At 41.0% G+C, this 564,387-nt stretch overlaps 27 protein-coding genes and 2 long non-coding RNA genes across 116 annotated transcripts; 14 read left to right on the top strand and 15 right to left on the bottom strand.

Moving 5' to 3' along the window:
* Positions 1–20,390: 20,390 nt before the first annotated feature.
* On the bottom strand, positions 20,391–108,124 carry Gprk2 (G protein-coupled receptor kinase 2). 8 transcript variants are annotated; one of them, XM_031969898.2, is made up of 9 exons: positions 107,983–108,124; positions 59,178–59,827; positions 55,511–56,305; positions 38,989–39,084; positions 31,337–31,694; positions 27,810–28,716; positions 24,723–24,860; positions 23,622–23,750; positions 20,391–21,002 (listed from the first exon to the last, which is right to left on the bottom strand). In XM_031969898.2, exons 3-9 carry the CDS (start codon positions 55,560–55,562, stop codon positions 20,907–20,909), a joined length of 1,776 nt encoding a protein of 591 aa, XP_031825758.1. In that variant the 5' UTR covers positions 55,563–56,305; positions 59,178–59,827; positions 107,983–108,124; the 3' UTR covers positions 20,391–20,906. The 8 variants fall into 8 exon arrangements, with proteins under 8 accessions (XP_031825758.1, XP_031825756.1, XP_031825759.1 ...); XM_031969896.2 differs by lacking the exon at positions 107,983–108,124 and adding an exon at positions 70,588–70,996; XM_031969899.2 differs by lacking the exon at positions 107,983–108,124 and adding an exon at positions 70,720–70,996.
* On the top strand, positions 77,879–92,862 carry LOC116424020 (lysyl oxidase homolog 2B). Its single transcript, XM_031969903.2, has 8 exons — positions 77,879–78,481; positions 80,574–80,720; positions 81,367–81,654; positions 82,975–83,181; positions 85,923–86,220; positions 89,158–89,286; positions 90,056–90,179; positions 92,564–92,862. The coding sequence occupies exons 1-8, from the start codon at positions 78,244–78,246 to the stop codon at positions 92,684–92,686; spliced, it is 1,554 nt and encodes a 517-aa protein (XP_031825763.1). The 5' UTR covers positions 77,879–78,243; the 3' UTR covers positions 92,687–92,862.
* Positions 90,244–115,042, top strand: boss (G protein coupled receptor bride of sevenless). Of its 11 annotated transcripts, XM_076373327.1 has the most exons (13): positions 90,277–90,476; positions 93,695–93,807; positions 100,279–101,015; positions 101,779–102,316; positions 103,049–103,425; positions 104,117–104,245; positions 105,002–105,490; positions 108,049–108,415; positions 108,756–108,901; positions 109,876–110,364; positions 111,137–111,477; positions 112,484–112,720; positions 113,425–115,042. In XM_076373327.1, the coding sequence occupies exons 5-13, from the start codon at positions 103,278–103,280 to the stop codon at positions 113,671–113,673; spliced, it is 2,595 nt and encodes an 864-aa protein (XP_076229442.1). In that variant the 5' UTR covers positions 90,277–90,476; positions 93,695–93,807; positions 100,279–101,015; positions 101,779–102,316; positions 103,049–103,277; the 3' UTR covers positions 113,674–115,042. The 11 variants fall into 11 exon arrangements, with proteins under 11 accessions (XP_076229443.1, XP_076229442.1, XP_076229444.1 ...); XM_076373328.1 differs by lacking the exons at positions 90,277–90,476; positions 93,695–93,807 and adding an exon at positions 90,244–90,268; XM_076373329.1 differs by lacking the exon at positions 100,279–101,015.
* A 2,239-nt stretch (positions 115,043–117,281) lies between these two features.
* Positions 117,282–124,202, top strand: LOC116424021 (synaptic vesicular amine transporter). Of its 4 annotated transcripts, none has more exons than XM_031969905.1 (8): positions 117,282–117,401; positions 118,371–118,633; positions 120,229–120,438; positions 121,168–121,434; positions 121,656–121,696; positions 121,764–121,910; positions 122,677–122,998; positions 123,628–124,202. In XM_031969905.1, the coding sequence occupies exons 2-8, from the start codon at positions 118,543–118,545 to the stop codon at positions 123,843–123,845; spliced, it is 1,296 nt and encodes a 431-aa protein (XP_031825765.1). In that variant the 5' UTR covers positions 117,282–117,401; positions 118,371–118,542; the 3' UTR covers positions 123,846–124,202. The 4 variants fall into 4 exon arrangements, with proteins under 4 accessions (XP_031825765.1, XP_031825768.1, XP_031825767.1 ...); XM_031969907.1 differs by having other exon boundaries at positions 117,285–117,401; positions 118,386–118,633; XM_031969906.1 differs by having other exon boundaries at positions 117,289–117,385.
* A 17,943-nt stretch (positions 124,203–142,145) lies between these two features.
* On the top strand, positions 142,146–166,339 carry Pde6 (phosphodiesterase 6). Its single transcript, XM_031969911.2, has 13 exons — positions 142,146–143,168; positions 151,536–151,754; positions 153,561–153,898; positions 155,152–155,394; positions 156,137–156,494; positions 156,559–156,728; positions 156,805–157,027; positions 157,604–157,678; positions 157,752–157,790; positions 157,899–158,180; positions 159,502–159,878; positions 160,808–161,244; positions 161,730–166,339. Exons 2-13 carry the CDS (start codon positions 151,701–151,703, stop codon positions 162,362–162,364), a joined length of 3,231 nt encoding a protein of 1,076 aa, XP_031825771.2. The 5' UTR covers positions 142,146–143,168; positions 151,536–151,700; the 3' UTR covers positions 162,365–166,339.
* LOC116424022 (golgin subfamily A member 7) lies at positions 166,074–170,272 on the bottom strand. Of its 2 annotated transcripts, none has more exons than XM_031969909.2 (3): positions 170,051–170,272; positions 169,542–169,706; positions 166,074–169,200 (listed from the first exon to the last, which is right to left on the bottom strand). In XM_031969909.2, exons 1-3 carry the CDS (start codon positions 170,057–170,059, stop codon positions 168,910–168,912), a joined length of 465 nt encoding a protein of 154 aa, XP_031825769.1. In that variant the 5' UTR covers positions 170,060–170,272; the 3' UTR covers positions 166,074–168,909. The 2 variants fall into 2 exon arrangements, with proteins under 2 accessions (XP_031825769.1, XP_031825770.1); XM_031969910.2 differs by lacking the exon at positions 170,051–170,272 and adding an exon at positions 169,816–170,032.
* A 769-nt stretch (positions 170,273–171,041) lies between these two features.
* Positions 171,042–176,561, top strand: Golgin104 (coiled-coil domain-containing protein 186). 3 transcript variants are annotated; one of them, XM_031969883.2, is made up of 9 exons: positions 171,043–171,507; positions 171,640–173,203; positions 173,303–173,573; positions 173,802–174,205; positions 174,269–174,807; positions 174,885–175,150; positions 175,251–175,274; positions 175,384–175,533; positions 175,613–176,561. In XM_031969883.2, the coding sequence occupies exons 1-9, from the start codon at positions 171,405–171,407 to the stop codon at positions 175,685–175,687; spliced, it is 3,396 nt and encodes a 1,131-aa protein (XP_031825743.1). In that variant the 5' UTR covers positions 171,043–171,404; the 3' UTR covers positions 175,688–176,561. The 3 variants fall into 3 exon arrangements, with proteins under 3 accessions (XP_031825745.1, XP_031825743.1, XP_031825744.1); XM_031969885.2 differs by lacking the exon at positions 175,613–176,561 and having other exon boundaries at positions 171,042–171,507; positions 175,388–175,533; XM_031969884.2 differs by lacking the exon at positions 175,251–175,274 and having other exon boundaries at positions 171,046–171,507; positions 175,613–176,555.
* An 8,804-nt stretch (positions 176,562–185,365) lies between these two features.
* On the bottom strand, positions 185,366–245,445 carry mura (ring finger protein murashka). 9 transcript variants are annotated; one of them, XM_076373325.1, is made up of 11 exons: positions 244,152–245,445; positions 239,725–239,867; positions 205,391–205,740; positions 198,712–198,913; positions 198,554–198,635; positions 197,936–198,021; positions 197,212–197,844; positions 196,730–196,930; positions 196,220–196,500; positions 195,832–196,135; positions 185,366–195,554 (listed from the first exon to the last, which is right to left on the bottom strand). In XM_076373325.1, exons 3-11 carry the CDS (start codon positions 205,624–205,626, stop codon positions 195,480–195,482), a joined length of 2,100 nt encoding a protein of 699 aa, XP_076229440.1. In that variant the 5' UTR covers positions 205,627–205,740; positions 239,725–239,867; positions 244,152–245,445; the 3' UTR covers positions 185,366–195,479. The 9 variants fall into 9 exon arrangements, with proteins under 9 accessions (XP_076229440.1, XP_076229437.1, XP_076229439.1 ...); XM_076373322.1 differs by lacking the exon at positions 239,725–239,867 and adding an exon at positions 209,394–209,537; XM_076373324.1 differs by lacking the exon at positions 239,725–239,867 and adding an exon at positions 209,401–209,537.
* A 292-nt stretch (positions 245,446–245,737) lies between these two features.
* Positions 245,738–265,653, top strand: LOC116434192 (uncharacterized). Of its 2 annotated transcripts, XR_012999952.1 has the most exons (3): positions 245,738–246,564; positions 247,628–248,148; positions 248,216–265,653. XR_012999952.1 is itself a non-coding variant. In XM_076373176.1 (2 exons), exon 2 carries the CDS (start codon positions 247,683–247,685, stop codon positions 248,085–248,087), a length of 405 nt encoding a protein of 134 aa, XP_076229291.1. In that variant the 5' UTR covers positions 245,739–246,564; positions 247,628–247,682; the 3' UTR covers positions 248,088–265,653. The 2 variants fall into 2 exon arrangements, 1 of the variants encoding a protein (XP_076229291.1); XM_076373176.1 differs by having other exon boundaries at positions 245,739–246,564; positions 247,628–265,653.
* Positions 265,654–265,716: 63 nt separating this feature from the next.
* Positions 265,717–268,523, bottom strand: LOC116431632 (cytoplasmic dynein 2 intermediate chain 2). The gene is made up of 9 exons (XM_031987366.2): positions 268,227–268,523; positions 268,075–268,159; positions 267,719–267,934; positions 267,355–267,589; positions 267,004–267,205; positions 266,738–266,937; positions 266,536–266,678; positions 266,244–266,446; positions 265,717–266,181 (listed from the first exon to the last, which is right to left on the bottom strand). The coding sequence occupies exons 1-9, from the start codon at positions 268,283–268,285 to the stop codon at positions 266,112–266,114; spliced, it is 1,413 nt and encodes a 470-aa protein (XP_031843226.1). The 5' UTR covers positions 268,286–268,523; the 3' UTR covers positions 265,717–266,111.
* An 8-nt stretch (positions 268,524–268,531) lies between these two features.
* ProRS-m (prolyl-tRNA synthetase 2-like protein, mitochondrial) lies at positions 268,532–272,379 on the top strand. Of its 2 annotated transcripts, none has more exons than XM_076373174.1 (6): positions 268,532–268,675; positions 270,670–270,921; positions 271,048–271,306; positions 271,394–271,575; positions 271,673–271,885; positions 271,994–272,278. In XM_076373174.1, the coding sequence occupies exons 2-6, from the start codon at positions 270,691–270,693 to the stop codon at positions 272,276–272,278; spliced, it is 1,170 nt and encodes a 389-aa protein (XP_076229289.1). In that variant the 5' UTR covers positions 268,532–268,675; positions 270,670–270,690. The 2 variants fall into 2 exon arrangements, with proteins under 2 accessions (XP_076229289.1, XP_031843227.1); XM_031987367.2 differs by lacking the exon at positions 268,532–268,675 and adding an exon at positions 270,428–270,577 and having other exon boundaries at positions 271,994–272,379.
* Positions 272,380–272,393: 14 nt separating this feature from the next.
* On the bottom strand, positions 272,394–274,683 carry shop (sulfite oxidase). Its single transcript, XM_031987365.2, has 7 exons — positions 274,533–274,683; positions 273,846–274,469; positions 273,580–273,766; positions 273,322–273,447; positions 273,047–273,239; positions 272,772–272,972; positions 272,394–272,698 (listed from the first exon to the last, which is right to left on the bottom strand). The coding sequence occupies exons 1-7, from the start codon at positions 274,571–274,573 to the stop codon at positions 272,394–272,396; spliced, it is 1,677 nt and encodes a 558-aa protein (XP_031843225.2). The 5' UTR covers positions 274,574–274,683.
* On the top strand, positions 274,609–279,565 carry LOC116431630 (armadillo-like helical domain-containing protein 3). Of its 2 annotated transcripts, none has more exons than XM_076373173.1 (11): positions 274,609–274,750; positions 275,390–275,571; positions 276,623–276,908; positions 277,040–277,173; positions 277,269–277,479; positions 277,552–277,846; positions 277,926–278,143; positions 278,293–278,525; positions 278,585–278,711; positions 278,793–279,067; positions 279,139–279,565. In XM_076373173.1, the coding sequence occupies exons 2-11, from the start codon at positions 275,425–275,427 to the stop codon at positions 279,229–279,231; spliced, it is 2,019 nt and encodes a 672-aa protein (XP_076229288.1). In that variant the 5' UTR covers positions 274,609–274,750; positions 275,390–275,424; the 3' UTR covers positions 279,232–279,565. The 2 variants fall into 2 exon arrangements, with proteins under 2 accessions (XP_076229288.1, XP_031843224.1); XM_031987364.2 differs by lacking the exon at positions 274,609–274,750 and adding an exon at positions 274,916–275,062.
* Positions 279,566–279,589: 24 nt separating this feature from the next.
* Positions 279,590–280,821, bottom strand: Hmgcl (hydroxymethylglutaryl-CoA lyase). The gene is made up of 2 exons (XM_031987368.2): positions 280,674–280,821; positions 279,590–280,592 (listed from the first exon to the last, which is right to left on the bottom strand). The coding sequence occupies exon 2, from the start codon at positions 280,562–280,564 to the stop codon at positions 279,590–279,592; it is 975 nt and encodes a 324-aa protein (XP_031843228.1). The 5' UTR covers positions 280,565–280,592; positions 280,674–280,821.
* LOC116431635 (uncharacterized) lies at positions 280,685–282,887 on the top strand. Of its 11 annotated transcripts, none has more exons than XM_031987379.2 (5): positions 280,685–280,826; positions 281,732–282,062; positions 282,133–282,246; positions 282,316–282,472; positions 282,545–282,887. In XM_031987379.2, the coding sequence occupies exons 2-5, from the start codon at positions 281,733–281,735 to the stop codon at positions 282,718–282,720; spliced, it is 777 nt and encodes a 258-aa protein (XP_031843239.1). In that variant the 5' UTR covers positions 280,685–280,826; position 281,732; the 3' UTR covers positions 282,721–282,887. The 11 variants fall into 11 exon arrangements, with proteins under 11 accessions (XP_031843239.1, XP_031843234.1, XP_031843235.1 ...); XM_031987374.2 differs by having other exon boundaries at positions 281,719–282,062; XM_031987375.2 differs by lacking the exon at positions 280,685–280,826 and adding an exon at positions 280,947–281,094 and having other exon boundaries at positions 281,719–282,062.
* A 468-nt stretch (positions 282,888–283,355) lies between these two features.
* Positions 283,356–296,386, top strand: Cnot4 (CCR4-NOT transcription complex subunit 4). Of its 12 annotated transcripts, none has more exons than XM_031987348.2 (17): positions 283,356–283,502; positions 285,028–285,105; positions 285,344–285,627; positions 285,717–285,858; positions 285,966–286,085; positions 286,174–286,439; positions 286,773–286,882; positions 286,957–287,667; positions 288,644–288,832; positions 288,979–289,316; positions 289,483–289,776; positions 289,860–290,127; positions 290,312–290,374; positions 290,607–290,869; positions 290,979–291,126; positions 291,211–296,149; positions 296,254–296,386. In XM_031987348.2, the coding sequence occupies exons 3-16, from the start codon at positions 285,398–285,400 to the stop codon at positions 291,216–291,218; spliced, it is 3,150 nt and encodes a 1,049-aa protein (XP_031843208.1). In that variant the 5' UTR covers positions 283,356–283,502; positions 285,028–285,105; positions 285,344–285,397; the 3' UTR covers positions 291,219–296,149; positions 296,254–296,386. The 12 variants fall into 12 exon arrangements, with proteins under 12 accessions (XP_031843208.1, XP_031843218.1, XP_031843217.1 ...); XM_031987358.2 differs by having other exon boundaries at positions 283,479–283,629; XM_031987357.2 differs by having other exon boundaries at positions 283,488–283,635.
* Positions 294,087–296,072, bottom strand: ohgt (E3 ubiquitin ligase component cereblon). Its single transcript, XM_031987177.2, has 7 exons — positions 295,922–296,072; positions 295,589–295,710; positions 295,157–295,483; positions 294,834–295,083; positions 294,601–294,746; positions 294,325–294,521; positions 294,087–294,246 (listed from the first exon to the last, which is right to left on the bottom strand). Exons 1-7 carry the CDS (start codon positions 295,992–295,994, stop codon positions 294,117–294,119), a joined length of 1,245 nt encoding a protein of 414 aa, XP_031843037.1. The 5' UTR covers positions 295,995–296,072; the 3' UTR covers positions 294,087–294,116.
* Positions 296,387–296,472: 86 nt separating the features above from the next.
* LOC116431570 (inactive CLIP domain-containing serine protease A3) lies at positions 296,473–298,860 on the bottom strand. Of its 2 annotated transcripts, none has more exons than XM_031987200.2 (6): positions 298,311–298,860; positions 297,971–298,059; positions 297,646–297,887; positions 297,291–297,521; positions 296,933–297,134; positions 296,473–296,797 (listed from the first exon to the last, which is right to left on the bottom strand). In XM_031987200.2, the coding sequence occupies exons 1-6, from the start codon at positions 298,417–298,419 to the stop codon at positions 296,633–296,635; spliced, it is 1,038 nt and encodes a 345-aa protein (XP_031843060.1). In that variant the 5' UTR covers positions 298,420–298,860; the 3' UTR covers positions 296,473–296,632. The 2 variants fall into 2 exon arrangements, with proteins under 2 accessions (XP_031843060.1, XP_031843061.1); XM_031987201.2 differs by having other exon boundaries at positions 298,737–298,833.
* Positions 298,861–299,075: 215 nt separating this feature from the next.
* On the bottom strand, positions 299,076–302,166 carry Ing3 (inhibitor of growth family, member 3). Of its 3 annotated transcripts, none has more exons than XM_076373335.1 (6): positions 301,653–302,166; positions 301,248–301,319; positions 300,783–301,145; positions 300,289–300,703; positions 300,002–300,200; positions 299,076–299,925 (listed from the first exon to the last, which is right to left on the bottom strand). In XM_076373335.1, the coding sequence occupies exons 2-6, from the start codon at positions 301,273–301,275 to the stop codon at positions 299,809–299,811; spliced, it is 1,122 nt and encodes a 373-aa protein (XP_076229450.1). In that variant the 5' UTR covers positions 301,276–301,319; positions 301,653–302,166; the 3' UTR covers positions 299,076–299,808. The 3 variants fall into 3 exon arrangements, with proteins under 3 accessions (XP_076229450.1, XP_031843144.1, XP_031843146.1); XM_031987284.2 differs by having other exon boundaries at positions 301,755–302,166; XM_031987286.2 differs by lacking the exon at positions 301,653–302,166 and adding an exon at positions 301,395–301,592.
* Positions 302,167–302,267: 101 nt separating this feature from the next.
* LOC116431612 (anaphase-promoting complex subunit CDC26) lies at positions 302,268–303,429 on the top strand. The gene is made up of 2 exons (XM_031987309.2): positions 302,268–302,475; positions 302,566–303,429. Exons 1-2 carry the CDS (start codon positions 302,429–302,431, stop codon positions 302,786–302,788), a joined length of 270 nt encoding a protein of 89 aa, XP_031843169.1. The 5' UTR covers positions 302,268–302,428; the 3' UTR covers positions 302,789–303,429.
* Positions 303,430–303,488: 59 nt separating this feature from the next.
* Positions 303,489–309,688, bottom strand: Sfxn2 (sideroflexin 2). 13 transcript variants are annotated; one of them, XM_031987287.2, is made up of 9 exons: positions 309,554–309,688; positions 307,669–307,916; positions 306,161–306,331; positions 305,546–305,744; positions 304,753–304,878; positions 304,596–304,662; positions 304,421–304,520; positions 304,292–304,339; positions 303,489–304,205 (listed from the first exon to the last, which is right to left on the bottom strand). In XM_031987287.2, the coding sequence occupies exons 2-9, from the start codon at positions 307,821–307,823 to the stop codon at positions 304,091–304,093; spliced, it is 981 nt and encodes a 326-aa protein (XP_031843147.1). In that variant the 5' UTR covers positions 307,824–307,916; positions 309,554–309,688; the 3' UTR covers positions 303,489–304,090. The 13 variants fall into 13 exon arrangements, with proteins under 13 accessions (XP_031843147.1, XP_031843152.1, XP_031843153.1 ...); XM_031987292.2 differs by having other exon boundaries at positions 307,669–307,852; positions 309,554–309,683; XM_031987293.2 differs by having other exon boundaries at positions 307,669–307,856; positions 309,554–309,652.
* A 3,949-nt stretch (positions 309,689–313,637) lies between these two features.
* Positions 313,638–358,859, top strand: LOC116431608 (uncharacterized). Of its 2 annotated transcripts, XM_031987282.2 has the most exons (8): positions 313,638–313,828; positions 314,122–314,649; positions 353,860–354,175; positions 355,304–355,583; positions 356,244–356,928; positions 357,430–357,940; positions 358,237–358,371; positions 358,713–358,859. In XM_031987282.2, the coding sequence occupies exons 2-8, from the start codon at positions 314,495–314,497 to the stop codon at positions 358,857–358,859; spliced, it is 2,229 nt and encodes a 742-aa protein (XP_031843142.1). In that variant the 5' UTR covers positions 313,638–313,828; positions 314,122–314,494. The 2 variants fall into 2 exon arrangements, with proteins under 2 accessions (XP_031843142.1, XP_031843143.1); XM_031987283.2 differs by lacking the exons at positions 313,638–313,828; positions 314,122–314,649 and adding an exon at positions 346,731–346,803.
* Positions 358,860–359,139: 280 nt separating this feature from the next.
* On the top strand, positions 359,140–400,630 carry LOC116431611 (uncharacterized). 8 transcript variants are annotated; one of them, XM_076373337.1, is made up of 7 exons: positions 372,068–373,079; positions 373,949–374,639; positions 381,833–381,999; positions 384,168–384,385; positions 385,271–385,345; positions 387,370–387,601; positions 395,103–400,630. In XM_076373337.1, the coding sequence occupies exons 3-7, from the start codon at positions 381,837–381,839 to the stop codon at positions 395,216–395,218; spliced, it is 804 nt and encodes a 267-aa protein (XP_076229452.1). In that variant the 5' UTR covers positions 372,068–373,079; positions 373,949–374,639; positions 381,833–381,836; the 3' UTR covers positions 395,219–400,630. The 8 variants fall into 8 exon arrangements, with proteins under 8 accessions (XP_031843163.1, XP_076229452.1, XP_031843164.1 ...); XM_031987304.2 differs by having other exon boundaries at positions 372,075–372,673; positions 373,949–374,652; XM_076373336.1 differs by having other exon boundaries at positions 372,075–372,907; positions 373,949–374,652.
* Positions 400,631–403,422: 2,792 nt separating this feature from the next.
* LOC143175243 (uncharacterized) lies at positions 403,423–407,634 on the bottom strand. The gene is made up of 2 exons (XR_012999990.1): positions 407,545–407,634; positions 403,423–404,885 (listed from the first exon to the last, which is right to left on the bottom strand). It is a non-coding gene; the product is annotated as an uncharacterized LOC143175243 (long non-coding RNA).
* On the top strand, positions 404,484–409,690 carry LOC116431646 (retinol-binding protein pinta). 2 transcript variants are annotated; one of them, XM_031987406.2, is made up of 6 exons: positions 404,484–404,673; positions 405,561–405,720; positions 406,755–406,860; positions 407,629–407,793; positions 407,862–407,998; positions 409,345–409,690. In XM_031987406.2, exons 1-5 carry the CDS (start codon positions 404,484–404,486, stop codon positions 407,964–407,966), a joined length of 726 nt encoding a protein of 241 aa, XP_031843266.1. In that variant the 3' UTR covers positions 407,967–407,998; positions 409,345–409,690. The 2 variants fall into 2 exon arrangements, with proteins under 2 accessions (XP_031843266.1, XP_031843265.1); XM_031987405.2 differs by having other exon boundaries at positions 407,629–407,998.
* A 147-nt stretch (positions 409,691–409,837) lies between these two features.
* On the bottom strand, positions 409,838–472,512 carry snu (ABC-type transporter snustorr). 3 transcript variants are annotated; one of them, XM_031987402.2, is made up of 15 exons: positions 472,370–472,512; positions 464,218–464,458; positions 425,986–426,240; positions 422,287–422,601; positions 421,722–421,829; positions 417,216–417,309; positions 416,223–416,390; positions 416,003–416,140; positions 415,664–415,815; positions 415,067–415,274; positions 414,807–414,984; positions 414,008–414,194; positions 413,240–413,505; positions 412,317–412,403; positions 409,838–411,482 (listed from the first exon to the last, which is right to left on the bottom strand). In XM_031987402.2, exons 2-15 carry the CDS (start codon positions 464,289–464,291, stop codon positions 411,268–411,270), a joined length of 2,445 nt encoding a protein of 814 aa, XP_031843262.1. In that variant the 5' UTR covers positions 464,292–464,458; positions 472,370–472,512; the 3' UTR covers positions 409,838–411,267. The 3 variants fall into 3 exon arrangements, with proteins under 3 accessions (XP_031843262.1, XP_031843263.1, XP_031843264.1); XM_031987403.2 differs by having other exon boundaries at positions 416,003–416,137; XM_031987404.2 differs by lacking the exons at positions 464,218–464,458; positions 472,370–472,512 and adding an exon at positions 449,227–449,721.
* A 2,281-nt stretch (positions 472,513–474,793) lies between these two features.
* On the bottom strand, positions 474,794–478,723 carry LOC116431557 (copper homeostasis protein cutC homolog). Its single transcript, XM_031987180.2, has 2 exons — positions 478,057–478,723; positions 474,794–477,983 (listed from the first exon to the last, which is right to left on the bottom strand). Exon 2 carries the CDS (start codon positions 477,981–477,983, stop codon positions 477,273–477,275), a length of 711 nt encoding a protein of 236 aa, XP_031843040.1. The 5' UTR covers positions 478,057–478,723; the 3' UTR covers positions 474,794–477,272.
* A 242-nt stretch (positions 478,724–478,965) lies between these two features.
* On the bottom strand, positions 478,966–523,514 carry LOC116431550 (uncharacterized). 7 transcript variants are annotated; one of them, XM_076373401.1, is made up of 18 exons: positions 521,796–523,514; positions 510,370–510,558; positions 508,946–509,056; positions 507,210–507,299; positions 506,646–506,732; positions 501,195–501,293; positions 499,867–500,101; positions 498,819–498,890; positions 497,512–497,674; positions 495,608–495,717; positions 494,558–494,733; positions 492,756–492,972; positions 492,181–492,302; positions 491,332–491,508; positions 487,176–487,490; positions 485,638–485,901; positions 480,067–480,200; positions 478,966–479,639 (listed from the first exon to the last, which is right to left on the bottom strand). In XM_076373401.1, the coding sequence occupies exons 1-18, from the start codon at positions 522,825–522,827 to the stop codon at positions 479,456–479,458; spliced, it is 3,777 nt and encodes a 1,258-aa protein (XP_076229516.1). In that variant the 5' UTR covers positions 522,828–523,514; the 3' UTR covers positions 478,966–479,455. The 7 variants fall into 7 exon arrangements, with proteins under 7 accessions (XP_076229516.1, XP_076229517.1, XP_076229518.1 ...); XM_076373402.1 differs by lacking the exons at positions 507,210–507,299; positions 508,946–509,056 and adding exons at positions 502,287–502,355; positions 504,729–504,827; XM_076373403.1 differs by lacking the exon at positions 506,646–506,732 and having other exon boundaries at positions 478,967–479,639.
* Positions 523,515–531,663: 8,149 nt separating this feature from the next.
* LOC143175240 (uncharacterized) lies at positions 531,664–552,750 on the bottom strand. The gene is made up of 4 exons (XR_012999988.1): positions 552,630–552,750; positions 552,530–552,547; positions 531,846–531,878; positions 531,664–531,695 (listed from the first exon to the last, which is right to left on the bottom strand). It is a non-coding gene; the product is annotated as an uncharacterized LOC143175240 (long non-coding RNA).
* Between the last annotated feature and the right edge of the window lie 11,637 nt (positions 552,751–564,387).

Here is a 564,387-nt window from a genome sequence, read left to right as displayed (position 1 = left end):
CTTTATCAGAGCCGAGGTGGACTTTGTGTATAACAAGTTTGTTGAACTCTAGACAAAAATGGTAATGACCTGTAGATGGTTTGTAATGATACCACAGCTCGTAAGATTGTCCTGTCTAATTTATAAACCATTTTCATTGAATCGCGTACACTTCTCATCGTCCAAGACTTTAACTCTGCTGCTTTCTTCCAGTTTATATCGTATTAAACATATTTTCATTTTTCCAATGTCACTGCACTTATTCAGTCGTTTACAATCTTTAATTTAAACAGGGTATAAGAAAATCGTTACAAAGATATCCATATGTATCGCTATTTTTTCAATAATATTTCAAATGAACAAGTACATTGAAGATCGCAGCAGGATTGAACATTTCCCTGATCGTTTACAGCTCCACCATCTACAACTTTTATCATCGATTCACAGATCTTATATAACGAACCTTTTAGAAAATCGCGTTTACGAAGACACATTGAATTTTAAAATAACTGAACTCTCTTTTATTTTGAAAAAAGTGACGTAAATGAAGTGTATAGCTTCTCTGTTCGAAAATTTAGCATATCGGTAGAGAAACTTCCCTTTTTGGACCAACTATTTTTTATAAAATGTTTCTGAAATTAAAACATTACTATGATCATAACAGAGAGAATCTATCATGGTTGCTAAGCACACTGCTTCGATAAATCATTGACTTTAATCAAAGCTTTAATCAAATTTCCAAATGGTCAACGTTAAATAGTTTACACTTTACTTTCAACCCATTTGCATTATTCGGAAAAGTGGAAAATTAGTCCCTATCACCAAACTATATTTTTATTGTATAAACACAGAAATATTTCGAAATGCACAAGAGACAAAAGATAAAATGGCGTACACAAAGAATTCATAATTCCATTTAGTTGAATAAAGTTGTATACATTGGAGATAATTTGAGAAATTAAATCTAATAGTTTCGCACAGTATGATACTTGAAATGGTCAATGTATGTTTCCTCTTTCTTTGTGATAAACAAATTACACACACGTTTGCGAGTTTCGTTGATAATGGCCAGAAAAATTCCGCGCATATACGAGCTTATGATGCGAACGGATTAATTTCTTTTGCTTACAGATTTTCTAAAAACAATTTATGTGAGAATTAACTTGTCGGTGGTGGGGATGTGATCCTAACATCTCGATTTCTTCTGTCTCGCAAATAATGTAAGAAACGTCCTGTTGCGTCCCTGCATGTGGTTCTAAAAGTTTTTAATGGTATGCTTTAAATTAATCTCGGCGATTCGTCCATATCAGAATCATTCATAGCACACTCAATGAGAGATTATCCGTAGAAATTACGTCATAGTTAATTTATGGAAATGGACTTAACACGTTCGCTACCAGCGTCACGTATTTGTGACGGACGAAATCTTATGCTTTACATAAAGCAAATTAAATGAGTCTTATAGATATTGTAATTTAAAATTATATAACTTGTTCCAGTTTCATTTCTTCGATATTTTGTTTAGATTTATTAGATTGAAGAAGAGATTACAATCGAGGAGATCCTCATCGAAATAAACCGATCGAAGAAATGAAGAATGGGTCATTTTAACCCATCTGGTAGTTCTAGTGTTATTAAAATATTGTAATCAGCGATTGTTATTGAAAGGACCGCTGGTAGCTAATGAGTTAATGTAATTAGTAGACGCATCGCCGATACTGTCGGTTGCAATCGTTTCCGTTTCTGTATTCTTTACGTTTCTACTGTAAATCCATCAAGCATACATCAGGGTGTCTATCGGAATCGAATTGATCTTTTATAGTTCAGTATTTTATCCATGAAACGTGACTAACGTAAATCATCACGTGATCGAGCTCTCATTGACCTCGAAATTCCCAATTTCATTGAATGTAAAACATGTAAGGAACAAATATTTTCAATCTTACACGATTTCTCCAACCTTCATTAATGCCTGCTCTAGAATTTTTGCAACGATTAAGTAAAAAGAAGTAATAACATTGATTTCATATTTTCTAGATATAGTCTCATCCGTACCCTGGTCACGTGATATTTACAAACGCCATCTTTGATTTGAAAGGGTTCCAAATTGAATCTCTTTCAAATATCCAATCTCTTATGGCACATTTTTCTAATTGTTTTACGAAACTGACAAAAATATGTCTTTTATTCACATTCCTCGACCGAAGCGTTGATCAGTCGAACATCGGGTATGAATCGATTAGTTTTAAGCCGACAAGAATTAAAGAAACGGAATTGAGAAAGGGAAAAGGTTTGGGATATCCACGCCAGGACTGACAGTAGAGCTAGATGTCCTTTATAATAAATTAATCGTAGAACGAAGATCGTATATTTTTACATTAAACGTGGACAGTATCGATAGACACTCTGACACGCGTGACAATAAGTATGTATTAGTTAATTAGTCGGAAAATTAAGCGACGGACGAGAAAAGAGTGAAACGTTTACCAAATTTCGAACGCATTTTAGTGTTAACGTTTTTTTTTCGTGTGTCTGCGAAACATCAGCCTCCAAATTGAAAATTAATTACGGAAGGCAATCGTCGAACAATTATTTGCTTTCTGTGTCACCGTGACTCGTGGTTGCGTAGTTTATTCTGGGATGCGGACGAAACATATTTTTCCGTGAGGGTGAGTCACTTAACTCTACTATCTCAACACTTAGTCAATCGAATGAGAGATCTCCCACTTTTTATTTAGCAACAAATTTCCTTTCGCTCTGTTCATCTTTTCTTTTGTCGCTTAGTATGTCTTGAAGCGGGATTATTTGTAATTCATCGAATACGGTTCTTGTTTCTACAAAACAATTTTCAACCCGAACCACGATGTGACTTTGAGTCACATTGATTTTACTTAAATCTTTTGATCGTTTCGTATTGCATTTCCAAAAGTTTTTTGAGCCTTTAAAATTTGGACGCTATAAACAAAAATAATATTTTAACACGTTGAATGCCATGGGGGTCACCGGTGACCCAAATCGAATTACTATAGTTCACTGAATTAAACCATGATTATTTGAAAACATTTCTATATTATAAATAATGCTAACTAATATGGTGAGATTCAGCTAGATGAACCTGCAATAACAATGCAATTCGATCAAATGATTTAATATTCTATTTTTTCCATTTCAAGTATTTTGCACCATGAAATCGTGCGGCATTCGACGTGTTAATCGTTATTATTATTCTTGTAAGTGACTGAGAGTCACCAAAGAGTTAACCAAATTAATTAATTAAGATAATGGAGGTTGTGGTTATAATTCTTCTTAGGTGGTTGCCCATTGGTTTTCCAATATTGTGCTTTCTTGTCGAAATACGAATATCATATTGAGTTTCGTAAATGTAACTCGCATCGTTGGACACTGAATTTTGAAGAATTATAATTGACAGAGTTAGGTAACTTACCTGCTATATATTAAGAATAAATTCTCAGTGATCGGGTGAATGGATCGAATCCATCGAAAGAAACATTACATTATTTTTATATTGTATCTACGCCAATAACACGACAATGTAACGTTCTTTGAGGAAAAATAATGAATATGAAATCGGACCACAATGGAAACAAAGGTAACTCGTTTGCATCATTAAACGGAATAATCCGCATGCAATAACTTTTAGTTGTCTATGTCTTGCTTGATTAATCCTTTGCACTCGAGAATATTTCTCTCAAATATTCATTACTTTCTGATGAAATATTAATGATATTTATTACAACTAACGTAAAGAAATATCTTTTGTAAATTGGGGGACAGAACTATTTTATTTTGATGTTCCATGTATCGATACATTATATAAAATTGAATATTAAATTTTATCATTTTTGGGAGTCAAATCAAGTGGCGAGTGAAAGCTTTTCGCTAGAAATATTCATTTTCCGACGAGATGTACACATTGTTTGAAACTAATTTAACGATAATTCACAGATAAATTAAGCGACAAAGCTTTTATTTAAATATTCCACATAGCAACACAGACTTCAATTTAAAATATTAAATATTCAATTTTGCTGTATCAAATCAAGTGGCGACTGAGTCACCTCTCAAATGCAAAGGGTTAATTTCAATCAAAAGCTTGAAACTCAGATGAGCATCTGATTTATAAAGTAAGCTCCACGTTTAGAGCGAAGATGCAAATGGGTTAAGAAATCCAAACAGGATAGGGCACTGAGAAAAAATACGTTAGATGTCGTAAACGAAGAACCAGGTAGAGAAAGGGGCAGTAATCCCCGGAGGGTCATAAAACCGATCCGTTGATCGGTAATTAGTTTGAGGTACGTCACGACCAGGTATTCCCATGAACAGGCGAGAGAGCGAAAAGGTCAGTGTCGACTCACCACTCGGAGCGAACGGATATTGACACTAGAACTACCGTACCAGTCGAAATTTTGTTTCGCAATTATCAACCAGTTAACTGTGTTTGACGAGTATACACGTCTTCGTAAAGCTTGACACGACACTAATTCTTTCAGCGATGAATTCTCTATTTTCTCACATATACATGTAATTCTTCTTTGTTTCGCGTTGATCTTTCATTAAAATATACTCAACATTTTTCGATTTTATTGCAGAACGAGAGGTTTTTCCAACTAAATTCCACAGTTAACTGGTTAACATCTTAAAACCATTGAATATTCGAAGTGATCTTGAAAATCAATAGTTTTACTCGAATACTACGATGAATATCTGAAGAAACTGGGAATAATTTGTTGTTACATTCATAGAGACTACATATTAATCGCATTAATTATTCATACTAATCAATATTCTAACCACAGCGACTTCCAACTTTTCATAAAAGTTACACGTTTCTCAAGATTCAGTCTCCTAGTCTTTCTGTGAAAATACGCGAGTCTCATTGAAAATCTTCAGCGAAATCGCGGTTGTCATTGAAATACCTGCAGAATGAACATTCTGAAGTGGGTCAATTTGACCAGTACGGTAGTTTCAGTGTTGAAACTGAGAGACCAACGAAAGTTTCTCGCCAGTGTGAATTCGAGCGTCGCGTGCGAACGATAAAACAACGCAACCATCGCCACGCGTGCAACGAACGACAAACCCGCGAATTCTTTTCGACCATGTATGTACACGGTGCCTAAGTAAGCCGACGCGAGTGAAACAGTAGCTTAGGATCTAAGTAATTCCGAGGAACGGAGACGAGGAGGTCTAAGGGACAAGCGAACTGTGACAATATATTCTATTGTATAAACGTTGTGTACCACTTCCGGGCGATCCCCTTTTTCTCGTCCCGCGAGGTGCGTTTCTCGAGTAAACCAGCTTACCGTTAATAAGGAGCACGCGAGCAAGTGACAACAATGGAACCGTCGCGCCACCGGAAGTGCAGCCACTTCGAAAACCGAGGGACGAAATGCGAACGACGGATTACCCGAGAAAAAAACGCGAGTCAACTGTAAATAATAAGGGACACGAGAACGCCGAGAAAAATTGTTGTTTCAGAAATATTTTCGATCCAATAAAATCAACTATTGGCGGAACAGACGAACCGTTTTATATATTTCCTCGTCAGGAACCACTGAGAAATAAATGACGACTGGCTTGGTTATATACGCATCTATATTTGTATGTATAAACATATAAGTTACAAATACATTAACCATCGCGTATTTATAACTTATACACAATATATACATATATATACTTATAATATTTATAACTTTGTTCACAGTAGTTGTACAACATACAGAGATTACAAAAGAAAAGAAGTTTCATTTGGCTTCGTCGGCGCATCAGGAACAAAAGGGTTTCTGCGTTTCCTTCGTCGATTACAAAGAACAAAAGAGATAAGGAAGAAAGGAAACGTTTATACATTTGTGTTTCGTGTGTGTGTGTGTGTGTTTGAGTGTGTATAATGTATATTATATATATATATATTTATTTATAAACAAATTTTCTGAGGACGATCTCGGTAAATATAATACTTTTACTGTTCGAGTTTGAAAAGAGAGTCGCGGGCCTTTCAAACAATATCATTGGCAGTTTAAAAAAGTTTTGTAAATTCGGTATAAAAAGAAATTTCTAGGGAACACCGTGTTCGCCGACCCCGTTGAAAATGGCGGTCGGCCGTCGCACGGTTCTCCTATGATTATCAATAAATTAATTCCCTTAAACTAAATTTACTTAGGCGACAGTGTGTTTCGATCGCGAAGCTTCGAGGCTTAACCGTTGCGCTTAGTACCGTTGTTCTCTCTTCGATTTTATTTGTTTCTTTCCTCTTTACATCGTACAGATAGAAAATATCGAACTTAGTTCTTGAGATTCACAGTGTGCTCTGCTTACCAACCGACGATCTCTCTTTCCACGTTCGATCGGCTGAATTTTCGAGTCGCGATCACAATCGACCTACGAAACTTAACTGTTTGAACTGGCCTCGATCTGATCGGATTGAAACAATCCCAAATAGCATTTGCAATAAAAAAGGAAATGTATCTTTGATTCGGTTCAGTCGAACGTATCGAGTGAACCCAAGTCTCGATCGATTGGAAGAATCCGTGTTTTGGACGAACATTTCGCAGAGTTCGGGGAAACACTTAAAAATTTCGATAGGTTAGAGAATCTGAATCAATTCTGTGTGGATTGACCCTTTGCACTCGAGAGTGACTGTTATCACTTGATTTGATGCAACTATGAAGTTGAATATTTAGTATTTTAAATGAAATTTGATTTGATGCAACTATGAAGTTGAATATTTAGTATTTTAAATGAAATTTGATTTGATGCAACTATGAAGTTGAATATTTAGTATTTTAAATGAAATTTGATTTGATGCAATTATGAAGTTGAATGTTTAGTATTTTAAATGGAATTTGATTTGATGCAACTATGAAGTTGAATGTTTAGTATTTTAAATGGAATTTGATTTGATGCAATATGAAGTTGAATATTTAGCATTTTAAATGAAACTTGATTTGATACAGCAGCTATGAAGTTGAATATTTAGCATTTTAAATGAAACTTCGCATTGCTACAGGAAATAAACCAATAATAGCCTTGTCGCTTAATTGATCTGTGAATTATCGTTAAATTAGTTTCAAACAATGTATATATTTTGTTGGAAAATGTTGAATATTCCCAGTGAAAAACTTTCGAGTGCAAAGGGTTAAAAGAACAGGTTTGTTCGGTGATTCTTAAAATGGGAGCTCGAACCTTTTCTTTCAAATACTATTTGACTCCCATCTTCGTTTGACAAGTCAAGTCCTTGTATTAAATAATCGAAAAAGTTCGTGTGGTCTTTGCAACTTGTTAACACTGGAATTACCGATCATTTAAATTGTCTTTTTGAAATTGCGAAACCTCAACAGTGCAATTAGAGACTTCAACTTGCAATTTAGTTTGTATATTGCTAAACCAATTTCTCTTGAACTTTTTCAGAGAAGCATCTGTTATCTGTTGAACAACTGGCAAAAATGAAATTAGTTCTAGTGTTAACGTGTGAGAATGTTTAGTAGAAAAAACGGTTTATTCATGAAAATAATCACTTCCACGAACGAGCTACAAATTCGCATGTTTTCTCTTTTTATAAAAGTTTGTCTTCCTCGAAACCTGCTGTGGACTGTACGAACTTTTGTGGTTAAATAATATCATCGACCTGGCGTTGAAATAGTCTTTCACGATTAACAACCCCTTGCCATACAATCACGAGCGAGACTCGCGATGAAGATTTCTGGATCAACACTTCGACTGCTACGTAAACACTCGTCAATTTTACAAATTAACCAGAAACTGAGAAGTCAAGATTCTTAAATTTTGTCACGTTTCTTCCAAATCGTCGACAGTCAAATGCTACACGAGCTCATCGGCGAAAGTAAATAATACGCCAAGGGGTTAAAAAGAATTGCGGAAGAAGGTATGTAATATAAATACATTGATAATCTCACGTTGGTCACGTGCGTCCGGTTATCGAGTAGTCCTCGAGCCGGGCCACGTGACCGCGCATTTCCCTCCTTGCACCTATACAAACACGCATTCTACGCTTAACTTCGCTTCATGTTTTCTTCTTCGCGTTACTAGTTTATATAATATTGTTACTAATATGTATGTATGTACAAAAACGGAACTCATACGTGCTTACAAAGCTTCCACGTTTACAATTCTCGTCGGCTAACCGGGCAATCGGCATTCCAAATAATTGCACAGGAATAATCGCGATCGTTTCCCCAAGAAATAAATTATTCATAAAAATAAAATAGAAATCCGTCTAGAGTTTCTTGGCATATTAACACATTGAGTAATCAATAGCATTGAAAAAAATATAAAATTTCATTCGAATTGACTATCCATTTAACCCTTTGCACTCGACAATATTTTTCATTATAAACGTCCATTATTCTCCTGGCGAAATATTAACAATATTATTTGGAACTTACACGAAGAAACATCTTATAATTTAAGGGACAGAATTGTTTTATTTCTACGCTTCATGTGTCGATACCTTATTCAACATTTAATATTGAGTTTCTGAGTTCATAATTTTGCTGTGTTTAATCAAATAGCGACTCGCCTCTCGAGTGCAAAGGTTAAAATATATTACATAACAATATGATATCTGATTTTTTCCATGTATAGCGATATGAGTTGACCTCAGTGAAAATTGCCATCGCAATTCAGTTTTCTGAAAATTAACCGGTACGCGATGTGTTAATGCGCTCCAGAGGCTCCTCTGAGTCACCAAATGATTTGACACAGCAAAACTGTAAACTTTGATATTTAATATTAAACTTTATATAATGCATTAATCTATGAAATATTAGAAGAAAATAGTTCTTTTCCTCAATGTATGTGAAATTTCTTTATTCAGTATGAGAAAATGTCATCTGTATCTCATTAGAAAATATTGAATATTTCCGGTGAAAAACTTCTGGAGTGCAAAGGGTTGACACTAGATTTACAGAACCAGTCGATTCGACGGATATCGAATTTGTTCGTCATTATTTCGTAACGGTTCAACCCTCTATGGGCCGAATTTTATTTCGTGATTATAACAAAATTTACGCGGCATGAATAACAGCATATATTTTGTAGCTTTGAAGTTACAATGACGTTGACCGTAAACGCCTGCGTGTATGAAAGTTGATTAATCATTTAACGTCATTCGTCATTTTGCAATAAAAAGTTAAATAAATCAATTTAACCCAGTCTATTGATGTGACTTCAAAGTTACCAGCGTCACCTATTCATCGATATTTCAGATTTCGCGCGAAAAAGAGTTAATTACATTTACGTATGTTTTCATATAATATTGCGACTCATACTATAGTGTGCGAAATCGCGGAGATTTCTTGTTTCGAAGATTATTCGTACTTTGTAAAGACGATTTTATATCATAAAATATTATAACTATGAAGTCTGTTGCTGGCAGAAATGCTGGTAGCGAATGGGTTGAATCGATTTTGATTGGTGCAATTATGATGCATAATTTCTCGTTCTTGAAACGCGAATTTCCGCGAGCTATACGAACAAACATAATTTTCAAGGAGAGTTAGAATAAAGTGTATAACTGTCTGTAAATCTAGTGTCGAATCAGATCTTTTTGAATTAAATTCCTAAAATGTAGAATTTTAAAGATAAATACTAAACATAAAAGTAACTAACCCCTCGGAGTACAATGGCGAGCGAAACTCGCGATGAAGATTTAATTTAACAGCAATCAATGTTCATTACTCACGGATCAGAGCAATCAACTATTTTGCTATTACCAATGAATCATCTTCAAATGAGATTCCCACTAGAAGTGGAATGGAGAATTTTGTCGCGTTTCTTCCAAATTGTCGATAGTAAAATATATATTATTTATATAATTAGAAAATATATAATTATTATATAACTATATAACACGAGATTACCAGCGAAAGTAAATAGTACGCCAAGGGGTTAAATCAGATCTTTTCAAACTAAATCCCTAAATTCCACACCTGACCCTCCATTTACGCGGACTTCTTTCACGCGATCCGAATTTAAACGACAGCGAATGAAATATACTTTTGTTTTCCAAAATGTCATTATTATTTCTTTTGTTAACACTTTTGTTAACACTCTCTTCAACGCTTTGTCTCCTCTTGTACCGACAGGCTCTGTTTACGCGGTTTTCGTTCGTGCAAAACGGATTTTCGCGTGAATCGAGGGTCAGGTGTAATTCGTTTCGAATTTATCGGAGTTCCCCGATAAAAGCGAAGTATCCAGCAGAGAAGCTGTCACTTCCGGTGAAGATACACATTAACACTTTGACTGCCACGGTGGTCACCGACGACCGGAGCTTCCAAATTGCCGAAGAACAATTACAATAAAAAACTTGACTTTAACCAGTTAGCTGTCGCGATCTCTTTAACACTAGAACTACCGTACCAATTAAAATGACTGGTTTTGATTCTTTTGTTTAGCAATTATTGGTATCTTCGAAATGATTTTGAAAATAGTTTCATTTGAGTACTATAATAAATACCTAAAGAAACTGACAATAATCTATTGTTACAGTTTTTATAGGAATTGCACATTAATCGTATCAAATGCTCGGTAGTTCCAGTGTTAAAAAGTGTGTATAAATATAAAATTGGTCGTTTCGAAAACTAATATTCCCTTAACCAGTCAACTGTTTTTCGACGAGTATATTAATTATAACACAAAACCTTGTCATTTCTTCATGACGGGTACACTCGTGAAAAACAGCTAACTGGTTAAATAAAAATATTTAGCAACATAAGTAGCTAGATCATAGCGTGATATTATTGTAATACTAAATCATTAATAATTATTTTCAATATCATTCTCCTTTGTCATTAAAGAATGAGTATTACCATTCAAAGCGAAAATCTCGTGGCAGGCAACGTGTTAAACGTAAAACTAATTAACACCTTAACGTAAAAGAATATCCGGTTCCCAAAATTCTGGTTGACCTCGCAGAGAACGATCCTCCGGTTATTCCAGTGCGATCATTTTACGAACACCTCCCAAGATGGCCACCCGCAAGCACTCCCTCAACATTGCACTTAAAAGAGGACAAAAACAGTTACACAGTCTGATGCTTGCACGAGACAAAAAAAAACAAACAAACAAAAACTGGAATGATTTCTTTCCTTTTTCTTTTCTACTGTTACTCTCGCGGTCGTCGCTTCATCCCCGCCCGGAAACAAAACGCTCGTCCGAGACAACGTCGTCGAATCCTTAAGCGTGCGATTTACAGTGTAGAAAAAGAGCGGGACAAACTCGACAGGGAACGTAAAATGTGATTGGACGAAGACGCGTTTCCTCCTTGACACGTTGAACACCGCATGATTTCATGGAGCAAAATACACAAAATGAAAAAATATATTAAATAATTTGATTGAACTGCATTGTTGTTATTGCACGTTCTAGCTAAATGTCAGAAAATTAAGTAGCATTATTTGTAATATAGAAATGTTTCCAAATAATCGTTTAATCGAGTGAACTATAGTAATTCAATTTGGCCATGGCATTCAACGTGTTAACACTAGGTTTACGGAACCCGTCGATTTGACGAATATTGAATTTTTTCAACATTCAGTGACAGTTTAATCTCGATTCGTGCAATTATGCGAATACGCATTGCATTACTCTGGTTTCGAAGCTAATTTTCGCGATTTATATAAACACGTAGTTCCCTAGGAACAATAGAACAAAATATAGAATAAAGGTCCGTAAATCTAGCGTTAACACGTTGATCGCCGCACGATTTCATGGTACAAAATACTTGAAATAGAAAAAATGTAACCCTTTGCACTCGAGAGGTCACTCAGTCAGTTTGATTTGATACAACAAAATTACGTGTCATATATAATATTAAGTTTCGTATAATGCATCGATATATGAAATATTTATATAAATTAGCTTTGTTTCTTAAATCTTCTGAAAATGTCGAAAGTTTCTAGTGAAAAGCTTTCGAGTGCAAAGGGTCAAACCATTCGATTGAACTGCATTGTTACTGCAGGTTCATCTAGCCGAATGTCACGACATTAGCATTATTTATAATATAGAAATATTTTCAAATCATGGTTTAATTCAGTGAACTATAATTCGTCTTGCTTGTGGGTCACCGGTGACCCCCGCGGCATTCAACGTGTTAAGAGAGAAAAGGAACGACGCGAGGTGAAGCTATAAGTCTGCCCGCAAGAATTCGAGGTACTTTATATAGGTTATACAAAACGAGTCCCCTTATCTTCCGTTTCCTCTGACTCTTCTCCCCGTGCTTCTCTTTCGTCGCTTTCGTTTCTTTGAGCAAAAGACACGCGCGAGCATCGTCGTCTTTCCTCGAGAGTTCGGCCACGATCGCCGCCAGGCGGATCGGCGGGCAATAAATTAAATACACGGTACTGGAGGACATCGGAAATAATCACAGTTGAAAGCACTGACAAGCTTGTCGCAGAGCATTCATGGTTCCTTCGCGTCTCGAGGCTACGAACTTTCCGAGCAGTTTCAAGAGACGTCGACTACGCTCGGTTCGGCGTTGGGTATTTCCGGTGGAACACTCTCGGAGCGCGCGGGGTTAACAATATGGCGGCGTGGCGCAAAGAAAGATGAAACTACCCTCGGTCCCCGTCGCACATTCTTCTTTTCTCCACCCCCCCCCAGTTAATGATTCGTCGCCACAACGCTGATTCATCGGCGCTGGAACTTTAATTCTAAACCTTACGATAATACGGAGTAATGAAAAATTACGTCTCTAAGTTTCGAAACCATCTCGACAGTTTGAGAGACCGCGCGAGGTAATATGACACCTTGCGTTTCCGGCTCTCGGTTGCTGCGCGGAATACTTCCGGTTAACACCAGGCTTACGGCCGTTTGTTGCGGTTCGTTTGATTGTTCATGGAACAATGCTCGTGTATTTAACACGTTCGCGGACATTTTAATGAACAAATTAACCGTTTGAGTGCTGACCATTTTCTTACAAAGCAAATTTATTTGGATGAATGTTATTTCTTGATATTTCTTTGTAACAATATTCGTGATCTCATTAGATAAGTACTCTTATTCATTTTTTTGCATGCACAATCACTTCCGCAGTTTCGGTAAATATCCACGAAAGTTGTTTAGCATCCAAACGGTTAAACTTAACAGTTTTTAATTTGTAAAAGTTAAGGCTATGTAGAATGAAATTCATGACTGTTATAAATTTCAATGTTATGGCGTTCATGTTTTGCGTCGCAATGAAAATGAACGCGTAGCATTCACGTTCGCGAACGTGTTAAATCTCGGAAATCAGGCGTCTGAAAATAGACAATCAGGTATTTGTACAATTAATAAAAATTGACGTAAAGATTTAAAAAATAATGTTTGTAACATTCAGTGTGCGTCAAATTGACGTGTTCCGTAAATCTAGCGTTGAGAAACATTTGGCAGATAAGAATTTGCTTCGGAGATAACCGTGTTTTGCTTTTGCAATCGAGTGACACTCGGACGTTCCGTGTAACAATGTTCTTTCGTAACAAAGTGAAATTGCATTAGAAATAATTGTTAATGACTTGGTATCACAGTACACGTGTTACACTATCGTCTAACTGTTTGGGTATTTTTATTCGACATCAGTTTTCTTATTGTAATTGTATGTAAGCAATTTTGAAGTTCTCCGGTGACCAGTCAACGTGTTAATAAAATATTCGTCCCTATTTTGTTGATATTTTGTTATTAACACGTTGGTTATCAAAACTACATATTCGCGAGAACTATCTCATAATTTCTCGAGGGAAATGAATTTAATATTCTACAGGTGTTTAAATATTTCACAAATGGCATATTTTGGATCTAACAATTCTCATTACAAAGACTGTTATCGAAACAAATAGTAAACTTGTTAAAAATCCCAAAATTCAATTTTGAAGTTAAAATATTTTCCTCTATTTTGCTGAAATTTTGCTATTAACACGTTGGTCATCGAAGCTACATGTTCGCGAGAACTATGACATTTAAGTATCTCACAATTAGCATATTTCGGATCTGACAACAATTCTCATTACAAAGACTGTTATCGAAACAAACAGTAAACGTGTTAGAAATCCCAAAATTCAATTTTGATGTTCGTCGTCGTAACTGTTGATGATCGTTCTGAAAGATTCTAGTAACCGGAAGTATCCCGCCGTTAGGCCAATATGGTTACATTTTAGCGATTTGTACGAGCGACACGGTGTGAGCGATCGAAAGGTATTTCCGGATTCGACGTTCGCGGAGGTTCGAACCATGGCGAATGATAATAGATATGATACCGCGATGAAATCGATAGGAGGTCGCACCGCGATTCGTGGATTGATTAATCAATGAATTCATTAATAATACGTTTAAATTACTAGATCGTTAACCGCTTATCTACTTATCGTGTACGCCTTTTTTCGTTTCCTCCATTTTCACGTTTAAATACGCAATGGTACATAAATATTACTCATCGAACGGACTGGCAAACGAACCTCTACGAAACTCAGTACACGCTGACAGTAAAAAAGAAAAACTCTGTAGACGAGGCTCGTCGCTGTTTCAACACTAGAACCACCGAGCACTGAAACTGACTTTTTCAAATACGTCTGTTGCATCTATCGAGACTTTAATTGATTCATCATTCAGTTCGCGTATCTCCAAATTAATTTCTTTAACTCTAACCGGACCACGATAGACTTTGAGTCACATTTGAACTTTTTACTGAAATTCCTTGATCATTTCATATTACATTTACAAAAGTATTTTTGGGCTTTCAAAATTTGAGTCCTATAAACAAATACAACATTTTAATCGTTCCTTTTACTCTCATAAGTGACTGAGTCACATCGTGGTATGATTCGTTATAAAAACACGTGGTACGAGTTAATAGCTTCCCAAGAAAGCATCCGCTGTTTCCAATAATCGCGAAGAGAAATCAGGAGTAGGTCATTGTGACCTGTTTTTGAAAATTGTCTTTTGAAAATTGGTTTTTGTCTCGCAATTATTGATATCTTGACAGCGAACGCTCGGAATGATCTTGAGAATAAATAGTTTCCTGAATACTATAACGAACGTCTGAAGAGACCGAAGATAATCAATTGTTACAATTCTTACACGCATCGCGTGTCAATTATATTAAATGCTCGGTAGTTCCACTGTTAAGAAACCGAAACGGGGCGTCGATACAAAAAGGACTATACACTAAGGCTGACAAATAAGTTTGTACAAAAATGCATTTCAATTCTCCCGTTCGTTTGTCAGTCTACTCGCGACATACGGTGAGACTTGCCTCGGTAATGACGTATAATACAATTCCCTCCCTTTTTCTTTCCTCCTCGATTCGCGAGGATCGAGAGGCTTCGACAGCGCGGTTTCCACGTGACTCGGAAATCGAACAATCTTAGGTTCCGTCAATCCTCGATCCTCTTTCGCACGTTGCCGTCGTCTTTTGTCGACGACTCTCGACGGACCGTAAAAGAGTTCCGTCTCGCGTTTCTCGCTTGACATTCAGTATAAATATATTTCTCCGAGCGTGTGTCTTTGTGTCTGTGTGCGCGTGTTCTTGTACACTTCGTCGTCCGTGCGATTCATCCTTTCTCCGGAAAGGCCGTGCGAACGATCGTGACCCCTGATCGGTACCGATCACGACGTCGAACCGCGATCGAATCATTCCAAGTGTGAACGAGAGAGAACCAGAGACAAAAGAATCGCTAATCTTTTTGTGCGTATCTCGGGACGGGTTGTCGCGTCGTTTAAACTTAGTCGTACTAAAAAAAGAAAAAGAAAAAGGGAATAGTTATGTACACCAGGCGCGAATCGAATCGTCGGGAAGCGAACGTGTCGGTGAAATGCAGAATTCCCTAGGCCGAATTACGCTTGACCTGCTCCGTTGGTAATTTAAACGGACTAATTAGGCGGGCGGTTTAACGAGCACTCGAAACAATTGAAGAATACGGGGAAGTGAGACATTATTTATAGAATTTGTAAATTTTTGGGACCTTAGCTTAGTGTCCTTTATAGAATTTGCAAATTACTGGGCCTGTAGTTTAGTGTTCTTATTTATAAAATTTGCAAATTTTTGGGACCTTAGTTTAGTGCCCTTATTCATAGAATTTGCAAATTTCTGGGCCTTTAGTTTAATGTCCTTTTGGGCCTTTATTTTAGTGTCCTTTTTTCAAGGGACACACTATATATTAACACGTTGACTGCCACGATGGTCACCTGTGACCAGAGTTCCCAAATTTCTTGAAAACAATTATAAGAAGATTGACACTGAACCAAAATATTTAGTAACAAGAAGCTAGAGAATAGTCTTATATGTGTACTGTAATACTAAAGCATTAATAATTATTCCTCATACTATTTTCCTCTTTATAAAGGAATTAACCCTTCGCACTCGATAGGTGACTCTCAGTCACCACTTGATTTGACGCAGTAAAACTACAAAATTTGATATTCAACATTGAATACATCAGTGTCTGAAATATTGGAATAAAAAAGCTTTCTCAATTTACTTGTGCTTTCTCTTTAAGTTCATTTAAAAAAACATCGTCTCTGTCCAGTTAGAAAATGTTAAATATTTCTAGCAAAATACCTCCGAGTATTATTATTTCAATGAAACAATATTATAGTACTATTTTAACCAAATTGCACTATAACAAAACGCTCGAAATTCTCGTGGCAGTCATCGTGTTAAGGAATACGCATACATGTGTTCCGATTAGATATATGAGTATCATTTGGAGATGCAATTATTCCAAATAGTATCCTTCAATTGTTTCGAGTGACTTTACCCCAAGCTCAGCTTGGAATGTAATTACAAATGTTCGAGTAGTTGCGTCGTTGGTTTAAACATAATTTCCTTGATACTGCAACCTTCACGCATACAGTGGTTCGTTAATAATGTTAATGTGTGCACTGACCGCGCTGAGTACATATGCTTCGACACATGCGGCAACGTGGAATAAGTAGCGAAATGTGTTGGATGTCTTTAGGCCAGAAGATACCCCCACCGCACACCGTTAGGCAATATTTATTCTCCCGCTGTCTATTCCTTCACTCCATTCCTTCGCGACCGCGCAGCCTGTGCCATTGTCTCTCTTATTAGGATACACTCTCCATCCTCAATAGTCGCGAGACTCTCCGGTACCAAGCGCCGATTTATATTCATAGCATAAAAGTGTAACAGAACTGAAGAATGGAGCGACTTGGACTAGTTAGGAACTTTATCGGGCACTATCAACCTTCGGCTCACCGTGCGAGCATCGATGCTCACAAACGCACTGAACTGAGCATCACACTTGAAACAATACGCGATCCATACCCAAGCCACGATCCAACAATTTCATCGTTAGCCGACCAGCATCCTTCACAGATGTACTTGTATGAACACGTCGATACAATTAAACAAAGTACGCATATACCGCTGAAAAGTAGCGTCAGCGAAAAGAGAGATTACCAGAAATATGTCACTCGTATCAAAGTGAATCATTCGGAGACATCGCGTCTGTCAAGGCCAGTTAACGGAGCAGTCGAGCAAGCCTCAAGAAGGAACGAAACCAAGCTGGCCGGAACTTTCGCCTTCCTCGCCGGAAACGAAATACTTGCGGGCAATTTGGGATTCCCTGGAAATCAAGGAAGGTCTCTTGCGCAGGAAATGGGAATCTGCCGATGGGAAGCAAGTTCCTTGGCTTCTGGTTGTGCCGAGGAGCAAGATTGAAGAGGTTTCGAAGCAATGCCACGACGCACCATCGGGTGGCCATTTTGGAATCAAGAAGACGCTGGTCGAAGTTCGTCGGAGATTCTTCTGGTTGGATCACCGGAAAGCCGTCGACGAGTGGTGTCGACGATGTTATACTTGTTCGGCGAAGGAGGGCCTCAAAGAGAGGGGAATAGGGGCCATGAAGGTTTACAATGTCGGGGCACCATTTTGTCGCGCTCGACATTGTGGGTCCCTTGCCCAGGTCTTCGGTCGGAAACAGGTACGCGCTGGTTGTAGTAGATTATTTTTCGAAGTGGCCGGAGGTGATCGCGCTACCAAACCAGCAGGCGACAACGATTGCAAGAGCGTTGGAACAGGTGATCAGCCGGTACGGAGTGCCGCTAGAGTTGCACTCTGATCAGGGTCGGAGTTTCGAATCTTCCATCTTCAAGGAACTGATGAAGATGCTGGGGATAGAAGACAAGGACAACTCCCTTACACCCTCGGTATCTGTCCCAGTTTGTTTCGGAACATCAGAAAGATTGGGACGAATGGACTCCAACGTTTCTTCTCGCACTGTTGGAGTTTCATACAAAGTATAGTGGAACAAAAGATTGTGGCATTCGACGCGGACAGCCACGAGCCTAGCGCAGCAGCGCGGACCGTGGAGAGAGTCCGTCGTCTGTTCGATCGTCAATTGTCTCCAGCGTGGATCCCAAAAAATGTATAAAAGGACGGATCCACGCTGGACGAAATTAGAGTTGTGTAAACCTACAAGCACAGCATTACGGCCCCATTCCGTATAAAATTGGGTGGTCCTTCGACAATAAATTTAGTAGACGGCACGAAGTGCAATAATTAGGGTCTAGTTCGTACCCTGACACGCACACCGGACCTCCAGACATGAAACCACAGGATTGACTCCATCTATGGTTTTCATGGGCAGAGAGCTGCGTCTTCCGTTGGACCTGTTGAGAGGGACTTCGCCAAGTGCTTTAACGGATGAAAAGACCGAATACCGAGCAAGACTCGCTGAAACTCACAACTTTGTACGAGAGAGGTTGCGGATGTGTAGCAACAAAGCAAAATCATGGTACGATTCCCGTGCACGGCCGATCTCATTTGCCCAAGGAGAGAAGGTCTGGTTGTACAATCCGAAAAGAACGAAAGGGGAATGTCCCAAGTTGCAATTTGACTGGGAAGGACCATACGAGGTTGTTCAACGATTGAATGACCTAATCTATAGGACTGTACGTTCCCCTAAAAAGAAACTGCGGATTGTACATGTTAATTTGAAGAAATCAAAGGACAATGATCGACATTCTTCGCCCAAGAAGAGGACTTGTCGTCGCTGAAGACTAGGGTAAGAATTTTCCTTCTGGCAGCGGAGGTTTTCCTTCAGAAAAAATGCTGCCAGCAACAGCCACAAACTTGCCTCGACCAGAGAAGAGTTTAGCCCCTGATGTCATTGAAGCACTGCGATTATGGGATATTGAAGTCCCTGGTGACTGGGCGAACCCAATACAGCCATACGCTGCAATTGATGATGAAGGTCCATTTGCAGAAGAAACTACTTATATCACCCCACGTAAGACAGTGAACGTTCGTTTGGCTCCTGAGCAGCCACCGCACCGGCCTGGTCAAGACTTACCGGACCCCCGTGAGTAATCCGGCAGAAGTAAGTATACCTCTGAACGGGACATCGTTCTACTTCTTAGCTTATGATTAACACAACTTTTATTCTATTTCGTTCATTGTTGGTGATAATATGTAACCTCCATATATGCATTAACATTTACTAACCATCGTTGCTTTGTTATTCTAATCAGATTAATGTGTGCTACATATTATATTGTAGCCTTGATAGCACACTGTTTCAAAATAATATCTACAATAGACCTACAATCCAAAATCAGGAAATAAAATGTGAAGAAAGATCATAAAAGCTGACCTCATCGTGTCCAACCGTGCTAGGAGAAACACGACGCACAGAAATACAAGGAGGGCCTCTGGGTTTGATAGTGTAACACCTAGTGAATTGGAGGGATTGTGTGACAACAAAGACCAGGCGCCTATATTTGTGGAATGGAAAACATGGTGGCTGGATATGTACCATAAAGCTAAGTGCCATTGGATAACTCGTACCTTGGCTTCACTCCTGAACACATATAACAACCAAATTAGACCAATAATTGCTCCTGTACTAGATACACTGATAGTGTATCTATGTTATATGTCAACTCACTACTTAACATCCTCAGACTTACAACGATGAAGTTGATGTCTTATGATTGATCGTGTGCGTTTGGTAATGGCTTTTATATGTATTAATCAAATACAGCTCATTAATTACCAGTAAAGTCATATTCACAAAATTACGACGTGTATGCCCATGTGCACATCATAACTATTAACAATATCTATATTATTCATAATAAACAACACCCTCTGAGTTAATAGATACAACCCATGATGGTTCTTGTCGTGGCACTACCAAGATGAGAGCCATTGAATGACTAGGGACAGTAAAATAACAGGGAAAGAAAAATCAGCGAGCTTTGAATTGAAAACAGACAATTAAAAAGACTGTGAGGCTTTATGCGAACAGATCTTCGTGAAATAAAAATCGTTACTATACGTGTACATATACTTCTCTCGCCGTACTCTGCGTACTCGTGAGTACATGGAGACAAGCTCAAAATACAAAGTACTCTTTAGAATGTGTCCATACATTCAGCGCGCAGTGCACACACGCGAGTATACACCCATATATTCCGCTGTCCACGTTCAGTGCGTGAAAAACTCGACGCTGAGATGCACGCTCGCACGCGTGTCCGTTGCGGAACAGGGGCGACACGACCGGGAACCCATTCTTTCCAAAGTGCCAGTTTAAAGAAAGAAGAAAATCGAAGTGTCGCGTCGTCCCTGTTGCGAGCGAGGCGACGCGCGCCGACTGACAAATCCTCGTGAACTCACGAACCGCGTGTCCGCTTCGTGAAACCTGAGAAAAATCTGTCCGGATGTGTATTCAATGCTGGTGACGGTCGTGTTACGATCGTCGTGTTTTCATGGACGAGTAGAAAGACGCAGCGTGCGCGTTGGAAAACTGACAACACCACGGTCGTAGGGGGCTGTGTTCCTCCATTTAAAGCAGCTTCGGGCAGCATTTCAGCGCCCGTCGGCGTCGTCCACAGCGACGGCGTCGCAAGGACGACGGCGTCGGTTGATTCAGACTACTCGCGTTCATCTTGGATCAGCTGGCTGGCATCTCCGAGTTCTGACTCTGCGACAGCTCCAGTAAATGGCACTCTGATAGAGGGATCTGTCTTGTACGGGCGCTTTGCTTTTTCTGGAAGCGAGACGAACAGAGTTTACGTCAATGAGATCCGTTAACGTTCACCTAACACGTTCGCGGACAGTGGAAATTTCAATGAGCCGCGAAAATAGGGAAAATGCGAATTCAGTTCTCCGAGAGTTAGAGTGTTACATGTAATTTTTATAGTACTGTTAGTTGTCTTTGTATTTTCTTAGTATTAAGAGTATTATTGCTACTTGGGACTCTGTGTTCAAAGAGTACAATTTGAGAAATAAATCGGCAGATCAGTTTGTTTGCTGTTGTTGATTTAAATTCTATGACCAATTTATTCGATAAGACCCGATCCTTAAATTGTTGACTCCGGGATAAGCTAATGGACATGTGCTCAAGTTTCGCTACAGGTGGGGGAAAGAGGAGAGACTTATAAATACAGGTAAGACAGCAGAGTTTCCTCAGACTACTCCGAATTTTCAGAGACGACGGAACGTTGAGTAATATAGATCTTTCCTGCATCATCAGTGTATTGAGATATTAATTGCCCTCACTTTCCTGTCGTGTCAGCAACAATTAACTTCACTTAATGTTAACTGATACTCTTTCCTCAAAATTCTATTCAGTCTTCATTCTTTATTCGCTGCATAAGTTCGCCGCGAGGAGCCCAATTTTTTGGCTCATAATACATATTTCCAAGGACAACATTCTACAGCAGTCCCATTCCTAATTATTTATATTTGTTTATTTATTTTTAAATCTTTATCTAATTTTTACATTTTCGTACAAATTCTCGGATAAATTTAAAAACTTCAACACCTTTAATTATTGGGCTTTAGAGAACATTGGTTTCTATGCATGAAAAATCGCATATTAAGGCGTTTAAACTAAAAGAAAACCTGTAACATCGAATATGGAGATTTTAAAGGTTGCTAAGTGGCTCAAATATTCACACACCTAAGTGCGCAAAGTAAGGAAAGCTTCCGATTTTGGAATTCTTAGAGCCTCACGAGCTGTAAACTTGGCTCAATACCTCGAAAACTGACACACCTATGTGCACAACCGAAAAGAGCTATCGATTCTGAAATTTTGGCGCCCTAAGATCTGAAAAATTGACTCAAAAGCTCGCAAGCTCATATAACTATGCGCTCAAACTAAAAAAGCTCTCGATTGTGGAATTTTGGAGCCACACAAGCTGCGAAATTGGCTCAAAAGCTCCCAAAACTCACACAACTACGCGCTCAAACTAAAAAGCTCTGTATTTTAGAATTTCTGGCGCCCTAAGATCTGTAAAAATTTGCTCAAAAGCTCGCAATCTCAGATACCTAGCCGCTCAAACTAAAAAAGCTCTGTTTTGGGAATTTCTGGCGCACTAAGAGCTGAAAAATTGGCTCAAAAGCTCTAAAAAACACAATTTGGTACTCAAACTAAGGAATCTTTCGATTTCGGAACTTATCGAGCGCTACGAGCAGTAAAATTAGCTCAAAAGCTCGAAAACTCGCCCGCCTATGTGCTCAAACTAAAAAAGCTCTGTATTTTAGAATTTCTGGCGTCCTAGGAGCAGTAAAATTGGCTCAAAAGCTCCAAAAACACACATCTATGTGCTCAGACTAAAAGAGGTCTCGATTTCGGAATTTTTTGAGCGCTACGAGCAGTAAAATTAGCTCAAAAGCTCGAAAACTAGCACGCCTATGTGCTCAAACTAAAAAAGCTCTGTATTTTAGAATTTCTAGCGTCCTAGGAGCAGTAAAATTGGCTCAAAAGCTCCAAAAACACACATCTATGTCCTCAGACTAAAAGAGGTCTCGATTTCGGAATTTTTTGAGCGCTACGAGCAGTAAAATTAGCTCAAAAGCTCGAAAACTAGCACGCCTATGTGCTCAAACTAAAAAAGCTCTGTATTTTAGAATTTCTAGCGTCCTAGGAGCAGTAAAATTGGCTCAAAAGCTCCAAAAACACACATCTATGCGCTCAGACTAAAAGAGGTCTCAATTTCGGAATTTTTAGAGCGCTACGAGCCAGAAAACTGGCTCAAAAGCACGCAAGCTCACCCGTCGAAGTGCTCAAAAGCTCAAAAGGTCATTCGGGAAATTGTTTAGAATCGTATTAATCTAAAATCTTAACTTAGAAGTTAAGAATCGTATTAATCTTATATTTTTGGAGTATAAGGAGTTCCAGCTGATGTTCCCAAAGACTTGAGTTCAGATGCTCAAAGTAGTACAGCTCAAAAGTTGTCGGATGTTTCGAGACGTGTATCCTGACTTTTCCCACCAACACTCAAACTGTCAACTCAATTACGTACCGAATAGATTGAGTGTTAGTAGGAAAATCGAGTCTAAACCCTCCAACGATCCAAACGTTTTGAGCTCTACTAGTCTGAGCATATGGAGCCAAGGATATGAGAAGGATCAATTTGGGAACAATACAAACTCTAAATAGTACATAGGGGTCTTAAGGGTTTGAGGCTTAACACGAAGCAGCTGGCACTTACTTAATTGGAGATTTCTTTTCAGTCCGAGGATCCTCAAGGGACTGAGCAAATTCTACCCTGCCACCTGTATTTATAACCCCCCACCCTTTCCCTGTACCATGGGCGCATGCTCAAATTGACGCGCCGATTTCACACAGAAACTCAAAACAAGATTGTAAACCGAAGCTCACCTGTCTTCTGAACGGGAAGCAGCCCCTGTTCTCGTTATTAGGCGGCGGATGATTAATCAGCAAGTCAGGAGTCGGCGTATTGTTCGGGCCCAACACGTTCAGCTCCTTAAAACACTCAGTCTCGATCATCTGAAACAGACAAGCGTATTCCGAGCTGCATGAAACGCATCTCGAGCGTCTCTGATCGAAGACAGAGCACCTTTAATCGCGCTGTCCCGCGATAAGCTTAAAACTACGATTGATAGGATGGGCTTCCGCTTTGAGCTCTGCCCCGGACGGGTCCCGGGATTTAAATAAAAGCGATCGAGGTCCACTCGTCGAGCCTCTGACGTAAAGGAACACTCCACTCGGACCATATTTTTCGGTGCAAGTGGACGGAGGAACCGTTTTGGGTATACCCATGACGCGGCCCGTCCGATGCGCTCTTTGAAGCTCGATATACGTATACAGAGTGCCCCATGAATCGTAGTACAACCGAGAAGGAAGTGAATCTATAAAATGACGAGCCAAAAATAGAATAAAATTGTCTCATGACATGAATCTTGACATTGGACTGGTACTCGGGAGAAATGGAGTTTGCTAGTCACAGGCAGACATGTTGGTTGCGGGGAAGTTACATGAAATATGCCTGAAATGCGCTGTTCTTCGATTAACCCCATGGCTTGTGATTTCTTAACACCTTGAATGCCATGGGGGTCACCGACGACCCCCAAGCAAGTCGAATTACTATAATTCACTCAAACGATGATTATTCGCAAACATTTCTATGTTATTAATAATGCTATCCATCGCGGTGGCATTCAGTTTGCTGAACGTGCAATGATAATAATCCAATTCAATCAAATGATTTTGCGGACGAAGATACTTTGAAATGTACACAGTCTTCAACAGATGAAGTTAAATTAAATATCAATTACTTAATTAATAGGAAAACAGGAAACTACGTGCTGCTCTCTTGCTGTTTCACTAATTATCATTTGTTCGCGACAATGTTCGAATAATTATTCCACAATTTCTATTTCTTTTGTACAAAATTTCCTTCGTGGTTGTACCATGATTTCGCGACTACCCTGTACGGATGGTATTCGTTAAAAGGCTCACCTCGTTCTGCCACGGGATGGACACGCTGCCGGTATTGAATTTACTGTAGAAGGTGTCATCGGTCGCGTCCAAATTGACACCTTTCACCGTCGAGAACTGCTCGATGTCCAGGACGTCCTTAGCGTAGACCGCGTGCGGCTGTAAGCGAAAATTCAGCAACGATAACGACCACCGTTCAACGGACGTGTCTCGATTCGCAAAAACTGAAACGAAGGCAAAGGAGACTCGCTACCGTTTTCAACCCTTTGCACTCGGAAGTTTTATACTAGAAATATTTCAGCAATTTCTGATGGGTTAAACACATGTGAAACTCGACGAGAAATCGTACATTGAGGAACAAAGCTATTTTATTTCAATATTTAAAGTTGATGCATTGTAGTAAGTATAATATTAACCCCTTCTATAATATCCAGTCAGACTCGCCATGGAAATTTTCAAACGAATTTAGCAAACGTAATTTATTTATTTTTTATACGAATAAAATATTATTTCTATTATCAATCTTTAAGTTTTAGAGTAAACGTAGATAGAGAATAATTATAAAATTCTTTTGTTTCTCTAAATTATTAACGATATATCATCAGTTGAAAGAAATCATAGAACCTGTAGTTAATTATCAAATTTTATAATTTTACTTATGAAATGAAATATTATTTCTATTATCAATCTTTAAGTTTTAGAGTAAACATAGTGAACAATCATGAAATTCTTTTGTTTCCCTAAGTTATTAACGATATAGTTTCATCAGTTGAAAGAAGTCATTGGACAAGTGATTAATTATCAAATTTTATAATTTTACTGCATTAAATCGAATGTTATTTCTATTATCAATCTTTAAGTTTTAGGGTAAACATACTTACAGAACAATCATAAAATTTTCTTCCGCTAAATTATTAACGATATAGTTTCATCGGTTGAAAGAAATCATAGAACAAATGGTTAAATATCAAATTTTTCAGTTTTACTGTACGAAATCCAATATTATTTCTATTATCAATCAAGTATTAGAGTAAACATGGATACAGAACAATCATGAAATTCTTTATTTTCATGTGAAATCAGGTGGCGAGTGAGAGGCCACCTCTCGAGTGCAAAGGGTTAATTAAATCAACTATTCCCCGTTCTGAGCAACCGTCAGCGTAATACGCTGATGCGATCCCGCCGGCAAGAAACAATTTAGGGTACCCTCGTCAGGAGAACGTTACTAGAATTCTTGGTCGTGCAATCAATGCCAAGCGCTGTGCCATTATTAAAATTCTTGGGACGCGGTGATCTTGGTAGCAAAACGATCTCCCAAGCGAAAGTTATTTTAACACGTTGAATACCATGGGGCTCACTGGCGACTCCCGACCAAATCGAACCACTGTAGTTGACGAAATTAAACCATGATTGTTTGGAAACATTTCTATATTATAAATAACGCTGGCTGGTTAATGCAATTCAATCAATATTATCGATATTATATTTTTTTCGAGTATTTTCTACTATGAAATCGTGCGGTGTTCAACGTGTCAATAGTTCATTCGCCAGGGCGCATAATTTGGGTATTAAAGGAACTAGGCAGTCGATAGTTTCATTATTCTGATGTTTTTTTGAACGAGCTACTGCTTTTAAGGAAAATTTTATGTATCTTAGAAGACCGGAATCTAGTATTAACCGTTTGCACTCGAAAGTTTCTTACTGTATAGACGTATTCGACATTTAGAGAGATATTCTTTGAAATTAACATGTCCAGTGCCACGTGTACCACATGTGGTACACGTTAATGTTTGTAACAAAATATTTTTAAGGGATACATGGTCGAGAATAGCTGTATACGTTACAAAGCACCGGAAACATCAAGAAACGATATCAAAATATATAAAATTAAAGAAAAACTTGAATATAACTTAATATTTTATTTAAAAAATCAATACAGTTCATAAGCAAAATATGACCGAAATTTCCGTGGCATGGAACGTGTTGAATAATGATAAAACAGTTAAATTAATAAGAAAGTTACTTTGTTTCAACATGTCACGTATCCATTATACAAAATTTAATTTATGATTCTGTAATATCAAGTGGCGAGCGAGAGTCACCTTTCGAGTGCAAAGGTTTAACCCCAAAATTACAAAATGAAAAACTCAAGATAAAATATTGAATAAATTATCAACACACGAAACATAGAAAACAATTCTGCCCCATAACGTATGCAAGATGTTCCTTTCATAAGTTGCAAATATTAATATTTCATCAAAAAATAATCGATGTCTGTAACAAAAAATATCATCGAGCGCAAAAGGTTGACAGACTGAAGCGCGGAAAAAATTATTTTACAAAGGCGTAGCATGAAGGTTGGAAACGGCCGCCCTAACACGTCGACTGCCACGGTGGTCACCGGTGACCGGCGCTTCGATGCTCGAAAATGATTACAATAAGAAAATTGCTATTGAATGAAAATATTCGAAACATTAACCCTTTGCACTCGAAGCTTTTTCTCATTGATATTACCAACAATTCGAACTGCTTCTAATAGAAAAAGCATATAAAAATATAAATAAATGATACGCGCATGAAAATAAAAATCATAGATGTACTTTACCGTTTTTCATCGATTATAGATATAAATGTTATAATATATTTAATGACAAAATTGTAGTTTGTAGTGACAAACTTTTAATTTCCCCGCCTAACAGTCGCCACCTGATTCTACGTAGCAAACTTATAAAATTTTCAATTCAATATCAAACCTTGAGTAATGTATCATAAAACGAAGTAAAATAGTTCTGTCTCTTAATTTATAGAAGATAATTGTGTTGCGAAATCGTTAATATTTAGTCAGAAAGCAATGAATACTTGTAATGATAAATATTGTCGAGTGCAAAGGGTTAATTATTTCTAATACTATTTTCCTGTATTACAAAGGAATAAATCTTGCCATAACGAAACGCTCGAAATTATGGCAATCAACGTGCCAAAGTCACCTCCGAAACACCGTAAAGGCAACCCGAAGGAACCACGCGTCCAACCACGCGATAATAAGCCCTAACCTGAACACCCCTAAACAACGACAATGTGGAATCGATTTGAACGACACCTACTCACATCCGGCACAAACGGCGGTTCCCACATACCGGCCTCGACTCTCTTCCAGTTCAGGCACTGGAAGAAACTGTGGAGCTTCACCTCCTTCGCCCCGTGCCTGCCGCACTTGCACCCCAGCCTGTTCTTCGGGCTCTTCTTGAGGAGCTGCTGGCACAGGCTCTTCGCCTCCTCGGTGAATTTCGGCGAGTACCTTTCCTGGTCCTCCTTCACCCGCCTGTTGACCTCCTCCCTCTTCACCTTCTCCTTCCTCGCGCGAAACGGCGCCTGGCCTTCAATCATCTCGTACAAAAGACAACCGAAGCTGAACCAATCTGGCGAAAACGTGTACTTCTCATTGTCGATCACTTCCGGCGCCATGTAGCCCACCGTGCCCACCCGACCCCTCACCATGTCTCCCTCGGTGATCTCGACCGCCAGCCCGAGATCGGAGATCCTCACGTGGCCGTGATCGTCCAGCAGTATGTTCTCCGGCTTGCAGTCCCTGTACACGATCCCCTGCAGGTGCAGGTGTTCCAGGCCGCACACCACTTCCGCCGCGTAAAACCTCGCGCGGTTTATATCGAAACCCGGCTCGCCGCCCATGTTGTAGATGTGGAACTTTAGGTCGCCGCCGTTCATGATAGTCAGCACCAGGCAGAGGGCGTCCTTTGTCTCATAAGCGTACGCCAGCGAGACGACGAACTTCGAGTTGATCTTCTGGAGGATGTTCTTCTCGATTAAAACCATCGCTTCGCCCTTTCGCTTCTTGATCCGCTTCTTCTCGAGCTTCTTGCACGCGTACATCTTCCCCGTAGCGCGCACCTGGCACGCGCACACCTCGCCGAAACCACCCTTGCCGAGCACCCTGTACATGCGGAACGTCTTGTACGTGACCGGCTGCGCCTCCAGCCATTTCCATTGGAGGTACCTGGAAAAGTTCTGATGAGCCTCTGACGTTGGGAATCGTCGTCCTGGCTGGCTGGGGTTTGCGGAGGGCGGTGTCGTTTCGCTGGATTATTGCGAAGAAGGTGCCTGGAGACTTTTCGATGCTGCGAAGTGTGACGCTGCTGGAGTGTGTTGTTGAGGAGTGTGATACTAGTGGATTGTGTTGTTGAGAAATGTGACACTAGTGGATTGTATCGTTGAGAAATGTGACACTAGTGGATTATACTGTTGAGAAATGTGATACTAGTGGATTGTGTTGTTGAGAAATGTGATACTATTGGATTGGCTGTTGAGAATGTGACGCTGTTGAATTGTGTTGTTGAGAATGTGATGCTGTTGGAGTGGTTGTTGAGAAATTGATGCTGTTGGAGTGTGTTGTTGAGAAATTTGATGTTATTTGATTGTATTGTTGAGAAATGCGATGTTGTTTGATTGTGCTGTTGAGAAATGTGATGTTATTTGATTGTGTTGTTGAGAAATGTGATGTTCTCTGATTGTGTTGTTGAGAAATGTGATGCTGTTGAATTGTGTTGTTGAGAATGTGATGCTGTTTGATTGTGTTGTTGAGAAATTGATGCTGTTGGAGTGTGTTGTTGAGAAATGTGATGTTACTTGATTGTGTTGTTGAGAATGTGATGCTGTTGGATTGTATTGTTGAGAAATGTGATGCTGCTGAATTGTGTTCATGAGAAATGTGATACTGTTGGATTGTGTAGTTGTAATGTTTAAGGTTTTTGGGAAGACTGATGTTTAGAGTCAACGCAAATTGTCTTCCTTTGGTTGTTAAGTATTTGCTACATTGGACGTTACCTTGTTAGATATCAGAATATAATATGAGTAAGTTTGTGTAAGGTAGGAAATGTATTTTGCTCATAAGAGTCTATTTATGAAGGTACTTAGGATTCTTAAACCCTAGTTGAGAACAATCATTAAAAAACAATGAACTGTGAAGTTTGATAGAATCTACCAAGCTTTCAGCACTGGTATTTCCTACGTTCTGAAGCTAACAATACGAAAATATTGAACGCGATCTAATGCTGATCATTTTCCTCGAGGAGTTTCCTTTGTATTATAAATAAAAGATGTTACACAGCAATGACATTCATATTTCACGAACATTCGCATTTTATAAATTCCCCGGCGAAACAACGCAAGTCTCTCCGCGCGAAACAAAGTAAATAAACTCCATTCGCGGAGGATGAAAAGCACTTCAACGGCCCGTCGTTAAAGATTCCGACCGTACGAGCAGAATGGTAATAAACATGTTTCCGTTAGACGTCCAGAATCGACGAGGAAAAATATGAACCAGCGTGCAATATCGTATTTCAAGGAAACATCCGGCAGGAATAACGAGTCGAAAGTACCGAGGAAAACCGGCGGGGAAAATGATGCCGAGATAAACTCGTAGGAATGTCGCCGGCGGAAAAATGGCACTTTTAATAATGCCGCGGCGGCGGCGAACGGGCCGCGCGTATTCTTCGGATCCGCCGAGCGCGCGGCGCGACATTCAGGGAAATCCGAAGCAGGAAAACGTTTCGAAAGATTTCCTGCGCAACGGTAATGAATAAATGATGCTCGTAACGCGTCGAACGCCGCGTGGGTTACCGGTGACCTCCAAACGAACTCGATTACCGCAATTCCTTCGATTAAATGATTGCAACAAATAAATGAAATATATTGAATAATCGAAGGAGGTCGCGTTACACATAATTTAAGACTTCACGGGGAATGTAACCCCCGGAATCACCCCTTGCCTTGCGACAGTGAATTAGCCCCGTGATTCCGAAATAAATCTAATGAAAATGGAACCTTTTCCCTCGATTCGAAAGTCAGTACCGTACTTCTGTCTCTAAACATTCGATTCTAATACAAAATTTCAAAACTGAAAGACTCAATTCACCCTTTAACCCCTTGCCCTATTTCTCAATTGTGATTGATACAACTTTCATTAACGTTTATTCTACACTTTATTCTATTGTTCCTAGAAAGTTACGCGTTCATATAAATCGCGAAAGTAGTAGTTTCGAAACCGAAGTATTACAACGTGTATTTATTGCACGAACCGAAATCGACTTAACTGTTACTAAATAATATTAAAAGAATTCGGTATCAAATTTCGGGTTCCGTAAATCTAGCGTTAATATAGGAAAAAGAGAAAAACTGAACGCATATTCTGTCCACCCCCGCTCTAAAATACAATCGATATTTTACTGAAACCTCCACGAGTCTCACATTGTCGCAAGGCAAAGATTCAACACACCAAAAACCGAACTTCCCAAATCAATTACCAGAGCACTCGATTCAACCCGCGATTCACTAGCAATCAAGATCTAAGACTTCGCGCGCGGCGTCCTCCGTTTTCCCAAAACTAATCACTTCGGCGAGCGAGCGCCTCGAACAATACCGATCGCCCACAAAACGAATGCCAAAGGCGAGAGGTCAAACGGCGCGACGTTCTCCCCGTAATGAACGCTCAGCGAGAACCGCGACGCCTCGCGCATTGTCCGGCATTCAACGCGCTAATGACCGTCGAGGATGAAAGTGGCGGAGGGTTGTCGCGAAGAAGAGCGCGTTCGCCGCGAGGATCCGCGCGGGACTTTTACCTATAGAAATAGAAGCTAGTTTGGAAAGCTGAAAAAGGCTCCCCGGCCAGGAAGTTCTTCACGGTCTGCGCGATCTCGACAAAGAGCTCCTTCCCGCCGGTGCTGAGCCTCTCCTCGCACTGCGCTATCAGCGAGTCGTTCAGGATGTCGACGACCTCGGAGCCCTCCCTCTTCAGGTACTGCTCGAACAGGTCCTTCGCCAGCTCGGTGCGATTCTCGTCCATCTCGATCTCGTACTTCTCGATCGCGTCCAGAAAGAGATTGTAACGATGGTAGGCCGGCTTCTTGTCCTGGCAGAACTGCCTGAACAACAGCCGGCCGATCGGCTGCTGGTCCACCACATAGCTGTACCTGATGTCTTTCGGAGGGGGACAGGTACAGGGAGAGAGAGACAGAGAGAGAGAAAAAAAGAAAGAATCCGGGTCATGAATCTGGTAATACGGTTTTACGAGCGGCCGTTCGGGGAGTCCGGTAAATTTTCATGAGGTGGCGCCTAAATTCATGGCGACCCGGCGGGACTGTGCGAGTATGCCTTCTGTTTACTTCTAGACGGCCTTCTTTTTACATTGCTCCCTTTCTTTGGTGATATTGCGTCGGCTGGATTTTCGTCGCGAATGTACAGATTTTAACCGTTTGAGTACTATAGCGCTCTTGTGTTGTGCCAAAATTGCGGAGAGAGCGGAGGCGCTTCTATCAGTATCAATTATAATTTTCTTACGTTCTTCAAGAAATAAATCGAAGTGAATTTATTTGAGTAAATGTTATTTTTTGATATTTTTTTGTAATAGCACAATATTTGTGATTTCATTGGATAAGTACTCTTATTAATTTTGTTGCGTACACACCGAATCACTTCCGCAATTTTGGTAAATATCCACAAAAGTTGTTATTATTTATTTACTTCTTTTCCTTCTAATTATTCATTTCTATTTTTCTTATTACTCTGAGATTGGAAAAATTGAACGATCGCACTGTTTCACCTTTTGAACTCTGTAGGCTACAATATTGCACCAGTTCTAATATTAACCCTTGGCACTCCAGGTTGTTTTGTAATCTATCAGCAACTGCGACTAATTTTTATAGTATTCTTAGGGAAAACGAGAAATGCTATAACATTTCTTCGATCTATTTTCCTTCTTAGTACAAAATTCGGTTGTGTGGAGAATCGAATAATTTTAGGGTAGTTTCTTTAAGATTCATTAAAATATTTAATATTATAACTACTGCAATATTGGAGCCTACACAGTTCAAAGGGTTAATAATTTCAATGAATCTTAAAGAAACCACCGTAAAATCATTCGATTTTCCGCACATCCAAACATTCTACCAAGGAAAATAAAATATCGAAGAAATGTTACAGCATTTCTCATTTTCGCTGGGAATACTATAAAAATTAGTCAAAGTTGGTGATAGATTACAAAACAATCTGGAGTGCTAAGAGTTAATATTAGAACTGGTGCAATATTGGGGCCTACAGAGTTCAAAGGGTGAAATATTTCAATGAATCTTAAAGAAACCACCGTAAAATCATTCGATTTTCCGCACATCCAAAGTTCTACCAAGAAGGAAAATAAAATACCGAAGAAATGTTATATCATTTCTCATTTTCGCTAGGAATACTACAAAAATCAGTCACAGTTGCTGACATATCACAAAACCTGGAGTAGTAAAAATTTGTTTTCGTAAAAATAGAAAAGCGTAATTCAATTTCTAAATCGAAACGAAAGAAACGCGATCGCGCCGCTTGCCGTTTTTCGACCGGGTTCTCGCAAAAACCCGTGGGACTCGAACGGTTAAAAAAACCAGCCCGAATTCCGTTAATTCGACGTTCGAGCACAATGCAAGCGTGTTCGGCGGCCGGTTTACAATCGAGAAGCGGGCGAGTCGCGAGACGCTGACACAATTCGTGCCCGACCGTGAAACGGCCGGGCGCACCGCGAGGAATCCCGGGAATTAATTTCAATCGGGCCGGCGAACAGCGAAATTTCGATCGTGGATTCACGCCGTAGAAGTTGGCCGCGCCGCGATCCAAGCAACACGAATATTTCCCGGCGATTCAATTAATCCGCCATCGCCGAATCCCACGGTTCCCGCCGTCGAGCGTTTCGCAACCGAGTAAGTAGCTATGGGAATCGCGAAGACATTAACGCGACGCGTAATTATAGGGGCGAATGGATCCCGAGGAGCAGCGTAATTGCAGTTTTGCTCCAAGCCGGCGGATTCGGTGTCGTGCGTCGTGTACAACGGGTGTCCAGAAAATCACCCGCTTTCGATTAACGCTATTCATACCGCGAGCAGGCGAATGACTGTTTTTGAAATTTCGATTAGAATTTCCTATAGACAACGTAATTGAATCTGTTAGATGAGTTTAATTAAGATTAATGAAGAAGATTGTGGTTATAGTTGTTTTTAGACGGTTGCCTGAGTGTTGACACGTTTTCATTATTGAAATAAATGCTGATAGCGAACGTGTTGAATTAATAATGTCCCATTAAGACTTACTTTTTATTTGCTAGGTTGGTCGGTAAACACACACGAAATTGTAAAAGGTACCGGAATAAGTGTGTCTGCGATGAGTAATGAATTTTATATTAGATTATTTAGTTATATATTCAGTTCCGTCTTATTCTGGCTTAATACTTTCGCAGACGGTCATTTTCTCGCTCGTCTGAAACTGTAAGCTGCTTAGGAAGAAATAAGTCTGAAGTTATTTGCCGCGGACTTATGTCATTGACAGCATTATATGAAGTGTGAAATTTGTTTCGAAATGTCCAAAGGATCGTAAATATATATACATATATACATTCAAAGATTTTGAAAAAAATCAATAAATTTAACAGTAGAACCACAGTACCAGTAAAAATTAGTTTCAATGCTCTTATTCTATAATTACTGACACCATAAACGCCAAATACATAAAACTACTGGGAAAATAAATATTTCTAAAATAGAAAATAAACATTCTTTTACATAATATAATAAATATCAATAGAAAAAATTGTATTTTTATAATATTTACAAGAATGCAATATAATTGTTATAAGAATCACGTATTAATCATATCAACCCTCTGCACTCGAAGATTTTGTAGGACTAACAATTAAACGATAAAATAATATTTTACGTAAGACTATAATTTTTCTGTATCGAATCGAGTGTCGACTGACAGTCACTTGATTGAAAAGGATTACTTGCAATTAGTGGTTAAAAGGAGCTTTCAATCGTAAGCCTAAAATCGCTTTGAAAAATTCTGTTGACCAGTCGCGAGCGTAAAACGATCGGTTACATACTTCGATTTCGACTAATTCCCTTATGAATGCTTGGTAGCGTTGTTTAGGTTCCGACTGTAAATACGGTCGCGTTTCCGTTTGTAAATGCGGTCACAATTTGGACGGTGTGTGTGGTCCGGTATTCAGTTGCGACTGTGGTCGATGTTTCGGTTGTAAACACTGCTGCGGTTCGATTATGAGACTAGCTGAGGTCCCGCTCGTAAACACAATTATGCATTCGGTAGGTATTAACAGACATTAACTCCAATTTTCCGAAGAACCAATCAACACGGAGGTAAAAACTTCAATAGTCGAGTAACTTATCTTCAGACTGTTTTTGAAACTTGAATCGATGCTTTATAGAAATTTTTCAATTTTTACTATATTCTTCGAGAAATAAATCAAAGTAAATTCATTTGAATAAATGTTATTTTTTGATATTTTCTTGTAATAACACAATATCTGTGATCTCATTAGATAATTACTCTTATTAACTTTTTTCCATTTTTGGTAAATATCCACAAAAGTTCAGCATCCAAACGGTTAAGAAAAAACCCGGAGTGCCAAGAGTTGAACAAAACAACATTCGCTACACCTCGATTTACAAAACGAACGATCGACCCAACACGATACCCACAAAACGTCCAATTACCGTTTTGTCCGCTCCCGTCTCGACTCCCCGAATCATTCCTCACTCGCTGCTCGCCCCGGCGAGGCTCTCTCGGCTCTCCGAACGCCCGAAGTTCACGCACAGCGATACCCCGGATCGCAACAGGCGAGAAGAACGGTCCGTAATTGATCGGCCGAAACGGTCGATTGAATCGGCAGGTATTAATCGCGGGACGTGCGTCGGTCCGTGAAGCGAATTCGATCGGAGGAGGTCGGAGACGGTTGGCCCCCGTCCCCTCGACGACGACAGAGCGATCGGTCATTACTGTTTAATTAACCGAGACAACAGAGCCCGATAGCTTCTTATCTGACTGGGTGAACGGGATAAGGCAAGGACGACGCCGCCGCTCCCCGCTCGTCCGTTCCCCGCCGTGAGATTCGCGGCGACGTGATTCAATAATCCGCGGCGAGGTCAACGGAGGGGTCGCGCGTTGATTAACCGCGGGATCCGAGGACGAGGGGGGAGCGGCGCGGAAAGAAACCGAGTTCCATCCCGAGCGGGCGGACGAGATATCGTGCCCCAGTTTCGGGAGCTGGTCGACGGCTCGGAAAAATCGAGGACGCCGCTACTTTTCCGCGTTTTCGAGTTTCAGACGATTCGTCGGGGCTCTCTTTCCGCCGGAGACCGGGTTAGCTTGCGTAAACACGGTTGCTAGGGACGTTATCGGAGGCGGGAGTTCGCAGAGATGACAGTTTGCGTGAGTGGAGTCTCGCTTGGCTCCACGCGATTTTGAAGAAAGGTGAAGAGTAATGAGATGAATGGAAATGTATAGTTAGAAGGGGAAGATTGTAGTGTTTGTATACGTTGTCTTCGGGTTATCACAATCGTAGATTTTATTTGACAACGGCGTCGACTTATGTTATCGAAGTCGAAAGGGAAGGCGAAGTCAGAGACGAATGAAGTTAATTTGATTCTAGGAAGCTATATGCTGGCACTTTTGGGGGGTTAACGGGAGCTTCAATTCATCCCTCTGACCGCTTTAAGCTGGGTTAACACTGGGTTTAGTGAGATTTTTATATACCTGCTCTAGGGACAAGGGTAAAATTGACCTGCGACGAAATCGGAAGTTTTCTTGGAAAAGATACATTGATCTTATTAAATTCTGGGATGTATGGATAAAAGTGATTGCAAGTGGCAGAAAGAATGTGAACGGTTTCTGTAATTTCTCTAACGAAGTTCGAAATGGAAATTACTTAGGTGAACGTGTTAACCCTTTGCGTTCCGAATTTCTTTTAAATTTTTTCCTTGGTATCTTTGTCTTATTGTGATATTTTATTTGAAATGCATTTGAAAAATAGAGTTTGTAGAGAGCAGTGTGAAGGATTCTTTTTATTAATAATATTGAAAATAACATAATAATATAGTCTATTTGAAAAATACTTTGGCAAAGAAGCACAGCTGTGAATAAAACCACTTGATTTAACACAGCAAAACTATGAAGTTGAATATTTAGTATTTCAAACGAAACTTTGTATTGCTATATGAAATAAATAAATAATAGCCTTGTCGCCTAATTTATCTGTGAACTACCGTTAAATTAGTTTCAAACAATAGCGTCTATATCTCGTTGGAAATGTAGAACATTTCTAGTGAAAACCTTCCGAGTGCAAAGGGTTAATAACGAATTTCTAAGGGAAAGATTCAAGTACTTCGATCCGATCAGTACCGAGATGACAGCAAGAATCTCAGGAACCGAGAAGGAAGAGTTGTATTCGCGATCGGTAGCGACGCATAGGATTTATCGTCGTTTGAGCTAGACGAACTAATAGTTGCCTCGGTAAACAGTAGATGTCTCGGATGGAATTCATGTTTTCAGTGTTTGCGCGGCCTCCGCAGAGAATTTGCGGAGAGATTCCCCCGGATTAGGTTTGATCGTTCAGCGGCCCCTTTGAATTAACTAATGCTCGCAGTTTATACCGTCGAAACGAAATTCCGCCATATTGGAGGCGGTGGATCAAATCGGTTCCGAGCAATCGATCAGGAACACTTATGCAACGTTCAATATCAATATACCATCGCTACGTCCAATATTAACTCTTTGAACTCGAGGGCTCCGGAGCAGAGCCGTTTAAAATTGATCATTACAAACTGTGAAACTTTATTATTAAATATGTTACAACGTTTATATCCATAATCGATAGAAAAGGCAATGAAATATATCTATGACTTTTCTTTTCATACACATATCGTCTATTTATATGTTAATATGCTTTTTCTATTAAAATTGCTTGGAATTGCCGGTAATACCGATGAGAAAAAATTTCGAGTGCAAAGGGTTAAAACGTCCCTACAACATTAACATATTCGTTTAAAACAAACTAACAATAATTTTCATATGAATCTTAAATAATCTTTTAACATATTCAAATATACTTGAAGCTACATTAACGAGACAATACTCCTTAACATACATAAAATAACTAAATAATCTGTTCAACGAGTAAAATATAAATATACTCTAAAACAATCGAATTACCTCGAGTAAAAAAGAATAATTAAGTTCACATTACTCCGAATAAAAGTAACAAAAGAAATAATTGAGTAAAGAAATGAAAATTCTACGGGTCAGCATAGACCCAGCCGTCGCTGGACGACAATAGTTGAACTAGATTCTTCGAATGCACAGAACGATAGTAAAATTCAGAATAGAAATCAAACTGTTCTTCTAAACGTTCAACGCGATACTGAACAGTTAATCCGAGACATCTTTAACTACCTATAGATTCTCGGAGAACCAATCGAACCCGTCCGACCGCAATACGCTCGATATTTTAATCGATGTATCTACGCGGGATGTAGCCCCCCGCTTTATCCCTCTTATCGGTGTCTACTTATTATCGTTATCACCGGCGGATTAGAATAGGCGGATTAAATAACGTAATACCGGGATCGTCTCGTTAACGAACACGCTCGGCGTTTAGCGTAGGAATACACGTTTAGGTGATGCGCGTGTGGGTACGGTGTGCACATAGCAGCAAGGGTGAACATTTGCAGCCGAGTGGGCGTACACACTTTTCAAAATGACTGGAGCGGGTTCTAAACGAGAGAAACTGGATCGTTGGAGTTGTCCGCCGGTTATGTCACCGAGGAATATGCTTTACACGCGTGGACACGCCCTTTGACGTTCGTTGCGTTCTCCGACAACGATTTCAGCGAGGATGTAGGTACATATTAATTTTAAATAACAATCAGAATTCATTAGAAACGAAAAATATTTGTCCTTTAAGGTAGTTAATCCGCTGCGTCTATGTAACAAGGTTTTAGCAACGCCCACAGTCCCGCCTCCTCGCGTTCGGCACGCCCACTAGCGTTACGTTTTAATAAACACACCCACGTTCATCGTGAAGAACGATAGGAACGCGTTAGAAACAAGGATAGGAATGTTTCTGACATTACTCGATGATTGAATCGACGAACTATGTTTCATAAACGTACACAGTCCCGCCTACTGCCTCTTGACTCCGCCCGTTACATGGAAAATAACAAGATAGTAGCGGAGAAAGTAGAAAAACTCGAGTGGACAACGTTATTCGTTATAAGTAGAATGAAAGTTAGCGTACTCTCTCAATTAAACATTCTTTTAAAACATGTAACAGTTAGAATCAATCCGTTTGCTCCGCCCACGATGTAAAAGGGCGTAGGAGAATAGCAAATAACGTGTCGCTCGTTCGAATACGATCAGAATGAAAAGTCTTGTGCGTGTAATAACTCACCGAGCTTATCTTTTAGGCCGATGCACTGGGAGATGTGGGGGAACTGAAGTATCTTCCGCCATTTTTTGCTCTTACCCTTGTTGCTGTCACCACCCCCTGGAACCAAACGAAAAGAAGAACAATTAACAACGAACGAAAAGCTGCGCGACCCCGTCAACCGTAATTAATCTTTTATTGATCGGGTGATTTACTCAAGGACACCCCGAACCACGTGACCACCGTTTTCGACGTCTGAGACCATTCCTACGGTTCCACCCTTCAATGTCACACGCACTCCTCGACATACGACGCGTTTTTTCGCTACACGCGGTCTACTTCTCCATGGGCTGTAACAAAATCCTCCTACGGCGAGACAACGTTCCCATTCTACAGAGACACGGCCAACGGGAGCAGCGTTACGTATGATCTGACAGAGATCGAAGATAAAAATACTTTTTCCATCAAATCCCTTTCCACGCTGTAAATCATTTTCCCTTGTAACGAGAGAATGTTATCTTCGATCTCCGGTTCGTTAACTGGAATACGATGGTTCACAGAGCTTTCCTATCTCGACCGTCATTCGATATTTATTGAAATATTATTTTTATGAACCATGCTGGACGGCACGGTTAAATTGAAAGGAAAATGGAAAATATATTCATCGAACGCATGGAAAATATTTCACGTTGCAAGAGTTATTTTATATGGATAAATGATATATCTCTTGCACAATTTTTACTCGTATTTGTATAAGAAATGAAATTCTATTATTTTATTAAATTGAGCAACGCAATCGTACGTTCGAATGAAAGATTGATTGTTAAACGTTTATTATGTAATAGTCTTCGCTAATTTGAATTTTCTAAGATATAGTATTTGCCATGTATTTTTATGTTTAATGAAAATTTTTCAAGGAAAAATGTCGAGAAAAGTGTAAAACGAAATCGTGGAGTACTATGCGTGACGGTTTTGTCTAGACGCGCGAAGGGAAACGGTTCCGTAGTTAATCGATACGCGAGCGAGCAGTTCGAAATAGTTTTAGAGTTCGACTAACCACAGGTGAAGTGGCACGGTTCCGTTTTGTGAGCCCGCAATTATTAGTTTTCGGAGTTTCGACGGTGTCGAAGTTTAAAGACCGTGTATTACCGCTTTCGCTGTTCGAGAAGACACTCGAGTACAATTAAAATTCGCGGAAGCGTTTAATCATTCGTGACTAATTAGTAACGCAAAATGTTGGCGTTTTAATAACGAAGTTCGGAGACGTAACTTCTCGGGGATCAAAGTTTTATACAATTCCACTTTCTACTGAATAGATGATACATATATTTTTTACTTAAGTTTACTTGTAAATATAACGTCTGTGCGAAGAAAGAACTAAGAAGATGTTATTCTTTGTCTTTTTCGTGTTTCTAAAGAGATTTCCATATTTTAAAAATATAATAAATTTGTTTAATGATAAGAAACGAAGGATTATGATGTACTTCGAAATTGATTGATAAAATTGATGAGTATTAAAAGTAAATTGTAATATTATAACAGTGACATGTAATTCACATTAACTTTGTTAGAACTAATAAAAAAAGAAAGAAAAATCAGAAATAAGATCCCATGTAATGTTTAAAATAGAAGTGTGAAACATTTAATAGGAAAACAAGCGAATGAAGTTTCTCTCAGCCCTGAGAACATTAAAACAAAATTTAGAATACATAAAAATGCAATCCTACAGAATTCCAAAGAAAACTCCGTAAAAGCTGGAATTCTATATAACATTTAAAACAGAAATGCGGAAATTTCAACAAATAAAATATATCTCGCCCCTAGAAACATTGCAAACCAACGTAAAAATATATAAATAAGAAATCCTACAGAATTCCGAAAAAAACACAAAAGCTGGAATTCTATTGTACATAACATTTAAAACAGAAACGAGGAAACTTCGATCAGAAAAGAGAGCAGCGAATAAAATATATCTCACCCCTAAAAACGTTAAAAACCAAAGTAAAAATATACAAATAAGAAATCCTACAGAATTCCAAAGAAAACTCCGTAAAAGTTGGAATTCTATATAACATTTAAAACAGAAATGCGAAAACTTTGATCAGAAAAGAGAGGAGCGAATAAAATACATCTCACCCCAAAGACATTTAAAAAAAAGTAAAAGTTTCTAAGTAAGAAATCCGATAGAATTCCAGAGAAAACTCCGTAAAAGCTGGAATTCTACGTAACACTTAAAACGGAAATCTGCAACAATTCGAAATAATGAAGTTCTCTCGACACGCGAAGTTCAAGCGTCACGAACGACAAACTCGAGACACGCTCGGACTCCATTCCGGTTTAGCGAATCCGAATTCCGCGTCGAATGGACGGGTTCGAGCCGCGGCGAAAATTCCCGCAGTCTATTTCATCGGGAACGGCTTCAACAAAAGAATCTCATCTTCGATTTATTCCGTCGGGCGGTGTTACCAGCCCCCTCGCGCCGCGAATTACGGCGCAGCCTGCGTGAAACTCGATTGTATAAGTGGGTTAACGTCGTCTTTCGTTCGTCGCGATTCAAGCGCACACGCTCCAATCAGCTTCCAGCTGCCGAAGGATGCCGTTCTCCCCCGTGAACATCCACGTAGACGGGGGCGAAAGGGGCGGGCTCCGCGAGGGATGAAAATTTCGACGGACGTCGATCAAAAATTTACTTCCTCCGTTGGGGAACTTTATTGCACGAAAAATATACTATAAACTTCATCCGCTTCTTTTTCATTTTAATGCGAGAACTTTCCACGTACTCCGTCGGTTTTATATGAATTACTCGTTTTACGGGCGACTCTTTTAATAAAATAGGTTTACGCGTGTATTGTCCGCGGAATAATTAATCTTGAGGAATTTACCGAATTGGTTTGGACTTGGTTAGTGGAGGTAAAGAATGTTTTTTTTTAATATGATGGATAAGGGATGTTTTTAATTTTGAGAGGGGTTTGCTCGGCCAATTGGAAAATTGAACTTGAATTTAATGGACGTGGGTACTCTTCGGTTCGTGTTGAGTGGAGGGTAATATTATTTTGTGCTTATAAATGTTATAATTGTTATATCATAAATATTATAATTACTATAAATATTACGAATGCTGTAAATCTTATAATTATAAAAATTGTAAATACTATAACTATTACAAATCTTATGAATATTGAAAATTACAACTCTCGAGAAACGATATCCAACTTCCCCCTCTTCAATCTAATTAACTCCCATTCCCCGATACTCCTCTTACCCATCCTTAATTCCGAAAACCCCGATAAACCGCTAGCCAAACAATAAACGAGGAAAATAAAAGTGCCTCGGTCCACTGCGAGCGGTATCAGAATACCCGCCGTCAAAGGATTAACATCGTTCCGCGCTCGTAAATACCGAAAGACACTAAACACGCGCGCCCAAAGCAAATACACAGCTCCGTTCCCCGTCGGCAACTGATTAACAATAAAGCCCGCGTGTGCCGGGCACGCGAAATAAATCGCGGGGACAATCGTAATAAAGACATGGCCGAGCGACTTTTAATCAGAGCCGGCATAAACGCGGCCGCGGAGCGAAACGGAATTGCCCGGCGATGATTTACAACGCCTCCATTAGATTTTTAATTGCCGGCGCATGACTGTGTGCGCGACGGTGCTCGCGCGGAACTAGATTGTGCAAGTGGGTTAACGTCGTCTTTCGTTCGCCGGCGAGCCGCCTGCCTCTCGCTCTCCAATCGGCTTTCGACTTTCGAAGGATGCTCGTCACCGTCAAGAGCCCGCCGCTACGCTTCGTCGGGGGATGCACGACGGGCAGAAGGGGCACGAAAATTTCCTCGAAACGCGCTCGTCATCGATCGACGCCGAAAGGGCAAGGAACCGGGAAAACGGGGAACGCCACCGCGGTTTTCGCGGATTCGCGAGCAACCGATTGCTGTCGGCTCTTGACGCGAGCGACGTCGTTTCCTTATGGTAGTTTATATATTTTGGGTATTTTCTCGAATAGATACGTACTTCTTTTCTACTGTTAGGTCTTGCCATAAGCAATGTCGTTTGTTTATGGTAGTTTCCATATTTTGGGTATTTTTAGAATGAAAAATGGCACTTTTCTCGAATAGATATATACTTTTTTTCTATTGTTAGGTCTTGCCATAAGCAGTGTCGTTTGTTTATGGTAGTTTCCATATTTTGGGTATTTTTAGAATGAAAAATGGCACTTTTCTCGAATAGATATGTACTTCTTTTCTACTGTTAGGCCTTGCCATAAGCAATGTCGTTTGTTTATGGTTTTTTCTAGTGTGAAAACTTTAACTGTTAATTGTGTTTGATGAGTATATTTTGGATACTTTCAAACTGAAGGTAATGGCACTTCTTTTGATAATTAATTACTTAATTTTTCGAATAGATATGTAATACTTTTTCTACTGTTAAGTCTTGCCACAAGCAATGTCGTTTGTTCATGGTAGTTTCTAGTATGAAAAATTTAACTGTTAATTGTGTTTGACGAGCATATTTTAGTTATTTTGAACCCGAAAATAATGGTACTTTTTTTGATAATTAATGACTTCGTTTTTCGAATAAATATTCAATGCGTTTACCATTAGCTCTTTCTGGAAGTAATCTCGTTATCATATGGTAACTTGTAGCTCAAAAAATTTATGAAAATACACAAGATAATGCTACTGTCTTCAACAATCAATTACTTGGTTCTTGTTTCATGCACTCATATTTCTAATAAACGTAGAAAATCAGTTGTCTACTGAGACATTTCCACGATCGTGTGCACAGCAGCAGTTCGATCCGCCGGTGGATAGCCGAAGGGTCGGTTCTCCCTTTCTTCGATTAGGGTTCGAAACGGAGGGTTTGATACAATTGGTCGGTGGAATTAAATACAGGATGATTCAGAACTGACGGGGAATTAGCGAAATTCGGTAGAGATCGTTTGATAGCGTGAGATTGGCTACGTGATACGTGAGAAGCGAAGATTCAACCCTCCACGAAGCAAGCTGGATATCTTATCCAATTCGAATCGCTGCGAACTTTACTGATTTTCCTTGCATTTAATTGTATTCACTCGTAAAATATAATTCTAACGATCACGCGAAGAATAAACGAGTTTCAATAAATACTTCCATAAAACGAATGGGCTCTCCCGTGAGCGATTCTTGAAATATTACGTTCCTTATTATTAAAATAATATTCAAAGTAATAAAAGAATTAGTTAGCTCGTTAACCGAATGATATCACCGTTACATAAATTCCCGTGGACTCAATTAAAGCTGAAAAATAACAAGCTGAGTTGAATTGAAGTTGTAATAAATGCAAGCTTGATGCAATTAACGCTGCAACAGGCAATACGGAACAATTAAATTCAACGGCCTCAAGATAAATAAATAAGGTAACGATAACTATGTCAAAAATACTGTGGAATATCATTAACTCGTCACTCGTTACCCTTAATTGACGAGATGTATATACAAGACACAATAAAATCAAATGTTTCAAGCTACGATTTTAATTCATTACTCTTTACGACGAACAAAATCAATTCCTTGATAATAGGAATGTCCCCACAAATCAAAGTGTTCGTGTAATTAGGTCATCTCGCAAGTAATTCTTTATATTACTTTATATCCCAGTACCTTCTTATATTACTTTAGAACGTATTCTTTAATACCATCTTCGGAAGTAGATTAAAAGATTGATGAGAAAATTAATCGAGACATGGGAGAGATCGTGTTCAACGACAGAAAACACGAGTATTACTTTTTTACGCTAGAAGAACGCATTAAAAAAAAGGATATTACTTATGGAATGACCTAACACATGAATAAATGTATAATCTGTTCGACAAACGCGGACATCCCGAGATTTTTGCTCGAACCCCGGCATAATTTGCATAAAATTTGGGCAGGCGAGCGTGTCCGGAGTGCACGGCGAAAGTATTCGAGAAAATAATCGCGCGAGGTCCGCGGAGTGCACGGTTCATTCATCTTTGAAGCGTCATAAGCGTATTACGGCATCGCAGCCAATGGCTGTGACGCTTCCAGCCCGAATACATTTGCAAATTAATGAACGAAGTTAATTCTGGGACCACTCGGCTCCTCCATGGCCTTTGTCGGGCACAAAGCTCGCGACTCGCTGTCGACGATGGAATGACAGTGGCAACGATCGATTCCCAATTTTCTCATCGTCGAAAATTACGGACAACCGAGCCGGACACGAAGAAAATTGAAAAATGAATACATCTCCCAATTAGTCAATCGAATCACCGTCCCAATTAGGAAACTAATATCGTTGGGAAATTATTCGTTTGACATCCGCCAGTATCGCACGGTGACAAATGTCCATTTCTGTCGTCACGGTCGTTTCTTTGAGATACTCGAAATATTGAAATTAATGAAATTCTCATTGAAACAACGAAATCACCGTTAACGATAACGTAGGTTATTACGACAATTAAATTTAATTCCCATCGATCGGAGAATACAAAATTCCAGATTTAGGTGATATCAATCCGCCATTTTAGTACAAGAAAAATGCTCTGCGTTTAAACCTGTTATCGATTCGTTAAACAAAATCGTCGGATGAAACGTCCACAAACGCAACAATCTTCGTTCGCATAATTATTAAATATTCCACTTCTGTTCCACCTATGTTCTTCGGCGCGCCACGGACACAACACGACCGCCATCTTGAATACGCTTAGCCCACAGAATATTCCTTTCAATCTTCCTCCAACCGCAATAAATATTTCCTTAATTTCCCTTCGACCGTCGACTTCATCGTAAATAACCTTCGGACCGATCCCCCGAAGAAATTAAACAACGGATAAAAAAACAAATGGACGCTTCGCGGTGCCAATAATAGCGTATGATACAATAACGGCGCCAATAATGGTCGCCGAGACCATAAAGATACCAATAATAATAATAAGAGATACACAACGACAGTTTCCGAGAAGCGCGCGCGCGTTACGTACGTTCCGCTTCGGATTTAATATTTCTCGTGCGATCCGAAGTGCGTCAAGTGGGACGTGATCCTTCAAAATAATCGTCCGCGGCATTTTCGAGCCCCCGAATGCAACCAGGTCACGTTTGCACCTAACGGTACAGCAAAGTGTATCATCGATCTCTTATTATTGTCACGCGAGCCTCGCTTTTTCAAGCGGTTGCACGAGGATTGCGCTCGGCGCGGCTCTCGGTGCAATAATTCTCGCGATGTGAGTCTGTTCGAGGGCTAATTCGGTATTCTTAACGCTTTTCATTCTAATGGCCACTCTCGATGGTCACTTAACACATCGTCGACCGGCAATTTTACGCAGAAGCTATTTAATGTCACCGGTTATTCATTAAGTAACACTTGGTTTGGTATTCATCGTGCAGTTTATTCTATTGTTCCTAGAAACGTTGATATTCGTTTATTTAGATTTTGAAAATTATTGATTTAAAAATGGATAAGTGGAATACACATTCGAACCCGTCGAGACATTTACTAAATAATGTTTATAAAATTCAGTGTGCGTCAAATTGACGCGTTCCGTGAACCGGGCGTTAAATACGAAAGTGAAACGATCTAAATGAAACTTCAATATACTTTATTTATCTTATGTATAGTGAATTGAAATGAAACTTTGGACGTACCTGTTACGTAACTTTGAATATTTTGTTTCTCCGATATCTTGTATTGTCCTATGTTTCGAAAATTGAAATGCGAGTGGAGATACGAGTTAACTCGTGACCGGCCAGCAATGTGTTAATTTAATACATACAGGATTACAAAATGTCATATTCAACCCCTTGCACTCGGAAGTCTTCGACTAGATATTTTTAACCCTTTGAACTCTGTAGGCCCCAATATTGCACCAGTTGTAATATTGAATATTTTAATGAATCTAAGAAACTACCCTAAAATTATTAGATTTTCCACACATCCAAATTTTGCACTGAGTAGGGAAATAAAAGATTGAAGGAATATTATAGCATTTTTCATTTTCGTTAGAGACACTATAAAAATTAGTTGCAGTTGCTGATAGATTAGAAAACCATCTGGAGTGCAAAGGGTTAACATTTTCCAATGAGTTATGACATCTTTCGAGACGAACTGAACGATAGAACATATTAGTAAAGAAACAAAGTTATTTAAAGTTATTATTATAAACTGGTGCAACATTGGAGCCTACAGAGTTCAAAGGGTTGATATATCTACCGAAACGCTGTTGAAGTGCAAAGGGTTAATTACCGTGTCGTATGGTATTCGAATCTCGTGCCGAAACGCGATTCGCGGTGCAATACAAATCCGTGGTTCGACGAAACTGAAAGTACATTGACGGATTGACTGTCGATGAGTTTCGTCGGACCGTTTGGAATTGGCAAGAATCGTTTGTAATCGATACTGACCGTTGCGACTCGAGTAGATACAATGTTCGAAGAATCAAACAATCATTCGCCTTTAGCCATTTTAAATGTAATTTAACGTCATCACGAGCTCAAATTAGTTTGTTCGTACATACAGTATTTTTAACTTAAAAAATCATTCACCATTCAGATCTAATCTATTCTACATACGATATTTCAAAAAGAGATCCTTTCATTCCACTTGTTTGATTTATATCGCTACAAACTGCTAAGAAAATATGTATCATTTTATTCGAAAAAAATTCTAGTTTCGTATATTTCGCAGTCAACAATTTCAGAAACCGAAGATTCTAAAAGAAAATTTCACGAAAATCAAAGGGAGTGAAGCGACCGTGAATTTCTTCAGGAAACATGGAGACTTTCCAAGAATCATTCAACGAAGGCTGCAACTCCGAATTCGTATTGGACAGTTTAGAATGTCGATTGAAGCGGAGAAAAAAGAAATCCGCTTCAATAACCATACTTTCCGCAACAATAATAAACGCGGATCTCCTCGCGTCCATTGCCAACGCGTCAGTACCGTCGATTCCGCCGTCGTCGACGAACAGTCGAAAACGGAGCACGTGCGTCGTTCGATTTAAAACGAACAGCGCGAGTCCGTGCTTAACGATTCCCATTCACGAAAATATAATCGGCCGTCAATCATCGAAATTGATCGTTCCCAGCGACTCGACGGTTCCTTGAAATATTCCGCGCGAAATATTTGAACGAGCGTCGCTCAACGAACCAAAGAAGCAAATACAATATGTGTGTTACACGTAAATAAAATATATGTGTTATTCACTCTTCAAAATGAGGAGTAGAAGATGAAATGTTATGCGCGAGGAAGTAATTCAGCGTTTCAGCAATAAAATTGGAGAACTTTTAACCCTTTGTTATTAATTTTTTAGTATCATTTACTTCATTCGTAAGAGAAATACTATCTAAATATATGAAGAAAACATTGATAGAGTGAAAGAAAATTTATTTCACCTAATAAAGTGTGGAAACATTTTCTTGCGACACTCTGTAGGTGAGAAGTAAATCACGGGGCAAAGGGTTAATCGTTTCGACCCGCGAACGATTCATATGTGAGAAAATATGAAAATATAAGAAACTAAGGAAATTTAGAAATGAAAGCCAAGCATATGAAAGTTGAAGAAGGATGTATAAAAATATAAGAATCCAAACAGAGAATATAAAAATATAAAAATCCAAGAAGAAAGCATGAAAGTATACACATCCAAGAAAATATAAAAATCCAAGATGAAAACATGAAAATATAAACATCTGGGAAAACATAAAAATATAAAAATCCAAGATGAAAATATAAACATCCAAGAAAATATAAAAATATAAAAATCCAAGAAGAAAACATGAAAGTATACACATCCAAGAAAATATAAAAATCCAAGATGAAAACATGAAAATATAAACATTTAGGAAAACATAAAAATATAAAAATCCAAGAAGAAAACATGAAAGTCTAAACATACAAGAAAATATAAAAATCCAAGATGAAAACATGAAAATATAAACATTTAGGAAAACATAAAAATATAAAAATCCAAGAAGAAAACATGAAAGTCTAAACATACAAGAAAATATAAAAATATAAAAATCCATAAAGAAAATATAAAAGTATAAAAATCCAAGAGGAGAAAATAAAAATATAAAAATCCAAGAGAATATAAAAATATAAAAATATAAAGAACCAAGGAGAAGACACGAAAATCCATGAAAAAACAATTAGGAGCACGGAGGAGAGTAACGAGCTCTAAATTTCCCATTCTTCCGCATTATCTCCCCGGTCGTCCCGCGATGTTTACTCTCTCCGCCTCTCGTACCGATCGTTTATCCTCGTCACGTTTACGATTACGATGGAAACGGCGCCCCGGCAATTAACCCGAACGGGTTCGCGGTTCTTACGTAATTTACGGGCGGCGCGTAAACGCCGCTTGTCCGCGCGCTCTTATATATATATTTATAAAGTTCAACCGTGCCGATGCGATTACAGGCCCATTGACGTCGTCGGCGCATCACGCGAACGCCCATTTACCTACTTTTCAGCTCGCCACGCAACAGGCTTCGCGGCTACTTCGACACGCGGGGATGCGCCTCGGGCACTATGCTAATTAAAATTCGCTTTTTCTTCGACCCTTTCTCGCTGCCACTCCCCTTGCTCCAACCTTTCCCGCCCTCTATCGCGCTAATTTCGCGCGCACGAGCCTCCTAGTACTTCGCGCCGACAATCTTTCATCTGTTCAATTGATCTTTTGAAATTTCTCTGTAGAAACTGCGAGAGTGCGTCTATGGAGACTTTGTTGTATATGCGTATAGATATTGGTGATGAAGTTTTTATGAGAAAGTAGAGATGTCAATTGTTTCTGTCGAGATAACGTGGTTATAACATCAAAACTACCAAGTAGTTGAATTGACTTTTTGAAATTTCTCTATAGAAACTGCGAGAGTGCGTCTATGGAGACTTTGTTGTATATGTGTGTAGATATTGGTGATAACAAAGGTTTTATGAGAAAGTAGAGATGTCAATCGTTTCTGTCGAGGTAACGTGGTTATAACATCAAAACTACCAAGTAGTTGAATTGACTTTTTGAACTTTGCAGTCGGTTTTTCATTAGAAATATTTGAATTCGTTCGATGTATCACACTTAGATTGAGGGACAAAGCTATTTTATTTCAATATTTCTCAAATTGATGCATTACACGAGGTTTGATATTACTGTATCAAATGGTGAGAGTCACATCTCGAGTGTAAAGGGTTAATCGATTTAGAGGGTTAAACGATGAACGCCACTAAACCCCACAAAAATCTCCAACGAATCCTACGCGAACAATCGAAACGAAACTCGGGGAATCACGTCCAATTACGATGCAACCGCAATCATCGAACGGAAGAACGCGGCGCCATTTTAATCAGCGACCGCGCGGTATCCGTTTCCGCGAGCGTTCGCTTAATAAGTAGCCGTAGTTCTAAGAAAATAACCGAAGGAGAGAGCCACGCCGCGCCGTACGGGTGTGCTCGCAGGATAATCGCGTTAAAGACCAGTATTTTCACGAATTTATTCTCGCCCCGGCTCGAAATTACGTCGGCCATTAGAGTCTCGGCACGGTCCAGGCCCGAGAGAGCCCGCCGCCGCCGCTGCCGTAACCCGGCTTATATGCAAATGGTTTAATGGGAACGCGCACCGGCACAGAAGCCCAATTAAACCGCATACTTTACGTTGTTACGTTCCTTGCTCTTTGTATCGCGCAATAAAGCGAGCGGACCGTAGGATTGACACGCGTCCGCGCGCGTGCACACTGCCACCCGGTAATTGCGGGCCTGTCCGAGCCGATATTATAGGAGAAGGGGTTGAGACTCGAGCTACCAGGCCGGTCAATGTGATCTGTTCCTGATTTTGTCCTTTAGAATTATTGAAGATTAGAGAAATTACTGAATAACCTGATTTGGTAGGAACTAGAATAAAAGGCAATGAGAATTTGAATGAATACAGTCTTAGGTCTTCGGGTGAATCAGAGGGAGTTAATTGAGACTGTAGGTAGTTCTAGGGTGAATCCCTTGTTTTATGATTTATTTCTCGTCTGTGATCGATAGAACTAGTTTGCTGTTAATAATTTATTGGGAAAATACAAGTGTTTTTTTAGAGGAATGATTGAATAACCTGATTTGGTAGGAACTAGAATAAAAGGCAATGAGAATTTGAATAGTCTTATAATATCTTCAGAAGAGACAAAGGAAGTCAATTTGACTGTAGATAGTTCTAGTGTTACTTTGCTCGATGATTTATTTCTCGACTATGATCGATACTTTACTATTAACAATATATTGAAAAAGAGAGGCAAATTTTAAAGACATTGTATTTCTATGTTTGATCTGAAGTATAATTACTGATAACAAGACTAATATTCAATTCTGAATTCAAAAGGATTGAAAAGTATTTACCCTCGGTAAATTCTCTTTAAAGTTATCACGAATCTGACATGTTATTACAGGGCAACGGGTTAAAGAAAAGAAAAAACAATTATCGATCAACGACCAAGTGTTCTCCAAGTTGCAACCAAGCGCAGCAACAGCAACGCGTTCAGGAAGCCGGGCTCTTCTTTGCCTAAAGCGCCTCGGTCGCTCCAACGTCGCGGCGAATACTAATTAACCTAACTTATAATTGCAAACCGATCGGAGAAGTTGCCGCCGCCTCTGAGTGGCACTAGGCTCCCCGCGACGCGCAAACGCGACGAAAATAATGCCGATGGGCGCTCGATATTGGTTCCTTCTCAGCTGTTCAATCGTTGATCAATTTTGAATTAATTTTTCGCTGATATTTACTGTCTGGAGTAAATTTATTAAGAATATTACTAATATTCTTCCTCTCTTCCTGACAGACTATTCACGATTTTAAACAGAATTTAACAAGCATAAATATTCCCTCGAATTTAAATTAAACATTACTCTTCTATCATTAATTACTATACTTTAGAGCAGACACGAGCATGGAATATGCCTCGAATTTTCATCTACCCAATAAATCATTAATGACAAAGGTGTATCATAGTCGAGAAATAAATCGTAACCAGGAACGTCGAACAAATCCATATGAATCGATACTCCGTAAATCTCGAGTACAGTACCGTCCGTTGCAGTGAACTTGGCACTCACGTCACAAAGGCGGAGACAGCTCCTAGAAATCCAATGGCGAGTCCGTGGACACCTTCGCCTCTCGTCTCGCCCCGGCCAATCAAGCGTACGCCTTCGAATCTGACCACTCTGTCGAAAGTGCCAAGTTCGCTGCAACAGAGCGTACACGCCGCGATTCCGCGTTGCGAGACTCGTCGCCGACGTTTTGAAAGAAAGCGTGCAGCAGGATCGCCGGGCGGACCCGGTCCGCCAAGGACACGTGTTCCCGGTCGTCGGTCGTAAAACTGGTCCAGCATATTCGTAATCCGAGCGGCAGCTAATTGCGAAGAAATAGTCGGACGATAAACGTCACGGGAGGAAAAGCGAGCGTATCCGGGAACGATCGCAACGGTGGAGGCTTTGAGGCGCCGCTGGAAATGCCGGTATTTCAATCCGGCCGTCCAATATATCAATTAGGATACGAGCGGCGGACGGCGATACGACCGGTAGTCTCTTTTTACGCGACGTCTTTACTCCGGTCGCGTCGTCGCCGCGCGAATGATTCACGCCGCGCTACCCGTAACTCGCCGCCGCTGAAAGCGGCAAGAATTATCCGCGCATTGTGCGTACCCGTGCACGCCGTGTGTTACGTGTCCTGAGTCCTGCCGCGCCGGCCATTACTCGCGCCGCCGTAAACGGCAAGAATCATTAGGGCCGCGGTGCAACGCGGAGATTTAATATTCCGATCCCTTTCCTGGTCGTTGGCTCTATGTTTATTGTAATCCGCGGATCGCGGAAGTGCCTTCGGGCGATAAATTCTTGCCGGGATGCTTCAGCAGCCGTCGACGTTACGCGAAAGTCTGATTTCCTCGGGGATTGGCTTCGAGATGACGGCGAGGAGTTCGAATGGCTGGGAAATGAGTAGAAACGGTTTTCAACCCCTTACGATTTCATTTCGTTCGTGCATTTGTTAGAATTGTTTATCGTTAATAATGTAGCGAAAGAAAACTTCCATGCTCTTTCTATATTTAGATTTAGTATACATACAAATTGCTAAGAAGAGCGATAATGTTTCACTTAAGCTTAACGCAATGACGTTGCGATTTAATTTCGTTGGTGCATTTGTTAGAATTGTTTATCGTTAATAATGTAGCGAAAGAAAACATTTCACGCTCTTTCTATGTTTAGATTTAGTATAAATACAAATTGCTAAGAGCAATAATGTTTCATTTAAGTTTAACACAAGTCGATGATATTTTGTTTGTTAAACCATATTAGAAATATTCGTCTCGTGACTGACACGATGTTTTCAGGCAAAGGGTTAAAGGAATGAAATTTAAAGAAGATGATTTTTGTGGTGAGAGTAGAGAGTTGGGAATAATTATAAAAATGTAATGATGTTGTAAATGAAAATTGGTATTGGAGATACTAGATAGTTGTGTTATAAATGGTTTCAGAGAAATTATAAAGCTGTGTTGAAGTTTTGAGAAATTTTGAAACTTCGTTTGTTTTATTTGAGAAATTGGAACTCTAATCAAACTGGATCAAAGTTGAAGTCACGTGAGAAACGTGCAACTTCCGAGGAGTAATTTAATTTTTCTTGGTGAGAAGTGTTCTATTTTTGGTCAATGGAGCGATCGATTCCCATTGACTAGAAGAAATGGCTAAGTTTAGACACTTTCCAGGGAGCTCGTGTTCCCAACTGAAAGTTAAATGCTCTTGACCCTGGAGAACGCGTTAAAAGTGCTCCCGCTGAATAGTCTACGTATTGAAAAGTGTCGTGTGTCATCTCGCGAAGAAAATTGTCAGATCTCAATTGGATTATTTTAAATGTTCATCAATTTAGAATTACAGAAAGTCATTGTAACGATACATAAGACCACAGATAATTCATAGTTAATTATTTCAGTAAAAAATTAAACAGAAACTTCTTTACAATGTATGTTCAACAAATTTTAACTTGTTCAATAAGAAAAGAAATGATTAATTTTCTCGTCGAAGAGGAATTATTCAATTTTTACAGAAACTATATACGATCAGTACATGTTTCTCAGCAAAAAGGTAGTATTACCCTTTAATCAACGTAAACCGGCAGATCTCCATTTTTATTATACTAAATTCAATGTCTCTGTTGCGTGTCCGAGGCGAAATTATAAGGCGAGGGGTTAATGAGTAATTTTTAAGCCGCGCGCGTCATGAAATTCAGAATTATACGGGCAGGATGTTTCGTGTTTGAAAATGGAAAACATTTCATGGAATTCGTCACGACCGAATGTTTCAACACGGAACGAGACATCGTTTATGTAATTACTGTGCACAGTTTCAGTGAGATTCCCACGATTCACGTGCGACCGGGAGCCGTGAATGGTGGTCTGCGAATAGTTAGTTATGAGTAGTCACGAGAACTTTGTGCCAAATTAATTCAATAATTTTCCGAGAACACCTAACCCTATCGCTGAATTACAATCCTAATCCTAAGATCATTTACATATTTGAAACGTTATTCAAAGAATATTCATTATTTGCAATATTATTATTAAATATAAGCACAATCGCTTTGATACTAAGGAACAAAAATTGAAGAACGAGAAAGATAAACGTTAACTGTAGTCTAATTGAGTTCTACAACGTCGTCTCTAATTAAACTGGCAACAATCGATAATTCGATTGCCAAAAACACTTCCAATAGTTCACATAAAGCTCACAGTAAACTAAACGAAGTCAACATTCAAACCACCACGAAATTAGTACTAAACTAAATTCACCTTACTCACCGAAAGCATCCTTCCTCTCCAACGAACCAGAACGGACTACCAATTTCCCAAACTCAATACAGTATAAACATACCAAAGCCTCGACCTTCAATAAATACGCACACCATCAAACTATCGATTCAAAGTATCAATAAACCCCGATCCAACCCAAAAATTCCAACTTCAAAAAAGAAACAACACTCGAAGAGAAACAATGCATTCAAAGTATCAATCGACCTAAAAATTGCAATCCCATAAAAGAAACAACCCTAGAAAGAGCCTTGACCCAAAGGTTTTTATGTACTGAAATAAATACGTATTCATTATTTGAAATATTACCGATTCTTGATTATTGAAATAAATACGTCCATGAAACAATGCATTCAAAGTATCAATCAACCCAAAAATTCCAATCCCAAAAAAGAAACAACGCTAGAAAGAGCCTCGACCTAAAGGTTTCTACGTATTGAACTAAATACATATTTGAAATATTACTGATTGTTGATTATTGAAATAAATACGTCCATCAAACAATGCATTCAAAGTAGCAATCAACCCAGACCCAAAAATTCCAACCCCAAAAGAGAAACAACGCTCGAAGAGCCTCGACCTAAAGGTTCCTATTTATCGAACTAAATACGTATTGATTATTGAAACAATATAGTATCTATTAATACAAACACCTCCACCGAACAATGCATTCAACGTATCGATCAACCCATCTCCACCCGAACAAAAACCAATCAAACACGCGTGGACACCTACCTTCCCTCGCTTTCAGGTACACAGTGTTCGCCACAATGTTCTCCAACTCCATCAATTCCAGCTTGATCGGGTTTGCGCGGCCGAAACGGGAGGGAGAAGCCTGGCGGCGTGCGTACGGGACGGAGGGGGGGAGCAGCAAGCGCCTCGAGCGGATGTCCGTACGGCTGGTGGCGTTTTCCGGGGTTGACCACCCTGTCGGGCTCCGGCAGACCAGCTCCCATCTGCGGCCCCAAGACACCACTAGGGCCGATCGGTCCCCTTCACCGAGGACCAAGGACAATAGGAAGGACGCCGGCGCAGTGCACGATCGGTCTATCGGTGCCGGGTCGGGTCGGCTAGCCGTTCAAGATTCGAGGACGTCCGGTCGTGGCTCGCCAGGCGTCGAATCGTCTTGCACGCCGAAAAACAGGGACACGCTACTGTGTCGAAAGTTGAGCCGAAACGGGTTCGTTCAACCTTTCTATTCCGGGCCAAAAGCCTGATTCTTTCTAGCTACGCGCGATTGGTCGCTGTGTACCGCTGGCTGATTCCACCTCGGAATCTAAGATGTACGGTAGCCTTTCGCTGAGATGTATTCCACTTTTCGACCACGGTCCCCCGGGTGCTTCAGGCGATGAGCGAGATTGCGGAAGATGGTTTACTTGGGAATCCTTCTGGTTGCTGGCTTTCTTCTGGGCTCTTGCTCTGTTCACAGCGATGGAGCTCGTAGTCTTCTCTTTGTGGGGTACATGGGGTTGAGGTGTGGAGCGTTCAGCTGCCTTCCGGAGTCGGAGTCCACGTTTGCTGATTGTTTTCCTGCGATGAGATTTTTGGGTTAGTGTGTGCTTTCAGCGTGGTTATTGTTGCGCAGATATTGGAGAAAGTTTGTTGAAAGGATGTAGACGGGGAGAGATTTAAGTTTTAGATTCGTATTTTGACTGCTGAATTATTTGAATTTTGTTTCTTTTCAATATTGTGTTGTAGGGTTTTGTAATGAACTAGTGTTTAACCCTTTGCACTCGGAAGTTTTTTACTAGAAATATTTTAACATTTTCTGATGAGATGAAGACGATTTTGTGAAACTAACTCGAGAAATTATACGTACATTGAGGAACAAAGTAATTTTATTTCAATATTTTTTAAATTGACGAGTTATTCGAGGTATAATATTAAATATCAAATTTTATAGTTTTATTGCGTGAAATCAGGTGAGTGAGAGTCACCTCTCGAGTGCGAAAGGTTAATATTATTGGAAATCTAGAAAAGTGTATTTACAATGGTAGAAAGAAACGAATTTCACAGTGATTCTTTTGTTCGCGATAAAAATGTGATAACATTGAAACTGAAAGTCGGGAATTGATACGGACAGTTTAAATTGTATTTTTACGAGGGAACGTATCGTTCAATGTCGTTCCATTTTCCGATGATACATATCTTGTCACCAGATGAGATTCGAATTTATCTGTCCACCACCTTTCTACGAATTTTATCAAAATCACTGCGCAACATATGCCGCGGTTTCCTCATGCGAGCGCCCCTTATCTTGCATAATATCTCTCAACGTGCCGTGTCGATGGTAACAATAATAATAATCTATGCACGTTCCATTGAAAGAACAGTATCTCAACATATTTCATTGTTTCAAATTCCGCCGCTCGTCCAATTACGAATTAACACGGTAATTCGATAATTTCAAATCGCGCTAAAATCAAATTACGGATTAATTGCGATTATCCGATAATTTCGAATTTCCCTAAAATGAAATCACGAATTAATTACGGTTATTCAATAATTTCTAACTTCGCTGAAATCAAATGAACAATTCTCCATTATCACTGACATCAGATCGGAAAATCCGCCCCCGGAAATTACTTTCACGAGTTCATTTCCCTAAACTCCATAGACTTCTAATTTAAGGACCCTATGGGTTTTTCATCTTTAATCATTTTTCCATGAGCTAATTCTACCATTTGCACGTTACACGCAATAAAATTATTTTACTGTTAATAATTCGGTAAGAAAATAAGAGAATTTCATAATTACCTTGTCTGTACGATTACTCTAAAGGTTAAAGACTCGATGCAAAAGTAATATTATATTTATATGAAAAATAAATGAACATTTAACTTTGTCGAATTCAATTGAAAACTTTCATTATTTAATTCGATAGTATAAGACAAGTGATTAACGCAAAATCATTAAAAAGAAAAATGACTAATTAACCCAATTTACTATGAACTAAAAGATAACCCAGTGAAAATCTCAATAAATACTTTTATAGCTTCAGAAGGATCAAAGGAAGTCAATTTGTCTGTAGGCAGTTCTAATGTTAACTCCTATGATTTATTCATCAACTATGATCACTTGGCCATTAACAATTTATTGAAGAAAAATAAGCGTATTGTACGTTTATGTTTACTCTAAAGTCTAGTGATTAATAGCAGAAGAATAATATTCAATTCTGAACTCAAAAGGATTGAGTAATATTTATCCTCGTTAAATTTTTTTTAACAATAAAACTACCAGACGGGTCCAAATGCCTTCTTCATTGTCCAATTATTTATAAGATAATAGAATGTTCCTCTAAAAAATCATCGAATCATTTAACAATACGCAAACTGAATTATAAATGAATTAAACCTTCAACAAATGCACTTTGGGAGTTTCTACAAAAGAATTTCAGAAAGTCAATTTCCACGCTCGATAGGTTTAGCGTTAAAGTCATCGCAACAAATTTAACGCTATTTCTACCAGTGTAGAAAGACACCTTCTGAAATTTTCACTTAAAATTATTTCCCAAGTTTAGTCATATATTCTGAATTCACCTTTCGACGTTTCCAATACTGATTCTAAAACTAACTATAGGAAATGTCTAAAATCTAATTAAGGAAAAATGATGAAACTGAAAGAACAATTATAAGCTAAGATTCCAGAAAGTGTCTTTTCATTCGGTAGAAATAGTGTCAACCCTCTGTAGGCTCGTGTAACTTTGAAGTCAAACAGCAAAATACTTGGATTTTGTTGATTTAATTTTCTACCGCGAAATGACGAATGAAATTCAATAATCAATCTACGTAAACTTTTATACAAACAGGGATAAACGTTGAACGTTATTGTAACTTCAAAGTTACAAAATACATTCACAATGAAATTATTAAAACTATAGAATACACTATTAACTTGTATTTATTGGTTAATATTTATTAATTTCATATTGCCTAAATTTTCGTATAGCTACAAAAAAAAATTCAGTTCGTAGAGGTTTAACACGTTGCTCCAGAGCAAGAGGTTAAAAAAGAAAAAAACAATTACCGATCAGCAACCAAGAGCAGCAACTTGAAATTATCAAAACTATTGAATACACTGTTAACTTGTATTCGTAGGTTAATATGTATTAATGTCATATTGCCTAAATTTTTGTATAGCCACAAAAAGTTCAGTCCATAGAGGATTAACACGTTGCTCCAGAACAAGAGATTAAAAAATAAAAAAACAATTACCGATCAGCAACCAAGAGCAGCAACTTGAAATTATCAAAACTACTGAATACACTGTTAACTTGTATTCGTAGGTTAATATTTATTAATTTCATACTGCCTAAATTTTCGTATAGCCACAAAAAATTCAGTCCATAGAGGATCAACACGTTGTTCCAGAGCAAGAGGTTAAAAAAGAAAAAAACAATTACCGATCAGCAACCAAGTGTTCTCCAAGTTGCAACCAAGAGCAGCAACGGCAGCAGCCAGCAGCCTGGTAGAAATCTCTCTTAAATACCAGCGGAAATCGTGCGGCGGGTACACACACGGCTAACGATCGTCACGGCTGATCCCCCCGGACCCGCGTCAGCGTGGCATCGTAAAAATGTCACGTGTGGTACCGCGGATTCACGTACGGACGGGAACGGACAACAACTCGAGGAGTCGCACGTAAGCAAGACGACTGCCTGCCTTTCACCTCGCCACTTCAACGAAGCCGCGGCTGGCAGATGCCTGCGCGCATCCGCTAGATCCTTTCTGGACCGTGATTTCGATCGCCGTGAGGATCGGCTTCTCGCCCACGTTCTCTCTTCTCCCTTTCCCTCTGTCTCGCTCGCTCTAGAGTGGACGATAGATCGTTCCTCTCTTGGACGCCGAATCTTTCTTCCAAAGGAACCCGCGGTGTTTCTGCAGGTACACTCTTGGTATCGAGTTCACTCTTCCATTTGCAAATGGCGCTCGGAGGATCGCTGGTCCTTGGGATCGACTTTGGTAAACCGGACTCTAACGATCTTCTTGTTCCAATTTGCTTTCGGCTGCCACTTGCAGTCGCGTGGCGGGTTTTCGAGTGTTCCTGGGTATCCTGCAAGAACAAATGGAATGTTTCTGAGTTTTAGACACCTTCGAGGGTGGGTTTCGATGTTTTCGAGGGATGAAGTTTTTGTGTTTGGAGGACTGTGTCGTGGAGGAATGATTTAATTGGTTGAATTGCTGGCGGTCGGTGTGTAGCTCCTTTTTCTATTGTTTAACACTAAGTGTCGAAGAACAGCTTATGAAAGTTCAACTTAGAACTATTTTCTCGGTTTAGTCATTTTTCCTTAATTGAATTTTGGACATTTCCTACAGTTAATGTTATAATCATTCTTGGAACAGTCGGAAATTCAATTAAACAACACGAGTAAATCAAGGATATTATTTCCAATTAAAGTTTCAAGTGTCGAAGGACACCTTCGGTGGAAATATTGAGACGAAGAGGTGTTTATTTGTAATAATACAGTAATATAGAAAACGAGCGAGGATTAATTTCATCAGATCTGGATACTTTTGCTCGAACGATTCATTAAAATGATTTACTGTGGGAAATGGAAAGTGGAAGAAATTGCTGAAGTTATGCAGATATGTAGAGAATTAATTAAATCAGCGTCAGAAACTTGAAAGTATTTAAAAAATGAAGTTAGTCGATTGAATTCTCGAGTATTTCGTGTAATATTCACACGTTCATCTTCACAATTGGAATCCTTTCAATTAACGCCAGATTCTAACGTCAGCAATATTTTAATACGATAAGCCAATGAATCTCTTCTGGTGAATAGTGAAGAATGCAGCGAAGAAATCTCATTCATTTTCTGAATAATGTATCCTGCGTTACGAGCTTGAACAACGACGCACGTAAAATTTATTTGCCTGTTTTTTTACGTCATAAATACGTGACGATGGCGGCGAACGTGTCAACTCTTTCGCTTCTGCGAGATTGGTTAAATAGTGTCGTCAACGCACGGTAGTCCGAGAATTCAATTAATCGTTCGTAATATTTTAACGAAACCGATTACAACTTTTCGTCGAAAGTTTCGATTCGTGTCTTCACTTTTAATTGCACGGATAACCGTGCGAGGATAAATGAAGGTACTTATGCAATGATATAACATTTCAACGGTATCTTAACGTGCAACTATGGTGACCTTTAACAGCGAAAAGGTTGCGATGCGATATTATTCCAATTGTTGCCGCTTCAGTTATATTATTGGTAGGAAAAGAGTAAGCGGAGGTATGTTATTTGGTAAATTGATTGAAACGGATAAAATATTAATAAACGTATCTTAAATGAAAGTAGGCGTTCATGCTGCTATAGTCAATTTTTGAATCGATGAGCTCGACGGTTGTCCACCCCCACGTCAACCGCCCATATTCAATCAGCGAAGAGAGAATCAATTCAGGGAAGCCGTGGAAAAGCATTTCAAAATATTGTCAGTGTCGTTCGAACGATGCCGTATCTTTAAATGATGTTTCAGAATGTTATTATAATAAACGAGACGTTTCATTGTCGATGATGTATGACTTAAAACACTGAGAACCGGTTACGAGTGCAATCGTGTTCGCTGATGCATCAGCTTAAGCAATTATCGAAGTACGAAACCGGATCAGCTTTGATTACAATGTAATTGATTGCATTCGATACTGTTTACTTAATTTTTCCGTGCATTTCAATCGTGATTTAATCGCGAAAAACTTATCGTTCTGCAATTCAATTATGCAAATGGTTACAAACATACGTAAAACAGTCCATTGAAACTTCATTAAAATAAAACATTAGCTTGATCAAAGATTCTTCTCGCTTCGTTTCGAATGTCGTCAATGCACGCGAGTATATATTCCGAGTGAACAAAAAATCGCAGGAATTCATCGAACAGAATCATCGAGAAATCGCTCACCGTATTATAACCGAGTTTATTGCAATATTCTATAGCCTAACGAATCTCAATTTTACCAAATGAAACTCACTAATTTCCTCCGAAATGACTGACAATTCTTTCGTTCAACCCAATATTCACTGTTGAGTGTATTACCTCTAGACTGCATATTTTCATGCATTCACCAGAAACAGAAAAATGCAAAACTGCAGACTGCACACAACAGGAAAAAGTACATAAAATATTTACAGTACAGACAATACAATATTCAATAAATATGCATCGAACATTAGTTGTTAAATAATAAATACAAAAGTCATTTGGAGAATTTTATCTCCATGACAATTCCGTTTACCCAATTCCTAAAAATTCAAATTTGCCTGTCTAATTATCACTGACCACCGAATCAATAGAGGGCGGACTATCGCGTGCTCCGCGGTTTATTTGAGAAAGGTAGTACACACGTGCCCATAATTATCAAAGTGGTCTACGTCAAAGTTTTAAAAAACATGAGTTTATCAGTTCTTCCACATCACATTATTTTAACCTAAATTAAAACGAAAAATATGTGACTTTGACCACTTTCGTAATTAAGGGCACAAATGTACACCCCCTCTCAAATAAACCGTGGAGAACCAAGTGGTCTAAGTCAGAATTAAAAAGAAATGTATCAGTTATTCCACATCACATTATTTTAACTTAAATTGAAACAAAGCTTAAAACATACAAGTTTATCAATTATTCCACGTCACATTATTTTAACTCAAATTAAAACAAAAGATACATGACTTAGACCATTTTAATAATTATAAGCATAAATGTACACCCCTTCTCGAATAAACCATGGAGAATAGTCTAAATCAAAGCTTGAAATATACAAGTTTATCAATCATTCCACATCACATTATTTTAACTCAAATTAAAACAAAAAATATATGACTTAGACCACTTTAATAATAATAGGCATAAATATACACCCCTTCTCGAATAAACCATGGAGAATAGTCTAAGTCAAAGCTTGAAATATACAAGTTTATCAATTATTCCACATCACATTATTTTAACTCAAATTAAAACAAAAGATACACGACTTCGACCACTTTCATAATTATGGGCACACATGCGCCGCCGATGGTGAAATTTTAAATACCCGACGGAACAGGTGAAGAGACAAAGGCCGTAACAAAAGCGTCACGGCGCGCCATTGTCTTTCGTGGGATAGGGAGGAGAGGATATCACGATCATTCCCGACGGTCGAACGTACGTTTCCTCCCTCCTGCGAGTAGCATTTTAAAAATCGCCGCCCCTCTCCCGCCCGCCCCGTTTATCTGCCACGGTTAGAGGACAGACACGCACTTATCGCCGCCGCGTTCTGCATGCGAGAAGTGCAGCCAGCCAGCCAGCCAGCCAGCCAGCCAGCAGCCGTCGCCGCACATGTGCGTGAACGGTACGCGCGCGGCGGCAGGTGCGCTCCGCGCGGATAAAGATAACGATACGCGACCGACCGCACACCGGCCGCGTAACAACCGACGCGGTAATCTAATAACTCATTCCTTTTTTTCACCCGCAGCATGATTCCCACGACACGTGAGACGAAATCGTTGATTCGAAGGAAACCTCGAAATAATGCGATCTTGCGATTTCCTCTGCAGACGTGTGAATCCGATTGCAGACGTGCGATGGAGGTTTTGGAGTTAGAGGGTGGTATGATTTTAGACGTTGCATGTGAATGTTGGATTTTCATGTCGATATCCGGTCACCGGAGCTTCGAAATTGCTTGAAAACAATTATAAGAAAATTGATATTGAATCAAAATATTTAGTAACACCGGAAGATAGTAGTATGAGTACTGTAATAATGTAACATTATTAATTATTCTTAATACTATTTTCCTCTATTATAAAGAAATTAACCCTTCGCAGGAATTAACCCAACCCTGACTCTCAGTCACCACTTGATTTGATGCAGTAACACTAGAAAATTTGATATTTAATATTGAATTATGTATAATGCATCAGTGTGTGAAATATTGGAGTAAAAAAGCTTTCTCAATTTACTTGTGCTTTCTTTTTGAGATCATTTAAAAGAACATCGTTTTTATCTAGTTAGAAAATGTGAAATATTTCTAGTAAAATACTTCCGAGTATTATTATTTTAATTAAATAATATTATAGTATTATAATAATAATTATTATTATTTCTAATATTATTTTCCTCTATAATACAATAATAATAAATCTTATTCTGATATGAGGTTTCGGGATGTAGTTGTCTGTTATAAAATAGAAGATTGATTTTTTCAAGTAATCGTGCCCTTTGTGAAGAACTGTGTTTCTTTGTTTAACACGTTGACAGCCACAAGAATTTCTAGCGTTTTGCATAGTAATACCTATTCTTTAATAACAAAGGCAAATGATATTGAAAATAATTATTAATGATTTAGTATTAGAGTAGTCATATTACTCTATGATCTAGCTACTTGTGTTACTAAATACTTTTATTTAAAATTAAGTTTTCCATCGGTGAGCACCGTGGCAGTCACCGTTAATCAGAGATTTTTAATTAGAAATTCATCTCGTTCAACCTGTACATTTCCTTTGGAATTATAATTCGGATCTCGGTTTTCTGTTGTTCGTTGCTTCTGCGTTTGGAACTGTTAGTGTACAATCTCACGTCCCTCTTCCTTATGATTTATTATATTTGTTAGTAGATTCAATGTCTGCAATGAGAATGCCACCAGCGTTATTACATTATCATCTTAAAGCGTGCGACGTTCCATTTGCAGTGCAATCGAGGAAACAAGAAAGTTCAATTACCTACGTTTCTGAGTCCTTATCTACAAGCGAGCAAGGAGTCAAACAACGTTATCACAAGGAAATGTACTAAAAATCGTGAACCGCGTCCCACGAAACATCCGAAACACAAAACTCGCTCGATCATTATGCTCGAAAGAGAATCCCCAACCACGAATAAATAAAATCATACACAACAACACCGTCATGGCCGCGTCGAACGGCGAAGTTCAAGGAAGAGAAAACCATCCGCGTCATCAAACTCCCCGCAATCGTTCCGCGAACAAACTCGCCAAGCGCTAATCCCCAACACTTTTTCCCAGCGAGTACACCCCGTAGACTCAAGGACCGTGTCAACAATTTCCACGACACCGTATACATTTCCCGTCCGCCTCCCGGCGAAAAGGACTCGCGGGAACCGTTGACGAACGAACTACCGTGGAATTAGATTCGAACTAGATGGATTCCCATCAAAGCGGATCCCTACCGGCTTGTTGCATTACATCGGGTAAATCCTATTAAACTGCGACGGCTAACGAATGGGTAACCCGACACGGGCTCTAAATTAAGTAACGGACGAAAAAAGGGGTGGAGGAGACGGGAGAAGAGGCGTCGAGAGAGAGGGGTGCGAGGTAGAGGGGTGAGAAGGAGAGGAGAAACACGTCGATGATCGTTAGAGGTTTACACTGTTTTTTCTCAATGACGCGATTCCTGTTTCGCGAAACCGGATTAGGAAGCGGCGAGAGAGTGACCGCGATAATGGAAAGAAAAAGCAGCGAAGAATGAGCGAGAAAAAGAAAGGAAACAAACGAGCAAACCAAAACGCGACGCCATCGAGGAAACTCTTTCCGCTTGACACTCGCGATAAAAATCTCCGCGGCCTCCGTGTACACGGGGATCCCTAGGGGCCGGTGGTTTATCAACAGATGAACGCGAATCGTTTCCATCCGCACCATTTTATTTATCAACTAACACTCCGCGATCGTGCGCTAGACGGTCGGACACACCTATCTCGTTGGACGTTACACTTTCCCGACCCGTGTGTCAGCTCCGTTGAGGCCGGTCGATTGAGAACTCCGCCGGAAGAGCACACTCGACGTTCCGTGTTAACGCTCAATACGCGGAAATAACGTCGAAATTGAATTCAATGCGTGCATCTCGATTCCGCGCGGTCGAGCCCGCCCCGTTGGGAACCAGCGGCGTTCTTCCTGCTCGAGATGCGATACCGTCCTTTCTGCGCGAACGACGCTATCGCATTGTCGTCGGCCGAGAAAAACGGCTGGCCGCATTAATCACCGGACAGACTGGATGCTGGCTTGTTTGTTCCGAACGAGGAAGGAAGAAGAGAACCGCGCTGGTATTTCCAGGCACGAGGAACCGGACGCGCGTGTTTCATAAATAATAAGCCTCGCGCCCCTCTGTCCCCCAGCCCCTCGAAACCCGGTGTCCTCTCGAGACGATGCATTTGCGCAACAGTGGCGTTTAAGTCCGTCCTCCCTCGCCACCTCTCTCTCTCTTCCTCTCTCTTCGCCTCCGGTTTCAAACGATCGTCGAACGTGTCGAGAAGAGAGCCGTAGAGTCGATCTCCCGCTCCGAGGCCGCTCTCGTGTAGTCAGGACCGGTCACCGTGGGTATATTTGTTTTGCGTCGGCCGGACACTCGCAGCCGGATTATATGCGGAAATAGAAACTGCCGATAATCGATCAATCGCGGTGTACCGTCGGCCCCCTCCGCGCGCCTCTATTGCAGGAATGTTGACATCCGTTAAAAGCATCCGCGACGTGTCGGCCGGTAATGGGTTTCGTACGTAACGAACGATACTCGGCAGGCTCCGCGAGAGGGGAGGACGCGTAGAGGTCAGCGCGGGAGGGGGGGTCGGTGAAATCGCATTAGATATCGAGGATAAAAATATGGGAATAAGGGAGATGGAAACGGGTTCACCGGTGGAAAGAAAACGATGAACTGCGAGGGGAGCGAAGGGGGGCGGGGGGCGGGGATGGAATTAATTGTTCCGTTATCAGCGTCAACGGTCGCCGGTCGGACGCAGGAAGGAACGATCAACGGGGTAACAGAAGGCGGCGATAAAAGTACCCGGCAGCACGTGCGCAACAAAATACCCGTAGCACGGTTTCCAACAATACGGAAACGAAAACCCTTTTAAATGCAAATCGGATATCCGATCGGGCGCACTCCTCTTTCACGAGTCGGCAATTCGATACCATCGGCGCGGGGGCGAGGAACCGAGCAATTACTCCGGGCGTACATTATATTCGATGTAACGACTTTTTCCGAGGGGAATTCGAATTTCGCGGGGTTCCAAGCGAACGATTATCAGAGCGATAAGTAGATTGAGAATTTCAAATCGATGCAATTATGTTTTTTCCTATTTCGCAAGTATTGCGTCGAGTGCGGTGCTCGTGAATCAGTCGACCTGAAAAAATCTGACACCTTCGAGATAGTTATACAATAGATAATCGTCGGTCTCATTAAAGGTAGAGGAAATTTCAATGGTTATATGACCGACGTGAATAGTTTCTACGGTCACATTAAAATGTAGATAACTTGTTTTAATCGTATTATTCCGATCGATCCACTCGGAAGCTATGAGAACCCTTCGTCGGCATTAAAATGGCGCATATTTTAATCCCGACGAGATTGTAATATAAACGCTAGAATTACCGTAACGGTGGAAATGACTGGTTTCGGCTCTTTTGTTTCGGAATCATTGTTATCGTTCAACGTGCTCGCGGAACTAATTCAGTAATAGCAAGACTGAAATGCAACACAATTGGAATCGCAATAAACGCACGCTTATGGTTTTTATAAAGAGACCTGTAAAAGTCAGTTTAAGTGGTCGGTAGTTCTAGCCCTTTGAACTCGAGGTGTGACACTCACCACCTGGTTTCACACTGTGGAACTATAAAACTTGATATTTAATATTATACCTTATATAACGCATCGATTTCAGAATCATTGAAATAAAATAGCTTTGTTACTCGATGCACGTGTGATTTCTCAAGTTAGTTTCACAAAATATTGTCTTTATCTCATCGGAAAATGTTCGAATATCTGTAGTAAAAAATTTCCGAGTGCAAAGGGTTAACAGTTAAATTTTCCACACTAGAAACTACCATGAGCAAACGACATGTTTAACGAATAAACATTAAAATAAAAGAAAAAATAAACTCCCGAGTGCAAAGGTCTAGTATTAACCCTTTGCACTCGGAAGCTTTTCACTAGAAACATTCGACACTTCCCGATAAGACACAGACGACATTGTTTGAAACGAACTAATGAGAAAACACACGTAAATTAAGAAACAAAGCTCTTTTATATAAACACTGCTCATATTGATGCATTATACGAAACTTAACCCGTTGAAATCTGTAGGCTCCAATATTGCACCAGTTATAATACTGAATATTTCAATGAATCAAACAAACTATCCTAAAATTATTACATTTTCCACATATCCAAATTCTGTACTGAGAAGGAAAATAAAAAATGGAAGGAATGTTATACCATTTTTTCATTTTCACTAGAGATATAAAAATTTGTTGCAGTTGCTGATAGATTACAAAACCATCTGGAGTGCTAAGGGTTAATATTATATATAACACTTTGCAATTTTGTTATATCAAATCAAATGGTGACTGAGAGTTACCTCTCGAGTTCAAAGGTCTAGAATTAACCCCTTACAATATCGTGTGAGACACGCGATGAAGATTTTAAACAGTAAAATTAAATATTACTCAAGTCTTGTGAATGCAAATGAAATATCACGTTTCCGTTATCAATTATTATATTTTAGAGCAAAAATGGACATAGAATGTGCATAAAATTTTCCTCTTTTTCCAATACATTATTAACCCCTTGCCTTATCGTGTCAGACACGAGGCGAACATTTCTAATATGGTTTAACAAACATAATTGAGTTGTGTTAAACTTAAATGAAACATTGTTCTTGTTAACAATTTCTATGGTTTACACTAAATCTAGACATAAAAAGAGCATGGAATGTTTTCTTTTGCTACTACATTATTAAGGATAAATAGTTCTAACAAATGCACCTATGAAATTAAATCTTAAAGCAAGGGGTTAACCCTTTGCACTCGAGAATATTTTTCTCAAGAAATATTCATTATTTTCTGATGAAATATCGATGATATTTTTTACAACTAACATAAAGAAATACCTTGCATAAATTAAGTGAACCATTTCATTTCGATGTTCCATGTGTTGATACATTATAGACAATTTAACCCTTTGCGGACGAATGTCGACATTTCGACGAGATGAAATTTTCATACTCTCATTTTCTATTTTTCTATTGTTCAAGTAATTGATATAGAATTCAGCTTCATCTGTCGATAGTCTTGTATCTTTCCGAGAATCTTCGTCCGCAAAGGGTTAACCCTTTGCACTCCGAAGTTTTTCACTAGAAATATTTCAACATTTTCTGATGAGATGAAGACGATATTTCGTAAAGCCAACTCAATTTAACAAAGCTATTTTACGCCAATATTTCTCAGATTGATTCATTACATGAAGTATAATATTAAATATCAAACTTTATAGCTTCACTGCAGGAAATCAAATGGTGACAGAGAGTCACCTTCCAGGGTTAATATTGAATTCGAGATTTTATCATTTTCTTGGGTCAAATCAAACGGCGACTGAAAGGCGCCTCCCGAGTGCAAATGATTAAAATGCAAATTGTTCACGTGTATCGACCAACCCCTCGTATGCACGAGTAAACATTGAACGGTGCATCTCCGGCTGCGAGTTTCCAATGGACAACGACATACCTGGCTGGCAGGGTGGCGAAAGACGGGGGCGGGGAGGGGGGCAGGGCGGTAGAAACCTCGTTCGAAGGCCCCCGTGGGGGCTGTTCTTTCTCCGGGGAACAAAGCCGAATTTTTCCGCCACCGGTACAGCCGGGTGAAGGAGAGAGTCTGACACGCGGCAATGGAGAGGAGACCGCGGTGGCACGACCGCGCGACGAGGCTCGGGAAGCTCGCGAACGACAGGGCCGACTGAATGAGACAGAGACAATGAACGTCGATGGCAGCCAGAGCGCGGGCGAGTTCATTGAAAGGGAAGCGAGAAGAACGTTTTTTTCACCCGCGAATCAGACATTGTAGAGGAGAGGGGTAGAAGGAGGCCGACCGGCTACCGTCTCGCACGTACAAAACCGTCTCTTATGCGAGTGCATCGAACTGAAAAATCAAATCGGGAACAGAGTACCCAGTGTCCCTAGGCTGCTAACAATTACCGAATTTCCCGTTTCTAACTCGACACACGTTTCGAATCTCTTACGGAGGGGTGATATTCGATAGGTGGGGGTAATTGAGAAAATCGGGAGGGTATTAATGTCTTTAGACTGGTAATTACCGAGTTTCCTGTTTTTAATATACGTTTCAAATCTCTTCTAAAAGGGTGATATTCAGTAGGATAATTTAAACATCAAATCGAGAACAGAGTATCCTTAGGTTGCTAATCACCGATTTTCCAGTTTCTAATCTCTTCTAAAGGGGTAATATACAATAGTCGGGGGTAATCGAGCGCAAAAGTGACAGCGACAACGTAAATAGCCGGGTGGCTCGTAGCACCTGTTCCGGCCGTGAACTTGGAAGCACGTCGAGCAAAGCGACGGTCTAAGTCCGCTGAAAATATTTCGAACTCGCCGAAGGTGGGATCGAGACGCCGGCTCGGAAACTGTCATGCGAGGCGGACACGCGAGACTCGATCCCTCCCCGCCGGCCAAGGATACACCGTAGGTCCTTAATGGTGTACGTGGGCGTGTGTGGGGCTCGGTATGCATGCACATGCTTCCGAGAATCGTCGAGAAACAAGAAGGCTGAGAAAAAGGAGCGACAGAAAGGAGAGGTCTAGACGGCGAAACGAAGACGGCCGAGAGAGACGCCGTTACCGACGGAGCACGACGGTGGTGTTCGGCGCACGTCACGGGGCACGAGCGAGTTTTTCGTGAAACGCGAGACGGGCGTAAACGATCGTGCAACGGTTTCTACGCGGGGGTATACGTGACTACGGTGTGCTGCCGAGGGGGTGGCCGCGGCGGGGCGGGGAAGGGAGAGAGGCATGCACGGTGTCGGGTACACCCGGTATATAATGTAACGCACCGATGGCAGAGCACCGCGCGGTAGTAACGGCGACACGAAGAAAGCGCAATGGCCGACCGCCGTGCACCTCTCTGCTGGTAGCTTCGATCCTTCCGCAGCCACGAGGGATAAGTTTCACACACTGCTGCGTACCGTTACTGGCTCCCGGCACAATCACACCAACACGATCCGGTTCCGCTGCTCGGAATCACCCGCGATGATATCCCGTGGACGTGGTTCCTTTCTCCCCCGACGAACGTTTTTGTCGCGGAACAAGCAGCTTAGGGACGGTTCGTACTGTCCGATCGTATGAACCCGCTGCCACTCGCGCCAGACCGCCGCGCACCGTCCCGTCCGCTGGATAAAAACCGACTGACTGGCATGCTCCGTTCCGAGCCGCGATGCACCGCCACGGATGAAGAGGTTAGGTGGGGAGGGCGGGCGGGAGGGGAGGGGACACCGTGTTGGGACACCGAGGACGACTGCCTCCACCCCGGTCGGTGGGACAGAGACGAGGATAGACGCGCGGACGACTCCGATTGGGCGTGGTAGAATCACTAGGCTCGTCTTCGGATACCGACTGTGGGTGCGATCTTTGCCGCGACGCCATCTTGTCTTACTCGGACGCGCGGGAGGTTTGAACGGGTCTCGCGGTACCGTCCAGTGTTTTTTTAGTCGGATTTGTTGCTGGATAGGTTGGAAGTTGTGTTGAACTGTGCAGTATGTAGATTTCATAGATATACGGATTTTGGGTTATTCTGATTTGGGTTTGTTGGATAGATTGAAACTTGTCTCGAATTATGGAGTATATTGTATGTTTATCAGAAATGCGTACTTTGTGTTATTCTGATTTGGGTTTATTGAATGGATTGAATGTTGTATCGATCTGTGAAGTATATTGTTTGTTTATTAGAAATGCGTACTTTGTGCTATTTTGATTTATGTTTATTGAATAGATTGAAACTTGTCTCGAATTATGAAGTATATTGTATGTTTATCAGAAATGCGTACTTTGTGTTATTCTGATTTGAGTTTATTGAATGGATTGAATGTTGTATCGAACTGTGAAATGTATTGTGTATTTATTAGAAATGCGTATTTTGGGTTATTCTGATTTATGTTTATTGAATAGATTGAAACTTGTCTCGAATTATGAAGTATATTGCATGTTTATTAGAAATGAAGGTTTAACTATGATATTCATGGTAATAGATAGTTTGCCACTTTAACCTTTTGCGCTCCTATGTCGAGCGTGACTCGACATCAGTACTATTTACAGGTGTGATTCTTTGTCACGATATGTTTAAAATAGATTATATTATTATGTTAGTTTCAATATTATTAATAAGAAGAATCGCCTGTACTGCTCTCTGCAAACTAATTATTTTTTCAAATGCATTTCAAATGCAATATCGCAATAATACAGAGTTATCAAGGAAAAATGCAAAAGGTTAACACGTTGACCACTGGTAGTCACCACTGAAAGCGTCCAAATTACTAGAAAACAATTACAAGAAGAAAACTGATATTGAACTAAAATATTTAGTAACATGAGTAACTAAATAATAGTATAACTTAAGAATTATGATACCAAACTATTAATAACTAATTCTAATATTTTCCTTTGTTATAATACGATAAGTAATGTTATACGAAACGCTCTAAATTATCCTGGCAGTCGACGTGTCAATAATTAAGTATGCACTGAACCCGTAACATTCCAGTGAACGAAGGACAAACGTTGAAGTAGGCACAAACCATGGACGAAGATGGTAAATGCAAACAAACTTAATTTGCAATTCCTCGATAAATAAATCCCATTTCAAAGACAACGTTCACCAGCCACGCTTCCCGCAAAAATGCTTTCGCCAACAATAAATTCTGCTGTAAACGATTTTCCGCGATGCTTCGCCAGTGATTCGCTTGTAAGACAGGCTGTATAATATCGACGGACATTAGTGGCGATGCAGGTGCGGTGCTCGGCGAGGCGATTCCGCAGAAATTTCGCGAGTCACTGCAATTTGCCCGCGCCCTTTTGCGAAACGTTTCGCCGAGCGCGAACATGCACGCGGAACGCCGGAGGAGAGCCGAACACGGGTAACCCGGCGATGCTACCTGGTCTTCGGCCATTGGAATCGCTGACGACCGATGACGACGACGCGGCGGACGAACGTCGTCGTTAAAAATTAAGAACTTTTCGTTTGGGTAACATCTGTGTAGGACCGGCAGTGTCAAGGTGAACACTAGAACTACCGGAAAGGTCAAAATGACACATGATTGCCTCTTTAATAATTATTAAAAACATAACAGAAAATTCTCTGAGAAATTACTACAGAAATTGATTCAACGATAGACAAATTGAATTATAAATCAAGTTTCCATAGAAAAATTTCAAAAAGTCAGTTTCACTGTTCGGTAGTTCTAGTGTTAATAGATGTAATTGTAATGAAGTTTAATTAAAACATTGTAAGTGAGGAACCATAGCCGAACATTGTATTCGGTCTGCGCAATTGACACCTGAACGAAAAGTAGAAAATCGGCTCCGCGCTCAAGGTGTTAATTATTTCTACTGTATTTTCAAGGATAGTTTAACTTTGTAATGGATCTAAAGTTTCGGGATTCGAAGGCAGCGAAAGACAGTTTCAAACTAACAGAAGCTTGAAAGATTTTAACAAAAGACGATCTGGTAAATTAGAAAGAGAGAACAGTGGAAACAATTGTTTCTCTACAACTAGCATCAATATGTATTCCTAACAAATATTAGAATGATAAAATACCATCCATAATACCAGAGGCAGGTAAAGTGTCAACCCATGCAACTTTGAAGTCATCAGTATATTGGCATCTCGTTGATTTATTTCGCGTTGCACTCAAAGCGGTGAATAAAATTAAATAATCCGTTAACTGAAACTTCTATACACTGAAACGTGAAAGTTCAACGTAACTTGAAAGGTGACCCTCTGAACTCTGTAGGCTCCAATATTGCACCAGTTATAATATTAAATCCTTTAATGAATCTTAAAGGTACTACCCTAAAATTATTCGATTTCCCACACATCAAAATTTTGTGCTGAGAAGGAAAACAGATCGAAGAAATGTTATAGCATTTCTCATTTTCGCTAGGAATACTATAAAAATTAGTTGCCGATAGATTACAAAACAACCTGGAGTACCATGGGTTAATTGTTAACGCCACCAGCGGATTTTTCGCCGGGATCCGTGGACCGGAGCTAATTCCGATTCTCTTACCGGCCGCGCTAAAATTACCCCCTTCATGTTCGTTCGGGCATCAACGAGAAAAACGAGTAATCCGAGAAGCGACGGGTACAACAATGCATCCGGGGCATCAATCACGCGTGTCATTAATGGTCGCGGTTGCGGTTAGGAGGAATCGAGAACTATAATTCACCTGGGGCCCCCGGTGCTGGCCGCGATGTTGCATTACTCGCGGGACGATTTACGGTGTCTATTGTCGCGGGACAAAAAGGCGATCCGTTTTCTGCCCGGCCGCTCTTCCCTGCGTCCGCGTCCCGTAATTTCGTAATATATCGTCGAAAAACAACCGCCTCCTTCCGCCTCGCGGCGCGCCGCGTCTCCTGGCGATCCCTCGAAAATCTCCGGCCTCGGGACGTAAACACGAAGTTTTCCGTACGCGTGTGCAACGGAACGTCGACGCGAATTATGCAACGCAAACAAATATCCGGATTAATCGATAATCTAATGGCCGTTGTCGGCCGCGGGGTTGTTTACTGTCTCCGAGCCGGTTCGTCCGCTCTATTTGCGCTCCTTCGGCGGAAACGTTTCGGGACTGTATGCTTAAGCGTCGTTTGTAATTAGGAAATAAATCGGCGACGCGTCGGGGACGAGATTGCCGGCTAATCGTCGCCTAGGTCTCGCAATTATTTTTCAATTAGCGCGCGATTCGGATACGAATTAGTCACGCCGAGCGATTCTGAGAATCGATGGGAAGCTGAAAGAAGCGCGGAATAATGGCGAAGAGGAATGAACATTATTAACTGGGACTGTCGGGCGGTTGGAAACAGCATAGACGAAGTGTACATTAGCGGAATATAAATCTAAAGTATAAATCAAGTCGGAATCGGAATACGTCTGCGAGTTGTACGAGGAAACGTAGATCGATCAATTCGACTAGTTGTACCATTAATACAGTTCAAACTTTCGAATTCTTTCGTAGAAGATATTAAATTGATCAGAGGCTAGATTATTAATGTCAAGTGAATCGAATAATTCTGTTCTTTGCATCCCAATCCCCCAGGATGCAACGGATTTTTCCCCGATTTCGTTAAACGCCGTTCGGAATTAAAAGGCGTTCCTCTTCATCCCTCCAACCCCCGACCCGGCCGTGGCTCATATCCGAACTATGTCAAGAATTTAGCCGTGGGCCGTTTTCACTAATAGCTTACGATAATTGGTTCGCCGCGTTCGTTGCGGTTACGCCACGAAACGAACCGTGTCAAAAGCGGCCTGTTACTTGAATTATAAGATTTTTTGCTGCGTCCTCCTCCGGCTGCCGGGCGATGAGGTCATGATCAAGTGGAGAACGGCTGAAAAGTTGCGAGGCGAACCGAGCCGCGTCTACACGGTATCTACGAAATTCTGCCTCTAGTTCCTTAAATAATTCACGCTCCCATTCCCGCGAAACGACGATACTTCGCGTTTATTACGCTGCGCTGTCGTCTTCATTATGCCGCCGCGGCGCGAGGTGGTTCCCTCCTCACGGCTCCATCCTTGAAATACAGCGCGACTTAAACGGCATTCGATTGTTCGTCGCTTTCACGCGAAAACGGCGGATACTTCATTCATAAGCGATGCATTATTCCGCCAAAAATGAACAGCCGCGTGGAAAGGAGTTGGTATCCGCCACGGAGGTAACCGCGGTTTAGCGTCGTTATCCAACTTTTGCCATTTCTATGAAGGAAAAGGTCAGAACGATGCTCGCGCGGTAATTATATTGGCATTTTGTCGAGAAAAATCGGGAATTGCTTATTGCGACAGCTAACATTTCAGGAAGGAGAAACGAAGAAATTACTCTTCGACGATTTTCCGACTTCTAAGATGTTTATTGCGCTGCTTGGCGACTGATGGAATATCAGGAAAATATTATTGTTTCGTTATTGTATTGTAATATGTTATAGGCTCTTGCAGCTTTTTTATTATAGGAAAGTGAATATTATCGTTTCACTATTGTGCGTTAGGTGTTTCAATCTGACGGAGCAGAAATGAATGAAAATCAATATTTTTCCTACTTTCATCAGAGACGTATTCAACACGATCTCTGGTGTCGTTGGGAGGCAATACGATCTGGAGAAAAAGATCCCCAGCTTAGAAAGCTGCTGCGGCCTGCGGAGCGTGGTTCTCGTTACTCGATACACCGGCTCGTATCATTCGTCATTGCACAATCGTCGAACCGATCATTTATGCTTCGACCAAAAACCATAGGTAAACCGAACGAACAATTGTCTGCCGGGAGAACGGGAATGGACACCGGCGGCAACAATAATGGCCGTTCACTTAGTCACGTGGCCGTAATTTCATGAGCCAATTTCGCTTTGTGCGGAAATCCTCTATTTGTCTCAAACAGAATGCCATTATTAAACACTCAAACCTCTAAATTCACCGATATCTCGCTAAATCATTTCTCCTCGTAGATCGATCAACAAAAACTCGAAAAAACGCTGAATTTCTTGCGATATTTTTCATACGCAACCGGTGCCATATTGGTTTACGCTTTCCAGCGCATTAAACTGTTACTTATATTTTACTTGTCTCTTTTCCTTTCTTCTCTTTTCTACATTATAGGAATAAAAGTTATCTCTATAATAAATACAAATATTATTTTGATCTCTGTATGCTCCAATATTGCACCAGTTATAATGCTAAATATTTTAAGAAATCTTAGAAAACCTACTCTGAGATCATTAGATTTTCTGTGCATCCAAATTTTGTACTAAGAAAAAGAAAGATCTGAGAAATGTTACATTTTTCATTTTCGCTATTATAGATATTTCCGATACTATTAGTTGCAGATAGATTACAAAACCATCTGGAGCGCTAAGGTTTAACGACAAATAATAATAAGCAACAATTTGATAGAAACTGTCGATAGTTTCTAACCTAAAAAAAAGAGAAGCACGGTGATCTCCGCGGACGCTCCAGACCGATCAACGAAACACAAGGATCCGATTACCGTCGGGAATAACAGGTCTCTATGGAAAGCTTATGTCAGCGTTTAACGGGCGGAATTAGACTGGATTAATAAGAACATCGCTGACGGGAATGCCGAAATGGGTCGAGGCGAAGGCACGGCCGGTTCTGATTAACCCCGGATGAGGTGTTCCGGACGGAAGACAAAATTATTCAACGGGACCGGACTTAATCAAAGTTTGTCGCGCGCCGGACACGGTGGAAATGCAACCGTGGCCCATCAAACGCGGATTTAGCGCGGCGGGGCAGCGATCAACGGGGATAAAAATGCAGTTCGCAACCGTTGTCCGGAATTGATTGGGCAGTCGCGAGAATTATACCTGGAATTGGTTCACACCGGAGGAAAACGAGAAAAGGATCAATTTCAGTTGTTTACGTAGAACGGAACCGATAAAATTATATTCTTATTGGACGTACGTATTAATTTCTTGCTCTCTCTTGAAATAACTATTACCCTTAGGCAACGGTTAACTACGAGTTGTCAGAAGCAAAGGTTACAACAGTATATTAGCTGGTGAACCGCTGAATTTCACTTGCGACACCCAGTATTTCGAAACAATCGAATTCTGCGTTCGCTGTCTACTCTAAATCTGCACTCAAAAACTCCACCTTCGTCTCGAAGAGAAACAATAGTCCATTCGCCAAACCCAATTTCAAAATTTCAAGAGTCTCGCTCGAAGATAAATCCAAAATTCTAACGAAACCTGAAACATAATTCGAAACCGAGAACTCAAGCTGAAACTCATCAGTACCGCGTTCTCTTGAAAAAAAAAAACGGTAAAGGAAGACTCACTGGCTCCTTAACATCGTATTTACGACGAACTCACCGAAGACCAGCGTCAGAGGCGAGGATCCTCGAAAGAAGTCGCTGAAGGCTCGAAAAAACGGGGATGATCGATCACCGGACGGTCGAACTGCACCGAGTCGGTCGCTAAAAAAATTCTTCCCGATGACAGTGCGAGCATTCAACCGCGGAAATCGGTTGATCCCATTAGCGGGCCTGATGCATATTTGCTTGATGAGCCGTGGCCGGCGCGAAGAGGAAGAAGGGAGCCTAGAAAAAGCGATCCGCCATGTGCGCGGACCGAACTTACTTCCATTGCGGTCGCGGTGCAAGCGGGATGCTTGCCTTCGAACCGGGGCGAACAATATCGCGTCGCGTGATCGGCGTGTGTGCCACGCACCAGTAGCTCGCGGATCGGTAAACGAAATACACGTGTCGGCGGGATTCCGACGGGAACAACCGTGCAGTACCGTACCGTACGCGCGAGAGAAGATCGACCACTTGTTGAGGAAGGGTTCTCTCTCTCTCTCTCTTACTCTCTCTCTCTCTCTCCGATTATTCGCGCGCCGCGGAGAACTTTCATGAAAAATGAAGGATCTCGCGGAGGAACGGTGACGAACGGCGAGCTGGAAGCTTAATCGGTTACTCCGTTGTTCCGTCGAGCGCGAATGATACTTTACAATCCTCGAAGAGGGATGGGGCCGAAGATGAATCGGTGGATCGTCGCTTTTGGGCTGCTCCTGGTGCTGATGCTGCTCGCGGACGCGTCGACGGCGAGCAACAGCACGTGGGAGAAGGCGAGGGAGAAGAAAGCTAAGATAGTGAAGAAGCTGAAGAAGGACTTCCGGAAGCTGAAGAAGCAGGACGGCGCGGTGAAGCTCGTGGGAGGGGAGAGCAGCCACGAAGGTAAAGGGATCGAGTGATTGATGCCGATTCTGGGATCTTGGAGGGAGACTCTTGTAACTGGTTGTTGACAGTTTGGAAGGTGGTTTTTGAGTTTAGATGTCTGGGATTAGATCTTTGGTTGCCCAGTTTTAGACAAATTGATCTTGTTGGATTGAAGTTAGTCTGGAGGAAGATAGATGCGCATTAATGCTGACTTCGTTGTTTGTATCTAGAGATTCAACTGTTCACGTTCGACTATCAATAGCAATTACGATCAGGGAGCCGTTTTATGTAACACGATCCAATGGATTTTCTTATTATTAGCGGAAGGAAATAATGGAACTCCTTTCTGCATCGTTCTAGCGAAATATTCGTTGCCTCTGAATTCGGAGGTCCGAGCTTTGACTTTTCGAGCGTTGCATCTTGATATCTCGAGTCTCGGAGCTTTTCGTGTTCCGAGCTGCCGAGCCTTGACGATAAAAGTATGGCGCGCGTCACTAGAGCGCGTGAACTGTGCGAAGACACCAGGAACAAAGACGGAGACTGGCGTCGGTACATTTGCAGCTTTATCTGCCCCTCGTGAAGCAAGTTATGCAATGCCGATTAAAAAGGGGTCAACTCGAGGATGATTTATGTCAACGACTATGTGTCAGCGTAGTAAACGTCACGTAGCCGGAGAACCGCGGGTCACGAGTATGGGTACGGGTCACCCGTCAAATTGGACCATAAAACAGGATAGAATCCGTCCCAGACGTTCGCATGTCAATTTTTATTGCCCGCCACCGGGTATATTACATTCCGGGGGCGTTCTTCCTTCTGTTTCGTGTTCCCGATCAATTTGCCGCCGGACGAAAAAAATGTTTCCCTTTATTCTTTGCAAGAACAATTTGCCCCGTCGACGCTCGACTGATTATTCGATTTCCGTAAATCATTTTTTCTTCTTTCTTATACAGCGAGGGGTGACTTCGCCGTTACGGGCTAAACTCCGGGGCCACCGTGAAATATTCGAATCACGTTATCACTTAACGCTCGTGTACAGGCATTTTGATCGCGTTGTTTCTTGGGTTTGTTTATTCTTTACGTTAATAGCATGCGATTTCAGAGACGACGAAAATGAATCGGTCGAAGGAGATATTCAAAATGCATGAAACATGAAATGCAGAGAATTTCGCGGTACAAACCGCTGTATCGAGTCTTGTTGTTTGTTTAAACTTCTCGAGTTAACCTCAGACTGCAAGATAACGTTTATAACGAATCTTCTTTAATACTAGATTTACGGATATTTATTCTATACTTTATTCTATTGTTCTTAGAAGGCTACTCGTTTGTTACATAGATCGCGGAAATTAATGTCTCGAGAATGGAGGATTATAATGTGTATTCTCAAGACTGCATCGATGAAGATCTTTAAACAGACACTTATTAAAGCTAACTTAACGAGAAATCGCATGTAAATTAAAGAACAAAGCTATTTTATTTTAATACTTCACATATTGATTCATTATACACGGATTTCATTGTATCTGTAAAATCAACAAGGGCAGAAGGTTGAATTGTCACGAAATAATGTTCAAGAAATTCAAAATCCAAATTATCGGTTACCATAAATCTAGCGTTAACATATTGCGTACCGGTTAATTTTAAAAAAACTGAATTGTGCGGATGGAAATTTTCACTGAGGTCAACTTATGTCACTATACATAGAAAAACTCAGATATCATATTGTTATGTAATATATTTTAAGTACATAATCAATTCGAATTAAATTTTATATTTTTTTCAATGCTGTGGTAATTAGCGAAGTTACATAGCTAAGTTTTTACATAAAAACGAGATTTCTCGTTACCAGTACGCAACGTGTTAACAGACACTGTGAAACAGACAGTTAAGAAACATCCGCATCAAATCTTCGAGGACAAAAGAAACACAGTTCACGGGAACTGTGACCTTCGCGTTTACGGCCGCCATATTGTTTATCAGCTCTGATCGAGAGCTGCGAAATGGCGGCGCTACGCGCGGAGCTGAACCGAGTAATTTCCGCGGTGGTCCGTAAAGTTTACTGCGGGCTGACGGAACCGGAAAACTGTGAGCTCATAATTCGATTGGTGCGCAGGAAACGTGGAAATACTTCACGACGGGAAATGGGGCAGCGTGTGCGACGACGAATGGGATTACTTGGAGGCCAATGTGGTTTGCAGGCAATTAGGCTTCGACGGTGCAATTAAACCGACGGCGAACGGTCACTTCGGCCAGGCCAGAAGTGAGATAATATTGTCTCTTCATTGTAGCCAATAGTTCCTCCACCGAACGTCTCCGTTAAGCACGATCTTTTTCTCAGTATTATGCCGGGAATATTGGAGTCCATTCAAATTATCCGACATCTTTCCGGTATAAATCTTATCATATCGATCAAAACACAAAAAACCGAATACCTATAATCTCGTTTATAAGCAGTTCAGCTATTAAGTCTAGTCGAGGTACGAAAATTCTTTTTACATTTTATACTGCAATAATCAGACTACGTTCAAATAAGATTCGAACGACAATTTTACAATTTTGGTACCGTTCGGCAGATACACGATCAGAAAGTCATTCAGAGATCGCAGTAATACCGAGCTTAAAACAGTGAAACATTCCTAACGAGAGATATCCGAGAAATCCAAGATAAGACAAATACTTTCAGTCGGACGCGAAAGATCGAGCTGCGAGGGGGTCGCAATAGCGCCGAGGTAGGAACGGTGAAAGATTTCGAACGAAAAAAAAACTGGACATTCCTGAAATGCCAGAGGATAAGGTGAATACTTTCGGTCTGACCTAAAAGATCGTGCCCGGAAAGGGTTGCAACGGGACGAGGTGGGGGCGCGCGGGGCGGTCGCGAAGCTAAGAAGTCGTCGGAAACGTTCCAGGAAGATATTGGATGGACAACGTGTACTGCGACGGGAGCGAGGACGAGCTCTCTAAATGCCGGTTCGACGGATGGGCCATTTCCGACTGCGAGAGCAGCGAGGCGGCCGGTGTAATTTGCGCCCGCGGAGGCCAGGACGAGGTGGGGGAGACCACGGCCAAGAAGAAGCCCAAAAGGAAGCCGGAGAAGTCGAGAATCAAGGATATCCATCAGCAGGGAGTGGCGATAAGGCTGGCCGGCGGACGCGTGCACACCGAAGGCAGAGTCGAGGTCAAACTAGGAAACGCAGGTAGGTATATTGTCCACGTCAGTCAACGCGGACGCTCTCCGATGCCATTTTTCGAACGTCGAAAATGGAATTAACCCTTTGCACTACATTGACGACTTTGAGTTGTTATTCGATTTGATGCAGAAATATTATGGAGGATACTATTTAATGTTGAGTTTCGTATGATGTATTAATCTCGGAAGTATTTTGCTAGAAATATTTAACCCTTTGTGGACGAATGTCGACCTGTTTGCGAGATGAAATGTTCTCTTGCCATTTTTCGATCGTCGAAAATGGAATTAACCCTTTGCACTGCATTTAAGACTTTGAGTTGTCATTCGATTTGATGCAGAAATATTATGGAGGATAATATTTCATGTTGAGTTTCGTATGATGTATTAATCTCGGAAGTATTTTGCAAGAAATATTTAACTCTTTGTGGACGAATGTCGACGTGTTGGCGAGATGAAATGTTCATATTTGGAATACTAAGTTGAAGAGTGACTTAATTACTCAAACATCAAGAGACCAGTGTGTAGTTTTCTTTTCTTTTATTGTTTAAATATTCGATGGATAATTTAGCTTCAGATGTTGCAAGTTTCGTGTACTAGAATCTTCGTCCACAAAGGATTAACATTTTCTAATTAGACAAAGACGATAATTTTCGAAATGAACTGAAAGAGGAAGCACAAGTGAATTGAGAAACAAAGCATTTTTACCTCAGTATTCCACACATCGATGCATTATACATAGTTCAACATTAAATATCAAATTTTATAGTTTCATTGCATCAAATCAAGAGACTGAGAGCCATCTCTCGAGTGCAAAGTTAAAATTCAACACTAAAACTACCGAGCAATTGCATTAACTTCTTTAAACTCCTTTATAGAAACTCCAAGACTGCACCTATGGAGACTTTAATTGATCTACAATAATTTCTCCGAGAAACATCTGTTACCTTTTTAATCATTATAAAATGAAAAAATCAGAGATCAATCGTTTTTGCCAGTAGCTTCAGTATTAAACTGAAACTCAACTCGTGTGTCCTGTGCTTTTCTTTGTAGACAGATGAATGTATCGAAGTTCTTTCATTGTTATTGTAACGTTCGATTGCTAAAGTGATTAAATCTTTAAAAGAATAACTATATCGTTCCATTTAGTTTGAATAAAATAGGAATAAATAGAGCGCGAATCTAATTCCAATCCAACGGAGTGTAACCGATGGGGATTCAGGTGTTAAGGGATTTCGTATCAACGCCGCGTGCCAATTTGAACGGCCGAGCCGGTCGCATTTACCTCCGCGCCGCGTATAATGCCGTCACCGGTGCAATTTTGTTTTAGATTGGGGTGTTGTCTGCGGTGACGGCTGGTCTCTGTTCGAGGCGGCGGTGGTTTGCCGGCAATTGGGCCTCGGTTACGCCTCCGACGCCGTTCAGACAAACTTTTTCGGCGGCGGAGCGATCCCGATGGCCATCGCCGGGGTGCAGTGCCACGGCGACGAGAACAGTCTGATCGAGTGTCTCCACGACAAGGTTGTAGACTGTCCAGGTAAAATAAAATTTTAAACAGATTCTTCAGGAAAGAAAGGGGAATAAAGATTCATGGCGAAATGAAGAGAAAACTGTTGCATTAATAAAGATATCTATGTATTTAACGGATGAAATAGAAGTTAAAGAAATTGGATTATAACGATAAGATTCTGGAGTGACCACGAAAATCAAATTTTGAGACAAATGTCGAAATGAGGAGAAAACTACTGTATTAATAACGATAGATGTATATTTGAGTGATGAAATAGAAGTTAATGAAATTGGATTATAACGATAAGGTTCTGGACTGTTTAGGTAAAATCAAATTCTGAGACAAATGTCGAAATGAAGAGAAAACTACTGTATTAATAACGATAGATGTATATTTAACAGATGAAGTAGAAGTTAATGAAATTGCATTATAACGATAAGGTTCTGGAGTGTCCAGGAAAATGAAATATATATTTAACACGTACAATGGTGGTTAATGAAATTGGATCATTCTATGCAGATATAAATTTATCCAGAGATGGAATTACATTAGACTGTGAATTTTTAGTGATTCCTTGTAACAAATTATCATTGTTGATTATTTGGATCAAGTAAATATGAATATTATTTTAGCCTTTGGTCAACCTAATTTATATCTGATTCATATGTACAGTGAATATGAAGTAATTCTTGCAAGCATAATTAATGAAGAAATTACAGGAAGTTCCAAAGAAGATCTAAGCACATTTGATCTACGTTCACGAACTGTCAACGTAGAGAGCTCTGAATTCGTTATGTAAATCCGTCTTAACACTAAACCGCGAAGAGCCTTTGATATTATTAAACGAAGCCGTTTTTCCATTTAAAACAGATGCCTCTTGATATCATTACACTAAGCCAATAGCTGGGAAGGGTCATCGAATTATCGTGCAACTTAACACTTCGACCGCGATGCATTTAACACAGATATTCGAACAAGTTGTCCAACCACGAACAAACATATAACAGTAAAATACACTGCACAATTACATAAAGCAACTAGAACACATTTATTCAACGAAACATAAAGTTCAATTGAAATTTAATTCAACGGAACATCGAATGTAATATAACCCATTCATCTCGAAAGTGACTTAAGTCCATTTCTCCAAGGAATCAAGTTAACCGTTACAATAATTGCAATTCTACATAATCTGTTTATCCTTTAATAGTTTTCTAATCGAACATCAATAAACCGAATATAAATTTAACTGAACGAAACATTAAATTTAACTGCACGAAACGAACACTGAATTTTATAATCGTACTTTTCATTCTAATAAAAGTCAAATATCCCGCGCGGTTTGCTTTCAAACTATTTAAACATTACACTGCCAATTATTTGTTTAGAAAGCAAACTCACGTCCACGCAATCATGTCCGTTAATCGTTAACTAACGAAATCACCTGTACGTGACACGGTGCCCATGAAAGTATTCACTTCGACGTGAATTGTCGAGTACGGTCACAGCCTCACGGTACACCAGACGGTTTCATAATGAGACAGACGGATATGATGAACGCGGTACGTTCGCGATGGCAGGAGATACGTTGGATTCCTGGTTTCATTGAAAAGGAAAGGAATGCCAATTGGCTGACGGGCGGAAGGGCTTGCCGAGTGTTAAGATTAAAGAATGACAAGTACGGTCTCGGTTGGCTCGGGATTCGACCGGAGGAATTTCAAAGAGGAATCGAACCCGTTCTCGAGAAAAGAGGATTCTCCTTTCCAGATTGGGGGTTTAATAATGTCTGCGAACGGACAACTCGAACGATTGAATTTCATTCGACGAACCGGAGGGGCAGATTTCCCCGTCATCGTTACGATTGAATTCTGTAATCTACGGGGAATAAGAGTAGACGATTTTACATTTCGAATTCGACGCAAGTTTTTAATTAGTTCCCAACTTGCCGAGGAAGGTACCGTTCTGTACATTATGGAGCTTGTCTCGTTGAGATAAGAGCCGAAGTTCTTAAGAGATCCGCCGAGCAATTCGGTTAAAATGTATGGCGAATTTTAGATTTTTGGGATAATAAGAAGAGCGGTGCTCTTAAAACGGGATATTGAATTTATTTTCGAGGTTTCGACGTTATTCGATGAATTGCGGAACTGAAGTGCGCCTCGAGTTTAGGATCGATGATACATTCATTTCTCTTTGGTGTGTTAGATTTTTGAGGGAATAGGAGATTAAATGGAACTGAAACTTTATTAACACTAAGCTGAAAACTAGAGACTAATTTTGATAGAGATGAACTAGAAACTATAAACTAAAGTTTTAGTAATACTGAACTAGAAACTAGAAACTAAAATTTTAATAATATTGAACTAGAAACTAGAAACTAGACTTTTGCTAGTACTGAACTAAAAATAGAAACTAAAATTTTGCCAGCACTAAACTAAAGACTAGAAACTAAAATTTTGCTAGAACTGAGCTGAAAACTAGAAACTAAAGTTCTACTAGAATTGAACTAAAAATTAAAAACTAAATTATTAATAATTATTTTCAATATCACCTGCCTTTGTTATTAAAGAATAAGTATTACTATTCAAAACGCTAGAAATTCTCGTGATAGCCAATGTGTTAACTTTATCGCCCATACAATTAGAGATTTTTCAAACAAGATTCCACAGTTAACAGGAGAATTACATAAAAGATACACGATTAAAACGTACCGAATACAAATGTTTAAACGCCAATTACCGATACGCGCGAAATAACATTTCCTCCTCTAGGAATCGCAGAAAACGTGGCGAGCGTGGTCTGTCACCGGGACATGCCGGACTTGGTGTTCGATCATCTCGAACTGATGCGGACCGCTCATTTAGAGGACAGGCAATTGTATTGGCTGCAGTGCGCGATGGAGGAGAACTGCGTCGCGTCACCGGCGTACAGGATACAAAGGGAGTCGGAAAACTGGCATCTGGAAACAAGGAGGCTGCTCCGGTTCACCGCGAGGATACTGAACGCCGGGACCGCGGACTTCCGGCCCTCTGTCCCCAAACACCTTTGGGAATGGCATATGTGTCACATGTGAGTGATAAGCGTTTCACTCGACGGAAACGTCGCTGATAAAACGATGGTCAATCGGTTATCGGTCCTCCAACCTGTTCATCATTGGCCCCTGTCGACAGTATCGCGTTCGAAAACAATTGATCCTGTGTGTTTCAATCTCATTGATTGAACTTGCCGAGTTGATGTATAGAATAGGGTATGAAAAATTAGAGGAAACTAGAGGCTAGATGCTCGAGGAAGAATTGTTGATATTTTACAACTGTTAGAAGCTTGGTTTCGGATTTTTAGACAGTGGAGATGTAGATTCATTTTTAGTTTAAGTAGCTGTTGAAGAATGGTTGATGCTTTAATTGTTACAAGTTTGTTTGGTTTTGAATTTTTAGGCAGTGGAGATGTAGATTCAAGATTCTTAATTTAAGTAGCTATTGAAGAATGGTTGATGTTTTAATTGCAAGTTTGTTTGGTTTTGAATTTTTAGGCAGTGGAGATGTAGATTCATTTTTAGTTTAAGTAGATATTGAAGAATGGTTGATGTTTTAATTGCAAGTTTGTTTGGTTTTGAATTTTTAGGCAGTGGAGATGTAGATTCAAGATTTTTAATTTAAGTAGCAATATGTACTAGAATCAATTAAAGAGAAATATCTTCTTTGCTAATATTACTTTTAGTTCTACTAAGTAGTTTGTAACTTGGTTCTACTGAATTGTTTGTAGGAAAATCAACGTTAAACTCAATTTTGAATTTAAATTAGTGGAAAGATTGTGTTATCCGAGGTATGAACTTTAGTTGAATCTATTTCCTTTGCACAGAGAGTGAAGTTTTTGTTTTCTTGTCGTATTATTTCTGCACGAAGAGATTCAAGCGTCTATGTTACGTAAAGAAACCGTCAGAAAATCAGTGAAGCAGTAATTTGAAAATCATTGAAGTATCAATTGGTTCCGTCCTTGCGGGCTTGACTTTGAACATTGTTTCCGTCGTACTCGCTGAAATTGGACACGCAAACATTGAATGTTTTCCAGTTTGGTTATTTTCTCACGCTCTTGGTAGGAGTATCGCAAGATGTTTTGCGCAACTATCAGGGCGGAAGGGGGAGGAAAGTAATATAAGTCCGGCGGGGATGCCAGTTTCGAACTTATCTGGTGCAGCGTGCTGCCACTTTTATCAACCTTTGAGAATTTCTGTTTGATGTTTAGGAACTCGGTATATTAAAAACGGATACCGGTCATTGATCCCGTGGTAATTTATTTCATTGTAAGTTGTACGGGGGAACCAACTTTGATCGGTTTGTACGTCAGATACGAAGCTTGAGATTTTAGAGTGTTATCCCCCGGCTTACCAGGAACTTTCAAAATGACTTTACCAACTTCTGAAATCCCTTTAGCGATAACACACTTGTTTCAATTATTCTTCGTAACGTAAATCGAACTTATATTTCCAGAAACAGATATGTTTATTATTCCCTCTGATAGGAAATCGGGAAGTATTTGATATCCAATGTCTCGATATAAGAGTCGTAAAGTCTTGTCAAATGCTCATAGTATTTATAATTATTCATTTCAAATATAATTCTCAAGAATTGCACGTTTTTACGACTTTATGACTCACAGTCGATATCTTCAAGGAATTCTCGAACCTCAACAGAAAATGGAACAGCCCTAAAATGAATGTTAAAATTTACAAAGTGGCATTGTTACCAATATAATTCATAATCATCACCTTGAGAAACCAAACATTAAAACAACGTTGTTACCAATATAATTCCCATTCACCACATTAAAATGTCCAAAATGGCGTTTCTACCAACACATTTCCCAATCACCACAATAAAAAAGCCAAACATTAAAACTTCCAAAATGGCTTTGTTATCAGTATAATCCTAACCACCACATTAAAACTTCCAAAATGGCGTTCTTACCAATATAATCCTAACCACCACATTAAAAAGCGAAACATTAACACATTGTTGACCGGTGACGAGTTAACTCGCGTTTGCACTGCCATCAGCTATTTCAATTTTTGAAACACAGGGCAATACAGAACATTGCAAAAGCAAAATCTTCAAAATTATATTCCAATTCATTATATGTAAATACAGTACATTGAAGTTCACTTGGATTGTTTCACTTTCATATTTAACCCTTTGCACTCGAAACTTTTTCACTAGAAACATTCAACGCTCTTCGATAAAATATAGACGACGCTTGTTGCGACTAATGTAAATAATTTAATCGATAAATTAAAGGACAAAACTACTTTACTCTGATATTTCACATAGTGACGCGTTATACAAAGTTTAGTGTTAAACATCAAACTTTATAATTTTACTGTATCAAACCAAGTGACTGAGAGTCACCTCCTGAGTGCAAAGGGTTAATTACGAAACAACCGGTGACATGAGATAGCTTGGAATTTCCGGTCAACAATATGTTAACACTAAAACTACCAGAGTGATCAAATGACCCATGCCTTTTTGCAATTATTAGAAAGGTAACAAATCTCTGAGAAATTATTAAAGAAATTCATTTAGCACTAGGCAAATTGAATTGCAAATCAATTGAAGTCTGAACAGATGCACTCTTGGAGTTTCCATAGCGAAATTTTGATAAGTCAATTGAAGTGCTCGGTAGTTTTAGTGGTAAAACCCCGAAAATGGCGTGCTTACTACCATAATTCCCGATCATCGCGTTGAGAACACCCTGCAGCACCTAACGCCGTTCCCTCCCCGTGCACGCTAAAACGCATTAGAATCGCGAGAGCTACGCCCCGAACCACCCCCGCCTCGCAGTCTTATCTCCACGCCGGGATCGGCCGCTTTAATCATGAACAGAGCGTACACGCGGCTTCCAATCGTCGCGACGCCGGCGTCGGAGGTAACCGTAGGCGGTCGGTCTGTCGGTCGGGGGTGCACAGGGGGGGAGAACGATCATTAATTCCGCATTACGGCTTGTTAACGACAGGCATTACCACTCGATGGAGGTGTTCGCGACGTTCGACGTGTTCGACGGGAACGGCACCAGGCTCGCCGAGGGGCACAAAGCGTCTTTCTGCCTGGAGGACAATCAATGCATGCCGGGCGTGGAGCCGAGGTAAAGCGCAATTAGCCTCGTTACCGAAAATATACATTACCGTTCGGAATTGTTTGGCCACTCGACGATATTAGGATCGAAGGGTTTATGCTCTTACCGTAATAGGAATATTTATCGGTACAATGCATTCGATGCTTTTGTCATTGATGCATGGACAGATTATGCATAGGTTAAACATGTTGAGAATATGTGGAAGTTGTTAAATTTAGTCTTTAAACGATAACTATTTCATTCGCTGAGCAGCAATGAAGTCGATTTTTAACATTGGAGCTACTAGATTTTGAATTTCTTGACGATCGGGAGAAATGACTTTTCAGGCAATCGGACCGATTTAGTGGTAAAAAATTAGATTAACGCAATCGAAATTTTAATAAATGTGAATTTATTTTTGTAAGATGATTCTATTGTTGAATATTTCTTTGAATATCCAGATTTCAGATAAGCTCAGTTGGAACTATATACTCCCGATCGATCTTGAAGCTTCAACATTATTTCTTTACTTACGAAGTCTCATTAAGTAATTTAACTTCAATTGCATTTCGTACAAAGCACACTCCCAATGAGATAAACGTATCCAAATACCTCTAGTGTACACTTCTTGTTGTGTTTCACACGCAAGAACGCCTTCGCGCGAGTCCGGCGCTCGATTTTTCTTTTCTCTCCCCCCCTTTTCTCGTTCTTCCCGCCGGCTCTTTTTTTCGATCGGAGCCGGCGATACGAACGTCTAATTGGCCAGCCAATTAAACGACCCACGGTTCCGCGATTTCAGGTACAAATGCGCCAATTACGGTGACCAAGGAATTTCAGTGAACTGCAGCGACGTGTACAAGCACAATATCGATTGCCAGTGGGTGGACATATCGGAGCTGCCGCCCGGACAGTACACGTTTAAGGTACACACGCCGCTTCGATTGTGTTCCGGTGTCCGCGAAATACGTCGCGCGTCGCCGACGTATTCGAGTCGAAGTTTATTCGTCGACGGGTACGCGGAGAATGAGAATTTATCTTGTTTCCTTTCGCTTTGTTTTCTTAGTTATTCGTTAACGTCGGTAGTTGCTCGAAGGAAAGAAATTCCCGGTTTCGAATTCGAATAACGTCAACGTTGGTTTATTGTGGAACTTGTAAAATCTGAGAGTTGTTTTACACCCGATGCATGCTGTCTTGTCATGGAAATAGAGGACCTCAGATTGGTATAATGAAAATGTCTTTAATGTTAGTTGTTACATGTGTGCACACATATCGGTGATAGAGTTTTAACGAGGAAGTAGAGATGTTAATTGGTCGTATCGAAATAATATGGTTATCAACGCTAAAACTACCGAGTTAGATTGACTTTTCGATCTGTAGAAACTCAAAGATTGCATCTATTGCATCCTTAATTAATTTACAATTCAGTTTTGGCATTGCTGAATCAATTTCATGAATAATTCCTCAGAGAAACATCTCTATAATAATTGCGAAGGGAAGAAAGAATGGGTCGTTATGACTGGTAGTTTTAATGTTAATGATATAGAGGTTCTTTTTGTTCTTATACTGTTGGAATATTTCAGTTGTTACGTTCCTTGTAAAAGAATTATTTTAATTATCACTGATTGCTCGATCGTATCGGCCGATTGCTATCTCACTCTGTTTCCATTAAAGTCAAGTGATTTTCATTACACGTACCGCTCGTTTGAACGTCATCCAATTAGGGAGATGGTTCTAAATGAATATTTAATTAATTAACCGATGCACTGTGTATTAACCATTATTTAACTCGCCACGCAAAATTAATATCGGATAATTCATGGTAAATGTTTCGTTCCGTTCGATCGTACTTTCCGCGAACCGCCGGCGAAGAACCATTTCAAATGAGCAATCATCAAATTATCCATTACACTCGGAGCCAACAATATCCACTAATTACCAGGCCCGTCTTAACGCGGAATCGATACCGAATAATTACTAGCAATCGTTTTAGCGCAGTTCCGTCCGATCGAACACCTTTTACCAATCGCGGTAATCACGCTGAAAGTAGGAAACGCCGCTGACTATACCGCAGAGAAGAGACAGCGCGGTCGGAGAATTGATTGCATAACGAAAACATTTAACGGTACAAGAGAAACGGTAATCGGATACGCGGATCGGCATCTGGGGAATGACGTTAACGCTGGAACTATCAAATAGATCGAAATGACACATTCCTGATTTCTCGGTTAGCAGTCGTTTAAGAGGCACAGATGTTTCTCCGGGATATCACTGAACAAGCGATACTTCAATTAAGATACAGCCAATCAAAATTCAACACGATTTGCATAAAAATATAAGAAAATTGCCTCATCATAGTTCGAGCGTTAACTCTCCTAATATCGTCCAGGATTCGCGAAGAAGGTTTAAAGCTAAAAATCTGATCACAGAATTCTGTTGCGTCAATGATTCATGAAAAACAAGTTTATAGAGAATATCACCTGATCTCTAGTTTAACAGTAATGAAAATACTACGAAAGAATTATAAAAGAACTCATGAAACAATTAACACGTTAACAGAAGAGAATTCTTAAGAAACTTCATCAACCGAAATTTCTTGAAATGAATTATGAATATGAAACGCTGATAAAGAAGTCAATAATCGCTGATAACCGGTAATTATACGTTACCTTCATTTTCATTCTTTTGTTTATATTTACATATGAATATCATAAATAAATGATGAGCCTCTGATGGTCCCTACAGCCATGATGGTTAACCTGTTAACCAGTTAACTGTGTTCGACGACTATACACGTCATCGTAAAGCTTGACACGATACTAATTCTTTCAGCGATGAATTCTTCATTTTTTCGTAAACATGTAATCTTTGTTTCTCCTTTGTTTCGCTTTGATCTTTCATTAACATGTTGAATACCGCGCGATTTCATGGCGGAAAATACACAAAATCAAATATTAAATCATTCGATCGAATTGCATTGCTATAACTGCACGTCCATCTAGCTGAACGTCATCGCATTAGATAGTATTGTTTATAATATAGAAATACTTTCGCATAATCATCGTTCAATCGAGCGAACTACGTGCATTCGTCCTGCGTTCGACGAGTACACGCTCCATTTTTATTTTATCGAAGTTTTTCCAACTAAATTCCACAGTTAACTGGTTAATAACTAAGATAAACAAAGAGGAAAAGCCAGATAGACTGCGAACGAATGGCTCCGGACCATAAGACTGAAGCCGGGCAATCGCCGGTCACCATGCCGGAGTGGGTGGGGGCAACGATAATCGAACGATATTTACGTTTTCAGGTCGCGGTGAATCCGGAGTTCAAAGTGGGCGAAATGTCGTTCGACAATAACGCGGCGATTTGTCGTCTCCTCTACACGGGAACGTTCGCCACTGTGCACGGTTGCGTCATGGGCCGGCCTTGACACGGGGGCCGTTACGCGATGATAACGTCGCGATTGCGATTGACCACCGGGGAAAAGAATAAACGAGAAGACGGAATCCGGAGCCCGGCGCGATCGCGCGCGTCATCGGCGTTGTTCAGCGGGACCTATTCTTGTACGCGCGGACAATAAATCTTGCTTCCAGTGAACGCGGCAACCTTCCCGCCTTTTCCTTTCGCACCCGCCATTTTGGGGAACCACGAAATCGAAGCGCCACGAGTCTCTTCGTTTGCACTTTTAACCCTTCGCACTCGAATGGTGACTCTCAGTCACCACTTGATTCGACGCGGTAAAACTATAAAATTTGATATTTAATATCGAACTGTGTATAATGCATCGTTGCGTGGAATATTGGGACAAAAGCTTTGTTTCTCAATTCACTTGTGATTTCTCTTTGAGTTCAGTTAAAAGAACATCGTCTTTGTCTAGTTAGAAAATGTTCCGAGTGCAAAGGGTCAACACGTTGATTACCACGGTGGTCACCGGAACATCGAAATAGAAAATTATAATTTATAAGACGACCGACGTCGAATGAAAATATTCAATGACGTAGATAACTATATTGTAACGTAAGAATTGTAGCAAATGATTAATAATTATTCCTATCTGTCTTTGTTACAACGGATGGTTCTCGTGGCAGTAACGTGTTAATAGTCAATCAATGGTTCTTTGGAATTAACTTTTACATTATTGTATTCTTGTGGTAGCTCGGGGTTTGTTAATTGATCTTTGAATAGCGACTATTGCATACAGTGTTAGCTAATATGTGATAGTAACAGATTTCTGAAATGCGAAGTTAGAACTTCTTTTAAATTGAATTGAATTGATAATTATGTGAACTAATGGGGGTACAGAATTTTGAAAATTATTTTGCAAGGAAGATTAGAGTGCAATGGATATTGTTGATTGCAGTAGATCGATCGTAAAGTTTTGATTAATGTAGAAACGAAATCGCGGAATGAGTATTTACCCCGGATTCCTTGTATCCAGTGACGTAGCCCCCTCTAGAGCTCAACGACTTCCCAGAATTCGTCGTACTCGAACCATTTTATTGCCGCATCAGCGACGAGGACCTGGAGGCTTGAAAAAGTGTCGCGGTTCCGGTAAGTAGCGTGGTTCACTTACTCGATGATTACTCACGCGATATGATAGTTAAGGGGTTAATGCGGTGTGCACGGTGGAAAAAGAGTACAACCTCTTTAGAAGTTTGTTCGAGATAATTATTTTCGTGTCGGGAGGGTAATAATAATTTATCGAGTGTACATTGCTGGGTATACGGTGTCGGGCTGTAGATCATTTTCACGGGTGCGGAAAGGGTTGAAGTCTGTTTAAAAACCATCTTCTTGAAATCGGATACCAGTTTTTTTTTTTAAATCCAACATCGTCTGCCTGACGTGGAGTCTTGATATATTAATGGACAATGTTTCCCGAGATTCTCGATGACAATTTCCATTTCAGAATTTTCAGATTCATTATTTCGAACTTGCGTTCCGTGAATAGAACAATGGCGGAGTGTAACAATGGAACAATGAAAGGTTAAGACAATTATTTTTACGGTGACTCGCGGAGGATAGCGTATATACGCGATGTCAGTGTTAAAAATCAATTTCCCCGGCGCGTTGTCTTAAATAAAACATCGTGAAGCATGAACTTTAATCCGCCGTGTTCGTGGAGCGTTACCTCTCGAGGGAAGTCGAGCAAAGATTGCTAATTAAAGATTACGACTAGATTACGGAAGTTCGTGAGAATTCAAATTTTTACAGGCGAACTGAAAGAAGCTGGAATTAAATAAAACTACGTTTTAGAAGTGGTTTCATTACGTTGCGGATAAAACGAAACAATATCATGTACAGATTGATTCTATTGAATTTTTTCATTTGAAATTCATCGGACGCCGGGAATCTTATGAAATTCTGCGGTTTAATTATGACTCAATCGTGATTAAGCAATTCAGTAATTATGACTGATGAACAACAGAAGCAATCAAAGCAAATGCAAACAACTGGCACCATTAGCTTAATAATCATTAGTCACGGAATGATTAGACTCCGCTGAATAACTTATCTTCGAGAAGCTTCCATAACAAAAGATAAATTCAAGTCTTCCTCCGAACGATTACAAATTACGGTGTAATTGATGATTACCGATTTATCTCGGTAACAATTTGTTAAACAACAACCAATTATTAGACTGCGACACTTCATACATATATTCAAGATAATTGAGAATTGGCGAATTACGGGGAACCGTTTGAAATTAGTAAACATTAAAATTCAATGTCTACGTTACTCCTATCCTAGGATTAATTATTCTTTCATCCTAATTGTTATAAAACGTTCTACGAAAATTGGAACTTGCGTGAACATGACTATAACTATTATAATCACCATTAACCCCTCGCTCTATAATTTCTGACAACCCCCATAAGAACTACACTAATCTCAATCACTTCCCACAAGAAAATTCTACGTTCATCCCATATCCACGTCATTATTATATTTCAAACATTAACAAATTTTGTACGTAATATTTACCTTCTATTAACATAAATCAAACAATTCTCGAATCCATTACATTTTAACATCCTTACCGAAGTTGTCAAAAGACACCTAAAATTTCATCTTAAAATTATTTTCCATGTTTAGTTGTATATTCTGAACTTTCCCACTTTTCCAATAACGATTACAAAAATCATCTATAGAAAACAACCAATATTCAATTCAGGAAGAATAATTAAACCGAGCAAATAATTTTAAGTTAACATTTTAATAGGTGTCCTCTGACATCTCCGCTAGAAATAGTTACCTCCTTGCCCTATGATTTATTTCTGAACTATAATCGATACAACTACTATCATTAATAATTGATTAGGAAAAGAACAAATTTGGATGCATTCTATCTACGTTTACTCTGAAGCTTAACGATTGACAACAGAAAAGTAATACTTAATTTATATCTTCAAAAACTCAATAATACTTAAGTTTCTCAGATTCATTTAAAAAATTTCATCACAAATCTGACACGATATTGTAAGACAAGGGGTTAATCTTCAAAGCAGAAGTGTAACGATCAAATACGGAAGTGTAACAGGAGAATAATCAATTATGAAATACGTAATCAATCGTTGGCCAACTCTAGCTTCAAGGTCGGATGCTTATTCTGCCTACGTTTACTCTAAAGCTTAACGATTGACAATAGAAAAGTAATACTTAATTTACATCTTAAAGAAATCAGTAACACTTAAGTTTCTCAAATTCAGTTTAACACGCTGCGTACCGGCTAATTTTCAGAAAACTGAACCGTGCGGATGGCAATTTTCACTAAGGTCAACTTACATCACTACACATAGAAAAACTCAGATATATTGTTCGGTAATATATTTTAAATAACCAATTCGAATTGAATTTTATATTATTTTCAATGCTGTGGTAATTAGCGAAGTTGCACAGCTAAGTGTCTATATAAAAACGAGATTTCTCGTCACCAGTACGCGATGTGTTAAAATTTTTATCACAAGTCCGACATGATATCGTAAGACAAGGCGTTAATCTTCAAAGCAGAAATACAACGATCAATTACAGAAGTGTAACAGGAGAATAATCAATTATGAAATACGTAATCAATGGTTGGCCAACTCTAGCTTCAAGGTGCTATAGATCGGCGCCTTAGCCGCGCAACCAGCCGGACAGATCGAAGCTGTTCCAGGACGACCTCCTCGCGGCTGATGCTCGCCGCGCACGGAATCTCAAGTTTTGGAGTCTAGGACCGAATTTATAGACCTCGGGCCCCCCGCGCGCTATCCTCATAGTTTGTTCTAGATTTTAAACTGCGACTACGCTAATAAATGAACAATTCAGGAGAGAGAGAGGGCTCGGCCGTGTACCGCATTGCTACCAGCCTAGTCGATACTCGGTGTCCTGAAATACTGGATTCGCTCGTCCTTCGGACGAACGTCTATTTCCAAGATCTCCCGATTCTCAGGCATTTCACATTAAAACTATTAGACGAATCGATATCATCTATTCCCGACATCTTCTTTTTGCGATTATTGAAAACGTAACAAACGCTCCTTTGAGAAATTACTCAAGAAACTGACTCAACGCCGTGAAAACTGAAATGTAAATCGATTCAATTCATAGAGAACTCGATTTAGTTAAGTCAACTAAAAATCGATTAGTTAATCGGTTTCAGGTTGAAACAATGGCGGAAATTGTTAACTTGATATCGAGTTCTCTTCGTATTAATGATGTCTCGCTTTGGATTGACTTTTCTGATTTTTTATCTTATACTTGGAGGATGCTTTTAACGAAGGGGAACTAGTAGAATAGTCAATTGAATGATCAGTGGTTACGAGACTGGAAGATTGATCTTTTGTGAATGTTTATTTGTTGTATTAGGGAACTATTGATGTAACGTATCGTACACAAGGGAAGACATGTTATCGTTTGGACAGTGATGGAATTTTATTAAATAAAAGTTTATTTTACTCTGTGTCGATGAGTCTGAATGAAGGATTGAGTTTTTGATTAATTTTGTATAAACGGAGAAAATTCTTTTTGCAAGGGAAAGTTATTGTTTGTATGGTGAATGCAGTTATGGAATATAGAAGGCGAAGTGTGTTTTCTCAGAAGCAACTTATTCGTTTGAAGTTCCTGTAACTGTGTAACCGGAGAAAGAGTTAGAGTTTATGCGTGAAATCATCCTGTCATCGAATAACACAAAGACGGAATTCGGAAGTTTCAATTGGATTGCTCTATTTTCCCTTTTTTTTAGCGAAGACGCTGTCACCTTCGATCATGATTGTCTATAATCTAATGATTAGAAGCAGCGGAGAGTCAGTCGCTTCACCTACTTTTTCGCTGCACTGAAAAGGGGCCTTGGCTGTCAATTAACTCGGCAGAATAGATTCACTTTTATTATGAAAGTTGAATAGCACGCGGCTAACCTTGCAAAGAAAATTACTCGTCGACAAATTAACGAAAAGAACCAAAAATTCAATAGAAACGTCGAACAAACTAATTATCCACGATGCATCCCATTACATATCGAACTAAATACAAATTTCATTACATCACAGTCTATAACGTTGAATTTTCTCGATTATTTGTTATTAACTTAACGCATGAACAAATACAACCCATTTTCTACCAAGTACACAAAACGTTAATTGCGTCATTCACGTTAATTAAAACTTTCCAATAAACAATATCGCTTTCTCAGAATTTACCCAACCTCGATTTCAAATTCGCGTTGGATAACATAGCATTCTACGTTGAATAAAATATTCCGAATTTATCAAGAATCATAATAACATTCGAAAAACATATCTCTTCAAATTAAAAATATCAAAAAGAACCATCTATCAGAGCAACCCTGAAGCTCTCTTTAAGAACCTAGATGGAAACGTCAAAAAATTCCAACAAGAAAACACGAATCATCCCCGTCGGGAGCTCATCGTCAATCGATCATCGCACAACAAAAATCCGAGGAGCCTCGTTAAAGACACCTCGAGTATCCCATTCGAATCCGTCGAGCTGCCAAAAACGATTCCACCCCGGCGGACGGTAGCAGGAGGTCTTAAGCGTTCGGTCTCGCATCGATTTCAATGAAACGGAACGCCGACACAGATCTCGAACTGGGTTATCCTCTCATTAGAGAGAGAAAGGGTGGAAATCACCGGCCGCGATTGTCCGGTTCGATCAGCGGCCGTACCCTTGATCCGCGGGGATGAAAAAAAGATAAAGAAGAAAAGAGGCGAACGGAGGAACAACGGGCGGAGCCGCGACACGCCGCGTCAAAGAAAACGCAGCCCCGGGCTGTCAATTAGATCGCGTGCGCGCCGCTTAAATGGCTGCAGAACGCAACGTGACCGTACGCGTAATACGTTTAAAAAAGGGGGAGAAGCCCGAACTATGGCTTCCGTGGTGGTCACTGTCGTGTGCAGTGCGTTGCCAGCTGCTCCCTTCGGCGCGGTCATGAAACTTTCATATCGTTGCTGCACGACACGCCGAAAACGCGCTCAGTCGGGACTTCGGGCAGCGGACTAGCTGCGTCGGGCCCTTGTCTTCGTCGAAGTTTCGGGCAGAGACTGACTTCGTTCGCGGTGAACGGTGATAGGGGAAGTGCGAGGTCTGCAGGCGCTCTGCTAGTAGCGAATGTGTCATCGTTCATGTAAATATGACTTGTCTTGGCATTTTTTATGAACGTTCAAGTTGTTTGCTGTGGGGACTGTAGATGATGTACTAACGATGGAGGATTAGGTCTAGAGATGTGTCTAAATTTTTTATGAATACTGAAGTTTGCTGTGGGGACTGTAGATGATGTGCTGATGATGGATTAGGTCTAGAGGTGTGTCCAGCGAATATATTCTGATTCACGTAAATATGACTTGTCTTGAAATTTTTGATGAACACTGAAGTTGTTTTCTGTGGGGACCGTAGATGATGTGCTGATGATGGAGGATTAGGTCTACGCGTGTAGCGAGTGTCTTGGTTCACGTAAAAACGATGACTTGTTTTTTCGAAGTTTCGGGTGGACACTGAGTTTGTTTGCTGTGGGAACTGTAGGCAAAGTGCTGATGATGGAGGATCAGGTCTACTGACACGGCTGATAAGTGTCTTCGTTCACGTAGGGATGATGACTTATCTTTTCGAAGTTCTGGATGGAAACTCGTTTTTCTTGTTGCGAGGACTACAATGATAGGGGATGTAGATGATAGAGGGTTAGGTGTATAGATGTGTTCAAGTAGCGAATGTTCTTTGTTCGAGTAAATATGACTTGCCTTTCCGAAGTTTGGTATCGAGAGTGATTTTGTTTGCTGCGAGGACTATAGTGATAGGGGACGTGGATGACAGAGGGTTCCTATAGGTGCGCCGCGAGTAGAGGATGTATCTTTGTTCGTGTAAACATGACGACGGTGTGACTGTTGACTGGAATTTCGGTTGCTGGAATTTCTTACTTTGATATTGTTCGCAGGCCTGTGTTTCTGGCTGGAATTTCTTTATGAATTTCAGTGGAGGAATTAGGGGAGCTCGGAGGAAAGGAATTAGGGGATTTTGAGCTATTTGCTTGGAAGTACTGACTACGTATGGTATTAGGACTTATATTATTGGATATTTGTTGGTTTGTACTTCGCGAGGTTTACGTTAGTTCTCGTTAGTTTACTACGAAGCAGTAAAAGTGCTATGTTCAACGATGAAATTTCGTAGAAAGTATTTTTATCGGTTTCGAACTTGTTTACTGGGATTCGCAGTGTAACCATTAGATCCGTTCATAAACTTCCCGAAATTCCTTTTCATATTTCATTGTGTCTGCCAGGATAATCGAAGTTTTTGACTTGGCTCGCTACCAAACTATGAAACTACCATCTCTAACGCGCAGTGAGACAATCAATGAAATTTACAGAAGCTAGACAGTAGTAGAATCCTTAAATTCATTGAAGGAAAAATAATATCGCTCGGGTCAATGTTGAACCAACCGTGACATTGAACATTCAATGAGAAACGAGTATAAATTAGATCGCTGGACGGTTCTCAAATTAATAAATACCTTGAATCTTATCGCTGCTTTTTTAGTGCTGGAAAATTCTCGTGAACGACGATATTAAATTCGGGAAGTGACTGTTGAAGATTGATCGAGGACTGATTATAAATCGATTACTCGTCGAAGAAAGATTACATCGGCTGCGTCTGAAGAGGACAGTGAAGGAGAAATTGGAATTAATCAAAGAGCGATCATGACTGAACTGAACAGCATCGAATGCTTCTCAGATTGAACGAGGTCCGCATAGATTGGCACTGAAGGAGATCCCGAAAAGAACGAAGGGAGATTTGGCACCGGTGAATGCAAGGTGAACACTCGACCAAGAAAGAATTCTCTGTACGAAAGTTTAAGAGGCAAGAAACCTGAGTTCGAAGACTTACTCGAAAGAGGATCAAATGCATTTTCTTTGTCGAAGAGCAACCTCCACGCTGTTAAGGAGGTTTTAAAGCGGATCAAGATTTCGAAACACTGGAAACCAGTGTGCTCGACGTCAGACAACGATGATAAGTACTTTCATCCTTTCACCGAATGAAAAACGCTCGCCGTGAAAAAGAGAGGAATCTAAAATTGTAACGAAGCTGAGAGAGTTAAACTCAAAAAATAAAGCTGGAGAGGACTGAACCCATTCCCCGGAATGAGATTTACTGAACTACATCTTCAGAAAATGTCTCTCTTTAACAGATTCTTGGGAGAAATGTGATTCCCCGCCATCTAGGAGAAAAACGCGCGCGCTGGAACGAAGGACTTCGCAGCTTTATTTATCTTTGAAGTAAGAATATATAGACCGCTGTGTTAAATATTTTATTTGAGCATTATAATTCAATTTCTAGTGTGTTTATAAAGCTTACCAATGTTTGATTGATGAATTTATCAATAGGATTTACGCAATATTCTTGAAACTAACATAAAGAGTTCATTTTACTGAAGAAGTCTTAAAATTGATTGAAAATAACTTAATGAAGTAAATTCATGGTAATTCATACCCGAATTTTTATAAAATTTCAAATATTTTTAATATGCGACCTCGTTCGATTTCCAAATAACTGTTTAAACTACTCACAATCTCTCAAACATTTCTCCAGCTTCACCTCTTTTAACCCTTCACACGAGTTCTTCATTAATCTTCCACGTACGCTTTCAATCCTTTCAACAAATCAATACCAGAAAATCTTACAGTATCATAGTGGCTCACGACAAACATCGCAGCAAATATCCCGTCCCCTACAATTCAAACACAACCAACTTCGATACGTTCGAAAGTCAATACGGCAACATCTACAATAAAACTTGTATCATGTTCAAGCAAGAAGACCCACTAAGCAAATTAACTTGCAGCTCGAACGTCCACGGACTACTCTCGAGAAATCTATAACTCCGTCTACCATTTTCATTTAGCGTGTTACCATCAATTACCCAAGAGACGACGTTTCGTCTCAGCGAAACAAGACCAGAAGCACGCTGCCAAAGCGAACAAGCAAACATTTTTCATCATTACCCCACACGTCGCTCATTATTCTCGAAACATTTTTCAGGGAAACCCGACAGCCGGCGGAGAGGAGAAAAAAGAAACACCGTTCCTCCAGGTGTCCGTAACAAAAGCCCCGGACTCGGTACCGAATCAATAATGCTCTATCGCCATGGAAAGTGCGTGAGGAAGGGTGTCCAACAACCGTGCCGCCCCCCGTCCGCCTCGTCTAAAGGAAGAAACGTTAAAGAGACCGTCGCCGATCAATCGCGGTGTCGCGAAAGGGGAACAACCAGGTCCGCAGCTCTAGGATCCACCGTTTCCATTAATGCTGCCGGCCGATAATCGTAAACAGAGGCGGAGGATCGTGCCCAGGGGCAATTGTTGGCCCCGTAGTGGCGGTTACCACGCGATTTGATGGATCCGATCGGGATTAATCCCGCGGATCACGCTCCAGCGGCCGAACACTGATCGCGATAAGTGACCGCGTGCCCGGCCGCCATTTTGTCGGGGCGCGCGGGCTACGATTCCGCCGAGTGCGAGCGGAACGGCTAAACTTGAAGTGCGAAGCTACACGCTTTGTTGGGGAGGAGCTATTTTGAATGGTAGTATCTATGCAGTAATTGTTCGTCCTTTGATATCTTGCTTTCGGTGAAACTGAAAATCGCAGTACCTTTTTGAGAAACTGAATTCGGACCTACTAGCTAGAGAAATTTCTTGTTTAACCAGTTAACTGTGGAATTCAGTTGGAAAAACTTCTCGTTCTGCGCGCAATAAAATCGAAAAATGGAGCGTGTACTCGTCGAACGCAGGACGAATGTACGTAGAGTATATTTTAATGAAAGATCAAAGCGAAACAAAGAAGAATTACATGTCTTTGTGAAAAAATAAAGAATTCATCGCTGAAAGAATTAGTATCGTGTCAGGCTTTACGATGACGTGTATACTCATAAAACACAGTTAACTGGTTAAAAATATCATTTCTAAGGTGTTCTGGGTCATCGAAGTTGAAAATAATTATTCTTCTTTAAGAAAGTTAGCTAGCAAACAGTTAGCAAGATTTGTTATCTAAAAGTACCATTTCGTGGGTATTTTAGATTGTCGAAGAAAAAAAGGTTATTTTGTAGAAGAACGAGTGGTAGGGTTAGTTTTACGTTAAGTCTGTATCAGGTTCATTTTCGTAATGGAAAATCATAATTCTTAGCTTCACTGACTCGAAATATCTTCGAAATGATGGATTTAGACCACACATTTCGCTACCCGGATATTATATTGTTCCCTGTACATACTCTTCTTCCTCAGAGAATGAGACGAAAACATGGTGAACGGTGATTAAGGGTTTTACAGGGTTGACTGGACACGTTTCTCGTGGTTCCGCGATGGCGTCCGTCACTTCCGGGATCGAGTGAGAGCCGCTCGAGCGGAAAGGAAAGGTCCCGTTTCTTCCCCTTCGATGGATATCGATTAAACACGCCGCGATGAGGGAATCGAGTCGGTTCTGGAGACCCTTCGGTCGCAACGATCATTTCACTTGATGGCATTGCGCACCGATGTTTTTGCGCGGACATGCACGACCGAGGAATGATGGTTTTCATGATGATCGCGGTTAAGGCGGTGCTGTATTTGAATCTTCTTTGGACAGCGATGGCGACGGAGGAACAGTGCCCGAGGAACCGTAGCTTGTTCGAGATTCCTGGCGACGCTGTTCTGTCGTGTAAGATGACGATTACTGAATCGCGAATATTCATGCAAATTTGTTAAACGCACAATTATTTGATCATGTAATGTGAAATGTCGGATTTCGCGACAGAGGATCTTTATTCGATGTTCTAAACGATGTTTGACGCGTTTTTAACGAATATATTTCTTTTTAGAAAAATTTTGAATATTTAGAATTAATGAATCGTAAGATAGTATTGTAAATTACTATTTCGGGTTTGCCACACGGCTCATTTTGCAAAGAAACATCATCGAGACGAAATTTTTCCAATCAATGCATTATTTCTAAGTTCGAATTCATATAAGGAAAATTACACGATTTTTAATTTCAATTAATATAGAATGACATCAACAGGTGTATGTTTTATATATTTCTTCAACTTAATTGTGTTTTATATTTTATTCTATTTCTCACGTTCGCGTCTATTATGAACGCATGGAACATTGCAATTCGATGATTACTGTTTATGGAACTTTGGCACGAGTACGTGATAATTCGCAGTTTATATAGCGTTTGAAATATTTGCACGATACGTTCGCAACTTTAATCCTTTGCTGTATCTGTGATTCTTTCCCCTGATTAAACTCGCGAAAGTTATTTTATTGGTAAAAGTTCCCTAATGTGTGCAGTATTAATCGGAGTAAATTTTTTGTGAAGTAATAAAGTCGGCATTATTAAATTTCAGTGTTCCTGGACATAAATCATGGACCATATTGCAATATCACTTCCGCGAAAGGACTCGAAGAAGTTTTCACTGCGTTCTACGTGGTGCACACTCTGAACAAATACGATTTCGTGCCTGGATATTCCATAGGTGCGTCATATTGTATTCAAGTTTTTCAATTTTCATATTCATATTCATATTCATATTCCGGTTTTCGATTTTCGTCCTTGAACGATTCAATATCAAACACCATAATCGATTTAGTAGCAAAAGTCTAAGTTTTTTAATTCTAAGATACATAGAACTTAATTAATTACCAACGACCTACTGAATAATATTCAAATCTCAAATTCCAAGATCTTTCATTTTCCAAAGATAACAAATCAATATCCTTCGATAAATAAATCGAAAGTTCCAACGTCAAACAACAGAAAATTACCAACAACCTACTGAATAACATTCAAATCAGAATTTCCAAGATCTCTCATTTTCATTACTAATGAAACAATATCCCTCGACAATGCAATTAATAATTCCACCGACAGACAACAGAAAATTACCAACAACCTACTGAATAATATTCAAATCTCAAATTTCAAGATCTCTTATCCTCCAAAGCTAATGACACAATATCCCTCAATTACCAACAATCTACTGAATAACATTCAAATCAGAATTTCCAAGATCTCTCATTTTCATTACTAATGAAACAATATCCCTCGACAATGCAATTAATAATTCCACCGACAGACAACAGAAAATTACCAACAACCTACTGAATAATATTCAAATCTCAAATTCCAAGATCTCTCATTTCCCAAAGCTAATGGCACAATATCCCTCGATAATGCAATCAATAATTCCACCGGCAAACGCCTAAAAGAAAAGTGAAAATGTTCGATCCAGGGGTGAAAGTCTACGACACCTGCCACGACGAAATGACCGTGTACAAACAGGCGCTGCAGGTGGCGGTGGACACCGACTGCGTGGACAATTACGATCTAGGGATCCTATTGGCGTCGGAATATGCGACGATCCTCGAGCCGCTTCGTAATTACAGCGTCCTTCCGGTCAGCACGTACAAAGAGCAGAACCTGACGAGGCCCTTGATCAACCTGATGGTCCACTACTTGGCCACCAGGTTCGAAACGATCGATCTACTACTGGTCGACTCGGATTTCCCGTTGAATCTGTTCCTGGATACTACAAAGGAGGCCGGGATCTGCGTGAAAAGTTACGCGAACACCGTCGAGCTGGATGACAACGACACCGAGGCAGTGATCGCCGTGATTGGCAGCAGAAACGAGATACGACAGTGGATAGAGAGGGCCGAGAAGGTGCAGGGACCTAAGAAAACTTGGATCGTTCTGCCGATCGATGGATCCAACGCAAACGGTGAGATTTTATATGGTGTTTTCAAATGTGATTCGTGTAATTATAGTTAACACATTGCGCGCCGGCCCATTAATCGACTGTTTAATTGCTAGTCCTACATTAATGTAACATTTTAGATATGTATAACACAAATCCAAACTAAAATGACAAAATCGAATTCCTTACTCTTTTTCGCAAGTTACAAATTTCGGTTTGATTGATGTTTAAAAATATATTAATATAATCATCGGCGCTCGCGTTTCTAGTAGCTGCAATTTAATCGGCGTTCAATGTGTTAAGTAGATAATGGATAGGGAATTAACGTGTTTCGTTATAGTAAGATCTATTTCCTTTATAATACAGGAAAATAGTATTAGAAATAATTATTAATATTTTGGTATTACAGTGCTCATATTACACTATTATCTAGCTTCTCGTGTTACTGAATTTTGATTCAATAGCAATTTTCCTATTGTAATTGTTTTCGAGGAATTTGGAAGCTCCGGTCACCGGTGACCAACGGCAACGTGTTAATAGAAAGTTAATAAAAAGTATTAATAGGAAATTAGTCAAAGATAGCAATAGGAAATCGATAGAACACTTGTAGAACCGGTAGAAGGTATCAACAGAAAATGAATAAAGTCAGTAAACGATATTAATAGAAAATCACTAGAAAATGAGACTAATGAGTAAAGAATATAGATACAATATCAATAGAAAATTGATAAAAACTGAATAGAAACTATCAATAGAAAACCAATAGAAAAATATCAGAAAATTAATAAAAAAACAAAGTTTACATTTCAACAACCTCTGTTCTCGCGTGTTTCATCATTGTAACGAATCAAACGCGTGAAACGCTCAAAGGGAGTGACTAATTAAAACGAAGTAAATTATCTATCATTACTCCGAAAAAAATTGCAACGCGAGAAGAACCATGAGAAGCCGAAAGATGAGAACCCATGAAGTAAAGAAGAGTTTATAAAAAGGATGCACCGCTGCAGGGATCGCCGAGAATTTGTCAAGATGGTGGAGGACGCGTGAAGTATCACGCTACCGATATTATTTTAAAGGTTCCCCGGCACTCATGCTTCGCACTTGTTGCTTCCGCCGGTTTACCACATAGTTTTAATATGCCTCGCTTTGCCCACGAAATAGAGGGAATCGAGTTGTCGAATGGTTTAACGCGGACGGATTTATACGTTGCTGCGCCACCGAAATCGGTTTAAGTTCACGCGATCGATTCCCGAAGGTTCTCAGGCGTAACAGTCTATTTCCATCCTTCCGAAGAACGTCAGAGGAACGAGCTCGTCGAACCTTCTAGAATTCGTCGAACTTCGAAACTCCGTGAACAATTTCAAATTTGTCTGAACTCTGATTACCCTAATATACGAATTAACACATTGCGTACTGGCAACGAAAAATATGAAATCTGATTCAAGATTATCTATTTAACCAATTCGTCGAACTTCAAATCTCCGTGAACAATTTCAAATTTGTCTAAACTCTGATTACCCTAATATACAAATTAACACATTGCGTACTGGCAACGAAAAATATAAAATTTGATTCAAGATTATCTATTTAACCAATTGCGGACGAAGAATCTTTAAAGTATACAAAACATTCTGCAGATTCTGCCAAGTTACTCGAATGGTTAAATAACAGAGGATAAGGGAACTATGTACTGATTTCTTGCTGTTTGAGTAGTTCAATCGTTTGTTTGTTACTTAGTATTCCAAAGATAAGTTTGATGTCAGCAAAATGTCGATATTCGTTAGCAGAGGGTTAAGATACATTACATAACAATATGATATTTGAATTTTTGTATGTATAGTGATATAAGTTGATCTCACTGAAAATTTCCATCCGAACAATTCAGTTTTCTGAAAAGTGGTCGGTATGTAATGTGTTAATACATTGACTGCCATGTCGGTCACCCATGACCGGCTTCCAAATTACTTGACAATAATTATAATTCGTCCGATAACTAATGTCGAATGAAAGTATTTCATAGCGTAAATTACTAGATAACACTGTAACGTACGCATTGAGACACCAAATAATAAGTAACTGTTCTTCTTTATCTTTGCTACAAAAGAATAAGTGATGCATAAAATTCTGAAGGTTTTCGTGACGGTCAACGTGTTGAATTCGTTACGCGAAAATTGCCTTCTACATTAAACCTTCGAAACAGTAATCTATGTAAAGAACGTTGAAAACACTGGAGACTTCCATTGTTCACTTAAAAATATTTTAACTGACATCTGACTTTTGACACTGGTTAATAATACATAAACAATTCCTTCTTCGAACTTATAAATTATGAAACAAATTAAGGTAGTTTGGAATTTATGAAATACTAAAAGAGTCTAAAGAAGTGGTTACTAGAATAAGTTTCGATTTTTCCTCGTTCTATCATTTTGTTGCATCCAATCAAGAGTCGCCTGTCGAGTGCAAAGGGTTAACACAATTCTGCCAAGTTTCTTATCTTTTTATCAGTTCCGACTTACCCATTGTTCCTCCGTTTGAGTCCGCTCCCCAAGGAAACATCGCAAGCTACAGCTTCCATGTTGCAGACCTGGTTCCCCCAGGATCGTACGTCATAAGGACGCCGTCGTTCGACTTGAATCTGCTGCAAGAAGCGTCCTCGACGGATGATTTCCTCGAGGCAGCCAGCTCTTCGGTGATACACTCGTCCCGACTGTTGGGTATCGGGAAAACGATGGTCGAATTGGCCCAGACTCTCCAGGACCTTCAGAAGCGAAACTGTCCCCGTGGCATGGAGACGCCTTGCGTGATGCCGCGGTTCAATCCCAATTCGGGACAAGAGATTCGCAACGGGGAGGTCTACCATGCTCTGCGTGTGTTGCCGAAATTGCACTCGATTAAGTACATCGTGGCGATGAAGAGCCAACAAGAGCTGATCGACATGGCCGCCTACAGGTGGGGATGGGCTTAGTTTAGAGTGTGCTCCATATTATGCTTCTGCTCTTGGATTACTCGCAGCATGTGGTTTTCCTGAAAAAAATAGGAAAATATGGTTATTGGGTTGTAGTCAGTTTTGTTGTATTTAATGTTTTCTCTTTTTTATTTCTGTTTGTTTGGTGGTATCACTTGAGATCACATGATCATGTGATTTTTCTGAAAAATAGGAAAATATGGTTATTGGGTTGTAATTAGTTTTGTTATGTTAAATATTTTCTCTTTTTTTATTACTGTTTGTTTAGTAGTACAGTATTATTGTTTTAATTGAGATTGACCACTAAATTCAGATTTCCTATAGAGTGGAACCCGCGAACATGAAGTTCCGGATCACTCCTGAATCAAGAGTGCCCAAAATGCCGAAGCTTTGCTTGAAGAAGTACGCAAAGAACTGCGAAGGTTGCGAGAACTTCAAGAAGAGGTTTGGCCCCCGTGGTGTGACCAAAGGTTTGCATAAACGACGCTTTATAATTGACAGTTTTAAACAATGTTATGAAATGAGTTTTGATATTTGGAGAAAGCGTTATAAAAATCCTTATTGCAACACTTATCCACCTCAAACTCAAAAATCTCTAATTCTCTATTTACCAACTCTCCCCACCATTTCAAACTCCCAAAAACATGCAAAGAAATCCAAATTCAAACACTTTCACATATCCAAACATAACAAACATTTCCAATCCACCTCAAACTCAGAAATCTCTAATTCCTTATCCTCTTCGCCATTCCAAATCCTCAAAAACACACAAAGAAATCCAAATTCAGACATTTTCACATATCCAACCATAACAAACATTCCCAATCCACCTCAAACTCAAAAGTCTCTAATTCTCTATCTACCATCTCTAATTCCTTATCTTATTCGCCATTTCAAACTCTCAAAAACATACAAAGAAATCCAAATTCAAACAGTTTCACATATCCAAACATAACAAACATTCCCAATCCACCTCAAACTCAGAAATCTCTAATTCCTTATCCTCTTCGCCATTCCAAATCCTCAAAAACACACAAAGAAATCCAAATTCAGACATTTTCACATATCCAAACATAACAAACATTCCCAATCCACCTCAAACTCAAAAGTCTCTAATTCTCTATCTACCATCTCTAATTCCTTATCTTATTCGCCATTTCAAACTCTCAAAAACATACAAAGAAATCCAAATTCAAACAGTTTCACATATCCAAACATAACAAACATTCCCAATCCACCTCAAACTCAGAAATCTCTAAATTCCTTATCTTCTTCGCCATTCCAAACTCTCAAAAACACACAAAGAAGTCTCCAATTCAAACAAACAAACAAACACACACACAAACGCACAAAGATGTTCGCATACCCAAAAATAACAAACGCCCCAATCAAAGAAGAAAATGCCCACAGAACAATGTCCCATTCGACTGCTCCCCTGTTGCAGATACACTCGACAGGGGTTTATTAAAGCCGGGCAACTGGATAGCAATTTTCCTGACGGTGGTCGTGTGCGGCGCGTTCGCCTGCGGCGTGATTGCCGTCTTCATTATCTACCGTTTCATCGTCGAGGACGTTCTCGACGGGAATCCGACGCTAACGATCGTCCTGATACTGGCGAACATTTTCACGCTGCTGACGGTGGTCCCGTTCTGCATGAACGACAGCTACGTAGGCCCTGAACCCCTCAACTCGAGGAAGATCCTCGTGACGACGCTCGCGTTCGGCATCGATTTCTCCGTGATGCTGTCCAGGGCGTTCTTCCTCGTATTCTCTAAAGGCGGCGTGTTCACCGCGCACATCAACGGCTACCTTCAAGGGCTGATGGTGTTCTTCATGTTCGGCGTGCAGGTCGCCATGTCGGTTATGTACTTCGTCCTTGGCAGCGACGATTCGGCCGTCATCGTCAGGAGCCTCGTCTTCATCGGTCTTCTAGGTAAGTTCTTTGTTCTGCTTCTTGCGAAGCTTCCAAGACTTCTGCGAAGTCTTTCAGTGTGGAACGATCGATTAATCGGCAACGTCGCCTCGACGATGACATTTGCGTGCTTCATGCTGGAAGAGAAGACGTTCTTAATGATCTTGTTTGACGTTCGGAATCTTTGACGGATAAGTTTGTCTTGTAAACATTCATTTGTACGTGTTGTATTCGGATTATCGAGTTTTATTTGATCAAGCGACAACTCGAGTAAGCTCTAATTTATACAATTATCCCGTGATTTTCAATTTCTTCGCGATTCCAATTGATTTCATCCCAAAGATCTAAGTTCTTAACCCCTTGGCGTACTATTTACTTTCGCAACTAAGCTCGTGTAATATTTTCTATCGACAATTTGGAAGAAATGCAACAAAATTTTCCATTCTACTTCAAGTGGAAATTTCATTTGAAGATAATGCATTGATAATAGCAAAATATTTGTTTGTTTTGATCCGTGATAGTCATAGCTACTAAAGTTCATAGCTACTAGGTGGGAAGTGAAGTTTTTGAAAATCTGGGTCGAAGTAAACCTAAGTTCGAGGGTTAAAATTAATTTCCTTGTGGTATTCAATGAAAATCAATATTCACGTACATTAAACATCGAAATATATAACGTTATATTTACATATTGACAAACGTATAATACTTGTCAACTCTTAATGAATATTCCGATCTGATGTCTCATAATTACTGTACACACAAAGCGAGCCGCAACGATCAATCGAATTTCCAGGCTACGATATATTCCTCCTGATCACCCTGTTCGTCGTGTGCTTCTTCATCGCCCGGCTGCCACGTAATTATCGCGAGGGAAAGTGTTTCTTCGGCACCTCTATCGGCCTTTTGATAACCTGGGCGATCTGGTTGACCTGCTTCATCCTCGTGGAACCGGAGTGCCGGGACACGGTCGTCTCTTCCGGCATTATTGCCACCGCGTACTTAATTATCATCGGTGTCCTGATACCGAGGACGTATTACATGGTCACCCATATAGCCAGGGGCAAGGAGTTCGGCCAGAGATTCGGATCGACCGACTTCGCCGCCGATCCGAGGATAAATACAGTCACCAGACAGGTCAGGAATGTACTTAAATACGTATTCTCTCGATTACACTAATGTTTGTATGGCTTCCGGCTGAGACATTTTCCGTTGAAACACGAATACGTGCTGTTGTGTTCGATATCTTTGTTTCATGAGCTTTAGGAAGCAGTGAGTTAGTCTTTATTTAAGTTTCCTTAAATGAATTTGTCCTGTTATTCTATATTCTATTGTTCTGTGATCTATTATTTTATGTTGCATTGTTTTATATTCTATTATTCTATATTCTATAATATTATTCTGTTATTCTGTTATTCTGTAGAACATTAGAATGTCCTATTATTCTATATTCCATTATACTGTATTTTATTATTTTATATTCTATTATTTTATATTCTATTATTCTATATTCTATAATATTATTTCATTATTCTATATTCCATTATTCTATATTTTATAATATTATTCCATTATTCTAATTTTCTATTATTCTATATTCCTTTATTCTATATTCCATTATTCTATATTCTATAATATTATTCTATTATTCTAACGTTCCATTATTCTATATTCCATTATTCCATATTCTATAACATTATTCTATCATTCTAATGTCCCATTATTCCATATTCTATAACATTATTCTATCATTCTAATGTCCCATTATTCCATATTCTATCACTCTACCTTCAATCACCCAACATACCACCATACCCCACCTCCCTGCCCACCACCAATCAAAGAACAATACCAACAAAAGTCATTACTGCAAACCTATAATCCCCCCACCGTCTGCGCCGTCCCAAATCCCATCATTCTTATTCAAATCTAACTGCCACAATAAAAGTACAAACACGATTCCCTCAAGACTTTCCACAACCACACCAACTCCACATCTCCATCAACCACCCGTTGCCAAAATAAAACCAATAAAGGAACTACAGTAATGCACACCGAAATGGCCGCACGATATCGTTTCAACGTTCAAGTTTATTCGCCACCCTTTGTCCCCCCTTCGCTTCAGATAACCCTTTCTGTGCAGAACCGGCCGTTTTACGATTACGTGCACGCCGCCGGAGGAAGTATGACGAATTTGCATGTCGCGTCCGCGTACCCGAACTACTACGGGAACTCGAGCCCGAACCAGAAGTACCTGAACCAGTACAGGAGCAGCGACTCGAGGCGGATCCCCGGTTACAATAACTACGGATTCCACACGGAGATGCGAGAAGTGAATAACTCTTACACGATACCGCAAGTCTGCATCGAGGATGCGGACGTGAGATTTTTTCCTACGTTTTTCCCGCGCTCGCGGCTGCATTTTTTCGTAGCTAGGACGGTAGCTAGGACGCTTCGTAGGCACGCGACGAACGAACGCGACGGGCGAACGAGAGATTTTTGCGCGAGGATCCTTTCGAACGACCCTTTCAATTATTCATATGGCATTTATAAAGGACGAAGCTCGAGTCCTTTGTTTCGATGTCCTTTTGATTGGTTTCTTTGGTATCTCTGATTGGTTTCTGTTCGATACGTCTAACAGGTCGAATTGCACAAAGGATTCTTTCCATGAGCCAATCTTCGAATCTACAATTTATTCTAAAAAGTAATATTCTCAAGGGTTAACGTTGAACTTTGTATAACGCCTATGTAAAATATCGTAACAAAATAACTTTGCTCAATATACTTTCCTTCGAGTTAGTTTCAAAGAATATCGTCTTCATAAAAAACTGTCAAATATTTCTAGTGAGAAATTTCCGAGTGCAAAGGGTTAACACGAATGCCGTGGGGGTCACCGGTGACCCCCAACTAAATTGAATCACTACAGTTCACTGAACGAAACGATATTCGAAAACATTTCTATATTACTTTCGAGTCTCTGTCTCATAAAAAACTGTCAAATGTTTCTAGTTCGAAATTTCCGAGTGCAAACGATTAACAGGCTCGCAGACGAAGTGTTAAGAACTGAAGAACTACCATTTTTAGTCCAGGACGAGCACGGCGGAAAGGAGCAACGTCGACGCGACGTACGCGCGGCCAAGGTGCCACCGGAAGCGGAGGACCAAAGACGAGAAAGGTCGCGGCGAGACGGACGTGTACGTCGAGAACGTTAGCCGACGCGGCCACGACGATATCTATCCGATCGGACCGTCCAGCCCCAGACTGACGCAAATGGAGGCGACGATCCGCGAGGAGGACGAAGAGGACGAGCCGACCAGGATAACGCGATTCTGAGACTTTGATCCGCCGGTGTATTCATATTGTAGTCACGCGCCGCGTGGAGAACACTATTCCCGATTAAATAAAATCCCCATCGTTCGAGAGGTCGAGTCTTACAGTGATTTTCCTGTTTTTTTTTTTCTTATTCTTCTTATTCTTCTTCTTCTTCTTCTTCTTCTTCGCTTCCTTTTTATCACTGAGCCCCGCGGAATATCGTTTTTCTATTGATTCCTCGAGGTTCTTCGAGATGTTCGATTCACTTTGATATTTTTCATCGCTTGAATATTTAATATTAATGCTACCAGACGGGTCGAAATAACCTGTTCCTGATTTCTTGTTTGCGCAGTTATTAACCCTTAGCACTTCAGGTTGTTCTGTGATCTATCAGTAACTGAAACTAATTTTTATAGTATTCCTAGCGAAAATTAGAAATGCTATAACATTTCTTCGATCTTTTATTTTCCTTAGCAGAAAATTTGGATGTGCGGAAAATCGAATAATTTTAGGGTGGTTTCTTTAAGATTCATTGAAATATTTAATATTATAACTGGTGCAATATTGGAGCACACAGAGTTCAAAGAGTTAAAAAGATAACAACTGTTTCTCTGAGAATTTATTGAAGAAATTGATTTAGCAATATAAACTGAATCATAAATCAATTAAAGTCTCAGTAGACGCACTCTTGGAGTTCCTATTGAGAAATTTCAAAAAGTCAATATAACTGCTCGGTAGTTTTAGTGTTAATATTAAAGCTACTGGACAGTTGAATTGAATTTCTGAAATTCCTCTACAAATTTTTCAAGACTTTTGTTGAGACTTTGTCTCAGATGAACAATAATCAATTGAGATTTTAATTGATTTATAATTCAGTTTGCGTATCATCAGTTTCTTTAATAATTTCTCAGAGAAATATTTATCTTTTTAATTATTGCAGGAAGAAGAAATCGGGATTGGATCATTTCGAATGTCTAGTAGTTTTAGTGTTAACGGTGTTGACTCTGTGTCTTGTAACGTGTCGGACTCGTGGTGAAGATTTTGGAAAGAGTTTAATAATAATGAGTAATTACTCAATCGTTTTGAATTCGGAGTAAACGTTGTTTTTCTGTTATCGATAATTATAGTTCGGAAGAAACGTAGATGTGGAATGTGTCTAGAATTCGTCTATTTTTCAATAAGGTATTAGTGATGAAGTATTTTCATCGATCAGAGTTGAGAAAGGGATCATAGAGATCATATGTTTCGCTGTTGTAACGAGAAAGATTGCGATTTCGAATTTAATGTTCAGTGGAGTTGTATTTATTACTGATTATTGATTAATGTAAGACGATCTGGGAAGTATGTATGAATGTAAAATATAAATCGATAAATTATTCTGTGAAATTTCTTTTAGTGATTTAATTTACTAAATATATAATTACCCTTAGCACTGCAGCCTGATCTACCAGTAACACCAGTTAATTTTATAATATCCCTAATGAAAATGAAAAAACTATTATAACATTTCTTAGATCTTCCATTTTCCTTTTGAAGAGAAAATTTAAATGTAGATGCAATAATCTTAAGGTAGCTTCTTCAACTTTGTTAAGATATTTAATACTAGAAATATATTTAAGATATTTAAGATATTTAATAGAATAAATACTACATAGGGTATAATGAGAATTGAAGGGGCGCCGGTTAAATGGATCCTGTATTAAACTGCATTGTCGAGAAACAGTTTCCCTTTTGAATTTTTCATACCTTCACGAGACGAATGCATTAATACACTTGTCATTCGACAACAATTCGCGTATATATGATAGTTGGTTTATTAAGTGTTAACCCTTTGCCCTATATAGTGTTTATACTATTAAATACCTTAACTATTAGTACCTATATAGGACAAAGAGTTAATATTTAATAAACTATCTAATACATATACTCGAATTGTCATCGAATGACAAGTGTACCAATGCATTCGTCTCGTAGAAGTATAAAAAATTGAAAAGAGAAACTGTTTCTCGACAATGCAGTTTAATTCAGGATCCATTTAACCGGCGCCCTTTCAATTCCACGTGCCGCAAAATGGCGGACGCGAGCTCGGCCCGCCATTATCGTCGTAATTAAAGTAGAAAACGAAGCACCAGCCTCACCGGGTTCCTTTTACACAGAGAGAACTCGTGGAACGGAGAACCAATTTCGCGTGTTCTCTTCCAGAATTGCATTATGGTCGATCGTAATTCCGCAATCAGGGCACAGGTGTATGTTGCGGATGAATATCGATGAACAGTGCCGTAACTGGGAACCCGCAAGTCGTCCTGGACACGTTCGACCAAGAGATCCTCGATAAATTAAACAAATATTGAATACCCAATCAACGTTTTCTCAGATTTTCTTTGATCATCCGAGGGTCCTGAGTCAGGTTTATTTTATATGTAACTAACAATCATTTCTGTTCAATTCTATTTTCGAATTATTTAGAACAGATACTATTGATTCATTTATTAACACGTTCCGTGGCACGGATATTTCGGATATATTTTTTTGTGGAGCGTATTGATTGTTTTAATAAAATATTAAGTTCTATTCAAGCTTTTGATCATTTTCATATATTTCAATATTATTCCTTTATGCTCTCGCTGCTTTGTAACCATGCGTCCCTTAAAAATATTTTCTTACAGGAATTAGCGTGTACCATATGTGGCACATATGGCACCGAACGTGTTAAAGATTAAATACCATTAAGCGTTTTCCCTAATGATACTCTTAAACACAAAATATTGATCCCTTGCTTCAACTTCAGGAAGACAAAGTTAGAACCGAAATCGATATACAGTTTCCGCTGGGCTTCAGTCTTAAATAACCTCAACCCTAAAATTCATTATTACCCCTTCTACAGAGTTCACAACACCATTTACAATATTAAATATCAGTGGATAAAGTCGAAGAAACTACCCTAACGTTATCGCAATTACCAAGAAAACCAAAACACGTAAAGAATCCGATAATATAAGAGTACAACATACTTATCATATATAATATTACAACATAATATTTATCAATCTACAATATAACATAACATTTCTGAATCTTGGCTACCACAAAACTCGAATTCGCTAAACATTCACAATTAAATCAACCACTTACAATTGTTTCTGCATCTCAAATCCTTACTCCCCAAAAACCAATCCAACAGTGACAATTCCGTGTCCCCCATAAAAATATCAATTACAACACCTCGAGCTTCCAAAAACGATAAACCCACCACTAAAAAAAAAGAAATAACCATAAAGGGAACTAGATTGCAAGGCGATCAGTGCGACGGTGAAATCTTCCGTCTTGAATCCCTCAGCGAGCGCCAGGGGCGTAGCGCTCGCGGTCCAAGGGGTAGTTTTACTTCCGCGCCATGAGTCCGCGCGAGAGGAGCTCGTGACGAGTCGGCTGGCGAGCGACGATAAGCGCGGCCGTAACCGGCGATAAATCGGCCGGTGCATCCGCTCGTGAAAAAGGGGGCCCCGAGGTTTCGAGGGTGTCGCGCGGCGGACGTCGCGGCCGCGGATTCTGAAAAAGCGTTCACTGCGCAAGGACGACGCTTCGACAGCTCGCTATAAAAGCTCGATCGAGACTGGCGCGGTTTCCAGTCACGTAGACCCCCGTCGTTTTCCGGTGTCCGGTAACCGGGGACTCGAGGAACGGTTCTCCGGCGAATTTAACCCTTCGAGGACCACGAAGGAAACGAGTATAAGTGGTTAGAATAGCAAGGTGTTCGTATATTTTTCGTTATTCCTTCTTTTGTACTTCGTATCGAAACTACTGAACAATTAACACGTTGCGTATCGGCAATTTTCACTGGTCAACTTATATCGCTATACATAGAAAAACTTGTCATATTGTTATGTAATATATTTTAACCCTTTGCACTCGAGAGGCGACTCTCATTCGCTGTTTGATTTAACACAGCAAAATTATGAACTCGGGAATTCAATATTAAATGTTGAATAAGGTAACACATGAAGCATAGAAATAAAATAATTCTGTCTGTTAAATTATGTAAGATGTTTCTTCGTGTAAGTTCCAAATAATATTGTTAATATTTCGCCAGGGAAATAATGGACGTTTATAATGAAAAATATTGTCGAGTGCAAAGGGTTGAATGGATAATCGATTCGAATTAAATTTTATATCAATCATTGCGAAACAAGAAAACCGAAACCAGTCACTTTGACCGGTACGGTAATTCTGTGAACCCCTTGCCTTACAATAACGTGTCAGACTCGTGACGAAGATTTTGAACCAAGTTTAACAATCATAAATATTACCGAATTCTTGTGGGTTCAAATGAAATATTATTCTTTCGTTATCAATTACTATACTTTATACCAAACATTGCACAGAATATTCATTTTTCTCAATGAATTATTAACACTAAGTTTACAGAACGCGTCAAATGGACGCATATTGAATTTTAAAAATATTATTTTGCAAATGTTTACGATTTTGATTGATGCGATCGCACTGACATGTACCCGAATTACTATCAAATCTCCAGTTTCCACAATCTAAATAAACGAGCATCAAATCTTTTAGGAATAATAGAACGAAGTGTACAATAAATGCCCGTAAACCTAGTGTTAACGATAAGTAGTTGTATCGAGCGTAGTTGAGAAATAAATCATAAGGCAAGGGGTTAATAGACGTAAAGATTAAGACTCGTGGGTTTTCCGTATTTCTAGTGGAGAAACTTTTAGAGCACAAATTCGCCACGAGGATGGGAGGGATCCACGGATAGCTCTTGAACGAAGAAGGGAAAGAAGGCATGTCCTCGGGAGCTTCCAGCAGCCGTGATCTCACGCGTGCTTCCCGGCTGGTTCTAATTAAGGGCTCGCAGCGACGTTAACCGTGACGATGCTCGGGAATCCGAGGAATTCGCGGACCATCGTCGTCGCTTTGGTCTACCTGAGCCTCTTCTTGGATAACGTGCTGCTCACTGTTGTTGGTAAATATGACTATCGGGTTAACCCCTGCCCTATGATCCCTGCCTCGACTCTGATCGATACTGCTTCGTCCTTAACACGTTCGCTACCAGCGCTTATTTCGGCGACGGTTTCCTCGATTAGAATATTTGCTTTAACCCCTTGGCCTATGATTTCTTCCTCAACTCTGATACGGCTACTTTGTCATTAATAATTTATTGGAAAAAGAGAAAAATTCTAAGCATATGTTATGCCGATATTTCCTTTTAAGTATAATGGTTGATTGCAGAGGAATAGTATTTACTTTGAATTCGAATGTATTGATTAATAGATATATTTGTTGAATCATGTTGAAACTCTTCACCACGAGTCTCACTCGTTGTATTTCTTTTGTATTTCATTTCTTTTTCCACTCGCAACTGTATCTCGAAACTCCGAAACTACGAAACGGCTGTAAACCTGAATAGTATTAAGGAAGATGTTGTGACCATAATTCCAATGAGCCACTTGGGCTGGCAATTGATTGACGGTCGAGCGTGATGAACCCATCCAAACTTCGGAACAGCTCGTTAAGCTGGCGTGCTGTGCACATCGCGTCTACGCTGAACACTAGCCTTCGAATTTTCCGTGTTTATTTTGAAATTTAATAAATTTGATCAGTTTCAATTCGAACTGGATGAACTCGACTCTGTAGAAGCTTCTATGAACGTTGAAATAAGAAATTACATAGCAACTAGATAACACCGATTTCAACATTAAACCTACCGAGCAGTTAAAATGACTGCTCGAAAATCTAGAAACTCGAAAAGTGCATCTATCGAGACTTCGATCGATTCGCAATTCGGTTTGCGTATTGCTAAATCTATTTCTTAAATAACTTCTCACAGAAACGTCTGCCTTTTTAATAATTGCGAAACAAGAACATCAAGAATGAGTCATTTTGACACCGCTGGTAGTTTAGTGTTCGTCTAATGAACGAAATCAACGTTGAAACTGAAATTGACCCTTTGCACTCGACAGGTGACTCTCAGTCACTATTTAACCCTTAAAATGCTGTATACTTTTTGGCAACACTAATAACAACGTGGGGTCCAAAACGGTAATGTGCTTAGAATAGACAAATCGTCCACAATACTTGATGAAAAAAAAGAAAATACATAAAATAAGAAAAATTACAAAAAATTACTTACGAAATTAAGGAAAAATACTGTCTAGGCTCCCTATAGCACTCAGCATTTTAAGGGTGAATTCGATACAGCAAAATCATGAAGTACGATATTTAACATTAAATCCTGCAGAAAGCATCAATATATGAATTATTAAAATAAAATCTCTTCGTTTCTCAGTTTACGCGCGATTTCCCATAAGTTAGTTTCAAAAGTGTTGTCCGATCAGAAAGCGTTGAAGATTTCTAGCGAAACATTTTCGAGCGCGAAGGGTTAAGGTTCACGGGGAAATAATTCTGTCGAAACTGGACAGGGAGATGCGCAACCGAATGAACATTGCGCAGTCTGTCGAAGACAATTAAACGGCGCGTGATCTGGAGCGCACGTTGTTGACTTTTGCCATCGACCGCGAAGAGCGCAAAAGACCGTTCACGAGGATTTACACGTTCCAGTGCCGATTATTCCCGATTACCTCTGCACCATCGACGGGAATTCGACGACAAACGCCGAGAAGGATGAGAACGGTCGAGTGGGATTATTGTTGAGCTCGAAGGCGCTGGTACAATTAATACTGAACCCTGCCGTGGGCACGTTGACCGGCACCTTTGGATATACCAAGCCATTGTTCCTTGGAAATATAAGTCTCCTGTTGGCTGCCATGTGTAAGCTACCATTTGTTCCCTTCACTTTTATTCGATCTTAATATAGACAAGTGCGCTTGCAATTGTGGATTCCGATTTTAAGAATTTAAGTTATAACTCGTCGTAAATATATAGAATTCTAATTAAAAAGCTACTCATAACTGATTTGAGCCTACAAAAGATTTCCAATATTGTTTAACGAATATAAATGTAGTTCTTCTGAGTCCAAATGATTATTTTTGTTAACAATTTGTATGGTTTAGAGTAGTTCTAGACGTGGAAAGAGCATGGAATTTCTTCTTTACTAGTGCATTATTTACGATAAATACTAATTGGGTTCATTATCATTCTTTCGATTATAATTTCTTATATTTATCTGTATACTACAATGTAAATAAAAAAATTTTAAGAATTTGTAAAAATTAATATTTTACTTAATAAAATATGACGGAGATTTATTTTATTAAAAGAAATTTAATTACTATAAAAAATTCTACTACAATGAAAAGGGAAATATCAGAACCTTTTTATTAGCTCAGTATTTCACTGCATCGTGAAATTAACTTCTTGGCTACTGTTGGCGTTTGAAAAATTTGCTTTTGGTGTATTGTTAGCGCTTATAGGCGATAATAAAATGTTATTGATAATAATTGCAGTAAAGCTCGCTTAGATCAGAGGTAAGTGAATTCTAATTCAACAATTACATGTTCCGTTAGTGATACATGCGTGTTCAAATTCAAATGTTCACAGTGTTCGCGTTTGGTCAAACCTATGAGGTTTTATTCCTCGCGCGCAGCGTTCAGGGTATATCGTCCGCGTGTATCGGAGTTTCCGGGATGTCCCTGGTCGCCTCGCAATACCCGGAAGAGGACAAGAGGTCAAAGATCATGGGCTTCGTTCTCGGGAGCATGGCGCTTGGTGTTCTAGTCGGATATCCGATTGGCTCCGTGCTCTACGACCTCGAGGGAAAAATGGCGCCTTTCTTATTGGTCTCTTGCTTCATCGTCGTCGCCATATGTACGTATTTTTTATCATCGAAGAATCATCGAACTTTTAATATAAATGTATGAACACACAATAGACAGACACAAGTTGATTTGTAATTAATAATGAAAATTACAATTTTTGTCTATTATATTTCGGTACTTCGAGTAAATTGGAAATATTTTTTGTCATAAAATAGTTTTCTGTAGATGTTTCTCGTGGAGAATTGGTAATCAAATTTCTATGTTCATCAGGCTTGCAAATTCTAGCATTGGATATCGAGACTCCAACTCAGGTGATTAAAACACGTTGTAGATCAAATGAAATGTAAATTAACAGATGTAAATGATACGTGTACGCAGCATAAGGAACAAGAAACTTCGTGGACTCATTTGCTGTCGGATCCACATATCCTTATTATATTCGGTGCCATTTGGTGTTCGACGTCGCCGATCGCCATTTTGGAGCCATGCCTGCCGATATGGCTGCGGACCTACATTAAGCCTAAGGTACCGAATAAACACGCGATGTTTCTTATTCAGTAAACCATTTTTTACAAAATATACAAAATATTATACTGAACATCACTCTGAATATTATACTATATAGTAGACTAAACATTACACCAAAATTTATACCAAACAGTGTACTAAACATTGCACTGAAATTCATACCAAACAGTAAACTAAACATTACACCAAAATTTGTACCAAACAATAGACTAAACATTACACTAAAATTCATACCAAACAGTAAACTAAACATTACACTAAAATTCATACCAAACAGTAAACTAAACATTGCACCAAAATTTATCCCAAACAGTAGACTAAACATTGTACTAAAATTTATCTCAAATAGTAGACTAAACATTACACTAAAATTCATATCAAACAGTAAACTAAACATTACACCAAAATTTATCCCAAACAGTAGACTAAACATTGTACTAAAATTTATCTCAAATAGTAGACTAAACATTACACTAAAATTCATATCAAACAGTAAACTAAACATTACAACAAAATTTATCCCAAACAGTAGAAGACTAAACATTGTACTAAAATTTATCTCAAATAGTAGACTAAACATTACACCAAAATTTATACCAAACAGTGTACTAAACATTGCACCAAAATTTATCTCAAATAGTAGACTAAACATTGCACTGAAATTTACACCAAACAGTAAACTAAAAATCACGCAAACACATTTTTCCCAGCAACACGTCTAGAGCAACACATTTCATTGCCCTTTTCGCGTTTCATTTTCCAGAAATGGCAGCTGGGAACCGTGTTTATTCCGGACAGCGTCGGCTATCTAGTCGGCACCAATTTCTTCGGCATGATAGCTTATCGTTACGGACGCAGCAGACTGGCGGTGCTCGCCATGTTGCTAGTCGGCGTGAGCGCCATTTTGATTCCATCGGCCAGCACGATGTCGCAGCTAATAGTCCCGCATTTGGGAATGGGCTTGGGCATCGGTGTGGCAGACGCGGCTCTGGTGCCTCTGTTGGCTAGTTTGGTGGACCGTAATGGCGATTACGGTCCTATTTACTCGATTCAACAAGTGGCCGTCAGTTTGGCTTATTCCCTCGGTACGCCATTTTCCCGTTCAACAATACCGACACCGTCGACGTGCTTGTTCATCACTTCTTTTTTCGTCGTTGTTATCAAATTATCATCCGTTTCGACGGGAATCGATACCCTTATCATACACCGACGACGCTCCTCGTTATTCCCCGGTGTCCCTTGTCAATACGAACTGAATTCAATCTATTGACCGTTTCATAGAAGAATCTAACAATTACCAAGAGAGCTTCCGCGGGAATTTATGCTTCTCTTGAATCTCTTCGTGGAAACGAGATTGAAATCGCGATTGAAACCGGTGGTCACGAATTTTGTACGACTGAAAATTACATTAGTATAAGTAGAAACTATTATTCTACCTATTCAACAGTTCTATTTTATTACTGACTGCACATTTTAGATTCTTGGCAAGAAGATTGAACCATCTTTAGTTAAACTGTAGCATTAATGTCTTCTTATATTATACGAATTTTTCATTTCTATCGTACATTCTTTCGAGAATAGTTTTTTATCTGAATGAGGGTTCTTTTGCATTACGTTTTGAAAAATCGTTGAACGAGAGCAGCAGAATATTTCCGTGTTAAACACGAAGTGTTTCGTGTGAAAGAATTTTATAATAGGAGATTCATTGTTTCAGGGCCAATCTTGGGCGGTGAATTGGTGAAAGGAATCGGTTTCCAATGGGTAATGGGCATCATTGGCTTAATAAACATCGCCTACTGTCCGCTGTTGATATATCTCTCTCTGGAACGAGGGAAATTATTGAGGCAGGACGAAGAAAAGAAGGATTACGAGACGTTCCAGAAATCAGTGACGAAGTACGAGCGGTTCCAGGACTCTGATGACGACCTTTAATCCCTTCGCATTCGTCGTCGTCCAAATACAACAATTTTTTAGTCACTTAACCAATGACTGACTCCTCCAAGATCCCCAAGAGTAATTTCACCAAAATATTTTAATTAGGAAAGAAACACCAGAAATACATCAGAAAACTTCCGTCGACATCGAAAACAAATAAATAAATATTCAATACTTTCCGCTACGATATTGATTCTATTAAAACAAATTAACGGCAGGTGTATTATAAACTGACTTCCATCATAAAGTTCCTCAGAGTATTACACATTTCGATCTAAGGAGATTACAGAGACTGACTGTTAAATACTTCCCCAACTTCCACAATCACGTTGCAAGCATAGATTAAGGATTTAATTAGCCTGTTAACTGACAAAGCCGATTTGGCTCGTTATTTTTACCTATTCGACGACCAATCGATTACCTATTAATTACAAGGAACACACTAGATTCAACATATTAACATTTATCGAACAGAATTACGCAAATTATTTCATTTGCCTCTAACATCCACACGAGTATTGGCGAAAGATAAATTCCACAGAATCTTCCATCTCTTTGTTGCTTATCTCTTCCATTTCCCGATTATTTCCTTATTAACCCTTTGCCTTACAATATCGTGTCAGACGCAAGGCGATAATTTCTAATATGGTTTAACAAACACAAATATCATTGAGCCGTATTAAGTTTAACCCTTCGCGAAGATTGTTGAAAGTATACAAAACCTTTTGCAGATTCTGCTAAATTATACACTGAATGCTTAAATCATAGAGAATAAGGAAACTGTGTACCGATTCCTTGCTGTTCGAATAGTTAAATCATTTGTTCACAACTGGGCATTCCAAACATGGAAGTTTGATCTCAGCAAAATGCCGACATTCGTCCGCAGAGGGTTGAATGAAACATTATTGTTCTTATTAACAATTTCTATAATTTATAGTAAATCTAAACATAGAAAGGGCATGGAATGTTCTTTTACTAGTACATTATTAACGATAAATAGCTAAATGCACCTATGAAATGAAATCATAAGGCAATGGGTTAATAGAATATAAGATTAGATAAGATATAAGAGATCAGAATAATACATTCTAAAAGTATGAAACATTAAGATGAACAGATCTTATTTCCCTGACAGTCGAAGAATTGTGAAACAGAATATCCGCCCTCCCTCGATTTTTCCCGAGACAATAGGGGATTGCCGGATGTTTTTTCTTTTAAATCAATTTCCATAGCTATCCGGCGTTAAATTGAAGCCCGCGGAGCGTTCAGGAACAGCATTAACAACATCATTGTACTTCCACTTAACCGTGCCTCGGAGAGTAACTCCATCGTAAGTTATAACGAAGTGAATTACCATCCCCCGAATTGCTAAGCAATGCCTCGGGGCTGTTGGCCGGGCAGCGACAGCGCGCCCGGTGGCCGAGGAAACTTTCCCCGAACCCGGGGAACCGTTACATTAAGGTAATTTCGAAACGCCGGAAGAGAAAAACTCGGCGCGTCCAACCTTCGAGGGGATATACAATAAGAACGTTTTAACGAGCGCGCTGTTCCCTCGTGAACCAGGTATCTGTGGCGGTCCCTGTTGCGCTTGGAAAAGAAAAGGACACGTTGAGGGTAACAGTTTCTAACAAATGGGGAGGATGTGAATTCTTCTTTGTTTCAGGGGTATTGTTTCCTGGAGAATTTAAGGGTTGATCTTTGATGTTTAAGTAGAATAATTGGGAATTACATTTCAAGTACTGTGGATATTCAAAGTTATATTATTGTGAATACTGTTATGAATTAATAAAATGGCTAGTAACGAAACTGTTCGTTGTGGTTCTTTATTTATTTCTAAATTTGCTAAAACTACAGATATTAATAAGGATTAGGAATTTGAGATAAAAGATAATTAGGAGCTAAATTTTAAGCACTGTGGATATTCAAAGTTATATTATTGTGAATACTGTTATGAATTAATGAAATGGCTAGTAACGAAACTGTTGTTCGTTGTGGTTCTTTATTTATTTCTAAATTTGCTAAAATTACAGATATTAATAAGGATTAGGAATTTAAGCATTTTCTTGATCTTGGTTGTTTAAGAAAGATAATTGGGAGCTAAATTTTAAGCACTGTGGATATTCAAAGTTATATTATTGTAAAGCACTATTATAAGAAATAAATTGATAAAATGGCTAGTACAGAAATTGTAAGGAAAAACTTTGTTTTTGGTTATTTATTTAATTCTTCACTTATATTTAGTTGACTGTACGACTTTTTGTTCAGGGAAATAAATATTTTATTTGCAGTATAATATAATGAAGTATAGATACATGCTGGAATAACTCGAAAATTACAGGAATATCGGAAATAAATATTCCCCGTAATTGAAATTAATATTTAAACGTGACGTTACAGGAGTGCTGGAATTTAACATTATATTTTCTCGGGTCGGAACAAATAATCCAATGCTTACACACGGACCGACTGGAGCACGGGAGAACCGTAATAATGAAAATTATTGCGAGTAATGGAATCATTGGCGATATACATGTTCCGGGGTAAAAATAAATAATTTTCATTGAGAAGCGTCGAAAAGAATCGCGATAAATCTCGCAGGCAACAGTGCGCGCATAAATGTCGAAATAATTAGCACCCGATAAAATCATTAACAACAGACATTACTACTAATAACAGATAAAATTACATACCACTGAAATTAAATCAGATATCCCGACAAACAAACGCAAGCGATAACAAACAAACAGAAAATACGACGCAATTCTCAAACAATACAATCACCGACGAGTTATTAAAATTAAATCCTCAAACCACACTTCAAAATGAAATGATTAAATACCAGTGCCCGTACAAAGCAATTAATAATCAAAGAAACAATCAATTCCAAACCATCAAAAAACTAAATCAAACCTATTAATCATCGAATAAAACGTATCATACCCATTACCATCGCACGATCACCTAATAACCACCTACGAAACCAATCAAATCATTAGCGACAAGTTCCACGTGAATATCAACCTATCCAAACCGACACGCCATCGCGCAGAACGAAATTACCACCCAATACACGAGCAAACGACAAAATGATTGCCGTGCAAAGGAACAATTGACCCCGGCGACAATCGTCGAATAAAGTGCCGCATTATCGTACGGTTCGAGTAATTTCCCCAGTTTTTTTCCACAGTTGGTTCTACCTCGGGAACGACAGTAAAAACACCGGAAACGTCGTCGCGGCGGCGGCGTTGTGCTCGCGGGGCGAAAATTGCGCGCGGTTTCACCATGGCCCCGACACAATGAACGGAAAGTGTGCCCCCGCGACGCGGCGCGGCGCGACACGGCGAGCGTACAGTCAAACGACTAATTATCCCTTGAATCGCGCGCAACTGAATTACCGGTGTAATTGCCCGCGACGTGACGCTAACGCGAAAGCAGTTTGGATATTTAATAACGATACATTCGCGTGCGCCCGGCCGCAGAGGAAACCGACGTAGATAACCGCCTTTCAAATGACCCGATGAATCGCGCCGTGGATGATCCGCGGGACACGGAACACCTGGCACCGCGCGTTAATGGACACCCCCGACGATCGTTTATTCGCGAAGCGAATTAGCCTTAACGCGGTTTCAATCGAAGAAATTAGCGGCGGAATGGCGGCGGATGGCTATTAGCCCATAACCAGCCGCGAGTTTCGATTAGAGTTCAGCTTAGCGCTAGACAATTCCGCTCTGTAACCCGCTCGGTGGAATGTCGCTCGGCTTTGGGACGATCGTGACAGTGAAACTATCGTCCGGCAATTCGAATGACTTGTTTCGAACTTTTCATTAACCCTTTGCGGAAGATTCTTTGAAATGTACAAAATCTTCAGCAGACGAAGCAAAATTATATACCAATTGTTTGAATAGAAAAACCAAAAACCAAAATTTTCCTTCTTAACAGAAAATTCGGATGTTTGGAAAATCGAATAATTTTAGGGTAGTTTCCTTAAGATTCATTAAAATATTTAATATTATAACTGGTGCAGTATTGGAGCCTACAGAGTTCAAAGGGTTAAATATTTCAATGAATCTTAAAGAAATCTAAACTTATTCGATTTTCCGCACATCCAAATTTTGGCTGTCACGAAAAACATCAACTTCGAAGAATCTTCGTCCGAAAAGGGTTAACTGGTTAATGTTATATATGAAACTTTGTAAATTGTTATATCGAATCGAACGACCGAGAGTCAGCTCAGCAGTGGAAAGGGTTAATCAATGGCGGTCCCACCTGCCGTCGGTTCGCCGTCGTAAAAACGTACGCCGCGGTGCAAACATCGTCGAGCCCTCGGCGACGAAACGTATTTACGACAGATAACAGGGCTTACGTGGCCTCCGCGAGGGAGGAATGAGAAGCTAAGCCCGCGACCAGTGCTCCCTGTCTTTCCTGTCTCGTTAAATATTTACACGAGCCCCGGCGTTGCGTACGATATGAAATTTTTATTCCCGTCCGGGTCGATCGGGATCTGGACGCGCTCCAGGATCGCTGACTGTCTTCCAGGCAGCCGCAAACAAACGTCTCCATCATCGTTGACTAACCGGGCTATCAGCTATCCGGTGTTTCCCTTCGGTCAATATACGCATGGTGGAATCTACGGTGTTGCTAGAAATTTGCTACACTTCTTCTTTATCACTGTACCATTCGTTTACTGTTCCGTTGATTCGATCAGATTTTGCGATTCCTGATTTCTGTTCATTGAAATTTCAAGTTTTTATTTTGAATTCGTTGGCAGTTTTTATTCATTGAAATGTCAAGTTTTAATTTTGAATTCCTTATTGCAGTTCCATTTATTTTATCTAATGTAGATATGAATAGATGTGAATTATATTTATGTGCTTATTACTGTACCATTTGTTAACTGTTTTGTTGATTTAATCAGATTTTGCGATTCTTGCTTTTCGTTCAGAGTTTTTGTTCATTGAAATTTCAAGTTTTTATTTTGAACTAGTTCGGAGTTTTTATTCATTGAAATTTCAAGTTTTTATTTTGAATTCTGTATTGCAGTTCCATTTATTTTATCTAAGGTGGATATGAATATATGTGAATTATATTTATGTGCTTATTACTGTACCATTTGTTAACTGTTTTGTTGATTTAATCAGATTTTGCGATTCTTGCTTTTCGTTCAGAGTTTCTGTTCATTGAAATTTCAAGTTTTTGTTTTGAATTCGTTGGGAGTTTTTATTCATTGAAATGTCAAGTTCTTATTTTGAATTCTTTATTGCAGTTCCATTTATTTTATCTAAGGTAGATATGAATATATGTGATTCGACTCACATTCGAACTCTTTACTTCAATATTTTGATCATTTCATATTGCCTTTCCAAAAGGTTTCTTAAGCTTTTAAAATTTGGGCCCTATAAAGAAACAATAACATCTTAATCATTCCTTTTATTCTCATAAATGACTGAGATTCACATGATTCGTTAAAAACACGTGGTACGATTAGGGTTAACATTGTGACACACGGTACACGGAGGAGATCTTGTTTCACAGAAAATATTAAATTGAAAGTTATATTAAATGAAACTCACTAAAAGGTCGATGAATATTATAGTACTTTTATCTATACTAGCAGTAATTGAATCAAATTACGTTGAATAAGAATTACTGATTAATCCTCACGAGACGTTGGAAACATTTCAAACCGCTGCTATCGCGTTTCTCTCCCAAGAATCCTTTGAAACATTGAACACGCCCATCAACAAGTATAACGGTTCTCTTCGTCGCGTCATGTTTCACATTTGTTTCACAATTTCTATTTCCCCCGTCGCGACAGCGTTCCCCGCTATTATTCAAATTAAGAAAATGGAAAGCCCTGCGAGAGAGGGATTACTCATCGTGGCACCTAATATCTCAATGTTTCTGCTTCTGCGTTGTTTCGACGTCGCTGCGGCGACTCTGGAGGATAAAACGGCGGCGTGTTCGTTTCATCCGTTCCGCGGGGGTGTTAAACGCGGATCGCTAATTGCTCCGCGATCAGAACAAAATGCGATATTGCCCCTGCGCCACGGGGGAGAGCAAGAAGCTAACCGGAGGAGTCAAATGGCAGCATGGAAAGCCCGACGCAAGAAACAAGGACGAAGAACTCTCCGCGGAAAGATAAACTCCGCTCGCGGGACGCTGCTCTCGCGTTACCCGCGACTAATATTTACCGACAATTACTTTTTACCTACTTCGAGGGACAATCGACTGCGAGGCAACTGATCTTTATCTCTAACAGCGACAACGATTAACACTGGAACTAACCGAGCAGGAAGATTCACTGTTCTGTGTTTTCTTATAAAATTTGTGAACATACATTCACTGAGATTTCAGCTTGTATTCTAGTTTGGGTTTGATGAAGATTATCTGTCTGATAATTTCTTAGAAATCTGTGCCTTTTCTATGATTATAAAGGAAATGGATCATTTTTTATTTATCCGATAGTTTTAAGTAATGAAGCGATAGAAATTGTAATATTAATATTCTAAATTTTGTTGGAATTTTTGGAATTCATAAGGATTCCTTGATGAATTTTATAATTGCCTTTGAACTCGAATTTCGAGACTTAATTTCTTGTTATTTGAAGGATTCAATTGTGATTATAGTTATAGTATTTTACTATTAATAATTCTTTAGAACGCAAGACAGTATGAATGCACATTTCATTTGAAGATGAATCATGGATAATGTGAATTTCGTTTCGATGCATGTGCAATGAATAACATTAATTTCTATTAAAGTGAGCTACGACTCTTTGCCACGAGCCTCGCCTGTCATTACACGGCAAGGGGTTAATAAGCTTCCGGTGGGTGAAGCGTTAAGTTCCCTCGTGATATTCATCGTATTATGCAGATGGAAACCTTAATCCCTTGTCTTAGAACTCATGCGTTAAGAAGAGCCGCTTTGTTATTAACAAATTTCTTTATTATCTTAAAACAAACCTGTGCTCGTCGTGTACACTTATGTATTTCCCTTCATTTATTAATTTTCTACGAAAAATATTTTGTAAATTACTGTATTGTTGCTTTGAATATAACCGTAATTCATTGTGGAAGATCAAAATGAACAGAAGGGGTTAACGATGAAATAGTAACAACGATTAACCCCTTGCCTTGTGATTTATTTCTCAACTATAATCAATTTAATTACTTTGTCATTAATAATTTATTGAAAGAAAGAAACACATTCTATACATATCTTATGTTCACGATTGCTCCAAAATATAATAATTGATAGCACAAGAATAATATTTCATTCTAATTCACGAGAACTGAGTAATATTTACTGTATTAAATTCTATTCAAAATTTCTACCATATATGTCCACGTTCACTGGAAACTACAACAATTGATAACACAAGAATAATATTTCATTAAAATTCACAAGGACCGAGCAATATAGAATTTAATATTTACTCTATTAAATTCTATTCAAAATCTCTACCATATATGTCCACGTTCACTGCAAACTACAACAATTGATAACACGAGAATAATATTTCATTAAAATTCACAAGGACCGAGCAATATAGAATTTAATACTTACTCTATTAAGTTCTATTCAAAATCTCCACCACCTATACCCACATTCACCGCAAATTACAAAAATTGATAACACAAGAATATCTCATTAAAATTCATTAACATTTACTGTCATTAAATTCTATTTGAAATCTCCACCATCTATGTCCACGTTGGCTCCAAAATATAACAATCGATAACACAAGAATATTTCATTGAAATCCACAAGAACAGAATAACATTAATACTAGGTTTACAGGCATTTATTGTACACTGTTTATTTCGATTATGAAAACGGGAGATTTGATAGTAGGTAACTGGGGTACACGTCAGTGTGATCGCATCAATCAAAATCGGCGTAAACATTTACAAAATAATATTTCTAAAATCCAATATGCGTGAATTTGACGCGTTCCGTAAACCTAGCGTTAAATTCTATTTGAAATCTCCACGAGTCTCGCACGTTATTGTACAGTTGCAAGGGGTTAATAAAATTCACGATCTCCCCGGCCAAGATCATCTCTCGAATCACCGTGGGAGATTGAAGGAGCGGCGTCACCGATAAAATCCGTTTGGTATGGGAACAATATCGTTTTTCCATAAATTATTCCGAAGCCGCGGACACCCGTTTAAGTAGCCCGTCCCGTATCGTTCGGGGAAACGACACGTTACAAATTATATATACCGAGGTCGCAGTAGCTAGTACGGAGGTATCGACACCGGTCGGCCAGCTCGTTCGATCGCCTCCGGCCGCCATCATTCTTTCACCCCTGTCCCGCGGTCATTTATCTTTCGCCGGCGCGGCTTTACTTACGGGACCATCGCCGGTGCGCGCGTACCTCGTCAAGACCGATGGAATCGTCCGAATTTGAAATCGATATCGCCTTCGCGCCCAGACCGCGCCGGGACCAGCGCGTTCGCGCGTTGCGAGCACAAACCGTGCCGCGCGATAACTTGATAACGCGTCAGATCGTGGCCATATAAAGAGCGATAAGCGGCGGAGCGGAGGTGAAAGCGGCGGGGGTGTACATCCTGTAACGCAGATAAAGTTTATGGATTTCTCTGATTTCCGTGTATCGCTGCCGCGCGTTTGGGTAATTGGGTTTGTGCAAGCTTTTGGCTGTTTTCGGTTTTACGCGTTTATTCGCTTGAATTTCTGGGTGTTTAATTCTTTGGGGATTTAAAGCTTTGAATATTGCAGGTTCTGGGAATTTAGTCTTTTGGAAATTTGACTGTTTGGGTGTTTAACTATTCGAAGATTTGAATCTTTGCGTATTTTTTTAATTTTTAAGTGTTTGGAGGTTTGGACCTTTGATATTTGATTGTTTCGAAATTTGAGCCTTTGGATATTTGATCCTTTGAATGTTTAACCTTTTGGAGATTTAACTGCTTGGATATTTAACTATGCGAAGATTTGAACCTTTGGATGTGCAGTTTTCTGAATATTTAATCAATTGGAGGTTTGAAGCTTTGGATATTTGATTCTCTCGAAATTTGGACCTTTGGATATTTGATTCTCTCAAAATTTGAACCTTCGGATATTTGATGCTCTCAAAATTTGAACCTTCGGATATTTGATGCTCTCAAAATTTGAACCTTCGGATATTTGATTCTCTCAAAATTTGAACCTTCGGATATTTGATTCTCTCAAAATTTGAACCTTCGGATATTTGATTCTCTCAAAATTTGAACCTTCAGATATTTGATGCTTCGAACACTTAACATTCCGGAAATTTAAGCTTCCTGAAATTTCACTCTTTATAAATTTAACCATTTGCAAACGTGACTTATCGCAAATTAAACCCTTCGAATACCAACCATCTAAACATTTGAACCTTCGTACATCCTTGTGATATTAAACCTTTCAAAAATTAAACCCTGCAACCTTCCAGACATTTAACCTTCCAGAAATTCAGTTATTTACATATTTTCCTCTTCGAATATTCAACTATCCCTTAAATTTCCATTCCTAGGTATCTCTCCGCTTAAAAGAAAAATACTCGTTCGCGATACTACATAATACACTCGCCGATACCGGTGCTCATTTATCCGTCTATCGTTCACCATTCTTTATGTGGCCACAACCTCATTTCTCACGCGGTCCGCGGTAAAACGGGGACCCCCGAAAATTGTCCGCGAACTTCTTCGCCGCTGGTCCCATTCCCCTTTCCATTTCGCGGTGAGGCGAAAACGCGTCGGCGAAATTACGTCCCCCGGTTAGAGGTAGTTTGAAATTGTTCGAGGGGCTGTGCGTGACCAGCTGGACCGTGAATGTTCTCTCCTCGAGCCACCCCTCCGTTGTGAAATAAGTTTCAGCTCGTAAGTTCGAGAATTACTTATTTTCAGCGGGGAAACAGGGGCTCGCGCGACACGGGAAATGGCAAATAGCTTCCTGGGGCTCGGTGAAAGAAGTCCTACGGGCGTTATAGAGTCCCGTGGGTTTCCGAGTCCTGTGGATTTCGAAGAAACGTGTGGATCTGCCGAAACAATAAGGATTTTGAAGAATTCCTTCCCTTTACGGAAGGAATTCCTCCCTTCAACCATAATCGGACCACGACGTCAATTTGAGTCACGTTCGAACTTCTCACTGAAATTCTTTGATTATTTCGTATTGCATTTCGAAAAGTTTTTCTGTGCTTTTAACCAGCATAAAAATATTAGAGAATTGCCTCCTTCGTGGTTCGAGCGTTAACTCTCCTAATATCGTCCAGGATTCACGACGAAAATATTTCTATATCATAAATAATACTATCTAATGCGGTGACGTTCAGCTAGATGGACGTGCAGTTATAGTAATGCAATTCAATCGAATGATTTAATATTTAATTTTTCCCATTTTGTGTATTTTCCGCCATGAAATCGTACGGCATTCGACGTGCTAACAAAGAAAATTGGTGTATCATGTCAGCGTAAAATAGGTAAAAGCAAAATTCATCGCGCGAAACATTGCCAAATCTTTGAATTCATTTCAGGCGCAAGTAGCTAAAAGTTGCCCCGTAAACAAAAACAATAACATTTTAATCGTTCCTTTTATAAGTGACTAGGAGTCGCATCGTGGTATGATTCGTTATAAAAACGCGTGGTACGATTAGGGTTAACACGTTCACTACCATCGTCACATATTTGTAACGGGGAATTTTATATTTTACATAAAACAAATGAAATTCATCTTATAGATACTGTTATTTAATGTTACAAGCAACGGCATTATGTTCAGGAACTCGATAACTCGTTCCAGTTTCATTTTTTCGATATTTTGTTCAGAAGATTCATTGGATGGAAGGAAATATTACAATCGAGGAGGTTCTCGTCGAAATAAATCGCTGGTAGCGAACGTGTTAGATAATATTCAGATCATTTGCAACCTTTAAAGGTTCGTAGTTATTGATAAAAGACTTCGGTTACTGATAAGAGACCGAAGAGTCTTGGAGACACTTCAAAGTGTTCGTAGAGCCCTTCAGACTCTTGGATGTTTCAAGAATTTTTGAGACTACTCGAGGAATCTTGATGCTCCGTTAAGAGATTCGTGGAATGTAGAGATAAGTTAATTGTATAGTATTTTGCGGGGTATTTAAACGTTTCTTATATTTTTAGTATATATTGACGTGAAGTCCACAAGTTCACGAAATGTCTGAAAAGGTTGGCGATTCTGTGAGTTTCGCTGAGAAATTCTGGGGATTGTTAGTATATTCCAAGGGTCCTCGGAAGGAAAAAATGGTCATTGGCCAAGGAGATGGAGAATAGATAAAATCGGTCAAGGACTCCCTTGAGAGGGCCTTTATCGAACCCTAGGTGTCTCGAGAGAAGATAATTTTAGCTTCTGCTGTATTTAAATAATCTGTGCAAATTTATATTGTTTAATGAATAAAAATGTGAGATTACATTTTAATTAATGCCATTAGTGTTACTAGCATTAGAGAAGCTTAAAATAAAGAGTCGAAATTAGCGCCTCGCCATAACCAATGCGTGACGAAATATATTATTCTACATGTCCATGCTGTCATTTGCTGATACTACTTATTCTAGTATATCTCACGCAGTAGTATAAGTCCCAAATTAAGCAGACAATACGACCCAAGAGATAAAGTAAGTACTTACATTTTGCGTACTGAAAATTGAACACAAATAATTGTTCGGCGTACATTTACGCCAATTATAAAAACAGAATACAATAAAATAAAGTATACAAATATGGAAGAGAACAATTAAAATCAGAAAACAAGAAATCGCAAAAACTATTAGAAGGATAGAAGGGTTACAGGAATCAAAATTCTTACAACTAAAGAATTATTCAAGTCGAAACCCAATCGGAAAGAATACAACGATGATAATCTCGGGAAAGAAAGAATACTTTGCAAGAATCTTAGCCAATATTGACATCCCCAAAGAATAATTAGAAGATAAACGAACTAGCAAGAAAGATACAAATTCTTGCAAGTAAAAAGTGATTCAAATAAAAACCCAAGCCGAAGTAATCCAACAATGCCAGTCATACAGAACAAAAAGAATACTTCCGACAGTTTCAACTACCATAACATCCCCTAGGCAAAATGATTATTAACAAAGGAAACCTGCAGCAAGAATACAAATTCGTACAACTAAAAAATGATTTAAGTTAAAACCAAATGTAAAGAAATATCCAACAATGTCAGTCATAGAGAACAAAAAGAATACTTCCGACAGTTTCAACTACCATAACATCCCCTAAACAAAATGATTATTAACAAAGGAAACCTGCAGCAAAAATACAAATTCGTACAACCAAAAAATGATTCAAGTAAAAACTCAATCCAAAGAAATATCCACCAATGCCAGTCATAGAGAACAAAAAGAATACTTCCGACAGTTTCAACTACCATAACATCCCCTAAACAAAATGATTAGAAGCAAAGGAAACCGGCAGCAAAGATCAGGGGTCCGGAAACGAGGGTTCCACTCGGAGACTCAACCTCAGGATCAATGGAGCACGCGGACCGTTGGATATCGGCGGAGCGGCGAGAAATTTTCGGTGGAAAATCGCGCGAGCAGACACGAGGGATGCTGCGTCCGGGACCCGCACTCTGCTATCGATCTTCCAGGCATCCCCGACACCGGCACACAGACGCGAAAACCCTGTCCGTGTGCCTCGCCACACAAGCGCAAGGCTCGCCCGTGGAAAGTTCGCGCCTAACCTGGCTACTCGCTCGAGCGCGCGCGCGCCCTCGCCGCTAGAGCACGAGGGTGAAACTGACGCACACCACCGTCGCCACGGGAACCTCCACGCAACGGAATAAAACGGTGTGCGTGCGTGTTCCGCGCGGAAGGACGATTTCATCCGCGACCACACACGTGGAACCGGAAATTTTGAGCTCGCTCGTTAAGGGCTGCAAAGGGTGGTTTCGTTGCAACGGCTTTTCTTTGATTTTTATTGAGCTTGATAGGCTCGATTTCAGTCTTTGGCTTGGAGCGAACGGTATTTCTGGGGTTCTGGTATTTCATTGGGATTTGATTAGATATCAGTCGTTCGGAAAACAAAAATTGCGGAAATTAATGTTTTATCTTCTGAAATTGTTATAGAATATAAAGAAAGCTATAAAAAGCTATCTGAGCTAGAAAAAACATGGAGATTATTTAATGACTAGAAAGAATATTATTTATTCCATTGAAATTTACAATCAGAAAATATCGGGAAACGGAATTAATTGACTTCTGAGAGACTCTTTATATATTATAATTGGAATTGGTATTTTGGATTTGATGTCACAGTGCTTCAGTTGGCAAAGGTTCTCGTTAAAATGATGCTATCATGAAAATACCGGTATTAGATTGTTTTTAGTTTTTGGCGAATGTCTATTGTAATATGGGATTTTGTTTTCTATGAATAATGTACGTTTCCATTGTATATAATATTGAATCGTAATTAGAGTGATTATTCATGCTGACTTTGTAAATGCAATAATTGTTTAGTGAAATGAAGAGCTGGTTATTTCTAGCGATATTTAAAACCGTTTAAAAACTCGCAAATTATTGGTTGCACTGACGTCAGAAATTTAAATTAAGGCTTTTCTTCGGAAGGCAACATGTAATTATTGGGTAAAAGTTTTTTTTTATAAACAGCTGCTATTTTTATTGGACTCGCCGTGAAAATAAATGGTCACTTTAATCATAATCGATACGTGAATAATATGCATACATATATATCATACGTCAATTATTTTTGGCCGTATAGAATGGCTTATTTGTTAAAGGTTACGTGCTCTATTTGCGATGCCATTGTACCTGCGGACACTGCTGTATACTATTATCAAAAAATGAGTTACTACCGAATAGACTAATGGCTGTAATTCTTAAGAAAAATTGGAAACGTTATCCTCGCCTTCCATTCATATTGAAATCTATTGAGGCACATGCGTCACTGTCAGAGATAGGCTAGGGCATACTTCGAGATATAGGAAATTGTGTAATCCAGTGGTTCGCAATTTTTCCTGGACGCCGGAATCAATTTCACAGAATTTTCAATATTTACATTCCGCCTGAAAAAATTCGTTGCCTTCAGAAACGAATCTATAGATATCTTATATCGAGCAGCAGTTGCAAAAACCCTTCGAGATACAGGAAATTGTGTAATCCAGTGGTTCGCAATTTTTCCTGGACGCCGGAATTAATTTCACAGAATTTTCAATATTTACATTCCGCCTGAAAAAATTCGTTGCCTTCAGAAACGAATCTATAGATATCGAGGAGCAGTTGCAAAAAGCCTATTGCATTTTGAAATTCGTTACTGTAATCGACGATTATTATTCTTATTCTAATTCTCCTACTTAGAAGATAATTAAAATTTAATAGTATCTTTATGAGAACTTCAATAACATTCTTAAACTTTCACGCTGAATATAATATTATATTCAACACAATCTTCAATGCAAAATGTCGTCAGATATATAAGTAAAATATTGTTTATAAAATTATTAAGCTAACATTATATAATCTCGTTTATTATGATTTATCGTTACGTCAAATATTGTAATGAATATAATTGTTACACGTTATAGTAATTAATAAAGTTATTCCACAATCCACCGTTTGAAGATAAATTTTTCAATATATTTCTTTGAAAAATCATTCCAGTTGTATAATAATTTAAAAAATACCTGTTCCGCGATCCACCGTTTGCGAACCACTGTCGTAGTCTGTCGTGTGACTGTCGCACGATATGTTGACATAGGATTTGTGTATTCTACGTGTTAAGTTACACGCGGAAAAACGAATGTCTGCTATTCCAAGGACGAACGAAGAACCCGAGACTATGCTCCTAGTGAAATATCCTGATGCATACGTCACTGTCAGCTATTCGTGTATCGAATTGTATAACCGGGTCGCGTGACTACCATCCGCGGCTTCTAGTCATTACAAAGTTACATTTCGCAAGAATAACGGCTGCCATTTTATGGGAATGGAATACAATATTCTGTTCCACCCCTCGCGAAATGTAAGGACGAACATTTATTATTAACCCTTTCAACTCTGTACGCTCGAATATTGCGACAGTTATAATATTAAATATTCTAATAAATCTTAAAGAAACTACCCTAATATTATTAGATTTTCCACGCATCCAAATTTTCCACTGAGAAGGAAAATAGATCGAAGGAATATTATAGTGTTTCTAATCTTCGCTAGGAACACTATGAAAATTAGTTACATTTTTCCAGTCTCAGGGTAATAAGAAAAATAGAAATGAATAATTAGAAAGAAAAGAAGTAAATAAGCTAGAAGTAAAGAAACTACCCTAATATTATTAGATTTTCCACACGTCCAAATTTTCCACTGAGAAGGAAAATAGATCGAAGGAATATTATAGTGTTTCTAATTTTCGCTAGGAACACTATAAAAATTAGTCGCAGTTGCTGACAGATTACAAAACAACCTGGAGTGCTAAGGGTTAAAAACACGGAACAGTGCAATAAAACCGTCCGAGCAACGCAAACTTCTCGTTATTATCAAACAATACGTAAAAATGTGGAATACCTAGTTTCGCAGGAAAAATTCCGTTACTCTTTTCAAATATATTCCTGCTTAAATAGGGAATGATTCTGTTGGAAACGAGCTCCCCGCAATTAGCAGAAATTATTGCAGTCATTAAAAACGCATTTTTGCAACAAAGGAAGCAATGTTCATTTCGTGGATTGTGTACCGAATTTCGCAGTTACATTACTGACATCGTTAACAGGATTTGTAATATGAAAATTGGAGAGCGCGGAAACTAGCGATCAGCAACAAATTTTATCACCGTTAATTACCCTTACATAAATAGATCAAGGTGAATAGATTCTATAATCACACGTCTATCGGAAGCGTCCCATGAAATTACAAGGAGACATTTCGTGAGAGTACAAATTGGTGTTTATAATGTTAACGATGAATCACAAATTAATTCGTTGATAACTAATCGACCCCTTCAAAAAGCATCGTACCTATGCTCCTAATTAGATCTAGAATTTTATCAAATATACATCTAGCGAGACGATTACATGTGCAATTAAGGATTCAAGAAAAAACTCGTCGAAATTAGGTGCGTCAGACTCGTGCGTTGTAAAAAGGGGGAGCAAAAACGGAAAGGTAAAAAAAGTTCCTTTGTTTGAAGTTTGTATTAGGGTTGTCTAGGAATCGCCGGGAATAATAGACTCGCACACGGACAGGCACAAACACCAGACCGGTTTGATACAGATGCTGCCATGTAGTCTCCGTATTTTGGTCGCACAGAGATGGTCAGAGATGAAATTGGCCAGAAGATATCGAGATTCGCGCAAGATTGCGGTCCCGAGGATACGGGAGAGTGTCATCGGGTTGACTTACGCTTCTACCTACGATCAAGGCCGGAATAGTCTGGGTACGATATATCAAGTGTGTGTTCTACTTAAACGTTGACGACCAGTTACAATTCATGGACACCGACCTACCATGACATGATTCGAGGCAATTGGTGTGTTATTGGACAGAATTGAGTACTACTCGAATATTGTTTCGAATGAATATTTGTATAAGATAATCAGTCGAATAAACTGTTGACGGCGGAATATTTCACGTGACAATTATTTGTTGTTCGAGGGAAATTATTGTATGTGCTGGTAATAGTTTAATAATGATACAGTATTTTAATACGAAGTATAATGATTCTGTTAATCGATATGTACTAGTTAAAGTAGTGGAGGTACGGAATTAATCAGACCGAACGGAAGAAGGGTGAAACAAGGTTTATTGTATCGATAGTTGTGATTATTTGATTTGTAACGTAAATATGTAATTATTATTTTCGATAGTAGTAATGTAATACTTGTTTAATATTTTTATTAATGATATATAATTTGTAGTATTAGTATCCAGTATCAATGTCTTGTGTTTAGTATTTATCAGCGTCCAGTACCTAGTATCCACTGTCAGTATCTAGTTTCGAAAAGAAGGCTAAAGCTCTACGTGTCCATCCCTCTACCATCCAACCACTCGACACAGTGACCACAACTCTGGCATCAAAACAAACTTCCTCAAACAACATTCCACGCGTTCCCTTTCAACGCTCAAGCTCCATTTCCCACAAACATTTTCTAATCCCCCATATCAAGGGCAAAAAAGATCGAAAAGAAGAACTAATTAATACAAAATCGATGCTCTCCTCGTCAAAACCCTTCGCAATCGAAAACAACTCCAAAACTCCATAAACAACTCTCGCCCGTCACACTCCCATCAACATACTCAAACTAAAAAATCCTCCAAAAAAACAATCAAAAAGGAAAAGACCAATTACAGCAAAATCGATACGTTCCTCCTCATCAAAACCCTGCTCAATCGAAAACAACTCCAAAACTCCATAAACAACCCTCGCCCGTCCCAATCACATCAATATAATTAAAATAAAAAATCCTCCAAAATAAAATCGAAAAGGAAAAAACCAGTTACAGCAAAATCGATACATTCCTCCTCATCAAAACCCTGCTCAATCGAAAACAACTCGAAAACTCCATAAACAACCCTCGCCCGTCACACTCCCATCAATATAATCAAAATATAATTGTCCGAAATAAAATCGAAAAGGGAAAAACCAGTTACGGCAAAATCGATACATTCCTCCTCATCAAAACCCTGCTCGATCGAAAACAACTCGAAAACTCCATAAACAACCCTCGCCCGTCACACTCGCATCAACATAACCAACCGACTAAAAACCGCTCGAAAGTAACAATCGAAAAGGAAAAGAGCAATTAGAATAAAATCGATACTTTTCTCCTCGACGTTCACCGCTCGCCTCGCGACTCCTCGACGCACTCCGAGAATAGTCGCGGCAGAGGTTACCGGCGATCAGCGTGCACGCGTCGCGCACGGGCATCGCTCGTGTCTATCTCCGCGCGCGCTCACGCACACGGGCTCACCCCCGGTCCGGGGGTTGTCTTACGCGCACATCGTCGTGCAAGCTCGAAGCGTGGTACCACTGACACAGGAACGCGGCGCGTCGGTGTCCCCGCGAACAGAGAGGACAGAGAGAGTTACACGCGAGACCAGGGGGTAGGGGGTCGCGCGCTAGTTTCCGCGTTCCACCGGCACAGGCGCTGGCCGACCGAGGGGTTGCCGGGGGTTAGGGAGCGCGGGGGTGTCGGCGGATGGAAAGAGATACACGCCTACACGCGTAGGATCCGAGGAGGACTGCGGCGAAGATAGAAAGGGACGACGGCCAGGGTGGGAGGCTACGGAGGGGAAGCTTGCGCGTATCCGGCCGAAGCTCCGCGTTTCACGAACACCCGTCGCTCGGGTGCTGCTGGCCTGGCTCCTCGCTCTCTCCTCAGTAAGCTCGGAGCTTTCGACCGGTCCAGACGGGCTACGCGAGGGACACGTTCGATCGAGCCGCGTCCTGTCTCTTCCAATCGCGTCTCGCGAGCAGACGCATCCCCTACGCAGTTGCGTGGGACATGTGCGTCGCCCGCGGTGCCAGCCGGACTCTAGCCGTCGCCTCCTGCGGCACGAAGGTACCTCGACGAAACTTTATACAGGGGTGTAAGTATCAGTGAAGAAGATCAATGCCGAACGCCAGCGGACGGCATTCCGAGGGAGCCTAAGGAACCAGCCTAGGGTGCTAAGAGTGGCTAGCAAACAGGCTCCGGAGAAGGCAGAGCGAAAAGACGATCGGGATGTGAGACGATGGGGGTGGGGGCGGGACGAGCTGGCTGGTCGAGTGGATGAGTCGGAGATGAGAGGAGATAAACGTCGATCAACGGGGATGCTCGGTTATTCCCGGAGGCCTGACACTGGCCGGGGCTACTGCTAGCTGGACCAGCGGAAGACCACGCTCCGGGTGAACGTGTGCGCCAATCGCGGATCGCGGTTAGCCTTTCCGTCTTTCTCCGTCTGTATTGGTCTCCGGCCACTCGGCCGGAAGTCACGGTATATATCCAGGACAGGGGCAGCGTGCACGACACACCGAGCCGACGACGCTCGAGATCGATCCTCGGGGAAGACCGCTGGCGTGTATCAGCTTGATTACTATTACGGAAGACGGATGGACGGGGGGCGGAGAGGGTTATGAACGGCGCCGGACCCGTTACGGCCTGATTTCCTCGGGAAAATGGAAATGATCGAGGACCGATCCGGACCGCGCGGGGCTTCTCGCTCGATCGACGCGGGGAATTAGCGGCCGCGTGAACCGACGCGGACTCGGTTCACGCCGGGACTGCTGACGGATCGGGGATTGCGGCTCCGCCGTGGATCGTGTGTCGCGGACGCTGGAGGAATTCGATGATCTTTGAGACAAGAAGTATGTTCACTCCTGGTGTTCTTTCGTTTTATTGCATGGGCTGTCGCGGAATGTTTTCCTCCCGTTTCGCGGCCATCGGGGGTTAGAGGGATTTCGCGATTGTTGAAATGGGGAGGGATGTTTGTTCGTTTTGTTTCTTGTTTCTTGCGTGGGATGTGGTTGAATGTTTCGGTTTTGTTTTGGTAGAAGTATGTTGTCCCTTTTGATTGTTACGTAAGAGATGGGGTGTTTGTATTGGTTCTTTTATCGGGGCGATTAAGAGTTGAGGATGATTGAGAATTTTCTCTCGTTTTGTTGCATGTGAATGCTCCTTTTTTGCTTTAGTCGGGGATTAGATGGATTCGATGACCGTTGCTGTGTATAAACTGTATACGTGCTGTTTTTTTTGTTGGCCGCTGCATGAGAGATAAAGGAACGTTTTTTTGTTTGTTTTGGGGTCGACTGGGCGGGGGAATTGATAGATTTGTCGGGAACGTGATGAAATTGTAATTGGGAATGTTTGATTGTGTACCTTATTTGAATTCGTGGTCGGAGATGGATATTGTCGGATTTGTTTTCAACGGACGTTTGTTTAAGATAATTAGCGAAACGGATTTTTGCTGATCGTATCTTTTAGTCGATTAATCGTTCTTCCGCGTTCGCGGGAAATTGTTATGTTTACTCGGATTGTTTACCTCTTTTTATACGAACAATATTATTCGATCATTCTTGTCTATTTACTGAAACCAATTCAATTTGAACATTCCTGTCTATTCAATAAACTTAAACGTATTCGAATAATTCTTTTGAATTATTCATTCTTACTCGTTACAACCGTTCATTCGAATAATTAATCTTTAGTCCATTAAGATCTTTACTAGTCTCTAGTAGATTGAATAATAAATGTAACAGTAGAAATCACTTCTAGTATGAAATCTAAACACCTCGTAAATTCAAAGGGATCACTCGAAGTTGGTCATTTCGTATGCAACAATCCGACACTGCGAGAGTTCGATCTCGGAGAAAGAAGGGACACTTAACGGCTGGAAAGATGAATATGAATATAGCGAGGTCGGAAGAGTGCTTTTTCACTCGATCTTCGAATACACTTGAAGGTAACGGCACAGCGAAGTAGTACCTAAACCCAACCGGTCTATAAACAGTAGCTGCGAGCCAGCTGAAGTCCTTAGAACTTCATTCATCATCATCGCGTGTAAAATTCCGAGTACGTCCAACGAGCTAATTTAGACTAATTTGAATATACAGGGTAATACACGATACAAGGTGGAATGCAGTTTTCTCATGCTCGGCATAATACAGTTTATTGAGCACACTGGATCGAAAGCTACTTTTATGAGCTCTCTGTGCTTACTGCATCAGAATACTGTTATGTACCTCTGAGCGTACAACTTTACTGTCGGCAGGATAAATACAGGGTGTCCCAGAAATCGCGAGAACGCGGGCAATACAAGCAAATTTATTTGCGAGAAGCTTCCTAAATAGAAACAGTGCGCCACGAACGGACACGTGGTAACTTTCTGTTTATTGTCAGCGACGCTCGTAAAATATACAATTCTATACAGAAATCTTATTCCACTGTTCGCAATAAAATGCTCGAACAAATTGCCAATTAAACAAGAATCTATTAAAACAGATGGACCAGCGAATAAGAATATTTTTAAATAAGAACTTCAAATAAATAAGTGATTCAATGAAAATTCACCCAATTTGGTAATCAGTTAAACACGTTTTCGAAGAAATGACAGAAGAAGAATTAATTCAAGCAAATAATTCAAGCAGGAAGTTACCTTAACGAAGAATTACATGAATTCACAATAGCTTTTCATTAGACTGTTCAATTAACCCACTTCAAAGTTTTTCACTGGAAACACTCAACATTTTCCGACGAGATACAAATGACATTGTTTGAAACAAACTTAACGATAATTCACAGATAAATTGAGCAACAAAGCTATTTTATTTAAATACTTCGCACAGCAATGCAAAGTTTCATTTAGAATACTAAATATTCATAGTTTTGCCGTATTAAATCAAGCGGTGATTGAAAATCACCTATCAAGCGCAAATTAAATTATCCCAAGACAACCTCAACTAAACAAACAAAGCAAACCATAAAACGCAAACAATGAGTATCGCCAATAACCATTATCCATCGAAAACACTGAAACAACAAGAATTCAATCGATTAACAATCTCTCGAAAGCATCTACCCTAAACGATTCAAACGATCCCTAACACCTTGACTGCCATGGGGGTCACCGGTGACCCCCAATCGAATCGATTTACTTCAATTCTCTCAATTAAACGATGATTATTCGAAAATATTTCTATATTATAAATAATGCCACCTACTGTGACAATCACCTAGATGGACATGCAATTATAATCAAATTGTTTATTCACAATTTCGTATTCTGAATATAAAAGCTTGATATCATCAAACTGACGACATTCGTTCTCAAAGGGTTAACGTTGAACTTTGTATAACGCCTACGCGAGATATTGGAACAAAATAGCTTTGCTCGATATACTTGTGACTTCCCTCGAGTCAGTTTCAAAGGACATCGTCTTCGCATGAAAAAAATATTAAATATTTCTAATGAGAAACTTCCGAGTGCAAAGGGTTAACGAATGTCGCGGGGGTCACCGGTGACCCCAACTAAATTGAACCACTATAGTTCACTCAATTAAACGATAGTTATTTGGAACTATTTTTTACATTATAAACAATGCTACTTAACGCAGTGGCATTTAATTGGTAATAATTAATACAATTCAATCGTATAATTAAATATTATACTTTTTCCATTTTTGTACAAACATTTCTACATTACCAATTACGCTACCTAATACGGTGACGTTCAGCTAGATCACCGTGCAATAATAATAATGCAATTCAATCGAATGATTTAATATTTGATTTTTTCACCGGTGACCCCCAACTGAATTGAACCACTATAGTTCACTCAATTAAACGATGGTTATTCGAAAACATTTCTACATTACGAATAACGCTACCTAATACAGTGACGTTCAGCTAGATCACCGTGCAATAATAATGCAATTCAATCGAATGATTTAATATTTGATTTTTTCCACTGTATTCTGCGGCGTCGAATCGTCCGGCATTCGACGTGTTAATAAACCTGTTACCACTAACAGTTAAGTGCTACCTTGCGAGCCTTCTTTCTAAACTCTCGCGTAGTTATTATGAGGACAGTCAGCGACGCCTCGATGCCGACCGCTCGAAGCCCCACAAAGGATTAACTTTCGCTCGATTGCAGGGCCAGGGATGCAGTAAAAAAAAGAGCGGTGCGTAAGTTGAAAGCAAGGTAGCCAACGGAGAAAAGTGGCGTGAACCAGCGATCTCCGGCCGGTCTTTGAAACTACGAAATATTTCAGGCGACGGATAGCTTCCTGCCGCGGAAGAGATCAATGGTAATTAGATCGTCCCGGGTTCAATCTATCTTTCATTCGCCGTTTCGAACTATGAAGCAGGCCATTTTAGACAGAGCCGCTTGAATTTATCACGAGCGAGTGGGAATACCCCGGATTTCAACACTCGGGCCGCGCCACCGGCGCTCATTAACTTCCAGATTTAATTCAGCCACTTTTTCAGATGAAAATAGTGGTTCCTTCTCTCTTCGGGCATTCGGATAGTGGGTTGACGCACGAGTCTCGGCGTTCTTAGCTTTTAGATTTAGTTCGGTGGATCAACTGTTCACCGGCTGAACCGAGACTAAGAGAAACAAAGCAGTTACATCGAGTTTTTGAAATTCTTATATATTGAAATTCTTCACTGGAAATACTCAATAATTCCTAATGAGCTGCAGATGAGATTTTCCAAAATTCTTTTGACAAGACGCGCGTACATTGAGGAAGGAAACTATTTTCTTTCAATATTTCATATTAATGCATTATACAAAGTTGAATATTATACCTCAAACTTTACAATTTAGCTGTGTCAAATCAATTATTGGCGACTGAGAGGCGCTTCCGGAGTGCAAACGGTTAACTCTATTATTTTCCATGAATTTTTCGATGTTAACACTGAAACTAGCGAGCAGTTGAAAAAGAATAGAACAGAACAACCCGAACGACATTTATTTGGAACAATAGTAGATGGACCTGAAAAAAGTCCATTACTTTTTAGCCTGAACATGTTAACTCTATTGTTTTCTATGAATTTTTCGATGTTAACACTGAAACTAGCGAGCAGTTAAATTGACCTTTTGAAATTCTTAGATAGAAACTTTAAGAATGGAGTTATTGAGACTTTAATTGATTTGCAATTCGGTTTGCATACTGTGAAATCAATTTCTTTAATAACTTTGAGAAGGAGAAACGTCTGTTGTCTTTTTAACACATTGAGTACTGGCAAGAAAGCTCGTTTTTATATAAAGACACTCAGCTATGCAATTTGCTAATTACTATAGTATTTAGAAAAATATGAAATTTGATTCACATTGATTACCTATTTAAAATACATTGCATAACAATATATCTGAGTTTTTGTATGCATAGCAATATAAGTTGATCTCACTGAAAATTTCCATCCGAACAATTCAGTTTTCTGAGAAGTAACCGGTACACAATGTGTTAATAATTGCAAGAGGACAGAATCATTTTGACTAATCTGGTAGTTTGTGTTGAATATTAATAATGTTAAATAGGGTTTATTATGTGAGATTTTTTTATATTAATATAGAATGTAATGGCTTTCTTCTTTTAGAATAGTTTCACATCTAGTAATCCATTTTTGTAATTCTCTGTTTAACGAGTTTGTAAACTGAAATGAAAATAGAGGTTCCTTTTCTCTTCGGATATTTGGATAGTGGGTTGACGCACGAGTCTCGACGTTCGTAGCTTTTAGATTTACTTTGGTGGATCAACCGTTCGCTGGCTGAACCACGTAAAAACGAGGATTGAAGTGTCCTTTACACGCGTTGAAGTAGCTCGAAGACAGATGTTATTTGTTTCGAGGAAGATATTGTTTTGTTAGCCGCGTACGAGAAACGTTGAATTTTTGCGTCGACCTGAAGTGTGCATAAATGTATATATTGTAGAGTTCGAAGGTTTCGAAGAGGGTAAAGTAAAAGCCGGTGTCTCACGAAGTTAAAGCGAGTTGACTTAACAGAAGTGGCACGAGGAAATCAAGGAAATTTATTTTTAAATCTGTGGAACGACTTGTGTCCACTGAATTGTGGCGAGATTAATTATACCTGTCAACGTACGATGAAATGCGCAGGTTATTCGGGGAATTACTGGCGTCGGACTGGAAGAATTCAGAAAGTTAACCCTTCGCACTCCAAAGGTGCCGCTCAGTCACCACTCGATTGGCGCGTCAAAATTGTAAAATTCCGTATTTAACATTAAGTCTTGAGTAATCTGTCGATACGCGAAATGGGGAAATAAAATAATATAGTTCCCCTTATTTTGTGTATAGATTCCTCGTTAGGTTGAAAAAAATTTCTTCTATATCTCATAAAAATAAATTGAATATTTCTAGTGACAAATTTTTGGAGTGCATAGGGTTAAATGGACGCTGTTAGAGTATCTTTTTGTTTTTTTGTTAATAGCTTTTGAAGAGGATTCATGAAAATCAGAAGATAATTGAAAATGTATTGTAACGAGACATAGTCGTGGAAATTGAGATATTAATTAATCGAGTTCGACTACTATTTGTATATTTTACGATAGTTGAAAATCAGCTGCAGAATTGCAGATGAACGATAACATATCTTTTATGATATTAAAATGTATTCAAAAGATGAGATAAAAACAGACAACTAGATGGTATTCACGTGAAAAATAATTCGAATGAAATTGTACGTAGGATGAAATTTTTGTCTTTCAGAGGAACGACGCGTTTTAAGGAGTCATTATTTAAAAGTCAGCGTACACAGTGGAAAGCTGATTAAGGATTAACGAGGTCTCGTCCGAAAATAGATAGAATCATTAACAGAGTAAATGGATCTTTGTTTGAGTTCAGTTTCCGTATGTTTGTCCGTGAAATTCTATGTTGGCACGAAGCAAAATGTCTGCTCGACGTTCGGCGGGTCCGCGGGAACGCTATTCCGTTGACGTTTGCACGGGGAAAAATTAATTGCGCTATTGCATCTGTATAATATATGCGTCCCGCGGGAGTTTTTGCTTATTTGAACAGTGTGCAAGAATTAAAGACACCGACAAAGAATGTTTGCACGCGTATTACGCTTCGACGTGCGTTAGTTGCGAAGTTTGCCAGACCGTGAGTTTTACACATTTAGAAAGGGTCGGAATAAAATAAGAACCGCGGGGAAGTTAAATAAAGGGCCCCTTCTATTTTCGAGCGGAGGGAACTTTTAATAAGAAGTATGTTGCCTTTGCGCAGCGGTATTACGAAACTTTAACTTTTTCGTTCGAACGCGCGTTGCTCGAGAAATATTGTAACCAGAAGCGAATGAAGTTAATTATTCAATGTTGGCGACGGGAAGATTTGCAGGTTTCGAATGCGAGCGGCAAACGATTGGAAGAGGAGACGCGGAAATGATCAAAAACCGCATCGGAAATAGTAACTTCATTAATATTATAATTACAGCATGAAATGAACATTTAAATTGAATTCAACGATGGAGCTCGAAGCTACAAACATTTCAAACGCGAGAGTAATTACGACGAGAGAAAGGGGAATTGAGGTAACCGAAAAACGCGGTGGAAATAGTAACTTTGATGATATTATAATGAGAGCTAAATAAACTCTCGAATTTAATTTTATATTGGCGCTGGAAGGGAAGTGAATTTCGGTCGCGGGTGTAACAAAATGTAGAAAGAAAAGAGGTGGACGTGGCCAAAAAATGTGATGAACATAGTATCTTGTAATATTGTAATTAAAATCGAATAGACGCTTAATTATTCGATATGGAGGGGTAAATAAATTTCGGACTGGAATACCAAACGACGAAAAGAAAATAGAAGTGACCAGAGAAGTAACAAAAATAGTACCTTCGATATTATAATTAATATAGAATAAACACTTAATTATTCAACATTAGAGTTTAAAAAATAACTGTCTCGAATAACAAACGATAAAAGGAAACTGAAGAGACAGAAATAACCAAAAAAATGTAACGAAAGCAGCAACTTATAATACGATAATATTACAAATAAAATTCAACACTTGATTATTCAACACTGAAGTTCAGAAACAAATGAAACGCCTGAATAACAAACGACGAACAAAGAAGTAGGCCGAACTGACCGAAAAGCGTAACGACAATAATAATTCTGGGACACGGTTCGAAAGAAGTATCGATCCTCCTTAATTTTATCTTGCAAAATGGCGACACGCTGCAACGGCCGACGAGCACAAAGGCCAGGCTAGGCGTCTTGGTAAATGTGCCCGGCGGCGGACGTTAATTTAACGGATGGCTGGGTTGTTTTGCGCTGCAGCCGGTTATTTTCGGTAGAAAACCCGTGGACGAGCCGTTGAATATCAAATCGCGCGATTTCATAATTCAGCGATTAGACCGGGATTTCCCACGCGAGTCGTTCCCCATCGGTTCCGTGAAACGGGGTGAAACGAGGGACGAACCGGCGGACACAAGCTGGACGGCGTCTTTGAGGAACGAGCGTAAAAAAGATCGCAGCTCCTTCAATTTTCCGTCTCGCACTCTCGAACTGATAGGATATTCATCGCACACTTGACAATTTTGTCGATAAATCTTCCTAAATATAAAGGGCACTGTATACCGCGGGTAAAAATATATTTCAGCGCGAATTCATCGTTAATCGAATGCATATTTCACTCGGCACGTTAATGCTCGGGATCCATACTTCCATTAATTTCGATTTCTCAGTGTGGTAACGGGTTGCTTTTTGGAAATCTAAGTTATTCTATTAACCGAGGATTTAATACATTAATGTGTCATTAGTATCAGTGTACAATCGACTGTAAGGAGAGTGTAATTAAAATTTTTCAACTGTTCAAACGTCCAACTCTAAATAAAATTTCAACTCGTTGAAGTATCAATAGAAAAATCAATATACCACAGACCTTTATATAAACATCTAATTGCACAATAATTGAGCACGACCAATAAAGAGAAAATTTGAACTTAGAGAAATCTGATTAAGCGCCGGATATAATAAAAATTTCATTGAAATTCACCGACATTGTTGAGCACGACAGTCGGGTCAAAGTTTAAGAAACTGAATGTCAGAAGGGCGCACGTAACCCGCGGACTAATTAGAAATTTATTCCGTGACGGACACCACCGGCCTATTTTCGACGCGAACGAGGGAACCCTTTTGAAAAATCTTCAATTCCCTTGGCGAAATTCCATCACTTAGCTGGGGCAAGTTCACTGAAACGAATACTTATTCCAGGTCCGGAGTTCCGAGGGTTGCGCAGCTCGGAAAGTACGTAAAGTTTAACAAAGCGGCGCGGGCACAATGTGAAGTGTCCTCACCTCGTTCTCAACTTCCGCGAGTTAAAGCGGAGACGTCCCCTACCATTGCTCTCAATGGTAATTAATTCAGACCTAAGATGATATGGAGTCTGAGGACGAAGTGGACGAGAAGTTGCCGGAGCCGGAAGACGCAGAGGTACAAATTCCGCGAGCGGTAAAAAAGAAATAGAACAGAACAGCCCGAACGACATTTATTTGGAACAACATTAGGTGGACCTGAAAGAAGTCCATTATTTTTAACCTGAACATTTTAACCTTTTGCACTCCACAAATTTTCACTGGAAATACTCAATATTTCCTAATGAGCTGCAGAAAAGATTTTCCAAAATTGTTTTGACAAGACGCGCATACATTGAGGAAGGAAACTATTTTCATTCAATATTTCATATTAATGCATTGTACAAAGTTGAATATTAAACCTCAAACTTCCGGAGTGCAAAGGGTTAACTCTATTATTTTCTACGAATTTTTCGATGTTAACACTGAAACTAGCGAGCAGTTGAAAAAGAATAGAACAGAACAACCCGAACGACATTTATTTGGAACAATAGTAGATGGACCTGAAAAAAGTCCATTACTTTTTAGCCTGAACATGTTAACTCTATTGTTTTCTATGAATTTTTCGATGTTAACACTGAAACTAGCGAGCAGTTAAATTGACCTTTTGAAATTCTTAGATAGAAACTTTAAGAATGGATTTATTGAGACTTTAATTGATTTGCAATTCGGTTTGCATGCTGTGAAATCAATTTCTTTAATGATTTTGAGAAAGAGAAACGTCTGTTGTCTTTTTAATAACTGCAAAAGGACAGAATCATTTTGACTCGTCTGATAGTTTTAGTGTTAAATATTAATGTTGTTAAATAGGGTTTATTATGCGAAATTTTTTTATATTAATATAGAATATAATGGCTTTCTTCTTTTAGAATAGTTTTACATCTAGTAATCCATTTTTGTAATTCGCTGTTCAACAAGTTTGCAGAGTAAACTGAAACATTAAGAATAATGGATTTCTTTTTGGTTCTTCTAGTAATTTAGAGGGTAAAAGGAATTAAAGGAATCGATGAAATGTACGCAGTATAATATTTTATATTTATCCTTTCAAATAAATATCGCTCGAGCCCCGAAGCACGTATTTTCAACTACGCAACTGGATACGCACATATGCAAATATCAACCTTCAATAAAAAAGCATATTTTTGTTTATTTTATTAAGGATTAAAGGATATTCTTGAATTTTCTATATGCACGTATTGATTTTCAATCAATCCCCTGAACTGACTTATGAACGATGTGAAATTATTCTGTGAATTTCTTTCGCAGAGCTTCCTCCCCGTTTTATTAAAGAATAATTCTTCGAAACGTTATAGACAATACATACAAAAATACACGACGAAATTATAGCAGTTATCTTTCCCTATTCGTGTACGAATGATTGAAATTTCACAATTTTCAAAATTGAATATTTACATTCAATGAAGAAACCAAAAAGTCGTAGGTCAATCACGAAAATATTCATCCCTTAAGTAACGTCGTTTCTTATCTTTAACACTAGATTTACGAGCGTTTATTCTACACTTTATTCTATTGTTCCTAGAAACTTACGTGTTCGTTCATGTAAATCACGAAAGTTGTAACTTCGGAACCGTATTGTAACGCGTATTCGTATAATTGCACGAATCGAAATATACTTAAACTGTTACTAAATAATGTTGAAAAAATTCGGTTCCATAAACCTAATGTTAAGTACCATTTCAAAAGTGTCGAAAAACTGATACGTCGATAACGAAAAAGAACATATTAATTACTTACACCGGAAGTTCAGATGAAATAAACGACATTACTCGTGGAATGATATAACACACCATTTCGCATGATTCGCCTTCGAAGGTTCGCATAAACAGATGGAGCTCGTCAAGTTTTCGTATGAATTCGATATTAGGTGAATCACAATGGTAACTTAGAGAGCATCGGTACCATGAAAATTTCGACGAAACCGATGGCCTCGAAGTCGGCAGAGAGAAGCGAGTGCCAGCTTGTGTGCTCGCCGAATTCCGAGGAAGCCGAGGAACCCGACGCGCCCGACCCGTCCAAGGAACCCGGCAAGATGAAGGCGTCCACGCAAGAGAAATCAAAATTACCTTTAAGCCCCAGCACCAAGACTGATATCAAAGATGGCGGCGACATAGTCAGACTATGCAGGAGCAAAAGGATCACCTGCCAGGAGACGATACACGAGTACGACGAGGACGATGGTTTAACTATGGAGAAAGTTGGAAGGTAAGAGGGTCAAGCTAATTTATTATGTGCCAACTCGTTTGATGCTTAATCTATCATTAACACGTTTACTGCCACGAAAACTTTCAGCGTTCTATCACTTGTTCTTCTGTAGCAAAAATAAGAACGAAGAATTATCAATTATTTGGTATACAATTAGGTTACACTGTTATCCAGTTATTCGCGTTATCAACCCTTAGCACTCCAGGTTGTTTTGTAATCTATCAGCAACTGCTAATTTTTATAGTATTCCTAGCGAGAATGAGAAATGCTATAACATTTCTTTGATCTTTTATTTTCCTTCTTAGTACATTTGGATGCGCGGAAAATCGAATAACTTTAGGGTAGTTTCTTTAAGATTCATTAAAATATTTAATATTATAACTGGTGCAGTATTGGAGCCTACAGAGTTCAAAGGGTTAAACATTCGACGCCAGTTATCTTACGAATTATAATTGTTTTCGAGTCATTTGGAAGCTCCGGTCATTGGAGACCGTGGCAGTCAACGTGTTAAACTTATATTGAGCTTAATTCTACCAAGACCTATTTTCTAACCATTATGATAAACTTGTGCCACTACTGTAAAACGTGTACTTTGTAATAAACATTAGTTTTATAGAATCCATTAACAACTGTCTTAAAGTAGACGTTTCTCAGTAGATAATTCTAGTACACAACGTAGAATTTTAAACAGAAATTTTCCTTGAATCTAATAACTATAAACTACACGATCTCGTGAAGTCATCATTTGTTTATCTTGAAATTTCCTGCTTGATCACACTGCGACCATCCTGAATCTCGTTACTCGAATCCAAATATTTATACCACGCTACAAACATGAATTTTCCGATACCAAGTACTCGTATCGCTCGCAAAAGTTAATTGCTGGCCGCCAAATATTTGTATCGCCTTATAGAAGTTCACTGTCCGCTAGCAACTACTTCCATCGTCCCACAAAAATGAATTATCCGACGCTAAACGCTTGTATCATCCTCCAAAACTCCATCAGCCTGATCCAGACACTTGCACCGTCTCGCAGGGGACATTCCGCACATTCAATTCCCCGAAATTTCTCGAAAATCGGATTCTCCGGGTGACACGGGACACTAGTGTCGCCTATCATCGTCGTCCCGCTGTTGCCAGAACGCAACTGGCTACCGTGAGATCGTTGTGATACAGGCCAAAATAGAAGAACCGGGCCAACATAATATTTTCCATCGATATATCGGTACAGCCTGACTATTTTCGGATAAAAGGTACCTAGAGGCGCATCCAGACGCGGCGGAAGCTTGGCTCCGTGAGAACGCTAGCCTTGAGCTCCGTCAACGCCTCCAAGGAGTGAGCAGCGTCGTGCCGCAGAGCAAGCCACCGGAAGTGAGGAGCACGCACCAAGAGGAGAACCCGCTCGCCAGGAGCAAACGGAACAGCGTCACGTCCGACCTGTTCCAGTCGTGGCTGGCTTCCAGTTCACCGGCGAAGAGGAGCAAGAGTCCTAACAGGTAAATTAGCCAAGTCTACCGAAGTATTTTAGTTTCATTGATATTACTCTGGGCAGAGCAAATAATCAAAACTGCATGTCCCTGAGTATTCGATAGATTCTATGGTTAACAAACTTAAGACGCTCGCTGGCAGCGCTTATCTCGACGGTCTCCTAAATTATAATACTTTCTTCGATTTAATAAATCTAAAAAAATTAGAAAAATGAAATAGACGAGTCGAGTTCCTAAATATATAGTTCATAATTTTAATAGGAATATCTATTGGATTAATTTCATTTTCATTATGTAGAATATAGGATTACGGACAATAACGCTGGTAGCGAACGTGTTGAGGAGTGATGCTAGCCAATTAACAGGTTTATATTATTTTGATGAGGTTTCAGTGTAATATAGAACTCGATAGAATGTTCGTTCAGTAGATACCTAGAGAATCGATTTATCCGTTGTACTGGTACCAAAGCTTCAATCTTCTTTCGCGATAGTTCTGTCGTTAAACACATGGCGTCCGCGTATTTATCTTAAACGCGATGGAATGACCGAAAAAAGACACCCGAATCATCTTAAACGCATTACGTCCGCGCCAGGACGTCTCCGCGTGAAACGCGACGGGATAATTGAGAAACGATACCTTCGGAATCATCATGAGCGCGTTACGCCCCGTTCAGAATCTATTCAGCCCAAGTGTGACGAAATAATCGAGAACAGCCCCGAAAGCATCTTAAACGCGTTATGTCCCGGGCAGGACCTACTCGTCGCTAGTAGGACGACGAGAGGAGCTGAACAGGCTAGACGATAGCGACCTGTTCATGGAACTGATCAGAGACGTGGCGAACGAGCTGGACATCAACGTTCTCTGCCATAAGATCCTAGTGAACGTTGGCCTGCTGACGCACGCGGATCGAGGCAGCCTGTTCCTGGCCAAAGGACCCTTGGAGGACAGGTACCTGGTAGCCAAGCTGTTCGACGTGACGCAGGACACGGAGCTGGAGGAGGCTATCCAAAAGGCGAAGAACGAGGAGATCAAGATACCGTTCGGCATAGGGATCGCGGGCTACGTGGCTCAGACCAAAGAGATCATCAACATCAAGGACGCGTACAAGGTCCGAACGATCGAGCACCGCCGCTGAACGTTCCGCGAGATCAACTTTCGTATCTGTTCCCCAGGATCCGCGGTTCAACAGCACGATCGACATGCGCACGGGCTACAAGACGACCCTGATCCTGTCGATGCCGATCTGCAACTACGAGGGCGACGTGATCGGCGTGGCGCAGATCATCAACAAGACGAACGGCAGCAACGAGTTCACCGACAGGGACGTCGAGGTGTTTCAAAGGTTGGCCAATGCGGTGGTTTTATCGGCGCGACAATTACGCTCGACGTTTAACGGGTGAAACGAAAATGGGTCCCAGGTACCTAACATTCTGCGGGATCGGTATACAGAACGCGCAACTGTTCGAGCTATCCGTGCAGGAGTACAGGAGGAATCAGATACTGCTGAACCTGGCGAGGAACATATTCGAGGAGCAGAACAACCTCGAGTGTCTGGTGACGAAGATCATGACCGAGGCGAAGGAGCTGCTCAAGTGCGAGAGATGCGCGGTGTATCTGTTGGATCTCGACTGCGGCGAGGCAGTAAGTCGCGGTGTACATTAGGAAGTTCGTTGATTGATGAAGGAAGTTGCCGTTAGAGGCGCAGCTCAGATGTGGCAAGTTCTACGGCTGATTTCGGAAAAATTCTTGGGGGATCGGATCTTATGGGGAGATTCTCTTTACGATTATTCTGTTAACACGTTAACCGTCGGAGCGTATGAATTACTTGAAAACAATTGCAAGGAGACTGATGTATCGAAATATTTAGTTACCTAGGTAGCTAGGTAATGACTTGTTCATTGTAATATCATTTGCGTTCGTTATGATACGGTGGGTAATGTTATGAGAAATGATGTAAATTCTCGTGGCGGTCAACGTGTTAATCCGGGAATAATAATAGATTACGATTCAATAAACTGTAAGAATCGTTGGTTAAATAAAACAGTTACTGGAAGATAAAGTTAGACGCAAACGACGGATTTAATTTGAATAGAAATTCAGTTCTAGAACTTCCCCGACAAATCGAGTAGACGATCGAAAAAAAGACCGAGAATGTTTTATGAAATTTTCAATGAAGACAATGAAGAGCGTATTTAGAGATGCCGAGTCTCGTTTCAGGGACACCTCGAGAAAATCGTCGAACGGCCGGGAAAGTCGACGCAAGAGTCCAGAAAACCGCTGTCGAGACGAGAGGTGAGTGAGACCGGCACCGCGCTTGCTCGAACTCGTAAGTCTGATCGTGTTTTTCTCTTTCCTGCCGGCTCAGAGCAACAACATCGAAATGGAGGACATTTTCCAACAGCACGTGAGTAGACCGACCGCGTAATAATCACGCGAAACGCGAGAGATCTATTCGAATATCGAATTCCTCGCGGCGTTTCGAGCTGGGAGCATTCAATTTGAACGTTCGTAGGCGTCGAACGATGGCAATAAGTTCACGACCATCTTCGAGATGGACAACAAGAGCAAAGAGGCGAAGGTTTACAGGCCGAGCGCGAACGATCTCGCGAGTCCTCTCGGTCAGATCGCCAGATACGTCGCAGCGACCGGTCAAATATTAAATATCGGCGACGTGGCCAGTTGGCTGAAGAAAGACGTGATGCAATCCGGGAACGAGCCTATCAAAAGTATCCTCTGTATGCCCATCGTGAACGGCCAGAGGACCGTCATCGGCGTCGCTCAATTAATCAACAAGGTCTGGCCATTTTTTTGTCACGACGCTTCTTGCTTGATCGTTTTGCACGCAAATATTTGTTGAGAAGAGACCGTTCGAACTGGTACAGTTGTATTTTCGATCGAGAGGTCATTTGAATTAGTATACCTATTTTTTGAGTCGAGACGGTCGAATTGATGTATGTATGTGTTGCATCAAGAGATTATTTAAATTAATACCCTATATTTTAAATCAAGAGATCATTTCAATTAGTATATCTATATTTTATATGAAGAGATCATTCAAATTAATGTATCCTATATGTTAGATCAAGATCTCATTTAAATTATCACCTCTATATTTTAGATCAAGAGCTCATTTAAATTATCACCCCTATATTTTAGATCAAGAGATCATTTCAATTAGTGTGTCTATATTTTATATGCAGAGATCATTCAAATTAATGTATCCTATATGTTAGATCAAGAGCTCATTTAAATTAATGTATCCTATATATTAGATCAAGAGCTCGTTTAAATTAACGACCCTATATTTTAGATCAAGAGCTCATTTAAATTATCACCCCTATATTTTAGATCAAGAGATCATTTCAATTAGTATGTCTATATTTTATATGCAGAGATCATTCAAATTAATGTATCCTATATGTTAGATCAAGAGCTCATTTAAATTATCACCTCTATATTTTAGATCAAGAGCTCATTTAAATTATCACCCCTATATTTTAAATCAAGAGATTATTTCAATTAGTATGTCTATATTTTATATGCAGAGATCATTCAAATTAATGTATCCTATATGTTAGATCAAGAGCTCATTTAAATTATCACCTCTATATTTTAGATCAAGAGCTCATTTAAATTATCATCCCTATATTTTATATGAAGAGATCGTTCAAATTAATGTATCTATATATTATATCAAGAGCTCATTTAAATTAACGCCCCTATATTTTAGATCAAGAGCTCATTTAAATTATCACCCCTATATTTCGGATCAAGAGCTCATTTAAATTATCACCCCTATATTTCGGATCAAGAGCTCATTTAAATTATCACCCCTATATTTTAAATCGAGAGCTCATTCAAATTAACACACCTGTATTTTATTTCAATACACATTGCCCGTTAAAATCTCACTAATCCTAAACAGACAACTTCAACGACTCGAGTGCTATAATGATCTCTCCCATCGTTTCATTACTCAATGTTTCCCTTGATAAATTAATTATAATTATTCGACGACCTACTGTAGGAAAACCGTCGCGAAAGATCGGATAAAAATGAGAACGTAAAATTAGAAATGAAAAGAAAGGAAGCTCACCCAAGGATCTTGTTCGCAGGACAATGGGACGTCTTTTACTGATTCCGACGTGTCGATCTTCGAGGCATTCGCGATCTTCTGTGGCCTGGGGATCCACAACACGCAGATGTATGAGTCTGCTTGCAAATTGATGGCCAAGCAAAAGGTCGCACTCGAGTGTTTGAGTTATCACGCGACAGCCAGCAACGACGACACCCTCAAGCTGACTTCTGAGCCGATACCGTCCGCGGAAACGTTCAATCTGTACAGCTTCACGTTCATCGACTTCGATCTGACCGACGAGGATACCTGCAGGGCAACCATCCGAATGTTCAAGCAGTGCAATTTGATTCAGAAGTTTCATATACCGTACGAGGTTCTTTGCAGGTGGATACTCAGCGTAAAGAAAAATTACAGGTAAGATATTATCGTTAAGAACCTTCGTTTCTGTGTAATCGATCGACGTAAAAGATGTTTCGATCGTGTAAACATCTGAATGATCTTCGTCGGTATTGAAAATGAATATTAAATATATTCTTAGAAAGTGTCGAGAATCAATAACGTTACTGAAACGAATTTTTATAGTATGATCAATAGAGCTGGATATGATTTAGAAAAAGAACGTTACGAATACACCTAATCCTCGATTTACACGGTATATTGGTTCCTCGAAAATGCCGTGTAGATTGAAATCGTACAATTCGAGTTCACTTAGCGTAAAATATATTAGAAGAAACTACCAATGTCACTCTTCCTGCCTTATGATGATTTTTTTTACATATAAATACACCTTCTTTCATTTCTTTTTCTTTCTACCTGTATTTTGTTTTTAGCTTCCTTCTTACTAAAGATTTGTTTAGAATAGTCTGTTCTGTTAATATTCATTTGGTGGTTGTAATATTGCAAAAAGGAATTAATGTACTTTTTGCATTTATCTGACCTGACCGTGTCAAAGAGATACGCAAGTGCGTACCAGTCAAAATGACTGGTTTTGATTTTTTTGTTTAGCAATTATTGATATCTTCGAAGCATTGAGTATTCGAAATGATTTCGAAAATAAATAGTTTCATTTGAGTACTATAATGAATGTCTGAAGAAACAGAAAATAATATATTGTTACAATTTTTATAGGAATTGCATATTAATCGTATTAAATGCTCGGTAGTTCTAGTGTCAAACCGAAGTCCTGTAATTCGAATGTCGTGTAAATCGAGGGCTAAGTGTATTACTTACAACTAAGAATAATGTCTTACGCATTGCACAATATTTAAGAATTTAAAGAGCAAAACTGTTCTCTATATCTGTATCAATTTCAAAAATTGTATAATCAACTGTGAACCGAACAGGCCAGTGAAGTACCACAATTGGAGGCACGCGCTGAACGTCGCGCAGACGATGTTCGCCATGTTGAAAACCGGGAAGATGGAACAATTCATGACCGATCTAGAGATCCTAGGACTGCTAGTTGCCTGCCTGTGCCACGACCTGGATCACCGAGGAACGAACAACGCGTTCCAAACGAAAACCGAGTCTCCACTGGCGATTCTCTATTCTACCAGCACCATGGAGCATCATCACTTCGATCAGTGCGTGATGATTCTCAACTCGGACAGTAATAACATCTTCCAAAACCTGTCCATGGAGGACTACAGGAGAGTGATGAGGGTGGTGGAAAGCGCAATTCTGTCTACAGACCTAGCAGTGTACTTTAAGAAGAAGAATCGGTTCATGGAGCTGATAGACGACGGGGAATTCGACTGGCAGAGCGAGGAGAAGAAAGAACGTAAGTTTAAATTTTCACTGACCGCAGTAATTCCACTCTGAAGCTTCACAGTTTTAGCGTGCACAGATCTGCATGATACATAACCAACGATTGTACTCGAAAACACGGTACTTCGTCCCAAAAATGAAATTCCTCGAAGGAAACTAAATATTAAATTCCCATTCATCATGAAAAACGAACAATCTACCGAACATACAAATCTTAAAATAGTCATCCAACCAAGATGACTCTTTGCACTCGAACGTTTTTCGCTAGAAACGTTTTCACATTTTCTGATGAGATAAGATGATATTTTGTGAATCTAACTCTATCACACATACATCGAGGCGTGAAGTTATTATTTCAATATTCCTCAAATCGACGCGTTGTACAAAGTGTAATGTTGAATATCAAGTTTCACAGTCGCACTATACGAGATCAAGTGGCGAGTGAGAGTCGCCTCTCGAGTGCAAAGGGTTGAAATCCTCCGAAAACTCTGTCCACAGTGCTGTGCGGAATGATGATGACCGCCTGCGACGTGAGCGCGATAGCGAAGCCCTGGGAGGTTCAGCACCGAGTCGCCAAGCTGGTAGCCGACGAGTTCTTCGACCAGGGCGACCTGGAACGCCTGCAGCTGAACCAGCAACCGGTAGCGATGATGGACCGCGAGAGACGAGACGAGCTGCCGCAGATGCAAGTCGGTTTCATCGACGTGATCTGCCTGCCGCTGTACAAAGTCATGTCGGACACGTTCCCGTGGATCATGCCGCTCTACGACGGCACCATGGAGAACAGGAGACACTGGCAGGACCTGGCAGAGAAGGTCGAGATGGGCCTGACCTGGATCGACCGCGACACGATCGACGAGCCCGTCGAAGAGTTCGTGTCGTACGAGCCGAAGGACATCGAGTTCACGGTGACCACTTTGAACTGCGCGCACGCGGACAGGAAGGACGTCCCGGAGAAATCGTCGCTGGGCAGATTCGCATCCCTGAGGAAGGGCGGTCGGACGTTGAGCAAAGGGGTGAGACACCGCATCAGCAGGTCCCTGTACGCCGGCAACACGCCGGAAGACACCGCGAAGACGAAAGCGCTGATCCCTGAACGGAAAAGCCGCAACAAGCTGTGCTTGCTCATTTGACGACTGACGTCGACTACGTTGGAGGGTCTGTGAATGGAACCAGGTCGATCGTACGATCAGGAAGGTCAATTCTTTCCCGCCCGCGGGCGGACGAATAGAACGCTTGTAGCGTAAAGGTATCGTGAATCATTGTCGACGACCGGCGGCGGCAGAGGCTGTCGGGGAATCTTTCGAATAGGCGAATCCTGACGGATAGATGTTCGGTTACACGAAAGGGGTCGGAGGTTAGGGTATCGCGGATAACGAGGGATGCTTGAGAGATGAAGTTTAGAGTGCTGACAGTTTAGAGTTTAGCTGGCGGCTAGGTACCTACGTAGCTGAACGGGGGTTGGCGAGCTACGGTGATCGTTGCTGAGCACGACGTCGCGAACGGTGGGCCGAGGATTCGATTTTGACAATCTTTTTTGTATCGCGTCTCGATAAATCTTAGGGTAGATCTCTCGATGGACGGGGTGGAGACTGGCGAACGGTTGTTGCGTTGTTCCGTGCACGGGGGACATTTTTATATATTACAAGGGTGCGGGGCGAAGGAGGATGAACACGTTCACGTTTCCGGGTGTTGATAAGTGAGTTTGAATTAATCATCTCGTTAATCACTTGGCTTGGAATGACTTCTCTTGTATTCGTGGAAATCTCGAGCTGAAAGCTCTGGTTTTCACTAATGAGCACTACTTGACTATAACACGGTGTAGACTTGTTACTTTATTGGAGATCCTTTTCAAGTGATTATTTCAGGTTGAACTAAATGCCTGAGAATGTCGTATTCAATTAACGGTGGTAATGATACGTCGCGAAAATGGAGTAACCTTTGCGATCACACGCAAATTGTAAAGGCAACGGGTTAAACAGACGCACATCATTCGCACGGTTTTCGGTTTTCAATTCCAATTCAAGTGGTTACGTCACGACCCAAACCGAAGTGAGAAACGTAAACGCGATTTCGCGTTCCGACTTTTATACGATCGAGTCCTGTGCGCGCGCGCGTACCGAAGTGCTCGAGGATAGTCACGGACTCTTCGTGTTGACCCGTCGTTCTTGTATTTCATTAGACTCTGTTTCACCTCGTCGGCCAAGGGAGACGTCGACGGAGAGGAAAACGGTCGCGCCGATTGGACAAGCTCTTTATCTGGGAATTATCGATGTCCCGATTGATGGTGACGTTCGCGAGAATATATACAGTGCCGGGCGAACGACATTTAACGCTGGAACTGTCGGACGAGCCGGATGACCCATTTCAAATTTTTCGTTCCGTCGATTCTGAGTACATTCAGATTTATTATCTCGTAAATTTAGGATGTGATCAGATTTGATATTTCGTAAATTTCGGATATGATCAGATTTGATATTTCGTAAATTTAGGATACGAGCTGATTTGATGTTTCGTAAATTTAGGATACGATCAGATTCCTTATTTTACTCCAAAGATTTTGCCAGATACTTATTTTAGCACATACAAAAATATATGTTCTATTTATCTTTAACGATTTTAACAGGAATTGTTAAGTTCAAGTGCCTTGCCCGTGAAAACTGAGATCGAACGAGATGAAAAATGATTTTTGGAATCTAATTAAAAATATCTTTGTTAGTTCTTACGAGTGATCAAAGACGAGTCGTTTTTAGCGTTCCAAGTTTCCAGTGTTGGAAACGTTCCCGGTTCGTTCGATATTCTTCAACGCTCACGAAGACGAATTTCCGAAATTTGTCGCGTGCTCTATGCCGGTCGTAATAGACGATTCATTCGAAAATTTGTTAGGTTTATAGGAAACACCCTAGAGAGACTGAATAAGGGATACGAAATGGTAACGTCGACTACCCGAATTTTTACTACTGAGATAACATTGTAATGAACCTTTGTTTCCTCGGAATTCACTGGTAATGTAATTGTACAGTCATCATTTGGATCGTTACGCTGTTAAGTAAATTGTTGTTACGTCTCTATCGCACCGAAATGTATAAAGAAGTTACGCAAAAGAAGAGAATAAAGATTAAGAAGATTGAATTGAGAAAGAAAAACGAAGAAAGGAAAGGGACGAGCCAGGCTCACAAGGGAATCCTTCCAATCAGCAGTTTTGTGAAACAGTTCTCAAAAAAATATTTAACTCATATTTCTTCTTATCGGTCAACATTCACTTCGAAGGGATAAAAACACACCTCAATCTTGAGGACTGAAAATATATTTTTTCAATATCTCTGAAACTATGGAGTGTACAAAAGAAATCTAAATTGTTCATTCTGAGGCGAACAATTTCAAAAATTGTGTCCTGCATCCTCCAGCTTCAGAGATGTAAAAAATATAATTTCAACTCTGAACTTTGACGGGTGTTGTCGCCCGATGAGTAAAAATGTGAGTCAAATATTTTTTTGATGAACCATGTTTCACAGATTCATCAGAAATCAGCTGGTCGAAAAGATTCTCTTGTTAGTTCGACAGCTGCTGTTGGGTCTAACCTGTGCGATTACGTTTGCAGACTTGTAAATATTTCAGAGTCTACCGTTTCTTCCTTTTTCTCGCGTAATTTAATGGTTCCAATCACCGGCGACCGCTTCCTCCACCAAAGTCTCAAGAATACTCGCGGTATTCTCAATTCCCCTGTGAAACGTTAAGCCCATGAACGTACAACGCGCAACGACAAAATGGCGAACACGCGTGGCAATGGCGTCATCTTAGAAAGATGAGACATGTTCGCGACGAATACTGGTCAATTACCTCTCGGATCGATGACGAGGGGATCACACGCGCGGGAGCGGAGATCTCGATCTCCCGGATCTAAGAAATAAAATAAAACTTTGTTTTACAAAACGAGTGAGACGGAATCGATTATTTCGCGGGAATTTCCATCGACGAACGGAGTTCGCGGAGTCCTCGCGACGAATTCGACGATACTGAACGGAGGCCGAGGGAAGTCGTTCGTCCGATAACTGTGTCTAAACATCTCTGCGAAGAAGAATCACGCGCGAGAAACAGAAGTGCGCGGGATTGAGGTTTCAAGCGAACACGAGAATTCAGTGCAACGAGCGAGACTGGTGTCTCTAGTATTTTAATATAGCCGCGAATGGGCGAGCATGCCTGTCGAGAAGATTATTTGCGCACGATTAAATAAAGATCTGAATGTGCTCGAAACATCACTTTTCTCTTACCCTCTTGATCTCTCGCTTTTCTTCTCTTCCACTCTTGATCGCTCGATTCTCTTCCTCTTCCAATCACTCGCTTCTTTCTCTCTTCTCTCTGGATCATTCGCTGCTTCACTCTTTCTCGCTCGATCACTAACTCTTTCTCACTCGATCACTAACTCTTTCTCTGTCGATCACTTATTATTCTTCTGTTATCCTTTTTCCCCCGATAACTAGCATCCTTCTCTTTCTCTCTCTCAGTCGCTCGTTTCTTCTTTTGATCACTCATTCTTCTCTGTCTCACTCGCTCGTTTCCTCTCTTTCCAACCATTCTCCTTTCTTCTTTCTCTCTCGATCACTCGGTTTTTCCTCGCTTATTCTCTCTCAATCGCTCGATTCTTCCGTAGAACTCTTTCTCTCTTAATCGCACAATTTTTTCCTCTCTTCCCCTCTCGCTCGCACAGTCACTCGATCTCTCTTTCTCATCCTCCACTCGTATCTCTTTATCTGAATCTCTCGATCACTCGCAATCTCTCGCAACAATGCTCGCACTCCTCCCACTCTGACGAACGTACCCTTCGCAGTTGACTGATCTCGGTGGCTTTTGACGCAGTTTTTATTAATAAAACATTTAGAAATTACACTCGAACGACGGTGTCCCTTTACACGCTAACGAATCAGCAAACATTTTGGTCCTACGATTAAATTAAGTATAACAAACGGTTCTTCATCGTCGTCATCTTCTTCGTCTTCTCCTTCTTCTTCTTCTTCTTCTTCCCCTTCTTTTTTTCGTACACCGTACATTTGTCGGGAATTAATTCGCTATTTACAACGTTATGCAACGTGTAAGTATGTAAGTGTGTATGTGTATGTCTGTGTGTGTGGTGTGAGTGCCGTGTAACGTTGCATACGAGTAGAACCTGACACGAAGCAACGTTGCGACGCGGCTAAACGTGCCCATACGCCAACAATGGCCAGAAACGTTCCATTGGAACCCACGATATGCATTTCCCCTTGATCTTTTGATCTATGCTCGTGAGCTAGCTCATTTCCGATCCTCTTTTATTCCCTTTCCTTTTAGTTCCTTTCGTTCACTGGTCACACGGAAACAAACGTCGTGGCAGTGACGCGGCTATATTTGGCAAGATTCATTGATCTTTCGATTAACAGTGTTCGAGGCGTACAAACGTACGCGCCGTCACCTCTAAAATCTACACCCGGCCTCGTGGAACGTGTGACGTCCGTCGCGTGATTTTGTATGGAACGACAGCGTCCATTGACTCTATGATAGTATGTGTTCACTGTTTGATAACGGTGTAGCAGTACGTAACAACAGTGTGATAATTGTATGATATTGTTCGATAACTCTATCACGACGTATGACGATTGTATAAAGTGAGTATGACGACGTGGCTACCACACGATAATTGTATAATAGTGTACGATAACTGTATGATAATAATATGGTGGCATGTGATAATCGTGTGATAATAGTATAATTATGATATCCGTATGAAATTAAAGTATGACGGTGTTCAATGACTGCATCATAACGATACGATGGTGTAGAATAACTGTATAATAAAATTATGATGCGAGTATTGTACGGTAAGAATGTAACGACACGGTAATTGGATGGTAGAAACGATATAAAAACTGCATAATAATATGTAATGAACGTGTTACACTGTATAATACCGAACCGTGGTACTGTTCACTCGCGAGGAGGGTTTCACACGAACATCGGAACACCTCGGACACTGTCAACATCCAAGAATCCAGGCCATGAAAGTTTCACTCGGATACACAATACAATTAATCCCGTCGCAAAGTTACATCGGCCGGCTCCGCAGCTCATTGTGACCAAGGACGAGACCGAACACTTTAGAATCCGCAATGTAAAATGAATCCTTGCTCCTCATAGTGAAACTGTGCGCGGTAGATAAGTATACCTGACGCTCGACGCAGAAAAAGGCATAACGATTATCAACGGTGATCCGCCGCGGATTTGAGCGGACAACACGCGACACACCCGCCTACGACAATGCAAATCAATAGTCGCTTTTGAGATCAACGCCGTTCCTTCGAACGAACAGAACCGGAAACGGATTCAACGAATGCCGAGCGACCAGCGTGACGGATAATACACAAGGAGGCTTGAGGGTGCAACCTCGACAGTCGAGTCGCTCGCATGACGGTTCGTACAAAAATATATAAAATAAAAAGATCATCATCATCATCATCATCAGCCACGCATACAGTCACACACGTTCACCGAACGCCCGCGACACCTGGCCTGCTGACGCGTACACCCGTTGGTTATCCTTGATCACAATGCTCGAGTAAAATGAAACCGATTTAATACAATACGTTCTACTAATTACAATCGCCTCTTCTCGTTAATTTCATCGTTCCTCACGTGTCCGTTCGTCAAGAAATTTTGCCTGAGCCAATCCATGGATCCCTTAGCGCAAATACCTTGTGCCAGTTCAATTTTGATCGAATTCCCTGTTCGTCTCCCGGTATGTAAGGTTTGTCGACCACGGCGAGCGGATGATACCCTGGACCTAGGCTCATGAATGAAACGGTTCCGTGTACGTACGTGAAGCGTTCATGGAAGATACGTCGCGGAAGAGGAGAAACTGAATTAGCCTGCGTTCGGAAAACAGAACATACGCTGGATAACGTTCTCGGTACTTGAGATACAGGTGGCGAGTCAAATTTGAGGGCAGGACTGTTCCGGCGGGAACACCGTGGAGCTCAAACTTGGCTCGTAATTCGTGTCGCCTGTTAAATGCAGATGACAAGTTAAGTCTTTAAACGAACGGTAAAAAAATGACTTGAACCTTATCGGACGCAGTTGCTCTTTGCACGCATAGGTTTTGTTCCATTTTTGTGGAGTCGCTTCGCCTTACGGTGGTTTACAGTTTAGTCTGTACGCGTACAAAATTTAAACTTACACAACGTCATGGTATCGACGGATGCCCGAACGTCGGCCGAGCTCGACGCGCGAACATCGAATACAATTATATTCATCCGGTCAAAACATACATGCAATTAAACCCCGTCGTTGTCTACGGACAAACCTTGTGAGTATGATCCTCCGAGATTCTGGTCTCAAAGTCGAAGCCTTTAAATGAAAGTTCGCTGTGTAACATCTTATCCCGTGTACCATTCAAAGGAGGTAAGCGTCATTCGAGGAATTCCAAACAACATTGCATGTATGTTTACAGTAGAGTTTGCTGAAAATATAATTTTCTCAATATTCACGGATCGTTGCAGAATTCACATTGCACAATTAAGTCAAAGAAGATTCAAACTCAAAGTAGATATGTCCGGTTAACACTCAACGGCTCATATGGGGCTGCAATCCTGGCAAAGTGGCAGAAATGCGCGGATCACATAAAGAACTCCCTGGATCGGCTAATGTGCAGTCACGACGCAGGTCTATCTAGTACCGAAATTTCTATTAGCCTAAGACCACGCAACGTTGGATCTGTTAGTAACAGCCCGCGCGGCTTGTAAACTCTGTCGTTTTGTTCACTAACAAACTTGGCCACCTTTCGCAAACACTTTTCATATTGAGTCTCTGTGCATATGTAAATTAGGTAACCGGTGAGGCAAGCCAAGCAGCCTTCACAGTATGTAGAACAACTGGCCCGTTCTGCTTCAGCAAAGTAGTTGTTCAACTGAGTGACCGTATACTCGAACGATTGTCTGTCCAACTAAAGTAGAAAATATGATAGAGAAAAAAACGTCCTATAAGTTAAATGCACATTGGAAAACACTGTTTCTTAATCTACAAGGAAAAAATTACGTTGACAACGCATGTCCTACATTTCTTGTATTACAGAATACCTTCTATGTATTGCTATCTTAGTTATCAATGTTAACCTTATCAAAAAATCTTGTGGAAATATATTACATGCAAAAACTACATTAGCTAACCTGAATCTAAACAAACTGTCAATTCAATCACTAGTTCAAACACCAAAAGAAAAACAAATTAATTTCCAACTGTTCAAATAATCTAAATAATGGGAATTAAATTGATTTGATTACGTACTCTGCTTTCTAATTCCACTGGGAAACGTGTCTGAAACTTAACCATAGTACCTTCACTGTAGTCACGTTGTATATAAACCTTTTCACAATTTGGAGGAGACCCCCCACCTCCCTGGCCCCGGCCAGCTGACATATCCTCCAGGGGTGTAAGGGCAACGTGATTGCCCTAAAAAATGAAAAAAAATTCAACAACCTTCTAATTACGATTTTCCTACGATGAACGACCTTCAACCCTATTCAAATCTCTCTTCGCAACAACAACTATTTTACGCTACCATAGAGGCTGAGTGTTAGAATATCTAACCGCAAAACCGCACCCAAATTAGCGTGACCCAAAGCGTACATGTAAAATCGAGACATCGTTGAAGATCAATGAATCACGGCATTCAAGATTTTCCAATTGAAATTCAACGCACAGCGTTCGAAACAATCAAGAAACGGGACTGTTTAGTCGGAAGATTGACAGTGAAAGAAGGGGAAGAAGACAGAACGAAAGATGTACAAACTTACCAATGGCATTTTGAGCTTCGTCTTGACGATTTAGTAGAACAAATTCGTTGAAAATAATTTCGACTTGCTAGTCGATCGCAGGGTAAAACGGTGAAGGATAGAAATGAGAACGATGACGAACGTTCTTTGCAAAATACGGAGTACTGCGACCCGACGGACTGGAGCACGACACCGTCGCCATAAAGCGTGCGCGCGCAATTCGTTGTAATTGAAATATGCGATTCACGATGCCTTTAAGGAATTCAGTTGCTCTAAATAAAAATGCTGTTTACATAATAAAAAAAATAGTATCGTTGTTTCGTAATAATCTACGAGAAAATATACCATCTTTTATCCATTACTTATTTCAATAATCTTTTAAAGTAAAAATATTTGTATAGTTAATACTCATGTACTATCTATTATGTACGGTTTATATTTATTTGCTTTCTAGTTATTTCACTGATAATATAGTAAATGCTGGTATCCATTTTACAAGATAGACCTATAATAAACGCTGGTTATTCAATTCTAAAATTAAGTATTGTCAGAATATTGGACATTCCAAAGTTACTGTCTGCGTTGCGTTACTTTATGTCTAGATTAATTTTTATTTAAATACGCGAATTATTAGAAATTCATGGTTTGCTTTGAATTTTATTATGCATCTCTTTTTACCGCTAATTCATCGATTTGTATTAATTCCAATTGTAAAACGAAGTCTATGGTGAGAAACCGAGCACTCTTACCATTCTGCAGCAAGATTGAGATTCCATTCGCTACTATTTTTACCGTAAATGACGCTTCGGGCATTTTAAATACACTTTTTCTGCGTACAAAGGATTAAATATTAACTAAAAATATCATAATTAATACGTATTCTAAATCTCTTCAGTGGATAATTTTTTTACTGATTACCGTCACGATTAAAGGGGACTACAGTCATTATGTACGTTATATGTAGATTAATTATAAATTTTTGATTTTTAAATCAATAAGACATGAAAACTCAAAAAGTTTTCTGTTTATTCGTACATCTAATCTGTATCACTATGTTGTGTCGCTATCACATGGTGCTTTCTAACGTAAGACCATCTCTTTTGTAAATACATCGTACCTTGTCAGCTGAAACTATGGTCAATGTTTTCGGAAGATGTAATACAATGTGATCATGTTCACAGCAAAGGTTAGAGATAGCAACGAATAATGACAGTTGAAGTTTCTACGATTTTAGGTTATTTTCCTTGATTTCATTACTTTCTCGCAAATGTCGCCTAATATCGTGATCGTGAGTTTATTTGAAGTTGATAGACTACCTCGATATCAATGATTTTCAATGCAAAATATTATACTATAAAACAGAATCGAAGGTGAAATGGACGAAGAAAAGTCAGAACAGTCCTTTAGGGATGAAGTCTCGACAGAAAATGTAGATCAGGTTGATTTCAACGTAAATCAGAATGTTCCACTTTCAAAAGGTATCAGACGAATATTTAAGTAGTAGTGCATATATTTTATAGAAATAAATTGAATCATTTGTTAAGATATTAGTATGTATAAATTTCTAAAAAAAAACTTAATTTTCTTTACTTTCTTTTAAATCTTTTTAGTTGACGATTCTCAAAATCAACAAGACATTGTAATAAACGAGGATGGGGAGCCAATTCAGGAGAAACTCGCTCAAACTGAAACAACCTCAGTATTATTAAACAACAATGATCAAAAAGAATATAATTCTTTGATAGGTGAAAACAGTATTAACTTGACCATTAAAAATTCTACTTCTTTAAGTAATTTATCAGATAACGAACTTTCAAAATGTGAAGTGTTACCTAAGGATGTTGGTGTTCTACAAGAAGAGTCCTTGGTGAAATCATCTTCCTCTAATGATATACCTTTATCTAATTCATTTTCATGTTCACCTACAAATATGCTTTCAAATGATACTGCAACATCTATAATATCAAGTGATTGTGAAGAAGTAAAATCAATATCAAATAATGAAGACGAAACAATTTTTAATACCAAACTATGTATAGACAGCGATCAAACAAAGTCCTGTGAAGAAAATATAATTCAGAATTCTATCATAAATGAAACACTAACGGATAATATTAATAAAACAGAAATTTTGAGAAATGTGAAATATGACAAAGTCTGTAAAAAAGAAGAACAAAAGACATCTCAGCCAATCAAGAATAATAGGTCACAAAGCAATTTAATAGTACGACCTACTTTAGCTGATGATAGCAAGTTGGTTAAAATTTCACTGCCAACGAATCCAATTAACTTAATGCAATCGAATGCTCAGTTCTTGAATAAAAGTCGTAACTTTATACACTTTATTACGGAAAAGTCAACAAACATAATGGAGAAAGCACTATTGCCACAACATTTAACTGTAAAGTACAATTCAGTAATGAAGTCTATAGATAATAATTATAATGAGAAAAAATATATAGAAGAACCTTGTAGCACAAAATCCCCATCAATAGAACCAACAAATGATACCAAACCCAATGTTATAGGAAAGCCAAAAGATATATCAGATTCGTTCTGTAATTCAATGGATGTGGAGAATGCAGGGAAAGAATTTACATTAAATTATGAATCCAAAAATAATTTCGTAAAAAGTCAAAATGACGATGTATGCGTTAACACTGAAAAATGTGATCAATCTACCAATTCTCCAGTTAACGATGATAAACAAATAAAACAGTATTCTGTTAATGGAAAAGGTAATGTAGAATCTGATAATGTAGTTTGCACTGAAGCAAATGGGAATTGCAATGAGTACATTAATTTTGGAGTATTAGATTCTGAGAGTAATATTATTGAATCTGAAAATTCCAATCAGTGTTTGGTGAAACACCCAGCATACTTTACTATATTGAAAGATTATGCAGATCTCAAAACAAAGTACTTGAAGTTACAAGAAAAAACTGAATATTTGGAGGAAAGAAATCGAACATTAGAGACAGAAAATAAGGGAGAGATTCACGCTTCACAGATTGGAACTTTGGAAAAGACAATAAATAGACTTACCTTTGAATTACACACATCGCTGGAGGCACAGGAAACTCTGAAAAAAGAATACAATGCTGCTAATAAAGAAAGGGAGAGTATGGTGATGAAATATGCAGTTAGTGAGAAGCAACTAATTGATACACAAAGGTATATATATACAAATTGATATGTATTGATTTTATTCATTTTTTATTTTTTTGTTTAATATGTAGTTTATATGTTATATTTTTTATTATGTTGTCTTAGAGCAAGAGAATATGCAGAACGCAAAGCAAAAGAAAGTACAAAACAACAAGAACTGCTTCAAAATAAATTGCGGGAAATGCAAGGAGAACGAACAAGAATATGCAATATCTTAGATGGAAAGTGTCGCGAAGTGACTGATCTTCAAAAGGAAGTTGAAAAATTGAAAGAAGATGTAAACATGAGGGACATAAAATTGAAATGGACACAGAACAAACTTAAATCAGAAATGGATACACAGAAGGAAACACAGCAAAAGTTAGATAAGGCTACGGTAATAGTAATAGTAATAGAAATTTATTGTTTGCCTTTCTATACCACCCTCATTTTCTACTATTGTTTGTTACTGTTTTCAAAATAAATTTTCACTGATTACCTATCTCCCTACCTATCTCTCCACTCATTCTTCATACAATCCTGCAACCAAAAGTTCAAGCTACAATAAGAATATTTGAAATTAATATCTCTTTATCCCATAACAATTTACACCATCAATTTTTAGACTAGAATCAATGAGATGAAGGAGGAATGTGATCTAGTACGCAAAGAAACACAAGAAACAATGCGGAAATTTCAAGAGTCAGAGGAAAACAAAGCTGTTACATTGGATCAACAATTGAAAGAACAACAAGCACGTTTAATATTAGAAAGACATGTTACAGAGGATAAAGAAATGTTGAGACTTCAGTTACAGAAGGAAGTGGAAACACTGAAGCACAGACAACAAGTTCTAATCGAAGAAAACAATACGCTTAGTTTAAAAATACAGGATGCTGAGAAGAAACGTTTAAATTGTGAGAGTAATCTAAGTAATCTAAAGATCGTAACAGATCAGCGTCAGAAAGAGATTGTAGAATTGCACAGTAAAGTGTCAGAATTGGAAGCGTTGAAAGTTCAATTGCAACAGTGAGTATCACAATTATGAAATCGTGATGCTGTTCAATATTACCGTTTAATTTTTTTATTCAGCAAGGATCAGTGTTTGCATTCAACCGAAGAAGAAATCAAGCATCTGCAATTGGCCAATGAAGAATTACAAGCTGACATGTCTGCATGTCGCCAAAAGGAATCTGAGATGTTAGACTTTACACAAAAACTAACAGATAAAAATGTACGTCTTCAGTCCGAATTTACGGCCACTGAAGCGAGGATGAAGCAATTGGAAAAGGAACATGGACCGTTGCATGAACGTATTAATTATTTGATGGATAAAATTAAAACTCTGGAGTTGAATCTTGCAAAGGAACAGAAGACAAGGGATGAAGAATGTAAGATCTTAGCTATGCATCTCGCCGAGCAAACACAATTGGCACAAAATCTTGCTCAGGAATTAGAAGATAGTCAAGGAGAGAACGCTGTATTGAAAAGAAAACAGCAATTAAGTATGAAGGAAATGACAAGAGAGCTACAACAGTATAGAAAGAAACTCGAAGCGTATGAATCATCGTCGCCTTATAATTCACTGGGAGCTACATCCAGAGCTGGATCAAATATTTCATTGAATACAGGTCCTTTAAATATAAGCGTCAAAACTAAGATTTTATTCAGAAGAAAGTATTTTTATTTCATAATTTTATTATTGCAGGAGAAACTGTAAACGGTGCCTTATCTGATAACAGTATGAACGGAGATCAGAACGTGCAGATTATGGAGCCTAGCAAACAAACATTGATAGATCGTATTGTAAAATTGCAAGAAGATAACGCTAAGAAAGATGACAAATTAGAGTTTTATGAGGACCATTGTCAACATCTGGTAGAAGAGTTGCAGAAAAAGAGGAAGATCATACAAACTTATATTTTACATGAAAATCCTGGTGCCATGGGTAGCAACGAACGAGATAGATGTAAGGTAAGTGTTCATTGTATGTCATAATGTATTCATTACATCGCTCGTTTTGTACAAAGTGTTTAATTATTACTAATAATACACTTTGCTTCATACATACAAGCATATCAAGAGTAGAAGAAGCGCGGTAAGTATAGTAATAAATTTTAATGTTCTAAATTGTGATAAGTTATATTACCTTAAGACAATTCTATATAAATTAATTATTTTAATTCAATAATTCTGTTGAATCATAGGCAGAATTAGCAAAATACGGAGGAATAATGGCCTCTGTTTACAACCAACGAGTTTCAGACGAAAATATGACTCTGGAGCTATCATTAGAAATAAATCAAAAACTACAAGTATCCCTGGAAGATATATTACTTAAAAATATTCTTCTAAAGGTAAAAATGAGAATAATTATTAATATGAAGAATAATATTAATTCGGAATAATAATGATTAATTAATACTTCATTTTTAGGATAGTATTAATACACTTGGTGAAGAGATAGCTAGGCTAACAATACAAAACCAACAAAGACAAATTATAAACTAAAGATATACATTAATGAGACACTTGTACTTACTGTGTAAAAAGAATGAAGTAACATGTGTGTATATTAAAAATGTAAATACACATGTGTTATTATCTATGAAAATTTGCGGTACAGGAGTACTATCAATTTTAACATTGCGTATTGAATATACAAAAAAACAACTACATTTTCATTTTTTAAAAGATAAGTATTAAATATTTACCTCGAACAGATATGTTAACAGCTGCTTGGATAGTAATATATTTTTATAAGTTAGAAGTGTCTAAATGGGTAAAGCAAACTTCTACTTATCTGTATGTTACTTATTGACATAAGAGCTAATATTTAATATGTCTCTTATTTTTATTATGTACACTTTGTGGCAAAGTTTTTTGAATAGAATCATTAACACTTTTTATACATTCTTTTACTTTGTTTAGTTAGGTTTAACAATTACTTTCTAATCAGAACATATAATATATATGATGTGAAGACTGTATTTCACTATCAGAAAAAGGAAAATATACATTTATCATATCTAGTCAAAAAGAAGAAGTCAAGAAAAATTAAATACGACCTAGAAATTATATTTAAGAATCATTGGAATCTGTTTATTTATTCTAAGAAATATAAAGTTTTAAAGGAACATTCCATTGATGCATTATAAATTTTCAATAAACAATAAGAACTTCAAATAAGATTTTGTTGGTATCGTATCTCATGTATATACAACCTACATTAATGCATAAGTGTCAAGGCAAAATGTACCACTTACAAAGTGTGCGTATTATAAATATTCTAAATATTGTAAACCATTGTAAAAATAACAAAAATTTTATGCCAATATATATGTATATACAAAATATTAATTGTTGTATTGTTGTAGTAATATATAGAAATTGTTGTAGCAATGCATAGAAATATCTTCCCACAATTTCTAGCCTAAATCAGTATATACTATTAACAAAAAAAAAAAAAAAAAATTGTTACTCACCATTCCATTTAACGGCTGGTTAAAAAGAAAAATGAAGCTTGGAGAAGAAATATAACGAAACGTGGTCCAATTACTTTGACGCATCAGTTTTTTCTTTGTTTCTTCAGTAATTAAAAAGGTTTAATGATATAGGTTTGTTCACACGTTTAATGACAACCTGTACTACATAATATAAAGTATTTGATTATAACAAGACAAAGCAGACCTCGTGACTCTGTAATCTATATCTTTTTTGTATTTTTTTTTCCGTGTCAGGTAATTTACGAAACTATTACACTTTTACTCCATCTAATTAAGAGGAACACACCTATGATTCGCAATCGATCTCTCTTCGAGTTCTCGTCGGGGAAACATCGATTTCCCGCCATACTGCCATAATATATAAGACACATTATTTCCATCGGACAAATAATTTTGTTTCTCTACACGTTTCTCGTCCTCGTACTTCTCTCGTCACCCTGTTATATATACATATGCACAGCACTTACAATCTTACAAAGCACGTACTACCGAAATTTACAATCGAGTGGGCGAATTACGAATAAATTGCGATTTTAGTCGAAAGTTGGTATATGTGTACTTCTTACGTATCTCGTGTGTACATATGTCTTCCCGTGTACATTTTGTACGTGTGTGTATACGTGTACGTATACAGTACGTCGAGTTCCGTCGCGTACGCACGCGATCATTTCTCACCACGATTGAAAAATACGCGAAAATCCATCGTAGAAATTTCATTTTCATCGTACATAGGCGCACCTTTAATTCACCGGTTGAAACCGTGACTCGGTACATTTGATATTCTCTCCGTTCGCGCGAACAATCCTTCCCACGTATTTCCGAAAACCGGAATAATCTCGTGCACACACGTAAACTGGATTTACTGCACACAGAGTGCACACAAAATGGTGGCACAACGAAGTTGCAGTTATTCCCTTGCGTAAAAATCAGCCGTAAAATATGAAATTTCCTGATAAGCGGGCTGACCATCGCGCGCGCTTTCTACTTATCGCAGTCGTGCACGCTCGTGACTGTCAGGCCAATTTTCAAAATCGTTTCTCTCGAGAACCGGAGATTCTCGCGCGAGGAAAATTGATTTTTCCAACGAAATTTTCTCTCTAATTCGCATCGAATCTATTTTCTTCTCTCGCGTGGATCCAACTGTGTCCACTTGCACCACGATTTTCCGTGCACCCCGTATAACGATTACATATACGGTGGTGTGGATATTGCTTTTTGTACATCGTATCGTGGTATACACATGTACATGAACTTACGTGCTACGTCTCCGTCTCTTCCGTTCTAGATCGTCGATCCTTTCGCGATCGGGCCAACCTCAAGCGGCGCTTTTCTCCGAAATTCTGAGTATACAGGGTGTTCTCCGTTTAAATTTTATCGTCTACAGTGTTTCGTTCGCTTCGACAGAAGGCTTCTTGCGGTACTTAACGATTCTACTGAACAAATCGAACGACAAAAATGATTTCAGTTCGAGGACAAAACCAAATGGCGGCCGTATCTTTTCTCAATAAGGAAATCGTACGATTTTTCTAAGTGAACAACGGTTAATGACGCTCGCAGTATTCGTTGCCGTCATTTGCACAACACTCGTTTAAAGACTTTCACTTAAAACCGTCACGACTCAGCTATGAATCATAGGACAGCGAATCTAACGGTTATCAACGGAAGAGGATCATCGTCGGAATTTCACGTGTAATGTTGTCATGGATGACGCATACAAAAAATATCGTATTGCGCGTGTATTTCCTGTTACACTGAATCCCACTTTCGATACGAGACTCGGGTTTCGTTCAAACCACGCTCGGCGTAACTCGAAATGAAACGAAACACGGTTTTAGGATTCGTGAACGATACAATTTGGAGAAATAAAATGGTGGATAAACGTTTTTTAAATGTTACAGCTCGATCACGTCTCCATTTTGTTCACTTCGTACAGCATACTTTCAGTTCTTTCGCTTTCCTGAAGCAAATTCATATTTCGTAGCAGCTGCCTTCTTTTTCCCTGATTTTATGATCCCTCCAGGCTTGCAGAATCATTTCATACCAGAGTTTTAGGTATCGGAGGAACCATAAATTCCGCCATTTTCTACCACCCTCTTTTTCGCCACTTGACGCGTAAGAGGCTGGCTGTGAATAAATTTTTGATACGGTCGCTGCAGAGAGATAGTTCAAACATTCCTTTCGAAATGATGTTCTACGTGTTCCTTGCTGGAATCATTTGCACGCAGAATCCTTCGATGAACAGTTACGACATTTAATGCCTTCGTCGTTCGTCGTGCACTCGTCGTATACAAGAACCTTTGAAAACTTACGAAAAGATACGAATTTAACATAATCTCACTTTATCTTAGATCTCTTATATTCAGAGGAACACGTACGCTGCATTTGATTCGGTGTTTTATCAAATCCAACGACTGTTCGAACTGAAATACTGACAAAATGGAACTGAAAAGATTTCCGGAATACAACGTCATACCTCGTAACTTCAAATGACAATATCTATAACATTCATTTCGTTTCCTTCGCATAAAGTCTAGAACTGCAGCCGTCACGAACATACGTCGGAAATAAACGAAACAAACGAAAACAATGTCACAATCTTATAACGTCAAATGCCAATGTCTGTAACATCCATTCATTTTCTCTGTTTCTTCGAAGTGCAGCACTGCAACCATCACAAATATGCGACGTTAGTAGTGAAGCCGTAAATCTTCGTCCCGACTTTCGCACGACATTATTATAACAGCTACCAGACAAAGTTCGGATCCCTTGTTAGCAATGAATCGAGGTCCGATTTCATTCAGTATTTCACTAGTTCGACAAATGAAACTGCTATTCGGAGCAACATATGTTTACGCCGTCAGTATCGAATGAAATGAAATTATTTCACGAAAACGTTCTCTACGTTAACCCTTCGCGAGGGGTGATTCTCAGTCACCACTTGATTTGACGCAGTGAAACTGTAAAATCTGATATTTAATGTTGAACTTTGCATAATACCTCGATACGTGAAATACTGGAATAAAACATCTTTGTTGCTCAATGTACTTGCGATTTCCTTCGAGATAGTTTCAAAGAATACTCGCCTCAAAAACTGTTAAATATTTCTAGCGAGAAACTTCCGAGTGCAAAGGGTTAAGCTTCGTATAATGCATCGATAAGTGAAATATTGGAATAAAACATCTTTGTTGCTCAATGTACTTGTGATTTCCTTCGAGATAGTTTCAAAGAATATTCGCCTCAAAAACTGTTAAATATTTCTAGCGAGAAACTTGCGAGTGCAAAAGCCTTGTATAAAGCATCGATGAAATATTGCAATAAAACAGCTTTGTTTCTTGATTTACGTGTTTTCTCATTGGTTGGTTCCAAACAACGTCGTCTACATCTTACCAGAAAACGCTGAATATTTCTAATAGAAGATTTTCAAGTGCAAACGGTTCAGATCTAAGAACCCGCACGAACTTTGTCCGGTACGTAAAATAAGGCAAGGGGTTAAAGGGGAAACGAAGACAGGGTCTAACGGTAATCGCGCGTTTCCGGGGACCAGCGTCTGAATTAAAGGCGAAGCGGAAGCGTGTGCTCTCGCGCGATGGAAGCGGATCATCCCGCGCATCGATCCTGGCCGTCCGGGATACGGACCGGCCTGCGTGCTCGTTCGCTCGCTCGCTCGCTCGCTCGCGCGTTCACCCGATAGAATTGCAAATGTCCGTTTCGACGCCGAGTGGGAGAGACAGAGAGAGGAAAAAAGGCGTAAATCTTTTAGTCACCATTGTTCCACGACGGCTGGGATCGATTACGTTCGCGGCTCGGAGGGCGAGGTGTAACGAAGTCGTAAATTAAATGAGGCGCGACGTAAGTGGACCGAAGGAACAACGCCGAAGAACAATCGAGCGCGAACAAGAATGTACAATGAGCGTCGGCCGGACCAGCGGGGAAGCCGGTGAATTTATTATTCGATGGATCGGGATTAACGAAGATTGACGAAACTTCGCGCGTGCCGCCGCATGCATGAATACTTCGGCTGCGGGTTTTTATGCAAATGTAGATTCCAAAAGTTCCTTGGAATATTTCATAGTGACGGAGGCGGACGAAGATGTTTCAGCTTCTTGTGTGCGTCAGGGATAAAGTAGAAATATGAGAATCAACTCTTTGCACTCGAAAGTTTTTCACTTGAGATACTCAATACTTTCTAGTTAGATGTAGATAAGATTCCTTAAAATTAAATTATCAGGAAATCACACGTAAATTAGGGAACAAAGCTATTTTCTTCCAATACTTCACTTATTGAAGTATACAAAGTTATGGTAAATACAAAAGTTCATAATTTTACTGTACCGAATCATCTGGCGACTGGGAGTTGCCTCTCGAGTGCAAAGGGTTAGAGTGAATCTAAAGTATTAGGGATGTATTGTGCGTAGAAGTGATCGGCTGTTTTCACTGACGAACTGAGAAGGTAGTTGAAATTCGAAGGTTCCTTCGGTGTGTTCTGCTTTAAAGACATTTTCGACAGACGAAGTCTTCGTTCGCGTGTTGCATGAATTCGTTAACGTTCTTCGGGAGGTGCAACTTTAATCCTCGCGTTCTATTCATACGCTAGTTGCATTCACGCTCTCCCGGCGAAGCCCTGCCAAAATTTCAATCAAGTTAACGAAATCTGATATTACGTGAACGCGTGGATACGCTCGAATCTATAAAAAGTGACCGCACAGGATTTATTTGCAAGTGTTTATCAGATATAAAGAGAACTCTGAAAACGTCTATTCCGAATGAAATAGTGTCAGGCTCGTGAAGACTTTAAACTGAATTTGACAAAGTTAAGTGTCATTTATTTGTTTGGAATCTAAATTGAATATTCATTTTCTATTATCAATCGTAACCATTTGGAGTGAACGTAGACATAGAATAAACATCAGAATGTTTTTTCCTAATAAGCTATTAACGATAAAGTAGTTGCATCGATCATAGTTAAGAAATAAGTGATAGGGCAAGAGTTTAAGTACTCGGTAGTTCTAGTGTTAAAACCTCCATGGTAGACGCTACCATAGAGTGTGCAACGAGACGAGGCAGTCAGCAGCAGAACAAGCTATTCACAAGCTAAGCTCAGCGAGTAGCCGACACATACAGTCTCAGCCAAAGTGAGCCGCAGATTTTTGTTCAAGCGTAGTGCCTCGTCTCGCTGGACAGACCATAGGACCCATGGATCACGATAGGACCCGTGAGCCGTCCGCAGGTTCGGCGCACCCTTGCGCAACCCTCGAGCGCGTTAATTTCGCCGGGCGGATTGATTTCGGCCCCGGTGCGCTCGGCGAACATCGGCCGTCCGTCCGTTCCCGCGTTAACTCTGCCCAGTTAGATCGAAGTTGCGAACCGCCACGAGGGAGAGACCCCGGGAGTGGTAGTGAGGAACGAATGCCAGAAGAGGGAGGAACGGGCGGGAACGGGCGGGATACGCGCGGCTTAAAGGGGAACGCTCGAAGGAGAGAGACGCGAGCGAGACGGGGAACGAGGATTCGACGAGACTACGAAAAAAGAGGACTGACGAAAGACAGGGCAAAAACGCAATAATAAAAAGAAGAGCGCACGGAACGGGGTAAATACTGGATCGATCGGTGGCTCTGCCGAAGGAGGGATGAAGATGGGAGTCGTGCGTTTAAGACAGAGAGGTAACAACGAGCGAGATGAGGGGGCAAAGAAGAAATAACACGCAGATAAACGAAATAGGGTATGCGATAAGAGATTAGAGGAAGAACGAAGGAGGCACGTCTCAAAGGGGAGACTTAGAAACAGAAGATACAACGAGAATAATAAATTGAAGCGACAGCGAGATAACCGTAGAAGAACAAGTTCAAAAAGGACGAAGAGATAACAACGAACATCGATTCAGTGGAGCATGAGAGGCTCCAGATAGGTCCTAGCGAAAGCATACGGATCGAGAAGGCGTACGGCAGGCGCAAAATACCTAAAAATCGAAGAATAAAGAGTCAGCCCGGTTAGGGTGGCCGAGGACAGGGCACAGGGAAGGAACGAAAATACGGATAGGGAAGAGCTCGAGGGTTGCGAGGAAGGGAAAAAAGCTGGACGCGGAGGAGGAAAGACAGGGAGAGCGAAACGGGGGAGGAGGGTTTGCGTTCTAAAGCCGCACTACCCACCCCCTATAAATTCTAGCAGCCGGAGGGGTTTTCGTTCCGTTAAAGGGGAGCCGCCGTTGCGACAGTGTATCTGTCGAGCAAGTTAAAGGGAACAGGCCGTCGCCTATGCGCCGGCGGTGCCGGGATATGCGCATATCCCCGGTTAAAGCCGCTCGAATTCTATCGCGCCGAGCAGACCCTCGGATTAACCAACCCCGCGCGTCCTCCTGTTCGGGGCTGGTCCTTTGTGCGCGACTCCTCCGTCGGTTCCCTTTTATTTTTGCCCTTTTTTCCCGTCCGTCCGTCCGTTCGTTCCTCCTACGCCGCGACCCTCGTCGCGACACGCGCGAATCCGGGAGGGAGCTGCGATGGTGTCGAGAGAGCGCCGGGGATCCCCCTTTTCGTGCACCGGTTGCCGTCGATTCCGAATGGCATCGCTCGCAGTCGCAAATTAGAGGCTAACTCACCCTTTGGCCGAGCGCACCCGCGCGCCGCGCCGCGCTAACGGGATTCTGTGTGGCGCGGGAGATCGAGGGGCAGACCGAGCGCACACACGTCGGTTACCACGGCACCCGGCCGCAGCGCAGATCGATCGGCAACCGGGCTCGATCGATACCGCGCGCGCTACCGGTCGACTTCCGGCCCGACGACGGAACCGTCCGTGAATCCGGAGGCTCCCGGCCGGCACCGCGCGTGCACGCTGGATATGCCCTGCCCCAGCGTCCTTAGCCGCGAGCGAACCTGCCCGTCTGCTTCGGGGAGCGAGCGTACAGCGGCGGACAAAAGTATTCGGGGATGACGCGGGTTTTCGAGTTGCTGGGTGGTTCGCGTGGAATTTCAAGGGTTTGTAGGCTTACGGGGGTTTCGGGGATGCGGTTCGAGTTGAAGTCTGCTTCTGGGAGCGAACGTACAGCGGCGGACAAAAGTATTCGGGGATGATTTCTCGGAAATTCCCGGGTGACGCGGGTTTTCGAGGTGGTTCGCGTGGAATTTGAAGGCTTTGTAGGTTTATGGGGGTTTTGGGGATGTTGATGCTTGTGCTTCTTACTGGGGGTGGTTTGAGAGAGTGATTTTTCAATTCGGGAAGATTGGTTTGTCGATCACGTTTGATTGGAATTCGTTGTACGTGGGTTTGTAGTTTGTTCACAGGCAACATTGGCAGGGTGTAAGTTTGATTTGTATTTGCTAATCTTACTAGACTATTCATTTTGATGTGGATGCAGTGAGAAGGGAAGTTACACTGCTATCGGCAATAATAGCGGAGTATACGTGTAATTAAATTATAGGTAGAAAGCGAGGTAATTGGAGGAAACTTCTGCAGGGGGTAAAGTTTCCGAGTTTGACCTGGAAACTAATTTTGGTTTCGACTGTACCTAGGCGGGGCTCGAAGTGCAAGCTTCTCAGGAAATAGCGTAAAATTTATAAAGATCCGTTTCAATGACTAGAACCCATGTATGACAATTGAGACACCGGAATCGAAGGAAAAGTTAGAATTTCAGTTGTAAGAGCCGCGCGGAGCTAATCGTGCGGCAACTGCTCGACACAGGGTGCGCATCCCTCGAAAGCAACAAGAACTAGTTCGTCCGCATCGGTGTTTCCCAGTATTTACTATTTTTACAGCTCGTCCTCTTTATAGTTCGGAATAAATCTACTTCGTGCGGGACAATGAGAAAATTGGTATTTCGTGACCGCCTCTGGGCGCAGGAATTTCGTTCCGTAGCGATGTAGTCGATGATGAGGCTCGGTCCCGATGCTTCCTCGCTAAAAGCACGAACAGGGAGAACTTATCGAGCACGACACACTACCAGGGTCCCGTGTGCGCCTCGTGTGGCGACGGCTGAACACACTGGAAAGGAATCGCGCTCAATTGCGTCCCTACTGCGTGACGTGTGTTTCGTGTATCGACCGGTTTTCGCGCAATTTACAACTCGAGAGAATTTGATCGTGACGCGAAACACGATGTCGGGCCGCATCAAATTTTCACCGGGCTCCGATCCAGAACTCGCGGAAAAGTGAATTTTTTCCGTTTCGATCGTGATTATCTTTAAAGCTCGGCGACCTAAAACCGCGTCGCCGGTACCTCGTCACGCTGGATTCCGATGCAACGCGAGCTTCGAACGCGTTTCCCCTGAAAATAATGTATTCCAAGATGGCGTGTACCACGGTTCATAGATTCGTCCCTGTTCTCTCGACACTTATCAAGGCGGACGCTCTCCGACGAGACGAGATACCAGAAAAATCGAGAAATCGAACGGTTCTGTCGATTCCACGGTGTCTCGTTCGCGAAAGTGGATTCAATGTTCCAAGAAATCTATACTTCCTCTCCTTTCTTCTGTTAACAACTTATCGGAACCCAATTCACTCGTATCGAATCTGAAGCCTATAAAAATTGAAACAGAAGAGAAGAGACCGTACATCGGATAACTGATTTAAATCATTCAGAACCACTGAGCCGATATTTGGGGGGGGAGGGGCTGATGGTAGGGACGTGTTGGCATGCGTTCGTGAACTAAAAAGAAGGATGACGAACTGTGAAGGGTGAAAAAAAAATGGTGAAATTAGAGAATAATAATGCTTGATAATATTTCATTAATAATAATCGTAATAATAATAATAATAATCGTGATAATTAATAATAGCGATAAAAATAATAATATAATAATAATAATAATTAATAATTAATAATAATAATAATAAAGAAGTGATAATAATCGCAGCGGTTGTAATAGTAGTAGTTAGCTGTAGTGTCGGTATTAATAATATATAATGTTTGGCATCGTTATCTTCGCGTCTGTACAATGGTTTTTGTTGTTTTTCTGCTACCTCGGAGACGACGACGCGCCGATGAGTATTTCGGAACGATCGGGAATCCCCGTCTCCTCGCTCGTTACTGTTTTGGTGGTTAACAATCTGCTCCCGGTATATTAGCGGTTACAACACTAGCTATCGATAAACTTAATGAACCAATATTATTGTACGTTAATAATTAACATAATAATAATAATAATAATAATAATAATAATAATAGTAATAATAATGGTAATGATACAATAATCATCATAATAATAACAACAATAGCTAACGAACAAATTAAATATCGATAATACAACTAAAAAACATTAGACCGAGCATGGTATAAAAAAACGTCTAACGCGATTCTCAGTATACGCTTCAGGACAAAAGAAAAGACAATGGTATATCAGCGGCCGCGGAGAGCGGCGGCGGCGACATAAAACGTCGTTCACACATGAAATCGTCGCTATGAAATAGAGAAAAGAAAAACAACCGTCAGCGGAACTGAGCTGCCGATTACAAACGTCTACGAGACCCCGAACGACGATTAAATTCTAACTATATCACTAACAGCGAAGAGTTTCCGTCGTGTAATTCGCTTAGCCGACGAACGGAGGAGGAAAGACGCCAGAACGAGGAAAGAAAAATTCCGATGAGAAATAACGACACGTACGATCGGTACTCCGACGATATACGGAGCAAACGCGACGATCCGAACGAATCCTCGCGAACGGAATCACGATCGTTCCTCAATCGACCAATAAAGATGCCCGGTTCACCTCGGAGCCGGCCAGGTTTCGATCCATCCATGACTCTTCGAGACGTCGAAGTTGAACCTTGCATTTTTCACGGCGAGAAGGCACACCTCGCCGCCTATGCTGGACAATTAACGAACTTCGATTTCCTTCTACGTGAAGTTTCATCGTTACTCGCTGAATTCGTTCCGGATCCATCGCGCGGCGGATGTTCTATCTTTCTCTTTCTCCCTCTTTCTCCTCTGCGTTCCAATTTCCACGTGAATCTTCCCGATCCTTTCCAATATGGCCGACCGTTTCTCGAAACTTTATCCCGGCAGCCGGTTAACGGTGCCGGTGCCGCGCACGCCTCTCGAGATTGGTTCCGACGGCGAGGAAAAAAAGAAGAGGCGATACGTGTGATATAAAGAAAGCACCGGGGCTCGCCGGAGAAAATACTGTTAACCGTTTTCTCTTTCGCGCGTAAGCGGCCGAACGTTACGTAAACTAATGGCGTCTCGTGCTTGTACTATGCTCGTAATCGGTGAAGCGATTCGCGCGCGTCTCCCGACCGCCGGGCCTCGAGGAAACCGCATTCGGCTTCGACGAGCCTCGGCATCGCGAAACGAAACACGATTCGAATCGTTAGTCGCGGTTTGATTCATTGCTGCGTCCCGCGAGGCTCTCGGGAACTACGGTCGCCCGGCTGCCATTTTGTCGCGATCCGGGAAAATGGCGTCGGGTCGCTGTGAATACGCTCGTCGGATTCTCGGCCGACTGAAGGACGACGCTTGCCCGCGGATTTGATTCTGTACCTGAACGTCTGCCCGTCAAACTGTTACGCTTATCGGGCTTGCTAGATGATTAGCGTCGAATCGCGACTAGCGTGGACGCTGGTTTCGCTTCGAAGGACAAGATGGCGGCCGTTTGGCGTCTGCTCGCGAAGAGACTCAATTCTCGCGTGGCTATTTTCGATTCTAGTTTCATATCTCGGCGAAGCGTATTTTGAAGGAAAATCCTTGGATAGAGAACGAGCTGTTTAATACTTCTAAGAATACATCTTGTCAAGTTACAGCGTAAATTAATTTCGCGAGATAATTTCTATCATTTAAGGACTATTCTTAATAGGGACTATTCGTTGAAATATATTCCAAAGTATTCGGTTCATTGTTGCCGGAATCGCAATGGTGTTGTCGGGATTTATTTAGTAGATTTAATTGACTAGTTAGACAAGTCAATCGAGTCTACTAATTATACAAGTGAATTAAGATAAGTCAATCAAGTCTACTAGTTAAACAAGTCAATTAAGTTAAACAAGTCAATCAAGTCTGCCAGTTAAACAAGTCAATTAAGTCTACTAAACAAATTCCGGCGGAAGACCATTACAACTGTGACAATAATGAACTGGATACTTTGGAAAACGCACGTTCCAACGAATTCGTTGCCTCTACTATTAAGAATAGTTATTAAACGATAGAAACTGTCACGCGAGAAGTAATTTAGACGGCAACTTTCGCCGGCCGAGAAAGCGAAAAGACGAAGAGGCGCTCCATAAAATCGGCGTTACTGCGAGGTCGTTCGCGTCCATGTTAGTCGACGTCGGCTTTCAAGAGTTGAATACTTCAGCGACGGCCTGCGATATGCATAAATCAGTTTAACGCGCAGCTGGCCTCCGCGGCGTACCACGGGCGGCCGAGATAACGCTCAAGTTCAACGTTGCAGTTGCGGGGCCAACCACCCTCTACCCTAAAGTGATCGAAAATCAAACGTACTTTTGCGTCTCGCGGTTGAATCGTTCGGTCACGCGTGTGTGCGTGTCTGTACGTGTCTGTCTGTGTGTACGCGAGTTGCGTCTCTGTGTGTTCTCTGTGTAAGTTCCCAGCGGCGTGAACGCGCGCGTACAGCCGCTACGCGCGCACACCGGGTGTATTACAAACGGATACATGGGCTTCGTTTCGTTCTTTCCCTCTCTCTCTATGTACAAATTATATGCATATTATGTATACGGACTTATCGGTTACGTCTACAAGCAACTCTCTCGCGCACGAACTCATACACAATCGGAACAATTACTTTTGGTACTGTTTCGGTGATCGGTTCCCCGAACGTGCGCGCGAGGACGATCGGCCGCACACCCGCCGGAACGATAAGACGCGCGCCGCCGTCGATCAATACCACGAACGGCGGCGGAAAACTCTGAAAACGAGCCGCGCGGTTCCGGGTACCGTGCGTGCACGTTCCGTTTATCGATACGGGGAACAAGGAAACGTAAAATCGGGACACGGCCGGTCGGGGGACGTTCCAAGAACCGATCGCGGTTTTCTGTTATCTGCTGCGACTGGTACACTAGGCTTCGGGGTGTGTGCTTAAGGTACACGTCACGGGTAAATTATGCTACCTTAGTCTAAGCGTATCGAGGGACGGAGCGTTGGACGGGTCAAGGTCACCGGAGCCGAAAGTCTACAACGCGTCCTGACGTTCGCGGTCTTTCACGGCCCGGTTTGCTTCTTTCCGATCGATCTTGCTCGAGGATCTCGGTTGGACGACGCTCGTGTCTCTCCAGCAGTGGCACTGTGGTACTCTAGAGCGCAATGTCTCGGAACGGTTCATTTCGTAACTAGCGTTACACGTCTCTAGCGTCCTCCAATTACTGTCGCGCAGCAGGAACCGTTAGAGGCCGATTCCAGTTACGAAAACGACGCGTCGCGAGCGTTGCACGTGAACTATTACACGTTATCACAGGCTAACATTTGGTGTCATACGGTGTCGTACCCTGTCGCACGTTATCAAACCCTTTCATAGCCAGTCACACGCTATCGTACATCCTCAAATACTCTCGTAGGCACACACCGTTGTCCCCTCTATCGAGTACAACGACGTTTGGCCCCTTTCATACGGCCTCGAACATACTCAAACAGCTTCAAACGCTATCAGACAATATTCTAAAGTACCATACCACAGTCACCGCTGGCGAAACATCGGTACACCGCAGGAAGGACACGTCAGCCATCCGCAAACCTCGACCAACATCTGACTTCAGCCATCTAGGACCCGAAAAGAGACGACTCGCGCCGCGTGAAGTCGACTGACTGGAGAACCAGGAAGCATTTACGCTCCTCCGCGATCGGAGATCCTCATCGCGGTTGGTTGAAGGATTTTAGTACGCGTCTGCTCTTTTGTTCTTCGATTCAATATTTCGACTCTGGCCAACGCGACGGATAAAGAGCACCGAATTTCTTGAAGATCTCGTTCGAAGTAAACCGAAAAATCGTCGATGCAGACATATATTATTCATATCCAACGGTTGATCTCTTCGGCGTCAGCTACCTCCGATCGAACGCTCGTCCCTTTCGACAAACCTTCTCGCGTTCTCTCTTCCTCACGCACACGCACGCAGACTTAAGCTAGTAGAAAATGAGCCTTCCTCTTCTTCATCCTCTTTCCGCCTCTCTCCATCTTCGTATTCTCCCCCTTCTCTCTCTCTCTCTCTCTCTCTCTCTCTCTTCTCCTTCATCTTTCTCAGCCCGGGTCGAAGTTGCGACAAAAAGGGCGAGCGTGCGAGACGCGTGGGACACGATGGGAAAACTTGTGATATGTGTTCTCTTACGCATCTAGGAAAAACCAACACACCTTCCTCCGACGTTCCTCAACCCCCATACCCACTCCATCGCAGGCACACGCACACGTACACGAGTCTCACTGCCTCTCTCTTTCTCTCTCTCTCTCTCCCTCTCTTTCTCTCGATTTCTTTTTCACCGCCGTTCTCGCCACCTTTCTTTCCTCTTTTTTCTTCGTCTTTTGATATTCTGTTCGATAACGGAGCCGGGTCACTCGGCGCTGAAGGCTGCGCTCCCGGCGGAACGCCCGGGGACCAACAGGGTCATCGACTCGCGCCGCTCTCGGTTTTAAATTAATGAGAATCGCTTTCCGATGGATTCAAGAGTTTTTCATGCTATCTGCTGATGTCCGATGGATATTTGTTTTCCGGCGAGCCGGTCGACGCGAACGCAGCCTCGGACCGGCACCACGCCGCTCAGAAGTAGTACTTTTGTTTACGTATATGCGGTTGCACGGACGAGTTTCGCTTGCCAACGAGACCGCTCTGTTCGCCGTGTCAACCTGCCGCTGGGAAGCTTCGAGCGGAACGTTCTAGGCCGTAACGACAGCGAATAGTCTTCGGCGTAAGTGTCGCGTTGAAGAACAAGGAGAACCGATTTGACTGCTGGGACACTACTGCGAGTCGAATGGACACGTTCGCTGACTTGCGACACTGGACCTTGAAGTTTACTGGTTACCACTGTTCTTGTTCGTTTATTCTTTGCGCAGATGTCTTCTTAGGCGTTTCATTAAGATTCTTAACCCTTTGGGGACAAAGATTGTTTAACGTATAGAAAACCTTTTACGAATTCTGCTAAATTAGAAACTGAATGCTTAAATCTTGGAGAACAAGAACATTATGTACTGATTTATTGCTGTTTCAATAGTTAAATCATTTGTTTGCAACTTGAGACATTCGTCTGCAAAGGGTTAAGATGATCGATTATGAATTTTGTGTAAAAAAATCTACAGATATTTCTTGGTACTCTTCTGGTAATGATGTAGAATTGATTTCTTCGTTAAGTTCACTGTTTAGTGAATCAACCGTTAAATAAAAATAATTTTTTTACTTTAAAATGTGAAGGAAAATTATTTCAACTTTCTGTTTGTACGATATAGATATTACGAAGTCTTTCAACAGACTTCCGGTTGGAATATTGTAAAATTAGTCAAATATTCTTGCTTCTTGCGTAGAGACAAAAAACTGTACCAGAATGCTAATTTAAAAACATGGATAACAGTTGGCTTGGACAGTGAACGTGTTGCTTAGCGAACGAACAAAACATTTATCCGAAAGTGAGAAAAGACTGGTTACGCAGCGGACAAGGTGGTAAACGAAAGACAGATGCAAATTCAGTGGAATAACCATTCGCTTCTTGCTCCTCGAGCAACTGCGATGTTTCTACAGTTGTTGCATTTCGGAGCTGACATCATCGACAATGTTCGATTGCGCGGGTGAACACGGCGACAGCGCGCAGATATCGAGCCACGTGTCTCGTGGTTTCATTTCAGCAGTCCAACACAGGTGGTATTATATCCTCGCGCGCGCGACGGTCAATTTTTAGACGGGCCGAACGATTCCGATGCCGCCAGAATACTCGGAAAACCTAAAAACTCTACTCATTCTTCCGAACGACGTATCTTCCTCAAGAAAGTGTAACGTGATTCTATCGTCAAGTAATATCTCGAAACGCTGAAACTTTCAGAATATTCAATACTTCGCTAAATATTTTCGTTATGCATTAACATTGTCAAAGAAGCGAACGTTCGAGCTTCCTAATATATCAATTTCTTGGCGTTTCATGTTTCATTTGATTACTAAATATTTCCGTTGCGTAAAATCGTTAAGGAAAATCGTCAAGTCTCTTAATATTTGAAGTTGCTAGCGTTTCATGGTTTATTCTATCTGGCATCCTATTCGTTCGAGGATAATGGCGGCAGTAAAACCGATCGGTCGGTCGTCGCGACGAAGGTGATAGTCCAGTTCTCGCGGTGCGGTTCGCACGCGGTTATCGTCGCCTCTCGAAAATTTCTCGCTCGAACACTCCGTTTCCCGGTACTCGGTCAAATACAGTAAAGGCACGCGATAAGAAATGGAAGGACAGATACTAAGGAGATTCAGAGCATGGCCGGACACGCGTGTCACGCCCATTTCCTTTTCCAGATTACGTTTTCGACCGTCCACGTAGCCCGATCGTTCCGTGAAACGCCGCGACGAAGGGAGCCGCGTCCTGTGTCTCGCTCCTCGATCCGAAAGGAAGAAAAGAAAAGAGAAAAGAGCCGCGATTTCCCATTCCGTTACTCGAATCCGGAAACGAACCGACGACGATTGTCCACGCTGAACACGGAAACTCGTATCGAAGAAGAAGAATAAACAAGAAACGAATTCACGTGAACGTTGGAACGACATTCTTCACTGCTCTCTCGTCATGGATTACTTAAAGTTTAATTTCGACCGTATCATATAGAAAATAGAATATTTAGACCCTAAAATTCGCGAAATCAACGAATTAAGCAACGAGAATTCCTCCGCCCAGAATACGTCGAAGATCGATCGTCGAATATTCCCGATAAAAAGAAACTAGTTAACTCAGATTATATAAATTCTACTAATAATATTTCTTTTTTTTTTGCCATTGAAAACAGTTCACTTTTACCTAAACGTTGACCGTTAAATGATACCGATCAGCGAGAATCCTCGAATCGAACTCGCAACCCTTCGCGTCGGTTCCTTTCGGTGGCCACCAGCCCCGAGGAAAAAACATCCCCCTTCTCTCTCCCTCTCATTCTCCCGTTTACATCCCTCTGTCTCGTATATCTTTCATTTTTTTTGCTTTTGAGTTTTTTTGGTTTTCTTAGCGTACGTACGTTTATTGTTTATGAGATGTGTGTATAAAAAAATATGAATCGTTTCATTTCATCTATCAGAGGTAGATACGCAGGAAACAAAAGCAGTATTCTTATCTTTTCTTTCAATCTCTCTTTCTTTCCCCCCTTTGTTCTCTCCTCTCTCCGTCACTCTTTCCCTCTATTATTATTATTATTATTATTAATCAGTTTTGTATCTTCATTACGTAGCCGTTTCGTTTTTTCTTTTTCTCCCGTATTTTCTCGCCCTCCTTTTATTTTTCTATCGCGCAGAGTAACAACTATTCCCGAAGAGCCTGACTTCTCCGTTCGTCTCTCCGTTATTATCTCTATTACGTCTGTCTCTCTCTTTCTCTCTCGCTCCCGGTCCCATTCTCACTCGAATCTCCCCCACTTTCTCTCTATCTCCTCTGTCGCTCACGAACTCGCGAAGTCTCGTGTCATTCTTTTCACCGGAAGTCCACGGCTTACCTGGCGTGCGTGCGTGCGCGCGCGCTCGCGCGCGTGCGATCGATTCGTTCGAGCAACGCCGGCGCGCGCGCGGGCGAACGCGACGCCCGTTGTGCCGTTGTTATCATCCGTTCGTCCCCGTGAAACGATAAGAGAGCGGAGAAGGACCGGTGAAACTGTCGCCGCGCGGTAGAAACGAACATCTCGGTCAGGGGACGAAAACGAAACAAGAGAAGAAAACAACAACAACGAAGAAGGAAGAAAAAACGGGAAGCAAAGGGAAAAAAGACTAAACGAACGTGGGGGAAACGAAAAAACAAGAAAGGAAAACGAAACGACGAGTGAACGGGGAACAAGCGTATGGATACGTTTCGTTTCGTTTTCACAGAGTATTCTCTCTTTTTTCCCCTTTTCGTCGCGCGGGACACCCGGCGTCGTCGACGTGTCTTTCCATTTTTTTTTCTGCTTTCTTTTTTCGTTTCGTCGCGCATCCCTTCCCGCCGTTCCGCGAGAAGCGCTTTGGGGATTCCCAAAAACAAAATAATAGGAGAACGGAAGGAATACGCGTGCGACGCTCGACTACATTTGGTTAAGTTTCACCGCCACCCCCACCCGAGAAAATAAAACTAAGAAAGAAACACGGAGTATAGACCTACGATTGTATGCGCACACGTAATTACGTATAGGAGGAGTGTATTTGTATATGCGTGTGTGCGTGTATGTATGGTGTGTATGTGTACTGGTATGTGTGTTACTTTATGCGAGTTAATATATACAATTATTGTTAAGACTGAAAGACAGTTATAATAATATTAATAGTAATAATTAATAATTAATAATTAATAATAATGATACTAATAAAAACTTGGAACGTTAATGGAAAGTGGCAAAAACAGTCGCGCCGAGAAGTCGCGCCAACCACAGTAATGGTTCTGTACACAACACTTGTCCGAGATACGATCAACGCGAACGACGAAACGGGACCGTTCTACGTCTCGGGTCCCGCGTACACGAAGAAGCGTTGCGAACTCTAACTAAGGGAAAGAAGGGAAAACAGAAACAAGAAAAAAAAAATAAAACGTATTCTATATCTCAAATCAGTGCGCGACCGGGGAAGAGTAAAGAATACGAACGGGAAGTCGGACCTTGATCCTGACGAGAAACGCGTAGTGGCGCGGGTGGAGTCTTGAACGTATACGTATATACACATATGTATATATATATATATATATATATATATATATATATATATATATATGTATGTATGTATGTATGTATGTACATATATATATATTTTTTTTATATTCGTTTTTTTTCGGATACATCCCCCCCTCTTTCACTCCATCGTCCGCGCGTTTCAGACGATTGCTCGTTGAGAAAAACGTTTCACCCTCGCACGTACCCACTCTCGGCCTGGGTTTTTCTCTCCGACTTCTATTTCCTCCCCCCGTGAGAAACAACGGAATAAACGCAAGCAACGTTATATTTCGACTTGCACGAATCTTTCATTCTCGTTCGCATGCAGTAATTAAAATCGTGTACCTTCATCGTAAATGGGTCCTCTTCTCGGCACCGACACATACATAATCTGTTGTAACCCTGAATTTACTTTCTCTTACTCTTCCTTTCTCGCTCTCTTTCTCTCATTCTCTCTATCTCTCGCTTTCTTTCTCTCATTCTCTCTATCTCTCTCGCTCTCTTTCTCTCATTCTCTCTATCTCTCTCACTCTCTTTCTCTCATTCTCTCTATTTCTCTTGTTCTCTTTCTCTCATTCTCTCTATCTCTCGCTCGCTCTCCCCCTCTCTCTCTCTCTGTCTCTTTCCCCCATCGTCATGTGTACCCCCATCTCGTTCTCACTCTTTATCATTCTTTTATACGCATATGTTCCTTTGTCACCGAATTCCTCTCCGGAAGTGGTGGTCCGTTCACTGACGGGTCGAGGCAGAATGATGATCACAACGACGACGACGACGGTGATGATGATCGTGCTACGACGACCAGTTGTTCGCTTCTCTTTTTATCTTTTTTTTTTTTATTTGCTCCTTCCTCGCACCGTCTCATTCTCTCGCTATCTACGCGTCGGGCCAGCTCGGCTAAGAGAAAAGGCGCGCAAATGCGTTATCAACAGAAATTTGCACAAACCAGCAAAGTGTACGCTGGCTGCTCTGTGCGGTGTAGCGTCCCTGAGACTCGTGACAGCTGGCGCTAGTGCACTTGAGCAGGCTGGCGTCAGTCGCTACCGGTCCCACTGTTGCCGAAATACTCGCCGGCATCGCCACGGCATATTGGACAGGTTCGGTTCGACTGTAACAAGCAAGCAAACAAGATCCACCAGTTAGAGAGGTCGACAGAGAGTTTCTATAGCAGATAGTCCGAGGTTATTCGCAATTGATTTAAATCTATACGAGCCGTCTTCATATAAAGATACTATATTTATGGATACCATAAACGTATAAAATACGCAGGCTAATGATTCTGACGGGACATTTATTTTGTAGATTCCAAAAATACAAAGAGCTACGTAAATTATCCAAGATATAGTAATTGATATTCCATAAGTAGAATATAAGCAGCCACTTACTTTGAGCCATTTGTCGATGCACTTTGAGTGGAACTCGTGCGAGCACGGCAGAACGCGCAGTGATTGCATGGCCTCGAAGTCGCACATGCATACCACGCAGTTTGTCTGGTCTCCTTGGTGCGTTTCCGCGTTGAACTTGTAGGAGGGCAGTTGTTCGACTTCGGCCCGCGTTAGTCCTCGAGGTTTCGCCTCGCCTAACCTTTCCGCCAAGGACAGCAGGGCCTCGTAATTCTCGGTTGCTGAGTCCGGTGAGGACAGCTCCGCCTGGCTGTACGGAGACAACGGCGGGTTTCTGAACATCGCCCTAGAAATCGTAAAATATCACTGAGCAACATCAGTAACGGCATTTGACCACGATACACTGAGTATCGACCGGGGAGACACTCACAAGAACTGCAGCAAGAATCCCCGGTAGGCCGGCCCTAACCCTCTCCATCTGCTTGGTCTTAGACGTCTAAGTGTTTGAACTGACCGATCTGTGCCCATGGTTATGGTCCGAATCACTTCCAATTGATTCTGGCTGAGTTCCGAAAAGAACGTGGGTGGAGGCGTCGTGACTTGAGTGAGTGCTGGCGGCGAATACGAATGCGATAATGGTAATGGTGCATCCGCGGTGGCTCCGACCCGATGAGGACGATGGGATTCTATTAACTCTAATTCAACCTCCCGCTGTAACGAACAAAGAAGAAATACATAAATACATGCTATACTCTGTGAAGTAATTGGGTCGGTGTTTAGTCGTTGGGAGTATCGTTAGCAGAAAGCCTTTGGTTCGAAGTTACAGTTAACACAAAGATATACTGATAAGACGTTTTTCAGATTAAAAGCTACGGAAGGTGGGTACTTTTAATTCACCGACCCGATGAAACACAATGGCCATTAAAGAATTTCACGTTACCTGTTGTGAGAGCTGATGATGCGTGGTATAATGAGCAGTGTGAATGGGTGCTGGAGGCACGTGAGCGTGATGGAGGGCTGCGACAGGACCTCCGGCCGGCGTTGGATAGCCTCTGGATGTTGCTCCAACTATCGTACCGACCAGGCTGTGGGCTGAATGGTTTGGATGGGGCGCTGAATAGTGGCCATGATGATGGGTGACCTGAAGAATATTCAAACATATTGACGTATTGCAAATGAAGCTAACTCAACAGATATATTCCTTCAGCATCGCAAGAACGGGTCGCAAAGTGTTACGAATTAATATTTCCTGACCCAATATGGAATTCGATACCATCAAAAACTAAATATTCAGGTTCAAGATACTGATATTACAGATCTTCTCAGTGGGCATACTATCTAAACAACTGTCGATCCCAATGCATTCAAGGAATATCGACTCGTAACGGTTCACGCGACCAACCCTAGCACAGGGACACTTACCTGGCACGAGTGCGCAAACGCGTGTGCTCCGTTAGGAGTGTATATGCCGTGCAGCTGGCAAGGAATTCTGTAACCTGTCGCTTGAGGATGCCAGAGGGGTTCGCCGCTAACGGAAACCCCTAAGCCGGTTACACCGACTTGGCCTACGTCGACCACCACAGGGTCGTTCGCCCCCTGCGCTGGATGGTGTCCCGCGCCGGCCGGATGATGGGGATGTGTCTGATGCGCGTTATGCATATTATAGTGGGAGGTATGTAGATTATGAGGCGAGTTGTGAATGTTGTGATGGGAACTATGGATCCCGTGATGAGAGTTGTGAATGGCTAGATGGGGATTGTGTCCGGGCAGTAACGGATGGGACAGCCCGATAGAGTCTGTGTATCGTTGGTAACGATTCCTGATGGTAGGGCTGCCACGGGTCGACATATGATTCCGTGGCGATCGTCGCTGAGGCGCTGGAGAGAATTCCCATGGCGGCGGAGTCGGCAGGGACGGTATGGGAGGTAAGGAAGTTAACGATGGTAGGGTGGTGTGCAGCGGGGGTGTGGGCGGAGGCGTTGATTCACGGACTTCTATCCCGGAAACGACGCCGTTGCGAGATATCCGACGCCGCTTTCTGGATGGAGACTCGCTCTGAAATGATACCAATGACCTCTTTCTTATTAAACATATACCAGAGTATATATAGACCAGCTATATTCTATTAAAACAAACGACGCTTTACCTTTCTGCCATCGTCTTGACTAGGCTGCCTATAATATGGCGGCGACGGCTGAATATGTACCGGGCTCATAGGTAGCTGATTGGTAGCTGAAACACGGTGTCGCTTGTTAACACTAGAACTACCAGGCAGATCAAAATGACCCATTTCTTTTTCAAATATTCAAATGATAAATTATTCTTTGAGGAATCACTGAAGAAATCGTTCTCGTAATAGGCAAACAATTATGAATTACTCAAAATCTCAATAGTTGCACTTTCAATGTTTCTATACAAAGTTAGGGAATAACTCGATTGCTCGGTAGTTTTAGTATTAACACTATCTCTACCGAAGGTCTCAAAACACCTTCTGAAATTTTAACTTAAAATTACTTTCCAAACTCGGCCGCTTATTCTGAACTGACTTTTCCACTTTTCCAATAACGCTTATAAAACTGACTATAGGGAATGTCTAAAATTCAACGAAGGACAAATTATTCGACTGAGAAAATAATTTCAAGTTGAAATTTCAAAAGGTGTCCTGACACCTTCGGTAGAAATAGTGTTAAAGAAGAATCGCAACGAAGAAGCACGCACGGACGGAGAAGATCGATAGAGGCTGTTTCGAAACTCCGTTATATACCTTGGGAACTCCTACGGTACTCCACATCGACGCCGCTAGGTCCAAGACCTGGACTTAATAATGGATCACGCATCGTGTTGTCCTGTAAATGTACATAAATTCTTTTTAACATTGAACAGTGAAACTCGTGTTTCATACGCATCCAGAAAAATCCTTACCTGGCCGCAGATGTTGATATGCAATGGGGGAGAATTGGCCGGTGGTCCCACGGACTCCTGTGCGAAATGGGCCGGTGGACCTCTCGATTGCGGACTGTGCTGCGGGGGTGGTTTATACCCCACGCTGGATCCGCCTACGTTCCCGTGATACGAGACTTCCTTACCGTTCGGTCCGGAAGACGTGCCAACCCCGGGACAGTCCCTAAACGTGTACAAAAAGGTAATATTGTTAACTACAGTACTCGACGATTCTCCATCGACGTTACGGTAAAAGTCTTCAATGATCATTAACCCTTTGCACTCGAGAGGCGACTCCCAGTCGCCAGACGACTTGATACAGCAAAATTATACACTTTGGTATTTACCATTAACCTTTGTATACTGCGTCAATACGTGAAATATTGAAAGAAAATAGCTTTGGTACCTAATTTATATATGATTTATTGTTAAATCCATTTTAAAGAATCTTGTCTACATCTAATTAGAAAGTATAGAATACTTCAAGCGAAAGACTTTCGAGTGCAAAGGGTTAACACTAGAACTACCAGATGCGTCAAATGGACCCGTTTACAAGAAAAATATACAAAATGAAAATGGAATATCAAATTACGTAATCGAATTGCATTATTATTGCAGGTTTATCTTGTTGAATGGCGCTGCATTAGGCAGTTACTTGTAATATAGAAAAGTTTTGTAATAATCATCGTTTAATCGAATGAATTATGGTAGTTCGATTTGGTTGGGTCGGTGACCCCATGGAACTCAACGTGTCGAAAACATAACATGAAGCAATTGAGTTAGTAATACTCAAACTGAATCAGTCAATTGAAATTTCAGTAGCATTTTTAGAGTTTCTATAGACAATTTTCGAAATGCCGATTTAACTGCTCGTAGTTCTAGTGTTAACACGTTTGAACTGTATTGATTTTTTAAATAAAATATTAAGATATATTCAAGTTTTTGGTCAGTTTTATATATTTTGATACTCTTTCATGTTCTCGCTGCTTTGTAACGCATAACCATCCACGTGACCCTTGAAAATATTTTCTTAGACATTCGCGTGTACCATATATGGTACACGTGGCACTGAACATGTTAAAAATAGTTCAGTGTGAAACGTACAATTGAAAAGTCGATTATCCGATATAAAAATGACTCGGAAAAAATAGTTGAACCCCGAATGGAACAGAGCTAAATAGTGTTCCGTAAATAAATAGAATATTAAGCTGACAATTTACTGTGATAGACGTTGACTGAGCTAATCATTTTTATCGCGGGTAGTAACAATCAGCGCAATCAACTTAGAATTTCAATGGAAATCTTAAAATAAATCCAAGTTAATTCCAGGTATATCGATTCTATGAAAATACGTTTCGTACCTTTACACGATCGAGCATTTCAACGATGGTCATTTTGAAAACTTTTACCACGACGAAGATATGCGGGAAATTTAAAAAAAAACAAAAGTAAAAAACCGTCTTCCCCGGAAGTCGATTTAACACTGGAACTACCAAATAGGTCAAAATGGCCCATTCTTTGGCTTTCTTTCGCGATTACTGAAGACGTAACAATACCTATTTAGAAATTACTAAAGAAGATAATTAAGTAATACCTAAGCAGAAATTTGAACTAATTCAAACCTTAATAAATCCACGTTTATAGTTTTTATAACGGAACTTTCAAAAGTCAGTGAAATTGTTCTGAGCCTCAACAGTGCCATTATTTAGACTTCAATTCTGCAATTGTTGGTCTGCAATTCAGTTTGTGTATTGCTAAACCAGTTTCTCTAGTACTTTTTCAGAGATGCATCTGTTATCTATTAAACAACTGAATGTATCATTTCGACCTCTGGTAGTTCTAGTGTTAAGTTAGTCTTCAATCGATCCGTTCGAAAAAAAAAATGGTACCAGATCTAACGGTTGACGACACCGGTCAAAGTGTTAGAAATAAACACACCTATACGCCCTCCGATACGGTACAATTATCATGGCGACGAGACTCCTGCTCTCTTATCCCGAACTCGTTACTAATCCGAACGCCGCGCGAGATAAAACGTTCTGTCGCGCTAGATACACTGCGCGCTCGCGACACAGCAAGACGTAATATTATTTCTAGCGACGCGCAGCTGAACAAATGTGGCCGGGGCCCCATTGCTGTTTATATGAATCATTCACGATATAATAATCAACAAATCTATTACAACGTCCCTATCCGATCAACTATCCGACCTGTGTTCGACACGTTCGGGCCCCTCTGTAAGGAGGTTTGAGCACAGAACAATGATGTACATAACAAGAATACCAGACGTAGAAGGCTGAACGTGTATATACTCATCCAAACTGCTATACTCGTATATACAGTGAGTAACGTTAGTAACTCGAAGTAACTCGAAGTAAAAAAGTGCTACTCTACAAAATATCCGGATATTAACACATTGCGTACCGGCTAATTTTCAGAAAACTGAATTGTGCGGCTGGAAATTTTCACTGAGGTCAACTTACACCACTATACATAGAAAAACTCAGATATCATATCGTTATGTAATATATTTTAAATAGATAATGAATCCGAATTAAATTTTATATTTTTTTAATGCTGTGGTAATTAGCGAAGTTGCATAGCTAAGTGTCTTTATATAAAAACGAGATTTCTTGTTAGCGGTACGCAATGTGTTAACCCTTTGCACTCGGGAGTTTATCGCTAGAAATATTTGAAGATTTTCTGATGAGATAGAAGATATTTTGTGAGACTAGAGAAATTATACGTACATTGAGGAACAAAGCTATTTTATATCAATATTTTTGAAATTGGTGGGTTATATAAGGTATAATATTAAATATCAAATTTTATAGTTTTAATGTATGAAACCAAGTAAGTGACCTCTCTACTGCGAAAGGTCAAAGTAACGTGAAAATCGGACAGTGTGACAGCCATGAATATTTGTTGAAATAAATATTCTCGAGTGCAAAGGGTTAACAACCGTTGTAAGTCGTGTAAATAAAACACACTATTATTTACTAGAAATACCTTAACAAAATAGTTGACTGCACTTTTCGTTTGTCACAAGCGAAGTTACGACGTAACAAAGTAAAACTCTCAATGTCCGAATATTAAAGTTACTCACTGTATATCATGTACAACGCATGCTGAACAAGATAACTGATGAAACGTAGAAATATCGTACGCAAACGACAGAGAAAATAGATAGTACGATGATGGTACAGAAAAAAAAGAATAAACAAGCATTCGCGGCAAGAGAAAAATCATATTCACCAGTAACGAACGCTACAAGATTATTATTGATCTCGGTAGTCTCCAAGGTCGCGTGCTACACGTTCTATACGTGTGTACCATGCAGCAATGAGTTCGTACGAAAATTCGAGATTTCCATATTACACTTACGGACGTCAACCGAAACACAACGGCACGCAGGAAACAATTTTTCGCGGTACATTCATCGTGGCAATTCGTGGACACCGTATCTCGGCGTTGTGTATCCTCCATTCTATTTACAACGTGCGATCGTGTGTGTTCCGTGTGTACGAAACACGCTTTCACGAACGTGGGCAGTAGCCGCGCGCGCGGAGCGAAGCTGACGCCTGCCTTTTTCCTCGTGCAAACGTGCCGTCGTCTATGTGTCGCGTGAACACAGGGGGGACACCGGTCAAATTTTCAACGGTCAGCAATATTCGCGCGCGTTTCCGGTGACGAAACGACACTCCGACGAGTACCGACCGAGCCGGGCCGAGAGAACGAAACACGAGACAGAGTTTCCTATCCGTGTGGCCTGACGAGGAAAGGAAACGATGCGCCGCGACGAAACGTTCACGTCCTACGTCGAACGTGCGCATCGCAAGGAGAGCACCCCTGCCGACCGTTTATTATCGTTGATTAGAACGGTCGACTCTCCTCGACCTGCTGGTTACATTGAAAATTAAATACACACTTGCCAGGCCGAACGCGTCGCTCTGCAAAACACTTTCGCGGCGCTCACGACGCTCCCGTTCCTACCGCGGACTCAACGCGTAGAATAGACTGTCGTCGAATATATCTTTCTGTCAAATTATTGGCAATCGATTTTTTACCAGTCTCGAATCGGAATAGAGACGAGACTGTCAGTGGGAATATGAATTAGGTGTAATGAGAGATTCGAGTTTTAAGGGAAGTAATAATAGTGTTCTTATCGAGTTTTAAGGTTATACGTGTGTTGAAAGAGATAGAGAGATTTTAATTGTGCTTAACCCTTTGCACTCGAGAATATTTTTCTCAAGAAATATTCATTATTTTCTGATGAAATATCAATGATACTTTTCACAACTGACATAAAGGAATACCTTGCATAAAGTAAGTGACAGAACTATTTTATTTCGACGTTTCATGTGTTGAAGCACTATATAAAATTTAATATTGAACTTTAAATTTTATCATTTTGTTGGGTCGAATCGAGTGCCGACTGAAAGGCGCCTCTCGAGTGCAAAGGGTTAACGGTTAAAGGGTTAGAGTGAGAGGTATTGTATTTTTTATTCTTTGCAGAATTTATATTCTAAAAAACATATTGAACAAATTTAGAATATCTATATATTTATTATTTATCTATGAAAAAATAACTTTGAGAATATATATATTTGCTTCGACTAGTTGCTACTGTCACCAGAAAAATCTGCCAATCGTAAAGGGTTAACCCTGTGCACTCGAGAGGCGACTCTCAGTCAGTTTGCTTGAGCGCAGTAAAATTATAAAATGAAAAACTCAATATACAGTGTTGAATGAGCTATGAACACATGAAACAGGAATAAAACAATTCTGCCCCATAATTTATGCAAGGTGTTTCTTTATGTAAATTGCAAATAATATTGTTAAATATTTCGTCAGAAAATAATGTTTGCAATGAAAAATATTGTCGAGTGCAAAGGGTTAACACTAGAACTACCGAACAGTGAAATTAACTTCTTGAAATTTTTCTGTGAAAATTCCAACAATACTATTATTGAGATTTCTTTTAATTTACAATTCAGTTTGCCTACTGTTGAATCAATTTCTGTAATTGTGTCAGAGAATTATCTGTTGTTTTCAATCATTGTTAACACTAGAACTACCAGATGGCTCAAAATGACACATTCCATATTTATTCTTCCATAATAATTGAAAGCATATAAATGCTTCTTCCAGAAATGATTGAAATCATTGATTTATTAATATACAAATTAAAATATAATCTAACTGACATCTTAATCCACACATCTATAGTTTCTATAAAAGAATGTTTAAAAAGCAGTTCAACTGTTCTGGTGTTAAAGTAATCAAGAATGGATGATTTTGACCTTTGGTAGTTCTGGTGTTAAGATCGGTGTACGGTATTAGCGTTCGAGGTCGTAGAGAATGTAACGAGGCCACGGGTTCTTTAGAAAAATTTGTATTTCAATAAACGTGGAAAATTCTCTTCGAGTCTATTCTACGCTTGGTCTGCGGTTGAATTTTTCACGGGCGTAACGAAAGAGAACTGATCGGCACACTTAACTGCCGGTCGACCGTTATGGAAACCGTTTCGAGAATTATGCCAGCATTGTGCGTTACGAAATTACGCAACCGGTATCCTAGCTAACCAAATCGCGACACTTCCGATTGCGGGAATTAAAGTACGCGACGAATGCGATCGGATACGACGCGGAGTCGATTGTAGGAATTTGTTATTTGACTCATAAGATTCGGTAAATGTAAAATAAAAAAGGTACAAACATAGACTCGCGATAAAAGATCATTTCCATTATTAAATTTGACACGGATGGGACGAAAATAAATCAGCAAGCTTAATATATATCTTCAAACGATATCAACAATTCAATGACTAGCCCCAAAGACACCCCAAAATAAATCTTCCCTGAAACCCAGACACTCACGAGCTAACCTTCGTATTTTTGACAAATTAAAAAAAACTTAACCCCTTGCCATACAATGATCAGCGAGACTCGCGACGAACATTTCCAGATTAATTAACCAAAAATCAATGTTGCTCATTCTTCCCACGCATCAAAGCAAAAAACTATTTTCCTATTATCAATCTATTATCTTCAAATGAAATTTCTGCCTAACCCCTTAATGCAAATTTCTTTGTGCAACATTATGTACCAATTTCAAATCAAACTATATTTCCATTTGATCGTCAATATAAAATTACCACTCAAACTTTCCTAAATTTTATACAGAAGCAACAAATTCTACTCTTGAATTTAACACTAAAACTACCGCGCATTTAATACGATTAATATGTAATCAATATAAAAATTGTAACGATAGATTTGCAATTTCTTCAGACATTATCATAGTAACCAACTGAAACTATTTGTTTTCATTTCGAACATTCAATGGTTTCAAGATATCAATAATTACGAAAAAAAAGATCGAAACCATTTCGACTGGTACGGTAGTTCTAGTGTTCAAATCGTTAAATTCCAATAGTCCTCCGTAAATCCTCGAGTCCCCAATCTCGCTTAACATTAAGCGGTCAAAATAAAACTAACAATTTCTCCGTCCAAATCGCCAATAACGTCACACAATCAGCAACCAAATAATACGTCAAGGGGTTAATATAAAATACCAAAAAAAAAAGAAAACAAAAACAACCAACAAAATATATTTAAACGACTCGAACGGACCGGAAGTGCACAAGATCGTTATATACCCGTTATGGAAGCGTGGCGGTGGACACTGCCGGTACGGGTATTCCTTGTTGCCGGTGTATTGCTGAGGTATCTGGGCATGCTGAGGGTGTTGGTTGTGAGGGTGCCATCCACCGCGGGCGTGAGGCGACGCTGGCGGTCTCGAATGAGGCCCAGCCTGGGCGCCACCAGTTATGACGGCCCTGTAACGTCCCTGCATGCCCAAGCCGCGATGCTGATGACTCCCAGGGCCGTTCATTCCCTTCCCCTCGTACTGTCTCTTTTTCGAGCTTATTCTACACCCTTCCTTTCCTCTTATGTATCCCTCTTTTACCTTCTCTATTTCTTTTTCTCTCGTTCGCTCTCACGCCACCTGCGTATGTATATACATATATGTATAGAGACACTTATATATACTTCTCTCCCTCTCTCTCTCTCTCATTCGCTCTCTCTCTTTCTCTCTCTCTCTCTCTCTCGCTCTCCCTTTCCCTCCCACTCTTTTTTCCTCGTGTTATCGTTGTCGGATGACAGAGACACAGGGCGAGGTTAAGCTCACCGCGCAATTTCGCTCGGCTCGTATTTTCTCTCGGCGGTCCCTCTCTCTCTCTCTCTCTTTCTCTCAATCTATCTCTCTCTCCCTCGATCTATCTCTCTTCGTCTCTCCCTGTTTACGTGCACGCCCCACGCGAACAATCCTCCGAGGTATCGAAACCCGGCGAGATTATTCGAACGACGTTACACGAGGTTCCAGCCGAGAGCACTTGGAGACGAGGCTAGAACGATTTCAGGAGATTTCGAGTTCGCGCCCGCTCTTTCGAAACGTCGGAAGAACACATCCGAGCCGGCCGCCATATTGACCGCTGCTGCCGCCAGGGACGACGCGCGCGATTCGATCGCCCCCGGTGCCTCCGCGCCTAACCCTCGTGCACCGTTTTCACGTTAACCCCTTTGCACTCGACAGTTTTTCACCCGGGGATATTTGAATATTTTCTGCGGGGACGGAGAGGATATTTTGGAAATACTAACTCGAGGAGGTACATTCAGGGAGAACTTGGAATTTCAATGGAAATCTTGAAATAAGTCGAAGTTAATTCCAGGCGTATCGATTCTATGAAAATACCTTTCCTATTTTTACACGATCGAGCGTATGAACTATTTGGACGTTTCGAACATTTTTACCGCGACGGAGATATGCGGAAAATTTGAGAAACAACCGCAACGATGATAACGCAATTCGATCCAATACTTTGATATATTTTTTTCGTATTTCGCTTCGTGAAATCGTTCGGTATTCGACGTGTTAATATTTCTCAAACTGATACACTGTAGGAAGTATAATATTAAATATCGAATTTTATAGGTTTACTGTGTGAAATCGAGTGAGAGTCATCTCTCGAGTGCAAAGGATTAATTTTTGTTTTCAGTAAACTTTCTGGTACCGAGGCGTACAATTTATATTCCAATGATTTGTAAATAGACGTTGATTGTACATCGAGCTATTGACGAATGAGTTGTGAAGCTACTGTTTACATATAAATTTGAATTGTCTGAAAATATTAAATGTAAAGATGTTAATGTTACATATGCTTGATAAACGTGTATGAATATGTACGTAAGTGAAACGAAATGTCCGTAAAACGGTTGCCGAAAATAAAGATATATTTGGGTGAGCAATTCGTCAATAAATTTTATTTCGCTTGACACCGTTCAACCCGCTATAAATCTTATGAAAGCCCGCGGTTTATAAGTTAGTATTTTCTTTTAATTGAACGTCAACTCTGATCCAACTGAATTTAATTGAACGGTGCACTAGAGGTAAAAGCGGACTCGCAATTTTTCTCTCGCCCGCTGCTGGTTGGTTAGGGGTTGCTATTTCGCGTGTTGTTTGAATACACGACCGTCGACGCGTTCCTATTTGGACACGCGTAATTTACGGTACACGAGTATGTGTTGTCGAAATACATGTGCCCAAGTAAATGGTAATACCGTTACTGTTAAATAAACGGCGATATTGTCCTGAGATTGCAGTGAACACCGAATTTTTTGCAACAAAATTTGTTCTTTGTGATCAATGTTCCTTATTCGACAAACATTTTCCGTTCACTCGAACGAATGTACCCGAACGTAGCGAATAAATACACGTGTACCATAAACTACATGAATTTACATTTCATCCCCCGCGATCACATCGCGTCGTTCAACAATAGAATCCGGCCTACTCGAATCCACGACGGCGAAGGATTAACTGTCGCTGCCGAAAAGAGACAAATCGTTCGCACGGTAAGCCAGTCCAATCGATGCATCGACAGCGCAGTATGTATGTTCAGGAACAACCGTACCATGCAATGCGAACGGTGATAATTGTTCAAAAAGGAATCGAGGAAACGTGTAGTAAAGAGAAAACCGCTTGGCCGAGCCAATTCGCGAGCGCGACCGACGAATTTCCGCGTTTTTCCTCGATCGACACGCGATTAAAAAGGATTTCTATGGTGCAAATTGTTTGAGGGTCTTCGATAAACATTCAGCATGCGAGTCATCAATGGCGAGCAGCTCGGACGTGCGTTTTCTTGCCACGTTTCGAGTAAAAAGCTCTGTGTTATCTTGCTTCGGTGGGTTCACGTACAAAAACGCTTCGGAAAATTCGAATACTTTTTGGCTCTGAACATTCCCGCTGTATTTTGACATATCTACCTGAACAAATAAGAAAACTGTGACATTTGTTCGACGAGTATTCGTCTGCTATTTTTGCCGGATAACTAGTACACTTGGTGGACAATACACAGCCTATCGATGACATGTTGATCAGCCATCCGCAAAGACGTCCGCCAGACCATCTCTTCGCTGTTTTCTCGACCACTCCATAGAAGTTTGCAACGGTACGGTTGAAGAGGTCACTCGGGAACGTGGAACACAACTGAACTCGAACTCGATTTCCATTAATTTTCATATAAAAATCGACGTCCCTGGAATAGGGGATCTACGAAGTTCGCCGAGGCCAATGAAATTTACGATTTTGCAGCAACAAAGTCCGCGAAAATTGAAATTTAACAGAGGTGTTCTGCTTCGTTACGAGCGTATTTCCCTGAAATGATGGGAGATTTTGCTCGATGCCAACTTTTTCTATCGAAAGCATCGGCTATTGTCCGCCAATTGCACAGGAACAAAGGCGTGATCGGGCGACACGGAAAACTCCGTGGAAAACACGCTTCAAAAAACGTTTAAACGATTCAAAATTCGTCGAATTCTCGAGAGCGTTATTGTACATCGGGATGTGCGGATATGTAAGTACGTTCACACCGGTTGAACGACCACGTTGATCCGCGTGTGGATGTGTCTCTCGCCTGTCTTCGGCAAACGTTCGCGTTCGTCGCGAGATCTGGAGAGCCCGCGAACAGGAGCGCTTGATAATCCCGTGGGAATATTTATGAAATCGTGGTCGATTTCTATTCCCAATCTCGTTTTGACTTTCTTTGTCAAGTACCAAACGATTCGAATGCCAGAACGAATACTATACTTGCGCCCGTTTTCTTTCAACGACGAACGAACGTTCGACTGACCGTACGCAACCGCCGCGTGCAACTTCAAACGGAAATTCGATGCGAAATTATAAGGAAACGAAATTTTTCTTTCGTATCCTGTAACATTCTATAACTCTATAATTCTATAATTCTATAATTCTATAATTCTATAATTCCAGATATTTAAAGAGAAAACAACAAATTTTCCATCAGCTCTTCGAATATTCAAAACAACCGCGGACACCGATGCGTTTCAAACTTATTTCGCTTGCTTTTCCTCTTCTCGAATTTAGCTCTCACAGCGCGGTGCTCGCGCGACTCGACAACCGCGACTAATTGAAAGAAAAAACGATTCTTCGGCGGATTTGAATTGCAAACGAAACGAATATATCTCATCCGCGAGAGCGGCTGCGAGCGCAGGGGTTGCGTTCCGGTTTCGCCGCAAGAAAGGCGCGCGTGCTCGACGATGTTTCGCCTGGTTCACGTGAAAACTCGTGATGTCCCGTACTGCGTACTGCGGACGTCTCCTTAGCGCGGGGCCAGGCTCCCCCGGTAAGAAAGAACTCGACGGAACGTCATTGCTCCTCTTCGATGGCTCGCCGTCACGCGAACCGTGCTCGGCGACGTTTCTAGCGTGACTTTAGCCTAGAAGCTAGAAGCACAAAACAGGGTTGGCGAGTTAACAAATCGGGAGGAACATCTGGACGATCGTTGGACAGAGCGGTGCAGAGTTTGGAGAGGGTTGGCCGACTCGAGAAGCGACGAGAGAGCGTAAGGTTCGAGAGATCGATGCGTGTCGCCCGACGAACTGCACAAAAAGCCCGACGAACGGATGCGAGAGGCGATGCGCAAGAAACGAGAGGAAGCTTCATGCAAAACGGCAGAGAGGATGCACGTTAGTACTGCGGGACCGTTAATTCTTCGCTGGCGTGGAAACTGGATACGGAGATTGGGGTGGTTTCAACCGTTGCGCGCTGCTCGAGGAACCGTTCTACCGAAACGATCGATTTCCTTCTGCGTTCGTTGCAAGAGTAAGGTCTTAAGATGAAATATTAGTTACATTCTTTTGAGTTTCGTCATTCGTCCGGAGGAACAAGAGAGGATTCAGAGGAGATTCACTGAGGGAATCGGATGAGCTGATCCTATCGGATCCTATTCTATTTACAACCCTCTTTCATGTTATCACCTTCTTAGCATTCGAGATCGAATTTCCGAATCTATAATAATTTCCTACGTTCCCCTGCTTTTTAACCAAATTCCTATATTTTCAGACTATCAGAACATTTCCGACGATAAATCTGTCTACCACAAACAGTAACAGAAGACTCCGACGACCCAAAGGGTGGAACCGTCGATGCCCACGAACGCTACACCAGTGGCCGTCGAAGGTGCAACGATCTCATCAGAGTAGGCGATAGAGAGAAGCTAGGTCCCAAGTATCCTTTGTCAAATAGTCTTATCGTCCCGCGGCATATGGTGCTTGTTCAGACGACTCCCTTCGGCCCAAGTGTCCCAGTTACTTCCGATACGAACGGCGGAGGCAGACCTCGGAGCCAGTGGCCGTCGCCGCTTACGAATTTACATAAACGCACAGCTGACAGAGCGAGCAGCTTGTTCGGCACCGTCTCCTTCTATAGGCGAACGTTACGTTTTCCGTTTACGACGGGCGAATAAGTTAGCGACGCGCGTCACCGCGGCTACGGCACACCGGCAGCCTGTAATCGTTAATTCCATCTCGGAGCCGGGCGGAATCGTCGTCGGACGTCTGCTGGTGCCATTTGCGAGCGTGCAACTTTCCGAGCGTTTACTCAAGGAAAACGTGTGCCGCTGCGGGCGGAACACGGAGATGACGGAATCGCCCTCCCCGACCTATCGGTAACCGTTCCGCCCGGCTCGCGTAGGGATGCCGCCACGATTTTGATAAAACTTCGCCGACCGGTGTGCAACGGCGCAGCTGTGGACGTTCCGATAGTTTCCCAAGCCGTTTACGCGGCTGCGTCGAGCGAACCGTGTACTTCTCGAGCTGCATACGATATGCAGGTGTGCATTAGACACGCGTCTATGCCGCTATTTACGATACACAGTCTGTTCCGATCCTACGGGGTTTCCGAGAAGTAGCAGGATTTTTGAAGTTCTCGTCGTTTTCGTCGGCTACGAGGGTTTCTCGATCTTCGCGGGACAGGTTCAAGGCTCTCGGGAGCATCTAGATCTTCAAGGACTTCAAGAGATTCCAATTTTTATGGTTCTCAAGGACTTCAGGAGCGTTAAGAGTGCGAAGAGCTTCGAGTGCTGACGAGGCTTTTAAGTAATTTTTCAGGTTCTCGGGGATTTCGAAGTTTCCGAGGTCTTCGGAGCTACCGTGGAAGGATACTTCTCGAGAATGACAATATTGAACACGTCTAGAAATAAGACTTATCAAACTTTCAGGTACCTCGTTCGCAAGACCTACGATGCTTTCAGGATTCACGAGACTCTCAGAACCCGCCGAACGAACCTTCCAAACGAGCGACCGCCGACACTTCCAAAACCAGCTAACCAATCATCTATCGCCGAGATAGATCAAACGATTTCGACATTCCGCAGTCACCGGAGTAGCTAAAACTTGACGAGCACGCGTGCTAACCAGTCCAATCTTCATTTCACAAAGAATCCAAAGAATCATCAAAGGGAACGAGCTCCGAGCCATCGGGTCCACCCACAAATTCCCATGGAGAGCCGCCTGAACGCGAGCAGCGACTGCCACCGCTATCCGCAACATCAGCAACAAGGATCCAGAACGACGAGGCATCCGAGTCCTTTGAAAACCCCGTCCTCTCCCGTGGCTGGAGCTTTTTTTAGAACCGTCAGAGAGCCGAGTCGAGTTTCGAGGATCCTCGTCGGGCCCGAAAATTCGCTACGATCGGCCGCCTCTCGTATTGCTACTCGTCGGTGATTCCTTTTTTTTTCCTCCTCTTTTGTGTTGGGGCCATGGCCCAGCGCGGAGAAGCCGGGGCGAGGCAGGAGGAAAAGGAGAGAGAAGAGAGGCCAGGCCCAAAGCAACGGGGCCTGGATATTCCGGTTCACTTAATCGTTTCTTCGGACTTGAGATCGTGGCTCGGCCTCTCTCCGGCCGTTCCGACCGAAAAAATGAAGAAAAAGATCGGGACCCACGAGCTGTCCGTGTACACAAAGGGGCCAGAAAGCGTTCTAGGCCCGCTGAATGCAGGCTACTCAAAATCGTCCGCCAAATGTTGCCGAATTTCGTTCGTGGAACACGACCGCGTGTTCTCTTCGACGATTGTTACTGCTGATTACTAGGCGGCCTTGCTGCCAGACGTACTTACTCGGGGAACTCCGCCAACGGGATTAAAAAGCTGAATTTCATGGAGGAATCTTTGAACACCTTGATACTCCGACTGCCAAGTAAACACTCGAAACTCTTATGCAGTCCAGACAGTTTTCACTCTGACGGGTTTCAGTTTTAAAGTAAGATAACATTAACATGAGAGTGTTAAATATGCGAAATTCAAATAAATTGAATTATTATAAGAATAATATTATAGTTATTATATTGAATTATGTGTATTGAATGACTGTAACGCACATTAATTATAAAAATAAATACTTTCGATTGAATACTATAATGAATGTATAACAGGAATTTGTTACAATTTTTGTGAGGACTGCTCGGTAGTTCTAGTGTTAATAAAGCAGAAACTAAAAAGATTCTGTATAGATTGATCAAGTATTTTTCTTATGGCTTATACACCCAACAGTCGGTTCGTTCGACACGTCACCAAATTGACGTTTAAGTTCGTGCGAGAAAAATCATCCCAATGCAAACAGTCAAAGTGCCAAGGATAATCGGAATCTCACGACGCGCGATGGAAGTGACACTCGGATGATGAAATCCTTACGAGATCGAAACGAATTATTGGAACGTGTAGATGAATCTGTCATTACCTAACCAACAATGCTACTATCTTGATGGCAATTACATTTTGTAATGCAAATATTTGATCAATGATCGTTACGCGAAGAGTAATGTATGCTAAAAATTTCGTTGCAGTTGGACGAAGTTGCGTAGTTTCTGAGCAGCCTGAAAACTTGATAATGTTTACCCTTTGCGTTGAACTGGTCGCGAAGATTTATAATTACATTTATAACTACACGTAGAATTAATTTTCGTAGCGATCAATTATTGGGCATAAAGTAATTCGAAGATCCTGCCTGTAACTCAACAACCAGTTTTTAAAGTGCTGTTTCGAATATACTTAAATATCACTTGGAACATTCGACAAGAAATGGATGTCGACAATTAATTACAGCTCGGTTTACGTTAAAAACACTGTCGTGTGGATCGTTCTTCATGGACCACCCTGTATGCACGCGTGTGCAGTCGCAGATCCTGTTTTCCCGAAGAGTTCGGTCCACGGAGTGAAAGGGCACAGCGCGCGATCCTCGTTTTCTGCTTGCAAATTCTGTTTCCGAAACGGAAATCCTTAAACTACCTTTCCCAAAAGATTCTACAGACATCGAGGAACATCGACTAAATAATTGCGCATGAGAACATGGCGAATCATTCATCAATACGCGAATGATTCTCGTATCTTCATAAAATTCGGTGTTTCCAATTTCTCCAAGATACGAGTGTGTTACTTTAAAATATTTATAAAAAATTTCTAATCAATCTGAAATGGAGGAACTCGATATTTCTGAGCAACTTGAATATTTCACCTTGCGAATACAATTAGCACAAACGAATAAACGAACCAGGCGAACAGTACGCTCGGTTGCACCGATGCCGTTATCTTCGCGAGAATCACTCAACTGTTTTCGGGGCAGACAGAGACAAAAAGTGTCCCAACTTTTTAGCACTTAATATACTCGCAGTAAGATACTTTTCATTCTGCTCCGAAATGATAACGATTTACTTATTGAAAACCTATTAATAAGATTTCTTAATGACCGCGCTATATCGAAAAGGAGTTCAATTATTTTCTTCTACGTAATAATCATAAGGGGAATCATTGGATCACGCTATACGAGTCGACTTATTGACCCACGATTATAATTGCCATTGCCATTGGAGAATTTATTGGGAAATCATTAGCTATTAATCATTGGTCTTTAAAACACTATTAAATAACCGCTGGTGGGTGAAGTATTAAAGCGACTCGGTTCATGGCGGTTTACAAATATAATTAACACGTGTTTTACCCTCTCTCTAATGATATCTTTAAAGACTGTGCTCACAAGAGCTACCTCATTGTTATTGATCAGCTAAAAACAAAAAGGATTCCGTGTTCATCGTAAATCTATATTTACTCCACGCGTTAAGTATTGATAATAGAAACAGTACACACGCGGCTTAGAACTGAAAACGACGAACAGAGTTCGCAATAAATTTCATTTAATAGAGTTCGATTCAACGTGCAACTTCAATCCGATTTCATTCTAATCCACTTCAATTCGAAGTTCTTACCGCAGGTTCTACCCGACATAAATATCTTCTCCCATATTTTCTATATTCCACAAACTAATCAATCAACATAAAACTTCGAATTTATTATTACCCATCAAAATTCCGATTCCTCGCAAGATCCTTCCATCCGATTCACCTCGATCCACCCTACCCAATACACGTTTCAATGACGTTTACCGCGATATCTCAAGTAACTAATATTTCGATCACACAACAGCGATTTCTCAAAAAGAACCCCTAAAAAGATCACCTGTATCCCCTCGACAACGTTAAAACAAGAAATCGACTCGTTTCGATCCTGTTCCGTAATTCCGGCGTTAAAACAACGAAGAACAGTCGACGACCATTACCCTTTTTCGCCGTATCGACGAGCAACGTTCGTCCCTATCGACGAAGATAGCAGACAAAGAGAGCGACAGAGAGAGAAGGAGAGAGTGGTGCACGTGTGCACGGGGAGGCGTGCACCATATGCCGCGTATTTGCAGTGTCCGTCGCCGCTGTATATCATTAACGGGCGCGCGCGCACAGGCAAAGTAACTAGCAGGTGCTACGAAGCGCTATTTAACGGCCGATACATCCCTTTGTCCCAATGATAAAAAACCCCGTGGCGGCTTTGTGCCGAGCAATATCGGAAGAGACTCCGCGGAGGCACTGAATTTCAGCCGTGGAGAGAGCAAGGTGCGCGCCATCATGCTTTTCGCGTTTAACGAAATTACCAATCGATGCCTCTGGTACTTACCCATGGCTGTTCGCTCTCGCGGAACGGCAGCGCGCCCGATACTTTTAACACTGGAACTACTAACGCGGCTACGAGCGATACTTCCGACTTCTTCGAGGAATTATTGGAAGGTTTGCCCTGTTCGAACCCTTTGCAAGAGTCCTTGAACACTGGAAATTCTCCTTTCCCAATTATTAACCAGTTAACTGTGTTCGACGAGTATACACGTCATCGTAAAGCTTGACGTGATACTAATTCTTTCAGCGATGAATTCTTTATTCTTCCACATAAACATGTAATTCTTTGTTTCGCTTTGATCTGTGATTAAAATATACTCTACGTGCATTCGTCCTGCGTTCGACGAGTACACGCTCCATTTTTCGATTTTATCGCGCGCAGAACGAGAGGCTTTTCCAATTAAATTCCACAGTTAACTCGTTAAAAAGATTAGATGCTTTGTGAAATTACTAAAGAAATCGATTTAGTGATACACGAATTGAAAGATCGATTGAAACCTTAATAGCTGCTTTCTTAGAGTTCCTATAGATAAATTTGAAAATGCCAATGGCTGCTTGGTAATTCTAGTGTCAATGCTTTGACTAACGATTTCGCGGAGCAAAATGCAGGAAATGGGAAGAATGTAGCGTTTGATCGTATGATTGAATTGCACTATTATTGCTCAGGTTTCTACTGGATTATGTTACAGGGAAAGTTTCTGTTATCAGTGCATTCCTTTTCTTCCTGAACGTTCCGAGCAATGTTTTAGAGGAACGAATGATAGATTGCGAGGTAATGAAAAATGCGTATATTGCGTGGATGCATGAAATGGTACTGCAGAATGTTCGGTGATTGGATAGAGTAGCGTTCCTTAATTTCTTTCGCGATTCAAAATGTTTTTTATTTGTTGGAACAGCGCGACCCGGATATTCAAATTGTTCCAGTGGCCACTTGATTTCACGCTGGATCGCGGCGATTATTCTCCGATCTATGAAAAATTGATTGTGACCCAGTATTGAATGCAAAACTTTCGTACAGGATAACACGAGTTACAAGTAGAGTTGCCGATAACGTTAAACTAGACTTCGTTTCGGAATACAATGAATTACAAAAACTCTAATGATTTACAGTAACTCGAGTAAACAGCAATTAAACTCGTGATTCGCATTTCTCAGTGAACATCTTTGCAAAATGTAAAGAATTTGCATGAATAAATTAATTACGTAAAACGAACAGTGCAGGATATGAAATGCCAGTGGTCAACAGTGACTGGACAAAACAACGACACGTGTAGAAAGAAACTAGGTTTGCCAATCGCGTTTCTAATTATGTAGATCTCAGCGTCAAAATGCAGCCGGCAGCGGCCGCCGGAGGATCCCGACCCGAACGCGCCGCGGTTAATTTCACGATCCTGCAGTTCTTTTGCGAGTTGCATCGAAGTCGAAGAAGGTATGCGCGTTCAGCCACGGACTCTCCTAGTGTAGTTGCGTAAGCAGAGTTAAGTGCATTAATGCTTGCCAGGTCAAAACCCGAAGTTAACCACTTCTACGGTACTCTACGGGTTCCCGGGAGGCGCGTGTACTTTATTTGTGTTCATTACCAACGGTGCTCTGCAGCCTGGCCGTTCTTAGCGGTGGTAATGACTTCATAATTTTCCGATCCTTTGGCGGGATTCGCCGATTTTCCATCGGGCTCGGCGGGCTGAATTACTTTCTTACGAATGCACGAGTAATTAGAACGCGCTGAATAATTTGCGGCTAACGCGATGCCCCGTGATCGCTTGTGACACTGTGTAAGAGTATAACAGTGCTTGTTTTTCTTGTAACTTTTGATGATGGGAACGTATGGTGCCATTTTATATTCTATAATACTCTGTAATAGCTTATGATATTTATAACATATGGTAACAATAATTTATTATAACAGCATCTAGTGTCATATGACATCTACTTGGTACACTATTATAAAGTTACAAATACAACTTCCGGAGAAATGTCCCTAGCAGCCGGTTTCCTTCGCGGATCGTTAGACGAGTTCAGTTGCCGAACAAGCGCTCGTGCCACGAAGAGGATCAACTTCTAGGGACTTCGTCCTAGTAACAAGAATCGCTGAAAGACACCGGCACGTGTAACCGAGAGCGGGTCGAGTCCTCGGATGATGTGGCGCGGTCTGTTTACGAGAAACCCGTTTACCTTTAAACTCCTCTCCCATGGCAGCGAGCAGCAGCTCTCACGAGAAACGGCAAACGCAAAAACCGTCGTCGAGGCGAGGACGAGAAGGAGGCGGACGAGAGACGTGTGCACCGTTCGAGACAACAATGTGATCAAAAGTTGGCTCGAACGGGGTCACCAGACACGATCACCATGCGCCGGGTTCGTTTAATAATCTCCGCCGCTGCGAGTTGAGAGCCACGGCTGCGCCAATGGCACAGCACGCGGAAAGTCGATTCTCGTTGGAAAATTCAATTTTCCAAGAAAACCGTCCTCCGCCCTCTTTTTTATTAGAAGAATACCTGACTCGGACGCGACTAGCATTTCACTGATTCCTGGCGCTCATCAGCCCTTAGCAATTTAAGGGGTGGTTTTTTTTTGCTAGGAAAATCGATTCTATTTCTATTCGCCGAAGGGAACGAGTTATAGGTTAAATTTGCTTTCGGTTATATGAAAAGGTTTTTTGCGAATTCTGCAAACGTATTTTTTACGAATTACTCTGGGTTCAGTAAAGAGTATAGAAAATTGATAGCTCCTCGATGGTGGTGACCCCGGGACATTTGTCCAGAGCGAACGAAAAAAATGAAACCGACGTTTAATCCACGAATATCGTGCAACCTCTGCCACTTTCAGGAAAAAAGAGAACTGACAAAACAGCGCACGCGAGTTAAACGTTTCGAGTTTGAAACGTCAAAGCGTTTCGCGTTTCTCGATGGCCAGAACACGCGGTTTTCGACGCAGAGTTATAAAATTATAACGCGAGCGATGACCAGCGGTAAAACAACGTTTGAAACTTTCAATTTAACCACCTAATGAATTCATTTCATGCGACTCAGCGTGGGAAAAACATGTCTCAAGAGAAAAGTGCGACTATTTCTATCATCCATCCCCTAAGACATCATCTGCCTCCATCGAACTCGACACGCGAACTGCCTCGGATTCCCTGGTAAAAATTTCCCAGTGCCATCTTGAAGGTTCGCGTAGCCTTAGAATGAAAGAAAAATCGATCTCCGAACGGAACGATCCCTTAATTCCTATAGGTTTACTGCGCGGCCGGAGGACCCGGATTCGGGGGCAACTCCCACGAGTCGCGGCGACTGGTTCGGGGGGTTAGGAGACGCGGCGGTGGACGACGGGGCATAAAATTGGACCTGCACCGCCCCGGGAGGGGCACGAGAGGCTCGAATTTATGCCGGTCGACAAGGCGGCAGCTGCGTTTTCGATTTTCCAACAGCTGGTGCGCGGCTCGACGGCCCCGTGGTGTCTCACGGACCCGGCCGCAGAGGAGAGCTAGCTACAGAGCAGCCACAGCGGCAGCTAACTTTCGGTCGTCCACTCGACTAGCCCTTAAAAGGCCGGAACGACAAAAGGCGGTCCCTAGGGCGACGCCGTGGCACGGGTCTGCGTTAGGATCCTGGAACCAGAGTCTCTCTTCGGAAATGCTTCATCTCCTTCGAATCCTCCAGAAATCGCCCTGGTGGAGGAGCGAGCGAGAGGCAGCGAGAAAGGGGGTAGCAGGATAGAGCGAGAGAGGAACTCGAAGGAACTCCAACTCTCTATCGATCCAGGCCGCTTCGTATCACGAAACTAGCTGGCACCCTGGAGAGAGAGCACCGGAGAGAGACGGATAGAGAGACGAACAGAGAGAGAGGGAGGGAAGGAGAGAAGAGCTCAAGGGAGGGAACACGACCATGGACCGAGCGGAGAAATAGGAGATCGAGGCAGGAGGGGATGCCAGAGAAATTTCCACTTTGGTCTCCTCAAAGGATGTACTGCTCGGACGATGGCCTTTTTGTTTTCCACGTAGAGCTCGCTGCTATGACTACAAGCCGGCTTTTGGTATTAGATTGTTGCGTGCCGAAGTTCTGAGTTTCGCTGATTGCCGATTTCGTGGATAATGCAGGTGCCACCGTAGTAGCTGTGTATTCGAAACACGGGAAAGACACTGGTTACATAGTAAATTCACTTTTTGTTTCATTTGGAAGACTGAAGCTCTAAGTTCAACTTTTACAATGGAATTTCGAGTGATTCGCCTGATAGAGTTTACAGGACGGAGCAACCCCTAAGATTAGAAATGAAGAATCAGTTCTAACGAATATCTTGGAATCCGAAGATTCCATTAAGCGCAAACAGGAAACTCGAAATGTAGTTTATTAAACATTCTTACTTATCAGCGCTTCATACTCCCGGAAAATGAAAAGGAAATTTTATTTCATTACGAGCGACTCATGGGAGTTGGCTCAATCATGCCGCAGACGCCAGCGTAGCGCCGATACCTTAACGATTTTCTTTTTTCCTTTTCGATGTGGTGAGTCCCGGCTCCGCGGAAGTTCGATGAAACTTTGATCGAGGTTACGAGCGGCGACTTCGTAATCGGTAACGGTTCCGTCGCGGATCGAAGACATCGCAGCGCGATTCTCCCGTGCCAGTCTCTCTCGCGTGTTCACGGTACGCGGATCCCGGCGAGGGTCGAATTTATGTCTTAATACCGGTTACACGCGGGTCGAATAGATGTTATTCGTTGCGCGAAAGTGTTCGCGCCGGAAGCTCGTTACGCGGAGAACGTATATATCCGGCAGGACTCCCGGTGTTTCGCGTTACGGGGCGGACCTTGAATATTTTAACGCATCCTCGTTTCGCGGCTCCGAAGGCTGCGCCTGGTGCCTGTGTGTGGCCGGCTCCATTCGCGCGCGGCACAATCGTTTCTCTTCGACGCGACTCCTGTCGCGTGTTGCACTTCCTTCCTTCGAGATCAGAGAAACAACCGAGCGAAACGAACCTGATCCTTTCGAGAGACAAAGGGGGTCGTTGATACTTTCATCTCCTCAGAGATAATTTTCTGTGTTCGGAATGCAGAAGGATGACTTTAGATTCTAGTTGGTTATATTCTATATGGTTCGATCGAGTACTTTAGAATATTTCATTTGTAATGACTGAAATTCTATGGAGCTGTGAGAATTCGTTAGAAATATTTGATGATTGGTGTAGACGCTGAAACAGCTTAATCAACAGTAATTTAATGTGGGACTTCGTTACTTTCAGCGAGAACACCCAGGGAGTACTGAGGTTGTAGTTATATATCGTGTGATTATGACAGTACAAATAATTACAGAAAAAATTGATGAAATATGAAACTACTGAGATAAAATTCAACGTCGAATATGCATGGGCACAACTGCAATATTGCACTTGTTATTTATAAAGTGTCCAGTCGTAAAATAACGGATGCTGATGTAATTGCTCGCATATTGTGGTTTTACTACGAACAGCGGTAAGAGACGCTGCCGGTCGCGTTGAGAACCACTGTCGGCCGCTGCGCATTTCTATCGCACAGCTACTGCTACTTTGTTTCCATATTGGAAAACGAATGTTATAAATAGTCTTTCCTAGTGTTATCTATAGAGTAACGTTCTTATCACCCACTGTAGTTAGATTGTCGTCTACATCATCGCTTTTTAAAATAAGCTAACAGATATAAAAAATTAACGCATTTCGAGTATACTCTCCATTTCGATCATCGTTCAAACATACCTATCATCAAAATTGCATAATAAATGATATGATCCTATTCGGAAAAGTTCGTTGAATAACCCTATATAAGGAACAACTGAATAACCATTACAGTTAAAGTTCAACACACCATCAAAGCTAAGAATTTGAACAGTTTTCTTCTTCAATTGACTTTTCGTAGAGCTCAAACTGATTAACACAAACGTTCCCCGTACGCCTACCCAGTGTACGGAAGTCTATTGCAAGTTCAGTAATGGCAGCGAAAATTTCGAACGGTGCAATCAGCTGCATTATAATCCGCCAGCGAGGTCAGTCGGATCGGCGACCGTACAGACAGAAAGCGAAATTCACGAGCACTTAATGGGACCCCCGTAATACGAGGAACATTCGACCAGCGACATTCGCTAGCCCGCAATTAACGGATCCCTATTGTAATGCGATAGCGTATTCGAGCGGTAAATATGACTTACGAGCATTTAGCAGGTCCCCGGTGTAGCGAATTCAAGTGACCGTTGAAAAAAGAATAGGAGACCAACGAGGGATGATCCCTCAGGTATAGAGCGGGCCCAAATTTGAATTCTAGAGGGAAACGTTGACGAACCCTTCGACCGTTCCGATTGAACAAGAAACGTACCTTTAATGCTAAAACTACCCAGCAGTTAAATTAAGCTCTTGGAATTTCTCTAAGAAGTTCCTCTTTGGAGAAACTCGAAGAGTACATTTGTTGAGAGTTTAATTGCTTTCCACTTCAGTTTTCGTGGTGCTGAATCAATTTCTTTAATCATTCCCCAGAGAAATATTTGTTATTTTCTTAATAACTGCAGAAAGAGGACGCCAGGAATAGATTTTGACCAGTCCGATAGTTTAATCTTAAGAGTCTATGGCGGCACACCACCTACACTCGCAAAATTCGGATCAACGAACGGAACCGTTTCGTTGCAAAAGAAAGGGAACAACACTCTTCCAGCAGCTACATCGAACACACTTACGTAAATCTCGAACGACCGGAAAACCGCAACCTTATCGAACAGGACACCCGTTCTATAAAACCGCGTATCAATTTGCGTAACGCATCCTCGCGGGACTGTTCCGTTAGGTCTCGCTCGTTCGAGTGATGCGCTCGTAAGCCGCGGATGTAAGTACGCGAAGTCAGGAAACCGAGGATCGTTTGAAAACCAAAAAGAAAACGAGGAGAGAAAGGAAAGATTCCCGCGTTTTTAACGACGACATCAGTTCGTGCCGAAGCCGGCTACGGTTCAACCCCTTGCATTCTAACAACATGTCAGGCTCGCGAAGGTTTTAAAGAGAATCTAATCAGCATAAGTGTTACCCAACATTTTTTCATTCGAATTACACATTGTTCTTCTGAATATGCCTATAATTTTCCATCGTTCTTAACAAACTATCAATAACCCGATTAACGACAACAAATCACTAACGAACACGTTGTTGGTTTCAATTCATATTATATTTATTAATTCCACTGCATCAGTTTTATTATAATCACGAACAGAAATACGGTCCATAGTTACGAATGTCACGAGTGAGATACAATCGACGCAATTATAGCCGGTTTTCTGGAGCTAAATAGTGGCGCAAGGGGTTCAAATAATTGCGTATCATATTTTCACGTTTGCATTCATATTTTTTGTTTCGTGTATTTTGCTCGGCGATGTCGCCCGACATTCAACGCGTTAATTCATGCCGACGGTATAACAGGTACACTTAGGCCCAGCTGTACTGGACCTACTGGTTTCATGAAATGAACGCGCGAACCGGACCGGGAGTAACAATCCGGAAACGGCGGCCAGTTTTCTCCCTATAAAGCGCGATACGGCGTCGGGTGCATCGCGGAATTCCCCCCCTTGTTTGTTTACGCTGCCGACGCCTCCCGCGGGGTCGGTGGTGGGGCGAAGGGGCAGAAAAACGCATCCCGGTCGGATGCTACCGGCGTTTTCTTGGTCACAGCCAATGATTAACGAGTTCTTACGTGGCCGGTTTACTTTAGGAAATTAGTTTCATGACCTGGCGGGTCACCGCCACCGGCGTACGCTTACCTAACAAGGGTTGGGCCGTTCTTTTCCCTTTCCCCCCACCCTTTTTTTTTACTTTCTCTGGAACGTGAGTAGTAAATAGCGAACGGAAATAATTACCGCGATGAGAATGAGAAATGAGTTTGTTCCAATACGAGGTTGCGTGAGGAAACGATTTTTGAATTAGCTTGATTCTAGGTTCTTCGCGATCCGTTGAAACATATTGAGTTAAAGTGGTTCAACTGTTTGCAGTCGAGCGGCGACTCGCAGTTGTGATTTAGTTTGACAGAAAAATTATGAAATTACGTAATGCAATTGGACGTGGAGTATTGGAATGAAATAGTTCTCTGGTTCTGTTTACCATCGAAAATTTCATTAGCATTGCATTACAACATGATGGATATGTATAGCAGAAAAACTTCCGAATGCAACGCTTAATTCAGTCTGATGGTCCACCGTTTTTCGTCCACTAAATCTCAATTCGAGAGAATGTAAATTTCACGTGTTGATTCGAGGCAGGATATATCGGAATTGTGTGAACTATTCCCGAGGAAGGGACGTCCGTTAATGAAAAAAAGTAACGAAAGCCAGCACGCGTAACACGAAACGAGTTTATTTTTACAGACATCGGTCACACGGAGTCGTGAATTAAGGAAGAGGAGATGGCCTCTCCGCATTCATCCCGAGCGAAACGATAAAAATATTCTATCCGGATAAAGAAGTTCGTGGGACGGACGAAAAGTGCTTTCAGTCACGTTGCGCCGACTGAAAAGGACATTCTAATTGTATCTTGGAACAACATTTCCCGTGGAGACGTCTAACTCTGCGCAATTCTTAGCCCAGCGGTGTGATTCGACACGGCGCACCGGGAAGCAATGGAACACGTCTTGATAATAACGTTTAAACAATTTCTTAAAAGTCTGGAAAACTTTCAGCGAGAACAAGAAAATAAAAATTATCTTTATATTTCGGTAAACCTTGAACTTTCCTTAATGAACGTAAGCTATTCCCACCGTTTCCATACAACGAAAAAACAAATCTATTAATCACCTTCTATACAATATTAAACAATTGCTGAAATTGTCATTTATCTTTAAAGGCGTATAATACTCATTAACCCCTCGACCTACAGTATCACTCGTGACGAAAGTTTCAAACTGAATTTAAGAAATCTAAGAGTCTTGCGCTTGTTAAATATAAAATAAATATTACTTTTCTAGTATCAATCGTTAACATTCGAAGTAAATGTAGATACAGAATAAGTATCAACATTTCTTCGTCCCCTAATAAATTATCAACGTTCATCGATCACAGTTAAGCCATAAATCATAGAGCAAAAGGATGCATCGCGATTAAAGAAACTAAACTCTCCAACATAGAAACCGCCGACTTCGAAACTCCAAAATATCGCTAATAATGATCCCAAGATTGCCTCGCTAACAACCCGACCATTCAAAACAATCCAGCACTTATCGCATAAACCAATGAAAGCCGATAATCTCGTCAAACATCCGTTCAATCCTCAATTCCTTCAATCCACGCCATAATCCTGAAATTTATCAGCCGATCCCATTCGGCCGGTTTTTATTTCCCATGGTTCCCGAACGGTGCCCGTTCTCTCCGCGGAGCGACCCGTAGCACCGGTAATTCCCCAATAAAACCAGTTAACAAACCTTCATCAATCTAACCCCCGGTAAGCCCCTCGGAAATTTCGAGCGTCCCGCCGTCCGCGCGATCTATCCATAAACTGGATGCACCCGCCCGCATACTCGCCACAAAGAACTACAAATTTCCACGGGTCGACCCACCTTAAGGGTACCCGGAGAGTTTTACGAGTCGTTTTTCTCTTTGCCGCCCCACCCTGCGCGCGCGCGCGCGGTGGTTTTCTTCAAACCGATGCCACGAGGACTTCACCGGCTACGGAGGGGAGAACAGGATAAAAAACGGTGGAGGAGGAGAACGAGGAGGAGGAAGAAGAAGAATTGGCGGAAAGGGGGACAGAGATGGAGGAGAGAAGAAGGGCCTGTATGCGTCATCGTGCCCGCATACCGCAGCAGCGAATTACAGAGAGAGGAACATCCCCGTCGTTTCCATTCCCAGTATAATGATGGATATTGTGGGCAGCCCCCGAGGCAGTGGGAGGCTCGGGGCTCTCTCGACCGTAGGTTCCAACGCGACACAACAATCGTGGCCAGGTATATACCTTCATACACGCCAGGCACCACACGGCAGACCATCGGCGCACGAATTCAGCTGCGAGACGCAACTCGAGTAGACGGTTTCTAATGCTAGATCGCTCGATGACGAGGAATTCGGCTGATCGATCGGTTTTCATTTTTCTAATTCAATGCTGGTTTTGGCTCCTAGTTTCGAGCACTGATTTAGGTAATGTTACAGGTAAGTAGTGAAGCATGGAATCGTAAACTAGGACACTGTTTCTGTGCTGGATACGAAATCATCGAAGTGTACTTTCGAGTGGACTGGGCTCGATAAAGTATGGTATACGCGTGTAATTTAAGTATTCTCATTAATATTAAGAAATCAAATAAAAATGATGTGAAGTTTGGAAAGTCCAAGGTGAACACTGTAGAATAAAAAATTGAAATATTAGGGGCTATTTAGAAATCCTCGACAAGTCAATTCTTCCGAACGATGGTATATGGGAAGAGGTAATTGAAAAAGAGTATAAATAAAATTCGTGAGAATGCAAATTAACCATTATCGTAAGGAATTTCGAACGTGAAATATTCGATACGCGAGGATTAAATATTATCTTTAAAATACAAGCGATGCGAATCTCTTTATCTCTGTACTCCGTGCGATTTTCTATAATCAGTCGCACGTAAATTTGTTTAAAAAAGAGAAGTCTTTTCAGCAGCTTCGAATAGGATGATCATCGAGTCGTGATCAGGTACATCGAGGTTCGGGAAAGGTTCCTTTCCACCTGGAGCGTCACATCACCTTCCGTCGCGGGGTACATGGTAGCGGAGCTATTCATAAATCGGACGACCTATACTTTCTCGCCGCTTTCCACGTAGCACGCCGAGCCTTTCGGCCTGTTCGACTACTTGCGATTCCCAGGCTAGGCGCTACCGCCTGGGCCACCTATTGCTCCCCTTTTCAGGTGGACCCGGCACTGCTGCGACCAGTGCAACGGGTAGAATTCAGAGAAAGCGCGTTTCGAATTGTTATTTATGGACCACGGATATATTTATGCAGTTTTCACTAATCTTCCGAGGGAAAGACCGGCATTACCCAAACGACGGGTTTGATCGTTTATTATCTAATAAATAAATAATGAATTATGGCGAAGTGGTCGAGTTACGTGTCTACAACTTGAAACCTGAATAAACTAGGAATTTTTAATAGGCAAGCTTCATGAATAATTCAAACGCTATTTTTGACTGATTAAATACGTCAGAGGACGCTTCTTCCTATACGAGAAACTAGGAATATCCCAATTCACCCCGATTGAATAATTCAAAGAAATCGATTCGACTAGCTCGACAATTCTAGTGTGAACATCAAAATTGCCTGCAGCCGTTTAATATGTAACTGATTACGAAATTATAATGTTCTCTATATGGGAAAGCATGAATCTGTTACTTGGCAACCATCGGTGACCAAAGATATCGATACGAATAACAATTGACAGAATTATTCGAACAATTCTTATTTCCTTATAAACACACCACGCTCAATATTTCGTATCTTACGTAAAGAAAGTTACGTTACTTTTGTATGCAAATTAGCTACAGCGCGACCTTGTTTGCATTTAGTCAAGAGGATCTCTCGCATTTTATAAGACATTGTAACTATGAAGATCGCTACTGAAACGACACGGTCGTCGTGAACGCCGTTGAATTTCAACGAACGTTTCCATTTAGCTGAACAGTTACAACTCCCTCGAATATAAGCGAATACCGTCAACAATGTGTTAACAATGTCCGACTGATCAGAAGAACGCGAGGCCCGATAGCTCGTCCCATTCCATTCTGTTTATCACGGTTATTGACGAATGTCTCCTCTCTATCGTATCGCGGCCGAGAAGCGACGATGCGGACGTTTCTTGCAGATAGATTAACCTACGACGACACGATCGGCTTCGACTCGGCATGCAGGCCGATAGATAGAACTGCTGCGTGTTCGATCTTCGCGCGAGCTTCGGGCTACGCGATACGAGGGAGAGTTGCCAAAACCGTGCCACTTAAGACGGCTCTCGTCTTATATTTCCTGTTCGACGCGAACTCGCGAGCAAGTCGACGCTGAAAACGTCGCGTTTCGATATCCGAGTACGCCTATTATCGCGTTTTATTAGGCGCAGAAATTCATTCTTTCCGAAAAGAATTTACTGTTTGCACGAAAAACATTGTACACTCCTCGAGCGCCGCTTTCTGCGATTTTTTTACTATGCTTCAGACAATGGGACATTTTTTAATGTTCTCATTTTGGGATAATGGAGCGGTTTCATTTGAAAATGGATGTGTAGTTGGTAAAATGAAGAAAGCAATTAATCTCAACGTTCGATACTTCGTTTCACAGGAATATTAACTCTATCAAATTATCTCCGAGCATCGTAAATATTTACAACAGAATCGCAAAAACTACTCGATCATTAGAATCGTATTCTTACGCATCGACGAATTTCCCAAAGAGAACGTATCAACAAAATTTATACTTGTACAGCATTCAGAATATTCGAACAGTTTAATTCAATCGAGCCCGAAGCTCAGTTTAAAGCTGAGCGTCCATTGCAACCGCAGATCGCTCGATGATCGCACAACTGCTTTCCGTCGAGAAAGATATTCGCGACGAAGCATCCACGAACGTAATTAACTCGAATCGCGTGGAAACGCTCGGTTACGACAAAATGCGAATGTCGAAATTCACCTATGCGAGGAAAGCAGATCAGCGGCGAGTTGAAATTCAACTCGGCAGTTAAGGGTTAACGTAACACGCCCGATGAATTTTTATGCGAACGAGACGCACACCGGTATAAATAAATTGCAACACGGCAATGGCAAAAGAACGGAGCCGCTAGCGCTCGTGCGCGCGCGGCTTGTCGCGGAGCCTTGACGAGCCTGCATAAAGAGAGACGCCGAGCCGACAGTGAACTTCGTCGCTCGCCGGTTTTGTTCCCTTTGCAATGGAAATACGCCTACTTATTTTCGAGCGTGACGCTTCGACAAAAGACGATCTCGCGGACCTGACGGATGCGGTCGCGGCGATAAGCGCCGGGCCACCTTCGGATGCAAACGCTCGGGAATCGCGGCGCATCCCGTATGTATCTGGCACACCGCGCGGCTACGTGTAGCGAACTCTCGAAATTATGGGTGCGTTTACAATGACAAACGTACGGAAGAGAGAAATTGCTGGGTTCACGATAAAAAATTGCACGAGTTACTAGGCGATAGAGTTTACCGTGAAATATGCACGGCCTTCAGTCATTTCTAGTCGGTTAACCCCGTATGACACGGGTTTTTCCGTCGGTTGTTTGAGAATGGTGGGGGAAATTAACCCCTTGCTCTGCGATTCGTTTCTCAAGTATGGTCGATACAACTGCTTTGCGACTGAATTATTGAAGAAAGTGAAACGGTTTGTTGTGAAATGTAATAATTGGCAACAGAAGAATAATGTTCGATTTGAGTTTAGTAATGTTGAGTAATATTTATGTTTAAGTTCTGTTTAAAATCTTCGGAGTTTCGAAGTTACTGCAAGGGGTTAATAAGTTGGGAAATACTAAGCCATAGGAATTCACAATTTATACTTTTCGGGCAATTTGTCGTGGAAGGTGGTTCATGATGATGAAGTTACGTGGGAGTTCATTAGCTGCGTATGTAATTTATGTAAGAAATTTAAGAAAAGGAAGGCGTTGTGCAAATTATTATAATTATTGTATTATTCTTTCTTGTTTCCTGGGACAATTAATTAAAGAAAGCTGTTAATAATTTGCAAGAATACAGAGAAACTGTGAATAATGGCAAAATGGCAATATAATGGCGAAAAGCCTTATTTTCTCAAAAAACATTTATGTAAAATCGTGCGTCGACACACGGCTGCGCGTTATGCTAAATATTTAACACAAAGGACAAATTTTACAATCCGGAAACCGTGTTCGAGTACAACGATGCATGCCGAACGAAATTGTAAGTACCGTACACAGTAACAGTCATTCGAAACAATGAGTGGTAAATGAGGGGGCGAGCATGGGGACAAAGACGTTCGAGCTATGAAAAATTTCTTGCCGCGCCTAGCTCGCCGGCTTATAAGCTGACCGGCAAGGATTTATTGGATCGACCATCCCCTTAGCGTTGGACTTTCCCTGCAAACCTTTCTATCCATTTTAATACCTCTGCTAGTATCAATAAAGGCATAAATCGTGGACTTCGAGCTTATCAGACACTTCGACCGTGGGTCCTAATACCAGGCCCTATTTATTGAACGAACGGTTCAACGTAGTTCTGTTCGCCTGGGAATATTCAGGGAAGGTACGAAAGACAGCGCCCATTTTCAAGGATCAGCCGCTTGTAAAACGAAAATAATTCTGGGCAGTACGGAACCCCTATTAACCGTGCTGAAGGAAATTCGTTGGCTTCCAAAGGAGCCCAATCAAAATTAACATTTGAACACAAAGCAATTCCGGGATATGAAATACGTCAAAGACCGAAAGTTTTATAGAATCATTTCGAAACAGAAATTTACTTTGTTTGACTTTACAAGATAGAAATACGTTAACGGGAATTAAGAGATACACTGCTAGGTCTCGGTTAGGTATAAGAGTCTATAAATGTATACAACTGAGAAAGTTGAACATTCGTTGTAGTAATTTGTTTTTCGTAGATAGTGTATTTGTTAATGAAACATAAATGATTTAATCGATTCTCATATTATACGAACAATATGATACAGTACATCGAATTTTGTTATTCGATTTCGCGCATTTGTTTTTCGTCAAGGTTCTGATAATCTATGCTGCAGACATTGTTACAGTTTATTAGAATCAGCTGTTCGAATTGATTACAGCGACCGGTGCTGGTTGCAGACACACGGTAACACGACGTGTTAATATGCAAGAATACATTTACTTCGTCACGGAAGAACGTGCATCTCTCGACGAGCGACAAATGAAGCAAGCTGCCCCGTTGAGAACCACTGTCATCGCTACACATTCCGTTAAATTATTTCATATCTGTCCATAGAATAATTCTATACAAGAAACAACTATGCAACTGCTACTGCTAAACTGCATTTCTCCTTTCAGATTGATCCTCCAAGAAACGAAAGAAAGAATCTATTTCCAGGTCCGTATTGACCGTGCAAACATTACAGAGAAACTTCATTATTCACTAACAAAAATCGAAATACGTGCAACGCAGCATTTACAACAGATCGATGAACCTCTGTATTGGAAGATGAAGAAAATCAATAGGTATCTCTTAAGGTCCCCTCGTCAGACCCTTCCCAACTATGGCTACGTGAACCGTAGAGGTACCGTTCTCTGGACGGGCGATGTCCACTTCCTGAAAAACCCAGGTGGACCTGCAGCCTTTCTTCGGCTACCACCTGCCTGGCTGCCTGCCTGCTCGCTTGCTTGGTTGCTTGCTTGCTTGCTTGCTTGCCTGCCTGTCCCTCGCAACAAGCAAGCCGTTCTCACCGGCGCAACACGCTTCACCATAGGAGCCCCAGCATGGCGAACCTATGGCACGCATGCCAGAGATGGCTCGTACGAAAATTTTACTGGCACGACAACCATTTACAGCTGATACTTTATACGTTCGGAATTTATTCGAATCTTGCTTTTCACCCATTGCCGCACACTTTCATTTCAAAATCGTGCCCAGAAACGCAGTTCTTTTTAATCGTTTGCTTCGACCTGTTCAAGTTATGAAAAATCGTACACAGAATCAACTTAGATGTTATCTAGACTATTCAGTTTTGGTCAATATATTACTGAAGGATAAACAAATGCGTACCGGTAATGTTTCTTTTTTTATTAAAGTATACACGGCGGCTAAATGAGCAATGGGTTGATCGTTACAGTACTCTCAAGATAAATTTTGTAGTATCCCGAAGTTGTGTTCCAAAAATTCTGTAATAATTCTTTGTTAATGTTTCCCAGCGTTCAAGACTGTCTTATACATCAACGCCTTGATGAATAATATTTGTAATTTATTGGCACGCGTACAGAAAAGGGTTCGTCATCAACTACTATAGAGGATACTCTCAAGCTTGGCCGGTCGGTCGATCGGCCGCCATATTTCGAAACGAGAATGCGTTAGCCTTACTTGAATGCTGATCCGACGAAGCAAACGCTTTCGATAATGATGCATTCGACAAAGTATTCGCTATTTTACCGAAGGTTCGATCATTTATTTTATTTCGTCGACGAATCGGAGGCACTTCTTTCTTTACGATAAAATTTTATTCTACAATCGCGTACTTTATATTATTTGCAAAAGGTGGATTTTGAGATGAATTCGCCTACGCCCTGAATTTAATTGTTTATTATTACCATTTGAAAGTGACCGATCTTGGCCCCCGTTGGAGAACAATAATGGAGGGTTGAAAAATTCGATGTTGCCCGACACGACGACGCGTGGAACCGAGGAAGAAGAAAGACTACGAAGAAGAAGGAACAGTACATTGTTTATCACGACAGTATCGCATTTCTCTCGGCGGATGGCCGGATGGGCGAACCGTGGATCGCCAGTAGGAATCTTCTGACAAAGCAAAGAAAGAGAAACCGCGGAAGGGAAACGGGAATAAAAAAAAAGAGAGGAAGAAACACCCATCGAAACACTTTGTACGCACACCTTGCATCCCTAGAATAAATTTATCCTTATAAATCTTCACGAGTATTGCAAAATTATTTCTTAGTGCGACATTTAAAATTCATCGTTTACTTTAAAAATGAGGAAAAGTAATTTCGTGGGTGGACGTTACGTTCAATTTACAGGAATAGACTAAATTTTCAATATAAATAAAATTATTTAGAATTAATTTATTCTAACTAACATACTGAACCACCATTTTTTCAATAAATGTTTATTACAATTTCTAGTATATTAATGGACACTACTATTTAACCAATAGTATTTCAATTTCTAGACAAATTTCGACCTGGTCAAAATTCGAGACGAAATTAACACTTCCGGTATACCACGTTTCTAAAAATGATTTCGGCGGTTTCCTACTATACGGAATTAAGCTCCATTAACACTGGAACTACCGAGCATTTAATATGATTAATAATCTCTATAAAAATGTTACTACATTATTTACAATTTCTTCAGGTATTCATTATAATATTCAAGTAAAACTATCTTCAAAACCATTTTGAAAATTCAATGCGTCGAAGATATCGATAACTCCGAATTAAAAAAATCCGAAACCAGTCATTTTGCCTGACGTTAATAAAAAAAAGTAGGGTTAGGTTCGCTGAAGCAATATCTAACGTTCCGTTTCCACGAGAAATCCACTATCCCCATGTACACGCTTTTTCCTATACATTCATACGTTGCCTAACATGCACCAACCTGATCGCGACAATTTCCTTTTGCACTTTTTACGCATCTTTCACCGGGAATGGGGTGTCATGTCGATGGGGTTTTACGCTCAAACCGTGCTGCGAGAATGCCGTGTTATACGGGATTTGCTTGCATAACCTCTTTAGCCTATGTCACTCGGGCACGCAGATAATCGGTTCGATTTCTTCCTTCGTTTATTGACGGCAATAAGACTAACAAGTAACACGTCAAACTGCTTCGTAACAGGACTATCTTCCCTACGGCACGGCGGCGTATCAGGTCAACCGGACGTCGACTGAAATTTAAATCATGTGCCCGTCCCAATGGAATTGCAAATATTTATCGGGATTTCTCACGCGTCCGATCCCGCCCAAGTTCACTAGTGCTACACGCCGATCACTGATACTAACCGAGGCGGCGCGTTCGAAAGAAATACAAAAAAAAAAATACAAAATAAAATGAAAACCCACGACTGAGCGAAACAGAGAGAAAGAGAGAGGGAGAGAGAAACCACTTGAATCGAGACACTTGATTTCAACTGGTCGACCTGTTCGATAACTCGAATTTAAATTGATGTATCGGACCACCGATCCGAACGGGTCGGGAGCAGGCAACGTCCAGCGCACACAGTTCGCAAAAGGAAAATCAAACGACGTATCTGCGAGCGACGTCAGCTTTACACACGTCGTTTCTTTCGAATCGATGCCTCTCCGTACCGTTTTTATCGTAACGCGAGGCACGAGGCCTTGGCGAGTCGACGAGCACCAGTGCTGGGTAAAATATCATTTCAAACGGAAAACAGTGAATAGTCTGTCTCTGAATACACAGAGTATCAGTATCAAATATTTTACGGTTTCATTCCCGAATATTCGTATACACGGTGGGTTCCTCTAATTTTCAATCAAACATTATTACACGCGAACAGTCCAGAAACCGAAAATAGATTTACCTTTCCAAATAATTACGGTATCTAGCAAACTCGTTTCTTTCATCAAGCCGCGGTTCATTGCCAAGGAACATTTCACGCCAAGATCGAATTACGCGCTTTGAATTATTAACACGAAAATATATTCTCTGAATTTCACCTGGCATCGACGAAACTCTCGCTCGTCGGACAGCAGCGACGGAGAATGAAAAGGGAAAAAAAAAATACTCTCTCGACTCGGTATCGCGCGAGTTATCGATAGAGGCCGACGGAGAGGCACGGTTTTCCCTAGCGAGAACGGCTGTTTGTTCGTGAGCTCTGAACGCGTGACGAGCATGAGTCGAGAGAGAAGCCAGCAGCGTCGAGGCTAGGCCAGGCGAGCGAAGGGACCACGGAGCGCCGAGAGGCGAAACGATCAGGCGCGAGATAGCCGTGGAAAAGGAGAATGCGTGCCGCACGCCCTATCAGATCCTGACGGCCGCCTCGTGTTTATTGTTTAGACGGTTTCGGGCCTGTAGTGGTACGCGTACGCGAGAGAGGACAAGCGTTTCCGGTGTGCATTCCGCGAGATACGAAATGGCCGCCGGAGGGCGTATCGATTCGGGCAAAAACATTCGGTGGCCAAGTTCCACCGACGGGAACGGATATACACGACGGGTGTCGTCGACGGAAGCTTTTCTGGACCGTCGAACGGTTCCAAGCCGCGCTCGAGTAGAACCTGCTTTTTCCTACCGTATGGGGTAACATTCCCGCGTCGCTGTCATGCCTGGATGTCACACCGTGTCTGTGCGCGGATGGTCGAAAGCAGGGGCCCAGGATGATAGTGTCGGACGCGGCACGTACACACACTGTGAAGACACCGTGGAGGAGGAAAGGCACACACGCATGTACGTACGTACGGTACGCATACACGCACACGAATGACCGCGCACACGAGAGAGGCACACACCAACACCACGGGAGAGCAAGGCGGACAACGGGTACACGCGCGCGCTCCGTCAAGGCGTACGTGAAACCAACCACCACCGCGTGCGCAGTTGAGTACTCGGGAGATGCACGATGTCACACGTTGGCAGCTCGCGACTGACTGAAACGAAACGCGGCTCGCCAGACTAGCAGGGGAGTCGGTCGCGTGGTGGGGGAGTGAAGTGGCCGGCGTGGTGGGGGGACCAGTCACAGGGACGTGCCGCGGGATCCCAGCGGCCCGCTCCTCCCATACTACGGTAGGTCGATAAGGACGCTGTACAACGGGCACGTGTAAATTTATTATTTAAGTAAATAGTTTGGAATAGAGCATTCCGTTCGTAATGAAAATATTCGAGTCGATGGGTGGGTACGAAACGAATGCGATATGCTCGACGGTATCAGGTCTCTTGGTTAAGTTGTTACTGCGGAAATTAACACGCGGTTTCGTAACAGGTTTTTAGAAAAGCGTCTGACGCGGACCTGGACACTCGTCTTGATGAACTTTTAAATGGATAAAAATACATTTTTAATGGAAACTCGGCTCGGTTCTGTCGCGTTCGTCGCGTTTCAGGCGTCTTTAATTGTTCCTGCTCGTTGGTTTTTCGTCTAGTTGTTGTTAGACTTTGTGCGTCTTTGTCCTGGGTACGTATATTTCTCATAAATGGATCGAAGAGTGATTCAGAACGGGTTTTCTTATTTCTCAATGAGGGGACACGTAAAAGCGCGTAGTACCAAGTCGATCGGCCTCTAAAGCGTCGGTTATACTTTTATAATTGAACTTCGATCGGTGCTCTTATTATTATGTTCGAGCGCGGACCAGTTGCACGCCGCGAAATATATTATTCAAAACGGTTTGCTTTTCCTTCGATTCAGAACGACGGGTTTTCAACGACAGAGAAATGGACACCGCCGGACACTCTCGGCGGAACACGGCTGTTTCGTAACCGCGATACGGTTCTTCCATATCCTTGATCGACTCCGAATCGATTTTAATCGTACAATGGACGAAAAAAACCTTGGTGCCTCGGTTACATGCGCGAGCCGAACCAACGATTAATTGTTCAACGCGCCGTGGAGGACCGGCAGGCCTTTCGTAATAAAAATAAAATATTACTTTACAACATAATCTACGAGCACTCCAAACGATCTCACAACCTTCGCAGATAATAAATCGAACGATATCTGTATCTGTGTTTAACATTGCGATTCTCCGCGGCCGTAAACAGAGATAGTCGAGCGTGACAAAACAGAAAGAAGAAGGAAAGGAGATGAAAAAACACTAACGCGGATCTTATCAACCCCTTGTTCGCAGCTGCGACGCGAAGGATTTCGTTCGAATAATGGCCGACGAGCTTCTGCTCGTGGCGAAACGCTGATTCCTAACGTTTATTCCATTATAAATTCACACGTTCGAGACACGACCCGCGAACGTTTCCACGGTCAAACGAATAATAATTCAACGACGTTCGGTGTTCGCGATCTAGTTGGGAACGCGCGTGCATCCATCTCCGAGCGTCGTCGACGGACAAGCGGAAAACGTTTATTGTCTCCTTTCACGATGTAAGACACGGTTCTTTGCAATTGTCCGGGAGATAATACGTAACGAAGATTGTCAAAGGTTTCCCTATCTATCCAACAATGTGCCCGTTGTTGACTATTGATTAACAGACAATAACGCGGAGCAGCGCGGCCTAAGAAACGACGACGATAAAAGACACCGAGCCGTCTGATAAAGGTGTGTAACGCATCCTCGAGAGATAACTCTTCCGATTTTCGCTAGACGCACCGTTCGTTTCTTAGACTTTCATTCTTATAATCGCCAATTTTTCAATAATCCCTGAGAGGCAATAACGATGCCTTAATGAGAGAACGTGTGTAATTAGGATAGCATTTTCGTAATGCATTGGAAACAGTCATGAGGGAATAATATTTCCTTTTACGCCAGCCCGATACATCCCTGGGTCCTATAGGGTTTAATATCGTGAAGGGTAGCCGAGAGGAAGGAAGATAGGGGCGACCCTAAAGCGAGGGAGTGCTGTTGCTAAAGCCGCGAGCATGAAGGGACCTTCAAATAAAAAAAAAAAAGAGGTAGGACCTACTGAGCGGGTGAGCGAACGGGACAGAGAGGGGCAGGGGATAGAGAGGGCGAGAGAATCCGGTCCCCCTTCTTTCGAGACCAGGGAAAGGCCGTACCCACGCAGTTCTTGAAGATCATACCGGATCCCCGCTGGCACAGCCCTGAGCGGGCAAGTAAACACACCAAAGTTCTGGTACTTCGACGTGGAACGAAGCATTTTCCACGAGGCTGGGTACCCTCGTGAAACGCAAACGGTCACTCGCCCTGTACCGCATGCAACGAAAATGTGGAGGCTAACGTTGGAACCTTGAAACACGATTATAAGATGATTTTTTTTTTAAAGAATATCAATCGAGAACAACAATAACATTGAAAAGCATGGTATTATTGTAGAAAATTAATTCCCAGACCCAAAAGGTATTTTCCAACTGTTACAAAATGATACTTCTTGCTCTTGCTACTTAGTAACTATTCTCATGTTAGGGTGCAAAGTTTCAGCTTCAGGGAGTGCTTCACAGTTCCCAGTTTAGATAAATCGCTTTCCCTGCGCGCACACACTCGAGGACAATCCAGTTAACATCGTCTGGTAGCGAGCGCCTCGCAAACGGAAGCGTAAAAACCATCTTCACGCTGTTTCAACGGACAAAGAATTCTTATGGGATCAAGAACCCTCTTCTCGGCTGGAGACCAGACAAATGAAGGATTCGTCGCGGCGACGGGCATCTTCGCCGAATTTCACGAGAAATTACTCGCACTTAGTTTCTAAGCCAACGAATCCCCCGATCGTGGACAAAATTTTTAATCGGCTGTGATCAGGACACTCCTTAGAACAGGCGTGCTACGAGCGACGTGTTCGAGTCTTCCAAAAGTTTCCTCGTACACGTTGCGTCGTAAAAGTGAGAAAGACTCGAACCCATCGCTTGCAGCGGTGCATGCATCGCAACATGTTTCAACGTGCATGGAGACCTTAAAGGCTAACGAACTTATTAACTGAACCTAATAATACCGGGCTTTTCAGATGGTGGCGCATGGACACACGTGGGCAAGAACCTTCGAAATTCGACGCGGGGGAAGTACCCGGATAGTTTACTCATCACGGCGGAGTTCCCATTCCGTAGAAATGGGCGCGGGGCGGCCCCGCTGCAAGAAAGGGACGTACGAAGATCGCTCGGCACCGAGGCGCATTGTTCGGGGAGGAGGGGAGAACGGTTGCACAATTGTACTCGCGGTACGGTTTTATCGGCGCCGGACACCTTTAAGGCGAATTCGTGTCGAGCCGGTGACGCGGTTCGTCCGCGTCGTGACAATACGGTTGGACGCAAAGATAATCAGAATGCCACACGCTTGGCCGGCGTAGCTGAAGCTGGCTGGTTCGGTTTGGTCAAGCCAAAGTCAACGCGTGGCAACGTCGCCGCGGTGCACAGCTGTCACACGCGCGTCACGCATCGAGTCAAAGCTCAACTTATTCTACATAAGTGTTTTATAAGAGACACGAGGGATTCTGTCCCATTCCGCCGCGGCTATACGCGGCCGCTGGCTAGCGCTTTGTCCCTACTAAGCTGCATCTATGAGTAAGCTCTTGTGTTTCTTTCCCTTTTTTTTTATGACTTCCGTATCAGCGGCTACAAGCTGTTTCATTCATTTGGAAGGTCGCGAATGTACGTTCTTAGCCACAGGTATCGAGTCGTTAGTCGTATAGGTACGCGCAATTAGCTGAATCCGAGGGTTGAAAACAATTCCGGTTCTTGAAGTAGTTACAGAGGGCGGAAATGGAAATATACCTGTTATTAAGTATATGAGTCCTGAGCTATATCGTTTCCGATTCCGGCCCTATGACAATTTTTCTCGATTCTGAAAGGAATACGAGAGGAAAGGAAAACCGGAAGAATGATTTTCGGAATATTTTAATCCCTGTCTATTATTCGACGATGAGGCTAATTGTGTATGTCCTATACGAGTATGAATGGCAGGGTCGTACGTTCGCAGGTAGAATAGTGGCGAAATTGCTGTGATAATAAAAATGTTAAGGGTTTATGATGCTTCGTAAAAGGAAGGCTAGGTAAAATATGTATCGTAAACAATGAATAATGGGTAGTTTGCTTTATTTTGTCACTTCAGATTGAATAGCAGGTATACTTATTTTAGGTGCTTGATAATATAACAAGTCTTTATTTGAGTTTACTTCGTATTAGACGGGTAATACAGTACTTATGGGGACGGAGTGTATACGAAGAAAGGTATCCATATAGTTATAAGTACGGTATATAATATCACTGGGTTCTTGATCGAATCGAGGAAATTGGAGATGTACAAGATAAATGAAACATCCTGTATATCAACCATATTCCTTTTTCGTATATTCGTTTTGGTAATCAAGATGAATGAAGCATTTAATGCGCATCTGTGACGGTATCTAAATTGAGACGGTACGAAGTCTGACATTAAGTTTGTTAATTGAATGAAATACTCATTCGCATGCGTATTTATTTTTTCATTTCGCAATTATTCTTCACGTCGTTCTCCTATTTTTAAATACCGAACTAAGAAAGTAAACGCATTGCGCCGAATACAATGTTAGAAATCTAACGCGGTCCCCGACGAACGGTTCTCAAACAAAATGGCGGCGGCGGACCTGTTAATACGCTGGTCGAAGAATTTAAATTCAACGTGACTTTCCGACTTCCGCGGTCGAAGCGACGTGAACCATGGGAGAACAATACAGAAATATCATCTAGGCTGCTCGAATTTTTCGTTTTCCCGTAAACATCGTATTAAACGAAGAACAATGGATCGCTCAATTGATACATCCTTTTCACGAGTCAAGTACACGGAAAAGTCTACGAGCGACAAAGTGCTCAAAGACGACGGTGTATCAAAGCGAGTGCAACGACCTTTAAACGGCCACTCGTTTCATCAACGCCCACTACAATTATTCCACGATAATTTTTTCAAACCGATACAAATGATAAATCCATAAACAAGTATCAACCGTATCGCTTGCCTCGTGAAAAAAGAAAACGGTCCGCAACGCGAACCGCGCCATCTTGTCAACAGTTCGGTTGTATAACGGCTAACGGCTCAAGGAATCGAAGGGGTTAAAAAAAATAATGAAACATTACGGTTTGATATTCTGCAGTACGTTTATATTCATAGGACCAACTGCATTCTGCGTGGAAAGCTCGACGTGTAAAGAAAGAAAAAAAAAAAGAGGCGAAAAAGAAGGAACAGCTCATCCCAAAGACTTCCCTCGTGAGTCAAAGGACAGGCATCGCATGGCCTGGGGTATCGTTTCTCGGGGCGTCCCAGCAGTCGACTCAACACACAGCGTTCTCATGCCATCCGCTTCCCTCTCCCGAAATCCCAGACGGGAAAGTGAGTTTCGGAACATGATTGTTAATTTTACGTAACGTACGGCTCGGCCTCTGCCTCGCTAGGAACAAGTTTCCCCTCCTGCGTTTACCCAGATCTCCGCTGGATACCGGCGAGCTTCGAGAGCGAGAACTTTTTCTCCCGGTTTCCCGATATCGACGAATACGAAGGAAAAAAGGAACGACCCTAGAAGAAGGAGAGAGAGAGAGAGAGAGAGAAAGCAAGAGAGACAGAGAGAAACAGTGAGAAAGAGAAATGAAAGAATGAGAAAGAGAAATGAAAAGCTGCATCGTAAATATTTCAAGAGAGCGGAAAGAGACAGAGAAAGAAGGAGAGAGGGAGAGAGAGACAGAGAGAGAAAGAAAAAGAGAGAAGTTCTCACGCTCTCCTCGAGAAAGAGAGAACGTTTCCATTCGGAGCCAACGAGTACACGCTCGACGCGCAAGGCTGGCTGGTTCTCCTCTCTCGGCGTGCTTTCGAAAAACAAACCGATATTATCGATGTTAACTTCAACAACGTCGGGCGAAGAGGGGGGGGACGGCGGAGAGGGGGCAGGACAAAAGGCCGGGAGTGACGGGCGAAAGAGAGGACGGAGGGATAGGGTTAGTCCTCTGTATCAACTCTGTGCACCCTTATCAATTGGAAAATTGGTGTGTGCAGCGGGAACGGAAGAGGAGGGGAGACGACTACGCTCCGGCCGATGATGGTGGGGAGGAAGAACGATTAGGTTCGCCGGCAGGGCCGTACCGATCCAAGGATCTACGGTCTCGGGCAGGGAAAGAGGGGGAGCGAGAAGAAGAGCCGTGAGAGGGAACAGAGAAAAAAATAGGGGGAAAGAAATACGTGCACGGAGGTGTACAACGATTGCTGGCCGCGTAATTTTGCAACATTTTTCGACCGTCGCTAGAACGCTTGTTTGCCGTCGAGCATAGGTGGAATTCTGTAACGTCCGAAATTGTTTTAACGATCCGCATTGTCTATGCACCCTCCGCGAGAATTAGACATTTCCAGAGGCCTGGCTGGCGAGAAGGGTGCTCGTACAAAAGCCAGGGGCGTATCCAAGGAATAGAAGGGAGCCTTTGTGTGCACGTTGTAAGAGAGGGAGAGGGAATCGGAGAGAGAGAGAGAGAGAGAGAGAGAGAGAGAAAGAGAGAGAAAGAGAGAGAGAACGGGAGAGCAAGGCAGACGGAGCAAGAGGAGCGAGGGAACCGAGGCAAGTGAATCAGCGACAGAGAAGAGGAGATGGATCGAGGGTTGACCGAAGGAGGAAGAAGAAGGAAGAGCGATAAGGCGGTTAGAGCGCATGCGTCACTCGTCGTGGGCGTCGGGAATGTGTTGACACGAGAACCCGAGAGAACGTTGTGGCTCTAATGCCATGACGTCCGCGTTATCGTCGATGCGGTTCCCATACCGCGGGCCCGACCCCGCGATCCACCGAAATCTCGAGGAAAAAAAAGCTGAGGAGGACGTTGCTCGTTACTCCGTTTCATCGATCAGAGTCCTACTTTAATTATGTAACTCTTCTTTGGGCGTAGAAAAGCCTCCGTGCAACTTCGCGACGCCAGAGTCCGGTTTAAACCCCCGATCGGGTGACTCTATCAACGTATTTTGGAGTGTTCTTCTTTGGAACTTGATCGAATCTGATAGAAACAACTGCACCGAGTTAATGAAAGCCAGATAACGGGTTGGATGAAGCTTTCCAAACGCTGGGTAGAGAGATCCAGACACTGGCTTTCGGAGGATGGACAGTGCTGGAGAAACTTTGGAATGGGTCGGAGATAGTGGGAAGTTGAAGTTATGGGTGTAACGATATTGCTTCATGATGTAAAAAGATATTTGGGCAATATCGAAGGTACTCGGGATGATTGTCTTTTATTTAATTCCTGTTTAATATTCTATTTAATATAGCGGTGATAGAGAAATAATGGAATCAAACTGGAAGACGTTGGAAAGTACATGAATCTTTTGAATGCAGCTAACTGTATTCTTTGTATATATTTCTTAGATATAATATTAACACGATGTTGAATATATTCTATCCAAACAGGGTTAAAATAGAATTATTCTGACGGATTTCAATGAAACGCTTACTTGGAAACGGTACTCACACGAGCTAGTACCTCTAGTATCCATTTCAAACAGCATTCACTCAAGCTATCGTTTCAAAAATCCTTTATTTACGAATACCAATTTCCTCTAGCCTTGTAGCAAGATGAAATAAAGCCGAACGAAACGCGTTCTGCCAACAACGTCGAAAACACACGGCAGAGCATGTTATTCTTACGCGTCATTATCGCGTGCGGTGCATTTCATAAATTAGTAAGCATTGTCCATACCGCCCCAGTTTCGAATCTCCAACGACGCTCGGAAGATTAATCCACAATTGCGGAGCAGCGGCGACGGTTTCACGGTTTTCCGCGTTCGATTCTTTTACTGGAGCATTGCGGCAAAAGAGAAAGATGTTGTGCAATTTTCGATCGCGGCATCCTGGGTAACCAGTCAACGTCGATAGTTGACTCAACTCTATCTGATAAAGATCCGGACAATATTGCGCAGAAGACGTCGATTGAAACGAGCCATCAGGAGGCGGAACAATGAGAGAGGAGACCGACCACTCCGTTTCTCAATGATAATAGTTCACGCTCCTTAAAATATGCTTCGGTATGACGACGATGCCGGCTGGCGCGGTTGTAGGTAATTTCTAATTTAACTTTCCTCGGCACCATCGCCGATGAGAAGCCATTTTTCGCGAAACTTTTATCCAGATGCTTAGAGGCTCGTACCGGCGTCGTTGGAGTCGGGCTCGAGGTTGCGGGGAATGACGGGTTCGTAAAATACTTGGCGCAATAAATATATGTTCCTACCGGTCTTAAAGGAGACTGTATAATATAGACTATGACACATAAACATAATTTTCACCGTGACGCGTTGAAAATATGCGAGGAATCCGTTGAATAATTAATTAAACGCCGAATGATATGTAAAACACCTTCCCCTGTCCCAATTATCATCGGCGGAAAATATGGCGTCACCTAGTGGGAAACAAGAAAACATTGAGTCGACTTGATATCCATTATTCTCGATGGCGAATCAAATATTACGGTTGCAGATAAAGGATCTCTATTAGCATCATACGCCGGTGTATCGAGTTTTATGCATGAGCGGGGCCCGACTACAAACTACTTTTGAAAAATTCTATGCATTTATGAGTGCGGACTTTATGGGGCGGTAAGGAGATCGCAATTGTTGCCTACGACTTGTTCCTCCGGGATTACGCGGATGAACTTTTAATGTTGCAATTTGTAAACAGTATTTACGGTGGGGTCTGCCTTAAATCTGAACCGAACGAAACGTTGCATTTCTTTTTTCATTTTTCGTCTTGTAATCATTTCGTAATATCAAATTATTATAAAATATTCTTTTCACCTCCTCGATATTTCTTTCCTTCGTTCGATCGAGCAAGTAACAGAAACGAAGGTTTGAAAAGCTGTTCAACCATCCAGAACTACTGTCATATTTACAATACTTTTCGTCCGTTCGAAGAACAACAAAAGCGGTTGATATAAACAAACCTATGTATGTACACATGTGCCTCAGTCGCACACTCCGAATTCGTGGTAGACAGAGTACGCCACGGACAAAGGGCAACGACAGTTATCAGACCGAGAAAGAAGGAAAAAAGAAAGGTACTTCTAGGGCGGAACGCAGGTGCACCGGTGCAAATCAAACAGCACTAATAAACCATCCCCCGTGCACGTCGAACGAGAAAATCGCGTATCGCCGCGGTGGTGCATCCTCTGTTTTCGCGAAGGACATTCGTCAAAAAATCGAAGGTGGTATGCTACAACGAAAGCCAAGAAATGAGAGTGTACGAAACGAGCGGGACAAAGGAAAGAAGAATAAAAAAAAAAAAAAGAAACAAGAGGAGGAAGAAGAAGAAAAAAGAGAAAAGAAGGGTGGTGGGCAGAGAGTAGGTATACACGGGGACGGGTGGGAGAGAATAGAAAGAGAAGGAGGAAGAAAGGAAAACGAAAAGTGGCGGCTAGGTGGGGAGCAGGAAGCTTTTTCGTGGATAGAAGTGGTGGTCGAAAAGGGGGGAACGGGTCGGCGGGGGGAAGGGAGGTACAGGAAGGAGAGAGACTAAAAAATTTCCCAAGTTCAGACGGCAGAAAAACTGCATTTTTTCGGGGGAAAAACTACACGTAGAAAGCCATGGTAGATGTGTGTCGGGTAAAGAGGAGAGGGGGGACAGCGCAACACCGTGTCAGGGTGAAATGTAGACAGGGTCGAGCGAGTGAGAGAGACAGACATAATGGAAACAGAGAGACAGAGAGACAGAGACAAAGAGAGAGAGACAGAGATAGAGAGAAAGAGAGAGAGAGAGTGAGTGAGAGAGAGTGAGAGAGAGAGAGATAAATATAGATATAGATAGATAGCGCGCATCCAAATTTCGCTGGGAAAACCTCCTACCTTTTTACTGGGATAATCTGGGGTTTTCAGAGCGATGTCATAGCAGAGTAACGTTGGTTGCGCTAGGCGAAACCGACGGTCGGCGATATGGCCGTGCAGCTCACCACTGAGAACACTGAGGTCGCTCCATGTCTCTCACTCGACCCAAGCCACGACCCCGCCCATTGTGGGCCCGCTAATATTCCCGAGGTCGTATGTTAAACCATAAACCACCGAATGTGTTCATATATCTGATTAATACCACCCCGTAACCACCGTCGGATATCGTCTGATATTCCGCGTAGCGATATCTACGTCGCAAGATTATCAGCGTTCTTGTCCACTGACGTCAAACCTCCTCCTGCGAAACTTCGTATACCTCGCCGTAGCTTAATGGCGGCACCACTTGCTTGCCGCACGCGGCGATAGTCACCGTGCCTCCTCGCGTTGATATCGACGGAGAAAAAAGTTGACGCCGTGTATGTCCCATTGCCGTCTCCCATGCGTTCGTGCAGAATTTCATATCCGATATCGTTCGAGCCCGCCTCCGACCGATTATCAACGATGATTCGCGTCGAACATTCCCGGCTGATGCATCGGTAGCGAGGCTTCTTTGTTATCTTTGCTGATACCCGAACGCTCCCATCTCCGTACCATGTTGCCCCATCATCGGCGTATGCACACGTATATAGGCTCGGGCGAGTTTTAAAAAGATCGTTGCGGTGGGAGAACGGTCTGTCAAGCCATTTTCCCCACCATTTCGCTTCCGTAAACTACTTCTTACTCCGGTGTCGTTGCTTTTTACGAGTCATCCCGCGTCGAAATCAGAATTTGAATATTCTGCGAACCGTTTGGAACTCGGATACCGAAATCCCTAGTCACTCCTTTACTATGGACACTTTCGCGTATACTCGTGACGTTGGGAATACCGAACGCTGAGTCATCCGATACCGCGTTTTGGGATTGTCAGTAAATATACCGGGAATTATTACGAATTATGACACCGTGGAAAATCTGTTTCTCCGTGTCACCTTCGAATGTTCCAATGCTGATGGGAATTGAAACAAAGTTGAGAGATATGATCGATACACGTCACGTTTTATAATCTCATTAGGTATTCCCTTTTGTATAGGATACTCTTAAGGAAAAGTCTTTTCGATTGTATTTGAAATTGTACAGTCAGGTAATATTCTACGGTCGGCTTTGGTAATGATAATCCGATAAATATAGGTAGGAAATAATAAGGGGTGTAAAACCATTTCTTAAATTCAGACCAGTGTCACGAGGTGTCGTGCTTCACTGCGTCCCACCAATCGGCTTCCCACCACCTTCCGATCGTTATACACAATGTCGGTTTATGTCGCAGCCCCGTTTGAGAATGTTCCGATGGAATGGCATACCGAGCGATAAAAAAATTCAATAACTTTATGATGTGGCAGAAATTGCAAAATCATGTTTCTAATAAGATTTTTAAGAGAACATAATAAATTACACGAACGGTACCGGAAACAGCCGAGGAAGGAACGCGGTGATTGGTCGGAGCAAGTCACGTGCATCGAATATTCGAGAGGCATTGGTCTAGACTGAATGGTGGGGATCGTTCATAACCCTTAAGATAGGTTTACGTTTTCACAAAGGCAAGAGACAGTGATGGAAAAGGATCGTGCTTACGAGTATACAGTTTACGACTTCGATCGCAGTATCCGGTTTCAGCGAGTGTGATCTGTGGGTCGTCGCAGTGGAGAGGAAAAGGTTAAAGTGAGAGAAAAACGGTCAGGCAAGGTTCCAGGGTGATCATTTCGAAAAAAGGGGGAAAAAAGGAGAGAGAGAGGAGGGTGGTCATAAGTTTTTTTCCCATGGTATGCAGAACGAACGTTGTTTAGTGCGCGTACATGTATGCGGTCACGTACACGAGATTACGATACAAAGTTAATTTCACGTTTGCGAACATATGTGTATGCGCGCTTGCGCGTGGTGAAAGGACGGTATTAGAGAAGCTTCGCCTGTCGTGAACGGTGATAGTGTTGCGCGAGAAATCCGTGGAGGGCAGCGAAAACAAACAAATCGTGTCCGCCATCTTGCGCCTCTCCAGCTGCGTTGAAAAGAAGTGGGAGAAATCGGACAACGCGTGTGTTTTCATTTCGTAGAGCAAAAAAAGTGTAAAGAGGTGGCCAACGGTCACCGAATGTGGTCAAATTCGCAAATAATACAAATAGGGAGGACTGCGAGAGAACTCGAAGCAAGCGGGGCGAGGTAGCATTTCGCTTACACAGGAGGTTCGTGGGGTACCCCACCAAGTTTATTCCTCCGCGTTCCCCCTACCCTTTTGCCCTGGATCCCGAGATTATTGCGCAGTTAGAAAAATCGCTGATCCCAAACACTACCGGAAACTTTTTGGTCTCATCTTTCAAAAGTGGCCCGCAGACATAATAAGGTAAACCTAATTGCATTATCACTTAAATTAATTACCCTGGTTCGTTTCTTGTGTTTACACGGCTTCCGATACGTTATGTCCAGTCATGAATATTTTTTTTTCCCAAGCGAATGTGAATTTGTTAAATGGTAACCAAACAAATTTGTTGTAACAATGATGGCACTATAATAGTTACGAAACGATTATTCGAATTAATAACGGAAAATCCGTGACGGAGTAATTTTAACTATGAACTGTCCCAGGCCGAAGGAAATTTTAAAGAGAGCAACGAAAGTTATTTATGATTCATTGCAATAATTGTTCATTCTGTAGCGTACAATTGACTTAGAAGAATTTTCAGTATCAGTTTTATAGTTTTCGTTAGACGAAACGTATGTGTAATGTATTAGATAAGTAAACAAAAGTGTACCAAATGCGTATATATGTTGTGAACATTTTTATCTGATCGAGATAAACAAGAGTAATATAACTCGATTACATTTATCAGTCCAATGGATAAGGTGAACGCAGTTTTTTTTTGCATGAAAGAAAAAATGAAAAAAATTGAAGGCGATAATTGAAACGCGGGAAGAAGATATCACTTTTAATAATTAATTAAATTAACTCATTAATGAAAATTACAAAATAATTGTTTAAAAAACTGGCTTCATAAATATTTCAGAATTAATTGATAAATTTGTATGGCTATTTCAATTTTTATACGTTATATCATGAAAACGGATACTTATAGTCATTTTTTAAGACTTTATTACATTAGAACTAAAATATAAATGTTATTGTAGTTTATAAATGTGTAATTTTTTTTCGTGGCTTTAAAATTGTTTTGTGTTAAACGTTTATGATTTCTTAATTTTATTTCTTATAAAATAGTTATCAAATAACTAAAAATTTTTGTTTATTAATTTTGTTTGTTAAATTGACATTTTATGTTGTAATATTTTTTCTTTATTCATTTTATATTATTTATTTTAAGACATATGAAATATTATTTTTCTTTTGTTACACAATAATTTTACCAAATTAAATTCATAGACTGAGATTAAAAAATTTATTGGTTTTGCAGACGGGTTGGCTCACTTCATAAGTGATAGCAAAGTCAAAAGTACAGTAAAGAAGCCATGACGAATTCTGCACCAAAATTAAACAACAAAGTTGAGCGGCATGGTTCACCAAATGTTGGTGTCGAGCGACACCATCACCGCTCCAGTGCAATTAATTCGTCAGCGGTCTTCCATAATGGTGGAAGATCTTACAGCAGAAATTCTACTGGTCGATTGAACTGTAGCCCACACTATTCGTCCAAAAGTACAAGAAATTCGCCGTTGCGGTATGAGTATAGTCCACGGGGCAGCCCAACAAACAGCTTTTACGCGGGTGCAAAGTTTTCTGAACCACCGTCTCCTGCAAGCCTTCCCAAACCACCGAGCCATTGGACTAATAGACCGATGAGCAGTTGTCAGCAAGCCGACAGGAGTTGCGATATTTCAAATCATCTGAAGATGATATTAAACGTCCAAGCCTGATACCCAGAGACCAACAAGGAACCGGTACAAACGGTTACCAGCTCCTAAAGCAAAGAGACAGGTACGATATTATCGTTCCCCCCTCTTGAATTAAGGATGTATTTTTCTCTTGTACGTTATATATCAAGCTGCTCGTTTGAGAAGAAAAAGGAGAAAGTGTTTACATACAAGAATAACTGCGCGATTACACAATCTAAAGACGATACAAGTAAGATGCAACTAGTTCAGGGCACCAGTGTCTTCAGATTCACGGTATGGATGCTGAGTGAAAGACAAACAAACCATCATTTGTTCTTTAAGCTATTATACAAAGCATACAAAAACATTAAGGATATGACGCAGGTGCGTCTATCGCGAACCGTGATTCAAGTATATGATAACTTGTAACGATTCTATTATGCGCCGTCTATGAAGATATAAACGTATGTATTTTAGATTATTATTATATATGATTAACTTGCAGAGACGCGTACACATACACACATATACACAAACACTGTTATATTATCTGTTTGACGAAATGGTACGAAGACACAGGCAAAGCTGCATTAGCTATTTTTAGTAACAATAGCTATGATTAATTTTTTTTCTTTCTTTATGAATCAAAATTGCTACGATTGTAGCACTGTTGATTATGAAAATACGGTTTTATTCTTTTCTTTTATGTCCGGAATTCTTTCCAAAGCTATTATAACAAATCTATAAATGTTTTGTCATGGAATGTACATTATCATTCTTTTCGTCAAGATTTACTTTATACTTATGCATAGGGGTTAAACTTTAAGTGTCGCATATATTCATCTACTGCTCTTTAGCGTAAACCTAGGTATTGATTCAGTATGTCTCTGATAAATTACTATAATCCATAATTAATTTGTTGTCCCCAGTTTCTGTTAAGGTTTCAATATTTTTGGTATAATCCATAAGTTCATTGAATCTTAGAGGCATAATCAAATTATCCCTACAAGATTATTTCAAGTGAAAATTTTGGTTTCTATTTATCCTATTATTTTTATTGGAAGTATTCGTATCCTTTTCGCAGCTTTGCAATACTTGTGCAAAGCAATATAATAAGATTTAAATGACGATTTTCCAATGTGTATACAAATCGATTTATTCTTTGGAATTCGTATAATTCATTGCTGAAGGAATGAAATGTGATTGAATGAATGGAATGATGAAGAAAATGATCTGATATGTATGATGATGAATGTATATTTCATTTATTAAAAAGGTTCGCGATTGAACAATATATTTATGCTTAAATTGAAAGATTTTTATCAGGAATTCTTATAAGTGACAAATTTAAAATTAATTTTTACATAATGCATTAGGTATAACAAGGAGTTTGTCAATAAGCTATTATTAAGACTCTCTTCTTTAACTTCTGAATCATGGTTTCATTGGATAACAGTCCTCATATTCTATATAATCGGTTACTAAGTAAAAACTCGAGATATTTTTTGTTTGTTTGAAATTCAAATGAAACGTATAACAATCACTTGAAACAAGAAAATTTTTTCTTTTTTTTTCTGTGCGTTCGTAAATGAATTTCGGTTTCTTAATAATGTCGCATATATATTTTTGACATTACGTTACAAAAAATGACAACGGCGGTTTTTAATTTCCTTGCATATTTTCTGTTATTTCGTTTCTTAGCCCAAAGCACATTTAAACACATATCGACTGACCAAATTACTTTGAAGCGGTATTTTAACTGATACGTTATCTTCCTTTTTACTGTGTACGGGGTATTGTTCTTTTCTTTTCTTTTCTTTTCTTTTCTTTTTTTTTTTAAATTACATTGGTTTCATTCTTCCCTTAGTATACTTCTTCTTTCTTGTAAGTTAGTTAGTAGGCTGAATTACGGAATAAGTTGTTGGTGTATGTATATGCAGATCTCAGAAATCGGTGTGTGTTTGTGATGCGTGTGAGAGTATGTGGGCGTGAAAGAGGGAGAGAGAGAGAGAGAAAGAGAGAAAGTGGGAGAGACAGGGAGAAAAACGACAGCGAAACATGGAAATTCAAACTTTCAATTACCTTCTCTGTATTTGTAGTTCTGTAAGGCGAAATTTTTAATCGTTTCTATAAACATCACTCGGACAGCAGTTACAAGTAGTCCATACGCGTGGTGTGTGCGGATGCGCAAAATAACCAATAGAAATTCTGATGTAAAGTTCGACGGGGATTTCATTGGTTTCAATCGGCAACCGGTTCTCATCGAACACGATCTCTCGGTCTCTCGACCTCTCTCGTTCTCCTTTTCTTTCGCGATGGCCGGTGCCGTGCAACCGCTCGCACCAAAGACGAGGAGAACAAAACTATCGAGGAACAAGAAAACACACATCCGTCTTCGTTCCTCTCACTTTCATGATTCGATCATTTAGTATACACCGGTACGTTTCTTTTTTTCCCCTCTTCTTTCTCTTTTAAACTCCCGCGCGTAGTTACTTCAAATTTTCTCCAGAGAAGAAGCGAAAGAGAACAAGCATACAATCATTCTCGTCAAGGTCGAAAAATTCTTCGCGTTTACGTAAACAATATTTCTTTGCCGGCTCTTTCATTTTGTTTTGAATCTTTTGAAATGAAGAGAAAAAAAATACGGTTTCGTCAGCGCATGCGCGATAACGACGCAACCGTTGCGAAATAATTCCCGCTCTCGACGGAAGGGAGTAGTCTCGATTACTGATTGAGTATATAATTAACGTCAAAATAATTTCCATCAGAAAAATATCTTCGTTCCGGCGAACGTCCTCCGCGATGTTCTTTGCAATTTTCGTTCGAACCAACGCGTCTCTTTCTTCTTAACGTAAATAATGGTACCAGTATTTGTCCAATGACTCTTCGCCGATTATCGGTGCAAACCCGTTGGTCTCTTTAAACGGTGAATTGTAAATACGTGCACAGGGATCGGTTGAATTCTTTTATTTGTTTGCGCGCGCGAGCGAGCGCGTTGGAATACGCGGTTCTCCCAAAATTTTCGGGCGCGCGATATAAACGAATTAAAAACACTGCCGTCCTGTGGGAAATCGATGAAATAGGAAAGTTCATGGCAAACCGTGTAACGGGAATTATCGTACGTGCGCGTACACATATACACATACACGTGCGAGAAAAAGAGAGAGGGAGAGGGAGAGAGAGAGAGAGAGAGAAAGAGAGAGAATGTATCAGATTTCGAGTCGTGTAAATAGAACGAGAAGAGACTGACGGGTTGGAAATTGTAATTCTGAACAAGCACGTGTGTATAAATGTCTTGTAAAAAAATAATTAGTGTACATACGTATTCGGAGCGGAAAAAAATGGAAAAACCAACAGACACGTAAATTACGTATATGTATATAAATAAATAAATATATATATATATATAAATAAATATGTATATATTTATATTTATATACATATGATACAATACGATACGATACGATATAATACAATGCATATGAACAAGAAAGAGACGACGAGATATATATATGATAAATGAACGGTGTGTCTCGGTGGCAACGGCGTTTTGTTCCGTTTCCGATCGAGAGCGTGGCTTTACCAGAGGGGGATTCGATACTTCGAAGTACAGCAATACGCGTATCTACTTACTCGAGTCTCTCTCGCGGGGGATTGAGAAATAGTCAGTATATGTATATACGTGTGTATATACATATATACAAATGTGTATATATAATATATGTATGTATATATGTATAAACATGAGAGGGAAACAAAGCATCGGAGGAAACAAGAAGAGACCGGTCGAAAGGTTGTCGTATCTTTTTCGTGGCACGTAGTACGCGGACGCTGTTTACGAGTGAAGGGAGAGAGAGAAAGAGAGAGAAAGAGAGAGAGAGTGTGTGTAACGTTGAAAGAGGCAAGATGGCGTCGTATGAAAGGGGCACGAATTACAAAGCGAAATAATCAACCGATCGATAACGTTTAATGGGGGAAAATGAAAAACTGAATGATAAGAAATTAGCTGTGATGATCACTCTATAGGTACTACTAATTTTTAATTGGTAACTGATCAACGTATATGTATACGTATATATATACACACGAGTAAAACCATATGTATATATATATGTATATATGTTATATGTATATGATAAATGATAAGACGTGCTAATTTAAGAACGTGCAAGTACCGATGACGATGGATCTTTTTCGATGGCTAACGCGAGGGAGGTGTACACACCGGGTGTCGCGATACGAATGGGAACGAGATTAAAAACCGGAGACACTTTGTTTCTCTCGGTGCGTTGAGAAACCGGGTTGGGGACAGGAAGCAGATAACGATATCCCGTGGATAAATACTCTCTCTCGAGGCGTTACGTCATTCGATTTATCGGTAAAGTTTTTAGTGTTTAGGGACGATACACGCGCGCGTGATCGTGGAACGCGAATGTGAAAGAGGAAGCAAAGAAATGCTCGAAAGCGCTACGCGATAACGAATCTTATGGGGGGTGTAATGTTTTCCGCGACCGAGAACAAAAGAGAAAGATATATATATATACATATTATATATATATACATATATATATATATTATTTAGGAACTTTCGAGTACGTCCATCAACGTGTCGTAATCCACCTTCGTGACTTTAAGATGAGAAATATAGCTAGTAGTTCTAATTATAAGAGCCAAACGAGAACTTGGGTCGTTTCGATGAAATGGGATCACGGTCGGTCAGGGGAATTTCATCCGCGTTTCCGGTTCACCGGGTCACGCTTCTTTCCGTTTCTGGAACCGCCGGAAAGGGGGGGCCTCCTTCTACCGTGTTGGCTTCGAAACTTCACCGGAAACCGAAGGAAGCGGGAAAATTCCCCCGTGGGAACGAGGGAAAGGAGAATTATAGAAACAAAAGTGGGACGGGACGATCCATGCTCGACCGGCATTTATTGTGATATTGTAACGTACAAAATCGTTCGTCGCGAGTTACACGAAAGATCGAGGAATAATCGATAAGACAACAAGCAAAAATAACAAAAAAAAAAAAAAATAACGTACACATGAACGAAAAGTAAACAGAAATTCGAATTCTCGTGAAGGCTGCACGGATGCGTCATGGGTCCATTCAGAGCAAAAGAAGAAACGCGTACGAGTGAGGGGGTGGGGCATTCGCGAATTCGAACATTCCGCGATAAAACAACCGTCGCCGGTTTACGTCTTCGCTATCCACGGGTTCCGTTTTATCACGTTGACGTCACGATTCCCGCGCGAAATCTGTGTCACGTGCGCACGTGACGCCCGTGATATCGCGTTTTCGCGCTTGGAAAATACGTACGTCGCGTACGAATCAAAAAATCGATCGGACCTTGTCAGTTGTACCTTCAACGACCGAATAAGGCGAGCGTCGTATCGAATGAGAACATCGAAAGTCTGCTACCAGAAACCTGTGGTGGCGATCCTGTTAAGATTCGCATGTTATTTGCCAGGCTCGTGAACAGTATTAGTTGTTGATGATGAATGTTTTCTTTCCCAGTTAATAGAGTTTAGAAAAGACTAAGTTTCGTTGCGTTCGCCGAATTCGGCCCGAACGAAATACGTCCAGCAAAATTGTATAGGATTTCGTGGAGTCGATTTAGTTTCTAAGATTGATCAATTTTTCGCTTGGAAGTGCGGGCGAGGGGATGTTCAAAGAACGATCCAAATAGAAAACCAACACCGATATGAAATTGTTGTCCGGACGCTCGCAGAGACGGCATTACGAACTGCCAGTGCTCCGCCATATTCGCACCGTGATGCATCCGTCGACGAACATTGGTATCTTCGTAACTTTCGAACCATTTTTCATTTCGCCGAACCCTTTTCCGAGAGTTCGAATCGTGTTCTATGCATCTCCATCCATCCGAACGAATCCACGGGCCCGAGAGGGGGCAGGATTTCACGCTCGAACGAGAGCACCGACGAAGTAATCATCTCGCATGAAACTGTAATCTTAACCGAAGATATTCAAATGAGAAAATCCACTCGAAACTAGAATTATCTGAAAACTGGCCGAGATAACATCTCGCGCGTCTCTATTTAACGATTCGCTAAAGTTACTTTCCTCTGGACTGATTATGTAAGATTGATCCACCGTTTCACGCACTGCGAATAGAATACTCAACAGAATGACGAATGTACTCTCCTGATTTCAACCAAAATTAACACAATTCCAATCGTAAACAATTGATTCCGACTTCAAGGTAGTAGTTCCAGTGCATTTCGTATTTTTCCTACTGAAAAACATGTAGATCGAAAACGTTACGTTCTCGAAGACAATGGTGTTTCGCTGACATATTGTATTCGATAAACCGCGTTTCGATAGGATATTATTCTAATCGTGGGGGGGGAGGGAGGAACGGCGGTGCCAACAGCAAAATGACGAACGTAGAGCATGTTATGTAATATTCTACCGTTGATAATCTGTTATCCGAATGAAATTTTACCCGCGTCCGTGATAAGCCGGCCGCGAAAGCGAGGGCAACACAATTGACGTTACACATATCTCTGTTCAGTTGTCCTTTCAAGCCTCCGTTAACCGGATTTATCGTCGTCGGAATTCGTCGTTGCGTCAGACGAAAAAAACATACGCGTTTCTCTTCCTCCTACCTCTCCCCCCATCTACCACCACCACCCTTCCTCTTTCGGCCTGGATGTAAATCAGCTTTGGAGCTTCCACGAATTGTTTAGTTTCTCGTTCGTTAGATTTCTTGTGTGTGACGCGACGAAAAACAGCGCGTACGGCTTCCTCCTGACGGCGGAGGGGTCGCGCGCGCGTTTCGTTTCCAGTGAAAGCGAACCGCGATCGTTCGCTCGAGTAATTTTTAAGTTCCCGTATCTTTTAACACGCGCATGATTCGTTCCCGTTTCTTTTTAGGCGAGGTATTTATTCGTTATCGAACGAGGGGACCTTGATATTTCTTCTCTTTCACCTCTTACCTACCTGTCTGTCTGTCTGTCTGTCTGTCTGCCTGCCTGTCTCTCTGTTCTCTCTTTACTTTCATCGTTTCTTTTAAAGTAAGTTTTAACTAGGTTTACCCCGAGGAGTGCTCTTCGTTTTTAGAAAGGAAATCGTTCGCATACTTTGCCCTCATACCCCTGTTTTTTAGGTTTATGACACCGGGAAGCTACTTTGTTGCTCGCCAATTTAGCGTCGTCCCTTTAAGTCTCGTGATTTAACGATAAGTTTTCGTAGGTAAGGAACGGAAATGGTTATGTTTTGTCGGTTTTTTGTTTCGGGTCGATCGAACGGAGAAACGAAAATTTTAACGCGTAACACACGCACGTTTCGGAGTTTGTTCTTTTTCGCGCGTAGACGTAGTTAAAGAGCAGTGAGATATATCGAAGGAGACTCGCATATCCGTGCCACTTTACACGCATACACAAATACACACGCGCGCGCGCGTCAGCGCGATGGAAAGAATACCGGAAATCGCTTCTCTTAGGGTATATTTTGTCTCTTTTTACGTTTTGGGACGAACGAGATGATGAATCGGTCCTCGAACGAAAACGAATGGAAACGAGGAGCAACTGAGAAAGCGTCTTCGAACGACCGTCAAACGGAAAGCATATTTCGATCGTGTCGCGAGCTTCCCTCGTCGGTGTTTTTTTCGCGAGGGTGGCTCGACGCGCGAGAAACGCCAGTATGTATCGATATGAACACACGAAACAACACACCGCCGACACACACCGTCACCTGTGCATCATTCAAATTTGCCGTGCTCGCGCGCACGAATTTCGAGCAAAGAAATTCGAGAGCCCCATCGAATGCCGCTCATCGATCTTCATCGTACCAAGCACTGATTCATACACAGGGACACAAGAAGGACACAGCCACATGAAACACTATGTCGATTAATTAATTAAGCCTTAAATTTAGAATTAAGTTTGAGATGGTCCGAGAAACCGATTGTAATTCAGCGGAAGGAAAAAAAGAAGAAAGACGATCGAACGAAACACAGTAGTTGGAGGGGGAGGGAAAGCGAGAAAGAGCTCTGTCATTGAAAGCGTGTCACGGTCCCACGATTTGTTAAACGCGTCCGATATCCGTTTTTACTTTTCAGCGAAACGAGAACGCACGCTTTTAAACCGAATCGATTATCCGTTTTATCCCCGTTCTTTCCTCCCGTTGGTTTTATAAATTCGATCGCGCCACCTTTCTCGTTCGCCCACCGATTTCACGTTTCCGAGCGATCCGATTTTTCCCTTTTTCTTTTTCTTTTACCCCCCCCCCCCCCCCCCCCCTCTCGCGCGTGAATCGCGTGTTCTACTCCCGTGAAATCGTTCTAAATTCGAGGCGCGCGTTCTCGGTTGCGAAAGAAAGCCGTGTCTGCGTTTCTTCTTTTTTTTCTTTTTATGATACGACGCCCAAGATGGCGTCGCGTTAGGATATCCGCGCTCGCCGAAGGTCGGGGCCGGCGTTCACGAGCGTGTCCCGCGCTCGACCGCCGGCGAGAACGAAACGAAACGAAAGGAACAAGGATTCACGTGTCTATCCGTGGTTCTCCAATGATCAAAAGTATCTGTATACAAAAAACAAGCACGGTTACTCCGCCGGAGGAACTCGTGGCTAGAGGAGGAAGCAGAAAACGGAAAAAAGACAATCCCAGGGGCGGTCTAGAGAGATCCTCCCCCGGGAAACGCGATTTTTACCTACGGTAGCAAGGAGAAGTCTCTCGCATCTTATCGATCGTTCAACTCGCGAAACGATGAACGAGTGGAACGAAACGAAGAAACAAAACCCATCGCTGAACGCGTCTCTGACACGAGCATGTCGACGACAATATTTTTTATCCTTCTTCCTGCTGCTGCTCGTGAAAGTCCGGCCGCGTCCGCCGTGCCGCGACACGCGACCTCGATAACAATCGTGTCTCTTTCAATTTTCGTTTCATCTGTCTCCGGTCAGTCCGCCCAAAGACGATCCAATGAAAATCCTCGTTCCCACGGTCTGGCCCGCGTCGAGCGAGATTCGAAAAGGTAACTCTTCGAGTTCACGCGACGCCGGTCGCCGTTTAAAAATGGCGGCGCTCTCCTTGGACACGCCTATTATTAATTCGACCAAAACAAAAAAGAAACGTCTTTCGGCGGGCCGACTGAGACTTTCAAAAATTCGTTCCCTCGGGCATAAACGAGGGAACGGAGAGAGCAAAGTTGCACAAACTTGTATGTAATCGAGATATCGATGTGTTTCGTGTTGCGTCGCGGCGGCCGCGCGGCCAACCGAAAAGTAGGGGAAACGGATCGGCCGCTAGCGGCGGCGAGATAAACGCACTGACTATTTTAGCGAATTGAGATTCGACCATGTACCTTGATATATAATATACTTCGCGCGTGTTTTCGAGAAAGTATATGTGCGCGCCCGAGAGGATCGACGATCGCCGGAGAGAGAGAGAGAGAGGGAGAGAGAGAGAGAGAGAATTTCTAAGGAGCGAGTGGTTGCGTGCGAGCGTGCGAGCGTGTGCCAAACTAAACGAGGCTGAGCGAGTGAAAGAAACAAATATATACGGCGACCGACGTTTAAAATCGCGCACTGCGTCGTGGAAATTCCGTCAGGATGATTGAAACTCGCGTGGCGTTCGTTTCGACGTGTACCAAAAAGAATTTCGGTTTTAACTTGGCAGAGCGATTGTCGAAGATGAGATACATTTTTTGAACGAAATGTAACACGCCGACGGTTTTTGCGTTGATATTCGATAGGGGAATTTTAGCGATTTAGTCGATGTTCCCTTTTTTATTTGGAAATTGATTTTGATGGATTTCTTGGAAATTTGGATGTTCCGTTCGATCATGCCTCTTGCCAAGCTTTCGCAAGATTTTCGTCGTTCGTAATATCATGTAGTTTTATTTTTTAAACGATTATACAGTGGACGACTTTCCGACGCGCTTCGGATGGTTGTCGGTGGAAGTTTTGGGAAAGCTTTCGGAGAGGAATGGTGAAAGATAAACATATCTTGTTTGTTCCGTACGATTCTCGCTGATAAGTAGCTAAATTCCTTGGGCAACTGTTCATTTCATTTAGTTGCTTATCACTGAACGTTTTTATTGCATTTTTTGGTGCACGTCGAGTAAGGGAACAAGCTTGTGTTCTTCTGTACGAGTTTCAACCATTTGGTACCTTGAGGTTTTACAGGACACGGAATGGCCGAACTGAGAAGTGTGCGATTTTAAAGGCGGTCACTATATTACATAATAGAATGCACTGTACACAGAGGGAGATTATGTCGCTCTGAAGACAGGAGTTGGGTAACATCTGAATCAGAATTCTAACTAAGGAACGAACGAACAAAATAACGAAAAAATTCAATTCAAGCGAGTTCACGAGGTGTTCACACGATTAATCGAAGGACGATCGAGGATCCTTCATCTCGTCTCTCTTCGAACGTTGCTTGAAGCTCCTCGCCTCCGACATCGAAACCTTTTCTCGAGCGTTCCAAGATGTCTGCTGCGCGTATCATTCGACTCATCGAAACGAAACGCAGCCCAGGTTCGTCGAAGAGTTTCAAGCAGCTCGAACATCCAGCAAAGATAATCGTCCCTCGATCAAAATTCAAACAAAATCTTGATTCGTTGAACAAACGAACCTCCGAACCCTCTACTACATCCGTTTCATTGAAAAGCAAAGAAACTGTCTCTAAATACTCGTGAACAAATGATACGTACGCAATTCCCACTCGAGTCTCTAAAGTTTCTCAAACGTTCGAGTGAAGAGATCTGATTGAAACCATTTCTACGATTCAGAAGACGCCCAACTCCGGAAACAAACGAACGGTCGCATTCCGTTTCTCGAGCATCTTTGTCTCTATGTGTATCTCTTCGTCCCCCCTCTCTCTCCCTCTCTCTTCATCCCGAGGGGCGAGCAACCCCGACGGATAAGGAGCGAAAAATGAAGGAAAGCGCCGGAAGAGAACGCGACCGTTCGGATTTTCGTTTTCTCGCACGTGCAGAGCGGTCGCGATCGAAAGAGGGTGAGGAAAGACGTGAAGGAGGATAATCGAGATGATCGCGTGTTGTTTTTGGTCGCTCGAATACTAACACGTGTGCCGTCGCCCGCACGTGCGCGAGACAATAAACCAACGACGGTTTGTTTTCCTATACACACGTACGTATACACGTACGCCGCGGTCAATTCGGCGTGCGAAGTAAGCTTTATAGGTTGCTCCCCTTCGACTCTTGTTTTTACCACCCCCTATAGTGTCACACTCTCCGTTTCGTTTTCGCGCGGCAGCCGCTGGAAGGGTCGGGCGTCCGTTGACGCGCGAACGAACTCGAGTTTTCGTTTCCACGCCTACGAAACAGCTCGTGATCCCACCGTACGATGGTGGCTCCGTCAATTATTAAATCGGTTAAGTTGTCCCGTCGCGAATTGGCCAGTGAATCGCCTCGGGGATCCTGGTTTTCGCCCGGACGCGAGGACTCGCACCTGGACGACAGCGTTGCGGGGGCGATCCGCGATGGCGACCGGTCGCGTCGAGGATTCTGCGCGGCGAATCTCTCGTGCACAATTGTCACTTCAACCATTAGCGTGTTTTCAGTGTACAGTACGTGAATATTGTTTAAGTCAGACTCGAATCCCACAAATTTTTGCCTACAGCGATGTTCAGCCTTTTCTAAACGTATCGCGTAAGAATCGCTTCACCCGACGCCAGCCAAAGAAAGTAAAGGAAACTACTTCTAAGATATTTTACCACCGATTTCTCGCAGCGATCACAAGTTCGTTTTCATGCTTAACGGGGACACAAAATTCCGGTATAGTCGACGGCTACACAGTTGAAAGTTTCATCTCCAGCTAGATTAGAGAAGCCCGGCCTAAACGATTTTCACTCGCTGTACTAGAAACGGTACTTTCTCCGCTGATCAGCCGATAGATCACACCGAATACAGTTTAGCTGTCCCGAGAAGAGTCCAGGGGATTCACAGGTACATCCTCGCTGCGCAGACGCGTCGCGCGAATGGTCGCCGGAGTGTGAACCTCCGCGACAGGCCTATATTAATTAAAAAACAAACGTCTCGAGACCATCGACGTCTCTCCACCTTCCGTTCGTGATTCTCTGTCGCGTTCCAAACGAGTTTTCGAAGAGGTACGATCGAGAATCCCAGGAATATTCTCACAACGGGAGTCTAAAGTCCCGGAAGGTGGGAGGTCGGTCTTCCGCGATCGCGATTTCTTTTTCCATTTTTTCATTCTCCGGGACCAGGACCCCGCGACGCGAGGAAAATCGATGTCGTGGAATTGTCGCGGTGAAATTGTGAACACAGAACAGACGAAAAACATGGCGTCTGGATGAAAACGGCCTTTCTCTGAGCGCGCGGCCGCCCGCCCGCTCGAGCGGCTCGCCCCACAAACCGTTTCTTCGAACGGGCCCGTAACCCATTTTTACGTTCACCTGTATCTTCGTAAGCTTACGAATTTTCCACCGATCGCCGCTGTACAGAGCGTACTGTCCCCGCGAAACTCTGGTACGCTTTAAATAAACCGAAACGAAACGAACGGGAAGCGACGGGAGCGAAAATGGCGCCGTCGCCGCGCGCCAAATAAAAAATGGCACCGCTCGTAGGAGCTTGCACTCGAGACGCGCGACGGTCATACACAATTGTTTCTTTCTTACAACCAGCAAATTTGTCCGATTCAGCGAGCACTGACCGCGACGCACTTCGAAATTTTGATCAGATTGGGCATACTCGATTTTCGATTTCGACAGGGAACAAACGTGGCCGCTTACGGTGAACCCCGTCGCGGTCGGGAGTCCAAGCTCCGACGAGCCCGACGAGGTTGCAGAAAAAACAAAAAAAAAGTACATATTAAGAGCTGGACATGGTGAAAACCGCGTTTTCGTTCTGTCGTTTCAACGAATAGGGGTGTGACGAGTTTATCTGTAGACAGTTATAAATTGTAGATAATATTTAAGAGATCGTCGGAGTCGCGATCTTGTGTGATGAATGCGAGAACGAGCGTGATGAAGAGAAGAGAGACTTTCGCGCGCCGTTGATCATGATGACGAGAGATGAAGATTCTATATATGCGTGTATATATATACATATGTATATATATATGTATACACACACAAAACACAGTGGCGAGGATATAGCGATACCCGGAAGAGAGAACGACGACACAAAAACCAAAACCGAATATGAATTTTTTCTCTTCGTGTCTCTTTGAGAGTAAGTCCGTTGCGTCGGACCTAAATGCAATTTGATGTCGAGTTTTAGGGTACGTAAGAATAGAGTTATATATAATGTATAATCTATTATTATATATACGGAACACAGTCAAACACACTTACAAACACACACACACGCGCGCATATACGTACGCAAACACAGGAACAAGTATACACAAGACAAGTAACGTTTAAGATTCGACTCGAGCGCGTTTTGCGTACGCGACAAGAAAAATATGTGTACCACTGTGACACGTGTATTATGGGTGCCTGTTCGCGCGGGACGAAAGAATGAAACGGATAGAAGAGAGAAGAAGGGCGGTCGATTGATAATAAGGATAACAATAACAATTGTACATAAAAAAAAAAGAGAAAAGTGAAATTCGATCGTGTGGTGACCGCACGAGATAGAATATTTTGTTATGTAAAAGATAAAAAACGATGGAAGCCGAAGAAGATGGATTTCTCGGGGAACGGTCCGAAGGTGCGCCATTTTGAAATGCACCCTAGGCTTCCCCGACGCTTCGATGGGCACGAGGATCAGCGGAGATGTTTTCGGGCCTCCTCGCGAATCGAAAGGTGACGAGGGTGAAGATTGATCGCGGAACGAAGGGAAGGTGGCAAAAGGACGGAGAAAGGACATTCGGCGTGGACCACGCCGTCGTTACGCGCAAGAACGAGATTTCATTGTATCATTCCAAAGCTCATCCGCCATCTTGGTCACATCTGCCATTTGCGAACAAGATATAACCGTAACAAGCATCGAGAAGAATATACATTAACATTATACATTCCGGTTGAACCGACGATCTCATGATCGCGATCATATTTTTACCGTGGAAAAGAGAGGGGGGAAGAGAAGAAGAAGAAGAAGAAGAAGAAAACAGGAAGGATAAAATCTCTTGACCGGACGCAACTCCTGTCGGGTATTTTTCTTTCGAGAATTCGGAGAGGAGACTGGAGGAGAAGGCGAAGGAAGCAAAATGGAGGACCAAGAAGACTGAAGAGGGAACGAGACGAGAGGATAACGGGAAGAGCTAACGATGGCGCGATCGACGAGATGGAGTGAATATCTGCGGATCATCGATTGGCCACCTTTCGACGCGCATCCCGTTGTTTTCTTGACAAAACAAGCGTCTCGTGTTTGCGCGTCCGACGTGTCTTTGGTTCGTTCGACGAACACGTCTGGGAAACGTTGAGGAGGAGGTCGCCGAAGAGGATGTGTTCGAACGAGATGAAGAGGAGGAGCGAAGAGTACTATTGAAGGATGCAAACGTAATCGTCCACCGCGAGGCGCTCGATAGAGGAACACAGTTATTTTTTGCCGTTTTATCTCCTATTAAACACGAGGAAACAAGTTCCCGTCGATGGGAAACCAGCTGACGTCGGTTTCGAACGAGAACACGGCGATGATCGATGGAGATCATCATCCGGGCAAGATAGATAGGGGAGGATCGAAAGGCCAGTTTGAATGTAGACGATCGGACGGGAGTGGTGTTACCTATAAAGGGTAATCGTTTATAATCGTAATTTTGGTACCGTTCGAACGTGTGCGCACGCAACTGCGATGGTTCACGCGTGCCTGGAACGAGGACGTAGAGTTAGAGGGAGCATAGCACTGATGAGGATGAGGATGAACGATGGAGTTCGAAGGATTTCGTCTTTCAAGGTGGAGGATCGTCGCTTCGATCTTGGAAACGAGGAGCGGAAACGGAGAGAACGGGGAAACGCTGTTCGAAGGGTCTCGATCGTCGTCACGATCGGGATCTCTAGATCAGGCGGGCTGAGAGGAAGAACGATAGAGCGCGCGCATGATGTCGGAGCGAATGTGTGAGGATTTCTAAAAAACTATCAGAAAAAAAATGTCTTTTTGAGAACAAAAAGCGCCAAAAAAATCTGTGTATAAAATCAGTTGAGAATGGGTCGCGTGTATCTGTGCGAGGAAGGATGACTGAGTACATGTGTAAGGACGTGGCTTCGAGGAAGGAACAAGGAGAGAGTACAAGACGAGAGAAAGCGAAGGAACGGATGAAGAAAATCTGGTGTGCAATAAGTTGGCGCGGAGGGGCCGAACTTCCGGGAAGACGAAGGAGCAACAGATGTGTATCTATAAAGACAGATCCTCTTCCGTCTGGAGAGGCAGAAGCATATTTAACGAGAGGATCTTTTTTAATGCAGACTCGGACAAGAGTTTTTTTCTGAGCATCGTATATATGTATATTTCTCAGAATTGGACGTAGCCGAGGGAGGAAGTATTTGAGCAAACGTTACACGTATATACACACACACACGAAGAAGTACGCCGGCGCATACACACACAGGACACGTATACAGACACACGTTGATAAAAGAGGACACGTCTCTTCCCGCGTAACACGTATATGTAGATAAAACAGAAGAACCGGAAGAAGAAGAAGAAGAAGGGAGGTTGTATCGAATTTATCAAAGAGAGGGAGAGAGAGGAAGCACGCGTTCATGTGAGTCACGTGAGCAAAATTCGAAAGACGAACGCTGGACGCACATATCTTCTTACTACTTGTACATCACGTTTCGTGGCAGAAGCGATGAGAATCTTGAAGCGGAATGTTGAAACGAAACGAGGAGAAAGCTCTCTCTGTCCCTGTAACGGAACGCCAGGAAATGTTCGATGCGAGAGAGAGAGAGAGAGAGAGAGAGAGAGAGAGATGGAGTGATGGGCACCGTTACACCAGAAGCTAAACATTGGTACACCGAACATTGGAAGGTTTTTTTTCTTTGACGTTTACTCGGAGCGCGGATTGAGACGCTTCTCGAACGAAATGAAGGAAGAAGAAGGAAACAGGGAGAAGATTTTTAAACGTTCCCCCTGACAATATCGTAGACAACAACCCCTTTCCACTTTTATAGTTTCACTTTTACCCTGAACACTTTTTCCTCGTCAATCCCCTGGTATTATTCGTTTTCGCTAAAAAAAAAGTGCAGAACGACGAGAAAATCAATATGGAGCCCAACTGGCTTTGTACTTCGACGCCGATCTACGAGAATCATTTTCAGTTCCTGTTTAATCTTGATACTCTACTATATGCATTTTCCCGTCCACATATATTCCTCCATTTACCTCTTACTTTTTTTCTTTAGGGCCCTACCCAGGGCCCGCAAATGCTTCACCGCGTGGAAACAATGTCCTGGTGACACTATGACGTCGGAGGAAACTGTCCTTTTCAGGACAATGTTTGGAACTGTCCGTTTCAGGACAATGTTCGCATCTGCCCTTTTCAGGGCAATGTTGAACGTGTTCTTTTCAGGACTAATTTTACAGATCTTTCTGTTCGGTACCTGTGAAATGTCTGTGATACTTATTTTAGGTAAGAACATCAATGGCAACTCTCGAGGTGAAGTAGCAAAAGTTCTTCTGCGAGGAATATGTCGGAGCTGTACTGTCGGTGAGCTATAGAAGTAAGGAGACTACAAATTTGCATGGACACAAGGTCTTCAGCCTTATGCAACTTCTTCTCTTTCAGAATCATTAGTTAACTTGCCATCGTCGGGGCACATGAATCGCGTATGTGTGCAGATAATTGTGTACTTACGTATTATTCAACGTGACCAACATTATTTGCGTAAACACTCAACAACGTCATTGAGAGATACGCGTTCTAGAATATTCGCAGTTTTAAATGTACTACGTCGCGTTTGAATGATGTTTATAGTATTTTCACATACCGACAAACTATAAACAAACAATTGAATCTCGGATATTTAAAATGTCTTTGTGCCAAGTACCGTTAGCAGGACACTTCGCATAAAATGAAGCAACTATCTAATATCGAGTCATTTGTCTAAAGTGTTGGCACTCGTCAAGAGTTGCAAATATACTAATATTATTAAGGAGGAAATAACATAAATTGCTGAATGAGAAACCGTAAAATATTTTTAAATCAATTACTCGTGTTACTTTTTTTAAACATCACTCCAGGTGAAAGAGGGTGAAATTTTTCAATGATTTACAATGATTGATATAATATCAAGGAGGAAAATTAACAATGAAAGACATCGAGTGAACTATTTTCTAAACTGGTATGAAAGCTGAATTCTTGTTTCAGATACTGAACACAAGAGTACATGGATATATAAGAGTACACGTTATTAAAAAAAAAAACAATCCTCTCAATTTGCAGGTGTAAATTTTCATACATCGTGATGTGCATACACACGTAAAGAGTGACGTCGATTTATGATTCATCAGAAGATCAAACATCACGTCTAGAAAATAAAAAGCAAGAGTACGACAGCTGAAACAGTATTCTATTCAAAGGAAATCGACCTATTTTATTACAGTAGTGATCAGTCAATGATTTATCAGTTTATCAGCACTTGAAATTGAAGTTTAATGAATGAATTTATTTTTGTATCAATGAAATAGAAATAATAAATATTTTTTTAATAACAGGCAATGCTTTTTAGATCATTATACATTTATTGTTAATATAAAAATTGTAATTTTTTAACATGTGTCTTGACAATAGACCGTACTAAAAATTTAATAAATGACAGTTTTCGATTCTCCAAATATTTCTGTTAGTTCTCGAAATTCGTGAGCATTCTTTTGGCACGCGTTTTTATGATCGACGTGTACAGCTATAAACGTAACGGAACACTCACTTCAAAGTTATTGTGATATTTAAGTCTTGGACACGGAATATTCGATATACTACTCGTTACTAACATCGTGATTTAATTTTAGCAAGTATTATATTTGTCGAAGTAAAAATAAAGATAAACATTTTTATATCAAAATGCAATATATTTGATAAATTACGTGACACTTATTTTAAAAACACTATATATATACTTGCAGTATAATTTTCTAGTTATATAAAGAAAATCTATTACAAAGTTTATTAAAATCACGTTAAAGTAACTGTCGTGGAATTTTCCAGATTTCTACATTCCCTTTAGTGTCACCAATGCTCACCAAGTCTCTGGAAAAAATGTAAAAAATAAAATGTGAAAATCATCAAATACACATAATCGATTAACATACTTCTTAGAATTCACGCGTAAGCAGCTTGTATTTTCTCTGTCGGATGCTTCAAACTTTATAGTGGTTACAGGTCTACCATCGGTGACATTGTACAATCTTATATTCGAACCCGCACCATAAGTTGCCAATACATCTGAATTTCCCAACATCCACGTTAATCCCACAATTGTATTTTCGAAGGAAATCGCTCGTAGACATGTATGCTGTACAATAGAAATGGTCACTCTTTAAATTCACTGTGTCTATACCGAATGAAAAATATTTGTATTATTTTTACAACTAAACATTTTACCTCTTGAAAATCGTATATACGTATTTCCTTATCTGTGCCAGATGAAACGAATAGATTACGAATAGGAGAGAATTTGATACAAGTTATACTACCATTATGCCTCTCATACTCATCTATCACAGGGTCGACTAGAGTTTCGTCTCCTACAATTAAAAAAGAATCATTACTTTACCAGTGAAATAATATCAGCTGGCATACACACCTTCAATAGGAGCAACGCGATGTATACTGCATTTGTATATTCCACCGCATAAAGTACCAGCAATAAAAAATATAGGATCTGAAGATGAGAAATCGAATGTAGTGATACATAATCCACATTCCTCTGCACGTTCGCGGGTTCCACCAGCACTTCGTGGTCTTACATTTTCTATTGGGTTATGTTCTTTAGCTATTTTCAATCTAGAAAAGGACAAGAATATAGAATATTTCTTCTATAATTAATAACTATTTTAATAAAGTGATTACCTTGTATATAAGTCAGCAATAGTAAAGTTAGCTACTATTTTATGAATAAACATGTATCCATCTTTGCTGGAACTTACAAGCAAAGACCCATCATTTAATGATTTTTTTTTCCAATACACTTGAGATACGGTATCACCGTGGGTACAAACTGATATTGATGTGACTGACACATCATCCCTCAGGTTCCACACAAGGACATCACCTTGAATAAATGATAATTATACACTCGCCTCTCAATTTACGCGGTAGTGATTCGTGAATTTAACGGATTTTCGTGTAAATCGAGAGTCAGTTGTACAAATTTTAACTAATAAACTCGTGTATATTTAACTTTAAAATTATTTAGATTACCATTGAATAGGCCAACCGCTAAAATAGATGGTTCAGTTGGATGATAAGCTAATGTTGTAACACATGCATTTGTCTCTAATATTTTATTTGGACTGTCCATGAAAATACCATCTTTTGTTTGATTGTACAATTGTATTTTAGAGAGATGATCACACCATGTTTCATGATAAGAAGCACCTTGAGAGACAGCCAATATTCCTCCCCCAATGCTCCAACACATATCCGTTACTTTCATCTAAACAATATTAAGATTAATAATTAAATAGTAGATGTTTACAAATTTATACCAAAGTCAATTAAAATCTGTAATTTGTCCATTACACATTTCAATCTATTAATTTAATGTTATAAGAATTATAATTACATGAGACTCAGCTTCATTAGTAGTATTAATTTTTTGCAGGAGCTGGGTGCTTGTAAAAGTATCCTCATTGGTTTTTGAATCATAATCCTCAAAAGCATTAGTTCCATATGATTCATCTAAAGCTTCTATTATACTTGGTGTAACTCTTTTTAAAAATTGAGCCAATTTATCATAGTCTACATTTGGTTTTGTCTTCTTCTCATCAGTAGTCTGCGTCTTAAGAATAAATTGTTGATTCGGAATTTATATGTATTTGTAACTATACAATGCCTTTCAATAATTATTTTCATAAGTACATCAGACCATTATTTTTATGAACAATAGAAATTACTGAAAAGTCATGCAATTATAAATACCTCGATGCTCCTTGTTTCAACTGTTTGTACCAGATTCTCATTATAACTAATCTCCGTTGTTTGTACATTTGTCGACAATTCCGATCTGAAAAATGTTTGTAATTAAAATAAAAAGAAAAGGACGATTTTAATGAAAGAAGTGTAAAACGTACTTTGTAGATGATACTTGTGAATCAAAGCTTACAGCATCAAGTGACCGATCAGTAAACATTGTTAAAAAAATTGTACTGTTTTTGTGCAACTGTTTAATGTTTTACTTTATTCCAAATAAGGTAGATTATTCAAAAATGATTGTATAATCATTCTTTATGATTTTTTTACAGTGTTATAATAAAAAATAAGAACGAACGATAACAACTGTTTGCAAGGTTTCTTTTTATTTGACAATTTTATTTGAAATTATTTATTTACACGAGTACACTGCACGAAAGGAACCAGCTGATAGAACTGCAGCGCCATCTAAATATGATTCGAAGTTATCGAAATAATATCTTGAACTTAACTCATTATTTCAGTAACATTTAATTGTTGCAAGGGAATATAATAAACAATTTGCCATCCGTGGAATGTATATTTTATTAAAAATTACATACATTTTCATGTTTGTATCATATTTTGTTATTTTTATATGTTAACAATCTTTGTTCACTAATTAATAATTAAATATTTATAAAGAATACGTTTATTAACAAATTGCTATTACAAAATTGAGCTTTATTGATAATTAAGTCAATTCAAGGTACTCATTTTATTTCTGTGATGTCGCGTCTGTTGCAACACATAGTATACATTTGAAAAACTACAATAAATAATCTAAAATTATATATTTACTTTCATATATATTGAATTAACAGTTATCACAATTATTCGAGTAATTATTACTCAACAATATCACAATTAATGATTGTTTTCTCAGAAGATTATAATAAATTATTTGAAATTGTTAAAATTAATTTTTGAACATAATATTATATGTTCCACAATCTTCAACAATTTTCATAAGTTAATAATATTCTAGTATCACAAACACGCATATATTGAGTCATAAGTAAGGTCCATTTCCCAAACATCTATGAAATTGTTATAACATATTTTAATCCACAATGTATTCACCATTGCTATCAATGACTTGTTGCCATCTGTCTGGCAATTTCTTAATGCTATTAGCATAAAAGTCAGGAAATTTTGAATTGAAGAAATTAGAAACAAATTCATGTGTATCGTTAATATTTTCAAAACGTTCTTCATTTAGCATCTTTTGTAATGAATCTAAAAGATGATAATCTGTTGGTGATAAGTCTAATGAGCATGGTGGTTGTGGTAAAACTGACCAGCCTAGCTCTAAAATTTTTTGTTGTATCATCTTTTCTGTATGTAATCTGTCATTATCATGTAACAGAATGACATCCTTCTGAGTGATTAGAGATCGGTTCTCTTGAAGTTTTTCTCGTACACGTTCAAGTTGATTAACATAAATTTCAGATGTAACTGTTTCATTTCTGTTTAGAAGTTCAAAATAAATAATTCCCAAGCAATCCCACCATACACACAATAGAATTTTTCTTCCATGAAATCTAACTTTTGATTTCATTTCAGGATTTTCATTTCCATCGCATAATTGTCTTTTGCGAACGATGGTTTCATATCTAATCCATTTCTCAGCACCAATTATAATTTTATCTAAAAAAGGCTCAATTCTGTGGCGAGAAATCAGGCTGGCTGCAATAGACATTCTTTCTGCTTTATTCTTTTCACTTAGTTGACGGTGAACCCCTACATCTACTTTGCTTACTTTCCCTAATGCATGAAGTTTACGCATAATAGTAGATTGTGATACTTTCAATTTTCGTGCTAACTCTTTTGCAGTTTGATGTGGATTTTGTTCCAGTAATTCATTTAAACCATCTTTATCAAAATCAGATGGCCGGCCCAATCGAGGTTCCTCTTTCAACGACATATTTCCAGAACGAAATTTTTTAAACCACCTTCGCACTGTTCGATCTGTTACCGTGTTAATGCCGTATACATTGCAAATTTTAATTGCTGTCTGTACAGAACTATTACCTAATTGAAATTCCCACAACATAATATGTCGAATATGTTCTTTTAGGTTTTCCATTTTTTATACTTTTAATAAATCACTCATTAAATATGATTTTCATATTATAATGTAAATGAAGCTACTTAACTGAACGACTGAATCTGAAAAAAATAGAAATTATTTACATGCTATCGACATTGGACATTACTTATGACTCAACATATTAACCCCATGTATACAACATGGCGACCAATGCTTAACGTGTATAGGTGTAGTTTATAATGAGAAGATTTTATATCACGTGTATGTAATAAACAAACTTATAATAGTAAACATATAAGTAAAATACTTAATTGCTGAAAAATGTCTTGCACAGCGATTCATAAAGTAAAGAGAGCATCAAAATTATTTCCACAATTCAGCATTCCGTTAAAATCGGGAAATGTTTCAAACAGTTCTGAAGTATGTTGATAGTTGTTTATAATATATTAAACTATACTATATTGTATTGTTATTTTTTAATAATATATTATGTTTTCAATTTTTTCGTATAGTATTTAATTAAATATGGATTTATGACACCTGTGAGCAATGGCCTGTATGCATATTTACCCATAGGATTACGTGTTTTAAATAAATTAACAAATATTGTTGAAAATGAAATGGAAAACATAGGAGCTCAAAGGGTATTACTTCCAGCTTTAACACCTACAAATTTATGGCAGAAGACTGAAAGATTTGACACTAATAAAACAGAATTATTTACTGTTCTTGATAGACACAATAGGCAGTATATACTTAGTCCAGTAAGTAACAAATAATAATTTGTACATTTAATTTCACTTATATATTTTATAGATTGTAGATATTCTTATTATTTATATTTCCTAATGTTAGCTACAAAAGTAAATTATCAATGTATTTTATCATAGACATATGAAGAAACAATTTGTGACTTAATTAAGTCCTCAGGATATATGTCTTTGAAGTTACCTTTGAAATTATATCAAATTTCTAACAAATGGCGAGATGAAATTAAACCAAGATTTGGGTTCCTTAGAAGTAGAGAGTTTATTATGAAAGATCTATATACGTTTGATGCAACTTTAGATGATGCAAATCAATCATATGAAACAGTATGTGAAGCATATAGTAATATATTCAAAACGTTAGGGATAAAATTTACTAAAGGTAGCATTATATGCAATTATGATTAGTATTTCTTCAATATAATTAATGTAGTATCTTATAATTTATTTATATCATGAATATTTACAGCTATTGGTGACACAGGAATTATTGGAGGTTTAAAGTCCCATGAGTATCATTATACATGTGATAATACCGATGATATTATTTGTACATGTTCAGCATGTCAATACGCTATTAACAAAGTTATGTGTAAAGAATCCAAGTGTCCTCAATGCAGTAATACATTGTTGGAACAATCTACTGCTGAAGTAATAAAATATATATAGATATTTATATGTTACTAGTAATTTTCCCAGTGAAAATTTTTGTTTCAAGAAAATAAAATCATAAAATCTTTTATTTAAGGTAGGACATACGTTTTTATTAGACACAAAATACACTGAACCTTTGGGAGCTGTATACATGCAACAGAAATTGAAACCTTTAGTAATGGGATGTTATGGACTTGGCTTAAGTCGGATATTGACAGTTGTGGCTGAGAAATTGCGTACAGAAGAAGGTGAACTTAGATGGCCAAAGAGTTTGGCACCTTATACTTTGTGCATTATAACACCAAAGGTACTAAGTTCAAAATTTTATTATATAAAGATTGCAGAAAATTTAAGTTAATATTGTATTCATTCGTCAAATTTCATTTTTTAATGTATTTTTATTACAATCTTTCAGTCTGGCAGCAACGAAGAGGGGGCAAATCAATATCTGAACCAAATATTAGAGATTGTAAATCAATTAAATATTGAAACTATACTTGACGATAGAACAAAGTTGACTATTGGAAAACGTATGAAACTGGCACGTCTTGTTGGATATCCATATGTTATAGTTCTTGGTAAAACAGCTATGATGTCACCACCAACATTTGAAGTTCATAACATAAATGATTCGTCATCTACGGAGTTAAGTTTGGAAAGTATAGCTAGTTACTTTGAAGCAGAAAATATGAAAACTTAATATATTTTAAATTCCTTATGTGAGTATATATAAAATTTGTAATATGTATTGTAATAAAAAAGCACAAGGATTAAATATTATTTAAGATACAAAAAAAGAAATTTGTTATTGCAATTCAATGTTCTAATATAACTTTAACTTTGTGATATGCATTACAAAGAAAACCTCGTAAGTTCCAAATATGTTTGAAACTTTCTGGTTGTACATTATAGGATGCATCCACAGCCTTTGCCCATATTTCTGACTCTTGCCAATCTTTATTAACAGGAAGATCTACACTCCATAGTGTCCAACTCCAATATCGACCCTCCTTGGCATTCTTATCTTCTGCATCTAAATTGGCTGTATGCCAAGTTAGACCTTGATCATTCGTAACATCAACTCTAATAATTCTTTTACCACCTCCTGACCATGCGTATCCTATTAATTTTATTCAATTATAATAGTGAACAACAATTAATGCTATGTATATAACTTTCAAGAGACACAATACCTTTAACATTTATCTTTCCATTCTTTACTTTAATTCTTTCTAATGGTTCTGGTGTACATATCGCAGAAATCACAGGCATCTCTTGAATAGCAGGCGCTTTAGAAAAATCTACATTATCCCAATTAGTGCTAGGGGAAAAACCTTTATAGTCACCTTGTTGCCATTGCGAATGGCTCTCTTCTTTAGAGACAATTATTTTTCCTGTAAATTTACAATTCAGAAAATTAAATTGTGTACAGTCATTATTAGAAATATAGTGCTTATTCTTTTATTACCTAGCCATTTTACATTTCTAGCACCTACAACACCAGGAACAATAACCCGTATAGGAAAACCATGATCTCTTGGTATTGATTGTCCATTCATTTCATAAGCTAAAATTACGTCTGCTCTGGGATCCATAGCTTTACTGATGGGTATACTTGCACCATATGGTGTACCAGAAGGATCTAGATCATATCCCTCAAACTAGTATAAATTATTTATAAAATATTTTTAATTAAAATAGTTTTGATGTATTATATAGTAATAATGATTTATATAATAGTACCTGAACATGGTTGTAGTCATCTTCATTAATTTTTAAATCTTTTAGGATGTCACATAGTCTTACACCAGTCCACGTAGCATTACCAACTGCTCCTATACCCCAACTGAGACCTTTTAATGGCTTTTCCTATAAAATGTTAGTGGCAATATAAACATATTTATACTATTATCATAATGAAAGTAAGTTTTAATGCAATATATCATGATAATTTACTATTAATAAAAATATAACTTCATTGGTGCACATGAAAATAATTACCTGTGCCATTTCAGATCGTCTATTACCACCACACATTATAGCAGTAGTTATTGTATATTTTGGATACTTTTTTATATCTTCAAAGCTGAAACATCTTTGTGTAGTTTCCTCTACAGCTAATTCTATACTGTATGTTTTTAGATCTATTTCAGGGACAGGAAGATGATTCCTTACATAGAATAAATCTCTAAAAGAAAGTACTAATTTGAAAACGATTCGATAGATAAAGTCATTGAAAGATATGTTTTAATTAAATATATATTAACATTGGTGTAATGAAACTTTCAACTAATAAAGAAGAAGGTGGTTCAGCGCAAAAGGGTTTACTTCCATTAACTTTTAAAGCTTTATGCCTTTGCGGTTCTTTTGAATATGGATCATTTTCATCAGTTTTATTAGCAAGCGCATCTACTTTAGAAATGTTTCCAATTCTCATTGATTCAAGCAGTTCATATATTTCTGAAGTATTGTGATTAGAAAAAATTGCCCAGAAAGGTTCAATAGAACTGCCAGCTGCCATTATTATTTTAGATGGACCACCGGGATGTTTGTCTATAAAATCTGTTATATCATACACTCCTTGTTTAAATGTTACCCATACACGATTCTTCTTATTATCATGTTTTCCAACTTCTTCTAAAGTATATGTTTTCAAATTTGGGTTAAATTCGCCACATTGTGCATTATGTTTAATTAATGCATGTGTTTCTTTACGGAATATATAATAACAACATACAGCTAATATAGAAGTACCAAGTGTAATATATGTAGTATATAAATAATTAGGATTGTCTTTAGGTGCATTCGTTTCTCTATTTGTTTCATTGCTTTTAAATCTACGTGGTTCAATATAATATTGGATATAAGTTCTCGACGTCCGCGTTGAAATTCTGAAATTAAATTTTATTGTACGAATGTTATAAAAGTGTATTAATTATAAAGAGTATATATACTTGTTCCTTAATTGATATAAAAGTCTCGAACTTAAAATCATAGTGCTTATGTTATTTCAATTGTTATCGCCAAGTTCTCGAATTTTATATAAGAATGAAAACAATGTAAAGCCGATAATAAAAACACATATGTATAAGATTTAGGCAAAGCACTCGCTTTTCGTTCGTGTGATGTGCTACCATTAACTTTAGTACAAAATCTGTATGTGATAATCTGTGTAAGTAAATATTTTAATCTTTTTTTCAACTTTATTATTACAGATTCGTTTCAAAAGTCGCATGTGTTGATAAGTGATTCTTATCGGTTATTTCATTGATGATGGCTCCCTGTCATTCTCGTGCAACGGTATTTTCGTAATTTCTTGTGTTATTGTTTTTTCTTACTTTAGTACCCAGAAACTCTTTAATATTAACAAATTACATTTCATAAATTAATCATAACGAATAAAAATACTTTAAAGTATACTAGGGACCGTCCAAATAAATTTGGACATTCCTCATGTGTTATCAAGAAATAATTTATTTTTTCAGTAAGTACTTAATAGTTTTTAATAAGGATTTTCATATCATATTAATTCTACTTTTGATATTCAACAATATTGTAAATTATTTGCATGTAATCATTTTATATAAATAATTACTATTTTCTAAAAGTAATTTCAATTTTTATATTAGAGGTTATATTACTAATTAAATTCGAATTTTAGAATGAAAATTATAAAAATATCTTAAGAACATTATTTTATTATCATGCAATTTATTACAATAGAAATTTGATATTTTAAAATTGCATCTATAGAAATTTGAATAACGATAGTTGCTTTAAATTTTTATTATATAAAATTATATGTTTACAGGTGAAATGAAATAAAGTGATTAAACTATAATAGCAATGGCTATGAGAAAACGGAGTGGTTCAGGCTCTAAACGCCAACACAAGGGAAAGCTAGTACCAATCTATGAGAGCTTTTTTAAAGGAGAAGATCTGACATTAGCTCATCCAAATTTTTGGAATGAATTGTTCCTTATAAAACCCATGGTTAGTATTTTTCAATTCGTTTCAATACTACATGAAAACTTTATTCAGCATTGTATAAAGCTTAATAATAAAGAACAAAATTTATTAAAACTTTTACAGATTTCTGATAGAAAATTAATATAGTATAAAGTAAATATAGAAATTTGTTAGGTTTTCCACCAATGCCATTCATTACCGAGCATGTTTCATCTGTCAGAGAAGAAATTCTTAAATAATCAAACAATGATGAAATGAAATCTTTATTCTTCAATGTATTAAACATTGTACTTAATGTACCTTTTCCTGTTTCTTCTTTGTACATTCTTCTTGATACTTTTGTTCAGTTGTATAAGAATTTAAACATTGATCATCATTCTTCTTTATATTAAATTCCTTTTTTTTGGAAGTCTCTGTTTCTAAATTCATGCGTTTTGCTTTTTGTTTAAGTCTATTATTTTTATCTATATGAAATATGTAAATAAAATAGTATAATGACCTGCCAATTAAAAATATTCCAGAATATTATAGAATTTACATACTCTTTGGCTCAATAATTTCTTCACATTCGAGTTCATTCCGAAAACTGCCTGGCATAAATTTGCACTTAAAATTAAACCATGCTTCACTTGTCTGTACTTTGTATTTCAAACATTTAAATTGATATATACATACTCTTCCATAATATTTTGTCACTTCCCATGTAGGCAATGACTATAAAATTACATACGCATAACACAGGATGAAAATACTTTTTGTAAAATATTAGTCTTACCTGTATTATTTTGGTAACAAATTTACCAATCATGGTGGCAAATGGTTTATATCCTATTAATACACAGATTTTTAGTACTCAAAATTATGAGTCAACAGTAGCATTTTGAAATATGAAGAAATTGTTTAGATAACCAAATAAAATGAAAAATCTTAGTATATGAAATTTTCTTGTTGACAAGAAAAGAAAAAACTGTCAAAGGAAAAACAGATGAATCACTATCATGTACTTAGTGATTTTTAAACATCAATTATCTATTTGTATTGTGTATTATTTGTATTTTTACTTTAATATGTTTAGGTTCCACATATAGAAAGTGAAATTTTACACATGACTGCAGAACAATTAAACGCAAGCAAAGAAAATTTAAATGCCTTGGTCTGCCATTGCGTGGATACATTAGTTGATGAACATCCTTTCAGAGTTGTGTATGCTCTACAAACATTAGCAGCTGTTATACAATCCATGTATAAGAAAGCTAGTCAAGGGGACTGTGGATTTAACTTAATCGATATCCTAGTAGGATTTGATTCTGCTGAACAAAGGATGACAACTTTAATGCAACATTGCAATAATTTTTTAACAGGTACATATTAAAATACCTTTTGAATTACCTTATCATTCATTTTATATTCATTAAGAAATCAAAGATTCAAATATGCATCTTGTACTGTCTTTCAAAAACAAGCTACTCACTAAAATTTTACATAATTCCAGGTGAATACCCTGATAGCTTAAAAGCTTTATGCTTAAAGTTATTGTTAATTATTGTAACCGGCATGGACAACGTTAGTCAGAACACTTTGTTGGAGTACGTTATGCTTAATAGTGTTTTTGAATCTCTGGTTCAAGTAGGTGTTAAATTGGTATATGTATTTTTTAAAAAGAAAATCATTCAAAACTATCAATTACTTTAAGCATTAACATTTCTCAAATTTTTATATAGTTGCTGAGAGACACAACAGCTAGAAATCGCCATGGCCATGACGCAGTATTGCTCTTAACACTTCTAGTCAATTATAGAAAGCATGAAAGAGCGAATCCTTACATTGTTAAATTGTCAATTCTAGATGATGAACTAGCTCTGAACGGATATGGCCAAGTAATATCGAGTTCATTGATGGACTTTTGTAGACAATTTGCTCAGCAAAGAGCAGGTACAAAATATTTCCAATTAGCTTGTTAAACTGCGTCTAACATGTACGATAATAAAACACGTGTGTACATAGAAATACAAGCATCTTGGCTGTCTTCCTTGACTAGTATAGTTGGAAGTATATTTGTTGGAGAGGAGGAAGCAAAAACGCAACAAGTCCGCGCAAATAATGCATTGTTATTAGCACTCTATGAATCTACACACTTGAATCGTAATTTTGTGACTACCTTGGCTTACACTCAAAGCGATACGAGTGCTCCGCCTTCTCCGAATAATACGTTAGGGCCAAACGCCGTAGCACCTGGAGCACAATTACCCGACGTAATGGCTCAACCATTTAATTTGTTGGCGACGTTCTTACAGTATTGGTAACAAGTTACATTATTGAAATATTACAATTCATAATTATACGATACTTTTTATTCTAAAATATTCTCATTCTTGCAGTTCAATAGTTATGCAAGTGATTAGAACAGAGGCAATAATGAGTAATGTCAAATTGTGCTTCCTTATATTAAGCTGCATTGCTGAAGATCAATATGCAAACAGTCTGATGCATGATGCAAACTTGGCTTTCAGAGTACAACTACATAGAGTACCAATGCATCATAGGAAGATTCAAGACAAAGCGGCACCCGTGCAACCATTGGCTGCTACATTACTTGGTACAAATATGATTAGCGTACAGATATCTGTATGGAACTTTCTCCATTTTTATTAGTCTCTTCTTTCTTTAGACTGAACGTAGAGCAAGTGGTATATTAAATGTTATACATGTTTTTGCCACGTCGTAATAATTATTATCAAATTGTAGATTTGCTGGTCGAATTTGTTACATCGCACATGATGAAAAAATTCCCGCTTGAACTTTATCATCACTGCATCGGGGTTTTACAAAGGTTGCTCTGTTATCAAAAAAGATGCAGAGTTAGACTTGGTTATCAATGGAGGGATCTTTGGACAGCATTGATCAATTTACTCAAATTTTTAACCACTCATGAAAGTCACCTTATTAAGAAAATGAATATTTTCCCGTTAGCCATTCAGGTAAATTAACATACCGCAGCTTCAAATAAATTTATTTATAAATCAAACTAATCTTGTAGGTTGTGAATATTTTAAATTTGTTTATCACTTATGGAGACACGTTTCTATCTTCACCGAGTAGCTACGATGAATTGTTTTACGAGATAATACGAATGAGGCTTATTTTTACGAATTTAAATGCAATGGGTAGGTAGAATGCAAGTAGGTTGATATATTTAATATTCATGTAATGATGATAAGTGATAGTGATACAATTTACATGTAAAGCACTCCGATATTCGACAAGCGAATCTTATGAGTACAAGGAACATGCACTAAAATTAACAAACTGTTTGGTAAACATGAGAGATATAGTGAATCATTTCCCACCAAAAATAGCAGCATGGTTAGCCAGTGAAAGTTTATCTACTCCCACGGAACAACAGATTCTAGCAATCATAATACAGAATTATGACAGCCTTACGTTAAAGTTGCAAGATAATTTAGATCAGTACGAAAGATATTCCGAGAAGCCAGATCACGTTGCATTCTTCGAAGAAATGGTAATATTTTATTAAATATACAAACGGAAAATGTGGTATTATAGTTGTATGGTATTTTGTATTTTGTATAGGTAACCGGAGTCGTAATTGACACAAGAGGATCAATAGATTTGAGTACCTTAGATACACAGGCAATATTACAGGAATTATCGAATATTTCGTAACACAGGTTATGCAGAAAAAATGAACTGGGGCCTGTGCATCAGTTTGTTGTCATGATGTATCATAATGTACTTTCTTTTCTAATACAGTCGGCTTTACATGTATTCCTTAATATTTCAAGGAATGTAGTTTATCGAATTGCGAAATGTCACGACGTAATATGTTTTGTCATTACGCTACATTTCTATGAATTCGTGTACACAAGATACAACGAGTCATTATAATTTAATAATTATAAAATTGGAAACTATTTATTGCAAACATGTAATAAAATTTCACGCTTTTCATCTGGTAATTACGAGATATAAAAAAATAAAATTTTATTAAAACATTAAACTAATATCTTTTTCAAATATACAATTATACACGTGTTTTCGCTTGTTCTTTCGCAAGAATCGCAACACCTGCCTTTGATTGATTTTTCCTTTCGAGGTGATTACTAATAAAATTCCCGATTTTTACTATTTTATCGAGGTTTACTCCCGTTTCCATCCCTTGCCCATGGAGAAGATAAAGCAAGTCTTCAGTAGCAATATTTCCAGAAGCACCAGCTGCATATGGACACCCTCCCAATCCAGCAACCGATGAATCAAATATCCTTATACCATATTCAAGGCCAGTATAAATATTTACCAGAGCCTGGCCATAAGTATCATGGCAGTGAAGAGCAAATTTATTCATGCTATCTGATATGTGTTTTAATTCGTGCAGAACTTCCTTTATTTTCACAGGAGTTCCTACGCCAATTGTATCCCCTAAAGAAATTTCATAGCATCCAAGTTGTAACATCAATTCGGATATATTAGCTACCATTGATGCTTTGGTTTCACCCTCGTAGGGGCAGCCAGCAATGCAAGATACGTAGCCTCTAACTTTAATATCATGTATCTTAGCTTTTTCAATAACTCCTTCAATATTCTTTATGCTATCATTGATAGAACAATTAGTATTCTTTTTGGAAAAACTTTCAGATGCTGCACTAAAAACAGCTATCTCTTTTACACCAGCTTTTAAAGCACTTTCTAGGCCTTTTATGTTAGGCACCAATACAGGATATGAAATATTAGGCACCTTGTTAATCATTTGAAAAACATGAACATTGTCTGCCATTTGTGGAATCCATTTTGGAGACACAAAACTGGTTACTTCTATACTCTTTAATCCAGTTTCTGATAATTTATTAATGAAATCAACTTTAATCTCAGTTGGCACAATATTTTTCTCATTCTGCAGTCCGTCCCTGGCTCCAACTTCAACTACTTTTACAAAATCACTAAATTTTCTTAAGTGTCTAATAGAACTGCCTATATTGTTAATATTACAAGTTTTAAACATTTTGAATTTTTAAAATTAATGTATATCCCTAAAAATGTTAAATGCACTAAGAAATTTTACAGAAAAATAAATTTAATATATAGATAAAGTATCGTGTATGTGTAATTACCGCATGATTCCATACAGAGAATATATTCGTAAGAGATAAGACGTAGTGATAAAATATTAAATAAGCAACGTGCTTGCAACATCTGATAATATATTAGTTTAGTTTAATAAGAAAAACAAAGATTAGAATAGAAATACTATATTTATTGTAACGGTAAATATAATTTACATAAAATTATATAAAAGGTTACATCAAATTAGTATTCTTAAACCAGGTATTATTATTGTACTTAAGTTGATTTGAATTATAAACAAAATGTTTCTCTTGGGGGCGCTTGTATAGAAATATACCGGTAAAAGTTATAAATAATTTCTACATTGTCTAAAATATGTCGTTTTCATTGATAAAAAGGAAATATTAAATCGGCCATAGACTATTGTGATATAAGAAAGAGTTCTTATATGATTTTTAAATAATTAATGTAAGTAGGACAATTATTTTAACTACCAATCATATCTTTGATCGCAATACAAAATTATTAGTATGCAAAAATGAGTTCTGTAGTCTATACATTTTTAAATATTTCAATAACTTAAAAACTAATAAAATAACAAACTTTTACGATAGAATACGTAGTTGCACACCATTCTTTAGTTTATTAAAGATATCTGCTTTTATATTAAAATTCCTTGTAAGCATTACCTATTGTGGAATTCTAATATGCGTAAGTAGGTATAAGTAGAACAGTCAAAAATACGTGATGTAACTTATTTTGATCAATGTAGTAGTAGTAGTTTCCATTTACCGTGCAACGTGTTGTTTGTTATTCATGTGTTTTGTATACATCAGGAGAAAGTATATGGAATAATAGCACATAACAAAGTTTTAATTATTACATAAACACAATTTATATAGCTATTTAATTTTTTTTAATTATTTTGTTTATATAAGTAGTATATTCGGTATCAGTTTTTTAAATATTGTGAACTGTACAAATAATTAAAAAATCCGGCGTTAAACGTGATTATTAACAAACTTTGTTCGATAAAATTTAAAATATTATTCGGTTTAAAGATTAACGAACAATTTGCAACATAATTTATAGTTTTGCCAAACAGCATGAATGAGTTGGATAGTGATTCTTTGACAAAGTTGAATACACAGCTGAACAGATCTATGGTTTTAATGGATACTACAACAGACAATGAAATACGTTCACCAAAAAGTAGTAAAACCATAAAAATTAATACAAAAGTTCAACCGAGTAGACTTTCTAATGGTTCTCCGGGGCAAAGGAAAAGTATTCTGAAGAAAAGTGACATAAGAAATGATGAAAGAGGAGATGAAATACAAGAAGCAGAAGACGTAGAAAATAATAGAGAAATATTAAATAATACTAATAATGATAGAGTATCAATGAGTATGCCAATTACTTCTAGACCTCGAAATGTAAATACAATTTGCTTTGTAAATTTTTATCATTAATTTTTGTGTATTCAATGTTTTAATTTTACTTCAGATCGATGATTTGGTCAGAGAAGAAAATTTAATTGTAGAATCTAAAAATTCTACATTTAATTTAGATAATCTTTCTGACAGTGAAGACATGTGGGTAATGGATATTCCTACAACAGTAAGTCAAATGCATTCAACTACTTGAAATGCAAATAAAGTTATAATATAAATAATCTTATGCTTATAGATAGATCCAAGAGATCTTAAGGGACAGACATTAGTGTTTGGAGAAAAGTCAAAATTTAAAATTAAAGAAGAGAAATATTACGCAGTGAATCATGATGTTAAGTGCAATATGACTTGGGTATTTAATACTGGAAAAGTGAAATCAAGATATAAACCAGGTATCCTTTCTTTTTTATTTAACTGAAAATAAAATTAATGATTCCTGTTAGTAACAGAATTCTCTTCTGCAGTTCATGTGAAGCCAATGGGCGCGATCAGCGTTAGGCGGAAACTTTCAGGTATTTCGAAAACAAAACCCATGCAAATAGAAAATTCTAGCGTACCATTTCCTGAAAATCTGAAAGTCCGTCATCCTTTATTTGGTGTAAGTTATGAAGGTAAAGTCGATAAGGGTACACTAAAGTAACTTGTTAGATATAGGGGACTATAATTGTGAAAAACAAATGCTGTATCTTATATATTGTTAACAAATTATACTATTAGTCATTATATACTGTATTACCCATAAAAGTCTACATGCTCAAGTTTTTTATAAGAAAAATTACACTGACCACAAATAAAATATTATTTTACTATAATTTAACAAATATGTACGAAATAAAACATAAAATAATTTTTTCCATGATAGGCCATCTTTTCAACAAAATTTTATATTCTGGCCTAAAAAAAGGGATTTTCGAAAAACTACAAAAATCCCGTACATTTAATTTTACATTCATTTAAACAATTTTGAAGCCATAAATTCAGTTCAATCGCATTGTACCCTATTTTAATCGACGTTCGGAATATTTACTCTCAGCAATTGGCAGTCGTGCCAGATCGGTTACCAATTATTTCCAGATACGCGGCAAATATAAAGTAGGAGAAACCGTGGTCTAAGAAATTCCTCGTTTAACCGTTCCCTTCACTGCAAAAAGTTCTGGTATCCATAAAACGCGATGTGTAAGTACGAATTAATGAAACACGAGCGGAAAAACGTTGCACGCCGACATTCTAACGTGTGCAGTAACAGAATCGAAGCTCCGCTCGACATGCGCTTTCAGAATTCTTCGTCTATGCGCCTCTCTTTAAATACCAGTGTATGTAATGTCCGCTTCTGCGCAGTCGTGGTGCGCATGCGACCAGATCTCGAAGACTACAAAAATTTCCCAGTACAGAAAAGAGATTTGTTAGTGGAAAAGTTGTAACGTAAGTAAACAAGGATCGAGGAATTCGAAACGTCGGATACGTGTATTTCTCGTTAGAATCGTTGAGAATGGTGGCACGCGGTTGACGAGACACGCCAGTTGTCGAAGAAGTTTATCCCATTGAACAAGTTAAGGTTAAATTCAGCCAGGTATACCCTGTAACCAGTCCAGGGTATTTAGCAACCCCTCTGGCGACAAATCATTCAATCCTTTGTGACGTTCGTGGCGAACTATACTATGTTACTTGGACTACTGTAGTTTCCTTTTACATAAACTGCATACTTAGGGGGACCTGTGCATTTGTTGGGGGTCTGAGTTGTTTGCGCTTGAACCAGCATTATCAGTTCATTCGAAACCAAGTACGTAGATGCGAGATCGGTGAGAGCCTCTTTTCTCTTACGCTTCACGCGCAAGATCAAGACAACGACCATTGACTAAAAAGGGACAAAACTAATGATGGCATCGTTGTTCTGTTTTCCTTTTTCTCTCTCTATCTCTCTCCGTCACCCCTCCGTCTCTCGTTCTCGCTCGTACACCTCATCTCTACACTCCCCTCATCTCGCCTCCCACCATCTTGCTCTTTCTCCTTCCCTCTTTCCTTCCCCCCCTTGCACTCCGCCACTCCTTTCATTACTTCCATTTCTCATTCTCTCGCTCGCTACTAGCCTTTTCCCCCCTTCAAAATCGTATCGCGAAACGTCGAGACCACCGTCCTTGCGTATGCGGATAGTTGCATTCGAAGCTCCGGGGAATTTACGTGTCATGCCCCACCACGCCGACTTTTCACGGATTTTCACGTAGGTTTGTGATATGGCATATAGTACCATCTCACTTGCTCCCTGACGTTTCTTCGCTTCTCTCAACGCCACCAACAGCTGTTTCGTCCGATCGTCGCCCTCTCGTATAGTTCGTGTCTCGTCGCAGGAGCGAGCGAGAGAAAGAGGGAGAGAGAGAGGGTGAGAGAGAAAAAGAGAGAGAGAGAGAGAGAGAGCGAGAAAGTGAGTGGGAGAGTACAGACGGTGGCCCTACCGCAAGTTTTTCGTCGTCGAATCCCAAGCTCGAGCGTATAAACTTGTCATTTGTACGTCCATCGTAGGGCGTACGCTATCATTCTAATCGGTTGAAATCTGGAGCGTCCTTTGTTCGTTCGCTGTCCCGTTTGACAGCTCCTGTCAAACGGACCTTCCTCTCCAACTGTTCGTCAAATCTGTCAGCCAAACAGTTCACGGTTTCGTTACCCTCTGTTTTCCGCGAGAAAGGTTCTGCCACGATCTCGCCTTTTTCCTTTTTTCCTGGTACGCGCTAATTCAAAAATAACTTTGACAATACTCACGGTTACAAATAACACGAATCCGCTTCGTGGCCGAACGGTGAAAACGCTTAACAAGTTTCTACGGGCAGATCGCAAAATCCTTCACGGACTTACGTGGAATTTGAGTCGAATACGACCGTTAGCACTCGTTTAATACGTCTGACTCATAACATTCCCCATTAATAACACATTAACGTCTTGTAATTTGTTTTAGATTGTGCAAGGATACTAGCGTGTAAGAAGTTACAAGTACAGTCAATTACATAGTATCAAAGTATCGAGCGAACTGCACGTAAGTATATTGGATTCATTAAATGTTCGCGTCAGCAATGTACTTGGAAAATGTTATTTACGTTTTAAAACATATGTTTCGCGTTACTTCCATCCTAGGTGTGTGCTTATTTCATTCAGTGACAGAATTATCATGTTTCAATGCTTCAGCTATGCATTGTTGTATATATTTTTATGTTTTTATGTGTTGATTCAGAATTCCTTTGACGTTACATGTGAGTTGTTTCATTTATGCGTAGGAATTACGAATAGGACACTTACCATATTGTGTGATACAAACAATAGAAAGGAAAATGTCAGTATTGAATCAAAGCGGAGAAGATGCTGTGGAATGTCCATTGTGTATGGAGCCACTAGAAGTGGATGATTTGAATTTTTTTCCGTGCACCTGTGGGTATCAAATATGTCGATTTTGCTGGCACAGAATTCGAACTGATGAAAATGGCTTATGTCCTGCCTGTCGGAAGGCCTATTCTGAGAATCCTGCCGATTTTAAACCTCTCAGTATGGAAGAAATTGCAAGGTTAATGTTTGCTTCAATATTATTGTTATTATTAACTTATATACTGATTGAAAAGCAAATGCTGGAATAATTTTTTATTTTATTGCCAGATTAAAAGCGGAAAAGAGATTGAAAGATCAGCAGCGTAAGCAAAGAGTAACAGAAAACCGTAAACATCTAGCCAATGTGAGAGTAGTACAAAAAAATCTAGTGTTTGTAGTAGGATTACCATTGCGACTTGCTGATGCTGATGTAAGTACAAACTAAAAATGAATCATAGTGGTTTTATTACTATAATGTTGTAAGTGAAATATATATTTAGAAGATTTTATATTTATCTTATTAACTACTTCTTTTAGGTATTAAAACGACATGAATATTTTGGAAAATTTGGCAAAATTCATAAAGTTGTAATAAATCAAAGCACTTCCTATGTAGGGTCTCAAGGCCCTAGTGCTTCAGCTTACGTTACTTATCAAGTATGTTGATAGTTGTATTCTACTAATGATATCTGTATTCCTTGTGGTTGTTACACATATTTACATTTAAAAATTATTACATTATTAGCGTCAAGAGGATGCACTACGTGCTATAGAGGCTGTGAATAATGTTATTATGGACGGACGAACAATAAAAACGTCACTAGGGACAACAAAGTATTGTTCACATTTTATGCGTAATCAGCCTTGTCCGAAACCGGATTGTATGTATTTACATGATCTTGGGGACCAGGAAGCATCATTCACAAAAGAAGAGATGCATCAAGGCAAACATCAGGAGTATGAGCGGAAGCTTGTGCAATCATTAAATGCTTCACATGCGTCTGCTCAACGGTAAGACTGTTTCTATTTAAAGCTAGTCAGTTAAATACAATATAATATTGGGTTAATGTAAACATTTTGACGTTTTCCGGAGCAAGAAAAAATATTATGTTCATTTTTCTCTTCGAAATCACAAAATTTTTACAGTAATGAAATAAATAAACTTATAGAAAGATGGGAGATGATGATAGCAACTAATGGAAATTATATAATAGATTAAGTCAATAAAAATATTTGAAAAATTCCTCTTTTTATTTCTTATAAAAAAAACGTCATAGCTTTTGCATCAACCTAATAGATAACATATAATTATTGAAAGTGAAATTTTCTATTTCTATCATATAGGAAACCAGCGCCATCGCCATCCGTGACAGGTAATATTGTTCGAGAAAATGGAACTTCAAATTCTCAAGCCAAAGAAGCTTGGCCATCGTTACAGACTGGACAAATAAATAGTGAGTTCCTCGTTCGCGAAACTAAATTAAAAAATAAAAAAAATGTTACGTAAAACCAACGAATCTATTCACAGGTACACAAACAAATTGTAAGGAATTGTCACCGCCATCGCAAGTAACATCGCCACCAAATAATATGACAAATGGAAGTGGCACAACAAATCAGCAGAGTCACGTATCTTCTGGTGGATCCACGCATCAACAAAATAATAATAATAAAGGGGAAAGCATGAATTTACGGAGAGGTAAAAGTAATAGTGAAAGTAAAGCACAGGCAGCGCGGAATAAACATAAAAATTGTCAAAATAAAGAGAAACATAGTACAAGGACAACTTCCCGATCCGAATCGAGCTCTATTGGTGTGCAAAACAATGTACAACCACAAATTAATGGACAAAAAGATATTAGAACCTTTTCATCCGAAACAAATAGTGATGTATTACAAAAATTGGGTAATAAGTGTAAATTGGAACAGCAGCAACAATCGCAACAACAGCAGCAACAGCAGCAACCACCGCCACCGCATCAACAGCAACAACAACCACAACAAAATAATAAAGGATCCAAATTCGTTCAACAACAGCAACAACAACCGTCTCAGGAGCTTAAAGTAAATGGGATCGTGCAAAATGGAGAACGTCGGCATTCAGATAGCGAGACAGATCAACAACGCGAAGGTAGTACACCAGCTAGTACAATTTCAAGTACAGAAGATTCAAATGTGAATCAACAAGTGGAACATTTAGCAGAATCAAGTGAGGAGAACAATGGTGCTGCTATTTTGGGTGAGTTTCTTATATTGGTGATCATTTCTATATGTATTGATTTTTTGCTGCTAAAATAAATGTACAGTCGAATTGGATTCAGTAATAGTTAAAAAGTATTTTTTTATTTACATTGGCATTACGAAAAATATGTATTAGAGTGTATTGTATAAGAAGTTCGTAGAACGGTAATTGAAAGGAATTTTCAATTACTAGAGTTTGGAGATTTAAAAGAATTAAGTCCAAACTGAGTTCTGGTTACACAATTTCTTGTTACCGTATTTCTTTTTTATGTTATTTTCTATCTATATTTTTTATTTGACAATATCTTGCATGTACTTTCGAAAAACAGATGTATAAAAACTTAAGCTACTGAGTTTAATGAGAGGTTCATAAGAGGCTACACATGGTACATATAATATCTCAATCATTTTAGTTAATGTCGTTCAGAATATTTGTAATAGTTCACGAGTCATTTTAAAATATGTGTCTATTTCTTATAATACTATGTAATGTATATACTTCGAATACATAAAACGATAACATTCGAGCAATGTATAATACGTTGAAAACAGCAAACATGTTTAGCTGCGTCTCATAACTGTAGAATAGAATTTACATAGTTATAGATATATGCCAAAATAAAGAGGATTCTTTGGAAAAAACATATAGTAACTGTTTTTTGTGTTTTTGTACACACTCGACTTTATCCTTCATGCAAATTATATCGTTTGGCATATGTGTAGACAATGTGACTGGAAAATGTTCTACTTTATTTATCTTGTTGCATGACAAATGTTTAGAAAGGTCTGTTCGTTTTATAAGTATATGAAAATTCAAATTGAACATTTTCCAGGCACACTTTTATACATTCTTGAGATTCATTAATGGTGGCAGAGAGGAATACTGTTAGAAGCTGTTTATTCTGGCATTGAAAAAATATCAAAATGACTTGATCGCGTCTCGTAGTGTAGAGATTTGTACCTATCATCTTTAGGTTCCTCTCCGGCTAGCACAAATTCATCGCAAGGTGCCAATCAACAGCCACCACCAGGATTACATAATGGGTCTCAAATGCAACTCAGTCATCGGTCGATCTTTCAGGCGGACAATAACAGCTTCTTCAGTTCGAACACTTTCCAGAAAATCTCTACCACCACCTCAGTACCACCTACTTCTTTAACAGGCATGTACATGATACAGTTTCTCTTAGTGTCGTATCTGTGTACACATTTGGACATTTTATCTTACTATCTTGTTTCATACAATTCGTTGTATTCGACGTGAAAGTTAAAGCAAACCAGTGACAATTAAATTTTCTTGAACATATAGCAAACCCAAACCTGAGTTGGTCAAGCACGGGCTTAACTTCTATTCCTGACTCGTTGCCAATGGTTCAGTCCAGTGAAGATTGGCAAGCAGCTTTTGGTTTTCCACCCGAAACATCACGAACGAATCATATTGTACAAAAATCGAGTCCTTCTAGTTCGCCAGGAGTAACATTCAATTCCGATGGTTTCGTAGACGAAGAAGTTTACACCAATCTGCAGTATACCACAATTTCAGAACCCTCTGCTAGTTTTACCTCAAATTTGCTCGTTAATTCTCCCGCATCGAAATTTATGGCCGACTTTCAGCAAAATTCTTTACAACAGAGGCTTGCTATGCAGGTGAGTAATATAAATTATATATTTTATTAAAAGAAAACAATGATTTTTTAAATATTTTTTGGTGAAATGGTTGAAAAGATATTAAGAGATCAATAGAAAAAAAATACTTTATAGTTCTTATACCGTTGAATGCAAATAGTAACGATGATAATTATGATATCTTAAGGCACAACAAAATCAAGAGAACTGTGAATATATAAAACAAAATGGTCATGCTACTTTGGAAGAAGTTCGAAATCACAAAGAATCTGGTTCCGATATAAAAGCTGACGATGACTTAGGCTTTGATCCTTTTCACGAAACACAAAAAGCTTTAGCTGAACTTATGGAAAATGAAATGCAATTGCAACAGCAAAGGTTGTTTCAACAGCAACAACAACAGCAGAGAGAACGAGAAGAGCAAAATAGGGTACAACATCAACAAAATATTGCGAACCTTGGTCAGCAGCATTATCCGCAGGTATACACGTTATAAATGTATCAATTGATACGATGCATTGTATTGCCACCAGCTTTATTACAATTATATCATTTTTAATGTAGGTTGCCCATATAGCACATCTACAACAGCAGGCCCAACACTTGCAAAATCTACAGGTTCTCCAACAATCGCATTCCCTGCTATCTCGTCTTCCACAAAATTTATTACAAAGTGGTACACAGAGTTCTGCTCAGAGTAATGTGACTGCAGCCAGTTTGGGACAACGTAGTCGTCATCCACCACCAGGTTTCCCTGGTTCTACACCAAATCACATGAATTCTTTTGGTCTTGGTATACCGCGACCGGCTCCCACGAATGGTGCTCTTTCGGGTTAGTATTTTCCTAGTCCTTTCAATAGTTTGTGACTTCTGTAAAATTTCTTAGCATAATAAAATGTACTCTTGTGGTGAGCAACAGTGTTATCCAAGTATAAAAGCAAATTGAATTCTTGTGAGTTTGACAGGATCTATTATAATGTTATGCATAAGTCATTCGTCTAGTATGCTGTTTACAGGAGCACAACCACCGCAACAAAACGCGTATCTTCCAAATGGAAACCCCCTTCTGAATTCGCAAGGTAATTTTCAATAATATTGACACCTTGCATGTGTTAATATGAACTTCATAATTTATTAAGTATCAGGTCGTGTAATATCAAATGTCGGATTTTTCTTATTCATAAATGTTTTTACTCCCGTCGTTGTTATTCCTTAAACAATTTCATTGTCGATTACCAGAGTAACTTTTTACAAAATAGTTTGATCGAATAAATGTCTTTTAGAACATCAAATATTTCCTTTTTTTCACAGGCATTAGTAAATGTGCGGGTGATGCAGTTTATACGCTTAAGGATTGGTGTGATATTAATAATCAACAACAACAGCAACAACAATTTCATCATCAAGCATTACACCAAAAAGGAGGGTGGAACAACTTTGGACCTATTGCGGATTGGACCTCGATTGATCCAGCTATTGTTAGTTCTTCTAGGCCTCTTCCATTCCAAACTACTAGTACATGGCAGTTCCCACACGTTCATCCCACACATACTGTTTCACATAATGCGCAACAGGTATTGAACATATTTTATAAACGATTTAAATTTATAAGGTCTATCATTACTGTCAGTATAATTAGGAAACATGGAGAATTTATTGTATTTTCGTTTATCCCCCTATTAGGAACCTCAGAACGCACCAACTCAACATTGGGCAATGCAACCACCTCCAGGTTTTGCTGCACCAGCGACTACGGGACAATTGAGTAATCAACCAAGCACAACTGCACAGCCGCACACCAAATTAATCTCTGCAGGATCGGAAATTGAAAGTAAGTTTCTCAGTTATAATTAAATATTTCCATTTATCTTTTTTTAGATGCAGCAATGAAATATACGAAGTGTCTATATTACAGATCTATAGATAAATACGAGTACGCGAAATGTACAACTGTATGATAAAAAAAGCATCCATACGAGACGAGATGAAAGTCAGCAGTGATAACAAAAAACTACCCGACAGTCTGTTCCGTACGTTTTCCTGACTCATGTCTATATCTTTCAATTATAAGTTTATTTTTAATGCTTTATCTTTTCTCACTGGATGAATATTTGTCGTTGAACAAGTATTGAAAGACGCTGAAATATAATTTAATGGATACTTTCGAATATATGCGACGAATATACTCCTATATATGTTCTCGACGATATTCGCATATTTAACCTATAGTAAATTCGAACTCTCTACAAGTCTGGCAGTCTTGTTATTAAGTAATTAATTGCGTTTTACCGTAGACCGATAAAGGTGTCAAATTAAAGACAATGATCATGATTTAATAATTAACACTTAAACAAGGATACTTATAATGGTATAATTACAAAATATATATATATATATATTTATATATGTATATATATATTTATCTATATATTTGTATATATACATATATATATATATATCACTCAGACTCAAGTAAATTTATTCAAGCGAGGAACGAAGTATGCTTTATTGTGTAAATAACATTTTCGAAACAAATGTCACAAGATAAAAAGTGCACACGACCACCATATTTCAGGAGCGAGTTTTCTCCTAAACCGATAATAAAGGTTTCGTTTATGATAACAAATTAAAAATTTGTGAAGTTGTGTTATAAAAACAAACGATCGACATTTCGCACGTCTTTTTATTTAAACTGTAGCGACGTATTACATTTATACTATAAAAGTGCTTATATAATGGCGACGTTAGAACAAATTTTTTAACAGAACATTATCTATTTGTCTGCTCCTAGGCAAAGGGTTTCTGTTGTGTATATATATATATACATGTATATATATATATATGTATACATATATATATATTATATATATCTATATATATATATATATATATATTATAAGTATGTATTATTATTGTGAAAATGCGCAGATAGACACATGCTAATAAAAGAAACTAAAATGTATAAATTAAAGAAGAAATGACCTGTTGCTTTTTTTTTAAATGGTTGTTGAATCTAAAATTGTGATTATTCAATCTCAAGGTGTCTCAGCATCAGATTATATTCAGTACGAATTTTGTTGTACGACAACGTGAGAACGTTGTGCGTGCTAAGTATTTTACAGCTCTTCACGTTCGCTTTGATTTTAAAGCGAAATATTTATAGAAAAAAAACGACTGTATCATAGTGAAGCTTGGAAGGGACAAAATGTAAGAAAATCTACAATTAGAGTTCGCTAGTTTCAACTTTAACAGATGCACGTTAAAGTTCATGCCGGACAAGTGTATAATTTATAGTAGATACTTCGTCGCATTTTTTGTAATTAGAAAGGAACTTGGCACAGTTTAGTAAAGACATGTAGAATCGATCAGGAAACCAATGAAAATTTTGAATAAAATTGGCGTTGGTATTCAATCGTCGTGTTACTCAGAAAACTACGAGCAACTGTCGAGATGATTTAATACAGAAACAGTCAGCGCAGCCGAATCTCGAATCCATATACAAAACGATTACGATATATATACATATATAAATATATGAATATATATATGTATATGTATATACATACATACATGTACATATATATTTGTATATACATATATATATATATGTGTATATACATATATAACGAAATACGTCTCATAGTACTATAACACGAAGCGTTAACGTCGAAATATTAAAAAAAACAAACTCTTACGGCAGATTGTTAAACATATCTGCTGTTTCAACGCGTCTAAGAAAATACGATACATATGCGAAGAGAATGATTGAGATAATAAAGATATAATTATAACAAATTTAAGTAAGTAAGGTAATCGAGAAATATACGATATGCGCAAGAAATGAATAGACAAACGTATTTTAATTAGCGGTTCCCATCGTTCCCTTCGAATTTACCTTTCCCTTACGAATGATGTGGTTTTATCTTTTAAACGAAAGTTAATACAGTTAGAGAAAATATATTTCTTTATTTTTGGTTGTTTTACAAACTTGTATAGTTCCATTAAAATTGACGTTAAACGTTTTGCAAATATTTTATATAACTATAACCTTTAATTATTTTTAAACGCACTACAGTCCATTAATTATTATGAGATATTCTCTACCCTATTTCCATAGATCGGTAAGGTTTAGTAAAATACAGTAAAACTGTTCATTTTTATGATTTACATGTATTAAACTTATTATATTCTAGACATATGTTTTGCCTTTTACCTTATTCTATAATATACATATATTTGGATTAGCAACAGCATTATAAGGGGAATAAATGTATGTATATATAAAAATTACGCATTGGTGAAGAAAGTAACTCTATTTAAACATTCCATTACGATTTACTATCATTTCATTGCTTTAAGGAAGAAGAATTACTATTACACATACGTAAGTCTCTCGTATGTACAAAGTAATAAATGTTTATACTAATTTTGCAAAAAATATAAGAAGCAGTACAAATTGTTTTGTAAAAATAATGGTTTACACTGATTTTTTTTTAAATTATGTTTTAAATTATCAAATTTATATAAATATAAAATAAGATGTAAAAGTTATCAATCCTTTATAACAGTCTTGTTCTACTAAAATTTTTTAAATAAAATTTTATATACATACAAATGAAAAATCGAGTTGCGTGGAAATTCGAAGTATATTACATTCTTCTTCTCTGTTGAAAATACTGCACGTTTTATTACTAAACTTTTAGGGGAGCTAGGCAGTAGAAACAATTTTCTTTAGCGGCACAACAATAATATATACAAGGTTGTTCAATTGAGGTACAACAATAAGAGCAATTTCTGGTTGAACATTTAATTCGTTCATATTTATTTGTATTTTATATTCTGACGTGATAAGCCCCAAAACGTTTTAGGTTTCAAAAATGATTCAACTGCCGTAAATTTCCATCCCATATGAGAATTACAGTTTTTACACATAGCTATCGTCCATGCATATCTGTAAAAATTCAAATTAATTCATTAAACGTGACTTAGAAAATAATAAAGATTAATAATATAGAAAATAATTTTTTACCCAGGGAACCATGTATATTCCGTCGACGGTGGATGATGACTTAGTATTAAACCTTGTGCACTATATAAAGTCACAATATCGTGTATAAAACCTGCACGGTTACAATAAATGCCAAGTGGACCTTCTGTACTCATTGGAAGCATGTTCGACTGCCTTCCAATAAGAGCATTACAGTTATTACAGGCAAACAGTTTATCCTATGGAAGTGACAATCGTTTATATATAATTCTATAAATTTATGATCAAATGAAAGGTATTTGTTTTATGTATACACACATGTATTAAACATTTGATTCCCATTTGTAATCTGGAAATTGCACAATCATAATTTAATAAAATTTTTCTTGTGGTATCATCTAACAACATATTTTGGGCAACCCAAAATGACAAATTTATAGGATCTTCTGGTATACTGCTTCCCACTGAAATTATTTAAAATAAATTAGTTACAAACTTAATTGTTGAAAAGATTTTTCCGACTTGTTTAAAGTAGCATTAGATATATTTACTACGCTCAATAAACTGGAGATGTTTCCGTATTCTTAAAGAAAGTCTTAATGGATCATATTGTCTGTATACCCAACCAGGCCAAGGAGTTACAGCAGCATCTAAATTCTCTACCCTTTCTTGTTTTTTGAAATCTTCCTCAGTGCTTGGACATATTCGTAAATAATCTAATGATGCTAACCGGTCATCAAAAAATGGTGGTCCAAGTGTTATTTCTGGTAAAACTTTAACATTGGCTGACATCCGATAATCCTAAGTATATTTGTACATACATGAGAAATATAATTTAATATATAATATTATATAAAATATAGTTGAAACTGACCTCTACATTGAGTTGCAAAATCTTGAATCGTTGTCTGCCCTTAGCTTTCAAATTATAACCTTCTTCAGGGCCTTTATCAATACATTCATAAATTTCAGCTGTTACGCCTATGGGATAAATGTTGCTATATCTGAAGCATACAACACCTATTGTACGATTGCCTTCAAGGCAAGCTGGCATGTCAATAGCATGTGTGTCAACTGTCATTGGTAATGTTTGACCAGGGAATAACATAACACAGTTTTGGTTCAGTAATGGCAACCTCATATAAACTCCATCATCAAACATTGTCCGTCCTCTAAGCTCTACCAAGTTTTGTCCTAAATACTGATAATATATTTATGTATTATAAAATATACAAGTTAAGATAACATTTTGAATTTTGAAAATAACTTCAAAAATATAGATATATCTAAAAACTTGGAAACGTACAGAATGTGTAGCCGGTAATGTTAAGTCAAAAGTTCTTTCAAATGGCTGTTCGGCATTTTCTTCTGTAGGTTCTTCTTCGGCATTGTGTTCCCTAATTATTCTTTGTATGGTTTCTATGTATTCTATAAAACAGGTGTTACATATATTACGTTTCACAAAGTATCATATCAAAATATAAAAGAATATAAAACTACTGAAAATGAAATATATATTCTTTATTTGATTAACATCTTAGAAATTGTACAAGTTACAATAATACGCAAAAACCGAATACATAACCTAACTATCCAACAATTCAATATATAAAAATGAAAACAGTGAAAAATATTATACCTGATAAATATATATCATAATCATACTCTCCAGGATCAGAAGCTTCGCTATCACTTTCTACGTCGGAACTCATTATCAATTATAATTCGCTAGAACTTTAAAAATCGTAGAAAATTGTAAACAACCAATATTTCCCTTCCAGCAAACGTCAAACACACGAAACCTTCTACCTACTTGCGAACCATTGCGAACTTCGCCACAAAGGATCTTTACAACTTCCGTCTTTTTGTAAGTTATATAACTGTGAATGTAACTGTGTAGAAAATCGCAATATCGATAGTTAAATGAAGAACGAAATTTAAAATTTAAATGTATAAATTTTTTATTTTTAGTGTCGGAGATTTTAATGAAATTAAAATGTGATGCAGTGAATATAAGATAATTTTATTACCCTATATCTTATAAGTAACTGAATGTGTTATAAAAACGCTTCTTTGAACGATTAAATAAAAAAACTTTTATACATTTTCGTATCATTTTATTTAACAATATATGTATTTACATCTATATAATCATAGAAATATTGAGTAAAATACAGAAAGAGATGTAGATGTTTCTTTTAAAACTTTAATTACTAATAACTTTATTGTGTAGTTTCAATTTGAATTGATTACATTAATGACATATAAATAGGAAATACTTTTAAATAATACTTGAAGAAAATTAGTTATTGTACTTCATTGTTCCCAATATTTTTTATTTTCTTTGTAATCATATTTGAACTATTTGCTGTGTAATCCATGTAAGGTAATTATATACATTCACGTAGATGCCTGGAACATTCATTGTTGCACAACCAATACCCCATGCCACCATACCAAACACCTGCCATTGCCCATTGTCAGATTGACATACTAATGGTGAACCACCATCACCCTGAAAGAATTATCATTAATTGTAAAATTAATTACTTCCCAAAAATTATTATATATTTACTTCCTTAAAATAATAATAATTCACAAAAAAACATTTATTGTTGATTAAAGTAGAATATGAATGTTAATTCCTTACTGTGCATGCATCTTTCCCAGTTTCTCCACCAGCACATAGGAAACTATATTTATCAAGATTATAATACTGTCCAAGTCTAGTTTGTCGAAGAGAAACTTCACAGGTTGTTTGACTTACAATGGGTACATCTACTTCTTTCATGATACTTTGATATTGACCATTCATACCAAATGCATCTTTTCCCCAGCCTGACACCCAACACCTTGTAAAATAGATAAATATGATTGTATTTGAAGTATTAGTAACTACATCATTAACGTCATTAAATTATAAATAAATAAACATGATAGAAAATTGTATTTGAAAATTATCATTGTCTTATTATCTTTAATTTTTGTATTGGAATATTTATATATACCTTGTACCAGCTACAGGCATTGATGATGGAAAGCATGCAGTATTAATATTTGGGCTACTTGAAATGGGTACAGTGCCACTTAAAGTTATTACAGCCACATCATTTTGAAGATTCACAGAATTGAAATTTGGATGCATAACAATATTTTGAGTTAAATATTCTTGGTATGGATAGGGTTCATTAGTGGACTGTCCATCCCATTCTCCTAATCTTACTTTCAGTCCACCATTTCTGTAAACATTTTCATCAATGTTTAATATATTTTATTTTTTAACTAAATAAAATAAAAAATATCACAGAAATAGTAAGCTTTAATTAAAAATCTATTTTTGTGTATAATTCATGAGATGCTCACGTGTAAGATGCTACTTTATGAGCAACAGTGAGTACATTATTTGGTGTAATCAGAACACCAGAACCAATATAAGCATTGTTCATAGTTAAAAGTGCAGCTTGCCAAGGGTATGCTCCATAACTAGCTTGACCTTGAGGATGAGGAGTTACAGGAATTTTTCTAATGCCACAAGTTCCATCCATCATATTTCCTGAAGAAGATGGTGAACAGCAATACACTTGTCCAGTGGAACAATTAGAAATCTAAAGAACATAATCTTTCTACAGTTATATGGAATTATTTCATTAATTGTTATTCCTAATTAGATATAACTTCATATACGTACCGTATTAACTATTCGGATATCAATATTGTTATCCATAGTTGGACAATTACCCATTGATACACAAGAACACATCATACCATTACTAGTACCTTAATTATAAAATAAAAAAGAATTATCAAAAACCAATTTTTCATAAGATTAATTTTAGCAAAATGTATATATAGTATATATATATATATAGTAAAATAAGCGTAATTTGAATGTGAACAAATTAGAAATTCACATAAGTAAAATTTTGCATACAAATATATAAATATGAAACATTATAAATATTCAGTATCTTCATCTGATTAACATTAATTATAAAAAAGGACTGTTTAAATTCAAACACTTTACATACTTGGCGCCATAGTGGTAGAACCGTTATCGAAAATGATAGTGTCACTTTGCGCGAAAACTTGACTCCATAGTATGCTGCCAGCATATAATATGAAAATTATATTGAACATAATGAAATATTTAGAGAAGTTAACGTGATTTGACTGGTGTAAAATAATGATTATTTAATAATTTATTATTTAATAATTTTTTGAGTTTAAAGTTTGCGTCGAGTTGTACGAAACAATGACTTGTAGCTGATCGGGCGTACGTTTATTTATATACAAGTTTCGGAGCGCTTCTGTCATAACCGTTAGAGGAACATATTAACTCGTACATCCTTTTGGAACGAAAAAATGTATGGCCTTTCACAGATAATAGAGCAATAATGTTTGGTGACAATAAAACAGGTGTAAAATATATCGCTCGGTTAGTGGGCGAAAATTACTTCCGATCATGATTATGTCTTCATTTGTGTACATAACGCATGTCGTAACACTGATTTTTATAGTAAACTAGCCGAAGTGGAACCACCTATTCGATACCAAGGTCAGAAACGAAGAAGGTCAATAGTTATTGGTTCCGAGTAGTTGCATTGTGAATTATATAATTACATCGGTTTTTCCCTCCCGTTCTCCGTTATTTTTAAATAATGTCTCCTGGATGGTATTCTGAATAGACAAGAATATCCATTGAAAACGATGTTTATAAATATGCCATATCCGGACTAATTTTGGTGTTGTCATTCAGGATATGCTAAAAGGGTAATAAATAAGGACATAAATAATAAATCTGCATCGATCACTTTATTTATACACCAAGACGCTACATTATTCCGTTTCGAAAGTAGTATTTTCACGATTTGTTTGCAACTTTTTTCCTCGTTACTTTTTCATTTTTGAAAGCGTAGAACACTTAAAATGTTATTGCTCGCACTGTCGTCAATCCATTGAGACACTAAGCATGTCTGAACTAACAGGAGTACGTAATATACATGAAGATTGTTCAAGAGTCGTTTAACATCGCGTAAATGATAAACATAAGATTTTGAAAATTCACGGTGGAATTATTCACAGTCCACGGTATCAGTCAATTGAGTGTATCGTATCCAGAGGAAAAGATTACATTCCAATGTAATTCATAGAAACTATCTAACGTGGTCGTAGTACAGAATGGTGCAAAAAATATAAAAATATTTACAGTACTTGTACGCGAAACACGTTAAAACGGAATTTGTTCAAAGCTCTGTTTTTGCACCATTTTTCATCTTTTCTCATTTCGTTTTTATCTACAAAACGCAGTAAAAAAAAGAACTGCTCTCTTCTGCTTTAGAAACAGAAATTCAAATATTATGAGACAAGACCAAGACCAGATAAGATTACGACTTAAACTTTAAACACATTTAAAAAGTCATATAAAATCAGAATTAACAGCTTCCTAACTAAGTTGGTACTTGACGGATAGTGCCTAAGAGGTAGTAGCAATTTTCCTTCATTATATTTGCACTGATTATAATATAATCAGTTTTTTCGACCTCCGCGTCTCTTCATAGAAGATGTACATTGAGGACAGTACCACTTGCCTTTTGGCGGTGCAGTGATACGTACGCATGGATAATGAAACCATTCAAATGGACACTGAAATAAAAATGTATGAATTAGTCATTTCTATTCACGGACAGAAAGTCTAATGTTAGGTAAGAATCAAATTTACATCTGAATTGTCGCATGCAACCATATCTCCATAAGATACTTGGTTACATATACAATATCTTGGTTCATTTGGATCATACGTCCAATCTGGATTATCTGAATCCACTACTTGTGTATTTGAAGTTATAACTGGTGGCGATACTGGTTGCTGAACAGATGCAGCAACTACACTCGAACTTGGAACCGCATTCGTTACTTTCCTAGAAAAGCGTAATAATAACAATACATTAGATAAAATGAATAACAGGTTTTGTAGAAAAATATTACTTGATTCTGGAAAGTCCATACTTTTTATGTTTTTTAGTTTCTTGTATAGCTGCAATAGCGGTTTGAGCAGCTCCAGCTAATTCTCTACTGAATTCGGCCGCGTGCACACCACCAGTATTGATAGCTTCGTAACTAGCTTTTAAACTGGCAGTACGTCGACCTTGTTGCATTTGCTGCGTCGCAGCAATTGCTTGGGATGCTGCAGCTGCTATGGCATTTCCACCGGCTCCTATATGACCAAGATTATAACTTACAGAGCCGACAGAATTTGCAATTGCCGTAGGGGTGGATGGCACACTTGTAGCAGCAATAATTGGTCCTGAATTTGCGGAAGCTGGTCGCGATTCAGGAACACTTGGTGAAATTTTTTCTATAGCTAAACGTTTTTCTATCGAAGTCGAGGATGCATTTGAATCTCTTCTTTTCTCTGCCCGAGCTATATGAAAAATATAGTGTACATAGTTAATATACGTATATATTATTAATAATATACAGCACATTCAAAGAGTACTTACAATGACTATGATTGTCCCGTGATCTAGTGGTTGATGTGAAACTATACCGATTTTCTTTTTGACTACTATTCGTGGGGGGTTGATCTAATTCCAATGACCTCTTTTCCAATATTTCCGTAATACCTTTATTATCTGCTTCTAACTCCATTTTAAATTTGTGCAATTCCTGATCTAATCTCCTCAAGTATCTATCTACTAAGTCGTACATCTGATTAGCTAAGTGCACCTTCTCATCTGCATCCTCCAAAGTCTTATAATACTCTCTTCTAATGGCTTCGTATTCTGCTTCTTTTTCGCTAGGTTTCATTTTCTTTGCATTCGAAAAGAAAGTCTTTACTTTTTTTTCTAAACTGTCCATTGAATCTGAAAGAATCCCAACAATAATTCCAATACATCGTAAGTATGATGAATTTGTTGTAAGTAGAGATAATATTAAGATCCCACGTCACGCAGAATGCTACATACTTTGTACACCTAAGTCCATTTCTCTCATTTCTGTAAATCGGTCTCTTAATTCTTGTGGTAGGTGCTCGATCACTAAAAGCATAGAAGAAGGTCAACATAACCAAACAAAGTGCAAGTAAAAAAATTAATTATTTAATAAGAACGCACATTCGTGTAGGTGACAGAATCATGACAACGTTTGTATACTACTTGTCAAATGTATTGCAAGGTATGTTTAACTCCAAAATGTATCAGTAAGAGCAGAAGTAGTTATGTACTATTCAAAAAATATGCGACTAACCTAAAACTTACATAGAACTACAATAAGAAATTGCTCATACTATACAATGTTTAATTTTACGATAAAAAGAACGGCAATGTTTCAGTGATTATACGTGATAGCAGAATATTTGTAAATATACTCGCATCATAAGAAGTTTTCGATGTTTTCGCAAGAGAGTATATTCGGAAAGGTTAGTAGCTTTCTTGAAAAGCTGGGTAAGCAAAGCATGCCTCGTTTTTACGTACTTTCGACATAATCTTCCAAGTAAAGCATCCTTTCGTGCTGGCGCTTCGTTGCCTGGTGCTTAATTTATAATTATTTACAATTTACTAAGGGGGAGTGCTTGCCGCCGTAGTCAAATTAACGAAAATTGTAGCACTCGATCGGAAGCGTGTTTACGGCGGCCAAATCCCTTGTTGTACCCTCATTTTCACGCTAGTTCTGTAAACGGTGCGAATCTATAAACGATTCGTAGAAAATATCATCTAAAAAATGCCATTTCTCCGGAAATAAGTTGCCCAGCGAACAGTTTATTCGTGCTAGTGCTATTTATTTCGGAATTATAACTGGCCAGTTATCTATTCGTTGTAATCCGCCATCTTAGGCGAAGACTCAGGGGTGTTTTTGTAGAAGTTTGGCGCCCCGCGTAAAATATTTCAAAAATCATATTTTCCTTTTGGCCTCGAACAACTTTATTACTTGAAACTACAATTTTTGATATTATTTTTTAAACATTGATATATCGTGTATTCTAAATTTGATTATTTCAATTTTTTATTATAATACCTATCTTTGTTAATAATAAATCGAAGTAAAAGTTTAATATGTTTCAAATGTTATTACAGTAAAGATTATGTGAATATGAATGTATTACAAAATTGATCGAAAAAAGAAAAATATAAATATGTGATTGTATTGCATGAGGTTGCATAGTGTTACAAGATCAAAGACTGCAGCGGTTCAGTTGTACGACCTTCTTGTTGCGTTCCTTGCATGCCAATCATTGTGCAAGTTTTCCTTTCGCATAGAAATAAGAATTTTGAACTTTTTCCTCAGGAAAATGATACGACGCAGCCCGACAAAACTCGATTTACGACTAGACGATCTGGTTGAGTACGAGACAACAAGGAAAGCTCTTGAAGCCAAGAAAGAGTCTGAGAGACAAGCAGCATTCAATACTCTATCGTGGAATGTCAAAATGCCGCAAATTGAAATTCAAGAACGCATTGGTTACATACCACCGCAAAATCAAGCTTCGCATTCCCGACCTAATATATAGTCCCTTGCGCCGTACATTACACGTACCGTATTAAATGTTTTTTTTTATATCTATTTAATTAAATCACGGAAGTTTATGCATTTATTGCAGCTCCTAACCTCAGTAATTCAGTAAAACGAATAGGTCCATACAATTTTGCAAATTTATGTATATGTTACTATAAGCAGAAAAACGCCTTGTTTAATAACTTAGTATCTGAGACCATGAATTTGCATAAACATCCGCAGCCTGATAAAATGTTAATAATGTTAATGTATTACCTTTGGCAAAATGTATTTGACCAAACTGAGCCAGTAGGTTAACAATTTGTTATATATTATGTTTATAAATTTTCTTATCACTATTAACTGAGGCAGAATGGAAGAATTATCTGTATTAAATTTAAATATTAATTCTTATATTGTAATTTGTAATAGAATAGTTGCATTGAAGCTTTTTCAGTGAAGCATCAATGAATATGAAACATTGAATATGAAGGGTTGGCATTACAAACAATATTTTTATCTATTCATAACATACAGTATGAATAACTAAAATAGCATGAGGAGATATTACTTAAGTAATGTTCAGGTATTAAGAAAAATTTGTGATGGATTCTTTATGCCAGGTGCATTAATGTAAATAAAAACAATTTACTTGGATCAGCTTTTATGAATATTTATTGTATCATAATATTACTAAAATATACATGGCAGCACTTCTTTATTTTATTTAACGGTTCCAAGAGGTAGTAACAATGGAACATTGACAGTCACTTAATGTTTAAGACATGTTCTTAACAATTAACAACATAACGTCTGAAATGTGACGTCGCGGCTCTACTAATTAAATGATATGTTCACTTAATTAAATTAAAGTAAAACGGCTGAGCGTGAAAGACATTATTGCTTTCCAATACATCTTGGGTGCTATTTAGTAGAGTTGCCAAATGACAATGTATATTATCATAATTTTCATTTCTGTAGTTAAAGGACAATCGCTGCTCACAATGGAAATGCAAATTAAGTATCAAAACGGAGCGGCGCTCCAATATAATGAAGTTAAAAAAACTGAAGTGTATTGTCTTACACGGAATAAAGACTCATTGAAATGCGTGTATTGTCATCGGTCAACTGGTAATGCACGTGTACCCCAAAGAATGTAGTTCATTCTCTGCGTTAGCAAAAAGCTACAAATTCTCGAAATTCGTGTCGTTCGCCGAAGATTCCAATTCCATAATTAATTCTTGCTACGATCTTCGTACAGAGCGACACAAGCTATCCTTTGCGATCTTCATTTATCACGACTAAAGGTTTTTATAAATTATAAACCTTTGTTAAAATATAAGTACATGGGTATTTCCCTGTCCTTGCAATTTTCCCTCAGGACCTTGTAGTTTTCGGGTTCCCACTTTTCCAAAGTGCTAGATTTAATTGAGCTGTAAAACACGCAGAATACACATTTATATGCAGTCTCCATTTTGAAATCATAATATAGAATTTCATTCGCTTGTCTCATACTTACCACCTTTGTGGGAACAATGCACACGCTGTGGGCACCATGAACGTCAGGCTGAAATTTTAATAATAACAAGATCATTATACAGTTTTGTAAGCGATCTACGTACAAGACAATTATTATACAATTACTCACAAACAGCCGACTAGCAGAACTTGTATTGACAAGTGCAACGGTTTGATCTTTTGCATGAACCGATACTTTTCGAGTTTTTCCATGATGGGCGGAAGTATCACTGGAAAACGAAATTTTTTGTTAAAGAATTCTTAACATTCGTTCTTCATGCTTTTTTTTTTCTTCCGTAACTTACGCATGCCGGGTGCGCACATGACAATCCTTGAGATGACCACTTGACTAATGCCTTTGACCGGCGCTATCTGAACAACCATGTTAATCATTTTATCACTTGATTACTCGTTTAATTATAGCGTTTCCTGTGACCGAATTGGAACTGTACAGTAGCCTACCTTCGATTTTGTAAGTTTGTTGCCGTTCTCGTCAGCGATCTCGACCCCTTGGGTGATTTCGTTCTGCCTCATCAAGGGAATGTTCGCGCAGTTGGCCGCGGCGACTGCAGCGAATGGCACATAACGCTGTCAATATAAATTGTTTCTGTCTCTCTCTTTTTTTATACAAGTCACAAGTAAGAAATTTAGCGATCAGAAACGATTTTACTGTTCATTTCCTTTCTCATTTCAATTATTTAACTTTTCCTTGAAACCAACTGCAAGTGTATTCTAGTTTTTGTCAATCAACTTATAAAAATGTGAATATGCTTGATACTTTGTATACTGTTTGTCGAATAAAAATGCGTTTGTAGCTTTTAAGCTGTTTATCTTGCTTTAGTGTCTCATTCAACAAACATAAATCTCGTTAAAAGTATAGAGCGATGGAAATAATCTGATAATCGTTATCGATGAATCAAGTTTGTTCCATATTAATCATATCTTAGAAGTAAATAAATTTCGGTGTACGGATTAGTGTTTTTTATGAATCAACGGTGATTGATGACTATGTAATCACGGGACACGGAATTCTTTTCAACGAGACCAAAATGATAATCAAAACGAAAGGGTATTATCGGAAGAAAAATCAAAATATCTTAGAAATTCTAAAACATTCTAGCAATTACTGAATCATTAACTGATGATCATCCATTTGCAACGTTGATCATGGCAAAAATAGCGAAATTCATCGTCGGGAAATCATTTCTAATGGACAACATTCCTTTGATAAAGTCTCATCATACTATTTTCTTACCATCATAAGTGGATTGGCCCGTTTCGCCAAAAATGATTGACATCCTCTTGCTGTTAATATGGCCATCGCTGTTGCGCACACGTAAGCCGTGCCTAACTGAGTCTCCGTCAAAGGACTATTCGCATTTCGGTTGGAATAATTAACTAGAGCATTGAACGACTGATTCACCCATTGCCAGAAGAACACACCAAGTTTGGTTCTGTGAACAAGATTTGATAAATCACTCATCTATAAGAATTATTAACTTAACCCTTTGCACTCAAAAGTATTTCACTAGGAACATTTAACATTTTCCGACAAGATATAAACGACATTGTTTGAAACTAATTTAACAATGATTCACAGATAAATTAAGTGACAAAGCTATTGTATTTAAATATATCCTATAGCAATACAAAGTTTAATTTAGAATACTAAACATTCAACTTCATAGTTGATTCCTTAATTCCTTCAACAATTTCTCATAGAAACATCTGTTGCCATTTTAATAATTCTAAAATGAAGAAATCAGGAATGGGTCATTTTGACCTGTCTGGTAGTTTTAGTGTTGAAGTATTAATGATTTCGTGCCACTGGAAGATTAATGGGTGGTGTCTCCAATGAAAAGAAATTTACTTGTAGAATTGTAGCATAGCGCCAGTTATAAGCATTCCGCCTGGCACTTGGAAGGACATTCTGCCAAAGACATTCTGCAGGGTACCAGTGTCGGGATGAAAGGCCGACTCGTAAAGCTTCTTAGCATAGATGATCTGCTCCCGGGTTGTACCAGCTGGCTCTCTCCCAAGTCTAAAGGATAAAGGCAACTATTGATTTTTGTAGGCACAAAATAATAAACGACTATGGTATAGTTGATTTTATTACAAGAATCTCCAACGAATTTTTCGTACCTCGAATAGCAAGTGAAACAAATTAAATATTGTTCATTTACATAACCGCTTTTATTTCGTTAAATAAAGAATGTAATTTACACGTTTTAAGATAGCGATAACTTCAAGCGATAATCAAAATGATCAGATCAAATACTTTGATTAGTTTTTGCATTTTCAAAGTTTAACGTGTAAGTGGAAGATTTGTTGTTCTAGCATTTAGTAACATCAACAGTAATAAAAACCACCTGCTTGATTAGATATAATCTAACTGTAGTCATTACCAAGATGTATTTATTTTGTTATTTCTTATTTTTCAAATGACAATTGTTTATGATAAGTAAACAATCAGGTAGTAAGGGGCGCGTAAAAACAAATGCATTCGAACTTCATCGCGTTTGTAAGGTTCAAAGAATTGATTACGTAAAAAACTTGAAAAATTGTAAATTTTTTATCACTTCCGGTTTTCATAGAACGGGTACCAGTGATTAGATGAATTTCTCCTTTATCCCGTTTACTAGATTTAAAGAATGGATTAGGTAAAAAAACTTGAAAAATTGAAATCTTTTTATTACTTCCGGTCTTTATAGAACAGGTATAGCGATTATATGAGTTATATGGTCCACCAATTTCAACATGGTCACTGGTCACCATATTCTTCAAAGTAGGCCATTACCAATGTACAAAACAGTTCCCATTGAAATAAATAAATATACCAGAAAACGGTCAGAAATTGTTGAATCAAATAACTTCAAAATAATTTACCGGATGTTAACAGGTTGAATGCTACGGGGGTCACCGGTGACCCCCAACCAAATCGAATTGTTAGAATTCACTCAATTAAACGATGATTATTTAGAAACTGCTCCATATTAGAAACAATGCAACCTAAGGCGATGGCGTTCAACAAAATAACCGTGCAACATTTTTGCAACGTTGCAATATTTCTTCCTACGTCGCGTATTTCGCTCCTTGAAATCATTCGACGTTCAACGCGTTAATTGAATGAAGAAAAGTTTCCCTTGAAATTCCTCAAAATATATTCAGAGACGTTTTGATCAACCCAGTAGATAGGTACTCACAGTCGCCAAGGGTGCGCTTCATCAAGCACCATTCAACCAAAAACGGATCACCCCATGGTATCAATTTTGAGGTGTCCCTTCATTAGGCCTATTCTCGAACGGCGAGGCTCATATTTAAATAAGATTGGCCCGTGTTCAAGCAAAATCAAACCGATTCTATTCGCCGTCTACTCACTTGTAATCTTCGTACAATTGCCTCGCATTGTGGAAGTCTTGTTCCGGAAGAATGCAAGTCCTGAAATCGGTCATCCATGCGAAGTGTTTCCATCTGCCCTGGAAGGTGTTCAGATCCCAAAGTGGCTTCTCTATGTCCAGCCTTTCTTCGCTCATTTTCCTCGAGGGGCGCAGCCAATCTCAATCTTTCTTCAACAAACGCGAAACAATCGCCGATAACATGAACTTCGATCTACACTACGGTAGCATCTAAAAAAAGAACAAAAGAAGAAAGAAAAAAAATTGAGAAGAAACGGGTTGAGCTTATTGAGGCCTGCGAACGACATATTTATAGCTACCAGCTGGCTAGACGCGCCGAAATAACTATAACATTGTCGTGTGACAAAAGTATTATTTTTCTCTTTCGCGTTGTCGGCAGTCAGAGGCAAGATTTCATCTGTATTTCAATAAAAATGATCCGTGTTCTCAGTGACAATAATAAAAAAAAAACACCGTATCGTTATTATTGTCTTAAGCCTTCGCACTCGAGAGACGACTCTCAGTCGCCATTTGATTGAACGCAGTAAAATTATAAAATGAAAAGTTCAATATAAAATGTTGAATAAGGTATTAGCACACGAAGCATAGAAATAAAACAATTCTGCCCCATAATTTATACAAGATGTTCCTTTATGTAAGTTGCAAAGAATATTGTTAGTATCTCGTCAGAAAATAATGAATGTTTGTAATGAAAAATATTATAAAGTGTGCGAAGGATTAATAATAGCTTTTAACACTATTTCTACCAAAAGTGTCAGCAGACACCTTTCGAAATCTGAACTTAAAATTATTTTCCAAGCTTAGTCGTGTATCATGAACTTTTCGAGTTTTCCAATAACGATTATAAAATTAACTACAGGAAATGCCGAAAATTCGATTCAGGAACCGCGATTGAACTGAGAAAATAATTTTAAGCTGAAATGTCGAGAATAGGTAGAAATTTATCAATCGATATATCACGCTTGATTCCCCATTGAAATTTAAATGCTCGAAAAATGTTCTACACCAGCCAGATTTTAAATTACTCCGTTATTTCCATATATTATCATTCCACGCGAAGCGAGCAATTGTATTCATTTCCATTATCTTATCGTGCCTGACATTTAGGCACACAAGGAGATCCAAGGCCGACGGTTACGGCGTTACCCCGAAATTGTGTTACGAATGCTTTCGGGCGATTTAAATCAACGGTATACACCGAAGGCGTTTCAACGGAACGGTTCGATACGCTACGACCTAACGGCTGATGTTTATCGATTATTTGACACCGTTTTTCTTCCCGCGCGGAAACGTACATATTCACCGGATATCCTGGCAACAGTATCCAAACCCCATGGATCCTAATACTAAATTAACGACGTCGAATCGGATCCATCGATGGATGTTATCTCAATGCACGTGAGAGATACTCAATTTTTCAGGGCCGTGACGAACGTTCACCGCGCCCCGTAACAAACACGGTTCCCCCCTAAAATACGATACAGTCTACTGACATTTGGAGAACGTTACAACTGTGCGCCCGTTGTTCCCGTCGGCAATGGCCACTCCGCTGACCGCAGAATGCTATTCTTCACCGCGATGCTGTGACGCGTGACTTAACGACGAAAATTCTGCGTGACGTTTCAGGCCTTCGGTTATCGACTGTCCGGCGAACTGGTAGCAGGCGAACGCCCCAATTTTCGAGAGAGTACCGGCACATTTTCATTCAAGAACGTGACTGCTAAGCGGCCGGACTCCTATCGCTCTTTTTTCTCCCTTGGCTCGAACCTTTCCATTCAGTCACACGTGCACGACAATATATTATGTAACGCGTTGCGTGTAGAATGAGTTTTTTTTCGCCTCCTTACCGTGAAACGCCTGGATCACTTCTGGAGAGTCACCTCTGTTCTGGTCTTCACCGGTAGACAGCGCGACAACCGGCCCGTAGGACAGGCGCGCCAGCCGAGTTGCTACGCCCCTGCCGGCTACCCCCTCTACCGTGCTGATTTCTTTATTATTGTTATTATCGTCCATTCTATGCGCCCCGTGACTACCGGTCCTTGTCCCTCTCGTGGAAACCATTGTGTGCTTAACTTTCACGGATAATAAAAGGATCGATAATTTCGAATAACTTTTTCTTAACGTATTGTTTCTATGATTACGCGTTGACCACGCAATTGTATTGCGACCAGCGTGTACCTACATACGCTTAATGACACGTACGAATTAGCATGCTAATGCTTCACGTCTGCTATTGTTCCTATGTGGAACAGAGGTTCGGAATTTGTTTTCGTCGGAATATTTTATACATGATAAGAGAATATTTCTTGGTTAATGGACGTTTAGAAGACATTCGTGTAAGTATCTTTTTCTTGGGTAAAATTGTATATATCGGATTTTAACAAGTTTTTGAAATTGCTGATTGATAGGCGATATGAATTGCTTTTCAAGTCAATTCCTTCTGTACGGCTAGAATTGGAGAGTGATTATTTGGAACGTAAATATGCTCGTGGCAATAAATTGTAGAGGCGTGATCGACTGTTACATATGTCTTTCCCACTTGTAGAGTTCAAACAGGCCATTGTTCTATATTTAGAACAGGATATGAATTTCAATATCCCAACCGACCAAAAAAGGAAACTAAACACGAATGAAGGAAAAATGGGAAACAATAGTTGACGTCCAAGTGCGGCTAGTAAACCGTTAATTTTATGCAAATAATTATCCCTTCCGAGCTACTAGTAACGTATATCTAATTTTCTAAAATGTCCTGCGCTAAGAAATCTGCAGGACTGCATCATTAAACATTCTCCGAGACACCGGTTATTGCATCATCGCGAGAAGTTTGCGTTTAACACTAGAACTACCAAGCACTTGAACTGACTTTTCCAAATTTCTTTATAAACCATATAATTCTCTATTTATTAACACGTTGAACGCCGTGCGATTCCATATAGCAAAATACATGAAATGGAAAAATCAAATACTGAATCATTTGATTGAATTGCATTATCATTATTCCACGTCCGCCTAGCTGAATGTCACCGCATTAGGTAGCATTATTTAGAATATAGAAACGTTTTCAAACGATCATCGTTTAATCGAATGAACTATTGTTAAAATTTCAATTGGCTTATATTTCAGTGTAGACATCACTAAATCAGCTTCTTTAACAATTTCTCAGAGAAGCATTTGTACCTTTCCACTAATGATAAAAGAAATCAGGAATGAATCATTCTGACCCATCTGCTAGTTCTACTGTTAATAAATTAAGTCTATCTAAATGCCTGGCAATTATATCAAACACATTTCGCGAATGAAGTAACATCCATGTCCCACTCGGTTTTACTCGCCCATAAAACGGTTCATTAACACGTTGAATGCCGCACGACTTCATAGAGCGAAACACGCGAAACGGTAAAAATATAATATTAAATCATTCGATATAGCTGAATGGCACCGCATTAGGTGACATTATTTATAACATAGAAATGTTTCCAAATAATCGTTTAATCGAATGACCTATATCAATTCGATTTGGTTGGGGGTCACCGGTGACCCCCACTCAACGTGTTAAGATTAAAATTGTTGTTTGCGACGGTTGTTAGACCGTTTCCCAATAAACGTGGCAGTTTGAAGAACGCCCTAAACGCTCGATATGGCGTGCGCAATATTCCGAGTTGCGCAATAATATTGACAATGTAGAGCTAATATCAGGTATATACAGAAGCTCGCATAAACGGACTTCATATGCCGACGTTACGATTCTGTTTACTAAATAGCGTCGATGCAACGGTGTTGGTCGCCGCAAATAAAGCTCATTAGACTACTCATCGCCTAGTCATGAACTCAGTCGGCCAACCTAAGCTCCTTTGGACATCGTTTCATCCTCTTCGCTCTATTCCCCTCTTCTCATTCTTTCTCCCTCTCCCTCCCACCCTCTCTCTTTCTGTTGTATCGTGGTTTCATTCTCGCAGCGATGAGAGAGGGAGCTCTTTGTTAATGTTATGAAACGAAGCGGTCGGAGAAAGCTTAAATAACGCCTGGTACGTAGGTCAGCGGGCGGAATCAAGTTCACGGGCGTCCCCTGTCGAATTCCTGAAATGTTCGTGCCGTGATTTTCTTTCGCGACACCCGTGGCCCCGGCCGTGTCGTCCGTTCCATCCATCTACACGCGGGCTCGTCTTCTTGTTTTCTTTTTTGTCGGTCCCGTAGCCGGCGCAACTCGCGGCGACTGCACGAAAAGTTGATGCACGGGGCTAAGCCTGTGTACGCTTCCGTGCTCGCGAAAAGTAGAACTCGACCTCGTTCGTCATGCGTCACCATATTGTAGCTAAAACTGTCACGAATTATTATTTCGTAATATTTATGATGTAATTCCGACTGGGCATTATCTGACCGTTCAGCTTAGTTTTACTTGTACACATCCGGCGGTGGACCCGTGACTAATGGATACCCGCGAACCATAAAACCCGATTGTACTACATATTTTATAATTCGTAAGCGACAATTGCCCGAAAGATAGCATCTGTACGGCAACGCGGCCTGAAACGATTCAAAATGGTAGAGGCGGACGCGTGTGTGCTTTAAATTGACTTAATACAGTTGAACAATAGACCGTCCTCTAATTGTTAACTGGAAGCCGGTAAGAATTTATGGGAAACACTTTTCTGTGTTAATAGTTCCTCGAGCATTTCAGACCTTCGCTGTAATCTGATGTAACATTCTTTTGTCTCGACGAGTTCGACTCGCTTTGGACAAATTTAACCTAGAGAGAAGAGTTTCCTTAACGCTAGAACTACCGATCATTTCGACTGACTTTTACCGATTTCTGTATAATAAACCATAAGCTTTATTAAGACTTCGATTGAGTTGCACTTCAGTTTTGCTATTAGTGAATTAGTTTCGTTAATAGTTCTTCGTAAAAGTATTCGTACCTTCTCGGTTGTGAGAGAGGGAATCAGAAATAAGTCAGTTTGACCTGGCGGTTCTAGTGTTAATATTGAGCGATGGTTAAATTAACATTAAGTAGGACAAAGCAGATCATTGCGACAACAGAATCGTTTAGAAATTAAAGATTGCTCGTTCTGTTTGTTAACCTCTGAGCAGCCATATGCAGAGCAACCAAAAAAGAGGGAGTGTCATGTGATAGCTGCTAATTCCTTTGTTTATCTTCTTAATGATAAAAAGTTACAAACGTTAGAATGACTTCCTGACAAAGAAATGGGGATCGTGATGCTACTAATGAAACAGATCTAGATGGAATACGTTACATTTCTGTAGGGAATAGCAACTCATTCTTCCAGGCTGTCCCCACTGTGCCATGGAGAAAGAATACATACTTCCAAAAAGTATGTGTGTGCGAGTAATGTATCTAGACAGGGTGCGGAGGAAAATTATACTGAAACTCAGGATGTTCAACGCACCCTGGTTCGGACAAGATAAATCGCGAGGGGAAGAAGGCATTTAATTACAAAATGAATGGCACGTTATCAAAGAAAGATTTTTGCTTTTTGACAAAGGCCCTACCCTCCTCGTGGGATTTGTTTATTTGTTTTGTAGGGACAGGGCGACGCGACGGACGAGTACGGGCCTGGGGCAAAGTAACAGTGCCGTAGGAGGATACATTAAATAAATTTTCCGTCTGCGGGCTTACGTTAGAACATTGCATTAAATGCAATTCAGGCAATCAAGTGCTTTTTCCATTCTCTTTTTATGCTCATAAGTATATATATAGCAGTTTTTGAAATGTAAAAAAAATTGTTCTTTAATTAGAGTTATTTCAGATCTCTCAATGTGTTCAGAAGGGATTAATAAGTTCAGAAACTTGAATTCTTTTTAGAAAATTGTTGTTATCCTATTCAGCAGCGGATCATTTATAATTATCTGAATGACGAGTATATCGCAGATGTTAACAAGAGCGGCGATTACTGTAGCAAGATATTGTTGCCAGTAGTAAGATAGCAAACTTTGTCAGAGTCACGTAATTAACCTACATGTACTCATTGCAAGTAACGCCGCATGTCATCAATCACAATAATAAGAATATTATTGCAAAGCAAGATTACCAGTAAACAACCGCCGCACAGCCGATAGCAGCGAACACATTCGCGATTAGCATCATCGTAAAACAATTCTCTGCAGTAAGTAAGACTCAAAAACAGTCCGACGAATCCAATCCTCCATTTACCAATGCTCGACGTGGGCAACATTTCCACAATGATTATCCTCATCCAATTACCCAAGAATTCTCAAACACCGTGAACGTACACCACCGACACGTTCCAATCAATTCCAAAATCAACAGTTCAATCAATCGGCCTCCAACCAAGATAACAACATGAAAAACTTACTAAACAAACTGTATCCAAAAATCATTCATCCATAATATCCTCCGACATAAAATAATTCCTAACCACCTAAATCTCAATTCCAGTAAATAAAACCTCAGGCCCGCCGCCGTCTCGCTACGTCCCTGCGTTCGATGGTGGGGGAGCCAGAGCGGCGCGCATGCGCTTAGCGCCGCGAGTGGCCAGCTGTGCGTGGACGTGAAACGCGACGCGGCTGGCAGTGGTGGCTGGTAGGAAAGCAAGCGAGCGAACGAGCGAGCAAGCGAGCAAGCAGACAACACAGCCGGAGCGACTGCCCTCCTCCCGTTTCCCCCCACCCCTAAAGCATGCCACGGAGAGCCCATGGCCTCCGTACACACGGAGGAGAGTGAGGCAGCCCCAGCCGCTCCTCACGTCATCCGCTGAGAGAGAGACGACGGGCCTCGACACGGCGAGGAGCAATAATTCTAACGAGCCAAGATGGCGGCGGACACGGTGGCCCTGTCCGCGCTCACGCTCGCCAGGGGCGACAAGATCCTCGTGACCGTCGAGTCCGCGCTACCGGACATCGTCGTCGTGTCCTTCGTTCACGGTGCCAAGTGCTTCCAGGGCGCGTTGCTCGACGCCACCAAGAGGTAAGCGTGTGCCTTAAGGCCTAAAACGTGAACATCTTCGGCCGCCTCCTCCGACCAATACACACTCTCTGCCTGTTCTTCCTCTCTGTTCCTCTCTTTTAGCGAAAAACACCACCCTCTCTCCGTTACTATAGCCCGAGCCGCTAAACCCTTAACCAGACACACATACACATACCCCCAACGTCCGTTGGTCATTGAGCGGCTCTCGTCGAGTTCCGCGGACTCAAGAACCAAAGGCACAAGGAAGACCTCGGGCAACGCGGTGTCACACCGTGAAGCTCGGCCACGAGCCCTCTACGTGATTTGTTTCCCGTCGCGTGGTGTGCGTGCATGCATAAAGTCGTGGAGTGTGGAGAGTTCGCTTCCCCAGCGCAAGGTATTCACCAGGACACCTGTGTGCTACTGTATCATGAGGAAACGTGTGTCGCACCAAGAGAGAACCCTGGACGAGCGACACAGCTCACCCGTCCACGAGTTACTCCCTGGCCATGTGTGTACGCCGATTAAAGGCTACCCGCATTTCCTCGGGCCGACGGCTAGTGACGGACTACGCTTGGAAACCAGCCGTTTCGGCCGTCGCTCTGTCGCACGTTGCAATGTTTGCTGACAGTCTTCACGGTGTGCGTGGCCCAGTGTCGAGTCCTCAGCGTTGTGTACATTGTTGCAACGGGAATGTATATGGAACAGTGCATTTTTGTTTGTCAGCCTCTTAGGGAGTAGCACTACCGTTTAGGCCGGATTTCCATGTACGCCCCGCTCGGACTCGATGTTGGTGGTCTTACTTGATTCTCGCGTGCAGAGATTCGAGCCACGATGCACGCGTTTCAAGCCGGATCGTGATTTAGTCGGCGAACTACTTGACACTTCCTGTCCGGCTCTCGATTGCGGACACGGCTCTAGTCTTTTCTTTTTTACGATTAGAGTACCGTGCGCCGTTCCACCGCGGCGAGGTGTGCTAGGTTCACGTGGCCAAGATTTCCCCCGTGGTAACGGGGGTAGCCGTGCCGCTGTTACGTGCCCCCGCGTGTCGTAAGTCTTCTCGTAAAGCCGCTTTTGTTCCGCGGACGGATGTAGTTTTACGACGACTCGCGTGTCCCCCGTCGCAGATAGAGAAGCTTCGCCTCGAACTTTTTTTACGATCACCAAAGAAACGGCCCGGCGTCGCGGTCGTTCATTAAAATTCTATTTATTCGACGAATAAGCATGCCATTCCGCTTGGAACAACTTAGCTATCACCTCGCAACCCCTTAGCTTTGTTTGCCGGTCCTTTGTGTCTTTGGAGAGAAAGAGAGAGAGAAAGAGAGGAGGGAGAGGGAGAGAGGAGTTGGGCGAATTTGTACATTTCTTTTTATGCTGACTTTGTTTCTTCACGGTCCAAGAGATTATGGACTTACCGCGGTAATAGAACCATCGGTTAGGGGAGGGAGGGTGAGTTATGGCTGTAGAAGTTTGGCCATATGGGCCGGTGCCTGTGATCGAAACAGTGGACCATTGTATTTGCGTTGGAGATGTTGACTACGTTGTCCGACTTGACGGTTCTAACGTCTTCTTCTTATTCTTCTGGCTAACCGAGCTGGAACGCTGAAGTTTTGCAGGATTGATCGTGTATTTTCTAGTTGGCTGTGCTAGATACTTTACCCTATCATTGGAAATATTAGGAAAGTTGGGAGGCTGGTATATATGGTAGTAATGATTTTCTTGTAGTTTTCTTGAATTCGAAAGTATCCTTGGGAAAACGGGGACGCGATTAAATCAAAGAGAAGTAAACAAACGTAATGGTATATACTTAAAAAGGGAAATGTGAGCGGGTCGGGAACGACCCGAACAGCGCAGCAGGAAGTTCGGCCATATGGGTTTGAACCTGTGGCTGAAACAACTCGCTGTTGTATTGTGCCAAAGATATTGAGTTTTGTCGTCCATTTTTACACTTGTTTTCTCTTACTTTTTGAAGTAATCCGAGTGGAATATTGGAATTTTGGAAGATTGATTGGAGATTTTGATGCACTTGACATGATATTGAAATTGTATGAACAAATGTGACAGTGACGGTTTTCTTACACTTTCCTCGGGCTCGAAAGTATCCCGCGGAACATGAGAACTGGGCTAAATGGAAAAGGTAAACAAACGTAATGGCACTTAAAAAGGAAAACGTGGTTGGGTCGAGAAAGACTCGAAGAACGCAGCAGGAAGTTTGACCATATGGGCTTGAATCTATGGCCGAAACAGCACACTATTGTATCGCGTTGAAAATGTTGACTCCACCGTTCATTTTTATGCTTTTCCTCTGTTTTTGTTATTTTTCTGAGCAATTGGAGTGGAACGTTGGAATTTTATAGCTTGGCCGTATATTTTAAGTTGGCTAGAAAGTTCAAATATGTACACAGTAGTAATAATTTCGAATTTTGTTCACACCCGAATGTATCCCCAGCAGAATGAGAACATTACTAGAAGCATTAAACGAATTTAATAGAAACGGGGTTGGATCGAGAATAATTCGAATATTGTGAAATCAATCATATGTGGGGTGGGAGAAAATTAAATGGAGTAAATCGCACCACTGAATCACGGTTTCGGTTTTGTGATGGAAGCACGGAATGCTCTTCCACTAAATATAGAATTTTAGCGTTATTATATATTCATTAATTTCAGATTCTATTAACGAATCATTTACACGTGTAATTACAACGCGGAGTAATTAAAATGTGATTAGTTGTGACCTCACTTGTATTAACATAGGGTTGTGAACGTGTAAAATGGTAGAATATTCAGTGTCATCGTGAAATTTGGAATTTAATTTGATATTTTGAGATATCTTGTTATATTTTTATGTAAACAAGACCAATGAAAGTATGATTAATTAAAATACAAGGAATTATGATTCTTTAATATAATCAGAGTTATTAGAATGAAGTGAATTAAATGAAATTTAACAGATAGAGAAGGCTATATTATATTTCGTATACTACAGTCGCTGGTAACAATGTTTCTAACCTTTAAAAAAAATGTTTACTGCATGACTTAAACTAATCTCTACCTTCGGGGTCTCATGAATGCTAGTTTTGCAACTTTTTCGAGCTACAAAATCATAAATTATAAACATTTGAATATCTCCAATATCATATCTTGTTTTTCGAAGTTTCATTTAAACTACTAATGGCACCGTGATAATCATTAAAAAGAAGAAATGAAAAAGATATTACAGTTTCTTTCTCTTTAAGACAAACAAGATAACAGAAGATATTTTAAAAAATCGTCAAATATCTGTTATCCAATGGAATAAGAGTCATCAGCCACACAAAAATGGTAAAATGGTTTTACTGTCTTTGTCGAAGTAACGTATCATCTCAACGATAATTCACAAAACTCAAAACCATAGAAGAGAATGGGAAAACAAATAGGTACTCAAATACTTGAAATAATAACCGACAATTAGTTACAAAAAGAAACAGTCATGTCTGAACAGAAAAAAAGAAGTGCAAGAACATATATTTTTTACGTATTTCGTGTCTCACAGCAATATATCCTAACACCGTACTCCAGTAATACTTTTATATTGCCAGATTACACAATCCAAGTATAATCTTTAATAGTAGGATCAGCACTCATTCATTTTGTTTCAATCTACCATGGAGAAAATAGAATTTCACTTAATCTTACTTTCTTTAACCCCTTGATACATCTTCGCAGTTTCATTTATTACTGCTTATCGTTAATAAATTCACCGCAGAAGCAACAAATTCGATTCTCTTTCTATATCTAAATTTACTCCAAAGCACACAAATTGATAACAAGAAAGATAATGTTCCGTTTGAACGAATGTCATGAATCGAATAACATTTATATTCGTTAAACTATATTTGAAATCTCCGCTGCGAGTCTGACTCGATATTATAACGGTTTAACTGTGTCTACGTAAATGTACACTTAAACAAAGTTTCGTAGGCCATTACAATCTTTCGGTTTTTTGTATATTTAGTCTAATAATTTGCATGTTCCGTGCGATTATACTTTCTTCCTCATTTGTAATAATATATTCTTCCTGTTTCGCAATATTATTTGCACATGTTTCAAGGTTTTCGTTTGTGCCGAAAAAGAACGAATACTTGGGATGTGGATGTTACCTCAGGATTTGAAAAAGGCTCGAATGCCGTGACTCATACTAGCGAACGCTACCTTGTTCGCACAGTCATCATCGCTGATTTCACTTCGGCATAGCGAAAATATTCGGCTTGGAACCGATTCCAGTCATTAACACTGAAACTATCTGATGGGTCAGCTTGACCCACCTCAGAATTTTTATTTTGCAAGTATTTCAATTATGAAGGCGTTTTTGCGAAAAATTTTCAGTTAAAGTATATCTGTACGGTTGCAAGACTAGGAAACCCATAGAATCTCAAGAAATGTATTGTTCTAATTTTGATAAAAAATTGAAAACAAGTCACTCTAATTGCTCGGTAGTTTTAGCACCGAAAATCATATTTCCTTATAGGTTACACACAATGTTACACAGTTATAATGAATTCTTGTTTTTTCAGAGTAAATATTTTCTGAAATATGTTGTTACATGGTATAAAAATATTTTTTAACGCTAGAACTTCCGAGCATTCGTTAGGGTTGATATACTTCGAAAAGATCATCAATGATCGCAAAATAAGAAAACTGAAACCCGCCATTTTGTCGGTAGTTCTAGCGTGAATCTATTCAAACGCAAACCTTTAAATATCTATGAACTAAGAATACATGAATTAGACCACTTATAAAATTAGCGGTACGTGTGTCGATGATGGGTAATTAACTTTAAACGAGTTAAGATCGACCGATCGAGCCGCACGTGAAAATCTAATCACGCGTGCGCCGAGAGACGTTCGAAACACGCGTCGCAAAAATATTTTCCGAAGCTTTCACCGATAGAAACATTCAAAACGCGCGACAAACTTCAGAACATTTATTATTTGCTTTATAATCGCTAACATTTATTTGTTTAACACCATTTTCGTGTGTTTGTTTGAATTTGTCCGTTTCAAAATATTTCTGTTGATATAATTTAATGAATAATCATCCAGAAAATATTTCGTTCCGTCATTCTTCAAAATAGCACGGTTTTTATTGCAATTTAGAAGTATGTTCATACTATCAGTTCCAATCCGCGGACGTTCGTCCACCGATTTCTGTTTGTTTTGTTAACAATACCGTTGAACGTCGGGAATTATTTGATATTTACTTTTGTAGCCGGCGGATGTTGACGTTGTCGTTTAATAAACTTTGCGAGAGTTTAATTATACAATTCATGTTAGCATGCCCAACGGTGCTCGATTAATTATTGCTAATTACTATTTGATTTCGCTTGCTCGTAATTTGCGAAATATGCTTTTGGAAAATTGTTTTAATAACGCCGCATTGAACGCTACGCGGACGTGTAATTGTTAAAGCAATTCTGCGACGAATTTATAATTAAGCGGTTGTATATTGGAAATCCGCGTAATTCATACCGTATATCGGCACCGGTAAAAAATATTTTTAGTCGAATATCTGCAAATAATCCATTTAAAACGTATAGGTGGAATGTTTCAACGTCCGAACGATCGATATTCATCTGTTTATATTTCTCTCGTTATCGATTCAAATATAGAACCATAACTGTCGGAAATTAAAATTCAACGAACACGAAAATCTGAAAAAAAGGCAGGTGTCCCAGTAAAATATTTCGCAACTACCGATCACTTTCACTCTCGTCGATTCTCCCGCTTATCGCAGAAGCAAAGCTATTTGCGAAATCACGGGAAGAGATTATATTCCAATCGTCTTGTAATATATTGCCAAAAACGAACCACGTCCGCGAGAAAGCAATAGATGATTATTCAACATTATAAACTATATATTCTACCCTTCAAAACGTCGGCTTCATAATTTTAACCTTTAACACTTAACAATACTTCTCACAACACAGTGTTTATAAACATTTATTTTCTTCTGACGGAATCTTGGTTAAATGTTTTATTTCTGTTTCATATGTTGGTACAAAATTGAATATTGAACGTTTCATTTTATCATTTTGCTGCTTTGAATCGACTGGCGGATAGAGTTGCCACACGGGTGGAAAGGGTTGATTTTAAAAGAAATTATCCTTGTTCCATTAATCTTACTCACGCCTACAATCGTGAGTCACTCTGTATATACGCTGTCTAAATATATTTGTCGGAAGTATCGGTCGCAGAGACACTAATCTCATAACACCGTGCAAAAAGGAAATTAATGAACGGTCTTCGATCCACCAATTAGAAGGGATACCGTGCTTTCCTTCCTCATCCCACCCCCGGCCATCCCTTTGCCGCGTGTTGTTCCTTTTTCTCGTTGTTCCGCGCAGGGTTCAGCGAAATTTTTAATTAACACGATTCCGTGTCGTATCTCCGCACGCGGTCCCGTCCACGGTGGAGCAGATTTTATCCGGCATCTTTTACCCCGTTTAATTGTACGCATTAACATAACGCTTACAACTCGACGTTACAAGATAAGAAGTTCGGGCAACGGTCTTGTCCTCTTCATCGCGCGCAGCCATGTTTGCGCCAGAGTTGTTGCTCGTGAGATACAAACCGGGTGCACGAAATAGTCGAGCGCATGATTTATGTTTTCGCGGTAGTTATAATTATTAAACATTCTGTTTTTCGAAGCAACGGAATTAAAAGTTTGATCGTTCGAAATAATAGAATTGCAGAGTCCGTTGTTCAAAGTATCAGAGTTGAAAGTTCTATTATTCAGAATAATAGAATCACGAATTTTATTCTTCAAAATAATAGAACCGAAAATTCTGTTATTCTAAATAACAGAATTACTTCTGCGCGAGAATAGTAAGAAGTCCATATTTTCAATTTCTGTGAAAATTACGAGATTTAAAAGATAAATAGCTTCGATTACTATAAAAAATATACGAGGAAACCAAAAGAAATTTATTGTTTATATATTATCTTATTTTTATAAGAATTACACGTTGCTTGTGTCGAATGCTCGGTAACTAACGAATTAACGTCGAATTTTGTTTGTCCTGAATGTAATTCTTACTTAACGAATATCATTTTATTGTTAAAACCGCATGCTCTAGTTTGCGCGAACGGTATGGTGCATATACTAGTCTGCTCTGTTTTCCTGGGACAGCTGGAAATATTCGAGTCGAATCAGGACCTCGAGTCGATCCTGCAGAAAAAGCTCGTCCCGCGGTTTCCTCGCGGGCGTTTTCGAGCGTCCCCGATTAATGTGGGACAAACAAACTGAAATAAGGTCGGCTAACTCGAGCCGGCCGCCGCGTTACACACCGACACTACTGTAACGCCGGGTACACGGTGTATTCGTTTGCACCCGCTTCCGTTTTAATCCTGATTTGTACTTTTTAACCGACCAGATGTGGGTCTTTGAGCGAATTAATCCTTCGCGGATGAGAAATTTTCAACTTCCGGATGCTCTTTTCTCAGGGGATTGAAACGCGGAGGGAAACGAAGGCTAGGAAACTGAATTATGAAAGACTTAAATAGACACTGATCTATTTAATTTATTCATCTCTTTTTATCTCTTAATTGAATTTTCCACTTTATATCTCTTAACTAAGTTATTCCTGTTACTCGAATAATTCAATTACTCATTTGCAACTGTCGATTTATGGACGTCAAATCTCGAAATCTCCGTTACGGCGGTGGTCAACTTCGAAAGGGGTTAAGTTCGTTTCACGCGAGCGAGTCGGTTGAAATTTCATTTTATTGTGAATTATGTAAGTTCCTGATTCGTGTGCTGCGCAACTATTCAGCTGTTTATTTAGTTGCTAGTTTAAGTTGCTCTCCGCTGGCTACAGTAATTTTGTGTCGAACGAAATTCAATTTTCTGTAACCTCAGCGCTCTGCAAACTGGTTTTTGGAGAGATTTCTCTTTCGCAGTGCGAATTCAAGCAAATCGTATGTGTTTGTGTGTGAAGTTATAAGACTTACACAGTTTTCTATGGACTTGTATGTTTCTTTTTTTGTTTCTATGAACTGGGATTTTCACGGTCGACTGTTTCTATTAACCACCTAACCGTTTATATATAATATATCTTTCATTATTGTACCGCTTATATCATTCTTGCAGTAATGAATATTTCAAATCCTAGAATTTCAGTGAAAGGAATATAAATAGAAAACGTTTACTTTATTCATTGCATACATGATACAGCAACGTTTGATGTAGAATATATTTTACATTCATTTTCGACAATTGACGATCGTAACGTTGGAAATTTACATTGACTGTACGATGGAATTCTCAGGGACAACGATCTAAATTAACTCCCATGACTTATTTCTCAACTATCCCGAATAAAACTTCATAATCAATCATTTAGTAGAAAAACAACAGAATTTTGCACTTATTCTATCTCTACTACGAATGTTACAAATTGATAATAGACAAGTAACATTTGATTTATGTTCAAAATAAATAACATTCAGATTTCTCAATTGAACATTTTCATCATGAGTCCCGCACGTTATTATAAAGCAAGGGGTTAATCATACACGAGGTTTAAATAATTTTCAATGCGAATATGAAGTGATCGGTTGATGTATTTTTAAGTGACTCTGGTATTCCGAAGATGAAACGGTAACCAGGACGAATATTAATATAATTTTCAATCGATCCGTCGTGTCTAGTCTCCCTTTCAACCCTTATTCCCCTCGCCCTATGCTTTGGCTCATATTTCTCCCTGTTCCCCGCGAGTTCGTGATTCCCGGTGTCTTTCAAAATTCCTACGTTTCTTTTTTTCCCGAGGAAACCGGTGATCGATGGCCGCGCATGTGTGCATCGCACGGCCACCCTGTACTCTGTACGCCATAATAAAAAGAGGAACCACGGCTGCTCGCGTCCCGACGGTTTTTCCATTACGTAAGCGTATCATCGTGATGCTAATAATACGTCGGCGTCCCTTGATGGATTCTGTCACGGAATTCGAGTTATCCACCGAAATCTCGGAATGGCAATGATACGTTGAACAAAACGGGGTTTAATAAATTGACTGGCTGGTATACTCGAGGGGTGGTGTATACCGGGTGGTCCTTGGGAAATAATGAGAGGGATGATCGGTTTGTTAAGGGTGAATTTAGAATTTTTGGTAATTTTAGGATTTTCAATCATTTTAGAATTTTTAAGTTTGGAATTCTGAATGATTTCTGAATTTTCTGATCTATTATTATATTAACCCTTTGCAGTTTAGTCACTACTCTACGGTAGGAATAAAATACGTTTGTTCCCCCTTAATTGAATAGATTTCTCGTTAAGTTGAAAAAATGTCATCTGTATCTTATAAAGATGAATTGAATATTTCTAGTGACAAATGTTCGCAGTGCAAAGAGTTAAATATTTCTAATATAATATTAAACTTACATTCATATGCACAGATACATGCGTCACGGAATGCGCAAGAGATTAAGTCGCTTCGAAGTTAATTGTATGAGAAATAATTGGATAAAAAATGACAGGATAGATTCGGTGTCGATATATTAAGGAAATTTATTATTCGCCGAGGTTACTCAACAGAATATGAGTTACAATAAATTTCGCAGGAAACCGGAACGGAAATCAATAACTCGAGGGATTTCCACGCACAGCGAAGACGCGTCTTTTTCTTCGTTCGTGAAGTTTTGTATTCACGAGACCGGAGTGGCAGATAAGGAATGTTTCAGTATGTAAATGTAATCCTCCTCGATACTACACTCGCGAGATTTGAATACGTAGAATCCCAGTGCTGTCTCTTTATTTATTATAAAGATGTAATGGTCACTGCTCAAGTATTATTCCCGATTACCGTCGAATTTATAATACATTTATTCATCGATATCTTATCTTACTTAAACTTCAATTCCGCGAATCCAATTATTTGTATGTCTATGCTCGCTAAAGTATAATTATTGATAACGGCGGAATAATATTTCATTTGAATTCGAAAGGATCGAGTAATTTTATCCTCATTAAATTCTCTGTAAAGTCACCGCCACGAGTCTGACACGTTCTTACAGGGCAAGGGGTTAATCGAAATAATGTCATTACTGGTAATGCGTTGAATGGTCCTTTGTTGTTAGCCAAGTGAACGGAATTTTGTACAAAAATCAGGTCGGCCGGAGTTAACGCTAGAAGTATCGCTCCCGTCAAAATGGCGGGTTGCAGATTTCTTATTTCGCAATTGTCGATACCTTGAACGCGTTAAGAATCCAAAATGATTTCAAAAATAAATAGTTTCACTTGAATACTACAGTAAATAGACGAAGGCATCGAGAAAAATCTGTTTAAAGTAATTCTAGTCTAAATATTTTAATGAATTCGAAGAGAACTACCTTAAGATTATTAGATCTTCCAAGTATACAAAGTTTGTACTGAGAAGGGAATTAAAGGTCTAAGAAATGTTATAACATTGTTAACTTTCAGTGATACTACTATCAAAATTGGTAGGAGTTGCTGACATATCACAAAACTATGTGGAGTGCTAAGGGTTAATTTAGAAACTATACGATTTTCCCCATCAATGAACCAACATCAAATTTCGTTTATCAATAATATAATTCTTACGGTACCAGCGCTGTTTACAGTTACACTTTGTTGGCTCGCAATGTACTCACATTAATAGAACGATACCGTTTTCTACAAACATCTCATTCTCCAAAACAAAACCTCGCAAGGACGAGTAATGTATTACAATTTATTCTATCCACTGGCAACAGCGTATAATTTCCCCATGAAGACGTTCGGAACAAGTAACTCTTCCGGCGAACGAAGAAAAAGGTGCAATTCCTTCAGCTGGAAATTCAGTAGAAGCATTATCAACTTCTGCTGCCGTTTCCTGGCCGAATTGTTGTTCCGATAGAAGCGTTTACTCAGCCGCGCGTGCGACAAAGTATATTTTTCGCGTGCACATAATAACGTCGCGAAATCGAATGACGGGAGACATGTTCAAGATCGCATCGAGACATTAAACAGAAGATAAGTGTCGAGGGTCTGAGGGGTGGGAAGGGAACGAAGGGAGCCTTTGCGACGCGCGTTCAAGTTTCAGGCGTTCGCTTGCAAACCAATAAGTACGTCCGCAGTGTTCTTCTTCTTTTTTTCCGTTCCTCTGTGACCGACAAGGAAAGTTAATTAACGCAAAGTAATCCGTGAGGCACGGTATTGTCCTCGGAACGATGCCGGCGGAGAATGAATCATTTTTCAGGCGAAGAGTCGCCCGTTTCTTTCGCGAAAATATTCAGCTTCCGCGTGAAACGCAGAAGTGTTTCGCGTTTAACTCATTACCCGTTCGTATGGGTCGAAATGACGATGTCTCTCGAACGCCCAATTAACATTTTTCTCATTTAACACTAGGTTTCCCGGTCATTTTGATGCATCTCGAACTTTGTGAGGGAAACTACAGATACCGATTACATTTTTGTTCCGCCATATATACATCGCATAGTTTGATTTATTAGATTATTGTGTACAATCGTGTCGTTTTTGAAGGTGTTTTTTAAAGAAAATGTGGGATTTTGTCGATAAAGTGTTAATTAACCAGTTAGTTGTTTTTGAGGAATGTAGTCATCATGAAGAAATGACAAGGTCTTGTGTTATTACGAGTTTGCTCGTCATGTGTGAAAAGTAGTGAGAATTTGCCATTTAAATTGTAATTCTAGTGAGAACTAGAATATATTCGTGGATTTCAAGAGGTTTTGAATATTTGTAGGCCAAGACTAAATAAAACAATACAAATAATTATTATGAAAGAACTGTATACAGTGTGAATAATGCAGTTGTCCTAGAAACATCTGAAAATTATTCTTTTGTACGTCATATGTAATATATTCGAAAAAATGTAATCTATTACACATCGTACGCGATGCACAAACGTATAAAGCATGAGTTGCGTACTTCATGCTTGATGACAGGCAATGGATTGAATACACGTCGGAACGCAAAAGAAAAACATGAATAGCTGTTTGTCTTAGTAATTGATTGTTTATATTTGTATTTTCCTTGCACAAAAGTGACGGAGACGTATTGCATAATGCAAGACACTCGACGTGTCTTTGTAAACGCGTTTATTGTTGAACAGATATCGCGTTAGGATCAAGGTACGATTATTTCTTATCTGTTCGATAACAGGGTCTCAACTTTGGTGAGACCTTTTAACCCTGCTTCGCGGTTCTTGGCTCGTCTGTGCATTCGACATAATTGCGGGAGAGGAAACACGTGCGCCGATGGTAACTTTATTATATATTACTCTAAAGTGGAAATATTAGATTGGGAAACGTTAACCTTTAAGTACGGAAATTTGAAAATTACGGATTAACATTAAATATTCTCGTTTATAGGAACTAACAAACAAATTTATTGTATTCATTTGTTTTTACTTGTTTAAATATATCTACATAGTGTCAATTGTACAACGAAAATTTCACTGGTTTCGAAATGATTTATTATAAAGTATCTTAAAATCAAATGTATTAAATATGTCGAAATGTTATTATTATATCTGTGAGACCGTACGTTTATGCATACTTAAAGGCAGTCTAAAGAATCATCGCGACGTTGAAAAATTGAAAATGTGATTGGGTTGAACGAGATCCAATATACATAACGTATTTAATATCAATACATTCGTATTTAATGTCATAATAAGATGCAATAAGTTGAATGAAAGTTTTGGGTCACTCTTAATATCCACAGTTTCTAAAGGAAGATAAAAGGAATGAATATAGTTCACTGTTACTTGCGCTTAATGCGTTTATTAGAGGCTTTTTCCTGCTGCATCGTCTTGTTTATTATTTATTTAATGATCTATTTTATGATCCATCATTTTTCTAATTTAATATACCCGAACGGTTTCACCGGTCATATGATTTTCACGTTTGGAATTGTTTTATTGCACGTTAAAGACCGTAATACTTGGTTTCCTGCCGTGGTAATTAGTTTTTCATGATGAAATCCTCATTAAGAAGATGGAACATTATTTCAAACGAAAGAGGCGCGTTCGTTCTAAATAAATACCGACGAATCATAGTAATTTCATTATTTTTCTACAACCGCGCGCGTACAGTTAACACATTCCATGAAAGTTCAAGAGTTCATACGAGTTTTTCCTGTGAAAGGGATCCAAACTTTCTTCCCGCAAAATCGGTGATCTGAAAACTTTCGAACATTAGCATACACGCCCATTTATTTTCGACCCTCTGCGTTCTCGTTTAATTAACATTTGAACTATAAAACTACGGAATAAAAAATTAATAATTTAAACCACGAATTACAACTAATCAGAGACTAAAGTTATCCCCGCCCACCCCCAAGAATTTTATCCACTAATTAGAACAGGTTAAAATATTATTTAATTAATTTTCCTACGGCGAGAAGGGACTCGTTACCTCGAACGGATGAAAAACCGTCGAACTATTTTTATACTCTAAATTAAAATTATCTTCATCACTCCGAAAAATTTTATCTACCAGTAATTTTATTAATTTGCTATTTCGATCTATTTATGAATAAAATATTTATCGATAAGTAGGTCAAAATTTTCTTTAATTTTATTCATCTATTTGTTTCAGTTTATTTTATTTATATCTTATTTTGATGAATTTATTAATAAAATATTGATCAACGAATAGGTCAAAATTTTATTCTACGTTTATATATATTCGAGGAAGGACTCGTCATCTGGAAGGGATGGGAAACCATCGATTTTTATGAAAACAGAATTCAATGACTCGCGAAATTCGGTAAAAAATCTCTCGTACGTCATTCGTGGATCTTCCGCGGGTCTTCCAAAGATAGATCCACAACTTACGAGTCATTTTTCGTGAAAAGTTCGCATCGGAGCCGACCGGTGTTGTATTTTCTGCGTCGGCAGGGGCGCGGAGGGTGGGGCAGCAGCAACAAAATCAATGTCCTCGAAGGAGAGGAGCCCCAGAAATGATTTCGAAGCCACCCCTCGAGCACATCAGTTGGGACGTATCGATCGATCCCCGTGAATTTACGGCGGTTCGTATCTAGCAACGATTGGATGCGGGTATTAAATGTTAAGAGCTATAGTCTGACTAGCATCGAGATACTGTTTCACCGATCTTCTCTTTTTTTTTATTAATCCCCCGGCGAAGATCACTTTTCGTTCGTTAATAATGACGAGCGCACGATTAATTCCAGGGAAAATTGGAGTAAAATTGAAAGAGGTCTTTCTTTTGTTGAAAATATCACAGAAATATTACATATACATATATAATAGATGTATCTTGTATATTTAACGAATATTGAAGTTGGAATTGGTAGGTGTAATTTGTATTGCAATAAATCTTGATTTATATGCTTTCATTTTTTGAATCAAGTAAATATTTTTAACGGGTATCAGCTGGGGAAACATTGATACGCGATTGTCTTAATTAGTTTCGAGATAAACATTTTAACAGGAGAATTTTCATGATTTGTTTTTTTTTTGTTTTAGGGGGAAGGTATAATTATAATGATATGATTGTTTTTAATAACAAGTATCAGGTAGTAAATTGTCGTATTAGGAACGTGATGTGACCATGATGGAGACGGATTGTTTTGTTTACCGAACGTGTGAAGCATAAGTGGAACGAGGTAGTCGGGTAACAATAACAGTAAATCGAAAGTTACCGCATTCGTTGTAATTGTTAATTAAGAATAGGTCATAGTACATTTGAGAGTCTTTATTGTTCACTCAGGCGAAACGAAGAAACTTATAAATTTTCATGGTAAACCCCGTTTCCGGAGACAATAGGCGTTCGGGGAACGATGACGCAACTTACGCTGTTACCTAATACAAAAGGATTACGTTGTCAACCGTATAAAATAAGAAATTAACCCCCCCCCCCGCCGCCGCTTCACTCGCGAAACGATTTACAATTCAAAATTATTCAAATTTCAATTCCTTCGTATCAATACCTTCTTAGCTGAAAGTCCTTGTTATTAAGAAATGTTTCAAATACTTAATTATTATAAAATATTCTACATTAATTAAAATTCAACCGATTCTACAATCAGTGTTTAAATTCTTCTAATATTTACAAATAACAAGATTCAACTGAATTATTTAATTTTATACAAACATTTGAAGCTAATTTTTAGGGGTGAAAACAGGTTGTCGGACTTGAAATGATTGTCATTCCCATAATAATTAAAATTTCGAATAATCCGCACGCTACATTTTAGATAATACATTTCTCTTTATAAATCCACAAGAATTTGTCTTCGGATGTGTCAGTTTCTCCACTCTTAACAGAACTTTTCGATTTTCCTCAGACATCCGTTACAGTATTCAAATGAAGCGACTTATTATCCAAATCATTTCGAATATTCAATGTTTCCAAGGTAGCGATAACTGCGAAACAAAAAGACCAATCATTCTGACTAATAAGTTAATTCTAGTGTTAACCCAAATTAATAACTGTGCCATTTTGCAGCGTTTTCGCTCAGAGAAAATATGAATACAAAGCAGATTGCAGTTACACATCCAGAAAATGTCTGGAGTTTCCGCTGAAAGGTTATCAGCGAAAAGAATTCCTAAAAGTTTACCTATATTTAGAACCTCTCTAGGCGCTGTCTACCCTTAATGGGAATCCGTCTTCCGATTAAAGTAATAAATAAACTCGCGCGACGCGCGGATAAGTATTTATGCAAATAGCGGCCGCGGATCTGTCGGAAATATCGAGCGCGGTCGCCGGCCCGTTCAATAATAAAAGTATTAAAGATCGCGCGGGCGCTGTTATTCCTGCTCGTTTTCAACTTCGACGTATTCATTACGGATATCCCCGCGTTAAGGGCGTTTTCACGGCTGTAATGGTTGTATCAACGTCCTTTTTATTAGGCCGGCCAATAATCCCGTTCGCCGTTCCTTTATAACGGCGTCAAGTGTTATTGCTAGGCATCGGTAATTCATGCGGGCATTTACGTATTCGTTAATTAACAAAAAGTTTGGAGAACGTGAAGGCGAATTTATAATTCACAGCTCTAGCTGGAAACACTGTTTGCAGGAATACCGAACAATCGTCGTTCTCTATTCTTGTTTTGTAGTATACAATTCAACCCTTTTATTCATTTCCACGATACGCGTTTAGCGAGCTTATTATTTTTGACAGAATTATATATTTCTATAGAAAATGATATTTTAACTGGGAAAAAGATTGTTCGTATTTCACTGATATCGAAGTACGTGGTTTCAACGCGATGTCACCGAGAACTCGAGGGTTAAGTGCGATTTTCTATTTGTAAGCTGTCGCCGGTAATAACAGTCATCTGTAATACTGATAATATTGAACGATGACATCATTCTGACATAACGTTCGACGTAATGTTAGATAACTTTCTCCCTTCTACTGAGAAATTCGACGTTGGCAATTACAGTCTTGTCTACAAATGTTCTTCGATTTAGCGTTTGAAACTTAGGGTAGTTAGCTACTGTTAATCCCTTAACTACGATTCTGGTTATAGATACCAGCATATTGAAGAACAAATTATTAACGCTTAAAATACGTATTTCATCTTTAGATAGATTAAATTGATCGTGGTAGAATGAAATGTTTATAATTACGAAAATTATGAAGTCTCCAAGATAAAATATATGAAATTAGCACTGGTGTTAATTTATTATAATTAGTTAATTTATTTGTATAACATAACTCTACATGAAAGTTGCAAATTTAAGTAATAATTATTTACATATTGTATTATATTTATAATTACTATGGAAGCAGTTACATTTTCTGAGAAAGGTTTAAAGAACGTCGATTGATTTGCGATTTTAAAAAAAGAAATACTTCATATAATGATATTCGTTACAAGTTACTTTTTTCGACGCTCATGCAATTTTTCCATTGTACACGGGTTTCAAGAAAGCATCGCGCATAAAATTTCTATGCACTTGTGTACAGCAACTACGTATACGCATAATTGCATAAATGAATAAATAAATATCCAAGCAGCCACATCTGGGCGAAAATGACCCTACGTTTGGCGCGCGAGGGTCATTCATAACATTCACCTTGTACACGTTAGTCTTTCTTTTTTCAGATGAACAAGGCTGCTTTTTATTCCAATTTCTACGACGCACGGTAATGCGTAATTACTGTAATTACCGCGTGTACAAATTTCACGCAAACCTTGCGTGCATCTCCATACTTATTGGTAATTCGCACAAATGTAATTTATACGTAGCAATGTGGATAATTGCACATACACATAAATGTTTACAATGTTGCACATTATTGGATTTAAGATCAAAGGGAGCCATCGTTCGCTGGGGAAGAATTTTAAATTTCTCAGACGTAAAAAGGAAGCACATAATTGAAGTACCGCTAATAAAATTTTCTTTCTCATTATTCCTATAAAACTGTAAACCTTCAGAAGTATTATACAGTTTTGTAGATACATTTAGTTACATTGTCCTCGTGAACAATCAAGTACTGTTCGACGTACACATTTCCAAATGAGTATATAAATTAAATTATCTATACATCTTTCATTATTTTCTCAAGTAAATAATAATATTTACCTTCACAATCCAATAATAATATTGCCCTTATAAAGCAGTGCTTTAATTAAATCAGTTGAACGACTTCAATTAACCTTTTGTACTCCGAAGGCGGCTCAGTCGCCAACAGATTTGACAGGAAAATCGTAAAATTTCGTATTTAACATCAAACTTTACATAACGAATCAATAAAATATCGAAATAAAATAATTCCTCGATTCCTACGCGACTTCTTGTCAAGTTCTTCAGAAAATGTCGTCTGTATCTCATTAGAAAACGCTGAGTATTCCCAGTAAAACACTTCCGAAGCACAAAGGGTTGAAGTTAATGAGAAAAGTTATAATCATGGTCCTTCATAGAGATTGCCTAAGAGTTAAGCATCAGATCAACAAAAGTAGCAGCAATAGAACAGAACAGAACCCTTAAGCCAGGCTAAACAGTTGCTTAAAGGTATATAATTCGCACCAGGTTCCCTTCGCCAATGAAAAAGGAAAAAGTTCCACCCGGTCGTTGGAAAAAATCGCGTCGAATCCGATTACGGTTCGGAAGTTTCGCGTTCGACAGGCATATTATCTTGTAGTAATTCGTTAAAAGAATGAGCGCGGTTATCGCAAATGCATTCTTAATTAGCCGGACCCGCGCACCTTTGACGCCGGTTCACAAAGTTGCTCCGCAGACGAGGAGGAGCAGCAGGAGGGGGAGCGGCAGCAGGAAGGGGTGAAGGAGAATCGAACTTGAGGGCGAAAGTGAAACGACGCTTAATTACGTTGTAACGAGCCGAGCACACGGCACGAATTCTTCTACTTTGTCTTCGAGTTATGAGCTTAATAGGAGGCCGTTCCGTGCCTGCTGATCGTAATCTCTTCCCCACTGATAAGTTTGTGAGTCACCGACTTTTATGGAGCTTCGGGACCGTGTACTTCTTTTTTTTTCTATTTTCCCTCTTTTCTTCTATTTTTCCTCCCTGCCTCTCTGCCTCTTTCTCCGTCTCGCGCACACTTTTCGAACGTGCTTCGAATTTTTATCGAGCGAGGGCCATTAAAATGATTATCCGGGTGAAAAGTTTTGAAACGGCGACGTGTCGTTCGTTACAAGGAGCTTGAGAAGTCTTATCGGAATTTTCAACCCTTAGCTACTTTTACTTATTGCGATGGAATCTTGAATTTGGCGGTTGCGCAAGTGGTCGGAGGCGGGTGTGGAGTTAACACTTCATTGAATTGATTTGTTTGTTAATGGAAATTAATCTTTTTATTAATATTATGCTTTCTCGAGTACTGTACGATCTTATATTTAGTTGGAAATGAATTTTTTTATCAATATTATGCTTTCTCGAGTACTATACGATCTTGTATTTAGTTGGGAATTTATTTGTTTATTAATATTATGCTATCTTAAGTACAACGTTATATTTATTTATTCATTTATCTATTCTAATATGAATTTTTATTAGTGACTGCTAATTTACGGACGTTTATTAAGCAGCTTGTTCTATTGTTCCTAGAATAACCGATGTTCGCTGATTTAGATCTTGTGAATCGAAGGTTTAAAGATAGACAATCAGGATATACACTCTTGGAATTGCGTCAATCGAAGTCGACCTCATTATTTACCAAATAATCTTTATAAAATTCAATTTACGTCGAATTGACGCGCTCCGTAAACCGAGCGTTAAATAAACACGGGTAATAATTTGATGATATTCAGAGAATGTTAGCTTGAAGCTTCCAACTCTGTGATAAATTGGCGTGAAGTAGAAGTTTTTCGTAGACCGTCAGATGGATGTTCTAAATTTCACGAGGAATTCGGGTTAATATTCGCTTAATATAATGTCACATTGTAATTTCATTTACATTTTCATATTCATACTGTTTACAACAAACATTTAGGTTTCGTAATAGTTAGAAACCTTGTAGACAAACAAATATATAAAATTCTCGATTAATATCCAACATACTCTTCTGTTCCCTTTCGCGATGATTTCATTTTCAAATGATACATTTGCCAAACTTCCATATAAAATATACAATGCCATTATTACTTCCATTTTTCGATTAATCAAATATCTAAAATTCTCGATGAATATCCAACATATTCTTCTGTTCCCTTTCGCGATGATTTCATTTTCAAATGATACATTTGCCAAACTTCCATATAAAATATACAATGCCATTATTACTTCTATTTTTAGATTAATCAAATATCTAAAATTCTCGATGAATATCCAACATATTCTTCTGTTCCCTTTCGCGATGATTTCATTTTCAAATGATACATTTGCCAAGATTCTGTATAAGATGCATAATGCCATTATTAGTTCGATTTCTCGATTAACCGAATACTTTTAAGTTTCTCTTCACAGTCGATCACTTTGCATTCCACTGAACTAGAACTTCTTACAAAAGTGGAGCTATCGCGTATCGGCAACGGCGTCCCAAAGCTTCTTCAGAATTTATATTTACAGTGGCGTATTTTTAGCGACACCGGGTAGCAGTGACAGTAGAACCGCATCAGACGTTAATAATACGTGTACTTTTCCGCTTGTTCTATCCATTTGCGTAATGATCGTCTCCCTTTCATTGGCCAACCATAAATCCACTGAAAACGCCTGCGAAGTTGTAGTGCATCACGGTGCCGCTTCGCTTTACGTCGAATTGCCCAATCGCTCATACATTCAATCTTTATCTTGTAGAAATATTGAATCTTGTGGGAAAGGGATGACCTAGAAGCGATACGTTCCCGTGAAATTTATCCTCCATTAATATTGCATTCCTTATTTCGTTCCACTTGTCTCAGCGCAATCGCGATACCTCGTCCGAGACAATCATAATATTATTCCGATTCCTTAAATTTTATCTCGACTCCGTTTCAATTCCGGCGTATTATAAAAGCAAAACTCATATGGAAATTCATTAATGTTGAAATTCGTTCGCCGATTCCGCCGGTCATCTCCATAATTCTCAGGATTGTGCATTCAGAGATTTCTTGTGTACGAAGCCGTGTAATTAACGTTTTGAAACTGTTCCAAGTTCAATGTCGGCGCGCGTGTAATGCAACTTCGATTTACGGTTAACAGATTCGAGAAAGTTTCTTATTGTCTTATTGTTTCTGTTTGTGATTTACTGCTCGTTGCTTCTGGCAACGTGTAAAACAACGTTTGAACTATGGGAAATAGCGAACCATAGTTGGAAGAACGAAGGGCTTCGTTCTGCACAGCTTATGGACGTGTTTCTTCCATTTCGATAACGCCCCATCAATTCCAAAGTTTCAGTCATGTTAGTCATCAATCTTATTTTTAGAGTGGAAGAATCACTTGGAAAACAGTTTGCCCGGGAACAATAACATTCTGTTGTAAAGGAACTGGTTTTTTAAGTGGTTCTCTGATCAAATATTAATTGTTATTGCGGTCTGTTCCGTGTTTTGGACGTTAATGTACGGCAGTATGAATGTTCATAGATATTTACAGTTTGTTAATAGAATATACAATCATTTGTGGATTTAAGTTATTAGTGTTTCATGGAATTATACGTTTCATTAGAAAGAATTATAAATATATGATTTTTCATCATATTTTACTTTCCAAGCATCTTCTAATAAAAGATTTGTATTAGCAAATATTATTTTATTATATGTATTTGAAGACTATGTTAATAATCTGTAATCTGTTCTTAAGTTTATGTGTATTCATATTTTCAAGAGCTTCGTTTTATTTATGTTTTTAAATAGAAAGGAAAGTAATTTGATAGAAGTATTATTTGTCATAAGTACATGTTATTTACATTCATTTGTAGGTGGTACTGCTTAAGAAAATTGCTTAGCACGTAATAAATTGAATAATGTAATAATTAGGCATTATGAAAATGCTTAACATGCCGGAAGTTGTCAAAGAATGCTCGTTTTATCCACAATCTAAACAGACGTTCCACCCTTTGTTTGTGAGAACGAATTTTAGAGATAAACTACATGTAGATCCGCTGCTAAATTGGTTTACATTTCACTCAGTTTACGTACCGGGTGTTTTTTTTTGCGACATATACAGCGGAGATACATTCAGTGCATGAAAATGATGATAAAAGAAATTCATATAAACACATCCCTATGACATAACGTCATGTTTAACGAGTTACGGCCATATTTGTGTTACGGTAGTCACTGAAAAAAAATTTCAAAGTGTCCATCTCCAACTATAAAACAGTAAACACGTCGTATCACGAATCCTCTGACTCATTTGTTATTTTATTTTGTTCCTTACGATCGTTTACAAATTCGTTTGATCTCACAATTTTAAAATCTCTCAGATAAACCAGTATCGAACTGTGCTTTATCTATACGCGGAAAAAATATTTATGTACGCTTCTTTTTATCGTTTCTGTATTTTGAGTGTATGTCTGCAGTACTTTCAGTATACAGAAATAACAACAGAGTACCTTGTGTAGTGGTGCAATTGAATTTTATTCATTTTTAGAGTAATACGGCTGTTTTCTCGTAAAAATTGATTTTCCGTATGACTTAAAAATTTGGTGACTTGGAGAGTTGGAAACTTGGAGACTCGAAAACTTGGAAGATTGGAGACTTGGAAATTTGGAAACTTGAAAATTTGGAAAAGTGGAGATTTAGAAATTTGAAAATTTGGAAAATTGGAGACTTAGAAACTTGAAATTTTGGAAATTTGGAGACTTGGGAAGTTGAAAACTTGGAAAATTGGAGATTTGGAGTTTTGGAAAGTTGGAAAATTCGAGACTTAGAAACTTGAAAATTTGGAAATTTGGAGACTTGGAAACTTAGAAACCTGGAAACCTGGAAACTTGGAAACTTGGAAACTTGGAAACTCGGAAACTCGGAAACTCGGAAACCCAAAAACTCGGAGTTTTGAAAACTTAGAAACTTGGCAATTCAAAAATGGGAAAGCTGAAAAGCTCGAAAGCTCAAAACTTAAAAAACCTGTACAAAGCTCGAAACTTTGCCAAGCCTCCAAACATCAACTACTTTCAATCCTACTTCATTCCAATCGCTACACGTTTCAGTGTCCGCCACGATCATCTCCAAAATAATAATACCACCACATACAAATTCAGCTGTTAACGTTTCCAAATATATAAAAAATCTCCCGCGGTAAACCACAATCGTATCAAGGTATTTAAATCAAGTTTTCTCCGTCAGCCGTAAAACAGAAAACCGAGGAAGCTTCGTACCGCAAATAGGTCGGTCCAAGAATTTTTCGGTGACGTACGAGCTGGGCTGGCTCGAGTTCGAGTATTGATCGGTGGTTTCGGACACCCGGTATGCTATCCAGCCTCGTGTAACGCGCAAGTAACGTCCGGTTGCCCGGTGACAATATACTGTATATTGCTTTTCCCCCGAGTGAGTCACGAGGATGGACGATTTCCACGACGATTTGCAAGAGGAGTCATTAGGACGACCATCAATCAGCCGCCAAAATGGTGGCGCCACGATCCCGACCGTTGTTGAGCCGCGATACGGGTCGCCGTTGCACGGAGACCCGTTGCTAGCCCTACGCTCCCCCCCTCCCAGACGTCATTAACGCCAAAAAGGACAAGTCTCTCTATATACTGAGTTATCTTCGTATTTTATTCTCCCATAAAACACAGGATTTTGTAATAGGAATGGAAGGCTCTCTCTCCTTCTCTCTCTCTCTCTCTCTCTCTCTCTCTCTCTCTCTCTCTCTCTCTCTCTCTCCCCCTTTCTCCCTCTTCTACGGTTACTCTGCACAGTTCAGGCACTTTCATGACGCAAATGACTGCTTCTTTGGCTGAAATGTTACCTCCATATTGTCGGTTCTACGCGTTTATAGCGCGCGTAAATTTGCAGGATCTAAGGGAATAAAAGCTTCAACGGAGTTTGCCGAAGTGCCCGGCTATGTTTATTAACGATTTTTGTTATCGGGGAACGCGGGGGTTTGTCTCTGCTAAACGGTTGTGCTCGGAGTCGTTGGAATGGCGGGAAATAATTTAGTGATCGTACCGTTGATGGGCTTTGTTATATTGTTTCTTTTTAATAGTTCCCGACATTTTTTCGTTAATCTAATGTTTCTCTTCCTCTTCTTATCCTTCATTCGCGTGCGCTGTTATTATCATGTTGGGGATGGTTGTGGTGGGAAATTGATGGAACGTGTAGCGATTTGAGTGAAGTATTATTGTAAATTGTTCAATTTTAGAGGCTGGGTAAAGTTTGGAGCTTTGTAGACATTTTTGAGCTTTCAAGTTTCCGAGCTTTGCTTTTATTTTCATGCTACTCCATTTATACAACTACAAAACAACGTTTCATTTAAACCTATACTTCATTTGCCTCGGAGAATTCAGTCTTCCTTCATATGTTCTTTCAAAGAATTCTCTTTTTCTGCATCTTCAAAGTTAAATTATCGTTACATACGTATCGTTGAAGGCGAAACACGCGATGGGAAATCTATGTAGAATTTTTACCGCGTCAGCTTTTGATATCTTTCTTATCCGAAATTTTCTATCGCTCCTGAGTTTCGATTACTCACGCGTCATTACCCGGTTCGCCCCTATTCACGAGGGCCACCATAGTATTTTTATAGGCAACACGATTTTTTTCCCTCGAGCTTTCCCTCGCTCGGCACAAACCCACCTAATTCAAACCTGATAAAATCTACGGGGTTGGGGCAGGGGGTGGCAGATCTGAGAGGACGGGGCAGGACTCCAACCGAGCGGAAGTCGTCCTGGGGTCAAAAACTGTTCTATTTTCGTACACGAAATACATCTTGCTTTGCGACGATATATTCCCCCCAGAACTATTTCTTATTTAACTTGGAGCCGCTGAAACGCTTGGAATCCTTAGAATTACATTCTCCAGTGACTATTCATTGCATTATATAGATGCAATTCGTGCATACGCTTCCCCCGTTGCCAAAAATACGATTTAACACGGTGAAATACTTTCGAGAGGCGAAATATTCATTCTACATTTTCGTTATGAGTTATTTCCTCCTGATGCAAAAGCAAGCTCATACTACTTGCAAATTGCGTAATTAGTTGGCGATTACGCGGACGGAAAATTGGAATAACCTGAAGTTCCTGTAGATAATACAATCTTAAAATGTAATAATTTCCAATGAAGTATTATCGAATGTTTCACCTGGTTGCTATTTCACTAGTACAATGTTTCCTCGAACGCAACATCCTTGAACAGAGTATTGCAGAGTATTTTTCTGTAATGCTAGACTGCGCGGGAATTTATAAATATTATTTGATAAATATTCTCGTCGATTTTGCTTGATGGAATTGAAATATATACGCCAATTGTCTGTTCTTAAGTTTCGAATCTCCAAATATATCAAATCTCGAACGTTCTTCTAGGAACGATAGAATAAATTATAAAATAAATCTCCGCAAACCTAGTACGTTAACACCGAACGTACTACGATCGTCAAATGAGCGGTTTTAAAATTTGACGTTGCATCAACGCCCGACGTAATTCGGTTAATCGATGAATCGACGTGGCGTTTAAGTAACCGTGGCTTTACCGTGCAAGACACGCGAACGGAATGTCCGAATTTCACGGGGAAGCTCGCGAGAGGAAAATTCGAGGGAGCCGGTTAATTGACAACGATCGATCCAGCGCGTCTGACAGCACTGTTAAAAAGATCGAGCACGCTTTCTCGAGGTGTATTATATTTAAACAGCTCCGATTCAACGGCGGCCTGATTCAATTTCGATCCTATAAATACTATTTCTTTGAACCCCATCGCGAGCCACGTCAGCGCCGCTGTTCCCGTTACGACAAAAAATAAAAGGAGGAAACAGGGAAAGGAGAATTCATATTTTCGATGTTTCCTTGAGCACGACCGACCGTCCGCCATTTTGGCTGCCGGACAGCACGTCGATCGAGCCGGATACACGCCCGATGTACACCGTGGCTACGATAATTCGTTATCGTACTGAAATCCATTACTCTCGTGTCTTTCAATTATACATGAACCGTTTTTCTTTCTAAAATGGTACTTTGTAAGCTGATTCGTTCATACATCGAGGTATTTAACACTAGAGCTACCGTGTATTTAATACGATTAATATATAATTCCTATAAAAATTGTGACAATAGATTATTTTCAGTTTCTTCAGACATTCGTTATAGTAGTCAAGTAAAACTATTGATTTTCAAGATAATTTTGAATATTCAATGCCTTTCAGATATCAATAATTGCGGAACAAAAACATCAAAACCAATCATTTTGACTGACACGGTAGTTCTACTGTTAATGGTTTGCCTTTGAATCAAATTAAAAATATTGGCGAACGTTAATCGATTCGAGGAATGTTTATAAAATTATAAACTTGTTAAATTTTATTATGCAATAATTAGCACACCTGTTCGAGAGAACAAACGATGTGCAGACTTTCAAGGTAAATGGCTCGTAAATTATCGTGATAAATTATATGAAATAATTGAAAAGAAGAAGGAAGTTATTGATTGGATATCCTGGACAGAGAACTGGATATATGAATAAATTACGTAAAAATGTATATTATCATATTTAAATATTAATTAATTTATATATGAAGGAAATTATTCTGGAGACTGTGGAGGTATACAATGTTACTTTTTATATTGTTAACATGTTTATGGTGGGGCATGTAAGACAGAATTTATCGGAGAATAGAACGTTTTTCTAGAACAACAACGGGCACTTTTAGTTCTCTTTTAAATTCGCTTTTAGTTTGATTACAATTCCAGCCTGCTGATTATCCTCAACTATGTGTGACTTAGTGACTCATTGCTGACTAAACATTTCACTGCTTATCATGACCACGAACCAACCATTTACTTTCTCTGTTAAATATTCCTCTGTTACTTATAATTCATTATGAACCAAGAAGCATTGTTATATTTACCACTTGTCTTATGGTTTCCTCTACAAATGTATATTTTCTTCAAAAGTTGTACTTTGATAATAGCAACAATAATTTAACTCCTTATCACATGGCAAAACAATACTTTTTAATTTCATATACATTCATCCTTATCGTCTGCATCGTATCGTATTACTTACTGCTATATATCATATCTAATCACATACATTTATTTCCTATGATTATATAGCTTTCCAAACCAAATTTTTCAATCACAAATGATAAGTAGGTTCTCAGTCGCTAATTGTCCCGTCTGCGAAGCTTATTAACCCTTCCCCCATCGTTTCGATTCCCTTTCGCATCTATTCGCCCGCCATTGAACGCATTCTGCTTTAACTCGCTCCTGTCCGAATAAAAATAATTCAAGATCGCAAAGAGGTTGAACAGTCACCGATAAATAACTCGTTGAGTTCTATTATTCGTGCTTCGGGCGATCGATTCAGCTGCACGAGGAAAAAAAAAAGTGATCGCTCGTCCACTGATCTAAATTGTTTCGGTGAATTACGGGCAACGATAAACTTCGGGGAATATGTTTCAATTGTATTTTTATCGGGGACCTTCGGTCTATGGTTAAAACTTTTCTGGAAGGGGGTTGGCACCCTCCTCATCCGGGAAAGTTCTTCCGATAACTGTTCCGCTGAAGGCACGCGTTCAAGAAGTTCAAGGAACAAGGAAGCAACCTGCAAATTCAATACCAACGGTCGTCTTGCTAAAAATGCCCTATGGTTTGAACCTTTTTTGTGGTATAAGTCCATTTTTTAAAAGAAATGTGTTAACGAAAATTTCAATGAAACATAGCCATCCATTTTTTATAATTAAATTTTTTTATAATTATAATATCATAAGTAGGGGGTTGAAATTTAACTCTTCGCGATCGAATGCCGCTGTAATGGCGACTTCAGACTTAATTTAACCCCTCTTCGTATGATTTGAGTCGTTTCTTTAACTGGTATAAATCGATTTTTGGAAAAAAATGAGTTTACGAAGATTTGAAGACAGACGTCCTCCTTTTATGATTAAATTTTTTCATAATGAGCATAAGCAAGGGGTTAAAGTTGAACTTTTCCTGATCGAATGCCGCTGTAGTATCGACTTCAAACTTCGATATCTAAACTAGAAAGCTACGAACGAACATAATCACCCCTCAAGTAACACGGTTAATTGGTTCCGCGTTATTTAAAAGCAGGTAACACGAAACTTATAATCAGAAGTCCAACGAATGAAATGATTTGCATACATAAAGGAAACGGTGCAGTTGGGATACTGTACTATGTAATAAATATTATACAATATTATACGTACGTGTTATAATAATTCTAAATTATTATAATAATGATACATTATTATGATAATAATACATTTTTGGGCATGCTATTCGAAATTCTGCGTGATGCAGATATCATGTCATTCGAGGGTTGTAATTTGATTATTGAAATGACAGGTGATCGATACGTAGTTTATCTCTTTTCTAGTATTCGAGACTTCGTATTCGGTTTCTCATGGAAACGGGCTTTTGGAAGCATAAAAAATCCTCGTTCGCGAAGGGTGTCTTATTCAAGCTCATGAATTTTTGCATCGGATTATGCTTCGATCGAGGCGAGAGAAAGTCCGTTTGCGTCACACTGCTTCGGCGAGGCTCGTGTCGGATAGTTAGAAGAGAAAATTACTGTCCGTCGGTTTCCGAAATTGAATAATGGTGACAGATACGATGAACAATGGGACGTTCGAAAATGATTTGTCGTAACTGCGCACACCTGTTCTTTCAGATCCTGACGATCGGAAGTATACATTACACGAATTTACATAAATATTGCATAGGATCGATGTTGCTTAAGGATTCCGTGAGTGGGAAAGGAAAAGGGGGAATTGGCAGCATGTGTTTTTCCTCAACAAAGTTGCGATGTTACAAACGAGTCTTGGTTCCGAAGTATCAAGTGAAATGACAGGGAATATGATGACGTAAGAATGATTGCCTAGAATGTTCCATAATTTATTTGTTTCATTCTTGTCTCTAAGTCGCTCGCGGAAGGAATTCATTCGTATTGTATTCTATTCCGCTGGTATTTCAATCATTATTTCCGGCAAGTGTTCTTCGTTTGAGAATGAACGCTATGTGGAAAAAGTCCGGAATATTATCAAGTGTACCATCCATTATTGCCAGTAACGTGGAAGAAGTAAGTCTAACAATTTTTCTTAGAAACTTGAAAATGCCTGGTTAAATATTTATAAAGCAAGGATAAAAACGATAAATCTCGTGAGCGGCATTTGAAATTTTAAAATAGCTTCGCGGAATCCCAAGTTTCTCGTTTCCCTATAAATAACTCCGAATTTCACGAAAATAGTTGGTTACCCATGCATAAATTTCGTGAAACGCAATGAAACATCATTTTCACTTTTATCTTGTAGCAGAGTTACATTCGTCTTCCTAGAATTAAGAAGAATTGCCTGTTGAATATTAAAATACAAAAAAAGAAAGTATAAATTAATCTACATAACAGTTTCCCAAAAAATCATCCGTGCCCTAATAATTGAAGAAGAAACAAAATAATTGAAGAAACTAAATCATATACCACGATACGCAAAACAAAAATATCAAATGAAATACTACAAAACAAGATATAACAATATAAAACAATTAAACTTAATAATACAACCATCCAAATACATTCCGCTACAATGAAAAACCACAATAATACAAAATAATTCAATTTAAAATACTTTCCATACAAATAAAATGTCAAATATACCCCGACACCATGAAAAAACGCGGTAACACCGAGTAAAAGCAAAATCAACGAACGAAAGCCTCGATCGCAACACGAAATCCTTCGCACAAGTCAAAACTCAAGGCGGGGGGTGGTTGAGCGAGGGTTCAACGGAACGTTTCCTCCGCGTGTTCTCTCCAGATCTCCGAGCAGCTGTTTTCTATATCCCCGTTCGAGATATACCCGAGCCACGGTGTCTCTCCCATGTAGCAATCGCAAAAGCAAGGTCTGTCCCAGCGCGTAGCAGCCTGCCTGCCATGCTTGGCTTATATCCGAGGGCATAACACGCTTCGTGTCCAGAAAGGGAGAGCCGAATAGCTGGAGAGAATGAAAGCAGCTAGAAAGAGAGAGTGCAACAACCGAGCAAGAGAGTCAACCGAGAGAGAGACAGAGAGAGAGAGAGGGAACAAAGAGAGTATCGTCAATGTCTGTGAGAACGACACCAATTGCGAACCTGGTACGAGTACACAGAGGTATTCCAGACGAGGTACAAAGTAGATGGCCACGTAAGCGTCGCCACGGATCGTTAAACTGAAATCTGTTGGAGCAACCCTGCACGATGTTAAGGGTTCAACGGACGGGTTTTATTTTCCTCGAACTTTTGGCTTAGAAACAGGTTCCTTTCCCTTGGCTGTTCGTCCAAGGAGACGCTACTGCGAGCGAATCATCGATTTTGATGAAACTTTTATTTCACGAATCTAGAGCGGAGACAAGACCTGTGTCTCGCTATTGTTGCCACAGCACTCGGTATTTGAAAGGATACTTAACGTTTCGATATTTTCCAGTTTCGAGAGATACTTACATACTTCGCTACGGCGAGAGTTCAAATTCGCCTGGGATCAATATTTTGCAACGCCATGGTTTACTAGGATTGACGAGCGTCGGGTTTTCTTGTTGAAGTTTTTTAGTTTATGGTAGTGACACACTTCGACTTGCACGGTTAGACGATGGAAAGATGTATTGGACGTGGTTTACTGATCACGGGCGATATTTGTGAGAGATATTTCGTTTGTGTCTTTGGAACGGCGTTGGAGAGAGTGAAACATTTTAGGAATAGTCAGAAAGTATCTGTTAAGGGAGGATGAGAAATATTGATCCTAGACGAATTTGAACTCTCGATGTAGTAGTGAAGGATTTAAGTGTCTCTCGAAATCTAATTAAATGGCGAATATCTTTTTAAATATTGAGTATTGACGAAAATACGGGTTTACATGAAGAAGTTTCATCAGAATAGATGATTCTTGCATTTAATTACTCGCATTTAACGATTGATCATGTGATGTGTACTTAACTATTTTCGTTGCATTCTCGTTTCTCTGCGATGTATTCTGTTTAAGTCGAACGCGAAGCTTGTAGTTTTATGTGTAGCTAGGAGAAATAAATGTGTCACCGTTTCGTGAACAAGTTCGCGCGTCATTGTATGCAAAATGTGCGGCGTTCGCAAATTCAATGAAGAATCGACGATTCGTTATAATGATTAATCTTTTGTTCCAAAGAAATCAAATATTCGTTGTTAATCAAATATTGTTTTCCGTTGAAAAATGGAATTTTCCTTCAATCGATGTGAACGGAATCACATTATACGTCAGGAGGTTAATGGGAATCGAATGTTCAAGCTCTAATTCAGTATTAAACTGAGAGAAAAATCTGGAATCGGAATGGAATGCCTAATCAGTAATGAACGATTGGAAAAGTTAAACGGAGGACATAGATATTTTCACGGCGATACGATTTTCATAAACATTATTATATATTCAGCCATTCGTCTATCTATGGACGTTTCAAGATTAACATTAATTAATGTTAATCGTAATCCATGAATTAATATATTTGCGAGTAACGCATGATGAAATGAAGCTGTTTGAACGATGGACTCAATCGAACTTGAATACGTAAATCCTCATGTTTATTCAATAAAGAAGTAGGGATTTAGTTTTATACCTATCTGTTATACACACTTCTTATCTTTGTTGTTTTTATAATCGTTTCGCTGAGTACAAGAGATACAAATAAAAGCAAGCGTCGAACTCTTATATTCTTTTATTTTCCATCGTTTATGGATACCTTATGGCACAGGTGTATCGATTTACCATTAATTCGACATTAATACTCGATAACCGCATAAGGAATACTATTTATTGTAATAATATTTTCAGAGGACTGTTTCATTAGCTAGCTTCGTTAAAAATTCTGAGACAATAAATTGTAAAGAGTGTACATTCTTCTGAACTGCAACATGAATACCTTAAGTTATTATTATTATCATTATAAATCATAAATTATTATAGACTGTCATGAATATTATTCGAACTATTCACCACTAATATACAGTATTTAGTAATAGTAAATACAATTAGGAATGAAGGTATAATTAGTGAAAGTTTATTACTCGTGTTTACATTCAGTCGGTAATTTATTATAAACTATCATGAACATTATTCCAACTATTCACCACTAATATATAGTATTTAGTAAATACAATTAGCAGTGACAGTATAATTAGTAAAAGTTTATCACTCGTGTTTACATTCAGTCGATAATTTACTACTGTCCGGAATCTTCGTGAAACTACTCGTCATCGGTATTTTCCAGCTTCGATGCTTTTACGAGTACGGGTCGCTTAGTTTCTAAAACGGAATGAATTGAACTAAGAGCATAACGTATTTTCCCGGCGATTAAAACGATCGCGGGAACTTTCAGTGTCAGGAATACTTACCCGTCGCCCGACGCGGTCACGAAAGTACGTGATGAACGTGTTTTCCACGGAAGTCGGGCCCAATGGAGAGAAAAAAAAAAAACGAGAACTTGGGGCAAACTTGCGCATGCGGCCCGCGGCGCGTTCCACCGGTGAATAATGCGAACGGATCTGGCGATAATATAATTTATTGCTGGCGATAATATACAGGCAATTCAGTTGGGAAGGAGACTGCGACGATCTGACAAGTATTTCTCAACACTGCAAAATGACGTTAGGATTGCAAGAAGTGTGCGTTTTGTTCTTGTTCAGCAGTAAAACTGCTGGCTAAAACGAAACGACAATAGTATATCTTCTTTTTATTAGTAATTATTATCAGACGTTAACGCGTTAAGTGCCACGTCAGTTACCGATGACCGACGCTTCTGAGTTGAAAACAATCGTAACATGCGAGATAATCGATGTCGAACCAAAATGTTTAATCACGTAACTGAGTTAATAGTGTAACGCAAAGATTGTAACGCCGAATAGTGAATAATTGTTGTTGCTTTTCTTTAAAAGAATAACTACAGAAAAATGGTCAAGATTTTCGTGGCCTGTTAATTCGATTAATTATTAATTATAGGATCGTTGCAGGTGTCCTTTTAATGGAATCTTTAAACAGCAAATTGCTTTAGTAACGTAGATACTAAGGTCCGAGTTGATTAAAATCTCGATGAATGTAATTTATTACTTCTTGTAATTGGAAAGATGGTGTTTATCTGCGATCAAGTGACATAACTCGTTGGCAACTCATACGACGCATCGTTGATAAAAAGATGATCGTTCCCGATGATAGAAAATTGTTTACAACGTAGTTTCATGGTAGTGTGGAACTAATGCATTCGAAAATATACTTTGATTATAATGTTTATCGTTGATTCGGCTCTTTCGTCCGTCGATCGACGATGAGGAATTAATTTTACACGCGAGATCAACGTTCATTCTCAGTGCTTCTTCGTTTTTATGTCCGTTTGCTCGCATTCCATTGGATCGTAAGGTCGGTAATGTTTATCGTGTATCGCTGTAAAGTGTTCGTCATGTTAATTTAATTCGCTTCGAGTTGCGACTTCTCGGGTATTCACGCTCGAAGAATCACCTAGTTTCATAGGTTAATATTATCTGGATCGTAATATAACCGATACACATACGGAAATTATCTATGTTAATGGTCCTCCGCAATTGCCCTCTTTTTCAAAAGGAACAAGTTTTTATTGGAATATGACATAGAGGGAATGTATCGCGTTGAGAAAACGTTGTTGAAAGTAATGGCGACTATCTGAACGATTAAAGGGATTAACACGATGATAAAATGATAAGAACGCCGCACAACCTTGCTTACCTACTTGACATTATTACTTATATACTAATTATTTCACTACACTACTCGAATAATAATAATAACAACATGGCCAATAATATTTACTAACATTAGCACTGATTCATCTTATAATTCTTATAATTCTTATAATTCTTATAATTCTCATAATTCTTATAATTCATCTTATAATTCTTAATTCTTGGCATCTAACAATTCCCATCGCTCTTACCAACATTCTCTACTACATCCGCTCGAAAATACTTCAATGACAAATTCTTCATGACAGAAAAAGAACTTCATTTATTAATTCTTGGCGTCAAACAATTCCCATCGGTCTTACCGTTCTCTACTACCCACGCTAAAAAAATACCCAAATGAATTTTCAGGAACGAAAAAAACGGAACGTCAGTCATTAATCCCCAACTTGTAACATTTCCCGTTACTCTTACCAGCATTTTCTACTACTTTCACGCCATTATACACTACTGTCCATTTGCGAGACACGAGACGCGTCGCGACGGGTAGTCGAAAAGTCTGTCTGCGCCTCGATGCCGGAGAGCGGTCTCGCGAATTTCCCGTGTTTGCGTTACCTGTGTCATCCACCGGTTGAAACTCATTACTCATTTCGGGTAGAATGTCCCTAATTGCACGTTCCTTAATTACTCATCCAGTCCCAGCCGCGCAGAGGCAGCGGCGGCGGCGGCGGCGGCGGCGGCAGCTTCGTGAAATGAGGACGTAATAAGACGCCGCGCGTGTATAAACAATATACGAACACCGCAGCCGGTGGCTAGCTAGACTCTCATTGAAAGAACTCATAGAAACGGTGGGACCCGGCTCACCTGAAAAGCCGTGAAATTTGTTCGCGCCTCGTGGGAAAATAAATAAGCTTCGAGGCGTTCGCGCTGAACAACCGCCGGCAAATATCTCAACCTATTCTCCGAAGGAATTTTTCGGAATTTTTGGAATATCTTTCTCGCGTAACGTGCATTTCGAAATTTAAAATTATCATCTTTAAAATTAACGAATTATCGTGAATAGTTACATTGTGAAGGAGAATTCGATTATTGAAAAGAAACTCGGGATTGTTTCGCAAGTTTGTCACGTTAGATTTTTTTACGAAATTGTTTAATGTATGAAGTAGCCTATTTACGAAGAGAATAAGGTATTAGTAAATTTGAAGAACATTTAATAGATATTTATAATTCTTTATGTTGCGTAACGTGCATTCTGAACAATTTTGTACCGAGAATTCAGCTCGTGCATCTTTAAAATTAACGAATTATCGTGAATAGTTACATTGTGAAGGAGTATTCGATTATTGAAAAGAAACTCGGGATTGTTTCGCGAGTTTGTCACGTTAGATTTTTTTTAGGAAATTGTTTAATGTATGAAGTAGCCTATTTACGAAGAGAATAAGGTATTAGTAAATTTGAAGAACATTTAATAGATATTTATAATTCTTTATGTTACGTGAATGATCGTATCATATTCGCAACCAGTGAAATCGATCCTTAAACCGACGCCGTAAACATTTATATCGAAGTAATCGTTTCACTTTCTTGATTGTTTTAGTTTGCAGCTCGCGCGATCTGAACGAGGTTAAAAAACATTCCCTGATCCCAATGCAGATTCATAGGTATCAAATCCCTTTTTTTTAAATCTTTTGCAAACAGCCATATTGCATCGATGCACGTGCAGTCCAAGTTTTCCATTTCTCTGAAAACAAATATCGACTACGATAAAAATAGTTGGTTGCTCGTATCCGAGCCGGAGGATTCACGGGGGCTCGAACAGAAAACAAAATGAAACGATATGGAACACAATAAAATTCGATTTGAAAAAGCATTACGGAAACCAACCATCTAGTACAATAATTCAACCTATAAAAGGAAAAGTAAATGCCACGTGTCGAAATTGCATACATAAACAATCAAGTTTCAACTCTTTGCACTGGAGAATATTTTTCTCGATAGATGTCCATTATTTTCTCCTCTAATATAAATGCTACTTTCTGCAATTAGCGTAAAGATACATTTCGCATAAATCAAGGGACAGAATTATTTCATTTCGATGTTCCACGTGTCGATGCGTTGTACAGACTTCAATGTTCAATCTCACACTTCGTAATTTCCTTGGGTCAAATGAAATGCCGACTGAAAGGGCTAAAAATACGTTTACACGAAAATTGGAAAACATCCGAAAGCCAATCTCGGCGACATCGACTTCCGAGTGATTCATACTAATCTCTTGATTTCCTTCTGAACCAGTTTATAAACGTCTCTGCGTCTACACGGGAGCCCACAGGCTGCCGCGTGTCACTCTTAATAAGTTCTATCAGTTTCAAGTCTCATTGCGAGCTCTCGGCGTCTTGTTTCCGAAGTTCCTCCGCTGTCGGCCGCGTTTCTCGCGTTTTGACGGGCAGCGAGATCAGTTTTTTGCTTTCCCGCGAAACCGAAGTCGGGAAAAAAAAGGAGCGGAGCGCCGAATGCAGAAGCTGTTCCCAGGGACTCGAACCTCCGCGGGATCCTCAGCCGAAATTAAAGTTCCCCGCGTGCTCGCCGAGCAACGATTCTGCGGCGGGCAGCAGTTTTTTTCACTCCCCTTGGCCGCGAAAACGGAATAATAAACCAATGCGCGTGAAAATAATCCCCGAGATGGCAGAGCATTCCCGACGAAAAATAGCCGGCGTGTATAGTCGCGTTGCGCGAACGGAAACGGCGAACTGTCTGTTCTGCGCGTTGATCGACGGTGATTTCACTTGAACCCTTTCGTACATTGATATCTACCTCCATAAAAATTGTGACAATCAATTATTCAGAGTTTCCTCAGACATTCATTGCAGTATTCAAGCGAAGCTACTTATTATCCGAATCATTTTGAATATTCAATGCTTTTAAGGTACCAATATCTGCGAAATAAAAAGATCGATACAGTACTTTCAGTATTAACCCTTTGCACTCGGAAGTTTCTCACTAGAAATATTTAACATTTCTTGACAGAACAAAGACTATTCTTTGAAAGTAACTCGAAGGGAAATCACAAGTACATTGAGGAACAGCGCTATTTTATTCCAATACTTCACGTAGGCATTATACAAAGCTGAACATTAACCCTAGAACTACCAAGTGAGTCAGAATGACTAATTCCTAATTCCTCCTTTTAGAATCATTGCGAAAGTAGACGTTTCTTTAAGAAATGATTAAAGAAGCTTTAGTAATACTAAACTAAAATATAAATCAATTGAAACCTAAATAAGTTCACGCTTATGTTTATAAATGAATTTTAAAAAGACGGTCCAAGTGCTCGGTAGTTCTAGTGTTATATCAGATTTTATAGTTGCACTGCATTAGATCAAGCAATGACTGATCTCCCGAGTGCAAAGGGTTAACCCAACATCCTTCCCTGTGCTCCTAAAAAAATTCACTCCCAGAAACAGTGTTTTCACGATCGATTCGAAAGTTTCCCAGCGAAGTTCCCCACGTCGAAGGCTGCTCGCGCTATTCGTTCTTTTTATTTCGTGCAGTTTCGTGCTCGGCTATCGACGCTGCACACTGGCTCAGCTTTTATCTAGGAACCTAAAGCCTCCATCCTCCGCTACGGCGTTTCCGCGGGTCCCCCGGCTCGTATCGGCACCCGGAAAATATTAATGGATACACCGTATCGGGGGCTGTCTGTCGCTCATTGTACGCCGCGCGCGAATCGATACGAGCGTGTTGTTTGTGCACGAGGAGAGCCAGCAGCCGGGCCATCGGCCGTTGCACGCCGTTGCACGTGTCGGGGCGGCCGTGCTCGCCCAATAATCTTTCTGAATCCGACGGCTCCTCCGCGGAGAGACGGTTTTCGACGTTGCGAAACCGCCGACCGCGGCCCACCGGACCAGAGCAGCCCGCCGAGAGACGCGTTTTTGTTTCTGCGGTCGGTCACGCCGGCTCTTTCGGCCATTATCGTCGTAGGAAACTCGTCCCGGGGTCCGGGCGAAATAGTTTCGAACGATCGACAATGCTCCGGTCGCCCGGTTGTTCGGTTTTTGCGTCCCCTTTGGTCACTCTTCGGCTGGAACGTGCGAATCGCGAAGTTCACCCCTTGCTTTGTAGTCGTAGTGTCTAGGATTCTAGCGTAGTTCGGAAGAGGAGAGGGGAGAGAATTCCATTGTGCGTCTAGGTTCGCTGTGAAGAGCTATCATTGATGATAGAGAAGTGATATATAATTTGGGCTTGCTCATTTAACGGTGGAGTCGCTCAGAAGCCAATGTGGTTAAGTCCAAAGAAAAGTTGAGGAAATTAATGCTTTTAAAGTGCTCGGTTTATTAGTTTGATGGGGAAAGTATATAGTCTTTCAGGGTAGGTTTCGCGATAGAATATTCATTCCATTGAAATTTACAAAACTCAAGAAATATCAAAAAATGGACTTCATAGTGGATACTACAATATTTATGATTGTTAAATTCTGCTCGAAATCCTCACCATCAGCCTGACATAATATTACAAGGGTTTCATTCTGTCAGATCCAAGTTATATATTAGTCTTCTATTATTGTGGTATTTCAGGATAAACGCACACGTACAATTCTTCTCTTTTTTCACCGAATCACGACGAATAAAGTACTTCTGTCGAACGCAGTTGCGAAAGAAATCATAGGACAAGGGGTTATCGAACGGAGCCCCCGAACGCGCACCGTAAAAGTATAAGATCCATAGCCGAACGACGGAAAAGAGTTTTCCTCGGCGAACAGGCGAACATTTCGCGAGATTGTTTCGGCGTGCCGCGTTATGACTAGCTTTCTTCCTTTCTATTCATCCTTCGGCACGGTTTCTTGCCGGCCTACGGGCCACCAGTCGCGGAATTGCAACGCGGAGGCACAATGACTTCACCGTTGCTCGCCGACGTCGGTTAGTGGCTTACGTGTTTCATCGTGGCCGATGCACACCGGGAGACTATTATCATAGTATGTACTTTCATTACGAAAGGTCTTCATTATCTCGCCGCGATTCGATCTACCTGGATCAATATCATTTCCCTCTTACGTTTCGTTAACGGTGCACGCTGCACATTTGTGATCCCCTTATCTATCGCGCGATCCGCCGCCATCCCCCTCGTATACCGCGCAGGGTTTCCTTACAGCGGAATTTATGGACATTGTAAATACCGGGGAATATTAACCCGTCGCGGATGAAGAGCTTTTTAAGGGGCTAAAAACGTGTTCTGTGCGAAGTATGCGAATGCTCTCGCGTTTCGCGAGTAGTATGGGCAAGCGTTCCGCGAATAACGTATCGAATTTTGGAATGGTGGGAATGTCGAGACTGCGTTCAACGATGTTTTGTTGGTTAAATAGTTCAGTTGTTTGTGCGTAGGCTTTCGCTGTAAATATGGAGTTTTAATATAGTCAATATTCGATTTCGAAGGATTAACTGGTTACAGAAACGTGATACGACTACACGTTGCTGCATTATGATTTATCCCTTGCATAACTGCTTGTACATGTTAACAATATGTATTAAATTCAGTGGAAAATTCCTCGAAACCTAGGTACAACAGAAATTCTATAATAGATTAGACTTGCCATTACGCTAGGATTGAACAAGCAAACAGTTTGCCTGAGTAACCCTGTTACAAACGAAGGTTCTCGAGAATATTAACCCCTTACGGACGAAGATTCTTTAAAGTACACAAAGCTTGCAACATATGAAGCTAAAGTACACATCGGATGCTTAAACAATAAAAGAAGGAAACTGTACACTGATCACTTGCTATTCAAGTAATTAAATCATTCGCTTACAACTTAGTATTCTAAATATGAAACGTCCATCTCGCCGAAATGTCGACATTCGTCCGCAAAGGGTTGAAAATGCTTTTCTCTGAACGGTTGGAAAATAAGTCAGTTATTCACAACTTTTATTCAATTCTTCACAACTTTCGGTTTTAAACTTTTGAAAACTGAAATATGTGTAACACTTCCATGATTAACAAATTTTCGTTTGTCCTTTTCAGAGGCCTGCCCTGCGGTGTACAGCCCCCAGAACCAGTACCCGATCCCGATGGCGACAAACTCGCGACGATCGCGGCTCGTTTCAGCTACTTCCAGGAGAGGAGCAGCTCCCTGGCCACTGCCAAAGTCGATCTCCGTAGGAACATTAACCCGCCGGCCAGGTACAAGAATGCACGGCCGACGGTCAGGCTCAGGCCGCGGCAGGTGCTCTGCAGCAAGTGCAGATCGATCTGCAACGAGAACAGCGAGAACGTCGACGTCAGCCGGAAACGGAAGCACGACGAGGTCCAGCAGGAACAGCAACAGTCGCAACAACAGGTATTTACAGCAAGATGTATAATTTTCTCGAAATTATCAACGACACGTTTCACTTTTATGAAATTTCGTTCGAGTTCAATGTAACGTTTTTCACCGTTGTTCATTCCTGTCGAAGTCAATTGTAACGTGTCTCAATTTTTATTATTATTAGACTGTTTCGAATTTAATCGGAATACGATTTTCGGTGTATTTGATGATAATGATAATGATGTTTAGCAGTCTGCGTCGATCGAGATTGTTGTTGATCCTTCGGGAAAAGATAATGATACTGATTTGAATTTTTGGGGGGAAGTGAATGTTTGGGGAAGATTGAATTTGGGAATTGATGAAGTTTATTGTATTCTTTATTCTATTGTGAAACGTTTTTCTATGAATTTTTGTTCACTTTCTGAAGTTCAATCGAAGTAGTGGTTGTGTTAAGGGTAATGATTTCTAGAGAATATTAATTACAAGATAGTGTGTGCCTGCCAGTTGCATTTGACATTAAATTTCACAAAAATTGCCGGATGCACGTGAAACCAGATTTCACCGAGTTAATTTACAGTGGTACAGAAACGCTTTGCGGACAACTCGGAAACCACGCGATGTTTTGTCTGAAGGAAATGCAATTTAACATTGTTGCCTTACGAAACACGATTATGTTACACGCAGATCGCGTCCAACATGGCAACTTGCCCTATATTACACACCTTCCTCTTCGATTATACAAGAATTGTTCTAATAATATGCCAATGGTCGTATAGTAAAATTCTCATACCAAAATACGCTGATCTAGATTTGAATACAAAGTTTCTCCTTTCTCTATTTCACAATATTTTCTATTTCAAATATTACATGTTTCTATTAAAAAAATTAATTCATACAATTCATATATATAAAAAAAATTAATTTATATGAAACTTTCATTACATTATGAATTAATTAAATTTGAATTTGAATTGTACTTAATTCAGTTACAAGTTACTGAACATTTTGTGCGTACATATTAATTTTATTTCTATGAAAAAAGGAGATTCCGGTGAAAGATCAGATACTTCGAAAACCAAGGGAAGTTATTATCGTTTCCTGTTTGTTCGCGATAGAAAGAGAAGGAGAGGAAAAGAATACTTGACGTTTTGGTTTGATTAGGTGACCGGTCACGGATCGACGAGAAGAAGCGACCGCCGCTGCGGCCAGCAGCCGCAAAAAGCATCGAGAATATTGTTCTCCGAGTGTCAATCCGAAAACATCACAGTGTCTTCCCATCAGCCAACAAAATCCTCGTCGTCGTCATCGTCGTCGTCGTCTTCGTCGTCTTCGTCGTCAACGGCGGCTTTGAGCCCCGACTCGTCGAAGTTGGCACCGTCTCTCATACCCAAAATCTCGAGACTCCAGCCGAACGAGATCAATAACGCCACACAGGGAACTGGTTAGTCAATCCTTTCATTTAAACTGGTCCTTTCTTGCCTCCCTTTTCTCCCTTGTTCCCTGAAATATCAGACATAATCAGCACTGCGAGTAAACGCAGTAGCAGTTAATTACTTCGAATAAACATATCTGTGGAAGTTCTAAGAACACTTCGAAACGTTGCTACTGCAATAACAGACTTCGAAATGACGTAGACCGTCCCCAGCATCTGCCAACGCGACAACATTCCATTAACCAATATTAATAATCGAGAATTCGTTTGTCGAAGTATTAACACTGCAAAACGAGAAGTAGGGACATTTCAAAGCATTCGGTTCACAGTTTTAACTCTACAAAATGAAAACTAAACGAATTTCCATTACCTCTATAAAATGAAAAGAAAAATTTTCAAGCATTCAATCTAAATCATTAACTCCACAAAGCTAGGAATGTACACCTCTCAAAGCATCCGATTCAAAGCGTAAGCTCCCCAAAAAGAGAAGTAGAAACATTTAGGAACGTTTAATTCAAACCATTACCTCCACAAAGTCGGAGATAGAAAAATTTCAAACCATTAACACTGGAATTAGTACCCATTCAAAACTGAACTTAATCGCTTTGCCGGAAAACAATCCTCGAATTCCTCACCGTTTCTTCTAAGCTGAAGCTTCTAATCTTCCAGAAAAGGTGAAGATCGCGCCATCGTACTGGAACAACAGACGCGACGCGGGTGGTTCGTCCGTGAACGCGTTGGAGCCGACGGAGGAGCGCATGGAGTCGACGGACTGCGACAGTAATCCGTCGATGGCGTACTGCGCGACCCCCAGAAGGCTTAGCAGTTCGTCAGTAGAAAGCGCGAAGATACCGGAAGAGGATGAGAAGAAGACGTTCGCGGCGGCTGACTCGACGATGAGGCCGCGGGCCGGCCGCGTTCCGCGGAAAAAGCGGTCCGTCGGCTCGATGGAGGACCTCTGGGACGAGACAGTGTTCGAGGACCCGACGAGAACTGCCAGGACCACGCCGGTCATCAAGATCTCGTTCGGGGCGCAAGGCGAGGGCACAGTGTTGAAGATACCCTCGAAGATTCAGGACCCGGAGTACGAACAAGAGACGGACGAGGCGGAAGACGCGCAGACAGAGACGGAGAGGGATCCGCTCGAGTTGCCTAGGACGTTTGAGAACGAGTACGATTACCGTGAAGACTGCGAGGAGGACGGCCAGGAACAGGTCGATCCTCAGAAGCAAGGGGTGAAGGACGCTAGCGCGAAGGCAGCGAAACGAGCGCTGAAGAAGGCTAAGAAGGAAGCTAGGAGGAAGATGTTAGGGGGCGTTTCGCCTGCCAGATCGCCTTGCAATGGATCACCGAGGTAAGTTCGCTTTGACGACCTTTTAATTGCTTGTTCTATTTTCTTGAGTATGTTTGGTTGGAAGGTCTTGTCGCGGTTGTTAAGGAATTTGATAGTTTATGTAGTGTGTAATTTGGAGATTTGTGTGGAGCCTCTAAGTGACGCCTGATCCTCTAAAGATTAAAGAGAAAGTAGTTACATTGAATTTGATTAGCACTAGAACTACCGGATGGGTTAAAATGACCCATTCATGACTTCTTTTTTCCAGTTATTGTAAAGATAACGGATGCTTCTCTGGGGAATTACTAAAAATTGATTTAATAATACAGAAACTACAGTGCAAATCCATTGAAGTCTCAATAGTTGCACCATTTAGTTTCTATAGAGAAATTTCAGAAAGACAGTTTGACTGCTTGATAGTTGTAGTGTTGAAATAAGATTAAGTACAATCTCTCCTCTTAATTCGTTCGTTACGTTAATGATCTCCTGTTTGATAACCCCAATGGATTGTTCAATTTCCAGATACAATCCCACCTATGACACGCTGTCGTACCACCGTCGCAAACATAAAGTGAAGCATAAAAAGAAGCACAAGGAGGACAGGAAACACAAGAGTCAGCAGCAAGCGCATCAGCAGCCGTGTTTAGAGACAGGCGCGGAGAATCAGCAGAACTGGAACGTGTTGCCGGGCAGCGAGTCGTACACAGCCATAAAGGAGCAGTGCCTCAAGCAGAAGTTGTCCATATCTCTGAAGAGATTGAACACGAACGCGTACGCCAGATGCGATTATCCTGTCAGCAACGCGTCCTCCGGTTGCAAGAGTCCTGGCGCCAGCAGCGACGAGCTGAGCGAACAGGAACCGGAGGTGGACGCAGGCGAAACCGCCCCTGACTTCCCCCCGCAGTCTCATCCCCTGATGATGCGCCTCGCCGCCACTCCCGTCGAGCATTGCCTCACTGCCAATGGCAGGAGAATGGACGTCGGTGACGTTGTATGGGGAAAAATTCATGGATTCCCTTGGTGGCCTGGGAAGGTACGTGCCAGGCGAATGCCATTAACATATTCACCGCGTTTCTGCGTCGCCTTGCATATCACAGAGGCAGCTAGACCGGAGATATTTATGTAAATTTATATTCTTATAGAATAATTTATGAAAATAAGATAACACGGTTCGACTGTACTATTACTCAAAGTTTCATTAACGTGTTTGCTTCATAATGTTCCCCATGGTTCCGTTTGCGATAAGTGCATAACATCTGCGGCCTAGAGATAACTATGTAAATAACCTTCAACGCGGATATTGAAAATGTTGATGTTTCCCTGTTGCAGGTTCTTAGTATCACGGTTTCTTGTAAAGAAGATGGTACATCCTCCGGGCCCCAGGCACACGTTGCTTGGTACGGCTCTTCGACGAGTTCTCTGATGTCGTGTGACCAGTTGAGTCCATTTTTAGAAACGTTCAAGGTAGCTATTATTCTTTCAAGTTTACCGATGTCTTATTGCTGTCATAGACTTATTAACCCTTGGAAAGCACAGGTGTTTAAGTACAAACACAACGATGCCAAAGTTTTTAAATTTTTATTTTTAACGTTTTGATCTCTCTCGCGCCATTAGTGACAGTCTCATTTCTGCCAAAAGTACTTTTGAATTTGAAAAGATACAGAAATGTATTCAATTCAAATACATAAATAAACCGATAGGGTTTATGACCTTAGTAGGGTTCAAGGGCATCCAAGGACGTCCAAGGGTTAAACTCCATTTCCTCAACTCACTTTTTAAATCTCGCGAAACTATTTTTGTTGCAGACTCGGTACAACAAAAAGAAAAGGGGGCCGTACAAGGAGGCGATACGGCAGGCGCAGAACGAGGCCCGAAGTCAGATCACGCCTAACTTGACGAGCAGCGTGCTGAACGTGTGCGGCTCGCCGCGCGAGGTGAACGTCCTCTCCTAAGGGAAGGTGCGCGGGCCACCTGACACCATTCCTCAACTGCCGGCCGATCCGTCGATGCCGAGCGATCTCTCTCTCTCGCCGGCGGCTCGGGATCGTCGTGTAATATATAGAAAAGATTTGTACATAATCTAGCGTATAATGATGAAAAATAGCTCTTTGGATCGATGTTCTTATCAGTCGAAGCGCGAAGACGTTCCCGCGGCGATGATATCCGCGGGAGCCACGTGACCGACTCGAAAACTAAAGAAGAAGAAGAAGAAGAAGATGAACAAGATGAACAAGATGATGAAGAAAAACGGAAAAAAAGTGAATGAAGTTTACTGCCATCACTGGCGCGTTTTTTTATCCTCAGCTTTTGGAGCGAACGTTTAGCGTGTAAGGAAGTATTTAGATTATGTCTAGGTGATAAATAATGTGTCGGCTCTCGAAAATCATTTTTTTTTTCTTCGTTTTGTATCGAAACGTGACACTCGTTCGATAGCTGCGACACGGGCGTCATCGTCGGCGTCGTCGTCGACGGCCAACACGCTCGTGCTACTTAAAATTCTTTGTATACATACACACTCACGAAACATACACACGTACACGTATATACATATATACATATATATATGTATGTATGGTATATATATTTGTATTACGACTTCATTGTGATCATTATCGGAATATATTCTTCGAGCTGATCCAGTGCGGGCAGTGAATCTTCGATGCGAAACGTGTCTCTGCCGGTTCACGTCTGATCGCGCTGACACACGATTGTCAGTGGCGGCCATCGCGGGCGACACGTTCGAGAAAACAGACAATATCTTTCGACGAGCGACGTCGGCGGCGGTTTTATTTTCACGGTTACTTTGACGAGGATCGCAGAGTGTCCGCGGGGTGTTTATTTTTTTCCTTTTTTTTTTTTTTAGTTACAGATTGAACACAGCTTTAAAGATGTTAGACTCGTAGGCTGATTCTGGCAACTGGAATTAGATAGAGATCGGAAGGAGGTTGAGCATTGTATAGTTTATAGTTTATAGAAGAGTATAACTACTTCAGAATTTATTATTTTCTTTTTTTAAGCGGGTAGATGTATCGAGTTGTTGCGTACGAAGTGCAGGTTTTAATATTAATTTCTTTTTCTTTCTTTTTCTGATCGATGGAAAATTAGTTAGTGACGGTCGCAGATCGTGTGGCGCTGTCCCATGCCATGCTGGAGCAGTGAACAAAAAAGAAACTAATTTAACGTTGTTACTTTTTCCGGGAGAGCGATTACTTGTCTGCTGAACGAAAAGTTTGTTAATAGTTTTCCGTAGCATGAAATGTTATCGAGAACGTTCACCGTTTCATATGCAACAACCTAAGACAATATAGGTAGCAACCTGTGAGCAAAAGTACTTTGATATTTTATATATTTATGTAAAGACTACACCAGCTGTTGGTAGTCGAATTTCAGCAACGGACGCAAACGTTTCTTTTCATCGTTGTCAGTTGAAAGGAACAAGTCATAGTCTCTTCAGTTGTAAGAATCATTCTGCAGACTTGAACTAACAGAACCACTCTTACAAACAAACCTACACTCACACGTATCGAACAGATTTTACAAAACGTTAGGTTCACTTTGCATTTTTCCTTTCATTTTTAATGGAATGAACTACAGGGTATGCAAGCCGCGAACGAGCCGTTCGCGTCCCTTACTCTGCGTTGCCATCCGAGAAAGAAAAGTGAAACAGGGCACGTGATAATTAATTACGAGACTCGAAAACATGAGACATGTGATATTTATGCTTTCCATTTAATACGTGTAATCGAATCACCGATAGACTGTGAATGTTTATGCAGCCGCACGTTCTTCTTGTTCATTAATTTACATAAATTTGTACGAAACCGAAAATTCCCTTATCCGATTAATTCATTTCGAAACATTTACATTCATCGCCTGTGTCCTGCGTTAAACAGTCTTTCGTGACGTACATGCATAAAAGTCCGCAATCTACTCGTTAAAATATATCAGTACGACGTAGCTACATACGTACACTGACCAGAATAATTAGAGAGTTACGATCTTGTGTATAGAAGATAATGTCTATTTAACATAGTAATATTTTCCTCGATGCCTAACAACTCGAATCCGTTAATTCATTCGGCGCTCTATCGAGAGAAGCAAATCAATCTTATTTAATTCTCTAATTACTCCGAGCAGCGTATGAGCAGTCACTGAATCGAATCCGAATATCTCCGGAAACATTTTCCGTTTTCATTCGATGTCTTTCAATGTTTCGACTTTCATATCTTACATATATATATATATATCATATGTTCGTCATTTCACACGAGTTTCGTTTTACGCTTCGTCTCAACACTGCCAGGAAATGCAATCGCTACTTCGTTTCGAGTTAACGAACGCTAGGAGACAATTTCCGGTCTTCGGAACGGCAATCAAACTTCTAGGAACAAACTTTCACGGTGAATCCTGATTTAGTGATTATAAAAAGTTTTATAAATTTTGCAAATATTCCCCACCCTACCTTTCCCTCCAAAAAAAAGAGAAAAGGAATACGCAAATCAATGTTACGATATTTCTTTCAACCCTCGTATCGAATTATTCATCAATTATTCAATAAATCGGAATTCATCGGCTTCTGCCTGACGTCTGTCGTTAGTAGACTGCGGACGTTTAACCGAAGGATTGGTTTTTATACAATGTTTAGTATATTAATTTAATTCTTCTGGAATTCATACTTCATATTTGTAAAATACACAGTTAAAATGATAAAGTACGTTTAAGAAAATTCATAACGTATGCCCTTTCATATGCAAGTTAACAAACGTTCGCAGTCTAATCATTGAGACACGTCTCGGAATCATGGCGATCGATTCGGTGAAGTTGGTCTCGGCAACTCGTTCCCATTCGTCGATCGTTGCTCTTCGTAGTTCAATTTCCGGTTAAGAGCTGTTTTCTTTCCTTCTTTTTTTAAATTCTTCGTCGCTCTCAATTAGATCGGCTTCGCGTCGCGACGATTAGTACTTAAGCGTTCCCGACTTTCTCTTCGCGTCGAAGGTTCGTCACCGCCTCACGGACTTTCTTCCGCGGACTTCCGGTTCACGACGGCCGCGAACAACCGCTGAAATTTATTATTGTTCGTCGCGTCGTTTCCCCGATCTTTTTCTACGAAATACAACACAACTGAATCCACGACTGAAAATGTTTCTATGTTTGTTCTTCGCGGTTTAATCAACCGTTCTGTCGCCGATTAATCGAAACGAGACCCTACTGCCAGAAATTCAATTATTTTGCGGTATCCTCGGAAACTAGTCCTCGAATTAATCATTTCGTGTACGAACAAGCAATCTATTATTTTTTATAACATTCTGTATTTGTTTATTCAAATACCCCTGCTGTTTCTGTGAAACAATGTCTATTGTTCTTGTAAAACAGAAGCCACGTCGGTCGTATTAAGAGAAAACTGAAATTTCTTGGTTTCAAAGAGAACGAAAAACACAGAGAAAGTTCTGGAAAAGTTTTTTTTCTTCCAAGACGATCATGTTCTTCAATTATTTAGCGATTTTTAATGTTCCAAATCGTGATTTTGGATTAGTTTTTGATTCACTCAAATCAAAACAAGACTATCAATATTAAGACCGAACTAAATCTAGTAACTTATTTTTCTCTATGAATCATGCGATTCTCCAGTGATTTTACGAAATGCAATTTTGTAGAAGAGTCACGCGGCGCGTTATTTTATCTCGAACACGAATGTTGGCGCGACGTCAATGGTTATTTATGTTTGTGTTCCTTCGATTCTTCTCTTGACAAAAGAAATAAATAGACGAATACGCAAGTTTTCGGTCTGTATCGAAAGAAACATTCAAAAGTCGAGTTGTCGATCAACCGAATGTTAATTAAGATTGATCCAAATGGGAGATCGATCATCATTGATCCAAACACTCGTTCGCGCGAAGAATCGAAACGAGACCGTCGGGTCGCGTGAAGTGTTACTGTTTCGTGTGCGAAGGGCTTAGACGCAACGTTTATCAGATGACAGAGTAAATAAGTAATTAGCGCGCGGCGAGGCGATTAAAATCACCTCCTCTCACGTTATATAACGCGCGTTCCGTGCATCGAGAATCTTCAAAGTCAGTTTCCTCGAAGAGTGAAACACTCGAATAGCTTCTTTCCTGGACAGATATCATTTCCAACGAAATCTCGATACGAATTCTTATCACATTGCTCTCTTTTTCCTAGTCCTTCGATACTGGATCAACTCGGGATTTAACATGATTAATATATAATCCTTATAAAAATTGTAACAATAGACTTTTTTTCGTTTTCATATATTGATTATAGTATCGAAGCGAAACTATTTTCCAAATCATTTCGTATTTTCGACGCTTCAAAAATACCAACAATTGCGAAATGAGGAAACTGAAATCCGCCATTTTGAAGAGTGCGGTTGTTCCAGTGTTGACTTAAACTCAACTGACCTGAGCGGAAAGATCTTCATGTAACTTACATTAGAATATTAATATATCTTTGTTATTCTCTTTTTTTAAAGAAGCAGTCTTTCTTAACAAATCTATTCAGCATGAATGAATTCTTTAGAATACATTATAAAACGACTCCTTCCTGTTTGTATAAAAGTATACGTTTCCAAGTGAACCTTGGTCTATCAACGATTGTCCAGAAAAAGTGATCCATATTTCTCGAATGCGCCGTATGCATCGTATCAGTCCAATTCAGTTTTATATTATCACTTTCATTTATGAATACTTTCTGTTCCTAGTTCATCTTTAGAAAAGCTGTACCGCCAGTTTGCCCCACAATCCAGTTCCGCTGCTTCAAATCGTTCCTCCTAAAATTCGAGCATAATGCTGCAGCGTATCAATTGTTTCTTTCAATATTCTCATGTAGAATTGACCTACATTTCCTGCATTGTAGGTGTCGAATGCACCGTATCCCCTGGCAACAGCCACGCTAGCCACGATTCCCCGATACCACGCCTCACATTAGGCTGCTGCCTCGCATTCCTCCGGCTTGCTCATTACTCGGAGTGTGCATCTCGAAACTGTCCAACATCCATGCCAATGCACATGTCTGCAGCGACAATTGCAACCTGTCTAAGCCGCCAGGTGCACCTATCTAAACGCAATCACCGGTACGTTGGAGTCATTTAGGTGCTGAAACGTCAGCTCTGATTCATGGTCTTTCATTTATTTTTAATCACCATCATCACGCTTTCCAGATTGACACATACTTATCCTGGCGTTGGTAGATCAGTTGCAGGTCACTTTCTCTTCACCGCTAGCCTTAGCTACCGCAATCCCCAGATGATCTCTATCATCTTTCCCTTTTCTATCGTATGACTTTGAATTTTCGATAGTTAATGTCAATACTCCTCGTTAAAGGTTTCTATGCTTTTAGTATTAGAACTGTCAAGAAATTAATTAGCTTTCCTTAATCTTTATAGAAACTATAAGACTATTCGAATCCCTTCCTCTTCAGTTTGCGTGTTATTAAATTAGCTTCTTCCATCGTTTCTCGAAGAAGCGTCGGTATCTTTGCAATAATTGCAAAAGCAGGAATCAGGAACGAGTCATTCCGACTCAAACGGTAGTTCTATTGTCAATGATTATACCCTGTGTTCAGAAGAATTCAAAGGTAAACACGAAACGATCAAATGATCAGTGATTCCTTCTCGTGGACGAGAACTTCTTCAACCACTCCAAGGTTTACTTCAGGTGTATCAATATCTTTGCATTGCTCATTCGTTCAACAAAACACGCAACGTGTTCGTGCGACTAGTCAACCGTCGAGCAGCGCAAAATGTGAATTTCGTTCTTCCCGTTTCATTCGGAACGAAACGGCGCGCGTTCGAGAGGTACGCGAATTCCCTGCGTCCAGACTTCCGGCACGTTTAAAACGGTTCCAGCCTGCGAGGGAAAATTAGACTCTTTCTATTTTTTTTTATCTCGTGCACACACGCGGCGACGAATGGAAGTCTCGCGTGTCACTCGCGATAACGGTTGCACGGAAGTACAAACGCGCGGGAAAACGCGCGAGAGGAACGAGTGTCAGGAACAAAATGGCGGTCGCGTTCGAGGAACGCGCAGGAATGCTTTGTTGTCCCCGTTTGATTGCAACGTTGTCGACTTCCGCGTGGATGAGGCCGTAGGTGTGCGTGGTGACTCGCGAGTCGCCGTTTCTCGAATTGTTCGACGATGCTCGTTAACGCGAAGAAAATCGGATGATCGATTCGTGGACGATAAATCGGCCGTTCGTATTGGATATGGATATCCGTCGTTTCTTCGGATACTTTCGGTGTAGTAAGAAAATGCGAAGCTTTAGCCATTTACGAAGAATTTATTGAATAATGCCGATGAATATTTCATTCAATTCCTGCGATTCGACGCGATTAGTGGAGCTAATCGATTTTTACTGTAGCAGTTAAATGACCGGTTTAAAATTCTGTATTTTCGTTTACCCATTCAACTGGTTTTCCCATTGTTCTCTTTACTTTGGTTTTTGTTTCCGCTAAACGAAGTTTATCGTCTCACTTGTTTACCTTTATTTCGTAACTAACCTTTAGGTAATTATTTAGCTAATTATTTGACTGGTTACGGTAGGAATTGATATGTATAAAGTGCCGGTACGTTTAGTGGTAATGTATTGCTCGCTTCGAGCGGGACAGCATTTTGGAAAAAACAGTACAATGGACTCTGTGATTCGTCACTATTAGTGTTTCCGGTTTGCGAAGGGCGTTTGTCAATGGAACCTGACGATTCGGAATCAACAGCTTAATAAAATTGCGCGGAAAGTATTTTCAAGTAATTTATCTGAATGAATGCGTTCGAATTCCCATTTTCCTCTGTTACTCAGCGGAAACTTCAATTGTTCTGTCGTTGATTCGCGCTGGAATAAAAGGGAATTGTTAACGATCATCGTTGCAGTTTTTATTTTCTATAAGTAATCGTCGACAATGTATATTATGATCGGCCGTTTATCATCCACTGAATATTCATATGGAAGGGAGAGTAAGTGGAGAAGAAAACGGGCAGACGAGAAACAAACGAAAAACCGGCGAACAAGAGCGGAGAGAAAGGGGAAGCGGTGTACTAAGATGTTTTTAAGTAACTGTGATTTTTTCAAATGTTTTATATCATACGTATACAGGGTGTCGCGTAATAAGTGGGATTGGCTTCAGAAACTGATTAGGTGCTCGGGAAAAAAGACAAAAGAAATTCTATACAAATTTATTTCTTTGTAATAATCTAACTTGCACGATCGTGCTTGATTTATTCTGTAATACAATGTGTTCCAATGTTTCCTATTGTCGTTAAAATTATCTGAAAACCTTATTTCACTTTATAAGATTCCGAAACAAAGAGTACACAAAATTCTTTATTGATCCTCAAACAAAATGGCGGAATGACCTGATAATTCGAATATATAGGAAGTCCAATATAAATTTCATTTATAGATCACGAATTAGCTTAAAAAATACGAACTATCGAATGATAAATTAAACTAAAAAATATATATTGACTTCAGAAACGTTATTCCATCGTTACAGTGTATTGAACTCGTTCCCGACGTGGCCACCGGAAGTCCGATTCGCGAAAGGAAATCTCGGCGAAAATATTCTCGGTCGAAACAATGGTTAAAACGAGACCGGATAAAACGGAGTCAAGTGCACCTGCTTATAGACTCCCTTGAACCGTTCTCAGGTCCGAAATAAATCCCTGAAACCGGTCCTGCGTAGTACGAGACACCCTGTACATATTATATGTATATGTATAAATATATATATAAATATACATATAAATATAATGAATTAATTTTTACGCATAATACGAATGATGTTTCAATGTCGCTGTGTTTATACAGAAGTGGTAGAACCATTCTTTGGACTAACATATCGGTAGAGAAAAGAGAGAAAGAGAGAAAGAGAGGGAGAGAAAGTGAAAGAGAGAGAGAGAGCGAGAGAGGAAGGGAGAGAGAGAGAGAGAGAGAAAGGGCGAATGAAAAAAAATGAGAGAATGGTTGAATGAGAGGGATAGAGCGATTTAGCGACTAATTATTGCTATTATTGTCACCGGTTCACGTATTAATTCGTAATTATTGTGTCGATTATTATTACGACAGGTATGTGCTGCGAGTGCGTTGCCTAATCTTCACACGGAGTTCGATTGTTGAATTGCTTATTGTATGAGCCTGATTGTCATCGCTGTAATCATTGTATTTCAGTGACTTATATACACACGGACAAAAAAGAGACAAACAGATACACACCACAGACACACGTATATAATACACACGGATACAGAACACGCGAACTTTTCGTCGCATCCCGTCGAAACGACTGCCGAGATACACGAATCGTTCTTCTCGTTCTTTTCTCTTTTAATGTTTCTTCTTTGCAATCGACTTCTCATTGACTGTTCCTAAGACGCCATTGTACACGCTGGACCCTCCGTTGAGCAGCGACCGCGGGGAACCGTGAAAGAGAAACGCGTTTCGATGATTTTCAGTTTCTTGGAAGCATCTTTCTATCGTCGATCGGTTGGGAAATTTTGATCGGTAGGAATCGGACGATTTGGCCTTTGACAATTGGTCGTTGGATAGATTGGCTTGGAATAATGACACTGCTGTTTCTGTGTTTTCGAGGGAAACAGGTTTCGCGAGATGTTCTTGGATTAATAGTGTTAATATTGCAATTATGAATATTCATGATTAATCAAATGAATATAATTATTCGTAATGTTATTCATATTATTGGTGACAATGAAATAGTAACGATGTTGATCATATTAATTATTCATTGTAAATATTCGTAATTGTGATATTGGTGTTCAATTAATTTTAGCTCGCTGTTGTTCCGAGCCACTCGATCGTTATTCAATTTTTCATTCACAATTCTAGTACTGTAACAAAATTCTTGTCTTTCCGAACGAAACCGCGACAGAAACTGTGCACGTTTATACCCTTCGCTGGGACGATAGTTTCTCTAATATTATCGAAATTTATAGATACAACGTACGAATGAAATTTTCCGTCGAGGATATTAGGAGTTTTGAAATTGAATCTTTCGATTGTTAAGTATTCTATATTGTTTTCGATGACGTGTATGATATCGTATTTAATGCAGCGTGCCAGAGACCACGCATCTCGCCCCTCTTTTCCGACAATCTTCAAATTTCCGTTGCTCGACGAAGGTGCAGCTCGGTCCTGAAAAGAAGTGTTCATTTTTCGAGAATCCACTGTGTGGAGGAAGTACATGACCAGACTGCGGATGTTTCTGTAACCTTTCACCTTGTAACATTTTCACAGATCCATTTTCGATGAAAATTTCGTTCGTCGAGAGGCGACCCATTAGATGTAGTAAAAAGTTCCATCCGATTCCTCGGTGAAATCAACGTTTTCTTTCAGATAACGTACAAATATTTAATCGTTAATATTGGATGATTAATCGTTATTCATTATCAATATTAGACAATTAATAACTAATTGTCAATATCAGACAATTATTCATTAATTATCAATATTAGGCAGTTAATCATGATTAACTATCGATATTAGACAATTACTCCTAAATAATTGTCAATATTCGATCCTTAATATTAATACCGATTAATTATCCGATGCAACCTGCATTGTTCATACTATTCCGCCATTTTTCTGGAATCCTCCGAATACCATCCCTATAAAACTTCGTTGGCTGCGACGAAACGAAACTGTCCAGCCAAGTAAAGCTTGTACTGAAGAACTTTTTACTGCAGCTAATATTCATTGATTTTCAAACAGTTCAATCGCAAACGGTGTCTTTCAGCCATGCGAAAGTTAGACTATACAGAAGTTTGGACTTCGTTCGATTCACAGGATGCCCAGAACGCATGGACGTCCGCAGTCGGCGCATAACATAACTTGTATCACTCACGCAGAGGCGAGTGACGAATTTTCGGGGTCCCTGGACGTGTTTTCGCTTGGCCACGCGAATAATCGAGGGAAACGGATACGTACAAACAATGGATAATCAATAATAAACAGTTTCTGCGTAAATGATATTTTCACGAATCAAGACAATATTCTAATAATAACGGAAAATCTTTTCGACTGTCATTTCTGTGTTTATTTCAGTAAATTCGCTCAACCTTTTCGGTATTATTGGTTCACAATTAACGGCAGAGTGTCTAACGATCGCATAAGCATAATAGATCTCGCAAATTAATTCTAATGGCTGTATTAATAATATTACCAACGCATTTCTATAGAAATCAGATGATACAAATACAGCACACGATAAAATCGAAAGGTTATCAATTACAAATGCATATTTGTTTGACATACAATCAGTCAAAAACGCGGTTCACGTCACACGTGTCGGGATAAATCGACACTCGGCCATATCGAACATCTGCCGGCCATTGATTGTTGCTGATAATTCCACTGAAAGGGTTAATGACTATCAAATGAATAATTCGAGGAAAAACGAAGTTAATCGTCCCAGAATTGATCGTAGACTTGCGCTCAGAGATTCTTATAATCGTCATCGAAATTCGGAAACTGAAATGTTTAAAGTGGAGCACGAACATTGAAAATCATTCCCTTGTTACGAGAGATGCTCAGAACAGTAAAAAAAAATACTTCAGGCAACGTGACGGTCTGCAGTATGAAAACGGACGATCTATCGATCAATCCCATGATACAAAAATCACATAGGATCCCGACAGTTCGCGTTCGCCGCTGCCCGGAGAACGAACTTCCGGTCGCTGAACGGCCGCGGCCGGAGCCAGATGGATCGTGGTATCGCGTACTCGACCTGTATTTTTTTAAATAAAAAAATCCCAAAAAACAAGACAACCATACAGCAACAACGGTTCAATTTTGTGCCCAGCGTAGCTGCTCGAGGGGAACGAAAGTAACGAAGCGCACGCGAGGGAATGGGAAAACAGAGAAGGGGACAATTAATTAATCCATTGCCGCGTTATTTATTTTACGACCGTGCTCGTAACTGTTTCATTTATTGCAAATGATTTCCTATGGAAAGAAACTGTATTCATTTTAGATATTTATCTATCCTCCTTTAAACATTGAATATTTCAATCGGAATTCTACAATTGTAATAATTTATAATTACTGTACAGTTTCGACTATTCGAAGTTAACCCTTTGCACTCGAAAATCTTTTCGCTGCGTACAATCATTATTTTTTAGTAAAATATTGATTGGACCATCGATTCTATTGAGTAGAGATAACACGACTAATCAATGGATCGAGCAAAGGGTTGAAATTGAGATTCTGAAGTTAATTTGAAATGATTGTTTTAAGAAACATTCTTCTTTTCCGTCGACGGGAATGAGGAATATTTATATTTACTGAGTTCTTACAATTGTCGGTAGTTTTTCCTAAAATACTTCCGAGAGTCTTGTATGCATTGTTCTTTTTCCTCGGATAAAATAGTACTTCGTATTGCGTCTCTGCAGTTTAGCCGAACGGATTTCCGATTTGTATTCGTTCCGCGCGTTCGTCGACGAGGTGAAACGGACGAACGAAACAAAAGAGACTCTGGTTCAGCCCCCTTGTCTCTCCTTGTCGTAACTATTGCTGTTTTTTTCACCTGCTCTTTTGTTTATTCCCTTTTCTTCCCGTTTCTTCCCTGCGTTCCCCTTTTTTCCATTTGGCAGAGTCGTCGCAGCGAGGAACAATTTTCAGGTTCGACGTAGATCGAAACGCAGTGTGCATTTTGTTTTTGAAACGAGATTCGACTTCAACTTTTAGAGGATCGAACGTTTCTCTATAAAAATACTGTTTCCTTTTATTTTTATTCTCTTGTTTTCTCCCGTTGGATAATGAAGCATAGATTAGCAATCGAGGCGTGAAGGACCAACCCTTCGCACGTTATATTTCCGAGTTTTCACGATCTTTTAATATTCTTTCGTTACCTCGTCAACTTTCAAATGGTACTTCGAAAATAAATCGAAAACTAATCCGCGGAGTTCGCAGAGTACTCCACTTACAGAATATTCCCCGCGAGTATATCTAACAAATAATCAGAATTATCCAATTATGTTTCACTAGATTTATTTCTAAATTAATAGAAAGAAATTCTTATAGTAATTCAATAGTAACATTCAACGCACGAATAAAAAATCTTATTTCTTTTATCACACGAAAGTAAATCTTGATCCTATTAAACACAGAAATTCAGTATTTCTGTATTCCTAATTCGACAAATTTCTAAATTTCATCAACTGAAGAGTATCAACATTTAACGCACCAAACGAAACACTCATGCTCCACATCGATCCTCGAGTACGAACAGAATAGATTAATTTCTGCATGTTCGACGCCCTTCAGACCCAAAGAAAACTAGTAGTGCAAACAAACGATAACTGTACAAACACGGAACACTTTTCCTCCGGCAGTGTTTCTCAATTCTCGTTCCATGAATCTAACGGTGAAGTTATCGTTAGTCATCGAGCCACGATCATTCCTAATGACTTTACCGCGACGACGATTCAACGGCGGCGACGTAGAGTCAGCCTAGAATCATTCGAACGCGGAACACTAGCGGCAGTATACACACGCGCGCGCTAGGTAATCAATGTTTAACGTGGTCGGAGGCGTAAATGATTCTTGCCGGGCAGGCCATAAACCAGCGCCGTGGAAACGGCAGCCATTATCTGATCGGTTTGTGTACGGAAGCGAGCGAATGATTCATGCCGCTCCACGGTGCGGCCGAACGACCGTTTTCTGGTTAAAACTCAATAACTTAGAAAGCATAAGTGATAGAAAAAAATGCTTCCGACAGAGGTATTAAGGTATCAAGCTAAATTTATGGTGGTCATATTTCTTTTTACATTAGGGGGATATTACGAAGTTTTTTCAGTGACAATAGACATTTTGCGTTTCGATGCCAACGTTGTATAAATAGAGAAACTGGATTTATTCGTAAAAATTGTTACTTTTTAAATGAAAATCATTTTGTATAGCACGGTCCACTTACCAACATATTAGTAACCTTCAATTTTCGTTACGTGAGTGGTAGAATTTGAAGATTTTGTCCACAGTGCGTCCAAACGACGGTTCTCTGGACAAAACTCAATAACTTAAAAAGTATTACTGATACAAAAAAAGGCTTCAGACAAAAGTTGTAAGTTATCAAGCTAAGCTTATGGTGATTATATTTCTTTTTACATTATGGGAACATTACGAAGTTTTTTCAGTGACAATGTGCATTTTACCTTTCGATTCCAACGTTGAGTAAATAGAGAAACAGAATCTATTTGTATAAAATCGTTATTTTTTAAATGAAAATCATTTTGTATAGCACGGTCCACTGACCAACATATTGGTAACCTTCAATGTTGGTTACGTGGATAGTCGAATTTAGGGGTTTTGTCCACAAACAGCCGCACTGTGCGCTCGGTCGTTAGGCGACCGTGTTACGAGCGGCACGAATTATTCGCGCGTCGTCTGCTCCGATTAGAAGCTACCACGATTATTTCTTATCGCCGCACGCCCGAGGCACTCTACGTAATACGTTTCACAATCAGTCACACCGTGGGCACGGAGGAAGCCGGACACTCGCAGTCCGCCGCGCTCGGTGAAATTGTAACGACGCGGTCGAACGATTCTTTGTGATGATCGGAATCTCGTTTCGAGAATTCGTGAAGCAACGCTCGCTTTACTCGCAACGCGGGTTTCTGGGAAAACATTATTCACCGCGGTTTTATCGGAGTGACTGACGTGTGCTTTGGAAATTTCTTTCGAAGTGGAAATTCGTGTTCCCTTGAGATCTCCGGTGCTCGAATCGATTGAAGTGGCTCGAGAGGTAATGGAATGATTATCGAAGTTTTCAGGATTATTTGATTTGTGATTAAGTTCCGATTGCTTCTGCTGTTTCGTGGTCTCGTGTATTAGTTTGGGGAAAATAACACAGTTATATAGTTTCGAACTGAAGAATTTTGTGTTGAAGACGGTGGAAGAAGTTTGGTTATCCTTTTATTGAAACTTTGTGCTTCAATTTTGAGTCCTGAAAAGTGTTTTAGCTCGACGGGAATAAAATGTGAGGAATATTTGATTTTTAATTGAAGAACGTTGGCGAGGATAATCGTAAAAATTTAGTGGTTTTTGGTACTTGGCGCTTAAACTTTGAAGTGTGGAAAATGTTTTATGAAATGCGTCTTTTTATTTAGACTGTCAGTAATTGCACGTATTTCTTAGGGTCTTATTTAACAGTAAGTCAGTGGATTATCGTCTCCCTTGTTATTTAAGTGATAAGCATATCCGATTATCTGTAAATTGGTCATCGATCAGTATCATAAATCGGTTGCTTGTATTACTACGTCTAATCGCGTTTGACAGAGAGGTAATATCTTTCTTGTTAAAAGTGGATAGGAAATACTTGTGTAAAGAGAGTTTAAGTACAGTCCAACTGAAACAATTACGTAAACACGAAAATCTTCGTTTCCCCCTTGATTTTCGTCTTCCAAAGTCAGACCATAAAAGCATGAGTCTGCATACTTATATTTGTCGGTAACTTCTCTGTGAGAAGTCTCGTTTCTCGAGCTAGCAAGAGCATTCTACAACTCCCCGGAATCTGTCACAAATTAACACTATTTCTACCGAAGGTGTCAAAAGACACCTTTGGAATTCTTCAATTAAAATTACTCTCCGAGTTTAGTCATACATTCTGAATCGACTATTCGACTTTTCCAGTAACGGTTATAAAATAAATTATGTAAATTGTCCAAAATTCAATTGACGACAAATAGTTTAACTAGGAAAATAATTTTAAGTAAGAATTTCAGGTGTCTTTTGACACCTTCGATAGAAACCACTTCTCTCGTCCCGACGCAAACTAGCAGCTATCCTTTCGCAGTCCATTAAAAATCGAATAGAAGCGATAGGTTGAGAGACACTGTTTCAAAACCTGTCCCAGAACAGTCGAAAAATCCCCAAACTCTCCAGGCTCAGATTAAAAGAAGAAAGATCAAACGACAATTATTTCAAAAAATCTGCAACCCTCCGAAGCCTAAACAAAACTCCACCCCTATACACTGAAAACCATCATCTCTCCTCATTCTGAACTGCGCTGTACCCTCAGGTGACCCCGTCAATGACACCGTCACGCCTGACGCTGGAGAAAAACAAAGTGCCATCAGCGACCCCAAGAAAGAAGATCGGCGAGGGTAGCGTCGGCAACATAGAAAGGGGGTAGGGACAGCGAAAGACGAAGCACCGACAATAGCAAGAGAGAGCAAGAGGACTGGGAAGAGCATAACAAAAAACGCAGTATATAACAGAGGTGGAAGGGGTAGCGCAGGAAAAAAGCAACGGCAACTGTATAGACAAAGAGGGGTAGGAAGGGCGACAGAAAAAAATGCAACCCAGCGGAACAGAGAAGGAGAATTAGCAAGAGCGAACGGAAATATGCAACCTATCGAGACAGAGAGAGAGGGGTAGCAAGGGCGAGAGGGGAAAAGAGCGCCGGCAGCCGGACGGAGACAGAAAGACGCGGACAGGGGGTGGGAAATCATCTTCGTGGGACGATAACAGCGAGCTTCAGCTAAGAGGAGGGTGACCGGAGCAGTTTGCGCGTGTCCGTGGCGCGGCTCGCGGCTCTGCGTGGTGCTGTTCGCCGCAGCCAACCGCGTGGAAGGTGGGTTGGCTGGCCAACCCCGCGGGTGTCGCGGGGATTCCCCGTACGCGGCCACCGTAACACGATCCAGTGTTGCTCGTCCACCTCGCCGCGGAGGTTCGCCGTGGACCACGCTGGGAAAATGTGCGGCCGCCAGGTGCGTCCCCGACGTAAGTAGAAACGCAGCGAAAGGCGACGTTCCTTCTTGACGCGACGCGTACACGAATTCGCGCGCGCGGAGTCGCGGAGACGTATCGAGAACGGTCGTTCCTGGCTCTCGGAGGTCTCGTGGGCGGAGGGCCGACGATCGATCCGCCGGCTCGGCCGCACCGGGAGATACTCCTCCGTGGAAAAACACCGGAACGCACGCCAGTTCAGGGAGCGTACGTCGGCAACCTAACCCCCAGCCGGCGGTTAGGTTAGGTGATTCTCTACGTTCTTGGGGGGCGGCGAGCGGTCGATGCGTGCGGGAAACGCCTATCGGCGGCCGCTGGCCGTGCTTACTGAATGGGCGTGGGGGTGGCACGCACGGCGCCAGGTGTTTTTTTGAATCTTGATGAGGATCCGAGGGGGTGCTGGATGTAGGTCGAGTCTTGCGTGTGTTCGGTCTTCTTTGGTTTCGGCTGTTCCTGGGGGTTGTGCGTGGTCGGACGGTTGTAAGTTGTGGAGGACGCCTAGTGGCGTTTACAGCGTGTGTCGGATGAATGGGTGCAAGGGTGGCATAGTCGGCGTGAGGTGGTTCGTTGAATTTTTATGGGGACTCGAAGGGTATCGGTTGTAGGCCTAGCATTGCGTGTTGGATTCTTGTGATTGTTTCCTTTGCTTTCGCGTATTCTTGGGGGTTGTGTATGGTCGGCTGGTTGTAAATTGTGGAGGACGCCTAGTAGCGTTCTCTGTGCATCTGATGAATGGGTGTAGGAGTAGCATGGTCGGCGTGAGGTGTTTCGTTAATTTTGAGGGGGATTTTAAGCGAGTGCTTGATGGAAGATTGAGGATGTTGAGTGTAGGTCTTGTCTTGTATCTATTCAGTAGAATTGTGTGATTGTTCTTTCTGTTTTTGATTGCTTTTAGGGGTTGCCTCTGGTTGGTCGGTTGTAACGTGCCTAGGATGCCTATTGGTGTTCTAGGTCTGATGAATGGGAGTGTGGGTGGCACGTACAGCGTGAGGTGTCTTCCCGAATTTTGATGGAGATTTAAAGGGGATGTTCGTAGGTCGATTCTTGCGTGTTTCTGATTGAATTCTGTGACTGTCTTCGTTGTTTTTGGAGGTTTAAGGTTGTATGTTACGTAGAACACCCATTGGCGTGCGAAGTGTGCATTTAATGAATGGGTTGGAAGGTGTCTTGTACGATGCTCTTCGTGTCTCTTCGAATTTCAATGGAAATTTAAAGGAGATGCTTTGTCGAAGGCAGGAGATATTAAATCTAGGTCACGTTTTCCGTGTGTTTGATGAAATCTTATCATTGTTTTCTCTGTTTTTGATTGTTTTGGGGCGGTGTGTGTGATTGGTCGGTTGTAGGTTGCGAAGAACGCGTATAGGCGTTCGGTGTGTGTACTCGGTGAATGGGCGAGAGGGTGGCACGCACGAACGTGTTTGCCTTTGGCTTTCGGGGAGGTTGAAAGGGGATGTTTGATCGAAGATCGGGTACGATGAATGTAGGTTGGTACTGTTTAATTTTTTGGGAGCGCGGTTGCAATGCTGGTCCCCGTGTGTGCACTATTGTTCGTAATTATTGGAACATGGTTTGTTACATTTGAAAAGAAATGGTTGATATAGGAAACATATATATTCAGTACTCACGGTATCTATCAAATATGAAAAGAAATTTTATTGTATTTATTATATATTGAATATACATTGTTCATTAGATTCAAACAGATGGTAGTTGCATACTAAAAGTCTTAAACAATATTTAGAAAAGATCAAAGCTGTCAAACATAATTCTTGCGAGATATCAGATTTACTCATTTGTTACCTAGATAAGTTCCCTATTTTAAACACTTCAACCCTTTGCACTCGAGAGGTGACTCTCAGTCACCACTTTATTTGACACAGCAAAACTATATAGTTGAATATTTAGTATTTTAAATTAGTTTAAAGTTTGTATTAATTTATCTGTGAATTATCGTTAAATTAGTTTCAACCCATGTCGACTGTATCTCGTCGGAAAATGTTGAATATTTCCCGTGCAAAAACTTTCGAGTACAAAGAGTTGATAGTCTCAAAAACAACTAAAATCAATCTAAAAAAGATTCAATTCAAACCTTCAAACCAAGCAAAAGTCAGTATCTTAAAGTATTTCAATCATTTCCACCAGTCTAAAATATTTCTTTACAAACTAGCAAATGAAAGATAACATCTTAACATGCTTCAATCATTTCCACCAGTCTAAAATATTCCTTCACAAACCAGCAAATGAAAGATAACATCTTAACATATTTGAAGCATTTCAACCAGTCCAAAATATTCCTCCACAGACTGGCAAGTGAAAGATAACATCTTAACATATTTGAAGCATTTCAACCAGTCCAAAATATTCCTCCACAAACTGGCAAGCGAAAGTCATCGCGTCGTCCTCTTATTTTCTCGAACATGAAACGCGACGATCACGTAATGAATTCCTGATGCTGTCTGGCCGTAATAGCGTAAAGCCTCTGTTTGCATCTCTGCACGCAGCACGGTTGTGCGTTCGGTTTAGTTGTTAGTTAAAGGGTTAAACGCGCTCGATGGCGTTTGGTTGTGCGGCAACGTCGCTGGCCGGGGGTTGGATGCTTGTTAAGTAGCTGAAGTGCTGCCTCTGGTTGATGATATATTCTGGCTCGGTTTAATCAGGCAGCTCGAACGCGGAGAGGAATGTAGGTCACAGGGGTGATGAGCACCTGGAGAAAGTGCTCTATACATCTTGGAAATTCTCTCGGCAGGGTGAACCTTTCAGCGACCCTATCGTCGCTCTCTATACCCGGCGCACGTTGTTCAGAAAATGATCCGTCAAACTTTAAGAGCGCCGCCGTACTCGGCAATCCTTCGCGCATTTACGTTCGAGTGTTGTGTTTAATTTTATTCCCATTGTTGGAATCTCCGCTAATTGATCGTAATTGGAAGTTAATTATACGACGATTGTTTTGATAAAATTAATACGATCAATGCAGTAATGTTTCTTTTGAGATAATTTATTGAAGATAATAATTTTCTCTTGTAGGATGTTCTTTAAATTTCCTTACTTTAGAATAATTGTTTGTGTTGAGTGTTTGGATATCTTTTCTTGTTAGAAAAGGAATTTTTTAATTGTATTTAGATAAAGGTTTGGTTATCGAGCTTGAAAATAGAAATTTTGAACGATATAGATTTATAATTGACTTCAAATTTTCTGGGGATATTTGTTTATTAATAAATTGGACAAGTAAATACGGAAGGGATTACTGGTGGCTCGAAATGATCCTCTATACGATGGTTAATCATGATACATTCATGGTTAGAGTCGATATAAATTGACTTTAATTAATGATTTAGTATGTAAAATACTATATCTGAAATAACAGATGAAATATATTCATACAAGGCTCAGTTTTCAATTCACCGGAATACGCATTCGTGCTTACAATAAATAGTCACGGTGAGTAATGAACGGTCACGTTAGTCGAGACCTATTCAGCGCCAGGCTCGCCTAATGAATATTCAAATAAGATTTCCTTAAAAACTGAGCTTTATATGAACCAATTTCATTCTACCATTTCAGACCCTATTCACATGAAATATGTTCCTCGCTTCCGCTCTCACAAGCAATCAAATGACACTCTACTTACAATATTTTGGTCATGGACAAAAATTATTTCACCTATGACATAGAATATAAAATAGTAATTCTTGCGAGATATCAGATTTACTCAGTTTTGTTCTGAAATTACGTTGAAACTAAATTAATTTCTTATTAACAGTATTAAAATAATACTATTAATATGATTACCAAAATTGTTAATAGTACAATTATATATAATATTACGAATTATTAGCCCTCTTAGAATACCTTCTTTGAAATTTAAAATCTATTATACTATTTATACAAACATTAACCTTTTTACAATTCTCTTTCTTTCTCTTTCTTTTCTCTACAATTATTCTTTTACAATTTCTCACAAAACCACCGTTACGACTTCTCCAATCCCAAAACAAGAAACCCTAAACATCTACATTATCATCCATCCTACAATTCCATTACCAAATCATTAAACCTACTATCAAACCCAGTATCCAATCCAACGCCAAAATAAAAACCGCATACATCTCATCACCGATCCAACAGTTCCATTACCAAACTATCAAACCCAGTATCCAATCCAATCCCAAAATAAAAATCCCAAACATTTCATCACAACGGATTCAACAGTTCCATTACCAAACTATCAAACTTAGTATGCAGTCCAATCCCAAAATAAAAATCCCAAACATCTCATCACCAGCGATCTAACAATTCCATTACTAAACTATCAAACCTAGTATCCAAACCAATGCCAAAATAAAAACCGCAAACATCTCATCACCGATCCAACAGTTCCATTACCAAACTATCAAACCTACTACCAAACTCAGTATCCAATCCAATCCCAAAACAAAAACCCCAAACATCTACATTATAATCCACCCAACAATTCCATTACCAAATCATCAAACCTACTATCAAACCCAGTATCCAATCCAATGCCAAAATAAAAACCGCAAGCATCTCATCACCGATCCAACAGTTCCATTACCAAACTATCAAACCTACTACCAAACCCAGTATCCAATCCAATGCCAAAATAAAAACCGCAAACATCTCATCACCGATCCAACAGTTCCATTACCAAACTATCAAACCCCAGCATCAATCGCAGCGTCCAATTCAATTCCAGCCCGACTCGTGGTTACGTTTACACGTGTCTCCCGTTGTCCATTCGATCCGGGGCGGTCGGCGGTCTCGCGGTGTCTTCTCGCGCGATTTTCCTCGTCCCGTCACGCGGTTCAGGCGAGTTCTCCGTGTCCCACTCCCTCTCGCAGCGGCTTTTGCAGCTGCGCGAGGTAGCCGCGAGTAGCTCCGCGAGAGCACACCCTTCCGCCGCAGTTGCAGTTGGCAATGCGATCGCCTAGTGTAGCCACCGCTCGCCGCCGATGGACTTCCGGTCCCGCGACGCACCATCGCCGGCCACGACAATCGCTCGCCGCTCGAACTGCTCTACGGGAAAACGTGGTAAATCGTCTCCGTATCGGCGGCGCCGTATATTCACGTGTACACGCTACCATGGCGGATCGATGGTGGCGGGATGGGGTGAATTCTGTTGTTCCGCCCGCGGGAAACGCGTTGTCCTTCCGCGTACCGGCGTCAGGGGCTATAGACGTTGCTCGTTGTCTCCGGCAATACGACTATCCGCCCGGTACCGAGGAGTGGCTGGGAAGTTTCGTTCAATGGGTCGTATGCACGGGAAGAAGTGTTAGCTTTTCGTTGGGATTTCGTGAGCAAACGTTTGACTCTGCGTATGTGTAAAGGGGGACGTATTTGGGGAGGGTGTTCATTGAATTTGTTGAACTGGTATTATAGTTTATTTTGGAATGGTTTTAATAGATAGTGTGAAGTAAATGCTACTGCAAGTACTAATACGTACAATATGAATACTAGTCGAACCCTTAGCACTGCAGATGGTTTTTTAATCTATCAGCAACTGCAACTAATTTTCATAGTATCTCTAGTAAAAATGAAAAATGCTATTCCTTCGATCTTTTATTTTCCTTCTGAGTGCGAAATTTGGATGTGTGGAAAATCTGATGATTTTAGGGTAGTTTCTTCGATTCATTAAAATATTCAATATTACAACTGGTGCAATTTTGGAGCCTACAGAGTTCAAAGGGTTAAATGTTAATAATAATAATAACAAAATATAAATACTACTGTGAATAGTAATACTATCTCGGTGATTCTATTGTAATCTCTAGTATGCCATTGGTTTGTTTCAATGTTTTCAATCATTTACTGTTTAGTACTATGTAGAAGATGATGCATTGGAAATATTGCATTTGCTGATACTTCTATTGAATACTTATAAGCAGTTCTTCTTAGCATACGATCCAATGAATGTTCGGATAAATATCTGTTCTGGTTGTTTTGACCCCTTGGTTTGAAGTTTCTTTTGGTATTGTGTTTGTAGAGGGTAGTTTGTTGTGATTGGTTCTGTCGAGAGAGAAGATATTCTGTGATTATTAGGAATCGATAGATATAAAGCTGATCCTTAATCGTTCAACTGAATTGTAACTGGTTTTAGTGCCTTTTTCTTTATATAATAAAAATTGGAGATATTATTGTAATCGACTTTGATATCAATTTAATATCTAAATTGAAATAGGTGACGATATTAGAGTTTTGTTCGTGTCCAATAGGTTGTAATTTAGTGATAAAGGTTCACGAGTTCTTTGAGATTCCAGTACGTCAATTAAAAGTGAAGTATTGATAAGGAAAGAAGAATTTGGTTTAGGTTTAAAAGAAGCGAATAATGTTTCTGTTTAACACATAATATTAAATCAGTTTGAATTGCATTATTATTATTGCACTGATATAGCTGAACGGCACCGCGTTAGGTGGCATTATTTATAATATAGAAATGTTTTCAAATAATCATCGTTTAATTGAATGAACTATAGTAATTCGATTTGGTTGGGGGTCACCAGAGACCCCCATGGCATTCAACGTGTTAATGAATTTAGCCTGGTATCTTTATCAAGAGTATGATTGGATATTGTAAAATCAGAAGCTAGATCGTTTGTTTCTGCGCTTTTTCGAAGACAGGATATTAAATGTTAGAGATAGAAGAAATCTCGACGACTGCACTTCCGTAATTTTGTTAAGAGATTGAATGCGGGACACACTCGATACTTGGTGAATGCTTCCAGCGTTGAGAATGTTGAAACAGGAAGGCTATATTTCCTGTATTCTCGTGACAGAGAGAAGTATTCACGCGCGGCTGTCTTTTTCTTTAAATCGAACCGAATATTTTTAGTGTAGCATCAGATTAAGTGTAATTTACGTCCTTCTTTTCTGATAGCATTCCAGATTGTATATTACTCAAATGAAACTAACTATTAATTCATGGTTATAGACGTAACAGCGTTACAATAGCTGAAAACAAATTATATATTTCAGAAGGCGTTTATTAAAAAAGTCTTTATTCCAGGATTTCAGTAATTCCGTATTTTCATCAATTTTTCTTTCCATTCTTTATTCCATTATTCTGATTTGAATATATTTCATAAATATTCATTTTAACGAAAAGAACACCCAGTCTAATCGCCGAACTAACGACAGATTTCGTTTTCTTTCATTCTAGACGAATGATGATACACGTGTCGTCGAAGAACGCACAGCGATACGACCGGGTCAAACGTAAGGGTGTAGCGTTTCTCTCAAGCTTTTTTAAATCAAAGAAGTTAACGTTAGGAATGAAGATCAACGAGGAGGAGGAAATGGAACGTGCTCCGAAAGTCGAGACACCGGGTAAGTCACGGAAATCACTCTTGAACCTTCAAAAATATCACAAAATTCAATCTAAAACTTTCACGAAACTCCTTCAACCCTTTTCTATCAAAAATTCAAAATATCTCTTGAAAAGATTCTTTTCGTCGTCAATATTCTCGAGTGCACATCATCTTCGCGTGAATTTTAGTAATCGAAATATTCAAACGTTTCAATTTCAAAGCTAAAAAACTGTTCCCGTTACAAAATTAAATATTAATCACCAGAATGCGTTAGATCAGAATGTTATGAAACGAAATATTAGAATCGCAATTAAAAACATGAAGGCTGTAGAGTCTTTACAAACTAGGATGAAAAACCGAGATGAAAAACATACCGAAGGGTGGGTCGCATTAAAAAACGTCGTGACAACTAAAAAAGATAAAAATTAATTTCTTAACGCGTTTCTTCGCGAGTCTCGTCCTCCGCTTGGTTTCCCTCAATCCTTTTAAAAGCATTTTTTTTAATCAGGGACATGCGCAGAACGTCGCCAGAGGTGAGGAATCGGTTTCACGCACACACACACACACACACACACACATTATTGCGCGCCAACCCGTGCAATAATGTTTATGCGGGTTTCCATTGGATAGAGAAGGGTGGAAATATCCCCAAGAGGGAAAAAATAAAAGAACGAACATTTTATTTTTTCACTGCTTTCATTTTATTACTGGAAAAAGCCGGTTAGTAATGTTAAACAATTCTTTTCGTAGCAACGCGTGCGGAAATAAGCGAATAGAAGGGTGAATTATTTTTAATACCCGTGGAAATAAAAAAAAATACGCGAACGATTAATTAAAGCTCCGTCGCTTGCCCTCGTATACTTAGCACGTGCGACAGGTATATTTAGCCGGGAAGTTGATTTTAAATTTCTTCAAAACGTGACTAATTTTAATTGCGCGCCGCCGTTAGGGGCGACTTTTAATTTTTATCGAATCGATAATGGAACTTCCAGCGTGGAATTGATTTTATTTCGATTACGGTTTTACGTTCGACCACTTTGCCCGTCGGGAAATTCTATTTCGCATGAAACTGCGCGATGCTGCCGTTGTCATGCAGTAATTAAATATTGAGTGATTGATATTTAAGTATTTTATTGATTAATGTGGCAGAGTTAATTGTTTGATCCCGGTAGGAATGAACCTCCGTCGTCGGGAATACCGAGCGTTCGCGTGTATTTGTGTATTTACCTATATTTCAACGGGGGAGAACGATGTTTATTAGTTTTAGTTATTTTAAACGGCGAGGCGAGTACATAGTTCACGGTTTGTTCGATACCGTAATTACCATTTGCTTATCGCGAAGCTTCAGACGATGCAGCGTGAAAAAATGTACGCGTCACCTTGGATTCTCCAATTAGGGATAATTAGTTCGAATAATAAATAACGAGCAACATTGAGATTTTGGAAACTGGGTCAACTGACAGAATTTCTGCAGGTAAACCAGATCAAAACAGGAATAATTGAGTCTATAATTCGGATCGTTCAATATAGCCAACAACCAATCAGATTTAGAACTATGAAGTTCTAAACATGCTTCCTATGTTCACAAACCACCCTTGAATTATAGACGAAGTCACAAGAATATCAGAGTCATGCTATAAACTTAGGTTCATGAAAATTATAATTATCCAATGTCTCCAAACTCTAACCAACTGTGAAACTACGAAGTTCTAAATATATTTCATATATCTACAAACCACTCCTGCATTATTCACGAATTCGTAACAATATCAGAATCATCCAACAAATTTATATTCATAAAAATTCTAATTAATCAATATCTCCAAACTCTAATCATCTTTGAAACTACGCAGTTTTAAATATATTTCCTGTATTCACAAATCACCCCTGCATTATACACGAATTCCCAAGAAGATCTGGATCATCTTGTAAATTTATATCCATAAAAATTCTAATCATTCAATATCCCCAAACTCTGATCACCTTTGAAACTACGCAGTTCTAAACACATTTCCTATACTCGCAAATCACCCCTGCATTATACACGAATTCCCGAGAAGATCTGAATCATCCTGTAAATTTAGAAACTACCCCAATGTTTTTCCTCGGCGAAACACGGAAGGCAGACGGGGTAGCGGCCATTAAAGGCCGATTCCGCTGACCGTGCCCGGATGATATCTGTTCCAGCGATCATCACGAACGCCTGCCGGCGCAGCGGTAGCGAAAATGACAATCAGGTATCGAGAATTCCGTCGACCTTGAGCGTGGCAGCCGTCGATGTCGTCGTTGCCTGTCAGCCGTCCCCGTCGCACTCAGTTTTAACCTTGACGCCTGGCAGAACACGGAACATCGATCAGGATATGGAGGCACTTAGGCTGAGTCGACAGGATAATCCTTTTCTACAGGTTCGAATCGATATCCTCCGCCCACGTCGCGTTTCGTAACCAGCAGAGGGTGGTAAACGGTAACTTCGTCGAATTTCTGGGGCTGGTCCCACTGGGAATTCGAGTTCATTTCCGGGAATAAAGTTTCGCGAACTGTCGTGCCGCGTGACAATCGGTCCACGGAACTTCTCGCGTTTAGTTTTCTCCTGGACTCGGTTGGAAGTTACTTCCATTTCTTATTTATTAATCCCTGCGTTAGCTGCCGAAACGTCGGGACTTCAGCCCTTAGCCCTATGATTTATTTCTTAGCTCCGATCGATACCGCCATGTTTCCAGTAATAATTTATTAGAAAATAAGAAGAATTTTAGAGCTATTCTGTACCTACTTTTCTGTGAAGCAGAGTAATTGATAATTGGAAGTAAATGATGCTCCTGAACGCTGTGAGAGTTATCGTTCATTAGACTTTCTGCTGCATTAACTTTTACATTCTGATATTTATTGTTAGATATTCATAGTTATTCAACTTAACAATTTTTAAGTTCTTTAGAAAATCTATCTTTTGACCAGACTGTATCTACAATTTGTAGAACAATGAATCTTGAGCTTTCGATCGAGTAATTATTAAACGCTTCTTATACGAAATAGTTACAAAATAAAAAGCCATCGAAGAAAGTCAAAACGAAATCTTTACATCAGTTCCTCGCGCAACGATGTAAATTATCATGGTGTGACTTATGAAATAAATCGCAACCCTTATCGCGAGAGACGTTAAAGAAACTTTCACAGCGTAAGGAGGCATTCAGTTATTTTTGAAATTAACTCTCCCAGTTAATTTCGGTTAGCGAGAAACGAACTTTCTCGAATCGTCACGCGAAATCTTTTCTAAGGCGAGCCGACTTTCGCAGGTGCTGGCGAGCCGCGAGAGCCTCGTGGAGTCCATAGAAGAGTCCGAGTCCGACGACGCCATACTAATGTCTCAGGTGAGCAGTTTTTTCTCATTTTCATTGGTACCCGTAGGAGTGTAAAAGGAAAATCGATCGGGACCTACCCTGCATTATTAATGGTAGCGTGAACTTACCGATTCTCCCGTAACAAAAGCGACCTCGGCTAGGAGGTTTAAGGGCGTCGCCGTGATAATTCTTCGTTCGGCCATATTTCTGGAATAGATCGCGCGTCTTTCGCCACGTAAAAGAATATTTTTAGTCGTTCCGACGAACGAAACCGCCTCCTAATGTCACGGTTCGATCTCGCGGATTTTATTAATATCTGGACGATTGACGAACGAATTCCTGAAACAGTGATACACGATTGACGAATAGTATTATTTCTATCGGGGCAAGTGTTGCCTGAAGTGATACATTTAGCTTTCTGGTTCACGATAGATTCTAGGGAGCAATTATTTTTATTAGCTATTCTAAAAGGTTTCTTCTCTTTGATTAAGAACATTAAGATGTTAATTTTTATATTAATTTCCTAGTGAATCAACGAGTAATCTTAAGTGATAGACTTAATTGGTTTAAACTAATTTCCAGTTCACCACTACTAAGTAGTAGATCAAGATTTGAATCTTAGAGTATTAATTTTCAATTAAAGGAATATGTAGCTTTATTTGTTAGTATGTGTCTTCGATTAGTTCTTCGTTATTTCTATTGATTTCCGTGATAGTACAATAAGTCATTTTGTAAGAATAATCTCTTTGATGGACTTTGATCTCCCGGTTACGTCAAACAATTCGCTTCAGTTCCATAAAACATAACACACAAGATATTTCTGCGTTATTTCGATTTCTCATTTGTTTCGAAATTTTAGCTAACTCAGACTGGTCGGAAGAAGTATTTCGAGTTACAAGTAAATAAATATAGATCGTAATCAATTGGAACTCTTCAGCTCCTTTTTCACTGAACTAATCGTTTCCGTTTTCTAGAATATTTATGAGAACAAAGTTGGACAGTCTATTAACCATTGCACACACAAGACACTTCGCGAGCACGCAATTCGATTTTTCATTCGTCGGTTCTTCGTTGCTACATCGGATGGGTGTGGTAAAACGTTCATTTAGCGTCCGAGCGATTAGTCTATACCTTTAATGGCAGAAACAAGTAGGGCAAAACCGCCACCAAAGGTGAACGAGTTTGATAAATTGGGCCATCGTTCCTAGAATCATTTCATTCGATAAAAGTGCTCGAAAACTCGTTTGATTCTCCACGAGGGGAATCTTTCCCTTGACCACGTCCCACCTAAGTGGATTATCTGAGCTCGTCGGGTGGACTCGACCGTACTTACATTGTAAGCAGTTAGTGTGATTTAGGGTAGTACAGCTATTCATTGAACCCTCAACCGATACCACTAATCGAACAAATTACTAGGATAATCAGGAAATAACGGGGAAACTGCTATCGAAGTTCCACGAGTTTGATTACATCGCCTTTCAACCCCTTTCACGTACAACTTTCATTGCTCGAGTCGTGCTTGTTATGAAATATCACACTAAAACCACCGAGAAACTCGAATTAATTCTCCCCAATTTTCTCTAAAACTTAGAACAACGAGTTTCTTGAGATTCGAAGGGTCTCCCGGTTTCGTATTTGTACAAATACACAAATTCAACCGATAATCAAGAACGCATTTCATAATTTGGATATTTGCCAATTTGCCCAGTAGTTTTAGTGTTAATCCTCTGCGACGTATACGCGAGAACAATGGTTAGAACCGAAGGACATTTTATTTATCCTGTGGAGAATCTGTGTCTTTGCAGCGAATCTTGCTGGGAACTTGGCACTTGTAACGTCATAGGGTCGAAGATAGCTCCGAGAACTCCAATCGCGAGTCCGGAAACGTCTCTCCCCACTCTTTGTCGCGAGTAGTGTGCGTGAGCGCTTTAGCCAATGGTGTACCAGAACCAAGCATTCTTGCGAGGAAGGCGTAATCTAACCAATTAGACGAGAGTGCCAGGTTCGCTGCAACGGGTGAAGCGCGATGTTTGATCTCCGATCCACTTGTTTAGGAATTAGGTGACGCGGACCCGTTGACGCTTGCCCAAGTGCACGAGCACCTGGTGCGCAGCCCGCCGCCAGCTTCTTGGCCGCACACCACGACCTTCCACTTCCCGCATCAGAACACGACGCCGAACGGGAGGAACGACGCGATGGGGCACTGCAAAAGCCCGCTGAAGACGCCGCCGTACCGCGGCAACGAGCAGGAGATCTCTCGAAGCGAGCCCACCACGGATATCAGAGGTGCGAATCGAAACGACTAGAAAACGAATTGCCTCTTTAGCTTAGTTACCGTTCGGACGCTTCTCCCCGCCGCGCTGTCGAACCGCTTTCGCAGTAGGACCCCTTGTAACGCGCGAAATGAGTTCACAGGCTAAGTTGATTGACGCTAGGCTTACGGGTGTTTGTTGTACAGTTCATTCTATTGTTCCTAAAAGAATTGCTCGTTTATTTAGATTGTGGGAACTGAAGATTTGATAGTAGGTAATTGGGGTACATGACAGTGTACCGCAATAATGTTTCTAAAATCCAATATGCGTCAATTTGACGCGTTCCGTAAACCTAGTGTTGAACCTTTTCGCGGACGAGAATTTTTAACACGTTCAGCGCCACGAAAGTCTTGACCATTTTTTGGTTATTTTTCTTAGCGAAGAGAAGTAGCAACAATTATTCACTATTTAGCGTTACAATCTTTGCATCACAGTATTATTAACTTAGTTACGCTATTAAACGTTTTCATTCGACATCGATTATCTTGCATGTTACGATCGGTTTCAAGTAATACAGAAGCGAAGTCATCGGTGACTCGCATTTAACGTGCTACGCTTGTGAAAAGTCATTTGCAATACGCTGAGTTGTGTAGAAAGTTTTGAACACTAGAGGAGAAAAGTCACATATCGATCTTTCGTTGTTCGAACGATTATTCATTCGCAGCTTTCGAATTTAGGCATCGGAACTCGAAGTCGCCATTATGGCGGCACTCGACTGCAATGGTTCAGTCGGCTTTTTGAATGTTTCGAGATTTTAGCGGTGCACTTGACTCATGTTTATTCTGTGTCTGAAATGAATCGCTTTAATATCAGTTTCTGAAGTTGTTGGAATTTTAATGACGAAGCACTCGGTTCGTGTTTAACCCTTTGCGCTCTTATGTCGAGCGCGGCTCAGTTTTATTCAGTCAAGATATGTTTAAAATAGATTATATTATTTTCAATATTATTACTCTCTACAGACTATTTTTCCAAATGCATTTCAAATAAAATGTAGTAATAGAGTTATGAAAAAATACAAAAGAAATTCGGGGTGCAAAGGGTTAAGGTGTGATACATTTCAAATTATATAAATTTATAGATTTTGTTTTTCGTGGAATAACGAGTAACATGCATTTCATTTTATTTGGTTTTAATAATTTCAGACATTAGGGTAATGATGTGTCTTCGCATCTTTAACGTTTACTGCCACGTACAAGCGTACAGCCTGTTTAAACGGTATCGCGATCGAGTTATACGGGGTCCTATTGTATTTAGATACTCTGTAGATAGGCATCGTTTGCGTGCTTTCGTTAGATGCGTCGTATTATCGAGCGAGCTCTCTCATCAGGGAACGCATCGAAGTGATGTCCATCGATTTCGGGAATATTTCGGTAGAAAGCAGGGTTGGGCATTTTAAAGCGGAACTAATAAATAGAGCAGATAAACGGTTGCTTCGCATAAGTTCCTTTAAAAGTAGAGCATGCATGCAAGTAAACATAAGAATATTCACTTCGAAAGGAAATTATTTATCATAAGATAAAACAAAACGAACTGCAATATATTTTATTTCTAGATGATGCTCAACCCTCGTAGAAAGTAGTTCTTACGAAAATATTTTCCACGTGTTTATTTTAGTGTCAATTGTTTTTTATCTAATCGTTTAGAATGAGAGTGTACCAGAAATTGAATTTCAATAACTTTCATCGTAACACGAAAATCAACATTCTAATATATCAATGTTTTACATTTTCTACGTACAGATACACAAGAAAATAAATTAATGTTTGATTAGGAAACCGATCATAGAACATTTCTCTTTACATCATTTAACACTAGAACTGCCAGATACAATTATGGAGAAAATAATGGATCGTTCTTTAAGAAATTTCTAAATAAACTGTTTTAGTAATGCGCAAACTAAATTCTGAGAAGTCAACTTGATTGCTTGGTAGTTCTAATGTTAAACAAACTCTTAAACGGTAGAACTCCTTACTGAAAACCCGACAATGCTCTTTATCACGTTCTTCGAAGTATTCAACCAGACATCCTTTCCACCCCCATGTTTGAGGTTTATTTTCACCCTCCGACGCTGATGGTAGCCTAGTGTCCACGATAAAACAGACGTCCACTATTTTTATAAGAACTATTTTCCACCAGAGGTTCACCAACACGTTCCGCGCCACTGGAAACGTCAGTTATATTTCACTTACGGACTGCATAAGTTTCTCGAATAAAATATTAAGTTATACTTTCATCTATTCCAGCGTAAGAATTTAAAATCGGCGGATGTCATTTCCAACGTTCCAAAGAAAAATAGTTCCCTATTGACACTAACCGTGTCTAAACCGGTCAAATTTTTGGTTTCAAAATTAGATTAAAAATCCCGCGTTCTCTTCCGTGCATTTCACTTTACATCAATTCTTATATTACTCGATTAACCCTTTGCGGACGAATTTCGACGTTTCGGTAACATGAAATCGTCCTGTTTCGAAGACTGAATCGCAATCAAATGATTTAATTACTCAAACAGCAAGTGATCAGCACGCAGTTTCTGTTTTTCCTATTATTTAAGCAATTGATATATGTAGCTTCATCTGCTGAAGATTTTCTGTATTTCAAAGAATCTCCGTCCACAAAGGGTTAATTCTCAATTTTTCTTTCCTTTTGTTCCTCTTTCCACTAACAAGGAAAATCATCGAACCGGAAATTCCAAAAATGAAGCTCTAAGTAGAATGTCTAAGTAGTGTCGCCTCTAAAGTGAAATTCATCATAAAAAAAACTGCAACGTATTAATAAATTGGCTTACTCTAGCTACACACAGTTTCATAATTTTTGGAATATCCGGTAAGTTTCACGTCCTTCGAATTTCTCTAAGAACAATTGATCATCCAAATTATTTATTTTTCTTTCGTAGCCAGTTATTTGACCGGTTGCGATAGGGATGATATATACGAAGCGCCGGTATGGTTAATGTTGATCGGTCGTTTCGTCGATTTTACGGTGGTATAGTCGCGTCGCAGCGTTCGGGGGTCACGTCTCGCGGAATGGCCGCGGATTAACCCTGCCACGGTCGCCGGATCAACTGCCGCACACGTCGCGTTACAACGGAGAACAGGAAACACGCGTGTCAACGGAGCCTATTACAATTGTAAAACACGTAGAACTTTCTTCATTGATTTTCGCGGCGCGCCGTGGAGATTAGACCTCGTGCAATTCAAATGAATCGCTGGCGGACAGCATTTCTGTGTTGTGTGCGAGTTGCACGGACGTATGTGCACGGGCCCACTTAAAGGGTGATCAGTTATTCGCTGCTTGCTGCTGGAACGATTACTCGAAGAAATAGATTTTGAAGCTGCTTAATTAAAGAGAATGTAAGCTGATTTGGTTAATCGAATTAAAATTGATATTTTACGTTTGATAACTTTTAATCGTAGATTGCAGATTTCATCGTGATATAACTATATGTGTCGAAGAACTTGTTTTATTTTGATATTGCTTTATTTTTTATATGTTTAGAAATTTGTTTGAATTGTTTAGAAAGTTGAGTAACGAATTGATTCGGAATGGTGTGTACTATAGGTTTCATTTTGTTAGAATCTGTATAGAATTGTTGGAATGTTAAAGAAATCTTCTTGTTCGTTTCGTGAATTAGTCGATTGAAACGTGTATTTGCACTAGTTTCTGTAATTTATAAGGAACAAGGGAGGAATGAATTAATGTTACACCGTAGCAGGGTTAAATTAATTGATATATCCGTTACGCGACGAACGCACCGAATAGAAACGAGAGCTTTGTTTTTTTATCACGTTTATAAACGAATTTAGTAATATATTTGTGATGCAATCTAGATATAGGCGGACACAATTAATTCGATATCGATTTCGTTCGAATTTAATTGAAACTAGCAATGGTTGAACGGTTGTTTGAACGACGCACGAGAGAGCGGAAATAGGATTCGTCTATTTCGAAGCGTTACAGTGTTACTGAAGTGTTAACGATTATTTAATAAAATTGTTTATGAATGTGCTGTTTCTAAACGCGTTGTCGAACTTCTTTTCCACCGTTTCTCGGAGTTTCTCTCCTTTGTCGTGCTGTTCTCGAGACTTGACCTCTAGAACCGTCCCGAGCCTTTTGTTTTGCAAGCTTGAACGCTCGCGGCGAACTTTGAAATTAATTTTATCACTTCGTTTTTAATCAAGAACGAAAGCCGTTCGCTTTGGTAAAAGTTAAATTGCCTTTCTCGTAACATGTAAAGTAGCATCCCTTTATTACAGGATTTATTTCTCTCTCTCTCTTAAAGTTCCGTTCTTCATCGATCGGCCATCTATTCCCCATCAACCTGATAATTCTCTTCCTCAAACTAATCATTCGTTTACGTTATCCAATTCCCATTATCACGCACTAAACGACTCTCCGTTTCCCTCAAATTTACATACATAATATTGCATGAGTACGCACCGAAGGTGATTAATTTAATATTAATTTAATTTAACACAAATGAAAGGAAATTTCATAGAAAATCTAATTCAGGAACAGAAATTTTTCCACTTTTCCTTGATCTGGTACGTTCATTAATATGAGAAACTACATTTTTCAGCGCGTTTATGCAAAGATTATCACTTTTAAAAACTTTATTACTCACGTTGCTCTGACAAATGGTCAACTACTGATACCAGCTTAATTACTGGTGCCTTTGCAGTAGTTAATATTGTGGCGAATGAAATTGAGTTCTATCAGATTAAGAATGAAGATTTGTAGACGATATGGAGATCGAGTTTTAAATAGTGCGATATTGGGAGGGATGAATTGAACACGTCAATTTAGTTTCATTATCCTAACAGAAAAATATTCCCAAATTATTCCTTTATACAATGAACACACCGCTCCCGTCATTCTAACGCAAACAATTCCAAAGGAAGCGCCTAATAAAATTCCTATAGCCGCGAATTGCGAGACACCCCGTACACCGTCGGCCGTGTCGGCAATTACCGGTAGCTCCAATTGCATACAAATAATCCGCGTGCATTGTTCACGGGGAGACTTTAGATCCGCGTGTCGCGAACGATCGCGCGAATGCACTTAATCGCGAGTCCCATTTCCATACAAATCACCGGCCAGTTTGAATAGAACCGCCGCCGCCGCTGCCGCCGCCGCCGCCATTGCGCGGCCGTTCGAACACTCGACCGCGAAAATCCACGTGACACCGTTGAGGCCCGGCGAAAGCGAATATGGAAATCGACTCGTGACACAGACACACTTCGGGACATTAACGGATTCATATATTCGCCCGGGGACACTTATTGCCGACCTTGATGCGGCGCTTATAGACACGGCCGATCGATTTGCCCCCGTATTTTTAACCACGCATAAATTAATGGATCGCCGACGATGGGTGTGCCTTGACTTCATCCTCCAAGTGCCGAACTGTCGATCGGGACATTTCTTGTTCCCGTTTTGTGCGTTTGATCGATGTTATTCCCATTTTCGTAGTGCCTGATCCTCTAATGTAGCGGTGAGCCTCGGACTGTGCTTCGGCGACCGCCATTTTGTTTGAATCGTGAGTTGTTCGTTGGTTGTTTGATATTGTTGGTTTCGTTCGCTTTATTTTGGAAAATAGAGAATTGATTTCTTATTTATTTGATTGTAGGTTGTTTAGGATATTTCATTGTAGTTGAGCTGTTTTCCGAGCGGGTGATTCGAGTTTTCGGAATATTTCTTGGGGTTGAGATACTTAAATGGTTCTTTTTATGATTTATTTAAAGCTAGTAGAATTTTATAGTGATAGCAAAGAATATTAAGTAATTAATTTATATAGTAACAATTAACAGTGAAGTCTTTCTGGTTTCTGTTTTGTAGATTTAATCGTTTATAAGTTGCGATTTGAAAGATTTCGAATTTTTGTTTCGCAAGTTTCTCCACGCGTCGCAACAATGTTTTGTTAATTTTCTCGAGAAGGTTATTTTATCATTTAACAGTTCGCGATAAAGCAGTGCGCAGAAGGTTTCATTTATTTCGTCCGATCTATTTAGAATTTCTAATGCATTGTCGCAAGAAAGGGAAAGGAAAAAAGTGTTCGGGTTACGTGGCACGTTTCTGTATTTAATTTCATTAACACCATTTTAGATACTGGCCGTTTTACATTTACTTTTGAGTAATTCGTCTTCTAGATTGATTATTCGTGCGAGAGATGTAATCGACGTCGGCATGTCGCATTGCGCGATATTTTATATCGTTCTCCCGGGGCTTACGTGCACGTGAAACATCTTGTTTCCCTCTTTTTTTATGCGGCATCGTAAGCCGGACTCGTTTGTCGCGTTTTAATATACCAGGAAATTAAGTGGTCTTTGGGGAACGCAATTAGCTGGTGCATACATATTTAATACGCAGATTGCTGAAACATTTATTGTTCGGGGATTGTACGTGACAAAATACGTCGCTTCAAGATTTTATTACTGAGCACTGAAATGCTTATTCGTCGGTGGGCATTATTCTTGTTGTACTTTGCATTTTTATTCATTTATGGCACTTGCTCCTTTGTAATCTGCTAGGAAATATTCAAATTGGCGAACATTAATTACATACCCATGTTCCTTTCAGCGTAAGAAATCTTCGAATTAGCGAAATGAATTTTTCTTTCATTCCGATTTGCACGAAACGATCTACGAAGATGAACATTTCTTTTCTTTATTTTGTAATTAATTTGTTGATTATATTAATCTTGTCCATTTATTTAAGTTTATACGACTATCTATTTCAGTATATTTTCTATCGAATCGAGAAAGTTTACAGAGCGCTTATCGGTTACATTTAGATTCCCAAGTGTTTGATTAGAAGCCGTATCTAACAGCAAATGGCGTCTGCAACGACGAAATTCCCAGTACCCGCGTATATGCACCTGCAATACTACAATTTCACGCCACTAAACAGAGAATCGATAACTCTACGTATATGTATACAACCCTTATCTCGCGAAATAATTGATTTCTAAAAAATGGAGGTACTTTATCGATCACTTAGATAATAATGTCATATACACCGCCCTTCTACGTACACGGGGGACCAAACACGAGCTCCCATTAAAGTAGCACCAAAACTTACAATCGCTTGCATTGAAAACTTAAAATTCAAAATATCCCTTATCTACCAAATCCAATTACAACCGAATTATCATTGACTCAACCCTATTACCATTCTTGCTTCATTCACACCAACAACATCTAAAAATAGTCAACACACGCAATAGTCAATATTTTATTAACCATTTCTCAAACACAAAAATTCATCTTCGAAACTAATAGAAATTAAGAAATAAGAATGAAGAATAACAGATTATTGCAATAGAAAAGAGCGAATTATTACATAAGAAAATAACAAATTTTCCAAAACAAATATTACAAAAACCCCCAAAAGAACAATTGACAACGTCAGCGCGTCCCCCGGCCCGACAGTATGGCGGCTCCGACGCAACGGTCCCTCTGCAATTCTAATGTTTTCAGATCGCCACTCGCACACGTTCTCGCTGCTGCATCCGACGCCGATCCGCTCGCTGTCCGACGTCCGTCGGTTCCATAGGTCGGCGGACGACAGCGTGCAGCTGATGTCGAACGAGTAACGCCGCTGAAACGTGTTCCGGTCTGCGGGGCCGGGCTGATGACGATGGTTACTCGCGTTCCGAACAAAAGGGGGCCTCTTCGTGCTTTGTCGGCGCGACGGGTTCCCGAGGGGCGCGTGTCCGCTCGAAGAGGGACACTCGAACGCTTCTCGACGGGCTCCGCCGCGATATACAGGTCCGTGGAATCGATTTCCCGAGCCCGTCAGTCTCGAGAGGGACGAGATCCGTCTGCCGCGACGTGGAATCCACACGGGGCACGATATCATCGAGCAGATTCGCGCGAGCAAATAATATTCGCGGCAGCGAACGTGAACCCGTGCCGATAAGCGATCCACCGTTCTCCCTTTTCGCGGAAAACCGCTAAAACGATTCGAACCCGAGGCGTTCTCCCGCGCTTTCGCGGTCCCGGGGATTCCCCGTTTCATGGAAACGAGATTAACACTTAGGGGAGATGTCCCACTTTTCGCCTAGCAAGGAATGGCCATTCATTCTGTTCATTCGTTTCTTTTGCTATTTAGCGAGTCTTCAACTTTGCGTTGTGTTAATTTAGTTATACAGTATGTATTTTATCTATTATTTTCTTATACCGCAGGTGATCGGATGGGGATATTTGTAATACAACATATCCTTCTTGCTTTTGCAGAATACAAGTTTTATTCAGATCTGCTGAATGAGTTCGATTGAAGTTAACGAAAGTTATAGTTATAGTTTTATTGAGACGATTGCCTAAGTGTTAATCTCGATCGAGTGTGGTGGATCGCTTATTCACAATTGACGCCGTCGTTGTTCGGCAAGGGTGAACTGTTCTTTTGCATTTTTGGGTGAGTCGATCCATCGAGAGACTATTGCTGTTCGGGGACTGTTGAAGGCGTGTTCCTTAATGTTGAATTTTTGAGGATGATTTGTTTCGCGCGTGGTTTAGCGTGCGGCTGCGAATTTCTGGAGCATTGCGAGCATAGTCAATATCCACGCGAGGTCGGGAAAGTTGATTTGTTATGAGAACTGTCCTGTGTCAACTGGTTCGTCTCGCGTGGCAGTCTGATGAGACTATTCGTCGGAGCAAGGAATTAACGATGATTATTGTTTGAGGAATTAATTGAATCTCTGTTTTCATCGAGCGACATTTGCCAAGATAACATTGCGCATTGTTTTGTACGGTTGACGGTTTCTCTGCACGCGCGTTGCGTATTCGACGAAGGATGAGAGTGCCGACAAGATGGCCGCCATTAAGCGAAACGGGATTCGGTTTAGCTGTTCATCGACTTCAGTTCTACGGAGTTTCCTCTAAATCGGGAAGTTTGTACTGCCGAGGTATTGAAATATTCTCGATTGACGATTTTAAATGAATTTCTTGAGCTCTCTCGTTGACTTTTCCCTTGCGATCGCTGGGAGAACTATGTAAATTCGCTTGCTCAACGAGCGAGCTTCAAGACTAACAGAATATAAAGGGAAAAGTTGATAAACACGAAGGTTTTTAGTTTACAGCAACAAATGGATCGTTTATGTATTTACTCAAACTGTGTTTTACGAGAAGCTGAATTTACATGACACGTATACAATTTGTATAATAATTCCTCGTTTTAAATTCTCTTAGGCTTGATCCACAAACAAGTTCACAGTTCAATCACGCTTCGACTACGTGTTCTCCAATTGTTTAAGAGGAACATGTCCATGATATAAGAATTCTAATATCAGTGAATTATTCAATCGAACGAAACTTTAGTTTCACCGTAAAGATTCACTATAAACAATACGAAACCTTGGAATTTTGTGAAAGAATATTTGATCAGACCAATAACGAAGTGCGATCAAATTGACTTGCGAGCGTGGATCAAGCTTTAGAATCTTATAACGATTTTCACAATAAGGAATTCGTATGATTTGCGACGATACGCTGGCTAGTCGGTGAACGAAAGTAATTATTATAAATTGTATCGTACGGTAATCATTCTTTTTCGTACTTTTCGGTGTAATTCAAAGCTTGCTTCATCCGTAAAAAAATCGCCCGACACGGTTGCTAGCCGAGCCTATCATTAACGCAATAATTACCGACCCACACACAACCGTGCGGGCGAACAGGCCTACACGAATGCGATTGGCGATTGATTTTATCGTCAGTTAGATCGAAAACGCGCGACAACCTCTGGATCCCCGCCGAGTAATTAACGGAAAGTCTTGAGCGCGTGTTATCAGTCAATTCGTGAATACAAATAAGCGTGGTCGATTTTTAACGAGGCTCGCCCACGAAAAGTACTAAGGACATTGGAGCAAACGAAGTGGTGCTGTGTACTTCTCGCAATAATTACACTAGCCATCAGCGTTTCATTAGTTACGACAGCTGGTAAATTATCCCTGCGTTGCAACGTGTTTTCTCGTTTTGTAAACTGTCGTTTGTTGCCTTCCGACTCGTTTGGCAAACTATCGCCGAAGATAATTACTGAAATTACGCACCTCCACAGACTTTGAGATGAAACACGTTGTACCAAACTGTGTCACGCGCATAGATTTATGATCCGTCGGGAATTACAGGCTCGCGAATTAACATTTAGACCACTGTATCGCTTGCACGAGTGCAGACTCGAATCTACGACGAAGACGAAACTGTTACCAATGATCGAAATGCAGTGGTATTTACAGAAAACTAAAGAACTTTTGCTGAAATGTCAAATGTTTTCTATACTTCTCACTTTGTCGATACGGCGGTCTAAATGTTAAGACCTTCAGCCTAGTGGATCAATCGTTGAAATTGTTCCCATGATTACGTGAATCGTGGGACAGCGAATGTCTTGAAGATGTGTTCCATTAACAATTTCTCTATCGTACTTTACGCAGTCGTTGATTATTTCAATATAACAACAACCACTTTGTACCTGCAGTTGTTATAGTTCGATACGTTCACTGTACTAAGTAAAATGGCAGGCGCTGGATGCATCCGGGTTAATACCGAACTACTAAACAACTAGTACGGTTGTTGTTATCGTTATTATCGAGTATTTATTTTCTATAAATAGCGCACAATTGTTCGATACTATAGGCTATTTCGATTCCTCTTTCACAACGATTCCGTTCTAGCTGTTAATCATTTACCGAACGTAGTTAGCGAATGTTTCCTATTTATAGATCGGAAAATACGAACTGTTTTCAGAGATTATAGTTGAACTATGAATTATTGTAACGAAGGGGAGTGTTAAACCAGACATTGATTCCAGTTACCCTCGTCGTTCGTTCTCGAACGAGAAAGAATTACTGAAATAAACACTGAATTTTCCATTCATAATTGGCTATCGGGTGAGAGCTGCGTCCAATAGGAATTTGTTCCCAACGTTCCGCCATCATTGCGGCTGGCTTCATCAGGAGTTCAGCCGTTTGAGTCCCAAGCGGCGCGATGGCGCTTCTCCGTTACACTGCCTAAAAGTCTATCAGTTCGTAGAATCAGATGAAGCTTATTTATTTCTTTCCCTTCTAATTATTCATTCTTATTTTTGTTACTATCCGCCTAAGACTGGAAAAATGTAACGATCGCACTGTTTAAAATTTGTTTTTGTAAAAATAGAAAAGCGTCATTCAGTTTCTAAGGTTTTGTATGTTCCGAAGAATCTTCGTCCGCAGAGTTAATTGGTCAACTAAACAATACAACCTTCTGAGGCACACACCAGTCTCAGTGTGTCTTTAACACTATTTCTACCAAAGTTGTCAAATGGCACCGGAAATTTAATCTTAAAATTATTTTCCGAGTACAGTCGTACATTCTGAATTGACTCTTCTTTTCCAATAACGATTATAACATTAACTACAGGAAATGTGGAAAATTCAATTGAGGACAAATCGTTAAACTGAGAAAATAATTTTAAGTTCAAATTTCATAAGGTGTCTCTTAACACCTTCGGTAGAAAGAACGTTAAACCCCTGATGACTGCAGCTGCGATGATGACGAAATATTGGCAACAAATTCCTATTTGTTCATGTCTCATCCGAAAGCCAGTTATGAATGTAATATTCCAGGCCGTGAAAGCATTAAAGCCACTATACTGAATTTTATTGTAATCGTGACAGTGACTCTTTAAAAGACAGGCCTGACTACGATGAGGCGTTAGCGTAATCGTAGATTAAGAGGTTTTTTTAACGAACACCGAGCGAAGGCGTGTTCCGCGGATGATTACTTTGCGTCGGTCGAGTACGTTCTCAGAGTCGAAAGTATTTTTTTAAGGTTCCAGCACAATTTCACGCGGACGAACCGCGAATTCGGTTTTCAACGCACATCACTTGTACGTATACCGCGTTTTGTTATATACCCGACGACAGTCTGGGCAATTTTAAATAACCATACGCATCCTGTGCGCGCTTGTCGCCATATGATGCGGAGGAACGCAGGAATTTCTAATTGAATGACGAGAATTTAAAGGAGGAAGATGTTTCATTCGCGCCGAGTGAATAAAAGTGAATTAAAGTGGATCATTCGAAGCTCGATTCACTTGTCGGCCGAATTGCCGTCGACTAGTCCGATCGACGGAATTTTAGCAGGGTTTATACGAAACATTCAAAATAGTAGCACGTAAGAGGAAAAAAACAATCTAGAAAATGAATATTACTATTAACGCTATAGAGTGTCGATCGACTTGGCCATTGAGAATTGAAGTTATTTGTAACATGTGCGATACCATTTAGAGACCGTTAATGGCGCGTTAGAGGCTCGGCGGAAAGCCAAAAGGAACGAGGAAAATAGAAAACGGAACAAAAAAAAAACGTAGAGAGACATATATTACGTAATCTAGTCGAATATAACATATATGCCGAGGACCGCGTTGTCATTCTTAAGCAAATATTAAATGAGTACTTGTTCGGGTTAATATTCGAGTGTTGAATAATGGATTGAGAGCCGATGATTCGATATTACTATTAAGTGGGACGTTACTTTTATCGGGAAGCGATATTGAATGTTGTATGAAAATTATCAATTTTACAAACTCTGACTTGAGCAGCTTCAAGTTTGTTGAAGGGAGGATTAACGTTAATTGCGTTGCCTGTGTTGATTGGACATTTGTATAGTTAACTTTAGAATTTCTCGAATAACTGTTGTAAGCCTTAATTCTTTAGATCGAAGTTAAACACCTTTTATTTGGCCTGCGTGTTGATTGAAACAAACGGATAGCTTTAACACTGTTTAAATCAAATTGTTTCGATATATTTTATATTTGAAAGTTGAAAAGAAAGAAACGTTTGGTTGTTATTGGATAGTTTTATTTTTATGTGCAGATGAATCGTGTATTTGCTTGTAACTGTACGTTGAAAGGTCTACGAGATTTTAGGATGCGAAAGGTAAATAATTCTTCAAATAAGTCTTCATTCGTTTGAAGTTTCAATCGCACCAGCGAGTGATGATTATTGTCAAAATAAAAGTTTGATTCTTTATAATAGTGGTTGGGATTTATTTGAAACCTTTGATCCCGATATTCCATTCCTATTCAGACATCCATCCTTCGACTATCACATAATTTTCTTCTCTGTTAACTGTGATACAGAATGAGCAAAAGAATATTAACATTATTTCGTGTTCAATAATTTATGTAATTACAAAACCCCGACGGTTAACTATGGAGTCTATAGAATTAAACGTTTTCTTTATAGAAAGACTCTAAATATCGTAATTATTTATTCCTAATCAAATATACAATAAATATTTCATTAATAATACGAAATAGTTGCGTCTAATTTATTAAAAATCAATTAAGATAATAATTTTTAAAAACTACTTTTAAAAATCCCTTTTTTTATCCATAATTAGACCCGCCACCTGATGCAAGAACGCTCAAACTTCTAGCCACATAGTACCAGTTAGTCTCTGTTAGGTCACGCCACCGATGTCGTTTGAGGAACGATAAGGGTGGTTGAATAATACAAGCATCCGAATTTATTAACCGACCGTTTATTTTTTAAGAAAATATAATATAAACACCTGTACAAACACTGTGAAAAGCATAAAATGGTATTTAGTATAATAAGTAGTTATAAAGTAATGTATACATGCTCATGTAATTATAAATGGAATAATAAATAAAGATTCTAATTAAAATTTGTTCATTTACTCCCCTCACAATTTATTACATTCATTCCCTCTTGCACAACGAACATTCAATACTAATTAATTCATAATATCATATCAGATAAAATAAATATTGGAAGGACTATTTAACGATTACAATAAATATTATTCTCGTACTGCTACAATGACGCTGATAGGACGAAATTATGACTGTGTAAAGCTCGTTGCAGCTCGAAGGGGAAGGCATGCAAGCCTAACAGTCAGTATATATAACAGTCATTTATATAGAGTGCAATCAGGGGCTTTCCTATCCACGCAATGAGTAAGACAAGGACAGCACGACTGTGCGACAAGGATAGAGAATTTTGGTTGCGCCCGATAGCAGCGCCATCTAGCGGCTGGGCGTTTTCGAAGCTTTTCCCTATACCCGCAATGTGTAAGACAAGGACAGAGCTAGTGTGCGACAAGGACAGAGATAGTATGCCCGGTGCCACCTCCTTGGAAAAAGCATCTCATCAGTCCCTGGTACGTACGCGTGAAGCATCAGGGCTAAGGAGGTCTTTGAAGTGGCGCCATCTAGCGGTGAAAGCTACGAACTACTACGCGATGTTTCGGCGGGAAGAAAGGAAGAATAGTAGCAGCGTATTCATTAATTACTCGAATCCCACGAACAAATTCTGACCATTTGCAATTTAGGATTGTAGAATGGACTTTCCTCTACCTTCCTATATCTGCTTCGCGAGGAATCTGTGGCGCGTTAATTATTTATTAATTGTTATTCGACACGATGTCCTGAGATCACCTAGAATTTTTTGACAGGTGCGGAGTGTATTAACAGGTTTCTTAGTTAATAAGTACATTTGGTGAATGTTTGTAGTTGGAGAAATTAGAGGAGACATCTAGGAACAATCTGATATCGAAATGAGTGATATTTGAGTTGTTTTTAATGAGTTATTAGCGATTTTCCGATGGGTTCATTGCGTTCTATAAGAATCTAATGAGTAAGACAAGGTGCGATGCATTGGTGCGAGAAGGACAGAGATAGTCAGTTAGTTGCGACATCTATTGTGAAATCATTGAAACCTTTAGCCAAATAGTAACCAATCGTTTCCGCTAGGTGGCACTGCGAACCGATCTTCTCTATCCTTCTCGCACCTATATGTCCTTCCTTGTCTTACTCATGACGCTTTAGGGAACGCAATGATGCCCTCCAAAAATCGCAAATAACTCATTAACAACAATTCAATTGTGACTCAATCCGATACTAAATTGTTCCTAGGAGTCCCCTCTAATTTCTCAAACTACAAACATTCACCAAATATGCATATTAACTAAGTAATCTGTCAATACACTCCGCATCAGTCAAAAAATTCTTAGTCACCACAAGACATCGTGTCGAATAATAGTTAATAAATAATTAACGCGCAGCAGAATCCTCTCAAACTTGTTCTGGGAAGGTACAGAAAAGTCCATTCTACAATCTTAAATTGCAAATGTTAACGACTTATCCGTGGAATTCCAGTAATTAATGAATCCGCTGCTGCTTTTCCTCCTTTCTTCCCGCCTAAACATCGTGTAGTAGTTCGTAGCTTTCACCGCTAGATGGCGCCACTTCGAAGACCTCCTTAGCCCTGATGCTTCACGCGTACGTACCAGGGACTGATGAGATGCTTTTTCCAAGGAGGTGGCACCGGGCATACTATCTCTGTCCTTGTCGCACACTAGCTCTGTCCTTGTCTTACACATTGCGGGTATAGGGAAAAGCTTCGAAAACGCCCCGCCGCTAGATGGCGCTGCTATCGGTCGCGACCAAGATTCTCTATCCTTGTCGCACAGTCGTGCTGTCCTTGTCTTACTCAGTGCGGGGATAGGAAAGCCCCTGATTGCACTCTATATAAATGTCTCTTATATATACTGGCTGTTACGCTTGCATGACTGCTCCTGCGAGCTGCAACCGGCTTTACACAGTCATGATTTGGTCTTGTCAACGTCATTGTATCAGTACGAGAATAATATTTATTATTATCCCAATAGTTGAGACTTTATTGTAATGCTTAAGTAGTCCTTCCAATATCTATTTCATCTAATATGGTATTGTTTAATTAATTAATTTCTAATAAATAATTAGTATTATATAAATTGTGAGGGGAAGTGAATAAACAAATTTCAAGTGCAATTGATATTTATAATTCCATTCGTAATTACATGAGTGTATAACTACTTATTGCTCCAAATAATTTAAGTTTCTCATGCTGTTTGTACACGCGCATGTTTACATTCTATTTTCTTAAAAAGATAAACGGTCGTTTAAAAAATTCGCACGCTCATTACATTGTTACTCAGCCACCCTCAGCATTCAATTCGGATTCCCATAATGCAATTTGCTCGTTAAAAAATGAAATGCATCGATTGCATATGCTATCAGGCACTGGAGAAAGTCGTGCAGTTCTTTCGTTATCAATGAATTGATGTCAGATTTCAATTAGCTTTCAACTATATAGTTTAACAAATGAAATTTGTTCGCTACCAGCGTCACATATTTGTGACGGACGCAATCTTATATTACACATAAAGCAAATTCAATTAATCTCATATATATTATTTAAAGTTACAAGCTACGGCACTATATTCAGAAACTCAATAACTTATTCAAGCTTCATTTTTCCGACATTTTCTTTCGATTTATTAGATCGAATAAAATATTCTAATCAAGGAGGTTCTCATCGGAATAAACGCTGGAAGCGAACGTTAACCCTTTGCACTCGAGGGGCGCCTTAGAGCAGCAAACTTATAAAATTTTCAATTGAATATTAAACCTTGTGTAACGTATCAACGCATAAAACATCGAAGTAAAATAGTTCTGTCTCTTATTTTATATAAGACAATCAATCGTGTTAGTTGCGAAAAATATCGTTAACATTTAGTCAGAAAGTAATGCATATTTTTCACGAAAAATATCGTCGAGTGCAAAGGGTCAATCACCGTTCGTCGAACGCATCCAAAGGTCGCCGCGCGAAACTCACCGCGAATCGCCGACTAAATCTCGCTCGAGTTCCGTCAGATGTCTCCGGCATATTCGATATAAGCGCCGTAGATCCCTTAGATCCCCGTCGACGTTCGATCTCGGTGGATCGCGAGTGATCATAGATCTCGTTCCCTTTCTGCGTCCGCGTCGTGCGCCCGAACGATCGGGAAAGGTGAACGTTACACGGTGATCGTCGATGAATGACCAGTGACCGGAAGTCGAGAGATCATCGGACGATGGAGTCGTCGAAGGAATACGTCTGCCGGCTGTCGCCGGAAGAGATGGAGTACGTGGCGGTAAATTTGAACGAGACGGATGGTGACAGACCGATGAAAATCGCGGAGCTCAGACAGTGGATCGTGGAAAACGTCGATCTCCACGCGCCGTCTGGTATCTGTTCCTAAGATCGTTGATTAGCGAACTCGTTCTGTCGATTGGGCTTTTTAAATGAATTAATCGGAGCACTCTTTAGAGACGAATCGATATTTGTGCTGGTAGGAAGCTTGGTACAGAATGTTAGACACTGTCGTAGATGTAGTTGATAATTCATTGTAATTCATCGATTTTTATTGATTTTAACCCTTCGCACTCGAGAGGTGACACTGGAAAGTTATGAAGTGAATGTTTAGTATTTTAAACGAAACTTCCTATTGCAATATGAAATATTGAGATAAAATAGCTTTGTTGCTTAATTTATCTGTGAATTGTTGAATTAGTTTCAAACGATGTCGATTATATCTTGTCGGAAAATGTTGAATATTTCCAGGTAAAAACTTTCGAGTGCAAAGGGTTAACACTATTTTTACCGAAGGTGTCAGACGATTTTTGAAATTTTAAGTTATAATTGTTCTATCAGTTGAATAGTTTCTGGTTTAATTGAATTTTGGATGTTTCTTGTAGTTAATTTTATTATCGTTGTTGGGGAAGTCGAAAAGTCAATTCAGAATATATTATTAAGCTTGAAAAGTACTTTGAAGATCAAATTTCAGAAGGTGACCTTTGACGCCTTCGAATACTGAGAGTCGCCTCTCGAGTACAAAGGGTGAAAGAAATCGATTTATAACACGCAAACTGAATTGCAAATCAATTACAGTCTCGATAGATGCAATCTTGGTTGCATTATTTCAAAGAATCAATGTAACTTGTTATTTTAATAGCTAATCAGCAATCGTCATTCAAATTTTATTTTAATAGCTGAATCGACGTTCAACCTAGCTCGGACTAATGTAAACTTTTCCTCTGATCGTTGTGTTCTCGATCCACGGATTTCCTCGCAGACGATTTCTTCTTGCTGCGTTTCCTGCGTGCCAGCAAGTTCGACACAGAGAAAGCAAAGAATAAGCTGCGAAATTATTGTAAACAAAGGGACACGCTGCCGGAATGGTACGCCAACAGGAATCCGTTCCTGCCGGAGCTCCAGGAGCTCTTCGATCTTGGGTAATCTCTAGTTTCTTGTCAAATTTATATCTTTTAATAGATATAATAATATAGACACGTTTTAAAAAATAATAACTTCATTACAAAATAAACATTGCTTCATTGAATTTGTATTGCTAAGTTACGATACGAAGTTTATTTATTTGCGCACATTACTGTATGAATATTAACTTTTTATCAAATGTTTCTCCAATTTCTAGGTTAGAAACCATGGCTCTATTGTTTGAACAAGCTGACTACGTACATATACACACTCAAGTGTCAATTGTTTTGAATTACGAATCGTGTTGAATGTAAAACGTTGAAATCATCATTCTTATCGTTCTTTTCGTCACGTTTAGAGCTCTCTTGTTGGCACGAGATCGCGCTGTCGGTGATAGCCTATCAGCGTTTGATAAGCAATGACAGTTTACCGATACACAGATGTCTCTTCGTTGAAAGCGTCACTCGACTCCGTTCGCGGTTCAAGGGTCATTTAATTCTTCGAACAGTTCTAATCGCGAATCAATGATTCAATTTCATGCTCGCCAATTACATCAGCTAATGAATATTATCTCTTTCCACTCGAAAGTTTCTCACTGGGAATATTCCATTTCCGGTCAGGTACAGACGCCAATCCTTGAATCTAGCTAATGAGGAAACACACGTACACTAAGAAACGAAGCTGTTTTATTCCAATACTTCACATTACGATGCATTGTACACAGTTTAACACACTGCGTACTGGTAACGAGAAATCTCGTTTTTGTATAAAGATAGCTATGCAACTTCGCTAATTACCACAGCATTGAAGAAAATATAAAATTTCATTCGAATTGATTATCTATTTAAAATATATTGCACAACAATATATCTGAGTTTTTCTATGTATAGTGATATAAGTTGACCTCAGTGAAAATTTCCATCACAATTCAGTTTTCTGAAAATTAGCCGGTACGCAATGTGTTAATATCATGCATAACTTTAGAATTTTGCTCAAAGGGTTAACTCGAATCCCTTGCTATTAATTATCAGACGTCTCTTTATCTTTCCAGGGTACTTTTGCCTTTAAGAAAGCTAGATAACGACGGAAGGATGGTAGTAATAGTACGCGCGGCAGTCCACAACCCTTCTAGGCACAAAATGGCGGACATGCTGAAGGTACAATCCAAAAGTGGAATTTACTGATTCGAATTCAAACGAAACAACCAGTTCACCTCATTCTTCAGTATTCTAATAATACAATGAAACTAAAAACCACTGTTAACTATAACCATTGACATCAACTACAACTACTAACCATCAGTACCAAAAGTCGCTAATTACAGTGGACAATTTCAATATTTTACTAACCCTCGCTTATTGACCCTTTGCACTCGAAAATTTTTTGCTAGAAACATTCAACACTCTTTGATAAAATATAGACGATGCTCGTTGCGACTAATGTAAATAATTTAATCGATAAATTAAGGGACAAAAGTAGTTTACTTTGATATTTCACATAGTGGCGCGTTATACAAAGTTTAGTATTAACACTAGAACTATCAAAATTGTAACAATAGAATATTTTCGGTTTCTTCAGACACTCGTTATAGTACTCAAGTGAAACCATTTATTTTCAAAATCATTTCGAATATTCAGTGCTTTGAAAAATCAGTAATAGCGAAACAAGGAAACCGAAACCAGTCATGACTGTTACGTAGGTCTAGTGTTAAACATCAAACTTTATTTTACTGTATCAAACCAAGTGCAAAGTTAAATCATTAATACTTCATTCATACTATTCACAACAAACTGTTAAACCGTCACACTAGGAGATTTTAATATCGCCAATTAAAACGTCACCTAAGACGTGATTTCCGAGTGTTAAAGATTCACATCTGCAACTCGCGTCAACAATCTTGATAAAAGACTCACGTTTCGCGCCAGGCCGCGCTGATGACTCTGGATCTCGCGCTGAGGGACCACGAGTCCATGACTATCTACGGGATCACCGCCATCTTGGATATCGCCGGCATCACCTACGAGCACGTGCTGCAACTGCCGCCCAGCGTGATCAGGAACCTGGTGCACGCGTGGCAGGGCTGCTATCCGGTGAGAATCTACTCGCTGGACTTCATCAACGCGCCGCGGTTCATCAACGTTATACTGAACGTCTTCAGGAGCTTCATGAACGCGAAGCTGAAGCAAAGGGTGCACGTGCACGCCCGCGGGAAACTGAAGCTCCACGAGTCGCTGCCGGACGACGTTCTACCGGAAGAGTATAACGGCACTAATGGCACTCTGAAGGATTTGATTGGTAGGCCTCACGGATTTCTTCCGTTTCAAACGATAAACCGAATAGAATATAAAACTGGCGTGGACCGTTGTTCAGTCGCTAACACTAGAACTATCAGGTGAAAATGGACCATTTCTTTCTTTCCATGATTGTTGGGAAGACATTGGTGGTCTGAGAAATTACTATGTACATTGAATCGTATAATCCCGCGGTTTCCAACTTGGGAGGCCTAGTTCCTAGAGGAAGCGCCAAAATTTTTAACACTAGGTTTACGGAACGCGTTAATTTGACGCAGATTGAATTTTATAAACATTACTTGGTAATGTTTCAATGGTTTTCGTTGATTCAATTACACGAATATGAATCTTGATTGTCTATTTCTACATTTACAATTTACAAAATCTAAATGAACGAATATCACCCCATGAACAATAGAATAAACTGTAAAATAAATGCCCGTAAACCTAGTGTTAATAAAAAATTAATATCTACAAATAAATAAACTCTATACCGTAACGTAACAGTATAAATTCAGTGAAGTAATGCTTATTTTGTAATAAAGTTATTATTATAAACGTGTCTATATCATTATATTTATTAAGAGATAGGGAGGCGAGAGAAAGAAATTTTCATTAGGGAAGCGTAGTAACGTAAAGGTTGGAAACCGCTGGTATAAACCCAAACTACAATATAAGTAAATTAAAATCTTAATGAAAGTATCTCTACGAATCGTATAAGAAACTGTGGAATACACAGTTTCACTGGTGGTTCTAGCGTTAACTGTTAGAGTACCTGAGCTGTGGAGTTGATGCATTCGAGGGAATAGACGATTGTTTAGGCATCGTGAGACTTACTTTTCGATTCCGCAGAGTGAAAATGATTTGAACAGCTCTCGATCGTATCTTCATCTTGCAGACTGTAGTAAATGTAAGGTAATTGGCATAAAGGTTCCCTTTAATCGCTAACGACATAGTTGACGATAGAGAGATAACGAAGTCGTCGATTGGAGCTAACAGGCTGAAGGGCAGGAGGATTCTCGTGTAATTAATTCATCAGGGTTCCAATTGAGGCACGTCTTCGTTATTTTTCAATGACCGATAGCTGAACTATTGACCCGGGCAATACTGTTGGGAGATCACCGAGGAACTTGATTGGTCAGTTTTCCTCTCTTCTCAGCGAATTCTCTGATTCTTAATGTCTTCGATCGCTGATTTGCTGTTCGTCGATAAGGTTACACATGACTAAAGAACTCAGCTGAGAGTTGTCTTGCTCCTCTGCTGTTCTGTTAGACATCGAGTCATCTCCCAACAGAACACGCGTGGGCTGGTATCCTATTAATTAACATCGCGACCGTAATTGGCCCGCAGAGTATTGGAAACGTGCCGTGGAGGACAACAAAGAGTGGTTCGCCGAGGAGGAAAAGTACAGATTGACGTCGATTAAGTAACCAGATTGGCTCTAATTCAACGATAACGAGGGATCTCGCGTATGCAGCGGCTGGTCGACTGGTCGAACAGCTAATGGCGCGTTTAGATCAAACGAGCAACCGATCAACGAACGTGTCAGTTGATAAACGAATATAATTAACGCTGGAACTACCTAAAAATCGAGATGATTTTTCTCAATTTCTCTGTAGACACCCTAAGAGTGCAGCTATTGAAACATAAATCGATTTATAATTCAATTTGCACATCACTAAATTAATTTCTATACTTATAGAAATTTCTATACTTTTCTATAATTATAGTTATAGGAACGTCTGTTGCATTTTCCGTAATTGCAACAGAAAAGTTCAATAATGAATATTAATCGATTAGTCCCAGCGTTAAACTCGCGCAGGGAACGTTGCTCACGTCCACGTTTGTATTTTTGTAAAACCATTTTTCTCGCTTTATTGTGAGTTTTTTTTTCTTTTTATACACAGATAATTATCGTAAGGAAAAATAGAAATGTACACACCGCATCCGGTCTTCTTATTGCATCCGTTCATCCGCTCGGTGAACGCATCCTTTACAATAGTTAAAAAAAAGGAGAAGAGAGAGAGAGAAAGAAACAGATCGTCTCTCCTCGGACGTGACGGATGAATAAAAAACAATTCAACTAAAAAGACATTAATGGCGACGGGGGTGGAGCCGCAGCGGCTGCAGCGGCAGCGACGGCAGCGGCCCCCGTCGTTGCTTCTATAAAACGTAACCGCTATGATTCTTTTATATGCTACAATATGGTACATTCGTCCGTGTCCCCGGAATCGTTCGCGATGAGACAACGGAACTGAAGATTATCTCGCGCGAAGCGGATATACACAACACGCGCGCGTGGGCGCGTCGGTTTCGTTTAACACATTGACGCCGGTGCGTAAGGTGCCACCGATGGACACTTTGGTGTCGCATTAAATCAGTTTGGCGGACAAAAGGAATCGCCATGCTTGTAAATTTGACTTATCGATATAACATCTGCATATATTAATAAAATATAAAATATATAAAACATATAAAGGTGACTGACTGATCGATAATTCCAATGATATCGAACACTTCAAGAATTTCGCCAGATGGTAATCACAACGGCGTCGACGTGTTAAAGCGAAGGTGACGCGTCGCCGCGCGAAGTTCGAATACGTTTAAACGCTTAAGTCATGGGCAAGTAAGAACTGTCCTACACATCTAAATCGACTACCTCTCGTTCGCTTGTCCGCGATACCTGCTGCTCGCGATCCCATTCGGTTTGACGTGAGGACGAATGGTGGCTCTCTCGCGGAGGGAATAGCTCTCTCGCGGAGGGAATACCTCTCTCGCGGAGCCCATGGTGCTAAGATTATGATGTCGAGGCGACGGGTACGCCCGCTGGGAAACGGCCGTCCGTGGTACAAGCGTATCCCTGAGGATACCCGGTTATATTACAGACTTTGAACTACAAGACGGAAAAGAGAGAGAAAGGAAGGTGGAACGGGGAAGGTGCAAAAGGACCAAGGAGGAAGGGGGATCCGTGTGGAGGATCACGGGCACACTGCGCGATGAGAACATTCATTCAGTCAGGCATTCACGCTGGACGAAAGAGCACAAACGAGCGTCATCACATGTCTGGAGGTGCGCGCGCGAACGGCTGCGCCTAACGAGATCGTCCGCGAGGAAGCTGAGCGAGCGGCGGTCGCCGTTTCACCCTCGCCGTCAGCTTTCCAGCTCGATGATGCGCCCGACCGCGTTGAAGTTCAAGGTCGGAGGCCGAACCGCGTCCCTCTCGTTGTGTATTTTTATTGGCCTTCCCTCTTCCCTCTTTCCAGAGATCCCTCTCTAACCCCGCTTGAACTTCAGCACCATTATGCTTATCGTGAGGAACAACACGATCCAGATGATGGTCGCGATGAAGCCGTAGTACACGTCCGGCTCCGCGATGCTCCAGCCCCTCGTCAGCATCGAACGCAGCGACGTCGTCGCCATCGTTAACGGTAGTCCCTGCGATACGTACCGCAGGACCGTCGGCATCCCCTCTACTGGCCAGATTACGCCTGCAAATCGAGGAAGACTCGGTTACCGACCGTGCGACAATATGGCGGCTCGCCGGACCGACAAGATGGCGATGAACGCGAGGCTCTTGGAAGAGGATATCGCGATTGTGAATTTGTAAAACATATTGCAATAAAGTTACTTTTACCATTCAAAGGTCTTTTATTCGATACTCTTTCTACTTATCTTAAATATTTAATATCATTTCAATGAACCAGAATGGGCTGAGTCGGATTTAGCTAGGAAGAGGATCTCAATATGCGAATTTGTCAAATATACTGCAATCATTAGGAAGTTAGCGAAGTTTTCATCTTTAATCCGATCTTCTGTCTGCGGTTCTGAAATATTTCGTTCCGATTTCAATGAATCGAAATGGAAATCTTTCCGAACGCGTCGATCGAGCTGAAAATGACGAATCCTTCCAAGACTCTCGCGAAAACGATGATGCGCAGAAACATCGCGCGCGCGCGCGTCACCTGCGAAACAACACAGGAAACGTTTCTCGCTGCTGGATGAATGAGCAGCCGGTTACGTAAGTAAATGGTACACGACAGTATACTCTAGTGGAAAGCTGACAGCCGCTTCTGTCACGACTACCCGTTTCCTTCTGCCGCGTTCGAAGAAGAGACTCTTAGCTCGATTCCGGCTGGTTCGGAGCTACGCGTGCCCGGGCATCTTCGAGCGGAACATAATTGAGCATACGAGTGTGACTTTCACTTTCGCTCGGCAGTTTTGACATTTAATCGCGACGGCGCGGCTATTAAGCGACGCCGCTCGCGACATCCGCCGAGAGGGTTTCATTAAAACCGTTTCATTAGCCCGGTCTAAGTACTCACCGCTCAACAGCAGCGTGGGATAGAAGCTGCCCAGAGCCAGCTGGATCGCATTCCGTTCGAGCTCGCAGATCGCCGAGATCACGAACCCTGGAAAAAACAAACAAAAAATTAAAGAATAAATGTCGTTCGTCTAAGTTCCACCGAGCTCGACTCGCTAATTCTTTCAGAACAAAGTTGAAGCTCGTACAGGACGGGAAATAGTAAACACGACTAAAAAATCATTTTCTTGCTGAATTATATAAGAATCGAGCGACTGTCATTTGAGAATTGCGAATCGAGTTTTTGCCGGAGGTATCTGGCGATGGATTGTCGAGATAAATGAGATTCATTCGAGAGCAAAGAACGGAGTAAACTGGATTAGTGCTGCGTTTGTTTCAATTGAAGATTTTCATAGGTGAATTTGACCTTCTGCACTGGAACTGCCATGGTGAATAGGAAATTTGTTTATTTTATCAAAATTAACGACTAAATAACTAAAGTTTAATTGTACGTTCAAACAATTTGATCTCGAAATGTTCTTATTTGATACCAGCGTTTCCATAGCAATTATTTTCCAGGAATTTAGAAGCTCATCGGTGATCACCCATGGCACTTAATGTGTTAATGGAAACCAATGCTAACCACTTGCTTTACAATAACGAGTCAAACACGTGGTCCAGATTTCAAACAGAATTGAACTAGCATGCACGTTTGTTCGATCCTTTTGAATTCAAATTAAATATTATTCTTGTTATCAATTATTACACTTCGGAGCAAAGATTGATACAGAATATGTTCATAATTTTGTTGTTTTCCTTAATAAATCATTAATGACAAAGTAGCTGTATCGATCGAAATTAAAGTGAATGGACGCTTTGCTGTTATCAGCGTTTTAATATTGAAAAGGCAAGTGTGCGAGGCAAGAAGTGGCACTGTCAACTTACCGAAGCACATGCCGCAGAGGCCTTGGAGTATCGTCAGCACGATCACCCAGCCGATTTCACCCTTGCACTCGACGTTGAACACCAGGATCATGAAGATCAGGACCAAGGCTGTTTGGCCGCACATGACTACGAACTGGGTGATCACGTGAGAGAAGAGGACCTCGCCTGGAGTGACTCCGGCGACCCAACTTCTGTCGAGGAGGCCCTCCATCCTCTCGATGATGAGGACGGACGACGTGAGGGCCACCGCCAAGAAGAAGACAATGCTAAACAAAGAACAAACAATGGTTAACACGTTAAGCGCCGTGTCAGTCACTGATGACCGACGCTTCTGAATTATTTGAAAAGGATCGCGACACGCAAGATAACCGATGTCCAATGAAAATGTTTAATAACGCAACTAAGCTGATAATAGTGTGACGCAAAGATTGTAACGCTAAATAATTAATTCCTGCTTTTCTTTGCTAAAAAGAATGACTTTAAACCGGTCAAGATTTTCGCGGTGTTTAACGTGTTAATGCATGTAAACAACGAGTAAAGTGATCGTGAGTCACAGTGAAATCACATGGCAGTTAAACATTGACGATGAGTTAAGAGTTACTAATAACGAGACGAAGGAAGTTTAATCTTAACCAACGAGCAAGTGGATATTTTTAAATGAGCTTGATGGGGTTTGTGTCTTAATAAGATCTTGTATGTTTCAGTGATATTACTTTGTATTTTCTCATTGACTCTTTCACGGAGAACACGCGTGATGTGCAAACTCACGTCAAGATCACTCCAGGCGCCACGAAATCAGTGAAACTGGGCTCATTCGTGCCGTAAATTGGATCCATGAACTGGATAGGCACGTCTGCCAGCTTTGTGTTCTGATCGCAGGCCGACAGAAGGTCTTTGGCAAAGTCCCTGTACGAATATTGCAGGTTCCTGGCTAGCATCAAGCCTACTTGCTGATCTGCAAAGAGGAATGGCGACTGAATACTTTCTCCTGGAATATTTCTTTGAAAATAAAATCATTTGATTCTGTAGACTTTTTAGAGTTTATCGAAACAACGAAACCTTGAATTATTAGAAGGGAAAAGTGTGATTCTAGGGTCGTACAGATTTTAACTCTTTCAACAGCAAGTTTTAATACTTAAAATATAGTTCCAAGCAAGTTTTATCATTCAAATATCTAAAGATCATTGCACAGATTTTCATTTTTTAAATATTATATGACATACAACATGTAAATTAGTTTTATACGAAGAAGGTTTAATATTCCAAAGAGTTCTCGTTCACAAATGGTTAAGAAACGTGCCCAAAGATTAACCCTTTACACTCGAAAGTTTTTCACTGGAAATATTCAACCTTTTCCGACGAGATATAGACGACATTGTTTGAAACTAATTTAACGATAATTCACAGATAAATTAAGCGACAATGCTGTTTTATTGAAACATTTCACATAGCAATACAAGGTTTAATTTAAAATACTAAATATTCAACTTCATAAATTTGCTGTATCAAATCAAGTGGTGACTGAGAGTGATTCGAGTGCAAAGAGTAAATTGATGATTCGACTCACTAGACATGTCCAGCCAGACCCTGATCTCGCTCTGGTCCAGAGTCTCGTCGTCGGCGTCCCTTCCCAGGGCCATCCTGGCGACCAGAGCGTCCGTGAAGTTCTCGGTGAAGTACAACGTGCCCCAAGCGTCTCCGCGACGCACCGCGTCCATCGCCGACGACGGATCAGGATAATATTCCTGTGAAAGGCGATAATCTTCAACGATGCTCAATAATCTTCGATAGTCTTCGACATCGAACGAACCGTTTTAGTAAGCTTACCTTCACCATCGTATCGTTATCCAAGAAATTCAGGTACCGACAACTGAGGTGCGAGAAAGTGCAGTCCGCCGTCACCGGGCAGGACATGTTCTCGTAGTACATCTCGTGATTTACGATCGCTAGTTTCAAATCTGTTGGATCCCTGCCGATCGCCAGGCAGAAGAGGATCACCTGCATGACTGGCAGCGCGAAGATGAACAGCATCACCCTGCGACAGAATGTTTGGATTTTTCTTTGTGTTTCAAAATGATGTGGTATAAATGATTTGCTATAAATGATCTACTATATATAATCTAACGTAAATAATCTACTATATATAATCTAAGGTAAATGATCTATTACAAATGATCGATTATAACTGATGTACTATAAATAATCTACTATATATAATCTAAGGTAAATGATCTATTACAAATGATCGATTATAACTGATGTACTATAAATAATCTACTGTATATGACCTCATGTAAATGATCTACTACAAATGATCTACTATGAATGATCTAGTATAAACGATCTACTATGAGTTACGTCTGTTTCATTTTGTATATTCATATCCCCATTTTCAATCGAAGAGACAGTTGATAGTTGACTCACCCAACGTTCCTCCACATGCGCAAGAAGTTCTTCTGCAACAGCGCTCTCATCTTTCCTGTACTCGTGATCTTGTAGCAGTCTGTGAACGCTCCTCCGCAATCGTTGCAGTCCAACGTGGAGCTCTTGACACCTGACAGTGGCTTTCCGTTCAGCTGTGATACATCAAATGTAAACGTGACTCGGGGATCGACAATTTTTAGGAATCGTTTGTCAAGTCGGTAAGAAATTTAACGAAGTATTTGCTATAGAATACAATAGTAACATAATCGAAACTGAATAAAGTATTCTCTATTGACAAAACACCGGTGCATTGGTATTAGAAAAGAAAAGCGTTCTTACATCATAATGATTTCCGACGCCGTTCGTCGAATCGTGAATAAGGACCTCCTTGCTCTGATGGAAGTTTAGACCGACGACGCCAGATTCCTCCGTCACGTACACTGGTTCGTTCTTCTTTCCCCAGTTCAGGGAAGCCTGCTTTTGCGTTTCGTCAAATTGATAATTATCCAACTTTGTCACGTGCGCGCATCGAATGCAAGACTCGGCGATTCGTTCTTACCAGACTGATATTGTTCGAAATGTTCAATTCTGTCGGCGGCTGAGCGTATTGCCCTTGCTTCCTCGACAACTTCAGGAAAACATCCTCCAGGGATGAACAGTTGTACATTTGGAGCAGAGCTCTGGGGGATTCTTCAGCCAATAATCGTCCGCTCCTCATCAGCCCGATCTACCGACGAAGCAATTTGCATGTTTTACTAAAATTTCATTGAAATTTCACATTTCCCATGTTCGTTCGCCGTTCTTCCGAGAAAGGTTTCGATGAAAATAATAACTGACGATTAATTTACTCGTTTTTAAACAGACTTTTCAACGAACAAGACTAGCGTACTCGATCTTTTCGGAATAAATAAGCGGACAAGGAAGAAATTATTACTTCCGGTAAAAAGAGGCGAACAGATAATAGGCGACAATGAAACTGTCCAATCTAGCGATATCAGGGACATAAGAACGGTAATCCCGGTACGTCAGGAAAACAAACAGACCTGTAATCGACGCGGCAGGTAATGGACAAGCGTACCATCTAATTAGGGGACGGATTATGAACCCGAATCCACGAGTCATCGCGGCGTTGCTTCTCAATGCCGATTTTTCCAGGAAAAGAGAAGAATAAAGAACTCCATTTGATTTTCATTAATTTAACACACAGAACAATAACAGTTCCATAAAATTCTTTTTCACCTCATCGTTACTGTAAAACGAGATCATTGAAAATAAAGCAACGAAGTGGAAGAAACTTGAATCCACGACGATAGACATTCTTATCCCATTCCAGTGCAATGTTCTTTTCTGTTCTTTTCTTTTTCCGTTTCTTTTCCTTCTCCGCGCTGTACTCGATAATTTTCGTCGAGCACAAAATACAAAAATCCCGGTTACGCAATTATAATGTCCAATAATTCCCGGTGTGTCGCGCTCGCGTCCGGCATTCTCACGCGCGCCGCCAATATGGCGTCCCGAATATTCCTGCACACGCTATTACGCAAGTCCACCGTACCATGTGCGCCTGCCGGGCTTCCTCGATGTAGTGGGTAGTGATAATAACGGTTTTGTTGCCATCTTTGGTGATCTGTACCAGGTGATTCCAGATGCTGCAATTAAAAAGGGAAAACATTGCGTTACACTCGGTGTCTGGTACCTATCTCGGATTCACCGCGGAATCAGCGAAACCCGTGCTCAACCATTCAAAAATCGATGTTTCTTCTTTTCTTATTTCATTACCATTACCTCTACCAAAACTATCATTTTCCTCTATCGTGCAGAATAAAAGATACCCACGCGAAACGCCGGGGAACCTAAATTGCCAATAGATTACGGCAAAACCTTGAAGGAAACGTTACGATGCTCGAAGCATCGTTGCCAACTTTCCACGATAATTGACTCGAGCCGTTTCTCGAAACGATCTCGGACGTTAACGGCGCTAGGAAATACCGCGAGAGTGTTTGTTAACGCGTAACAATAACCGTGGAGCGGCTCGTTTCGGTCGATCCGGATCAACGGCGCCGCCGATCGAGAAAGTGAGCAATCGAGAGCGCGCGCGAACGAGCCGCGGGAGCAGTGAATTTTCCTCGGCTCCCGCTTCCTCACGCGAGGAACCTCAATTTCGCGAAACCCTCGTGGAAACGCGAGCGATCGTAAACGTCGCCGGCGATCGCGCGCTGACCCGAGGAAGCGCGGAACGACCGAACAATATCGCGCCGCGAACTTTCTCGCGGCTAATTAGCCCTCCTCTCGTCGCCGCTTGACTTTCTGGTAAAAATGACGGTACCCCGTGTGTTCCTCGACTAAACGAGCGTTCTTCCTTTCATTATCTCCCGAGAACAAACGCGAGGCAACCGTGACACGCGAGGAAAATCCGTTCGGCGCGGAATTTCCTCGGAGATTCACCCGATTTTACTCGACTTTTTTCGATTTCGACATTTCGTTCCTTCAATTAACTCCTTAGGCTTCCAGACAGAAACTTACATTTATCTTCACGATATGCGTTAAGTAACTTATCTTTTAATAAAAATATTATATTATAAAAGATAAATATTTTGTTATTTTTAACAGAATTATTGAAATATGTTTCAAGACAATGCCACCGGGAACTAAAGGGTTAAACGATTAGCGAACGGTGTAAGTTTATGGGTATTCGTTCAATACTCATGTTTCTGAGTAACGAACGTTTATCTTGTGACACCGTGACGGAATCGCGTTAAGGCCGCGTTAAATTCAACGCAAACGCTATTTGTCTCGTGCGTCTAATGCTCGGAGTAAGTGTAATCAATTAAATTTACAACGAACCGAGGAGGACAATTTTCCCTCGCCCATCGAATTATCCGCGTGTCGTTAATTATCATGGAAGGAACGGGGAGCCGATACGCTTGGGAACGATTAAACTTTGCAGTTTACGAGTCGCGGAAGGTTTTCATAATGCTGTAAATGCGTAATGATAGCCAGTCCCGACCGTTCGCGAGATTTTTCCGATCGGCGCCCGTTGAGCTCGTAACACGGCGGCCCGAAGTGTCGCTTGCGAAATTCAGCGTGTCACGTCACGGTCCAAGTAGGTTAAGACAACGTTCGTACGACATTTTACATGATCCGGCTTGGATAAGGAGAAGAAAGAGAAGAAAACAAAGAGAGAGAGAGAAGAAGAAAAGGAAAGAAAAGAGGAATGAGAAAGAGAACAAAAGGAAAAGCGAAGAATAGTAAGAAAGCAGAGAATTATCAACGATAATCTTCATTCAAAAGTAAGAAAACAAAAAGAATAGGGAAGGAAAACGAAGAAAAGAACAAAAGAAAGAGAAAGTGAAGAAAAGCGGAAAAAGGAAAACAAGGAAAAGAAGAAGAACTGAAGATTATCGTCGAGACATTTGAAAGCTGTCGCCGATCGACTCGCGTCTCCGCCTCGGAGCGAAGCGGAAATCGTCGAAAGCGATAACGAAAGGGATATTTGCCCGGTCGTCGTGAACGACCGACGCCGATAAGTGGAAATGTAAACGCGAACATTCTCGGCTGAAGTATATGCCACGCGAAACATGACGATCGTGATTTTCAGCATTCCTGGCCAGTGCAATTGGACGGGCACGCAACTTCGTGATACGGGTTTCGTTCGCGAATTAGCAACTGATCGACTTCCATCGAGTTTTCATCCCTCCGTGGGTTGTTTAGAAATTGCTGACAAGGCAGGATACTTAATACTTCACGGTTGAAAGGATTTACTAGTCTTAATTAAAAAATTTAATACGTCTCGCTGTGAGAAAGTGGACCGACGATTTTTTACATGAAACGTCGATGGTAGTTTCTAACGTAAAAATTCGAAGGAACAACGATTTTCATGTTCAATTCGAATCTTTAACGTTCCGTTAGATTGCGGAAGACTTAGTATCACGTGTGAACATTTATAATCTTGTATCGAAATAAATGGGTAGCAAGAATCATCGATTTCGCATTGAAATTAGGATAACGTTGGGAATCGAGCTCGACGAGTTTCTAATGTTTGCCCGACACTCGAACAGCGTTTCGTGCGTTCAGATTTACTAAGGCGTGAGTGGATACACAGGGAAAAGCTTTCTACAAAGTTCAGGCTGATTTATATCTACGTAGAAAGTGTAAAATCGTTTTCAGCAGTGGAACACGGGGACCCGCGGATCAGAAACGCGAATAATGGTAATTATTCGCTAGAAAGGTGGATCGAGATGAAGCTAATTAATGCTAACGACATTTCTTCGGAGTTCTGCTGTTTCATTCGAAACGAGCGCACGTTGAATTTCAAAGTTGCACGTCCAACTGGTTCAGTTTTACGAGTTTTCGATTAACGAGCGGACCGCGCGCACTTTCAAACGGTGCATTACGCAAGCAAAGGGAAACGTAACTCATGACAACACGGTTGCATACAAGAATAAGCGTTTCTCTACTCGCGTTCTCATCGGTCGAACTTTTTGTGTGTGACCCAACTAAAACAAACCACACAATTCATCTTGTTCAACGTGGCGTTCGATTGTAATTCATCCGCCACAATGAATTTCAAATAGGAAACGAGGAAATCTAACTATCTAAAGTGTTGCATTGAAGTTTCGTCCGAATTTTGATTTCAAATGAAGTGTCATTTAAATCTGATATAAAATGAAGCTCACATTCAGCGCCGCGAGAATTTTAACACATTGCGTACCAGTAACGAGAAATCTCGTTTTTATATAAAGACACTTAGCTATGCAACTTCGCTAATTACCACAGCATTGGAAAAATATAAAATTTAATTCGAATTGATTATCTATTTAAAATATATTACATAATATGATATCTGAGTTTTTCTATGTATAGTGATACAAGTTAACCTCAGTGAAGATTGCCATCACAATTCAGTTTTCTGAAAATTAGCCGGTACGCAATGCGTTAAGAAGTTACTCTTTCACAACAGAGACAAATGCTGTTAATTATTAATAAATTGGTATAGTAGTTCTCAAGTCACACTATTATCTAGTTACTTCTGTTACGAAATATTTCCATTTCACGTCGGCTTTCTTCTTGTCCCTGTTTCCAAGCAATTTGCCGACCATCGTGGCTGTCAACGTAACTTCCAATTGAACGGAAATCTCAATTTGGGAGCCACGAGGCAGCTAGAAACTTTGAGAAACCCGCGCTTTTATTTAATTATCTCTTTAAAAGAAACATCAACGAAGCCGATCGAAAGAAGGATATAAAATTTAAGTGTCAAGGAGGAAATTGATTGTTCCAAGCGGCGCAGCCACTAAGGAAGCACGTCGTCCCGCGTCTCCTGCCGATCGGGAGTTATTACAGCGATTTCATTTTCACGGTTCATCGGTAATAGGAGGTCGTTAGGGTTTAAAAACACCTTCGCTTCGAATTTTTCGACGGTCGGCTCGACGCGGCGCGCTTTCACTCAAAAGCGTGATCTCTGCCGCAGTCACGCGCGATTTACTCCCGCGTTTCAATGTTTCTAATACCCCTTGATCTCGATACTAATATCTACCATGGCCTTCGCGTGTCTACCATCGAGAATTTGATATTTTTTCCTTCGATACGATCAAGGACGTTTCGGAAACTGGTTCCACGGGGAACCAGCTGTGCAACCAATGCAACTCCCCCGAAATTCGATGTTTAACTCTTTGTGGACGAACGTAGGCATTTTGACGAGATGAAATGTTCGTATTTGGAATACTAAATCGCAAACGAACGATGTAATTACACGAACAACAAGAGATTAGTATATAGTTTCTATTTTTCCTATTCTTCAAGCATTCGATGTATAGTAGTTCATTAAGAGACCAGTGTAATTTAGTTCAACTTGAACTTACGCTTAGATGTGGAAGTTCGTCATTGTAATTTCAAAACGACGAGGTATGTTCGTATTAATACAATTGTAGAAATTATTGTATACATTGTCAATTTGTAGTGACAGGTTAATGTTTGTTAGTTTTATAGTACGCACATTTTTTTATAGTCTCGAAGCAAAATTCGACCTGTAGAGGGTTAACGTGTGAAATTTCTGGTGACTCACCTCTGCCGCAGCAACGGGTCCACGCCGACCGTGGGTTCGTCAAGGATTAACAGCTCTGGATCGTGCATCAAGGCGACGGCGAAGGACACTCGTCGTTGCTGGCCACCGCTGCAACCGAAAATAATTCGATAGTGGAAGATTCGAACAACACTTCGGTGTTTAACTTCGAAATCGAAGGTTCCAATTTTGTCCGAGGCATCTATGCAATAATTTGCTGCATTTCAAACTGTTCGTAACATGAAAAATTCACGAAGATAATGTCAAAAGATAAAATTGCGGTTTAATAATAAACGAAAACTCGAAGTTACCTATTAACGAAGATAATTTCAAAGGATAAAATTACAATCTGATAATAAACCACCGCAAAAGTGTTAAAAAATCGCAATGAGAACCGAGATGAAGTCCGAAGTAACGAAAACTCGAAGTTACCTATTAACGAGGATAATTTCAAAGGATAAAATTGCGGTCTAACAAGAAACCTTCAGAAAACATCGTTCAAAAGTCGCGTGTAAAACTGGAACGAAGCCCGAAGCAACGAAGATTCGAGGAATGGCGATTTACAGACCTGAGATTCTTCACCAATCGGTTCTGGGAAGGCAGGTCGAGGAACTGCAGCAGAAACCGCAGCCGGTCCACAATTTCGGCGGTGCACATGCCGAATATCCATCCGAAATACATCATCGTCTCTCGGATGGTGAACTCCCCGTACAACGCGATCTCCTGCGGCATGTAGCCAACCCTTTTCCCAGGAACGCCGGACCCTTTGGTGCCCGGTTTGCCGCCGAGCACCCAGATTTCGCCCGAGTTCAGTCGCCTCCGGCCGACGATGCACGAGAGTAGAGTGGTTTTGCCGCATCCGCTCGCGCCCAGCAGTCCATAACTAATGAAAAGAAGAAACGCCGTTCGTCACGGGAAGCTTGAGCAATCGGGAATCGGGATAATACGACGACAATTACGAATTTTACGAGGAAAAAAGGGAATGGAGGGAGATTATATGGGAGCCGACGAAATTGCATGTTTCGCGAGAGAAAGGTTTGCTCGTCATTTCTAGATATTTTCCGTTGGTTCGTTTTTAAAGTGAGGTATTATTCGATCTACGTGGAAACTATAATGCTAGTCTGTCCTACCAGACATCCTAATTCTTCACTCGAATGAGACGATCGTTGATCAAAGACTGTCCGCTGTCGCTCAGCCAATTATTCTTTATTATCCTCATTATCTCCATTACGTCCGTACTATTTCGAAATGTACGCGAGGACTCTAGGTGTACTCAAGGATTCGTAATCGTCCGTGCCAAATAACAATCAAACGCGCATCGCTCGTAGCGATTAAACTGGAATGACAGAAGAATGAAATGTTTCGAAATATGTAGATGAAAGGAACGAACAGATTTGAATTGTAATGATTTATCGAATGATCCGACGAGTGTTTAACACTTTGAGTGCTATCTTGTCGATTTAGCGAAACTGAGAAATTACAATTACAATTTAATTGTCTTGTATGAATTAACCTCTTTCCCTACAATATCCCGTGAGACAAAGGAAATTTTCAACTGAATCTGAGATATCTAAGTGTTATTCATTTCTCTAAAATATAAATTAAATATTACCATTCTATTATGAATCATTAACCTTCAAAGTGAACGATAGAAAATGCATTAAAGTTCTGTTCTTAATAAATTATTAACGATCAAGTAATTGTACCGATCATAGCTAAGAAATAGACCATAATTCATCGATTTTCAGATGTCAAGCTAAGCAATTCAAACGTTTCGGCTGGAAGTATTCAGCACTCGAAGAGTTAAAGATCCCGAAACGCGAGCAAATCGCTGGATCATAGTTGTCGACAAAAATCCTTACGAATCAGCGAGACGAACGATTTCACGGAGATCGTCGGTTGGAATAGCGTGCGCGCGCGTTACGTGCGCTCCTCGCCGCGGAAAAGCTGGTATTCGTAACAGTGACCACGATAACGCGACGTAATAATTATATAATCAGTATAATGACATTCTGTGATTTATTTCGTGTCGGAAACCAACCGTAGTGGCTTGTCGTGTTCGCGTGTTCGCCGCGAATTCGGCGATAACTCTTCATTACTGTGCGCGCGTCGTTCGCCGGTCACATCTTTTACGATCGCTGTTTACGAGAGATCGTCACGATCCAGTGATCCTGTTCATCAGCAGCTTTCTAAGAAAGCCGAGGATCGTTTTCCTTCGCTCAAAGCCGATCATCGAAGCCTTTTATCCGTCGAACCGTATTAAAATCCTGTTCGGCAGCGTTTAAAATACATCTAACCCTCCATTTACGCGGAACGTTCGTTCCAAGATTCGTTTCACGCGAATGAAAATCGCGTAGAGTCGGTACAAGAAGAAACGAAACATCGGAAAGAGAAGCTGGTAAGTCTTGAAACTATGATGATTTTAAATAGAATTTAATATTATTATTATACTAAGACTGTTATTCTTCTACTATCAACTATCACATTCCAAAGCGAACATGGACACGGAATATACCCAGAATTCATATTTCTTTAAATAAATTATTTACGGCGAAGCGTTTGCATCTCAGTTACGAAATAAATTACAAGAGTTAACGAACAGAGGTAATAACAACGACATTTCCGGAAACAAGAGTGGATTTTATTCAGCGTCAACGGTTTCGGATCGCGTGAATTCATATCGCGTGCGGACAGTACTGCGTGAGGCTTGCAATTTATCGCGTGAATGAAGAACTCGCGCGAAAAGGGGGCCGCGTAAATGAAGGGTTAGGTGTAGACACCCCGAAACGGAAGATCCGCGTGCACGCGTTACGGAATCCTGATTTATTCCGCCGATTTAGCGAGCGTCGTTCGAGAGACAATCACCGGAGCAAATTACGGTGCAGGCGGATCGTTCGTTTAAAAAGGCAACCGTGTAAAACGATTCATTTCATCGCGCCAGCTGCGCCGATCGACGCGATCGAGGATCAACCGCGTTCACGGCTCTCGACGCTTCCCGATCGAAGATAAATAATTCGAACCGATTCCGGCCGTTAAGTGGCGGGCACGTAACGTTATCTTGGAAACCCGACGGATCTATTTTAAGTTAATGCTTCCTAGGAACGTGACCGCTCTCGCTTTCGAACAATGAAACAATCTCGCTCTTTCATCGGGAAGTCGGCTCGTTGCATTTCGACGCTATCGCGGCCGCATCTGCGTCGTTAGCGCGCGTTTAAGAAATTATTGGCTCGCGGAAGCCTGTAATTCTTGAGTACGATTTATTTGGCGGGCTCGACGACGTTGTTATCGTTGCACGGAACGAAAGCAAATAGCGGGATGTTCGCATAAACGATTCGTATTATCGACAGGCATTTTTATCACTGTTTCTATCATCCGAGCATCGTGAAAGGGAATCATCCGCAGGATTTGATATCTTCGAAGTGTCGATTCGCTGGTGATTCGAGGGAATATCTTCTTAGGTTCACGATGATGAGTTCATTGAACGAAGGGAGGTTCTCAGACGGTTTATTAAATCTTTTCCTTCATTCTTGGAGACAATTAATCGGTGAATTCTCATAGATTCAGAATCTTATATTAATGAACTCGAAGATACTAAAAAATTCTGTCTTTGTACCTTCAACGTTTGAAATAGTTTAAACACTACCTTTAAACCACTAACATTTCTTCAATTCTCAAAAACACTCGTTGCAATTCGTATTAACACAAATCTCTACAATACGAAAATCATTCTTCGATACATTCGATGAAGATGCTATAGTAATCCCGGATGAGCCCTCAAGTTTATAGTGGGGTTACTATTATTATAGATATTGAAAAGGTGGATCTTCAGTAAAAAGAGAATTAGGAAACAATACGGACAACACGTAAAAATATAACTTAATACCACGAAGGCCAACACACGACTCTCTATCACACACAAAAATGTTCTTTTCCGTTCACCAAAATGTCCTCATGCACGCATTTCCACTCGCTTTTAACGCACACCCCCATTCGCTCTGTCTTCCTCACCCTTGCACCCTTCTCACTCGCATCTTCCGTCCATAGTCAAAATTCACGCAGTCGCGTGCACGCTTTTCTCATGGTTCAGTCGGTCAGTTCCAGACACTCTTCCTCGCATTCTTTCAGCCGCTCGAGATTCTCTAAACGCAGTCACGCTATTTTCCAAACATCCCGGCGCCGGTCCGTCGCAATACGACCTGGTCGCCCTTACGCACGCGCAACAAACCATTCATCCTACAGTAAATATTCTAGATAGTACAATACTCACATGGATCCTTTCGCCACGGTCATGCAGAGGTTCTGTATCACGTGATTAGGGTTCTTGCTGCTGCCGTAGGTTTTGAACGCGTGCCTGACGCTAACCGCCTGCTGCCTGCTCCACGCGGGGTTGTTCAACCCCGGCGTGGCCAGCAGCGTGCTCGGCGTGATCGTCACGTCCAGCGTGCTGTCCGAGCTGTTCTGCATCGTTCCCAGATCGTTCACGTTCACCAGACCGCCACCGCCTGCTGTCCCGTCGCTGGAACTGGAGAGGAAGAAAAAAAAGGCCCCTTACATTCACGTAACCACGATATTCGGTGTCCGCTCGCTCGACGCCATTGTTCCGCGACCGGTGGAACGGTTACCGAACCTGGAGAACCGAGAAACCGCTGGGAATCGGCGGCACAATAAAATAAAACAGGGCGGGAGTTCTCACAGCGGATCGCGTGAGGCGAGTTGCATCTAATTAAATCCTTCAATCGTGAAATTTCTTTGACCCAGTTCTAAGCGTTTTATTGTTCTCGTTGTGTCTCATTGTAGCTAGAGTCTGAGTATTCAAGTTTATTTTTGTTGCAATTTTGTGGACACGATTATTGTAAGGGAAATTGAAGTATTAGAGATTTATGGAATTCACTTATGAAAAGAAAATTGCTTTAGTTATGATATTTGTAAATTAGTTTGTGAAATTCAGCTGTGAAACTCTTCGTTCCAGTTTAACGGGTTAATGCGAAGTAAGGAGAGATAGAATGAATAACGAGTAAGATGATGTTAAAGTTTTGTCAGTGCTGAAGATAGGTTTCTAATTTTGTATTTGAATGCTTTGCCTAAGTCATCGTTTAATAGTCTTCAGAAGATCAACAACAGTGAAACACGCTCTCGAATCGAGGATCGTGAGAAACGTGACTGAAAACCTATTCTATTTCCAGATGCCAGCGAAGATATTTTGAAATCGGGGAACGCAATGAAAATGCGTGTTCCTGCATCGGAATAGTCGAGGAATATTCATGTGGCAATGGGAACAGGATCGTAAAACGTTGAAGAATAGTGTTATCAACGCGCGAGTAGCTGTTGATTGATTGATGGTAAAATCAGAAACGAGGTCCGGCTTCTCGTTGTATTCGCTTCTATTGATCGAAGCGACCGTTGCGTCATTGCTGGATCTTTATGCGAGTCAATCTTTTAAGAATACAATTGAAGGAATCACGATGGAAAATAGTTTCCTCTAAAAAATACTATAGGAAGCACTGCGCATTCGACGTTTCTTCTAAATATCTATCTACTTTTATCTATCATCTGCTTTCCAAATACTCTGCAATATTCAACTTCCTTGCATTTAAATTTCATCATTAAATTTCAAACACACTATAGAAAGCATTGCACATTCGACGTTTCTTCTAAACGTCTATCTACTTTTATCTATCATCTACTTTTCAAATATTGTCTGCAATATTCAACTTTCTTGCACTTAAATTTCATCGTTAAGTTTAAGAAATACTATAGGAAGCATTGCACATTCGACAGTTCTTCTAAGCGTCTACCTACTTTTATCTATTATCTAGCTTTCAAATATTCTCCGCAACATTCAACTTCCTCGCACTTCAATTTCATCGCAAAGTTGCACTACGAGATTTCCTATAAACGCATAAGAATCCTCAGTCGAGCGGTTATGGAGAAAAATCGGCGATGTCGCGAGGAAAGCGATCGTTGCGTCAGTTGTATGAAAAATCGGTGAAAAATTGGCCAATCCGGGGAGAGAACGATCTGGTCCCGGCTTCGGACAGTCCGGACCACGCGCGGTGTGGAAAGAGGCGGCTCTCGATCGTGCGTTGTTACGCAAGAAAGCGGCTTTCTTTTCGCTCGCGCTTGCTCGCCGGCTCTCTCGAGCGTCGTTACGTTGTCCGCGAGACAGATGTATGTACGAACAAGGTTCGTGCACGCTCGCCGAAAAGGAGCCCGTTGTTTCCTGGGAACAACGATGGAATTCCGTCGCTCAAGGCCGTGCTAAACGATCATCCTAAGATCTTGTTGACATTTTCACCGCGGCCAGTGAAACCGAAACGATGACCGACTCTTTCCTCTTCGTGCCGGTGGATCGGCGACTCGTGCATGTGGGGAAATGCATTCCTGCGCTACTGTCTCTTTTACTGCTCACCGGAGATTGTGTTTATTACGCCGCGTTCGTGACTGGGATTAGTTTCTTTGATGTTCTTTCACGGAGAATGTTCCCAGGTTTATCATCGAGGAATTGGAAAGGAAATGAAAGAGATATCGTAAAGAGAATTGAAAGAAGCAGAGGAACTGCGTAGAAATTCTATTGAAGATCTAGTGGGAGATTGGAGGATTGGAAGGAAGTAGAAGTGGAGGGATTTATTGAAACGTGAAGATAAGGAGAAGATACGGCTATGTCATCGAAGGAAGTATTCTTAGGTAATTCGTGGTAAAAGGAAACATTGAAACATCAGCTTAGAGGAACAAAGGAGGAACTGATGAAAAGGAAATCTCGAGCTAATGAGAAGATGCTATATTACAAAAAGGAAAATCCCTAGTGGAAAAGAAACATTGAAACATCAGTTTAGAAAAACAAAGAAGGAATTGATCAAAGTAATACTTGACCTAAAGAAAAGCTGCTATATCACAAACAGAAAAATTTCTAGTGGAAAAGAAACATTGAAACAACAGCTTAGGAAGACAAGAAAGGAATTGATCAAAGTAATACTTGAATCTAAAGAAAAGCTGCTATATCACAAAAAGAAAAATTTCTAGTGGAAAAGAAACATTGAAATATCAGCTTAGGAAGAGAAGACAGGAATTGATCAAAATAATACTTGAACCTGAAGAAAAGCTGCTATATCACAAAAAGAAAAATATCTAGTGGAAAAGAAACGCTAAAACACCTGCGCAAAGGACTGATCCAAAGGAAAAGCCAGATACACCGATGCAGCATCCGTCGAAGGTGAAAAACGCATCCGCAAAGCATCCCGGAAGGCAGCTCTCGCGAATCGATTGTTTCCCCGCGAGCAACGACGTTTTAGATTAGCTGCGCGAGATCGCGCGTTTGCATAGTTGCGCAACGCGATCACTATAGATCCGAACATGGTGCGCGCGGCTCGCGTTGCGCGTCGATACCGATCTCGGTGTGAAAGGTCGCGGATTCGGCCGATCGATGACTGCTTTCACGTGCTGTTACCGGCTGGCGTCGATCCTCCGCCGGAACGGCAATGCTGGCTAGCGGAACGCACGCGCCATCCGTACAGGAAAAGTCAACAAACCGACAACCGTCGTTTCGTAACGTTCTCCGCGGACAGATATCGGACCGCGGAAGAAAGCTGCGAGTACGAAGACGTTTCTATTCGCTTCGGGGAATCTCTCCTCGCCGATGATCGCCGCGCCGGCGAACGGATCGATTTGAATGCGATAGCTTTTGTTTGAACTTCGAGAAATTTGCAGAAGTTTGGAAGAGTTTGAAGAAGTTTGACCGTTTACGCGAATGAAGAGTACAGCCGTGAAATTTGTACTTGTGCGATGGGAAATAATTAGTAGTCTTTTTTTGAGTAGTAAAAATTATGGTAAATACTGGCTAAACACAGAGTTCGCAGTTAATGTTTCAAAATAACATTTTAAAGAATAAGTTTTGAAATTGTGTGTTAATATGTTACATGAATGCGTACTTATTGGAAATTGTGGATTTAGAGTGATTGATTGATAGAAACGATCGTGAATAAAGTGGACAGAAGTTGAACAGCGACGATCTTTATTACCGCTTCAAAAAGAAAATCTAATAAGACATTCCTGATAATTTCCTCGCGAAAGGTTATTATCTGCATGCATCGAGTCCACAGATTTTTCAAAGAGGAAAGATTAGCGGTACAAGTGCCTCGGATTGTGTTCGATAATTTTCGATCGTAAAGGGTTAATTGTTGGATCCGAGCGAAAGTTTCATCGCTTTTCTATACAGACGCGTCGAAGCCAACAGCTAATTAGTAGATATATAGTTGGACGGCTAGATTGATTTATTTTCCCGTTCCTTTCCAGGCGGCGGCGACTTCCTTATAAACATTCCATCGCGTTTCCGATGGTTAATACCATTTAATTAATTTATAACTTACTTATCTTCCCTGTTTCATTCCCGCCGAAAGGCAATCGCTGTTATTAAGACGTGCACGTCCGAATTCGCGGTTTCGTTTTCTAATTAATGCAACGAAAACCGACGGGAATTCCGTTTCGAGAGTAACGCACAGAAACGTTATCGAATCGCATCGATACCTCGGGGATATCGAATTTTATTCCACAAAACGCCCCGCAAAAGTTACTAAAACCTTTCTCCGAGACGTAATATTGTCGGCGGCGGCTGATGATATACGAAGAAATTTCGTTTCGCGTATGCCGCGAACGCGAAGAATTCACGCGGAATTCCAGTTGCGAAGGAAATAACGTGTCGGGCGAATTCTTCGAGCCCGTCCACGCATTCGAAAAGTATACAGGCTCCTATTTGACGTCTCGAATAATCAGGAACGCACGGGGACACGTAAGAACTGCACGAATTAAGAATAACAACATTAATCCAGCGAATTCCGACTATTTTTACCCCATTCATGTAACATTCGACGGAAACACGTTCGGTACACGGATCGTAAAATATAATAATCGGGAATTATTTCGTGTAAAGGGCGAAATGATTTCTACATTTTTATGTCCCCCATATTTTGTCAGTTGATTTCCCTGTATTTTCGATTTACACGTCCGCGGGCCTCCGGAGCCCAACAAGGTGAACCGATGCCGATCCGATTCCGTTTTACGTGGATTAGACTATCAAATTTAATATCCGCATAAACGTCCGCGCAAACCCGACAATAAATTACGGTTCGGCCGGCGATTTGTAATTGAAATTTCGTTACATAAAATCGTTCGCGGGTTCGGTCGTTAATTTCTTTTATCGCCGCAGTGGCGACGGCGTTTTTGTTCCCCCGATTTGGTCGCGATCGCGCGCGTGGCATTTTTTAATTGTCTCCGTCGAGAGCATCTTATCGTGAACAATAGAATTTTCTGGGGCGATCGTGTCGGTTGCGTACGAACGGCGATCGAACTGTCAAAAGAATTCGAAATCAAGAAAACGATTGGTGAAAACGTGTAACGTAAGCAACTGTAGAATAATACAAAGTACTCGTAGCAAATATTCATTAAAAATCAAAACATTTCTCCACCATTTCGAAACCTCTCTATTTCGAACGCAGAACATTACCGTAAGTGACAAATTTCTCAAAGATCCTAAGATTTATAATACTATTTTAAACTTTTAATTCCAATCTTAATTCTTAATTATTATCTTAATTCCAATACTCCATTAACCCTTTGCGGACGAATGTCGACATTTCGGCGAAATGTTGATGTTTCGAAGACTAAGTCGCCAACAAATGATTTAATTATTCAAACAGCAAGAGATCAGCACTTTCTGGTTTTTCTATTATCTAAAAATTGGTATATAATTTTGCTTCGTCTGCTGAAAGTTTTGTATATTTCAAAGAATCTTCGTCCGCAAAGGGTTAAATCCAGCGACTCAAAATAAAATATTCAAAATCTAAAAAGAGTTACCAGGCTCCGGAGCATAGCATCAACTGTAAATAACAATTGCAACATTAATTCCATGTTTTTCATGAACGCGCCGAAGAGGCAAGAATTAAAATTAATTATCGAAGTAGCCGAGGAGCACCCCGTCGACAGCCACTTAACAGTGGTACGAGCCGCGCGTTATTCGGTCAGACGCGCAAGTAGATAATGGCCGGTGCAGTCAGACCGAATGAGTCCGACCTAATTCGCGGTTAGATTACTTAATCCGCCGTCGGTACGCGGCGACACGCGTCACGGATATCCCTGCTGATCGTCGAATAGGTATAATGAACTCTAACAACCGTGACCGACGAATTCGAATTACAGTTCAATTGCGCGCCGTCAGGGTTTCGCGAAAACGGCCCGAGCATCTGGGACTTTCTAGAAACCGAGTTCGATCGCGGGACGAAAAACTCGAACCGACGACGCAACGCACATTCGCCCGCCGCGATCCAGAAGGAACAACATTTTCCCGAGACGGAATCGCTCGGGGTAATTAGACGACGAGACGAGTAATTGGCTTTTTTACGGTACCTTCGAGTATTGGCGTGAAAAAAGGATTAACAAACGTCTTGGATAATGTCGTTTAACGCTGGTTATACAATATTTAATAACACAGCTTTTTTTAGAGTCGGTGTATCATAGACGAGTCCACTTATTTCCGTGATTGATTGTAGCTGGGGGTCGAAGTTTATTAGTATGTAAGTTAGAGCTGTCTGTGGACTTGAAGATCTGTGTTAGATTTCCTGGAGATGTTGTCTATATTCTCTAGGTCTTTTGTTAATTATTTAGATTTTTTATAGCCCCTATAGATCTTCTCTACGTCTCTAAATCTTATGGATCTTCTCCAGAACTTTACATATTCTCTACATTTTATCTGAATATTTTACAAATTTACTCTATGGTTTTTCTAGATCTTCTTTAGATTCTCTAGATTTCCTCTAGATTTTCTCTATATTTACTCTAGATCTTCCTTAAATTTTCTAAGTCTCCTCTAAATTCTCTAGATTTCCTCTAGATTTTCTCTATATTTACTCTAGATCTTTAGATTCTCTAGCTCTTCTTTAAATTCTCTAGATTTCCTCTAGATTCCTCCTATATTTACTCTAGATCTTCTTTACACTCCCTAAGTCTCCTCAAAATTCACTAGATTTCCTCTAGATTTTCTCTATATTTACTCTAGATCTTCCTTAAATCTAAGTCTTCCCTAAATTCTCTACATTCGCTCTACCATCTCTAGATCTTCCCAAATTCTCTAGATCCTCTCTATCTGCTCCAGACCTCCCCAAATTCTCCAGATCTTCTCCACATTTTCTCCAAACAACCTTCAAATTTTTTCGAAGCATCTTCCTGGTATCTTCTAGATCGTCTCACCACTTTCCCAACAGTTCCACGGAATACTCAAATCACAATTGAACTGTTCCCCTTCGCTCCGAGCGTGATAGGGCCAATCGAGACCCACTTTCTTGCTCGGCCACGATGGCGACGAGCCCGCCGCAACGTCAGGGATTTGTCAACATTGATCGTCGCGCGGTTGGCATTCGAAAATCGACGAGAAAGACGTCTCTCGCGCCGTCTTCGGGCGGAATTGCGCAAGCCGGCATTCCGGGCGACGACGTACACCGCGAGGACGCGTGTGGAAACACCCGGCCACGTGACCGGGCTGCGTTTCTGGGCCATGGTCGACACTCGAATTCCCCGATGCTGCGCGCTCCCTCCGATCGCCTACCTTTCTCGGAAAAAGCATTGGACTTTCCATCGCGCTTTCCAGCGGAGGACGCATCCTTGCGCGTAGAAAGCTTGAATGAAACTGGGAACGAACGCGCTGGAAGGTGTTTTCATTGATGAGAAGATTATTAACCGTTTAACACATTGTTCACCGGCAATTCCCTGCAGAAGCTATCTCATGTCACCGGTTGTTACTTCGTAATTAAATATGAAAGTGAAACAATCCAAATAAACTTCAATATACTTTATTTACATATAATGAATTGAAATATAACTTTGAATATTTTGCTTTTGCAATGTTCTATATTGCCCTGTGTTTCAAAACTTGAAATAGCAAGTGCAAACACGAGTTAACTCTTGACCGGTTAACAATGTGTTAACAACGATAGTCGCCTTATGTACAATAACGTGTGAGACTCGTGATGAAGATTTTAAACAGAACTTAAGGAATATAAGAATTAGTCAATTATTGTGAATACAAATGAAATATTATCCTCTTGTTATTCATAATTATAATTTAAAGCAAACACAGGCATAGAATATACCTAAAATTTGTCTCTCTTTTCAATAAATTATTAATGGCAAAATAGTTGTGTTGATTATAGTTGAAAAATAAATTGTAGGACAAGGGGTTAAGGGGTTAGCGTTAGAGCTATATTATCTTTAATAATTTATCAGAGAAAAAGGAATTCTATGTTTACTGCAAGTTTACGTTCAATTCGTTTCATTAAACATTGATTTTGATTAGAAGGAAAGAAATAATATGTGTTTACTGAATTTCAATTGAAATCTTTAAATTGAAGCTCGAATTCGATATTTAAATTGAATATATCACGAATTTCAGTCGATAGCCCAACATATGAACCATTTTTCATGGTGACGACCCAATACGAATGAGTCAACGACAGAGTTCATTGATTTCGTTTTGGACATGATTAATATATTATTCAGTCTTTCTAAGTTATGATAATAGGAATGATAATTAAGCGAGACAGTTGATGTAAAACAGTAAATGAAACTTATACGTAATATCCCTTTTTTTGTCATTCCTCCTGCAATCTCGATATTCCTAAAATTAGCAAGGATTTAAGACAATTTGGCGAAATTTCAGCTAACGAGTTACTTGGCTTAAAGCGTAACAAACGATTGCACTTCTTCCATTTCACCACGTAATCTGAATAGAAAGCTAGAACTGCAATTACTAGGATCGCCGAAGGTAACGAAACATTTTTATTAAACAACTCTCGCCGAATTCGTTAATTGTTCCTCGTTAATGTCGAGCGTGTTTCCTAATCGGCGCTGTTACACCGTTCGTTCTAATAGTATTACCGCACACCCGGTCGTTTCATAATTGCATTGGAAGCAGCGCATCGTCATGCAACGGTCGCTGCAACGATACCATCTAATCAGCCGACCGGCGTTAATAAAGAAAGAGGATTGTGCACACAAAGAACGATTGTTGGGCGCGCGAGCTCGCGGTTTCCGACACGTCGCACCGTTTTTGCCCGCTTTCGGCCGATTTTCACGCGAGCACACGTTGGTTCCTCGGAATTTCTTCGCTGACTAAGCCAAACGGAATCCACGGAAACCCGCAACACGCCATTTTCGAATTGTTTTGAAACTCGAAACGAGAATGAAGTGGAACTCGTCGATTTCTATTTCATCACGTCTGGAGATTAAATTAGCTGCCTTCGTGTATCGCCGCTTGCATTCACCGTGCAATATGTTTCCTTTTCCAAATGAATTTTATATTATGGAATAAATAAGAGTAATACAATTAACACTACATGGTCTAATAATTCTTGTATGAAATTAACTTTTCATTATTCTGACGTACTACTTTGGAAAATCTATGATTTCTTTTCAACTGAAACTTTTCATTTAATCAAACAATTACTGAAACGAACCTTACATTATTTCATTGTCTACGTACAATTCTTAGTTTCGATTGGATAAGGAATTGAACTTTAGGACCAGAGATAGAAGAGTCTCGCAGAATGATTAGTTTCCCGGTACCGTTTCAACGGAATTAATCCAATTTCGTCTGTCCCTTATGCAACGCGATAGAAAGCGCGCGGCGGTCGCGACAAATCATCGTCAAGCTTCGATGACCGTTCAAGCGGTGCGTTAAATCGCGTCAACGGTAACGCGAGGGATCGTTGCACTTGGACCGATCCTCTCGAGGACTGCTCCGATGAACAGGATCGAGACGTTTCATTTGAATCGATCGAGCTCCTAAATCCCGGCGCGAGACTAATCGACCCTGCGGTCGGATTTATACAATTTCTTCTCGGGTAAAAGTCTCGCTCCGAGGCCCCGTCAAGCGGAGAATTTCTTCAGCCGAAATAAAACAAACTTTCCTGCGGATTTCGTGGCTGACGTCCGGATCTTGCGTCAAAAACAATCGCTCCGCGGACGGCTGGCTGATATTTTCTAAGACGAACGTCACGGGACAATAATCTTCTCAATAATCCACGAGTCATTTTTCTCCCAGCTATTGAACAATTCTTTTCTATAAACCATTACTTCAGCGACCCGCGGCGTGCGTATTAATGAATCTCATAATTCTACGGATTGCATAAACACCAACGAGAACAATCAATTCATCCACTTTTTGTGGAATACAGTTTATCCCTTTTTTCTTTGCGTAATTATTTCCAAGCGTGCAATTAATATGGATTAACACAGCAATAATGTGTCAATACCTGGATTCTCGAAAATCGAAATGTAAATCTTCCGGGTTGTCAAGAAGTTAGCTTCCAGTTGCTGGAATTGATTAATCGATTAGTTGATGATCGAAATGTATAAGAAATCGATCTGCATGAAAATCCGCGATGATATGTGACTTTTTTTTTGGTCGTTCGACATTTTCATCGAGTCACGATCGACGCGGTACTGTTACGGCCGCGCGCGCGTCCGATGGAAGAGGATCGCCGCGTGTTATCTAAGAGGATCGCGATCCGAAAACACGTACGACTGGTTACGCGCGCGGACTCTCGATTAACAGTCGGCGACACGGCATTCGAGCACGTACGTCCCATATCGATTGACCTTCAGCGGCTCGTTGCGAACTAGGAGCTCAACCCTCCGCGAGTCAACCCCTTTTTCGTCTTTCATTGGCTATTCCGATGAACAAGGCTGCGATCCTCTTGGTCGCGTTGATCGCGACAGCGTCGCGCGTTGCGAAAACACAGGAAATGATGGGACGAAGAAGAGGAGGAAGGTGTTCGATTGGTGTCACATGGAACGATCAAAGGAAACTGGAAGTTTGGAAATATGTTAAGTTTATGTACAGTATATTCAGCAAAATTGTGCATGGAAATTATGTGCAGTATATAAAAAGATTGTGTTTGGAAATTATGTACAGCATATTAAAAAATTGTCTATGAAAATGGTAGTATATGGAACTTTCTTATTTACGTTCGAAAACGAAGTTTGCAGTGTTTGTAAATAACTTGTATCAATGTAGAAATGTACTGAACATAAGAAAGAGTTGATGAGCTTTTAGGATATATAATTTATGGATTGATTATTTTTTACACAAGTTGAGAAGTGTTCGATTAACGTAATAAACTGTAAGTGTTTCAGAATGGAGTACCAAGTGTGTAAACGATCACTTCTCGGCGGCAAAAGGAAACGAATTAATTTATGCTAAGGTTCCTTTAACACTTGGCCAGAAAAGATTTCCCACATTTATTTCCTCCTTTAAGCTACGATTAATTGGTTCAATCACACCCGAAGAAATTTGTACGGCGCGAGATAAGATCATTATACCTGTTATCTAATCTGGTCACGTAATCTCGGCCGATTTATTTTATTCAGTTTCTGCCGGTCTTCCGCATTCCTTTCCTTTTCACCTCTGGTCTCTCGATTCATTAACGGTTTCGTGGTTTTAATCGGCGCAGGGCTATAAAGTCGTGCAGCGGCGCCACTGAATGCAATTAGCCCGTTCGTATTCGTTTTATCGTCGAACCGCGCCGAATTGTGTAAGATACCGCTGCGAATTCACGAAATAAAGTAATCGTTTAGCCTTCGTTGCAATTTCTCGAAGTGGAAACCCGAGGAATATTTATGAAAATAATGTTCGATTTAATGAACGTTCGTTCGAACGAACTGACAATTTTCTTCGGAAAGAATGGGAGGATTCATTGGTTGAACTAATGAATTGGAAATAGGGGCTGATTGAATAATGAAAATGATTCGTCTTCGTCCATCGCCGATGAACAAGGTCTCGCTCAGGTTTGCATAATATCTTTAATAAAGTTCGGGTCAAGTCTTAACCTTGACTCGATTTCGATTCATCGTGTGCAATTGGCTAGCATGGATTTCGAGCGTGACTCCCATCATAATCGCGATCGACACCGAGCACTCGTGCCTCGGCCTTCGTATTTTCGCAATCTGGTTTTCCCTCCGACCACGATCGATCTTTTTCATTATTCCTATTATCCTGTGACACGAGATTTTTATATAGTTAATAATAAACTATCCGATATGACTTGATAACGATAACCAAGCAATGATAGCCGTGATTATTGCAGCGTTCCGAAGAGAAACTTTCGATCATTAGAATCTTAGGAGTTCGGATCATTGAAGAAACACATTTTAGGGGCTGTATAATTATTGATAAAATAGTTTCTTTGCGATTAATACTTCTTTATTAACGAGATCTCGCAGCAAACGTAGATTAGAACTCGAGGATTCATTTTGTACGAAGGATTTCATTATGAAACGAGTGTCCCTTAAATATTTTATATAATGCACGGTAAGGTACTGCGTTACGTGGCACGTTTCAATGATAATAAAAATAATACGGTCATATTACATCATATAAAATATGCACAGTCACAGACGATGAAATGTACGAGATTGCCGCCACGTTACCTAACCCCGACAATAACAACAAATAACATTACCGTGGAAACCTCTCAGGCAAGAAAACGGTTTTAACGGAATTTCTTCTGGAAGAATCGAGCGAATTCCCTCCGCCTTCTTTCCCAGGAGTTCTCCACCATAAAGGGTTGAAGCGCGGAAATCGCTCGCGGCGATTATTCTACCGGTTGCACAATTATATTTTCCAGTTAACCTTCCGGTCGCCACGAGCGTCGGCGAGCAAACATGTTTTTCCCAGAGTCTTTCTCGGCGTCGGGAATTGAAGCTCCGCGGAGATGATCGCTCCGCGATGTAGAACAAAAAGAGAGGATGAAGACGAAATTGATTAAGTGGAAGAAGAAAAAACAAGAGGAATGTATGGAAAATTGTTCGCCACGTAGAGGAAGATGAAACGAAGTCGACGGATCTAGAAGAGGAGGAAGAGGAAGGAAGAAGATGAAGTTAATGGAGTAGAAGAAGGTAAACAGATATTGATGAGATAAAAATAGGTGAAAAGATGACAGGGAGGATGTTGAGGAGGAGGAAGAGCAAGGAAGAAGATGATGAAATGAATGGAGCAGAAGAAAAAAAGATGAAAAAGATATTGCTGAGATAGAAAAGATGAAAAGAAGTCGAAGGTACGATGTTGAGAAGGAAGATGACGAATAAGCAGAAAACTGAGGATAAACAGGAAGAAACAGAACAAAAGAAGTTGATAAATAGTTAGAAAAAAGGAAGACGAAGAATAATGAAAAGAATGAAAGAAAACAGCGAAGAAAAAGAAAAAGAGACAAGAAGTGATCGCGTTTAGTAGAAGTAGGCAAACAGTCAGCGCTTTCGGAGACGTTGAACAACAGCTTCCTCGATTGTTCCGTTCGCATGTCTATTAAGACGTGTACTTTGACCCTGGCCACTGTGCGAGCGTGGCCTTCGACTGCCCGATGACCAACAACAACGCGAGTATCGAGACGTTTGCGTCATGGCGGCGGACTTCTCTTTTCTTTCAAATTAAGTGCTAGACGGCATCCTCTGCATCGGGTTTCGAGTTTAAACAGCTGACAAATTCTTAATTCGACGATGCACCGAGTCGCGATTCGAATGTTGATTGAAACTCAGGAGCTATAAATATGAAATTTTCGTTTCTCATTTGCAATTCGATATTTCCTAATCTGAAATCGAACTGTTATCTTTCGATTCTTCCCTTGATTAGCGCTATTACACTGATTTATTTTACAATAGAATTTCCGGCTAATTAACACAGGCTGGCGAATATAATGGGTAATAATATTATTGGATTGATTAAGGATACCAATAATCATAAAAGCGAGCGCGGCGAGCGACGCGGTGCATACTCAAGCGCGCGGATATGCATTTCCCCCTATCCTTCATCTTGACCCTTCATCGTGGCGCAATAAATCTAATAGAACCTAGATGGTACATTTTTCTCTTGAATTCGATTTGCAATTCCATTCGTTTTTTCATCTGTGAGCGTGCAAAACACGCGAGCCAGTTAATTAACGAACTATGCAAGAAGTCGATATCAAATGGTAGCGCTAACAGAAGCCGACAACTATGCGAACGGTGAACCGAAAATGGATTCGTGCTCGGCGTTCAAGTTCGAATGGACTTCGTGCGGTTCAAATTACGCGGAACGAGCTTGAAACGCGTGGCGAATGTCAAAATTACCAGCGTGAAATCAAGACGAACGACGTGACAATATTCCGAACGAAATCCTATTGAATCCCATCGAAAAATCCGCCAAAATTCAGTCCGCGGTTTGCAATGCTAATTTCGGACTGTTGTTTATCCGTCTGTTGGATAATTGCACGGAACGGTGTGAATAACGCGGTGAATAATCGACAGTAACTGTTCGAAGCCTGATTTCAATCGAGAATACGTCTCGTATGACGGTCGTCGGTTTTTGTTTGCAGCTCATAACTTTATCAGTTCGAGCCGGAAATTGCTTTATATTTGTATTCCTTATTTATTGACGATAACACAAGTGATTTGACAACCGTGTCATTTGAATATTTCGAGGAAGACATTGATGGAATCATTGCTTGGTAAAAGATTAATGATAACTGGAGCAAATGAGAAATTATTTAGTATTGCTAGTATTTGAATATTTCAAGAAAAACGTTTGTAACATTGTGGTTAAATAATTAATAGTAACATTGTCGATTAATGATAATAGAAGGAAAACGAAAACTATTTAGTATTCGTGGTATTCGAACATTCCAATGAATTCGGGGATAAAATCATCGCCAAAGCATTGATAGGAATATTGTTGATTGATGATAGTACAAGCAAAGCAGAAATTATGTGGTATTCGTGACATTCGAACATTCCAATGAATTCGTGGATAAAATCATCGCTGACGCGCTGCCAGCAATATCCGCTCCTCGAGGATCAACGATAAGAGGAACAATCGTGACAAAGCTGTGGCTGCGAGAGATAATGAAAATGCCAGTCGCTCGCAGGCAACGCGCCGTTAAAGGCTGCGTTTAATAAACCGTGATTTATCGCGGAGTAATTCGTATCGAGATTGAATAATACAGTCTGTGCACTGATTGAACGGGGTTCATTACGGGAATTGTTATAGCCGCGGCTCGGAACGTGACGATTGATACACGATCGTTCTGGGCTTCTGGAAGTAGAGATTATCGATTAGCACGCTTCTGAATCGCGTTTTCCACCTGTTGAAGAAACAATTCATTTTGATCGTGAGGTTTTTGTGACACGATGCCTACCGAGCTCCTTTTCCGAGTTCCTTCTGTCGATACCATTTATGTATTTTGCTAACAGTCAACGTTTCCCTGATCTTCTGATTCCAGTTTATAATTATAAGACGTATCATCAGACTAGACAGTTTTTACTGATGATGATATCGGTGACTGTTACGGTAGTTAACATGTTAGAATTTATCTATGAATTAAAAGTTTTCTGGACAATATTCATATTAGCAATCGTTAAGATTCATAGAAAAATTCAAGAACTTCGAATAAATTGAAATTAGATTCCCTTCGAGATTGAATTTTATAGATTAAACAGACAAGGTTGTTGATATGTCTTAAAAACTTACATCTTACGGTTTTGGAAAGATTCTTATATAGTCTAAATGAAATGCTATTAAAAAGTTTGTTCTTAAGTGAAATGCAGATTTTAAATCTTATTCGAATGATTCTTTATACGTTCGTTGCATGTTAGAGTAAACTAATAGTCGTTTCTCACGAAACGCAAAGAAAACGATCACTCGAAAGAACACAACGATTCGGATAAGGAAAAAGAGATCGATTCCCGATTATTCGAAGCAGCCGCCACTCGAGCAGGCTGGTCAGCTTTTGGATTACGTGAACCGAGAACCTGAAACGTGACGCGGCACGCGAAAAAAGGAGCCCCGATCCTGTCATCGGGAAAAGCGGGAGAAAGTATTTCGCGGCTCCGGGGCAAGTAAAAGTGAACAACGCGGCGGCGGCAATCGGTTTTCGTCGCCGGCTACGAGGAACAAAAGACCACCGAGGCGGTAATCGACGGACAGAAGTAGGAGAGCTAGGCCTCGATCAACGATTTCACCTTGATTGTGAACAGACCAACGCCTGGCACCGGTCAACTTTGACCCTAATCTATGATTCACTCTACCATAAAATCACCGATACAGAAACGGTAATAATTATATTCATATCCTTATAGAATGCATTTCATGGATAATTATCGTACTTCTATGAATAAATCGTAAATCCGTGCTTTCTGAGTATACGTGCTCTTTAGACGAGCAGACAAAAAGTATGTAATCGCTTGTTTAATGAACAATAAACCTGGCTTTATTAGCGAATAAAATATGAACGAGTGTTCGACTTCTTGTACGGCCAAAGTTGATCCATTTCATCGAAGGAAATTTATAAAATACTTCCTCCTTCCCTTGCAGCTACGAGTACCATAAACATTCGAATACTTTTCATCGATAGACCTGGCTGCATTTTCTTCGATCAGGATTCATTTTCTAATTGTTCAAATCCAAAACAGGATTAATCCTTTCGATAGTTAATTAACTATTTTTTCAAGTAAACATATGACTGTCTTTCATTTCGTTTTAATTCCTCATTAAACTATATTCCAATCGCATTTTTCCTGTTTCACGCGAATACTCAACCTCTTGCCCTATGACTTCTCTTTGAACCGTGATTGAACTAACGATGTACTTATTCTATGTCAACGTGTGCTCTATAGCACAATCATTGATAACAGAGGAATATGTTTGCATTCAAGTTAACTGAATAATATTCACGTTCCTTAAGTTCTTAAGTTCTATTCGAAAGCCTCGCCGCGAGTCTGACGCGATATTGTAGGGCAAGAGGTTAACATTCTTCGATTTCGTTACGCAGTTATTACCAGCGACAGATTTCCAAAACCGAATTCCACGATCGGCAGGTCGATCAACGTGGAAATGTCGAAAATGTCGAAACACCGAGGTTCTCGCGGCGATAACATAACGCCAGGGGAATGCAGCGACCGCGCGTGACTGCATAACCGTTCCACGATGACGTTTCGGCCCGGTTCAGCCGGTGAACCGGCTGACACACTTATGAAAACCGCTGGATCAGGCGTTTCTTTTCGCGAGCCGCAGGTCGATTGCGACTGGCACTCTCGTTTTAAGGAAAGTCGACCGTCGCTCGGCTCGCTCGCTCGTGGATTCACGCTTTTACTCGATTCGCTCGTGTTCCACGTGTGTCGTCGGTAACAGCGCGCAGAAATTCCGCCGAGAATCATCGAGAAACGAAAGAAAGAGACAGAGAGAGAGAGAGAAAGAGAGAGAAAGAGAGATCACCGATGTTTCTTTTCCAGCGAGAGCGGACGAGGAACAGCGAAAAAATTTCTAACGATCCCAGCGTCCCACAAAATTCCTGCGCGTGAAGCTTTCGATCGTCTCTCGCGTCTTCGGCTATCGCGAAAACTTTCGTTCGTCTGGGAAAGAGCCGGCATTCGTCACCCGATTCCGACCGCGATAACAAGGAAAAACGGGAGAAAATAATCGCGTTGCTTTCGATGCACGCAGCGATTCGATCCGGAGATTTTAAACGGGAAAAAGATGCGTCGGGATGAAATTATGGAGATCGAATTTTCGAGCGATGATAATGAAAACAGACTGCAAGACCGGAAGATTAGTATCGAGATAATGGAAATATAGCGGAAGATCGATGTAGATTAAGCTAATTGGGAGAGTGAAATTCAAGTGAACGCGTATTGTAAAGAATACGAGATCGCGCAGGTTCGGTCGGTAATGGCCGGCATTGTTGGACGCAACAACAACCGACGAAATGAGAGGCGTGAATAATCCTTCTTAGAATTTCTAAGGCTCGCCAGACGCTGCAGTCGCGTTTAATGGCATTATTTGAATGCAGACCTCGCTAACGTTCGACAATTATCGACGGGTCGTTAAAATTCTCCGTGAACCGCCGCGGAGACTTCAACGGCCGCACGTACGGGAACGATAACGCGGCTGCGCGCGTTCCGTGATACGAATGACACGATAACCATGAATATTCAGACGAAACTTTTAATTAATATTTGAAGGAATTCTCCGGTGGAACGGAGATGCGTTGAAGGAATGTTTCGCTTTCTTTTTTAGATTTCAGACAATAGGATACATTTAGAGTTGCCTGTGCAATTGTGAGTTATACATTAATTTAGTATATAATTTTCTCGTGCGAATAAATGAAATGGATATTGACGCATAGAACCTTGATACAAAGCATCTCGCAATGGAAAACATCTGCCGCAGGCCTCGTCCACAGAAACATTGACACGCATTCTACGATTCTTTTTACGCGGGATTGATATTCAAAGTGTAAGAGGTTCTGAATTACATGGAAATCGTGGTAAAAAGTAGTGATTTTCTGGATAGAAAAAGATCGACTCGGATGTAACTTCAATAGCCATTATAACCGAGATGGCAGCGGCCCATTAATATTTAATTAGCTCGTCGTTCATTTAAATTGTAAATCGCTAGACACTCACGTACACACCCATGTGATTGAATAAATATAAAAACTGTAACTGCGACGAGGGAAGAACGAGATGCACCTGTGTGAATCGCAGCTTCTCGGGATTTTCTGAAACATTCAGATCCGCTGGATTGCAAACAAGGACGACTCAATCTATAAACATTCCCGCCGTTAATCGTTGTGTAATATCGAGCTCGTGTAACAATTACGCGATACTCGATTTTATTGCGTGGATAATCGTATTACAGATCGATGTGCAATTCGTCTTCGATCCTTGCAACTGGATCGAAGATTCAACGGTGGTTGTTCACCCCTTGCCACACATAACTGTGTCAGCGTGAAGTTGTCAAAGATATATATCACTCGATTCTTTTCAGTTCAAGTTAAGTATGCTTACAAGAGACATTGTAGGGCAAGAAGCGAACTCTTGGTAGTGTGTCAGCTCTGACATTGCTTGTAACACTATTATTAAACTAAATATTTCTTGTGCATTCCTCGCATTACTCATGGTGAAGACTTTAAAATAGAATTTAACAAACCTAAACGAAGGTCCAAAGTTCCAAAGTTCCAAATTTCCCAAAGTTCAAGGGTCAACAGTTTCAAATTTCTAAAGGTTCAAAGCCCAAAGTTCCAAAAATCCAAAGTTTCAAAGGTCCAAAGTCCCAAATTTCCAAAAGTTTAAAAATCCAAAGTTTCAAAGCTTCAAAGTTCCAAAGGTTCAAAGCCCAAAGTTCCAAAAATCCAAAGTTTCAAAGGTCCAAATTTCCAAAAGTTCAAAGGTCAACAGTTTCAAATTTTCAAAGGTTCAAAGCCCAAAGTTCCAAAAATCCAAAGTTCCAAATTTCCAAAAGTTTAAAAATCCAAAGTTTCAAAGCTTCAAAGTTCCAAAGGTTCAAAGCCCAAAGTTCCAAAAATCCAAAGTTTCAAAGGTCCAAAGTCCCAAATTTCCAAAAGTTCAAAAATCCGAAGTTTCAAAGCTCCAAAGTTCCAAAATTTCAAAGTTCCAAAGCTTCAAAATTTCAAACTTTCAAAATTATCGAACTCAAATTAAACTTCTGTTATAAATTATTCTACTGTGAGCCAAACGTGAAGATAAATACACTTACAACTTTCCTCTGTCTCAATAAATTCTTAGTCACAAGTTCTATAGATCGCGGTTGACGAATAAATCATAGAGCAAAGGGTTGAAGAATTCCAAGTCTCGGAAGACTGTAATCGCTTCGTAGCGAACGCGGAAAGTTGTAATCGGAATAACGAAATCGGAGTTCGGCAAAAACGAACTAGGAAAACAATCGTAACGCGAAGGGTTCCGTTTCTGATTCGCTGAGCTTTTCGTTTCTGGCGTGGATAGCCGTTGCGCAATCTCGGGCCGATTTGTCGGGAAAATTACGCGATTACACAACGCCGGACGGTTTTGATCGGTCGAGGGCCCTCCCCACGAAACGCGGATTACGTTTACGATAACACGAAATTACACAACGGGACGTTGCGTGCTCGCGTGCGTGCCACCGGGCCCGAAACGCGAGCCGAAAAGCAACGAGGTTGATCTGCCTTCCAATCGCCGTTTCGTTTCGTTTCGGTTCGGCGTTTTCAAGCTGACTGTCATTGACTTTTACCATCCCGGTCGACCGGTGCCCGCCGGCTGCGTTTTACTTTCTAGAACCGTTACCGGACCGCGACTAATTCGTTGCGTCGAGATCACGATAAATTCGCTCGGTCCGAAGTCGCGAGGTTGCACTCTTCGCGCGTTCACTGACGGTCACCAAAATAGTCAAGTGAAACGATTGCTGATGGAATAGTACGTTTAATAATGTACGCAGCTAAAGGAATGGAGTAAGAACGGTGATATTCAGTGCTTTTAATGTGACTTATCTTTACTACGAAAGGAATAATTTAGTGTCAATGGAAGATTGATTGTTGTCGATTGATTGTGTTCAATAAATGTATGACGTCTGCGTAGTATGGCTATCAATCATATAATTTAAAAATGGTTGTATAATATACTATTGCAGTTTCAAAGATGTATGAAACTGGTAGTCTATGATTACTGAAAAATACTATGTCTCTCAAAGCGCGTACTTTCTCTGAGAATTATGGAAATCGCGAGTGATCATAGGATCCTGGATCGTTGTACGCTCATTTTGGGATGCCTGGGAATTTATTCGACTGTTCAGCAAGCTTTTTAATAGAAGGGAACTTTCCTTTATTATCAGTTTCTTTGGAAACGCTGTAGAAACTGCGATTCGCGTGAAGGTTCGAGTAACGAGATTCAAACGGTAACGTACGCCGCCATTTTCGTTCGACAGCCTGCTTCTGTGGACTTTGAACTTTGATGGAGTTATTTCTCGGCGTGATGATTGCCAGCGAGCGTGCAGTGATTTACAGGTGTTTAAGACGATAAGCCAGTGGGAACGCGGGTTTTACTTTCGTCGGCAGAAGAGTCTCATGGGACAAGAGTTGTGAATCTCTCGGGCCGCGCGACTATTTTCCATTGTGCGAGTCCGAGAAAGTGTATTTTCTCGGGATCTTTCACATCGCGGCCGTCTCGCGTTGTGCGCGATTTCTGAGCGGCACCGAAACGATAATTAACCTTTTCTCAGATCGCGATCGTATCCCGCGGTTCTCGCGTCCTCCGCGGACGTTTGTTTGTAGGCTTAAGCGATCGCGTGCTTGGAATATGGGTTAGGGTATCGGGAACCAAAATGGCGTACGAGGATTCTCTACTTTGTAGAACCTGGGAATGATTCGCTTTTCTTCTCTTCTGCTGACTCTCAAATACCCTATTTTTTATTTTAAAGCTTCTGAATTTTTGAATTTTCAAATTTCCAACGTTTCAAAGTTTCAAAGTTCCAAATTTCCGAAGGTCCAAAGTTTCCAAATTCCAAAGTTCTAAATTTTAAAATTTCCAAAGGTCCAAAGGTCCAATGGTTCAAAGTTTCAAAGTTTCAAAGTTCAAAGACTCCAAAGTTCCAAAGCTTAAAAATTTCAAAATTCCAAAGTTTTGGACATTCAAAGTTTCAAAGTTTCATAGCTCTAATGTTTCAAATTTCCAAATTTCGAATGTTCCAAATTTCCACTGTTCCAAATATTCAAATGTTCAAAATTTCCACTGTTCTAAATATTCAAATATTATAATCTTCAAATATACCAATTTTCAAGTATTCAAATCTTCAAAAATTCAAATCTTCAAATCCTCAAGTCCTCAAGTCCTCAAATTCTCAAGCCCTCAAGCTCTCAAGTCCTCAAATGCACAAACCTTCAAACTCTAAATTCGTAAATTTTCAAACTGTTTCCTATAAATCAGTGATCCCAAAAGTACAACAATCTGGTTGCCAAGTCGAATACCTGATATCCGATAGATCCGCGGCTACCTCAAAGGAATTCCATCGACAGCCAAAAGTGAAACGCGATCGCTTTCGGAACAGAAAGATTCGCTTCTCGTGTTCCCGATCGATTAACGCGAGAAAAGCTAACGAAGAAACCGCGTCTGGATCGTCGCGGATCTTATCGGCGAGGATCGCAGAGTAGTCCGTCGATCACGCGGAATTCCGGACCGGAAAGTATCCGAGAGCCGGAAGCCTCCGCGTACGCGGAGCGCGCGCGTTTCGATTTCACTGTTCGAGAGGATTGTCAAAATGCTTCGGAAACGGGCTGGTTCACGCGTCACTTTCTATTCGGCCGGCCGACGCGGAGAGGAAACAGCTGAGTCACTGTGAACGCGGATAAAATCACGTTTTGATCGGTAGACGGTGCAGCCTCCGTGATAACTGACTCGATCGAGGAAAATGATTGAGCAATTCATCGGCTGCAGAGATTGGTAATCAATTAAATGAAAAGTAGGAGCATTTAATAACATTACACGCGTAGGAAACATAAAGGAAACTTCTTTCTAATAAGAAAGTCACTGAAAAAGTTACTAAAACCATTTAATAAGTATAATTGGTCATTTTCATCTCTAATCCACGCGATTTCCCATTGGAAATTAATCTCCCACTCAGTATTGCCATAGTTTCTTTCGTTAATTGATAGTTACAGGTGAAAATTATTACCTACGAAAAGATTAAGAAGAACGTTTCCTTGATTCTTCGACGAATTTCTTTCCGGATTCGATCAGCGGTCGTCGAAAATTTGGAAATTTACGTTACTTTTCACTTTCTCGGTTTCCGAGAATAATTGAAACGCGAGCGAAGAGTATGGCTCGCGTCGATGTGTTTGTTTCTCATAATCGAACCGTCGATCGCTGCGAATCGATTACGAACACGCGAGAATCACTCGTGTAGGATCGTCTTCTCGGTGGGCCGATCGGGGCCCGCGATATTTTGCCATCGTCGCTTTCGAATTTCCTGCGGCGAGGCCGGCTTTGGTAACGTCGACGGTTTCTCACTTTTCAATGGAAGCGAAGGGGCCACCGGGCGAACGGCTAATGGTCACCTTACGCGATCGGACTCGTTCTCTTTTCGCCGAACGGTCTCGCGATCGACGCGTGGAAAAATCGTCGCCGCGGTTTCCTTTTTCAACAATGCAACTATGAAGTTTCCAAGAACCTATGAAACTCTTCCAGTTGTTCAGTAAAAGTATCATCGCGTTTCTCCCGAAACGATCTCAACGGGTCAAAGTTCGAGGAATGTGACTCGAAATGTCGAAACTCTGTAGAAACAGTATCATTTCCTAAACATTTAACCCTTTGCTCGGGAGACAACTTTTAGTCGCCAGATGGTCGGACGCAGCACAATTACGAAGTTCCACATTTAACGTTCAATCTTGTCTGAGTAATTAGTATACAAAATATTGAACAGCTTTCTTTCATTTACATATGATTTATCTTTAAATCGGCTCTAGATGGTGAATATTTTTAGCGAAGCCACCCAGCGCACATAGCAATCAGAGATACCAATCAACTTTAAAAATCGAGTCCAACACCGACTCAATAATGTTACCATTTAGTTTCAATCCAGCCACAAACAAGAACCAGAGAACCACTCTCGAAAATCAACGACCCTCGATCTTCCAGAATCATCCAACCCCCAGAGAACAAAAATCACCCCTACCTTCAAACCGTGTACCTCAGGATCCCGCAGAATCCCCGTCGAGGTTGCAATATCCCCAATTCGCTGGTCCTCTAAGTGTAATCCTTGCCAAGTACGAACGTCATCGAGAACGAACTATTAAACAGCATTGGTCCCCCTCCGGTCAAACTGTCATCCGTCTGTGACCGTATGCATCCGGATAAGAGGAGGCGATCGACAATTCCGATTTCCTTCCTCCCTTTTCTTCCCCGATTTCTTTTTGCACCAGCACACAACACTAGCAGCAGCGAATGAGAGGGAATCTTTTACGATCTGGACCCAAAACTGGCACACAGCACCCGTCTATTAAATGCCGCGGCGATCCGTCGATGGAAACGGGGCACGAGGGCCTCGGGAAAAGGTGTATCGACGGTGAACAGGAGGTCCGGGGGCCTAGGTGTCTTGTCCTCCGCGACTTTCGAGTCCTGACGCGAGACTGAGGCGGTCACAGCCGAGTAGAATCGAGGCCCGGCTAACTCCAACCTGCCCCGCGTGTCTTTCTCCCTTCCTCTTTCCTCTTCGTCTTCTTCTGCATCGTCGCCTCCCTCTCTGCCGCGTTCCCACCACCGACCGGCGACGCCGCCGAGCCGCTACGCGTCCTTACCGCCACCTTTCTTCGCCGGCCGCCCCTCCTTCTACCTGTCGTCCTTCCATCGGGGATTTTTCAAAACTCCTGCGGCATGGCGAGCCAGTTTCTGCGCCCCCCGAGCTGGACCCTTTCTGTCGGATTTCGAGCGACATCGACTTTCCGCGTTTCTTTCGATCCGCCGATCGAAGCTTGGGATTTTCTATGTGGTTCGGTGGTGTTTCAGTCGAAAGGTTTGTCGGGTTGCTGCTTTTTAGGGGTGGGTATTTATTTGTTGAGGTTTGTTTTGTTTGTATAAGGTTCTCGTGAGTGTTTCTCCGTTTTTGGAGACATTTCGAGCGACATCGACATTTTGCCATCCTTTTGATCCATCGATCGAAGCTTGGGATTTTCTATGTGGTTCGGTGGTGTTTCAGTCGAAAGGTTTGTCGGGTTGCTGCTTTTTAGGGGTGGGTATTTATTTGTTGAGGTTTGTTTTGTTTGTATAAGGTTCTCGTGAGTGTTTCTCCGTTTTTGGAGACATTTCGAGCGACACCGACTTTTTGCGATCCTTTTGATCCATCGATCGAAGCTTGGGATTTTCTATGTGGTTCGGAGGTGTTTCAGTCGAAAGGTTTGCGGTGTTGCTGTTTTTTAGGGGCGAGTATTTATTTATTCAGCTTTGCTTTGTTTGCACGAGGTTCTCGTGAATGTTTCTCCATTTTTGGAGGAAGTTGGATGAAGATGTTTTATTCGCGGGATTTTTGAGGTTCTTGTGTGTTAGGGATGGGCGTGGATATGTAAGTGTCAAAAGAACATTAATGATGTCCCTGTTTTTCGGAGAATTTTGTTCGACGAATCGATGGGACGTTTATTTGTTAACGGTGGGATTATGCAGATGTCGAAACGAGAAGTTCGGAACTTTTTGGGAACTATGCAAGTGTGTTTTTTGAGTCTCTGAGTGATCTATGAGAATGACGTGAAAGGAGAAGAATATTTTTTAACGCGGCGACAACGACGTCTTCCTTTTCAAAATGCGAAAAAACACGCAGCGAATCCCACGGTTGAATATTCATACTAGGAACTCTGAGCCGCGACGTGTCCAAATAGAAAATCAAAGATTGTGATTTTCGTTTTACTGCCGCGAAGGCAGAGGAGAAGTCTGACACTCTGCCAGCGAAGATTAGACGGGCAAGAAGATTCCATTAGGAAAAAGGTTTCATTTAAGGCGCTTTATGGCTTCGCGATTGCGTAATCGAGAGATTTTCATGTATCGAGTGAGTCACGGGCCGCGTCGCAATCGGTTTCACGGGAAACTGTACGATGACCCATCGTAATCCCATTAATTATGTAGCTAATGATTCACATCGACGAAACGCGAACGACTGGTTAACGAACGGTCCGATTAATCTCGACATTTCATAGCCGATTAATTAACGACTGATTTGGAATTCCATATATGGTCCACCTGTTCTCGTTTTTCCCTTCGGTTGTAAATTGAATCAGAAGTACTCGGATCGTTCGATCGGTTCACGATCGTGACCGTGAAGCCGATTACCGAAGTGCTTCTAGGTTACCACTTTCTTTCTCCGCACTTTCCTTAACACTCGCCTTATGATTTCCAATAAATTTCAAAGGTTTCCACTAATTTCCACCTTTCTACTTTCAATCCGAGCCGTTCGTTCCCGCCGACTGCGGGTTCAACACCTCCGACGCCGTTTTACGGCGTAACCATATAACTCCCATCGATTCTCCCAGTTACCATTACGATATTCTCGTTACGGTGAACTCCGGACACGAAGAATTCACGATCGAACAAGAATTTCTTACAAAATATCCGGTGAATTTTTTCCGCCGCTCGTTCCGTAACCCGGGGAGGATTATTATATAGAAGTTCTTCAATAGAAAGTACAACTTTTTCAGTGATATCTCCAATTAGCGGGAAAGAGTTCTTGAAATATCTGGATTTGCATAAATTGCCTGTAACGATCACAAAAGAAACAGGCGACTCCGATGGTAGGATAAAAGGAGAATCGCCGGTGATATCGAAGCGTACTTTGAACTGACTTGTATGGTTCATTCCGCGTGAAATATGAAACGTTGAAATCGTGCGTTTCATTCGCGATAGTGTCTCGGATCTCTGCGAAGTCGGTTCTCCGGTGTATATTCCTTAAGAAAATCGGTTCCAAAGAATAATCGCGTAGTCGGGGATTCAATGCGTCCCGAATCATCGAGGAAACGTCAACGAATCATACGACGCATTAATTATTCTTTCTTCAAATCGGTAAGCTCGGACGTCGTGAGAAAAATATTCTTTTCAAAACGAAAAACTTGCCGCTGGAAATTATTCCGTTTACTAATTAAACATTCACGCGAGCTCCGTTTCAGACAGTTTCCGCGGATGACATTGAACGACGATGAGAATATTTTCTTCTCGTTCGATGTGCCAGCTGCGTCCAGCTTCCATGACGCCGTTTGTTTTTATTGTGACGCAATTGCAATTGCGGAAGCTCGCTAATTTGCGAAGAACATATGAGTTTCGCGAGCCGCACTTAGCGTGATTGTTTGCTTTGGGCAACGTGTTCTTGTTGGTGGATCGGTTACTTGTTTACTAGGAATAAACGAAAGTATTAAAATTTTCGATTAATTATGAGAGAACCGCAGTTTGATGCAGTTCCACGTTGTCTCAGTGAGAATACTGCCGAACTTATTAATTTATGATTAACTTACAAATAAATATATGAATTTAAGGTGTGGAAATATTGAAATATGCATTTGTTTCTAATTAAAATCCTAGTAATATCTAATCCTAGTAATTTCTAATTAAAATCCTAGTAATATCTAATCCTAGTAATTTCTAATTAAAATCCTAGTAATATCTAATCCTAGTAATTTCTAATTAAAATCCTAGTAATATCTAATCCTAGTAATTTCTAATTAAAATCCTAGTAATATCTAATGTCAAACTAAGATTGAAAAATCTGAACGAAATTTTCAATGCAAAATGAAACAACTTTGGTTCCTGATCTTTTAAAGGAACTCTGGTCTCGAATGAGTTAACAGCTCCGGATTTCCCCGTGAAAGAGAGTTTCACACGAGTTCTTGCGTCACAGTTGTGTTCCAGCGGCATAGATCTATTGCACGACGATGGAATTTCGGGAAAAACCAATATTACGAGGGGAAACAACGGGGGAAACCTATGGCGAACGGGTTCGGCAACTGTTACTCGCAGCAAAAAATCGAATTATGAAAGTCGGGCTAACAACGTGACACTGTCTTCCGTGTTTCATGCCCTGGAAACGAGTTCGTCCGTTCCGTTCGTCTTCATTGTTCGACGAAACACGCAAAAAGATTGGCTCCGTCAAGAGCAATTAAATGAAACGAGATTTAAAATAGCTTCCGTGTGAATTACTCTCGCGATGATTGTTACGTTAAACGACGGTTTGATTCATTGCCTAATTATTCAAAATCATTGTCGCCGATGTTTGTTTCTGGAGAGCTCGATAAAAAAATTGATTTACGTTCAGTAATATGTAATATTCATACATGGCCACGTGTTACTGACGCAATGATGTTCCTTAGTTTGGTAAGTCTTCGAAAATGAATATTTCAATCACGTTAAGCCGAAGAAAAGCTACAGTCTAAATACCAATGTATTAACGAAATGTTCACGCGCGTTCCTTTTAAAAACAGCTGTACTATTTTTGTAAGGTTATGAAAATCTCATCTAATTGCCAAGCATCTTTCTTTTAGAAGTATCTCGTATAATTATCTTCAGATATCCAGCATATTTTTATTTCTACGTTGATACCGCAGATCTACCGAGATTAACTGACATCAGCAGTCGCCTCGCTGACGCAGATCAATCTAATTCGCGACTGAATCGCGTCAACAATCTACGCGAACTGTTTACGATCGATTTTCCACTGACGCTCAGGCTTGCTCGGTAAAAAACGAGTGAAAAAAAGCAACAAGCTCGGCAATTGACAGCCTCGGGAACCGGCTGACCGACTCGCCACGCGTTCTAACACGACACTTCTGTTTCAATGAAGAGAGAAACCGGTCCCTCGGTCCAGCGAACGTTTCAACGTTTTCATCCCCGAGTTTCACAATTCCTTTCGACTAACACTGCATAATGACCGAACAGTTTTAAAGTCTCCGAAACAATCAGTTCATCGATCTTAGACGCTTCGGTAACGGAAACTTCGAATCTTGATACACGCGAGATGCCCGTTTTGGCTAATTTTCGAAAGAAATCGACTCAACGGTTATAATAATCACAATTCTACATTATCCTTTTATCTTTCTGCCTGTTCCTTAAGTGGTCTTTCTCAATCAACGAACCGTATAGACTGATCAACGAAACAAAACCCAAAGGATCCGATCAAACGGAGCTTAATCCATATTATCCTCCATTCGTACGAATCGAAAATAAAGGAACGGCTTCGGTTGAAATTCTTCTGTGAAATTGCACGTTCCCGTAGTTCCTTATTCTAATGAGAAGAAAAACCTAACCGGGGTAAAAGTTATCGCTGTCGTAACACTCGCTCCGCTTGTTATAGCTCGCAAGAAATCTTGATCGAGCATGCACGAGCCATTTTCCCTAAATATTTCCACTTCGGGCCACGTTCCTGCCGCGTGTCGGTAGTTAAACGGCCCGGCTAATCAGCCGATCGGTATCGTTCATCCGAACAATCGGCCGGCGAACGATCAACAAACGATTTCATTCCAGGTCGCGAAGTAGCGACCATAACACCGGTGGTCAAGACGGTCCGCACTTTCCCCAGCATTGCGTAACCCGGCCACGGTGCCTGACGTAATGGCAGCCTGATTAAATAACAGGAAATTATGCATCGTTTTCTTTCGACAATTGCTGCACGTGATCCCGCGAATTCCCTTGCGCACGCATCCCTTCACTTTAGGGTGGTTTCGCGTGTCTGACCATCTCGCTTCGAGACTAATTGGAATTCTCGCTCGCACATTTCGCGGAGCAATTCGTTTGAGAACTACTTATACGATTTATATGCTAACGATTCGTGCGTTTTTCATAAAATTCTAAGACCGCATTTTTGAGACTTCTGTTGGTACTGGTTGCATATATACAATGGAACTATTGATTTTTAGAATGATTTCAGATATTCGACGTCCTTACGAGTTTCAGCGATTGAGGAATGAGAACGTGGAATGAGGAATTTAGTTTGACAAAAAAATGTTTACGACTTTAGCTACTGTAGAATGAGGATATTAAAACCAGCGGTTTCGATTGTTATGCTCGTTCCGGAGTTAATTTTAGAGTGTCTGGTATCACATTTTTCAGAAGCACCGGATATTTTTCAGAAACACATTCATCATGAGATAAACATGCGAGTGTCCCCCTTATTGGTAATCAGAAGATCAATCGACGAGACTTGGCTCCAGCGAGAAAATAAAGAGTGGATACACGCATCTTCCGGGACAAAAATAGCCACAGCTGTTTAGAGAATTTTTAAGCGTACCCGCGCGAACGCCTAAGGAACTTCTCTCTCTGTGTGTTGAATGAAGAGGGTAAAAGTCGAATCGCCGCCCGAGGGCGACGATTTCGCGCGCGCCGTTGGGGACGGGCTTAAAGTCGAATCGTCCGTCGAATACTGATGATTTAACGCTAAAACTACTGAACAAGGTTGAATTGACCCTTCTTGGAATTTTTAGGTCGCAAGTATTTCGATTATGATAACACTTTTGTGAAAAATTGTGAAATAAATTTGTGTATTTGTACAGATACAACAATAAGGGAAATATTGTTCTAATTTTGATAAAAACTTAGAAATACATTATTCCAATTGCTCGGTAGTTTGTTAAACGTGTCCGAACGAGGAACTTCGAGTGAACTGTTCGCCGGTTCAGAAACGTAGACGCGGGACGAGTGTGTCGAGTATTATTATGTACCTACCGGAATTCTGTTTCATTTTTTATCTGCCTGGGACGGCTGGGAAAGTTTGCGTCGACGACAGAGTGGGGAACGAGCCAGGAATATTCGATTAGCGCGGCGCATTCGCGGTTCTTTTCGCGTCCGATTCCCAGGTTTTCGATACGTTTATTTGTGGAATCTACACAGCTCGCGGATCTTGTCTTGTATATTTGGGTTGCGCGAAATCGAGCTAGCAACGATAAAACCTATTTTCATCGTTTGTTTGCTGGATTTTTGAAACTGAACGCAGGGTGTACAGATACATAAAGATTCTTTATGTAACGACCGAAAATTTGTGTGTACAATGTTCGTCCTGTGTGGCTGATGGAGGTAGCTAAGCTTGTGAATGATCTTGAGCTTGTGATGCTGGATAGATTGGTAACAATTATTTTATATTATATGACATTCTACAATTAAGGGTAGCTGAAGGTATAAATGATACTAAGGAGATAAAAACGTCGGTTATTATTATAGAGAAAACTAAAGCAAGCTTATAGAGTAGCCTAAATATAATTTGATATTCCACATTGAAGAAAATTAAGGATAGGTACACTTCAAACTGAATAATTTACTAAAGACAATTATTACGCTATTTATTAACCCTTTGAACTCGAAAGTTCTTCATCAGAAATATCCAACATTTTCCGACGAGATGTAGACGACATTGTTTAAAAATTTAACGATAATTCACAGATAAATTGCAACATTTTATTGAAATGTTTCACATAGCAATACGAAGTTTAATTTAAAATACTAAATATTCAGCTTCGTAGTTTCGCTGTATGAAATCAAGTGGAGACTGAGTGTGCGAAGGGTTCAAACAGATGAATCCGTGAATGTGGAGGACAATAAACGTTTTCCGATTCCTGGAAGCGAGAGAATCGACTATCGTTCAACGTTTTCCGATTATTGGGCAAGAAGATGAATGATTAATGAAGGCGAACGAGGCAACGATGATATTTGAGGGATGCGGCGATCATTTTCGTGGGATTAGCGCGGCATTCAGGCGCGCCTGTTAATTTTCCCGTGAGTACGACGCCGCGTCGCGTCGGGCCGCCTCGAAAAAGTGAAAGCGACTCGCTGTTTTTCGATCCGGAGGCCATCCGGCTGTCCGGCGCGCACGCACACACACGCGCACCGGTTTCCACGAGAGTCATTGATTCCGTTCAACGAGTCTGGCCACCGATAAAATGGTTCCCCGTCATTAATCGTCCGCGGGACGTGGTCCCGATTTCTGTGCACCTTTTTCCCTATATACACATCGATCAGGGTGTCCCGTAAACAAGCGGTGCCGTGTATCACGTATAGGGCAACGTAAAATCGGTGGTCCGACTTTGGAAACTCATTCCACTTGAGCTGAACCTGGAAAATTCAGGTACGTCCGTTTCCGAGCAGTAAAACTGCCATTTTGTGAATCCTTTCCACTGACTTTTAAGCATTTAAGAAGTTTTGTGTTTTATTTGGTAATACGAAGATCGAATTGTTGTTATATCTATTGCTTATAATTTAGAATATTCGAATCAAGTTTTCAGTATTCATTCAGCTCCTAATTTGGAAAAGAAAGGCTTCTTAGCTACTATATTTTCAAACGCGAACTACGTTTGTTGATTATTCAGTATGTAAAACTGAGACCATATCTCCTGGCGTGCCAGATTAATTCCCGCAAACCTTGAAACCTTGTTTCCCCCGTGTCGCAGGTGAGAAAACGATCAAAAGAGTCAAACCCTGTTTTTTTTTCACGGATGGAATTTATTTTTTACTGACGCCTGTAGCGAGGTAATTCGTGGATAACCCCTTATCTCATTTCCAAATGGCAATGTCATTATATTCGCATTTAGTAAACTGCCGACGATAAAGCCGTTTCGGCGAGCAGAATTGCGAAGAATATCAAACAGCATGATGTTCGCTAAATGTTGCCCTTTTAAGATAATGGGAGTTAATTGTTGGCTCGATCTATTCGATAAAATCGTCGTTACACTTGTCGTTTCACGCTGGGAAGAGTCATCGTTCGATGACGAACTGGTCGGCCGAGTGGCTCACCGTTTACAGTTTACTCAGTATGCGTGGCCCGTCTAACGTGGGCAAATCTTATTCTTATTGTCGGCAGGTCAAGCCGAAATGGAGGGGAAGGTCTCTGCAAGGTCTCACGGAGCGTGGTGTCAGCCACCTTCGCGGACTTCTTCGGGTAAAAGCGAAAGTCTCGTTCGGTGCACGTGCACTGGGCGACCGCCGCCGCGACGAGCGGCCGCGAGGAGGCCGATTTTCCTCGAGCACGCGACCCCTTTCCCTATTTTCTCGATCGTCGGCCACTTTTCCCCTCCTTCGCCCATTTCCCTCGCGTTCCCTTTCGTCCATAACAAAATTCTTGGCATTCTTCGACCGACCGGATCTGCCTACCTTTCGTTCGACGTCGAAGAAAATGGAATTGTTTATTTTCACGTGTAATCCTACGGTTAATGGAACGTTCAAGTTTCCACCTGTAACGCTCGATGTCGTTAATTGGTTAGTAAACGTTGCAGCAATCTGTACGGGAGTAAGTTTTTTACGATATGGGCAGTAAATAATAATATTAGTAGTATAAGGATTAGTACGCTAATAAAAATCGATAGCAATGAATTCTTGTGTTCGGGTAATTGTTGCATTAGTATTTCATAGATCGAAGTTAATGTCCTATTAGCCGGGGGAATTTATCAGTATAATTGAATAGGTACTTCTGTTACATTTCAGAATGAAATATGTTAATACACGAACTAATGAAAATGAGATTGAATACGAGGGGTAAGAGTGGCGGTATTAACGTCTGCGCCATTACGATGCATCGTAATTATTATTGTTGTTGCACGTCGCGTGGCGTGCAGCGTAGGGACGAGGAGCCATTACTTCCAGTTAACTCGTGGAAACCAATGGGTTACTCAAACAACGCGGACCGATATATCTACGCGGAGTATTTCCTGATTGTTACGAGCAGGTGAACCCGCGCTGTCTTCGAATCACGCGATCCGGCACTAACGTGGCCTGTCATTAAGCGTTTCGAATTGGACACGCGCGATTAATAGCGGTCCGTACGCGGAGAAACGAAAAAGGAACTCTCCTCTCTCTTGATCGATGCTACAGATATTTTCAGTCTTTTGTTGCGACGCGTACTCGCGCATCCAACCGTGCTCGAGTATCGTCTTCAGTAAAAGAGTCTTCCTCCAGTTTTACGACAGGCGTACAGAATCTTGGAGAGACTAAAGATCACACGTACATCATGTTTACTGAGATCTTAGAAAATGAACGAAACTATTTTATACAAAGAATTGCGGAGAATCAAGAAATTAAAGAAAAGAACCGAGGAACGAATTCAATGGGGCACAAGATACAACGAAACATCTCAAAGATAATCGACCAATATCGTTGCGAGCGATTACCAATTATAATTCACTTGTTAACTACAGCCATAGAGAACTGTTACATATTCAGTGAAGAATTCGTAACGAAAGAACCCTTCGTGTCGTTTAAGGTGGACAATGCTAATGCCAAGTCATGCTGTTGCCTAATTAACCTTGCCTCTTCCTCGCGATGCGTCCAACAGAAGTGGGGGTCCTAGACGAATGAATGAGTATCGGTTATTGGGCAAGCGGATCGGCCGATTTAACCCTGAAAACGAGGCGTCCCGGGTAAGAAGGACGAGCCGGACGCGAGAAACCGCCACGGGGGTATCGAACCGGGTCGCTAAATGCGGCCGAAGGTACGGTATAGACGTGAAAGCGGTCAGGCCGGCTGCCATGTTACGTAAATCCCAGGAAGAACGATCGAACGTCGCTCCGCGTGTTCGTCGGTACCAACGATAATCGCGTGGAACAGGGGTTTTCCGTTCACGGGACACCTCCGATTGTAGACCTTGTAACACTTAACACGGGGCGAGACTTGAAAGCTGACTGCTATTCCGATAATAGAGTACTGCCCATTTTCAGAGTAATTGAAGCTGAGTGGTGGGGCGGCTGGTTGCGTGCCCTTGTTTTTGGGACTGGAGCCTTCCATTTTACTTTGGAGCTGTGGCTCTCGAGAGGCTGTTGAGATTGGGGATTGAATTTCGTTGCGGAGCTGCGGTTGTTGGAGGGTTGCTTGATTGGGGGTCCGAAGGATTCAGTTCGGGGAGTTTGAGATTGGTTGACTTTGAGATTGGATAGTTTTGAGATTGATCAGCTTTGAGATTGGTTAGTTTTGAGATTGATCAGCTTTGAAATTGGTTAGTTTTGAGATTGGATAGCGTTGAAATTGGTTAGTTTTCAGATTGGATAGCTTTGAAATTGGTTAGTTTTGAGATTGAATAACTTTGAGATTGGTTAGTTTTGAGATTGATCAGCTTTGAAATTGGTTAGTTTTGAGATTGGATAGCGTTGAAATTGGTTAGTTTTCAGATTGGATAGCTTTGAAATTGGTTAGTTTTGAGATTGGATAGCTTTGAGGTTGGTTAGTTTTGAGATTGGATAGTTTTGAGGTTGGTTAGTTTTGAGATTGGTTAGTTTTGAGATTAGTTAGTTTTGAGATTGGATAACTTTGAGATTGGTTAGTTTTGAAATTGATCAGCTCTGACATTGGTCAACTTTGAGATTCGACATGTTGAGACTTGACAATTTTGAGACTAGACAACTTAGGAGTTGAACATCCTCAACATTAGAGAATCCTGAAATTGGACCTATACATAGGGCCTTTAAAACGTCTTTCTCCAAGTGTACAGAAACTTGAGCAACACGTTGAAAGTATTATTTAACGTCAAACATTGTCAATTTCGCACTGCCAGAGAAAGCGTCTAAATTATACGAGCGCGCGTACCGAGCATGGACCGTTGGTCGTTGTTAATTGAGACGAGGAGAGATGTAACTCTCCTAGAAAGTGAATAAATTAAGTAACAAGGGGCATATCGGGTGTCAACGGTGGCGAGCATGGATCGGAGATCACTGACTGAGATTAGAGATCGCCAAAGAACGAAAACACACCGATCGTCACTTCATCCCTGTATCGAATTCACCGGGAATTGCGCAATCGTTTGGAAATTACTTCCGGTCTGGGAAATGACACGTGTAGCAACCTCAATAAATATTCATATAATAGTTTAACGTGGATCGTTAGTTTTTCTCCTGATTACATGTAACCTCCAGTCTGGCCAGTACACGATGGAAGGGAAAAAATGCGTCAGAATCTCCAGGAAGAGATTTCATTTCAATGTGAGATAATTATGAGTAGTAGAAAAAGTTGTTGCATATACAACAATCATGACTTTGTGGATGGTTATGCTGCTGTCAGGAAGTCAGGAGTTATAATTCAGCGTTTAATATTTTTAAAATGGTCGGAGGAACGGTTCAGCTTGTTTATTAATATTTGCCTTCCAGGCATATGACGTTGTATTTAGTTTCCTTTCGATTCCTTTCGATCAACTATTAATAAACCTATAAAATCTGCTTTTGAATAATCTCGAGACAGACTTACTTAATTTTCTTCGTTCCAATCCAGCCGATTTCTATTCGCGAGTTGATCCCGATAATGTACTGCAATTTCTGTACAGTACCTATTTATGTAACGCGTCAAGACATTCGCATTGTCACGCAATCGTGTATTCTTTTTCTTAATGATTATCAGTCGATGCGCGTTTTTATGCTAACGAGACACGGGTCGAGAATTATGCTAATTCCGTCGCATTCGTCGCGTAACCGGAATGTAACGATGCTTGCTGGTATCACCTGCAGATGGCCGTTAATATGTTTTTTAATTATGAACTCGCCGAAGAACCTATTGGCCCGGTATTCAATCAATTTTTTATCGAACCGACTTATGAGCGATTGAAGATGATGTCTGTTGACCTTCGGTGTGAAATATGTTTATGACATTCAATCATAAAACTCATTAGGTATTTCGTTAAACGAACTTTATCATTATGCATCGGATTATTCGTCTCTGAAAATATTTCGGAATTAAAATTAGAGTCCGATTGATTCAATGATTATTCTGTTTCCGTATGGTAAGGTCACGTTCGTTCCAACCGCCTCGGGAATAAAGAACTCGTGGTGCCATCTCTTGCGGTGACCGCTAACTTTGTTGCTTAATTATTCGCGCTACCGGTATGTAAGGGAGCAGCAGGAAAAGTAAAATGGCGGAACAAATTCCTCGATAAACGAACATTTCAAAAAATCGAAAGATTTTAATTCGATTTTCGTATATTGTTATTTTTACCGTCATTATATTCAATGTTATATTTCTTTTTTTACTTTCACATCCTTGGCTCTAACTTTTTCATATGAAAAATATAAGACATTTTTAATTGAAGTCATTCCGTGCAATATGTGCAACGAATGATTAAACTAATTATTAAAAAAAGAAGAAGGAATAGCAAAAGCGAGGTGAGTTCAAAAGCCACGACCCCGCGTTACCATTAACTCCATGGAAAGTTACGTTCGCGCGAGTTCAAGCCGAGAAAGACTCTTCCCGTAGCGGAGAGATCGATGGATCGAGGATGCGGCCGCTTAATCTACGGCTGCCCTTTCACCGCGCAGTGATAAACCGATCGGGACTATCCACGGACGAGTCTATTCGTCGCGTCGCGCGCGGTCGCCGGCCACTTTCACGCGCGATTGCGAGCCCCGACGTATCGCACCAACACACAGCAGCTGTTGCAAAATTCGTTGGCCAACTTTTCCAACTTTTCCAACGGCGAATCTCCGATTCACCTGTCTGCTCAACACGTCCTTACGCAACGAATTCCCTCCGCCGAAGCCTCGAAATTCAATTGAAAGATAAATCGAATCTGTTCCTTTATAGATTCGCAGTTCGATTATTAGTTATTCCAACGATCACAATAAAAAGAAGCAATAACAAAATATACATTACGATGCGTAGAGTTGCAAGCTAATCACGAGATATCTCAACAGCGAATGGCCGTACGGACTCAAGTAAAAAAGCCGAACGATAGCGATCTAAAACGATTTACTTTCGTAATGAACGCGACCACGGTTACGATACAATTCGATGAGAGGATCCTTAGATAAACGATCAAGATAGAAGTAGAAATCGTAGTCGAACGGTAATGACCGGCGTTTGATCGTTTAACGATCCCATCGGGGATGAGGAGCGAGATTTCGCTGAAGAAAGGGAATCGCGAACAGTAGCATCGGTTCAACCGAATGCTGTTCGACCGGCTGGCAAACCGGAATGCGGTTTACCATAAAACGGCCGTACGTATTCCGGTGGAGAATTCGTGAGTTTCATGCATCGGTCACGTTCCCCGCGACAGGTTACAAAACCGACGCTGTACTTACGCGTCGCCCGGGCAAAACACACGCACGCCTGCTTTATGACGCTCAAATTACGATCGCGCGGTAACGAGGAAACGGCGCCGCTTTTCTTATTTGCATACGATTTCCCAAGTTACAACTGTCCGTTGCGTCGCCTGGATCTCATTCTGCGCAAGCACGCAAGCGCATCGCGGGGAAACCTTTCGTGCGACTTTTAACGAGCGATTCGCGGAAAGATTTGCTCGTTCTTCCCTTTCCAAGAGCTCAGCACTTCGTCGGGGTTCCTGGAATCTAGATGATTGCCTAAGCAAAGAAGATATGGTGATTCCTCTAATGTTTGATCTTCGATTTCGACGATAGTTTCGTGCATGGTCTACAACTGTCCGTGAAACAATGATCATCCTTAATTTCTTGTGTTTGAACTCTGTGTAAAAGGATAAAATATGCTTAATATTTGAGGTCGAAACATCGTTCCCTTATTTAATTATTTGCAACTTCGATTAGTGAAATAACCATGTTTCTAAGATAAATTTTCTAATGCTAATCTGTAAGTTAACATTCCCAATGAAAACTGACACATACTACTGAACATATTACGCGTGATTGTACGACAATCACATTTTTCCTCATATGCAAATGTTTCGAACACGTCGTCCAAAGGATGATCTACCGCGTGAGAGTCTGTCTACTCTGCACCCAAGACGCTGACTGCGACCTATTCTTGCCAGCCAAGGTCCGCTCGAAGATCGCGCGGTCATTATAGAAACAGAAATGCGCAGGATCGGGCAGGTTTCTCCGCGCGCGAGACGAAAGCGAAGTAAAAGCGGACGGAGCCGAACCGCCGTACTTAGCGATAAGTGAAAAAACTAACCAAAACCTGCTATTTTCGGAGGCGTCATTTGAACAAATGGTTTCTCGGTAAGATAGTTTAAGTGGTTATAATCGAACTAATTTTCTGATACCAAGTAATCTCATCGATTTACGCGATTGCTGTATCTTATTCGAGGTATTCGTCGAAATCAGTTTCGGGACCGCAACATTAAGAGCGACTTTCAGCCCTTTAACACAAACGATCGCTAATAAAAAGTACACGTCGAGTATTTACACGAGAACTACATTACTCTAATAATAAATTAAAACAATTAACACTTCGTTACGCTGCGTTATTAGAAATTTCTGCAGGTACTCACGCGGTGAGGCCATCGCTCCAGCTGAACATCTTCTTGATCCTCTCCCTGCGTTTCGGGTCGCTCTCGATCTCCATGTCTGTTTATCCAGAATGTTCCTCTCGGACGGCAAGTCGAATGGTTCAGGAAACAGTCGAGAATTGTGCTAATAGAATCCTCAGTCCCGGCGCATCGTTTCTCGCACGATTTTCACACCGCTGCGCTGAGACTGCGTCACCCGTGGTCCTCGTGCGCGATCGTCACGCTGCAAAGTCGAAACGTTCTCTTTATCTTTGCTCGCCGCGGAAACGATTTTTCTTTCATTCCGCTCCACGCTAGTCATTGCATTTATTATCGGCAGAGAAAAAACTGGGCGACTATTAAGTACCCGTTGGTTAAACGCGCCAGTCTAATTCCGCTAACAGAGGAAACCGCGTGCGGATGCTTTGAGAAAGTCCCGACGAAGCTTGCGCGTTCCCAAAAGGGAACACGTGGAATTCGCGTGGCCAATGGTTCCGCGAGATTTATTGCGCCGTTGAGAAACCGTTGGACTTCTTGAAAGACGGTGACTTGTAATTTTCGTAGATTTGTAATTAAATATTGGACGGCGATTCATAATTAAACATTGGACGGCTATTTATAATTAAACGTGCCTAGAATACGTTTGTCCGTGTAATTATAAAATGATCCTTGAAACAGAATATTTAATGTAGCGATCACTTATAATTAGCAAGAAATGAGATTGCGAAATCATGTTTAATTATGGCCCTTCCAAACGGGTCGAGATGTTTTATCATTCATTTTCGTACAATTATCGTTGTTACTGAGAAGTGTTAGCCACCGGAGGTATATTTTCAACCAAGAGGTCGCTCTCCGAGCTACACGTTGAATAATGTTAATCTCGCGCGACAAAGAAACGCGACAGGCCCGACATCGACCCGGCTAGGCCCCGACCAATGACGTTTGTGCCGCGTGTAACGGCCGTTTCAGCCGTTTTTTTTTCTCAAAGAGCTCCGTGTAATTTAATGGCGCGACGGGATTTACAATGCAAATATTTGGCGTACCACGAGCGTTTTCTATGACCGCGACCTTACCGGGAACCGAAAAGCGGAGATTTAGAGAAGTAAGCGAACAATATTTTCGAGATTCCCGGCTTGACGTCGTCGAATGCAAATTTTGTTATTCCAACGGAATCGATGGCCAATCCGTTCAAATAAATATCTTAGTTTATATTCAGGGTTAACGACGGATTCCTTGGAAGGAAGTGGCATTTCACGGCAACGAAATTGGAATGCTTATTCCGCGAGACAAATCACTTGAATAAAAGATTCGAATAAATAAGACTTCCTGGTATTTTTAATCTTTATGTCCTTCCAAATTTATCTTTTTCGGTGTTGTAATACAAGGTGAAATCACCAATCCGAGACTATTATAATATAAAAGAACCATTGTAAGTATAGAATAAAATATTACGAACTGAAATTATTATAATGTAAGAATTGCAATTAATCAAAGTTTTCTTCACACGACGTAAACAGTAAAATATAGCATTATGGAAAATGTGTATGAATATGTTCGTCTTCGATATCAGCGAAAGAATCTTTCCGCGACAACAGAAAGCGAAACTGTTTCACAGAGGCATGCGTGCACGTTTGGTGCCATTACGAAGAAAGTGCAGCGTATAACGATTCGCCGGTGGAATAGAAAATGCGTCCACGAGTAACACAGAATTTCCTTTGGCACGCCAAGCTGTCCGCTGGAAAATCGTCTTCGTCCGGACGTGGGAAAACAAATGGGAATCCTTCGAATCCCATTGTCCGACTAATTGAACTATACGCGCAGGCGTTAAAGCAACAAACCATTTAATTTCAACGACACGTTAATACGATCTTAGAAGGAATTTTCTATGTTGAATAATTGAATAACTTCCAATCCATTGTTTGGCTAATAGAACTGATCGCAGACACGAGAGTTATTCAGAGAATATTTTAAGAAGACTGTCTGAAATTCTTCGATACCACTCGCTGACGAATACAATAATCCCCGAGCATAAAGCTAATTATTTATTAAGGAAGGATAAATCGATGGAAATTCTCGAAAGAAAGGGAACGTTAATTAATCGAAACAATTAGCGGAATAATCGTAGAAATTCCGAGTGCATAAACGTAACGAATACAATAATTGCAACTTCGAACAGGGTATTCAGGGAATTCCAAGATTTTCAGGAATTTCAGATTTCCTATCGCGTTCGGATCTCGTATCGATATCCCACGGCTCATTGATCGCAGTGTGTCCAAAGCGGGGGAACGATTAGTCGCGATGCGAGTATTTCATGCTCGTTCTAATCGTTCGGGGAATTCTTAGAAATCGGGCATATATTAGACGAAGAATTTCGTCACGCAGTTCGACGATCGGGATCGCGCGCGTCGGTCGAGCGCGGAATACTGAACCGGATGCGAGAGAAAAATCAACGATTGCGACCCGCCGTTTTCATAGGGTACAGGATTTTCCGGTCCGTGTTGTCGGAGATCATGTCCGTCTGACATACGCGAAAAAATTCCATCCGAATTTGAATCGAGACAAACAGGTTTCGATCATCTCGGGATTAATGTTTACCCTGGTAAATACGCGTGTAACAGAGAAACGAAAACATCGAAGAGAATACAAATGGACGACATTCTCATTCATCGGAATCGACTAAGAATATGATTTGCTATATGAATATATGAATATCATAAATAAATGTATTGAAACAAGAGATCCGTCGTATAAAATACGCAACGTTTAATAAAGTTTAGTTCAGTAAAGTTTCAGAAAATTTCCTGATATCTTGTTTTCGCAATTATTAAAGAGACTAATGTTTTTCCGAGAAACTATTAAATAAATTGATTCCGCGCCGTGCAAACTGAAATGTAAGTCAATTGAAGTCTCAACAGATCTCTTGGAGTTTCTATAGAGAAATTTGAAAACTCGATTTATCTGCTCGGTAGTTTATTGAATTCGAACATTCGGTTATCAACGATTAAAAGTTTCTGTAAATCTAATGTATATTAGAAATAATATCTAATACCGCCATTTCTGGAAAACGAAAAGAACAAAATCTGAAGTAGTTAAAAATTCGAATGGATATGAACCACTGAAACTTGTTCCGAATAACTACAAATCCTTGCACCGGTTGTAACAAAATCACTGTTGCATGAAGAAGCAAGGAAACCACTGGCAAACTATGTTGCCGGTCGGTGTCAGTGTGCCATTAAGTGGTCCCTCCGCTTGTCCCCATAATGGAGGCGTTCTATTGTGCTCCCGGTGGAAGGAACGCGCGTCACTGACCGCGCAAGAAAGTGGAGCTTCCGACGAGCGGGGCCGGAAGCGTCACGAAAATACTCGCAGGAAGAGGTCGACGCACGGCTGTTTAATATTCCGCGAAGGACTCGCACTCCTGTTTAATTAACGCGCGTACGCGTCCGTCGGGATTCCGTCCGCGTGCGCCAAAAATAATGGAGGGAAGCGTTGCACCCGCCATTGTGTCGGCGACTGCAGAAGCGCACCGGTTGCACCGGGACGTCCAGTGAATTTCGATAAAGTAATTAGCGAATAAGCGGAATAAAATAAATTAGAGCAAAGTGGGACACGTTCGAACGAAATGAGACAGAGGAGAATTAAGTACAGAAAATGACAAGTTGAATCGAAGAAATATCTCTTTGTCGTTTCAGAAACGGCGAGAGTTTGGAAATTAACAGAGATTTCGTTAAATATTGTAGAACGAATCGAAATGAAACGAAGTGGAATAAAGTGTTGTAAAATAAAGGAAAACTGAGCAGAAAAGATGATGCGGAATAGGATGAGGGGATCTCTTGTCTCTCATTTCGAAAACAGTAAACGTTTCTGAATTAATGAGAATCTCCTTGAAGTTCCAGTGTTAAAGTGTGTTAAAATCCTGAGTCCACTAAGTAAGACGAATCGATCTTCGCCCGAGCGTACTGCAAACATATCTTAGATTTTAGCATCGCCAACGCCTAGGCGTTGCGCAGGGCCGCGGTAAATTATGCAAAATAATCGCGAGTGATTACGTTCGCCTCGCGTGTAGGCGTTTATCTGGTTCAGGATAGAAACGGGACTGGGAACGAGCACATGGGCGGCTGGAGAATATATACTCTCCGCCCCTCGGGTAAAAAAGCGAAAATCGTATGATAATTCGTGTGGCAATAAGAACCTTTGAGGTTACCTAACCAGTGGACTACAGACTTACGCAGATATTACATAACTTTATTATGATTCGATTGTTGTAAATTCTGATGAACTTCTTTGAATCTTTAAACTCTGCCAAGTATCGTCCGCATTACGTATACAAATAGACATTCGTAGAGTCTGTCGCCGTAAATCTTCTGAACTTCCTTTTCTAAATCCTTCTAAAACGAACAACACCAACCAGTCAAGTAACTGGCTACGAGATAAAAGTAATCAAGTTCGAAGGCAAACTTTTCTCAGTGAAAATAGAAACAAGAGGAAAGGCAAACACTGAGAGACTGGTCGATCAGGCGATATAAGAATTGATACAAAGTTAAATGAACGGAAGAAAACGCAGAATTTTATACGAAATTTCAAAACCGGTCGTACGACCGGTTCTCGGTACGGTTGGTATCAATCTGCCAGAATATTTGATCCTGCAGAAGTTGAAATCTTAGCTCTACTTCCTATTAAATGGTCCACGGAGGTAGAAGAACGTATCGACTGGAAGAAATCTCAAAATTTTTATGGAGAATGTACCCGCAGAAACAAATGAACCGGTCGAGTAAGGAAAATAAACGGAATCGAGGTCAGTCGATGAAATATGCAGGCGTCCCCGCGAGAATTACACGGAATTACAAAGCCGGCAAGGACTCCGTAGGAATATAATTACGAACAATGTCGATCTTGCGCGAGCGAGCGAGCGGCGGAAGCTGCGTAAGGACACGTCGCCGAAATAGCCTGTCCGTTCGTTCGCCACGGGAATTTACGCAATTCGCGCGCGCGCGCGTTGCTGTTATGTGAAAGTGTTGTCGCGATCGCGCGACACGTCGCGGTTTCGTTCGCCATTCAGCCCGGCCGACGAATTCCCTTCCGTTTGTCTTACATAAACCGGTAAAAGTAAACGCGTAGCCAAGTACACATCCGGAACGCGTTCACGGAGATTTTGCCTCTGTTCCCGAACGATCCGCTGGTCAAGCAGAACGAGAGAAACACGAAACACCGGCAGCGAGTACCGTTAAACGGCCACGGTGCGTGTAATCCGAGGAATCTCCGTGTCCCGCCTTTCTCTGGATCGCGCCACGTGGATGTTTCTACTCGAATTTATTCATCGAATTCGTTCGGTTCAACGTTGGAATATCGAACGTTGAGTCAAAACGGCACTTTCCCGATTTTTCCTATCAAAACGATTGAAAGCCGACGCATGTTTCGCGGGAAGTCATCGAAGAAATTGACTTCGTAACACGCAAATTGAATTGTCAGTCGAGATCTGAATGGATGCGGAGTTTTTATAGAGAAGATTAGGAAATGGCGATTCGATCGGTGGATAGTTACAGTGTTAACCTGTTAAATTACATTTCTGTCAAAAAAGATTTCACTCTTCTTCGAGAGTGTTTCGATCGAAGTGAATGTGACGCGTGTACTCGTCGAGTGCTCGTTAATTGGTTAAGTGCTCGTAAACCGGTGAAAATTTTCAATCTCGCAACGAGTGAAGTAATGGCTTTCTGAGTAATGGATCGTTTGAACGCTTCGCGAAGAAAAATGTGTAATTTAGACAACCAATTGAGCTGTGATGTACGTTATTTGCATGATTTTAATGTTGACGCGTGAAACGAAGATAACATCAGCGAATAAGAATGATTCGAGAAGCTTGAATATGATCTTGGGTCTCGCGCTAATTGAGGATTAATCGCAGCGATCAATTAGAAACGATTTCGGTCGAGAAATCGGTGGTTCGAGAAGAATAACCAGGTCATGATGCTGAATCGCTGCGGAATTGTATAAATGAATGTTAAACGTACAAAGGAGCCGAGATGAAGGATAAAGATCGAAAATGCAACGGGGAACGCAGAGACTTCCGGCGCGGCGGGAAAATATGTTTGTAGGTCGCTCGAAACTCTCCGTTGACGCCGAGCTCCGTAAATCACGAGAGGTATCAGGCAGATGACTTTCACAGTTTTGAGGAGAGGCCAGTTTTTAGGACAGCTTGGTCCATGGTGGAACGCGGGCACATTCGACATTCAACAAGTGAAACGAACTTTGTCTTCTGAAGATACTTTGAAGTACGTTTTCACTGATACATCACTCATACTATGGAAATATCAGTTGTTCATGTACAAATTAGATCTCTTATGAAGTTGAATGTCATTTAATCTAATTTTTACATCGTTGGTTTACGATGTAATAATTGCAAGAAATATTTATGATTGGAAGGAAGACAACAGTGAATAATAAAAACGATTCGATCCACGGTATAAAGGGTTAAAGAAATCCGATCGACCTCGAATACGATCACTGAGACCGCTCCAGTGTCCTAATATTCGGCCATCACTTTCTAAATGGTACTGATGGAGAACTGTGACAACACGTGCTTCGAAGTTGTCGTCTTCAAACCGGACTTTGGATGTTACTACCGGATCTTACAGAGTGTCTTGGAATATTTTGTCACATTAAAATAAACTGAAGGTCAATTAAATTTCACTTGGAAGTAACAGAAGACTGGTGTAGAATGGAAAATGTCCAAGCAGAAATTCATCATAACAAAGACACCGAACAATCGAAATGTCCCTTCACTTCTTCACTGCGTTTCAATGAAATTTCTTACTGAATTACATAAGTTAGCTCGTAAGAATCACGCCCGGTTACTATTCAATGCAATATTGCAAGAAACTCATTCAATTAGTCTATATCTTCAGCGTAATATTACAAGAAACTAATTTGTAACAGCCACGTTCAATTAATCCTCAATACACGATTTCTTCAGCGCTGTCTATTCGATGTCGCACCAGTGACAACCTTTATATAACCGCAATTTCTATTCATTCTCATGCATCGTTCTAATTGGTAACAACAGCACAATTAGGTCAAAACGTCTAGAGACACCCTGTACGAGCGTGTAAGAGCTTACGAGGAGCCGAGCGGAAAGTCGGTCAACGATAGTACGCCACCGATACGCAACGATATTCGGTTGTATCACGGCGTCGAGCTGCCGTTTGACGAATTTGACAGCCGGTCGCTTCCTGGATACACTTCCTCGGCCGCCACTTCGATTTCGTAAGAGCAGTCGCGCGCAACGTGCGCGAAATCTGTTATGCGGACGCCCAGCCCGCCGGCATGCTAAGGAGGAAACTGCGCGACCACGTTGACAATAATGGAAAGCACGGTTTCGCAGCGATGAATTCTTTGTCAAAGAATTCGAATGTTCCGCGCGATGTCGGCGCTGTTATAATTCACGCGCGAGATCGCAAAGATTCAGCGTCCAGGTCATTTTCAGTTCTACTAGGTTCTCGTATCGTTGAAAATGCGAAGAATTCCGTGAAACGGAGAATTAGAGAGCAGCGGGATCGGAGAAGTGGAAAAATTGGAGAATCGAGAAATTTGGAAAGGAGAACAATGTAAGAGGACTCGGAGTAGTAACAGTTAAAGAACTGAGAAATGAAACAACCGTGTGTTCATCTAACAAGAAGATAGCTAAAGGATAATCGAAAAGTAATCGAGCAACGGTAGAGTAAGCGAAAGATAACTGAAAATGATCGAATAACGGAGGAGCAACAGACTATATTCAATCACCATTCCAAAAAAGTCCCCAAGGATTCGCGAGAAGATCGTAAAGACCGCAATCTCTCGATTTCACCTGAAAAATTCCAACGAATCTTCCGTGACACGCGCGAAACCCGGTGCGTCACAGGATGAATGAAATCGGGTCTCGCGCACAACAGGATGTCCCTGAGAGGATGCTGTCCGACACTGTGACACTATCCGACACACGAGCACGATGTTCCAGCGACGAGCGGACCGAGATCGATTTCATCCTCGAAATTCGGCCCGGATCGTCTCCATGTTTTTGTGGAGCGGCGAGTCCCGAATTCGCGAATGAGACCGACAGAAGGTAACCTCGGCACAGATGCACGCACACGGAACGGGGGAGTAGGAAAGAAATGATGATTACCGTGCGCGATGATTCGTCGTACACGGAGAAGATGACAGGACGAGGCGACGGAGTGCACTGATCAGGACGACCGAACCGTATGAACGTCTTTCTCGCACTGAGAGACGAGTCTGGTTGAGCAATAACGCGCAGACACCGCACCGGCAGCCCGCCGACACACTCGGGGCCAGAGGTTCCCAGCCGGGTCGCCAGCGACCCCAACGGCTGGACATTCGATTCTCCTATTCGGGGAGCATAAATAAATTATGTCACTTGGATACCTTGGTCTACTTTCGACACAATGCGACGGAACGCTGTACCTTCTTATCAGAAGGATTCATTGTTACTTGAACTTCATTGTTTGCTGATCCCATTGTGTCACGCTGCGAGGCTCGATTTAGGTATTAACGTGTTAACCGATATGAAGAACATTGATGTTTCGTGTATCACGACTTCCTTTGTAGCAAAGATGCGAAGGATTATTAATTATTAACCCTTTGACGAATGTCGACATTTCGGCGACGTGAAATTTTCATGTTTCTAGCACCGAGTCGCAAATGATCGAATTACTGAAACAGTAAGAGATCGACACGTAGTTTCTGTTTTTCCTATTATTTAAGCAATTGATTATTTAGCTTCATCTGCTGAAGGTTTAATGTATTTAAAAGACTCTTCGTCCGCAAAGGGTTAATCTACTGAATGTATTTGACGTGATATAAATTAGAATTGTTTTTAAACTGTAATTACGAAGGTCATTGATCATCGTGACGGTCAATGAGTCAATTTATATAGGATGCTGGGAGGATTAGAGTAAGGTGGAATTGTGAATTTTATTTCACTTCCGGTAATGTTTTTGGGGACGAGAGGAATTGCGATGGTTTTGAATTGGTGGAAGTCTAGGAATATTGTTCGAATATTTCGGTATTTATTTTTGAAACTAATTGTATATTCATTTGACAATAGGTGTCGGAACAGAACACTTGTATACTCCTCTTTTCGGTAGCGTTGCATACGTGGCTGAATTGAAGGGTGAGGCTTTTGTGGTCTAGAGACTCTTGACGCGCGGTAATCACCCCTTTCCAGCCCTGTGCGTTCCACGAGGGTTGTCAGTGTAGGGAGCGGAGCATGAAAGAAAACACGTATCACGATGATCGATGCGAATCTTTAAAATGCGAAGACAAAAACGTTGGATCTATCGGTGCAAATGAGGAAAAACCATTTCAGTAAATCAATGCACTCAGGGCACGATGCATGTGCCAGATAATCAAGGCGAGCGAATCGGGTTAATTCTAGTTTATTCATGAGATATCGGTCTTTATGTAATCGCGTTCTATCTCACGCGATACGTAAGGGGTTAAACGGTTATGACAACGAAGTTGCGTGTCAATGCAACGCGCTAATTGAAAGAAAAAATCACAGGTAACTTCCTGTTGCTCTACAAGCCACTCGACGCCGCCGCAGCCTGCCGCGGCGTGCAATTAATTCGCTGAGAGGATCGAGCTGTTAAAAACAGTTCTCGAAAGGGGGTCGATGATTAGAGTAGACTGAGAATCCCTGCTCTAGGCCGACGCACTCGCAGGTGTAGAGAGCACACTCTCCACTGGTCAACTCCGAGTCATGGGCGCCGGCGCTGTTGTCCTCCCACAAGTACCTATATATTCTACAAAAAGAGGATCGATCGCATTATCAAACGCTAACTCGCGACAGAAAAAGTTTATTCAAATTGACTCATCAAACTGGAACTTGAACTTCAAACAAACTCCTACTATAAAGTATCGTTTGTAGGTAACAAGCTAAAAAAGGAGCCAGTGTGGATTGAAGTAAAGGTACGTTTTGAGAACAAGGCATTTCGATCTAATTGTCATCAATGCTAATGCAATTGATTCATCAAATGGGAACTTCAGCTTCAATGAGACTATTATAAAGTACCGTTTCTAAGCAAGAAAAGCTAGAAACTCCATCATGAACTTCAGGAACAAGGCATTTCAATGCAATTATCATTAATGTCAATGCAATTAGTTCATCAAATTACAATTTCAACGTAACTATTATAAAGTACGGTTTCTAAGCAAGAAAGGCTAGAAAATCCATCATGAACTGAAACTAGGATGATCTTCAAGAACAAGGCATTTCAATCCAATTATCATCAATGCTAATGAGATTAATTCATCGAATGGGGACTTCAGCTTCAACGTAACTATTATAAAGTACCGTTTCTAAGCAAGAAAAGCTAGAAAATCCATCATGAACTGAAACAAGGATGATCTTCAAGGACAAGGCATTTCAATCCAATTATCATCAATGCTAATGAAATTAATTCATCGAATGGGGACTTCAGCTTCAACGCAACTATTATAAAGTACCGTTTCTAAGCAAGAGAAGCTAGAAAATCCATTATAAACTGAAACAAGGATAAGTTTCAAGAACAAGACATCCTTCTTAATAAACCATTCACGGTCCTTATATTTCCTTCTGCCAGTCGGCGCCACTGCCAGTAAATTACACACGCAATAAACATCGGCCCCGAGTGGCACGCTACGTGTGACTCACGCAAGATTTGCTCCCGGGACGCAGCGTAAGTTCTAAGGCAGCTTTCGATTCGCGGGTCGTATCGGTTCGGGCCTGGCCGGGTTGGGCCCAGCCCGTCGCGCGCTTTTCCTCGCTCGACCGTGTCGCGAATCGAAAGTGCGCGGACGCAGTGCCGTCATCTTCCGCGTGCACCGTCGGTTGCGCAAGCGTTTGCAATTCGAAATTGACCCGTGGAACCGTTGCGACACGCGCGTGTTCGTTGATCGGTGATCCGCGAAGAAGCGGACTCCCCTTGGTCACTTCCGGTTTTGAGGTTCCTCGTGAAACAGGTTATATCGTGCTGTCCCGTTGACAGTTTTGGATGAACGGTACAAATACATGGAAATAAAGGTGTGATCGTCTATTTAGTGGTTTTAACCCCTTGCCTTAGAATGTCGTGTCAGACACGAGGCGAGGATTTCTAATGTGGTTTAACAAATATAAATTGTTTTGAGTTGAAAAAATGCCATTGAGTGGTGTTAAGTTTAAATGAAACATTATCGTTCTTGTTAACAATTTGTATGGTTTATACTAAATCTGGACATAGGAAGAGCAGGGAATGTTTTCTTTCAGTGCATTATTAACGATAAACAGTTCGAACAAATGCAGCGAAATGAAATCGCAAGGTAAGGGGTTAATAGGAATAATTGTGTTAATTTAGAGAAACACTTATATCCAAATGTTTAATTCGTATATTTTGGATTTTAAGTGGACGCATTCTATTTTTACAAGGAGTTCATTATGGTAGGTTTTACCACCTTTTTATTATACATTTAAATTCGACGCCTTTTTATTGAAACGTTTAATAAAAACTGCCTTGAACAAGACTCTTCAGGGTTGAGAGGAAAATGGAAAATTTGAATATCTGTACGAAGATAAAGTTTGCTCCAATGCAAAGGAATTGCAAAAAATTATATGTACCGGCAATGCACGTTGTAGTTCGATTTGAATAGAAGCCGATCCGCTAGTTGACACGTCAATTTTTGACCCGTCAAGGGCTCGGGGTTAATTCCATCGGTTCTGAGTCATCGAATGATTGTCTCTCGCTCCCCGCGATGCGGAATAGGCAATCTCCTCTCATGCATAATTTCTAGCACGCAACGGGGAATCCATTTAAGTGCGCGCGCCGCGAAGCCACCGCGATTCGAACGCGAGCGATAATACTGGCTGGGCCTCGTTCGATGCGTGTGCACTTTGTTTCGCCGCAACAACGCCAGCCACTCTCGTGGACAGGGAAAAATTCCAGTTCCAGTTAATCAGGGTTCTTTTTTTTTAATCGCGCAACGAAACGCATAATTAAAACGATTTTCCTTGTTCCCGTTTTCCTGTTCGCCGATCGAAGATAACTCGCCAATTTCACCTGTCCCGTATTTCAACGATTTCGTTCGCGATCTCTTAAGACTTTTTTCTGTTCTCTAATTGCCGCTTTCCTCGGTTCTTTTAAACCTCGCCGCGCAATCGCCGGGGGAACGTTTCAAGAGTAATTGGTTCCGTACCAATTACGAAATTTCGAGCATTTTTCTTCGCGCTCGTCGAAAGCTGAGAATTCTCTAGTTTCGTTTCGATCGAACATTACTCAGTCGTCTTTGTTTTCGTTCGTGGAGAACAATAAACGACGAGTGCTCGCGTTGCACTGGTATTTCGTTTACAAAAAATTTACCGACGGGTGGACAGTGATTCGCGAGAATTTCCGAGGAAAAATTGAAAAGTTATAAACGGACGGGTGAATCATCGGTCAAGTCCTGGGCGATTTCAAATGTATAACGTGTGTATAATTCTGCCGTAGAAAAAAGCAACCGGTGAATCAGGCAAAAAGAGACGACGATAGAATACGGGAGCGCCACGTGATGTTTACGACCGCGTTCACCGCGAGCGATTTCCATTTTTAAGAGAAAAAAGGGTTGACACCGGTTGATACCATGAAATCACTCGTGGATTCTTAGGTAACATCAGCTGGACGCATGATTTCTCGTTTTCCGCCTCTCTCCGATGGATCCGCTGACGAAATTGTTATTGGACGTAGAAAGAAACTACCGATCATCGGTCAAGGGCGATCGATCAATTAATTACCTTGTTCATTCTTCCGACGCAATTGTTGGCGAGTGTTACAAACTATGTAATAAATGCGCTCGACGGATTCTTTCTGTATTACTCGGCTGACAATTTTAGTTCAGCGCGAGGTGAAAAAAACAAGAATTCAGTAAACTTGATTGACGAACAAATACGTGAAGAAGCAACGTGTAATCTCTTACTATAAAAACTGTTGTGTTTCCAGAACGTTCATTAAAATTCAAATGCAGTTCGTTGAAATTCAAGCATTTAAACGTTGGGAAATGCCAACAATTCATCAGTGCAATCAATTCGTTATTATCTTAACCATTTCCCGTACCAAGTCCCTATCAGTCACGGAAACGAAGCTCTTCTTGTCAGCACCAATTTGAACTCTGTTCCCACGAGAAACCACCCTCTTCTTCGCAGACGCGTGGAACTCTGTCGCCCCAGTCTCCATTTTTATCTTCAAAATATTCTTCTTCGTGATTCCAGAGCCAGGCATTATGATGATTCTGTCTCTAGCCTGACGAACCAGGCACTCTATCAACGACAGACCTTCTTCGGCAGTGTCTTGCTGACCGGAAGTCAGTACTATTCGAAAACCGAGTTCTATCAATGTTTCCAGAGAGCTTAGAGGATCAGCGACTTCGTCGAAAGCTCTGTGAAAAGTGACCGGCAGAGGATTAGCTCTGCGAAGGACTTCTTTGCAAAACGGTACGTCGATTTCGTCGGTCGCAGTCAGCGCTCCGAACACGAAACCCTGGGCGCCGTGATCTTTGAGGATCTCTAGATCATTCAGCATCACGTCCATGTCTTCTTGAGTGTACACGAAGTTCCCAGGACGCAATCGGAGCATCGCGAAGATCGGTACAGGCGAGAAGCTGTTGATCTTCTTAATTAAGCCAGGACTGGGCGTTAATCCACCTTCCGATAGAGCGGAGCAGACTTCGAGGCGCTTCGCTCCCCCTTCGATCGCGTTTCTTGCCGATTCTAGGGAATCCACGCAGATCTCCATCTAAAATGTTTCATCAGATCGTACGGAGTTGTACTAATTTTATTCGATGTAAGTCCGAAGAAGAAGTACTTACCAGTTTTTGAAGGATTGACCGCTGAAAAGAGTTTTGTTTAGTGTAAGTTCGAATCGTGGCGGTCGTAGACGATGCTGCCAATGTCTAGAACGAAGTGTATGTGAAAAAGTCACTAGGGTTTTGTTACTAGCGGGTGAGCCAGCAGCGATCAGCTGAATGCCCGGCACTGCGTTGAACAGACCACTTTCGGAGACTGATATTGGAATGTTAATACACCGTTCATTGTTCTATGGTACTTGATGGTTAATCGGTACTAATGGACTAAAAGAATAAAGAAAAATCGAACAGCCGAGGCGAGCGTGTCAGAGCAAATGGCGGACACCAGCGACCGATCCGCCATCTTGCGGACGTCACTGGTTTTAATCACGGCGTTCGCCGAGAATAAAATTATTCTTATCTGAAATCATATCTTTCAATTGCTCCCGTTACGAAGATCGGTTGCAGTAAATCACCGAGTACAATTAATTAATCCTCGCGTACTCTTCAAAGCTCGTTTTCATTTGAAATCGGTTTACAATTAATGTCAGTATCGCGTTTAACAAAGATATGAATCGCTTCAAAATTTATATCAGTATCTTTAAAAAAAAAAGTATAAAGCTTTAATCATAGTTTTCTGTATCAAAGACTCTCATCCGTGTCTCATTAAATAGAAACCGAACAAAGCTTTGACTCAACGTGACGTTCAATTATGAAAGAAAACTTACCTGCAACATGATCGCAGTCTGAATCAGAAATCGAGCCGAATCGTGCGCGAGGATCAGACAACCGGGTAAAATAATCGCTGTACACCGATAGGTTTATAAAGCGCAATGAAATTCTGTATTATACAACACGTGTGATAAAATAATACCAAGAGTTATACAAGTAAAAAATAATAATAATAATAATAGTAATAATAATAATAATAATAATTATAACAAACATTTAAGCGACATTTATGATGGGGCATTGGCAAATAGGGTCTAGAGGTAAAAAATAAAATACTTAAAAAAGACAAGGAGGCCAGAGGAGAGATAAGGACAAAGATAGGGGGACAAGGGGGAAAAGGTTGTCCTATCAGTCGCGATTGTTGAATCATCGATGCGTACTCCGATCGACGACGGTCGTTGCGTGATTGTCCGAGGGTTTACCGTGATTTTTTTTTATTCTGAGTTGGATCGATCGATCGATTCGCGTTCGGGAGCTGTCAAAGGTCGGAGACAAAGGGGGGGTTTCGGGGGAGACATGACGGGGCGGTCTTTGGAGAACTAGAACGATTTTCCATGGGTTTCTACCCCGACCGGTAACCGTTCGCTCGTCAAAGGATTTACACAGTGCCGTTAATCGGCGTTTCGCGCGCGTGCTATCGTCTTCGTTCTCTGGTAGGATTCGCGGACACGGCCACACGGACCGCGGCGAATCAGAGGTCGCCGTTCGAGACCGCGATCGGCGCCGGACTCGTCGGGTTGCTCGCGCTGGTCGTCCATTTGTTCTTATGCGGGTCCACGCCGAAACCCTCGTCGTAGTTACCCCGCGTGATGAACAGCTGCTTGAAGTGCGGGATGCAGTACAGTTTACCGTTGTTCAAGGTAAACGTGTCCATCCTGGCCGAACAAACGAAGCGAACCGACATGTGAGCATACGCTGCTGGACGTTAGACATTGTTCTTACTTCTATTCGCTTGGCGTGTTCTCATTGTAGGTCTGTCTGTGTGGTTAATTGCATTCCGGGATACCTGAATTCACTCCGTTATTCACGATCTCGAGGCTTCGCTTCGTGTAAACCGCGAATAACGGAGATGCTTGGGTGTTGATTGTTAGTCGTACTATAGTGTCTTATCGTAGTTTTAGTCGTTGCATAAGAAATGGAAGATTTGGTCGACTTTGGAACCATCAGAACAGTCGAAAGGATTGATTCGGAATTTCTCGTTGTATCGATTATAGACGATTAGATTGTATTGAATTATATTGGAAGGGTTTCCGAGTTCTGTTCCTTTGGACCGTTCATCGGTTCCATTGTCGAGCACGTTACCTCAACACGCAATTGCACTGCAGACACCGGAAACACTGTTTATGGAAGATTTTGTTATTCGTCTCCACCTTCTCGAGGGGGTACACTTTCTTCTGGCAGCTCTCGCAAACGTCCGCGCAGCTCGCCTGAATCTCCTGTTACCGTTTTGTCGGGGTTCAAAGTGGAAAAGAAACAGAAAAGAGAAAACGGAAAAATAAAAGCTGAACCGGAAACAAAAGGCGAAACAAAAGTATAAATCGCGCGGGGGGATGAATGAGGGGGATGATCGTGAAGATGAGAGATCACTGAACGAAGCGGACGTCACCGCGAAACGCTTCTCTCCGGGATCTTAGTCTCTAAGGGAGAATAACAGGTGTTCACTTTCACGTTGGAGGAACGTTCGAGAAACTCGAACGGTTTTCTGCGCGTTGATTCGCTCGCAACACTCGTCTCTCGCATCGATCAGTTTTTCGTCAGGATGTGCCCTTTTATTTATCGTTTGCAATACGATCGTAATAAATCGTTACACGTGAAAGGTAAAAGGTAAAGAACAAGAGTACAAGTCGCTAAAAATTATACAATCCCAAGACGCAAAACGAGAGGGTCTACGTATACGAAATAATAATAATCATGTCTCGGCGCGGAGCAGGCCGGGTCTGCCAAGCGATTCTTCGTTTTTTTCCGAAAAAGAAAATCCCACTCGCGGACATGCTCGTCGTCTATTCAGGGTTGGGCCTCCCGAAACCAGAACCCGACGATAGGAACCCAACGTTAGGATTCAACGCTAGAATTCAACGCTAGAATCCCAACGCTACGAAACTAACGTCGAAACGTAACGCTGGAATCCAACGCTAATTATCCAACATGAAAATCTAACGCCAGGAACCTAACGTCGAAACCTAACGCTAAAATTTAACGCCAGGAACTTAACGCTAGAACGTGACACCAGGACCCGACGTTAAAATCTAACGCTGGAAGCTTAACGCCAGTGCCAAACGCGAAGTTCCACGTTCCAAGAGGCCCAGCCCGTATATATAAATACTCTCCCACCGCCAGATCAACAACAAACAATCGTGCTCGCATTCGGTTAAACAACAACGCTTCCCCTCGCCGAATAAAGAAACTTATTGCACATTACGAGAATTCATCGATCAAAGGGGATCAAGAAGCTCTTCGTCGATACAGAAGAAAATATAACATCGACAGGGGGTGTGTGTTGGAAGGGTTGACGCGTGTGTCAGGTGTGTGTACGTGTGTGTGTGAGAGTGTACGTGTGAATGGAGAGGGGGGATGATCTCATCCGATCAAATCGTGTAGAGAATATACATAATATGTATTTATATAATCTATACCCTTCGATCTCTCTATGCTAATACTCGAGGTCTGGCTTCACCCTTTTTTTGATTAGAAAAAATCGCTAATGCCTCTAAAAATCTTGCACCAGCCCGGGTCGTCGGGTCTCTAAACGCGACAGCCCTGAAATTCTATCTCGGATCGTTCGGCAGACGATATTTTAAAATTGATAAACCTTACGATTAAACCACCGAGATCGAAAATCCCATCGGTGGACTCCGCGAGAATCTTTCTTTTCTTTTTCCTCATTTTTTTCTTTCTCTCTCTCTCTCTTTTTTGTTAAATTCTATTTCACGAGCATCGATCACGTTCGAAGGATCCACACGATCGTCGGACATGCTCGGTTTCTCGATCACGATCGAAATACATTTCAGGGGATGATGACGACGACGACGTAGACGACGTAGACGATCGTTCTCGTCCCGACGCGGTGCGCTCTGTCTAAATGGTTCAGGGGTTTCCGATATACTCGTCGTTTTCTTCTATACCAATGATAAATATATATATAATATATATATTATATATTTGTATGTATACGAATACGTTTATGCGTACTGTGCGTTCGCGTTGGCAATGCTGAAGGAATCTGAACGCCGCCCTCCTCGCGAGGACCTTTAAGGACTAAACCGCGAGACTCCGCCGTGTATCGTCCATCCACTGAACGTCCATATAAAAATTATAAAAACACTATTCTCGTCTCGTTTCGCATGGCCGCTCGCGGAATCGAGAGGCCGGACTATCTCCTAAGGAAGGAACGAAGATATTCTTTTTTTTCTTCTATCTCTCTCTCTCTTTCTCTTTCTCGCTTGTTTATACGAACTGTTGACTTTTTCTCTGTTTCTCGATTCACTGGCTGGATCATACGACGAGGAGCTCGGGAACTGACTTCTGGGATCACCATTCGATCCGTTCGTTGCGTCGGAAGCTTTCTCGTGAATATTCATCTCGACGATCGAGGTGATTCAATTGATTCTTCGATATACTCTAGCAATTCCTCTTGGTCCGACGAGTCCCCGTTGCCGGACGAAACGCGCTCGGGAGTCCCTGGAAACGAGTACCCCGTGCAACGAGCGATCGAAACGAGGCCTCCGATCCTGGCTCGAGATCCGTTCATCTCCTTTCGATCCTTCTTGCTCCCTGACCTCTTCTAGTCGACGGTCCTCCGTGTCCTACATCTAGCAAGCGGTAAAAAAGACTCGAAACTCTGTAAAGCGGTCGAAAATGATCGTACACCTTGAGCACAGTGACTCGAACGTTCGTCGATCGATGATCGTGTTCAAGAACTGGAGACTCGCTTGTACGATACACTGTTTGGAACCGTGCACGTTGATTCTTAGATTTCGCAGGCATTCAACCGACGAATGTTTGCGTCACTGGCTCGAAAAAACTGGACAACGCTTCTCCTCGCTGGACGCTCGCGAATTTTCAGACTTCACCGTTCCGGGAACGGGCGTCTGGCGAACGTCGATTGAATCTGAGTGTTTTGGCACCGTTTGCGGCTAATCGATCATAGCATTCGTCGCAGTGTAACGAGATAATCGTGTCCGAAGGAATCGACGGTGATTTTCCCACGATTTGGCACGCGGTTGCAGGGTAAGCCGTCGCAGGAAGCTTCGTTCGCCGCGCTTTCTTACAGAAAGCTCTCGCGAGAAGTGTTTACAAATGGTCTCGTGCAAAAAGACTCGAAAAATCGCACTTCGCAGCCGAGTTTCGCGCGGGTACGTCGAAGGATCCGCGGATCGCGCTGAGAAGTTTAGGCACCGCGCTCGGTTAGACCGTGAGAACCGGGGATCGGAGGTAGCTATAGACCCGAGCCACCAGTCCAAGTTAGCTTTGGATCTTTGTTAATTATAGACCCTGGTTAACCTTAAATTGAAGTTAAATACAGATCCAAATTAGTTTGTAAATTCAAATCTATCGCGGGTTTAAATTGATTGTAGACCATAAGTAGCTATAAAGCTAAGTGAACTGTAGGTCCAATTTAGCTACTGGTCAAAATTCAATGCAAGTCGAACTTAGCCACAAGTTTAATTCACTTACTGATTCAAATTATAGACTCAAGTTAGATGCTGTATTAGTCACAGATCCAATTTAAACGATCAAAGTTAGCTGGTTGAAAGGAATCCTAAGTTAATCGTAGAACCAAGTTACAATCTCAGGTCAGCTAGAGATCCAAACTAATTGCGGAATCAGGCTTTCTACAAATCGAAATCAGTTACGCAACTATCTAACTGTAGACCCAAGTCTGGCTGCAGACCAAAGACCTCCGCAGGCTGAAGTATATCAGCGAAATCATCAATTCCATCGTGTCGTCCTAGATCTACGAAGTTTCGTGTGTGCGCGCGGATCGCTCGACGTATCCCGACACGCCAACAATATACACGATTTACGCTAGATCCGCTAAGAGAACGCTTGTCAGAAAAGACCTCTAAAAAACGAAAACCCAGAAAAGACCAGTAAAAACCGCGCGATGATCCGGGCGCAACGTGGTTCACCGACGATAACGCAAAGATTCTTGGCTTCCAGTTTCTTTTCCGTGTCATCCTCGGTCGTGTGCGCGCGCGTCGTTCCTCTCCCGAACTTCTTCCTCTTCTTGGTCATCATCCCGCTTCGGATCATCTCTCTCGCGTGTCCGCAACTCTCCTCCTCGGATCCTCGACGTCCCCCGTGGCTCTTTTACTGTTCGCGGTCAACAGAGAATCGATCATCACGTGGATCAGCACGGCGAAGCTGGCTAACCAACACTGTGCAGGCTCTCAACGTCAATCTCAAGACCAAAATGCGTAGGCAAGTTCGTCAACGCGCGGATTAAAAGGAAAACTAGTCATGCTTTGTGTGCTGCGAGCGCCAGGGCCGTGTTAAACGTTTTATTTCGAATCGAATGAAAATATGTAGTAGGAACTTTCGAAAGTTGAACACGCTTCAGAAGTGGAACCTTTCGAAAATTAAACCTCTCGAAAGTTAAACCATTTGAAAATTAAACCATTCGAAAGTTAAACCTTCCGAAAGTCGAACCTTCCGAAACTTAAACGTTACGTTTAAAGTTTAAAATTTTCTTTGCTCCAGTTTTTCCAGGCCCTGGACGCTACGTCTGAAGTGATTAATATATAAAACGGTCCTGGAGTGATACGAGCGGTTGCGGTTCATCGTTTCCATTGCCATTCGCTGGCCAGAGTCCTTTATCTTCAGCGACGTTTCCTCTTTTTCGAAGGAAATCGGCGTGTCACCGATCGCTCGCTTCACTTCGTCAACGTATAATTGGACACACGCGTATGAACAAAACTGAAATTCGCCGACGTGCTGCGTTCTCAAACGATCAACGGAACTCATAATAATCGGCGTGCAGTCTGTTACAACAATCGATCCATATTATTCGAGCAGTAAGTGAGACAACATCGAACTTTACGAAACTGGATACAAACAAGTGCAAATCCGACGGAGGCTGTCTCCGCGAACATCGCCGCGCGATAATAAATAATGGTAAATCGTGCTTTTAGAGACACACTGTACACGCAAACGCAATACACACTGTATACAGTCACAAATAAAGGAATAACTGTAAAAATTCAGAAGCTGGGTTGGGTAACAACGATTTTACAACACACCATGCGGAATACGAGCCACTCTTCATACCAAAAACACACGACAAACGTTTAGGAATGGTCGAATGGCGATGATGGTGGTTCGTGGTTGCAAGGGTGACGGGAAAGTGTATGGAAAATCCTGTCAATAAGTCTTCTATTCATTTTTTGACAAATTTAAAAAGCTCCATATTAAATTTCAATTACTAATTCCCTCGTTTAACTCGCCAACTTTCTGGTATCAATCGACTGTCTCTGTATACTCATAATACCAAATACTATTAAAATATTGAAATAAAGTACCACAATATTGTAGTAACGAAATGTTGAAATAAAGTCTCAAAATATTCACTGAAAAGTAGTATTAAAATATTGAAACGTTCAATTGCCAATGTATTCAAATAACGAAACGCTCCAACGTTGAAACTTTGAAATAAACAAGCAAAATATTCAAACATCATAAGATTGAAATGTCGAAGTACCAAATGCTGAAATAAAGTATGCGAATACTGAAGCATTCAAGCATTAAAACACGGACACGTTGGAACATAAAAATTCAGAAAGTACCAAAAGAAGACTTCTTGTCTCGAAGACGGATGAAGATGATCGAACAGGAGATGAACGAAAGGACGAATGATCTCTATGAGACGGTACTCACCACGAATCGATTGACTTTGACCTTCGTCGTGCGAGAGGGTTCAGTCTGTTGCGAGCCGAGTGACTCGAAGCGGGCTCTTAAACTGCTCGCGGATTCTATGCTCGCCTGGTCGCCGCCGGTGCTCTGGGCGATCTCCATTTCCGCGATGTGCTGGTTGCTCGACGTGACCGTCTTCGCGTCCGTCTCGTCCCAGTGCTCGAACTTCGCGCACAGTGTCTTCGCGCGCGCCGCGTTCTGCGCCTGTTTCAGGAACTCGTCCTCCACCTGCGAGCACATAAACCGTTCAACTCTGCGCAAACACGAGCACGTCCCTCGAACGTGTCGATACCCCGGAGGACCTTGTTAACACTCCCGCACGAACCACGGTCGTTTCTTCTTTCTAATGAAAGCGGAATTCATTAACGCGCTTCGGGGAACACCGGCGCAGGTTTCTCGTGCCTCGAGCTCGCGAGATTTCTCGTCTTACTTCTTATCCACGGAAATCAACTAGCTGTTTATTAGACTGCGGTTTTTATGCAAATTATTGGGTAATTGATGAACAAACGATCAGGGAGGGTCTTGTTATTCAAACGAGTGTTTTCGGAATTTTTTAATGGTCTAACGTGGGGGATTGGAATTTATTGTGATCAGAAGTTTGACGAAGTGTGAAAAAGTTTGAGAAGATTCGATGAGGTTTTCATTCCAGGAATCTGACGGAATCGGTTGGTTATGTAAACGTAAACTCGATTGATATCTGTTTAAATTAATTCATAGAAGTTTCGAGTTGCGTGAGCATTCGCAGTTCGTTGGATACAATGCGAGACGTAGGAGAAAATATGCTAAGCTTACTGCAAAAACGTATCACTGCTACTGAATTATTAGTTGAACGTTTGAACAAGAAGATTATTGGTTTGAAAAGAAAGCCGAGATGAATAATACGCGGCCACTTAAGCGGCAACTCCAGATCGGTGCGCCGCTTGAAAGAAAGTTCGTATCTTACATGCATCTTCATCCCGGCTGCATTAATTTACTGGATAACCGGTAATCAGGTGCAATAATTAAATCAGCTCGTTCGACGGGCAATCTCTTCATCGTAATCGCCAGGAAAATGAATTTTAAAATAATCGTTACTTGGAACACGTTCCATAATGAAAGTTATACCGTGAATCACTTTGCGCAAACATCAAAGAGCCAACGCAAGAGAATATCCATTCATCCTTCAAAGTACAAGATGCAACATCGAAATTCATCAAACTTGTAAGATCCTGTTCACGTTCGCGCAAACGCGTTTGTCAAACCAACAGTGATCCAGGAAAGATGGTCTTCACGGTGCAGAGGCAACGTTAGGAAACGTGAGACCAAGGAAGCTCGCATGGGATCGTACCAGCGTTGAACAACGCGTCTATCGAACCACCCGCAGTCACCGCCAACGGTCTCATGCATATTCAAACACGGGGAATCTCGAGGCACGATCAGCTCCCCGCGTTAATAAACGTAACCATTTTTCGTGCGCCGAGAACAATGAAGGCTACACCATCGTCCGATAGACGCAAACGAACCTTATCCGAAGCCCGCACGTAGTTGGGGTCTCTTTCCTCCGCGCTGTCCTCGCCTTCCGACTCCTCGCCCTCTTCCTCCTCCTCCTCCTCGGAGTCCGACGCGGTCGGCTTCGCGTATTTGTCCTCTGGCGGAGGTGTGAACCGCTTCAGCGGCTTCGGCCCGTTCGGCACCTCTTTCTTGGTCGCGTTCTCCTCCATTTGCCTGAAGATCGACAGCATCTTCCTCGCGGTGTCCGTGCGCACCACCTCGTCCACCCTGTCTTCGGCTCGCACCACGTCTGGATCACGGTAGATCTCGCGCTCGGGAGAGTCCATCTGTTGGGAACATTCTTACATCAATATCGGGTTTGCTGAATATTTTAAAGGTTCAACATTTTAAATTGTACACAAACGACGCATCAGGAGAATTATCTTGATGTTGCCATGTTAAAGGAATTTCGGAAACTTTGGAATCGTAAATTGTTCTTATTTTGCTGCAACGATAGCAGTTGCAAGAAATGTATGCTAAACTTCAAGGAAACAAAACAACGTTACCGAATACAAAGCGCAAAGCAGAATTAGACATTAATACCTCGTGAAGCGCATTACACGTAAATTCCCCGTTTAACCTACGCTTCGAGCGAGAAGAGAGCTCGAAGTCGTTGAAAAATCCAACGCTGCAAGTAACTTAATTAAAACGACACTTCGGAGCCGACCGCAATCCCCGCAAACCGCGCAAAGGGAGCGACACTCCACGCTGAAACCTCGCTGGCCAGCGGTCGCCATTGTCTTCCCGCTCGGCGTTAAAATCGCCCGAGTTCCCAGAGAGCCCGGAGCTCGCGCTCGCTCGCTCGCAGTTTCATTTAAACGGCCGGCTGAAATACTAATTTTCCGTTACCGCGCCGTTTAACCTTCCCTGCGCAACGGACGGCCGACAATCGCTTTTTCACTCGGGCAAATTACGAGGAGCCGCGCGGGACGAGCGAATAAAAGGCGAAGGCGGCCCGGGACGGAAGGCAGAATTCCGTCGGCCGTTTGAAAACCGTGGTAACCGACGGTCTGGCGGGCAGGAAATCAGGGATAAAGGTGTTCCTTTCCAGGAATCCCGTGAGTCAGCGCGCGGGCGAACGCGAGTCTGCTACCTGGGGGCCACAGGTATGCGGCGCCCCGATGACAACGCAGAAAACTGCGCGGCGCGACGCGAGGCGACGCCGTTTTACGATATTACCTGAGACAGCTTGGCCCGCGGACACAAGAACGCCGTGTTACCGTCCAGCATCGCGGCGAGCTGCGACGACTCTGAGCGCAAGCGGTTTCACTTCACTCGAAAAATTGATGGAGAAACACACAACCGGAGAAAGCTAATTAGTTCGGGCTGGCACGGGTGAATCTTTATTCAATGACGTTTCCCTGGATGTTCTGGCGGTTCGGCGAAGCAATTAATGCTCCGAAATAGGAGAAGAGCTGGGGATTTTACGGGGAGAGATTTGGCGTTTGAAATTTGGATATATCGCGATTGATTTAATTTTCGTTTGGAAAGCGGTTAATGACCCGAAATGAGGAACAGGAAAGTTCGACGAGATCCTGTGGGTAGTTTTGTATTTGAAACTTTGGGGTATTGAAATCTAATCGGTGTTTCATTTGGAAAGCGATTAACGCTACGATATGAAACAGGAGGATTTGATGAGATTGTGGAAATAATCGAATCGGTATCTGGGATTTGGAGACATTGGAATTTGTAATCTATTTTTCGTTCGGAAAGTGGTGAAGTCATTGAGAGAAGCGATTGGAAATATCGAGAGCTTCGTCTTTTAAATGAAAAGCAATTAACGCTGTGAAATGGAAAATAGGAGAGCTTAATAAGATTCTGCGAGTAGAAGTAATCGAATTGGTATTTGAAACTTGGAAATACTGAAATCTGTAATTCATGTTTCATTTGGAAAGAGAACTGATTTCATTTATTTAAGTAACTTTCTTGGATGTTTCTTTGATGAGGAGATAAACGATGAAAGAGATTCGTTAAATCGCTGACGAAGTTTTTCAAGACTCGAACCGCAGCTCCAAGACGAATCGATTTTCACACGTTTTTATAGATCTGGCGCGATGGAAGCGGAGGCTACGCGCGTAGAGACAGAAGAAAGTTTTTCTTTTTCCCCCGGAGACGGGGATGGGGCTTTCGTCGAAAGGAAATCAAGTTGCGCATATGCATCCGCGAGTCAACTGTATCGACATTGTTTTGTACCGTTACGAACCGGGGCGAGGGGATTCGAGAAAGCTGGCAATTTTCTGCGTCGATTACACCGTGTCCCGATATTTCGAGGAATTGATGGCCGAGCTACGGTGCCGCGATTATTCATGACTCGATGCTCGTCGAAGTTCTGCTTTCGAAGCGTTCGTTTACCTCTAGCAAAAGAATACACCAAACTACAAACACACTTTACATTACAAACATTCCAATCCCCAATAATTCAAAAATTCAATTTCCCAATTACAAAAATTCACTAGAAGAACAGAAAAATACAAGTTCCGAATCTACAAAAAAAATCTCTCCAAATATTCCACGCCCGTACTCAAACTCGAAAAAATCAACGAAACAAAGCATACCTTGAAGCTCCCAAAAATCTCTGAATATTTCCTATAAACTTCGAAAGCTGACGGTACCTTTCACGGAGCACCCTCTATGGTAACTATACAACAACTTTCACAAAGAACTGTCGGAGCACGGTCGAAAAAATCGATGGAATCGGCTCGGAAACGAGGGGATGCGCTTGGATCCTCGCGAATATCGGCGTGTTCTACTCACGTCTGCGTTTTCGGGTCTCGTCTGGTCGCTCGGCGTGGCCGTGGCGTCGAAGAAAAAGAAACGGAACTGGCCGGCACTGTTAGAGAGGATCGGAATCGTGGGTTCGAGGCGTGCACACGCGGCCCGTCACGAGGGAAGAAGCCTTTTGTCTCGGAGGGCCGGCGAGGTCCGAACTGGCGAGTCGGCCAGCGTGTTGCTATGCCGTTCACACGACGAGGAGGACGCGCAGCTCTTACTGTTCCCCCTTTCGTGAGTTACTGGGAGGGCCACGGTGGTGTTCGCTTCGGCCGGGCCCCGGCCGCGCGGCCTGCTCTCTTCACGAATGGAAGGATGTAGGAATACTAACGGTAAAAGTATGGCTGCTGACCACTCGAGGGGGTTCAAGGACAGCAGCGCGTGGAATCAAGTGGCGGACGGCCACTTCGCGGCCGGGCTCGGGGCTTTCCGAGCTTGCGGCCGTGTCCCCCACTGCCACTTACACGCGTTTGTTTTCACTTGTTAATTAACCCCCACCGCTGTGTGCACGGGACTCGAAATTCTAACACGTCCGCCGCCACGAAAAGCATCGGCGTTTTCTGCGCGCACTTGTTCTTTCCGTGGCAAGGATAAGTTGTTGACTACTAGCGACATTTTTCAGGTGTAATTGTCTGGTTACTTACGGTACTGAATGGCATTCGACGCTAATTACCTGAGAGGTTATAACTACTTTCTTGGCATTCGGAAGATTATCGCAGTTAATGGGTTGACGGTTGTTTCGAGTTACTGCGGTGACTGTTTTGGGAATATTGAAATTATTGAAATTATTGATTCTTTGTGGATTTTGGTTTGATATAGCGGGAGATTTGATGGGTTTGGTGGTCGTTGATTTATTGGGAGACCCTGTGAAGATTCAGTACTTTCAGGTGTTAATTGGAATAAATTTCTTCAGAGGTGAAAAGGTGAAGAGAAGTATCGGCGTGAATGCAGTTGCGAAAGAAATGAGGCGATGAAATCATTGCTGATAATTTAATCGGCTCGATCGGTTTATGTAGTTTCCTGGAAACGCGTCTGCGAATTCGATAAAAATTATCGCTTTTTTATCTCGTTCCAGGGCGCTGTGAGGTGATCAATATTATATATAGAATGGATAACACTGGCGAGGAATATTCGACCGGCGAGTTGTAATGCATGCAATCGACATCGAATGCTCGTTAACGGAACGAAATAAATCTTGAGTCATTCGTTAGCTATCAATCCATGCAGCGTTTAGATCCTACAGATTCAGACTGTCAAATAAATCAGATTCAATTAGAGATTATGCACACTGCAATCGTGTTACTGGTTAGATCGTGGTTATTTCTCACAGGGCACGCTTCACTCGAGAAAGTATCGAACCTTGACTTGACCGTCTCGCGGAGGGGTAATGCGGAACTGCTTCCGCTCTTTTTCCGGTTCCTTGTACGACTCGAAAAATTTGAATTTGTTCGATATGTCCGAGGTCTCGACTTGGACCTCCTCGGTGGTGTCCGAGCTGCGAACCACGTCGTCCGAGACTTGCCGACCCATGAATGCCTTTGTTTGCACAGGTATTACACAGGTTTTACAGGGCGATTAACAATTTACTAGGAAAATAATCCCCCCTTCTAACCTTCGTTCAATGAATTGAATATTAAAGAACACTAATTTTTTAAATTTTTTCAATTTGTGTTTTTAATTCTGTTAATAGAATTTATTTTATAAATCATTTATTCTATAACAGAAGTATTTGAGATAAGAATGTTTGGCATTGGAAGCTGAGATAATTAATTTACTTGATACACAATAACTTTCTTTTGAAATTCTGATACTAGAACTTATTTTATAAATCATTTATTCCATAACAGAAGTATTTAAGATAAAAACGTTTGGCATCGGAAGCTGAGATAACAATTAATTTACTTGACACCAAATAACTTTCTTTTGAAATTCTGTTATTAGAACTTATTTTATAAATCATTTATTCTATAACAGAAGTATCTGAGATAAGAATGTTTGGCATTGGAAGCTGAGATAACAATTAATTTACTTGACACCAAATAACTTTCTTTTGTAATAGTTTTCTGTAGAATATGGTTTAGTAAGTCAATTTATATTATATAATTAAATAACACACCCTGTATGATAATATATATGTTCTATTTAATTTGTAAGAAGAATACTAGATGTGTTTCAGGGTATTAAGATAAAAAAGAAGCAAACACTTACGTCTCTGGCGCGTCGAGGGGTCTCTGAGGGTGTCTTCGGGTTCACGGGGGTCACGGGTCGACCAGTTTTCGCTGCGGAAGCATCCAGTTCCAAGAACAAGGATCTGGACTTCCTGCTGATGCCTGTGTAACAGTGGATCCATTAGTTATACAGACAATATTACAAATGGTGCATGTCCGCGAAATGTATTTCAAGAACTCAAATAAACGTTCTCACATATAGATCGATTAATCTTATAGCTACTTGATACCCTAACACAGCTAAAAAGCAAACAGGAAATGAATGATGATTAGCTTCAAATTCTCTTCCTGTTTATTACATTTAGTCGTCGATTAATCCAGCAATCACGCTCCAAACAATAATCTCTGACGTTAAAATCAATTTAATACCCATTCACAAAAGAAATCCTCAACAAATTCTCCAATATCTCCTATTCTGCTCCACCGTTGAGACAGAAACTGCAAAATCCCAAGGCAGTGCGAGAAACATATTTAAATTTCAGATTATTCTATAAGTGACTGGAGGAAATGAGTTTCCACGTCTAATAGATAGCGGACAGCTAATTTTCTACGCACCTGCGGCGATCACTTCCTCGTCAGCCTTCTCGGGTTTCGGTTTGTTGTCCGTCTCGTCGTCGGATGCGCCGATCAGCTCGCCCCTTTCGAAACGCTCTTTGATGGAGCGCGCGTGGGCGGAGGAATTCTGCAACTCCTCGGCCGGGTTGATCTTCGTCACGCGGTCGCTTCCGGCCACCGCTTGCTGGTACATCTCCTTCATTTTGCCCTGCTTGCCCTGCCACGGAAATCGATCTCCGGTAAGCGTCAACGTTTTCTTGTTCTCCAACGCGAAACAAGTCCAACAAGTTTCTCAATTAACGTGCACTGTTCACCAGTGACCGGTGAACAGGCGCATAGGCTCGAAACGTTTAGTCTTGAAAAAGTAGTAAGTTATTTAAAATCCATTTCTGCCTTTCAGAATCAAAGTTTATATTTGGGACACCAAGTCGCGAACAAACGATTTAATTACTCAAACGGTAAGAGACAACGTAGTTTCCAGTTATCCTATTGTTGAAGCAATCCATATATAATTTAGTACTTTACTTTCCTCACGTGGATGCAATCGATTTATCATATGCCAGTGAATTGCCGCAACTCTGAAGTTGCATTCGCTGGCAATGCGCTGTAATACGGTAATTAAATCCTATTACACGCACTTTTATTCGGTTTTTCCGAGACCCCGACCGTTTAACCGTCGAGCAATGGTTCGCGCGGCCGGCAAAACAAAGTACCATTCGTTCTGAGGCAACGTTTTAACGAATTAAAAGGAGGCAAGCAGCCTTCCTTTAGTAACCCCGGCGAAAAAACAAATTGTTCGCCGCGGCAATCACCGTTTCTCCGCGCGCGCTACATTTTCCTCTACCGTCGAACTTTTTCCGTGTCTGCGTCTAATGGGCACGATGTCATTACCCCGGACTACTTCGCGTCGCGCGAATTCGTCCGCGGGATCGTCCCCAGCCCGCGATCGACGGGCGACTTCCGTTTTTCTTGCGGGGATTCAGAAACAATGAGCAATAAGGCTCTCTTGGCTATCCGGTATGCTATTGTAATTAAGCGGTAGAATGCTTTGGAGTCTTTAACGTTGGCTCTTTGAGAACTGTTAACGCGTTGATTAAACGTTTAGAATGTGTTAAGGTGAAAAGGAAGTCTTCTTTTGGAAAACTTGGTGGTGAGGTGATGGAGGATGAAACTTTGAAAGTCGAAGCTCTGAAAAGTGAAGCTTCAAGAATTGAAACTTTGATCATTGAAACTTTAAAAGTCGGAACGTTGACAGTTGATACGTTAAGAATTGAATATTTTCCAATTGAAATGTTAAGAATTGAAACTTTGATCACTGAAACTTTAAAAGTCGAAACGTTGACAGTTGATACGTTAAGAATTGAACCTTTGCCAATTGAAATTTGAAGAGTTGAAACTTTGATCACTGAAACTTTAAAAGTTGAAATATTACAAGTTGAAACGTTGACAATTAATACTTTAAGAATTGAACCTTTGCCAATTGAAATTTGAAGAGTTGAAACTTTGACAACTGAAACTTTAAGAATTGAAACATTACAAGTTGAAATGTTGACAATTAATACTTTAAGAATTGAACCTTTGCCAATTGAAATTTTAAGAGTTGAAACTTTGACAACTGGAACTTTAAAAATTGAAACATTAAAAGTTGTAACTTTGATAATTGAAACATTGAAAGTTGAAACTTTGATAAATAAAACATTGAAAATCGTAGCCTCGAAAATGAAAAATTGAAAATTCGAGATTCAAGAGGATAAATCAGGCAGAATGATTTTGCAATGAACTATAAATATTTTTCAGTTTACCATGAACAGCCGCGAACGGATGCCAGCGATCTCCTCTTTCCTGGCTTCGCGCTGCACCTTGCGTCTGCCCTGCTGGCTGGTCGTCTCCCAGCGGTTCTTTATGTCGTCCATTTTCGTGAAACTGATCGGACGCTCGCGGGTCGCTCGTTTCGCCTTCACAATCTCTGTCTCTGTTTCTGCAACGTACATATACAGTTACAAGGAAAATCCTCGCGCGGGGAAAGCTTTCGCCCTCGACAAGCACCCTCGCGCCGCGAGGGGAAAGTTTCGAGTTTCGTTCGACGGGAATATGCTGTAAAAGTTCCCGGAAGCTTTACGCTTGCTTTCATGTCGGGAAACTTTCGAGATCTGATCGAAATTTAGTGTATTTCTTTCTCTTTGCCGGCCGACTGCCGAGCACACGCTTCTGAATATATCTTTCCCGTTGTAATGTTCTTTTCCTTGTGCGCGAGACAAACAAAAACATAAAGAACAAGAAAAAACAAAAATTCCGAAGGCTAATTTAAAAAGAACTCAAGGAACAATGAATCTAGAGTAAGAATACAATAAAACAAACTCAGGAAACCAAGAAGAATCATAATAATACAGTAGCAAATTATTGATCGAAGCGAGGAAACCTCGCAATAATCAAGGTATTAAGTAACAGTTCTAAGAAAAGGAACTCGCAGAGTAAAGAGTATTCATTCCCGAGCAATGTCCAGCGTCCACCTGGAAAGTTAATTACCGCTCCCGTTACGCAACGGGTGTCGTTCATCTCGCTCGTCCCCGTCGGAGTGAAAGGACAACGATTCCGAGGCGAATTAAAATCATTATCCCAACGTCAGCCCTCTCAAACAGCCAGTCAAACTTTTGTCGATGGCCCCTCGAGGTTTTCGCTACTCGTGAATAGGGAGAGGGGGATCGCAGCAAAGGGGAAAAAGAAAATACTTCTTCTCAAGGAAATGCTCGAACAAAATGGAAGACAAAGGGCGAAGAAGGGAGGATGTTTCCGGCGCTATCAGCTGCAGAGGGTATCTTCGCGATTCGTATTAAATGTTCCTCGTTGCTCACCCTCTGTCTCCTCAGCCTCCTCTTCTTCTTCGCTCTCGCTCGACTCCTCGTAAGGGATTCCATTCAAAGACTCGTCCGCTACTCCGATATCCATGCCTTTCGCCTGGAATCTGGACAAAAAGACCAGCAATGTAGACACAAATATCTCCCTTTTGTGATACCTTCAACCCTTACGTTAACCAGCGAAACTCTCGCATTCAACCCCTTGTCTTACAACAAGTGAGACTCGTGAAGATTTTCAACATGATTCAACAAATATATTACTCAGTTCATTCGAATTCAAAATAAACATTATTCCTCTGTAATTATTCTACTTAAAAGGAAATATAGGCATAATATGTGCTTAGACTTTTTCTCTTTTTCTAATAAATTATTAATGACAAAGTATCGATCAGAGTTGAGAAAGAAATAGGCCAAGGGGTTAATCGATGTTTTGTGCCCTTAAAATTTCATGTATTCAAACTCCGAGCTAAATTTTCTGTAGCTTAACAGCTCAACGTTTCAAGAAATTCGTTTGTTTAATCGTCCTTCGCATAGATATCTTATTTTCAAGGTACAGATTCACGTAGAAGTGTTAAATGAATGGAGATCGAGTAGGAGTTCCGTTAAATTGCAAGGGAAAAGTATAAAAATAGTTAGTCGGATTGGTAACGCGAGGATTAATCGTTCCAAGGTGAAGCTTTCGGCTGGTGAATCGAAATAATTAGGCGAGAACGCTGATCCCACGAATACCGGTCGCGTCTGTCGCAATTCCGAGACATTGTATAGGCGTGTTCTTTTCATTTACTTTTTCTTTGTTCGCCTCGCTTGTTCTGTATTAGCGAGCCTTCGCTTGCACATTTTCGCGTGACACGGCAACTTCGGACACGGTCCCGCGTGCATTGCGAACCGCGGCGCGACGCGACGCGACGCGGCTTTAATGCGTTTCGTTCTACGCCGGAATGCAATTTACGACGACCCAGGCAACGTTATTATGATGTTACGTTCGGCGCGAGGGGTCGGAATTGTCTCGAGCTACTATGGGACGGCACGGGGACGAATTACGCATTAAAACAGAGTGCAGTTTTGTATTCGCGTGTATACGTTACGGAAACATTCGGTGAAAACAGCGTAGACATCGGATCAACGAAAAATTTCTTAGTAAAATTACTGATTTCAAAAAGTGACACGGTTATTCTCACAAAATCCTATTGAGTTTAGTATATAACAAATCTCTCTCTAACATTTTCCTGTAAGAACTCCAACAGTTCAGCTATTAATCCTTTGCACTCGGAAGTTTCTAGAAATATTTAAAATATTCCGATGACCGGAAACTGACTCAGAAATCACAAGTACATCGAGGAACAAAGCTATTTTACTCCAATATTCCAATATTTCAGATTTTGTAGTTCTCACATGACAAATCTAGCGATGACAGAACCACCTCCCGAGTGTAAAGGGTTAAAACTCCAATTGCTTCGAAATTCAGTTCATCCCTAAATCAATTTCCCCAGTAACCTCTCAGAGAAGCATTTCAGTAATTCTAAAAGAAAAAACCATATCGTCTTGACTCATCCAGAAGTTCCAGCAAACAAATCGAACAAAAGAACTCGTGGCGAGCCATCTTCTCAATTCTGATAAAAGCTACCGAGAATCCGAGTCGCTGAAGTTCCCAGCGTCCGAACGGGAAAGGAACGATCAAGATTCGAGACGTTACCGAGAAAATCGTCGAGGTCTACAGAGTCCTCTTTGTGTCGAGCTCATGGAAACGAATCCGTGTCACGGCTGACACGAGAGAACACCATCCTCGGCCCACTCGGTTCTGTCTTATATAGTCCGGTAACGAGCGGAGAGAGTGCGAGGTGCATCGATCCGATCGCTGGTAGGTACGTGTCATCGTAATCATCCGGCGGGGCGCTACTCACTTGGCCAGCTTGCTGAGGATGCTGGGCGACCTCTTCACGGCTACCTGGGACGGCGACCTCTCGATCTCGTTCGCCTCGGCGCCGGCCTTTTCGAACACCTGGAACCGGGACTTCACGTTCAGGCTGGACAGCTCCTCGAGGCCCAGGTCCGGTTTGTCGGAGGCTGGAACGACAGACCGCAACGTTTTCATTAACGGGTTTAATCACTGGCTTCTCCGAGGCTCTTACGGCCCGGGATGCGAGCCTTCTTCGAAGTTCCTCTAACCCTTTACGAACCGGGCTCTCTCGACGCATTAGGGACGTCTTATATAAAAGGCTAAATTGGATGTCGAATTTTTCAGTACCGGACGATGGAACTTTGAACTGATCCTTTATTGATTACGCAATCAAATTCTTTGCGGCATTAATGAAGATTGATTGGTTGGGGATGGTTATGCAGCGTACGAACATATATGTAATTTATTCTAAATTATTGTTTGTTAACGGACAGGACACCCGGAAACTTCGTAGAAGGCTCATCAGTGTTTAATCAGTGTTGGCGCCGCTCTAATCGCGGCACGGTGTTAGTCGTCGATACGATCTATCCAGCGGATCGCACAAAGATCTCGTTCTCAGCGACGATCTCGTTACACTCATGCGGAGCGTTAATCCGTTTCTGTGGGCACACGGGTCCGAGAATGATTCACACTATGCAGGTTTTCTTCGCTGACATGAATTGCGCAAAGTTGCTGCTCCCAGCGTGAATCACTCTGCCCTGGACGCAAAATGGGTTAGCCTGTTATCAGTGGAATGCGGATTTTATGCGTTCGCAGCGTGCTCAGTCTGTAATTATTTCAATTGGAAAAAAGTCCCCGAAGCTAATTATAACATCTCACTCCAGTTTCCATAAATATGATTTCTCACTCTTGCATCTCTTATTCCGATGTCCATGAATATCATTGCCTAACCCTAATTTCTCTTGGACTCCAATTTCCACGAATGAAACGATCGAATCGGATTTAGTCTAATTACATTAATCCAACGGAACCGATTCGCCCGATCGCACAAGGATCCGCAGTCCCAGTCACCATGCAACAATGAAACTCTGAGTCGCTTCGTTGGCTGCCTTTAAATGCCCGACTGCAGACGGGGTGGCGCAGGGGCGGGGCAGAGACCAAGAAGGATTTCAACGCGCCGTTAGGATCGCGGGCTGCGTGTCAATGGGATTAGAAACTGCACTCGTCAAACTGTTAGGCGGGTTAGACTAGGCCGGCCGACCGTCTCAAACGATCCCGTCTATCCACACTCTCCACACCGTCAGACTTTACCTCTGACCACGTCGGGCGGCAGCTCTTTCGGCTCGTTCTCCCTAATGATCAGCTCCGGCTTTCGAGGTCGCACTACGGAGTTCATAAGACAACTCTTTGTCGCATTAACGATCTCTCTGCATCCGCGTGTAATTACCGAACCGGCTGCCGGTGCACGTCGAGGGGTAGCCGGCGGCACGGGGCAATTTCGAGGCGAGCACGACAAAAGCGCGAACACGCGGGACGGAGCTTATTTCGACCGGACAGGCGATAGAATTTCCTCCGACCGGGAATGAGCTTTGACTATTATCTGGCACGTAACGCTACCGGCAACTGGTTTCGGCTTCAGTTTTCGTGGCAACGAACGAGCCACTCGTCGGTCGACGCGGTTAACCAGTTAATTGTGGAGTCTAGTTCCAGAAATTCGGGTAATAAAATCAATTGATGAGTGTAGCTTTAACAGGGGACGAATGTATCTAATGTATATTAAGATAAGGAATTAGAGTAAACGAAACGAGTTTATTTGAGAATTCTCCAAGAGGATAGCGTTAGTTTAGAATTCAATGGTGTGTACAGTTAACTGGTTAACTATGTAGGACAGTTATACTTGATTACAGATGTAGATTCAATAATAGGTACAATTTGCAAGCGATGCATTTTAGATTCATCTGTATTTCATCGATTCTTCCAATGAACCGATCAGGAAACGAAGCTAGTTCGATCATTTCGATTACCCAACAATGCGTCTTCCAGGTTAATCTGGGTATCTACTGTTTCGAGGATCAGTCTACCAGCTTGAACAGGGATCGAGACGCGATCTTTCGAGTTGAAAGGGAAAAATGTCGATCGTGCGTCCGCGGGTGTACGTTTCACGCGCGGCTGATTCAAAGGCGGGTCGGTGGCGCGGGCGAGCGGAGGAGACAAGAAAGTATGTATCCGCGTCCCATCCCGTCCCGTTCCTGTCGGCGATATCAAAGCGGCCGCGGGAAGATTCGCGGATTAGACCGGAGTGGCTATTTTCAGCGGCGAAGTTCCGCCTACGTGTCGGCGCGGCGTGTGATCGACTTACCGGGCTGCTCGGACTCTTCAACCGGTTTCGGTTGGAAGAGCTCCTTGAAGTGTGGCTTACAGTAAAGCGTGCTCTCGTGGCTCTCGTAATTGTCCACGTTGAGCTGCTTGCTACACTGCACGCACCGGAAGCAATTCTTGTGCCAGACCAGACCCTCCGCCTTTGTCTGTTCCATTTGGAAGACGACCTTGCCGCAGCTGCGGCAGTTCGGGTTCGTGTCGCCATTTTGACCCACCTGTCGTCAGATTTCATTATTCCGCGCGTGAACTCTGTTTCCGTGTTAGCGCAGCGACTTTCGCCGCGGTCCAGCGAGCGAACTTGGGAATCGCGGGACGTGGATTGCGCCTGGTAATTAAACTGCGGGGGTTGGGGTTGCGGCGGGGTTAGGTGGAGTGTAGTGGAAGTTTGAAATTATTAATATTTTTAAAATTGTTAGAGTTATTAGAATTTTTAGAATTTTTAGAGTTATTGGAATTGTTAGAATTATCGAAATTGTTAGAATTATTGGAGTTATCAGAATTATGGGAAGAACTTATTTTTGGATATAAGCGAACAGGATTGTGGTAGGAGTGGAATTCCAGTACGATAAAGGTTTAGAAAGTTTGATCAGGTCCGTATGTTACTTCTGAAGTCAATATCGCCTTTGGCAGAGACCTCGGTCCAATCTTTTTAAATTGGACTTTAATATAGGTATGAGTGCAAGGGAATCCGCAGTCTGATCACAGAAACGAGATTGAATCGACTTCTTTCTATAGCGCATTTTCCTCAGACCTCAAGTTCGCTCGATGGAACTGCATATCTCATCACAATCGTTAACAATCAAGCGGCGGATGTTTACATACAAATCTGTACAAGATGCAACGAGAAATGTAAATGTCTTACAATTTTAATGTATACAATAAATCCGAAAAAATCCTGTCTCTCTGGTTTCCATTTCATTAAACAAGTTACATCTATAAAATTTGAATAACATCTGATTCATCGACGACAGCATTGAAATTAAAAATCGAGAAACAATTCTAATCGATGTAACATCCGAGGTAAACATCCGCAGCGAGTAATCGCTGGAAAAATCGGGATTCGGCATCGATCTCGAGACAAGCGAGGGATGCCTAGAAAAACCACCCCCACAGCTGAGGATCACCCCGAATAAAAATGGAAAAAAAAGGTGTATATCGAGCTCCCTGCTGATCCTCCATGCTTTGTCGCGATGCGAAACTTCGAGGCGAGGAACTCGAAACAGAGAGGCTATTTACACGCTCCCCCCCTGTGGCTGAAGGGTTAAGCGTGCCGATCTTAAAAGTATCTCGTTGGAGAAGAGCGCTTACGGCTGCGTTCAGCTGCTGTTGCACTTTGCCCGCATCGATCGAGCGCACATGCAGTACCGTCTTCTTGCTGAGAGCGTCGAATTTATTGAAGCTCGACTTCTGCGAACACAAACAGTGAATGCGTCAAAACGAAAAGTGAGCCGCGCTGAATGAGCCAGTTTGTTCGTCGTCGGGAAGAGAACTCAGTGGATATTGCATATGTACGGAGATATTCGTGGTGTCTCGTCTAGCCTTGAAGCCTGTTCAGCGTGAGCGTAAAAGCGTGTTCCCTCTCTCGGAGAAAAATGAGACGAGAGAAGGATAAACGAAAAATTGAAGAGAGAATAATTAACGGAAATGATTCGAAACTCGATGACTGCAATAAATGAATGTTCTTCGATTGTTTTCGACTCGATTACGGTGGAGAAGTTTGAAGGGTGCCCACGGTGAACAAAAAGTATGTGGAGTCGGGGAGATCTCGTGCCAGGAATGGGTGCGATCTATTAGGGGCTCTCAAACGGGATCAGGGTGAAAGGTGCTGTCTCAAAGTCAGTCGTAGGTAGATACTAGGGTTTAAACGAAAATTCTGCTCGTTTCCCACTGTTCACACATTCCGCACGCTTTCTGTTACTCGTCAGCTTTACTACGAATGTGCTCGCGTAGACTGGAATTTGTATGTACAAGGTGGTCGTCGGAAAGATATGAGAAATGAAGAGAACCAATGGAGCAAGCTTCGAGAAAAATCTAAATTTCACGATTCACCAATGGGGAAGTCTAAACTATTATTCTCTGTTACGTGTAAAAGTGAATTCTGACATTCCCTCCTTGAAATTCCTGAAAAATGACTGAAGGAACAAAATATTCGTTTGAAAATTACGATGCTCAGCGGAGGGGTGTGAAAGAGGTGGGGGAACGCTACGACTAAGATGTATCCCGTGAATTTGTTATGAATCCGGATGAGAATAAAATGAAAGTATTATTACAAAACGGAAGCAAGAGAAAAGAAATGATAGATGCGAAGGGAGCGAGGCGAAAGCGACCAAGAAAACTCAAGGAGAGATGAAAACCAGCACGAACGACCGTATCGTGGTTATCTCTCTTCCGGGTGCTTACCTCGAACCTCGGCCGATCCGTCTCCTTACCCTCGTTCGTTAAGTTTGCCAAACTACAGTAGGAAGCCCTCTGTCCCGAGGAGGTCGTGAGTGTTTTCGGTTAAGGTTTTCATGCACGGCCAGGAATGGCGGACCGAACAAAAAGAAAGAAACAGCACGGGCTGCGGGTTAGTATCGCGGGTCAATATTATAAGCGGTACACCTTCATTCTCGAGTTCGTGGATGCAGCGGTTGGCGTGACATAATCAATAATTCAATCATGGTACAATTACAATGAAACGAATAAGAAGAAATATTCTAACCAATTATTCGCGAATACGATAAATTACAAAAATTTGAATAATAATCTTCTTTTTCTTGTAACTAAGTTCTGCACTTATTTCTTATGGTAATTATTATTTACCCTTTTACCCTACAAACCATAATTTACTAAAGCGATAAGTACTTAATAATAAATATTCTATATAGTACGATAATCTCGTATTTTTCGTACTCCCCGCACGATAATATAAACTGATCGATAGTGATATTTCTGATCGAATCAGCCCGATCTTTCCAATCTCCATCATCTTGATCGTCATTCGTAGCATCTTAATTATGATCGACAAGAGTTACGGCGCGCGTTGCCAAGTAAGTAAGAAGGCATCGAGTGGCGGCGTTAATCGGGCGCTCGTTATATAAAAATGGCGAACTGGCACCGGCGGAGCCCGTAAATGGCCGCCGGTTTGCCAATCGCCGAGATACGTATCTCGCCAGCCGCTGCATCGCACACGGAGAAGAGAAGAGGACGAAGGAGAAGAACGAGAAGGGGACAACGCTCGGAGACAGCTGGAATCGTTCGAATCGCGTCTCTCTCTGGTTTTTGGCACGGACGTTCGGGCTTGTTCGCCTTTCCTGCCCTCCGCGAACACTCCCGGGCGATCCCCCGGGTTACGTGCTCCGCCGTATCGCTGTTATCGATCGAACATCGATATTCCTCGCGACATGTGCGCGACTTTGTTCGACGAGCAAATTGATTTTAAACAGAACTGTTTCGTTACACGTGTCTCCATATCTGGGCGTTTGATTGTCGTGTTACTCGAATTCGGGTGACAGGAATTCCTTGTGCAGATTTAACGATTAATCTTTAACTATTTTTATTAGAGTCTCTAAATAATAGAATTATTTGTATAACTTATCTCTTCTAAAGAGATCTTCGATTATCAATTACATTGTTTTAGAGACGAGTGAACTAGAACATAAGTAAACTGGCATTTCAATAGAATATAATTAGTACAAGCGCAGAACAATCGGTTTTACTATGAAAAATCTGTCTTCGGCGAGTGCCGTCAACACGCTGAAACGAGGATTTCGCTACGAGCAGAAATTATGTCACCCGAACTCGAAATCCGTAACCGGCTAACCGATAAACGGCGGATACGCGGGCGAAAAATGCCAGAAAAAAGGGGAAAAAGAAAGAGAAAAACAGCCGCGAGACCTCGATTCCGCGGCGCGCGCTGAGTACAAAGTGGGGCAAATGAGTAGCAGTAGGTTATTATCAAAGCCGGCCCTCCCTTAAATGGAGAGACAGCATTCGTGGCGTGACGGCGGCCGACTCGGTCAGCTAAAACCCGCGCGAGAGACACGAACCGGGAGAGTCGAGATCACGTGCACGCAACCGGGGATTCCCGGGAGGATCGATCTTCGACGGAATCCACTACCACGATTTGTTAACACCACGGCGGAAACGGGTTCGACCCTTTCCAGTCCTGTGCCCGAGCAAACTTGACACTTCTTCCCATTAGAATCGCATACTTCGCTAATCCAATTATGTCAAAATTCTATCTACTATACGTCAAATTTCAAACTATACTCTTTACTATAAATTCACTGAATCTTCATGGTCTCTAATTTACGTTACTTTAACCCTGTGCGCTCCAAAAGTGTTTCGCTAGAAATACTCAACATCTTCTTATGAGGTATAAATGACACTTAAAGTTAACGAGAAATCAAGGAACATATTTTATTTTAATATTTCACATATTGATGCATTATACAATCATTATGAAATATTAAATATTATTTTGTATCTATTAAATCAAGCCACTGAGAGTGAACATTGGAGGGCAAAAGGTTAATTTTCACGAAACTGCTAATGACTTTTATGTAGAATATTTTTAATTATATGTACATTAGTGTCTTAGATATTTCGTAAGATGACGCTATAGAATTTTTAATAGCGATACCGAATAAGAATTTCCTGGACAAAGTAGTGCGAAAGAAGTTTAGCGTCAGATTGCCGAGGCAAGAAAAATTCTGGTTCAGGTTCTGAATGGACTTGGCTACGCGCAACTCGTCACGCGATTCGAAAGAGCGAGTTTTTTTGTTGTTTTCCCGTGGATTTTATTCGCAAGAAATTCTAGCCGTCTCCGATGTTACCCAACGGGTTCAGAAAGGTACTTACGAGGGCCTTGACCGACACCCCGGCGAAGACGAGCGCGTCTTTGGCGAACTTCGAGTAACCCTTCTCGCATAATCGAAGATCACCCAGCGACCTTGCTTTCTAGGATCGTCGGGAGCGTCAACGGGAACTCAAGATTAGCGGTAAGTTGCGGACAGTAATCGCGGAGCGGCGAGCTTTGCGAGATTCTCTTTGATCGCTGAAGCGGTTTTCAAAGTACCGATAAGCTTTCGCTTCTGATCTTTCTGTAGGAACTTCGTTGAAACAGAATTTTTCATCGATACAGTCTACTTCCGACGTATTTTTCTTCTGATTATTATTAGTACCGGCTATTTACCGATTAATTCCGAAGCCGCAAAGCTCGCGCTCGCGATGGCGATTAGTATGCTGTTACGATGATCACGAGATAAAATTAGATATACGTTTGATTCGGTAAAAACACGGTGGGAATCGCATTGCCGCAGCGGAACGCGAAGCGATTAAGGGGTTGCATACTCCTAGAAACGATAAAAACAGGGTTACATTTAAGAATTCTTGGCACTGGTCAAGCTATGGTCGATGGAGAGATTAGTATCGGAATTGTACGGGTTTGGCAGCGAATTGTCAAATTCCCAAATCCTCATATTTCCAAATTTCCGAAGTTTCAAAGTTCCAGAATATCGAACTTTCGAACTTCCAAACTTTCAAGCATTAAATCTCAAATTTGGAGCTTCGAATTTTCCTCGATAAACTTCCAAAGTCGAATTCCCAAGGAAAATCCATTAACAAGTACTCTACGTTCTTATACTCTCGGAAAACTCAATCATCTTGTGGACGCAAACCCTTAACGGAAGTTCGGAATGGATCATGCAATAAATAAACTGTTAATAGGATCGTCGCACACGTGGACGGTCGGATGCTGAGCGACATGCTTTAGCACGAACACCAATTACGCCCGGGAGATGCTCCCGGTCGAATTGAATCGATTGAACCCGTTTTAATCCGAACAAACACTCGGGAACGGAATGTATGACACGTTTCGCGGCTCGGATCCATTGTGCGCGGATCGTTCCCCGAGATCAGAACGCAGTGCGCGGTTGGCTCGTTAACTCTGGACCGCCAGAGATGCCTTTCTTAAATCCTGAATCATCATTTCGAATTAGCGAGACCGCCCGTCGATCCAGCTTCGTTTTCTTCCGTCTTTCGTTCCGTTAAACCCGTTCCGCGCGTTGAAAACTTACGGATAAAATGACGACGTTAGATCATCGAACATTGACGTCGTTAAGTATTCTACAAAATAGAACTGTTGAAAGTTTCTGTTCACTCTCCTACGAGAAGTTTTAAGACATTGAATTGAAGATATAAATGACTCACACGTTGCTGCAATTTTCAATTGATAATATAAATTAATTGTGAATGTAGGCAATAAGTTAAAGGTAATCTCTGTAGGGATAAGTATTAGGAGAAATTTTATTCTCGCTGAACAACCAGATTGAAATGATTTATCTTTTTATCAACGTGTTCCCTGTATTTCAAATTTTTAGCAAATATTCCTCGGTTGGCTTCGATGCCTACGGTTTCTCAATCTTTGCTCATCGAACGGTGTCACTGTTTTGTGATCCAATTAAAGTCGGTCTCCACTGCATAAATACAAGCTTACGATAATTCTCCCTTCGTCGAACATAATACTGACAGGACGTAAGTGTTCGATGTATGCATAGAATCACTATCTTACGTAAGAATAAAACGATGTGCTAGGGTTTCTCGATCCTCTCGTCGCGTATCGCGAGAGAATCCTCGTTCGACGAGCGTTGACGCTAATTTCGCGACTCGAGAAGTAAAAAGAAAAAAAAATAAAAAACAAAAAGAGAATGAAAGAAAATAAAGAGAATGAAGAGAGAAAATGAAGATGATAACGGAACGAGAAATATCGATACAAACCTCCTCGGTCTCCATCGCGTGATTCGCTTTCCCGTACGCCGTCTGATCGCCGTCGCTCATGCTCGAGATGTCGCCAAAGCTACGACACTGTTAGTGACAACAAAATACAACTGACAAAAGTGTATCGACAGCCATCGAAAAGCGTTTTGTTTGTTCGTTCTTTTGCTGTTCAGCCGCCGCGAACAAGCGTCTTGGAAATAAAAAAAAACTTGAGTAAATAAATCAAAGAGACAATAACGAAGAAAAAAGTGACGTTATAGATCAACGGAAGAAACAGAATTCGTGAACGTGAAGAGAGACAGAGAGAGACAGAGAGAGAGAGAGAGAGAGAAAGAGAGAGAGCAGAGAGAGAGAGAAAGTGAGAGAGAAAAACAACTGAAATCAAATGTATAGAAAGTTATTAAGAAAGAAACACAGCGTGACGATAAACGAATTAAGATCTCGTAACACACAGATACATAATCGATAAAATAAAGTGAGAAGTTCGAACGTGTGCGCAAAAAAAAAATTAGAAGTATCACGAGAAACAACGCGGATCGCAACGAGAATCGGTTTGATACTCACCAGCTGCTTGATCGACACGCCGGTCGCGATCTTTTCCTTGATCGATCGATCCTGCTCGTGGCGAGTCGCCTCCGATACATATGTCTTTGTCTGCATGCACAAAATACAATGCAACAAACCTAGTCACATGCGAATCGCACATACAACGCATTCGTACGGACACACACGCGTACATACACACACGGTGACCCACGAAACAAACTACTGGACAGGTGTTGTCGATCGGTAACGGCCAGGGGGGGCTTTCTACTAAGTCTTGATTACGACGATCGTGGACGGAAAAGAAGTACACCGTGCGGGCCAAGCCGATCCGTTAATTAATTAATCCCGAGTGTCTTTTAGCGCAGCGGTTCTTAACCTATGGGTCAAAATTGGGTCATTTGTTATTTTCAAGTGGCGAACGATTTTCTATTGACCTTTCATTGTATTTAATATGAAATACTTTGGTGGAAGAATATGAAATAATTTGAATACTAGGTTTGTTAATTGATTCAGATATTTGATTAAAGATTTTTCTAGAAAATGTGTTCATGTACTTTTATTATATTTGATGAGTATATCTTCAACAAGGTATTAACGAAATTTGAAAGTATTGTTCTGATTGTTGTTCTTTAGTGGCGAAACTGAATTTGTTTATCTCTGAGTCGCCGAAGAAAAAGGTTAAGAACCACCGTTTTAACGGATGATTAATCAACTTCCATACGATTCCGAGGTTAGATCGCCGTAGTCCGGCTGATTTATAGATCCAGGGGCGAATCGCTTGGCCCGCAACGAAACGATGCCTCTACGTGCAAAGATACTTACGGGGAGAATTGAGCAAGCACTGGTTCGTATACGCTATCGCGTTCTTTGCGAAATGATACCACGTATGATGAAATTACTTTTGATCCCCTGTTCTAATATATTACACAATTTTGATTTGAAGCTACGGTGAGATTGATGTTTAACGAATTCTGTGATTGTACAATTATCGTATGGAGCGGTTTAAAATAGGGTTTATTGGTTTAGTTTACAGTTGCCGAGGAAAGAAGAGCGAAGAGTGAAAAATGAACTACCAGATATTGCGCTACAACATTTACTTACCAAGTACTTGTTACTGATAAAATACAGACGACATATTACAATTCCCTGTCTTTATCCCTTAAATGCAAGGCTCTTCCCAATCAATTAAACAAATCAATCTCATATTTGGAAACACTCTCTAACATCTACTGTCGCTAAGCACTTCCCACTTCCCTCAACAACTATTGGACTGCATGTCTGTATGCATTTATAGATAATTCGGAAGTATCATCTTCTATAGTAACTCTACTCTTCTAAATTCTATTCTTAAACAGAAACTTAAACATCCACAGTCTAACAATTACGCTAAGCTTCTAAAGCCCTAAACCCTGTTTCCTCCTCACTCCACACTCGAGATTCACTAGATCCCCGAGAAAATCGCGAGAACGCGAAGAAAACCACGAAGGGACTCGCTCGGTTCGTTCGACAATGGTTGCGCAACCCTGTTTTCGTAACTTTTACCGGTGAATTTCGCCGTGTATCGCGTATTCCCGCAGCCGCGCGCGAGAAAACGGCCCGTACCGTCACGGCTCGCGTCGCGAATTCGATCGCGGTCGGTTCGCCGTTCGGTCGCGGACCATTCGCGGCGGAGATCGCGCGGAAATCCCTCCTGCGCCGCGAGTTCTCTTTCGTTCCGCGTTTCGTAACCGCGCGTCACCGTATCAGGAACTTACCAGGGACTTGACGTTCACGTTCGACAGATCGTCCTCGTTCGAGAAATCGAGCGATTCCGGTTGCGCGTGCCGGGAACCGGTGTGCATGCTCGGCTCTCGCAAGTTAGAGTTCTGACAACACAGAGAAACACGTACCACACTGTACATAACATGCAACCAAAATGCCGTCACTGACGCAGGGAGACTCTAAACTCTGGGAGACGCCGAGAGATCCTTCGATAGAATTCCTGTGGCGAACATTAGCGACCCCCGTCGGTGAAATTTTGGAAATTTTAACTGTACAAGGAGATGCGTCGGTGTGCGCGTGTTTCGTGAAACTTCGATGGGAAATAATACTCGCGAAATTTCTTGTTGACTACTGTTCGTACTGAAGGGATGAAGATAATTCTTAATATTGTATTAAATAAATCGTGAGAAACGTGGGTGAGAGATATCTGTCGCAATATGCTGGTAACTAAAAGAAAGTAGTGAAGTATACACTCTACAAAACTAGATTTCAAGTAATACAATTCAAAAATTGTTATTTTACATTCGTAGTAACCCGAAGAATATAAAAATATAAAAATTCCGGCAGTTTGACAATCGCGAGGAAAACCTCCAGCGAAACCTGCAAAAACTACTTCCCACCAAAGAATCACGAAACCCGATGAACATCGCCGCGCATTTCCTCGTTAGAAGTTCCCAGCTTCCGGAGGCCGAAGCGAAACTTTCCTCTCCGCTTTCAAGCGGTCGAGACTCTTTATTCTGCTCCTCCGATTAGCCCAAACAGTTCTGCTCCCCGCGATGGAAGAATTTCTCCCAGCCGAGCGTCGAGGACCGGATCGCTCGGAAAACCGTTTTCCCCGCAAAGGAAAGGTTCCCAGGCATCGACGGTATCCGGAAGCGATCGCCGCCGAACAGAACGGAAGTCCCGATTTCCTCCTTTGAACGGCTCTAATTCCTCCCGCGCGGAACAATCGGCAAGAGGACACGGGGGAAAAGGGGGGAACAAGATGAGACGCGAGGAAAACCGCGCGCGTCCTGTTCCTCTGCGTCAATTAAAGTGAAAACTGGGTGGAAACTATGACGCGTAGTCGCCGGCGGGCACGCCGGAGCTGAGGATCGAGAAGCGGGGACTTCCGGTTCGGCTCGCGAGACGATCGTCTCCCCGGTCGGGCGGATGGTCTCCAATTAAAACGATAACGGTGCATGCACGCCACATCTTATACCCACGCTAAGCCTCTCCTCGGTCCCTCGATCACCGATTTCGTTTGCCTCTTTTCTTCCTCGTATCCCGGGGCCTAGATCCCGAGTTTTCCGCGCGACGTGTATCTTTTTTTTTTTCTTTCTTTTCTGTATTCGTTTCTGTTTCAACTCTTTTCGATTCCTTTTTAACTCCTGCGAAGAACCAAGGAACACGACGCGAATCCTTCGAGTTCACTTACCACGGAGATGTTCTCCTTCTCGAGCTCGTTCTTCTTGCTCTTCTTGGTCTTCTTTGTGCGCGGGGTGAGGTTCGGCGATGCATCGTTGCCGGCTACGCCCTCGATCTTCTTCTTCTTCGTCTTCGTGCCGCTCTTCGACGAGGTCACCACCGACGTCGTCGTCGTTATCGTCTCCTCGCGGCTCTCACTCTGCGTGAAAAATGAAAGTGGTTAGTTCGATAATGATTGGGAAGTCTGTTGAATTAGGCTGACGATTTATAACTTTGGCTGTCTTAGATTTTATTGAAGTAGCTAGCTTAAACTTGAGATTGCATTGAATTCAGTTGACAACCGTCCGTTAGTGATTTATTTTATAGAATCGTTTTATTATTTTCAATCTGCCTATTGTTTGATATTCTCCTATATACGAGTCTTATCGTATTTTATTATACGTATTAATATTTTGAAAAATTGTATCGTTTTTCTCTACTTCGTTCTCTAATGCCTTCGTTTTCTGATACCGATACCTCTCGACTGGTTGCAATAAAATGAAGATTATCGTTCAACCTTACACGATCTCGCAAGATTCTGTCGCAACAGGTAACTGCTAGATGGAGGACCGTGACGCCCGACCAATTTCCCTAACAACATCCCACCGATATCCTTGAACGTAAACGTCAGAGACATCCGGAGGGAGGATCTCCTGGAAAATTGCGAAAGATTCCGAACGGAATCGCTAATAACAGCGATCGAAGGCCTGGTGCTTTAACGCTGGCTACATGACCTCCTTCTGCGCGTTTTAGCGCGGTAGCCGGCGATGGCACTCCGCGTCTTCGTTTTGCTCTCCTCGTCGCCGATTAGCGTCGTCGCAGCAGACGACTTTTTCGCGGGTGTCTGTTAAATCAAGGCTGACCGGTGGCCTACTATTTTGCATATTGGAAAGGTGACATTCGACGCTCGTGTAATTGCAACGGGGAGTTTCTATCTCGCGTTAGGAAATGGTAACTCGTCTTCCTGCACGGCACGAAAGTGGATCGGCCGTGACAACCAGTGAAAATTGGGTCGGAATTCCGAGCGATCGGATTTCATTCAAGGAAGATCTTAATTCGCTCGATAAGCCGGCGAGAAACCGGTGGAACAGATACAGCAGCGATTAGAACTCAGAAGAGTTTAGAATTCTATCAAGGTTACTTGTATCCGGATGAACATAATTACTTTCTACAATCGGTTGAACCTTCGAAGACTAAGCAAGAGCAGAAATTAATTGGAATATTGAAAAAATCTGATCCATGGAAAATGAAAGCAGAAGTTCGTTTATTATCATATTCGATATTTAAGTCTCATTAAACGAAGACTCAATCTGGTCTTATCTTTATGCTAATTTCGCGCAGACAGTACTTTCAATAAGTGCTTTCGTACTACATTTCGCCCGAGTCATCTTATCGGACTAATAATACAAAATTCCACGCGAAACCAGTTCCCAACGGTTACACAATATTTTCCTCATTATCGGACGCAGTTAATTAACGTCCCGGTCGCGCACAAAGGCCGAAGTAAACAGAGGCAGCCGCTCGGCGAGATTCATCGATCTATTTCTGGAATCCTGGCCGCTACGTCAAGCAACATCAGTTCGTTTAACGCGACGGACGAGTTAAAGAGACACTCGCGTCGCAGCCACTTTCTTCAATTAATAAAGCGGACGAGTTACGATCGCGATGAAAGGGCAACGGGTCGAGGAAGCGAACGAGCGAGCGGGCGAGTGTCGTGCATTCCTTTTCCACGCGTTAATAAGGCATTAACAGCGGAGATAGATACGGATCGCGCAGCCGACCGATCGGTTTAACGAGCGAATCGCGTTCCCCGCGAGAACCGCGCCGACTTGGCCGGATTTTCAGTCTGAAAAACTGACTCATCTTTCCAGCGGACGTTCCTCCATCGACGGGACCATAATCGGATCAAAGAATTCATTCAAAAGTATTTCTCTCATCGATTCTATTCAATTCTCTGGAATAACTTCAATATAAGTTTCTCTGAGCGTTCGTTTTGTCTCGACATATATGAATCTATATGGAGTGGAAAACTTAAGTTGGTATCTTTTACTTAACACTAAACGTATCAGCACTTTATACGTAACTATTCCCACTCTAATCACCTTAGTTATAACGTATAGGTAAACAAATACGATCAATTTTGTCTAAACTTAAACGAAAGGAAACAATTGGAAGACTGATTGATCGGACAATGTGAGAATCGATAGAAAGTTAAATGAACGAAAGGAAATACAAAATTTTGATCAGTCGATTGGTGTTAAGAGATGATGAACAGTAATATAAGGGAAGGTTATTAAGTGAATCTAGATCCTTAGAAATATCTGCTACGCAAGGATCGAGTCTCCAATTTCATACCCACTTCTTCATTCATCTGGCAGCGTACCGTAAGGTCATTTAACTAACTTTCTAATTACCATTAAAGTAACCAATTTATGCGATCCTGGAGCGCCGTAACCGTATCTGAACATTCGCGTTCGAACGTGATCCAGCCGCGATAATCTCGAAATCTTAACGCCCATCGGAGGCGGCGGAGTCCTCTCGACCATAAAACGCTCGGAAGTTCGCGATAAAGCGGACCCGGAAAACCGGGGAAAATCCCGCGAGGAGAGATAAGTCGGAAGGCGCCATCGGCGAGGCCGCCGAAACGCGCCCGCCGATTTTCCCACGGTGATTTTTATCGTTGGTCGTTATGCCTAATGAATTTCCGGCGCGGGCATCGTTCCCGCCCGGTTCACGGACGCCGAACGACCGGCCTGACCAACTGTGAACGCGCGATTTCGAGAAACCACCTCGTACGAACAGCACCATGTGAAACGCTCGTGTTGTTTCTTTTAATTGACTTCGCTGGGGATACCAATTAGCGTCTTCTGTTTGAATATTCATGCACGGGCCGGATCGGGTCAGCTACTCGCTGCTGTTTACTTAGAAAAGAGAGTCTTAGACGATTTTGGTAAATAACTCGACGAGACTTCGTAAAAATTCATTCGGAAGTATATTACAGCATGGAATACAGTATACGAAAGGTTTCTTAGAAACATCTATAGAATGTCGAAGCCGATAATGGAGTATTATACATTAAAGACCATTAGATAAACTGAAGCTCTCTAAATTTCGAATTTCGAAACATCCTCAACGAAACTTGTCTCCAACAACGCGCTCGTACAGCCTTGAAAACACCGAATTCCATTAAAACCTTAATCAAACTCGCGACGTTCGTTAAGTGGCACGAAAAAGAATCGCACGGAAAATAACAGTGAAGCCATCTTCCGAATTTCCTTACGACATTCGCGAAGAAAACAATTACCGTCGCATCCCTTGCGCAACCGCACTAAGTAATGTTTCCGCTTATTACTCGGCATAATGGAGAAGTCAGGTGGACAGAGGAGCCGGCGCGCATCCATCGCTGATCCGCCATTGTTAATTGCACCGACCAGGGAAAGTTTCCTAACCACCGCGAAATTCCACTTAGCAGATTCTCAGGGCTTAATGAAGAGATCGCGGGGCAGAAATTAGTCGCGGGCATGCCCGTCCGCCGTCTGCGCGTTTATCTCGATCTAATTATCGGGCGATAAGGCGGCCCGATCGGCACAATGGTTCGTTACCGGCGCAAGAGACAAGCAATTACCAGCCACGTAATCCGGGGAACACGATTCGAGGTACCGATTGCCGGTCGCGTTCTTCCCGAAAGCCAGCGATTCGCGTTTCGAAAGTCGGCAACTGTATCTCGTCGTTGTATAATAATTAATATTCCCCGGTCGATCGGTCGGTCGGTCAACTCTGTCGGGTCGTTCCGCCGATCTCGCGTGTCGGGAGCCGATCGAACGCGATCGACGGTCCCGAGGAGCCACGATGAAAATTTCAGATGGTCACGGTGAACGGGAGCAGCCCGCCTTTACGAGCCGGCTTTCGTAACTCGGATCGGACTGGACTTTCTAATTCGCCGGTGTACGACGATAGATGATTCACTTTCACAATTTTTGGATCGGCCGCGTCGGCCAGCCACCCCCTCGCGGCGCGCGCCGTCTCAATGAGTTTCACCGGGAGTTCTCGCGTTCTCACGCGGATGATCGCGGATGTGTCGAAAGACGAGACGGAGGAATAATCTGATCGGGAGACTGGGGCACTTTACGGCGCACGGAGGGTTTTAGGCAACTGTGAGAAGACGTGTCTGTATTTACACTTTTATCTTGGTTTTAATTGGTGACAGTCGCGTCGCTTGTGAAACAGATCTAACAAGGTGGCTGTAGGTTCCTGACGGTTGTGCAGCTGAATGTAAGCTAGTACGAAATCCTTTGGTTCGCGGAGTGCTAGAATACGGAGAGAACTTTTAATGCTTCGTACCTTTTCATCTGATACCTCTAATTGAAATCAGGTATCAAGTAAATTGGATGTACGTAGTCTCAGCTGTTCAGAATTCGTCTGATAAAATGGAAATGCGCGTTAATCTGCTTCATCTACAAGTAGGGAGTACTTCTCGTGGTTTTTAGAGAACCGGAGAACTGAGTCTTACACCTTCATTTTTAATTAGTAAAATAACTTACGAGGGATTACATTCTGCTACTAAATCAGTGATCATCGTCCAAGTCTTAAGAGTCAAAAGTCACTTACAAAGGAAATCGAAGTTCCATCTTTCACCGAATTCTCCTATAAAGCATGATCGTCGAATTGACTCAGGATCACTTTGATGAGAAGGAACCGCGGTTCACACGTACCGTGAAGGATCGTCGTCGCGCGAGCCACGTCGATCGTAACGGCGCCGTTTCCCGCGCTAACGATTTCGGCGGCCGCTTCCGGATCACTCGCGCACACGTGCACACGCGGCGCGATGCGCTGCGGACACGGGAAATCGATCTCCGAGGCGCGAGAACGACGGCCACCCACTCAAGAAGACAGCGCGCGTCTACCTTGGCAACGAGGTCGACGAAAGCTGACGGAAGAACGTCGGAGTGCGAACACTGAAGGGGAGGAGGAACGGAAGACAAGGGAGCTTCGCGAGGGGAAGGGGAAGAATGTGTTTCTTTCGCGTCCTACGCTTGAGTGCGTGCCACCCGCCACTCGATACCCTACGCAAAAACTGCCGAGGGCTCCTGGGAAATGGAAAATGTAAACAAGCTGACAAAATGGGAGTTAACGCGTTGATCGCGAGGGCGGGTGCGGATGAGGAGCTTTCAAATTGCTTGAAAATCATTGTGATAAAGAAACTGGTGTCGAGTACAAATATTTAGGAACTTAATTAAGGTAATAGTACAACTTAAGAATTATGTCAAATGATTGCTGATACGATTGAATACTGTTTGTCTTTGTTATAATAGAATGAGTATTATCATACAAAACCCACCGAATTCACGTGTCAATGTTTTTTTCACGGAGTCAATCCGACGGAAACTGTATTTCGCGAGCGTCGTTAGCTAAAAGCTAACGTCAATTATAACTGATGCATTTGCATGGATATACTTTCTAAGAATTATATAACGGAGATTGAGTTTCCTAGGAACAATAGAATGGAGCGCGTAATAAAGGTAAGCCCAGAGTTAATTTGAATCGAGCACGAATTGAAAGGGATACCACTGAATATTCATAGAGAATTGCGTAACTCGTGAAACCGAACGTTTCGATGGAACTTCGGGAGCTCTGCTATTGATAGGCAAATGCGAATGATAAGTCGCTTGGTCGAGTGTTATCCACACTGGTAGATTAGATACCTCCGAAACAATCCGACTTGCACATTGTACCCTACAAAATCACGCGGACCAACCGAACAACCGGTTGGAAACAGCTTCGAAAAGCAGGTGACGCACAGGTGATTAGCCTAAAAGCCTGACGCATAGTCTTACAAAATATTCACGCAAACCAAGTGTGTCCCGAGTAGATTTACACTCGGAGACCAGTCGATATTGAGAATCTTACTTCGAGGAGCAGCTGATGAACAGGTGAGTACAAACCTGATAGTATCCGATAAAGCCAAGGTAGTATATTCGGGGACGCTTCGTGTACGAGTGAGCGAGAGGCCAAGGGATGAAGGAGCAGAGTGGAAGGGTAGATCGAAGCAGCAGGTCCTACCTTGTCGATGATCATCCTTTCCGAGCGCCGGCCGGACGATCGAGGGGACGTTCGGTTGGATCCACGGCTCCGGAGATGTCTGGTGCCGGGAGGCCCCAGGTTCAGGAAACTCGGTGCTCTCCAAAGCGTGGACAGGCCGGGAGGAAATCGTGGGGATACGGTGGATTTCCGCGATTGGCCGTTTCCACCGGACACGGCGAGACGGTTGGCCGCGTGCGTGTGGCCAGGTGAAACACAGACGGGGGACCGGGAACACCGGTGTTCAGGCAGCAGAACGAAAGGTGCCGGGCCCGATCCAGCAGCAAGACGAGCCGCCGGATTGGTCGATCGCGGCCCCACGAAAGATCGACCTCGATATCAACGGCCGAGCGTGTTTCGCGTAACGCGTGCACGCGGCATTTTTTGTTTCGGAAAATCGCGCGCTGACACACATCGACCGTCTGGCCTGGAAACCTGGGGCCTTGGCTCAAGGTCGTTCGAGAAGATAACAATGGGGATGAACGGCGCGGCGGTCCGTGGCTGGACTTTTTCGAGCTGTGAAAGTGTTCTGCGATTAACCCTTTGGTTAGGGCAAACTTCGAGACGTACCGTGCGTGGCGTACGGTGGAAAGACAATTGCGAGTTATACTGAGAACGTCGAATTTTGTGTTAACGCGTATTTATAAGAAAGTGAATCGTTTGTATTCTAGAAGTACTTCGTTAGGAGTATTTAATTTTCTTTGATGAGGCGCAGACATGGTTTGAAAGTTGAGACAGTGTATATGGATCGAGGAGCATAGCTTTTTTATTCAATATTCCAGATATTGATGTATTGTACGAGGCTTAACGTTAAATGTTGAATTTTATAATTTTGTATGTGCTGGATCGAGTTATTGGAGTGCAAAGGGTTGAAGCAATCGAGATACTGAATTGAACTGAATTCAAGCAATATAAAGTAATCGCATTTGAATGATATATGACTAGTGGAAGATGTAATTGTTGAATTGGAATTCACTTACGTCTGATCCGAGTCAGCGTTGCTCCAATTATTGTCGATAATATTCTACGAGCGCCTATGGACTCTCAGTTCATTTCGAGTAGTGCGAACTGAATTATAGGCGATAATAATACGAAATCTAATTTTTGAAGCTCCCTTAAGCGCTAATAGTAGCTAACGGATTAAGCGAGATACCTTGTGGCGAATGAATTATTGGATCGTGAGACTTGGGACTTGCGATAAAGTTTCTAAGTTATGGAAGTTTCTTGAGAGATATGAAGAAAATTTGGGATTTGCGAAAATTGTGGAAGTTGCTAGTGAAGTTTGGTATTTGGAAAGAAGATGTGAAGTTTGATAAAGATTGTTGGACATTGTAAGATACGAATTTCCAACGAACAATCCTAGGAAACTTGAATCCTGAAGAATTCTTGTCGAAGCAATTATCGAATAAAAATTGCTCGGAGATCGGAGTAAACAATAAACGTCAATGAATAAGAATATTATTAGTTCCTCTGGGATTAACGGAATGTATTATTATTCTCTTATGATTAATTAAGACACAGAGGGGGCGAAGCAGCGTGGCGCAGGCGGAAACGCCGTGGACAGATCGATTCCCTCGCGTTGTCGCGACCTCGATCTCGGTCAAGCCAGTTCCGAGCGGAATAGGTTACTCGGCGCACACGATTACGGGCGGTGGCCATTGAACCGGCCTCGCTGATAACTCGGTTTCGTAGCGACGCCTTGATAAACGAGCAAATTCACTTCCGGCAACGCGGCGTTCTGCCGTGAATTATCATGAACACTTCGAGCGGGGTCGCCGCGAGGTGCGTCTACCGTAGTTTAACTTGACACTGTTGCGACTACGAGCATCGATCGCCGGTATACTTGTCGGAGGTGTTAAGCCTCGTTTACACCGTCATAAAAGTATCAATACCGTATCAAACAGAGTCGCTCGCAATAACGAAATTGACAAGCCAAACGATCTTCCTCTCGCTCGTAAGCGATGAAATATATAAATATCCGTTACATCTCGGTATTTCTCAAGTATTCGAGGAGAAAACAAGAAATCTCGACAGAGGTCTTCTATTTCTATCATTTAGGAGATAAAGCGTAATAAACAGTCAGTCACGGAATAATTAATTCCCGGTGATAGCTCGGCGATCCAATGAAACACTCGGCACCGTCCGTGTTTTACAACCTCCGAGCAACCGACGCGTTGATGCACGCATTAATTATACATTTTATGGGTAATATCTCGTTTCACGTGACTTCTAATTCGCGCGTACGAGTATATCTATACGCACACGTACCAGTACACGCGTTTATACGGCGATTCGTGTAATCTTTAATCCATAAATACACGAGCACACCTCGCCGGAACAATTCGCCGGTAGGAAAAATGACGACCGGCCTCCGGGAACACGCGCGAGCCGAGGAATTATTCAAATTGATAATGTCGTGCTCGCTTCACGGCTGCATAAAGCGTGGTTCGCCCGTTCGCGCGGACCGCGCCCCACGAAATTCAATTAAGAACAAGCATCCATTCTCGCGTTTATCATCCGGCGGATCGCGGATGTTTATGCAAATCCCGCGCGTCCACGGACTGATCCCGGGAAAATGGAATTAAGCGGCCGTTCATCGCCTCCATTAAGTGTTTTATTGGCCCGATAAATTTATCGCAACGCGAACCAGCCGCCGTTTAACCGCGTAAAACCGGCAGTCCAATTATCCCCGAGTTTCTGTGGACGCGGATCGTGGGCCTTCATAGGCCTGACCGGCCCGAACGCCGGGGAAAAGCTAAAAGGAACACCGCCGGTGGCGGCAGACGCTAAATCTTTCCGACTCTCGGCCGATTTTCTTCGGACTAACCCCGATTATTCTGGTTCGCGTCTACTTTTACTCTTAACCCATTGCCCTATGATTTCTTTGTGAACTGCGCGCGTTCTGGATACTTTGTTATTAACCCTTTGCACTCGGAAGTTTTTCCGCTGGATATATTCAACGTTTTCCGATGAGATATAGACAACATTATTTGAAAATAAGTAATGAGAACATTTTTAACGCATAGATTTTATAATGTTGTTGCGTCGAATCAAATGGTGAGTGAGAATGGTCATTCGAGAGGTCTCTCGAGTAAAGGATTAATGATTTATGGAAAATAAGAGAGAATTCCCGTGTTATTCTATATCAACGGGTGCTCTAAGGTATAATCATTGATAACAGCGGCATAATATGCAATTTGCATTGAGTGCGTTCGTACCTTTGGTCTTTCAAACCTTTTACTTTCTGCTAGAAGCAAGTTCCCATTCATCAACGTTACAAAGTACCGATTATCAAAATAAACCGAGCAGAGTAGAATTTTATTCTGCGGATAATTCCAATTTCCTACAGGACACTGTAAACGATAAATTCCGTGGGAACGGTGATCTAAACGGAAAGAAGGTTCTATGAAAGATTCTTCGCGACCTGTTCTCTACGAGTCGCCGCAAAGCGACGCGCCAAAGAACGAGATGCAATGAAAGTGCAGCCCGCATTCTTCCCTTGTCTTCGAGAAGATTTTAACGTATCTCCGATATTCGACGATTTACAGCGTTCAACCGTTCGAGGACGAATATCAGCGTTCCGGACCCATCAGATATTCTGATCTCAACTGAATTATTCAAACGGAAAACCGGAGTTCTCTTTTTCGTCAATATTTAGAAGCTCGATATGCAACTTAGCTTTCTCTGTTGAAGGTTCTGAATATTTTACAAAGTTCTCATCCGTAAAGGGTTAACTGGTGTTTTCCGTCTCTTGTTACCGGCTGCAGCTACTAATCCAGCCCCGTAGCCGTGAACTCGATTCGCTTGCCGGGCGTCGAATAGCGGTCGCGTGTCGTATTCTTGCGCCGCGGTGTCAATGGAGAGAAAATAACGGAGAACGAAAGTGGTTACGCGTGGCTGCGCGATGTCAACCGGCCAATTACGCCTTTGTCGTTTAATTAGACGCGCCAGTCGGCGTTCTCCAGGCGGGACCATTCAATCCTACGACAGCCATTGTCCCAGGCCTCTCGTTCGCGGATAGTTCAATCGACGCGCGGAACGAACGCTGGAAAGATTCGCGGACAGCAATGAATGGACGGCGTTCCTCTTTTTTTTCTCTTCTTCTCTTTTAGTCGCTCTCCCGTTGGCGCCGTCTATTTGAATTTTACGACTCGATTGAAGTTATCTGGCCTTGTCCATCGGAACGTATCGCGTACGAAACGCTCCGCGCAATAGTGTAAATTAATAATCCTCCGCGATCTGCCGGTAGAATTCATTTTGCTCGCGTTTATGTTCTTTCATTGGGTGAACAAGGGTTTATCGTTGAGAAAGTAATGGCGCGATTCGCGTTGAACCGCTTACTGTTTGTATCGAATTGTGTCTGATGTAATGGACATTATTAATTGTTCGGTTTTCCTCAATTTTTCTATACCTTAATCGATTTCGTATTTATATGCTGTTCATTCGTTGTACATGAGATTCTATGGAACAACGTGGAACAAATGCAGAGAATCGCAAATGGCAACGATGAAAAATGGCATCACGAGCGTCGAATGTTGATCGAAACACGCGAGAGTACCTGGCTACAGTATAACCGGCGGATTAATGAGATTAATTATTACGCGAGCGAAATATGCGTGGGAGCGCGGGCCACAGTGCAATTAGTCTTAGGCACCGGCAGGAAAACCGAGCCAGAATGGCTCGTTTGCAGGAATTACTCAACACCGCGCAGGAACGCGAACAACGCTGGCTCTTTGTAACTCGGCGCGGGCGCACTGTCGATACAGCACAGTGAATCGTCGAGAACACTGCAGGCGACCGATTGCTTTCAGTAAGAAACGCTTCCGAGGCTGCTTTAACCCTGGATGCTCCTAAAGAAGACGCTCGTTGAAACCGTGAGTCGCGAAACTTTGAATAAGAGTTACTTTCGTTGCTGCGAACCTCCTCAAACTAACTTAAAGAGGGCTAGACTCTGAAAGTCTCGCCACTCGTAGCATCCTCTAACCTTTAACTTGAATAAAACAAAGACTCGAATAAAGTAACAATGTTCCTGTTTAAATGAACACGATAAAACATAGAAATTATAAAATCTAATCAACGAGTGCAAAGGACTCTCTCCTCTAATCCTAGTATCTAATAGTTATCAGACTATCCGTCTCTACATCAAACACAGCAGATCAAAACCAAAGAGAACACGAAACTGCACAGCAAATCACGCCACACAAAAACGTTACAAATAAGAATCAAGCGCAAGCACGTCGTACCTTCTTCTATGATCCTAAACGCAGTTGCCCCCGATCAGGGTAATATCGGTTAGCGGCAAAAAAGACAAACACTTACGTCACACGCGTTAGATACGTCGCTGGCCTCGTCATCGGGGGTAGCAAGTGGTGCGCGCGAGTTCAAATCAGGGTTCTCCGTGTCTTCGATCAGCTCCGAATCGGTGCCCGGTTCCAGGCACTTCGCGTCAGAATAGGCGGTCGCGTTGCCATCGGACACGTTCACTTCCGTTTTCTCGATGAACGTCGGCTCGGACACCGACAACTCGCTGGACGATTCCGCAATCGCGTTCTGTTCATCCGCGTTATCCTCTTTCGTCGCTATTTCCTCGTCTATATCTAGCAAATTCGCCGGAGGCTCTATCTTTTCAAGACAGGGACTGTCTGGAGCCTGGACCTCGTCCTGAAGGCGTTCAGCGTCGATCTCCTCGCTGAGCACGCGCCGTTCGGTGTCTATGAACTCTTGAGTGCTCACGGCATCGGTCGAAGCCTCTGAGTGGCTCAAGGTCACGTCTTCGAAGCTCCTCGACTGCATGGTGGACACTTCTTGCGCGTCGTCTTCGGGATCATCGACAGGTTTCACAGGAGTCGAACAGTCCTCTGGGTCCTCTGGTATTTTCTCGTCCACCGAGCTAGAAGATCTGTCGTCTAACGATACCTTGGACTCTTCCTCGACCGGCAGCTCGTTCACATCATCGGTATCCTCCTTGCCAGGCTCTGTCATAACTGGCTCGAAGATGTCATCAGATTTGCCAGTCTGAAACAACGAAGATCCCTCCTCGAATTCCCTGGAGTTGCAGATCTCCAGGCTCTGCTGGCACAGGTCGAAGTTGTCCGAGAATTGGCCGGCCTGTTGACCCTCTTGAAACGTTACCTGCTCCGACCAGGTGTCCACGTTCCTCATCCGCGAATTGTCATCTTCCGGTCTGCTGTCAGTTGTCTGCATCGCCTCTGACTCCTTGTCCTCTAGCACCATACTCTGGACATCCTCTTCCTCTTGGTACTTGTCCACGCACGAGGCTGGCATCGTGGTCTCTTCCTCCGGGACGACTCCGTGGACAGGGTCGAAGGACTCGTCGGCTAAGGTGGGCATCTCCGATGGCCTGTCTTCGGTCTCGCTTGCCCTGGGCACGGAGTCATTCGGGATCTCGTCGTCCTCCTGGTTTTGATCGTATAACCTGCCGTCGTCGGCGGGCTCGCACGTAGACCGATCGATCTCGTCGTTGATTGTTTTCTCGACGACTATCACGCTGCCAACTTCCGGCTCCTCCGCGAATACCTGCTCCTCCTCTTCGTCCCGGAAGCCTGTCACGACCGGCTCCGGCTTGACGGTCTCCTCGTAGGAGGAACTCGAGATCTTGGTGTCCGGCGACACGTGGCCGTTCTGGTAACTGTATGGCTCCTCGATCAGCGCACAGTGCTCCGCCTCCGCGACTATGAACTCCGTGTTTATGTCCAGAGTGTCCTGTCGCCTGTCCAACACAATCCTCTTCACAGTTTCCGGCTGGCTAGCTGGTTCCTCGTTGTCATCGTTGTCGACGACAGTGTCCTGATTGTTGCTGGAGCTGATCCTCAGCGCCAGCTCGCTCTCGATCAGCTCCTGCAGGCTCTTGTCGTCCGTGTCAAGCTCGTTACGCGTGTTGTTAGTCAGTATTAGGTCGTCCTCGTCGTCGTTCGTGTCGCACAACGATATTAATTGATTGTTACTCGCTGTTAGGTTATCCAAATCGAGCAAACCGTTGTTAGACTGCACACCACTGCACACCTCGCTCTTCTTGTTACTTACGACGCTGATCGACTTCTTCGTCGCCACCTCCGCCATTATGGCGCGCCCTCGATCCTCGCACAGTCACACCGTGGACACCTGTGAACGGAGAACAGTGATGTTAGTCGACATGTCCATCGTTATCAGAATTCTTAACGTTCTATACGATATTACTTATTCTCCCGTGACAATGGTGAATCTTATTTCAACACATTCTTGGTTAAATATTCAAAGTTCCTTAACAACGATAACGACGACTGGAAGTTTCTCCCACCTATAACTTTAGCGAAGCTAGACTTTATGCCACTGAACCAGTGGTGCAGTTTCACCAAACGCGACACCAGTTTTCCTCTCGACGGCCCAAAAATGGGAACGGTATCTCCGATTTTTTAAACCATTACCAGCGCCACGGGTGAGGGACGTGCAACGCGATGAAATTCTGTCGAAAGAAACGCTGGAGAGGTTTATGGTTATGCGAAGGCGAGGCTCGCGGCGAGTGGCCCCATAAACAGAACGGTCCAGAGGAGCGTTCGTTATTCGACAGCCGAGTCGGGGTCGGTTCGGACCGACCTCGGGCCGAAAACTCACCGTCGGAATTCGAGGGGAACCGGCCCTGCCCCTCCACTCGCCACTCAACCCCTTGATTCCCTTGATTTACGCGACGCAAATAATAGATCGACGCTCCATACGGCAATTCGCACGGTCATTCACGGGAAAAGTTCTGACCGGGTCGATCGGTTTCGCCTCTGTCCCCGGAGTCCCGAGCGGAAAGAAGGTCATCCGGTATTTCTGTACGAACAATTTTCCTCGGTCTTAATTAAAGGATGAAGACAGAAGGAGGGAAACGAGTCTTAATTCGACGACCGAATTAGAACGCCGGGAAGATCGCTTAGACTGCAGATGGCTAGCGCACTGGCGTTCTCTTTTAGAAATCGGAGATAAGGAACCGAAATGTGCCGAAGAAATTGTAATCCGAAGATCACGATTATAATTGTGAGCTTTCGAACGAATTTGATTAACAAACAAGACAGATAAATATTTAGATAAACAGATAGACGTCCTTCATGTCCTGTAATCAACAAATTTCAACTCAATTCATCCCCTAATCCAAATCAATCTTATCATTTTCCCGTTCCTTCTTCCAAACTTCCTCGATTTCCCCTAAATTACAATCTTACACAAAACTCCCATCCTTTTTATACCCATCGCAGAAGGTTACTCTTTCCAGATACTTGAAAGAAATCCGATTACTCAGAATCCAAACATCCCTAATATTAGCCATCGCGAGGCTCCGCTCGCACGGCGATCGCAACGGGTCCCGGCGAAACGGAAACGATAATTGTTTTTCCGCGGTTCCCGAACGAATCCGGTTATTAATAATTCCGTGTATTTGGACACCAGCGTGCCGTCAGCGGAGCATCCGCAGTCCGGCGATTACGAAAGTATGCAGCCGGAGATCCTTTCCTGAAACGGCAGCGGGCGGGCTATTCTTAGATTTGCTCCGCATTCGTTGGACAAGGAAATCTATTCTTCTCCGACGGGGGGGTCGGCCGCGTAATTCGCGTCACCAACGACAGGAATACGAGGACCGGTGCGTTGATTCGGCCCGACAGCTTTGGTTCACCGTGGACCGCGCGCCGCGACCAGAAATTAACGGAAGATACGGCCGCATGGAAGACAGGAAGCGGGTGCAGGCCAGCGTCGTTGGCTGCCAAGCCAAATCTTCCTATTATTAGCCATTCCGTGCGCCCGCGTATTTATGCCGTTACCGACTCGAACGTATTTCGAAAATGAAACCTGAAACTGCTCAAGGATACACCGGGAGAGAGACGCTTCCTGGAGTGCCGCGCGAGAACATTCTTCCGCGTGTTCGAAACCGGCGAACTCGACGGTCCTACATACACAGCGATTCAATTGGAATCAGTGAATCTCTCCACGTTGTTTATTTTCCGACGGGAAACAGGATCGATGAATATTTTTCGGAGAACGGAGACCTAGAAAAGAAGTCACGCGGATATTCATGCCAATTAACTCTATACATTTTACTGGAATAGTTTACGGCACTTTGAATATTTATCTTTTAATTTAGTTTGAATCGAGTTGAATTTCAGTGGAAAGAGTAATTTATTCGATGAGATTCAAAGTGGTTGTCTTTCGGTTAACGCGAAGGCTGCTAGATTAGTCAAAATGACCCGTTGCTAATTTCTTCTTTTTCTAATTATTAAAAGGATAACAGATGTTTCTACGAGAAATGATTAAGGATAATTGATGTAGCAATACGGTAGCTGAATTGAAAATCAGTTAGAGTATTAATAGATGCACTCTTCGAGTTTCTATAGAGGAATTTCAAAAAGTCAATTCAACTAATCGGTAGTTTTAGCGTTAATAAGAAATGCTGAATGATCGAAAAGGTTTCTTAGAGATTGAACGGAACGAAGGATAAAAGTAATCGACGACTAATGTTCCTTGACCCGTCTGGTATCGAACTGCTCCCCGTCCACGGTGGAAAGTGCGCGAAGAGGTCGGCCAAACCTCGTAAATTACCGGGTGCAAATTAACGAAGGCTGTTACTCGAACACGGGCCACTCCGACATCTCTTTAATGGCCACGGTTATGATTCCGTTACCCGGTCTGTGTCGCGCGGACGTTTCCAGCGGATCACGACGCCGTCATACTATATATTCGCTTAAAGTGGTCGTTAACGAATACCTAACTGTCTCGTCGCCGGCTTTCGATCTATCGCGGTGTTCCTCGGCTTATCACCGCGCTCGAGTTCCGATCCCGGATAACGCTCACTTGTAATTATCACAGTCGCGAGGGGGTCGGTTCGTATGTATCGGTGGTGGAACAATAACGAGCGAGATTATTCAATACACAAACCAATTTTCTTTCTGATAATCTGGAATGCGAGTCAAGCTCCATTAACGTTTTTGCAACCCTCGTTACACGAAGGCGGCCATTTAGTTTTAGAGACTCCGGTTACGATAGTTATCTTCTCGAACAAGTGTTTTAAACATAGCGCTACTTACAACGTATTAAAGTTTTATACCTTCGCAGGTAATTGCCCTGGCAAAACACTTTGACAAGGAGAACAATTCTAAATACAACGAAGGGGCACTTTCGATTAACGGTTTATGGACGTTCATCGCGCAATTAATCCTATTGTCTCTACAGAAATTAATGTTCCTCGATTTAGATCCCGGAAATTACTTAAACCTACCCGATTAAGATTCATACTCATAACCACCTGCTACAATCAAAATCGACATAAACCTAGCGTCAAATATTGTCATCTCGACAAAGCAAAGCTTGTACAGAATGCGTCCCTTAAAAAGCTGCCCCAACGATCTACTGCAAACTACAAAATCAAAGGATGAAATCCTCCGCAGACCCCCAAAATCACCCTGCGTTCTCCAGCGCGAGTAACGACTCGACGCATTCCATGGTATCGCAGCCGGCCGGCCACGGTTTATAAACAGAGAAAGAGAACGGTTCGATTCCGGCGTAAACTAACGCGGCTAGTCGCAGTAAAATTAGAAAGTGCTCGACAGCGGAGTGCGCATGCGTGCTCGCTATCGCGCACGCGCACTGGCGAGCTCTCGGCTGATATTTAAAATCGCGCGGAGAACCTTTTCAGACCGTTGTCGTCGTGCCGGCTCTTAAAGTCTTTCGCGCGCGCTGCCTGTTTAATTTAATCTTCTTCTTCTTCTTCTACTTCTTCTTCTTCGTCTTCTTCTTCTTCTCTTCTTCTTCTTCTTCTTCTTCATTCGCTTCTCCCTATCTTCCCCCCATTCGCCGCCCCTTCCTCCTCGTCCTATCCAGCTCCCCCCACCGTGGAACCGCGCGCATCTCGCTCTTTTTCCCTCCGCGTTCGCTGCGTCCCTCTCTTTCGCCGGCCGGCGTTTCTCCGAGGTCGTTCTTCGGGTTCACGACCGGGACTATAGGAGAGCCCCCCGTTCCCTTCTCTCTTTCTCCCGGATCGCGGCTACTCTCTCGTTTCAACCTCTCTCTATTTTTAGAATGACACACTACCGCGATTCAACCGACGCGAGCGCTCCACCGCGAGAGAGAAAGAGAAGGAGAGGGGCGAGGAGGGATGCAGACAGAGAGAAGAGAGAGAGCGAGAGAGAGAGGGGGTGTTCTTTTCTTTTTCTCCTTCTCCGTCTGGCGTACGCTCGAGCCGCGGCCGGAAAATCCTCTGCCCAAAAGCGGCCGCGAACGAAAGCGACTCTGCCAGACTTTTCCCCTCCATACCGTCCATTCATGCAATTCCAAATTCGACCGGGGCTTGGGAACCGTTCCTACGCCACTGGCGTGAATATCTTTGGCTTGTTGTGCGGTGTAGGAAGGACTGAGTTTTTCTCGGGAAATTTTACGCGCTACAGAATGGTACCGCATTTTAAAACGTGAATTATAACGTAGAGTGGTCCAGGATTTTGCACAAACATGGTGGATTTCAGTTTGTAAATGTTAGACGCGTAAAGATGTTAGAAAAGTGCGGAATGATCGAGGATTAAATAATATTTGATATGGTATAGAATGCTCCAGAATTTTTAAAAAAATTGTACACACTGGATATTATTTTGAGAATGTTAGACACAGACACAGGGGTAGCAGGATTTTCGTCGAAACCCGTGGTAGGATATTCCACGAGTAGACGCTGGGAAACGTGGCTTTAAAAGCGTGGGTTTGGCAGTGATTTATTAACCCATCGTAGTCATTATCGAAGGAAGCGTATTTACGTTTGTATTCGGTGTATTTATAGCTCTGCTGGAGGACTGGCATTCGCGATAACGTTATCAACGATGATTGTCGCAATAAAAAGGCAGCGTTCGCGATGTTTTCAATCGTCGTTAGGTAATTGCGCGAATCCAGGGGAGAAGTATTGGAAAACCTCAGAGATTTCCCATAATTCCAGAACGATCGCGGCGCGCGAGCCCGCAGCGGGCACGGGAGAAGATATCAAACGAAAGCGCAAGGTTCACCGGTAAATTGCAGTATCATGTACTATTTGCACAATCATTCCGTGAGGCCGTAGTCGGCCGCGGGTGAACGTACGCGAGGGTGTCTGCGCTTTTGTCTCGTTTCTCTGCCCACTTGTAGTGTTGCAACCGCATTATAATTGCGCGGCCCGACGAGTGCACCAATTCGCGTGACGGGCACGCCGTGCCCGCTCGGCTCGGCTCGCGTGGCGGAACCGCCGAATAAATCCGCCGTTCCGTTTGCGCAATAAACGACTTACTGGGTCGCCAGTTTATTTACCGGTTCACTGATTCACAATAATTAAAACAGCTCCGGTTAAAACCGCGGCGCGCTCGTGTCGTTCCGTATTTACACGTGCAATTTATCTTTATAGTTTACGCCGCATTTGTTTACCATATATTTATATGCATTTTCCGAGATACGATGAACCGACGCCGTATTATAAATCAGTATCAATTAATGAACTTCAACGAGGCTGGCCACGCAATATGACTCACCTTATGATACTCGTAACACGTATTTTCAAACTAGTTTCCCCATCGAACATTCGATCGCCGCTACAGGAAATCAAGTTTTTAGACGAAATCAACACCGAACGTTTCAGAAGATACGAAAGAAATCGGTGAAGAAGAAAACAGGCCTCTCTTCCAGTTCGATATCCAGTTGCAGAACGTCATATTTCCACGCGGAATGGACCACTTAATCGCGCATAAATTAGATACGAGAGACGGGTCGTAAACGACCCGGCCGTCGCCGGGAAGGGGACAACGAACCGTCGCCGAAAGAGGTGCGCGTACTCGTCAACGGTCGATTTATGCGAAATTTACGACGCACCCGAAGGTGAACAACCAGCGCCGGCAGCGTCCCGTTTTCGACAGAAATGGTAAAGAGCGGCAATTAACGGGCGCGTTAATCGACGAATTTATGTAACCGATGCGGCGAGTGAAAGGGATCGATTACCGGTGTCGTCGAGTCGCCGCGCGTCCCCCCGTGGATTTATAACCGCACCGGGACCACACCTGAGTCCGACCGAAGACGTAATCGATAATGGAAACTTCGCTTCCGCGTTTTAATTCGCGTCCACGCCCTTTTCCGATCGGCGGAACTTCGATTCCCGCTTCCAAGAACCCGGCGTGCTAACGGGCGATCCTTCAGGACTCGGATCAAGAACCGCATAAATCTCCGGGGATTACGCATTAATACCCTAACCGGAATTTAGATGAACGTGACATTCTCGACGAATTAAGCAATCGGCTCTACCGGTTCACTGAACTCATCGGATCTACGGCTAGTCTCGAATGTGTCTCTCTGTTGGTCGATCGTTTAAAAGTCGATAGACGTTTTAGAGAGCCATCGGTGAAGGATTGATAGACTGTTAATAGACCTTCGATAGGTTACAGATAAATAGTCGAGCATTCGAGAGCCGTTTGAACTCTTTCTAGAGGTTGGAGTTAATGTATTTTGTTTGACTTGTAGAGTTTACGGGGGATTGTAATTTGTTTGCAGAGTAAAATCGAAAGTCGGTTTACTAGGGGAAAGTTAGAACCGTAACTTCATTAAGCAATGAATCCTGTTGATCTTACAGCTGAAGAAAGGAACATCGTCAATGTTCGTCGGTTACAATCGAAAGTTTAGTCTCCGCGGCCGCGTAATCTCGTTAAAGAAACGCTTCTAGGTGCAATCCAACTGTGTCTTCCAACTCGGCGAAGTGACTGCGCAACAAAAAGAGTAACGAGTTTCGATTACCGAGAAAACTACGCTCGGATCGTCATTGCGCCGAAGGATCCGATCGAGAATCTAGATCCCAGACCCACCGTCTTCCCGCAGCTACACGCGATCGTATATTTTTCCGCGGGGAAACAGCTCGGAAAATCAATTCAGTTCGATCGATTGGACACTTCCAGCAAAATTGAACGACCTATTGTGTGAGAACGCAAGAGCTTAAAGTTTGAAAGGTTATCTTCTCACGCGTGATTGCGAAATGGTGCACCACGGTTACTTAATATTCAGGACAACGACCCTAAGATTCCCGTGTGTCTCTCAATTTATTCAAATTCGTGCCTACGCTATTTCAAACTTCCATCGAACAGCTGCGAAAAACACGATCGTAACCTAATAAAACTCTGAAACTCACCTTCCGAATGAACCTCTTCGCGTCTATAATAATAAGAATCCATCGCGATTGTCCAACGATCGTAACGATCTCCGAAACACCTGAACCCAATCTTCTATACACAATTCCCTCCCGCGACAACGGAACAAAATGGACGCCGAAATCCCAAATAAAATGGCCGACGCTTTCCTCAAAAGGGAAAGCGTTTCCAATACGATCGGCTATCGCATCGAAACCGGAAGTGGACGGCAGGCGGAGAGAAAATCCGCGCGAGCGGGCTGGCTGAAAAGCAAGATTTATCCGGAAATCGGGATACCGCGGCCGCGCGGCTCACGCGATCAAGGAATCTTCCGCGTGCGTGCATACGGGCCGGCTCGGCGCAGTTTTCACTGCAACCCGAGTTGCGCGAGGCGCGGCCCCGGTGTCCCCTTACAGATTTCTATGCAACTATAATTAGGTAACCGACACCGGTCTCCTAAGGAATCCCTGTTAGCCGTGGAGCTATGCCGGCGCGGAAAGTGGCGCGAATATTTTCGTCGCGAGGAAAGCCGAAATTAAACGCGGTGCCGCACTTTTACCGGCCGGCCACCAACACCACGCCGCGTATACTTAACCCGGCTGCCTCTTTCGCTCTTTCCACCGGCGATTCTTTCTCTACCTTTTTTCCATGGACGCGACGGGGATCCTTCTTTCTTCGTTTTGCTGGAGCGCGAACGCGAGCGACGGCCTCGACCGCGCGCCACCGGACCTCGCGGCTTCAGCGGACGCCATTATTATCGCTCTCGAACGCTACGGCGCGCTCAACTTTCCCCTGTGACCCGGGAAGTTTGATCGACTCGTCGATTGTCACGAGAATTTTGAGTGTTAGGTGTGGTAATGCTTTTTCTATTATAATTTCCTCAATTTCCGTAGTAAATTAGGGGAACGGGTATTCTGACTTATGTGGATCATTTGGAAAATTTGTGCATGAAGTAGTTATCGATGATCTGGTATCGTTGTATTACTGTAATCTTCCTTATTGTAATCGTTTTCCAGGAATCCGGAAGCTCCTGTCGTCGGTGATCACCGTGGCAATCAATCCTTTGCACTCCGATTTTTCGCTACTTATGATCATTATACTCTAATGAAACATTGATTGGAGCATTGATTGTGTAATAGGAACAATGCACGAATCAATGGATAGAAATATTCTATTTTAACATTTTGCGTAATTAAGTACTATATAATATGATATTGAACATTGAATTTACAATTTGCTGTATCGAATCGGATGACTGAGTTGCCTGCGCAGTGCAAAGGGTTAAAACAGTGAAAGTATTGCGCAACGGTAGGTATTACGTGGAAAGATGCACTTTCGAGGGAGGGAGAGATATACTTCTACGTTATCCTCTAGAACCGATGTCACTCAACCATTCCAGTTCACTGCTTATCGCTGCTCGAATCGCGAGATCGCAAGAAACACGAGTGTCTAACGAACAGAACCTTCTAATTGATCGAAATGCTTTCTAAGTCCTTAAAAGGATACAATTTCAGATCAATTTTTCCGCAGTTGCGCGCGACTTAATTGCATCAGGAAAGTAGCGAACTACTTTCATCGGGGCATTGCTAGGAGCTAAACAGAATTTCCCTTTCACTCGGTGCCATTTAATCCCAACTATATTACCGGTACCATAAAAAGTGCTTGATCGCTTCGTGATCATCATCCGGAATAAAGATATCATCAGGGACCGAATAAAAACACTGCAGGCCGGGGCAATAAAGCGTAAAGAAGAAGATTCAGTTTCCTCGATCGGACCCACAAGCGAGGGGACCCAGTTCCGTCTCGTTCACCCCGTGGGTCAAAGTCCTTGACCCCCATGCCGCGGCCACGGAGGCTGGCTCAGCCTCCGGTTACCGGATATCGTGGTAGCCAGTGGACTTTACGACCAGTCGTTTTTAACTTTCGCGAGAACCCACCTTTCGTCATCCCGTGAAAAAACTTGTTTGAAAACTCGCGCGACACAGAACCGCGTCCCCATCGCTAGACGCGACTGGTTGCCTTCTCGCGACTCCGCGGTGCCCGCCTCGGAGGGAGGGGAAAGAAGAAGAGGGGACGGCGAAGAGGAAGACGAGGATCGCGGCGGGGATCCAGCATCTTCCCTTTCGTTTTCTCCTCGCGACGAGTTCCTGTTAGGTACAATGGACACCGGACGATCTCCGGAACGCCTCGAGTGCCGGAGTTGGGCAAAATGTAATCTGATTACACGTTAAGACTAACGATTGAAACGTAGCTCTTCACGCGATCGCGAGTTACCGGCTGTATTTAAGTCTTTGAAGTCTTTGAAGTCTTCGAAGCTTTTCACTAGAAACTTCGACGCTCTCCGATGAGACATAAAGGGCACTGTTTGAAACGAACACAATTAAGAAACAAAGTTATTTTATATAAATATTTCACGTATCGATGCGTTATAAGAAACTCAATATTATATATAACACTTTGTAATTTTGTCATATTAAATCAAATGGTGACTAAGAGTCGCCTCTCCAGTGTAATGGGTTAATAATTTGATTCGTGATTTGGTATCTGAAATCGACAGTTGCGGAGGATGATCTAATTGCTCGACTAACGAGAGATTCATGTTTCCTTTTCTTCTGGTATTTAAGAGTTTGATGTATAATTCAGGTTTTTATAGGAACAGTTCTTTCAGTATGTTCTGAACGGATTAAACTTATTTGTAAATTAGCAACGATTGGCAGTTGTGCTGCGCGTTTGACAAATCGGTTTACTCTATTAAAGAGGATTCAGATAAATTTTATAATGAAAGAGATGCGATGTCAGTCAATTTTAACAGTGAAATCTGTGCACATTCAAAAATTTGAGTTGGTTGTTGAGTCGTGAACCACTGAATCATCAAAAATAGTTCGTAATTGAACCGTATTGCAGTCGAATTATTTTCAGTAATGTATAATTAGATTATATTTTGCCAAAGTTTGTCTAGTGAAGATACCGGACGTGACTCGCCTCGAACGATTGCTGGCCGGTCCGAGCGAAAACCGTCCTCTCCGCCTCTGAATCTTGCTGCTGCTCGGTCGTGCGATGACAAATGGCGGCGGACCGGTGGAGTTTGTTTGGAAAGGCAGCCGGGCATTCTGCTCAGTCGCGAGAAGAGGACTGGTAGGTTTCGGATTTATATAAAACCGGTGGAAAGGCAACCTGGCCGTCCGAACGCGGATCACGGAGTAACAAAAATCGTTTGGCCCCGGTTCAAGTATTCCGGGAACGAAGAAACGTTTAGGGGATACGGTAAAAATGGAGTAAGAATGCGACGGGGGATGTTTTCGACCGGGGCATGGAATTATAAACGCAGTGCGTGGAATCTTTAGGGATGACAGGTGTAAATTACGAATTTCTCGGTGGATTTCCTTTTTTTCTGGGCCCTGTTCAACCGCGCAATTAACCGGACCATTTTTCATCCGGCTCGTTTGCATACTATTCTAAGAGAAATTGATGTTGAGGCTGGTTGGTACTTATTTCTAAAACTTCAGTCGAAAGTTCCTAATATTCTCAATTTATAAAATTAAGAACATTCATTTCCCGATGGACATTTCATTACTTTATTACATTTAATAATTATAAATATAGAAACCCATTAATAACTATTTCTCCTTCTCTCCAATTAACAGTATTCTCCATAAAAATATCTCCATCTCGGTAATCCTTCCCACAAATTGTTGAAGGAACAAAACATCTGAAAATTCCACTATCGCAACCCATTTCCCCATGCACCTTGCGATACACTTTGTTAGCGGAAGATTCCCAAGATTCCCGGCAGATGGAGTTGAAAGTATAATTTCTGGCCCATAATCAGCGCTCATCATCTCGGTCGGTTACCTCCGGCGTTAAAAACAAACCGGTGTACAGGCTGATCCAGCGGGAATGTTCCTCGGGCGTCTCCGAAAATCCGGGTCGATCAATCTTTTCCCCGGAGTGTTGACCCGAGGACAGGCGATCCATTTTCCGGCTGATCTGCGTGGTCTCCGTGAAATCCGGAGCACGTCACGGGACGAAACCGGGAACGCGGTGGTCCGTTGCGATCGGGAACCGCGGGACAGTCACGGTTCGCGTGGCAGGAGTAGGAAAACGGGCCGGCCGGCTTAATGAAGACGGAACGTTGTTTCGCGGAACCGTGACAAATTTACCCGGCCGGCCGGCCGGCCGGTTGGTCGGCTGCGCTGTTCGTTATCGTGATTAATAATCGGGGAGCAGCGTTCGCCGCGAGCGAACGATGGATCGCCAGAACAGCCGCATGTTGGGAAACGGTCTACCGAGAAACGCTCCCTGTCCAGACGAACAACGTCGAACGACAATTGGCCTGGCAGACGCGAGTGTTCCTGATTCTTGCGCGATTCTGCTGTCAACGCATTTAACCCTTTGCTAAGAGCTGGCGGGCTCGGGATTCGGCTTTAATCCGAACGTATTCGAGACTCACTGCTGTGGTTATTTGTAACGTTATAATTATGTCGTGTAGGGATGAAATTCTAGCCGTTATCGAGTGTCAACGCATTTAACCCTTTGCTAAGAGCTGGCGGACTCGAGATTCGGTTTTAGTCTGAATGTATTTGAGAGTTACTGCTGTGGTTATTTGTAACGTTATAATTACGTTGTGTAGGGATGAAATTTAGTTACCGAGTGTTTGGTATAAGTTACTAAAGAGATATCTATGAAATAAAGGATACGTTGGATCGCGATGATCGGTTTTGTTTTAGTAGTAATAATTGGGAGGATGAAGTACCCGTGTAGTTTAGATAGAACTATTTAGCAAGGGTTTCACGTATAAAGTAAGGAGTTTTTATATAAAGAAACTTAGCTGTGCAACTTCGCTAATTACCACAGTATTGAAAAAAATATAAAATTTAATTCGAATTGATTATCTATTTAAAATATATTACATAACAATATGGTATCTGAGTTTTGCTATATATAGTGGTATAAGTTATCTCAGTGAAAATTGCCATCCGCACAATTCAGTTTCCTGAAAATTAGCCGGTACTCAATGTGTTAAGATGGAAAAGATTTCCGCAGAAGTGGATTCCCTTCTTTGTTCCGCGGAGCCGACGAGAGCGAAAGGACACGCGATTTTTGCAACGGTTCCGCCGATCGGATGCCCCTCCCGGGCCGCTCGCGAGTCGATTTCTCTCGTTGAAAATGACATCTGGTTGTTCTATATTCCTATTATCCCTTGATAAAGCATGAAACTCACTGTATACAATACAAACTCAGATATTCGTAGCTTCTTCTCCCTTCGACAAACAATTATCACAACAGTTGCAGCCGGAAACATTTCGCGCGATACCGGAGAACCAATGCTTCCGACACAAAAGGAATGCTCTATCGTCTACCTTTCCTCTGGCATCTTGAAATATTAAAATCCAAGGAATATCTGCGATAGTTAAGTCTCCGAAGAATCCTCCTCTGCATTTCTGGGCCGTCGGAAAATCGATTTCTCCCGGTGAAAACGGGATCCTCTCCTTGCAACCCGTTCGCACTCGGAGGTATTAACAATCGCGGAATCCCCGTGGTATTTCTGTGCAGCTGGAAAATCGGGATACCCTTGTCCGGATACGTAACTTTCTTTTTTTACTCGTCCGAAATACCGAAGGTGACGCGACGCGAGTTTCTCGGGAGATGTCACGGCCGGAATTTGAAATAATGCTCGACGGCCGGCAGGGGACCGGGGTGCCTGGCAGCGTGAGAAATTGGCACAGCGTTCGATTCGTGGGCGGAGGACTTGTGAATCGCGGCGCAGAAAATTCAGAAAGTTCCAGACGCCAACGGCAGCGACGGATTCCCCCCGATCGATCGGATCCCGCTGTTTCATAGGTGTCCCCCCGTTTGATACGTAAATTCGCCGACCCCGTCGCCATCTAATATTACTCTATTTGCATTTAATGAACTGCCAGGACCGTTTAATGGCACCGGCGCGAGACAGACGAGTCGGCAAACACTTTTTTCTCCACGCTGCAAGGCCTCGTTTGTTTAACTCGCGCGAACGTCTACGGAATATTTCGGTCGGTGCACCGTGAACGTTTCATTAACCGGTTAGCTGTTTTCGACGAGCGCGTCACGCATAAAAAGTGACGATTTCCTGTTGAAATTAGAATTTCGGTGAATATTGAAATATATTCGTGAATTTCAAGATGTTGAGCATTTGGCGGCCAAAACGAAATAAAACGAACGAGTAAAAAACTATAAATAATTGTTGTGAAAGAACTGTGCACAGCGAACGAAGTAGTTGCTCTAGAATCAAGATATTGGTATCCGACTTGCGAACTGCTGTTATTTATATTACTCCGATTTTTCATGAATGTTTTTCTTGCATATACGAACTATGTATGTTTAAGTTCAGTGAATAAATAAGTCTTAGTAATAGAATTGAGGAACAAAACAGTCGTTCCAACTTAATTCTGTGTTACAACAGTCACGTATACTCTGTGCTTCGCGAGCACGCTCGTCGTCGCTTACTTTTTGCGACACATTTTAGGTACACACTTTTCAAACAGATCGCAACAGCTAACTGGATAAAGTTGCGCGAGGCACATCATCGTTGCGCAACGGTTTCCCGCGAGCCGTTCTTCACTCGCCGACTGCTTAATCTTCGATTCCAACTGGGGATTTCTCACCTGTTTTCAGTTTGCACTTTCTTTTCCGTTTCTCATCGTTAAATTTTAGAATCTTTGAACTGAAGGAACTGGAAATTCGACGTCGATTTCATCTTTTGTTCGCGAAGAAAATATCTTATGAGTTCTGGGGATGCGAATGTTAATTACCATTTGAATAAAGATGTTCTAATGTGACTCTAGAAACTTGAGAAATGAATCTGTCCACAAATCTTCACGCGTGCGCCAAGTTTTTGACTAGAGATTCCAAAGTTGTAGATCAGTTATTTACGTCCCGCGCTCAGCTGGCAATATTCACTAATTAATGAACCGAGCAACAGACTTATACCGTAAAATCGAATGGAACTCGACAACCCGGAAGAACCTCGATTAAGAGGTCAATCTTCCCGATTCCGGTTTCCGCCTCCGCCCGAGATCGGACGTCGTCCCCGCGCATTCCGGAGGTAGTGGGTGCGATTCAGAGCTCACTGAGAAACCGGACACGCTGTCGAGATTTCCCGGACAACGGGAAGGAGGCGACCAAGGGTCGATTCGTATGTAACCATTCTGTGTCAGGAAAACGACAGGATAATGACCGATTCGACGCGGATTATGTACAAGCGTCGCTCAACAATGAAATCCTACAGCTTTCAGTTTCAAGTTACAATCCTTCCAATTTCCAATGATCGTCTCTCTCTAATTTCATTGCATTTCATCTGACAATACTACATTTTCCAACATTCCTTATTAATATCATTTCTTTATATAAATTACTCCACGAATTTGTCAGATTTTCCTAATATAGACTCTACTCTCCAAAAATCAATCTTCAAGAGATGATTCCTATACTAATACCTTTTATCATATAAATTACTCCACAGATTTGTTAAATTTCTCTAATATAGACTGTCACAAACAAAACCATGGTAACCAATTCCAATCCGATGCACTTGGCTCCCAAAGTAGTCACAATAGAAGTCCGTACTCAATAGAAATCGGTGTTCAAGGGATGATCGAGCTTTTTTGGAAAAATGAACGATAGCCGAGAACTCGTTCTCGGTTTTCCGCGGAGCCAAGAGGAACCGCGAGGCGAGCGAGCGAGCGGAGACGAGCCGAGACGAGCCCGACCGAGGAGAAGCGGTTGAACGACCTGCGGGGAATTGGTATTCGCGGCATTCCTCCGACGAGAACGATGAGGATGACCGACTGCACTGCCGCTGCTGCTCGTTGCTGCTACTCTCTCCCCCAATTATCCTCGCGCGCATCCCCGGCGCACAATGAATGGGAGAGGTCTCGCTCGGTTTCGTTTCTTCCTCGCGACCACGGTGCCCCGGTGTGTCCAAGGTCACCGGAAGCCGCGGGGAAAATTAACCTGCTTCCACGGGCCGTCGGAGTCCCGGGAACCGCACGCGATTCCCGGATTCCTTTTAACTCGCGCCTTGCATCCCCTTTTCATCCTTGGCCTCTGCTAATGCTGCTGCGGCCTTTGGGATCTTTTGAACTCATGGTTTCACCTCATTTTTAGCAATATTAGATTTGATTTTGAAGTTCGATTTGAACTCTTGAAGTAGATTCGAAATTGATTTGGGTTTTGTACTTTGAAAATAATTTGTTTATCTATTCATTTGATAGGCAGACGCTCTTTAGCATAGAACAGAGAGATGTATAAACGAAGTGTAAGGAGTTTCTAAAGAGTTTTGGTAATGAAATAATAAGCGGGAAGGAATGAAATGTGAAATTTCACCCAGCAATTGGTTTTTTGACAGAGCTTTCAAAGCTATTTAAATTTTTGGGAAACATATCAATTTGATTGCTAAGTCTGTTAACTTTTGTACATAGGCTCATCGGATCCAAAAATTTAAGATATCTTCTAAAGAAGTCAATCAGGAGAAATTGGTGACTTTCGAGTGGATCTTATAGCGTTAAAATTGCATAATAAATACAATTACATAAATAAGTATCGAAGCTTCAATTTTGTTCTTTGTGAACTTAAAACTTCAACGGATTAAGCTCGTTTATAATTATGAAAAATAAATGATATTCTGTGCGGTGGTTACATGCAGCTGCATTTCCGAACTGTACATTTCTGCATATAAGTACTTGGTTTGCCCGTGATATAGATCAGTTTGCTCTAAAACGGTTTGATTCGATAGTTCCACAGATTTTTCTGGTCGAGATTCGTTCGAAAAGGATCGAAAGGAGTGTTTACTCGCGTCAGCCGCGAGATCCGCGTCGAGATCAACGGGTGACCACGTGTTCCCTCCGTTCTGCAGCTGCAGTTCACATGGCCGGCGAGAAAGTCAGTGTTGCGTTGCATTTGCGCGTAACGCTCGATTATACTCTGCTCCGACAACCTACGCGATACCCTCGTGAGAGACTTGTTGTTCCGCGAATCGAAGCTGCTTCCACAGCGCACGGTTTTAGACGCGCACGCTCCGCGGCCGATTCCGTTCATCGAACATCGAATTTCTGCTTTCGCACTCTCCCACGATCGTCTAAATTCGAAAGGGAGCCAAGTTCGCGGCACGCTCTTGAAAGTCAACGCGAGTGAATTTTCCTGACTTCGTCCCCCGATTGACTCGTCCTCCGAAGACTAACAGTTTCAAAAACACTTTTGTAATAACTTGGGAATCCTACTATAACAACGTTTAACACGTCCGTTACCAGCTTCAAATATATTTGTGACACTTATACTCCTATATTTTACATAAAGAAAATGAAATAAATCCTATAGATATTGTTATTTAATGTTATCAGCTGTAGTATTATATTTAAGAACTCAATGTCGCTTTAGTTTCATTTTTCAAGTTGGATTGAATGAGATATTACAATTAGGAAGATCGTCGGCGAAACAAACGCTCGCAGAAAACGTATTAAATTCTTAAGACACAATCATTGGAGAAATTAATGATGCGAGATGCTCGGAAAAAGAAACAAGAAAAAGCAAAAGAGAAAATTTTCCTTCCTACTCGTAAAACAACAGTTACGAGCAGGTAAAAAATTAATGGGGATTGTGCAGTAATTAAATTTTAAATATTGAAACAATTCCCAGAAGCTATTAAAAATTCGAACTTCCCGAACGAAGGACCGAAATCCTTAAGCAAGATGGCGGCGAAGACGGCCAATGAATCGTTTCAAAATGGCGGTACGAGTGGATGAATGTGCCGTACAAATGGCCGTACTGTCGTCGAATTCGCGACGGCAGCGAATGGACCAGAGCAGTAACAATAATTCAATTGAGTATAGACGATATCAGCGTCGCGAAAAACTGTTCTCGTCACTTCGAGGGTTTTCTTGCCTCTCTCATTAGAGTACTGACAAGCTTGACGATGTTACACATCGCGGATCTCTCGATCACCCTCGGCAGAGGGAGGGAGCAAGTGGAATACTCAACGGCAAATTGAAGAGCCGGAATATTTCCAATATTCGACTCAATTAGATTGTGCGCTGTAAACTGGAAGAGTTCTTTGAACCTGATTATCATCGAATGATTCATGCGTATTAACATTTCCTATAACAGCCGCTTTAGATCTGGATAGTAGCAGATAAATATAATAGACGTTTGAGAATTAGAAAGCAAAGTGACCTACGTTTAAAGACTGAGAAGCATAGGAAGAAATATTCGAAATCTATTATAACTTAATCCATCACCCACTAAATACTATATCAAACGAGCAATTTCGAACTTATCCTAACACTCGTATCAAATTGAAACCGTTCAATGTACAAATCATGCAAGTTAAAAGTTCCATTTAATATAATACGTCGGTATATAACAGCATCTCACAATAATCGATCGAAGGAGCCTATTAACTCGAAATCGAGATTACATCTCTAGCTAATTACGAAAATAATATATTATTCGCCGATATAGATAATAATATCCCTTATGGTTTTTACTCAGTGGCGTGAAGGGAAAGCGGCGGAAGAATGCGACTAATATTCTCCATGGCGATGCAAAAAAGCTATTCAATATCCTCCTCGGTGTTATTTCTGAGACAGAATGTTGCGCAACGAGCGAGCCGGCTCTCGTAAATCCATTTTTACGATACAGCGTAATTTCGAGGCGCTTCGGCTAAACAGCTCGAATACCAGGGCACCGCTCGCGCCGCGTTGGAAAATCAACGAGCACGCTAATCGGTCGAGCATCGTCGTTAAACTCCGCTTTTTGTCCAATTTTATTCGCTAAGATAAGCGATTCTGGTTCATGGTGGGAGTCTGTTCGTCGATCCCTCGTACTCGCGGCTCCGATACCTTATCGTCGGCCCGTGGACGAGCTACGGTTCGCAGGAACCCGTTTAATCGCGTCTTCCAGGCGAGCGTGCATAATATCGCTGCATTTCTGGCATTTCACTTCCTTGTTGAGAGCCTGCTTTTGTCGGCTCGATGCTGGCATTAACACTAGGTTTACGGACATTTATTGTACCCGTATATTCTATTGTTCCTAGAAAAATTGATGTCGGTTCAGTTTCAGGATAAATACCTAAGACGCACATATTTGTAATTGCATCGAACAAGATAAGCAGTTGTCGAATAATGTTTCGAAAAGTGAATACTCGTCGAATTGAATATAATTTTAAGCAGGTAATAGTACCGATTGATAGTATCTAATGTTAAGCATCAACTTGAAGCTATCTTGTAGAGATTCTCTTGATGCTGAACTGATTGAGACAGTAACCAGCAATGTTTTCTTCTAATTCTTTGATTAGAGATTTTGATGCAATTGTATCAAATAGCAATGCTACAGTGGAATTTAAATTATAGATGTTTTAATGGTACCTTTATTCCAGTATCAGTAGACTAAGTTCTTATTGAATATCTGTGATTATATCTTGTGTTCCATTTTTCCTCGATAATCATGCCAACTGGAAAGTTCGATTTACTATCGAAAGCGTGGGACCGAAATCAGAATAAATCGATTCGATCCCAGTCGCGGTAGAGTTTCTTTCTAATTACTTTTTCCGAGCGCCGTTTTCTCTTTGTCAAACGAGCGTTACGAGTGTTACGACTTCCACGCTGTCTGTTACTCAATACGAGCGTTCCCTTTTTCTTTCGTCGCGACGGAAACGCGACGAAGGCTGCGAGCGACAGCAAGAGTTGCGTCGAAGGATGGCACGCGACGATATAAATAGGTGACAAAGCTACAGTATACTGTTCCATGGAAAACATCGTTGAAACTCTCAGAAATTCTGACGCATTTCACATTCTTAATACCCACAATAATGAAAGTCTTCAAGGCATTCGAAACATTGACATACTTTCAAGACTCCCAAGACATTCGATACGTTCGCTAAAAACAGATTGCCAAAATCTTCGAGGACTACCAAATTTCAAAGACTCCCAAGTTTTCAGAACTTACAACACTCTGGTAAATTAACATGACCCTCTGCACTGCAAACACATCTCCCATTTCCCAATCGACTTGACCGAATTCTAAAGTTTAATATTAACTGTCAAACTTTGTATAATGTATACATCAATACATGACACATCGAAGGAAAATAGTTTTGCTCCTCGATGTATCTGCGATTTCTCGTCGAGTCAATTCCAGAAAATCTCGTCCGCATTTTATTCGAAAATGCAGAGTGTCTCCATTGAAAAACTTCTGGATTGCCAAGGTGTTGACATCCGAGACGACTCGAATCCGTTGTACACGCACTCGAAACGGCTAGATGGCTAGACCATCACTACTACCTGTTACTCGGATGCCGTCGTGCGCGGAGAACACTCTCTGGAATTCGCAGATTCATCGGGCACGATAGGAGGAACGAGCCGAGTGTTTCCGGTATCGCCGTCCTCCCACGCGCTCGCCTCGTTTTTATGGGGGTCTCCGGTAACCGCGGCGGGATTCCCTCGACATCAAATTGTATTCTTCCGAGCCGGCACCGGTACGCTAAAAGATATTCCGAGGAATCTCCTCGAAACGCTCGCGACAAGTAGACCGTGGATTTTGTGCTTGTAGCGTACGCAAGATCGCCTGCAACTCGGTCCTGCAAAAAAGTTTTCAGGAAATTCGATCCGGTTTTTATCGCGCGAAAAAACTTATCGACAGATCTGCGCGTGCAACGAACGGCGTTTTGTTTTATTCTAGTTCTCGCGATGTGGAGAAACGATTTTGTAGAACGTAGAAGGTAATGTGTGTCGAATAAAGTATATTATGCAAATGTTCCCTTGCTTAAAGTGGAAACTTGGAATTCCCATTTCCAGTTGTTGCCAATTTTTCCAACGGTAGAGTAGAATTTAAATTACCTATTTCCTGTACAAGATAATGCAAACAGTTATCTTGTATACGATTCCTTTTTCTCACTTCGGCAGCACGTTCTCCTCGCACGAATAACAACGAACGACATGAAACACCGTCACGAAAGATGCCGACGCAAATTAGGATGTATATTCGTCTTAATACAGTCATTAAAATGATTGAATACATTGTTACTTTGTATTCACAGGTTGGTATCCGTTAGTTTTATACTACATACATTTCCTTATAGTCACGACACTCGATTCGGTTTATAGAGTTAAACTTTTGGTGTCACGTTCATCGGTGACTCCAAAGTCGCCTGACTACTAATTCTAAAATATGCATGCCTTCTGAATTTCCGCCGCGAAGAACGGGTTTCCAACTGTGCAACATTACCGATAAAACGGCACTCGCGAGCGCCGCGAACCGTTGAATCGTGCGGCGAGCAACGAAACGATATATTTTTACAAGGATGCCTTTGAACCGATACAAAACAAGCTGACGACTCTTTTCCATGCGTCATCGAGTCCGACACTCGACGGGGAGAAGAAGGCGGCCAGTCAAGCTAGTGATCGAAACGCGACTGCGTTCCTTCGCGAGCCAATAGCGACCGACTGGCGGCAATTATAACAGTAAAACGATGAATCGCGAGCGGGCCTGGCTCAGCGATCGTGAAATGAGGATGTATCCGCGGCGCGAATCGGAAGCGTTCGCGGACGCGACCGTCGCGCCAATTACTCGGGCATTCCGCGGCTTTTCTCTTTCTTTTTCGCGATATGTTAAACACCATCTCCGTGATCGAAACATCGAGTCGAGTTAAACGCAGCCCTCGGCGAGTAAACGCGGCGGAAAAAACGGGAAGAATTCGGTGTACGGTTACGATCTTGATCTGATTTCTATGGTACGATAGTCAGCCGCTATTTGTAATCGAAATTATAATTAACACGTTCGTGGCTCACCTGATTCGTATATGGGCCACCACGATTTTTATATGCAATTAGATTGGCAGAAATTTTGAAAATAAGTGCTTCACCCCTTTTGAACCCTTTTTTGAGGAAGTTTACAGTATAATTAGAGTTAGAAGGAAATTGTTATTCCTGTTACAAAGCTCCTTATTTTTCTATCAATTCAATCTGTAGAATTAAGAAGTAGTTTCAATCTTCTCTATTACGAATTTTCTGCGTGTAGATATATTATTGCTTTCAATATAATCATGAATCTATCGGTAGGAAAACTACTATTATTTTTTAAAGAACAATGTTCCATAAATCCAAGATTCAATACTCGCACACATTGATCCAGAAATTAGGTGAAAAATGTGCAGTATTATTAGGAAAGGATTTATCAGGGAGACAAAGAAAATCGAACAAGTGGGCAGATTGAGAGCGGCGGCGAGCGACAAAACGCGTTGTCTCGGTTTCTCCGTTTCAAAGAGCACAAAGGGGAATGAATCAATTTTCTAAGCGATTAGAAATTCGCGATTGTTCGCGGGGCGCGAATTATCGCTGCTCGGCTCGGCCGCGCGCGCGCGTTATCACCGCTGAACGATAACCCCTTGAACGGCGCGGACGTCACCCACCGGTGTCCGGCGAGTTTCCACTTCCTGCCGGAGCTTTTCTCTGTGAAATGCGCGAGCCACGTGCCCGTAAATCCGTGCACGCGTGTAAAATCACCGGGTCGCCGGTCTTTATTGCCTTTATCCACGGTTGCCTCGTGACACGCGATCCATCGATCTTTTCTTCCCTGCATCCCTACTGCACCTCTGCTAAACGTTACGGTAAGCCGTTAAGGTAATATTGCGACTCTGAATAATGTAATTCTCAGTTTGCACTTCTGTTCTTCATACCAGACACTTTCCACGAAAGTAAATTCTCGCTACTATTAAATTATCCATTCAGTTTTATAATAAATTCACATGATTTCTGTTTCTGTTCTCAATTTTCCACAGTTCGTTTAAGAAGTTTTAATTGGAAACTTAGTTTATTAATAGAAGAGAAATCATTCTAGTAAATGATTAATTAACAATTTACGAATAAAGAGGAGCTTTCTTGTGATGAAACACTGATCGACTTTCCTTACTTCTTCTTTAACAACGTCCAATGTAAACTAAAACTTAAGTTTCTTACTTCAGAAGGAACTGATTAACTTTTGCTAGAATAGAGGATCGCTCCCAAGAGACGAAAGGAGGAATTTCAAGCAAACTTCAATGAATCTTTATTTCAAAAATTACCAGCGAGCATTACCTACATAAATACCTACAATACAACGTTGAAGAATTCCCCAGCTTCTAAGCGAAACACGCTTTCGTTTGCTCTCGTCCCTTGGACCAGGCCTCGTTCCTCCCGTAATCGGTCGACGGAGCACGCGTGCATACGTATGCACAACGGATTCCTCGGCAGCCACGTACACGCCGCGCGAGGAATCGAGCGGCCGTGAACGAGGCAACGATCTCGAGGAGCTGGTGAATCGAACCGAGGAATGCGAGTCGCTCGATTCAAGTGTGTCCCTCAAAAAAAGAGGGAAAAAAATGGGAATTATCTCCCCTCGGCACTTCATCTCCCTCTCCGTCCCTCCGCACCCATAATGCAATTATAAGCTGAAAAGCAGCTTTGTCATCGGCCACTCGAATCAACGTCTTTTTCAACAAATCACTCGAGATCCGAGGAGAAACAGATTCCCTTTTCATCTCTCGTCGAGTCATTCCCGAATCCCACGGAATCCTCTAATTTTCTCATCAGTCTTCCCCGTTTTCTTATCTACCACATTAATCATTGCAGACAGAATATTCCCAAAGCCATGGGATTTGGAATTAAGGAAAAGAATCATTTTACACGCGGAGCTAAGTAAAAAGTGTAGAATATTTTCTCATGTGATCCTTGGCATTCGAAACGAAAATTTGAAAATTTCAAACGTGTCGACGAATAGAAATTAGGATCGTAAGGGTATATTTTTCAACTCGATTACTTGGAGAACGAAGTTTGCTACCAGAAAATTGTTTTCGACTGATTTTTCTGGCTCGCTCGCATTTTTTAGCTCGCACGCGGTCATTCATTAACCGCAGTTTACCTACGGTTTATGACTCCGTGTATATACTCAACGTTCCTGCGGCCTGAAAGCGTTTCCTTAAAGACGTCCGGACACGCCGCTAATTACCCAATCTGCGGTGCCGCCGCGCGATTTCCCGGGAAATACGATCGCGCGACGGTAAGCGCTTTCGAAACGTCGTAGATTCACCGGGGCGATGATAAAGGTTTCCCGGATGACGAGGCGGGAAAGCTTCCGAGGCTTGCGCTCGATAATGAGATTTGCTTGCCTATAGTCGCAGTCTTCTGTCGAAACTTAGAGAATTACTGGCTGCTAACAGCATATTTTCACCTTGTCTCCCGTATTTTATATTTCTACCCTATTTAAACAACTAATTTCCCTTAGCAGCCGCGACGAGCCCAACACAACTCGAAACACCTCCAACCCGAAAAACTCTAACGAGTAACTCATTGAAAATCTCCATTTCCCAACAGTGAACGAGCCCAACTCTAAATTTCAATAATTCCAACAACCCCGAATAATCCGTTTACAAAGAAAAGTATTCCACACAGGAGTTACCTCGAATTTTCAATCATCTACCGAGCAAACAGCAAACTCAACGCGGTCCAAATAAAAACAACAGCATCCTTCTAGCCATCAAAAAGCCGTGAATCAATCACGAAACCAGCCTCGCTCCCAAACAGCCAACGAGGAATCCACACCGGGCCGATCGCGTTATTTCAAGCAAGGGCCGAGCATTCCGAGCATTTCCGCACGCCGAATTCCCATGGTATTATTGTGCGGCCGCTGTATCACTCGCTGCGCTATATTACTCCCTCGAACCCATTCGCCGGCGATGATTAACGCTACTATGTTCGGTAAGAGTCCGGGTTCTCGTTCGGAGGCCTAACCCGGCTCCCCGGACCGGTTAATGGGTTAAAGCGTGGCGAGGCGAGAGAAACAGAGAAAAAGAGAGAGAGAGAGAGAGATCCGCGCGGCGATCCCGTGCCTAAATTTACGCGCGGCGAGATGTAATAAACCGTGCAGCTCCGCCGTTTTACGGTATCCTCTATCCGGGATTCCGAATAAGCACCGGCGCGACCGCCTCGCGTCGCTTTGAACCGATGCCAGCCACCTATCCGCGATTCCCCGAAGGCGGCAAGGTGCGACCGCGGCGTGGAGGAACGTTCCCGCGGCTCGGCCGGGCTGAAAATCCCGTCGCGCCGGAATTCCACGCATTTTTCCAGCCCGCGGTGGAAAACTCGCACCGCTTGCTTATCGATTCCTCTGCCAGCCTACGATCTGTCCCCAGTTTTTCCTTGACAGTCGCTGGCTAGGTTGGTCACGTCCCGCCGGCCGGTCACGTCTGCCTCGAGATTAACGTCTTGATTGGGCACACACGACAAGGATTCTTAATAATAAATCGGCCGCGTCCGCTCTAGCGGCCGGCTTTCACTGAATCTCGTCTCTCCTTCGAATTATACGCCCCGTGAATCGCCTCGGAGCTAAGGACGTCCTCTATCCTGGAGAACTAGGTGGAACTGCACCGCGGATCTGTGTCGATCACCGACCGCTCGGGTAGAGATTTATTCCGAGGAAAAGACTGGCCTGATGACCTATAGCAGCGAGAGTTCATCGTGATTCAGGAGGAGATCCCTCGGTAATGGTTCTTTTCCGGATCGACCTTGTTCAAGGTTGTGGGAAGTAGGTTTCCGGTGGATTCTTGTGTTCTGGGGATGTATAGGACCAGTTTGCGAGGTGTAAGTTCTTCGAGACAATTAATTATTTGTTGAGAACTTGATGTACTTTGGATTGTAGAGTTTGACAGCTAACGCTGTTGCTCGAAGGATATATTTATCGCGAAGAGACTCAAGGATATTGTATTTCTGAAATTTCCAAAGGTTTCCAGTGAAAATCGTACGATCAGTCCCCAATGCCTGAAATCTCGGTTTCAAGGCTACCAGCAACAAGCCTGGCGTATACAGCAACGCCGAGACGAAGTAGGCTGCGTGTCGTCAGTGAAATTCGAGAGGAGATCGCGAACGTACAGATGAACGGTTGTTTCCCGGTGAATGATCGTGGGCCCGGGTGACTTATTGCCTTCGGACTTGGCCGATTCCACGTCGCTCGATCATCCCGAGGCTCATTCGTGCTCGCAGATTATCGAGGGTCGTTAATAACGCCGGATAAATACCAATAAGGTTCGTCGAACCATTTCTCTTCCACCAACGAATCTTTACTACATAAGAGTACCTGCCTCGAGCGACACGAGAGCGCGTCTCGAAAACAGCTAATTCCCATAAATTCCGGTCCCGAGTCGGCGGCAGCGAGTTTCTCGCGACTCGTTCGCTCGGTCCACGTCACGTTTCCGCCTGCTCGGTTCGGGGGATTCTGCGGAATGCTCGCGTGACTCACGACTAATACTAGTCCGGCTTCCCGATAGTCCGATTTGGGAGCCCGGGACGACGCGGCCGAACATCTGTCCGGCGTCCATGAAATGAAGACATAAAATTCGTGGACACCGGGGGATCGATAATTTACTGCGGCTCTTGCTCTTTGAACAGTTCTGCCGTGAATCTTCGGTTTTATTTATTATTTCTCAAGTATTCTTAGGCTAACGGTGTGGTGTTTAGCTGAATCTTGGGCAGCTGTGTAATAGAAAACGTTATGTTCATTCGGTCTCGATTATAAGAAGACAAATCTCTAAGCTAATAAACTCATTCGCATGTATAATCATGTATACATGATTCTTCTTATAACATAATCTTCTATCGTCCTCACATATATTTATAATTTAAAAGTATAGAAGATTTATTCATAGACGCGTCGTTTATTCACGAACACCAGCCACGTTCAGTCAGGTATCACGAATGGAATAGCTGGATCGAATGGCGAACGATCGATTTCCGAATCGGCGAGTCGACGCGATGGTAGGCGAGCAAATTATCGGCCCCGACGTAACCAATGGGCCAGTTCAGGTGTCCCAGGCAAAAAACCGCGAAGTGTCTTCCCTTATGAATTATGCATCGCCCATGAACCCCCGCCGCGGCTAATAGGTGGATCCTCTCGCGGCCACGAGAGCTGGGGCCTTTCTACTCACCGGGTCCGGCAGCGTCGTCACGAGAAACCGTATCTTCCTGCGATATTATCTGTCGGACGGATCTTTCCACGCGAACAGTCGCTTTCGATCTATGCGGGGCATGCAAAACGGCTGCGTTGTGGATCTCTCTGGCAAACAAAAACGTTGGGAATGAACGCGGCCTATGTGGGCCTGATATCGGACCGAGCATTTAATACCTTTTCCCATTTTCTATCTTTTTATTTCCCATTTGCCCACTATCCGTTTCTCAATTTCCTGTTTCCTTTTTCTACCTCCCATTCGCCTGTTTCTCCGTTTTCCATTACCCATCTTTCTGTATCCTCATTATTCTGCCGCTTTTCATCTCGCCATTTTCTTACTTCAGGTCGTTTTCTCCATAATAAATTATTAAAATGGCTCGAAGATAATCCAACACGGCTCGTTAATGGCCCGCGCGGCACTGAAAGCATCGAATCGCCTCCGGAAAGAAAAACAGAGAGTAAACTGCACGCGTGTATGGGAAACATATTTTTAACCTCTGTCGGGCATGTATTCGAGCCCAGATCTCCGTGCCACTTTTACGAGAAAATTGAACACGGATGATTGAGTTACTCGATGGGTCCCGGCTGCCACGAAAACCTTTGCCACTTCTTTCGAACGTGACGACGGTCTCCGAAAGTAGAATCTACTTGACATAGATCCCGAGTGAAAATAGAAGTTAATTCAGCCGTTCACAAGCCAGAACGGTTCACTTCAATTTTCGAGTTCCCTCGGACTATTGCCTCATTGCAGCTAACCGCTTATCAATGCTCCTAATGAGTAGTTAATCGTTTCGCTAAATGAACGAGTCGATTAACCTTTGGTCTTCGGACGCTTAAGCGCTGATGCGGGCAACTAATGCGGGTCAGAAATAACCGAAAACGTACGTAGGTCGGTTTTATGAAAGTTTGAAGCCACTTGCCGACTTTCGGGTAAATTATATCGTCTCTCGGTTCGTGGTTCCTATTTTTAGAAACACGTTTCTGTTCGGTACTTTTCCATTATTCCGACGTCAGTTGTAACACTGTATACACTGCGTGAAAATATCATACCGTTGAAACCTATAAATGGATTCCTTTCTCATTCAATTTTGATATCAACGTTCTTCGTTAATTCTCAATTTGTAAAATAGATAAAAACCTTTCTAATAGAAAATATTTGCAACTTTTAATTCCAGGTATCAGTAGAGCAACAGAGACCCTTGAAGAATGAAAGATGCTCCGAAGCAAATGCAACCATTCATCATTTCTTGAATTAGTCCTCCTGCTCACATCAATTATCACAGTGATCCGAAAACCATCAGCGTGTCTCCTCAGCTTCCCCCGTTCCTGTCCAAACATTTCATAAATCTCTTCGCAACTCTCGTCAGTTTCCACCGAACAGTCCCATTTTTTTTTTCGTAACAAGTTGTCAGAAACTTTACAACCGGTTTCCCGATGGCGACAATTAGCACTAAGTTTACGGAACACGTCAGTTTGACTGATCTCCTGCTGTGCGAGTAATCAAATCATTTACTGGTAACTCGGTATTCCAAACATGAAACTTCCATCTACACGGAACATCAACATTCCACCCTAAACGGATAAACTTCTAATTCCCAAAATCTACGTGGTCGAACATCCATGTTCCTACGAACGACGGAATAAACTATGCAATAAACGCCTCTAAGAAGTATGTACCTTATTCTCAATTATTAACCCTTTGCACTCGGAAGTTTCTCACTAGAAGTGTTTAACATTTCTTCGCGAGGCGAAGGCTTTCTTGAAGCCAACTCGAAGAGTAATCACAAGTACCTCAAAGAACAAAGCTATTTCATTCCAATATTTCACGTATCAAGGCATTATACAAAGTTCAACATTAAACATCAGATTCTATAGTTTCACCGCGTCAAATCAACTGGTGAGAGAGGTCACTTAAGAAATTATTAAAGAAATCGTTCGTGTCAAGCAGCGAGCCGTTTTCGGGCAAGTATGCTCATCATAACGCGAAACCTTGCTACGTATTCACGACGAGTATACTCGTCGAAAGCAGCTGACTGATTAATAGGGGAAAAGGCGGAGCCCTCGCGGAAATAAAAGCGCGAGGTTCGCGAACGAGTCGCGTTGACGAGGAACGCGGATTCCCGGCGGCGACGGCCCGGCACCGAAACACCATAGGAACGCGCGCAATGCTTTTCAGAGTTTTACGACCGGTCTATAAAGTAGCTCGCGGTGTACGGCGGCGTCGAGCGATGACAGAAATCGGACCTGTGCCTGTTTTGGAACGCTTCTAGCCGAGAATAGAAACCGTCCCGGAGAGCGTGCTTTCGGCCACTGGGTCTGGCCCGGTGGTAAACGAACGATTACACCCGCTACGCCCCCTCCGACGATTATTTTCGACGGCACGCGGCCGATCCGTCCACCCCGAATTCACTCGTTCCCCATAAAATCGTCGAACATGTACGCGATATTTTCGGACAACGGGAAAACAAACAGGTCGTTGCTGTTTTCTAGTGAAACGTTCCTGCTCGTAACACTAGAACTACACACGAAATGACACATTCCTGACTCCTTCCTTTTGCAATTATTCAAAAGATCACACACGTTGTTCTGAGAAATTATTAGAGAAATTCGTTTAGCAACACGCAACCTGAATTGTAAATGAACTAGTCTCGATAGCTGCACTCGCAGTTTCTTCGGGAAATTTCGGAAAGTCAAACTGCTCGGTAGTTTTAGCGCTAACATTCTGATTTTGTATCCTTGGGAACGGTTTCTCTAGACTTCAAGAGTGAATAGTTGAAACGAATTTCTTTTTATTGAAAGTTGATTCGAAAGAATTGGAGCGATTGTTAAATTTATGAATCGTATAGGTAATTAGGAACAGCATCGAATTGGGAACGATTTGTTAATATCGATATTCAATGAAGAATACTCTACTCTCCAAACTCCGGATATCTACAATTGGAAATACGTTATTCGCTTCGTTTTTCTCAGATTTTCAAATAATTTCTACTTCACACGACAGGGAAACGATTACCACAATTACAAGGGATCGAAAGATAATCGGATCGAACGGTAAATCGGCGGATCCTCATTCGCGTCACGCCCGACGAGGGACAGCCGTCCCCGCAGCGACACCGGCCGCATGCAGTTTCGGGATTTCGTGGTTGACTCAGCGCGAAATACTTCCTTTTGACGAGAACCACTCGACCCGCCGAAATTTATACGGGCTGACTCACCCCGGCGTACAGGTACCCTTCTTCTTCTCCTCCTCTGTCGGCTCTCTTCACGAATATATATCGAGCGCACGTTCGGCCACCTCGACGCGGCCAGGGAAAATAGAGCGACCAACCGGAAAACAGTGCGCAACGTAGGAGGACAGAATTATTCACGCGGCCTGTAACGAATAAAAGTGACCGGGGCCCCTTTTCCGGGGAATCGCGGCGACTGTTGCGGCCATATTCGTCCCGGGTTGCTTTACTTTTTATAGAACGCGTCATAAGAATAACATTGGTCGCATGTAACGCCGACAACGTTGACGATGCGTTGAAAATCCGATGTGAATGCTGTCAGATAATTTTAGGTTTTATGGAACTGGACACGTGAGCAAATTGACGTTCGAACTCTATAAATACCGTGCGCCTCATTCTTGTGAATACTTGAAAGGCTGCTGAAAATGCTGAATCATTGAATATACTACTGAAAGTAACGAATTATTGATAGTACCACTGAAAATACTGAATTATTGAGAATATTAATGTGAATACTATATTCTGTATTATTTGAGAAGATCGGAAGGAACCGACGCTCGTGTAACCGCAGCCTAAGACTGACCCCGTTCGCAACGCAGGAGAAACGGAGCACCGGTTCACCGGTATCAGGGTAGTTTAGGGTATCCAATCGGTATCTGACTGGCTAAGCTAGGAAGCCCTACCCTGACCACTCTAATGACATTACGGGAACTCACCGATATCCTCGTTTCAACGCCTATCGGTGGATCGCATTTGTCCGACTTCACCCAGGAATTGTGGAAGTTACGGTGAAAAGAAACGGAAGTTTACGGAAATGAAAATTTCCCGATGGAATGTTAAAAATATTAGCTTCCACTATTGGGAAGAATTAAAATTACTAGAAAATTGGAAGCCTGCTAGAAACTCTAGTTCTACACCAATTTTGATGAAGTCATTAGTCACCATCGAATCTTAAGGGGCACCTAGAAACGTCCTAAATATACGTAAACTTCACGAATTTGTCCGTTAATAGCTTATAATTTTTTCAAATTTTTATCATGGGTGACAAACATTTACAGCGCAGAAACCTGCTTTCATCCAAAAAAATTATCTTCAAAGTGCATGAAAAATTAAATAATACCAAAGAATCCGTTCTCTACAATTTATATAATATATCTCTGTTTATAGAATCACAAAAATATTTCCCTCGGATCTTCCAATTTCCAATCGAGTCGACAACGGAGATTTCACGAAAAGAGGTTCCAAAGCTAACGAACAACTGCGCCATTTTAACCTCTTGGCTAAGAAAAACTACAAATACAAAGCGAAAGCTTACAGTTACCCAGACAAAAATCAGTTTTCACTTAATTAACGAACGAATTCCTAAAGTTTACCTACATGTAGGATGTCTCCAGCTGGAGTTCCTCTTGAGGAACTATAATTTGTTCATCGCGATCTCAGAAGCAAGGATTCTTCGCGTGAATTCGACCGATCCCCAGGATTCACGCACAGTAACGTTGTTTGTTTACGATCGCGTTAGGACGAAGTCGAAGAGGAGAACAACCGTGCGCGCGGTTTTCAATTCACCGGCCAGCTCCGTGGTAGCCCGAGCGCGATTAAATCGGCCGGCCGTATTGGTCCAATTCTTTTCCTCGTTAATACACACGTTTTATCTGCGCGTAATCCCGGCGCGGTATCGGAGCAGCGGCTTTTTACAATGCCGATTTAAAATCCATCGTCTTCCCGATACCGCGCGGATAAGATAAACGGGTAATCGTTCCGCAGATTGGTCGTCCTCGTAAACACGCATCGAACGATTCGTTCAGGACTGGCAATAAACGACGAGGGATCACGATCGCTCTGGTCCCTACGATTGGCCGGCGTGCCGCGATCGGGACTGCCGCGATCGCGATTACGATCGATGCTTGATCCGGGAACAAGCGGCAACTGGAATCTCTGTTCCGCGGATTGAACGGTGCCCGCGTAACGTTGACACTGTGTAAAACCCGCCTGTATCTTATCGAAGCTCAGTCAACACAGCAGTTCAACTCGTTTTTTGCTCGGCTTCTTAGGCACCGAAGAAAAATGCCCGAGACTTTTGTGGCCGCTCGTAAATCTTTCGGTCGGAAAATGGTATCCTCTCGTTGTCCCGAACGGACACTGAAAGGAACCTCGAGGAGTAGATACTTGAGTAATTTGCGACGTTTTTACCTAATAGAGACTCTAACAATCTGCGTAAACGCGTCTGGGATTGATTATCTGCTGGAGATAATTATGATTCACTTGGAATAGCAATGGAATACGATAGGAGTGTAAACATCGCTGTAATCAGCTATCGGATAAAACTGCCGTAAGTTTCTTAGGCGGTGTATCTGCGTTTTAGAAGTGGGTGTCCATTTGAAAGTGAAACTATGAGCTTGATAATGCCGTCAGCACAATGTTCGCTTGCAAGGAGCGATCTAAAAAGTAATTCATGGTAGTTTCGCTCTCAAATGGACACCTAGCTTGATTCGCTCGGCGCGTGACGCCGAGAGCGCCCGAGGCTCTGGCGCAATATATGCCCCGAGAAGCTTTCGAAAAAGGATCACGCCGCGCCGGCCAGCTGCGTGAGTAATCCCGATGCTATTTCAGCGAGAGTATTTCGCGTATTACGCGTACACGGGCGGCGCAAAAGATCTGACGTCAGGCAACCTTACAGATTTACCGCTCGCGCGCGGGAACCTGGCGGAAAGTCAAACCGCGACATTTCCAGTGGCTCTAGGAAACGAGAAGTCGAATCGGCGGACTACCGAGTAACCGGAGAGAGAGGGAATAAATAGAATGAAATTTTAAATTAACCCTTTGAGCAAGAGGATTTATGATTGTATGAGAAACATTCTTCTACAGGAGAGTAAATTATAGATGAAATATTTCAATGGAATTGTGGGAAGTTACTTAATGGTCTTTCATTATTTAAATCGGCAGGTTAATTGCTTGGAAATTCAGATTCTACGAGGAAAGAATGAAAAATAATGAAATGTAAGGGATGAGAAGGAAAATTGAGAAACGGGTTCACCGACATGCCTCACGGAACGCCAAGACCACACGGACGGGTCCTCCGGATCGTGATCCTTTAGATTTCAAAACGTTATCCACCCCCGCAGCCGAGATAATCCTCTGGCATGCGTGCAAGATGTTCGCAGATCGGCTATCACTTTAATGGAGAATTTCATCTGATACCGGGACCGGAAGACATTATTCAAGTCGCTCGCCCCGGCACGCATTCCGTATCGCGATGAAGAACACGCGGTTCATTGATGCTGATCGTGCATTTATTACGCGGACCCTGTCTTCCCGGGAATCATAATAATAATAAATATTCTTCTGAAGTATATAGGAGCTATATATCCAGCGGCGGAAAAAGTTCGTGCGGTTTTCTTGTTAGCAATGAATTAAGGTCCGATTTCAATTACCATTTCACCGTTTTAATGAATGAAATTGGTATTAGCAGCAAGTTATGTTCTGTGTCGTTGGTATCGAAGAAAATAAAATAATTCTACAAAAACGATCTGTCTGTTTGAATTTCGATTTGACACTAGATTTACGGATCACGGCAATTTAACAAAATAATTTTATTCGATTCGATACCAACGGCATGAACATAACTTGTTGCTAATACTAATTTCAAACATTAAATTAGTGAAATGCTAATTGAAATCGGGCCTTAATTCATTGCTAACAAGAAAACCGCACGAACTTCTTCCGGTATCTAATGGAAACCATAAATCTATCTGATTCTCTAAACGTTATTACACGAAATAGAAACAACAAAGAGATCGTATCTTTTCAAGTAATCCTATCAATGATCACCGCCATATTTTCGAATTATTAAACTAGCAATGAACAAGGTCCTAAGCGTAAAAGATCTTGTTCAGTTGAACAATAACGAGCGCAGTAGCAATGGTATTAGAAGTAATGACTTTATTAAGAATAATAAACGAGCGAGAATGATCGCGAAGAAAGAACGATAGACAGTTTTATGGATCGCGCTAATTAGACGCGTGTTACTCCGAGATCGCTGACTGTAACACCGAGGGCAACGTCACTGTATTTCAGCCGTTCGCTCGCGGCAACTCTTGTCCGAACGACAGAGACAAGTGAATCACAAATTCTTGTTCAACGTTCGTTTTCGGGCGCCGCGACATCCAACGGCCGTGTTATATTTCTGCCAGAAACCCGCGGAGAATATAGACTTTTATAAATCACCGCTGCACGGTCCCCTTATTTCCTCGATTTCCGCGCGAGGCGAGCTGATTAATCCCGCTTCGCTCTAACACGCTCCCCGCGCGATTTATTAATCACCCGGTCTTCTTCGCTGCAACGAGGCGGCTTGCGCCAAGTACGCCTCTGCAATCATCGTTCTGCATCGCTGTTCAAAAAGAAACCGCAATTTTCTTCAACAACCTTTAATGTTCTGACGCGTACACGGCCGATAACGCCACTGCGGCGTCGATATACTCACGTCGGCGATTGCGAACAAAGGATCGCGTTTCAACGAGAAGAAAATATCGACGAAAATACTCTGTTCAGAAAGTTGATGAGTCGACACGTACATCGCTCCATTTTCAATATTTAACACTAAGTTTACGGACATTTACTATAGTTTATTCCGTCGCTTTCAGAGAAGTTGATATTCGTTCATGATTTTGGAAATTAGAGGTTCAAAAGCAGACAATTGGGATACATATCTACGTGATTGTATCGACAGAAACTGACGTAAACATTTACCAAATGATATTCATAAAATTCATCACCCGTCGAATTGAGTTCCCGAAATCTATAGTGAATCGTCGATCGCCGAATAATTTCCGACGTTCCCCGCGACATTCCTCGCAGCCGTTCGACATCTCCATTTTCCAATTCCCCCATTCCACTCTCGGAGTTAATTAATTCGCCCAAACATTGCTCAATTCGACATTTAAATATCGTTGGATTTTCAATGCATTTCCCACGGTCCTCCGCGAGCGTTCGATGCCACCGCTCTCCGATTCCGTTTCCTCTCGGAATATAAAATAGAGGCGAGCGCAATAAACGCCAAAAAGGTCAGTACCTAAATTACCCGCGCAACCGGCCGTACAGCGCGCGAGGAAGCTGCGGGAGCCGAGCAGTTCTCTCGCAGCGAACGATCGCCGAAAGGAGAAAGGAATCTTCCGCGTGCTACTTCGACTGTTCCATCCGCGGACGTTCCACTGATCTCGTATTCACGAAGTGGGATAGCGTTGTCCGGATTTCCAACGCGTTTTTCCCGGATTTTTCTCGCCGCGGCGGCCGTCAATCTTCGCCGGCGATAATTTGCATAAATCCGCCGTATCGACACGGGGGATCGGATGCAGTGAGAGAGAGAGGAGCTTCGCGGAAGAGCACGCCGCGCCGTGTCACCCAGTCACTTTCTCCGCTCGGAGCGCCGTGTGTACAACTCGTGCGTGCGAGCGAGCGCTCCTCTTCCCCTCTCGGCCCCCGTGGGCGAGCGTGTATCAGCCGATTACAACAATGGCGAACAATCGTGAACGATTAAAAAGATAACGGTTACGGTACACGGTGTACGGAGGTAACAGCGTTCCTGTCGATGCATCGATAGGTGGCCAACGCCGGGATTTATATCTCGATTCCCCGTGATCGTTCGGGGAACCGTAGTTTCTCCGGGAACAATGCGGACTGCCACGATTATTCCGCGACGTCCGATCGTTCCCATTATTTAGATAGCCGCGTGACGGACCGGGGCGAGACGAAAGGCGCTTTCCTCGAATCAATTATGATACGACTTTGATTCTGTTTATTCGTTGGCTGATTATTGTAGGATGAATAGTTTTTTGTGCGGGCGACCAGGTCGTATTGCGATGGACCGGCGCCGGGATGTTTGGAAAATAGTGTGACTGCGTTTAGAAAATCTTGACCGGCTGAAAGAATGCGATGAAGAGTGTCTGGAACTGAGCGACTGGACCGTGAGAAAAGCGTGCACGTGACTGCGTGAATTTTGGCTATGGACGGAAGATGCGAGTGAGAAGGGTGCAAGGGTGAGAAAGACAGAGCGAACGGAGGTGTGTATTAAAAGCGAGTGGGAATGCGTGCGCGAGGAACATTTTGAGCGTGATCGTAGAGAGGAACGCGTGATAGCGGATAGAGAGACATTGTGGAGCGTGATCTTTTTAGCGAGTAACATTTAGCGAGTCAGCGAGTTATAATAGAATAAAGCATTTGTTATTATTATCTAGCGAGTCTAATTCGTTCCTTTTTATTCTTCACCACGGCGACACGTAGGATTTAAATAAAATTAACCTTACATTATTAACCGATTTTAGACGCACTTTCGAATCGATGATTCGAAAGGTTTTTCGATGGTTTAATTTATAACTTATTTATTTGTGAATTTTGTTGTTGTGGTTCTAATGATGTGTTCGATTAGCACTAAACGTACCGCGAAGGGTCAAATGAGCGGTTTTAAAATTTGACTTACAATTCTCCGTTATGTCTTTGTTTAATATTAGATTATTTCTATATTATTTGATTAAGAAGTTTTTCAGATTTCGTCTTTCCTTCTGTTTCCGTTTCCAATAAGACAAATTTATCGTCTAATTTGTTTACCTTTGCTTTATAACCAGCTAATTGACTACGGTAGGTATAGGTAAGTGCAAAGTGTCGATACGCTTAGTGTTAATATCCCCTTCGCAACGTCTTGTGTTATTTTCATTGGCTACAAGGACGTAAAATACCTATCTTTTCGGAGACGTTACGATAAATCACGCTACCGACGTTCGTAAATCCACTATGCACGGTTCATACGATCGAGGAATCCGTTTCACAGCTATCGCATTAGAATTTGTCGTCGCAGCCGGCGACAGTCGCGATTCGAGAATAATTGCGCGGAGCCTGTGGCAGGCTTCATGCCATTTTGTCAGCCGTAATTTAAATGGTCTCCCGCGTGACCGTGTAGGCGGTGCATTAACGCTTCCGTGGCAAATTGCGCGGAGGAAAAATAAAAAGGAAACGCGAGAGGAAACAGAGGGTCGAGCATAATTTATTAGGCATCAACACTCAGCATCCTCCGCGGAACGTGGCCGCCGGTCTCCATTTTTACGCTCCAGAATATATTGTCCACCGGCAGATGGCACGCGAATGGGAAAATGGCGACGAAGCAATCCGACACCGCAGAACTTCATTTCGAAATTCATTTCTATGAAGACTGGTATCCACTAATTTTCTCATATTACATCACTCACGTCTTCGTAATGAAATCTACGATATCATATCTCGATCCTCCGTCGCTCCACCCTTTTCCATTTTGCAGTTGCATTGCGATCGTACTACGTATCCGACCTTTACAGAATTCACCATTTTCAAAGCGAATCGCCCAGCTAATTAGTCAGCGCACTCGATCGAACACGCGGATCACGACTTTTCCCAAGCACGTTCGCATTTTTTTATTATTTAGTTTCTTTAATCGCTCTCAATTCAATCTCATTCTTATTCCAGCGAAAATGTTCAACTCGAGAAGGCTACAAGAAATCTGTTGCCTCATCTTGTGCTCCTATTTTTTCAATAACATTTGAGAAGATATAGATCTACTATCGGTTCGTGGAATCAGATTAATTTGTTTTATTCCTTCTAGATTATTTATTTTTGCTTTTACCCGCTTATCAATGAAAAAATGGAACGATCGCACTGTTTATCATTTTTTTCATGTAAAAATAAAAAAACATAGTTCTGTTTCTAAATGAAAACAAAAATGGTCAGAGCGCTTGACATTTTTCGACCAGGATTTCGCAAACATCCGTGGAACTCAAACGGTGTAATAAACACACGGTGCACCTCGATTCATCGAAGCAGACCGAAAAATTCGTCTTGAGACCGGTTAGCTCGTTGGCCTCTAGCGATTGTTCAAGCTGATAGGATCGAACAGGAGGATCAACGGTTAAAGCAGCGAGACGAATTCCGTTCTAAACGCAATTACGACGGATCGTGGACGCAGCTGCGGTTTGCAGCGCGTGTTTCCACTCGGCGCTCGTTCGTCACAGACGATTTGCTTCAGCGGGTTCGGTCCCGTAGTTTTCCCGAAACGTCGGGTCTCGGCTATCGATCCTCGGAATCTATGGTCCCCGCGACTACCATCCTCGTTACCATAATGCGACGCGTACGTGACAAACCGTTCCTTTCTCCTCTCTCCCTATCGTTTTGTTTCCTCTCCACCTTGCCTCATATCCCCGATTAACACAACCAAGTTTTCCGTCACGGCTCCCAATCTGTCGCGGATGCGATATTGCGGCCCGCTGTCGCGATAACGCATCGCTATCTAACCGATGATTCCTCGAGGACATTTCGCAATATCCGCGAATTACGCTTTCGAGGACTTCGTGCTCACGATTGCCGAGTTTCTTTTTGTTTCGGCGCTCGCTTGAATCACTTCCTTTCCTTTAGCTGTTCGTTTATTGGAGTTGCTTTGACATACCGCTTGTTTTGAGTTATAATGACTGCATGGTTATTAGCGGCATCGTTTGGAGTATACGCATACATATACATTACGTATTTTAGGTTGACTATTTTAGATCGTGTGTCGTTAAATTCTACTTTCATTTGTAAGCGTTTATTTGAAGTCTGATGTCGATGGAATATTCGAAACATCGAAAATTTAATATTACCATCAAGCTACAATTAATAAATTCATTACTGTCGATTTAATCCGTATCACACGTGTACACGATGTACACTATTATAAAGTTAAGAAGTGAATCTCTTAGCGAACAAGATGGGCGAGCGAGCAACAGCTGGAGGATTCTGGCGAATACAAATGACGAGTTAACTCGTCCGCTCCGGTAAACAGGTTAATATCCGTGCAGGAAGACTTAATGGAAACTATGTTCCCCGGGGAACGACCACGCGATTCATCTCGTTAATCACTCTCGTAACTATACACGCTGCTAGAACCCATCCAACCCGAAGATACAAAAGAAATATACACGCAGTTCCAGTTAATCGAATCCACGGATCCGGATCCATTCTTTATTCGCAGAAGCCGGAAGCTCCGCCCGAAGAGTTCAAACAATCAATAGAAGTAACCATTGGCAGCCTCTTACCCGACAACAATCCTTTCTCGCCGCGCTGCTTTCACAGATGCGAATGTCCGCTCATCGATGCCAATAGTCGCCATTGTTGCCGTACCTTTTTCATCACCCGCGCTCGCGCGGTTTTCTCCTCGCGACTATTTTCGACCGAGTGATTCACGATCCGCATTCGTCACGATGCGTTTTTATTTTCGCCACGGCCCCGGCATAAACCCGCCTTAAAGCATCATTGATCCAACGAAAGTCGCGGAAGTGATTCAGAGCTTGACACAGTCATCGTAGATTAAATCAATTCACGATTTCGATTTTCCTCAAGATTATTAACCCATTGCTGTACGATTTATTCCTCGACATGTGAAGAATTCTATGAGTGTATGTCCACCTTTGCCCTAAACTCTAATAATCAACGACGGAAACTTGATTGAATAAACGATCAAAACAGACTTTCAACGTCGATCATTAACTTGTAGATATTCGAAAGCTTATATTCAACAAATCGAAGGATCCTCGAAGAAATAATCTTCAAAGATCTATTTCAAACGAATAAATAGTAAGACAGAACCAATTTCGAATCCTGCTAAATTCCGTTTCCTTCTATCCACCGTGTTTGTACGCGATAAATATCTGAATCTCCGTGGTCCGGTTATTGCATTCGTGATAAGTTCATTATTTTCAGGTTATTATTCCACTTATGCCACGGGCGGAGCCGTAAAGGGCCAAAACAGGTCCCAAATCCGCCGATAAATTTCTAATAAACGTTTCGCGATACCCGGTGGCGATTTTTCTCCGCGGCGAGATCGTCCCGATTAAACGCTTCATTGCGTCCAGACTCTAGCCGGGATCCCGTCTACGTCTACAATTAGCATCGAACGACTAATCCAAGATAATGGGCCCGGGGCCCGATGAATGTCTCGTTCGCGGAGGCCCCCGAGCGCATTATACTTTCATGATCCCGGTGGGAACCCCGTGTACGCTCGACGGAGATCCCGCAATATGCATAAGTGCATCTATCTATAATTGGCCGGCCGTGAATTAACGTCGCGGCTCGCTTATCGCGATTCCCGAACGTGACTCACGGAACTTCTACGGGGCCCGCGAACTTCAACCGGATCTACCCGCGGCTTGGGAAGACAAAAGCACCACTGGAAGGCCCTCTCGCCTTCGCCGGCTCGAACCGAGTTTCACCGACATGTTTTACTTCGAACGACCCCGTTCGAACGTGGAAAACGCTCCGTTCGGTCGCTCCTTGGAATTAATTGTCACCCACGCGGTTTTCCTTCGGTTTCAAGGTGGACACTGTGGATTTAGCGAGCAAGACCTGTGGCGGACTTCAAGGTAATTTAATATTCTCCGTACTAATGTCCGATACAAAATTTCTAAACAGATCTCCATGTTAATAACCAGTATAAGATTCGTAAATAATGTGTAGCGGCTTCGTCGCTGCCATCCTTGCGTTTCACTCTCAACTTTCTCTCAAATGTAATATTAGATTTCCAAATAAATTTCTATATTAACACTCAATATAAGATTTCCAAACAGACGTCTCTATTAATATCTAATACAAGATTTCCAAGCAAATCCCTACTACAGAATGTCAAACTTTCTACACCTACATCTACCGAAAATAATCTAGGAAAACCAAACCACAGTCACCAAGTGCATTATCACGACACTCAAAGTTTGTCAACCGTAACGAGAACATAGAGATTAATTGCACCCTCAAAACAGTGACAGTCGCCGGGATTGATCGTCAGATAATCGCGGGAGAACGGGAAAGCGTCGCGTCGCGTCGCGTCGTGTCGCGTCGCGCGTTCCGGCCCGTCGACCGTTCAATAATTCATATTCAATCGTTCGATAGCAGCTGGCCCTGCGGGGGATCCAATAATTCAGCCTCTATCTCGTCTCCCGTGCACTTTCATCTGTCTCGGCCAGCCTCCAGAAAATTTGCGACCGGCGGCGCCGAGCCTCCGGCGAGTCACGAACCCGCGAGAACGGGAGAGCGGCCGAAGGACGAGAGAGCCGGCAGGAGAGCGGGGAGAGGACCGCGAATGCATTAGGGCCAGGACTCTCTCGGCCGGCTGCACCCCGCGAGACCGGAGCTGCACGGTGTTTTCAGCACAAGCAGTATCGGAACGCGGCGTACATGGAATATTTGGCCATTCTTCTGTCAGGATCGAATAGCTTTTGATATAATTGTCACGTGCACGACCAGCGTCACATACGTTTGATGCTCGACACTGCATCTTGCATAAAGAAAGTTAGATTACTTTCAAGTGTTTGTATTTATAATCGTAAGGTATAGGAACGACACGATTATTTCTTCAATTTTCTTTATATTTTATGACGACTTCTTGCATTTAACGAAATATTGTAACTATGCATTTTTGTCTACCAGTATGGGCTCTCCGCGCTTCGCGCAGTGAGAATGTTGGTAATTCTTGTATGAAGATCGAAGATCCTTTGGTAGTAT

Source organism: Nomia melanderi, chromosome 13, assembly GCF_051020985.1.
Source record: "Nomia melanderi isolate GNS246 chromosome 13, iyNomMela1, whole genome shotgun sequence".
In the NCBI taxonomy this organism is placed as follows: Eukaryota; Metazoa; Arthropoda; class Insecta; order Hymenoptera; family Halictidae; genus Nomia; species Nomia melanderi.
Note: the sequence above shows the minus strand (reverse complement) of the source record. Positions and strands in the feature narration are given on the sequence as shown.

Excerpts from the sequence above, each read along its gene's own strand:
- Gprk2 (XM_031969898.2), bottom strand. The coding sequence starts at position 55,562 with ATGGAGTTGGAGAACATTGTGGCGAACACTGTGTACCTGAAAGCGAGG. Across the intron at positions 24,861-27,809 it reads AACCGCCGTTTGTGCCGGAT|CCGCACGCGGTCTACGCTAA; the intron begins GTGAGTAGGTGT and ends TTTCGCTTACAG. Across the intron at positions 21,003-23,621 it reads GCTTCCCGTTCAGAAGACAG|AAAAAGCAAAGCGCCCGTAC; the intron begins GTGAGCTTCGGT and ends TCTCGCTTCCAG.
- LOC116424020 (XM_031969903.2), top strand. The coding sequence starts at position 78,244 with ATGATACTTTACAATCCTCGAAGAGGGATGGGGCCGAAGATGAATCGG. Across the intron at positions 81,655-82,974 it reads GGTCAAACTAGGAAACGCAG|ATTGGGGTGTTGTCTGCGGT; the intron begins GTAGGTATATTG and ends ATTTTGTTTTAG. Across the intron at positions 89,287-90,055 it reads ATGCCGGGCGTGGAGCCGAG|GTACAAATGCGCCAATTACG; the intron begins GTAAAGCGCAAT and ends CCGCGATTTCAG.
- boss (XM_076373328.1), top strand. The coding sequence starts at position 103,278 with ATGCACGACCGAGGAATGATGGTTTTCATGATGATCGCGGTTAAGGCG. Across the intron at positions 103,426-104,116 it reads TGGCGACGCTGTTCTGTCGT|TGTTCCTGGACATAAATCAT; the intron begins GTAAGATGACGA and ends ATTAAATTTCAG. Across the intron at positions 104,246-105,001 it reads CGTGCCTGGATATTCCATAG|GGGTGAAAGTCTACGACACC; the intron begins GTGCGTCATATT and ends TGTTCGATCCAG.
- LOC116424021 (XM_031969905.1), top strand. The coding sequence starts at position 118,543 with ATGCTCGGGAATCCGAGGAATTCGCGGACCATCGTCGTCGCTTTGGTC. Across the intron at positions 121,435-121,655 it reads CTTCATCGTCGTCGCCATAT|GCTTGCAAATTCTAGCATTG; the intron begins GTACGTATTTTT and ends TATGTTCATCAG. Across the intron at positions 121,697-121,763 it reads ATATCGAGACTCCAACTCAG|CATAAGGAACAAGAAACTTC; the intron begins GTGATTAAAACA and ends ACGTGTACGCAG.
- Pde6 (XM_031969911.2), top strand. The coding sequence starts at position 151,701 with ATGGAGTCTGAGGACGAAGTGGACGAGAAGTTGCCGGAGCCGGAAGAC. Across the intron at positions 155,395-156,136 it reads AGGAGCAAGAGTCCTAACAG|GACCTACTCGTCGCTAGTAG; the intron begins GTAAATTAGCCA and ends TGTCCCGGGCAG. Across the intron at positions 157,791-157,898 it reads AGGACATTTTCCAACAGCAC|GCGTCGAACGATGGCAATAA; the intron begins GTGAGTAGACCG and ends GAACGTTCGTAG.
- LOC116424022 (XM_031969909.2), bottom strand. Across the intron at positions 169,201-169,541 it reads CAGTGGAATTAGAAAGCAGA|TTGGACAGACAATCGTTCGA; the intron begins GTACGTAATCAA and ends TTTCTACTTTAG.
- Golgin104 (XM_031969883.2), top strand. The coding sequence starts at position 171,405 with ATGGACGAAGAAAAGTCAGAACAGTCCTTTAGGGATGAAGTCTCGACA. Across the intron at positions 173,574-173,801 it reads AAAAGTTAGATAAGGCTACG|ACTAGAATCAATGAGATGAA; the intron begins GTAATAGTAATA and ends ATCAATTTTTAG. Across the intron at positions 175,151-175,250 it reads ACGAACGAGATAGATGTAAG|CATATCAAGAGTAGAAGAAG; the intron begins GTAAGTGTTCAT and ends CATACATACAAG.
- mura (XM_076373325.1), bottom strand. The coding sequence starts at position 205,626 with ATGAACGGCCCTGGGAGTCATCAGCATCGCGGCTTGGGCATGCAGGGA. Across the intron at positions 198,636-198,711 it reads ATATCAACATCTGCGGCCAG|GACAACACGATGCGTGATCC; the intron begins GTAAGGATTTTT and ends GTACATTTACAG. Across the intron at positions 197,845-197,935 it reads GTCAAGACGATGGCAGAAAG|AGCGAGTCTCCATCCAGAAA; the intron begins GTAAAGCGTCGT and ends GTATCATTTCAG.
- LOC116434192 (XM_076373176.1), top strand. The coding sequence starts at position 247,683 with ATGACGAATTCTGCACCAAAATTAAACAACAAAGTTGAGCGGCATGGT.
- LOC116431632 (XM_031987366.2), bottom strand. The coding sequence starts at position 268,285 with ATGTTTACTGATCGGTCACTTGATGCTGTAAGCTTTGATTCACAAGTA. Across the intron at positions 266,938-267,003 it reads ATTGCTGACTTATATACAAG|ATTGAAAATAGCTAAAGAAC; the intron begins GTAATCACTTTA and ends GTCCTTTTCTAG. Across the intron at positions 266,679-266,737 it reads TCGCGTTGCTCCTATTGAAG|GAGACGAAACTCTAGTCGAC; the intron begins GTGTGTATGCCA and ends TTTTAATTGTAG.
- ProRS-m (XM_031987367.2), top strand. The coding sequence starts at position 270,479 with ATGTCTTGCACAGCGATTCATAAAGTAAAGAGAGCATCAAAATTATTT. Across the intron at positions 271,307-271,393 it reads AGGGATAAAATTTACTAAAG|CTATTGGTGACACAGGAATT; the intron begins GTAGCATTATAT and ends GAATATTTACAG. Across the intron at positions 271,576-271,672 it reads TGGAACAATCTACTGCTGAA|GTAGGACATACGTTTTTATT; the intron begins GTAATAAAATAT and ends CTTTTATTTAAG.
- shop (XM_031987365.2), bottom strand. The coding sequence starts at position 274,573 with ATGATTTTAAGTTCGAGACTTTTATATCAATTAAGGAACAA. Across the intron at positions 273,240-273,321 it reads ATGACTACAACCATGTTCAG|TTTGAGGGATATGATCTAGA; the intron begins GTACTATTATAT and ends AATTTATACTAG. Across the intron at positions 272,973-273,046 it reads TAGAAATGTAAAATGGCTAG|GAAAAATAATTGTCTCTAAA; the intron begins GTAATAAAAGAA and ends GTAAATTTACAG.
- LOC116431630 (XM_076373173.1), top strand. The coding sequence starts at position 275,425 with ATGGCTATGAGAAAACGGAGTGGTTCAGGCTCTAAACGCCAACACAAG. Across the intron at positions 278,144-278,292 it reads ATTGGCTGCTACATTACTTG|ATTTGCTGGTCGAATTTGTT; the intron begins GTACAAATATGA and ends ATCAAATTGTAG. Across the intron at positions 278,712-278,792 it reads TACGAATTTAAATGCAATGG|CACTCCGATATTCGACAAGC; the intron begins GTAGGTAGAATG and ends TTACATGTAAAG.
- Hmgcl (XM_031987368.2), bottom strand. The coding sequence starts at position 280,564 with ATGTTTAAAACTTGTAATATTAACAATATAGGCAGTTCTATTAGACAC.
- LOC116431635 (XM_031987369.2), top strand. The coding sequence starts at position 281,443 with ATGTGTTTTGTATACATCAGGAGAAA. Across the intron at positions 281,469-281,731 it reads TTTGTATACATCAGGAGAAA|CATGAATGAGTTGGATAGTG; the intron begins GTATATGGAATA and ends TTTGCCAAACAG. Across the intron at positions 282,473-282,544 it reads GAAATCAAGATATAAACCAG|TTCATGTGAAGCCAATGGGC; the intron begins GTATCCTTTCTT and ends TCTCTTCTGCAG.
- Cnot4 (XM_031987348.2), top strand. The coding sequence starts at position 285,398 with ATGTCAGTATTGAATCAAAGCGGAGAAGATGCTGTGGAATGTCCATTG. Across the intron at positions 286,440-286,772 it reads TCACATGCGTCTGCTCAACG|GAAACCAGCGCCATCGCCAT; the intron begins GTAAGACTGTTT and ends TCTATCATATAG. Across the intron at positions 289,317-289,482 it reads AACAGAGGCTTGCTATGCAG|GCACAACAAAATCAAGAGAA; the intron begins GTGAGTAATATA and ends TGATATCTTAAG.
- ohgt (XM_031987177.2), bottom strand. The coding sequence starts at position 295,994 with ATGAGTTCCGACGTAGAAAGTGATAGCGAAGCTTCTGATCCTGGAGAG. Across the intron at positions 295,084-295,156 it reads TTTTGCAACTCAATGTAGAG|GATTATCGGATGTCAGCCAA; the intron begins GTCAGTTTCAAC and ends AAATATACTTAG. Across the intron at positions 294,747-294,833 it reads TCTCCAGTTTATTGAGCGTA|TGGGAAGCAGTATACCAGAA; the intron begins GTAAATATATCT and ends AAATAATTTCAG.
- LOC116431570 (XM_031987200.2), bottom strand. The coding sequence starts at position 298,419 with ATGTTCAATATAATTTTCATATTATATGCTGGCAGCATACTATGGAGT. Across the intron at positions 298,060-298,310 it reads TTCTACCACTATGGCGCCAA|GTACTAGTAATGGTATGATG; the intron begins GTATGTAAAGTG and ends TTTATAATTAAG. Across the intron at positions 297,888-297,970 it reads ATATCCGAATAGTTAATACG|ATTTCTAATTGTTCCACTGG; the intron begins GTACGTATATGA and ends TATGTTCTTTAG.
- Ing3 (XM_031987284.2), bottom strand. The coding sequence starts at position 301,782 with ATGCTTTACTTGGAAGATTATGTCGAAA. Across the intron at positions 300,704-300,782 it reads ACGGGACAATCATAGTCATT|CTCGGGCAGAGAAAAGAAGA; the intron begins GTAAGTACTCTT and ends TTTTTCATATAG. Across the intron at positions 299,926-300,001 it reads TTGCATGCGACAATTCAGAT|TGTCCATTTGAATGGTTTCA; the intron begins GTAAATTTGATT and ends TTTTTATTTCAG.
- LOC116431612 (XM_031987309.2), top strand. The coding sequence starts at position 302,429 with ATGAGGTTGCATAGTGTTACAAGATCAAAGACTGCAGCGGTTCAGTT. Across the intron at positions 302,476-302,565 it reads AAGACTGCAGCGGTTCAGTT|GAAAATGATACGACGCAGCC; the intron begins GTACGACCTTCT and ends CTTTTTCCTCAG.
- Sfxn2 (XM_031987287.2), bottom strand. The coding sequence starts at position 307,823 with ATGAGCGAAGAAAGGCTGGACATAGAGAAGCCACTTTGGGATCTGAAC. Across the intron at positions 304,879-305,545 it reads GGGCCAATCCACTTATGATG|CGTTATGTGCCATTCGCTGC; the intron begins GTAAGAAAATAG and ends TTATATTGACAG. Across the intron at positions 304,663-304,752 it reads ACAAACTTACAAAATCGAAG|ATAGCGCCGGTCAAAGGCAT; the intron begins GTAGGCTACTGT and ends ATGGTTGTTCAG.
- LOC116431608 (XM_031987282.2), top strand. The coding sequence starts at position 314,495 with ATGGCGGCGGACACGGTGGCCCTGTCCGCGCTCACGCTCGCCAGGGGC. Across the intron at positions 314,650-353,859 it reads TTGCTCGACGCCACCAAGAG|AGGCCTGCCCTGCGGTGTAC; the intron begins GTAAGCGTGTGC and ends TGTCCTTTTCAG. Across the intron at positions 355,584-356,243 it reads TAACGCCACACAGGGAACTG|AAAAGGTGAAGATCGCGCCA; the intron begins GTTAGTCAATCC and ends CTAATCTTCCAG.
- LOC116431611 (XM_031987302.2), top strand. The coding sequence starts at position 379,770 with ATGGTGGCGGGATGGGGTGAATTCTGTTGTTCCGCCCGCGGGAAACGC. Across the intron at positions 379,892-381,832 it reads GCAATACGACTATCCGCCCG|ACGAATGATGATACACGTGT; the intron begins GTACCGAGGAGT and ends CTTTCATTCTAG. Across the intron at positions 384,386-385,270 it reads AGGATAATCCTTTTCTACAG|GTGCTGGCGAGCCGCGAGAG; the intron begins GTTCGAATCGAT and ends CGACTTTCGCAG.
- LOC116431646 (XM_031987405.2), top strand. The coding sequence starts at position 404,484 with ATGACCAGTGACCGGAAGTCGAGAGATCATCGGACGATGGAGTCGTCG. Across the intron at positions 406,861-407,628 it reads AAATGGCGGACATGCTGAAG|GCCGCGCTGATGACTCTGGA; the intron begins GTACAATCCAAA and ends GTTTCGCGCCAG. Across the intron at positions 407,999-409,344 it reads CACTCTGAAGGATTTGATTG|AGTATTGGAAACGTGCCGTG; the intron begins GTAGGCCTCACG and ends ATTGGCCCGCAG.
- snu (XM_031987402.2), bottom strand. The coding sequence starts at position 464,291 with ATGGAGATCGAGAGCGACCCGAAACGCAGGGAGAGGATCAAGAAGATG. Across the intron at positions 421,830-422,286 it reads CGATTGGTGAAGAATCTCAG|CGGTGGCCAGCAACGACGAG; the intron begins GTCTGTAAATCG and ends TTTCGGTTGCAG. Across the intron at positions 416,141-416,222 it reads TTTCGAACAATATCAGTCTG|CAGGCTTCCCTGAACTGGGG; the intron begins GTAAGAACGAAT and ends GAAACGCAAAAG.
- LOC116431557 (XM_031987180.2), bottom strand. The coding sequence starts at position 477,983 with ATGGAGATCTGCGTGGATTCCCTAGAATCGGCAAGAAACGCGATCGAA.
- LOC116431550 (XM_076373401.1), bottom strand. The coding sequence starts at position 522,827 with ATGCCCACCTTAGCCGACGAGTCCTTCGACCCTGTCCACGGAGTCGTC. Across the intron at positions 495,718-497,511 it reads ATCCTCAGCAAGCTGGCCAA|ATTCCAGGCGAAAGGCATGG; the intron begins GTGAGTAGCGCC and ends CTTTTTGTCCAG. Across the intron at positions 492,303-492,755 it reads CGAGGAAGTGATCGCCGCAG|GCATCAGCAGGAAGTCCAGA; the intron begins GTGCGTAGAAAA and ends ACTGTTACACAG.